General features: G+C 39.4%; 11 protein-coding genes, 4 long non-coding RNA genes and 1 other non-coding gene across 31 annotated transcripts in view; 8 read left to right on the top strand and 8 right to left on the bottom strand.

Annotated features, from left to right (window-relative positions):
* The window catches only part of LOC130917856 (uncharacterized), a 17,275-nt gene extending 1,756 nt beyond the window's left edge, over nt 1–15,519 (top strand). The window contains exons 4-6 of one of the 5 annotated variants that reach the window (XR_009063529.1): nt 132–318; nt 6,811–11,488; nt 13,714–15,519. This is a non-coding gene — a long non-coding RNA (uncharacterized LOC130917856). Of the gene's footprint in view, nt 1–131; nt 319–6,810 lie in introns of all 5 variants that reach the window. The other 4 variants (XR_009063528.1, XR_009063527.1, XR_009063530.1 and 1 more) reach the window with 4 other exon arrangements.
* Nucleotides 15,520–31,863: 16,344 nt separating this feature from the next.
* Nucleotides 31,864–60,340, top strand: LOC130917854 (uncharacterized). 2 transcript variants are annotated; one of them, XR_009063525.1, is made up of 6 exons: nt 31,864–32,225; nt 32,296–32,572; nt 33,116–33,289; nt 34,704–34,845; nt 35,045–35,221; nt 59,755–60,340. It is a non-coding gene; the product is annotated as an uncharacterized LOC130917854 (long non-coding RNA). The 2 variants fall into 2 exon arrangements; XR_009063524.1 differs by having other exon boundaries at nt 31,864–32,572.
* Nucleotides 52,972–60,467, top strand: LOC130917851 (uncharacterized). The gene is made up of 2 exons (XM_057839588.1): nt 52,972–59,860; nt 60,339–60,467. Exon 1 carries the CDS (start codon nt 53,314–53,316, stop codon nt 54,640–54,642), a length of 1,329 nt encoding a protein of 442 aa, XP_057695571.1. The 5' UTR covers nt 52,972–53,313; the 3' UTR covers nt 54,643–59,860; nt 60,339–60,467.
* A 23,762-nt stretch (nt 60,468–84,229) lies between these two features.
* On the top strand, nt 84,230–94,375 carry ndufc2 (NADH:ubiquinone oxidoreductase subunit C2). The gene is made up of 3 exons (XM_057839139.1): nt 84,230–84,450; nt 93,848–93,991; nt 94,096–94,375. The coding sequence occupies exons 1-3, from the start codon at nt 84,312–84,314 to the stop codon at nt 94,143–94,145; spliced, it is 333 nt and encodes a 110-aa protein (XP_057695122.1). The 5' UTR covers nt 84,230–84,311; the 3' UTR covers nt 94,146–94,375.
* Nucleotides 94,376–97,405: 3,030 nt separating this feature from the next.
* On the bottom strand, nt 97,406–98,172 carry thrsp (thyroid hormone responsive). The gene has a single exon (XM_057839312.1). The coding sequence runs from the start codon at nt 97,944–97,946 to the stop codon at nt 97,581–97,583; it is 366 nt and encodes a 121-aa protein (XP_057695295.1). The 5' UTR covers nt 97,947–98,172; the 3' UTR covers nt 97,406–97,580.
* Nucleotides 98,173–101,120: 2,948 nt separating this feature from the next.
* guca1c (guanylate cyclase activator 1C) lies at nt 101,121–117,302 on the bottom strand. Its single transcript, XM_057839984.1, has 5 exons — nt 116,581–117,302; nt 110,949–111,232; nt 110,742–110,891; nt 103,347–103,434; nt 101,121–103,275 (listed from the first exon to the last, which is right to left on the bottom strand). The coding sequence occupies exons 2-5, from the start codon at nt 111,141–111,143 to the stop codon at nt 103,142–103,144; spliced, it is 567 nt and encodes a 188-aa protein (XP_057695967.1). The 5' UTR covers nt 111,144–111,232; nt 116,581–117,302; the 3' UTR covers nt 101,121–103,141.
* A 2,745-nt stretch (nt 117,303–120,047) lies between these two features.
* On the bottom strand, nt 120,048–142,030 carry LOC130917520 (TPA-induced transmembrane protein homolog). 2 transcript variants are annotated; one of them, XM_057839003.1, is made up of 7 exons: nt 141,453–142,030; nt 135,910–135,987; nt 124,685–124,732; nt 123,876–124,008; nt 123,653–123,816; nt 120,827–120,897; nt 120,048–120,756 (listed from the first exon to the last, which is right to left on the bottom strand). In XM_057839003.1, exons 1-7 carry the CDS (start codon nt 141,507–141,509, stop codon nt 120,567–120,569), a joined length of 741 nt encoding a protein of 246 aa, XP_057694986.1. In that variant the 5' UTR covers nt 141,510–142,030; the 3' UTR covers nt 120,048–120,566. The 2 variants fall into 2 exon arrangements, with proteins under 2 accessions (XP_057694986.1, XP_057694984.1); XM_057839001.1 differs by having other exon boundaries at nt 120,083–120,756; nt 124,685–124,735; nt 141,453–142,013.
* LOC130917522 (uncharacterized) lies at nt 138,520–141,420 on the bottom strand. Its single transcript, XR_009063482.1, has 3 exons — nt 140,976–141,420; nt 140,860–140,910; nt 138,520–140,484 (listed from the first exon to the last, which is right to left on the bottom strand). It is a non-coding gene; the product is annotated as an uncharacterized LOC130917522 (long non-coding RNA).
* A 1,070-nt stretch (nt 142,031–143,100) lies between the features above and the next one.
* zgc:153184 (uncharacterized protein LOC751652 homolog) lies at nt 143,101–179,283 on the bottom strand. 6 transcript variants are annotated; one of them, XM_057839004.1, is made up of 6 exons: nt 179,138–179,188; nt 165,577–165,643; nt 157,406–157,492; nt 156,062–156,121; nt 150,731–150,934; nt 143,101–143,505 (listed from the first exon to the last, which is right to left on the bottom strand). In XM_057839004.1, exons 2-6 carry the CDS (start codon nt 165,616–165,618, stop codon nt 143,233–143,235), a joined length of 666 nt encoding a protein of 221 aa, XP_057694987.1. In that variant the 5' UTR covers nt 165,619–165,643; nt 179,138–179,188; the 3' UTR covers nt 143,101–143,232. The 6 variants fall into 6 exon arrangements, with proteins under 6 accessions (XP_057694987.1, XP_057694988.1, XP_057694989.1 ...); XM_057839005.1 differs by lacking the exon at nt 165,577–165,643 and having other exon boundaries at nt 179,138–179,283; XM_057839006.1 differs by lacking the exons at nt 165,577–165,643; nt 179,138–179,188 and adding an exon at nt 164,556–165,112.
* Nucleotides 179,284–182,820: 3,537 nt separating this feature from the next.
* LOC130917251 (uncharacterized) lies at nt 182,821–207,213 on the top strand. Its single transcript, XR_009063438.1, has 4 exons — nt 182,821–183,179; nt 183,254–183,318; nt 198,618–198,824; nt 203,773–207,213. It is a non-coding gene; the product is annotated as an uncharacterized LOC130917251 (long non-coding RNA).
* On the bottom strand, nt 194,555–198,822 carry mlnr (motilin receptor). The gene is made up of 2 exons (XM_057838467.1): nt 196,911–198,822; nt 194,555–195,124 (listed from the first exon to the last, which is right to left on the bottom strand). The coding sequence occupies exons 1-2, from the start codon at nt 197,662–197,664 to the stop codon at nt 194,817–194,819; spliced, it is 1,062 nt and encodes a 353-aa protein (XP_057694450.1). The 5' UTR covers nt 197,665–198,822; the 3' UTR covers nt 194,555–194,816.
* Nucleotides 207,214–216,200: 8,987 nt separating the features above from the next.
* On the bottom strand, nt 216,201–376,173 carry fndc3a (fibronectin type III domain containing 3A). Of its 5 annotated transcripts, none has more exons than XM_057838462.1 (26): nt 376,066–376,173; nt 375,477–375,613; nt 362,530–362,673; nt 301,114–301,189; nt 284,629–284,705; nt 280,453–280,699; nt 280,129–280,380; nt 275,242–275,300; nt 268,172–268,314; nt 265,672–265,731; nt 265,464–265,602; nt 260,385–260,438; nt 258,729–258,853; nt 258,487–258,661; nt 253,757–253,843; nt 252,067–252,205; nt 249,692–249,760; nt 249,509–249,624; nt 245,795–245,900; nt 239,530–239,705; nt 239,340–239,453; nt 237,764–237,913; nt 233,345–233,910; nt 229,910–230,076; nt 227,207–227,331; nt 216,201–223,333 (listed from the first exon to the last, which is right to left on the bottom strand). In XM_057838462.1, the coding sequence occupies exons 3-26, from the start codon at nt 362,638–362,640 to the stop codon at nt 222,998–223,000; spliced, it is 3,669 nt and encodes a 1,222-aa protein (XP_057694445.1). In that variant the 5' UTR covers nt 362,641–362,673; nt 375,477–375,613; nt 376,066–376,173; the 3' UTR covers nt 216,201–222,997. The 5 variants fall into 5 exon arrangements, with proteins under 5 accessions (XP_057694445.1, XP_057694444.1, XP_057694446.1 ...); XM_057838461.1 differs by having other exon boundaries at nt 375,841–376,099; XM_057838463.1 differs by having other exon boundaries at nt 376,005–376,093.
* Nucleotides 376,174–379,304: 3,131 nt separating this feature from the next.
* Nucleotides 379,305–409,314, top strand: rcbtb2 (regulator of chromosome condensation (RCC1) and BTB (POZ) domain containing protein 2). The gene is made up of 12 exons (XM_057838466.1): nt 379,305–379,672; nt 381,330–381,472; nt 386,852–387,002; nt 390,169–390,335; nt 392,677–392,835; nt 392,901–393,008; nt 393,086–393,228; nt 395,552–395,742; nt 395,823–395,949; nt 400,935–401,074; nt 401,147–401,277; nt 403,670–409,314. Exons 2-12 carry the CDS (start codon nt 381,347–381,349, stop codon nt 403,808–403,810), a joined length of 1,584 nt encoding a protein of 527 aa, XP_057694449.1. The 5' UTR covers nt 379,305–379,672; nt 381,330–381,346; the 3' UTR covers nt 403,811–409,314.
* A 3,897-nt stretch (nt 409,315–413,211) lies between these two features.
* On the top strand, nt 413,212–418,421 carry lpar6a (lysophosphatidic acid receptor 6a). The gene has a single exon (XM_057838003.1). The coding sequence runs from the start codon at nt 414,191–414,193 to the stop codon at nt 415,229–415,231; it is 1,041 nt and encodes a 346-aa protein (XP_057693986.1). The 5' UTR covers nt 413,212–414,190; the 3' UTR covers nt 415,232–418,421.
* Nucleotides 418,422–447,231: 28,810 nt separating this feature from the next.
* trnak-uuu (transfer RNA lysine (anticodon UUU)) lies at nt 447,232–447,304 on the top strand. Its single transcript has one exon. It is a non-coding gene; the product is annotated as a tRNA-Lys (tRNA).
* A 19,990-nt stretch (nt 447,305–467,294) lies between these two features.
* Nucleotides 467,295–567,562, bottom strand: LOC130917148 (LHFPL tetraspan subfamily member 6 protein). Its single transcript, XM_057838252.1, has 4 exons — nt 567,240–567,562; nt 563,605–564,088; nt 475,829–475,927; nt 467,295–472,794 (listed from the first exon to the last, which is right to left on the bottom strand). The coding sequence occupies exons 2-4, from the start codon at nt 563,987–563,989 to the stop codon at nt 472,676–472,678; spliced, it is 603 nt and encodes a 200-aa protein (XP_057694235.1). The 5' UTR covers nt 563,990–564,088; nt 567,240–567,562; the 3' UTR covers nt 467,295–472,675.
* Nucleotides 567,563–576,716: the final 9,154 nt, after the last annotated feature.

Below are 576,716 nucleotides of genomic sequence, written 5' to 3'. Positions count from 1 at the left end.
AGAGAATGTTTAATTTTGTTCTCTTTGGTGTATTTGTGTGAATGAGAAATATAAGCGCAAGAGTGAATGTGGGTGTGTGTGATGTGAATATGTGTGTCTTGTGCTCATCTTTCCCTTTAACTTTGTTTCAGGTAGGTTTTGCTGAAAAGAAGACTGAAGCGTGATTTCCCCCAGTTGGTTTTTCACACCCCTTTCCAGCGCACCATGTCTGAAATGTTTTTTTTTTTGTTGTTTTTTTGGGAGACATTATCAACAACAGACAAACTTTTAGACAGGATACCTCAGTCATCGGCTACATTAGCAACCAAATCTACTGAGGTAAGCCAAGAAAGTGACACTGAACAAATGGCTAGCACAACATCTGGTTGGAAAACCAGCTCTTGGCCCAAGTGTTTGTTCAGCCCTCATTGGCATCCATACATTCACAGGTTGTGACTCGACCAGTGCCTTTCATGGCAAGGGCAAAACAAAGACATTTTCTCTTGCTTGTCAGCAAGAAGAATACCTGACTGCGTTTACAGATCTGGGTAGTAGTTTTAACCTTGACCAATCTACATTTGAGGCATTGAGCAAATATGTGTGCCATCTGTATGGCCAGTCAACTGCCAAAAATGTCAACGATGCAAAATACAAGGCATTCTCTCCATAATATGGAGATAGAATAGTGCCAAAAGAAGTGAGGTTGTAAAATGAAAATTATACCTGTAAAATGACCAATTTTAACTAAAAAACACTTGTATTTCCAAATTTTGCGTTGTGTAATAAACATGAAAAAAACACGATGTAATAAATAAATTCTACAAGTGTTTTTTTTTTCAATTACAAGTGATTTTTTTGTTCTACGGGTGTTTTTTCTTAGCTACGGGTTAAAAATTACCAATTACAAGTGCACAAGTTTTGTCACATTCTTGTCGAGTTTTATGAGCCAAAAAAGATACTCGTAACCTAGTTTTGAAATAAAAACATACCTGTAAAATGACTAATTCTAACTTGTAAAACAAAAAAACAACAACTTGTATTTCCAAAATTTGCGTTGTGAAATAAACATGAAAAAAACACAATGTAAAAAATAAATTCTACAAGTGGTTTTTTTTCCAATTACAAGTGATTTTTTTTTGTTCTACAGGTGTTTTTTCATCACTACGGGTTAAAAATTGCCAATTACAAGTGCACAAGTTTTGTCACATTCTTGTCGAGTTTTATGGGCCAAAAAAGATACTCGTAACCTAGTTTTAAAATAAAAACTTACCTGTACATTTGACTAATTTTAACTTGTATAACAAAAAAAAAACCTTGTATTTCCAAATGTTGCGTTGTGAAATAAACATGAAAAAAACACAATATAAAAAAAATTCTACAAGTGTTTTTTTTCCATTTACAAGTGATTTTTTTGTTCTACAGGTGTTTTTTCTTTGCTTACAACCTCGCGAGTTTTGTCTCCCCCTTGTCGCGTTTTCAGAGACAAAAGTCATTTGTAACCAAAGATGAAAAAATCTACTTGTACATCGAAATAATCTGTTGTAAAAAACAAACACAAAAATATCATTCCAAGTCGTGGTCAAAAGAAGACGTTAAGAACACAATCTAGTGAATAGTTTTTCGGGTGTTTTTTCTTTAATGATCTACAAGTGTTTTCTGAGCATGTACAACTAAATTTCGGGGTAAGCATGTGAGCCAAAATTCTGACCAATCAGAACGGCGATTGTTCAGGCGGAGGGCGGGACACACCATTGCCGACCTGCTGGCTTCTGCTTCCGCTTCCATATGATGGCAGATGATAGAAATGGCAAAACCCTTTAGGTAAGGAGTTTACTTTGTTTTCTCTTGGGTGTCATGTACTAAAAGGATTTTTCGAGCAAATGTAATCCCAATTTCAATATCACTTGATTTTGCATTTAAAGAAGGGCACGAAAATCGATGTGGAGCCAGTTAGCCACGGTTAGCTATGTTGCCTTTGCATGGCCACGGACAGCAACTTGGTAAGGTCCTGGGTGACACGTACGCGAAGGATGGGAAGAAGTTGGAAAAACATTTGATAGAAAGTACCTAACGACGACGCGTACCGTAACTAGCTGAGCTTTTTCATACACAGGTGTTCTACTGTTCTTCTGCATTCATTAAACATTGCCTGGCAAGTGTATTAGTTTGCTACTCAATAACGCAACTAAAGCAAAATAAATCATTGACAAAGAATAATTTCCTTGGTAAATATTAAACTTTTGTGTATAAACTGTATGACTGTCATGATTATGCACTGAATTTTGTCATGGCTGTCTTTGGCACTTTGCTTGCAACTTAACCATGTCACAATGCTCATATACAGTATTACCTCGTGTTATTGCTCAAATTGGTGCATTATATTTTAACAGGATCTACAGATTCCGGATGGACTGGGAAAACAAGTGAGCCAAACTCTGGAATTTTCATACCACATATTGAATGCCAATTCACGACTGCAGAACATGCTGGATTGGCTGCTGCTTTGGACCCACTAATATAAGTAATCTTGGTGCAGACATTTTTTATGACACTGTAATGCATGTACATTGAATATGTATAATTTCATTAAACGCCCTTTAAATTGGGGGAAACATGACGTACCTTTTGAACATTTTATTTCACCAACATTTTTCATTAGCAATTCTTGGAACATTTGTACTATGGAGGACCAAAGCTGCAAAAATTAAAAATGAAGGAAAAATAAAAGTGCATATGAAAACGAGAATGATTGAAACATAAGATTCAAAGATGAAATATATGGAAATGCATCAAGGTAATAATTTTAATTTTGGTGGCTTTGGACCTCCATATTGAACAGGGAACATGTAACAAATTTACTGTTTTACCATTGTCAAACATTTGAAGAAGATCATCACCCTAGCAAAAGCAGTCTGGTAAAGGGGTGCCCAAGTCCAGTCCTCGAGAGCCCCTATCCAGCTTGTTTTCCATGTCTCCTTCCAACACACCTGACTCAAATAATCAGGACTGTTATCAGGCTCCTGTAGAGCTTGCTGATGAGCTGATCATTTGATTTTGGTGTGTTAAAGGAGGGAGACATGGGAAAACGAGCTGGATAGGGGCTCTCGAGGACTGGACTTGGGCACCCCTGGTCTAGTACGACAGGTCAAACAAATTTTTAAAAAAATAGGACCACGAGATTATCCTCTTAATATTGCAATACATGACTTTATTCTTCTAACGTTATGGCTTTTTTTCTTGTTCTAATACTACGACTTAAATCTCGTAGTCGCATTTTTTTCCTCTTTTGTTTAGCTTTAATACTCAGTTATACAAAAACAATACGCTATAATTCCAAAATAGATAATCTACTGATGCACTGCAATACTTCCAACTCTGTTTAAAGTCCTCAAGTTGAGTAGTGTAGTGACTTGGCAATCGTAGGCAAGGGAGGCGAGTTGAAGATGTGGGATGCTCTGCTTCAACTATCTCCACTTGCATGTCTTCCAATGGAATCTCCCAGCCAACTGAGAATTTCACCAATTGTTCCAATGTGTCTTGAGGATCTGCGAAGGTAATGAACAAATTATATAAATTGAAACTATTTTAAGGTAACTTTTCAATTGCAAGGTTACAATTAGAGATGTCTCAATCGCATATTTTTGCACCCAAGTGTGAGTTCACCTGATTTTGAATCAGGTGAGATGGTGAAGTCTACGGCAATATATGGGAAAAAAATATTCTTCTTTAAATGAAACTATCCCAACATGATATATACAATGGTTGTTTTGGTAATCATCTGTATAACAAGGTATTGTAATTCAGAATATTTTAATTCGCAATAGCTGATTGCCAAATGTAAAGTAAAACAAAATGGTTGCATATGTAACATAAAGCATTACATTTGTAAGATCAAAGTACTAACAGGATTTTCTTGGACGTTTATATTTTTGAATACTTATATACATATTACAATCTCTACCATGTAAAAATCTACCATGCGCTGCGTGTCTTGCTTGCTATACTTTCTCAGCACAACTCCATCTATATGAAATATGATTGCACAATGATCTATTATATTACCATTTTAAGCCAAAAAAAATAAAACCAAATTAGCCAATTCCGACTTGCCGTATATAAAGAAATGACGCCCCGTTCCAATAGCGTTAATGCCCTGTACTGTTCACTCATGCACAAAAAAAAAAAAATCAAATTAAAACGATAATATCTCTAGTTTTCCGGAATCTATAACACGGGCGACGGTACGCGCCGTCGTTAATTGCCGTTTTTCCTGTCATGTCTTTCGAGTTCTTCCTATGCTTGTAACACCGTATCAACTCAACACTCGAAGTCAACATAGCTAACTGTGGCTTGCTCGACATCGATTTTCGTGCCCTTCTTTAAAAATGCAAAATCAGCTGATATTGAAATTGGGATTCCATTTGCTTGAAAAATCATTTTAGTACATGACACACAAGCGAAAACAAAGTAAACTCCTTACCTAAGGGGTTTCGCCATTTCTATCATCTGCCATCATATGGAAGTGGAAGCAGAAGCCAGCAGGTCGGCAATGGTGTGTCCCGCCCTCCGCCTGAACAATCGCCGTTCTGATTGGTCAGAATTTTGGCTCACATGCTTACCCCGAAATTTAGTTGTACATGCTCAGAAAACACTTGTAGATCATTAAAGAAAAAACACCCGAAGAACTATTCACTAGCTTGTGTTCTTAACGTCTTCTTTTGACCACGACTTGGAATGATATTTTTGTGTTTGTTTTTTACAACAGATTATTTCGATGTACAAGTAGATTTTTTCATCTTTGGTTACAAGTGACTTTTGTCTCTGAAAACGCGACAAGGGGGAGACAAAACTCGCGAGGTTGTAAGCAAAGAAAAAACACCTGTAGAACAAAAAAATCACGAGTAAATGGAAAAAAAACACTTGTAGAATTTTTTTTTATATTGTGGTTTTTTTTTCATGTTTATTTCACAACGCAACATTTGGAAATACAAGGTTTTTTTTTTTTGTTATACAAGTTAAAATTAGTCAAATGTACAGGTATGTTTTTATTTTAAAACTAGGTTACGAGTATCTTTTTTGGCCCATAAAACTCGACAAGAATGTGACAAAACCTGTGCACTTGTAATTGGTCATTTTTAACCCGTAGTGATGAAAAAACACCTGTAGAACAAAAAAAATCACTTGTAATTGGGAAAAAAAAACACTTGTAGAATTTATTTTTTACATTGTGTTTTTTTCATGTTTATTTCACAACGCAAATTTTGGAAATACAAGTTGTTTTTTTGTTTTACAAGTTAGAATTAGTCATTTTACAGGTATGTTTTTATTTTAAAACTAGGTTACGAGTATCTTTTTTGGCTCATAAAACTCGACAAGAAGGAGACAAAACTTATGCGCTTGTAATTGGTAATTTTTAACCCGTAGCTAAGAAAAAACACCTGTAGAACAAAAAAATCACTTGTAATTGGAAAAAAAACACTTGTAGAATTTATTTTTTACATTGTGTTTTTTTCATGTTTATTTCACAACGCAAAATTTGGAAATACAAGTTGTTGTTTTTTTGTTTTACAAGTAAAAATTAGTCATTTTACAGGTATGTTTTTATTTTAAAACTAGGTTACGAGTATCTTTTTTGGCTCATAAAACTCGACAAGAATGTGACAAAACTTGTGCACTTGTAATTGCTCATTTTTAACCCGTAGTGAAGAAAAAAACCTGTAGAACAAAAAAAATCACTTGTAATTGGAAAAAAAACACTTGTAGAATTTATTTTTTACATCGTGTTTTTTTTCATGTTTATTACACAACGCAAAATTTGGAAATGCAAGTGTTTTTTAGTTAAAATTGGTCATTTTACAGGTATAATTTTCATTTCACAACCTCACTTCTTTTGGCACTATTCTATCTCCATACACATAGTGTGCTACAGGTAGTCCACTGTGGTTGCAAGATGAGCAAGTGTGAGACTGAAAGATGTTCACTCTTGTCTGCAAAAATGTCTTGTACAGATTTATGCCACTACCAGAACTGTGAAAATATTTCAAAGGAAACTGAAAGAGGCACATGGGATAATGACACTGATGATAGTGATATTGATGAGTAATCACCCACCATGTAAAATATGTTTTGATTCATTATCAAGATGGTACTCTCCATTTTAACACTTTTAAAACAAACAAAAAAATGTCTGTATTCCCTTTTCCCAAAAGATAGACTGCCAAAAAAGATGGATGTTCCAATGAAGTGCCATGGTTTTATATATATATATATATATATATATATATATATTTTGTGTGTGTGTGTGTGTGTGTGTGTGTGTGCGTGTGTGTGTGTGTGTATGCTGCCTATTGTGTACCTTTCATTGCATAGTAGGTTGTGAATTGTTTTCATATATAAAACATAAGCTTTTAGATAAATGTAACATATGTGCTCCATGTGCTGGTGTCACCTCTAGTTGAAGTGATTTTTTTGCACAGATTTGCTACATTTAATGATCTAAATTCACATTTGAGTATACTAAACCACCAATACTTGTTTCTGATATTAGGTACATGTATGTATGACATTTGAGAAAGATTTTGTGTTGCCAAATTTAATGTAAGACATTTTACAACCAGAAATGGCAGCACCAGATTTTCGTTTTTTGTTATTTCCCTATATATATATATATATATATATATATATATTCCTGGCTTTTGACAAAATTGGTGCAGGGAAACGTTGGGTAAACTTTTAACCCAAAGTTCAGAAGGGTATTATCTATCAAAAAATGCATTGAACAAGTAGTGCCCAGACAGTGGAACGAAACTCATTTTCTAGGCACTTTTTCAGGGTCCACCCCAAGGCCTACCAAGCAACAGCTGACATTCAGTGGTTCTGACTCCAACCAGAAAACAAGGACGAAGGCGGCGTCCACTCGGCCTTCCTGAGGTGGTAGCTCTGAATCAACTCTCTTGCCTCATGCGGCCCTCCGTTCGATCCCTTACATCTCACACTTTAAAGACAGGGACACTGATTTGGTCTTTCCATAAGCCTTTGAATAAATTTAGGGTGAAAGTTGGACGTTTAGTTGCATACACATCTATATAAGCAAGCTAGGGGTGGCGGTAGCAACCACCTTGACAAACATACAGAGTGAGTGTTGCATGATGAGTTAAAATTCTTGTTCACACACTTCACTACTATTTAGATCTAAGACATGAAGCTTTAGAACTGGGACCCATGGTGAGACAATGCCGTTTGGCAACAGATTGGACATGAGTTCAACTACCCTATGTCATCAATTCGTCAAGTACTGAATGTTTTTGTATACAGGTCACTGTGGTGGATGTGGAGGTGTTGGAACATACGAGGTTGATACATTTTCAGCGTGGTGAGCTTTCGGACCACGAGGACGCCGAACAGCTGTTGAACTTGCTGCCGGACTCACTGTGGTCCGAAGGACCTGGTGACATTGGACTGCATCACGGTGACTCATGTCATATTTGAGGTAGATCCGAATACTTTTGTCAATGTGCCCCAGCACCCCTGTAAACAGGAGGCAGCCAAAGACATTACAGAGACGTACGAGAGGCTGCCAAAGGGCAGGGTCTTGGAAGAATTGGTCTCTGCCTTCAACAGTCCTATTTTGATAGAAAATCGACTGAAAACTGTTTGAAAGCAACCCACACCTTGTTACTCTTTCTTGGTGATTTGGGGTTCAAGGTTTCCAGGAAGAAACTCCAGTGTAGATGATCGGTGCCATTTCTAAGACATGATTTCGATTAGGTGCTCACTCCGAGTACTTCACAATTTTCCTCCATTGTGCCATATCCTCGATGGACTAATGTTAAAATTTTACTCTCTTTTCTGGATCTCTGAGGTTGATCCCAGAGCTTTATCCCTAAATTTGCTGTATGGACTGGAATTATGCAAGGCCTAAGCAAGAAATATGCATAAATGATTCCTATGACTACTGACTGGACTGACAATACTGGAATGGGCCTTTGCACTAAGGAAGTGGTGGTAATGGACTTTATGTACATGGTGGTGCAGGTCCAAACGAAACCAATCTCCCTAAAATGAGTTAAATTCCCTTGTTTTGTCTACTAGAAATAAGTGAAACTATCTTCAAACCAATTTTACACAAATTTCCGTGAGTGTAAAAATAGCTAGCTGAAAATAATCTTGACAAATTTATTTTAAGAAATGAATTAGCGTGTTTAATCTTGAAAAAATATTTGTTTATAGTTTGGTAGAGATATGTTTTTAAATCAAGAATGGATATTGTTCAATGACTATAATTGTAAGCAATTTTTTCTTGATTTGGGTGAAAATATACAAACTTTTAGACATATGGGCTTAATAAGAAGAAATTGTCATATTTACTTAAAATAAATGGAATAATCTGACGCATTAATCTGCTAACTGGTTTTTAACACTCTAAACAAGTCAGAGAAAATCATTTGATCAGATTTTAGAAAAATTATCTGATTAGGACATTATAAATTTGTGGTGTACCTGTTGCTGATTGTTGACATTTTCAGGGTGGCATGGGGCCTAACTATTTGGATGCTCTGCCCGTCATCAGAGCATTAGTTAACTACTATATTCGAATTTATGGGTTCCTGGAATTAATCAGATTGTGTTATGGCAAGAATTTCACGACAAATTCTTATTTATTTGATAGGGAAAGTGCACATTACGAACATTATTTAGTCGCAGATAAAAAAAACATAGATTTGCCTTATAGCAAAAATGCTAAATTCTTTGGCTGCTGTTAAATCCATGCTGGGACTCAGGCACATATTTGGTTCCGCATATCATCCTCAATCTCAAACTCTTGTGGAGTTAATGAATCGCATCATCAAACAGCGCTTGGTGAAAATGTGTGCACAAACAGGGCTTATTTGGCTCCAAGCCCTGCCTCTTGTTATGTTTTCCATCAGGCAACTTGTTAACTGCCGGACAGGGTTCACAATTTTTGAACTCCTGACTGGTCGCCTGATGCCCTGTCCAGCCTCGGCTTTGCTCCAGCCCAGGGGTCGCGTTAACCGAATATTTTCCGTCGTTGACCGATTTTTAAAAACGGTGACGGAAAAAACTGAAGTCCATCCGTCATTTTGACAGGTTGCAATTCACACCCCAGACCACAGGGTGGAGAGTGGGCATATTAATTAGCTATTGTCTCTCTTGATGCATGACGTCGTTGGCTTTACTCTGAAAAATGTCAAGGCAACTGAGTGTCCAAAGTTTCTTCAAAAAGCCCCAAAACGACGATGGTGTTGATAAAAGAGGTGAAAAAACAGGGACTGCACAAGCGGGCACGCAATTCAAGTCCATGCGCACCAGGAGGAAGACTGCGTTCAGGCCACAGCAGGTGAACTATTAATTTCATTGTTCCATACCTACCTGGGCCACAGTCAGCTGTTTTTGTCACAGCGGAGAAAAAGTTACATATTCATCTGCTTGATGTGTGATGGCATGGTGTGGATTCTCTGTTAAGCTTGTTCGGACAGAATATTAATTGGAATGAAAACTAAACACTAGTGATAGGACGAAATGGGCCGAGGTTCCGAAGCTTGTGTCGAGTAAAGGGAGGGGTGTTTCCACGAAGCGCCACGAAGAGGCGCGCGTCATTTCGGCAGAACCCGGAAACGATGTCGTGAGAAGCCTCGCCGGCCGACTGAATCTAGTTAACGCTTCGGAAGTGATCCGACGTTCGGCGCGCATTGCAAACACAGTAGGCTACAGACTACGGTATAAATTGGTTGCAAAACGCAATGGCGATCGCCTGTTATCTCACATTTTGTGCATTTCGGGCTCCTGTACTTGTTACATGATCTGTGCGCAACAGTGCAACCAGTGCAATCTTTTTTCGAGCCTTGTCCTTTGCTTGCGATGGAAACTGCGCAAAAAAAGCGACCCTCCCCTGTATGGGAACATTTTCATTTGATTGCTTTCAATAAGGTAAGGGAGAAGAACTACATTAATATAAATGTGAGTGTGTGTACCTATCTGAACCAAACATCAACAGAATGAACAATCCAATAGTGTACTGGGAGGCACAAAAGAATACCTACCCAAATTTATATAAACTGGCACTCACATTTATCTGCACCCCAGCTTCATCTGTGCCTTGTGAAAGAATATTTTCTAAAGCTGGTGCAATATTGTCCAAAAAAAGAAACCGTTTAAAGCCAGCCACTGTGGGAAAGCTATTATTTCTCAACAAAATGAATAACAAATTATCCTTAGCACTTGTTGTATTTTGTTCACATACTAAATTACTAACATAAGCACATTCATATCTTTGTCATAATCAAATAACCATTGAATTCTTAACAATGTTGACCACTTGGGCTTGTAGACCAGGGGTCTCCAACCCAGTCCTCAAGGCCCACTGTGGGTCCTGATTTTTGTTCCAGCTGATCCAGCAGAGACAGTTGAACCAATGAGGCTTCTGCTAAAACAAGCCACACCTGACAGCAATCAACTGATTGCACTTGTAAAACACCAGATTGGGGAAAAAGTGTTGTCATCTTGTTTGGTAAGAATGAAATCCTGCACCCACAGTGGGCCTTAGTGGAATAGGTTGGGGACCCCTGTTGTAGACCACTTGATGGCGCCATAGAGTAAATGAAGCTTTGCTACATGTGCAAACCGATTGGCTGCAAAGCTTCATTGCTTCATGAGGCTTCATTTGGCCATCACTACTAAATACTGTTGAAGCGGTATGCAATGTTAAGAGTCTTGTTAGCTCGAATTGCTGTGTCCAACCGCTATAGCTCTGCTGCTCTCTGTGAACTCTCTATTCACGCCGGAACGTGCGCGGCTCTTAAATGTCTCTGTCACGTGACTGTGTCGTAGCCGGTAACGCGCTCGGCCAAATGGACACACAATTACGGAAGGTGAATTATGCCAAACAAAGGGTCACCACAATGTCATTATCATCATTTAAAAAATTTAAGTGACTGGTAAAAATAGATTATGACCGGATTTTTATGACCCTGTCAGTCAAAATGACAGACAACGAAAAAGTCTAGCGCAACCTCTGCTCCAGCCGGACGTGGAACCGCCCAAGGGCTACAAGCCCTACTAGGAGCAGTTGTCTTTTCGTGTCATCACTTTGTGTTTCAGATCCTGCCCTTGAGAACGTCTCATGCTGTCCGCCTCTCTGGACGGAGGACAGGTACCATGTGTCACAGACTCGCCCAGTGCCTGTTTCTGGCCTTTCATTTTCGGTTCAGTAACTTTTTGCCACTCTTATCTTACTCGTTTTGGGGTTATTGTTCGCTAGATTTTATAATCGTTGATTTGTTTCTGTGGCGTTTTTTTTTTCTTCTTTTTCTGTTGTATAGGGAGTAAACTAACAAAAAAGGGGTCAAATATGTTTGGCCGAAAACTGCTGTCATCATGACTCTGGTGATCGTTCTGATTTTAGTTTCAGGAACTTATTTCGGGCTAGAGAAACTTTGGCTGACAGACCAAAATGATCTAACAACGTCTGGGATGTCCGAAGTGTCGAGAGGTAAATTGTCTTGTACAGTATGTGGTTACATCCAGTGTGCCTCTGTCAGAGGTGAGTATAGACCCTGCCCACGTGACGTCACAACTCCTTCCTCCTGACTGGTGCCGCCCATTTGTCCGTCAACACATCATGTTTACCTGTTACGGCTACGTACATTCCTCCTATTTACGTGTTTTTCTGCTCGTTAACATTAATAATCAAAATGGTGAAGGCGTGTGTGGCGGTCGGTTGCAATAACAGAGAAGATAGACGGAGAAGACGGAGAGACTTGAAGTTCTACCGGATTCCGAGAGACCCGGAGAGAAGAGAGCGAGATGGGCTGCTGCAATTCGACGAGAAAACTGGGCTCCAAACGATTACCACAGATTATGTAGTCGTCATTTTATATCTGGTAAGATGCATTTAATATATATTTAGAGGGTTTTGGGCTGACAACCACAATTAAGATCATTGCTCGGCTAATCGCCGACAACATACACGTATGTATGTAGTGAGAGTGCTATCGCTAAACCATATAAACATTAAAAGCCCTAACTCCATTGACAAACGACATGAAATACATTAGACTTGACAGTGGATGTTAGCAAGAACAAAAGATTTTGAATTGAAAATTTCGTAACTCACCTTTCCAAGCACAAGATAGATTCCTGCCGAATTTTCGTGGACGAGGACCTGTTTCACCCAACCAGCAACAAAGTATTTATAAGCCTCCAAGCTCTTAAAGTTTTTCAAACTTTCGTGAGAATAGGCTTATTTTGTGTGGACAAGATAGTTGTACATATCAGGGTAGCTAGCAGATGTCAGGCAAATACGGCGGAGACAGCGGGTCGAAAAACATCGATTTAGGCATCAAATATGGATCTGGCGAATGGATAAACTGAAGCTTTTCCACATAACGCCTTTTATGCAACGCATCAAGTGAGTTTACGGCATCCAAAAGCACCGGGTCTTCCATGAAATGCATTATAAATTGCTCGATCAATTGAGACCATTGATAATACAGACACAAAATGACGGACAAGGGGGCGGAACCATACAGCGAGCACGTGGTTTTGTGACGTCGGTGGGTAGGGTCTATAAATGAAGCCAATTGTATTGTTTGTGTTAATTGTTGACGAGACGTTGCTGCTTAGCATGGAGCACTGAGATAGTTAGTGATTTTGGTTATTAGTGATTTAAGGGTCCGGTTGTATTGTGTTTTGGAGAAGCAAAATTACACTTGAGTTATTGTTAGATAGTAAAGTGGTCTCATTTCTGTTTTATGAAGAAACCATACAGATAAATGGCATTGATTTATTATTTCCGTAATAATCCATAACAGCCTTAGTCTCCTTTCTACACGAGCTCCCGTTCGAACTGTAAATAGTCATAAAAGAGAGTGCGCTTTGTAATTGGATTTGGTTTGTATTTATTCTATTTTTTTGATCAAGCTCGCCGATTCATTTTTATTCAATTCAGTTTTATTTGTATAGCCCTATGTCACAACAAGGTTGTCTCAAACGCTTTGCCCACAGGATATAATATGTCAAACAGCAGCACATTCCTATTTGAAAGAACAGGACTACTTCTTATTTGTGTACTGAGAAATTGTTTTAAGGTTTTATACATAGGTCCGTTACTGACTACTTGGAACAAGTTTTATGCACTTAAAACGGTACATTTGTAGACTACAGTTAAGTCAGGATGCTGTAATAAAGTATTTTGCAAGGAAATAGTTATTCCGTTTTTCATTGTCACTCATAATATGCCCAATTCAACTTCAAATTGAATTGTGATTAATTAAGAAATTGACATTTATCCGATTAATCGATTATTAAATAATCATTAGTTGCAGTCCTAGGTTAGAGTTTTTTTCCATTGGTTATCCGAAACTAAAATTTTGACTGTATTTATTATTATAATTGTCGAAGTCAGATTTATTTTGCCTCCATATTAGCGTTTAGGTTCATGAACGATTTCCGACTATTTCCTGCATGGCATGTCAGTATAGAGTACCCTCGACTGCCTGTTAGTTGCAACAGGGGGTGCACGTACTCGTATTAAATTGTTCTAATATTAACAGTTTTAACAACACGGCTAGGGATAGGATGGTCACCGGAACCATGAAAGGATTGCAAGTCATATCTATTAATTAAAATTCTGTGTTGGGGGTGTTAAGTAGGTATTTCGGTGCTTGTATGTGGCTGTGGTATCTTTGTCTTAGGAGTTTTATTACTTTTTTCCAGGAGACCATGGTGAGAGAAGATCCATTGGGCCAATGTTAACTTGAACCTCTGAATCCTGAGGTTATGGTGGAGCTGACCCTTGTCTCCATGGGGATGGGACAGTGTCCTTACTTTGCGTTGTTGTCTGCATTCTAGATTTCTTTTTGTGGTTTTTTATTTTTATATTATAGGCACTTTCATTTATCTTAATTGTTGTTAGCGATCTCTAATACTTAAAGAAGAAGAAGGGAGCAAAGGGCACATTTCCGAGGACCAGAAGACGTGTAGGAGCACCTATTCTGGCGAAGCCAACAGCTGACATCGAGAATAACCATCTCCCCATTTGGCATCAAGGGACAGGAATTCCATGGACATTCAACCAATCACAAGAACTCACATCCTCAGTTCCTCATCTATAAAATACCGGCCAAGCCAGAAAGGCTTGGTCAGTCTACTCCGATCTTTTTTGGGCTAGGACGAGGAGTAGTTCATTAACCCAGCATGCTGTTTAGAACTCCTCTGTCAAAAACTTAGGGCAAGAAATTGTTGACTTTGAAAATGTCGTTATTGGAGTCCTTTAACGAAAACGAACATGACTGGAACCTTGAGGATTAATCATTTAACAGGTAATTTAAAAAGGTTCCTTTAATGTTCTGGAGTGGCCAAGTCAAAGTCTAGACTTGAACCCCATTGAGATGCTGTGGCATGACCTAAAGACACCAACTCATTCAACACATCCCAGGAATCTGACTGAAATACAGCAGTTTTGTAGAGAAGAATAGGCCCGGATTAGTCCTGATCGATGTCCCGGACTGATCTGCAGCTACAGGAAGCGTCTGGTTAAAGTTATTGCTTCCAAAGTGTGGGCCACAAAATATTAAATGTGATAGTTCACTTACTTATTTTCCCCTTTCTGTCATTGTTTGCATACTATCCTCATTGAAATATGAAAAGCCATAGGCGGTGTTTGGCTTTTGGGGCGGGGGGGGCACAACATGTTGATGACCCCAAAACACAGTGTCAGCAATAAAATTAACTTACAAGAATGTTTATAACAATAAGTTGAAAATGAGCGTTTTTTTTTTGTTTCCCATCATTCTTGAGGGGAATTCTAGATCAGGCTGCTTAGGACAGCTGTACTTTTCGCCAAGAAGGTCATCCATTGAATATTGTGTGCCCGCCAGTGTAGTTACCCCAGTCATAATTGTATCATCTCAGCGGAGCCATATGGAGGTAGATTTCTGTCGTCATTATTCGATCCCAAAAAAAGTTGCTTTAATCAAGAAAAAAAAAGTTCTATCAAAATATATATTTTCAATTAAAAAAAAAAGTCACCTCCAAAAAAAATGTGTTTGAAGGCAAAAATAAAGCTATTAAAGCTGTTTGGTTTTTTTTTTTTTTTTGATTGAAGTTATTTATTTATTTATTTATTGGTTGAAGCAAGTATTTTGATTGAAGTAATGTTGTTTTGCGTCTGGTACACATTTTGGCTAGGACATTTGTGTCTTTATAATTCAATCAAAAAATATGTATTTTCAACAACAAAAAAATCAAAAAAAGAAACATTTCAATCATACAAAAAAAGTTTTTGAATGCGAAAAAATATTTGAGACTCAAATATTTGCATTTTTCACTAAATTTTGTTTTTCGATTTTAGCAATCCTTTTTGTGGGACATTTGTGTCTAAATCATTCAATCCCCCAAAAAGTTGCTTTAATAAAAAAGATGTATTTATTTTGTCAAACAAAGAAAAAAAAAATCATTTGAAAATTAAAATTGCCCTCCCCTCATTTAAAAAAAAAAAAAAAAAAAAAAATGCAAAGCAAATGACAGTCTAAAAAAATCATTTTGACCCATTATAAAAATCTTTTTTTGTTCATTTTTGTTGTTTGTTTTATTGCTTTAGAACTTTTGCATATATATAGGGAAGTCAATTACATGCAATGACACTTTTCGGCCACCATGGCGGGGGGGCCTGGACCCCCTGGACCCCCCTAAAAATCCGCTTATGTGAAAACCTAAAAATGTTTGGGTGGTTTTAGTTAAAGCAGACACTGTTTTTTCATCTGTGTGATTTTGACAAAGATCAGATCACATTTGATGGTGATTTATGCAGAAATGTGAGAAATTCCAAAAGGTTCCGATACTTCTTCATACCAATGTAAGTTGTTGTTAGACGCTATAAGCAGAGTGTATTTATTTTTAATTGAAATTGTTTTGTTCATGTGAATATTTTTAGAATTGTATTGAACTATAAAAAAAAAAAAATGAAAATAATGGTTGTGTAGTGACCTTGTTTTGTTGGCAAAAGGGGGTTGTACAAAGTATTAACACCAGGGGTGCTAATAATTGTGACACACATTATTTGATGTCAAATAATTTTTTTCATTATGTGGGATTCTTTCCACACTGAATGAGTGCACCTGTATTGAAGGTTGGATTTTTCTTTTTTTTTTTTTCCATTAAGGTCCCATATTATTTGAATTAAAAAAAAATATTAGAAGCTAAAAAACACATCTTTTTCAGGGGTGCCAATAATTATGGAGGGCACTGTATTTGCCTCACTTTTTAAATGTGATTAATGGACTGCTCATCTGTTCCAAAAGCAGGTATTATTCCTTCGTTATTCCATTTGCAAAGAGCCGACAAAAAATGTACAGTTCATTTCATGTGTTGTTTGCTTTGTCAACTCTTGAGATCCAAGGAGCTGCCATTATTAGTGATGCAAGGTATTTTTAGGTCGAGAAATCCAGAAACCCATGTAGCTCTTTACAATAAGGGTCCTTTCATTTTCAAGGCGCAGAAAAAAAGTGTCCATGTGAGTGAGTTCAGGTGTTCTGTACGTGTTGTCAACTCTCCAGATCCGAATACCTTTTCAAAAGAGATACAAATAGCTGCCAACTAGTGCCATTAGATGTGTTCTCAGTTGTTTTTTTTTACATTTCCATTCTGAGTGAGATGGATGGGCGGAGTCATCCTATGCGCCTTTGATGAAATAGGAGCGCACTGTATGTAAGGACGGCAGTGTCTGTAAGCTGTGTCAGACAAGTGGCTTGTTTACCGATGTGTGTGCCCTCATCTTCCCGACGCTTTCTACGGTTGTATCGTAGTTTGATCATTTTGATTTTTTTGCGCTGCCATAGTTGTACTTTGTTATACTCGCGAACTTTTTTGACGTGCTCCACTAGTTGTACTTTGCTCCATTGGTTGTGCTTTTTAGTAAAGACAAACCTGCTGCTATTCCTGGTCTCTGAGTCTGTGATTGAGACTTATCACAGAACCATCCGACTACATGGATCCCACTGATTCACAGGGCATTCTTCAGGACATTACTGCTCTTGTTCGAATGATCAGCAAACATGATCAGACAATTCGCGAACTAGTGGAAATTATTGGTTTGTTAACTACTACAGTTAAGCAATGGACATCACCTGCAAATTGTGTCGGTGTGGCTGCTGCTGGACCCGATGAGTCTGCCCCATCGGCGATGAGCATGCCGGCGTCTTTTCGAGAGCCAAATTTGCCGCATCCCCACCGTTATGAAGGCGAGCCCGGCGCTTGCCGACAATTTTTGCACCAGTGCTCCCTAATTTTTGATCTACAACCCCTTACGTACGCCAACGAGAGATCCCGAGTGGCGTACGTGATGAGTCTCCTTGCCGGGAAAGCCGCTACATGGGCCATGGTGGTAAGCAATTCTAGACCCGAAATACGTTCTTCGTTTGAGTCTTTTAGAGCAGAGTTCGTCCGGGTTTTTGATCATCCGGTCAGCGGTAAGGTGGCAGGCAGCCGCCTGTTGGATGATTCGTCCTTTCTGGAGGAACTGATCGCTTTGGCCGTTCATCTCGATATTCGTCTGCGGGAACGTGAGCGGGAACGAGACGGGGAGCAAGCCAAGGAGCGGCAGGGAGCACCGGGGACCGAGGCCGTCTGCGAGGAGCAGTCCGACCACTTCCTTGGTGGAGGGCATCATCGACTCCTCGCTTGTCTCGGCGTCCATGCAGGATCGAGCCTTGATGGAGGCGAAGCACATGCAACTCAGCGGCAGGCGCCCTTCTGCTGCGGAGCGACGGAGACAGCTGAAAACGGGAGTGAGCCTATACCTCGGCTTGCCAGTCCATCGTCGCCACCTGTAACGCAAGACGCCGGCGCGAACTGAAGCCCACGGCTCCCGGTGTTCCTCTCTTCAGAGGGAAACAAGCGTCTATCATCTCATGATAAGACAATGATAATAATGTTTCAGTCGGCTTTAACGATAATGAATTGAATCATCCAAGAGCTCATAGGTAAACTGTTTAAATATTTGACTTACTGATTCATGATTATTGTGAAGAAAAAAATTTGAGCTAGAAAAGAAGGAGGTCTATACTAAATAAAACTGGGGGGCGGGGTGGATATTTAGCAGGAGAAGGGAGTGGGAGAAGAATGTCACATTTGCCTGTTCACCAAATGTCGGCATTCAGTTCCTCTCCCGGAAACTAATAACTGTGGGCTTTAACTGGAGATTGAAATAGGTTTATATAATATAAATGATAGTCTTGACAAATTATTTTAAAGGGGACAGTGAAAAAGTAATGGCTATCTTTGAGTTCAGCTGTGACCCAAATAGTAAAAAGACATTTTCATCAATTTCAGAATTTGGAATGAAGATACAATTCTAATTTATGTCAATTTTGTTGTTACGAAATTATAGTGGGAATTAGTGGCCAATTTTGTAATGATGGGCCCCACGACATTTTTTTTTTTGATGAATTACAAAAGAGGGAACTGAAAAATTTTGGAGCAGAAGCAAATATTGGCATTTCCCCAAGTGGAAATAATTATGCTGGTAAAATTTGTATTGCAATTTGATGAAACGATAATATTATGGGGTTTAGATATGGTTTATTTGTTTTTGATACTGCTCATTGCAATTTTCAAATTTACAATGTATGATTAGAATTTTATAAGTCTTTTTTTTTTTTCTCTCACTCTCATTTTGAACTTTGAACGTAACACCTTTATAATGCGTTTCGGTAAGAGATTCGGCGCCGGACCGGTGCTTTGATCCTGAAAATATGATGGCGACTGGCAAGCCCCATGCAAAAAACAACCTGCCTGGCTGCCACACAGGCATCCCCAAAAGGAATGAAGACAATGCCGCCAGCCGCTTGGGGGCAGCGCCTGTCTTTATTAATGTTACTCCTACGAGCAGGGGGAGAATTAGAAGTTGTGTTATGTTTATTCTCAATTAAGTCTTTATAGCTTGGGGAAGCTCGCCATCTAGTAGCCATTTTATTTATCGTTTCATAAAAGAGAAGAAGAATTCAAACGGAACTTCTTTAAATGTTATTCATTGTGCTCAATTGTAGCTACGTATGGGGCACCGTTTGTAGTCACTTTTTTTTTGTTTGTTTTGTGTTGTTTTTTTTCTTCACATTTACAACATTATTTAGCAAATTAGATATTTATTTTTAAATAAAAAGTTTAGGACCTGATTTTTAAAATACAGAAATAAATATTTAATTTAAATCTTATTTTTATATCCTAAATGTTAAATCAGGAAATGTTCGGAACTAAATATTTAGCTTAATATGCAAATTCACATGACTGGAGACCGGTAGTGGTAGTAACAAAATAAAAGCTGGTGGAGCAGCCCAGGCTGTATGTTTACGTTGCTTGAAAATGAATAAAACCTACTCAACGGTGGCAGTCTGCTCTTGGACATGAGTCATTGTGATAATAACAATATATAAGTAAAATACATATTTAGGAGAAACTATTTAAAGAGTATTTTGTGTGCTCCAGCTTTTATTTTGTTACTTCCAGTATCCAGTCATGTGAATTTGCATATTAAGCTAAATATTTAGTTCCAACCGTTTCCAGATTTAGCATTTAGGATATAGGATACAAACTTAATATTTAAGCGAAATATTTAGTTCTGGATTTAAACATTCAGGTCCAAAACTTCTTATTTAAAAATGAATATATAGGCTGCTACATAATGTTGTAAATGTGCAACAAAAAAAAGTGACTCTAAAAATTTCACACCACGTTTTAAACACTGTGTGGCGCTAAATGTGAGAAAATGTTGTTGTAATTTCAGAATGTGCTGCTTTGGCGTTTGTGTTTGTTTAAGCAACGTCTAAGTATTTTGTCATCAAATTAAGAAATACACTATATACATATTGTCTTTACGTTGCATGTTAGAGGCAGAATGTGTTTTATTCTTCTAATTACCGTAATTTTCAGACTATAAGCTGCTGCTTTTTTCTTTAATTTTGAATCCTGAGGTTTATAGTCCAGTGTGGCTTATTTGTTGATTTATTTAGGTTAATAGGTAACACTTTATTTCACAGTGGCCTCATAAGATTAGTATAAGACCTTCATAATTATGACATGACACTATCATGGGCATTACTGGATGCTTATTTCATTAAGTGTCATCCGGCAAATTATGTTACTAACTCCATTTATGTCCAGCTTGGATCTTTCACATCCATTCAAAGTGAGATAATTTGCCAGATAATACTAAATGACATCTGTTATAGGCATTCATTATTCTCACGGAACTGTCATATCATAATTATGATAGTCTTATGGCGCCACTGTCAAATATAGTGTTACCAAATACCGTAACTAGCAATTAATGAAACAACTAGAACAGTAACTGAAGAAATAATTGGCACAGAACATGATTTTTGATTGTTATTTGCATCTGTAGCGCTGCAATGCATGCTAGGAGGCATGTTGGACAGCAACAGTGTTGACAGCAGGTGGCAGCAGAGATTGACTGTCTCCGCCAATGGAGCAGTGATGGCCAAATGAAGCTTCTTGAAGCAATGTAGCTTTGCAGCCAATGGGTTCAAAGCTTCATGGTGGTTCATTTGGTCTTATGACAGTCATATGATGCCACTGTCAAATAAAGTGTTACCAGTTACCGTATTGGCCCGATTATAAGACGACCCCCTCTTTTTCAAGACTCAAGTTTGAAAAAAGACTTTTTGAACACCAAATCAATTTTTATACAGAAAATAATTACAGTACATCTGAAAGAAATGATTATAACTATATTTGAGAGAAAAAGCATGCTATTTTGCCTCATTCAAATATTATTATCTGAACATTTAAATATGTAAACTAAAGTGCAATCGCATTCGTAAATGAATGGCTTCTGGTTTTTGAAATGTAAATAAACCAATCTATTGTGATAAAACAACAAAATTGCAATAACTGCATTAACGATCAAAGTGAAGTCTAACTGTAACTGTAGTCTTGAAACAAATCTGAATAAGGAAAAACATTGCAATAAAATCATGCAAACTGGTTAAACTTGAGAGTAGCTGAGATTTGTCATGACAGAACATCGCTTCAATGATATCTGGCGCCATCTAGCGTCGTGAATGGGTATAACGTCTAGACCGCAAATATAAGACGACCCCCACTTTTTCAGTCATATTTCAATGCAAAAAACACCGTCTTATATTCGGGCCAATACGGTAATATCTTATGGTGTAGACATCCCATTATTGTCCAGTGCGGCTTATCTATGAACAAATGCCATTTTCGTGCCAAATTTGATGGGTGGCGGCTTATAGTCAGGTGGGTCTTATAGTGCGAAAATTTTGGTAAGCATTATTTCATACAAGCCAATTGTGTTCACGTATATAAATGGCCTCTTTTGTTGTTTGCAACATTGTTGCTCATTGTACATCTTTTTATTATTGTAGTTTCACAAAAGAGAAAGAGAGGCACAGTCAAGCATCTCTGAAAACGCCCGTAGTGTGAATCTATTTATTTTTAGCTGTTGCATGAGACATTTATGCTGTTGTATTGCATTTATCGTGTACCGCACATATTTCTGTAAGTGTATCTTCTTTTAGTGTCTACTACGTTTCTGTTGTTGTATTTTGTCTTATACATGTGTAGGGAGATATATGTTATCAGTCTTGTAAACACTTGCTCGGCTTTCTTGTATTTAGTATTGTATTTAATGTTACTATGCTGTGGCTAAGTATCTGTGCTTCTTGTGCTTCAGGGTTCCCTCATCTGTGTCAATAAAAAAAATCAAATTGATATTGAGAAGTATTTTTTCATGGAAAACAATCTTTGTGTCAAGTTTATACAAGTGTTAACAACAAGTACCACTAGGCCAGCAAGCAGGACTGAACGGGCCCTCGCAGTTTGGCGCAACTCAGACGGCAAGCAAGTCAGGGTTGTGGCAGATCATCGCCCTTTAATCATCTCACGAGAACCTAAAATGCTCGAACCTCACCTCATTTTTTGGGATTAGAAATACATTCTGAAGGAGATGGTACCTTTTCTCGTAGGCACCGTCTAACTGTTTGCATGACTCTAACACACTTAAACGGCAACTGAAGAGCTTTTCGGATTTCGCTCTTGAGTGTTTTACTCAGCTGAATTGTGTTAAATGCATCATTCGCTGTCTCAAAAAGTCACATAAAAAAAAAACAAATTGACAACAGAGACATGTGGAGTTGGGCCTTAAACTGTAGTGTTACAAAAGTTTTAAAACTGCAATGACCAAACATAGACTTCATAATTCCTATTGACCTGACACTTCGTCATTCTTTGCGTCAGATTTTATCACAGGGTGCCGAGCTTCATTTAGTATTAGCCGAAGACGGCACACACTAGTGCCGGATTTAATCTTGAATTATTGAAGAACTACGAAAGCTGCACCGCCTACAAACAGGAAGGATTGTCTCAGGAGTGATTTGTTGGAGGATTCAAGGTAAATATTATATTTTTTGTACCATGCACGCATTTTGAAACGTTGTGAAAAAAATCAATGGGAGAATGGGAACCGCTATGGCATTGGTGTCATTCTTCGTCATATGTACTTAAAATAGATGCGTAACTGCCCTGTTTTTTCCTCTATTAACAAAGAATGGAGACAGTTTTACGTCCAAATCTATAAAAAATTCAGTGATTTAAGCATTTATTCACAAGAATTTTGAACGGAAAAAGCCATTGTGGCAGCCCCCTTATCATGACAAAAAGCTAACAGACTAGCATAATTCTTCGACAGATTTAAGTAAATTCAAACTGCCCGTGTTTTTTTTTTTTTTTTTTGCTTTTAACCAACAATCGAGACTGTTTTACGTCCATATCTGTAAGAATTCAGAGATTTAAGCATTTATTCAAAAGAATTTCAATGTAAAAAGCTCTTTGTTGTAGTAAGGCGGCGCCACAGTGAACTTAAAGAAGATTATAATGACAATAAAGGGCTATTCTATCCTAAAAAAAATTTGCGATTGTACTGTATATGGCGGAAAAAGCAGACAAGGCTGAAAAAGCAGTTCCTGCTCTTTAAAATAAACTGCTGTATTTGAAGCCAAAAGAACTGTTGTGTTTGATGAAACAATACGTCTATATGCTGCCATAGCAGATTCATGGTGCATTAAGTCCCCGAACTATTTGTCCGTTTTACCCTGGAGACCCCCGTTTACAGACGTCGCGCAACCGCTTTTTTTTTCAACCTAGCCATTACAAAAAAATGAGTAATATTTATTATTCAAAATGCCTGTCATTTTTATCTTAGAATCATTAATTGATGTCTAATATTTAGTTTAAAAAGAGACTTTAAAAAATTATTCACTCACACATTTTAAACTTTCAAACAAATTACATCACAATGAAAAAATTAGCGTCTGCAAAAAAAAGTCACGAATATCTAACTCATAACTATCGCTTAACCCTATATTGCCAAATGTATCACATTTGATACACCTAAAATTTCATGGTTTTGAGACTAAATCAGAATTTTGATATTTCTTTTTAGGGGGGGGGGGGGGGGGGAATGATGGATGCAAGTCAACACATGCATCTGTAGGTTCCATGAAAAAAACAAACAGGATTTAGCAAGTGTTATATACATCTGAGCGCTTATTACACATATTCATTTTGACTTTTCTTTTAACAAATTTGAAAAAAAGGTTTCATTACGACCTTATTTTTCAACTTTTGGGATTCTCTGATGATTGCTTCATATTGCTGGCATTAAAAGGTTTTAATAGTATTTTTTTCGTTTCTGTTGCATTTTCCTCAATATTTTAGATCAGGGGTCGGCAACCTATGACACGCGTGTCAGCACTGGCACGCGAAGGGTTAACCAGTGACACGCGAGGGCATGGCAAAAAAAAAAAAAAAAAAATGCGTGTTATGTTTATTGTCGGTTGTATCTTTATCACTTGCTCAAGCGCCCCATCTTGTGGCCGTTTTATTTATTGGTTCTAAAACAGTAGAAGTTCTTCAAATGGGATTCAGTGAGTTACATGGCAGCTCCACTCTCACAACTTGAGTGGCATTTGTGTTCTTTAGAGCAACGTCTGTGAGTATTTTGTTGTCAAATTGAGAATTACACCCTCTTTATATTGTCTTTAGGTTGCATGTTCGAGGGGAAATGTGTTTGATATTTCTAATTAAGAACTACTGAATACAGGCTGATTGTGTTTGCATATATGGATGGCATTTTTGTTATTTGCCGCATTGTTGCTGATTGCATGTATTTTTTCATTGTTTTAGTTTCATAAAAAAGAAAAGAGACACATAAAGGATTACTGAAAACATCCGGAGTGTGAACCTTTTCATGTTTAGCTGTTTGGATAGCGGAAGCGAGCCCATTTACAATGTGCCTTTTTACCGGAAATTACAGGCTGTATTGGCACCATGGAAAAAGTGCTTAGAAAATGGATTTCGTTCCACTGAAATGGATCTACATGACCTCTGCATTGTAATTTACATACGTTGCTAATTACCACCCAAAAAAAAGTTCTACTCACGGTTTCCAGTCATTTTTTAGTAATTAGCGTTTTCGTGTCGGTCTTTTTTTCCCCCGTGGCGGAGTGATATTGATACGGCGGAGTCGCATCGTCAGTGTGTGAAGCCATTTTAGGTCACGTGCACCAATAGGAGACGAGGACTGTTGTAGTGACGGGAAAAGTCGTTCACCTGAGGAAACGAATCAATTCCGGTTCGTTCAGTAAAAAGATTCGTTCAAACAAATCGTTCAACGAATCGTTCGCCCTCCTCATCCCCCACCCACCCACAACCGCCCAAATGAATCGTTCGGTCAGTGAACGGGGAAGTGACGTTGCCAAACGAATCACCAAAAAGACCGCTTAGCATATATAACTGAACAGGAAGGCTTGGTCCCTCCCCCTCTTGCACAGTACACAGGCTTTTCATTGGCCGCTCTCTTCGTAAATTCAGAAGTGAGTGACAGACTGTGTTTTTCTGTGTTTTTTTTTTTCACTGCCTCGTCTCTGCCGGCGCCCGGGTCTCCCCAGCCGCTGCAGCAATGAGAATTTCCGCGTCTATCATATTTCTATGGGATCAAAGCCATGGCTTGTGCTTGCTTCACTTTGATATAGGGAAACGGTTAAACGTATCCCCTTTTTTTTGCGCCCCGACCCGACAAGCTGTGACACGGAAAAGAAAAAAAAAAAAAAAAACTCGGAAAAATATGTCATGAAACTACCGTTTCATAGCAAATCAGTATTATAGTGATCATACTAAATAGTCATTTTCCATGGGCACAGATTAGATAAATTTCGCTGCCATGAAGTCCAGCTAGAGTCTCTTGACAGCTTTCTCGCCCGCCCCCGCGACGTCTCCATAGCTCAGCCTTATCGCCTTGTAGCTACTGGCGAAAGTTTTAACGTACTGTAAAGTGGATACAATGTCGTCATATGTAGTCTCGAGTCTGTTGATAAAAGCACAGTAAACTTTGCTCACTGTGTTTATGTGGTGATTTTTGTGCATTTGAGTAGCATATGATAGGCTCAACATGAAAGAATATGTGATAAAGCCCTTTCCTTTCAGTCCTTAGCTTGTTCACTGCCGCAGCGCTGCTGCGTGACTGCCGGTGTAGGCGCACTATAAATTAGCGTAGCCGTCTAGCAGAACGAATCATCTAAGCATTCTCGGTAGGACGGAGAGTCAGTGAACGGGAAGTGACATAACTCAGTCTTGCCCCCTGCCTGCACGCTGGCTGCTTATTGGCCACACGTGGAAGTGAGTGACAGACGCCCTGATTCTGTTTCCGCTCCCTCCCCTGCCCGCGATGAGGCTGGCGTCTGAATAACTATGGGAGTTGTGGGCTTCTGGTCAGATCACATATGAAGTTAGGACTTGCAATGTGAGTTCTGGGCTGTAGCGGTCATTATTACGATGTTAGATTGTTAACTTTGAGCAAAAAGTTTAGATTGACAAATAACATAGTATTTAGTCTGTTTAACCGTAGTTCCAAAAACCTATTTGATCATTTTATTCAGGAAAAAATGGCAGAATAGACAAGCCTATATAATTTGGATTGGAAGATTATGTAAATATGATATGGATGAAACAGTTCTCACATGGTTTATGTGTGTGTGCGTGTTTTTCAGAACTGAAACACCCTTCACTGACAGCTACAACTTCTTCTGTGAGACCATCGTCCATTAAAAGATTAGAGTTAACCAGGAAGTGCTGCGAATGGACAAGCTTGTGGTAATATGGCTTTATTGGGACCATAGAAAAAGTGCTTAGAAAATGGATTTTTTCAAAGCCAATACCCTCCTAACTTAGTCACCAGCCAGAAATGTATCTTGATGTGAATACACAAAAATACAGATCTAGTGTTGCTGTTTTTGCTTGTTTTAAGTGTTATATTAATTCTGGCAACACAAAATCTTTATCAAAGGTCATAAACACATCTACCAAACATTTGAAACAAGTATTGGTGCCTTAGTATACACATAGGTGAATTCAGAATGAGAAATGTAGTTAATTTCTTGAAGGAAACACTTCAACATTAATGATTTGCACCCAGCACAATGAAATATATATTGAATTAAGCTAAAGGCTTATGTGTCATATTAAAAATATCACAACCTACTATGCAATGAAATATATAAAATAAAAAATGCACGCCATGATCATAAATAGCTGAAAATCAACCCAATTGCTACCACACCCATAGGAGTGGGAACCTCAGGGCACCTCACGATACGATACGATTCGCGATACAAGGCTCACGATAACGATTATATCACGATGCAGCGATTATCGATGTATTGGTCAGAAATCGGATACATGAAATTCTACGATACAACTGTTGAAACGGAAAAAAAAAGAAAAAGATATTTGAAAATAGAAAAAAATACTGTTTAAGTCATTTATTAAACAGTGACACCTTTTCTGTGCAACATTGCTGTAAAATATAAATCTACTGCAAATTGTGCCCCTGCACATATAGAAGAAACCAACCACGACCACTGATATCGCTTGGAGAGATCAAACAATAAATAAAAAGTGCCGTAGGTGTCAGCAGTTGAGCTTGGAGTGGGGCAATGATAAAATTGGTGGCTCTTTTCTTCGTATATGAACTTTGTTGCTTGGTTTGAGCACTTCCGCTATCTGCTTCAGCAATTAAGATGTCAGACTTGCTCAGTCACAGTCTTCCTCACCTTAAAAACAACAAAATAAAACAAAAAATATTAGCTACTTCATAGCGTTTGAGTTGAAATCCTGATTTTTTTTTTTTTTTTTTTTTTGTGTTGGAAGTATTGAATTTAAAAAAATATGAATTGAATGTATAGAAATTAAAAATTCAATAATTACCTATTTTTAATATGTAGGCTACATCAATAATTACCTATTTTTAATATGTAGGCTACATTAATTATCATGCACATCACTTTATATATCTTGGAACCTATTCAAACCATTTTTATAGCTTATTGTATCAAAATGACAGTAATAACAGTTTGTGTAGTAAACTAGATGGAAATTGGTTCTCAAATAAATCGGTAAATTCATGTGGGCTTGTTCGATATTCATTTTCATCCAGTTTAGGGTCCTGGTTTATTTTATATCATTCAACACCAAATGTCATCAAAATAATACATGTAAATTAAAAAGTCAATTACATTGCAAAACTTTCTTACCTCAAGTGATGAAAGCAAAGCTCACAAACTCCAGTGTCCACTACGTCACCAGCTCCCAGTGAAACTTATTTTTCTTAGACAATTCTTGCATACAGCAAAGTCCTTGTTCACCTTGCTTCCTTTCTTGTTGGTGTAAAATCTAAAGTGTGTCCCCATGTGTGATTTGTAGCAATATTTTTCTCATTTTTTCCCTCCACCGTTCTCACGGAGCTTTTTTATTTTTTCAACCCACTTGGAGCTTCTCTTCTTCTCTAGACAACTTGTGCGCACTTTACCCTCACCGCCACTCCCGAGCGCCCCTAGTGGACCGCCAAGGAATTGCTCAACAAACATTGAGCAGTTTACAGCATCCATACTCCATTGTATGGCCAATATGTTAAATAAAAGTATCGATTCTTGGCGGGAGCATATCGATAACCCATCGGGTTGCAAAATATCGCGATATATCGCTGTATCGAGATATTGTCACACTCTTACTCCTAAATGCGAATCATGGCAAAAATGGAATAAGACAAAAAAATTACAGGGTGATCAAAAATATAATGTGCCAAAATCATAAGGTGGTACTTAAAAAATGAAAGACGTCAAAAAAGAAGTGATGGACACGTGTTGAAGATAACTTCCAAGTTTTATTTCATGTTTCACAAGTGCTCAAATGTGAGCACACCCAGCAGCACGGACAAAATCAAGCCACGATGAGAATTCCTCTCAAACGTGTGCATGTCGCAGTTATTGTCTTGATTGCAACTGTTGTTCGATATTTCACATCATCAGTACTTGCTGGACGTGTTGGTATGTTAAAGACAAAGTTCGTTATCCATCTTTATGGCACATAACATATGTTATACACTAAGTGTATGTTCCACCACTTCCGGCAAATATTGATGACATGAAAGATTGAATAACAGACGCAATCAATGCGGGAGGGAGGAATTCTCATGTCAACTTGATGTTGTCCATGCTGCCGGTGATGGCCATATTTGAGTACTATGAAAACATGAAATTAAACTTAGTTACTTCCTACATCTGTCCAAGGTAGTTTTTTTTTTTTTTTTTTTTTTATGTTTTTCGTTTTTGACATGGCATTTTGATTTTGGCACAGCCTTTTTTAATCACACTGTATATACACAAAAGGTTGGAATCATTCAAGTATGGTACTGTTGGTACACATTTATTTAAACATGGAACTGTCTCATACTATAAAAATACACATTATTACACATACAAATATTGAAAAACGAATTTAAAAAAAAATAGAAATAAAAGAATAGTAAAACTATACATGACAACATTACTCCTCAAAATCGCTTTACTCAAAGTCATCATCCCATCCAAGTGTCTTCTGTTTCTTTGGAAACATTCTCACATGCTTGGCACCGATATAAATCAGTACAAGAAAGTTTTGCAGACATACAGGAACATCTTCCCATGTCACAATTGGTTGCCTTTCAACTACAGTTGACTACTTGCAAAACAGTATCAGGGGCAGGATTTTTAGTCATCCATGTCACTGCCAACTGCCCATCCTCAATGTCCCACCCATTCCCAATGGGTGAAGGGGCACACATTTTAACTGTCAGACAACGTTTCATAATTGCTGCTTGATAGTTTGCTGTCCTGCAATGTTGGTACAGAGCATCAGTTTTGGGGGAATAGAATGTTCTGGCAAGACTGACGAGGCCATACAGAAAGATCTGCATTTGGCATCATTTTTGGCACATGACTGGCCAAACAGGTGGCACACGTATTTACACAACGTGTTAAATGTTTGTAGGTCAAGTTTAAAACTGCTGCCCAGCTTTGCAAACCCTGTCAGGTATTCTTTTTTATGACGTGCAAAAGAAAAGGTTTTTTTGCCTTTGCCATGAAAGGCACAAGCAGAGTCACAACCTGTGAATGTATGGATGCCAATGAGTGCTGAACACACACTAGTGCCAGGAGCTGCAGAGACCTTAGAGACGTCAGTCCTCGTTCTGTTGCCTCCTCCTGTGAAAAAATGCAATTTAAACTGTAAATCTATCTGCAGACTTACAGCAATCACTGCCACGTCAGTATCAGGGCTTTTATTGACTACAGCTTGATGTTCTTGAGCCAAAAGGTTTATTTAACCATTGTCACCCATTACTGGTATGCAATAAAAAGTTCTACTGGATTCACTTTCGACACACTGTACCCTATATACATTTTATAACAAAGTGGTATTGATATCTGGGCTAAAAAATGGTATCGTTACAACACTAGTTTAAATAAGAATTTTTTTAGCATAAGTTAATAACAATTAACCTTGTAGTAAAGGCGTGCGTGTGGCTTACCTGTAGTCAATGTCGTTAAAAATCCCAGTCGACGCATTTTCCGCAAGATCCTTCGACGGAGCCTGGAGAGAAAGCCATTGTCTGACGCAACCACGCGGGCTCTGCACGTTTTTTTCCAAATTCCTGCCCTTTTTCGCCCTTGGACAGTTGAGAGATGCATATAGCATCGTTTCGATGCATTTTGACTAAATTCCGAATGCGGTTTTCTTATCTTTGGTTCATCTTCGCTCGTGTTGTAGCTTGACACGGTCGCCACCATATTGTTTGTTTTAGAAGCACATAGCAACAGTCCTCGTCTCCTATTGGTGCACGTGACCTAAAATGGCTTCACACACTGACGATACGACTCCGCCGTATCAATATGACTGCGCCACGGGGGGAAAAAAAGACCGACACGAAAAAGCTAATTACTAAAAAATGACTGGAAACCGTGAGTAGAACTTTTTTTTTGGTAGTAATTAGCAACGTATGTAAATTACAATGCAGAGGTCATGTAGATCCAGTTCAGTGGAACGAACCAACACAATTTTGGCTCAGCCAATACAGCCTATACATCACTGTTTTTATCCCCTCTATAGTCTATACTCTGTGATTAGCTACAGTTCGCATCCAATCCGACAGGTGGCAGCAATGCGCCTGGCTGAAAGACTTGTGGCCCACGAAAGGGCAGGATAGAGCGATAAGAGCTTTGGTGGACTTTTTAGTTGCCACCGGGCTGAGATGGAATGAAGAGGGTTACTTGCTAGGTATATTGGCAATTCTTATCCATCAGGTAGCTACAATTTAAATTAAATAAATGGCAATTAAAGGGCTAGTGCCAGCAAAAAACATTTCAGCTGTAAAACAACGTAGGCACACGCAGCAGCAATATTAATTCAGAAGAACTATAACAAAATATTAATAAAATGAATGGTTTTATTTTAAAGTTTAGGTAGTGAAATTGATATGATATATATTTTTAATCGTTTATATATCGTTTTGTTTTCTGGTTAATACATTCCAATGAAGGTTATGTATACAGGATTTGTCTTGAAATGTTTATTGTATTTTCATTTAAATTTAGTATTTGTGTGGCAAGATTACCGGTAATTATGGCATAAACAATGAAGTCATTTTATAGACACAGGGGATAGGTGTTATTATAATCAAATGAGTACATAAAATTTGCTTTCAAAAATAAATTCTTTTATTTGTTTATTCAGGTTGATTATAGAGCTAGGGCAGAAAGATGAATCCAACTCCAGTTCAGCCTTGCAGTACTCTGAGCGCCCCAAGTCAGACAGTCAAAGTCTAGACACATTTTCTTCATTTTTCTCTCAAAGTGAACGAAATTGATGCATTTTACAATAAAATATCTTTTTTTAATTCTCCCGGGGGGGCAAGCCCCCGGACCCCCCTAGAGGATCTGTGTACAGCGATTCTTGTGGGCTGGGCTGAGTCAAAGTCCAGGGCTGCTTTTTAGTCCCAGTCCGCCCCTGCTACCAGGGCACTAACACTACCAGGGGCAATAAATAATTTTTTCTTCATAAAATAGATTTATTAGCTCTAAGTAAGAATCCGTGGAGTTCACCCTCTGAAAACGTGCCCATTTTTTGTTCACCGTGGTGAAACCCCGGGAGTATTTTGCGTTGAGGCGCATTGATCTCTGGTGTGCGCGTAGTGCCATTAGGTCGGGAGTGGTCTGATTTTGGTCACATGAGCCAATCAGGTAGCCGCTTTCACCTCACCAAAACAACCAGATATCGCAAATGGCGACTACCGCGTCGGAGAGCGAAGAAGAGCGAATGGAGAAAAAAGTTAAAAAGAGAGCGCAGAAAGTGGGAAATAAACGATGCTATATGCATCTTTTTTCCGTGAAGAATGAGAACGTCTTGGTGAAGTCCAAGACGTTCTCATTCTTCACGGAAAAAAAGATGCATATGCAATGAGAACGTCTTGGACTTCACTTTTCAACGGTGAAACACGTACAGAACCTGCTTAAAAAAGTGGCTTTGTCTTCACAGCGCTAACAAGGATCTTGCAGGAATATACAAACATTGCGTGGATATGGATTTTGAAAATATTCCTGGTGTTGCACGGGTTGCCTGGGAGACGTCAGGCGGGACTGGCGGGTGTATGCGCATGCGCGCGCGGGGAAAAGAGAGCGCGCGCCGGAAGGCGAGAGAGTCTAGCTACGTTGAGGCAGTCGGACGTTAAGTGTGTGCGCAGCAATAAACGCCACCCGTTATAAAGAAATCAAGAGCAGTCATCCTCTTTTTCCACCTGTCACCTCACGAGTCACGCGAGCGAGGTAACACTGGCGACGCTGGATTCCACACTAATGTTACCGGCGTTTCACTGATAAACAGAAATGGTTAAAGGCTGAGAAAAAATCCGCACGTGCTGGGGGAGAGCCATCTGCAGCCGCGAGCCATTCTGACCCCCCTGCGAGTACTAGCGAAGTTGCAGAAGCGTCCGAAAGTCCCAGAAAAAACACTTCGTTCCCGTTCTGGTTTGCCCATCGCTTCTGCTGGCCCTGTCCTTCCAGCCATCTGCATTATTTGTAAAAAAAAAAAGTGTCAAGGTATGCTCGTTTAATGGGATCGGAAGGCATACGGCAGCGGGATCATCTCGCCAAAGCAGAGACATTGTCGGCAGGTATGTGCCTCACAGACACGCGCCCATTTTTATTTACAATAGGACCGATATTTATTAATGGACTGAAAATGATTAGTTGTTAAGTTAATTTTTAAGGCTATAGTTTAGTAAAAATGCGAGCTGCTGAATGATTTATCGAGTGAATCCAGCAGTTGTTACCAAACTCGGGTTAGCTGTGCCCCTCACAGCCATAGATCACAGCTACACCCCCCCCCCCCCCCCCAAAATGTTGTGTTGTGAAATGAAGTGAACGCTAGGGGGTGCACTTGGATATTGCAATGAAGGGCATCCTAAAATGTTGTGTAAAAGAAAAAGAACAGAGATTAAAGAGGGATTGAAGCCACTACACGTCTCTTGCTTGCTTTGTTACTTGCCTTGCTACAATACCACATTTTTGGCCCCCCCCCACCCTACTCTCACCAACCTCACCAAACCCTTTACTTTTAAATCTGTGATGCGTATATACTGTGAAAAGCGGCGATGTGACAATAATACTTATTTATAATATAGTACTATAATACTTAATTCTTTTTTTGTGTAAAGGCTGGTTGCTGCAGGCAGCAGAGATGAAGAAAGACTCTTCAATCCTTCTACATATCAAAGACAAAGACTGTGTTGCAATGGAGGTGCGATACCATAAATCCTGTTACCGAGATTACACTAGGTTCCTAACCAAGTCAACAGCAACAGAAACTGCAACGAGGGATGAAAAAAAATGTGAGTTATTACATTGCACTATTCCATTGACACTTTGCTAAAATTACACATTTCAAAGGTAAAGCATTGGTCAACAACATGTCACTTGTATTCTGCTTGCCTTTAGCCAAAGTAGGGCTGCAGCTATCGAATATTTTAGTAATCGAGTAATCGACTGAAAATTCTATCGATTAATCGAGTAATCGGATAAAACAAATATATTTTTAGGTGAAGAGCAATTATACACATACATGAGAAAACAAGACATTTCATCTAATCTTGAACCATTTTCAGTCAATCAATGTCTTTATTTCCGATGTATATTGTTGAAAACAGCCAACAATTGCATCTCAGATGTAACTAGAATTTAAAAAAAAGACTAATTCACTGCTTTCACTCAAAAAAACTTTTAGATCTTATTAAAATATATCTTACCTAAAAATGCCGTTACGCTTGATAACACACATCACTTCAAAGTTAGTAGTAGTTAGTTTTATATATATCTTACCTAAAAATGCTGTTACACTTGATAACACAAATCACTTCAAAGTTAGGATTTTTTCCCCACGTGTTTCAATTGAATTTCTCTTTGTGTCAAGCCATTTTTAAGTTCTAGTTAAGTTTTAAGTTAGTCTAAACTGTAAGTCCTGATAGGATTTTGAGTTTTTGCAGTGTTCAAAATAAATGTATGATACAGGCTGTATTGGAGCACATTAGGGACCAGTGCTGCTTGGTGTTTTATCCAGCAATGACTACTAAGCTAAAATTGATAGTTAGCATGATTAAGTTTTTATTTTACACCCTCATCACTCCACAATGCTATGTTATGTTAAAGCCTGTATGTAAGACACGTTATCCACGCATCGACAGTGGTCATAATTAATTGAAACCTGGCCCTCCGCAGGGCTAACGTTACGTGAGCTAGTAGCGACAGTAACGTTAATCTTATTTATTAGCGCTTAGCGCTCTTTATTAGCGCTTAGCGCTGTACTGCTTTAAGATGGCGGCTGTTTACAAACGCTGCCCAGACGCGGCCGAGTCTGTCATTTCGCATCTAGTTCAACATACATGTGATCTCTATGAGACGCATCAGACGCTACCTGTTACCAACATAGCATTGTGCGGGCTAGTATTTAGCAACGTCGGCGTCGTTTGTGGCGGCTGTCGGCTGCAGTAAGGTTTTTTTTTTTTCCCCTTCTTCCTCTCCACACGTGACAGCGCGTTGTCCCGCATTAAAAGTAGTCCTAGCAAAACGTGATGCTTAGAGCTGTCAAAATAAACGATTACTCGAGGTGCATAAAATTACTCGGATCAGTTTTTAAACTCGAGTTACTCGAGTTGCTCGAGTACTCGTTTCAGCTCTAAGCCAAAGCATTGAAAGCGTTACTCTTTGCACATCCTAAGTGTGTGTGTGTGTGGGGGGGGGGTGTTTCAGACAACCCTATGCTGAGAGCTACAAACTCTTTTGTGAGCAAGTGATCCGTCGTTGACAAAGAAGTGCTCAGAATGGACAAGCTAAGAAGGTTGTTCGTGAACACCGTGAAGAACCATGAGGAGCTTGATGCTTCAGACTACAGGTAATTTATAAATCTTCATACTAAAAAATGTTTTTTTAAAAATATTTAGTCTCTAAAAAAAGGCTTTCAGAGAATGTTTAATTTTGTTCTCTTTGGTGTATTTGTGTGAATGAGAAATATAAGCGGAAGAGTGGATGTGGGTGTGTGTGATGTGAATATGTGTGTCTTGTGCTCATCTTTCCCTTAAACTTTGTTTCAGGTAGGTTTTGCTGAAAAGAAGATTGAAGCGTGATTTCCCCCAGTTGGTTTTTCACACCCCTTTCCAGCGCAACATGTCTGAAATGTTGTTTTTTTTTTTGAGACATTATCAACAACAGACAAACTTTTGGACAGGATACCTCAGTCATTGGGTACATCAGCTACCGAATCTACTGAGGTAAGCCAAGAAAGTGACACTGAACAAATGGCTAGCACATCTGCAGGCATGAAAATCTCTCACCTTTCGGCGAAATTCGCCGTTTTGAAGTCAAAAAGGGCGACCTACGTGAATTGCGTAGATCTGAGGAGAAATTCTTTTTTTTGGGGGGGGGGCGGGAGGTTTTATTTAATTATTACTATTATCATCATGTGATTAACTTAGTACGTAAACTGAGCACTTAAGAACACAGTCAGCAAATCCTTCTAGATGCTTCGCTGACGAGAACCAATCATCGGCCCAAGCTGCGTTCCATTATTCTAAACGCGCGCACTCCTTACGCGTGTACATGGAGTGCTCGGAGAGCCTTCGGTTGCATTGCAAAGCTGCGAAAACAAAAAGCAGGCCTTATCCACATCGGGGCAGACCAGAGCGCAGCATACACACTTGCCTGTATTTGCCAGCAGATTGAATTTGGTGAGTAATGGTTTCAATCGTTTTCACGTTTCGCGATATAAAAAAGTTACTGCCATTCGTTGCAGCTTGCGTTGAACACTGCCAGAGCTAGCTAAATCTCCCATGAAAAAAAATAGCTCCCGTTAAATTGGCGTCAAGCTTGTGTATTTAGCGGTAATATTAACGAAGAAACACACTGTTGAGTCAAATTAAGCGGCATTCTCTCGGATGGAGGGGGCGCCTCACATCGCTCCCGTCGTCCGCCGGAGACGCGTTATTTTCGGCTTGGATTTGAGCTGACGGCCGGTGTCGGCACAACAGCGGCCCGACGAGTGGTGGGAATGAGTCCTGCTTCTTAAAGCTTTTCAGAAATACAGGGATCCCTCGTTTTTCGCGGTTAATGGGGACCAGAACCCGCCGCAATAAGTGAAAACCGCGAAGTAGGCCCCCCCCCCCCCATTTTTTTGTGCGTGTTCAATGCATTTATTCAGATTTTACATTGGAAAAAAGATACATATATATATATAAGACATGTTTTTCACTTTTTTCACCAAAGTATCATTTATAAATGGTTTTCAAGCACTTCAAAATGTAAGAATTATGATAAGTTTTAAACATGTTACTGCCCCACCGAATTATTTTTAAACAAGAATAAAGTAGTTAGAAAATGCTTGGCTTTATTAAAAGCTTCATAGTGAGTCTACTCAAACCCTCTCAGGCTTTGGTAAACGGGGATTGGCACATGTGCAAAGTTTTTCTTTTTATATATATTTTTTTGTTTGAAGCAACTTATTTGATTGAATAATAAAGACACAAATGTCCTAGCCAAAATGTGGCCCAAACGCAAAACATTACTTGAATGGAAAAATTTGTTTCAATCAAGAAAAATAGTTTTCAAATGCTTTTTTTGTCTCAAATTTATTATTGCAATCAAAAACTTTTTTTTATTGAAGCTACTTTTTGGGATTAAAAGTATATACTGTGTTTTGATTGAAGCAACTTTGTTTTTGATAGCAGTAACTTTGTTTTTTGATAGATTTGTGTTTTTATTATTCAAACTCCATCGTTATTGAGTGAGAAAGAAATTAAGAAAGCTTTAAAACTAAAAGCCACCGGGGAGTCTGTTTGTTTTTTTTTTTAATATTTATATTTCATTACATAGACATGCGTCGTAGGGAAGGGAGATTGAGGGATAAAAAAAAGGAGTTAGATGAGGCTGCTAAAGGCAGTGGATACCTCATCACCTGGGTGAATAGCAGACCTAGTAAGAACAAGTTTGCAAGGATAGTCGGGTATTAAATCCAATTATAAACACAATTACAATGTTATTTTTCTATAAGATTTTTATGTCATTGCTTTATTAATCATTAGGTGCTAGAGTTGTTAAGTATGGATAATAATGAAATAATAGTTTTAAGAAAACTGTGCTGTTGGTGGCTCAGTGACCATCTGATGTGGTTTGTTCTCAGATGAACAAGTTGAGGAAGGAAGTTTTGATGCAGAGGTTGAAGGAAGAAAAGAGGCAGACTGACTGAGTCATAGCCAGAAAGCAGACCTGTTAAGTTTCACGATTTGGTCGGGAGACTCCCGATTTTGACCCCAATGCTCACGCCTCACGATTAGAAAGCCAAATCTCCCGATTTTCCAAAAATGTCAATTTTTTTTTTTTTTTTTTTAACGTTTTTGTTTGTCACCGTTTTGTAACGATAGCATTCGGCCCGATTCGGAAAGTGACCAACAACGAATAGCCTGGCCGTCTCCGACTTCCCTGCCCTCCCTCCCCTTCAGAGCTGGAAAAGCCCAACGGAAGAGGCGAAGCACCACCGACTTCCCAAGATGTTGGCACTAATAAACCGGCTTTTAGACTGGTTCAAGTCTTTATTTTGGAAGGAAGAGATGGAGCTGACCCTGGTCGGCCTCCAGTATTCGGGAAAAACGACGTTCGTCAACGTAATTGCCGTAAGTCTTACCTGCCAGCGATAGCTAACTAGCCTAATGCTAATAGCATTAGAGCTAATGATGGGAGAACGATGACGAGGAAGAAGTCGCTGCTTTACTCTGTGTTTTCGTGGATCAAACATCATGGAATATTAAACCACTGCGGTCCTACCCCCACAATATATGAATTTAAGTGAGAAAGCGTATCGTTACTTACTTGAAGTTTAATCATTTAGATTCGCTATTTGCTAAAGCTAAAGTGTATACTATACACTTTATTACATTATATCATTATTACTGTGCTGAAACAAAAAATATAAAGTTTCAATTCTAGGTTACAATTCAATTAAAAAACTGCCATGAAAAAGATACTTTTAAAAACAAATATGATTAATTTTCTAAATGATGTAATTAATGTTTGTAATCTTGCTGATTTAGTCTGACGAAACCCTAATTGGAGTGATGGTTGATGAGATGAAGAGGCTGCTGAGGAAGCTGATGTCCAAATTTGTGCAAATGGATGTGATCAGGAAAGCTGAGGATATTCTAGATGTTGATTACAGGAACAAGGAGAACTGGCATGACACAGGCAACATAGCAGTATCACATGATGCCAGACAATACATGGAGCAAGTTGAAGACTATCTCTGATGCCACCAAAAAGAGGTTCTTTGACAGTGTAGTTAATTTTTACACAAGTGTTGTGACCAAAATGAACTTTAAAAAAAAGGTTGCATTTTGTCTTAGCGATTGTCGCGCGCGTGCGTGTCATCGGGGTTGGCAAACAGAAATCTCCCTATTTGCAATTTCTGCAACTTAACAGGTATGAGAAAGTGTTGATGACTATTCACTGTTGCCCCCTCCCAATTAAAGTATGTCACAGTCGCAGCCAATTATTATCTAAAGCTGGTTAAAATTGAAGTTATGTTGTGTATTAAATACTTGTTCATGTGCCCCTTTTGATCTACGAGCACCCACCCCTCCACCGGTCTCTGCATGGCCCTGCTGAAACACAGTGTGGGTCGACAGAGCTCAATATTTTGTTGGGGTGTACAATACAGTGTACTGGAATATATTTCCTCCACACCCTTCTCACCTTTTTAACCCCTGACCCATTTTCATGCCCGCATCTGGTTGGAAAACCAGCTCTTGGCCCCAGTGTTTGTTCTGCCCTCATTGGCATCCATACATTCACAGGTTGTGACTCGACCAGTGCCTTTCATGGCAAGGGCAAAACAAAGACATTTTCTTTTGCATGTCTGCAAGAAGAATACCTGGCTGCGCCTACAGATCTGGGTAGTAGTTTTAACCTTGACCAGTCTACATATGTGTGCTATCTGTATGGCCAGTCAGTTGCCAAAAATGTCAACGATGCAAGATACAATGCATTCTGTATGGCATTGTCAGCTTTGCCAGAACTGTCCATTCCTCCAACAAGTGATGCTCTCTTCCTACACAGCAAAAGGGCAAACTACCAAGCAGCAGTAATGCGACATTCTCTGACTGGTATGATGTGTGCCCCTTCACCAATTGGCAATGGATGGGACATTGAGGATGGTGAATTAACAGTAAAATGGATGACTAGAAATCCTGCCCCAGATAGTGTGCTACAGGTAGTCCACTGTGATTGCAAGATAAGCAAGTGTGAGACTGAAAGATGTTCATGCTTTTCTGCAAAAATGTCGTGTACAAATTTATGCCACTGCCAGAACTGTGAAAATATTTCAAAGGAAACAAAGAGGCACATGGGATACTGACACTGATGATAGTGATATTGATGAGTAATCACCCACCATGTAAAATATGTTTTGATTCATTATCAAGATGGTACTCTCCATTTTAACACTTTTAAAACAAAAAAAATGTCTGTATTCCCTTTTCCCAAAACATGGACCTTTGTTCAATTTGACTGCCAAAAAGATGGATGTTCCAATGAAGTGCCATGGTTTTATTGTGAATGCACATTTGATATACAGTGGGGAGAACAAGTATTTGAATTTACTCAACGAGCTATCGAGACTCAACAACATTCATCCGCTACAACTGGTCATTTGCATGGGATGTGCATTGCTTGTGTATCACCAAACAATATATTTTAAAATGACTAAAGGAAAAGACTTTATTCGTAAAACTATTGTAGCGTCACTATAGGAAGTTAGAGCACGGCGGTAAACCGAAAATTTACCGTCACCGAAATTCTTCACGATGACCGACGTAATTTTAACCATGTCGGTAAATTCGGTAATTTAATAAAACAAGAAAATATAGTCTTTTTATCCCGCTTTGACGCTGTGTTGTTCGGCTATGTTCATTCCCCTTTAAGAAAGCCGACAGTGTGCCTACGTATGGAGTCACGTGGTTTTCAGGAAGCCAATCAAACAGAAGCCCGGTAGGCTAACGCTAGCAGCTAACGCTACAAGTAAAGGGAATGGAGTCGGGCTTAAGTTAGCTTCGCCAAACTTTCACCCGACATAAAGTAAACTTGGCGGGTTCCAGACGGGCTTCCACCCGCTGTCCTCCCTGGTTCTCACGATATCAGGAGAGGATGCTTTCCGTGCTTACTTCTGGTAGCCAAGCCACAGGCTAACGATAGCGGCTAACAACGGCTACAAATGAACGTGAAAGAGTCGGACAGCGGCTATAACCTTGTCGAAATGGCTGAAATTAATGAGTGGACTGGGCACGGACTTCCATGTAGCAATCATCATGTGGCGGTATTTGGCATCTCTGTGTGATTTCTCTGAAAGCTTACATGATGGTAAAGCACTCATCATAAAGTAAAATCTAACAGTGAAGCCTATATATAATATGACAGTTTAATGGCCACAGCTATTTTTTTGTATGTGTTTGCTTTATTCTGCCATCATAAAACCTTAATGTTTCATTGGCATCAGAGCAATACAGCTTTATTCTGGTTGTGTCTGTGTGGGGGTGCATGTATTAAAAAATGTTTAGGGGGGAAAAAAAAACTGAAACCTTGACGTAAACACTTGTGTCTAATAATTATGTCACAGCAGCCATTACCAATAAGTTGTCTGAAGTGTACTGTTGAAGCTGCATGTCATTTGTGTTAGAATGACATGTTTGCACAGTCGTCATATTGATTTTTATAATGTTGTACATTTTTCAAGTCATACAAGCTGTTATAAATGTTCACACTAGAATTCTTATTGTTTACAAGATTTTTTTGAATAGTTAATGTTTAGACTGCATGTGCAATTGTTAAATTGAAAGCTGGTTAAATAAATTTAACGAGAAACGGTTAATTTGTATTCCATGCATTGATTCAAATTTTCAAATTATATAACAGTCTGCTTGGGCGAATTTATCGTCATTTATCATTATCGAGGTAAATCTGCTCAATTTATCGTGATACGTACTTAAGGCCATATCGCCCAGCCCTAGAAGTGCTGCATTTATCGTCAGCGCGACTCTCCTATTGGTGCGCTTACTCACATCATGAGTGAGTGAGGGGAAAATAAACAGTAAAAAAGTAAGCTACCAATTCTTGTGTGGGGAAAGGGAGTATTTTGGAACATATTTTGGATAGCGTGTCCAACCATTTATAGTACCTTGGTAAAATGGTGTTATTCATTGTTCTAGGTGTCAATATGCTGCTGCCACTCTGCTGATCAGAAAGATTTTTTTCATCCCCTAAAAAGAAGCCACACTCACAATACACCGACAGTCTCAACATAGCGAGTTGTTAAGGCCCAAGTACACCGCATGCGTGATCGTTGCGGTTCCGGTCCGGTTCAGTGTTGACTGCGTGCCACGCAGTCCGTCAAAAACAGGCAAATCATACCGGGTGCTGCACGGCTGCGGTCCGCCAACTCCGTCCCCTCGTGAGCTCTCGCGTGATCGCGCGCGATAATGTGCCATTTAAAACAACGACAAACACACGGAGTCTATAGTATGTACTCATCAGAGAAGCAGAGAGAGAGAGCACATTTTTTTCCTTGCATATTGATATTGTAACGTTTGCTAAGCGGAAGTTTGGCCGCGAAAACAACACACGAGCTTCAACGCCTTTTTCCTCTTTTTCTTTATTAACTTACCGCCACCTCACCAATGCAAAAACAACAACTATAGACCCTACTCACGTGATGTCACAGCCACGCCCCCGCGCCATGTTGTCCGTATACTCGTCATGTTAATGCATTAGCGCGTCGTAAATTCCTCCTATCATGGCGTGTTTTTCTGCTCGTTAACATTAATAATCAAAATGGTGAAGTCGTGTGTGGCGGTCGGTCGCAAAAACAGAGAAGATAGACGGAGAGACTTGAAGTTTTACCGTATTCCGAGAGACCCGAAGAGGAGACCGAGATCGACTGCTGAAATTCGACGAGAAAACTGGGCTCCAAACGACTACCACAGATTATGTAGTAGTCATTTTATATCTGGTAAGATGCATTTAATATATATTTAGAGGGTTTTGGGCTGACAACCACAATTAAGATCATTGCTAGGCTAATCGCCGACAACATACACTCAGACGTTGTGAATGAACTACCTGAAAATATATAATTATAAGGGGATAATCAGACAGTTGTCATACAATTAATTTACAATTTCACTATTGAGGTCAAAAGCCAAAAAATAAATTCAACTAGGGACAATCTGGAGTAGTGCTATCGCACTTCATATTTATTACATATTATATATGTATGTAGTGAGAGTGCTATCGCTAAACCATATAAACATTAAAAGCCCTAGCTCCATTGACAAATGACATGAAATACATTAGACTTGACAGTGGATGTTAGCAAGCACAAAAGATTTTGAATTGAAAATTTCGTAACTCACCTTTCCAAGCACAAGATAGATTCCTGCCGAATTTTTGTGGACGAGGACCTGTTTCACCCAACCAACAACAAAGTATTTATAAGCCTCCAAGCTCTTAAAGTTTTTCAAACTTTCGTGAGAATAGGCTGATTTTGTGTGGACAAGATAGTTTTAAATATCAGGGTAGCTAGCAGATGTCAGGCAAATACGCCGAAGACAGCGGGTCGAAAAACATCGATTTAGGCATCAAATACGGATCTGGCGAATGGATAAACTGAAGCTTTTCCACGTAACGCCTTTTATGCAACGCCTCCAATGAGTTTACAGCGTCAGATAACACCGGGGCTTCCATAAATTGCTCTATAACTTGCTCGACTAATTGAAAACAATGAGAATAGGTCTAAAAAAATAGGTACAATATGGCGGCCGGAAACAGCGACACGCCCATTTTGTGACATAGGTGAGTAGGGTCTATAGACCCTACCCACTGACGTCACAAAACCACGTGCTCGCTGTATGGTTCCGCCCACTTGTCCGTCATTTTGTCTCTGTATTAGCATTGGTTTCAATTGATCGAGGAATTTAGAAATGCATTTCATGGAAGACCCGGTGCTTTCTGATGCCGTAAACTCACTGGATGTGTTGCATAAAAGGCGTTATGTGGAAAAGCTTCGTTCTATACAGTCGCCAGATCCGTATTTGATGCCCAAATCGATGTTTTTCGACCCACTGTCTTCGCCCTGTCTGCCTGACATCTGCTACGCTGATATTTACAATTATCTTGTCCACACAAAATCAGCCTATTCTCACGAAAATTTGAAAAACTTCAAGAGCTTGGAGGCTTATAAATACTTCGTTGCTGGTTGGGTGAAACAGGTCCTCGTCCACGAAAATTCGGCAGGAATATATCCTGTGCTTGGAAAGGTGAGTTACGAAATTTTCAATTCAAAATCTTTTGTTATTGCTAACATCCACTGTCGAGTCTAATGTATTTCATGTCGTTTGTCAATGGAGTTGAGGCTTTTAATGTTTATATGGTTTAGCGATAGCTAGGCCTGTCGCGATAACAAATTTTAGTGTGCGATAATTTATCTAATAAATTATTGCGATATGTGATATTATTGCGCCCCCCCCCCCCCATTTTTTTAAAACCAATTTACAATAACACAGTGAAAATACGATAGAAATTAATATACCAAGTACACCCATTTAAACGCACTAAGAAATCACAACTAAAAACAATAGACCATGCCTCTTAAGTAAAAGACTATTAATACCGCACAGAAACAGAATAAATAAAATGTGTTTTTCAAGAAAAAAAAAATACAATTGCAGTCAATAACTTAAGCATTTAGGCAAATGAAAACGTTTCCCCTCATAGCTTCTGCAATGATGTTCCATAGGGATGCAACGATACAGTTTAGTCTCTGTTCGGTACGATTTTCGATACGGGGGACACGATTTTCGGTCTGATTCAATATGTTTAATGCTCTGGGAAAAAAAATAACAACTGTTTTTTTTTTTTTTTTTTTTTTTTTTTTTTTTTTTTTTTTTTTTTTGCAACCGAGCAAAAATTGCCATCATATAAACATGCATTTTAGCGCATAATATCTATGTGCTTACTTCTTACTGATCTGAAGAAATTTGGTATAAAAGTGCCGAGAACAATCTTTACTGTTTGTAAAGTGAGGAGGGGCACACTGTTGATTGCTACAGCTCTCTTAGCAGCTAGGTTTACTACATGAGCAAGACATCCTATTTGTGGTCCGAATCCATCTGTGTCACATACTGAATTAACAATATTTGCAGCATTATCTATAGTCACTGGTATGAATTGATTTGGCCTTCTTAACTTCCATTCAGTCATAGCGGTTTATAATTCATCGATGTAGTATATGGACTACGTGTCCCATAATCACTCTGGGCTCACGTAGCCAATGGCATGGGACGTAGCACATCTAGTTAGCAATTTCATGATATCTAGTGTGTGCGCGCATTAAAAAAGTTAGCAAACGCCACAGAAGTCACATCTGCTCATTACTGCACAACACCAGCATATGACAATCGACTTTCATAAAAAGGACGAGTTTGAAGCACAGCGCTCTTCATTTGCCACTCAAATATCCGGTGTTGTGCCGAAAAATAGCCGCCCCACGTGAAATGTCACCCCTGACGTGAGCGCCCACACGTCAACAACACCGGCACGCCGGAGATGGTCCACAGTCAATCCGGAGCACTGGCGTGGCCGGTATACGTTGAACAATAGTATATAATGGGAACGATTGGCTCCGGCGCTATTTTTTTGCCGGACCTGGAACGAGGATGCATTTTGCGCAGTCGGTAACAAGGAATCCGAACTTCTAACAGCACGTCTGCCGCACACGCACATGCACGCAAGGCGATAAATCGCAGCGGAAAAATTACCACCTTCATTTTTATTTATTGTGCGATAAATGGAATTATTGCATATTGCGACAGGCTTAGCGATAGCACTCTCACTACATACATACGTGTATGTTGTCGGTGATTAGCCTAGCAATGATCTTAATTGTGGTTATTTGTCAGCCCAAAACCCTCTAAGTATATCTTAAATGCATCTTACCGGATATAAAATGACTACTACATAGTCTGTGGTGATTTTATGGTGCCCAGTTTCCACGTCGAATTGCAGCCGTCCATTTCGCTCTCCTCTTTGGATCCCTCGGAATACGGTAAAACTCTCTCCTTCCATCTTCTCTGTTAGTGCAACCAACAGCCACACACGCCTTCACCATTTTGATTATTAATGTTAAGGAGTAGAAAAACACGCCGTAAATAGGAGGAATGTACGTAGCCGTAACAGGTTAACACTATGTTTTGACGGACAATTGGGCGGTACCATTCAGGAGAGCGGAGTTGTGACGTCACGTGGGTAGGGTCTATAGTATTTACACTGACGCTATCTAGTCCACCAATCGGAGCGTCGCGCTGGTGTACCAGCACACCAATGATAGCCCCGCGTTGGTGCATAAATTAACCCACCGATGACAGTCGGCACAACACCGGCGACGCTCAGTGGCGCCGCCAGGGGTGGCCACGGCCACCCCTATAAATTGGTTGGCCACCCCACTGGCCACCCCGCTTGCCAGTATATCGTTAGATTGTTGCAGCATCAGTTATGCATTTCATCCCAAATGAATGCATTTATTTTGTTTTGTTAACTTAAATGTACACCTTATGCCTAATATATACATAACACAATAAAACAGAATTGTTGTGGAACTCGAAATGTTGACTGGACAGTTATGGACTATGCACATTAAATCATTAGTAACATCAAATATTACACAATACACCAAAGTATATCAGTAGCCGTGTCCTTAAGTCTTTCTGATAGTTTTCCCCTGACCTTTTTACTGCAATAATATAATGAAAACCTGAAATTATGGCTTTAATTTTGGTCACCCCAAGATTTTAAGTGGCCCCATCTGGCCACCCCAATGAAAAATTTCTGGAGGTGCCACTGGCGACGCTACAATATTTTAGTTGTGTCTGTCTCTTAATTCCAGATTGACTGCATCATGTTGAGATCAGGGCTCCGTGTGTGGAGGGAAGGGGGGGTATTATGCCCTTGGTTGTGTCGGTGCGTTTATATCTTTGTGCGCATTTAAAATTTGTGGCACATAACATCTCATAGAGCTGTTATGAACAACTGATAAATAATCTGTCATATTTATAAAATGGATAGCGAATTATATACGACACGAACTAAAAAAAACAGCGTACTTGGAATTGGTGTCTCAACACTGCAGATTCATGTGCCCAGCGCAAACTGTTGTTTTTTCTATGAAGAGTCAAGTGAAATGTAGGAAAGAAAGAGAAACGTCTTGAATAGACCACCAGGTCGAAACTTGTGGGTGTCTCTTTTTTTCTCTTTCGTACTTTTCCCAAGATTGTTTGTGCGCCGGGCACGAGAATTTCTGCAGTGGAACCACTTCCACATACGCTTTTTTAAAATTTATTTTTTTATTTTTTTTTGCTTAGCACGTCGTGTGTTTGATATCATTGCCAGAAAAACACACATAATAGGACACTTTGCAGTTTCGCTTTTAATGCTGTCCTTATAGTAACGACCTGCTGCATCGTATATCACTTTGTGACTTTCCACCTCCATGATGAAGCGCTCATCATCCATCTTCGCTCGTGTTTAAACCGTGATTAGGCACCTGGGCTTTTGACGTCAGGCCCACCCGCCCATTTTGTCGGATGCGTGTCCGGCAAAAATAGAAAATAGCCTATACCATCCCGCGGGCATGCGGCACGCCGGAGGTGGTTCGCAGTGAATCCGGAGCACTGACGCAGCCGGTATACGTTGAACAATAGGATATAATGGGAACGGATTGGCTCCGGCGCTATTTTTTACCGGAGTCGGACCGGAACCGCAACGATCACGCATGCGGTGTACTTGGGCCCGTCGTGTTCCTTTTGGTGTTCTTTCATGTAACCTGATCAATAAAGCTTTCACTTCCTCCCAGGTTTTTAGTTTTTTTTCAAGGCATTACAAAGAAAGCAGGAGAATTACAGCATTACCAGAAGTGTCTTTGCAGCCCGATAAGAACAGTTGAATGGTTTTAGTGAATCAATACCCTTGACGATCATTTGGTGAATCAAAACCCTTGACGATCTCCGTAAGCCTTTTTGCTTGATGAAAGCCGGGATAAGCATCTGCTAGCAAATAATGCCCCTTGCTTTTAGGAAAATGAATGGATGAAAGAGGAATATATGTAATGATCCACATTGTCCAGGTCAGCCCTCAGCCAGAATGGATACATAGAGCTTCTTTTTTTTTTTTTTTTTTTTTTTTTTGTTTTGTTGTTGTTGTTGTATATCCGACTGCTTTATATTCTCCTTTGTACAGTGGGGCAAATAAGTATTTAGTCAACCACTAATTGTGCAAGTTCTCCCACTTGCAAATATTAGAGAGTCCTGTAATTGTCAACATGGGTAAACCTCAACCATGAGAGACAGAATGTGGAAAAAAACAGAAATTCACATTGTTTGATTTTTAAAGAATTTATTTGCAAATCATGGTGGAAAATAAGTATTTGGTCAATACCAAAAGTTCATCTCAATACTTTGTTATGTACCCTTTGTTGGCATTAACGGTATTATGGCCATTCCTCCATGCAGATCTCCTCTAGAGCAGTGATGTTTTGGGGCTGTCGTTGGGCAACACGGACTTCCAACTCCCTCCACAGATTTTCAATGGGGTTGAGATCTGGAGACTGGCTAGGCCACTCCAGGACCTTGAAATGCTTCTTACGAAGCCACTTCTTTGTTGCCCTGGCTGTGTGTTAGGGATCATTGTCATGCTGAAAGACCCAACCCACGTCTCATCTGCAATGCCCTTGCTGGTGGCAGGAGATTTTCACTCAAAATCTCTCAACACACGGTCCCCATTCATTCTTTCCTTTACACAGATCAGTCGTCCTGGTCCCTTTGCAGAAAAACAGCCCCAAAGCATGATGTTTCCACCCCCTTGCTTCACAGTGGGTATGGTGTTCTTCCGATGCAATTCAGTATTCTTTCTCCCCCAAACACGAGAACCTGTGTTTCTACTAAAAAGTTCTATTTCGGTTTCATCTGACCATAACACATTCTCCCAAGTCCTCTTCTGGATCATCCAAATGCTCTCTAGTGAACCGCAGCCGGGCCTGGACGTGTACTTTCTTCAGCAGGGGGACACGTCTGGCAGTGCAGGATTTGAGTCCCTGGCGGCGCATTGTGTTATTGATAGTAGCCTTTGTTACTGTGGTCCCAGCTCTCTGTAGGTCATTCACTAGGTCCCCCCGTGTGGTTCTGGGATTTTGCTCACCGTTCTTGTTATCATTTTGACGCCACGGGGTGAGATCTTGCAGGGAGCCTCAGATTGAGGGAGATTATCAGTGGTCCTGTATGTCTTCCATTTTCTAATAATTGCTCCCAAAGTTGATTTCTTTACACCAAGCGTTTTACCTATTGCAGATTCAGTCTTCCCAGCCTGGTGCAGGTCTACAATTTTGTCTCTGGTGTCCTTCGACAGCTCTTTGGTCTTGGCCATAGTGGAGTTTGGAGTGTGACTGACTGAGCTTGTGGACAGGTGTCTTTTATACCGATAATGAGTTAAAACAGGTGCCATTAATACAGGTAACAAGTGGAGCCTCGTTAGACCTCGTTAAAAGAATTTAGACCTCTTTGACAGCCAAAAATCTTGCTTGTTTGTAGGTGACCAAATACTTATTTTCCACTCTAATTTGGAAATAATTATTTTAAAAATCAAACGATGTGATTTTCTGTTTTTTCTTTCCACATTCTGTCTCTCATGGTTGAGGTTTACCCATGTTGACAATTACAGGCCTCTCTAATCTTTTCAAGTAGGAGAACTTGTACAATTGGTGGTTGACTAAATACTTATTTGCCCCACTGTAAGTGTCAGTCGTCAGTGTTGTCAGTCGTAACGCGTTACTGTAATCTGATCTGATTACTTTTTTCAGTAACGAGTAATCTAGGCGTTGATTTTTCTAAACCGGTAATCTGATTAAAGTTAGTTTCCTTAGTGCCTGTGTGTTACTATTTGTTGGAGCAGTTTTTGTGTTGAGTGACATAATGTGGCAGTGCCGCCAATATGGGGTGATGACGTCACCACTATGCGCGTGTAAATCAATGACTTACTCAGCACAGGTGTGGAACGCTGGCGTATATAGTTTTTCAACCGCATGCAAACGCACGTGTATGTTATAGATGACCACAGAGTTGCGAGTATATTGTTTTGTTTGTTTGAAAGTTTGAAGACACAAAGTTTGCATTTTTTGTTTGTTATTTGACCATGCGACATGACTTTGGACTGAATGAGCACGATTAGCTTGACTATACTCATTGACAATTTGACACCTTGGTTTACCATCGGCCACGGCGTTTTTGTCTGATCCTGCCGCCTGACATCAACACATGGTGAGTGCACGTTGAAACATTCCTAAACCATCGTATATTGAAAAATGTCAGAACAAAAGTTGAAAACTACCGAAGGAATAAATTAATGCCGTTTGAGGATAAACAGTGACGCCTCCAGAGGTGATTTTCATAGGAGTGGCCAGATGGCGCCACTTAAAATCTTGGGGTGGCCAAAACGAAAAGCCATAATTTCAGGTTTTCATTAAATTATTGCAGTAAAAAGGTCAGGGGAAAAATATCAGAAAGACTTAAGGACACGGCTACTGTTATACTTTGGTGTATTGTGTAATATTTGATGTTACTAATGATTTAATGTGCATAGTCCAGAACTGTCCAGTCAACATTTTGAGTTCCACAGCAATTCTGTTTTATTGCGTTATGTGTATATTAGGCATAAGGTGTACATTTTACTAGGGCTGTCAAACGATTAAAATTTTTTAATCGAGTTAACACAGCTTAAAAATTAATTAATCATAATTAATCGCAATTCAAACCATCTTTAAAATATGCCATATTTTTCTGTAAATTATTGTTGGAATGGAAAGATAAGACCGATACTGTATATGCATTCAACATACTGTACATAAGTACTGTATTTGTTTATTATAACAATAAATCCACAAGATGGCATTATTATTAACATTCTTTCTGTGAAAGGGATCCACGGGTAGAAAGACTTGTAATTCTTAAAGGATAAAGGTGAGTTTGTATATTGTGACTAAATATTGCCATCTAGTGTATTTGTTGAGCGTTCAGTAAGTGATACTGCAGCGACTTAACTGTTCTGCCCAAATGCATGATGGGGAGTGGTGCAACCATGACTGTGTGTGGTGGCTGCAAATGCTATATCTTCTCTGCGTTGGGTACACTACAGGGTGTTAAGAAAAGGATCAACTCCTGTCATTCTTCCCCACATCGCTTCCCACAATATTTATAGTTGCTGTGTGAGAGATGACAAAGCTTTTGTTAATTAAAAGCACAGCCCCAATGAATGGTTGTATCTACTCCACTCACTTGACACTGCCTCTTATCTCTGTATATAAGTAATGCGGCAAAGCGTGAATGAGTCGTATCGCGAATGCATTAATTGCGATAAATATTTTCCCGTGATTAATTTTAAAAAATTACCGCCCGTTAACGCGATAAATTTGACAGCCCTACATTTAACAAAACAAAATCGATGCTTTCATTTGGCATGAAATGCATAACAGATGCTGCAATCTAACGATATACTGGCAAGTGGGGTGGCCAACCAGTTTATAGGGGTGGCCGTGGCCAACCCTGGCCATCCCCTGGTGGCGCCACTGAGGATAAAACGCCGTGGAGTGGCCGAATGGATTGGCTTGATTGATTGATTAATTGTTTACGAGTTGAACGGATTGCGTGACTGGTCGGGGCAAGTGCGTTACAATACGGAGTTTTGATATGATTGCCAGTCCGGATGTTTGTATTGGATGTCGCGATGAACGCTTAACAATGATTGTTGCATGAAGAAGCGGATTGAATTGACGTCACAGATTATTGAACGGACGGTGTTTTAATATGGTTAGAGGCAGATGTCTCGTATTTTTGATGTTGCGCTGAACGCTCCCGCACATTAAACCAGGTAGTAAACGTAAACAGGTACGAAAGTTTGCATTTATAGGCACACTGGGTTGTTTGTGAAACGGTCAGCACAATGTCCCGCACAAGTGATATGAAAGGGGGTGCAGACCAAACTATTGAAATGGATGATGCTGTCAAAAGCACGACTCAAATAGGCGTTGTGAATTGCCACGCTGCTGAACAAGAACTCGTTGAAATTAATCCCAATCATCACGACGGTGAAAAAATGGCTGGTAATAAACAAAACCCACCAGAACCGGATAAAGTAAATTCCAAACACGTTGGACATGAAAAGAGAAAGTCCAAATTAACTAAAAAGGCCTTGAAGAATAAATTAGAAGGATTCATGAAGCAGAGAGCTGCTAAATATAGACAATTGACATCAAAGATGAATTACAGTGCCTTGCAAAAGTATTCGGCCCCCTTGAACCTTGCAACCTTTCGCCACATTTCAGGCTTCAAACATAAAGATACAAAATTTTAATTTTTTGTCAAGAATCAACAACAAGTGGGACACAATCGTGAAGTGGAACAAAATTTATTGGATAATTTAAACTTTTTTAACAAATAAAAAACTGAAAAGTGGGGCGTGCAATATTATTCGGCCCCCTTGCGTTAATACTTTGTAGCGCCACCTTTTGCTCCAATTACAGCTGCAAGTCGCTTGGGGTATGTTTCTATCAGTTTTGCACATCGAGAGACTGACATTCTTGCCCATTCTTCCTTGCAAAACAGCTCGAGCTCAGTGAGGTTGGATGGAGAGTGTTTGTGAACAGCAGTCTTCAGCTCTTTCCACAGATTCTCCATTGGATTCAGGTCTGGACTTTGACTTGGCCATTCTAACACCTGGATACGTTTATTTTTGAACCATTCCATTGTAAATTTGGCTTTATGTTTTGGATCATTGTCCTGTTGGAAGATAAATCTCCATCCCAGTCTCAGGTCTTGTGCAGATACCAACAGGTTTTCTTCCAGAATGTTCCTGTATTTGGCTGCATCCATCTTCCCGTCAAGTTTAACCATCTTCCCTGTCCCTGCTGAAGAAAAGCAGGCCCAAACCATGATGCTGCCACCACCATGTTTGACAGTGGGGATGGTGTGTTCAGGGTGATGAGCTGTGTTGCTTTTACGCCAAACATATCATTTTGCATTGTGGCCAAAAAGTTCAATTTTGGTTTCATCTGACCAGAGCACCTTCTTCCACATGTTTGGTGTGTCTCCCAGGTGGCTTGTGGCAAACCTTAAACGAGACTTTTTATGGATATCTTTGAGAAATGGCTTTCTTCTTGCCACTCTTCCATAAAGGCCAGATTTGTGCAGTGTACGACTGATTGTTGTCCTATGGACAGACTCTCCCACCTCAGCTGTAGATCTCTGAAGTTCATCCAGAGTGATCATGGGCCTCTTGGCTGCATCTCTGATCAGTTTTCTCCTTGTTTGAGAAGAAAGTTTGGAAGGACGGCCGATTTGCAGTGGTCTGATGCTCCTTCCATTTCAATATGATGGCTTGCACAGTGCTCCTTGAGATGTTTAAAGCTTGGGAAATCTTTTTGTATCCAAATCCGGCTTTAAACTTCTCCATAACAGTATCTCGGACCTGCCTGGTGTGTTCCTTGGTTTTCATAATGCTCTCTGCACTTTAAACAGAACCCTGAGACTATCACAGAGCAGGTGCATTTATACGGAGACTTGATTACACACAGGTGGATTCTATTTATCATCATCGGTCATTTAGGACAACATTGGATCATTCAGAGATCCTCACTGAACTTCTGGAGTGAGTTTGCTGCACTGAAAGTAAAGGGGCCGAATAATATTGCACGCCCCACTTTTCAGTTTTTTATTTGTTAAAAAAGTTTAAATTATCCAATAAATGTTGTTCCACTTCACGATTGTGTCCCACTTGTTGTTGATTCTTGACAAAAAAATTACATTTCATATCTTTATGTTTGAAGCCTGAAATGTGGTGAAAGGTTGCAAGATTCAAGGGGGCCGAATACTTTTGCAAGGCACTGTATATAGCGTTATATATAACATTGAAATAATCACACAATCATACAGCGATTTTAACAAAATGATTGATGAATTTACTGCCTCTCAAAAAACATTATATGAAATGCTCCCTGGAGAGGAGAGGGATGTGGATCACACAAACTGGTACCTACTCAAGGCTGCTCAGTTCCATGAATTTCAAACAGCAGTAAACAAATGGCTACAAAAGGTAAAAAATATTGGACAGTGGGTACAACAGACTACAGAATATCCCTCTAAACAGCAACAATACACAAAAAATTTGAAGTAAACAACAGTAACAAACAGAGCCCAAAAGGGAAAGTCCTGATTCTTTTGTGTCAGTGGGGATGATGAGTAAATTGGAGCTGGATACCAAAATGAGCAAAAGCAGCAGCCGCTCATCAACTTCCTCCTCCGCCAGGCGCAACGCTGAAGCAGAGAAAGCTGCACTTTTAGTACAGGCTGAAGGTTTGAGGAAAGCACAAGCTCTCGAAAGAGAAGAAGCTAAATTAGTAAAATTAAATGCTAAATTAAAGGCTAAAAGAGAGATGTTGGCTATCGAAACACAACTTGCTGCTGCAGAAGCAAAACTCAAAACTTATGAACTCATGAGCGTGAGTGAAGGAAGCAACAAATCAAGGCATCGGAAAGACACAGAATCCCACGATGATGATTATGATAAATTCAATAATGGGCTTGATGATGTTGAAGACTATGACCGGCATATTAAGAATGAGCGTGATGATGATGATGACGATGGTGAATATGGTATGGATAATGAAGAAGATGATGAGGAGGAGGAGCAGAGTGAAAATATCGTTGGTCGTCCACCACCTGCTACTTACTTTGGAAGGACCAGTCCTCAAGCACTGTTGCACAAGCCTGACAGAATAAAATCGCCCACACAAGGCAAACTCATGGCAGCCACACCCATCAATTCCAGGATCACCTCGAAACCAACTGATTCAACTGCCAAAATGTTGAAAATAATGAGAAAACAAAATGAAATAACAGAAATGCTAATAAAGGAGCAAAGACTTTCCACTATACCTGCAAAAGAGCTTACAATCTTGAATGGAGACCCGCTGCAATATCACACTTTTATACGTACTTTCGAGCATTGTATTGAAAGCAAAACGGTCAGTGCTCGTGATTTATTATTGTTTTTAGACCAGTACACTGATGGACAACCCAGAGTGCTCGTACAAAGTTGCATCCATATGCCACCAGCACAAGGGTACACCAAAGCAAAGAAGCTATTACATAGACACTATGGTAGTGATATTCTCATTGCATCAGCCTACCAAAGAAAGGTTTTGAATTGGCAGATGCTTAAATCAGAGGACCGCGTGGCACTGTGGGAATATGGTTTATTCCTACGCAGTTGTGCTAACGCCATGGCGGATGTAAAAGCCCTCGACGACTTAAACACCACCACTCATCTAAGAACCATTGTTTCTAAACTCCCCTTTAGGTTGAGAGAAAAATGGAGAGTTGTAGCCTTCGAGTACCAAGAGCGCACCAAAGTAAGAGCCAAGTTCAAGCAACTTGTCAACTTTATTGAAAGACGGGCAAGAATGGCATGTGACCCAGCGTTTGGGAACATCCAAGACACTGCTGTATCAAAACCAAAGGACAAAAGGAAAAGTTTGGCTCCTAAAATAAAATCTGGGTAAACAGCATACAAGAGCAGCTTTTCCACCGTGGCAGCAGAAGAGTCATCTCAAGGTCAAGCACCAATCACAGCTACCAACAAATCCTGTCTGTACTGTAAAAGGAACCATGCAACTGAAGACTGCAAAGAACTGAGCAAAAAAAGACGAGAAGAGAAGGTTGAATTTTTCAAAACAAATGGAATCTGTTTTGGCTGCATAACCAAGGGTCACCGTAGCAAAGACTGCAGAAAAAGACTCACCTGCAAAATCTGCACATTGAAGCACCCTACTATGCTACACTTTAAAAGGCCAAAGCCGGATGATAAGCAAGAGCCACCAACTACAGACAACCCACCAACAATAGCTAGTGCTTTTGTGTCTTTAGAGAAGCACCTTCAAACCGGGGCCGGTGGTACTCAAACATTGGCCATCGTTCCCGTACAAGTGAAAATGTCAAATGGCAACAAGTGTATCAAAATGTATGCTTTTCTGGATCCAGGTGGCACAGCAACATTTTGCACAACAGCCCTGCAAAGACTGAATGCTAACGGAAGGAAATCAAGAATTCTACTGAAAACACTTGGGCAAGAATGACAAATGTGGAAAAAATATTAGGCCTCGAAGTTTCCAATCTGGAAGGAAATGATTTCATAAGGTTGCCAGCAGTATACACCCAAGAAAAGATACCTGTAACAAATTAGCAAATTCCAAAATTAGAATCACTGAATGGATGGGATTACCTAAAGGAGGTGAAATTCACCCATATCGACTCGCAAGGTGACCTTTTAATTGGAACAAATGCCCCCCAAACCATGGAACCGTGGAAGGTTATCAACAGCAGAGACGAGACAATGGACCATATGCTGTTAAGACCAGGTTAGGATGGGTGGTTAATGGACTTATGAATACCTGCAATGGCACAGATGAACAGGTACATAGTCATCATCAGTGTTGTTAATAACGGCGTTACAATATAACGGCGTTACTAACGGCGTTATTTTTTTCAGTAGTGGGTAATCTAATTAATTACTTTTCTCATCTTGGCAACGCCGTTACCGTTACTGAGGACGGAAAGGCATGCGTTACTATGCGTTACTATATTGGTCGAAAAGTCTGAGGGAGACGGACTCACCGAGACGACAGAGCAGAGCAGGAGTAGGGAGGAGGCAAGAAGGTTGTGACGCCGAGCAAACGCGATGCTAGGTAGCTCCAATAATACATGTTGTAGCTGATAGCTAGTACAAACTACGCCCGCATGTTATGGTAGATATGGAAGACATGGTAGATCTCACATGTACTGTACATAGATATAACTAGATGCAAAATGACAGACATGGTACTAAATGAGTTAGTAGACAGCCGCCATCTTAAAGCAGTAGACTTTTTAGGACGGCTCTGTTGTAGAGAACCTTCCTAGCGAACCTAAGTAACTTTTTATCTAAAATACTTCTAAATCGGCAAAATCTTGACTTGAATCTATCTTTAAATGATGAAACAGTTTTAAAATTTTCATATGTCGAAAGTAGAGCGAAGGGAACTAATGCAATAATGGGAGCAATTTTAACAACTTTTAACAGTTGATTCAGGGTAAAGGGTAAATTAGGGTAAAGAATTGGGCTCGGGCCAATTGTACCAAAAACCTTCACAAAAAACTTCACATCGTGTGGCCAATGTTTTTTTTTTTTTTTTTTTTTGAGGGGAAAAAAAAAAAAAAAGTAATTATCACCAATTACTTTGCCAAGTAACTAATTACTCTTACATTCAGGTAATTGAGTTACTAACGCAATTACTTTTTGGGAGAAGTAATTTGTAACTATAATTAATTACTTAATTAATTACTACTTACATCATATTTCAGTAGTAAATTTGGATGATCTTGTGGAACCCATATGAAGAAGGTGCAAATAGTAAAAACGGAATTGACAAAAAGGAAAACAAAAAGCCGATTGACAGAAAAGAGGCAACTAAGAACGGGGAAAGGTCACATCAAACTACCAGCCTTGGTGACAAGAGAGTGGGAAAAAGAGCCATGAAAGCAAAAAAAAGACACCCATTTTACAAATAGTTCTCACGTTACAGATGCCAGACAAAATCAATGAAAAGGAATCATAAAGATCAAAAAGAAAAGAGAACGTAAGAAGACAGAATTTAAAGATAAGGTGAGACAAATTGAAAATATTACAATGGAGGCAAAAATAAAGATAACCCCACAAATAAAGAACGAAAAGAAGAAAATACCTGTTGTGAGTGAAGAGAATGAGAACATGAAACACAAGACAATAATGAAAAGAGATGTAGCCAAAGAGGATGAATCGACGATAACAAAAAAGAAAACCGTGAAACGAGCTAAGAATAAAGTACCCGCGGCAGCACCAGATGGAAAGAGGCAGATGAAAGTGAAGCCGAAGAAGAATAAAAGGAAACCTTCACCTGACAATAGAGAAGCTGAAAAGATGGAAGAGACATCTCCAAAGGGAGAGGTTGTTGAAGAGAAATATGAGAAAAAAGGCCAAGAAGAGGATGTCCTCCAACTTCGGGGCAGAAGAAAAAACTGAAGCGATTAAGAAGAAAAAACAGGTTAAAACGCCATAAATGGAACAAAAATAGCAGAAACTTTGTTGAAGGAGATGTCGTTTTTATTGCTGATGCCAACTCTACAAGAGGATCTTGGGTCATTGTCAGAGTGGTGAATACAAACCCTGACCCAAGAGGAATTATGACAAGTATGAAACTTCAGATGCTGACCAATCTTATTGAGAGACCAATAAGTAAAATTTGTTAGCTGGTTCCAGCCAGCCAGTAAAGACCTGTTTGATGCACTCATGAAAGTGCAATGGATCATTTTGTGTATTTGTTGTTTTCTTTGAATGCTCCAACTTTGAGTATTATTATTTTCGCTTTGCCCATCATAATAGGGGCCGGTGTGTTGGAGCAGTTTTTGTGTTGAGTGACGTAATGTGGCAGTGCTGCCAATATGGGTGACGACGTCAACACTATGCGCGTAGAAATCAATGACTTACTCCGCGCAGGTGTGGAACGCTGGCGGATATACTAGTTTTTCAACCGCATGCAAACGCACGTGTATGTTATAGATGACCGCAGAGTTGCGAGTTTATTGTTTTGTTTGTTTGAAAGTTTGAAGACGCAAAGTTTGCATTTTTTGTTTATTTGACCACACGACATGACTTTGGACTGAATGACCACGATTAGCTTGACTATACTCATTGACAATTTGACACCTTGGATTACTATCTGTTAGGAACGGCGAGCCATTAAATATGGATCCAAACACAGATGTTGAAGTTTGTTGTATTTATTACAAAACGAGAACTAAGGGAGAACGCCAGAACACGTGAGACGCTAGATTGGAGCCCTGACCTCCCCCCACTCCCGCGGCCGGCAGCCCAGGCAGAGGGTAGGCCACGCCCCAGGAGCCACGCCATAGGGAAAAAGTGTGGGACCCGCCCACCACCCTATTACTGTGGCCGCCAGGTTCCCGGCTGGCAGCCATTATCCAGCACCGTGATGGGATTCTGAGGGGAGGGTAGTGCAATGTATGCATTAAAATAGGAGAGCTTGGCTTGGCTTTAATCCTTTAAATAGCACTCATATAACTAATCGGCTGCCATTGACAGTGCTAGACATCCAATCCATTTTGACCGAGAGGTCAACGGCCGTCAAAATGAACTGGACATGTAGCGCTGTCAATCGCACTGAAAGATGAACATTTACAGCTAGTCCTTCCAGTACAAATAAATTGAACATATGTCATTGTCAATGGCAGGCAGTGAGTTAAATATTAAGAAATAAATAAAAGTTTTTTTTTTTTTTTTTTTTTTTTTAATACTCCACAGTGGTATGAAAAAGTATCTGAACCTTTTGGAATTTCTCACATTTCTGCATAAAATCACGATCAAATGCGATCTGATCTTTGTCAAAATCAACCAGAGGAAAAAAGTGTCTGCTTTAACTAAAACAACCCAAACATTTATAGGTCTTCATATTTTAATGAAGATAGCATGCAAATGATGACAGAAGCTGGAAAAATAAGTCGGTGAACCCTCTGCCTAAGGAGACTTAAAGAGCAATTAAAACCAATTTTTACCAAATATTTTAAGTAAGTTGTGTGACCAATTACTGATGAGTGGTTTAAAGTTAACCTGCCCACTATGACACACACACCTGGTAAGAAATGTCTTGAAGCATTGTCTGATGTGCACCATGTGCTTGGTCAAAAGAGCTGTCTGAAGGATTGTTGATTTGTACAAAGGTGGGAAAGAAAACAAAACCACGTCTAAAAGTCTGGATGATCATCAATTGACAGTCAGAAAAGTTGTCTACGAATGGAGTTTGGCACTGTTGCTTCTCTCCCAAGGAGTGGCCGTCCACCAAAGATGATGCCAAGAGTTCAGCGCAGAATACTCAGAGATTAAAAAAAAAAATAAAAAAAGAACCCTAGAGTGTGTGCCAAAGACTTACAGAAATCACTGGCACAGTCTGATATCTCTGTGCACACATCAACTATATGTAAAACTATAGCCAAGAATTGTGTTCATGGGAGGACTCCACAGAGGAAGCCACTGCTGTCTAAAAAGACATTGTTGCTCGTTTAATGTTCGCAAAAAGGCACTTGGACACTCCACAGAAGTTTTGGCAAAAATATTTTGTGGACTGATGAAACCAAAGTTGAATTGTTTGGGAGTAACAAACAACAAAATGGAACAGCTCACCAACATCAACACCTCATCCCCACCGTGAAGTATGGTGGAGGGAGCATCATGATTTGCTGTTTTGCTTCCTCAGGGCCTGGACATCTTGCAATCATTAATGGAAGAATGAATTCAAAAGCTTATCAGGATGTTTTGCAGGAAAATCTGAGGCCGTCTGTCAGACAGTTGAAGCTAAAAAGAGAATGGATGCTGCAACAAGACAATGATCCCAAAACACAGAAGTAAATCCGGAATGGTTTCAGAAGAACAAAATACACTTTGAAGGAAAGTGATATTTAATAAAGGGTATTGACATTTCAAAAGAAGCTTCTTTTATTTCTTTTCACCAATCGGATAACATTCTGTCTCGTTTTGGTTTAAGTAATGTTGAACTTAAAATTTTTTGCCTTTTTTGCCACTCCAGTGATCGCTGTCGTCCGAGACATGTTCTCATCCTCCACACAGACTGCTGAAGCCCCCTGACTTCTAACCTCCGATGGATCCCAGTTCTCACCTCGACTAATGCATAAGTATTAAGATAGATGACGCATTAAGACAGCGTGTTCTTGCATTGCTTTATTAGATAAGCTAACAGCCGAAGTTGGAAACAAAATTTACTGAGGACTGTGGCCGATTAGAGGAAGGTAATAGTTTTTTTAATCGACGCGTAATTCACAATTTGAATTTTTTACAGACACCACAAATCCTCGGATAAAGTAAAATACATGTAGGATCAAGTAAAATACATGCGGAAACAGCTCCTGAAGTTGCAGTTTACACAGGTTAGATAAGTAGTCTTGGATAACAAACAAGAAGGGAAAGAAGAAAAGAAAGGCTGAGATGGTGAACCAAATGTGGATGGCATAGGCACCGACGAGGAGTTTAGGCGGGAGTCGTATTAGGGGCTTCCCCAAAGGAGGCAGGGGAAGAGTCATCAGACACCAGACCCAACTTGCTTCAAAGTGGTCATGCGGACACTGGTACCGACAATGTACTGCTCCCCAACAGATGCAGCAGCAACCACGAGCAAGACCCAGAGAGGCCACACCCCAAAGAGGAAGCTACAGACCTCCATGAGCAGAGGAGGACGTGGCCTGGCACCCTGGCACTAACTACAGCAGCAGTCTCCACAACAACAATAGCCATATGGCCTACTGTGACGAGAACTGGTCGAACCACCAATAAGGGCCTGGAGAGGAAGGCAAGACAAAGCCCCTAAGCCCATGAAGGTGGACAATGTGGACATTCTCATGCTAGTGCTGCCAATTTCCACGCCATTAAAGACTGAAATTGCTGGACAGAGACTCAAACATCAGCTTGTCTTGAAAAAGGGTGGAACTCAAGTGAACTTGTTGGGCAGAGATATACTCGCCTAAATGAGAACAGCCATCTTTTGCGGCCAGAATGGACTGTTCTAAAATGGGACTGGAACATGGTGCTACAAGAATGACCCCAAGCAACAGCTGACATTCAGTGGTTCTGACTCCAACCAGAAAACAAGGACGAAGGCGGCGTCCACTCGGCCTTCCTGAAGTGGTAGCTCTGAATCAACTCTCTTGCCTCATGCGACCCTCCGTTCGATCCCTTACATCTCACACTTTAAAGACAGGGACACTGATTTGGTCTTTCCATAAGCCTTTGAATAAATTTAGGGTGAAAGTTGGACGTTTAGTTGCATACACATCTATATAAGCAAGCTAGGGGTGGCGGTAGCAACCACCTTGACAAACATACAGAGTGAATGTTGCATGGTGAGTTAAAATTCTTGTTCACACACTTCACTACTATTTAGATCTAAGACATGAAGCTTTAGAACTGGGACCCATGGTGAGACAATGCCGTTTGGCAACAGATTGGACATGAGTTCAACTACCCTATGTCATCAATTCGTCAAGTACTGAATGTTTTTGTATACAGGTCACTGTGGTGGATGTGGAGGTGTTGGAACATACGAGGTTGATACATTTTCAGCGCAGTGAGCTTTCGGACCACGAGGACGCCGAACAGCTGTTGAACTTGCTGCCGGACTCACTGTGGTCCGAAGGACCTGGTGACATTGGAATGCATCACGGTGACTCATGTCATATTTGAGGTAGATCCGAATACTTTTGTCAATGTGCCCCAGCACCCCTGTAAACGGGAGGCAGCCAAAGACATTACAGAGACGTACGAGAGGCTGCCAAAGGGCAGGGTCTTGGAAGAATTGGTCTCTGCCTTCAACAGTCCTATTTTGATAGAAAATCGACTGAAAACTGTTTGAAAGCGACCCACACCTTGTTACTCTTTCTTGGTGACTTGGGGTTCAAGGTTTCCAGGAAGAAACTCCAGTGTAGATGATCGGTGCCATTTCTAAGACATGATTTCGATTAGGTGCTCACTCCGAGTATTTCACAATTTTCCTCCATTGTGCCATATCCTCGATGGACTAATGTTAAAATTTTACTCTCTTTTCTGGATCTCTGAGGTTGATCCCAGAGCTTTATCCCTAAATTTGCTGTATGGACTGGAATTATGCAAGGCCTAAGCAAGAAATATGCATAAATGATTCCTATGACTACTGACTGGACTGACGATACTGGAATGGGCCGTTGCACTAAGGAAGTGGTGGTAATGGACTTTATGTACATGGTGGTGCAGGTCCAAACGAAACCAATCTCCCTAAAATGAGTTAAATTCCCTTGTTTTGTCTACTAGAAATAAGTGAAACTATCTTCAAACCAATTTTACACAAATTTCCGTGAGTGTAAAAATAGCTAGCTGAAAATAATCTTGACAAATTTATTTTAAGAAATGAATTAGCGTGTTTAATCTTGAAAAAATATTTGTTTATAGTTTGGTAGAGATATGTTTTTAAATCAAGAATGGATATTGTTCAATGACTATAATTGTAAGCAATTTTTTCTTGATTTGGGTGAAAATATACAAACTTTTAGACATATGGGCTTAATAAGAAGAAATAGTCATATTTACTTAAAATAAATGGAATAATCTGACGCTTTAATCTGCTAACTGGTTTTTAACACTCTAAACAAGTCAGAGAAAATTATTTGATTAGATTTTAGAGAAATTATCTGATTAGGATATTATAAATTTGCGGTGTACCTGTTGGTGATAGTTGACATTTTCAGGGTGGCATGGGGCCTAACTATTTGGATGCTCTGCCCGTCATCAGAGCATTAGTTAACTACTATATTCGAATTTATGGGTTCCTGGAATTAATCAGATTGTGTTATGGCAAGAATTTCACGACAAATTCTTATTTATTTGATAGGGAAAGTGCACATTATGAACATCTATTTAGTCGCAGATAAAAAACATAGATTTGCCAGATTATAGCAAAAATGCTAAATTCTTTGGCTGCTGTTAAATCCATGCTGGGACTCAGGCACATATTTGGTTCCATATATCATCCTCAATCTCAAACTCGTGTGGAGTGAATGAATCGCATCATCAAACAGCGCTTGGTGAAAATGTGTGCACACACAGAGCTTATTTGGCTCCAAGCCCTGCCTCTTGTTATGTTTTCCATCAGGCAAGTTGTTAACTGCCGGACAGGGTTCACAATTTTTGAACTCCTGACTGGTCGCCTGATGCCTGGTCCAGCCTCGGCTTTGCTCCAGCCGGACGTGGAACCGCCCAGGGGCTACAAGCCCTACTAGGAGCAGTTGTCTTCTCGTGTCATCACTATGTGTTTCAGATCCCGCCCTTGAGGACGTCTCATGCTGTCCGCCTCTCTGGACGGAGGACAGGTACCATGTGTCACAGACTCGCCCAGTGCCTGTTTCTGGCCTTTCATTTTCGGTTCAGTAACTTTTTGCCACTCTTATCTTACTCGTTTTGGGGTTATTGTTCGCTAGATTTTATAATCGTTGATTTGTTTCTGTGGCGTTTTTTTTTTCTTCTTTTTCTGTTGTATAGGGAGTAAACTAACAAAAAAGGGGTCAAATATGTTTGGCCGAAAACTGCTGTCATCATGACTCTGGTGATCGTTCTGATTTTAGTTTCAGGAACTTATTTCGGGCTAGAGAAACTTTGGCTGACAGACCAAAATGATCAAACAACGTCTGGGATGTCCGAAGTGTCGAGAGGTAAATTGTCTTGTACAGTATGTGGTTACATCCAGTGTGCCTCTGTCAGAGGTGAGTATAAATGAAGCCTTTTGTATTGTTTGTGTTCATTGTTGACGAGACGTTGCTGCTTAGCATGGAGCAGTAAAATAGTTAGTGATTTTGGTTATTAGTGATTTAAGGGTCCGGTTGTATTGTGTTTTGGAGAAGCAAAATTACACTTGAGTTATTGTTAGATAGTAAAGTGGTCTCATTTCTGTTTTATGAAGAAACCATACAGATAAATGGCATTGATTTATTATTTCCGTAATAATCCATAACAGCCTTAGTCTCCTTTCTACACGAGCTCCCATTCGAACTGTAAATTGTCATAAAAGAGAGTGCGCTTTGTAATTGGATTTGCTTTGTATTTATTGTATTTTTTGATCAAGCTCGCCGATTCATTTTTATTCAATTCAATTTTATTTGTATAGCCTTATATCACAACAAGGTTGTCTCAAACGCTTTGCCCATAGGATATAATACAGTGCCTTGCAAAAGTATTCGGCCCCCTTGAACCTTGCAACCTTTCACCACATTTCAGGCTTCAAACATAAAGATATAAAAATTTTAATTTTTTGTCACGAATCAACAACAAGTGGGACACAATCGTGAAGTGGAACAAAATTTATTGGATAATTTAAACTTTTTTAACAAATAAAAATCCGTTTTCTCCTTGTTTGAGAAGAAAGTTTGGAAGGACGGCCGGGTCTTGGTAGATTTGCAGTGGTCTGATGCTCCTTCCATTTCAATATGATGGCTTGCACAGTGCTCCTTGAGATGTTTAAAGCTTGGGAAATCTTTTTGTATCCAAATCCGGCTTTAAACTTCTCCACAACAGTATCTCGGACCTGCCTGGTGTGTTCCTTGGTTTTCATAATGCTCTCTGCACTTTAAACAGAACCCTGAGACTATCACAGAACAGGTGCATTTATACTGAGACTTGATTACACACAGGTGGATTCTATTTATCATCATCGGTCATTTAGGACAACATTGGATCATTCAGAGATCCTCACTGAACTTCTGGAGTGAGTTTGCTGCACTGAAAGTAAAGGGGCCGAATAATATTGCACGCCCCCCTTTTCAGTTTTTTATTTGTTAAAAAAGTTTAAATTATCCAATAAATGTTGTTCCACTTCACGATTGTGTACCACTTGTTGTTGATTCTTGATAAAAAAATTAAATTTCATATCTTTATGTTTGAAGCCTGAAATGTGGCGAAAGGTTGCAAGATTCAAGGGGGCCGAATACTTTTGCAAGGCACTGTATGTCAAACAGCAGCACATTCCTATTTGAAAGAACAGGACTACTTCTTATTTGTGTACTGAGAAATTGTTTTAAGGTTTTCTACACAGGACCTTTACTGACTACTTGGAACAAGTTTTATGCACTTAAAACGGTACAATCGTAGACTACAGTTAAGTCAGGATGCTGTAATAAAGTATTTTGCAAGGAAATAGTTATTCCTTTTTTCATTGTCACTCATAATATGCCCAATTCAACTTCAAGTTAAATTGTGATTAATTAAGAAATTGACATTTATCCGATTCAGAGGTTGTGCTAGACTTTTTCGCTGTCATTTTGACTGACAGGGTCATAAAAATCCGGTCATAATCTATTTTTACCCGTCACTTAAATTTTTAAAATGATGATAATGACATTGTGGCTACCCTTTGTTTGGCATAATTCACCTTCCGTACTTGTGTGTCCATTTGGCCGAGCGCGTTACCGGCTACGACACAGTCACGTGACAGACACTTAAGAGCCGCGCGCGTTCCGGCTTGAATAGAGAGTTCACAGAGAGCAGCAGAGCTACAGCGGCTGGACACAGCAATTCGAGCTAACAAGACTCTTAACATTGCATACCCGTTCAACATATTCAATAGTATTTAGTTTTCATTCTTTTTAAATTAATATTCTGTCCGAACAAGCTTAACAGAGAATCCACACCGTGCCATCACACATCAAGCAGATGAATATGTAACTTTTTCTCCGCAGTGACAAAAACAGCTGACTGTGGCCCCATTAGGTAGGCTACATATGGAACAATGAAATTAACAGTTCACCTGCTGTGGCCTAAACGCAGTCTCACACTTTCCTCCTGGTGCGCATGGACTTGAATTGCGTGCCCGCTTGTGCAGTCCCTCTTTTTTCACCTCTTTTATCAACACCATCGTCGTTTTGGGGCTTTTTGAAGAAACTTCGGACACTCTGTTGCCTTGACATTTTTCCGAGTAAGGCCAACGACGTCATGCATAAATCAAGAGACACAATAGCTAATTAATATGCTCACTCGCCACCCTGTGGTCTGGGGTGTGAATTGCAACCTGTCAAAATTACAGATGGACTTCAGTTTTTTCCGTCACCGTTTTAAAAAATCGGTCAACGACGGAAAATATTCGGTTAACGCGACCCCTGATCCGATTAATTGATTATTAAATAATCATTAGTTGCAGTCCTAAGTTAGTTTTTTCCATTGGTTATCCGAAACTAACATTTTGACTGTATTTATTATTGTTATAATTGTCGAAGTCAGATTTATTTTGCCTCCATATTAGCATTTAGGTTCATGAACGATTTCCGACTATTTCCTGCATGGCATGTCAATATAGAGTACCCTCGACTGCCTGTTAGTTGCAACGGGGTGCACGTACTCGTATTAAATTGTTCTAATATTAACAGTTTTAACAACACGGCTAGGGATAGGATGGTCACCGGAACCATGAAAGGATTGCAAGTCATATCTGTTAATTAAAATTCTGTGTTGGGGGTGTTAAGTAGGTATTTCGGTGCTTGTATGTGGCTGTGGTATCTTTGGCTTAGGAGTTTTATTAGGTTTCTCCAGGAGACCATGGTGAGAGAGGATCCATTGGGCCAATGTTAACTTGAACGTCTGAATCCTGAGGTTATGGTGGAGCTGACCCTTGTCTCCATGGGGATGGGACAGTATCCTTACTTTGCGTTGTGGTCTGCATTCTAGATTTTTTTTGTGTTTTTATATTTTTATATTATAGGCACTTTCATTTATCTTAATTGTTGTTAGCGATCTCTAATACTTACAGATCGACAGGAGGATTGAAGGAAAGTGATATTTAATAAAGGGTGTTAACATTTAAAAAGAATGGAACAGTAAAAATGCATTTGCTATAAGAAAGTTGAGACTGTTTCTGTAAGCAGGTGGGCCCGATAACATACCGCTTCGGACCAGTGATTGACACCTGAGAAGTGAAGGCATCAAAAGACAACATGCCATCTGGAGTTGGCCCACCTCGGAGAGGTCTATAGAAGAAGAAGGGAGCAAAGGGCACATTTCCGAGGACCAGAGGACATGTAGGGGCACCTATTCTGGCGAAGCCAACAGCTGACATCGAGAATAACCATCTCCCCATTTGGCATCAAGGGACAGGAATTCCATGGACATTCAACCAATCACAAGAACTCACATCCTCAGTTCTTCATCCATAAAATACCGGCCAAGCCAGAAAGGCTTGGTCAGTCTACTCCGATCTTTTTTGGGCTAGGACCAGGAGTAGTTCATTGACCCAGCATGCTGTTTAGAACTCCTCTGTCAAAAACTTAGGGCAATAAATTGTTGACTTTGAACATGTCGTTATTGGAGTTAGTGACGGGATCTGTCGTTCACTTGAGTAAACGAATCCATTCCGGTTCGTTCAGTAAAAAGATTCGTTCAAACAAATCGTTCAACGAATCGTTCGCCCCACTCATCTCCCTCCCCGCCCAAACGAATCGTTCGGTTACTGAACGGGAAGTGACGTTGCCGAACGAATCACCAAAGACCACTTCGCAGTATAACTGAACGGGAAGTGACATTGCTTGGTCCCTCCCTCTCTTGCACACAGGCACCGCTCGTCGTAGTTTCAGAAATGAGTGACAGGCGGTATCATTCTGCTTTCACAGACAGCCTTGTCTCCCTCCTGCTGCTGCAAAAGCGAGGGAGAACTTCCGCGTCGTCTGTCCTAGTTCTATGGGCTCAAAGTCATGGCTCGTGCTTGCATTTCGATTTAGGACACGGTTAAACATTTTCCTTTTGTGAGGGGAGAAGGGGGCGGGGGCGCACGGACTTTCTTTAGCAGGTTCTTGATCACATATACAATCACATATACAGCATGCTTGCTGTCACGAAAATAAAAATACATCCAAAGTTTAATTTCTGAATATGGAACGACCAACACATCATATTTACATCTTGCTCTGTTGTATTTTTGTTTTTTAGTATCAAGATGATCGTGTTGAATTTTTGCACTGGTATTAATAAATAAAATCATCCTGTCAGCTCCCCTGTCGTCCCCGCATCTCAGATCGTCAAATGCTGACGAGAAATAATTGTTTGCTCTTTACGATGTCGCCTTTCTACTCTCATTAGTCTGTGAGGAAAAATGTAGAAATATTGCGACATCTCCCGTGTCCGCGTGCTTTGTTTTTGGGCGCTTGAGTAGCACATGATGGACGGATTGACATAATTTGTCAAACCAACCAACACCTGACACGAAAAAAAATAAAAAATAAAACACTCGGGAAAAAATTGACATGTATATACAGTTTCATTGCAAATCAGTATTATGGTGATCATATTGTTTTTTTGCACTGGTATTAATAAATAAAATAATCCGGTCAGCTCCCCTGTCGTCCCCGCATCTCAGATCGTCAAATGCTGATGAGAAATAATTGTTAGCTCTTTACGATGTCGCCTTTTTACTCTCATTATTCTGTTAAGACAAATGTAGACATATTGCGACATCTCCCGTGTCCGCGTGTGTTGTTTTTGGGCGCTTGAGTAGCACATGATGGACGGATTGACATAATCGAAAATTGTCGAACCAACCAACACCCGACACGCTGACACGAAAAAAAATAAAACACTCGGGAAAAAATTGACATGTATATACAGTTTAATTGCAAATCAGTATTATGGTGATCATACTAAATATTTTTTTCTGTGCACATATGAGGTAAATATCGCTGCCATGAAGCCTCCGTATAGTGACAGTTCTCTGCCCGCTTCACTGCCGTCACGCGACCGCAGCTCAGCTTTTGCTTGCCTCGTAGCTACCTGTGTTTTAAATTACTGTAAATTTGATAGTATGTCATCATCGGCAGTCACGAGTTTGTTGAGAAAAGTACTACTCTAAACCATGCTCGCTAGATTTGTGTGGTGTTTTTGTCTGTTTGAGCAGCATTTGATAGGCTCCATGTTAACAAATATGTGACAAAGTCATTTCCTTTCATTTTCTGATTCGTTCACCGCATAGTCATTACTGGAAAATCAAGTTAGCAGCAAGCTAGGTCAGGAACCGGAGGACCGAGTCACTGAACGGGAAGTGACAAAACTCAGTCTTGCCCCTCTGCCTGCACGCTGGCTGTCTATTGGCCACGTGGACGTGAGTGACAGACGCCCTGATTCTGTTTCCGCTCCCTCCCCTGCCCGCGATGAGGCTGGCGTCTGATTGGTCGTGTGCGATGTCAGAAGACGCTGCGGCTTGCTCAACGCCCTCCCACGCAGCGAACAAGCACCACTTTCATAATCAGTGCAGATGGTGATTAGTTCGGTCTCGTTCACCAAAACAATTCGTTCAAAAAGAACGAATCGTTCGCGACCGATACAACACTAATTGGAGTCCTTTAACGAAAACTAACACGACTGGAACCTTGAGGATTAATCATTTAATAGGTAATTTAAAAAGGTTCCTTTAACGTTCTGGAGTGGCCAAGTCAAAGTCCAGACTTGAACCCCATTGAGGTGCTGTGACATGACCTAAAGACACCAACTCATTCAACACATCCCAGGAATCTGACTGAAATACAGCAGTTTTGTAGAGAAGAATAGGCCAAGATTAGTCCTGATCGATGTCCCGGACTGATCTGCAGCTACAGGAAGCGTCTGGTTAAAGTTATTGCTTCCAAAGTGGGGGCCACAAAATATTAAATGTGATAGTTCACTTACTTATTTTCCCCTTTCTGTCATTGTTTGCTTACTACCCTCATTGAAATATGAAAAGCCATAGGCGGAGTTTGGCTTTTGGGGCAGGGGGGCACAACATGTTGATGACCCCAAAACACAGTGTCAGTAATAAAATTAACTTACAAGAATGCTTATAACAATAAGTTGAAAATGAGCGTTTTTTTGTTTCCCATCATTCATGAGGGGAATTCTAGATCAGGCTGCTTAGGACAGCTAAACTTTTCGCAAAGAAGGTCATCCATTGAATATTGTGTGCCCGCCAGTGTCGTGCCAATGTAGTTACCCCAGTCAAAATTGTATCATCTGGGCAGAGCCATATGGCGGTAGATTTGTGTCGTCGTTATTCGATCCCAAAAAAAGTTGCTTTAATCAAGAAAAAAAAAGTTCTAGCAAAATATATATTTTCAATTAAAAAAAGTCACTTAAAAGAAAATGTGTTTGAAGGCAAAAATAAAGCTATGAAAGCTATTTTTCTTTTTTTTCTTTTTTTTGATTGAAGTTTTTTTTTTTTTTTTTTTTTTTGGGTTGAAGCAACTATTTTGATTGAAGTAATGTTGTTTTGCGTCTGGTCCACATTTTGGCTAGGACATTTGTGTCTTTATTATTCAATCAAAAAATATGTATTTTCAACAACAACAAAAAATCAAAAAAAGAAACATTTCAATCATAGAAAAAAAGTTTTTGAATGCGAAAAAATATTTGAGACTCAAATATTTGCATTTTTCACTAAATTTTGTTTTTCGATTTTAGCAATCCTTTTTGTGGGACATTTGTGTCTAAATCATTCAATCCCCCAAAAAGTTGCTTTAATAAAAAAGATGTATTTATATTGTCAAACAAAGAAAAAAAAATCATTTGAAAATTAAAATAGCCCTCCCCTAATTAAAAACAATATGTATATATGCAAAGCAAATGACAGTCTAAAAAAATCATTTTGACCCATTATAAAAATCTTTTTTTGTTCATTTTTGTTGTTTATTTTATTGCTTTAGAACTTTTACATATATATAGGAAAGTCAATTACATGCAATGACACTTTTCGGCCACCGAGGCAGGGGGCCCCTTAAAATCCGCTTATGTGAAAACCTAAAAATGTTTGGGTGGTTTTAGTTAAAGCAGGCGCTGTTTTTTCATCTGTGTGATTTTGACAAAGATCAGATCACATTTGATGGTGATTTATGCAGAAATGTGAGAAATTCCAAAAGGTTCCGATACTTCATACCAATGTAAGTTGTTGTTAGACGCTATAAGCAGAGTGTATTTATTTTTAATTGAAATTGTTTTGTTCATGTGAATATTTTTAGAATTGTATTGATCTATAAAAAAATGAAAATAATGGTTGTGCAGCAAATGTCAATAAGTTTGCTAACATGACGAAAAAAATGATCACAATGTACACTGTTTGTGGGCGCTAGGTCTTTATATGGGGGTAATTTTTTTTTATGACCAAATATATTCATTTTTAAAGAGTTGAAATTGCTTGTTTTGCTTTCAACAACATATTTCCCCATTTAACATATAGAAAAAGGCTACAGCAGAGTCCAAAACAAGTTTAGATTTGTTTTATTTCTTCACGCCATGGAAGAAAATCTTTGTTTGTTTCTTGAGTAACAAAAGTTTAGATGTGAAAGTTTTTCATTCAAACATGATAATTCGAATAGGAGACGCATTAGAGCATATTGTTTACAGTACATACGGTGCCCTCCATAATTATTGGCACCCCTAAAAAAGATGTGGTTTTTTGTGTGTCTTTTTCTCACACAAAAATACACACTGTCCCAGGCTTCAACTGGGACCGTGTGCTTTGGTCAGATGAGACCAAGATTGAGCTTTTTGGCAACAAACACTCTTAGTGGGTCTGGTGTGCCACGAAAGATGCCCATGCTGAAAAGCACCTCATACCCAATGTGAAGTATGGGGGTGGGTCCGTGATGCTGCGGGGCTTTTTCGCTTCCAAAGGCCCTGGGAACCTTGTTAGGATGCATGGCATCATGAATGCTTTGAAATACCAGGACATTTGAAATCAAAATCTGTTGCCCTCTGCCCGAAAGCTGAAGATGGGTCGTCACTGGGTCTTTCAGCAAGACAATGACCCTAAACATATGGCCAAATCTACACAGAAATGGTTCACCAGACACAAATTCAAGCTCCTCCCATGGCCATCTCAGTCCCCTGACCTTGTTTTGTTGGCAAAAGGGGGTTGTACAAAGTATTAACACCAGGGGTGCTAATAATTGTGACACATTATTTGATGTCAAATAATTTTTTTCTTTATGTGGGATTTTTCCCCACACTGAACGAATGCACCTGTATTGAAGGTTGGATTTTTCTCTGTTTTTTCCATTAAGGTCCCATATTATTTGAATTTTTAAAAAAATTATTAGAAGCTAAAAAATACATCTTTTCCAGGGGTGCCAATAATTATGGAGGGCACTGTATTTGCCTCACTTTGTAAATGTGATTAATGGACTGCTCATCTGTTCCATAAGCAGGTGTTATTCCTTCGTTATTCCATTTGCAAAGAGCCGACAAAAAATGTACAGTTCATTTCAAGAGTTGTGTTTGCTTTGTCAACTCTTGAGATCCACATTATTAGTGAAGCAAGGCATTTTTAGGTCGAGAAATCCAGAAACCCATGTAGCTCTTTACAATAAGGCTCCTTTAATTTTCAAGGCGCAGACAAAAAGTGTCCATGTGAACGAGTTCAAGTGTTCTGTATGCGTTGTCAACGCTCCCGATCCGAAGAGCTTTTCAAAAGAGATACAAATAGCTGCTGACGAGTGCCATTAGCTGTGTTCTCAGCTGGTTTTTTTTCCATTTCCATTCTGAGTGAGATGGATGGGTGGAGTCCTCCTATGCGCCTTTGTTGAATGAGGAGCGCACTGTATTTAAGGATGGCTGTGTCTGTAAGCTGTGTCGGACAAGTGCCGTGTTTACTGCTGTGTGTGCCCTCATCTTCCCGACGTTTTCTACGGTTGTATCGTAGTTTGATCATTTTGATTTTTTTGTGCTCCCATAGGTATACTTTGTTATACTCGCGAACTTTTTTGACGTGCTCCACTAGTTGTACTTTGCTCCCTTGGTTGTCCTTTTTAGTAAAGACAAACCTGCTGCTATTCCTGGTCTCTTGAGTCTGTGATTGAGACTTATCACAGAACCATCCGACTACATGGATCCCACTGATTCACAGGGCATTCTTCAGGACATTACTGCTCTTGTTCGAATGATCAGCAAACATGATCAGACAATTCGCGAACTAGTGGAAATTATTGGTTTGTTAACTACTACAGTTAAGCAATGGACATCACCTGCAAATTGTGTCGGTGTGGCTGCTGCTGGACCCGATGAGTCTGCCCCATCGGCGATGAGCATGCCGGCATCTTTTCGAGAGCCAAATTTGCCGCATCCCCACCGTTATGAAGGCGAGCCCGGCGCTTGCCGACAATTTTTGCACCAGTGCTCCCTAATTTTTGATCTACAACCCCTTACGTACGCCAACGAGAGATCCCGAGTGGCGTACGTGATGAGTCTCCTTGCCGGGAAAGCCGCTACATGGGCCATGGTGGTAAGCAATTCTAGACCCGAAATACGTTCTTCGTTTGAGTCTTTTAGAGCAGAGTTCGTCCGGGTTTTTGATCATCCGGTCAGCGGTAAGGTGGCAGGCAGCCGCCTGTTGGATGATTCGTCCTTTCTGGAGGAACTGATCGCTTTGGCCGTTCATCTCGATATTCGTCTGCGGGAACGTGAGCGGGAACGAGATGGGGAGCAAGCCAAGGAGCGGCAGGGAGCACCGGGGACCGAGGCCGTCTGCGAGGAGCAGTCCGACCACTTCCTTGGTGGAGGGCATCATCGACTCCTCGCTTGTCTCGGCGTCCATGCAGGATCGAGCCTTGATGGAGGCGAAGCACATGCAACTCAGCGGCAGGCGCCCTTCTGCTGCGGGGCGACGGAGACAGCTGAAAACGGGAGTGAGCCTATACCTCGGCTTGCCAGTCCATCGTCGCCACCTGTAACGCAAGACGCCGGCGCGAACTGAAGCCCACGGCTCCCGGTGTTCCTCTCTTCAGAGGGAAACAAGCGTCTATAATCTCATGATAAGACAATGATAATAATGTTTCAGTCGGCTTTAACGATAATGAATTGAATCATCCAAGAGCTCATAGGTAAACTGTTTAAATATTTGACTTACTGATTCATGATTATTGTGAAGAAAAAAATTTGAGCTATAAAAGAAGGAGGTCTATACTAAATAAAACTGGGGGGCGGGGTGGATATTTAGCAGGAGAAGGGAGTGGGAGAAGAATGTCACATTTGCCTGTTCACCAAATGTCGGCAATCCGGTCCTCTCCCGGAAACTAATAACTGTGGGCTTTAACCGGAGATTGAAATAGGTTTATATAATATAAATGATAGTCTTGACAAATTATTTTAAAGGGGACAGTGAAAAAGTAATGGCTATCTTTGAGTTCAGCTGTGACCCAAATAGTAAAAAGACATTTTCATCAATTTCAGAATTTGGAATGAAGATATAATTCTAATTTATGTCAATTTTGTTGTTACGAAATTATAGTGGGAATTAGTGGCCAATTTTGTAATGATGGGCCCCACGACATTTTTTTTTTGATGAATTACAAAAGAGGGAACTGAAAAATTTTGGAGCAGAAGCAAATATTGGCATTTCCCCAAGTGGAAATAATTATGCTGGTAAAATTTGTATTGCAATTTGATGAAACGATAATATTATGGGGTTTAGATATGGTTTATTTGTTTTTGATACTGCTCATTGCAATTTTCAAATTTACAATGTATGATTAGAATTTTATAAGTCTTTTTTTTTTTTCTCTCACTCTCATTTTGAACTTTGAACGTAACACCTTTATAATGCGTTTCGGTAAGAGATTCGGCGCCGGACCGGTGCTTTGATCCTGAAAATATGATGGCGACTGGCAAGCCCCATGCAAAAAACAACCTGCCTGGCTGCCACACAGGCATCCCCAAAAGGAATGAAGACAATGCCGCCAGCCGCTTGGGGGCAGCGCCTGTCTTTATTAATGTTACTCCTACGAGCAGGGGGAGAATTAGAAGTTGTGTTATGTTTATTCTCAATTAAGTCTTTATAGCTTGGGGAAGCTCGCCATCTAGTAGCCATTTTATTTATCGTTTCATAAAAGAGAAGAAGAATTCAAACGGAACTTCTTTAAATGTTATTCATTGTGCTCAATTGTAGCTACGTATGGGGCACCGTTTGTAGTCACTTTTTTTTTTGTTTGTTTTGTGTTGTTTTTTTTCTTCACATTTACAACATTATTTAGCAAATTAGATATTTATTTTTAAATAAAAAGTTTCGGACCTGATTTTTAAAATACAGAAATAAATATTTAATTTAAATCTTATTTTTATATCCTAAATGTTAAATCAGGAAATGTTCGGAACTAAATATTTAGCTTAATATGCAAATTCACATGACTGGAGACCGGTAGTGGTAGTAACAAAATAAAAGCTGGTGGAGCAGCCCAGGCTGTATGTTTACGTTGCTTGAAAATGAATAAAACCTACTCAACGGTGGCAGTCTGCTCTTGGACATGAGTCATTGTGATAATAACAATATATAAGTAAAATACATATTTAGGAGAAACTATTTAAAGAGTATTTTGTGTGCTCCAGCTTTTATTTTGTTACTTCCAGTCTCCAGTCATGTGAATTTGCATATTAAGCTAAATATTTAGTTCCAACCGTTTCCAGATTTAGCATTTAGGATATAAGATATAACCTTAATATTTAAATGAAATATTTTGATCTGGATTTAAACATTCAGGTCCAAAACTTCTTATTTAAAAATGAATATATAGGCTGCTAAATAATGTCGTAAATGTGCAACAACAAAAAAGTGACTCTAAAAATTTCACACCACGTTTTAAACACTGTGTGGCGCTAAATGTGAGAAAATGTTGTTGTAATTTCAGAAGGTGCTGCTTTGGCGTTTGTGTTTGTTTAAGCAACGTCTAAGTATTTTGTCATCAAATTAAGAAATACACTATATACATATTGTCTTTACGTTGCATGTTAGAGGCAGAATGTGTTTTATACTTCTAATTACCGTAATTTTCAGACTATAAGCTGCTGCTTTTTTCTTTAATTTTGAATCCTGAGGTTTATAGTCCAGTGTGGCTTATTTGTTGATTTATTTAGGTTAATAGGTAACACTTTATTTCACAGTGGCCTCATAAGACTAGTATAAGACCTTCATAATTATGACATAACACTATCATGGGCATTATTGGATGCTTATTTCATTAAGTGTCATCCGGCAAATTATGTTACTAACTCCATTTATGTCCAGCTTGGATCTTTCACATCCATTCAAAGTGAGATAATTTCTTATGGTGTAGATATCCCATTATTGTCCAGTGCGGCTTATCTATGAACAAATGCCATTTTCGTGCCAAATTTGATGGGTGGTGGCTTATAGTCAGGTGGGTCTTATAGTGCGAAAATTTTGGTAAGCATTATTTCATACAAGCCAATTGTGTTTACGTATATAAATGGCCTCTTTTGTTGTTTGCAACATTGTTGCTCATTGTACATCTTTTTATTATTGTAGTTCCACAAAAGAGAAAGAGAGGCACAGTCAAGCATCTCTGAAAACACCCGGAGTGTGAATCTATTTATGTTTAGCTGTTGCATGAGACATTTATGCTGTTGTATTGCATTTATCGTGTGCCGCACATATTTCTGTAAGTCTATCTTCTTTTAGTGTTTACTACGTGTCTGTTGTTGTAGTTTGTCTTATATATAAATAGGGAGATATATGTTGTCAGTCTTGTAAACACTTGCTCGGCTTTCTTGTATTTAGTATTGTATTTAATGTTACTATGCTGTGGCTAAGTATCTGTGCTTCTTGTGCTTCAGGGTTCCCTCATCTGTGTCAATAAAAGAAAATTCAAATTGATATTGAGGAGTATTTCTTCATGGAAAACAATCTACTTGCGTCAAATTTACATACAGTTCCCTCCATAATTATTGGCACAAGGGCCGGAGTGGGACTCATTTTCGGCCCTGGAATTTCATGCCTCAGACCGGCCCACTCATTTAAAATTATGTCATTATGCATACACGTGTTAAGTTCAGTGTTCTCTAAAGCCGTGTACTGTAATTCTGTGTATTCCAATTCAGTGCAGGTAATGGTTGTTTAACAAGGTGGCTCTATTTTAACAAGTGCAACACAACATATTTTGAACAAATTTAAAAATGGATTAAAAAAAAAAAAACTATATTAAATGATACATTTGAAAAATAAATTAGGCCAGTCAAACGATTAAAATTTTTGATCAAGTTAATTACAGCTTAAAAATTAATCGTAATTAATCGCAATTCAAACCATCTATAAAATATGCCATATTTTTCTGTAAATTATTGTTGGAATGGAAAGATAAGACACAAGATGGATATAAACATTCAACATAAGGTACATAAGGACTGTATTTGTTTATTATAACAATAAATCAACAAGATGGCATTAACATTATGAACATTCTGTTAAAGCCATCCATGGATAGAAAGACTTGTAGTTCTTAAAAGATAAATGTTAGTACAAGTTATAGAAATTTTATATTAAAACCCCTCTTAATGTTTTCGTTTTAATAAAATTTGTAAAATTTTCAATCAAAAAATAAACTAGTAGCCCGCCATTGTTGATGTCAATAATTACTTACACAATGCTCATGGGTGCTGAATCCTATAAAATCAGTCACACCCAAGCGCCAGCAGAGGGCGGCAAAACTCCATAAAACACAATTAACAAGTGGGCATGTCATTGTACTGTCATTTAAATCTGTCTGAGCAGGGCATGTGCGTTAATTGCGTCAAATATTTTAACGTGATTCATTTAAAAAATTAATTACCGCCCGTTAACCCGATAATTTTGACAGCCCTAAAATAAATGAATCAATAAGACCTTTTCTGCAACATCAAATATTAACAAAATGAGTGCTTACAGATAAAACAAACATAGCAACATAACAATATGAAAAATAAAGAATACGTATTGCACATTGTAACAACTTCTAATGATACTATTATCCATTTTCCATTTCCACTTTAAAAACGCCACGTAAATGATTACATTAATTCTAATGTTAACTCGCTGAACGACATGGCAATCCTACCTTCCAGCTCTGCACCTGTGGTGTGTTCATTATGGCTAATGCTTGCTGCTACATATCCCTTGTGAGGTGCTACAAGAAGCCAAAGTTTCCACAATTACATATTGTCGTATCACACGGTGCAAGTTGCATTTTATTCGCCATCTGGCCTTACCACTTTCGTTGTAATCCTCTGTAGTTTGAGGCAGCAAGGTCGCTGCATGAAAAAAAATAGCTATTTTTGCGCATTTTGCCGATTCTTTCACGAGTGCTTTTCTCTTTTTAATTCTTATTTTTCAGCGCCACCCTTGCTCTTTTTATCCATCCGAGCACCGAATTAGCAGCTAATTTGGCTCAATACAGACTACAATTAGGGGGCGGAGCTGCATGCTGTATTTTTCGTCTGCACACGTGAGGATGAGTCTGGAAAAAAAAATACTTTTTTTTTTTTTTTTTTTTTTTTTTTTTAAGACGGCCCACAGGGACAGCGGTAACAGAATGTAAGTTATACTTAGTGACACTGTCACAAATAAATACCAAACAAAAAATGATAACAGTGTATTTTTTTTTTTTTTTTTTTTTTTTTAATAAAACCCGGACCGGCCCATCTGGCCGGCCGGCCCTTCTGGAATCGTCCAGAAGCTCCCGATTAGTCACTCCGGGCCTGATTGGCACCCCTGGTTAAGATGTGTTTTTTAGCTTCTAATATATATATTTTTTTAATTCAAATAATATGGGACCTTAATGGAAAAAAAGAGAAAAATTCAACCTTCAATACAAGTGCATTTATTCAGTGGGGGAAAAATCCCACAAAGAAATAATTATTTGACATCAAATAATGTGTGTCACAATTATTAGCACCCCTGGTGTTAATACTTTCTACAACCCCCCTTTTGCCAACAAAACAGCAAAGTCCCAGTTGAAGCCTGGGACCATGTGCTTTGGTCAGATGAGACCAAGATTGAGCTTTTTGGCAACAAACACTCTAAGTGGGTCTGGCGTGCCACGAAAGATGTGCATGCTGAAAAGCACCTCATACCCACTGTGAAGTATGGGGGTGGGTCAGTGATGCTATGGGGCTGTTTCGCTTCCAAAGGCCCTGGGAACCTTGTTAGGGTGCATGGCATCATGAATGCTTTGAAATACCAGGACATTTGAAATCAAAATCTGTTGCCCTCTGCCCGAAAGCTGAAGATGGGTCGTCGTTGGGTCTTTCAGCAAGACAATGACCCTAAACATATGGCCAAATCTACACAGAAATGCTTCACCAGACACAAAATCAAGCTCCTCCCATGGCCATCTCAGTCCCCAGACCTTGTTTTGTTGGCAAAAGGGGGTTGTACAAAGTATTAACACCAGGGGTGCTCATAATTGTGACACACATTATTTGATGTCAAATAATTCTTTCTTTATGTGGATTTTTTTCCCCACTGAATAAATGCACTTGTATTGAAGGTTGGATTTTTCTCTTTTTTTTCATTAAGGTCCCATATTATTTGAATTAAAAAAAATATTAGAAGCTAAAAAAACACATCTTAACCAGGGATGCCAATAATTATGGAGGGCACTGTAAGTGTTAACAACAAGCACCACTAGGCCTGCAAGCAGGACTGAACGGGCCCTCGCAGTTTAGCGCAACTCAGACGGCACGCAGGTCAGGGTTGTGGCAGATCATCGCCCATTAATCATCTCATGAGAACCTAACGTGCTCGAACCTCACCTCTTTTTTGGGATTAGAAATACATTCTGAAGGAGATGGCACCTTTTCTCGTAGGCACTGTCTAACTCAGGGGTTGGCAACCTATAGCTCGCGAGCCAGATATGGCTCTTTTGACTGCTGCATCTGGCTCTCAGACAAATCTTCAAGTATTAACAAAAAAAAAAAAAAAATACTTTTGTTATCTAATTGGAAGGGCGCTAGGACCTTGGGGAAAACCTGGTGGGCGTAAGGGCCACAGGGGAAGCGTTAAAAAGAGCAAGGGGTGCTCACATTTTTTCCATTGGCAAGCCAGCGATCAGGCGGCATTCAAGACAGGTGCGGCAGTGGAGAACGTCTGAAAAGTCCGATGATTCGTGTGACAATCGGTTGAAATAATAGCTATGCATCTGTAATGTGGTGCAGACAGAGATTAAATGCTTCAGTCTGTTGCTACACATTACATTTTATTTCCGTTTTTCTTGTACATCTAAAACAAGAAGAAAAACAATGTCCGTCTCGCATTGCTGCACACATACGGCTCATTTCTTATTCGCTCTAAAATGCAAATTCTTGTATAATCATATTAAAAAACAAAGTTTTTGTGACAAAAAATTTAACTTCTGCATTTTAGACACCACTAGCATTCACTCGACGTCCGCTCGCCATTACGAACACATCTGCAGTCATACATAAACATACTTAACGATTAACATATCTGAACTATATTAACACCAGTGTTGGGCACGTTACTTTAAAAAAGTAATTAGTTACATTACTCACTACTTCTTCCAAAAAGTAACTGAGTTAGTAACTGAATTACTCTATAGTAAAAGTAACTAGTTACCAGGGAAAGTAACTATTTCCGTTACTTTAAAAAGAACTTGTTGTATGTCAAAGAATTTGAAATTTTCTGAGCAGTATTCGAGTCAGTGGAATAGAGAAGAACAGACAGGTAGTTAACTTGTTAGGTGCTTCAGCAGATTTGAATTACTTACCACGGATGTCGACAAAAGCTTTGCCCCAGGACATAAATGCAGGTTCTTTCCTTTAATTTCGACGAACTTGAAATAGTGTCAATATCTCCACCTCTACCAGTTCAGGGTTTCCCCTGCCTACTGCCCGTACTTAGCTGGGATAGGCTCCAGCACCTCCGTGACCCTCGTGAGGAAAAAGCGGCATGGAAAATGAATGAATGAATGAATCTCCACCTCTTAAAGGACAATTTTTCTTCTGAATGCTCTGCCATCCCGACCCTGTGCATCTGTTTTGTGTATGTGTGTTTGCCGCACGCGCTGTTCCGGTTTGCTTGTGAAATCACCGGCTCTGATTGGCTTACCACGACACATGAATCTAACCCTCAGCCAATTACAATCACTTCCATCGCATCTCTCGAGGGGCCGCATTTAGGTAGGCTCGTTTCCCGACAATTCACGTCACCTTCAAATCGCCTGCCGTCCTCAAGATGGAAGCAGTATTGCTGGCTGACAGTGGGAGAGGGGAACGAGGCTAGCATCAGGTGTAGCAAACACAGAAACGTTACCAAACTTTGGAGAGCATTGTCTAATTGAATGAGCAGGGACAAACAGCTTGGAGTCAGAAGTACGTGCGCTATTCTCGAACCTGAACGCACCCCAAGTCTTGGATGACAAATCAACAGAGCAGAGAGTCGACTCGACACGGCTGGTAGTTTCTTCAATTCATTCAGAGTAAGTAACGCACCGCTTTTGACCGTCAGTAACGGTAACGGCGTTGTAACGGCGGAAAAAGTAATTAGTTAGATTACCCCGTTACTGAAAAAATAACGCCGTTACGTAACGGTGTTATTTATAACGGCGTTACTCCCAACACTGATTAACACTGATTAACACACAGTACACATCACAATCATCCTATTTTAAAGCAATCCGGTAATATACACAGTCAAATTGTACTCTTTTTCTCACCTGAAACAAGAAAAAAAATACTAGTTTACAACGTCCGTCTCGCATTGCTGCAAAGACGGCTGATTTCTTATTAGCTCTAAAATGCGAACATTTATTGCCCATGCACCCCAAGAAGAGAACGCTGCCCCCTGCTGGTTTAAAACCGTAAGTATAACAGTCTTTTCAGGCTGAAACGTGTCTGTATTTTCCACAAACACAACAAAATAAAATGAAACATTTTAAACATAGGGCGATTCTATCTGTGGACACAACAAAATATTAAAACTAAACTATTTTAATATTATTTAATTATTATTTATGATTAAATTGAATTATTATTATTTATATAAGTTATTAAAAAAGAACTCAGATTGAAATTACATAAAATGTACATATTACTTGTATCTTTAGTTTTAAACATTTTGTATGGCTCTCACAGAATTACATTTTAACAATATGTGGTGTTCGTGGCTCTCTCAGCCAAAAAGGTTCTTGACCCCTGGTCTAACTGTTTGCATGACTCTAACACACTTAATATAATCAATCAGGGAACAGTATCAATTCTCATATTTACTGTAGGACTGTTTGTATTACTCTAACACACCTTATATAAAATAAATAGCACTTATACAATAGTTTAATGAAAACAAGCAGAATATAAGGCATAAAAGATACAAAATGCCATCTTATCACAGAAGCCCAACGTGTGCGTCATGAGCAAGATTGACGTACCAACTCTCGCAATCAGTTCTCCCTGGCACTCCAGGACAAAGATTAGGGCGTTCTGTCCTAAAACAAGTAGCATCGGAGAACGCCCGATATCCAACTGATAACACAACTGACAAGACTCCAAGAGCCCCCTTTGACGCTGAGGTGGCAGAATCCACATCCTCGTTGCCCGGACAACAGTAACTCCCGATTCCTCCTGTCCAATCCACAAAAGACAAAAATCCCAAACACACCCTTTTTCTTCCTTCTTCACACCCTTCTTCCTGCCCACGGTCCACCCCGCGAGAGCTTTAAACATTTAGATAACAACTGTCGCTTCTCGGGGACATTTCGATGTATCTGTTGTTTTGCTGACCCTGGATCCAGTATTGCCTCTCCGTCATCTGTTTTGCTTTGTTTTTCGATCACTGTCGACGAATAAATTGTCAACCTGTTTTCGGTGAGCCATCTTTAAACCGTTCAAAATGGAGTCAGTACAAAGGGTTAACACCGGAGTGGACACGCAGAGTTTGCCCTTCCCGGCCGACTTGCTGGAGCGGCGCCAGCGGGACGCCTTCTGGTTCGGCTGTCGCGGTTCCGACGGCTTGGCTGGGAGGCCGAATTCCTTCAGTTGGGGTCTACACACCTAGAAGAAAATAAAAGTTATTGGAGAGAGTACTACAAAAAGGGAGGTGCTACTGAGCTATGCAGCCATGCCCTTACTCAAAACTAAAATTCGACCAAGTGTGCCTGAGTCCCTGAAAAAATCTATCTCGTTTTAATGAACAAATGGTTGTCACAGCAACAGAGACGTGGAGTTGGGCCTTAAACTGTAGTATTACAAAAGTTTTAAAACTGCAATGACCAAACATAGACGTCATAATTCCTATTGACCTGACACTTTGTCATTCTTTGTGTCACGCTTTATCATAGGGGGCCGAGGTTAATTTAGTAATAGCCGAAGACGGCACACACTCGTGCCGGATTTAATCTTGAGTTATTGAAGGACTACGAAAGCTGTACCGCATACAAACAGGAAGGATTGTCTCAGGAGTGATTTGTTGGAGGATTCAAGGTAAATATTATATTTTTCTAACCATGCACGCATTTTGAAACGTCGTGAAAAAAATCAGTGGGAGAATGGGAACCGCTACGGCATTTGCGTCATTCTTCGTCATATGTACTTAAAATAGATGCGTAACTGCCCTGTTTTTTGCTCTTTCAAAGAATGGAGACAGTTTTACGTCCATATCAATAAAGAATTCAGTGATTTAAGCATTTATTCACAAGAATTTTGAACGGAAAAAGCCATTGTGGCAGCCCCCTTATCATAACAAAGAGCTAACAGACTAGCATAATTCTTCGACAGATTTAAGTAAAGTAAATTCAAACTGCCCGTTTTTTCTTTTTTTTTGCTTTTAACCAAGAATCAAGACTGTTTTTACGTCCATATCTATTAACAATTCAGGGATTTAAGCATTTATTCACAAGAATTTCAACGTAAAAAGCTCTTTGCTGTAGTAAGGTGGCGCCACAGTGAACTTAAAGAAGATTATAATGACAATAAAGGGTCATTCTATCCTAAAAAAAATTGGGATTGAATATGGCGGAAAAAGCAGACAAAGCTGAAAAAGCAGTTTCTGCTCTTGCACCCCTCTTTAAAATAAACTGCTGTATTTGAAGCCAAAAGAACTGTTGTGTTTGATAGAACAATATGTCTATATGCTGCCATAGCAGATTCATGGCGCATTAAGCCCCTGAAGTATTTGTCCGTTTTACCCTGGAGACCCCCGTTTACAGACGTCGCGCAACCGCTTTTGTTTCAACCTAGCCATTAAAAAAAAGTAAGTAAACGTATTTATTATTCAAAATGCCTGTCATTTTTATCTTAGAATCATTAATTGATGTCTAATATTTAGTTTAAAAAAAGACTTTAAAAAAATATTCACTCACACATTTTAAACTTTCAAACAAATTACATCACAATAAAAAAATTAGTGTCTGTAAAAAAGAATAACAAAATAATAATAAAAGAATATCTACCTCATAACTATCACTTAATAGTATTTTTTTTTTCGTTACTATTACATTTTCCCCAAAATTTTAGATGATAAATAATCGACCCAAACAAAGAAAAATTGAAGAAAAAAAAACGTTTAAAAGGGTAAATATGTGAAAATGAAAATCCCGACCACTCATTGATGTCTGCTACTTTAAAAAAAAAAAAAAAAAAAAAAAGTGACAACGTCAATCCGCGTTTGCTCACAGAATGTGAATGACATCTAGCCTTATATATGATATCGCCGTCAAAAATGCCCGACCTCTGAGCATGCGCACAAGTGACAGCGGCTGCAACAGAACTGTTCTCGCTTCTCGGAGGTCAGGACAAGAGAGGAGGACTTTTGGGTGATTTTAAGGCGCCATGGGCTGGATTCCGGACGAGGGCAAGGGTCTTCCGCCGCCCGGCATCGTCAACCGTAACTCGGTGTGGCTGGCCGTCGTGGGCTGGTGCACGGCCATGCTCCAAAACGCCATTAATCACCGGCCGCCGCTAAAGTCAGGTTAGCGACATTAGCATGCTAGCGCGAAGCCATGTACATACACTACTAGCGAGACATGTTTACTTGAATATTCATATTATTATATAATTATACGTGTATGTAGGATTGTAACTAATGTTTATATCATTATTTCACGTGTATTTTGGATTGTAACTAAAATGTGGGAGTTGTATTGTTTAATTTGACAGAATTTAAGTTTTCTTGGTTTTAAAAATTAATTTTACATGTAAGACTAGATAAAATGTACACGGTAAATGGTCAATTTATTTTAGCATTTCAAGAAGTATATCATCTTCAGTTATATTTATTAAATTATTTACTTAAATAGTCTAAATATATGAATGAATAAACACACCTCAGAGACTTTCACTTTGAATTTCAATGTCCAGACATCTAATCCATTTGAAGTGGGAGCCTGGTAGCGAATGAACTAACGATCCACTTCAGATTTATTGGAAGTGTGTGTAAACTTGTGATATGCAATAAGTAAATTAATCGCACGGTAAATAAAATTGAGGTTGGTAAATTTCCCGGCCGTGTGCGTGTGTTGCGTGCACTTGGCACATGTGCGTGGGACTCCAGTTTCTTTCACAGATGTTTATTGGTCATCAACACATCACATAAATAAAGTTCAGCCATACAACATAATGAAACACATCTGCAGGGTTTCTCCTAGAATTTTTTGAAGCTGCAGTGGTGGGCTGTATCTGAGTCGGACCGCCTCACCGTGTCGTGCCACGGCAAAATTGCGTCATATCATGATAAATTAATTTTTTTTCACATTTTGTTTCCCAAGAAGAACCATCACAAAGATCTATTTGAAGTATTTCAGTAGCCAGGCTACTGTCGTAGCTAGTGCTGCACGATAATACATTTTTCAACCGATACCGATAACCGATCATTTCCTCCTCATTCCAACCGATAACCGATAATGTCAAGCCGATAATTCTATTAAAAGATTTATGTAAAATTTTAAAGTATACACAAAATAAAATATTACTGTGCAATAAGCCTGAACGATATATCGTTTAAACATTGCCATCGCGATGTGCGTGTGCGCGATAGTTTTTCTTTTTTTTGATCCACATACGCCTTGCTTTCTGGTCTGTGCACAGCCTCAGACCTTCCCTCTCCCAACCTTTTGATCCTCTCAGTCACTGTGGCACAACGATGGCTTTGATCTGGCCAAAAAAGCAGACTTCACACGGGCATCTGTCAATCATCGTTTAACTTGTTAAACAGTTGCAAGGAAGCCGCGCTAGAATGAATGTGTGTACTGTGGGGACGTTGGAGACATTTAAGTGCCAGAAGTGATCATGAGGAGTTTGACATTTCTACATGTCACTTCAATGGTCACAGCTAAAGTAGATAAACAGAAGCATTTAATAAAGCCAAGCATTTATCTGCTACAGTACTTTATTCTTGTTCAAAAATGATTTGGTTGGACAGTTATGTTTAAAACTTATCATAATTATGACATTTGAAGTGCTTAAAAAACATTTATTTATATACATTTTTTAAATCACTTTGGGGGGAAAAGTGAGAAAAAAACATGTCTTATATGTATCTCTTTCCAATGCTAAATCTGAATAAATACATTGGGCACAAAAACCACACACACCAAAAAAAAAATGGGGGGTGCGCTACTTCGCGGTTTTTCACTTATTGCGGCAGGGTTCTGGTCCCCATTAACCGCGAAAAACAAGGCATGACTGTACACTGTGGTGATGGTGAGTCATCTAAAGTCTTTCCAAACAGCTATTTAAGTCATCTTGTGAAAATTTCTTGAAAAAAATATATATACTTTTTTTTTATTAATATCGCAATATATCGCAAACCCAAAAAAAATCGCAGCAATAGTTTTTTCCAATATCGTTCAGGCCTACTGTGCAATAATATCTACTGTGACTGTAAGTGATCAGAGAAATAAGTTAAATAATTTGAAAAGTGATTGCTAATGTTATATGCTTTGTTGCACACTGTGAAAATGATTACCTCAAAAGAGCGAGATGTCATGTACCCATTCTGCAGCGCTTTGTTTACATTTGCGGCTTTCACGACATTTGCTTTACAGCAGCTAAACTGATACACTGCAGTACTATTTGGACGGAGTTGGAGCTCGGATCCACGTGCGTGTTGTTTTGTTAAGCCGAAAATAAAGGCAGCGTTACAAAGTCATCTGACCGCTCGTCATTTTACATACTGAATGCATTATTGACTGGCTGACTTCATTTTCTCCATGTTGAAATTATCATCTAACCACTGTGCCGTCATGATAAGCTTGCTTACTGGACATCACTTTTTCATGAAGAGTGGTGGTCGTATAAACTGCATTATTTTTTTTTTATCCTGGGCTTTGGTTCTCGGGTCATTTAGGTAAAAAAAAAAAAAAAATGTCTCGTCTTGGCGGCAGCTACGTTCGTACCGGATAATCCGCCTTCCCCAGCTGGTTCGCTGCGGCGTATTCAGGTCCTGGCTCTGCTCCCACGCCGTGGGGGAACGCTCGAGAAACCGGGGTGTTCGCCGGAGGTCCCGAGGCCGGGGAACCGGGCTGGCCAGAGCGGCGGGCTCCATCGGAAGACGGCTACTTGCCGACTATCGGTCTCCAGTCGTGCCGGTGTTTAGCCTTAGATGCGAATTTACCACCCGCCTTGGGCTGCATTCCCAAACAGCCCGACTCTGTATCGTCACAAGCCCTGTAGTTTAACTTAGTGTTTACAATAGCTTTAGCATTCCCGCTAGCAGCAGCCTCGTATTCGTTCCAAAAATCTTTGTGATGCAGTTTTAAATGGCTGCTGGGTTAGTGGTTTTGAATGAGGACGCTTTCTTTCTGCCTCGTGGAACTTCTACGGTACATGTTTCGCAGATGGCGAGAGAGTCGTTTTTTAGTAACAGCCGCCATAATATTCAACGACTTCTTGTCGTGTAACTCCGCCTCCTCAACCCCTCCTCCCTCAGGGGCTTCAGAGAGGGGAGGGGTTGAGGAGGTGGCGTGCTGAATTCTTCGGTTGCGCACATTTGGAGGCAAAATCAAGTATATACAGGTAATTATCGGATTGCATTATCGGTTGAATTTTTTTATTATCTGGATTATCTGTGTGACTGCCTATCTGAGCATGTGTTAAAGTTTAAAGTTATTTAGCCTCCTTACTTAGTTGTCAGACTCATGTTGAAAAGGGTTTTAGTACTCTTGATAACAACTAGCCAGCTGAATTAGCTGAGTTTGAATAACAGACAACGGTTGGTAACAAGAAACTGACCTGTTTATTCAGTGACAAACACTAAACATTATAAATAACAAACAGAAATGGCATAGTCAGTCAGTAAAACGTGCAAATAATATTGTAAACTGTCTTAAAAAAGCAAAACACACAAACAACCTCAGTGGAAAGTCCCACAAACCCCCCAAGCTATTAGATCCTTTTAATGTTTCGTGCATTAGTTACAATAATTGTATAAAAAGCCTCTCAGGTTTAAATAAACGACTATTTCAGTATCAAGTTAACATTTTAAAACAGTAAATAAAATCCTCAAGTCCCCATTCTGTATCAGCAGCTTTAAACTACATTCAATTCATTTAATTTTGCGAATCAACTGTTAAAATTGCTCCCGTTATTCCATAATTTCCCTTCTGTCTACTTTCGACATGTGAAAGTTTTAAAACTGTTTTGAAGATAGATTCAAGTCAAGATTTTGCCGATTTAGGAGTATTTTAGATAAAAAGTTAATTAGGTTCGCTTGGAAGGTTCACAACAGCCTAATAGGGAAGTCTCCTGCTTTAAGATGGCGGCTGTTTACTAACGCATCTAGTTTTCCATATTTCAATGTTGCTAACGCAGTCGAGTCTGTCGTATTGCATCTAGTTCTATATACATATGATATCTTCTATCTACAGTAAAACGATGTTGACGTAGTTTGTAGCGGCTGTCAGCAGCAGTCAGGTAGTCTTGTGTTTTTTATCCAGCGGCATGAGTTGAGCTAAAGCCGTGAGTCGAGCATTGGCATTACCTGAGTGACAAGCATGATGTTTACTCTCGGGACGCAATGCGGTCAGTTTCTCATTGCGTCTGTGTATTAGTTCCGCTTTACTTGACATATTTCAGTAATCATTCAGGAATCTTCCACGGCCGAATCGCTCAAGGATGTAATGACGGCTGGGCATGTTGTACCGTGGTTCTAAGTGTTGGATGGTGCGTCTGTACTCACGAGAGATAATGGCTCGTCATCCAGAATGAATTCTTCGGCAATGACTCTTGTTATTCCCTGGGCTTTGGGACTGTCGAGTGCCAGTTTGTCACGCATAGCAAAAGTTTCTGCCAGTGTTAGTTGCGTAGGACCTTTCTTTTTGTCTTCGGTTTTCTTAACATACTCCTCATATTGTTTGTGGTGGTATTTCGCTAAATGCTTGATTAGGTTGGTTGTATTCAAACTTCTTACAGCTTTAGCACCACCCTTGACTTTATTGTGGCATATGTTGCACTCTGCCTCTTCGTTTTTGTCGTCTTTTAAGGTGAAATGATTCCACACAGCTTACATTTTTACCGATAAAGTCTTTCGGTGAATTGGGAGACGGTAATGTAGTGTGTTGAAGGTGTGCCGTAAAATGCGGACCGGATTTTAGGGACACCAAAGTAAAAAGTGGAATTGATTATGTAAATCAGTGCGCTGAAAAACTCTGACCGGACTTTCAAAAAAACTGGATCGGAAGTCTGGATCGGAATTTTTTCGTGTCCGCTGATCCGATACCAATGCGCATTTTTTTGCCCATATCGGCGTCCGATCCGATATTTGGATCGGATCGGATCGGACATCTCTACCTCAAACGCACGTTTGATTGGCTGATGACTAGTTAAATTTCAGTGTAAATCTACTAGAAATAAATGAAATTATCTGCCAGTGCTTCAAGTAAATTTTACTCAGATTTCTTGAAATAAGAACAACAGCTATCTGAATATTAAGACTCTTATTTTAAGCAAAATGTGATTATATTTAATAAAAAAAAAAAAACCTTTTTTTTCGTTAGAACTGTTCTTAATTCAAGAAGAGATATTTTTCAAAACATTATTGGAAATCATTTTCCCTCTTGATTTTGGTGAAAAATGACCAAACTTTAGATGTATGGGCTTAATAAGAACAAATGGTAATATTTACCTAAAGTAAATTGACTAATCACACCCATTCATCTGTTAGTCTTGAACACTCAAAGCAAGATGTTAAAAAAATCATCAAAATTATTTGAATAGATTTAAGAAAAATCATCAGATTAAAACTAGGGCTGTAAAACAATTAAAATTTTTAATCGAGTTAATCACAGTTAAAATTAATTAATCGTAATTAATCGCAATTCAAACCATCGATAAAATATGCCATATTTTTCTGTAAATTATTATTGGAATGGACAGATAAGACACAAGACGGATATATACATTCAACATACTGTTCATAAGTACTGTATTTGTTTATTATAACAAATCAACAAGTTGGCATTAACATTCTGTTAAAGCGATCCATTGATAGAAAACCTGTAGTTGTTAAAAGATAAATGTTAGTACAAGTTATAGAAATTTTATATTAAAACCCCTCTTAATGTTTTCGTTTTATTAAAATTTGTAAAATTTTCAATCAAAAAATAAACTTGTAGCTCGCCATTGTTGATGTCAATAATTACACAATGCTCATTGTGCTTCAACTCGTAAAGTCAGTCCCACCAAAGCGCCAGCAGAGGGAGACAAAAAACACAAGTAACAAGTTGGCATGACACTGTGCTGTCATTTTAATCTGTTTGAGCGGGGCATGTGCGTTAATTGCGTCAAATATTTTAATGTGATTAATTTAAAAAATTAATTACCGCCCGTTAATGCGATAATTTTGACAGCCCTAATTAAAACGTTATAAATTTGCTGTGGGAAAGTTAGTACAAGTCAATGCGGATTTATTTTTGCATTAATCATTTAGCCGATCAATTAATTAGGCTCATATTGGTGAGAAATGTAGCCCTGACGTCCGTTCACCTAATCAGTTTGGTTTTTATTAATGTCCTGTCCCCAGCAAAAAGTGTCCATGCAGGTTATGCTGTTATATCGTCCCCACCAATATTGAGAACAAACCTACGCCCTTGTAATGGACCCATTTCAAGGTGTAGGAGAGAAATTGTAATTGACGTGTAAAGAGTTTTACTAGTTTCGGTGAGAAGGAATAGTTTTTTTGTTGTTGTTCGTGAACTACATTTCCACACAAACGCACATCGATGTACCATTTAGCTTAGTAAGGAGAGGTATGAGAGACATTTTTCGAGTGTCCCAGGGCTCTTGGGGGGGGGGGGGGGGGGGGGGGGGGAGAATCCGTCCCCTGTAACACCCTGCCCCTCTTCTATTGAATGCATTGTTGACACATTAGCGCGGCGGCCCTCTTACCCGCCGCTCGGCGCAAATTCATTCAAACTTGCCTTTCCGTCCAAGACGGCCATCCAACGCCATAAAAGCGGGCTTCCGCGACATGCGACCGCTATCTCCTTCTCGCTTCCCTCTATGTCACAGCTCCCCCTCCGATCATCTCCTAAGGGGGCTTCGTATAGTTACGGACATTACAATACACAATGAATAGGTTGCCGCTGAACCCTTCACACGAGGCTGCCGCTAGTTTGAAACGGCCTTGGAAAAAAAAAATTATTTTTTTTTTAAATAAATAAAACATCTCCTTTGCACGGCGTGGCGGCTTTTATGTTGGTATGGCAGTGCGCTACAATATTTAATATGTAGGGGAAAACCCTGGTGTTAAACATTGTAAAATGTTTAACACCAGGCTAATAGAAAAAAAGACAAATGTACTAGCCACTTTAGCCTGCTATAAAACATTGGCAATCTTCTCCAAAATGCAAACTTGCGGTTAAAAGGTGACACTTCAAACATGAAAACTCGCTGGTTTACAGCATTTACAAACGATGTGTGTGTGTGTGGGGGGGGGGGGGTGTTAATTATCACTACATTAGTGGTTGAATTGATTTAAAAAGATTGACATTATCGTGTATCAGCAACCATTTATGAGACAATATATCGCCTACTAAAATTTGTCATCGCGACAGGCCTACGTCTATGGCAGTGACGTGCGGTGAGGTTCATGGTTGGTGAGGCACTGACTCCTTTAGTGTCAGATTTCCAAATATATAAACTAAAAAGGGTAGCTTATTCAATTGGCTACTGGTTATTTCATATCTCATCAGCATTCTTCACAAAACAGGCACACACGGTACATATTATCGATACGTAAAAGTAAGAAAATAACATGCATTTGCTCTACACCCTCAATGTGTTGGCCGTCACCATTCTATAATTAATGCAACATAAATGAGAGTAAAGAGTGGTGTACAAAACCACAGAATTCAATTCTGACCTTTAGTGAAATATTCAGTTTTTAAAACTTTTAATTCTGAAACTTTAATCAATTTATTACAGATTGCTAAACAAAAAGTGTGAAAAGAAAAATAATATTTTATTTAAGGCCAAAATTTAGTTTTTAAATATTCTATTGTATTTTTCTTGGTCCAAGCTCTTTTTTTTTTTTTTTTTTTTTTTTTTAATAAGATTGAAATGAAAACTGTTTGTGGTCTTGCGCCTGTCCTTCACCACAAAAACCGGCGTTACTTTGGAAGGGCATAGGTTTTGTCTCAACATTCGTAGGGACGATATAACAGCATAACCTGCATGTAGGTACACTTTTTGCTGGGGGCGGGACATTAATTGGACCAAACAGATTGGATGAAGGGGGCAAAGGGCCACATTTCTAATGTATATGAACCTAATTAATTAATTGGCAAAATGATCAATGCAAAATAAATCCTTATCTACTGATAATAACTTTTACGTGCATTGGTTTAGATGATACACTGTTCAATTCAAACCTTTGTTTTCAAAAAATACTAAAGAAACATTTTGAAAACTTCCTGAATAAATGTCTGGTTTTTATTAGCAAACATAAACATAGTGAAAATAATTCACTTAATAATGGTAGGGTCAATTCTATCCTTACAACATATGGAACTATTGAAAGATCTAAATTCTCTATATAACTGAACATTATATCATGCAAAAAAGGTAAGGTTGCTTAAAAGTTGGTGGGGACAATTTTAGCATGCTGAAAAGTTGGTAGTGTTATGTCCCTACCGTCCCTATGCAAACCTACGCCCTTTTAGTAAAAGTCCTCCTTATTTTCCATTACTTTAAAAAATCTCTCCGCCTCAATGGAGAGGATTGCTTCAATTAGATCGTTCTGTGTTCTATTTGACAAGCCAGAAAACACAGTGGATGTGTCCAAATGTCTAGCTAACCTTTCATCTTTCTCAGCAAAACCATGTAATCGTTCTACATATATGCCACTTTTAGAAGAGCTACACGCTCATCGTTACCACCAAATGTTAACTCCTGTTTAGCTAGGATGCAGGTTGCATTAATGAGGTCTTTCAAACTCTTTTCTTTACCTTAGCTTTTGAGGATGCTACCGTTGAGCTTCCGCTGTTCGTCAAAGCCAAATCGATCCTTGAGCTTCCAAAAGTTTTTAAAGCAAACAGGCTTTGAATGTGAGTGGTCGAGCTCTCATGTTTGCTGAGGCTTCGTGGTAGTTTTTTAATGTCACAATATCTCGTGTTAGTCCAGACATTGGCACAAGTTGAGAAGAAAAGGCAGGGAAAGCAGCAAAGGCGATTTTTCGAAGGACAGCCACATAGACAGTCTTTTCGGGTGTACCAGTCCGTTTGAAAAGCGCGAGTTATCCTCTGTCCCGTAGTTTGAAGCAAACTTTTTAGCTCCGGACAACACCGGCGTTGTGTTAACCGCGTCCACTTTTAACGGAAAGTCCAGTTTCACGTACGCCTCCTTGCAGTGCGGCAGAGTACTATCTGCCGCAGCCTGTGTCTTTTCACTGCGGTTTTATTTCCCATCAGCAAGACTAAATATGTCGCTAACAAACATTAAACTTTAAGGGTTAAAGACATTAGCCAGACTGAGGAAAATCAGGTCAAATAAACGTATCTGGAAACATTATAATTGCGACATGCAGATGTACGGCAACCAGCGCGCTCCAATTCCATGTATCAACCCAGTTTGTTAAGGATTGCGCAATCAGAGGTGAGGCTTTACTCATTGCTGCCGCACCTCTCGTTTCATTTCTTTATTTGAACAGGAAATAGGCAAATTCAGCGATTTTGACTATAAAAAATGTTTGAAATGAGTCATAAATAAAGCGCAATGGACAAATATTAATATAAATTTGATGCTATTATTATTTTTTTGTCATGATGACAGGTGAGGCTCTGCCTCACCTGCCTCCCCTGACCGCACGTCACTGGTCTATGGCCATCAAAAACAGCCGATGAGTTAATGATTACCTTTGATTTCTTGGGCAGGAGCTCATCGGCAGGTCCTGTTGTCGACGATCGGCTGGTTCATCGGCTACCACGTGACCAAAAAGGAAAATTACGTGCATGCCAAACTGGACCGAGACATGTTGGAGTACATGAAACTGCACCCGGATGACTTTGCCCCCAAGGGTGAGTTGGTTTGCCATTTGCTGAAAACATAAATTCGCATCTTTCCTATGAAACCGTTTCATCAGACGATACTGACGATGTTTTTGTGCTTGTTTTCCCTCCAGAAAAGAAGACCTTTGCCGAGATTGTCGAGCCTTTTATTCCTGTGCGCTAAGCTGTCGTTTGACATCTTTAGATTCTGTATATAATTCATTAAAAGGAACTACAATATAATCGAAGTGTCTAGCGTTCCATTTTTTATTTCATTTGGTAAGTTCGATTTCCATTCGTTTTGCATGAAATTGTGTCTTAAGAATTTTTCGGACATAGGAGTTACTGATGTGATCTTTCCCGTCAAATAAAATTCAAATAAAAGGACAGATTTACTTTTTTTTTTTTTTTTTTTTAACGTTAAAAAAGTGTAATTACAATGTAATAATAGTTAATAAATTATAACAAATTATAATAAACATTTTTAAAAATAACTATAGATATTTAATGTTTTTTAACAAATGAAAAATACATTGTGCCTTTTTAAAAAATTAATACCATTTTGTCAGATTTTTCTTTTTGATTTCTAATTAAAAAGAAATCTAAGCATTTTTATTTATTGTCATTAAGTATCACACCCCCCACCACCACCACCCCATTTTTGGTAGCTTTTTTTCATTAAAACTTGTCCATAAATAATGATTATAAATAATAAACATTTTTCATTCAAAACAAAGTAACACCTGTAAAAATAAATTAATAAATAAAATGGTTACAACAATTGGCTAAATTGCATAGCAAAAGTCCGCTAGCATAAATGCTATATAATGCTAATGGTTACAACAATTGGCTAAATTTTACAGCAAAAGTCCTGCTAGCCTAAATGCTATATAATGCTAATGGTTACAACAATTGGCTAGCTTGCATTGCAAAAGTCCACTAGCTTAAATGCTATATAATGCGAATGTTTAAAACAATTGGCTAACTTGCATAGCAAAGTCCAGTAGGTTAAATGCTATATGATGCTAATGTTCACAACAATTGGCTAACTTGCATAGCAAAAGTTTGCTAGCTTAAATGCTATATAATGCGAATGTTTACAATAATTGGCTAACTTGCATAGCTAAATTCTGCTAGCTTAAATGCTATAGCCTATAATGTTTATGTTTACATTACATAATTGGCTAACTTGCATAAAAAAGTCTACTAGCTTAAATGATATATAATGCTAATGTTTACAACAATTGGCTAACTTCCACAGTAAGAATCCGCTCGCTTAAATGCTATATAATGTTAATGTTTAAAACAATTTGCTAACATGCACAGGAAAAGTCCGCTAGCTTAAGTGCTAAATGCTATATAATACTGATGTTTACAATAATTTGCTAACTTGCATAGTAAAAATCTGCTAGCTTATATGCTATATAATGCTAATGGTTACAAAAATTGACTAACTTACATAACAAAGTCCGCTAGCTTTAATGCTATATAATGCTAATGTTTTCAACAATTGGCTAACTTGCATAGCTAATTTCTGCTAGCCTAAATGCTATATAATGCTGATGTTTTCGACAATTGGCTAACTTGCAAAAGTCTGTTAGCTTAAATACTATATAATGTTAATGTTTAAAACAATTTGCTAACCTGCATAGCAAAAGTCTGCTTTCTTAAATGCTATATAATGCATATGTTTTCAACAATTGGCTAACTTGCATAGCAAAAGTCCGCTAGCTTAAATGCTATATAATGCGAATGTTTACAATAATTGGCTAACTTGCATAGCTAAATTCTGCTAGCCTAAATGCTATAGCCTATAATGCTTATGTTTACGTTACATAATTGGCTAACTTGCATAAAAAAGTCTGCTAGCTTAAATGATATATAATGCTAATGTTTACAACAATTGGCTAAGTTGCACAGTAAGAATCCGCTCGCTTAAATGCTATATAATGTTAATGTTTAAAACAATTTGCTAACATGCATAGGAAAAGTCCGCTAGCTTAAGTGCTAAATGCTATATAATACTGATGTTTACAATAATTTGCTAACTTGCATATTAAAAATCTGCTAGCTTAAATGCTATATAATGCTAATGGTTACAAAAATTGGCTAACTTACATAACAAAGTCCACTAGCTTTAATGCTATATAATGCTAATGTTTTCAACAATTGGCTAACTTGCATAGCTAAATTCTGCTAGCCTAAATGCTATATAATGCTGATGTTTTCGACAATTGGCTAACTTGCAAAAGTCTGTTAGCTTAAATACTATATAATGTTAATGTTTAAAACAATTTGCTAACCTGCATAGCAAAAGTCTGCTTTCTTAAATGCTATATGATGCTAATGTTCACAACAATTGGCTAACTTGCATAGTAAAAGTCCGTTAGCTTAAATGCTATATAATGCGAATGTTTACAACAATTGGCTAACTTGCATAGCTAAATTCTGCTAGCCTAAATGCTATAGCCTATAATGCTTATGTTTACGTTACATAATTGACTAACTTGCATAAAAAAGTCTGCTAGCTTAAATGATATATAATGCTAATGTTTACAACAATTGGCTAAGTTGCACAGTAAGAATCCGCTCGCTTAAATGCTATATAATGTTAATGTTTAAAACAATTTGCTAACATGCATAGGAAAAGTCCGCTAGCTTAAGTGCTAAATGCTATATAATACTGATGTTTACAATAATTTGCTAACTTGCATATTAAAAATCTGCTAGCTTAAATGCTATAGAATGCTAATGGTAACAACAATTGGCTAACTTACATAACAAAGTCCGCTAGCTTTAATGTTATATAATGCTAATGTTTTCAACAATTGGCTAACTTGCATAGCTAAATTCTGCTAGCCTAAATGCTATATAATGCTGATGTTTTTGACAATTGGCTAACTTGCAAAAGTCCGTTAGCTTAAATACTATATAATGTTAATGTTTAAAACAATTTGCTAACATACATAGGAAAAGTCCGCTAGCTTAAATGCTATATAATGCTCATGTTTACAACAATTTGCTAACCTGCATAGCAAAAGTCTGCTTTCTTAAATGCTATATAATGCTAATGTTTTCAACAATTGGCTAACTTGCATAGCAAAAGTCCGCTAGCTTAAATGCTATATAATGCGAATGTTTACAATAACTGGCTAACTTGCATAGCTAAATTCTGCTAGCCTAAATGCTATAGCTTATAATGCTTATGTTTACATTACATAATTGGCTAACTTGCATAAAAAAGTCTGCTAGCTTAAATGATATATAATGCTAATGTTTACAACAATTGGCTAAGTTGCACAGTAAGAATCCGCTCGCTTAAATGCTATATAATGTTAATGTTTAAAACAATTTGCTAACATGCATAGGAAAAGTCCGCTAGCTTAGGTGCTAAATGCACCAGATTGTTTAAATTTATTTTATTTCTGTCAATGTCCCTTTTGGGGCTCTGTATAATGGCAGAATTAATTGACCAAAGGCAATTTAGGGGAGTAAATGGTTGCTTTTACTAAGACGTAAAGTTGACGAAGTGTTAATTCCACAAACAAAAACCGTGAGGACAGTCGTAACAAATAACTGCAATTCTCTGACGTAAACAATGTGTCTTTTTTGTACACATTTAACGGGAGACGCCAATGATGTCCAAATACTTGTGAGTCAAGCTCTGGCTCCTGCGCGTGAGTTGCTCAACAGCGGCCAAGAGGCCGTTCAAGTGGAAGCGTAGGAGTCTCTCTGCCTCCGCTGGGACGCCCGCTTCGCCTTTGTCGTGCGCTCGTGGGCGCGGCGCTCCGCTCTCTACTATGCATCTCGCCGCCTTCAGCATCAGGTAGTCGCTGTACAGGTCCCGGCACGACTCGTCTCCGTCTTTGCCAGCGGGGACGTCTCTCAGCAGGCTGGGCAGGAGAACCGTACGCTCCATGCGGGCCACCGCCGAGCTGTAGCTCTTCAAGGCTATCGCTAGGCCGTTCCGCTCCGAAGACTGCATGGCTTCCCCGAAACGACGGAGTCGTCGTGCTTTTAACGAGCGACGCACTTACGTAAGAAGTCGTGCCACTTGCTTATCTTTTGTTTGATTTGTGCAGTGTGGACACTGTAAAAAATGTCATTTTAACCTTTTCAGGGACAGTGGACAGCTATTCACAAGTTGACACTTGGGACCTTTGACCTTTCATTGAGCAAGGGACTTTTTAACCCCGAACGCCTGATTTATTGTTTCATATATATTCCATATATCAATCTGGGAAAGATCAACCCTTTAACACCTGGGCCTATTTTGTCTGAATTTGCATGCCTTTGATGTTGACTTTACATTTCAAAGAAAAAAATGTTCACAATGGCCAGGTGGGCTCCCTTTTTTCTGGACACCATAACCTTTATGTCCAAACTGTTGTTTTCTTCACTGACCAATTATAATTAACATTTTGGACCAACACAAGACAAAAAAAGTCACAATTTGTAATGTTGATGTCCAATTGAGAACCAAACATGCTCGATGAAACGTTTTGAAGCGTGATAATATTCATTCAACGTGTTAGGATAAGCATTCAACAGAAAAAAGTTGGACTGAATAATTTTATATTTGATAATTCAACAAAAAGAGCAAGGAGGGTCATAGACGTTTTTGTCCTTTCTACATACAGTGGTATGAAAAAGTTGATCCTTTTGGAATTTCTCACATTTCTGCATAAAATCACCATCAAATGTTATCTGATTTTTGTCAAAATCACACAGATGAAAATACAGTGTCTAACTAAAACATCCCAGTTTTTCATATTTTAATGAGGATAGCATGCAAACAATGATAGAAGGGGGGAAAATAAGTAAGTGAACCCCCTGCCTAAGGAGACTTAAAGAGCCAGTTTTTAAAATTCAAACAATTGAAGTCAGGTGTGTGACCAATCACTGATGAGTGGTTTAAAGCTGCCCTGCCCACACACCTGGTAAGAATTGTCTTGATGAGAAGCATTGTCTGATGTGCATCATGGCTCAGTCAAAAGAGCTGTCTGAAGATCTGCTATCAAGGATTGTTGATTTACTGTATATAAAGCCGGGAAAGGATACTAAACCGTCTCTACAAGTCTGGATTTCATCAATCGATATTAAGAGAAGTTGTCTTCAAATTGAGAAAGTTTGGCACTGTTGCTTCTCTCCCAAGGAGTGGCCGGGCTTCCACCAAAGATGACGCCAAGAGTTCAGCGCAGAATACTCACAGAGGTAAAAAAAAAAAAAAAAAAAAAAAAAGAACCCTAGAGTGTCTGCTAAAGACTTTACAGAAATCACTGACACAGTCCAGTATATCTGTTCACACATCAACTATTGTAAAACTATGGCCAAGAAAGGTGTTCATGGGATCACTCCACGTAGGAAGCCACTGCTGTCTTAAAAAAAAAAAAAAAAAAAACATTGTTGCTTGTTTAATGTTTGCAAAAAGGCAGTTGGACACTCCGCAGAAGTTTTGGCAAAATATTTTGTGGACTGATGAAACCAAAGTTGTATTGTTTGGGAGTAACACACAAGTGTGGAGGAAAAATGGAACAACTCACCGACATCAATACCTCATTCCCACCATGAAGCATGGTGGCGGGAGCATCATGATTTGGGGCCGTTTCGCTACCTCAGGGCCTGGACAACTGGCAATCATTAATGAAAGAATGCATTCAAAGGTTTTGCAGGAAAACCTGTCAGACGGTTGAAGCTAAAAAGAGGTTGGATGCTGCAACAAGAAAATGATCCAAAACACAAAGAAGTAAATCAACTTCAGAATGCTTTAAGAAGAACAAAATACATGTTCTGGAGTGGCCAAGTCAAAAGTCCAGACTTGAAGCCAATTGAGATGCTGTGGCATGACCTAAAGACAGCGATTCATGCCAGACATCCCAGGAATCTGACTGAACTACGGCAGTTTTGTAGAGAAGAATGGGCCCAGATTAGTCCTGATCGATGTGTCGGACTGATCTGCAGGTACAGGAAGCGTCTGGTTGAAGTTATTGCTGCCAAAGGGGGGCACAAAAATAATAAATGTGATGGTTCATTTATTTTTCCACCTCCTGTCATTGTTTGCATACTATCGTCATTTAAATATGAAAAACTATCAATGCTTTGGTGGTTTTAGTTAAAGTAGACACTGTTTTTTTCATCTGTGTGATTTTGACAAAGGAATTAACAGCACCTGTTACTTACCTGTGGCACATAACAGGTGGTTGCAATAACTAAATCAAACTTGCAGCCAGTTAAAATGGATTAAAGTTGATTCAGCCTCTGTCCTGTGTCCTTGAGCATGGAGAATCGAAAGAAGAACTGTCTGAGGACTTAAGCAAAATTGTGAGGAAGCATGGGCAATCTCAAGGCTACAAGTCCATCTCCAAGACCTGAATGTTCCTGTGTCTACCGTGCGCAGTGTCATCAATAAGTGTAACTTATGTGGCTAACCTCCCTAGATGTGGAAAAGAAAAATTGACGAGAGATTTCAACTAAAGATTGTGCGGATGGCGGAAAAAGAACCTCGACTATCATCCAAACAAGTTCAAGCTGTCCTGCAGTCCGAGGGTACAGCAGTGTCAGCCCGTACTATCCGTCGGCATCTGAATGAAAAGGGACTTTATACCCAGGAAGACCCCACTTCTGACCCAGAGACTTTAAAAAGCCAGGCTGGAGTTTGCCAAAACTTACCTGAGCAAGCCAAAAACGTTTTGGAAGAATGTTATCTTGTCAGACAAAAATAGAGCTTTTTGGGAAAAAGGCATCAACATAGAGTTTACGGGGGGGGGGGGGGGGGGGGGGATGAGGCCTTCAAAAAAAAAAAAAAAAAAACACGGTCCCCACAGTCAAACATGGCGAGGTTCCCTGATGTTTTGGGGTTGCTTTGCTGCATCTGGCACTGGAGTGTCTGAGAGTGAGGAGCTGAGGGTGCCAATACATTTTTCCGGCCCATTTTTGGAGTTTTGTGGAAAATGATCTTTTTTTTTCTTTCCATTTTGTGTTTTTTCATTGCAAGCAAAATAAATGGAGATATTACGACCAAAGCATTTGTAATTGCAATCATTTTCTGGGAGAAATTGAGCATTATCTGACAGAACTGCAGGGGTGCCGATACTTTTGGCCAGCACTTTATAATTCATGCATGAAAGAGTTAAAAAGAAAAACACGGGTAGTCGTAAAATGAGGGTTGGATTATATAATGGAAGCAAAATGACCTCTCAGAGGAAAATTGGACATTTGGACTCGGGGAGATGCTTTGTTGTCAAACCCGCAGGTGTACATGAAAGAGAATCTTAAAACATATCTGGTGTGAGGATCCATCATATTAAGGCAACACTGTAGTACAAGTGGAAGACACTGAATACACGAGCTAATGCTGCAATACATCACCGTTTACAGTACTTTACACCATCAAACAAAAGCAAAAACTTTTTGGACTTGAGTCAGCGCACCAAAAAACATGACACACGTCATGTAAACCTTCCCACGAAAGACATTGTTCAGGAATAACGTTTGTATTTTCCTTGATAATTATGATTAAATCACGCACAATCAGACAACACGTGGCATCACATTTTAGTCGACATTGAGCGATGATGTTTCACAGCCCTTGACGGCTATAGACGTCCAATCCAATTTGACTACAGGCTGCCACACATCCCAGTCATAAATGATTGGACGTCTATCGCCGTCCATGGCAGCCAATTAGTTAATAATATTGTGGACTTTGGTGATTTAGGGCTATTTTAGACAATGCAATATTTAAAGTACAATGCAGGAGGAACCTTTGCGCCATCTGTTGGTTAATCATAGAAAAGAACCGCAACAAAATCAAAGGATTTTTTCCACTCTTGATTTTTTTTTTTTTTTTTTTTTTTTTTTTTTGGGCCATTGCCGGCGATAGACGTCCGATCAAATTTGACTGGCGGGCTGACGGCCCTCTCAGTCAAAAGGGATTGGACGTCTAATTGCCTAAAATAGGTCTAAATCACCAAAGTCCACATAGTTATTAGCTTATTGGCTGCCATTGACGGCGATAGATGTCCGATCAAAATTGACTGACAGCCCTCTCAGTCAAAAGGCATTGGACGTCTATCGTCGTCAATGGCAGCTAATTAGCCAATAACTATGTGGACTTTGGTGATTTAGGGCTATTTTAGACAATGCAATATTGAAAGTAGATCGCATGAGGAACTTTGGCGCCCTCTGTGGGTTCATCATAGAAAACCACTGCAACAACATCAATAAAAGGATTTTTTGGGGGGCCTTGTTTTTTTTTTTTTTTTTTTTTTTTTTTTTTTTTGTGGCCATTGACGGTGATAGACGACAATTAAAATTTGACTAGGGGCTACTAGAACTCCCAGTCATAAATTATTGGACGTCTATCGCCGTCCATGGCAGCCAATTAGTTAATAATACTGTGGACTTTGGTGGTTAGGGCACTGGGGCTAATATAAACAATGCAATAATGAAAGTACAATGCAGGAGGAACTTTGGCGCCCTCTGTCGGTATGTTATAGAAAACCACGGCAACAAAATCAACAAAATGATTTTTTGGCCATTAACGGCGAATTATATTTGACTAGGGGGTTGCCAACCCTTCCAGTCAAATTGGATTGGACGTCTATCGCGGTCAATGGTAGCCAATTAGCTAATAATAATGTGTTTTAGGGCTATATAAATAATGCAGTATTGAATGTAAACTGAATGAGGAACTAGGGTGCCCTCTGTTGGTTCATCATGGAAAACCATTGCAACAAAATCAATCAAAGGATTTTTGGGTGGGGGGGGGGGCTTGATTTTATTTTTATTTGCGGCCACTGACTGCGATAGACGTCCACTCCCAATTTGACTGCCGGGCTGCTAGCCTTTCCAGTCAAAAGGGATTGGACGTCTATCGTCGTTAAGGGCAGTCAATTAGCTAATAACAATGGGGACTTTGTTGATTTAGGGCTATTTTAGAGAATGCAATATTTATAGTAGATCGAATGACAAACTTTGGCGCCCTCTGTCGGTTCATCATAGAAAACCACAGCAACAAAATCAAAATGATTTTTGCCTTGATTTTTTTTTTTTGGGCCATTGACAGTCATGTACGTCCAATCCATTTGGACGTCATCGGTTGCCGTCGATCTCGTGGCAAGTTCCGCCTCCCTCCGACGGGGGTCGACGTGCGTTTTCCTGAGCGAACGGGCTCGGCCTTCACTTGGCCGCCTTGCGTTGTCCCATGATGATGATCTCCAGCACGTGGGTGAGGTCCATCATCTTGGTCAGCATTTCCATGATGTCGGCGTGCTCCCGAGCGCCAGTGATGAACTCCTCCAGGGTCAGCTCGCCTAAAAGAAGCCACAAAAAGTCTGGAATGATTTGCCATCTCGATGGGGTGATAGCTTTTACGGTCCGGCACCTTCGCCGTTGACGTCGATCCGCTCGTAGATGAGCGTGACGATTTCTTCGGGGGGTATTTCGTAGCTCCTTGTGATGTCTTGAATGGCCTGGTGGGAAAGCAGGGAAATCACTTTTTGAGGTTGGCTTGTTTTTAACTGCGTTGTGATATTGGTCATTTTATATCACGATTAGGCATGTGCCGGTTACCGGTTTCACGGTTTACCGTGGTGTGAAAACGTCGCGGTTTCAAAACCACTAAAATTTTCCGTCAGACCGTAGTTCGGTATTCGCTATTTTTCTTGTGTCAAAAATGCAGCCAGAAGCGGCTTGGCGCAGCAGCGCTCACCCCTACCCCTCCCGTTTGTTGCTGTGTGTGAAAGTGACGCTATCGGCTAGCCAGCCAGCTAACCCAAAAACAATTACTCCAAACATAAGGCGTACTGTTCTTCAATTTATTGAGCTCTCAAATCGTGGTAAGTGTAATATACAAAATGAATACATTTAAAATGTTGTGCAATTATATTTTTCCATGTGAGTAGCTTCAACAGATTAGTAACATGAAAAAGTTCGCCAAAAACAAAACGCACATTTTCCTTTCAAATTCAATATACAAACTAACTAAAAGCTTACAAAGACGAATTTTAGCCAAGGCTTACCTGGGAGAGCAACTTCGTTGAGTGTTAAAGCCGCAGAGTGAGAAAACAAGCTTGATTCGCTTGAATGAAGGGGAAAAAGTGATAGCGTCAAAGATCGCTAATTGCGAAAGATGATCTTGCCCTAAGCACAAATCCACGTTCGCTGATCAAGGAGAGGTCTCACTCTCAATGTTTAATTTTTTTATTATTATTATTTTTTTTTTATATGAAACCTTTCCACAACAATATTGACATTTTAACTAACTTATACATTTTTAACTAACTGATGAATTCTTTATGTTCTTTTTAACACAAAGGCATGACATCATGTAGACTAGAGTTGACACAGTGGCTGAAAATGGCAAAACTTCACTTAAGGTTTTCCACATTCAAAAAAAAAAGTCATGCAGTATAAATAAAAATAAAAAAAAATTAACAAGTGTTTTTACTTTTTTATAGAAATTATTTTGTTCTTGCTCTAATCTTGAGCAACTTCAGCTGTGGCTGTGAGTATAGTCTATAAGTCATATTTAGTTTAATTTTATTTAAAAATATATATATATATTGATAATTTATTTATTTTAACAATATATTCATGTTCCAATTTGCAACTATGGTCTGAAAAAAAAAAAAAAAATCCAGTTAAATGGAAAAAAACAAAATTTAACCCATGCATCTCAAAATTTTTTGGAGCTATAATTGCAATACCGTGATACCGTGAAACCGCGGTATTTTTGCTCACGGTTATCGTACCGTCAAAATATCATACCGGCACATGCCTAATCACGATATAAACCTGGAAGGCCAGATTTATTGTTCCATATAGCCTCTAGGAATATATTCAGCGTAACAATCTGAGAAAGATCCAATCCTGACCTTTTGCATGGGAGGAAGTAGGAACCTTCAAAAAATATACATCTACTGATTGGACGATGGCTCGTTCGTCACACTTGCAAAAAATGCTTTCAGTAACGTTCTTGATTCAAGTAGATAGTCACTTCCTGGTCACGTCTACATGTCTTTCCTGTGATTTGCTCGTAAAGTCAAATACCGTATTGGCCGGAATATAAGACGGTGTTTTTTGCATTAAAATAGCACTGAAAAAGAGGGGGTCGTCATATATTCGCGGTCTAAACGTTATACCCATTCACGACGCTAGATGGCGCAAGATATCATTGAAGCGATGCTATGTCATGACAGATCTCAGCTACTAGCCAGTTTGCATTATTTTATTGCAATGTTTTTCCTTATTCAGATTTGTTTCAAGAGTACAGTTACAGTTAGACTTCACTTTGAGGGTTAATGCGGTTCATGCAAATTTGTTGTTTTATCACAATAGATTGGTTTATTTACATTTCAAAAACCAGAAGCCATTCATTTGCGAATGTGATTGCACTTTAGTTTACATATTTAAATGTTCAGATAGTAGATTTGAATGAGGCAAAATAACATTCTTATACTCTCAAATACATTGTTATAATCATTTGTTTAGGATGTACTGTAATTATTTTCTGTATAAAAATTAATTTGGTGTTCAAAAAGTCTTTTTTTCAAACTTGAGTTGAAAAAGAGGCGGTCGTCTTATAATCAAGGCCATCTTATATTCGGGCCAATACGGTAATATTTTGGCTAACATGCTAATCACAAACAGTACGTGTTGATAGTCAACAGTCAAGTCAGAAACTCATTTGCTCCCAAAAACGTATAAATACGTACTATTTTTAATTGTTTCAGTGTCCAGAAGATGTATTTATTAGGGCTGTCAAAATTATCGCGTTAAGAGGCGGTAATTAATTCTATTAATTAATCACGTTAAAATATTTGACGCAATTAACGCAAATGCCCCGCTCAAACAGATTAAAATGACAGCAGTGGTGTCATGTCCACTTGTTTTTTTGTCGCCCTCTGCTGGCGCTTGGGTGCGACTGATTTGATGCAATATGAGAACTGTGTAATTATTGACATCAACATTGGCGAGCTACTAGTTTATATTTTGATTGAAATTTTTACAAATTTGATTCAAACCAAAACGTTAAGAGGGGTTTTAATTAGGGCTGTCAAAATTATTGCGTTAACGGGCAGTAATTAATTTATTTAATTAATCACGTTAAAATATTTGACGCAATTAACGCACATGTCCTGCTCAGACAGTATTCTGCCTTTTGGTAAGTTTTACAGCAAGGCTTTTTGTGCTGTCTAACAGCGAACTCTTGTGGTCGCTTTGCGACATGGTTTATTGTTTTCTTGCCAGTTCAATATGACTGCACGACGTCTCGGGCTGACGCCTACGTTGTAATGTTGTGCTTATATGATCATTGGACAAGATTTGTCCGTAAGTATGGTTGTTGTAAAGAATGTACATATTATGTTAGTAAGCAAAATGTTATATTTTTTGTATGAGACGCTTTTTGTTTATGTTTAGTGAACCTGTATAGCGTGCTAAGCTAACGTTGTTGCTAATGCAATGCTTGTGTACTTTTTTTTGTAGTTTTACAACGGTCTAAGGAGGACAATGGTTTGAGGCCATTTTATTAATAAATCAGATGGAAAAGGAAGAAGTCTGATTATTAAGGCGTCGTTCACTAGCTGTCTAGCTTTGGAAAAAGTAGACGCTTCGGAGTGAGGACAGCATGGACAGATTTAAATGACAGCAGAGTGAAATGCCCACTACAGTCCTTATGTACCGTATGTTGAATGTATATATCCATCTTGTGTCTTATCTTTCCATTCCAACAATTTATTTTACAGAATATATATATAATTTACAAAAAAATATGGCATATTTTATAGATGGTTTGAATTGCGAATAATTGCGATTAATTACGATTAATTAATTTTTAAGCTGTAATTAACTCGATTAAAAATTTTAATCGTTTGACAGCCCTAGTTTTAATATAAAATTTCTATAACTTGTACTAAAATTTATCTTTTAAGAACTACAAGTTTTTCTATCCATGGATCGCTTTAACAGAATGTTAATGCTATCTTGCTGATGTATTGTTATAATAAACAAATACAGTACTTATGTACAGTATGTTAACTGTATATATCCGTCTTGTGTCTTATCTTTCCATTCCAACAAAAATTTACAGAAAAATATGGCATTTTTTAGAGATGGTTTGAATTGCGATTAATTACGATTAATTAATTTTTAAGCTGTAATTAACTCGATTAAAATTCTTAATCGTTTGACAGCCCTAGTATTTATACGTCTTTTACATTTTTTTCACAAGAGAAATGTCTAGGTTCTGGTTCAACCTAGCTCCAAAGCACAATGCTGAAAATCAATTTTAAAGCAATAAAACTGGCCACTGGAGGGCAGTAGCGCATTTGGTAAGACCCCCAACCCGATTCAACGGAACGAACGGCCGGGGCGCCGGCGGAAGACGACCGAACGGACGTCCAGGATGCCAGGCGGCGGAAGACTGAGCAGAACAACCGGGAGGATGCCCGGGATGCCAGGCGCTGGACGACCGAGCAGAACGACCGGGACCACTAGTGCAGCAGACGATGCCGTTGAGTCCGTGCTGCTCGCAGAGCAGAGCCTGCACCACCTTGCTCGGCCGCTCGCATCCCCCGCACCCTCCAGTGTCCCCGTACGGAAACGTCCATCTTTATGAGACAGGCGACGATAAGGGAAAAGTTTACCCCGGCTGTCACGGCCACAATAGCGTCATCTCTCAGTTAGTTATGTGTAAATTAGTTGTTACTTTGCTATCAAAAGCTCTATTTGTCTTTTTGTTTATGTTATTTTGTAAAAGGAAAACATTATTCAGATGTTTGGGATGTAACTAAAGCATAAAATAGCTTTGTTACAGTCAAAGTTATGTTTGAAATGTATGATTTTACAAAAAGCTGAATTTCTCAGTTTTTTCATCAGAAATTGGAAAATTGCTCAAACTAAGATATTTTCTAATGCTGATTTCTAAAGAACGGAAAAAGATACGAACTAACTTTTTTTTCTTGCTGAAAGAAGAGAGTCTAATCTTTCTTTTGGTGGGTTCCATTTTTATATAGCAATACAACAGAATTTTCTGTGGGCCTTGAAAAATCACTCAAAATTCAGTAAAACGGCCGGGAGCGAAGGGGATTGCACTGGTGAAAATGGCTGGGAGTGAATGAGATAATTTGTCCACTGGAGTGCCACAGAGGTCAATCCTGGATCCTCTTCTGATTTTGTTCTTTTTCTGTTTTTAGTTTAGTTCAGGTTTTGAGGGCATTTTGAGGTCACTTCCTGTCGATATCAGGTTACGTCCTGTTGATCTGGGGCAATTAAGGATCACTTCCTGTTGATTTAAGGACATTCTGGGGTCACTTCATGTTGGCTTGTGAGCATTTTGGAGTCAGTTCCTGTTGATATCAGGTCACTTCCTATTGATTTTTGGGGCATTTTGAGGTCACTTCCTGTTTATATCAGGTCACTTCCTGTTGATCTGGGGCATTCTGGGTTCAGTTCCTGTTGGTTTGGGGGCATTTCAGGGTCACTTCCTATTGATATCAGGTCACTTCCTGTCAATCTGGGGCATTTCTGAGTTCACTTCCTGTCCATATCAGGTTACATCCTGTTGATCTGGGGCATTTAAGGGTCACTTCCGGTTGAGATTGGGTCACTTCCTGTTGATTTAAGGACATGCTGGGGTCACTTCATGTTGGTTTGGGAGCATTTCGGAGTCAGTTCCTATTGATATCAGGTCATTTCCTATTGATTTTTGGGGCATTTTGAGGTCACTTCCTGTTTATAGCCGGTCACTTCCTATTGCTTTGCGGGCATTTATGTTGATTTGAGGGCATTTCAGGGTCACGTCCTATCAATATCAGGTCATTTCCTGTTGATTTTGGGGCATTTTGAGGTCGCTTCCTGTGGATATCGACCATCTCCTGTTGATATCGGGTCACTTCCGCTCGATCTGGGGGGCATTCAAGGGTTACGTCCTGTTGATATCGGGTTATTTCCTGTTGATCTGCGTGCATTTTTGTTGATTTGAGGGCATTTCCGGGTCACTTCCTATCAATATCAGGTCACTTCCTGTTTATTTTGGGGCATTTTGAGTTCACTTCCTGTCAATATCAGGTTACGTTCTGTTGATCTGGGGCATTTAAGTGTCATTTCCGGTTGAGATCGGGTCACTTCCTGTTGATTTAAGGACATTCTGGGGTCACTTCATGTTGGTTTGTGAGCATTTTGGAGTCAGTTCCTGTTGATATCAGGTCACTTCCCATTGATTTTTGGGCATTTGGAGGTTAACTTCCTGTTTATATCGGGTCACTTCCTGTCGATCTGGGGCATTTCTGAGTTACTTCCTGTCGATATCAGCTTACATCCTGTTGATCTGGGGCATTTAAGGATCACTTCCTGTTGATATCGGGTCACTTCCTGTTGATTTAAGGACATTCTGAGGCCACTTCAAGTTGGTTTGTGAGCATTTTGGAGTCAGTTCCTGTTGATATCAGGTCATTTCCAATCGATTTTTGGGGCATTTTGAGGTCACTTCCTGTTTATATACGGCCACATCCTGTTGATTTGTGGGCATTTATGGTTCGCTTCCTGTTTAGATTGGGTCACTTCCTGTTGATTTGCGGCCATTTTTGTTGATTTGAGGGCATTTCATGGTCAGTTCCTATCTATATCAGGTCACTTCCTGTTGATTTTGGGGCAATTTGAGGTCGCTTCCTGTAGATGTCGACCATCTCCTGTTGATATCGGGTCACTTCCTGTTGATCTGGGGCATTTAAGGGTCACGTCCTGTTGATATCGGGTTATTTCCTGTTGATTTGCGTGCATTTTTGTTGATTTGAGGGTCACTTCCTATCAATATCAGGTCACTTCCTATTGATTTTTGTGGCATTTTCAGGTCACTTCCTGTTTATAATCGGTCACTTCCTATTGATTTGCGGGCATTTATGGGTCACCTCCTGTTTATATTGGGTCACTTCCTGTTGATTTGCGGCCATTTCATTTGATTCGAGGGCATTTCAGGGTCAGTTCCTATCAATATCAGGTCACTTCCTGTTGATTTTGGGGCAATTTGAGGTCGCTTCCTGTAGATATCAACCACCTCCTGTTGATATCGGGTCACTTCCTGTTGATCTGGTGCATTTAAGGGTCATGTCCTGTTGATATCGGGTTATTTCCTGTCGATTTGCGTGCATTTTTGTTGATTTGAGGGTCACTTCCTATCAATATCAGGTCACTTCCTCTTGATTTTGGGGCATTTTGAGGTGGCTTCCTGTAGATAACGACCACTTCCTGTTGACCTGGGGCATTTAAGGGTCACGTCCCGTTGACATCGGGTTATTTCCTGTTGATATCAGTTTTTGTGTATATTGTGTCACTTCCTGTTGATTTAGCGGCGTTGCAGGTTGACTCCCTGTTTTTTTGGGGCATTCTGGAGTAACTATACGTTTATATCAGGTCACTTCCTGATGATACCGTGTTACTTGGGTTGGAAATCAATAGGAGTGAACCAAAGTTTTTGTGCCATTGTGGCCATTGGATGTCAATGGAAAATTTTGCCCATTAGAAATCAATAGGTATGTTTTTTTGGGGGGGCTAAACGGTTTTGTAACGCCATTGTAAAAATAAAACCTAAATATTACAGATTACGTGCAAAACTACAATCAGTGAGTTTTTGGAATTTGTCTGGTACAAGTTGATCATATCGTCGAGGGCTAGTTCTAAATCTGGCAAAGTACAGACTAGTGCGCTTAAGAATAACAAGGATTACACCTGCTTGGTGTGGAGTTCGCACACTTTTAATCCCGGAGATTTCTGGGAATACCTTAAAGATGGTTTCCATCTCGTCCTTGTCGATTTTTCCGTTTCCGTCCTGGTCGAAGAGTTTGAAGTACCACTTGAGCTTCTGGTTGACTTCTCCCTTCAGGAGCAGACTGATGGCGGCGATGTACTCCACAAAGTCGATGTAACCGTCCTGCAAAATAAAAGCGGTTAACTCCCGTTTGAATCTTTCTTCCGCCGCTTGACTCACGCCGTCCATGTCGAAGGTGAAAAAGACTTGGTCCACGTAGCTGCTGGCCTCCTCCGTCATGCCGTTCATCTCCAGCATGGTCTTGAGCTCGAAGAGCGTGATGAGGCCGGACGGCGACTCCCGCATGAATTTGGTGTACCAGTGGTGCATGTCCTCCTCCAGGATGTCGTCCAGGTTGGAGCCGTGGGCGCCCATGACGGAACCCACGCGACTGGCCCGTCCGTCCGACGAGTCGCTCGCTTTAATCTTCTTCTTCTCGGGAGGAGCCAAAAGTGGAGCTAACACTTTAATGGGATAACGTGGGAGAAATTTTCTCAGAAGCTCTGGGACAAAAGGGCGGGGCTAGGGATAGTGACACTTAAGACCTTTAACCTTTTATAGTGTAAGTGACTATTTTTAGTCATTTAAAATAATGAAATATTAGCATTTAATCAAGATAGTATTTGTTTATATTTTACGGTAGCCTTTTATCCAATTTCATGAATTCATACTGAAAAACATTTCAGGAAGAGGAACGTAAGTTTTCGCCAAAAATGGACTGTTCGGCCAAAATTTGCCAAAAACTTACCCATTCATTATGAATTGCCAAAATTTCCCATATATTTTCCAATGGCTTTATTCGCCATTCTATCCACGGGAGGTGTCCCATGATCGACCGGAAGTGATCCTGAAATGCCGGCAAATCAGCCGGAAGTGATCCGATATCAACAGGAAGTAACCCTTAGATTGCCCCAGATGAACAGGAAGTGACCCTATATCAACAAAAACTGACCATGAAATGCCCGCAAATCAACAAGAAGTGACCACAAATGAAAAGGAAGTTCCCGATATCAACAGGAAGTGACCTCAAAATGCCCCAAAATCGACAGGAACTTACCCTTCAATGCCCCAGATCAAGAGGAAGTGTCCACAAAATCCCCCAAAATCAATAGGAATTGGCCTGAAATCAACAGGAAAAGACCCCAGAATGACTCTAAATCAATAGTAAGTGACCCCAGAACGACCCTAAACAGCAGGAAGTGACCCTGAAATGCCCACAAACCAGCAGGAAGTGACCTCAAAATGCCCCAAAATCAACAAGAATTTACCCTTCGATGCCCCAGATCAACAGGACGTGACCTCCAAATGCCACAAAATCAATAGGAATTGACCTAATATCAACAGGAAGTGACTAAAAAATGCCGCCAAACCAAAAGGAAGTGACATTATGTAAACAGAATGTAACCCCAAAATGCCCAGAAATCAACAAGAAGTGTCCCAATACCAACAGGAGGTTACCCAATATCAACAAAAACTGAACTTGAAATGCCCGCAAATCAGTGATTTCGTCAAAGACTATAACGAAAATATTTCGACGAAACTATATAACGAAAATATATAATAATTTTTTCATGACGATGACGAGACAATAACGAGCTAAAAACGTTTATTGGGAGACTAAAACATAACGACACGAATGCCAGTTTTCGTCTGACGGCAACGAGACGAAAATGCACCATAGTTTTTGTCACATGTCCACAATGTGTGTCTGGTTGTGTCACTCATGTGATGTGCTGCGCCCCCCCCCAATTCACCTGCGAATGTCCTCTCCAGTCGTTCCATTGCCTGTTTTGAGATACACACGCTAAGATTGGTCTTCTTTTCTTGGTAAGAAGAGAGAATATGCAATGTTGCTTTAGCCTTTAAAGCTATGTGCTGAGGGATCATCACACACTTAATGTAACTCGTAGCGTTAGCAAAGCACTCGCGTTAGCATCAGGCTATTGCGAACAGCGAGTGTCCCCTGAAACTCTCTGTGGTGAGTTATCATCACATATGAAATGTAACTCGTAGCGTTAGCATAGCATTCACATTCGTGTTAGCAAGTGACCATATACAGTGGGGCAAATAAGTATTTAGTCAACCACTAATTGTGCAAGTTCTCGCACTTGAAAATATTAGAGGCCTGTAATTGTCAACATGGGTAAACCTCAACCATGAGAGAGAGAATGTGGGGAAGAGAAAAAAAAACAGAACATCACATTGTTTGATTTTTAAAGAATTTATGTGCAAATCATGGTGGAAAAAAAGTATTTGGTCAATACCAAAAGTTCATCTCTATACTTTGTTATGTACCCTTTGTTGGCAATAACGGAGGCCAAACGTTTTCTGTCTTCACAAGCTTTTCACACACTGTTGCTGGTATTTTGGCCCATTCCTCCATGCAGATCTCCTCTAGAGATGTTTTGGACCTGTTGTTGGGCAATGCGGACTTTCAACTCCCTCCACAGATTTTCTATGGGGTTGAGATCTGTAGACTGGCTAGGCCACCCCAGAACCTTGCTTCTTACGAAGCCACTCATTTGTTACCCTGGCTGTGTGTTTGGGATCATTGTCATGCTGAAAGACCCAGCCACGTCTCATCTTCAATGCCCTTGCTGATGGAAGCAGATTTTCACTCAAAATGTCTCGATACATGGCCCCATTCAATCTTTCCTTTACACAGTTCAGTCGTCCTTGTCCCGTTGCAGAAAAACAGCCCCAAAACATGCTGTTTCCACCCCCATGCTTCACAGCGGGTATGGTGTTCTTCGGATGCAATTCAGTATTCTTTCTCCTCCAAACACGAGAACCTGTGTTTCTACCAAAAAGTTCTATTTTGGTTTTCATCTGACCATAACACACTCTCCCAGTCCTCTTCTGGATCATCCAAATATTCTCTAGCAAACCGTAGACAGGCCTGGACGTGTACTGGCTTCAGCAGGGGGACACGTCTGGCAGTGCAGGATTTGAGTCCCTGGTGGCGCATTGTGTTACTTATAGTAGCCTTTGTTACTGTGGTCCCAGCTCTCTGTAGGTCATTCACTAGGTCCCCCCGTATGGTTCTGGGATTTTTGCTCACCGTTCCTGTTATCATTTTGACGCCACGGGGTGAGATCTTGCATGGAGCCCCAGGTCGAGAGAGATTATCAGTGGTCTTGTATGTCTTCCATTTTCTAACAATTGCTCCCAAAGTTGATTTCTTTACACAAAGAGTTTTACCTATTGCAGATTCAGTCTTCCCAATTTTGTCTATGTTGTCCTTCGACAGCTCTTTGACCTTGGCCATAGTGGAGTTTGGAGTGTGACTGGACTGAGGTTGTGGACAGGTGTCTTTTATACCGATAATGAGTTAAAACAGATGCCATTAATACAGGTAATGAGTGGAGCCTTGTTAGACCTCGTTAGAAGAAGTTAGACCTCTTTGACAGCCAGAAATGTTGCTTGTTTGTTGGTGACCAAATACTTATTTGCCACTCTAATTTGGAAATAAATTATTTAAAAATCAAACAATATGATTTTGTTTTTTTCCCCACATTCTGTCTCTCATGGTTGAGGTTTACCCATGTTGACAATTACAGGCCTCTCTAATCTTTTCAAGTAGGAGAACTTGCACAATTGGTTGTTGACTAAATAATTATTTGCCCCACTGTATAAACAGAAGGTAACCCCAAAATGCACGGAAATCAACAGGAAGTGGCCCAATATCAACCGGAAGTAACCCTTAAATGCCTTAAATCAACAGGAAGTGACCCGATATCAACAGGAAGTGACCTCAAAATCAACAGGAAGTCTTCTGATATCAACCGGAAGTGACAACAAAATGCACCCAAACCAACAGGACGTAACCCCACAATGCTGCGAAATCAACAGGAAGTGACCCGATATCAATAGGAAGTGCCTGGTATCAACAGAAAGGGACCACAAAATGCCTCCAAATAGACAGGAAGTTACCCTTAAATGCTCCAGATCAACAGAAAGTGATCTCAAAATGCCCCAAAATCATCAGGAAGTCTCCTGATGTCAACAGGATGTGACCTCAAAATTTCCCAAAATAATCGGAATTGACAGGAAGTGACCCCAGAATGACCCTAAATCAACAGGAAGTGACCCCAGAATCCTCTAAATCAACAGGAAGCGACCCCGAATGCCCAAAAATCAACAGGAAGTGACCATATATAACTATAAGGTAACCCCAAAATTCTCAGAAATCAACAGGAAGTGACCCGATATCAACAAATACTGAACCTGAAATGCCTGCAAATCAACAGGGAGTGACCAATATCAATAGGAAGTAACCCTTAAATGCCTCAGATCAACAGGACGTGACCTGATATCAACAGGAAGTGACCTCAAAATGCCCTCAAATCAACAGGAAGTCTCCTGATATCAAGAGGAAGTGACTACAAAATGCACCCAAACCAATAGGAAGTGACCCCACAATGCCGCTAAATTGACAGAAAGAGACCCGATATCAATAGGAAGTCCCTGTTATCAACACAGAGGGACCTCAAAATGCCCCCAAATTAACAGGAAGTTACCCCAGAATGCCCCAAATCAACAGGAAGTTACCCAAGCATGCCCCAGATCAACAGGAAGTGCCCTCAAAATGCCCCTAAATCAATAGGAGGTCACCATATACAAACAGCAGGTGACCCCAAAATGGCCGGAAATCAAAAGGAAGTGACCCGATATCAACAAAAACTGAATCTGAAATGCCCCCAAATCAACAGGAAGTGACCTAAAATATACAGGAAGTGACTTCGAAATTCCCCATGTGATCAGGAAGTGATGTGATATCAACAGGAAGTGACCCCCAAAATGCCTCAAAATCAACAGGAAATGACGCCATATGAACAGGAAGTGACCCGATATGCCTCATAATCAACAGAAAGTCCGAGGCGCGATTATTGCTAGTTGAAACTTTACCCAAAGTTACTTGATACAGCAACCATCACAGCAAAGTTTTTTTTTTAATTTTTGGTGTGCCTTTGAAAATGATGTTTTTTGCTTTTTTTGTTATTTTAAATCCCCCATCCATCCATCTTTCCATCTTCTTGGTGTCACCTTTTATTTTTCAAAAATGCATATGTATTTTCAGGGAATATATGTTGCTGAGACTACTACCGCAGTCGGACGTCTATCACCGTCAATGGCAGCCGAGGAGTCGAGCGGTAATCGGAGCTGAGCCTCAGCTGACCTTCTAATCTAGGATACTTTTAAAAGGCTGCTTATCAAAGAGTGACGTGCTTATTTTTAGCCATCGGACCGGTGTAAAAAAAAAAAAAAACCAGTGCAGTGGACGACGCCGGACGTCCATTCATGTGGCGTCCAGTCATCCTTACACTATTAATTGAATTGAGTTTATCAATAGTAGACGTCCAATCCATTTGAAGCGGGAGGGTGGCGTTCATTCGCTGCCAACCCTCCCACTTCAAACCGTTTGGACGTCGAGCCACTGAGTAAATAGCAGGTGCTTTGACGTTGAAAAAAACAAAATCTTTTAAAAATATTTCAATGCACTGACTTTAATGGGAATGTCGCCCCAACCAACATGGCCGCCAAGAGGCCATTTTGTTAGGAGCAAAGGCAGCTCTTTTCATGCTTCTGCAGTCAACTGAAAAGAGTTCTCTTTAGTAGATGTCCAATCCATTTGAAGCGGGAGGTTGGCGTTCGCTGTCAACCTTCCCACTTCAAACTGATTGGACGTCTAACTACTGAGTCAATAGCAGATGCTTTGACATTGCTAAAATAATTTTCATTTGAGAAATAAGCTAGTGATGACTTCATTTGAATGCCAATGCATTGACCTTGATGAGAACGTCGCTCCTACCAACATGGCTGCGCTGAAACTATGTTGCTAGTAGTCATCCAATCCATTTGAAGTGGTAACAAACGTTAATTCGCTGCCAGCCCTTCCACGTCAAACAGTTTGTGCGTCGAGCCACTGAGTAAATAGCAGATGCTTTGACGTTGATAAAATAATCTTTGAATAAAATAAGGTAGTTATGACTTATTTTCATGTCGATGCACTGACTTTGATGGGAATGTTGTCGCCCCGACTGCCATGTTGGTCGGGTGATAAAAGGTCATTTCAATAATCTTTTACTAAAAATAGGCTAGTTATAACTTCATTTTAATGTTGCCAGATTGACTTTGATGGGAATGTTGTTGCCCCTACCAAAATGGCTGCCCTAAAGCCATGTTGCTAATAAACATCTAATCCATTTGAAGTGGTAACAAACGTTAATTCACTGCCAGCCCTTCCACGTCAAACAGTTCGGCCGTCGAGCCACTGAGTAAATAGCAAATGCTTTGACGTTGATAAAATAATCTTTGAATAAAATAAGCTAGTTATGACTTATTTTAATGTCGATGCACTGACTTTGATGGGAACGTTTTTGCCCGGGCTGCCATGTTGGTAGGGGTGATAAAAGGTCATTTCAATAATCTTTTACGAAAAACAGGCTAGTTATGACTTCATTTAAATGGTGATGCACTGACTGTGATGGGAATGTTGTTGCCCCTACCAACATGGCCGCCCTAAAGCCATGTTGCTAGTAGACATCCAATCCATTTGAAGGGGTAACAAACGTTAATTCGCTACCAGCCCTTTTTTGACGTCGAGCCACTGAGTAAGTAGCAGAAGCTTTGATGTTGATAAATATTCTTTGAATAAAATAAGCTAGTTATGACTTATTTCAATGTTGATGCACTGACTTTTATGGGAATGTTGTTGCCCCTACCAACATGGCCTCTGCTACCAACATGGCAGCAGAGGCCATGTTGGTAGGGGTGATAAAAGGTCTTTTCAATAATTTTTTACCAAATGTTGTTGCCCCTACCAACATGGCTGCCATGAGACCATTTTGTTGTTTGTCATGCTTGCTTCTGCAGTCAAGTGAAAAGAGTATCACTATAGTAGACGTCCACACATTTTTTAAGCGGGAGGGTGGCGTTCGTTCATTTGCTGTCAACTTTCCCACTTCAAACGGATTGGACGTCTAATTACTGAGTCAATAGCAGATGCTTTGATGTTGGTAAAATATATTTTGGTTAAAAATTAGGTAGTGATGGCTTCATTTGAATTTCAAAGGATGGACTTTGATGGGAACGTCGGCCATGTTGGTAGGGGTGATAAAAAGTCTTTTCAATAATGTTTAGGTAAAATAGTCTAGTTATGACTTCTTTAATATTGACGCATTGGCTTTGATGGAAATATTGCCCCTACCAACATGGCCGCCCTGTGACCATTTTGGCAGGGGCCATTTACCACTAGTAGACATCCGGTCCAATTGATGTGGGAGGATGAAAATTTGCTGCCATCCCTCCCATTTTAAATGGATTGGACATCGAGCACCGTCAATGGCTTCCACTGAGTGAATAGACGCTTATAGATGATGAAATAATCTTTGCCTAGTTATGACTTGCATTGACTTTGATGAAAACGCTGCCCCTACAAATATGGTCTTAGGGCGACCACGTTGGGAGGGGCAATGAAGGGCCTTTTCATGCTTCTGCCCTGAATTGAAATGAGTTTATCACCAGTAGACGAACAATCCACTTCACGTGGGGGGATTAGCGTTTGCTCATTCGCTGCCAACCCTCACACTGCAAAAGGATTGGACGTTTAGCACCGTCGATGGCAGCCAAAGAGCTTCAGTTAATTTTTGGGCACGGCCATTACGTAATCAGATTAATCAAGACAAAATAATGGCAGGTTTCTCAGCCACAACTTGGCACAAACAGCTTTAATCCAGTTAGCCGCCCAGACAAACAAGTCGGCTGGAAATACAGCTTTTCACTGGCTGCCATTGACAGCGATGGACGTCAATGAAATCCAACAGACTTTCCTACGTAAGATACTGGAGTAACTCCAGTGGAGTTTTAGGTGGGGGTTTTTGTTTTTTAAACAAACAAGCTCAGTGGATTGACACGTGATCAAACCCTTGATGCCTAAATTTTTACATTGTACGGTTTCACCGTCATTGACGACAATAGACATCAAATATATTTTGAGTATTTTGAGTTGGAATTGATACATAAGCAACTCAAAATAATAACAATTAGGAAAGATTAACAGGACATTAATTTGAAAAATACAAAATTGGAAAATGCTAAATTAAAAAAAATGAAAATAAAAATGATACAAAATAAAATGAGATTAAATTAATTCATTTAAAAATAAATAAAAATCTACAAAATTAAAATTTGAATTTGCAAAATAAAAAAAATAAAGGATTTTTTTATCTTAAGAAAGATAAAATTAAAATTAATTTGAAGAAAAAAGGAAATTTAAAAAATAACAGTAAAAATGGGAAAATGCTGAACATAAACATACAAAATGAGAAATTAATTTCAGAAAAAAAAAAGAATAGGAAATGAATTTGAAAAAAAAAACTTGAATTTTTTTTAAGAAATTTTTTTTTTAACCTTAAAAGATACAAAATTAGAAGAGTTTGAAGAAAAAAAATGATAAAGGAAATTATTTTTTTAATCTTAAAAATATTATAATCAGAAGAAATTAATTTGAAGAAAACAAAAATTGGAAATTTAAAACAATACTAGTAAAATGGGAAAATGCTAAACTAAAAAACGTAGATATAAAATAAAATGAGAAAAAAGTAATTAATATGAAAAAACGAAAATAAAAGGAAATTTGAAAAATACAAATAAAAATGGGAAAATCTTAAAAAAGAAAGATATTCAAAATAAAATTATGAATTATTTGAAGATTTTTTTTAAAGATACAAAATCAGAAGAAATTAATTTGAAGAAAACACAAAAAAGTAAATTTGGAAAATGCTAAACTTAAAAAATAAAGTGGAAAAAAATAATTTGGAAAAACTAAAAACAATATGAAATGAATTTTAAAAATACAATAAAAATTCTAATATATATATATATATATATAAAAGATTTAAAAAAATAAAATCAGAATTAATTTGAAGAATTAAAAAAAAATCTTTAAAAAAATGAGAAGAAATTCATTTGGAGAAAACGCACACAAAAGGACATTTTAAAAGCACAACTAAAAACTGCTAAAATAAAATAAAAAATATGAAAATAATTATTTTGAAAAAAAAAACATATTGAACATTTTTTGGAATATAAGAAAAATGAATAAAAATGATGGAATTATAGCCAAATTCCTCCTTTTAAAAAAAAACAAACAAAAAAACAGGTATTATTACTATGAATACTCATTGATTCACTCAGAGTATGTGTTGTGGTGGTTAAAAAGTATACAGTATGTTTAAAAAAAAAAAAAAAAAGTAAAAATTAGCAATGGATGCCAATCAACATGAGTTAACACATACACATTAAAACACATAGAGGCAACATTTACTCACATAAAAATTGAAAATAATTCAAAAAATACACCATAAAAAATTGTGAGATTTATTTGCAATCTGACAATATGTTGATTTACAAGTACATGTTTTTTTTTGGTTTTTTTTTAAATAAAAATCTCACAAAATGTGGACTGTTTTGATTGATGGCTCAATAAACCTGACCGAAATCTACATTAGTGACATTAAAAAAAAAAAAAACATTAAAAAAAAAAAAAATTGCAATACTTAAAGGAACTTGACCGCCCTCTGCTGGCTAATCATAAAAACCGCTGCAAGGCTTCCAAAGAATCAAGACTCCTCCATAATACAATAAAAAGATGACTACCAAACCTCATCCCGACTGCTGAAGAAGATCACACGGCACGCGCGACCACTTTTTCGGTCGTAGAAGACTCAGCCGCCACAGCGCGTATGACTGAGGTTTTGGAGAACCACGAGCATGCAAAACAACCCGTTTCTGGGGTCATGACAGCTTGAGGGAAACTGGGTCGATGTACAAAGACGACAGGGTGTCGTCGTGTCGCTGGTCGTAGAGGTACTGCCTGAGCACGTTATAGACCATCTCCCGGCTCAGCGTGAAGTTGCTAAGCAGCTCCTCCTGCTCCCGGGGAAGCACGAAGGTCAGCTGGTACTCAGCGATCACCGAGCCGTTCCTGCAAATAAAAGAAAAACGCTTGTGGTTTCTTTGCTTATTTAAAAAAAAAAAAAATCGGACATGCTTACCGAAGAGCGGAAATCTCAGCTGTGGAGAAGTAGCGTCCGAGCGCAGGAGACGATCTGTACAGGTTTGACAGCTTTGAAGGGAAGACGGATCGATCATTCGGTATTAATGTGTAGATAATAGTGTTAGGATGATACACTTAAACTCACGATACAATGCGCCTCGACATGACAGGGTGACGATACGTCACAAAAAGTGTTTTTAAAAAAGATACTGTAATTAGGGCTGTCAAAATTCTCGCGTTAACGAGCGGTAATTAATTTTTTTCATTAATCCCGTTAAAATATTTGATGCAATTAACACACAAATGCCCCGCTCAAACAGATTAAAATGACAGCACAGTGAAAGGTGTACTTGTTGTGTTTTTCGGAGTTTTGCCGCCCTCTGCTGGCGCTTGGGTGCGACTGATTTTATAGGCTTCAGCACCCATTAGCATTGTGTAAGTAATTATTGACATCAACAATGGCGGGCTACTAGTTTATTTTTTGATTGAAAATTTTACAAATTTTATTAAAACGAAAACATGAAGAGGGGTTTTAATATTAAAATTCTATAACTTGTACTAACATTTATCTTTTCAGAACTAAAAGTCTTTCTATCAATGGATCGCTTCAACAGAATGTTAGTAATGGTTATGCCATCTTCTTGATTTATTGTTATAATAAAGAAATACAATATTTATGTACCATATGTTGAATGTATATATCCATCTTGTGTCTTATCTTTCCATTCCAACAATAATTTACAGAAAAATATGGCATATTTTATAGATGGTTTGAATTGCGATTAATTACGATTAATTAATTTTTAAGCTGTAATTACTTCAATTAAAAATTTTAATCATTTGACACCCCTAACTGTAATTAAAGCTTATTTTTTATTAGGGCTGCAGCTATCGAATATTTTAGTAATCGACTGAAAATTCTATCGAGTAATCGGATAAAACTTTTTTTTTTTTTTTTAGGTAAAGAGCAATTATAAATATACTTGAGAAAAAAAGACATTTGATCCAATATTGAACCATTTTCAGTCAAACAATGTCTTTATTTTCGATTTGCATGGTTGAAAACAGCCAACAACTGCATCGAAGATGTGACTAGATAAAAAAAAAAATTCACTGCTTTCACTCAAAAAACTTCTAGATCTTATAAAAAAAAAAAAAACATATTTCTTACCTAAAAATGCAATTACGCTTGATAACACACATCACTTGAAAGCTACATGTTTTCCCCATGTTTTTCCAATTGAATTTCCATTTGTGTCAAGCTATTTTTAAGTTCTAGTTAAGTTTTAAGTTAGTCTAAACTGTAAGTACTGATAAGATTTTGAGTTTTTACAGTGTTCAAAATAAATGTATGATACCTGCTGTATTGTAGCACATTAGGGACCAGTGCTACTTGGTGTTTTATTCAGCAATGACTACTGAGCTAAAACTGACAGTTAGCTTCATTATGTTTTAATTTTACACCCTCATCCCTCTACAGCGCTGTGTTTTTACAGATTCAATAAAGCCTGTATGTAAGACACATTAGTCACGTATCGACAGTGGTCATAATCAATAGAAACCTAGCCCTCCGAAGGGCTAACGTTATATGAGCGAGTGACAGTAACGTTATATTTATTAGCACTGAGAAGTCTACTGCTTAAAGATGGCGGCTGTTTACTAACGCTGCCCAGACGCGGCCGAGTCTGTCATTTCGCATCTAGTGCTAAATGCATGCAATATCTATGAGACGCATCGGACACTACCTGCTACCACAGTAGCATCATGCGGGCATAGTTTTTAGCAACGTCGGCGTAATTTGTAGCGGCTGTCGGCTGCAATAAGTTTTTTTTTATTTTTTATTGCTTCTTCCCCTACGCACGTGACGTCTGCGCGTTGTCAGGGCAAAATGTGATGCTTAGAGCTGGCAAAATTAAACGATTCCTCGAGGTGAATGAAATTACTCGGATCAGTTTTTAAACTCGAGTTGCTCGAGTTGCTCGAGTATTCATTTCAGCTCTATTTTTGATTCGATGAACGAACGTTCATTCGCTGCCACTCTCCCACTTCAAACGGATTAGTCGTCTACAAGTGATAAACTGAATTTTGTTGCAATTTTTGACTGATTTGACACTTTTATTTCATTATATACATGTTACAATGACGATAAAGATTCTATTCTAAACTAGGGTTGTCAAAATTATCGCGTTAACGGGCTGTAATTAATTTTTTTAATTAATCACGTTAAAATATTTGACTCATTTAACGCACATGCCCAGCTCAAACAGATTAAAATGACAGCACAGTCTCATGTCCACTTCTTACTTGTGTCTTTTGGTGTTTTGTCGCCCTCTACTGGCGCTTGGGTGCAACTGATTTTATGGGTTTCAGCACCATGACCATTGTGTCATTATTGACATCAACAATGGCGAGCTACTGTTTTATTTTTTGATTGAAAATTTTACTAATTTTATTAAAACAAAAACATTAAGAGGGGTTTTAATATAAAATTTCAATAACTTGTACTAACATTTATATTTTAAGAACTACAAGTGTTTCTTTCCATGGATCGCTTTACACAGAATGTTAATAATGTTAATGCCATCTTGTTGATTTATTGTTATAATAAACAAATACAGTATTTATGTACAGTATGTTGAATGTATATATCCGTCTTGTGTCTTATCTTTCCATTCCGACAATAATTTACAGAAAAATATGGCATAATTTATAAATGGTTTGAATAGCAATTAATTTCGATTAATTAATTTTTAAGCTGCGATTAACTCTATTAAAAATTTTAATCATTTGACAGCCCTAAACACAAATGTTTTTGTGCTCTGACCTTTCCTTGCAAGTCGCTAGCGAGGTCTCGACTCCGATTGGAAGAAGTGTTGAGCAACTCGTCCGTGAAGGTGAGGTCGGGCAGACAGAAACTCCCGTTGAAGCGGCGAGCCGCCTTGAAAGACGACCTGTCCTCAAACTTCCCGTCCGGGTCCACGTAAAGTGCTGCCAAACAGCAACCGTGTCATCAAGTTTCAACGAGAATGAACATTAATTAGCTTTACCTGCGCACAACGCTAGCGAAGCGAAAACGATGATAACGGCGAGGACCACCACGATGACCAACACCATCCACACTCGTATTTTGCCGTACACCACCTCGCATAATTCCCTCTTTACCCGCCATGCGCAGCTCTCCTGATCAAAAATAAAACACACACAGCTAGATATTTAACTCATCGGCTGCCATTGACGGCGCTAGACGTCCAACACATTTGAAGTGGGAGGGACGGCAGCGAATTAACAAATTTTCATCCTCTGCTAACCCTAGCACTTAAAATGGATTGGCCATTCACTAGTGATAAATTCATTTTAACTCACAGCAGAAGCACGAAAAAGACCTTTCGTCGTCCCTACCAAGATGGCCCCTACCAAGATGGCCACCCCGAGGCCATCTTGGATTTCCGAGATCTCGGGCGCCAGTCGTTTTAGCTTGAAAATCGATGCAAATTTCTATCATTTTCTTGGTGTTGCGATGTGTGTAATTACACAAAGTGGCATGATATGAATCCAAAAGGCATGCGTTTATGGACAAATGATGGAATATTAGCATTTCCCCAGGTGTTTTAATACTCTTAAAATGAAGTCGTAACTCGCCAATTTCTCTTAAGAGATTATTTTATCAACATCGAGACTGCTAGACGCCCAATCTATTTGAAGGAAAATGTTCATTTGCTGCCATTCCTCCCACTTCAAATAGATTGGACTAGCGATAAACTCATTTAAATTCACAGCAGATTTGACTCCACAATTGGACATCTATTACTGTCAATGGCAGTGAAAGAATCAACCTCTCTGTAAAAAGTGCACGTACCTCATCAAAAACACGTCCTGAAGACATTGTCTCGCCGTTGCGACCGTTCTTCTAAAACAAAAAAATACACACATGCATACGTGCACAACTTCTTTTTAAAAGCTCCGCCCTTTTTGAAAGAGGAAGTTATGTTTGGTCAGCGTGGTGAGTCATGTGGAACAATAAAAACATGTCTACACCATACTTCATAGATGCCATATACGTAGATAAGGCTAGACAAAGCAAAAGCTAGCCTTATACACTGCTGTCCAAAAGTATTGACACCCCTGCAATTCTGTCGGATAATGCTCCAGTCCTCCAAAAAATGATTGCAATTACTAATGCTTAGGTAGTAATATCTTCATTTAAAGTGTAATTTCTTGTCATCTGCGCTTTGCTAAATTTTTGTATATAGTCGAATCGTCTCAAAATATGATTCTAATTCACATAATAATCATATTTAAGACTTCTTTTCTCGTGTCGTACGCACTTTAACGACGAGCCGCACATTCGCCATATTTATGCAAAAATAAATACCCGTAATTTTCCCGAATATAACGCACACTTTTTTTCCCCCCAAAATCAACTTGTAAAATCATGGTGCGCATTATAAACGGGTACATGGATGGAGACAGAAATTTATATATATAAACCGATTTTTTTTTTATTGACACGGCCACGTTGTGTTGAAGAAACGTATGCGGCGATCCGTTGCCGACCATTACGATACGTGACGTCACCATTTCGTTTCGGTAATACTTCACTCTGATCAGCCGAGTGATTTTGTCCATGTTAAATTCTGCTTTTTTTCCACTCTTCATAAAGCACAGAATTTAGTTTCTTGAACTCATTTGAGTCAATGTTTATTGCAGCTCCGCAACTCGGACCATAAAAAACGTAACAACACAGACTTCCTGTGTCCGTCAACTATATCTGTCCCTCGGGAAATTCAAACCCAAATAACAATAGTACCTACTGTTACTGTCTTGTCGACAGCGATGAGCTCTCTCGGATTTCCAACTTACGTTCTCACTTTCATTTTACCGTATCAATCCATGGAGGTAACATTTATTCATCATGATGAAACAAGCAAGTTATACAGCAGCCTTTAAAAGAAAAGTCACATCCGTTTTGTTTTCTCCAAGATTCTGGTAAGTTGGAGAAGTTGTCAAATCATATTATTATCGTAAATATTGTCAGTTTATGGTAATGTTTTGAACTACCAATGTGCTATGCTTGTGCTGTGTTTCACCAGTCAGTAAAATGACATTTCTGTATCAGTACACGAGCTCTGTGTTTTCTTGTATTCTTCTATTTATCGGTGCTAAAATTAGGGTGCATGTTATAAACAGGTACAATAAATTTCCCTAGATTTTACAAGTATATTTGGGGTGCGCATTATACACGGGTGCGCCTTATATTCGGGAAATTACGGTCCTACCTGCACGGTTTGTTTTGCTTTTAACCAAGAATCAAATACTTTTGTGGTGGCTAATTCAATCATTTATAAAGTTAAAAAAAACAATTATTTACTCTCGTCAGATACTTTTGCGGTTAAAAGAATATTACAAAATCAGAGCATATTAGCAATAGCATTTAGGGGAAAAACTCAATTTCATAGAAAAAAACTTTTTATATATTGTATATTCATTTCTTTTCAAATGAAAAACAGGGGAAACAGTATTCAGGCGTGAAAATGGGTCAGGGGTTAAAAAGGTGAGAAGGGTGTGGAGGAAATATGTTCCAGTACACTGTACACCCCAACAAAATATTGATCTCTGTCGACCCACACTGTGTTTCTGCAGGGCCATGCAGAGACCGGTGGAGGGGCGGGTGCTCGTAGATCAAAAGGGGCACATGAACAAGTATTTAATACACCTTAAAACAACATAACTTCAATTTTAACCAGCTTTAGATAATAATTGGCTGCGACTGTGACATACTTTAATTGGGAGGGGGCAACAGTGAATAGAAATCAAAACTGTCATCAACACTTTCTGGCTGTGACTAGTGTTGTATCGGTCGCGAACGATTCGTTCTTTTTGAACGAATTGTTTGGGTGAACGAGACCGAACTAATCACCATCTGCACTGATTCGTTCTATGAAGTTGGTGGCGCTTGTTCGCTGCGTGGGAGGGCGTTGAGCAAGCGGCAGCGTCTTCTGACATCGCACACGACCAATCAGACGCCAGCCTCATCGCGGGCAGGGGAGGGAGCGGAAACAGAATCATGGCGTATGTCACTCATTTCCACGTGTGGCCAATAAGCAGCCAGCGTGCAGGCAGGGGGGAAAGACTGAGTTTTGTCACTTCCCGTTCAGTGATTCGGTCCTCCGGTTCCTGACCTAGCTTGCTGCTAACTTGACTTTCCAGTAATGACTATGCGGTGAACGAGTCATAAAATGAAAGGAAACGACTTTGTCACATATTTGTTAACGTGGAGCCTATCAAATGCTGCTCAAAAAGACAAAAACACCACACAAATCTAGCGAGCATGGTTTAGTGTTCTACTTTTCTCAACAGACTCGGGACTGTGCCTATGACGATATACTATCAAATTTACAGTAATTTAAAACACGCGTAGCTGCGAGGCAAGCAAAACCTGAGCTGCGGTCGCGTGACGGCAGTGAAGCGGGCAGAGAACTGTCACTATATGGAGGCTTCATGGCAGCGATATGTACCTCATGTGCACAGAAAAAAAATAATATTTAGTATGATCACCATAATACTGATTTGCAATGAAACTGTATATACATGTCAATTTTTTCCGAGTGTTTTTTTTTTTTTTTTTCGTGTCAGAGGGTGTCGGTTGGTTTGACAAATTATGTCAATCCGTCCATCATGTGCTACTCAAGCGCCCCAAAAACAAAGCGCGCGGACACGGGAGATGTCGCAATATGTCTACATTTTTCTTAACAGACTAATGAGAGTAGAAAGGCGAAATCATAAAGCAAACAATTATTTCTCGTCAGCATTTGACGATCTGAGATGCGGGGACGACAGGGGAGCTGACCGGATTATTTTATTTATTAATACCAGTGCAAAAATTCAAAACGATCATCTTAATAATAAAAAACAAAAATACAACAGAGCGAGAGGTTAATATGATGTGTTGGCCGTTCCATAATTAGAAATTAAACTTTCGATTTATTTTTATTTTCGTGACAGCAGGCATGCCGCGTTGGCTGTTAGCAGCAGCATTGTATATGTGAGCAAGATCATACTAAAGAAAGTCCGTGCGCCCCCGACCCCAAACCCCGACTTCCCCCTCAAAAGGAAAATGTTTAACCGTGTCCTAATTCGAAATGCAAGCACGAGCCATGACTTTGAGCCCATAGAACTAGGACAGACGACGCGGAAGTTCTCCCTCGCTTTTGCAGCAGCGGGAGGGAGACGAGGCTGTCTCTGAGAGCAGAATGATATCGCCTGTCACTCATTTCTGAAACTACGACGAGTGGTCAATGTGCAAGAGAGGGAGGGACCAAGCAGTGTCACTTCCCGTTCAGTTATACTGCGAAGCGGTCTTTGGTGATTCGTTCGGCAACGTCACTTCCCGTTCACTAACCGAACGATTCATTTGGGTGGGGAGGGAGATAAGGGGGGCGAACGATTCGTTGAACGATTCGTTTGAACGAATCGTTTTATTGAACGAACCGGAATGGATTCGTTTACTCAAGTGAACGACAGATCCCGTCACTAGCTGTGACTCAGTCAGTCTGCCTCTTTTCTTCCTTCAACCTCTGCATCAAAATTTCCTTCCTCAACTTGTTCATCTGAGAACAAACCACATCAGATGGTCACTGAGCAACCAACAGCAGTTTTCTTAAAACTATTATTTCATTATTGTCCATACTTAACAACTCTAGCACCTAATGATTAATAAAGCAATGACATAAAAATCTTATAGAAAAATAACATTGTAATTGTATTTATAACTGTATTTAATACCCGACTATCCTTGCAAACTTGTTCTTTCCAGGTTTGCTATTCACCCAGCTGATGAGGTATCCACTGCCTTTAGCAGCCTCATCTAACTCCTTTTTTTATCCCTCAATCTCCCTTCCCTACGACGCATGTCTATGTAATGAAATATAAATATTTAAAAAAACAAAAAAACAGACTCCCCGGTGGCTTTTAGTTTTAAAGCTTTCTTAATTTCTTTCTCAATCACGATGGAGGTAGATTTGTGTTTTTATTATTCAATCAAAAAACAAAGTTATTTCTATCAAAAACAAAGTTGCTTCAATCAAAATACAGGATATACTTTTAATCCCCAAAAAGTCACTTCAATATAAAAAAATTTTTTTGATTGCAAAAATAAATTTGAGACCAAAAAAGCATTTGAAAACTATTTTTCTTGATTGAAACAAATTTTTCCATTGAAGTAATGTTGTTTTATGTTTGGGCCACATTTTGGCTAGGACATTTGTGTCTTTATTATTCAATCAAATATATATAAAAAGAAAAACTTTGCACATGTGTCAATCACCGTTTACCAAAGCCTGAGAGGGTTTGAGTAGACTCACTATGAAGCATTTAATAAAGCCAAGCATTTTCTTACTACTTTATTCTTGTTTAAAAATAATTCGGTGGGGCAGTAACATGTTTAAAACTTATCATAATTCTTACATTTTGAAGTGCTTGAAAACCATTTATAAATGATACTTTGGTGAAAAAAGTGAAAAATCATGTCTTATAATATATGTATCTTTTTTCCAATGTAAAATCTGAATAAATGCATTGAACACGCACAAAAAACTGGGGGGGATGCGCTACTTCGTGGTTTTCACTTATTGCGGCGGGTTCTGGTCCCCATTAACCGCGAAAAACGAGGGGTCCCTATATTTCTGAAAAGCTTTAAGAAGCAGGACTCATTCCCACCACTCGTCGGGCCGGTGTTGTGCCGACATCGGCCGTCAGCTCAAATCCAAGCTGAAAATAACGCGTCTCCGGCGGACGACGGGAGCGATGTGAGGCGCCCCCTCCATCCGAGAGCATGCCGCTTAATTTGACTCAACAGTGTGTTTCTTCGTTTATATTACCGCTAAATACACAAGCTTGACGCCAATTTAACGGGAGCTATTTTTTTTCATGGGAGATTTGGCTAGCTCTGGCAGTGTTCAACGCAAGCTGCAACGAATGGCAGTAACTTTTTTCTATCGCAAAATGTGAAAACGATTGAAACCATTACTCACCAAATTCAATCTGCTGGCAAATACAGGCAAGTGTGTATGCTGCGCTCTGGTCTGCCCCGGTGAGGAAAAGGCATGGTTTTTGTTTTCGCAGCTTTGCAATGCAACCAAAGGCTCTCCGAGCACTCCATGTACAGTAAGGAGTGCGCGCGTTTGGAGTAATGGAACGCAGCTTGGGCCGATGATTGGTTCTCGTCAGCGAAGGATCTAGAAGGATTTGCTGACTGTGTTCTTAAGTGCTCAGTTTACGTACTAAGTTAATCAAGATGATAATAATAATAATAATTAAATAAAACCTCCCGACCCCCCCCCCCTCCTCCCAAAAAGAATTTCTCCTCGGATCTATGCAATTCACGTAGGTCGCCCTTTTTGACTTCAAAACGGCGAATTTCGCAGAAAGGTGAGAGATTTTCATGCCTGAGTATTTCCTTTTTTTTTTCCTTTATTTATTTTGTACCTTCAGTGTACGAATCTGTTGTGTTGCACCTCGTGTCATTGGCTTTCAAAGACGGGTCACTTCCTGTTGATTTAGGGGCATTCTGAAGTCACTTCCTATTCGTGCTGTGTTTCACCAGTTAGTAAAATGACATTCCTGTATCTGTACACGAGCTCTGTTTTCTTGTATTCTTCTATTTATTGGTGCTAAAATTAGGGTGCGTGTTATAAACAGGTACAATAATTTTCCCTAGATTTTACAAGTAAATTTGGGGTGCACGTTATACAAGGGTGCGCTTTATATTCAGGAAATTATGGTACTACCTGCACGGTTTCTTTTGCTTATAACCAAGAATCGAGACTGTTTTACGTCTATATCTATAAAGAAGAGCTATCTCATACGCATTTTATATTTGCTTATTGAGAATTTATACTTGTGAGTCGCTTTTTGAGATTTTAACTGCAATCCACTGTAAAGGGAAATGCTCCAAGGCATAGTCCAATATTCATTTATATGCAATATTCTATGTCCAGTACTTACTCACCTGCAATATTCAAAGCCTTAACTGTCAAACTGCTGCTACTTCACTTTATTTGCACTGCGTGATCATAGGGCTATCTCATACGCATTTTATATTTGTTTATTTAGATTTTATACTTGCAAGTCACTTTTGATATTTTAACTTATAGACTGCAAAGGGAAATGCTCCAGTTTCATTGTACAACTGTATAATGACAATAAAGGGCTATTCTATTCTATAAAAAGTTGTGATTGTATATAGAATTTATTAATAATCTATTTATATATTATAATTGATTCTGTATGCTTTCCTCAAGTATTAAGTTTCTGAAGTGAAAATTGAGTGATTTATTAGCTGTTGAAAACATGCTGTAAATAAAAGAAAAATAAGTTGGTATTTTGGGCAAAAACTTATATGATATGTTAAATATTGCTATTGATCCGACAATATAGGTGATTATCTGTGCATTTGGTGATTTTTGTGCATCTAGTGTAAAATCTGAGAATTTTATAGCCATTGTAACCCTTTAACACCAAACGTGTCGGCAGCGACGCGTTTACGCATATCGTCTTTGAAGCTTCGTCACGCTGTAATTACGTCACCCACGTGCCGCTGGTTGGTCTCGTTTGAAAGTGCGGAAGTTGATGTCCACACCAGTTTTTATTTGAAGTCAATCGGCCAAGAAAAACGGGAGATAATGTCATTTGAGTTTTATATTTTTATTGCACTCATAAATATGCATTAAAACGCTGCATGGACCATGTATCAATCTCCATATTTCCATCATTTCTTGTCCTTTTTCAAAACCGAAAGCAGCACAAAAAACTACTTATCCCAAGAGCCGTTGTGATGTCAAGAAGGACGAACCGAATGTGATCATTTTTAATAAATTTCCGAGCGAGATGGCAACTATTGAAAGAGGGCATGCTAAGCAAGCAACGGCCGGTTGGTTTGCGCGAGCGACTTTGAAACGTGCAGAATGAATCCAAAACTACATTTAGCGCAAGCTAATGCATTATTTCATTAACTCAAGGAAGAAGATGAGCCGTATTTGTCGTTGTTTTCTTGGGATGAGTCGGCGTCTCGGCGAGTAGAAGTGACAGCAGCGTGCAAACGGCGAAAGAGTAGGGTGTGTGACGTAGCTCCGTGACCTGTTCAGGAAGAAGCTTTATTGAGTGCGCAAAAAAAAAAAAAAAACTTAATTGGGTCGCATGCCTGAGAAATTTGAATTGAACTGAACTACTTGTCAATATTTTTTAAAATACTTTTTTTCAATGTTATATATATTTTTTCTTCACTATAATATTTTCAATTTTTATGTAGATGTTCGAGAAGCTAGATTGCATGTACGTATATACTTTTGATAAGGTGATGGGTACAACACCTAACTTCACAAAGAGATATCCTCCAAACCCTTTTTGTGTTAGATAATATATATAATTTTTTTTCTCACAATTTTGCACAGTATATAACCAGGGGTGAAAGTGGCTAGAGTTTCTTGCCGGAACTCGCTAACATAAAGTTCGCCACAGAGCCCTTTTTTGTGTGTGTGTGTGTGTGTTGGGGGTGGGGGGGTAGGCTTAAACCTCCTAAAACCACCAAAATGCAAGAACTTTTGGCACAGTTATAAATATAACACACAATAAAACACAACAGGTTTCACAGTGGTTAGCACGTTCCCCTCACAGTTCTGATACCAAGGGTTCAATCCCGGGCTCCGGCCTTCCAGTGTGGAGTTTGCATGTTCTCACATGCCTGCGTTGGTTTTCTCCTGGTGTGTGTGAAAGCAGGGCTATAAACATAGCAGGCTGGAAATGGCTAAATTAAACTGAAAACATAACGAAATTTAAATGTTAATCATTACGTTCGGGTCGGGGTTCTCGCTAAATTTTTGAAATAAATATATATTTATATACGTATACCAAAACGATGTATGGATGTTAAACAAAGGAATACTTATCAAATAAATAATTTGGATAAAAAAGACAAGGCGCTGTATGGTCATTGCAGAGCCAGAGCGTGCCATGCGCCCTCTTTTTACTAATTCTCCTCTGCGATGCAAAACCGCATCTGTTTATTTACATTTTACAAACTTTTCCAGCGTTATTTCGTTGTGCAAATGCATTTTAAATGATCATAAAAATATGTACACTATTTAATCATTAAGAAAAGTTGCGTTTTTTTTCTGCCAACTGAGAATTCGTTACAAAAGACAGGCTTTAATGCGCAGGCATTGTCACCAAATGTGATCACGCAAAACGCAACCAGTCCGTTTTTCCAAGCAGCAAGCAGTGATCTGTCCAGGTCTGACTGGAGCATCCCTTCCCTCTCCTCCTCACAAATAATACATAGAATTTTGAGGGTGTTTTTCTCGGGCTTGGGCCTACAAATAAAATATAAAATTTCGTTTTTTTTTTCCGGGCTCGGGCCTACAAATAAAACATAACATTTGGGGGTTTTTTCGGGCCTGCAAATCAAGTTCATTGATCGGGCTCGGGCGGGTCGAGCAGTAAAACCAGCGGACCCGGGTCGGGCTGGATTTTTTTAGGCCCTATCTTAGCTCTTGATGACCTTAAATTGGTTGCAGTTACACGTCGGGGAACGCTCTCTCCGGAACAAAACACGACAGGATTTGACCAACATTGTGACAATGCTGACCAAAAATGACGTAATGTCCAGGTTATAAAATCGCCCAGCAGCCTTCCACGCACAGAGAGTGCCAGTGGGCAACACAGGTCAAGTCTGTGAAAGCATTCAACCGGCTTCATTCTTGGAATCTTTTCATGCACGAAAGCAATGACGAGAGTAAATCCTGCATTACCTTATACGGGAAATTCCCTGGTAATATGTGTGAAAAGGGCTACAGGCAATGCGACTTGTAAGATAGAGAGAGACGCTGGGGAGAACTACGTAGAATAAATGAATACTAAAAATCAGTGAAAACGGATGACGCTAAGCAAGCTCTTTATTAGGCTTGTATTGTTAACACTTGTGTATGTAAATCTGACATCAGTAGATTGTTCTTATTGGAGATGCGTGTGTGGCAGCGTGGCAGGTTTTTGTTGCCGTCATATTTTCGGGATCAAAGCACCGTATGCTGGAACAGCGTTCCGCTATCGTATTTCTTGGCGCCGATCCGGTGCGTTCCAGTCCACTTTCACCCCTGTATATAACCTGTTTTGACCATAGTATGTAGAGGTGTGCAAAATTTCCGATTCTTAGATTATTCGCGATTTGGCCGTGGAAGATTCGAGAGCGATTCACAAACATCCAAATTCCGATTATTGAAATATGCGAAGTAAAGCGGAAGTACACAACACTCAGCGCGCCGCGCGGTCTTCCGGACGGAACGGAGCGAGAGTAGCTAAACATCATGCTTCCCATTACCCGGCCCCTCGGGTAATGCCAATGCTCAACTCACGGCTCTAGCTCAACTCATGCAACGAGATAAAAAAACACAACCACATACCTGACTGCTGCCGAAAAGCTGCTACAAAGTACACCCATATAATGTTACGGTGGATATCATTTATATAGGACTAGATGCAATATAGATTTGGTAGTGTTAGCAGCACATCTACAAAAAGCTATATGCGGGCGTTATAAACGGCCGCCATCTTAAAGCAGTACACTTCCCTGCAAGGCTGTTGTAGCGAACCTTCCAAGCAAACCAAATTAACTTTTTACCTAAAATACTCCTAAATCGTTAAAATATTGACTTGAATCTATCTTTAAAATAGTTTTTCAGCAGCTTTAAACTACAGAAACTTTCACATGTCGAAAATAGACAAAAGGGAAATTATGGAATAACGGGAGCAATTTTAAAAAATTTAACGGTTGATACACAACATTAAATTAATTGAATGTAGTTTAAAGCTGCTGATACAGAATGGGGACTGGAGTTTTTTATTTAATGTTATTTTTGTATATTTGTTTACTGCTATATGTTAACTTGATACTGAAATAGTGTGGTTTAGCCTGAGAGTATTTTTGAACAATTTTGGAACTAATGTACAAAACATGAAAAAAAAAAAAAGAGAGAAAAAAAAAGGAGGGGGGTGCATCAATAATCCTTTTATAATCGAATCGGAGCCTCTGAATCGTAATCGAATCGTTAGGTGCCCAAAGATTCCCAGCTCTAATAGTATGTGTAAAGGCCAAAAACACCTATGACCATAGCTGCTGTTTGTGTTGAATTGTCAAACATAAAACTATTCAATCTTATTTTTTTCTATTGAATGTTTATCCTAACAAGTTGAATAAATATTATCTGGCTTCAAAACGGTTGGTAGAGCATGTTTGGTTGTCAATGGGACATCAACATTACAAATTTTGAAAAAAGATTTTGGGATTTTTTTTGTCTTTTTGGGTCCAAATGTGGATTATAATTGGTCAGTAAAGAAAACAACAGTTTAGACATGAAGTTCAAGGTGTCCTGAAAAAAGGGACCCAACTTGGCCATTGTAAACATTTTTTTCTTTGAAATATAAAGGCAACATCAAATGCATTCAAATTCGGCCAAAATAGGCTTAGGTGTTAAAGGGTTAAGTTTTATTATACTTATATAAAAATAAGTAATCGGGATATTATTACTGAACGACTTTGAATTTTTTGATGCTGCTGCTCATGGAGACTCATATATGACTGAGGTAGGTGCTTGTTTTGGTTTTAGGTCGGTAGCAGCTTTGGTTTTGAAAATATTTTAATTTGAAGTTTTTGACGAATCGACCCCTTCTCCGGGGTTATGAAGTCTAATGGGTTGTGCTACCAAGTATTAGGCTGAGGGTGCCAATACATTTGTCTGGCCCATTTTTGGAGTTTTGTTTAAAATGATAATGATTTTTTTTTTTTCATTCTCTTTGTGTTTTTTCATTGCAAGCAAAATAAATGAAGACATTACTACTAAAGCATTTCTAATTGCAATCATTTTCTGGGAGAAATTGAGAATTATCTGACAGAATTGCAGGGGTGCCAATAATTTCGGCAAGCAGTGTATATATGTGATATTTATGCCATGATTGTGTCATACATTATAATGTACTTCTTGTAAATATGACAAATTCCTGTGTATGTGTGACAACTTCCTGTACCCAACCCACCTGAGCGCCAGAAAGAAGCGTGATTTCTGGCTCGTCGTGATGTCCGTTGGCGTGGTGGTCGCCATTTAACGGGGTGTCCTGTTGACACAAGAAATTGCGTCAAGAAGCACAGATAAGGGAAATATTGGAGGACTTCTTAGGAAAATAAAATTTAACTTGCGTCCTAGAAGATATTTTTTCATTTAAATTGTTATTCTTTTTTTTTTTGAAAAGGGAAAAAAGTAAACATTCTTTTAATTTATTTTTCTTAAGAAACATTTTTTTAATTTTTATATTTATATTTATATATATATATATATATACATATATATAATCTTTTTTTTTAAAAATCATTTTCGTAATTTTAAATGTTGGGGGAAATGGGATGAACAGTAAACATTCTCAATTTTATTAATTAATTAATTATGTTTGTCTTATTTTAATTAATAAAACAAAAAGGAAAACAATACTTTATTTTTATTATTATTACTAAAATGTTGGGGGAAAATTGACAATCAACAGTTAACATTTTTAAGTTTTTCAATTCTTTATTATTATTATTTTTTTTAAATATTCATTTTAAAGGTTGAAAACAATTTGAAAATAAAAACAAATAGTAAACATCTTTTCAAATTAGATTTTTTAAATTTAAAACATAGAAAAATATTCTAAATTTAAAAAGTTTTCATTTTAAATGTTGAAAAATGAAAAAATGGGATTAATAGTAGACATCTTTTAAAATGTTTGTTTTTTTTCTCCAAATTAAAATACAAGAGGCAAAAATATTTTTTTTAAATGTTATTTAAATTTTTGAAAAATGGGGAAAACATGGGATAAATAGTTGACATCTTTTTAAATTTATTTCTTTTTTTACACAAAAACAACGTATTTTCAAAAAAAAAGTTTATTAATTTCAAATGCTGATGAAAATGAAAAAAGGTGGATAAATAGGACACATCTTTAATTTTTTTAAATCAAAAAACAAAGCAAAAAAATTATATATTTTTTCAAAGTTTTATTTATTTAAACGTTGAAAAAATGAAAAAGGGAGTAGACATCTTTTTTAATCTTTTTTTTTTTTTTTTTTCAACAGTAAATTTTCATTTTATTTCCAAAGAAATGTTAATTTTTATTATTTATTTATTCACGTTTCAAATGAAAAAAAATTACTCTTTGATACCTGGAAGTTTTATATAAATCCTGCTTTAGCAAGAAAAAAAAATGTTTGTACCCCATATTGTCCCGATTTTTTTGGAAATTTGTAAATGATGTGATTTGAACAAAAACTGTAAAGCAAGTAGCGTTTTGAAATTTCACTTAAAAAATGATTTTAGCTAGGAAGAAACACAATGGAAATAAAAGGGGGAAAAAACAAACAAAACAGAAAAAGAATATTATCGCAATGATATTATAGGGTAATTATCAATATACCCCCCCAATAACACCCCCCCCCCCAAGAAAAAAAAAAGCTGAGCTTTTCCATTTAACTTCACATTAACAGTATAAAGTAGCTGTTATACTATTAGGAATGCACGTTGGTCAAGCTCCCACACTTTTTAACAATGACTACAAGCAGACAAAGTGCACGTAAACAGCAAATTATGTCAACTCTGTCATGGACAAATTCAAAGCAGAATAAATACTTTCTAATTACATAGTGATTACAAAATTTATATTTTCAGGAAGTGTTTTTGTCCTTTTCATCTGCCTAAATTTTGTTTAATTGGGAAAGTATTTATAGTAATTAAATTAGGGCAAATTATTTGATTTTCCTTAAAATCAGCAAAAATTCTACATATTTTTTTCTTAATAAAATCTGTCGACAAAGATATTTGGTCAAATTTTCAGCCGATACTATAACGCCCTTACTTGTTCAGAAATCGCACGAGTTTGCTAACTTGTAAAAAAAAAAAAAAAAATTGCTCTATTTTCTTCGAATATAAAAAATAACAGAGTGGACAGTAACCTGACAGGGTTGACCTCTCCTAGCACTACATAGTGGACAAATTGTGAAAGAATTTAATCGGGAGTAAATTTGGCTTGCCCAATCAAACTAGGCTTTCTGCAGTTAATCTGAATCTGAACCAGTTTGTCGCTTAAACCTTTAAGAACCCTGTCCACCCTGTTATGGAAGCTTTGCTGACAGGGAAGACCATGACAGGGTGGAGAGTTTTGTCTAGTAGTGGCATTTAATAACCACATAGTGGACCTTCAGTAAGCAAAATGGTTCATTTAGCAAGCAGACTGTGGACTTTTTAACATATATCTTTCAAATTTATCAAATGTTTTTATATTAATTGATATTTTAAATTACAGAGTGGACACGTTAAGCTTAACAACATCTGACTACACACCTAATATGACAAAAATTGCAATACTTACTCTGCAACTAGCCTCTGTTTCAGTCACCGATAAAGGAAGCCAAAATTGTTCTTGTGACATCACTGAAAAAATCAGCTGGTTTCTTAAAGAGGCAGTTTTCCCTAAATGGCTGGGTGGACAATTTTTTCAGGGATTTTGTATTATGGGGGGGGGGGGGGGGGGGTCATTGTGATGAAAGTAAGGATATACATGATCAAAATGACCAATTCTATCAAATAACTTGTGTTGACAACAAGTTCCTATGTTATTTTTTTAAATCGTTCATTTATTACACTGAAGTTAGCAGTGCAGTATGTGCGACATGCCAAAACTGATTATATCAAAAGGAAAAAATACACATAGAATAAAGGAAACACATTTTAAGAAACATGTTTAGTCTAGATATGTGTGAAAATCTTTGTTCTCCTATAACAAGACATAAGAGTTTAATTATTTGTATACATTTTCATGACAACTAAGTGTTTCTGATGAGGACACCAAAAGGCACTTTATATTGATAATGACCCTATAACAATGCTTTGTTTACAATAACCAGACCTATAACAATGCTTTGTTTACAATAACCAGACTGTAACTTTGTCAAATTACGACTTACAACACTGAAACCAATAAAACACATCAAAGAGCTTTTATGGTTGAAACGGCTTTATTCATAGGTTTTTTTCCCCACAACTTAAAGGGCAACTGAAGACCTTTCCGGATTTTGGTGTAATTTTATGAATATAAACTTGGTACAAGTTCATCAAAACAACCATGACATTAGCAACACGTAATTGTAAGGATAATTTGCGTTTTTTTAGTTTTTTTGCACTCCGTTAATGGTCCCTTCGCAAACCCGGAAGTGTGACGTAGGCAACAGAAGACTACCCACAGCTAGTATAGCAGCAACAACGATGTCAGTGATATTTCCACCACAGGTAACCATTCAGGATCGCTCTTTCGTGACGCTACCGATGGCAAAGGCTCCCAGGAAAGATGAACTACAATTAATCCCTACATGTTTGAACCTGAGGCGTCAGATGACAGCGATTTACTTGACACAGCAGATGGCGTCATGACGCCAATTGAAAGCTCGACACTTCACGAACGGGAGAGTGAGTGGTAAGTCCAGCATCGTGATTTTTTTTTATCAGAATGCGATTACATGGTTGTATATTTTTTCCATGCTCTACACATAGCTAAAACTGGATATTAGGTAATGGGACAGCTCCTACCGATCTAATTATGATAAAGCTAGCCCAAATGTGGCTAAATGAATGCTCTACACATAGCTAAAACTGGATATTAGGTAATGGGACAGCTCCTACCGATCTAAATATGATAAAGCTAGCCCAAATGTGGCTAAATGAATGCTCTACACATAGCTAAAACTGGATATTAGGTAATGGGACAGCTCCTACCTATCTAAATATGATAAAGCTAGCCCAAATGTGGCTAAATGAATGCTCTACACATAGCTAAAACTGGATATTAGGTAATGGGACAACTCCTACCGATCTAAATATGATAAAGCTAGCCCAAATGTGGCTAAATGAATGATATGTTATTGATATTTCAAAATAAATGACAAAACCATTTTATTTTCCAGGTGTTGCTGTAAACCGTCAAGTAATTACCCTTCCAAGAGTATGCCTGTGTCATCAGGACATCCCAGACGTGAGAGCCAAACTTGAGGAGGCTGATGCACTGACAGGGGCATGAATTACATTAAAAAAATAAAACCATAAATTGTTAACAACACTGACACATTTTGTTGACTGTTTAATGTATTCTATTGGTATATAATATATTGTAATTATATTACATTCTGAAAAAATATTTAATAGGCCACAATAATAAATACCAGATTTATGTATATGTATTTACTCTTTTCTGTAGCATGAAGTGTTCTCTATACAAAGATAATGCATTATCATTAAAATATGAAGGTAACTTGATTTTAAAAAATGTGTACTGTATATATGACTAGTTTATGATTTCACGTCATCAAAATTTGCTACATTTATTTCTCCTAAATCATCGTCATCTGATGTCACAGACGGAAGAAATTCAGCATCTGGCAGGCCTCATAGGATCTCTTCAGTCGTCATCGCTGGACACCGCATCACTTGGGTCATCATATGACTCGACCCACTCTCTCTTGATTTTGGGAAACTGGGTGGCAACTGACTTGCAACGCTTTTTTCATCGTGTTATTTTTTTATGTTTGGCTTCCTGGAGAAAAAAAAAATCACAGCAGCATGAAAATATTGGATGAATCCTAATTTTAATTTAATAATAATTTCTTGGTGATCAAATAATAATGCCCCAGTCATAGCAGCATCTATTTGATGCTATTGTTGCCTCTTCAAATAGGCAGACCTTGATATTAAAGTATAAAAAACGAGCCAAGGACCTATTTGGTGCTGGGGACATTTGAATTTACATAACACCTATTGATATAGTAATAAAATCACACGAGTAGACGACGTCAGCCAACCTATCTATTTATGACAGGCCAACAGCAAAAAAAAAAAAAGTCGCACTTCAACAAACAGGCAGTAGGAGTCCCCCTCGTATTTCAAAAAAAGCCATTAATGTTCTACTTACGTCTTTGCAAAACCAAGGCTGCGTTGTTGTAGGTTTTCAAAGCTGTCGTGGCTGAAATGATGAAAACAATGAGCCGATTGGGGACCTGTAAGCATGCTAACAAAAACGGTCCAAACCTTTGCAGGAGAAGTTTTTTTGGGACCACTCCGAGAGTCTCGAATCTTCCTGTGAGTAATTCATCGCTACACATCGAGATGGCATGACGAATCCCGCCGAGTAAAACCCAGAAAATGTATGCAATATATGGCGAGGATAACGTGGTGCTATATTTCCGCGTTCAGAGTGGTGGCGAGGCTTCCTGGAAGTTACGTCATGAGGTAGGGGTCGGCAGGACGGCGCGTCCCTCGTTGCTATGGCCATAACTCAAAAACTAAGCGGCCAATTATTATTATTATTTTTTTTTTATGTGACTTTTTGAGAGAGCGAATGACGCATTTAATACAATTCAACTGAGTAAAACACTTAAGAGCGAAATCTGAAAAGCTCTTCAGTTGCCCTTTAACATTGACTTCAGCGCCTGTCGTTGAAAAAACGTGTGCGTATTCTAAAATGAAAGGTGTTCACTTTTGGAAAGTTAATTATAAATGACTTACCATATCCCCCACGAACTCGTTGCCATTCCTTTTAAAGGTCTTCAACTCCACACTCATGTTGAAAAAAAAACAACAACAAAACTTCTTAACCGGAAATGCCTCGAATAGTACGACTACGACCTTTACTTAAGTATAAACCCTGCCAAAAGGTGAATGAAAAGTAGCCAAACTGGGTTGGGCTCGGTTCTGACTACGGAACACGTACAGGGTTCGAACCCACACGAGAAAAATCAGGTTGTACTTCCACGGAACCGCAATGTTTCACAACTGTGAAATGACAGACAGGTGAGAAAAAGTCCGAGTTTCTGTCAGGTGGACGTCACGAGTATCTGATTGGTCAACTTCCCGGAAGTGAAACCCGCTGCTATGCTACTAGCATAGAATGTAAAATGACAAAGAAACAAATATGAAATGACGTTAATTTGGCTTTTCGCTCCCCTTCTTTTGAATTCTGCTTTGTTCGCAAAGTCAAATACTTTTGTACTGGCTAATTCAATCATTTATAAAGTTAAAAAAAAACAATTATTTAATTTCGTCAGATACTTTTGTGCTTAAAAGAATATACCATAATCAGAGCATATTAGCATTTATGTGAAAAACTCAATTTCATAGAACAAAATCTTTTTTTTTTTTTTTTTATTGTATGTTAATTTCTTTCAAAATTAAAAACAGGGTAAACAGTATTTCCTTAATTTTTTTCTTTATGTATTTATTTTGTACCTTCAGTTTACTAATCTGTAGTGTTGCACCTCATGTCATTGGCTTGCATTGACGGGCCACTTCCTGTTGATTTAGGGGCATTCTGGAGTCACTTCCTGTTGATTTGGGGGCATTTTGGGGACACTTCCTGTTGATTTTGGGTCATTTTTAGGCAACTTCTTATGGATTTTGGTCACTTCCAGTTGGTTTTGGGGCATTCTAGGATCACTTCCTGTTGGTTTGGGGGTATTTTGGGGTCTCTTGCTGTTTGTATGAGGTCACTTCCTGTTGATTTTGGGTCATTTCTCGATAACCTCCTATGGAGTTTGATCACTTCCTATTGGTTTGGGGGCATTTTGGGGTCACTTGCTAATCATATTGGGTCACTTCCTGTTGATATTGAGTAACTTCCTGTTGATTTTGAAGCATTTCAGGGTCACTTCCTGTTGATATCAGGTCACTTCCTGTTGATTTTGGGTAATTTCTAGATAAATTCCTATGGATTTTGGCCACTTCCAGTTGCCATAAACTCATTTTAATTCACAGCAGAAGCATGAAAAAAGACCCAACGTCGCTCCTACTAACATGGTCTTAGGGCGGCCATGTTGGTAGGGGCAGAATTCCTCTCAAGGTCAATGAAATGATGTTAAAATTAAGTAATAACTATCTTATTTGTCTTAAAAGATTTAAACACTATCAAAGAATATGCTATTTACTCAGTGGATGCCTTTAACTCACTTTGGGAAGGGCGACAAATGCTTCTTTATTTACAACGGCGTGCGTAGTTGGCGGCCATCTTGGGTCAGTCAAGCAAAGTAGATACTGCATAGCATCGGGACGTTATTTCCTTGTACAGTCAGTATCGGTGCAACGCTACTAATGTGTAGTAATTTCATTAGAAAAACATATTTTTTCTACCCAGCTGCTGGTACGTCTGATCTCAGAGAAATTTGCGTTTTATGTTTTCTTTGTGTACCTAAAAATTGACCACCAGATGGCGACAACGCAGGCAAATCGTCTTATTAGTTGAAGCACTTTGAAATCTGCGTCTCTATTTTTTTAAGGTGGTGTAGTCCACCGATCAGTGCGGCGTGTCGGCGTCTCCTCCATCCGTCTGCCGTGGGAGCGTTGGCGCTTCCCGAGTTTCCTCTCCGTCCCCCGGGGCGGTCTTGGCCGGCTCCCCCCGAGCCTCTTGGCAGTCCTCCTCGTCTTCTCGGACAGCGAGTTGCAAAACGGTGTCCCCGTTGGCTTCGGGCGATGACTCCTCGTCGCCGAAGAGAGACGGCGACTCCCACGCCGACCGCCTGTGTTGTCTCGTCGGTGGACGTCTCTTGAACGACAGCCGTACTCGGGTCTGCCGGACGTGGGGAAAAAATGACTTTACTCAACTGAAGATTAGTTTTTTAAATGAACTCCTCCAATCATTCAAATCATTGGAGGAATGCATGAGTACATCAATATGGAAGATGAATTGAAAAAAAAAAAAAAAAAATATATATATATATATATATATATATATATATATATATATATATATATATATATATATATATTGGGGGCAAAAATAGAAATTATAAAAAATGTATAATTTTATCAGTAAATGGTTGATTTTCATGACAACTTTTCTATAAAATTTTAATTTTTATTTTTCTATTTTATTTGAAAAATTATTTTTTAAATAATTGAACTCCTTGTTACCCAAATTCATACATATACATGAAAAATAATTGGAGAAATACATGAGTACATCAAAATCATAATGATAATAAAAATAAAAAAAAGAATATAAAAATAAGACAAAATATTTTTTAAAAATGCGAAAATCCTAAATGAAAAGAATAAAAATACATTTTGACAAAAAGAAAAAAACATGGAAAATTAATTTTAAAAAAAGACATTAAAAATTAAAGAAATATATTTTGCGGGAAAATAGGGAAAAAAATGAATAAGGAATTTATAATTTAGTAATACATGCTTGATTTTAGTTTATGTTTTTATATACAATGTTTCTATATTTTATTATAATTTAAAAAATATTAATATTGTAATTAAGGTTTTATTATTAATAATGTTCTTTTATTTTTGTACTAATTTTAAAATATATATATATATATATATATATATATATTTTTTTTTACATTTTGGGATTTTCAAATGTTTTACTGTATTTTAAAATTTATTTTAGTTTTTAATTTATTTTCTATATTTTATTTCTTTTTTTAATAAAAAAAATATGATCTTTAATTATCTATATTTACTTTTACTTTATATTACTTTTTAAATTTAATTTCCCCCCTAAATTTTAAATTTTTTTGCTGTATTTTTAAATGTAATTTTCAACATTTATTATTAGTTTTTCATTCATTTTCTCTATTTTATTTTTTTATTCATTTTCTATATTTACTTTTTTTATTTTATTTTTTCCCCCCGACATCTTAAGATTTTCAAATTTTATTTTATTTTTTCAATTTAATTTTCTAAATTTAGTTTTTATTTTGGTATGTAGCATTCATTTTTTAATAAATACTATTTTTGATGTATACTTGTATACTCCTCCAATGCTTAACAGGTATATTTTTTAATTCTTTGGCTGCCATGGATGGCGCAAGCTGTCCGATCCGTTCGTTCAGTTGCTGCCAACCCTCTCACTTCAATGGAATTGACGTCTTCTAGTGATAAAACTCATTTAAATAAGTTTAAATTCAGTTTTTCAGAGCCACACAATTAGACCTCGCATCATCAATAGAACTGAAAGAGGTGAATAATATTTTTTTCCAATGTCTTCTTTCATTTAGTCAGAAAACAAAAATATTCTAACCACTTCAACTGATTTCTTCACGACTAGTTTCCTAACTCCTGTGTCCTGTGCGTGCTGAGTGAGCACTTGCCCAACTCTCTCCCGCTGAGGTTACGCTAATGGGATTAAGCCTCGGATGTTGCGCCTCTGCGGCTAATCTGCGGGCTGGCGTGCAACACCTGCTGAGCTAACACGCCATGGACGCCGCGTGACGCCAGTGATCGCTCTGAAAATAGCTGGGGAAGCGTGCCCAGATGACGCAACAATATACACAACTCGACTCTCAATGGATTGTACGTCCAGCGCCGTCAATGGCACTGTAACATGAGCGCGCACAATTAAGGCAGTCTTCCTGGTATAAAATGAATTGGACGTCTATCGCTGTCAATGGCATGCAATGAGTTAAAACTCCTATAGCGAAAAATCAAAATTACAATGTTTCTTGGGGTCCTAACTAGTGTGTACAGTATTTCAGATTTTATTCTTTAGAAATTAGAATTAGAAAAAATATTCGAGTTGAATTTTGTTGCTTCGAGTATTCGTTTAATTAAAGTGGCGTTGTAATGTTTTATTTTTAAAGTCTTTACATTTAGTATTCTTGATTAGGGTGGATACACTGGCCTCTGGTCTGCCTCATTTCACATGGCTGAATCCAACTGCTCCCTGTTAAGACAAACGTAAACTAAGTTTTTGTTAGGGGTTAATGTTGTTTAATGCATTCGTAATTTACTTTATGTATATTTAGTCGTTTTTTGTGGGACTATGAGTCTGAACCATTCGTTAAGAGCATTGTAAAAAAAAAAAAAAAAGTTAGCATTTTATAGCATTTAAGCTAGCGGACTTTTGCTATACAAGTTAGCCAATTGTTCTTTTGTTGTACATAGATCCTCATTTATTTTTTATACCGTTTGAAGCTCATCCCAGGTATTTTAAATTGTCATGTTCCTTATACGAATACTTGATTATTCGAACCAATTAGTTCATCGATTAATTGACTACTAAAATAATCGATAGCTGCAGCCCTATTCAACATATCTCGTTTATTATGACAAAGCAGCGATCAGGAAGTGGTTATGGTTGAACAGAAGAAAAGAAAAACAAAAGAAGAAAGAAAAGAAACACAAACTACAACAAGAAATACATTGAACGTCTAGACCAGGGTTCACTAAATCTGGACGTCTCTCTCCCCTAACACACCTTAATCAAATGATTATGTCATCAGCAACCTCTCCAGAAGCCTGATAATGATCCTGATTATTTGATTCAGGTGTGTTGGAGGAGGGAGACATGGAAAACACAACAGGAAAAGTGGCTCAGAGGTCCGGATTTAGTGAACCCTGGTCTAGACTAACTACGAATATGTTGGTGCTATCGTCAGCTAAATGTATTTCCGGTTGACACCGGTGCCATATGAACAGGAAGCAACCCTGAAATGGATCAAATCAACAGGGAGTGACCTGGAAATGCCCCAAACTTAACAGGAAGTGACCTAATATAAACTGGAAGTGACCTCGAAATGCCACCAAATTAACAAGAAGTGACATATGAACAGGAAGTAAACCTGAAATTTCCCAAATCAACAGGAAGTGACCCAGAAATAGCCCCAAATTAACAGGAAGTCACCTGATATAAACAGCAAATGACCCCAAAATGCCCCCATATGAACAGGAAGGGAACAGATATGAACAGGAGGTGAACCTCAAATGCCCCCAAATCCACAGGAAAGGACATATCAATAGGAAATAACTAAAGATACACGATAATATCGGTCACCGATAATTATCGGCCAATAATGGCAATTATGACGTCACACAGATAATCCAGATAATTAAAAAAATTCAACCAATAATGCAATCCGATAATTATATACTTGATTTTGCCTCCAAATGTGCTCAATCGAAGAATTCAGCACGCCGCCTCCTCAACCCCTCCCCTCTCTGAAGCCCCTGAGGGAGGAGGGGTTGAGGAGGCGGAGTTACAAGACAAGAAGTAGTTGAATATTATGGCGGCTGTTACTAAAAAAACGACGCTCTCGCCATCTGCGAAACATGTACCGTACAAGTTCCACGAGGCAGAAAGAACGCGTCCTCATTCAAAACCACTAACCCAGCAGCCATTTAAAACTGCATCACAAAGAATTTTGGAACATATACGAGGCTGCTGCTAGCAGGAATGCTAAAGCTATTGGAAACACTAAGCTAAACTACAGGGCTTGTGACGATACAGAGTCGGGCTGTTTGGGAATGCAGCCCAAGGCGGGTGGTAAATTCCGACGGAGCCCGCCGCTTTGGCCAGTCCGGCAGGCCGCCGCCGCCGCCTCGCCATAGGCGGGGCGGGCCGAGCCCGGTTCCCCGGCCTTTGGACCTCCGGCGAACACCCTGGTTTCTCGAGCGTTCTCCCACGGCGTGCGAGCAGAGCCAGGACCCGAATACGCCGCGGCGAACCGGCCGGGGCGGGCGGGCCTGTTATCCGGTACGAATGTAGCTGCCGCCGAGACGAGACACAGTTTTTTTTTTTTACCTTAATGACACGAGAACCAAAGCCCTGGATAAAAGAAATAATGCAGTTTATACGACCACCATTCTTCATGAAAAAGTGATGTCCGGTAAGCAAGCTTATCATGACGGCACAGTGGTTATAAGATAATTTAAACATGGAGAAAACGAAGTCAGCCAGTCAATAATGCATTCAGAATGTGAAATGACGAGCGGTCAGATGACTTTGTAACGCTGCCTTTATTTTCGGCTTAATAAAACTCAGGCACAAAACAACACGCACACGGATGCGAGCGCAAACTCCGTCCAAATAGTACTGCCGTGTAGCAGTTTAGCTGCTGTAACGCAAATGTCGTGAAAGCCGCAAATGTAAACAAAGCGCTGCAGAATGGGTACATGACATCTCGCTCTTTTGAGGTAATCATTTTCACAGTGTGCAACAAAGCATATAACATTAGCAATCACTTTTCAAATTATTTAACTTATTTCTTTGCTCAATTACAGTCACAGTAGATAATCAAATTCTTAAATCAATATTCTGTAGCCACAAATATTATTCAAAATCTTTCCTTCTTCAAGTTTTTTTTTTTTTTTAGGATTAAGTATAATAATGTATTGCTTAAAACAAGGCTGTTAAGATTATTTTCAGCTAGCTATTTTTCTTCCAAGAAATCTGAGAGAAATACACTTGAAGCGATGGCAGATAATTTCACTTATTGCCAATAGATTTACACTTAAAACTGACTAGTTTTAAGGAGGTGTGTTTTGCAGCGGATTAATGTTATATATGTTAGGAATGGCTTACTTTTAAAGGCATTTTTGTGCAACTTAGGTATTTACTCTGTAAGTAATTGTTGCCAAAGGTTTACCATTACACAATGTCAGACCATCTGTCATTATTTAGATGTTTGAATTGACGACTTGTTCATACATTGTGTTGAAAAAAAGAGCAATAAATTATATTTTTGCACAGTAATATTTTCTTTTGTGTATACTTTAAAATTTTACATAAATCTTTTAATAGAATTATCGGCTTGACATTATCGGTTATCGGTTGGAATGAGGAGGAAATTTATCGGTTATCGGTATCGGTTGAAAAATGCATTATCGTGCATCACTAGAAATAACCCAAAAATGCTTCTAAATAAACTTGAAGTGACCCTGAAATGCTCCCAAATCAACAGGAACGGAACAGATATGAACAGGATGTGAACCTCAAATGCCCCCAAATCCACAGGAAGGGTCATATCAATAAGAAATAACCCTAAAATGCCCCAAATCAACAGGAAGTAACCTTGAAACGCCCCCTAATTTACAGGAAGTGACCTGATATCAACAGGAATTGACCCCAAAATGCTTCTAAATTAACAAGAAGTGACCCTATATCAACAGGAAGTGACCCCAAGTGCTCCAAAATGGACAGGAAGTAAACCCCAAACCAACAGGAAGTGACCCTGAAATGCCCACAAATTAATAGGAATTGACCTGATATCCACAGGAATTGACCCCCAAATGCTTCTATATCAACAGTAAGTGACCCGATATCAACAGGAAGTGGCCCAGAAATCCTCCCAAATGAACAGGAAGTGAACCGGAAATGCCACCAAATTAACAGGAACGGACCGGATATCAACAGGAAATGACCCCAAAATGCTTCTCAATCAACAGTAAGTGACCCTATATCAACAGAAGTGACCTTGAAATCCTACCAAATTAACAGGAAGTGAACAGATATAAACAGGAAATGAATTCTAAATGCCCCCAAATCAACAGGAAGGGACATATTAACACAAAGTAACCCTGAAATACCCCAAATCAACAGGAAGTGACCCAGAAATGCCATAAATTAACAGGAAGTGACCTGATATAAAACAGGAAATGACCCCAAAATGGGCGGCACGGTGGCTCAGTGGTTAGCACGTCTGCCTCACAGTTCTAAGATCAAGGGTTCAATCCCTTCCTGGCCTTCCTGTGTGGAGTTTGCATGTTCTCCCCGTGCCTGCGTGGGTTTTCTCCAGGAACTCGGGTTTCCTCCCACATCCCAAAAACATGCATGGTAGGCTGATTGAACACTCTAAATTGACCGTAGGTATGAGTGTGTCCCCCTGCTGAAGAAGGTACACATCCAGGCCCGTCTGCGGTTCGCTAGAGACCATTTGGATGATCCAGAAGAGGACTGACAGAATGTGTTATGGTCAGATGAAACCAAAATAGAACTTTTTGGTAGAATCACAGGTTCTTGTATATCGAGGAAAAAGAATACTGAATTGCACAATACCCATTGTGAAGCATGGGGGTGGAAACATCATGCTCTGGGGCTGTTTTTCTGCAAAGGGACCAGGACGACTGATCTGTGAAAAGGAAAGCATTAATGGGGCCATGTATCGAGAGATTTTGAGTGAAAATCTCCTTCCATCAGCGAGGGCATTGAAGATGAGACATGGCTGGATCTTTCAGCATGACAATAATCCCAAACACACAGCCAGGGCAACAAAGGAGTGGCTTCTTAAGAAGCATTTCAAGGTCCTGGAGTGGCCGAGCCAGTCTCCAGATCTCAGCCGCATAGAAAATCTGTGGAGAGAGTTGAAAGTGCGTGTTGCCCAACGACAGCCCCAAAACATCACTGCTCTAGAGGAAAGCTGCATGGAGGAATGGGTCAAAATACCAGCAACAGTGCGTAAAAAGCTTGTGAAGAGTTACAGAAAACGCTTGGCTTCCGTTATTGCCAACAAAGTGTACATAACAAAGTATTGAGATGAACTTTGGTATTGACCAAATACTTATTTTCCACCATGAATTGCAAATAAATCCTTTAAAATCAAACAATGTGATTTTCTGTTTTTTTTTCCACATTCTGTCTCTCATGGTTGAGGTTTACCCATGTTGACAATTACAGGCCTCTCTAATATTTTCAAGTAGGAGAATTCGCACAATTAGTGGTTGACTAAATACTTATTTGTCCCACTCTATAATATTAATCCCTGATATTTAGGTTTGTTTCGAATAACCAGAATTGTCACCTTTAAAAGGTTAAAGCGGTAAACGCGAAAAGGCTAATATAATTAATAATCGTATGAAAAATATTACATTTAGATATTAATTTATAACAGTTATACAATTAGAATAATTTAAATCAAACTTATGTATTTCTGCCCCCGCTGTTGAAAAAAATCCTAACACTGTACACACACAAACACACCCATCGTCTCCTTCGAAACAATTTTCATAAATTGAAAAGCCTGCAGAAAGTACAGGTATGCCGTTCAAATCCGTATTTGAGACATCACCTTGTGGAAGCTCGGCAGCGGGGCGCTTTCTGGAGGGCCGTCGAAGCTGACGGGCTCCTCTTGGTCCTCCTCCTCGACGGACGGCTGCGGGGCAGGCCCCGGCGGGCTCGTGACCACGGCGGCCGGGGGCGAGTCGGGACGGCGGTTCAACTCGGCACCCTTGGGCGACGGCAGCAGAGTAGTGGGCGACAGAGCGAGGTTGGCCTGCCAAGAGGATCAAGAATACAGTGCCTTGCAAAAGTATTCGGCCCCCTTGAATCTTGCAACCTTTCGCCACATTTCAGGCTTCAAACATAAAGACATGAAATTTAATTTTTTTGTCAAGAATCAACAACAAGTGGGACGCAATCCAGAAGTGGAACAACATTTATTGGATAATTTAAACTTTTTTAACAAATAAAAAACTGAAAAGTGGGGCGTGCAATATTATTTGGCCCCTTTACTTTCAGTGCAGCAAACTCACTCCAGAAGTTCAGTGAGGATCTCTGAATGATCCAATGTTGTCCTAAATGACCGATGATGATAAATAGAATCCACCTGTGTGTAATCAAGTCTCCGTATAAATGCACCTGCTCTGTGATAGTCTCAGGGTTCTGTTTAAAGTGCAGAGAGCATTATGAAAACCAAGTAACACACCAGGCAGGTCCGAGATACTGTTGTGGAGAAGTTTAAAGCTGGATTTGGATACAAAAAGATTTCCCAAGCTTTAAACATCTCAAGGAGCACTGTGCAAGCCATCATATTGAAATGGAAGGAGCATCAGACCACTGCAAATCTATCAAGACCCGGCCGTCCTTCCAAACTTTCTTCTCAAACAAGGAGAAAACTGATCAGAGATGCAGCCAAGAGGCCCATGATCACCTGGATGAACTGCAGAGATCTACAGCTGAGGTGGGAGAGTCTGTCCATAGGACAACAATCAGTCGTACACTGCACAAATCTGGCCTTTATGGAGGAGTGGCAAGAAGAAAGCCATTTCTCAAAGATATACATAAAAAGTCTCGTTTAAAGTTTGCCACAAGCCACCTGGGAGACACACCAAACATGTGGAAGAAGGTGCTCTGGTCAGATGAAACCAAAATTGAACTTTTTGGCCACAATGCGAAACGATATGTTTGGCATAAAAGCAACACAGCTCATCACCCTGAACACACCATCCCCACGGTCAAACATGGTGGTGGCAGCATCATGGTTTGGGCCTGCTTTTCTTCAGCAGGGACAGGGAAGATGGTTAAAATTGATGGGAAAATGGATGCAGCCAAATACAGGAACATTCTGGAAGAAAACCTGTTGGTATCTGCACAAGACCTGAGACTGGGACGGAGATTTATCTTCCAACAGGACAATGATCCAAAACATAAAGCTAAATCTACAATGGAATGGTTCAAAAATAAACGTATCCAGGTGTTAGAATGGCCAAGTCAAAGTCCAGACCTGAATCCAATGGAGAATCTGTGGAAAGAGCTGAAGACTGCTGTTCACAAACACTCTCCATCCAACCTCACTGAGCTCGAGCTGTTTTGCAAGGAAGAATGGGCAAGAATGTCAGTCTCTCGATGTGCAAAACTGATAGAAACATACCCCAAGCGACTTGCAGCTGTAATTGGAGCAAAAGGTGGCGCTACAAAGTATTAACGCAAGGGGGCCGAATAATATTGCACGCCCCACTTTTCAGTTTATTTGTTAAAAAAGTTGAAATTATCCAATAAATGTTGTTCCACTTCACGATTGTGTCCCACTTGTTGTTGATTCTTGACAAAAAAATTAAATTTCATATCTTTATGTTTGAAGCCTGAAATGTGGCGAAAGGTTGCAAGATTCAAGGGGGCCGAATACTTTTGCAAGGCACTGTATGTGCCTGTGAGGATTGTTGATGGTAGGTTTGCATGTAATGAAAAAAGTTTATTTCCCCTTTCATTTGACACCCCAAAAATGACCGTTGGCCCAAAATGTTCCAAATCAGATCATTTACACATCAACAAATTCAAGACGCTAAGAGGTACAAAAGTTGTACACAGTTTTTGCCAAAAACATACAGTGGGGCCAAAATTTCAATGGCACAAAAACATTCCATTCACTCCTATTGATTTCTAACTTACACCTTCAAAACTACATTGGAAAAGGAAGTGAACCGATATCAACAGGAAGTGACCTCGAAGTGCCCCAAAATCAACAGGAAGTTGCCCTGAAATGGCCCCAAAGCAACAGGAAATGACCAAGCATCAACATGAAATGACCCCGAAATACCTCCAAATCAACAGGAAGTGACATAACAACAAGAAGTAACTCAAAATGGCCCTAAAACAACAGGAGGTGACCTAGCATCAACAGAAAGTGGCCCAATATCAATACGAAGGGACCCCGAAATACCTCCAAACCAATAGGAGGTGACCCCGAGTTATCTCCAAATCAACAGGAAGTGACCTATCAGCAGGAAGTAACTCAAAATGCCCCCGAAGTGACAGGAACTGAGCCGATATCAACAAGAAGTGACTATTAAATGCCTCCAAACAACAGGAAGTTACTTGGTATCAATGGTACGTGACCTTGAATTACCCCGAAATAAACAGGAAGTGACCCGATATCAACAGGAAGTGACCCCAGAATGCTCACAAAAAAATAAAATAAAAACAGAATATTTACTTTTTTCCTTTTAAATAAAAAACATAAAAAACGACAACAAAATAAAATAACGTGTTTACTGTTTATCTCATTTCCCAACCAATAATTACAATGAATAAATATATTTTTCAAAAAGACAAAAAGTTGAATTTTTGTTCCCCTTTTTGTTTTAGTAACTGAAAAAGAAAAACATTCTCAAAAAAATACATTTTTATTGTTTATCCTCCTTTTTCTAACATTAAAAATGAATAAACGTTTCCTTTTTTAAATGAAGAGAATATTTACATTTTCCCCCTTTTTGTTTAAAAATAATAATAATCCATAAAAGAAAAGAATGTTCCCAGTCCCTATAGATTGGACATCTATCGCCGTCAGGGTATAATTCCGATGGGGCTTTGCTGTGTGGAGATACAGAGCCCCGCTCAGATTGGTTTGGGGTCATTTTGGGGACAATATCAGGTCAGGTCAACAGGTTCCTGTTGATTTGGGGACATTTGGGGGACATGTCCTGGTCATATCAGGTCATTTGGGGACGTTTGGGCGACATGTCCTGGTCATATCAGGTCATTTGGGGGACATGTCCTGGTCATATCTGGTCATTTTGGGGACAATTTCAGGTCAGGTCAACAGGTTCTTGGTGATTTGAGGAAGTTTGGGGGACATGTACTGGTCATATCAGGTCATTTGGGTACATTTGGGGGACATGTCCTGGTCATATCAGGTCACTTGGGGGACATGTCCTGCTTATATCAGGTCATTTGGGGACATTTGGGGGACATGTCCTGGTCATATCAGGTAATTTGGGGACATTTGGAGGACATGTCCTGGTCGTATCAGGTCATTTGGGGAACATGTCCTGGTCATATTAGGTCATTTGGGGACATTTGGAGGACATGTCCTGGTCATATCAGGTCACTTGGGGGACATGTACTGGTTATATCAGGTCATTTGGGGACATTTGGGGGACATGTCCTGGTCATGTCAGGTAATTTGGGGACATTTGGAGGACATGCTCTGGTCATATCAGGTCATTTGGGGATATTTGGGGAACAAGTCCTGGTCATATCAGGTCATTTGGGGACAGTTGGGCGATATGTCCTGGTCATATCAGGTCATTTGGGGGACATGTCCTGGTCATATCAGGTCATTTGGGAACAGTTGGGCGATATGTCCTGGTCATATCAAGTCATTTGGGGGACATGTCCTGGTCATTTCAGGTCATTTGGGGGACATGTCCTGGTTATATCAGGTCATTTGGGGACATTTGGGGGACATGTCCTGGTTATACCAGGTCATTTAGGGATATTTGAAGAACATGTACTGGTCATATCAGGACATTTGGGGACAGTTGGGCGACATGTCCTGGTCATATCAGGTCATTTGGGGGACATGTCCCGGTCATATCAGATCATTTGGGGCCATTTGGGGGACATGTCCTGGTCATTTCAGGTCATTTGGGGACAGTTGGGCGACATGTCCTGGTCATATCAGGTCATTTTGGGGACAATGTCAGGTCAGGTCAACAGGTTCTCGGTGATTTGGGGAAATTTGTGGGGACATATCCTGGTCATATCAGGTCAATTGGGGGACATGTCCCGGTCATATCAGATCATTTGGGGCCATTTGGGGGACATGTCCTGCTCATATCAGGTCATTTGGGGGACATGTACTGGTCATATCGGGTCATTTGGGGGACAGGTCCTTGTCATATCAGGTCATTTGGGGACATCTGGGGGACATGTCCTATTGATATTTGGTAATTTCCTGTTGATTTGGGGACATTGCGTTTTTTTGCTATTGAAAATGAATGGGAAATCTGGAGGTCTATGGCCGTCAATGGGCATCGACTTACATATGTGTCAAAGGAATCCGAGTACACTGGCATCAATAGAATCGACTTACATGGCCGTCACTGGTATTAACGTGCATAGCCCTCATTGGCATCTGTGTACATAGGAATCAGTGCAATGTAAATGCCATTGAAAATAAATGGGAAATTTGGACATCTGTGGCCGTCAATGGCACTGACTTAAATATGCATCAATGGAGTCTAAGAACATTGGCATTAATGGAATTGACGTACATGACCGTCAATGGCATCTGTGTACTTGGGCGTCAATGGAAAGCAAATGCCTATGGAAATGAATGGGAAATTTAGACTTACATTACATTAACGGGCGAATGAAAAAAAATTTGGGGGTCCTTCGAAAAAGTCCCTGCGTCACTCAAAAATTCTGGTCGTTTCGATATTCGAACGGTGCCGATCGGTCAAACGGTTCGGATTGCATGGCGCGCTGAAGATAAACCATTCAAAAAAATAAATACATAAAATAGAATTTGACTATCTGGCCCTTTGCAATGCAAAGCTCCATATAATAATTATAATAATCCATAAATAAAAAGAATGTTCCCAGTCCATATAGATTGGATTTTTATCGTCATCAATGCCACTGATTCGACTTAATAATATCTAAAGACAAAACTATATTACTACAACAACTACGTGCTTCCTACCTGCACAGGTGAAAAGAAAAATAGGGAGAATCGGCAGCCCTTTTGTCCCATGGCTGCCTAGGAGCAACGTGTGACAATGGTACCGATTTACAGGCTCTCTGGAAACCCCGTTGGCCCTCATCCCATTAGTAGCCCGTTAATCCGTCCAAAACCAATCCTCAAGTCATCTGAAAACTAAAGTAACTCCAGTAATACCTGAAGTCTCTCGATAATGGAGGAGCTCTTGGTCCGGATTTTGACGGGACTTGAGTCCATCTAGAAAACAAAACGCCATCGTTAAAACCCCAAACATTGTTAAGTACCAGCAATGTTTTCATTTGGGTTGTTACGTGGACCTTTAGCACCACCTAGTGGTAAATTTTTGCCATGCGTCTGTTTGCTTGGTGTAATCTATCAATGTGGAGTAACAAGACTTTAAATTAAATGACTATTTGTGCTATATGTGTTATGTTTGGTATATTATATAGAGTTAGAAAATAGGTTTGGGTGTTTTTGTGAATGCAAACGTACAAAACATACGACTTATTCACGACAAGGCATTTGTATGGCATGTTCCGTGGCTAAAAGTGCTAAATGTGTGATATTTAGTAGACTATATAATGTTCTCACACAAATTCACGCGTTTTTCCTGGATGTAAATGCTGTACAAAACATGTTAAAACGAGTTATTAACAACGTTAGCATGTTAGCACGCTATGCACATTAAGTGGCTATTTGTTAACTTTGTAATCTTTAGGAGACAGTAAAGTGTTTACAGACAAGTTCACGTGTTTTTCCTGGATGTAAATGCCGTAGAAAACATTAAAACTATTACAAAACATGTTGAAAACGAGTTATTAACGACGTTACCATTTGTTAGCACGCTATGCACACTGGCTATTTGAGCTAAATGTGTGATCTTTAGTAATCTACGAAGTGTTCGCACAGTAAATTACCAAATTTTTCGTAGATGTAAATGCTATACAACACGTGTTAAAACGAGTTACTCACGACATTAGCGTTTGTAAGCATACTATGTCACCGAATTTTTGCTAAAAAAGCTAACTATGTTAGCTAACCCTTCCTGTGCTGCTGTATAAGGAAATTAACGTCATAAACAATGTAAGCTTTTTTTGTTTACAATCGTGGCATGACTGTATTCCTCGTGCAGCAATAAAACAATGTTAGACGTTTTGTACGTTATCAAAACATGTAAATAAAAAGTTTTTCACAACGTTGGCTGTTATTAGCTTGCTCGGCTAGCTAGCGGAATTTTGCCATACATATTAAGGTAAGTATATTAGCGCACCATTTTTGTGCGAATTATGTTAATTTGGAATGCTTTATGTGGGAAATAAATGGTGTAAATAACGTTTTTTTTTTGTGTGTGTACATTTTTGTTCTTTGTTTCAAATAGTATTGATGTAGCACGAGAACAATGTTAGACATTCAGTGCTGCATTCATGTAATTTATCTTTCATAGTTAGACTAAATAAATAATATGATTTTTCACTGGCTGCCATTGACAACTGACATACAAGCAAAATATTGTCAACCTGCCTCATCATGTACAACAGGCATCATGGGGAGTATATGACCTTTGAACCTGCCCGCCAGCTCTGCCACAGATAGCTTGGACGGATAATCCTTGTTGGGCAAAAAGAAAGAAAGGTTCGTGTTAAATGAAGGGCTTTTAAGACCAATGACCGATTCTAAAAATTGTTCCCCCACTAATGTTCTCAGCATGAGCTCACCACCGCCACCCAAACACATGACATCAGAGCGTCGGCCGTCGACGCCCTCAACCGCTACACACCCCAGCTAACGTTTTAACACTTTCCTGTCCAACATTCTGACCGTTCGCTCCGGAAAGCGGAACATGTTGTCTTTCTCATGGTGGACCTTTTTAACGTCTGGCCATATTTAGCAAATGGTTGCATGTATGTGGCGCTCTAGTGGGAATTTGCTGGAAAACTATTTGTAGGGGGCCGGACAGGCCTGGGAAAAAGCCCCAGGATGGGCCAGAGCACATCTGGAAAATACTAAAAAGTCCAGCCTGTAATGGAGATTATCTACAAAAGGAAAGCATGGGAAATTGTACTAGCCAGTTTGAGTGGTGATATCATTGACAATGAGGGGCGTCCAATTATTTGATGATTCTAGCCACTTAGGCTAGGTTCATACTACAGTAGGGTGACCAAACGTTCTCTTTTGCCCGGACGAGTCCTACTTTCACGTAGTATCCTCGTCGTCCGGGCGGGTTTTATGAATTCATAAAAATGTCCGGTTTTTATGATTTTTCACGGGACCAATTCGAACAGAATCCCTCCGGCTGCTGGGTGGCAACGCCTGGCTGCGATTACATGGCTCCTAGTAGTAGGGAGGGAAGGAGTAGTTCTTCTTGTTTTTGTTGACAGTTTACCCCTGTCATGAGGCATTACCGCCATGTACTGGGTTGACGATTTGGCCACAACGCCTGCCTAGTTATTAAGTTTTATACGATAAATACGTATATGATGGCAACTGTTGACTTCTGTCAGAGCTTTGACTGTAAAATCCCGTTTGGTGTCACATCATTGCGCTGCCGATGATTGTAAACTTTTATAGCAAAGTTTGATTTTTGCCTCAGCTAGCTATTAGTAAGCTAAACCACGCTAGGCATTAAGGGAAACGAAGTTTTGAACTGCTATGTTTGGAAACATGCTGGTTGAATGGTTTGTCAGTTTATTTCGGTTATTGTTTGTGTGCAATCTAGAACATTGAATGAGAATATCAATTGAATGGGAATAACAATTCGTCAAGGACAATTGTCGTGATAGTAATTTATAAAAATGTTTAGTTGGCACATAGCCTACTGTGTGTATGTGTATTGACTGGACTACATTTCCATGGGTCTGCATTCTACATACATATATATATACATACATATATATATATATATATATATATATATACACATATATATATATACATATATACATATATATATATATATATATACATATATACATATATATATACATATATATATATATATATATATACATATATATATATATATATATATATTTTTTTTTTTTTTTCAAACTGCATTTTTCCATCCAGAGTGAGGGGGCACACTTTAAATATATTAAAGTGATATAGGCATCTTTGAGTGAACTTCGAGTAAAATTCAAGTATCTTGAGGCCGGGGTGAGTGTCCTCTTCTTTGGAAATCAAAATTTGGTCACCCTATACAACAGGTCTTAATGCACAAATCCGATTTTTTTGTCACATCCGTATTTTTGGCGTGCCCGTTCAGACTGCCTTTGTCCATTGAGACCATTCAAGTATTACGCATGCGCTCTGTACTCTGATTAGTCGTATGTCAAGACGCACAGGCTAGATTGCGGTCGTTAACAAATTGATAAATTTATTATTTCTCCGCGGGCCGGTAGCAAATGTACCACGGACCGGTACCGGTCCCTGGCCGGTGGTTGTGTATCCCTGTACTAGGGTCAGAGAAAAAAAAGAAAAAAACAGTACTAAGAGATTTAATTTGTAGTATTACTAGGAGAAAATTGTAGTATTTAAAGTTGTAATATTACTACATTAAAGTCATAGTATTAGTATGAGAACCAAGTCGTTTTGCAGTGCGGCTAATCAGGCTAAATTAGCTGCTATGTGCTTTACATTAATGATTTTACCTTAGATGGAAGCTAGTAGAAATCCTTCTTTTGATTATTATATGAAGTTGATGAGCCTCAAAATGAAAGATTTCCATATTTGTGAAATAATGAGATGCTCTCAATTTTTTTTTGGTCACTAACTCCATTTATGTCCAGTCTGCATCTTTTACACCCATCAAAAAGTGACATAATTTGCCAGATGGAACTTAATGACATCTGTCATAAGCTTTCATTAATGCTCATGACAGTGTCATGTCATAATTATGACGATGTCTTATGACACCACTGTCAAAGTGTTCCCGAAAGATCTTCAATTTTTTAAATATGTATTTTGTTTGTTTTGTTATGTATTTGTTTGTTTGTTTGACCTGTCCTGTTCAGCTACTTAGACACAGAGAAGAGGAATCTGGGTGTCCTTACGGTCTGAACAGTTTTAATGTAGCACATGGGAGTTTGATGTACTTCATTGTGTTTTATTTATTAGGAGAAAGCAGCGAACAGGAAGGGGCTTATGAGGGGACAGAAAGGAAGGAAGCAGACAGAAGAGGAAAAGAACAAACAACACATACAATAGACATACAATACTACAGGCCTGTGCTAACTTAATGTTGCTATCAGCAGTTAATTATATTTACCCAAGGACACCATGTGGGTGGCCTGATAACCGATGAAAAGTGGAGGGAAGGTGAGTCAAAAGAGACGTGATCACGTGGGGTGGAGTGTTCACAATTCAGCAATGTGAGATGGGGAACACAGTGTTATGTAAATCACCTGTAGGTGTGGATATGTTAACATCCTGTTCTACGTGAACTGATTGCTAATCCTGGCACTGACGATCTCTCTACCAGTCATGCGTGATCCCACTCAGACATGTGACAGTACTGCAGAAAAGTGGAAATGCTACGCAGGGGCCGCCCCAGGGCCCCGGCACTGTCCCAGCCAATTCAGGGGGTGGGGGGGTGGGGTGAGTGCGGCTACCTGCTCCCCCTGCAGCTCCGGCAAAAGGGCCACCCTCATCCCCCCGTGAATGCATTTGAAGTGGGAGGGTTGCAAATGAACATTTGTTCTATCGCTACCACACTTCCAGTTCAAATGGATTGGACGACTGCTAGTGACAACTCATTGAAATTCACAGCAGAAAGATTAAAAGAGCCACATTATTGGACGTCTATCATAGTCAACGGCAGCCAACGTGTTAACCAGCCCTCAGGGAAGGGCGGAGGGGACGCTTCCACCGCCCCGGAATCAATCAGGAAGTACGAATGGCACCCTATTTTAACAACAACAACAAAAAAAAGACTCTAGTATGTATATTAATTCATCTTCCTTCTCCTCATGAGGGTGCTGAAGCCTATCACAGCAAACATGAGTCCTGGACCTTTTATGTTAATGTTTTACAACCACAATGCAAATATTGACAGTGCAAGATTCATTTCGGCAAGTTGGAACTTTGATTCTTGTTTTCACTTAAAACAAGAATCAATCGCTGACAAACATACTGTCCAATCTGGTGACCAAAACGAAAACACCCTTGAGGCAGTGGCATATTTCGTTTCAGCGGTAAACTCCATTTGTCCTCACTTTAATCGTTTGTCACCCAAGCTTCTTGGACACGTGCTATACCAATGGTAAGTTTATTTTTTAAATTTAAACCACATTCGGCAGGTAGTTTCATATCAGATCTGGACCAGATTCTTCTCAGTCTGAACAGCCCAGATGGGTTTTGATTGTCCGTGATTTATCTCGACGCTGCCTGGCACCTTGGTTGCCACAGCAACCTGTCAGGTGTGTCAATATTGTGGCCCAGTCTGAACAGGCTCAGATCAGATTTGGACACTTGCTAAAAATAATGTGAACAGTCAGCCCTAAAAATCAGATTTAAGGAATCCGATTTAGAATCGGATACAGTATGCCTGCAGTCTGAACGTAGTCATAGGCTAAGTTTAGCAGGTCTTAATGCATGAATCCGATTTTTTCGTGTTTTTCCGAGTGATGTAGCTGTGTATTAGCATTAGCGGCTAGCTTGAACTAGGATTTTACGCAGGAGGCGGGCTTTACCAAAGTCATCAAAAAATAAAATGAAGATAAGGATATGCCTGATAATGCTCGGTTTTCTTTCTGTGCGCCAAATAAGCAATATTTCAGGATTGCTTACATGGCTGAGTCGGGGCAAACTGTGCATAAGGTTTATGTGTGTGTGTGTTGCACGCACAGTGTGTGCATGCGTTCTAGTAATCCATATAAACTTTGAATATACAGTAGTATGAAAAAGTATCTGAACCTTTTGGAATTTCACATTTCTGCATAAAATCACCATCAAATGTGATCTGATCTTTTTTTCAAAATCACACAGATGAAAATACAGTGTCTGCTTTAAGTAAAACCAACCAAACATTTATAGGTTTTCATATTTTAATGAGGATAGCATGCAAACAATGACAGAAGGGGGAAAAATAAGTAAGTGAACCCTCTGCCTAAGGAGACTTAAACAGCAATTGAAACCAATTTTTACCAAACAATTTAAGTCAGGTGTGTGCCCAGTCAATGATGAGTGGTTTAAAGCTGCCCTGCCCACTATAAAACACACACCTGGTAAGAAATGTCTTGATGAGAAGCATCGTGTGATGTGCATCATGGCTCGGTCAAAAGAGCTGTCTGAAGACTTGCGATCAAGGATTGTTGATTTGTATAATTCTGGGAAAGGATATAAAACCATCTCTAAAAGTCTGGATGTTCATCAATAGACAGTCAGAGAAGTCTACAAATGGAGAGAGTTTGGCACTGTTGCTTCTCTCCCAAGGACTGGCCGTCCACCAATGATGATGCCAAGAATTCAGCACAGAATACTCAGAGAGGTAAAAAAAGAACACTAGAGTGTCTGCTAAAGACTTACAGAAATCACTGGCACAGTCCAATATCTCTGTGCACACATCAACTATATGTCAAACTATGGCCAAGAATGGTGTTCATGAGAGGACTCCCCAGAGGAAGCCACTGCTGTCTAAAAAAACCCGTTGTTGCTCGTTCAATGTTTACAAAAGGGAACTTAGACACTCCACAGATGTTTTATCAAAATAAATAAATAAATAAAATTGTGGACTAATGAAACCAAAGTTGAATTGTTTTGGAGTAATACACAACGTTATGTGTGGAGGAAAAATGGAACAGCTCACCAACATCAACACCTCATCCCCACCGTGAAGCATGGTGGAGGGAGAATCATGATTTGGGACTGTTTTGCTTCCTCAGGGCCTGGACAACTTGCAATCATTAATGGAAGAATGAATTCAAAAGTTTTACGGGAAAACCTGAGGCCGTCTGTCAGTCAGTTGAAGCTAAAAAGAAGATGGATGCTGCAACAAGACAATGATCCAAAAATCTGAAGTAAATCAACTTCAGAAGGATTTCAGAAGAACAAAATACACCTCTGGTGTGGCCAAGTCAAAGTCCAGACTTGAACCCCATTGAGATGCTGTGGCGTGACCTAAAGACAGGAATTCATGCCAGACATCCTACAGGAGTTTTGTAGAGAAGAATGGGCCAAGATTAGTCCTGATCAATGTGCAAGACTGGTCCGCAGCTACAGGAAGCATCTAGTTGAAGTTATTGCTGCCATGGGGGGGGGGGGGGGGGGGGCACAAAATATTAAATGTGATGGTTCACTTACTTAATTCTTCCCCTGTCATTGTTTGCATACAATCCTCATTAAAATATGAAAACCTATAAATGTTTCGGTGGTCTTAGTTAAAGCACTGTTTTTTCATCTGTGTGATTTCACAAAGGTCAGATCAAATTTGATGGTTATTTTATTCAGAAATGTCAGAAATTACAGGAGGTTCAGATACTTTTTCATACCACTGTAAGACTAAACGGGGATTATTAATGTCTAAGGGTGTAACGGTACATGAATTTGTATTGAACCGTTTCGGTACGTGGTGCTCGGTTCGGAACGGTGGCGTACCAAACAAGTTTCTGACGTAATGTAATGTAACCCTTACTTTTCGAGGCTGTGAGTCGATCGGGTTACAGTTTCTTTGTGTAGATTATCCTCTCCACAATAATGAAGACCAACACAGTAGGACAGCATAACCCAGAAACGTCAACGGCGCGACAATGTGGCCGCCGCGAGAGCGCAGTGAAACGCGGGCGTTAAAGTCAATCAGCCAATGCACACCAGTCACGATGCGGCCGCGTGTTAGACGCGTCCCAGAAGCGGCTCAACGCGACACACGCGAAAAGAACGGCAGAGTTTATTATTTGACGCGAGACGCGACCCTCCTGCATCAATACTACTACCGGTAGCTAGAATCGGGCCCGAAGTTACTCATGTAAAAATACGGTGGATCTGGTCGATTTTCAAACTAATATGCAATCACAACCCACTTTTTGAGTCCATCAGATCTCTTGAGTGGTAGATCGGGGCACAGTTGACTTGTCTTTGTTGATTTACTGCTGTCTTCTCCGCTATAATAATAACCAACACGGCCCCGTGTTCAATACAAAACCCTCCTCCTCCAATACCCGCTACTTTTTGAGCAGAATTCTAGCATTGTATAGGCTAATGTTCCTATTGTTGAAAGCACAAAGGTGTGTAATAAACAACTAGCACATTTATATTTTGCATTTTGTTTTCTTACTGTACTGAAAATGAACCGAACCGTGACCTCAAAACCGAGGTACGTACCGAACCGTGACCTCAAAACCGAGGTACGTACCGAACCGAGATGTTTGTGTACCGTTACACCCCTATTAATGTCTGTTATTTGTGTCCTCTTTTTGGAAATTAAAATATGATCACCCTGGAATGACGTACAGCCAGCATGTGTAATCATTTTTATTTTTTTTATGCCTCTGCACATGCGGGTCAGTTTGCTCTGTGCGTGTCGGACTGCGAATTAGTGCGCGTGCATAATACTTGAACGGGCTCAATGGACAAAGGCAGTCTGAACAGGCACGGCAAAAAACAGATATGACAAAAAAAATCTGAATTGTGCGTTAAGACCTGCAGTATGAATCTAGCCTTAGTTGCATCCTGGTCCCACCTTTTTTTCCTGATTGGCTGGAATATCAGATGAGCGGGAGGTGCATCCAAAGCTAAAAAAAAATCATTGTGTGTTTACATGAAATAATCTCATGTAACGTTCCTTCAAATATATACTGATGTCAATTATGTTCTGTCTTCTTTAGGGAACATACATGTCATTGGCTTTACTGCTATGTGCTATACTGCCATTGTCAAATGGTGGTTGCTATCATAAACCGCTCAAAGAAGGTAAACACCATACATATTTGTCGTTTTTGTTCATGAAGTAACCAAAACGGTAGCAGCAGAACGTAAGTTTTCACAGCGAAACGAGCAAAAACGTAGCACAAACGAACGGCACCATTGCAGTTCTGTTCGGCTGTAGATGGGGGGTGCTGCGTGTCGTCATCACTACAAATTAATGATGGGATATCTACAAAACTGTCAAAAAATTTGACAGAACAAACATAAGACACTGATTTTTTTAGCCGGTCAACTTCACAGAAGTGTCCGCCCACGTGAGATCTATTTGGCAAAAATGTGGCCTGCAAAACTAAATGAGTTTGACAACCCTCATCTATAATTTTCACATACATATATCAGTGTTTTTATTGTTTTTTTTTCTACCTGTGAAGGTGCAACAAAATGCTTCGATGAGGGGGGCAATAAATGGCACGCTGTCGGATCAACTTGGATAACCAACAACTGCATGGAATGCACCTGCCACGAATGCTGTAACGTGTAAGTTAAAAAAAAATTCAAGTGTTTTTGTCTGCGTAAAATGAGTAGTTGTTGACAAAATCTTATATGCAGGGTTGTCACACCTGCACGGATCCCCGATGACTGCATATCTGTGTTTGACCAACTGGCATGCAGATATAATGTGCATAAGAGGGATGACCCATCCATTGAATGTCCCATTTTGGCAGGTGTTTTATAAAGTGATGTAGGAATGACATTGCTTGTCAATCACTTGTAATATGGAAGTGAATAAAACAAGACAGACGCATGTGACGTGACCAGCTAGTGATTCCTCCTACATTTTCAGTTCCATTTTCACTTCTGTCTTGGTCTGTCTTCATTATTTTCGTCTGGTATCGACTCCAACTGGAAAGACACCACAGTTGAGCTCACTAATACGCAGAGCACATTGCGACCTAAGCAACAATGGCGACTGCAAATTACTTTCAAAGATTGTATAACAATAAAACTAACAATAAAATGAAGAAAATAGAGCATGTCGTTTTAGTTGGGTCCTCCATTTCATAATTTAATATATAAGTCGCTCCAAAGTATACAAATGTTTTTTTGTAAATACAGTGGGGCAAATAAGTATTTAGTCAACCGCTAATTGTCCAAGTTCTCCCACTTGAAAATATTAGAGAGGCCTGTAATTGCCAACATGTGTAAACCTCAACCATGAGAGACAGAATGTGGACCCCCCCCCCCCCCGAAAATCACATTGTTTGATTTTTAAAGAATTTATTTGCAAATCATGGTGGAAAATAAGTATTTGGTCAATACCAAAAGTTCATCTCAATACTTTGTTATGTACCCTTTGTTGGCAGTAACAGAGGCCAAACGTTTTCTGTAACCCTTCACAAGCTTTTCACACACTGTCGCTGGTATTTTGGCCCATTCCTCCATGCAGATCTCCTCTAGAGCAGTGATGTTTTGGGGCTGTCGTTGGGCAACACGGACTTTCAACTCCCTCCACAGATTTTCTATGGGGTTGAGATCTGGAGACTGACTAGGCCACTCCAGGACCTTGAAATGCTTCTTACGAAGCCTCTCCTTTGTTGCCCTGGCTGTGTGTTTGGGATCATTGTCATGCTGAAAGACCCAGCCACATCTCATCTTCAATGATGGAAGGAGATTTTCACTCAAAATCTCTCGATATATGGCCCTATTCATTCTTTCGTTTAAAGTAGATCTGTCGTCCTAGTCCCTTTGCAGAAAAACAGCCCCAAAGCATGATCTTTCCAGCCCCATGCTTCACAGTGGGTATGGTGTTCTTTGACTGCAATTCAGTATTCTTTCTCGAGAACCTGTGTTTCTACCAAAATGTTCTATTTTGGTTTCATCTGACCATAACATATTCTCCCTGTCCTCTTCTGGATCATCCAAATGCTCTCTAGCGAACCGCAGACAGACCTGGACGTGTACTTTCTTCAGCAGGGGGACACGTCTGGCAGTGCAGGATTTGAGTCCCTGGCGGCGCATTGTGTTACTGACAGTAGCCTTTGTTACTGTGGTCCCAGCTCTCTGTAAGTCATTCACTAGGTCCCCCCGTGTGGTTCTGGGATTTTTGCTCACCGTTCTTGTTATCATTTTGACGCCACGGGGTGAGATCTTGCATGGAGCCCCAGATCGAGGGAGATTATCAGAGGTCTTGTATGTCTTCCGTTTTCTAATAATTGCTCCGACAGTTGATTTCTTTACACCAAGCGTTTTACCTATTGCAGATTCAGTCATCCCAGCCTCAATTTTGTCTCTGGTGTCCTTCGACAGCTCTTTGGTCTTGGCAATAGTGGCGTTTGGAGTGTGACTGACTGAGGTTGTGGACAGGTGTCTTTTATACTGATAATGAGTTAAAACAGGTGCCTTTAATGCAAGTAACAAGTGGAGCCTTGTTAGACCTCGTTAGAAGAAGTTAGACCTCTTTGACAGCCAGAAATCTTGCTTGTTTGTAGGTGACCAAATACTTATTTTCCACTATAATTTGGAAATAAATTCTTTAAAAATCAAACAATGTGATTTTCTGTTTTTTTTTCCTCCACATTCTGTCTCTCATGGTTGAAGTTTACCCATGTCGACAATTACAGGCCTCTCTAATCTTTTCAAGTAGAAGAACTTGCACAGTACATATTCTACAAACACGTGGACTAGTACTACAAGTATGTGCACTTGCATGTCCTTGTAGTAAAACTATATGTACTTTTGTGTGTTCTACTACAAGTACGTCTACTTATGTATGTGCTTGTACGAAAACAACCAGCACATCAAAGCTACGTATGCAAATTCTCCTGAAATGGCATTTTCTAGTTATCAGGTCTTTGAAAAAGACCCAAATAGTGTTATTCAGTTTTTTTTTTTTTGTTTGTTTGTTTTTTTGAATGGGATTACTTCAGCGCGCCGCACAGCCTGAACCGTTTAACCAATCGGCCCTGTTCGAATATCGAAACGACCGGAATTTTCAAGCGACGCAGGGAATTTTTCGATAGACCCCGAAAAATTTTCCGTCCGTCCATAAATGGCGATTTTTCACCGATTTTTCCAAAAAAAAAAAAAATTTCACAATGTGTCTCGTCTGACATTTTTTTAACAAAACACATAATTTGGACATCAAAAATTCCAGGATGGTGAGGGGCATAAAAGTTGTATCAGAATTTGGAAAAAATTTACGGTTCCCCGGAAATTTGCCAAAAAATTTTCCCATTCATTTTCTAATGGGATGCAACGTTCAAATTTCCCATTCACTTCCAATGGAATTTCCAATAAAAATTTACATTGCATTGATGCCATTGACCGCCATGTATGACAAATCTATTGATACCAATGTACTTGGATTCCATTAACGCATATGTATGTCGATGCCATTGACGGCCACAGACGTCCAAATTTCCCATTCATTTTGGCATTTAACAAAGTAAATGCCATTGACGGCCATGTTTGTCAATTTCTATTGATGCCAATATACTTGGATTCCATTGAAGCAATTGTAAGTCGATGCCACTGACGGCCATGGACGTCCAAATTACCCATTCATTTTCAATGGCAAAAAACAAGCCTCCCCAAATCAACAGGAAATGACCAGATATGACTAGGACACGCCCCCCAACTGTCCCCAAATGACCTGATATGACCAGGAAACACCCCCCCAAATGTCCACCAATGACCTGTTATGACTAGGACATGTCCCCCAAATGCCCCCAAATCAACAGGAAGTGACCTAATATTGTTTCCGAAATGTCCCCAAACCAACCTGGGCGGGGCTAAAATCTGTATCTCCACACAGCTAAGACCCAGAGTAATTTCTCCAGAAATTGTAGTTTCTAGTTTCAGAATGGAATGCAACATCAGTGTAACAACGTTGTGCGCATCAATATTTTGATCCTGGTTGCAATACCATTTTTGGCCACCAATCTTACATATTGCTCCTTTAAAGTGTATTTTAGATGAAATGCCATCATTTAATCTTGATTTCTGTAGCCATCAGCTGAGATAATGCTTGCGTCCGTTTAATCGGTGTATCGGAAAATTTTGCTGGAAAAACAAAACTGACAAAATTGGGAACATAAACTGCAATTAAAAGTTATATTAAGTTAAATTAAAAAGTAGTTTAATACTGTGTCCTGAATTCATCGTAACTAATGTGTTAAAGTCCCACTCCAAGTTTGTACTCCAACAGCATTGAAAAGTGAGCATTCACAGCCAGTCCTCCTGGTTTAAATAAATCAGATGTCTATCGTTGTCACTGACGGGCAATAAGTTGATATCAGCGTTTTTCTTTTACTAACTACCACAACACATCCGATCCATTCCAATTCTGATAAAATGGAAAGACAATCCTCGTCTTTGTACGCTATTGCAGGAAAGCTGACGCGATACACTAAATCGCCCCCCGCCTTATCTGGTGACAAGCAATCGTTTCCCACGAGGTGGGGCTTCTCCAAAGAGCAGAAATTTGTACTCAGTGGTGGTTTTGAAGATGTTTGAAAGCCCTTCACATGACAGGAAGCACAGTCAGTTGTGCTATTTTATCAGAAATGTGATGTCCATGGGATCAAAATTAGCCCCAAGACAGAAAATTTGCACTCTGTCGCTGTATCAAAGACTTCAAGACATCATGAAAAACTCCACCATTGCCTGAAATGCAACAGGACCTCAGCCATTTTGTTTTAAAAATGACAAGTACATATACAGTGACCTCCATAATTATTGGCACACCTGAAAAAGATGTGTTTTTTAGCTTCTAATATACATTTTTTAATTCAAATAATATGGGACCTTAATGGAAAAAATGAGAAAAATCCAACCTTCAATACAAGTGCATTCATTCAGTGGGGAAAAAAATCCCACATAAATAAAAATTATTTGACATCAAATAATGTGTGTCACAATTATTAGCACCCCTGGTGTTAATACTTTGTACAACCCCATTTTGCCAACAAAACAAGGTCTGGGGACTGAGATGGACATAGGAGGAGCTTGATTTTGTGTCTGGTGAACCATTTCTGTGTAGATTTGGCCATATGTTTAGGGTCATTGTCTTGCTGAAAGACCCAGTGACGACCCATCTTCAGCTTTCGGGCAGAGGGCAACAGATTTTGATTTAAAATGTCCTGGTATTTCAAAGCAGTCATGATGCCATGCACCCTAACAAGGTTCCCAGGGCCTTTGGAAGCGAAACAGCCCCACAGCATCACTGACCCACCCCCATACTTCACAGTGGGTATGAGGTGCTTTTCAGCATGCGCATTTTTCGTGGCACGCCAGACCCACTTAGAGTGTTTGTTGCCAAAAAGCTCAATCTTGGTCTCATCTGACCTGACCGTGCAGCAAAGCATCCCCAAACAATGACACTTCCACCTCCATGCCTCATAGTTGTTATGAGGTTTGTTTCCGGGATTGCTGTATTGGGTTTTCGCCAAACATGTCCTATGTTTCGGTGTCCAAATAATTCAATTTTAGATTAATCTGTCCAAACAACATTATTCCAGAAGTCCTGGTCTTTGTCTACATTCACTCTCGCAAACTTCAGTTTGGTTTTCATGTTCTTCTTGGAGAGCAAAGGTTTCCTCCTTGCACACCTCCCATGAAGGTTAAACTTGTGAAGTCTCTTTCTGATTGTAGAGGCATTTACTTTCACATCAATAGTAGAAAGGGCCTGCTGTAGGTTCAGTGATGACATTTTAGGGTTTTTGGAGACATCTTGCCGCCTGCTCTCGGGGTGAACTTGCTTGGACGGCCAGACCTGGGCATGTTGGCTTTTGTTTTGAATGTCTTCCACTTGCAGACTATTTTACGAACAGTGGATTGACTGATTTTATATTCTTTTGAGATCTTTAGAAATCCCTTAACAGAGTCATAGGCGTCTACAATCTTCTTCCTGAAGGCCTCAAATAGCTCCTTTGATCTCACCATGGTGTTTTCTCTCACTTCAACAGTCAGTCACTGTTGAAAGTATTCTGCATTGAGGAGTGGGGCAAACTTTCTTCAGACAGATGTCAAAGATGGTAAATGGCTACAAAAAGCGTCTCACTGAAGTTAATGCAGCCAAAGAGAGTAACACTAGCTATTAGGTGGAAGGGTGCCCTAACTTTTTCCTCAGTTAGAGTATGCATTTTGTTGATATACCGTATTGGCCCGAATATAAAACGGCCCTGATTATAAGACGACCCCCACTTTTTTAAGACTCAAGTTTGAAAAAAGACTTTTTGAATACCAAATTAATTTTTATACAGAAAATAATTACAGTACATCCGAAACAAATGATTATAACAATATATTTGAGAGAAAAAGCATGTTATTTTGCCTCATTCAAATCTATATATCTGAAGATCTACAAATATGTAAACTAAATTGCAATCACATTCGTAAATGAATGGCTTCTGGTTTTTGAAATGTAAATAAACCAATCTATTGTGATAAAACAAGAAAATTGCAATAACTTCATTAACCATCAACGTGAAGTCCAACTGTAACTGTAGTCTTGAAACAAATCTGAATAAGGAAAAACATTGCAATAAAATAATGAGAGTAGCTGAGATCTGTCATGACAGAACATCGCTTCAATGATATCTGGCGTCATCTAGCGTCGTGAATGGGTATACTGTCTAGACCGCGAATATAAGATGAGCCCCTCTTTTTCAGGCTTATTTCAGTGCGAAAAACATCGTCTTATATTCGGGCCAATACGGAGTTTGGTTTAATGAGAAAAAAACAATGTTCATTTTTGTTGTTTACCTGCAATTAAATCACTTTCTTTTCCAGGTATAAAGAAAAACAAGATCAGACATTGATATGTGAACATTTCTTAACAAAGAATTACATTTTCAATGGAGTGTCCTAATTATATCATATAAGTCAAACAATATTAAGTAAAAAAGGATGCCGTCTCCTGTTTTGCTTGCCGCCATTTTCAAACTCACCTCGGTGAGGATTCGTTTCGCAAGGGTGTGAGCAACTAGAAAAAACTTGGCTGGATATCTCGCAGAACGCAAAAATCGACGTCTACTTTTCCACTAAGTAAGACAGAAAAGCGCACACACACACACACACACACACAGCTGGGAGGCCTGTATTTACGTACATTGGCTAAGCAACTAACCGTGCATATATCTTGTAAGTTAATTTTATTGCTGACACTGCGTTTAGGGGTCATCAACATGTTTTGCTCCCCTGCCACAAAAGTCAAACCCTGCATAAGGCTACAACGTGCCTGTCAAGCAGAACAACCCAAATTTGGCACCCGTAGGCAAGAGCTGAAGATTGAACTCTTTCTATCGGGCCTCCTTATCCACCCCACCCAGGCTATCTCTCGACACCAGACCCAAAAGTCAGACACGGAAACTCTGAGACCTCTGAAAGAAAACTAATGACGTTTCCACTGTGAGTGAAGTTTTGGAGGTAAATGGACGGCAAATAAACCTTCACGTCTCCGGTTTTCTGCTTCGTAGTCATCATTATTAGCTCATACACAGTGGGGCAAATAAGTATTTAGTCAACCACTGCAAGTTCTCCCACTTGAAAATATTAGAGAGGCCTGTAATTGTCAACATGGGTAAACCTCAATCATGAAACAGAATGTGGGGAAAAAAAACAGAAAATCGCATTGTTTGATTTTTAAAGAATTTATTTGCAAATTATTGTGGAAAATAAAGTATTTGCTCAATACCAAAAGTTCACCGCAATACTTTGTTATGTAATCTTTGTTGGCAAAAACGGAGGCCAAGCGTTTTCTGTAACTCTTCACAAGCTTCTCACACACTGTTGCTGGTATTTTGGCCCATTCCTCCATGCAGATCTCCTCTAGAGCAGTGATGTTTTGGGGCTGTCGTTGGGCAACACGGACTTTCAACTCCCTCCACAGATTTTCTATGGGGTTGAGATCTGGAGATTGGCTAGGCCACTCCAGGACCTTGAAATGCGTTTTACGAAGCCGCTCCTTTGTTGCCCTGGCTTTGTGTTCGGGATCATTATCATGCTGAAAGACCCAGCCATGTCTCATCTTCAATGCCCTTGCTGATGGAAGGAGATTTTCACTCAAAATCTCTTGATACATGGCCCCATTCATTCTTTCCTTTACACAGATCAGTCGTCCTGGTCCCTTTGCAGAAAAACAGCCCCAAAGCATGATGTTTCCACCCACATGCTTCACAGTGGGTATGGTGTTCTTTGGATCCAATTCAGTATTCTTTCTCCTCCGAACACGAGAACCTGTGTTTCTACCAAAAAGTTCTATTTTGGTTTCATCTGACCATAACACATTCTCCCAGTCCTCTTCTGGATCATCCAAATGTTCTCTGGACGTGTACTTTCTTCAGCAGGGGGACACGTCTGGCAGTGCAGGATTTGAGTCCCTGGCGGCGCATTGTGTTACTGATAGTAGCCTTTGTTATTGTGGTCCGAGCTCTCTGTAGGTCCTTCACTATGTCCCCCCGTGTGGTTCAGGGATTTTTGTTCACTGTTCTCGTTATAATTTTGACGCCACGGGGTGAGATCTTGCATGGAGCCCCAGATCGAGCAAGATTATCAGTGATCTTGTATGTCTTCCATTTTCTAATAATTGCTACCACAGTTGATTTCTTTACACCAAGCGTTTACCTATTGCAGATTCAGTCTTCCCAGTCTGGTGCAGGTCTACAATTTTGTCTCTGGTGTCCTTCGACAGCTTGTTAGTCTTGGCCATAGTGGAGTTTGGAGTGTGACTGACTGAGGTTGTGGACAGGGGTGTTTTATACCGATAATGAGTTAAAACAGGTGCCATTAATACAGGTAACGAGTGGAGCCTCGTTAGACCTTGTTGGAAGAAGTTAGACCTCTTTGACAGCCAGAAATCTTGCTTGTTTGTAGGTGACCAAATACTTATTTTCCACTGTAATTTGGAAATAAATTCTTTAAAAATTAAACAATGTGATTTTCTGTTTTTTTTTCCACATTCTGTCTCTCATGGTGGAGGTTTACCCATGTTGACAATCACAGGCCTCCCTAATCTTTTCAAGTAGGAGAACTTGCACAATTGGTGGTTGACTAAATACTTATTTGCACCACTGTAGCATTAGCTATCATTAAAAGATTATTAAAAATAGCGTTGCATCGCTGCTGTTTTTTCGCCCCCTCGATAGCGATGCCTGACTCTGTGCTGTCATGCACATTTTTTAAAAAAATAATAAATTACTGCATATTTACTTGAATGTTAAATCATTGCTATCGTGGATTTCATTGCCCCTACCAAAGTTGCCTCAGGGTGGCCATGTTGGCAGGGGCAACATTCCCAACAAAGTCAATAAAATAGGGTCTTGACTAGATTATTTCTCAACTGATTTGTAATAAAGATGAATAAAGCGTCTACCAATAGTCATCATTACTATTGACAAGTCACTTCGTCATTCTTTGCGCGACGCCTTATCAGAGGGGCCGAGCTTCATTTCGTAATAGCCGAAGACGGCACACGCTCATGTCGGATTTAAGCTTGGATTTACTTACGATTGGATTTAACTACGAAAGCTGTACCGCATACAAACAGGAAGGATTGTCTCAGGAGTGATTTGTTCGAGGATTCAAGGTAAATATCATATTTTTCGTATCATGCATGCGTGATTGAAGCATTTATTCGCTGGAATTTTCTGCTTTGTTTACACATGGAGGCGTCTAATTTTCTCAACTGACTAGCCTCATAGTTGGCATTATTTATGCAAAATAAATGCTACCTGCACGGTTTCTTTGCTTTTAACCAAGAATCGAGACTGTTTTACGTCCATATCTATAAATTCGGGGATTTAAGCATTTATTCCCAAAAATTTTCGCCAGAAAAGCTCCTTTTACGACAGGCAGCCGCTAGCCTCATTCGCTAACATAGTAGCATTGTACTTTGTCAATATACGCAAAATAAACGCTAACTGCATGGTTGCTTTGCTTTTAACCAAGAATCGAGACTGCGCCGTTAAAGTCAGCACTCGTACACGTCACATTGGGCGTGCGCAGCGGTGCTACTAAACATTAAAAACACCAAATATGGCGGAATGTCGGCTTTAATTTACTGTTTTAATAATATTTTTAAATTAAATATGTTGAACGTTTCAATTTTTGTGCCTTTTTGAACAAAGGAAAAATGACATTGCTTCGAGTGGGCGGGCATATTTTTTTCCGGGCTGAGGGCACTTGGTGGTAGTGTTGTATCGGTCGCAAACAATTCGTTCTTTTTGAACGAATTGTTTGGGTGAACGAGACCGAACTAATCACCATCTGCACTGATTCGTTCTATGAAGTTGGGGTTTGTTCGCTGCGTGGGAGGGCGTTGAGCAAGCGGCAGCGTCTTCTGACATCGCACACGACCAGTCAGACGCCAGCCTCATCGCAGGCAGGGGAGGGAGCGGAAACAGAATCAGGGCGTCAGTCACTCACTTCCATGTGTAGCCAATAAGCAGCCAGTGTGCACGCAAGGGGGCAAGACTGAGTTATGTCACTTCCCGTTCAGTGACTCGGTCCTCCGGTTCCTGACCTAGCTTGCTGCTAACTTGACTTTCCAGTAATGCGGTGAACGAGTCAAAAAATGGAAGGAAATGACTTTGTCACATATTTGTTTATGTGGAGCCTATCAAATGCTGCTCAAACAGACAAAACACCACACAAATCTAGCGAGCATGTCAGTACTTCTCACTATCAAATTTACATTAGTTTAAAACACGGGTAGCTAAAAAAAAAAAAAAAAAAAAAAAAAAAAAACTACGGACGCGGACATGGGAGATGTCGCAATATGTCTACATTTTTCTTAACAGACTAATGAGAGTAGAAAGGCAACATCGTAAAGAGCAAACAATTATTTCTCGTCAGCATTTGACGATCTGAGATGAGGGGACAATGGGGGAGCTGACTGGATTATTTTATTTGTTAATACCAGTGCAAAAATTCAATACGATCATCTTAATACTGATTTGCAATGAAACTGTCAAATATCAAAATGTAGTATTGTTTTTATTTCAGAGCAGCACATTTGACAACTATTTACACTTTAGTTTTAACAATAGTGACCTAAAATAATAGTGATGAGCATAAAAACTAAAATACAACAGAGCGAGAGGTAAATATGATGTGTTGGTCGTTCCATATTTAGAAATTAAACTTTCGATTTATTTTTATTTTCGTGACAGCAAGCATGCCGCGTTGGCTGGTAGCAGCAGCATTGTATATGTGATCAAGATCATGCTAAAGAAAGTCCGTGCGCCCCCGACCCCAAACCCCCACTCCCACCACAAAAGAAAAATGTTTAACCGTGTCCTAAATTGAAATGCAAGCACGAGCCATGACTTTGATCCCATAGAAATACGACAGACGACGCGGAAGTTCTCCCTCGCTTTTACAGCAACGGGATGGAGACGAGGCTCGGAAAGCAGAATGATATCGTCTGTCACTCATTTCTGAAACAACGACGAGTGGTCAATGAGGAGCCTGTGTGCAAGAGAGGGAGGGACCAAGCAATGTCACTTCCCGTTCAGTTATACTGCGAAGCGGTCTTTGGTGATTCGTTCGGCAACGTCACTTCCCGTTCACTAACCGAACGATTCATTTGGGCGGGGAGGGAGATGAGGGGGGCGAACGATTCGTTGAACGATTTGTTTGAACGAATCTTTTTACTGAACGAACCGGAATGGATTTGTTTACTCAAGTGAACGACAGATCCCGTCACTACTTGGTGGGGTCAAAGTGCATCATTCTCTGTCACCCTGTAAATCTGCACTGCTCCTTAGGGCCTGGCATGAATACTACATCGTTTTCATGCGGAATTGCGACATTGTTCAAATGGAGACGCAAATGCAAATGCAAATTTGAAATTTTTCGTATTCTCGGATAGTCACCATGTAAACAGCCCCTTAGTTTTCGATTCATTCTGCATGTTTCAAAGTCGCTCGCTCAATCCAACCGGCCGTTGCTCGCTTCGCATGCCTCCCTTTCCTTAGTTGCCGCCTCGCTGGGCAATTCATTAAAAATGTTCACATTAAGTTCTTCCTTCTTGACATCACAACGGCTCTTGGCATATGTAGTCTTTTGTGCTGCTTACGGTTTTGAAAAAGGACAAGAAATGATGGAAAGTGCGCCCGCCGGTGTCGTGCCAATGTAGTTACCCCAGTCAAAAATTGTATCCCCTGGGCGGAGCCATATGAAGGTAGATTTGTGTCTTTAACATTCAATCAAAAAAAGTTGCTTCGATCAAAATATATATTTTCAACCTATAAAAATGCTGTTTCAATCAAAAATGTGATTCAATGCAAAAATAAATTTGAAACAGAAAAAAAAAAAAAAATGCATGTGAAATCTATTTTTCTTTGATTTTTTTTGTTTTTGTTTTTGATTGAAGTAATGTTGATTTGTGTTTGGGCCACATTTTGGCTAAGACCTTTTTGTCTTTTTTTATTCAATCAAAAAAGATGTTGCTTCATAAAAAATATATTTCGAAAAAGAAAAGTCACTTAAATCAAACAAAGAAAAAATTCAATCATAGAAAAAGTTTTTAATGCGAAAAAATATTTGGGATTGAAAAATTTGCATTTGAACACTTAATTTGTCATTGAAAAAGTTTTCTTTGATTGAAACAATCCTTTTTGTGTTTGGGCCACATTATGGGTAGGATATTTGTGTCTAAATCATTCATTCAATTCATTTTTATAGCAGTTTTATTGCCTTACAACTTTTATATATATAGCAAAGTCAATTACATGCAATGACACTTTTCGACCACCAGGGGTTCCCTTTTGGGCCCCCCTTAAAATCCGCTTACGGTCGCAGCCGACACGTTCGGTGTTAAAGGGTTAAAACGATATCTCAATTCTTGGCAGGAGCATATCGATAACCTTTTGGGATACAAAGTATCACAATATATCACCATTTCGATATTTTGTCAAACCCCTACTTGCAAGAAAAACAATTATGATGTCGTCGTACTTGACGTCACATGTCTGTTTCCCATTACACTCAAAGGTAAACACAATGTGACATGTGCCGCCATCCACTGTAAAAAAAATAAAAATAGAAAAAGTGCTGCCGATACATGTCAAGTGACGATGTTGAATATAACCGACCGACTCTATTTCCAATCGGACCTTGTGGCTGATGTGCTGCTCACGTGCTTTGGGACGGACCCTCATGACACACATCAAACACTTGAGGAGGGAAGGGGGAAAAAAAGAGCTTGTTTTGCTCGTTAAGTGAGGAAGAAGGCTGCTAAAAGAAAAAAAATTCGGCAGGGGAATACCGCAGGGGAGTAGGCCAACTAGAAAGGAAATGTGTACTGTAGTTTGACTGACTGACTGTTGTTGACGGCGGGAGACATCCAACCCATTTGGTTGTCGTCAATGGTGGTCAATGATGAGTTTGAAATGTTTTTTTTTTTCTCCCTTGCAAAAGTGTTAAAGGTGTTAAAAATCAGAATTTGACTTACATCAATTGTTTTGCTGACGTGAGCAAATAGAAACATGGTGGTGTTGCTCGTGTTATACGCAGCTTATTTACATACTATATATGTACAGTATATTGTTATATGAAATATACATATTATTGTATTGATTCTGATTTTGAAGCAGCATAAATATCACAGGACTAAGCTAAATAAGAATCTTCCATGGAAACAAGGAAAACAAAATAATTTAAAAACACTTTTAAAAAAATACAAATAAATATGTTATGAAAAATGATCATTCAAAGGCATTTAAAATATGGGTGAATGGATAAAAAAAATACAATAATAATTTAGAAATACATTTTAAAAAGTGAAATAAAAAATTATAATCATTAAAAAGAATACAAGTAAATGATATTAAAAAATAATTCTAAAATATTTTTTTAAAAAGGATGAAAAATGGATCATTAAAAAAAAAATTAAAAGAAAAAATGTTTGAAAACGTTTTAAAAATTATATAATAAAAAATGTTTTCTAAATGTTTTTAAACTAAGAATTATTACTGTATATACCGGTAACATTTTTAACACTATATATAAAAAATAATTTAAAAACTATATGTATTTGAAAACATTCAATAATATACATCTATCATTTTTAAACATTTACAAATATATAAATACAAAATAAGAATTTGAAAAACTTTCAAAAAATAAAAACAATAATAACAATTACGTTTCGTCTGCGATTGGCTCACAACCGATTCACGGTGTACCCTGCCTACTGCCCATAAATAGCTGATCGGCTCCAGCACCCCCACGACCCTCTTGAGTATAAGCGGCACAGAAGGTGATAGAATGAATGACTGATGTTTTGTTTTACATACATTATCAGAATATATATATACAATCACAGACTAGATGTGAAATTTGCAACAAGAATAAAAAGTAGCTTAAAGCACGAAAAAAAAAAATTGTTGTTACCTCCATCCTGGCTCAGGTTGACTTGTTTCTTCTTATTTGAGCCTCATTGGTTGACGTCTTGCAGTTGAAAATGTGACTGTGGGTTATGAAGCTCTTTGTTTATATTCGCTCACAAATGGGCCCCATGCTCAAGAAGGAGGAGGAGGAAGAAGATGACGCTAGTCTTCCAAAAGCTGACAAGTCAGCCATTGCCACAAAAGCCGCAGAAAGTTCTTACTTTCAAAATAAAAGAAACAAAAGCGCAGACATCCTTCAAGAGATAATTTTTGCCCTCTTGCCCGTGAGGTCGCAAGCGACACACCTATGGAGGACCGCAGGTTGTTTTTTCATATATTTACTCCAACATTTATTCTTTTCAGCATTGAACTCTTTTACTGTAATAGACGAATAATACACGTCCAAATCATGTTACTCTTAAAAACTTCATTCAAAACTAATAGGAGATACATTTTGTGCTAAAGTTAGCCCTCAGCCTAGCCTTGCTAGCATCATCGCGAACACGACTTTGGATACTCAATGAGAAATCTATCATTTTACAAATTAATAAACCTTACAAAATGATTCAATTTCTTGGCACATAGCATTAAAAGGTTGTGAATGTATTTCATAAAACTGCAAAATCAAATTTTAAAGCAGGTCAAAAATCAAAATGCTTACCACAGTTGAATTTCCCGCCACTGGTAAAGAGTGATGTCATTCATAAATGGTGAATTTTCTTAAAGGGACACTAACGCAACAGAGTGGACACGGGGGACAAACAGAAAACCTTTTGTTTATTATTATTTTTTAATTAAATAATATATTTTAATTTAAAAACAACACAATTATTATCTAGGACAATCAAATCCTAACATTTATTTTGTCCCCCCCCCCCCCCCCCCCCACTTATACGAGTTATTTTTTGGGACTAAATTTGAATGAAGCGCATTTAGCAAAATTCCATAACAAGCAGAATTTATGAGCCTTCACCCTTGAATTTATAATTGATAATGTGCAAAAAAAAAGTTGAATGAGTATTTGTGCAGGTTTAATGAAAATACAGTTTCATTTCAGGGTACACAAATGTAACCGTATAATAATAATAATAAAAAATAATAATAAAAAAAATTAGACTCATTAACGACCGTTGCCAGTCGGGATGGGATGAGACACTTAAACTCATGATACAATGCACCTTGATATGCGAGAGTCATGATACGATACGTCACATAATGACATTTAAAAAAAAAACAACCATGGAATTAACACTTAATTTTGTTTCAGTTTTACATGCAAATGCAGTACTACTAATACACCTACATACATTGAGGAGCAGAAGTATTTGCACCCCTTGTGAATTTTCAATTGTGAAATTTCAATCAGAGTTGCATTTCCACTCAGAGACATACTCAAAAAAAAAACAAAAAAAAAAAATCATTTTTCAATCATTTATTTGTAATTTACTGGGGTTCATAAGTATTTGTACCCCTGAGAAAATTAGTGCTAATATTTAGTGCAGACGCCTGTGTTTGCAATTATAGATGCCAGACGCTTTCTCTAGCTCTTTACCAGGTTTTCACGTATAGAAATACAGATTTTGGCCTAGACCTGTCAGGTTTCGGGGCTGTGGTTGAGTTTCAGCTCCATCCAAAGATTTTCTATTGGATTGAGGTCTGAAGACTATCTAGGCCACTCCAGGACCTTGATATGATTTTTACAGAGCCACTCCTTGATCAGCTTGGCTGTGTGCTTCAGATCAATTGGGGTGGTGTGGCTCAGTGGTAAAGTAGTTGTCCCCCAACCCAGAGGTTGTGGGTTCAATTCTCCGCCCTGATGAACCCGTCTAAGTGTCCTTAAGCAAGACACTGAAACCCACGTTACTCCTGGTGCTGCGTCACCAGTAGGTGGATGGCGAGATAGGGCCTTGAAAGGTGGAAAAGCGCTATATTAGCACGCCATTTACCATCAATGTCATGTTGGAAGATCTCATCATAGACTTCATGATATATTGACATGGCACGGGCGCAGGGCGATCCGTAGGGGGCCTATTTTCAAAAACTTCAAGTTCAAATATTTTCAAAACCAAAGCTGCTACCGACCTAAAACCAAAACAGGTACCTACCCTAGCCATACTGTATATGAGCAGAGGCATAAAAAAAACCAAAGTCATTCCCTTATAAAATCCCGATTATTTTTTATACAGGTATAACAAAACTTAAAATGGCTATAAAAATTTCAGATTTTACGCTAGATGCACAAAAATCACCAAATGCAGAGATAATCACCTATATTTTCAGGATCAATAGCAATATTTAACATATCATATAAGTTTTTGACCAAAAAAGCTACTTAATATTTTTTCAACAGCTTATAAATCACTCAATTTTCACATCAGAAACTTAATACTTAAGGAAAACACGCAGAATCAATTATAAATGATTTATAAATAGATTATTAATACATTCTATATGCAATCACAACTTATAATAGAATAGAATAGCCTTTTATTGTCATTATACAGTTGTATAGTTAGTAATATCGTTGTAGTGAATGAGGCTAGCGGCCGCCTGACGTTAACAGAGCTTTTCTGGTCAAAATTCTTGGGGATACATGTTTAAATCCCCAAATTCTTCACAGATATGGACGTAAAACAGTCTCGATTCTTGGTTAAAAGCAAAGAAAACGTGCAGTTAGCTTTTATTTTATGTAAATATGTCGAAGTACAATGCTACTCTGTTAGCGAATGAGGCTGGCGGCAGGTTGACGTAAACAGAGCTTTTCTGGTGAAAGTTCTTGTGAATAAAAGCTTAAATCCCTGAATTCTTCATAGTTAGGGACGTAAAACAGTCTCGATTCTTGGTTAAAAGCAAAGAAACCGTGCAGTTGGCGTTTATTTAACGTAAATATGTCGAAGTACAATGCTACTCTGTTAGCAAATGAGGCTAGTGGACGGTTGATGTAAACAGAGCTTTTCTGGTGAAAGTTCTTGTGAATAAATGCTTAAATCCCTGAATTCTTCATAGATATGGACGTAAAACAGTCTCGATTCTTGGTTAAAAGAAAAAAAAAAACATGCAGTTAGCGTTTGTTTTACGTAAATACGGCGAAGTACAATGCTACTCTGTTAGCGAATGAGGCTGGCGGCCGCCTGACTTAAACAGAGCTTTTCCGGTGAAAATTCTTTTGAATAAATGCTTAAATTGCAGAATTATTTATACATATCGGCGTAAAACAGTCTCGATTCTTGGTTAAAAGCAAAAAAAAAAAAAAAAAAACGTGCATTAATATGTCAAAAATTATTCACCCACAGTTTAAACTTTTAAACAAATTACGTCACAATGAAAAAATTGGCGTCTGTTAAAAAAGTCACGGATATCGACCTCATAACTATCGCTTAATTGTATTTTTTTTTCGTTACTGTCGCATTTTCCCCAATAATTTAGATGATAAATCATCGATCCAAACAAAGAAAAATGGGAAAAAAGTTTTTAAGGGTAAATGTATGAAAATGAAGATCCCAACCACTCCTTGATGTCTGCGATTTCTGCATCGCGACCCTTGTTATATGACCATATTTCACCCTTAAAATTCCCCCCAAATCCGGCTGTGGCCATTCACAGCTGGGTCTGGACACTCGGTGATACATGCTACATGGAGTTTTTTGGATCGAAACAAGGTAAGTACGCGATAATATCTCGTTAAAATCGTGGTGTCTTTAATTCTGCTCTCGCCCCCAGTTAGGGTTTTGCTGTTAAAAAAAAAAAAATTTAAATGCCCTCCTGTTCAAAATTTTTCTTCCCCCAGAAAATTGAGATTTTAAGCTCTCCAATGATGTATCACGCACGTGTAACCCTGATAAAAGTACAGCTCATGGTTTTTATTAAGAACTGTATTTTAGATGACCGTATTGAGGTAAAATGTCCACTAGATGGCACTAAATAATCAGGCATTCCACTAAAAGTGAGGGCATGAGCGTTGCATTTTGGGAAATGGAGATGCTATGAACGCTAATGGAGATACTGCTAATGCTAGCGCGACCTAGACTCAGACTAAAAAGAAACTGGTAATAGTTTAGAAAAATAAATAACTTGTTCAATTTTATGTACATGAAACAATAAAAGGTTGATTTTGTTGCAGACAAGTTCCAGACTGCTTTAATGGGCGAATTACTTTTGAGTTAATCTGAGTGATACAAGACTCCGGTGAGTTGCTATGCTGTATGCTACTATGCTTTTCCTGTAGAGCTGAGTTACAAAATATTGTGTCTTTTCTTTGTCTATAATTGAAAATATAATAAGATGTTATTTTTTCATATACAAATATGTTAATATTGTATGTTGATCAGGGGTGAAAATGGCTAGAATTTCTTGCTGGAACTCCCCGACGTGAAGGTTGCCACAGAGCCAGAACTGTTATTTATTTCTTTTCTTTTCTTTTCTTTTCTTTTCTTCTTTTCTTTTCTTTTCTTTTCTTTTTTTTTTTTTTTTTTTTGGGGGGGGGGGTCAAACCTCTTAAACTACTGAAATGCAAAGAACACTGTTTTAGCACAGTTATTTCTATAACACATACAAACACTGATTTTCATTCAAAATGGTATTTTTTCAATGATTTGCAAAATAAAAGTAAACAAAAACAGCAAAACCCCAACCTCCAACTCCTAATTTTTATTTTCCCTCATTTCCTCACATACTAAATGCCAAATCTCAATTTTAACTACTTAAGAACATAGGATGTATATTAAAATTGTAGTAATGTAAAGTGATGTAAACATTTACTTTTTGTTTTTTTCTTTTACGGAAGATATGAGTAACATACTTTCAGAAAAATAAGTACAAATGGCTTTTATCATGCAGAGTGAAATGGAATATATTTTGAAGATCGCGCAAACATTGACTTTTTTAAATCATAAGGAAATGAATAAGTAGCCGAACATAAACGAACAAATATAAATCCAAAGTGCACATTGACAGCTAAGATGTTCTGAACCTCCCCATCAGAGAAAATAAAACTAATTATGATAAATAAGCCTCCTCAACTCTTTCGTTGTTCTTAAAGATTTGATCCATTTTATGTTGCATTGCCCTTTTTATGTCGCATCAATTCAACAACCTTCTATTCAACGACCTTCTTTTTTTTTTTTTTTTTTTTTGCTGTTCCAGAAAACATCCAATCAGAGCTAACTATCTCTGCTGATCACATGTCAATATGTCAGCCTATTATACGGATAAATGAGTCCAGGCGCTTTGCTTTGCTGCGTGCATTCGCACTGACGTGACGCATCATTGTCAGACTCCGATAACTGCAGTAGCTGGGGAAACCTCCATGCCGTCCGTGGAATAAAATAAATAATAAATATCGGTGGAAACGGATTACGCTACACAAGCACTTTATTATGCTTGTTGGTAACATTTTTGTATGTTAATCTGATGTTGGTAGATTGTTTTCTTCTTGGAGATTAAATGCATGTGTGGCAGTTTAGCATTTTTTTTTTTTTAACATAGCGTTTTGGCAATTGCTGTCATACTTTCGGATTTAAAGCACCGTGTACCGGCCCTGAATCTTATACCGGAACTGCGTTCCTAACCGTTCTGGCCCACTTTCACCCCTGGTCACACTACCCGGGTAGTACACACATACACTGAATAGGAGAAAGGACATTGAAGCACGGCAGCAATAGGCTGTGAAGGGACGATTCAACCAAGTAATATTTTTGATGTACATGGTTCGTGTGTTGTTATATATTGTATAATAGTTTAATAAATGTTTGTTTTTGTATTTTGTTTCCTCGTCGCTCTAGCTCCTTGAGTTGAACCTATGTATAATAAGGTGTTCCATTCTTAGCAACACCAAACGAAAACTAGTGTGTTACACATGCATATAGGACAATTTTGAAAATTGGCCGATAACCTTTTGGGTTACAAAAGTATCACGATTAAGGGTGTAACGGTACATGTAATAGTATTGAACCGTTTCGGTATGTGGTAGTCGGTTCGGAACGGACGCGTACCGAACGAGTTTCTGACGTAATATTGAGCGCCTTGAAAGGTGGAAAAGCGCTTTACAAGTATAACACCAATTTAACACCAATATAACCCTTACTTTTTGAGGCTGTGAGTCGATCGGGTTACAGTTTCTTTGCGTTGATTATATTTACTCCATCTTCTCTACTATAATGAGGACCAACACGGCAGGACAGACCAGAAACGTCAACGGCCCGACAACGTGGCCGCCGCGAGAACGCAGTGAAACGCGGGCGTCAATCAGCCAATGCACACCAGTCGCAATGCGGCCCCTTGTTAGATGCGTCCCAGAAGCGGCTCAACGCGATCCACGCGAAAAGAACGGCAGAGTTTATTATTTGACGCGAGACGCGGCCCTCCTGCGTCAATACTACTAGCTAGGATCGGGCCGGAAGTCACTCATGTAATAATACGGTGGATCCGGTCGGTTTTCAAACCAATATGCAATCGTAACCTACTTTTTGAGTTCATCAGATCTCGAGTGGTAGATCGGGGCACAGTTGACTTGTCTTTGTTGATTTACGGCTGTCTTCTCTGCTATAATAATAACCAACACGGCCCCGTGTTCAATACAAAACCCTCCTACCACAACAAAACAAGTAGGAACTAATATTCACATAGGAACTAAAGTTATACAACATAAAATATACATTATAAATGAATACTACATCACATTTGTATAATATAAACACATAATAAAATAAATAATAGCCCATTTATATAAAATATATTGAAATGAGCTAAAACACCTGTAATTAAATAATAAGAATAATACACAAATCCTGCTTACACAATTAAATTGATTAATTTCTGTGTGGCGCTTTAACTTGAGAAAATCCACCAATAAAGCTTTTGAAAACCGTTCATAAGAAAAAAAAAGATTCATTGAGGCATTTCATTTGTAAAATTCATGTTAAAATCTTTGTCATTGGGATTGCTTTTCTCTTTAGCACAGGACTTCTTTTTTCTTCTTTCTTTGAGAAAGAAAGCTGACCAATACGCAGGGTCTGAAAGGCAAATTGTTGTTGGATTATCTTTAAATACCCGCAACTTTTTGAGCAGAATTCTAGCTTTGTATAGGCTAATGTTTAGAGCTGGGAATCTTTGGGCACCTAACGATTCGATTACAATTAAGATTCAGAGGCTCCGATTCGATTATAAAACGATTATTGATGCACCCCTTCCTTTTTTTAAATTTTTTTTTAATGTTTTGTACATTAGTTCCAAAATTGTTCAAAAATCCTCTCAGGCTAAACCAAACTACTATTTCAGTATCAAGTTAGCATATAACAGTAAACAAATATACAAAAATAACAATAAATAAAAAACTCCAGTCCCCATTCTGTATCGGCAGCTTTAAAGAGCATACGACAGGAGAAAAAAAGTCTTAAATTGAATTATTATGTGAATTAGAATAATATTTTGAGACGATTCGACTATATACAACAATTTAGCAAAGCGCAGATGACGAGAAATTAGTGTTTTAATCTGCCGGTTAGCCACGCCTACCATTATAGGGCTTTAACGTCCCCAACAGGTGGATGACGTCAGCGGGAGACTGGGCTCATCGGTTTTACTATTCAGCCCATTGAGGGGGAATTATTCAGAACGAGGAAAACGCGACGAAGAGAGCCGCAAAATATCATTGTTTCAGTCTCTCTACTCAAATATTTTTGCAGGATATTCTTTTTATCCAAGTATTTTCCCCAATAGCTAAATAAATGGCTTGAGAAGGACCAGTCAGCCCGTCGAGGGGGAACTATTCACAACGAGGAAAACGCGACGAAGAGAGCTGCAAAATGTTATTGTTTCTGTCTACTTCAATATTTTTACAGGATGTTCTTTTTATCCAAGTATTTTCCCCAATAAATGGCATGGTCATGACAAATAACAGTCTTGTGCTAAATGGAATATGAATAATAAAAATGCACTTATTCAGGACGACATGGCAAAATTACTCCATAATGGTCAAAACTGTCGACTTCAACTTTACTGTCGCACCTCCCGAACGATATTTTATGACACCTAAATCGGCCATATGTCATTTCCCTACCCTGGCTTCGGAGAATGTAAACAAACCAAGAGGCGTGACAGCTAGCCGACATGCTAACCCGCACCGAGTGATGTTTCAAAGTCTTCGAAGCGGAAAATCACACATAACTAGCCTGGATTATTTGACATGACGGCTGGGTTGTCGATTGTCTTCGCGGATCGGCAAACTGCCGGGCGGAGAGCAATTTACAGTTCGTTCCCCGGAGGAGGGCGGCTGCAGTTGTTGTGCAGCTAACGTGCTGCTAATATGCATGAGGAGAGCTTTTTACATGCCTATCAATGATCAAACGTAAGTAGTCCTTTATTTAAAGAAAGTGTGTAGTAGGGCTGCAGCTATCGAATATTTTAGTAATCGAGTGATCGACTGAAAATTCTATCGATTAATCGAGTAATCGAATAAAACAAATATATTTTCAGGTGAAGAGCAATTATAGATATACATGAGAAAACAAGACATTTTATCATTTTCAGTCAATCAATGTCTTTATTTTTTATGTATATTGTTGAAAACAGCCAACAATTGCATCTCAGATGTAACAAGAATTTTAAAAAATGACTAATTCACTGCTTTCACTCAAAAAACCTTTAGATCTTATTTTTAAAAAGTATATACATATATATATTATATATATATAAACACACCTAAAAATGCCTTTACGCTTGATAACACACATCACTTAAAAGTTAGGATTTTTTCCCCACGTTTTTCAATTGAATTTCTATTTGTGTCAAGCCATTTTTAAGTCCTAGTTAAGTTTTAAGTTAGTCTAAACTGTAAGTCCTGATAGGATTTTGAGTTTTTCACTGTTCAAAATAAATGTATGATACAGGCTGTATTGGAGCACATTAGGGACTAGTGTTACTTGGTGTTTTATCCAGCAATGACTACTGAGCTAAAATTGATAGTTAGCATTATTGAGTTTTTATTTGACACCCTCATCACTCCACAACGCTATGTTATGTTAAAGCTTGTATGTAAGACACGTTAGCCACGCATCGAAAGTGGTCTTAATTAATTGAAACCTAGCCCTTCGCAGGGCTAACGTAAGGTGAGCTAGTAGTGACAGTAACGTTAATCTTATATATTAGCGCTTAGCGCTCTACTGCTTTAAGATGGCGGCTGTTTGCTAACGCAGCCCAGACGCGGCCTAGTCTGTCATTGTGCATCTAGTTCAACATACATGTGATCTCTATGAGACTCATTGGACACTACCTGCAACTAACGTAGCATGTGCGGGCTAGTATTTAGCAACGTCGGCGTCGTTTGTAGCGGTTGTCGGCTGCAGTAAGTTTTTTTTTTTTTGCTTCTTCCTCTACGCACGTGACATCAGCGTGTTGTCCCGCATTAAAAGTAGTCCGAGCAAAACGTGATGCTTAGAGCTGTCAAAATAAACGATTACTCGAGGTGAATAAAATTACTCGGATCAGTTTTTAAACTCGAGTTACTCGAGTTGCTCGAGTATTCGTTTCAGCTCTAGTGTGTAGTGTTTACTTTGTAATAGCTGTATTAATATTTGACATAATACAAAACAAGATGTTTATTCACTTCCTCGTAAGTCCAATGGTCCCACAGTAAATATCCACGGTGAATGGGAACCTTTTGAAACTCCAAAAAGGCGCATACGCCTCTCCCTCATACAGAATGATTTTTCTGCAGCCGTTTGGCTGGCGTGGTGCGAAAAATAAACGTATTAATCCGCAAAATGAGCTGAATCCTTCGTCCTCATACACAACAGTACATTGTTTGGTGAAGAGGACGTCTTCTACCGTACATGTCACAGCGCCTTCCTCCTCAATGCAAGACCAAAGCCGGAAGTCACTCATTTTCATGGCGCGGGATTCAAAAAACTAAATAAATATAGCGATCGCTTCCACACACATCAAAGCGGTCCATATCATTCAGGAGCCTGAAATACCGCGTGTATTATGAAATAAACATGCTTTTTCGTGTCACATGCACTTTAAACTACATTCAGTTAATTTAATGTTGTGAATCAACTGTTACAGTTGTTAAAATTGCTCCCGTTATTCCATAATTTCCCTTCTGTCTACTTTTGTCAAAGTTTTAAAACTATTTCATCATTTAAAGATAGATTCAAGACAAGATTCTGCCGATTTAGGAGTATTTTAGATAAAAAGTTAATTAGGTTCGCTACAACAGAGCCTTCTAGAGAGGTCTACTGCTTTAAGATGGCGGCTGTTTACTTACGCCGGAAAGTCTGACATTTCGCATCTCTGTTCAATGATACATGTTCTAACACCGACGTCGTCTGTCATTTTGCATGTAGTTCGACAGATATATGATATCTACTGTAGCCGTATGTTTGTAGCAACTAGCAACTGGGGGTCGTTTGTAGCGGCTGTCAGCCGCAGACAGGTATGATTGTTTTTTTATCTAGCGGCATGAGTTGAACATGATATTTACTCTCGGTCCATTCCTCATTGCGTCCCAAAGACCGCGCTGACTGTGTTTTACTTCCGCTTTACCTGGTATAATTCAATAATCGGAATTTGGATATTTGTAAATCGTTCTCGAATCTTCCACGGCCGAATCGCGAATAATCTAAGAATCGGAAATTTCGCACGGCTCTACTAATGTTCCTATTGTTGAAAGCACAAAAGTGTGTAATAAACAACTAGCACATTTCTATTTTGCGTTTTGTTTTTTTACCGTACCGAAAATGAACCGGACCGTGACCTCAAAACCGGGGTACGTACCGAACCGAGATTTTTGTGTACAGTTACACCCCTAATCACGATATATCACCATTTCGATATTTTGTCACACCCCTAATTCAAATGGTCCCTGGCAAACTTCACATGTACAGGCTTCAACAGGGGAACCTTCTGAGCAATGCATGGATATTAAACCATTGCACCGTAGTGTTCTACTGACAATAGCTTCATAACTGTGCATCCAGCTTTCTTCAGGTCAGCTCCTGCAGTGTAGTTTTAGGCTGAGCCCTCACTTTTGTCATCATGAGTGACGCCCCACGGGGAGAGATTTTACATGGAGCCCCAGTCCGAGGCACATTATCAGTCATGTTTAGCCTCTTTCATTTTTTAACAATTGCTTCAGCTGTTGATTTAATCTCACCAAGCTGCTTTCCAATTGTCCCATAGTCTTTTCCAGCTTTGTGTGGAGCTCAACATTTTTTTCCTCTGGTGTCTTGTGAAAGCTCTCTGGTCTTGCCCATAGTAGCAGTTGGATTACTGTATGACCGACTGTGGGGGGCACAGGTGACAGTGAGCTCAAACGGGTGGTGGGTGGGTGGTTACTCATGGGGTTAAGGTGGACTTTTTTTTAGGGTAGACTGACAACTCTTTGAGTGTCATTTAGGGGTGCAAATACTGTACTTATGAACCCCGGTAAATTACAAATAAATTATAGAAAACTCATAAAGCTCCAGATTCTTTAAGATTATGTCTCTATGAGTGGAAATGCATCTATGATTGAAATTTCAGACCTATACCCATTTTCTAAGTGGGTGAACTTGCACAATTACAAGGGGTGCAAATACTTCTCCTCCTTACTGTACATAAATACATCTTTGAAAACTGTTTGCAATTCACGGCGAAGAACAACATGCGCAGTATTTCTTAGGGATTGAGACACTTTTCATTCGTCATCCTTCACATGAGCGTGGAAAATCACATCTCTGACATCATTTAAGCGCATTTAGAAGGCCATTACTTTGAATATGGTGATGTGGATGGGTAACAGGGCCCGTATAATGGAATCAGTGGGTGTCATTAAGTGCGATTCCAAGCATGTAGCAGCTGGCCTGGCCGGGCTCAGGTGGCCCTTCTTTGCCCGCATTTGTTTGTGTACAGAGTGCTACAACATCGTCTGTGAAGTTGGCCCTCCATCAGACGCCAAACTGATATAAAAATGATGTCAATCATTTGTGCTTCTTCAAACTAAACTTACAAAGGTATGAAAAAGTATCTGAACCTTTTGGAATTTCTCACATTTCTGCATAAAATCACCATCAAATGTGATCCGATCTGATCTTTGTCAAAATCACACAGATGTAAAAACAGTGTCTGCTTTAACTAAATCCATCCAAACATTTATAGGTTTTCAAATTTTAGTGAGGATAGTATGTAAACAATGACAAAAGGGGGAAAAATAAGTAAGTGAACCATCACATTTAATATTTTATGAGCCCCCCTCTGGCAGCAATAACTTCATCCAGACACTTCCCGTAGCTGCAGATCAATCTGGCACATCGATCAGGACTAATCTTGGCCCATTCTTCGCTACAAAACAGCTGTAGTTCAGTCAGGATGTCTAGCATGAATCACTGTCTTTAGCATCTCAATGGGATTCAGGTCTGGACTTTGACTTGGCCAATCCAGAACGTGTATTTTGTTCTTCTAAAACCATTCTGAACTTGATTTACTTCTGTATTTTGGATCATTGTCTTGTTGCAGCATCCATCCTGTTTTTAGCTTCAACTGTCTGACAGATGGTCTCAGGTTTTCCTGCAAAACCTTTGTTCCATTAATGATCGCAAGTTGTCCAGGCCCTGAGGTAGCAAAACAGCCCCAAATCATGATGCTCCCTCCACCATGCCTCAACGCGGTGATAACGTGTGGATGCTGGTGAGCTCTTCCATTTTTCCTCCACACATGACGTTGTACAGTGTATCACAAAAGTGAGTACACCCCTCGCATTTCTGCAGATATTTAAGTATATCTTTTCATGGGACAACACTGACAAAATGACACTTTGACACAATGAAAAGTAATCTGTGTGCAGCTTATATAATAGAGTTCATTTATTTTCCCCTCAAAATAAATAAAAATATAGCCATTAATATCTAAACTCATGGCAACAAAAGTGACTACACCGCATAGAAACTACGTACATCCCTAAATGTTCAAATTGAGTACTGCTTGTCATTTTCCCTCCAAAATGTCATGTGACTCGTTACGGGAGTGCTGTCAGCATTGCTGCAGAGATTGAAGAGGTGGTGGGTTAGCCTGTTAGTGCTCAGACAATACATCGCACTCAACATCAAATTGGTGTGCATGGCTGTCACCCCAGGAGGAAGCCTCTTCTGAAGAAGGTACACAAGAAAGCCCGCCCGTCTCATCAGACCATAGGACATGGTTCCAGTAATCCATGTGCTTTGTTGACATGTCGTCATCAAACTCTTTGCGGGCTTTCTTGTGTACCGTCTTCAGAATGGGCTTCCTCCTGGGGTGACAGCCATGCACACAAATTTGATGGAGGTTGCAACGTGTGGTCTGAGCACTAACAGGCTGACCCCCCCACCTCTTCAATCTCTGCAGCAATGCTGACAGCACTCCTGTAACGAGTCACATGACATTTTGGAGGGAAAATGAAAAGCAGTACTCAATTTGGACATTTATGGATGTACGTAGTTTCCAAGGGGTGTACTCACTTTTGTTGCCAGGGGTTTAGATACATTATCAATGGCTATATTTTGAGTTATTTTGAGGGGAAAATAAATGAACTCTATTATATAAGCTGCACACAGACTACTTTTCATTGTCTCAAAGTGTCATTTTGTCAGTGTTGTCCCATGAAAAGATATACCTAAATATCTGCAAAAATGCGAGGGGTGTACTCACTTTTGTGTTACACTGTATGCTACTCCCAAACAATTCAACTTTGGTTTCATCAGTCGACAAAATATTTTGCCAAAACTTCTGTGGAGTGTTCAAGTGCCTTTTTGCGAACATTAAACGAGCAACAATGTTTTTTGTAGACAGCAGTGGCTTCCCCCATGGAGTCCTCTTATTAACACCATTCTTGGCCATAGTTTTACATATAGTCGATGACTGTACAGACATGTTGGACTGTGTCAGTGATTTCTCTAAGTCTTTAGCAGACACTCCAGGGTTCTCTTTTACCTCTCTGAGTATTCTGCGCTGAACTCTTGGCGTCATCTTCGGTGGACGGCCACTCCTTGGGAGAGAAGCAACAGTGCCAAACTCTCTCCATTTGTAGGCAACTCCTCTGACCGTCGACTGATGAACATCCAGACTGTTAGAGATGGGTTTGTATCCTTTCCCAGGTTTATATACAGGGGTGCACATATTTTCTTTGCCCAGGTTCTCAGAGGAGGACCTGGAGATGTGACTTGGTCCTCATTGAGCTTGAGAGCAGACCCGCCTGATGCGATAAAATTATGACAAGCTTTACTTAGAGCCAATTGCCTTTAATCAATTATGTTAACAATTAATGCTTGATTATCAACTGGCACAACAAAACTGCCATTACTATGAAGTGAAATGTTAAGAAATAAACATAAAAGCACTAATTCGAAATAAAGGGCATTATGCGGCTCCCACATTAACTCCAAGCCTTTGTAAAAGTGGGATGTCCTTGTAATAAGAGCTCATTGAACGTGCATGTTTAGCTTTGTGAAATGCGAGCAGAAACACGTTTGTCAGTGCACGGCGGTGTTCTTCATTAACTTTATTCCGCCACTTGTCCATAGGGCGAGTGGGGTCCTGTCTGACATTGATTGTTTGCTTAATTGCCACATGCTCTGTTTTTTTCGTGCTTTTCGAAGTTTGGATGGCTGAAATTCTTTGACCCTACATAAAATGCGCTGCTCTTATCGGCGACATTGGGATTCTCACGGCAAATTTTGTACCACATTTCCGTGCGAGCATCATTTGCTTCTAGCCATGGTACCTCCTGCAGCCACTTTTCAGCAAAAGCCCTTTTTTTGGTAGCTCCGGTGACGTCTCTGTCGTCTGTCTGTCTTTTGACGGGGGTGGAGGAACACGGAGATTTTTACTCAGTGGGGCCTGCCTCTTTGACATTTTGAGAAGTGATTTTCTCGTGTCCGCCTTAAATACAGTGGTCAGCAATCGGTACGCAAAAGCGTATGTAAGCCGTTGAGGGCCAGCGCGTTTGTCTACGTCCAGTACGCATGCGGACCACTTATGTGCACCCCTGTTTATATAAATCAACAATCCTTGATCGCAGGTCTTCAGACAACTCTTTTGCCTGAGCCACGATGCACATCACACAATGCTTCTTAACAAGACGATTCTTACCAGGTGTGTGTTTTATAGTGGGCAGGGCAGCTTTAAACCACTCATCAGTGATTGGACATACACCTGACTTAAATTGTTTGGTAAAAATTGGTTTTAATTGCTCTTTAAGTCTCCTTAGGCAGAGGGTTCACTTACTTTTTTTTTTCCCTTTCTGTCATTGTTTGCATGCTATCCTCATTAAAATATGAAAACCTATAATGTTTTGGTTGTTTTAGTTAAAGCCTACTGTGTTATTTTGACAAAGATCAGCTCACATTTGATGGTGATTTTATGCAGAAATGTGTGAAATTCCAAAAGGTTCAGATACTTTTTCATACCACTGTAGCACAGACAATCGACACCAATGTGGTTCAGTTCCACCATAGATGGGGGCTGCGTGATGCTATCACTACAAATTTAAAGCTGAATATCTAGGAAACCGTTACAGCACAAACGAAAATGTTTACAACACAAAACATTTTAAAACGATATATCGATTCTTGGCGGGAGCATATCGATAACCTTTTGGGATACAAAGTACCACGGTATATAACCATTTCGATATGTTGTGACATCGTTAATACATATCCGAACTTCCTGTTAGCTTAGCGCTCGACGGCGACGAGGTCGAGGCGGACCCTCTCGGCAACGGTGGCGCTGACGGCACTTATCTGGCTGGGGCGCGGCTCAGGAGCCGCACCTTTGAAGAGGCGCTTGGCGGCGGCGCGATACTTGCGTGACATAAGGTTGTACACCACCGGGTTGATGGAGGCGCTCAGGTAGCACAGCACCATGGAGGCCATGTTGAAGTTCTGGCTCAGCATGGCCGTGTCGTAGCCGTCCGCTTGGGCGAAAAGGTTGCGCCCGATGTGGTACGGCAGCCAGCAGATGATGAAGGCCAGAACCACCACCACTGGAAAAGGCAGGCACACAATATATCGCGTCAAAACCATATCAAACTTGTCCATCATTACGATCGCCTTGAATAGACCCGTTCCTGCAATGGGCATTTTGGAAAATGATCCAAAAACTACAGGAAGTGACCCGGGAATTCCCCTGGTGACGCAAACTGAGCAGCAAGTGACCCAAAATGCGTAGAAAGTGAGAGGGAAGGGACCTGTAAGTAAGGAAGTGACCCAATACCATTAGGAGGGCCTGAAAAAAAATCTACAGGAAGTGACCCAGAAATGCTCTAAAATATGCAAGAATTGACTCGATATCAGAAGGAATGCTCCAGAATCAACAGGAAGTGACCAGGAATGACCTATAAACATCAGAAAAGGATCCAAAACTGACAGGAAGTGACCTGAAAATGCCCCAAAATGTTCAGTAAGTTACACAAAATGAGCAGGAAATGATGTGAAAGAAAGGGTGTGACCTAAAATCTGCAGAAAGTGACACAAAATGAGAAGGGAAGTGATCTGTAAGTAAGGGAAGGACCCAATATCAACAGGAAATGACCTGGAAGGACCTAAAAACATCAGAAAATGATCCAAAACTGACAGTGACCTTAATTACTTACTTAAGTGACCTGTAATTGCCCCTAAATGTGTAGGAAGTGACTCAAAACGAGCAGGAAAAGATCTAAAAGTAAGGAAGTGACCAAATATCAACAGGAAGTGACCTGAAAAAGCACCCAAATCCAAAAAAAGGTACTGGAAATTACCTAAAAACATCAGAAAATGATCCAAAATCCACAAGAAGTGACTGCAAAATGCCCCAAAATGTGCAGGAAGTGACCTGTAACTAAGGAAGTGACCCATATATCAACAGGAAGTGACCTGAAACCCCCCAAATCTACAGGAAGTGACCAGAAATGACCTAAAAACATAAAAAGAAATGATCCAAAACTGACAGGAAGTGACCTGGAATTGCCTCAAAATGTGCAGGAAGTGACCCGAAACGAGCAGGAATGATCTGAATGTAAGAAAGTGACCTAATTTCAACAGGAAATGACCAGAAATGCACTAAAAACATTTTTAAAAAGTGATCCAGAATCCACAGGAAGTGACTGAAAAATGCCCCAAAATCTAAAGAAAGTGACCAGAAATGCCCTGAGAACATAAAAAAGGATTTGAAATGACCTGAAGTACCCTAAAATTAACAAGGAAGTGACCGAATATCAACAGGAAGTAACCTGAAATGACCTAAAAACATTCAAAATGATCCAAAACTGAAAGAAAGTGATCCAGAATTGCCCCAAAATGAGCAGGAAGTGACCCAAAATAAGCAGGAAGTGACCTGTAAGTAAGGACGTAAGCCACCATCAACAGGAAGAAACCTGAAAAAGACCCCAAATCTACAGGAAGTGACCAGAAATGCCGTAAGAAGAAAAAATGATTTAAAATGACCTGAAGTACCCTAAAATTAACAAGGAAGTGACCGAATATCAACAGGAAGTGACCTGAAATGACCTAAAAAAAAAAAAACATCATAAAATGATCCAAAATCCACAGAAAGTGACCCAGAATTGCCTCAAAATGAGCAGAAAGTGACCCAAAATGAGCGGGAACCAATATGTCAGTAAAGAAGTCACCTAAAATCAACAGTAAGTGACCTGTCAATTTTACAGAGACTTCTGTAAAATTGACAGGTGACCCAAAACTTGACTCATTGGCCGCTTTGACAACAATAAGCGTCAGATTCATTTCATCGGAGGTAACACACAGCTCAGCCCCGATTTTCCGTCAGTCACTCACCGAGTATCTTGACGGTCTGCCTGTGCGCGCGCTCCCGCGCCAGCGCGCCGGGCCCTCGGGCGGCGTGCCCGCGTCCCCTCCACAGCTTGAGCCCGACGGATCCGTAGAGCGCGACCAGGCAGAGCGCGGGGCAGAGGAAGTAGCCGGTGGAGACCCAGAGCATGACGCGCAGGCGCCCCGAGCGCACCGAGCCGTCGGTGTGCTTGCACTGGCCGGCGCCGGCCTGGGCGTCGTACTCCACGCCCACCAGGAAAAGGGCGGGCGCCGAGGAGGCCAGCGCGAAGGCCCAGAGGGCGGCCACCGCGTAGTGCGCCCGCCGCCGGCTGACCAGCGCCTTGGCGCGCAGCGGGAAGCTGACGGCCAGGTAGCGCTCCACGCTGAGGGCGGCGATGTGCAAGATGGTGGCCGAGGTGCAGCCCTCGAAGACGTAGTGGTAGAGCAGGCAGACGGCCTCGCCGAAGGGCCAGCGCGAGTACCTCCACAGGCGGTAGAGGTCGAAGGGCAGGCACAGGAAGATCAGCAGGTCCGACACCGCCATGCTGGACAGGTACAGGTTGGTGGTGGTCTTCATGTCCTTGGAGCGGCCGATGATCAGGATGGTCATGGCGTTGCCCGCCACGCCCACCAGCAAAATGGCCCCGCACAGCGCCGTCACCGGGATCAGCGTGGACGCCGGGAACAGCGAGCCCTCATGCTGCGGGTGTTGGAGCTGGCCCGCCTCGGGGGCTTCCGTCTGGCCCGCGTTCCACGCCATCTGCCTCAAAGTCACTCCTTGGAGTGGTTGCCCAAAAAAATTGCGTTACTTCAAAATAATATCAAGTACTCAAGTATACAAGGTAACAAAGTATTCGGTGAAGGGTACTCAAGTACAGTGGGGCAAATAAGTATTTAGTCAACCACCAATTGTGCAAGTTCTCCTACTTGAAAAGATTAGAGAGGCCTGTAATTGTCAGCATGGGTAAACCTCAACCATGACTCGCAGGGTACCCGCGGGTTATTAAAAGTATTAAAAAGGCATTGAATTTAGTTTTCCATTATTAAAGGTATTAAAAGTATTAAATTAGCTGTCGTAAGTCTGGAATTTTTTTACCGTGGTTTTAATTTATAAAAACATTTCAGTGCAACCTAAATTATATCAGTGACAGTTTTTTTTAAAAAAATCCATAACGAAGATGACGCGTAGAATTTTTACGATGTACTGCACCTCGTGCGTGCGCGCCGTTAGCATGAACATCACAACAGCAGGCAATCGCACAGTACCAGGCCCGAAGTGGCTAATCGGGAGAACCGGGACAGTTCCCGGTGGGCCGGCCTGACGTTTGGGCTGGTCGTAATACACATTTTTAACGAAGCTTTCAGTGAAACTATTTACTAACGGCATCACGCAACCCCGCTTTGCGCGATAAATTGTGGCCCTTCTAGCATTCCGTAGTTTGAAATTCGATACCCCGCAACAGGCTCCCGCTCATTCTCCAATGCCGCCAGCCCTGCCTCTGAGAAAGAGTATCATGATATCATCCTGTTGACTTGATTCTGGAAAAACTTAATTTTGGGTTTTAATGGCCGAAATGGGGCATGTTGAGGCAGCATGACGAGCGTGAACCCGTCTGGCTGTTGGCGCGACCCATTATTGTTGTTTTTGAGCATGTTTGGATAAAAGTACAGCGATAAACCGTAAATGAACATGCAGAATGAAATATTTTTCAGGAGAGCACCACTAAAACTTCCACCACGGAGGCTCCAGGCACTATTTTTGGGCACAAAGACGGAGGATTGGGGTGAAATCCACGTTCTCAGGCAAAACATAAGTTTTAACCCAAAACATTGCACTCTGAACTGGAATGATGAGCGTGAACTACCCTGAAATACACAGGTGTCTGAACTGTATAAGTGCATTGGGAGACAGCCGTTTTGGTGAGTTCAATTATTCTTTCAATCAATCATTCAATCTTTCACATTTAATTGCGGTAATTTTATGTCATGAATAATATGAAAACAATCATAAGTAATGATACAGTGCCTTGCAAAAGTATTCGGCCCCCTTGAATCTTGCAACCTTTCGCCACATTTCAATTTTTTTGTCAAGAATCAACAACAAGTGGGACACAATCGTGAAGTGGAACAACATTTATTGGATAATTTCAACTTTTTTAACAAATAAAAAACTGAAAAGTGGGGCGTGCAATATTATTCGGCCCCTTTACTTTCAGTGCAGCAAACTCACTCCAGAAGTTCAGTGAGGATCTCTGAATGGATACAAAAAGATTTCCCAAGCTTTAAACATCTCAAGGAGCACTGTGCAAGTCATCATATTGAAATGGAAGGAGCATCAGACCACTGCAAATCTACCAAGACCCGGCCGTCCTTCCAAACTTTCTTCTCAAACAAGGAGAAAACTGATCAGAGATGCAGCCAAGAGGCCCATGATCACTCTGGATGAACTGCAGAGATCTACAGCTGAGGTGGGAGAGTCTGTCCATAGGACAACAATCAGTTGTACACTGCACAAATCTGGCCTTTATGGAAGAGTGGCAAGAAGAAAGCCATTTCTCAAAGATATCCATAAAAAGTCTCGTTTAAAGTTTGCCACAAGCCACCTGGGAGACACACCAAACATGTGGAAGAAGGTGCTCTGGTCAGATGAAACCAAAATTGAACTTTTTGGCCACAATGCAAAACGATATGTTTGGCGTAAAAGCAACACAGCTCATCACCCTGAACACACCATCCCCACTGTCAAACATGGCGGTGGCAGCAACATGGTTTGGGCCTGCTTTTCTTCAGCAGGGACAGGGAAGATGGTTAAAATTGACGGGAAGATGGATGCAGCCAAATACAGGAACATTCTGGAAGAAAACCTGTTGGTATCTGCACAAGACCTGAGACTGGGACGGAGATTTATCTTCCAACAGGACAATGATCCAAAACATAAAGCCAAATCAACAATGGAATGGTTCAAAAATAAACGTATCCAGGTGTTAGAATCCAGACCTGAATCCAATGGAGAATCTGTGGAAAGAGCTGAAGACTGCTGTTCACAAACACTCTCCATCCAACCTCACTGAGCTCGAGCTGTTTTGCAAGGAAGAATGGGCAAGAATGTCAGTCTCTCGATGTGCAAAACTGATAGAAACATACCCCAAGCGACTTGCTGCTGTAATTGGAGCAAAAGGTGGCGCTACAAAGTATTAACGCAAGGAGGCCGAATAATATTGCACGCCCCACTTTTCAGTTTTTTATTTGTTAAAAAAGTTGAAATTATCCAATAAATTTTGTTCCACTTCATGATTGTGTCCCACTTGTTGTTGATTCTTGACAAAAAAATTAAAATTTTATATCTTTATGTTTGAAGCCTGAAATGTGGCGAAAGGTTGCAAGGTTCAAGGGGGCCGAATACTTTTGCAAGGCACTGTATATTGTACATTAATTTTTTATTTATTTAAACTATATACAGTACGCCCCCCCAAATTTTGAATATCAAGTAAAAGTTTGTTTTATTTTGGTAGATTACACCAACAAAATTGAGTATGTCAATTTGCATGTACCACAAACAAAAAAAAATGAATATGATGAAAAGCTTCAGTTTTGTACACACTTGCCACATGTGTAATTTAAAACACGTGCAAAAGGTTCCTCATTCTTTAAAAGTCAGTCTAATATAAGATAAAATTATAGCCAGTACCCCAAAAATAAAATGGTAACTTCACACAGAACCTGCGCTTGAGCCCTTGATCTCAGAACTGTCAGTAAACATGCTCTTCCTCCGTGCCTCCCTTTTTAAAAGTTATTTGGGGAAAATTCATATTTGATTCATCTTTACAAGTGTAAAGGACAACTCTTTTCTTGTTTCTAATGAGGCTTAAATCTGATGACCTGTGCTAATAGGTGTATTTAGAAATTGAAATATATAATTTATGCATTTTAAAAAATTGCAAGTTTACTATTGACAGCATGCGATTAGTCGCGATTTTAAAAAATGAATCGCTTGACAGCACGATTATTATTACAATATTTTAATAAGGTAGGTCATGACATAAAGAGGGCCGGTCTGTGGCACAAAACTTTTTGTTTTAATTGTATCTTCAAAAAATGTGCATTCTTTTGTCAAACACACGTAGTAATTGAGGTTAAATTTGGTGTTCAGTGCTTTATTTTTTTAATATGATTAAATATTATCTAAATAATGGGTGCGAGAAAAGTATTAATTTTCAGTTGAAATGGCATTAAAAAAAGGTCTTTAAAGTCTTGAATTTAGATTTATCAATCCTGGGGGACCCTGATCAGGTCAATTCCTCTTGATTTGGGTGAATTTTGGGGTCAATTCCTGTTGATCTGGGGTTATTTTGGTATCACTTCCTGTTGATAGAGTAACTTCCTGTTGATTTTGAGGCTTTTGGGGTCACTCCCTGTTGATATCGCATCACACATTTCAGGGTCACTTCCTGTTGATATGAGGGAATTTTGGGTTCAGTTATTATTTATATTGGGTCAATTCAATTTTGGTGTCCCTTATCGAGTAACTTACTGTTGATTTTGAGGCATTTCGGGGGTCACTTCCTTTTGATAAAGTGTCACGCATTTCAGGGTCACTTCCTGTTGATATGGGAGCCTTTGGGGGGGGTCACTTTCTGCTGATGTCAAGGAACTTCCAGTTGATTTTGAGGAATTTCGGGGTCACTTCCTGTTGATATCGGTTTATACTGGATACTAGATTCGCTTGTAGCGCTACTTGATGCATTTAAACATTTGTTGAATGTGAGTTTAATGTCAATTCCAAAAAAAGTGTCGTAATTGTAGTATCATTTTTAATCCAAAAATTAAAAATGAAGCATAAGCGTAGTACAGCTAAGCGGTTGCCTAGGGCGCCTTCTAGTGGAGTGGGCTTTTGTGGGGAAATAACTCGTGATGCACCTCCCGAACGTTTTCTAACATATCAAGTACATTTCAACATGCTACAAATACAATATTGGAGGTGTAAAGATTAACCGATTTAAGGTTTTACAGTTTTACAGCTACGAGTCAATTAACTGACCCGGGAGCTTTACCACCATTAATCACCTGCTATTTTGTAGCGCTCACACATCAGGGAGGAACAGTTTTTAGTGCATGAACCAAAAAACAAATTTCCAACAAATAATAACAATTAGTAGCGGGCCATTAAATCAAATCCACGGTTTCAAAACAAAACCAAACTAAATAGCATTAATAGTAGAGCTGGGAATCTTTGGGCACCTAACGATTCGATTACGATTCAGAGGCTCCGATTCGATTATAAAACGATTATTGATGCACCCCCCTCCTTTTTTTGTTTTGGTACATTAGTTCCAAAATTGTTCAAAAATCCTCTCAGGCTAAACCAAACTACTATTTAAGTATCAAGTTAACATATAACAGTAAACAAATATAAAAAATAACAGTAAATAAAAAACTCCAGTCCCCATTCTGTATCAGCAGCTTTAAACTACATTCAAGGAAATTAATGTTGTGAATCAACTGTTACAGTTGTTAAAATTGCTCCCGTTTTTCCATAATTTCCCTTCTGTCTACTTTTGCCGATTTAGGAGTATTTTAGATAAAAAGTTAATTAGGTTTGCTTCAACAGAGCCTTCTAGAGAGGTCTACTGCTTTAAGATGGCGGCTGTTTACTAACGCTGGAAAGTCTGTCACAATTTCGCATTTCTGTTCAATCAGCAGTCAGGTATGATTGTTTTTTTTTGTTTTTTTTTTATCTAGCGGCATGAGTTGAACATGATATTTACTCTCGGTCCGTTCCTCATTGCGTCCCAAAGAGCGCGCTGACTGTGTTTTACTTCCGCTTTACCTGGTATAATTCAATAATCGGAATTTGGATATTTGTGAATCGTTCTCGAATCTTCCACGGCTGAATCGCGAATAATCTCAAAATCGGAATTTTTGCATGCCTCTAATTACTAGCAATTCATGAAACAACTAGAGCAGTAGCTGAAGAAATATTTAGCAAAGCAAAATATGAACTTTAAATGTTATTTAAATGTGTAGCGCCGCAATACATGCTGAGAGGCATGTTATATGACAACATTGTTGACGGCAGGGGGTAGTTTTGCAGCCAATTACAGCAGAGCTTCATGGTGGTTCATTTGCTTCAAGGACAATATTTGCAATATTCAAAAGTACCGTATTGGCCCGAATATAAGATGGCCCTGATTATAAGACGACCCCCTTTTTCAAGACTCAAGTTTGAAAAAAGACTTTTTGAACACCAAATTCATTTTTATACAGAAAATAATTACAGTACATCCGAAACAAAATATAACAATATATTTGAGAGAAAAAGCATGTTATTTTGCCTCATTCAAATCTTAATATCTGAACATTTAAATATGTAAACTAAAGTGCAATCACATTCGAAATTAATGGCTTCTGGTTTTTGAAATGTAAATAAACCAATCTATTGTGATAAAACAACAAAATTGCATTAACCATCAAAGTGAAGTCCAACTGTAACGAGTCTTGAAACAAATCTGAATAAGGAAAAACATTGCAATAAAATAATGCAAACTGGTTAAACTTAAGAGTAGCTGAGATCTGTCATGACAGAACATCGCTTCAATGATATCTGGCGCCATCTAGCGTCGTGACTGGGTATAACGTGTAGACCGCGAATATAAGACGACCCCTACTTTTTCAGTCTTATTTCAATGCAACAAACACCATCTTATACTCGGGCCAATACGGTATATATTTTTTGGGGTAAGCTACACATTCACTTAGGCCACCTAGTCACCCTAATATCATGGCTTATTGACATTGTGAAAGATGTAGAATCCCAGCAAAAGACAAGACATTATTAGGGACATCCAAATCATAAATCTTGCTCCTACAGATGAATCCACAATCACCCGAGCGACCTTACCTGTGCGACTGAAGGGAGGACAGCGATGCGGACCATCTGGCGACCGGAGGCGACAGTCTCTTGCTCCCCTCTCTTCGGAGGGGAGGGGCTTGAGGTTGGTCTTCTATTAATTGAATGACGACGGCGGGAGGAAGTTACCAAGCGAGCGTGGCGTGGGAGGGGGGCACCGCGCTCGTTATCGCTTTACCAACTAATGTTGATAAATGGCAACTGTCACGCACTATGATGGACGTCGAACCCATTCCAACAATCCATTGACATTTAACACATAAAAAAAAAAAAAAAAAAAAAAGAATTATGGAAGCGTATTCCTGCCACACCCCAAGAAAAAAATCCAGTATTACTTTTTGACATAATTTTGTGTAAAAATTTGAAAAATACGTAAAAATGTTAACGTATCAAAACGTGAAATTATGTGAACCTATGTAAAAATGTGTAAATTATGTAAAAACATGAAAATATAGTATATATATATATTTTTAAATGTGTTGTATAAAAAGGTGAAAAATCTAAAGATGAAAATTATGTTAATGATGTAAAAACATTATGTAAAAATGTGAAAAAATGTGCTATCGTGTAAAAACGTGAAAAATGTAAAGATGAAAATTATGGAAGTGATATAATGTAAAAATGTTATGTTAAAAAATATGGAAAAATGTACTACAGTGTAAAAATGTGAAAAATATGTAAAAATGTGTTATGTAAAAACGAGAAATCATGTAAAAATGTGCTATTGTGTAAACATGAAAATTGTGAAAACGTGGATAAATATGTAAAAACGTGTTATGTAAAAACGTAATAATTTTCATGTAAAAACTTAGAAAATGTGATGTAATGTGAAAATGTAAATATGTGTAAATTATGTAAAAACGTGAAAAATCTAAAGATGAAAATTATGTTGGTGACATGGTTTTTAAAAACGTTATGAAAACTGAAAAAATGTGCTATCGTGTAAAAATGTGAAAAATATGTAAAAACGTGAAAAGTATCATCTAAAAGTGTGAAGACATGTAAAAATGTGCTATCGTGTAAAAATGTGAAAAATGTAAAGATGAAAATTATGTAAGTGATATAATGTAAAAATGTTATGTTGAAAAAATAAAAAATGTGCTACAATGTAAAAATGTGAAAAATATGTAAAAATGTGTTATAGTGTAAAAACGAGAAATCATGTAAAAATGTGCTATTGTGTAAACATGAAAATTGTGAAAACGTGGAAAAATATGTAAAAACGTGTTATCATATAAAAACGTAATTATGTAAAAATGTGCTATCGTGTAAAAACGTGAAAAATGTAAAGATGAAAATTATGTAAGTGATATAATGTAAAAATGTTATGTTGAAAAAATGTAAAAATGTGCTAGTGTAAAAATGTGAAAAATATGTAAAAACGTGTTATAGTGTAAAAACGAGAAATCATGTAAAAATGTGCTATTGTGTAAACATGAAAATTGTGAAAACGTGGAAAAATTTGTAAAAACGTGTTATCATATTGTGGCAACACGTGGTAATTGGAAGATTAAAAATTTGCCAGACAACGCCACCCTGGATTTGTCCCAGGGAAAAGATTTTAAATTTAAGGTCAGCAAGGTTCGTGCTGCAAGGAGAGCAAGAGGCAGTTCTGCGTGGTACAAATTGTTTATTTTGTGAATTAAAATAAATAAATAAAAACTTCCAACATAAAGGGATAAACCCACGGGGCTGGGACTTACCAGTGGTAGGAGGGGCGAACCCCAAGAACACTACAAAACAAACCCAAAACCAAAACAAGATGTCACTGCACACCAGGGGTCGCCAAAACTCGCACGCCACCAACCACCGGAAGCCCCAAGCCCTAAAACAACGGAAAACGAAACAATGAGGATCATAAATAAATTGGCAACAATCTCATTTGGTGAATTACAGAAAGGCAAAATAAAATAGCGACTAAAATTGGACCCGTATCCGGAAGTCCAAGGGACGTGGTACGTGCGATACCAGTTCTTTAAACGCGGTAGAGCCGTGCGTGCACGCAGCCAGACAGCCCCGCAAGGTGACGTCCACTCAGCACGGCGATGACATCCGCTCCGCCCAACCCGAAAGAATTGGGCATGAGCTTTTAATGTAGGCAAAGCAGCAGTGTCTCGTATTAGCAGTCGCCACGCAACCTGGCCAGCCTGCAATCACTCCATGCTAAAAGAAAATTAAAAAAACGAATCGTGTTAACTATTTTAGACCAGCGTTGATTAAAAGACGCCAACTTACCGATCCGAGTCAGTGATCCTGCATGACAAAGTTAGGAGGTGGATTCAACTTTGTCTCACGCTAAATAGCGCCAGATGTCACGCATTTACACCAACGGCAGCAGGAGGAGATTCTCGCTGGTCGTCACAAAACTAAAGCGATCGGTGCATTTTATTCAACAAAAAGTTCGCAGCCATGCGCGTTCTTACCTGGCCGACAGCTGAAGGAGCATAAGTGAGGCAATAGGATGTGGGAAACCTCGACACCAAAGAGCAATTGATGGGGTCAAGATAGTTCCCTCCTTATATAAGAGGGTTCTACCAGCTGATTGGCATGCAGGGCTGATTAGCCCAAAGTGACAACAGATGGACAATCTGACCCTACTGCCACAATATAAAAACGTAATAATTATGTAAAAACATGAACTTAGAAAAACGTGAAATTATGTGAAAATATGCATATGTGTAAATTATGTAAAAACCTGGAAAATCTAAAGATGAAAATTATGTTAGGGATATGATGTAAAAACGTGTTATGTAAAAATGTGAATACACATAAAAATGTGCTATCGTGTAAAAATGTGAAAAATATGTAAAAACGTGAAAAGTATCATCTAAAAGGGAAAACATTTAAAAATGTGCTATCGTGTAAAAACGGGAAAAATGTAAAGAAATTAATTATGTAAGTGATATGTAAACACGTGTTATGTTAAAAAATATGTAAAAATGTGCTAGTGTAAAAATGTGAAAAATATGTAAAAATGTGTTATCGTGTAAAAACGTAATTATCATGTAAAAACATTAACTTAGAAAAACGTGAAATGTGAAAATATGTAAATATGTGTAAATTATGTAAAAACCTAAAAAATCTAAAGATGAAAATTATGTGTCATATGATGTAAAAACGTCTTATGTAAAATTGTGAAAACATGTAAAAATGTGCTATCGTGTAAAAATGTGAAAAGTATCTACAAGTGTGAAAACATGTAAAAATGTGCTATCGTGTAAAAACGTGAAAAATGTAAAGATGAAAATTGTGATATAATGTAACAAATGTGTTAAAAAATATGTACAAATGTGCTACAGTGTAAAAAATGTGAAAAATATGTAACTAGTGATGCACGATAATGCATTTTTCAGCCGATACCGATAACCGATAATTTCCTCCTCGTTTCAACCGATAATGTCAAGCCGATAATTCTATTAAAAGATTTATGTAAGATTTTAAAGTATACATTGCTCTTTTTTTCAACATCAAATGTGAACAAGTCGTAAATTCCAACATCTAAATAAAGACAGATTGTCTGACATTGTGTAATGGTAAACTTTTGGCAACAATTACTTACAGAGTAAATACCTAAGTTGCACAAAAATGCCTTTAAAAGTAAGCCATTCCTAACGTATAACATTACTACACAGCAAAAAAACTCCTTAAAACTAGTTATATTCCCTTGTTTTCAGTGTAAATCTATTGGAAATAAGTGAAATTAACTGCCAGCACTTCAAGTATATAGATTTCTTAAAGAAAAATAGCCAGCTGAAAATAAGCTTAACAGCCTTATTTTAAGCAAAAAATTATACATAATCCTAAAAAAAAAAAAAAAAAATGTCAGAAATGTTCTTTATTCAAGAATGTATGGTTCAAAACATTATTTGAAAGCATTTTTTTCTTGATTTTGGTGAAAAATGACCTTATTTTATTTTTACTTCAAGTCACCTGAGAGTTTTCCGCCATATACATATAGACATGACGCTAGCATATTTTTGATATGTAAACAATAAAAAGCAAGCCATTTAAGAATAATAAATCTTTTATTGTGCATGGAATTTTTTGTTGTCGGAGATACCATAGCTATACATGTACACTTTTAAATACATTTCTATGATTACATTAGCCCGCCCCCGCCCACATCATCCACATTTGGATAGTGATATGTACGCATCGTATAACAAATGTCTTTTTTTTTTTTGTTTTTTTGGAATGTATGGCGTATGAGGTATACAGAACTGCTAAGATTAAAATGACATAAAAACGCTTCTTTCTCCATTTTTGTGCATAATATTTTTTTTCCAAAGTTGAAATGGCACAATTTGCTACCGAGAAACAGCGAGGTGAACTTTCAGGACCCAATGAACACTTTCGAGTCTCGATTAGTGCCGTGCGATACTGAAAACGATCCATTTTTATGTGAATCATAGATTCTGAGTGCTGCAACCTAAAACCATCCAGTGTAAAGAGAAGCAACACAGGAAAGTAAATATTTACAAATACATGCGAGTACTTTTATGGTATTAATGAATAGGGGTGTGGCAAGATAACGAAATGGTGATGTATCGCGATACTTTGTCACTAGAATAGTGTCTGAGTTAGCTGCCATTGACAGTGCTAGACGTCCAATCTAAGATTTGACGACCACATACGTCCATGGAACTGAAACAGCCCACTCACAGCCAGTCTTCCTGGTTTCGAGGGCATTTACAGGTCACTTCCTGTTGATTTTGAGTCACTTTCTAGTCATTTGGGGATATACCCGGGTCACTTCCTGCTCATTAATCCTGAAATCAACAGAAGGTGATCTGTAAATGCCCTAAAATCAACAAGAAATGACCCAGAAATGCCTGAAAAATCAACAAAAATCTTACCAAAAATCAATATATTGTAGAATGATGTCCTGTTGTATCACCGTTCGTATCGCGAGTTCCCACTCCTATTAATTAGTGCAATATTGTTAAATTAGGGCTGTCAAAATTATCGCGTTAGCGGGCGTTAATTTTTTTTTACTTAATTACGTTAAAATATTTGACGCATTTAACGCACATGCCCCGCTCAGATTAAAATGACAGCAAAGTGTCATTTCCACTTGTTACTTGTGTTTTTTGGTGTTTTGCCGTCCTCTGCTGGTGCTTGGGTGCGACTGATTTTATGGGTTTCAGCACCATATTTGCTATTGACATCAACAATGACGAGCTACTAGTTTGTTTTTTGATTGAAAATTTTACAAACTTTATTCAAACAAAAACATTGGAAGGGTTTTAATATAAAAATTCTCTAACTTGTACTAACATTTATCTTTTAAGAACTACAAGTCTTTCTATCCACAGATCGCTTTAACAGAATGTTAATAATGTTAATGTCATCTTGGTGACTTATTGTTATAATAAATACAGTACTTATGTATAGTACGTTGAATGTATATATTCGTCTTGTTTCTTATCTTCCCATTCCAACAATAATTTACAGAAAAATATGGTATATTTCATAAATGGTTTGAATTGCGATTAATTACGATTTTTAAGCTGCGATTACCTCGATTAAAAATTGTAATCGTTTGACAGCCCTAAATTAAATGAATATGAAAATGAATTGTCGGTATTTTCAATTGTCTCGCTTGCATTAGTTATGTACGGTTGTAGGGGGAGCCAATAAAATAAGTATTAAGTGGCGGGAGGGACACCTTGAGGCCAGCTAGTGGTACTACTGCAGCATTCGGAACCAGCGCAAGTCAGCACCATCTTCTGGCAATGCAGTAACAGTTCAATTTCTGACGGTAAGAGACATAAAATAGCAAGTTTTATAACGTTTTGGTGCCACCTTGTAGCTTAAATGCACATTACAGGACCAGTCCTATTATGACAATAATCGATAAGATTTACAATGCTAAGTTGCATATTGTTTTGGTGCAAACACGGCACCTTCTACTGGCCTAAATGTGCATTGCAAGCACAGCTCTATCCGACGATAATCAATAAACCTGACAAATTCCAAGTTTCATATTTTCTTTTGTCGATACGTATCGCACAGCACTAATAGCGATGACATTTCCCCCCCAATTTATTCATTTTTTTATTTAACAAATGCACAATTTTCTGACTTCCGAAATATTTCGATTTGAAGGAGGAAGTACTCGGATGGAATGGTGACGGATCACTCATTTTTCAACTTATCACGCATGATATAAAAAATATAGATATATATAGATTTATATAGTTGACACGTAACCCTGGACAAGCCAAAAGTAAAAACGCAAAATAGTTCAACCGAACACGTACAAACGACTACATTTCTTTTTACTGACGTCAAATAAAATGTAGCGAAAAAAAATAATTAAGAAGACAATGAAACACTTTGTAGTGTTTTCTAACTAAAAAAAACAACAACCTTGACACGTGATGACCATTTCCCCCAATAAACTCATTGCTTGACATGGACAAGCATAAAAGTCCAATTCGTTTAAACTGGGAGGACTGGCACATGTTTCAGTGCCATTGAGTTCATATACAGTTGTGTATATACACACTGCTTGCCAAAAGTTTTGGCACCCCTGCAATTCTGTCACATAATGCTCAATTTCTCCCAGAAAATAATTGCAATTACAAATGCTTTGGTAGTAATATATTCATTAGTTTGCTTGCAATGAAAAAAAAAATGGAAATCATTATCATTTTACACAAAACTCTAAAAATGGGCTGGACAAAAGTATTGGCACCCTTTGGAAAATCACGTGATGCTTCTTTAATTTGTGGAATTAACAGCACCTGTTACTTACCTGTGGTGGCAATAACAATCACACTTGCAGCCAGTTAAAATGGATTAATGTTGACTCAACCTCTGTCCTGAGTCCTTGTGTGTACCACATTGAGCATGGAGAAAAGAAACACAGCCAAAGAACTGTCTGAGGACTTAAGAAGCAAAATTGTGAGGAAGCACGGGCGATCTCAAGGCTACAAGTCCATATCCGAAGAACTGAATGTTCCTGTGTCTACTGTAAGCAGTGTCATCAATCAGTGTAAAGCCCATGGCACTGCGGCTAACCTCCCAGACAGGGCCGGCCCAGGCCACTTGGGGGCCCTAAGCAAAATAATGCCTAGGGGCCCATATTTTTTGGCCCACCATTTCGTCAGTGTACTGTGAAACCCAATCATGCAATCCAAGCTATATGTCCATATTTTATATATTAATCAGATTTTGTTGCACTGCATTCTTCAAACTTCTCACCTCAAATGATTGTCAGTACTTACAGTAGATAAACCATTTTCTAAAAGAGGAAAGAAAGAAGGAAGAACGTTAATCTTTTAAGTTTGTAATCAAAAATCAAAACTCACAAAAGTCAAATAAAGCAAACTGTAGTAAACAAAACAATATAAATTAAACAATTGCCAGATTGCCCACTATCTGGGCCCCTTATAGGCTGGGCCGCCCCTGCTCCCAGATGTGGGCGGAAAAAAAGAGATTTCAACGAAAGATTGTAGAGGGTACAACAAAGTCAACCCGTACTATCCGTCGGTGTCTGAATGAAAACTGACTCTATTCTAGGATACAGAGGAAGACCCCACTTCTGACCCAGAGACATAAAAAAAGCCAGGCTGGAGTTTACCAAAAATTTACCTGAGAAAGCCAAAAACGTTTTGGAAGAATGTTCTCTGGTCAGATGAGACAAAAGTAGAGCTTTTTGGGAAAAGGCATCAACATAGAGTTTACAGGAAAAAAAATTAGGCCTTCAAAGAAAAGAACACGGTCCCACAGTCAAACATGGCAGCGGTTCCCTGATGTTTTGGGGTTGCTTGGCTGCCTCTGGCCCTGGACTTCTTGACCATGTGCATGACATTATGAAGCCTGAAGACTACCAACGAATTTTGCAGCATACAGTAGGGCCCAGTGTGAGAAAGCTGGGTCTCCCTCAGAGGTCATGGGTCTTCTAGCAGAACAATGACCCAAAACACACTGGAAAATGGTTCAAGAGAAAGCACTGGAGATTTCTAAAGTGGCCAGCAGTGAGTCCAGACCTGAATCCCATAGAACACCTGCAGAGAGATCTGAAAATGGCAACCTTCAAATCTCAGAGACCTGGAGCAGTTGGCCAAAGAAGAATGGTCCAAAATTCCAGCAGAGCATTGTAAGAAACTCATTGATGGACAACGGAAGCGGTTGTTCGCAGTTATTTCGTCTAAAGGTTGTGCTACCAAGTATTAGGCAGAGGGTGCCAATACTTTTGTCCGGCCCATTTTTTGAGTTTTTTTTTTGTGTGTGTGTGTAAAAAACGATTAAAGGGAAAAAAAATCCATTCTTCTTGTGTTTTTTCAATGAAGGAAAAATAAATGAAGATATTACTACCAAATCATTTGTAATTGCAATCATTTTCTGTTAGAAATTGAGCATTATCTGACAGAATTGCAGGGGTGCCAATACTTTTGGTCATTCACCTACAATTTGACGGCGCTAGACGTCTCAATCATTTCTGACAGGGCTACGTTGCGGCCATATTGTTTGTGGTCAACATTCCCATTAAAGCGATGTGAGTTCAAATGTGATTAACTCATTGCCCGCCATTGACAAGGACAGACATCCAATTCACTTAAAGTGGGTGCACTGGCTGTGAAAGCATCTTTCAGCTAGACGTCCAATCCATTTTGACTGGAAGGAAGGGACCCGGAAATCCTCTAAAATCCACAGGATGCAATTAAAAAAAAAAAAAAAAAAAAAAAAAAAAAAAGACTACAGAATCCACCAAAGATGCAAAAACTAAGCTCAAACTCCTCTAAAATGAAAAACGTGACCCAATATCAACGGGAAGTAATATGAAAAAGCCCCCCAAATCAACAGGAAGTAGCCAATGAACAGGAAACGACATAAAAATGCCTTAAAATCAACAGGGAATGATCCAAAATATATGGCGGAAAACACAGACAAGGCTGAAAAAAGCAGTTTCTGCTCTTGCACCCCCTTTAAAATAAACTGCTGTATTTTAAGCCAAAAGAACTGCTGTGTTCGATAGAACTATATGCTGCCATAGCATTTTCATGGCGCATAAAGCCCCCGGACTATTTTTAATTTGTCCGTTTTACCCTGGAGACCAGGGTTAAAGACACCGCGCAACCGCTTTTGTTTCAACCCAGCCATAAAAAGTTATATTTATTATTCTGAATGTCTATCAATTTTTTAGATTAGAATCATTAATTGATGTCTAATATTTAGTTTAAAAAAAAAAAAAAAACTATAAAATTATTCACTCGCATATTTTAAACTTTTAAACAAATTTTGTCACGATGAAAAAAATAACGTCTGTAAAAAAGTCACAGATATCTACCTCATAACTATCGCTTAATTGTATATTTTTGTTACTGTCGTATTTTCCATTCCATCCTCGCATTAATGTAGATGATAATCGATCCAACTAAAATAGATTAAAAAAAAAAAAAAAACATTTCAAAGAGTAAATATTTGAAAAAAAATCTCAACCACTCCTTGATGTCTGCGATTTCTGCATCGCGATCCTTGTTATATTACCGTGTTTCACCCCTAAAATTCCCAAAAAAGTCTGGCTGTGGCCATTCACAGCTGTGTCTCGACACTCGGTGAGTTCTTGGATCGAAACAAGGTGAGTACGCGATAGTAGAGGTGGGAATCTTTTGGCACCTAACGATTCGATTACGATTCAGAGGCTCCGATTCGATAGTAAATCGATTATTGATGTTACCCCCCCCCCAAACCTCGCGCTTTTAATGTTTTGTACATTAGTTTCAAAATTGTTCAAAAATCTTCTCAGGCTAAACCAAACTAATATTTCAGTATCATATTAACAGTTTAAAACAGTAAATAAAATACTCAAGTCCCATTCTGTATCAGCAGCTTTAAACTATATTCAATTAATGTTGTGAATCAACCGTTAAAGTTAAAATTCTCCCGTTATACCATAATTTCCCTTGTCTACTTTCGACATGTTTTAAGTTTTAAAACGGTTTCATCGTTTAAAGATGGATTCAAGTGAAGATTTTGCCGATTTAGGAGTATTTTAGATAAAAAGTGCATTAGGTTCGCTACAACAGAGCCTTCTAGAGGAGTCTACTGCTTTAAGATGGCGGCTTGTTAACAACGCGGCAACTACTAAACGGCAAGTCTGTCATTTTGCATCTAGTTCTTTTTACATGTTCTACCGGCGCCATCGTCTGTCATTTTGCATCTAGTTCTACATATATGTGATATCTACCATAGTTTGTAGCAACTAGCAACTGGGCATTGTTTGAAGCAGCTGTCGGCCGCAGTCTTTTTTTTTTTTTTTTTTTTTTTTTTTAATAAGCGGCATGAGTTGATATTTACTCTCGGGCCATTCCTCATTGCGTCCCGAAGACTGCGCTGGGAGAGCTAGGAATCTTTGGGCACCTAACGATTCCATTATAAAACGGTTATTGATGCACACCCCTCTTTTTTTTTTTAATGTTTTTTACATTAGTTCCAAAATTGTTCAAAAATCCTCTCAGGCTAAACCAAACTACTATTTCAGTATCAAGTTAGCATATAACAGTAAACAAATATACAAACAGTAAATAAAATACTCCAGTCCCCATTCTGTATCAGCAGCTTTAAACTACATTCAATTAATGTTGTGAATCAACCGTTAAAGTTGTTAAAATTGCTCCCGTTATTCCATAATTCCCATTCTGTCTACTTTTGTCAAAGTTTTAAAACTATTTCATCATTTAAAGATAGATTCAAGACAAGATTCTGCCGATTTAGGAGTATTTTAGATAAAAGTTGATTAGGTTCGCTACAACAGAGCCTTCTAGAGAGGTCTACTGCTTTAAGATGGCGGCTGTTTCCTAACGCCGGAAAGTCTGTCACAATTTCGCATCTCTGTTCAATAATACATGGTCCAACACTGACGTCGTCTGTCATTTTGCATCTAGTTCTACATATATATGATATCTACTGTAGCCGTATGTTTGTAGCAACTAGCAACTTGGCGTTGTTTGTAGCGGCTGTCGGCCGCAGTCAGGTATGATTGTTTTTTTTTTATCTAGCGGCATGAGTTGACATATTTACTCTCGGTCCGTTCCTCATTGCGTCCAAAAAGACCGCGCTGACTGTGTTTGATTTCCGCTTTACCTGGTATAATTCAATAATCGGAATTTGGATGTTTGTGAATCGTTCTCAAATCTTCCACGGCCGAATCGCGAATAATCTAAGAATCGGAAATTTCGCACGCCTCTAGCGCTGTGTTTTAGGTCTGCTTTACCTGGTATAATTCAATAATCAGAATTTGGATTTTGTGAATCGTTCTCGAATCTTCCACGGCCGAATTGTGAATAATCTCAGACTCGGGAATTTCGCACGCCTCTACGCGATAGTATCTCGTTAAAATCATGGTGTCTTTAATTATGCTCTCACCTCGAGTTAGAGTTTAAATTTAAAAAAAATTTTTTTCCAAAAATGCCCTCCTGCTCAAAATTTTTCTTCCCCCAGAACATTGAGATTTTAAGCTTTCCAATGATGTATCACACATGCATATAGGACAATTTTGAAATTTGGCCAAATTGGGGGTCTCGGAGCGGAACTTCAAGTCACCTGAGTGTTTTCCGCCATACACAAATTGACAACAGATCTCCTAAAAGATGCAGGAAGTGCCAAAATCAACAGAACATGACCTGAAAAAGCCTCTGAATATACAGGAAGTGTCCCATGACCAGCAAGTGACTTGGAAATACTACATGCATATTACACGCATCGCGATTCGACAAGTCTCGATTCGATTACGAGTCATAAAGGTTCAAAAACGATTATTTTCACACGGCACGAAATTCAGGACACGTCTGCCGCCCGGACACCGTTAACGGACGCACACGCAACGTTATGATGGATGCTCCCAGTTACTGGAAGAGAGATTTACTCCTTTTTAAAAGACTGGAAAATAAATTTGTGTATGAGACAGACAGAAACAGAAGCGCTTTTGTGCGCAAGTTATTTTTAAGAATGAGAGGGGAAGAGAGTTCGTTGCTCCTTGTCTTTCAGATGTCAAGCAGTAGTTTTAAGCCATTTCAATTGAAAAATGTCCCGAGTGTGTTGCTAAGACCCGTGTGCGTCTATAAGAGGTGAGTGCATGAACCCTCTTGTACTGTTTAGCCTTTATTGTTGTTGTTTTTGAGATGTTAATAGTTAGCGCCGAGCGCTAAGCTAATTAGCTAACTTGCATTTCATATGCAGAACGTGTAAAACCACAATTAAGTACAGTGGTAACACTACAATCATGCAAAATATTACAGAAATCTGTTGCTGCAAGGCCTGCCTGGGAGCCGACAGGCGTGTGTGCGCGTGGGCAGGCAGGGTGAGAAGAAAGTGCGCGCACTGTAATGACTGTGTGTGTGTGTGTGTGGCGGTGTTGTTTTTTTTTTTATGTGCTCGGCTATGTGATCAAGTTAAATGTGATCAAGAGCAGTTGTGATTTCCACCTGTAACTCCAAGAGTTACACAAGGGAGGTAAACTATGAAAACAAAGTATATTGATTAAAAGAAGTCACTTTGTTTGTGTCCAGAAAATGTGGAATTTATTCCACCAGAGTACATTTTATTGTATTGAGAGAAATAAGTACTCCCTTTAAAATGGTTAATGTTTTTGCACTTTCTTGTGAAAAATAAATAAAGCAGCTTAAGGGCAGCTTTTTGTAGTATGGGCATGTTTCCATCGTTCCCATTGAATGGACATAAATTTGTTTGGCTCCTTTATTAATCAGGAATGTATGATGCATCGATAATCGTGATAACTGTGATCATCGTCAATGCTGTGATCATCGTTCAAAAATTGAATCTTAGCACCCTGAATCGTAATCAAATCGAATCGTGTAGTGCCTAAGATGGCACACCCCTAGTTGACCCGAATAAATTGTCAACTTGTTCTCGGTGAGCCTTCTTTAAACCTTTCACGATGGAGTCAGTACAAAGGGTTAAGACTTAGGTGAACGCACGGGTTTTGCCCTTCTGGCCGGATTGCCGGGGTCCCGCCGGCCCGGGTCATTGGAGCTGCCCCAGCGCGGGTCCGGCCGTTCGGCTGGCGCGGTTCCGGCAGTCTGGCTAGAAGGTCAGATTCCTTCAGATCCAAAACAAAGGAAGTGACCCCAGAATCCACCAAAAATGCAGCTCGTGACTCCAAATCAACCGGAAGTGAAGTGAAAGAGCCACCAAATCTACAGAGTGAGACCAATAAACAGCAAGTGCTCTTGGAATGACTCAAAATATGGAGGAAGTGACCCATTATGTCAAAGGGTCAAAATGCACAAGGAAGTGAGTGTGACCCCAAAGAACGACTCGTTTTGCATCCAATTTCCAGCTAGCAATGAATTTTGTTCCATTTTCCAACACAGCAACAAGACACTTTACACTATTTCGCTACAACAAGCTACTTTTGCATCCATTTTCCAGCTACAAATGAATGTCCAGTCAAAATGGATTGGACGTCTCGCACCATCAACGCGACGACATTTTAATAAGTTTTTGTCGGGTAAAACACCGAATCGGCCGTTTTTTTGTTTGTTTTTTTTTTCAATTCCGTTAAGGTGCAAAAACAAAACTTCAGGAACCCAAAAGGAAGCGTTGTTTTTTTTGTTGTTGTGCTGAAGTCGAGCAGCTACAGTATCATCATCATCATCATCGAAGGAGAGAGGAAAAATAGTTTGCTTTCCATTTTTCCACTTTTTACCAAGCATTTCATTTTGTTTTACTGCAGCGATATGGATTCTCTGCTGGTGGTTTTTGTTTCTTAAACATTCCTCAGGTGATCCAAAAACAGAAAAAGTGCAAAATTCAACTTTCTGGAAGGTGGACGGTCATAATTCAGTCGGATTTTCTTTCTTATAATCGATTTTTTTGGGTTTTATTTTCCTCCGTGTGGTCGTCAGTGTACAAAGTAAAAATATCAGGTGGAAATACGTGACTCACCCAAAAAACATGTTGTCAATCCAGGATTTACATTGAATAAATAGGCATGGAAAGCATTGGAGGAAGACTTCAAAATAAGAGGAAAATATATTACATTGAAAAATACAACCTAAAAAATTAGAAAATCATATTAAAAAAAAAAAAAAAAAAGTATAGAAAATACATTAAAAAGATTTGACAAAGAAAAAAGTAAAATAATTTTAAAAATTAAAGAAAATTAAATTGATAACTACAAAAAAAACAGAAAATTAAAATGTGAATCAAAATTATTTTAAAAAGTAAAAATGGAAAATCAAAAATAAATTTAAAAATTAAAATAAAAACCAACAAAAAAAATTGAAATAAATTTTTTAAAGATTTTTGAATCAAAATGATTTTAAAATCTAAAATTAGAAAATCAAAGTACATGGAAATAACAAATATGAATAGAAAACAACAAAATACGAAAACCAGAAGAATTAAAAAAAAAAAAAAAATCTACATATAAGATTTTAAAATCAAAATTTTAAAAACAAAAAATTGAAAACGATTTAAAAAAAGAAAATTACAAATAAAATAGAAAATTATAGTACATAAAAATAATAATGGGAAAAAAATAGAAAATCATACAAAGAAAAAAATATTCTATTTGGAAAATTTTAAAATCTAAAAATAGAAAAAATGAAAAAACAATTATGTAAAATATATTTTTAATTTTCTCTCTATATATATGATTTAAAAAAAAAAAAAAAGTACAAAAACAAAAAAAAGAAAAAACCAAAAAATTGAAAGATCAATTTTCCAATTAATTTCAATATTTAATAATCAATATAATATTTAAAATAATAAATAATAAAATAATCAATGTTTCCAATCAATTTTCCAAAAAAGTTTTTAAAGATTAAAAGAGAAAATTAAAAATAAGCACATTAATAAAAGTACATAAGTGCATGAAAATAAATTTGAAAAATACAACCAAAAAATGGGAAGATCCTAAAAAACAAAACAAAAAAATTAGATGGAAATACAGAACAATAAACAATGTAAATAAAAATATAGAAAAATGAATTTGAAATAAAATATTTTGAAATAAAAGATTGAAAGAGATATTTCGTAAAAGGAATAATTTATCAACTAACTGCTCTTTTATACTAATTTTCGATATTATAAGGGTCCAAGCACTAAGTGTACGAGAGTTATTTCTTCTCCTCGGCAAATGAAAATGGTCAATTTGGCCAATTTCAATCATTTTGCAACGTTACGAAAAAATGTAACAAAATGGCTTAGTGGCGCCCTTTTGAATTTTTAAAAAAGGCCTCTCCATTTAGGTTTTCTCAACGTAGAGCGATGACATTTGGGAGTCGATACGTTGTGCAAAACTGCTCCAAAAAGTCTCTTGCACCCATATTCCAAACCCAACAGGAAATTGAGTATTTTGGATTGAATTTGAAATTTTTTATCGATTAACAGGGTTAACATTTGAGCCTCGGTGCCTCGGCAAAATTGGAAAGAATGTTCATGAGACATATGACATCTTAAGTTCTCAAAATGGTGAGTTTACATTCACGGGCCTGACCTGGGCGAGTTGCCCAAGTCTGCCATTTTTTGGGCAAAACACTAAACACCTGATACAACGTTCAATCTTTATCCTATCTGACATGTATGTCAGGTATCCCAGCCTGAACACGAATGCATTTAAATATTACCCATTAGGGCTGGCGCCCCCTAGTGGGAACAGGAAATGCCCTTTTTACGAGCCAGGCTCCTCCTCCAAGGGAAAAAAAATCTATTGACCTCAAACTTGCATCAGGGGAGCCTTGGAACATGTTCAGGTGCCTGATGAAAAATACTGAGGTTTCGTTGAAGCGTAGGGGCCCAGGAAAGTGAAAACGATTGTAGCCATTTTGTCTCACCACAAGTTTGGAACAGTCACAACTTGGCAGACATACAACATATCTGCGCCAAACTTCCTGTGCTTCATGAGAATCGTACCCTGAAGTCATTTGCATCAACTCTGTAGCACCAACTAGCGGCAAAAGAAAGTCATTCATTTTACTTATACGTGTCCAGTTCTTTTCAGGTTGGTCTTTGTAGTTTCAAGACCTTTATTAAGACTACAATTAGAGGCCCATGTCCACACGTCTGTCTGTTGCTGTGACGACCCTTTACTCGCCATTAACTCATTTGCTCCCAAAAACGTATAAATAGGGCTGTCAAAATGAACGCGTTAACGGGCGGTAATTAATTTTTTTTAATTAATCACGTTAAAATATTTAACGCAATGCGCGGAATGACCCACTCAAGCATTGCCGCGAACAGACTACTATGGCGCCGTTTGTAGTATATTGAGAACTAAGGGCAGAGACAAGCAAGTGGAGTGGACGCAGGTGTTACCGGCACCCGCCAAGGGTGCCGCTGTTATTTCCAATGTGACCGGCATTGTCAGATTGAGCAGTGAGGAAGAAAGTGGTCGAGCCAGAGAGTAGAGAAAGTGCGCAGTTAGCACAGGCTCAAGTGCTTCATCCCCCACATGCTTTTGTTTTGTTAGTAAAAGTACCCACAAAAAGCCATCCAACGCTTCTCGGTGTTATATGTACGCCGTCGTCTTCCTCAGGAGGAAATCGGACGAACCGAGCCAACCGATGACAATGAGCCAACATGAATCGCCGGTCCATAGCACCGCCACTTACCAAAAAGGGCGAATTGGTAACGCAGGCATTTATTGGAGCCGCGCTATTTAATGGAATAAGCGGTGGCATCTCTTCCACAATTGTTAAAACTATTGTGGCAAGCGACATGGGGAAGAATAACTTGAGATGATCTTTTTCTTAACTCCATGTATTGTACTCAACGCAGAGAAGATATACCATTTGCAGCAACCACTGTGACTCATGGTTGCTCAAATTCCCATCATGCATTTGGGCAGTTAAGAACATTTAAGTCGCTACAGTATCATTTAGTGAAAGCACAACAAAAATAATGTTCCTCTCTCTCAAAAATAAAATGTTCACAAAAAGAAAAGCACTCAATGCAAAGAGATCTGGCATTCTCAATCAAAATAGCTACGCAAAATAATACTCTATTCTAACATTAAGTTTAGCTCAACAAATACACTAGATGGCAATATTTAGTCACAATATACAAACTATCAAAATTACTTTAACTTGTACTCACATTTATCTTTTAAGAATTACAGGTCTTTCTATCCGTGGATCCCTTTCACAGAAAGAATGTTAATGTCGTCTTGTGGATTTATTGTTATAATAAAGAAATACAGTACTTCTGTACAGTATGTTGAATATATATATCAGTCTTATCTTTCCATTCCAACAATAATTTACAGAAAAATATGGCATATTTTAGAGATGGTTTGAATTGCGATTAATTACAATTTTTAAGCTGTGATTAACTTGATTAAAAATTTTAATCGTTTGACAGCCCTAATAAATACGTTCTATTTTTAATTGTTTCAGTGTCCCAAAGATGTATTTAGACGTCTTTTACGTTTTTTTTCTTTTTTTTTTTTTTTTTTTAACAAGAGACATCTCTGGGTTCTGATTCAATTTAGCTCCAAAGCACAAAGCTGAAAATCCGTTTTAAAGCAATAAAATTGGCCACTGGAGGGCTGTAGCGCATTTGGTAAGATCCGCACCCCGATTCAATGGAACGAACGAACGGCTGGCCACACGGCCGGGGCGCCGGCAGAAGAAGACCGGATGGCGTCCAGGATGCCAAGTGGCGGACGACCGAGATGAACAACCTAGAGGACAACTGGGATGCCAGGCGCTGGACGACCGAGCAGAACGACCTGGACCACCAGTGCAGTGGACGATGCCGTTAAGTCTGTGCTGTTCGCCGAGCAGACCCCGCAGAGACTCAAAATAATCCATCTTAAAGAGACAGGTGGCGATGAGGGAAAAGTTTACCCGGCTGTCGCGGCCCCAACAGCGTCATCTCTCAGTTAGTTATGTGTAAATAAATTGTTACTTTGCCATCAAAAGCTCTATTTGTCTTGTTGTTGATGTTATTTTGGAAAAGGAAAACATTCAAAAAATAGCTGTGTTTAAGTCAGTTATCTTTGAAATGTATGGTTTTTTCATCAGAAATTGGAAAATTGCTCAAACTAAGCTATTTTCTAATGCTGATTTCTAAAGAATGGGAAAAAATAGGAACTTGCTTTTTTCCCTGCTGAAAGAACAGAGTCTAATCTTTCTTTTGGCAGATTCCATGTTAATATAGCGATAGAACAGAATTTTCTGTGGGTTTTGCAAAATCAATCAAAATCTAGTAAAACGGCCGGGAGCAAAGGCGGTTGCACTGGTGAAAATGGCTGGGAGCGAATGAGTTAGAAGGAAGTAAATTTTTTCGAATTGGCCCAATTAAAAGATTCATTTTGGTTTTGAATATGGGCGCGGCTGCACAGCTCGGTAACACCTACTTTTTTTGTAGGACTCTCTTCAATAGGGGCTTTTTCACCTAGGTGTGTAAATGTATTAACCCAAAAAAAGAGGCGAGTTTCAAAAAAGTTAGATTCTCAGGAGATGACGAGAGACAGACGATCTGCCACCACGCTGACCTGCGTGCTGTCCGGGTTGCGCCAAAGTGCGAGGGCCCGTTCAGGGCTGCTTGCAGGCCGAGGTTATTATTATTCTTTTTAATTTTAGGACTTTCAAATTGTTATCCATATTTTCCAATTTACTATCCATATTTTTTTAAATTGTATGTACATATGTATTCCTCCAATGCTTTATGTATATCTATTACCTCGATTTAAATGGAAACGTCGCACCAGAGGCGATGAAAGATGTTTTCTTGCTTCGGCTGTCAATCGAAATGAGTTTATTGCGAGTAGATGTCCAAATCCGTTTGAAGCAGGAGGGTTGAACGTTCTAGGATCGTAAACTCACTTCAATTCAAATTGGACGTCTTAGTGTCGCTCATGGCACTCAAATGTTCATTTTGGATCATTTTAGGGGGGATTACTAGTCCAATATTTTATCGTTCTGATACAAATTTGTCCAATTTTTGGGGGGATGATGGTGATACTTTGAGAGCTAAGATTTTGGGGGGGAAATGGGGGAAAAATGAGAGTAGCTTAAAAAATTGTACAAGTCAATTTAATTGGACCTTTTGTTTTGAAGTTGGACAGGAAATCAAGGAAGTGAAATTTCCCGCTAACATCCCTGATTTTTTTTTTTTTGGGGGGGGGGGGGGCTGGGGGGTCGATCAGAAAGCGTGAAAGGAGGTGAAAAAACAATAAAGCTGTGGTAACCGTGGAGACAGACGGCGCTCATTTGATGACGAAGTACTGGATGACGAACGCGATGAGGATGGCGATGACGGCGAAGGCCATCAGCAGCAGGAAGGCGCACTGCTCGTCCGTCAGGCCGCGGCCGGGTCGGCCCGACGGAGAGGAGGAGGAGGAAGAAGGGGCGGCGTTGGCCGAGGTTCTGGACGGCGGGGCGTCGCCGCCGCTGCGCTGGACGGCTAGCGTGACGGTGGGGCTGAAGGGCCCGCTCAGCTCGGGCGCGTCCTGGCACTGACGGACGGCGCACACGCGGAAGCGGTAGTCGCTGTTGGGGTGCAGGTGCGCCAAGGTGAAGCACGTGCCGGGACCTTTGTACGCCTGACGAAAAGCCGCGTGGATTATTTGATTTGCTCGGCGCCGGTTTTGACGGATCGTACCGTCTCGGCGTACTGCAGGGGTGTCAAACTCATTTTGGTTAGCCATGAGATCTCAGGTGCGCCGTTGCTCAACGGCTCAATCCACTGATGGGTCTCGACGTCTATATCCATCTGGACGTCATTGTCAATGGCAGGCAATGAGTTCATTTTGGGTTACTTCCTTGTCATTTTAGGGTATTTACATGTTCCTGTTAACATTGGGTCAAATTTTGAGCATATACTGTTAAGCTTAGGGAAATTTTGGGTCACTTCCTGTTGATTTTGGAGGGTTCTAGGGTCACTTCCTGTATATTTTGGAGCATTTCCTGCTGATTATAGGGCATTTTCAGGCCACTTCCTGTTGACTTTGGGGCATTTTAGGGTCACTACCTACATCGTTTGAGGCCTTCTGGGGTCATTTCCTGTATATTTTGGATCATTTCCTGTTGATTTTTGAGAATTTCCGGGTCACTGCTCACTTTCTGCTGATTTTGGGGCATTTGTGGGTCACTTCCTGATGATTTTTGGGGGATTCCAGGGTCACTTCCTGTATATTTTAAATCATTTCCTGTTGATTTTGGGGAATTTCTGGGTCAACTTCTGTTCACTGCTCACTTTCTGTTGATTTTGGTGCATTTTTGGGTTGCGGGGTTCCAAGGTCACTTCCTGTATATTTAGGATCATCTCCTGTTGATTTTTTGTCGAGTCTCCAGGTCACCTCCTGTATATTTTGAATCATTTCCTGTTGATTTTTGGGAATTTCCAGGTCACTTCCAGTTCACTGCTCACTTTCTGCTGATTTTGGGGCATTTGTGGGTGACTTCCTGTTGATTTTGGGGGGTTCTAGGGTCACCTCCTGTATATTTTGAATCATTTCCTGTTGATTTTTGGGAATTTCTGGGTCACTTCCTGTTCACAGCTCACTTTCTCTTGATTTTGGGGCATTTCTGGGTTGCTTCCTGTTGATTTTGGGGGGTTCCAGGGTCGCTTCCTGTATATTTAGGATCATCTGTTGATTTTTTGGAATCTCCAGGTCACCTCCTGTATATTTTGGATCATTTCCTGTTGATTTTTGGAAACTCCCGGTTCACTGCTCACTTTCTGCTGATTTTGGGGCATTTGTGGGTCACTTCCTGTTGATTTTGTGGGGGTTCCAGGGTCACTTCCTGTATATTTGAAATCATTTCTTGTTGATTTTTTGGAATTTCTGGGTCACTTCCTGTTCAATGCTCACTTTCTGTTGATTTTGGGGCATTTTTGAGTTGCTTCCTGTTGATTTTTTTGGGGAGGGGGGTTCCAGGGTCACTTCCTGTATATTTAGGATCATCTCCTGTTGATTTTTTGGAATTTCCAGATCACCTCCTGCATATTTTGGAACATTTCCTGTTGATTTCAGGGCATTTTTAGGTCACTTCCTGTTCTTTGGTCACTTTCTGTTCCTGTTGATTTTGGGTCACTTCCTACATCTTTTGAGGCTTTCTGGGGTCACTTCCTGTATATTTTGGATCATTGATTGATTGATTGATTGATTGATTGATCACTGATTTTGAGCAATTTCCAGGACATTTCCTGTTATTAGTCACTTTCTTTTGATTTTGGGGCATTTTTGGGTCACTACCTATTGATATTGGGGGGTTCCAGGGTCTCTTCCTGTATATTTTGGATCATTTCCTGTTGATTTTCGTGAATTTCCTGGTCACTGGTCACTTCCCGTTGATTTTGGGTCACTACCTACATCTTTTGAGGTTTTCCAGGGTCACTTCCTATATACTTTGGATCATTTCCTGTTGACTTTTGGGCATTTCCAGGTCACTTCCTGTTTATTGGAGACTTCTTGTTGATTTTGGGGCATTTTTGGGTCACTTCCTGATGATTTTGGGGGGTTCCAGGATCACTTCCTGTATATTTTGGATCTTCTGTTGATTTTTGGGAATTTCCAGATCACTTCCTGTTCACTGGTTAGTTCCTGTTGATTTGGGGGCATTTTTGGGTCACTTTCTCCACATATTGCTCCTTCCTTTATTTTTTTAAATAATTTCCTGTTGATTTTAGGGCATTTGGAAGTCACTTCCTGTTGATTTTGGGCAACTATCTACATCTTTTGGGTGATTCCAGGGTCACATCCTATGATTTTGGATCCTCTACTGTTTTTTTTAGAGAATTTACAGGTCACTCCCTGTTCATTGGTCACTTCCTCTTAATTTTGGGGCATTTTCAAGTTACTTCCTGTTTTCGGGCATATTTTGGGGATCACTTCCTTGTAATTTCAGGTTATTTACGGGTCACTTTCTGTTGATATTGGGTCACTTATGTACATTTTCTGTTGATTTTACAGCATTTATGGATCACTTCCTGTAAATATTGGGCCTTTTTCAGGTCACTTCCTCTTTATTTTGGATCCTTTCCTGTCTATTTTAGGGCATTTGCAGATCGCTTCCTGTTCATTGGTCAGTTCCTGTTGACTTTGGGGCATTTATGGGTCTGTTTATCTCGGGTCACTACCTCCATCTTTTGGGGGAGTTCCGGGGTCACTTATATGTTTGGGATCTTTTCCTGTTGATTTTTGGGCATTTCCAGGTCACTTCCTGTTCATTGATGACTTCCTGTTGATTTCAGGGACACTTCCCGTTGCTTTCGGGTAAATTCCTCCACATTTTACTTCATTTCGGGGGCACTTCCTGTATATTTTGGATCATATCCTGTTGAGTTTAGGGAATTTCCAAGAGACACCTCCTGTTGATTTTGGGTCACCACCTGCATTTGGGGGGGATTCTGGAGTCATATCCCCATTTTGGATCCTCTACAGTTGTTTGTAGAGCATTTCACGGTCGATTCCTGTTCATCGGTCACTTGCCATTAATTTTGGGGCTTTTTCAGGCTACGTCCTGTTTTGGGGTTTTTATTGGGATCCCTTAATTTTCGAGTACTTATGGGTCACTTCTTTGTTTATTTTGGGGTACTTACAGGTCACTTCCTGTTGATATTTGACCGCTATATATTTGGGGGATTCCAAGGTCACTTCCTGTTAAAATTTTCAGTCACTTCCTATTTCTTCTTTGATCATTTCCAAGCTGCTCCATGGTCACTTCCTGAAGATTTGGGGGCTTTTTCAGGTCACTTCCTGTTGATTTCAGGCCACTACCTGCATCTTTGGATGGGATTCCAGCATTTTAAATGCTTTCTGGTTGATTTAAGGCATTTCCAGGTCACTTCCAGTTAATTTTGTGGCAAATTTAAGGTTACTTACCTACCTACTTACCTGTTTTTTCGGGAGTACTCCTTTGTAATTTTAGGGTACCTATCGAAATTGGATCACTTTGTTAATTCTGGGGTACTTGCAGGTCACTTCCTGCACATGTTGGGGCATTTAAAGTCACAGACTGTATATTTTAAATCATTTTCCGTTGATATTAGGGCATTTCCTGAGGATTTGGTGGCTTTTCAGGTCACTTTGTTTCTTTTGGGTCACTTCCTGTTGATTTTTCGGTCATTTCCGGCCGCTTCAGTCATTGGTCACTTCCTGTTGATATACGGGCATTCCCAGGTGACTTCCTGTTGTTTCTTTCTGTTTTAGGGCATTTTTGGTTCAATTCCTTGTCAACTCATTGGCTGCCATTGACGTCCAATCCGTTTTGACTGCGTACAAACGAACGTGACAGCTGACACGAAAGTGAGCCAAGCGCACTTGAAAACAAATCGACGCCAATGTCAAAATAAAAGCATGCAAGTCTCTCTGTACAGTATGAGTGACCTAAAACATTCTGCCTTTTGGGTAGAATGACCCTGGGCCATGCATTTGACACCCCCGACATAATGAGCGAGCGAGCGAACTAACCTGCTTGAAGTCGGAGTTTCCCGTCATGAATTGCAGCGTGTAGACGATGGGGTCGCCCTTCATGGGCGAAAGAGACTCCCAGCTCACCTCGCAGGAGTTGTCGTCCGTTCGCTCCACTTTGGGGGCTACGCACGAACACAATTGACACTTATCAGTAGGGCTGCAGCTATTGATTATTTAAGTAATATTGTCTAGTAACCTAGCAAACTGGTTTATTAAGCAGTGTTTGTTTTCACCACAGGACTTGTGCTACTAATAGCTGCCCTTTTCCTTCTCCAGCTGCTTCCCCGGCAACGAGCTTTCCTGCCCGCAGCAGGGGAACGACGAGCTGTAACTTGCTCGCCGCCGGAGGGGTTGCCGATCGGCGAAGACAATTGACAATGCCGCCGCTGTGTGACATGGTCCAGGGTAGTTTTGTGTGGTTTTTCGTTTTCGAAAGGTGAGAATAAGACTTGGAAACGCCGCTCGGTTAGGGTAAGTTGGCTAGCTGTCTCCTGGTTTGTTTACGCTATGACAAAAGCCACTCCGGTGGCATAAAATATCGTTCAAGAGGTGCAAGAAGTCGACAGTTTTGACCATTATGGAGTAATTTTGCCATGTCGTACTGAATAAATGCATTTTTAGTATTTCATATTCCATTTAGCACAAGACTGTCATTGTTATGACCATACCATTTATTTAGCAATTGGGCAAATATATATGTAGATTAAAAGAATATCCTGTAAAAAAAAATTGGCGTAGAGAGACTGAAACAATGACATTCTGCCGCTTCGTACATTTTGCTCAATGGGCTGAATTCTTAATCAGATGAAATCGTGACCCTGCCAACGTCTTCCTATGCTAGAGCGCTATAATGACAGGCAGGTGCAAAATGGCAGATTAAAAAAAGACTAATTTCTCATCATCTGCGCTTTGCCAAAGTGTTGTGTATAGTCAAATTGTTGGAAAATATGATTCTAACTCACATAATAAGGCTATTTAAGATTTTTTTTTTTTTAAATGCTGTAACAGGCGCTTTAACACTTATGCCTATTTTGGCTGAATTTGCAGACCTTTGATGTTGCCTTTAGATTTCAAAGAAAAAAATTGTTCACGATGACCAGGTTGGGTCCCTTTCTTCAGGACACCATAACCTTCATGTCCAAACTGTTGTTTTCTTCACTGACCAATTAGAATGGACCCAAAATGACAAAAAAAATGTTTGGGTCAAAATTTGTAATATTGGTGTGCCATTGACAACCAGACATGTTTAAAACATTTTGAAGCTTGATAATTTGTTAGGATAAACATTCACCAGAAAAAAATAACACTGCGGAGCTTTATGTCTGATAATTCAACAAAAACAGCAGGTATGGTCATAGGCATTTGTGTCCTTTCTACATACCATGGTCAAAACAGGTTTTATACAGGAGTTCAAGAGTGCAAAATAGTGAATATTTTTTTATACATGGAGGAAAACACAGACAAGGCTGAAAAAGCAGTTTCTGCTCTTGCACCCCTTTTTCAAATAAACTGCTGTATTTCAAGCCAAAACAACTGTTGTGTTTGACAAAACAGTATGTCTACATGTTGCCATAGCAGATTCATGGCGCAATAAGCCCCCAAACTATTTTTAATTTGTCCGTTTTAATCTGTACACCCGTTAGAGACATTGCGCAACCGCTTGCCTTTCAACCTAGCAATAAAAAGAAGGTAAGTAATCATATTATTCGAAATGTCTGTCATTTTTAGCTTAGAATCATTAATGTCTAATATATCCTTAAAAAAAAAAAAAAAAAAAAAATTATTCACTTGCATATTGTAAACAAATTACATCACAATGAAAAAATTGGCGTCTGTAAAATAGTCACGGATATCTACCTCATAACTATCATTTTATTGTATTTTTTTTCTGTTACTGTCGCATTTCCCCCAATATTTTAGATGATAAATAATCGATCCAAACAAAAATATTGAAAAAAAATCTTGACCTCCTTTATGTCTGCGAGTTCTACATCATGACCCTTGTTATATTACCATGTTTCACCCACAAAATCCCCCAGAAATCCAGCTGTGGCCATTCACAGCTGTGTCTTGACACTTGGTGATACGCGCTACATGGAAGTTTTTGGATCGAAACAAGGTAAGTACACGATAATATCTCGTTAAAGGCATGGGGTCTTTAATTCTGCTCCCGCATCCTCTCACCTCCAGACACGGTCTCACTGTTTGAAAAAAAAGTTTTTAAATGTTCTCCAGTTCAAAATTTTTTCCCCCCAGAAAATGGAGATTTTAAGCTTTCCAATGATGTATCACACATGCATAAGGACCATTTTTTAAATTTGGCCAAAATGGGGGTCTCAGAGCGGAACTTCAAGTCACCTGTTTTCCGCCATATGTGTATGTATACATATATGGCGGAAAACGGACAAGGCTGAAAAATCAGTTTCTGCTCTTGCACCCCTCTTTAAAATAAACTGTTGTGTTTGATAGAACAATACGTCTATATGCTGCCATAGCAGATTCATGGCGCATTAAGTCCCTGAACTATTTTTAATTTGTCCGTTTTACCCTGGAAACCCCCGTTTACAGACATCACGCAACAGCTTTTGTTTCAACCTAGCCATAAAAAGGTAAGTAATCATATTTATTATTTGAAATGCCTGTCATTTTTAGCTTTGAATCATAGATTCAGGTCTAATATTTAGTTGGATGCAGGCCTACCTTTGAGGGGTGCCGGCGGGGATCGCGGCGTGGTGAAGGTGTAAACGGCAGAGAAGGGGCCCGAGCCCGCCTCATTCAAGGCTTGAATGCGGAACGCGTACGAGGTAGACTCATTCAGCCTCTGCACTTTGTGGCTCTGGCAGGTTCCTTCATACAAGGATGAAAATCTGCAAAGACACAAGGAATTTTTCCCCCCAAAATCTTCCAATATTCATCTACGACAGCGTACTAGGGCCAAACAAAGAAAAAAAATAGGACTATGAGAAAAATATTACAATAGTACCAGAAAGTCGTAATGTTACTAGGTTCAAGTCCTCAGTGACCTCAGATCAACCTTTTAAGGAATTGTAAATACCTCAAAAACAATTACAGTGCAAACTAAACTCCAGCACACGCCTGTGCACAGTGGCTCTGGATGTTTCTACTCCAGATTCAGTCCACTGTTTCTGCATGTCCCCCAAGGTCTGGAATTGGCCCTTCTCCACAATCTTTCTCAGGGTGCGGTCACCTCTTCTGGTTGCACAGCGTTTCCTTCCACACTTTTTCCTTCCCGCTGAGGTGCCTTGATACGGCACTCTGGGAACAGCCTATTCGCTCTAAAATTTCTTACTTTGTCTTAGCTTGTTGATTGAGGGTGTCAATGATGGCCTTCTGGACAGCAGTCAGGTCGGCAGTCTTGCCCACGATTGCGGTTTTGAGTAATGAACCAGGCTGGGAGTTTTTAAAAGCCTCAGGAATCTTTCACAGGGGTTTTGAGTTAATTCGTTGATTCAGATGATTAGGTTAGTAGCTTCTTTAGATGACCTTTTCATGATATGCCAATTTTTTGAGATAGGGATTTTTGTTTTTTTTCCTTGACTTTTTTGCCAAAATCATCTATATTAAAAGGCTTGAACTACTTCAAGTTGTGTGTAATGAATCTAAATATATGAAAGTCTAACGTTTATCAGTACATTACAGAAAATAATGAACATTATCACAATATGCTAATTTTTTTTAGAAGGACTAGTATTTACCACCAAAGAAGAAAATTCATTGTTAAGTAGCCAACACGGTGTTTGAATTGTAAAATTCATCGTTGTTAAAAAATTAAGACTGTTTGTGGCAGTTATAGCAGAACGTATGGAATCTCAGGAGGGCCCCCCCCCCAAAAAAATCTAATGAATTATACATAAAAGCATATTTTGTTCTTGACTTACACTTTTTATCTATGATTTTTAGGGCTGCAACTATCGAATATTTTAGTAATCGACTGAAAATTCTATCGATTAATCGGATAAAACAAATATATTTTTAGGTGAAGAGCAATTATAAATATACATGAGAAAACAAGACATTTCATCTAATCTTGAACCATTTTCAGTCAATCAATGTCTTTATTTTCGATGTATATTGTTGAAAACCGCCAACAATCGCATCTCAGATGTAACTAGAATAAAAAAAGACTAATTCACTGCTTTCACTCCAAAAACCTTTAGATCTGAAATATATACATATATATATATATACACCTAAAAATGCCGTTACGCTTGATAACACACATCACTTAAAAGTTAGGATTTTTTCCCACGTGTTTCAATTGAATTTCTATTTGTGTCAAGCCATTTTTAAGTTCTAGTAATGTTTTAAGTTAGTCTAAACTGTAAGTCCTGATAGGATTTTGAGTTTTTGCAGTGTTCAAAATAAATGTATGATACAGGCTGTATTGGAGCACATTAGGGACCAGTGCTACTTGGTGTTTTATCCTGCAATTACTACTGAGCTAAAATTGATAGTTAGCATTATTGAGTTTTTATTTTACACCCTCATCACTCCACAACGCTATGTTATGTTAAAGCCTGTATGTAAGACACGTTAGCCACGCATCGAAAGTGGTCATAATTAATAGAAACCTAGCCCTCTACAGGGCTAACATTACTTGAGCTAGAGACAGTAACGTTAATCTTATTTATTAGCGCTTAGCGCGCTTTATTAGCGCTTAGTGCTCTACTGCTTTAAGATGGCGGCTGTTTACTAACGCTGCGCAGACGAGGCCGAGTCTGACATTAAGCATCTAGTTCAACATACATGTGATCTCTGAGACTCATCAGACGCTACCTGCTACCAACGTAGCATCATGCGGGCTAGTATTTAGCAACGTCGGCGTCGTTTGTAGCGGCTGTCGGCTGCAGTAAGTTTTTTTTTTTTTTTGCTTCTTCCTCTACGCACGTGACATAAGCGCGTTGTCCCGCATTAAAAGTAGTCCGAGCAAAACGTGATGCTTCGAGCTGTCAAAATAAACGATTACTCGATGTGAATAAAATTACTCGGATCAGTTTTTAAACTCGAGTTACTCGAGTTGCTCGAGTATTCGTTTCAGCTCTCATGATTTTTAATGACAAAACTGACAATTTTGCCCTAAATGAACAGGAAGTGACCTATTGACTGACAGTGAATGCTTTGGTTTCAGGTCTATTGATGACACTAGACGTCCAATCAAGTTAATATGGAATGGATGTCTAGCGCCGTCAATGGCAGCCAGTGAGCTAACGTACACACTATTCTAATGGAAGACACTTTAAAAACGATTTATCGATTCGTGGTGGGAGCATATCCATAACGTTTTGGGCAACAAAGTATCGCGATATATCGCCAAATTGTCAGAGGTCACTCCGGAACCCAATCAAGTCACATCGGCTAGGTTCATATTACAGGTCTTAATGCACGAATCTGATTTTTCGTGTTTTTCCGACTCGAGTCAGGCATGAACTTGATGGTCTGAACGGGACAAGTCGCATAGAAGTGGACCGTTTCAACTTTCACTTTTGTATGTGGTTCAAATCCGATCTGGGCCACATTTTTTCCCAAATGTGACCGGCGGTCCGAACTGTCAAGAACCCCAAATCGGAATTCGTGCAGCAATTACGTCAGCAAAGCGCAAGAGGCACGGAGGACGGCAGCCATGTAGGCATTAGCGCCTAGCTCGAACTCTGCTCTTAAGCACGAAGCGGGCTTGACCAGTTATAAAAAAAAAATAAAATGAAGAAAAGAATATGCCTTATAATTTTTGATTTTCATTCTGTGCGCCGAATGAGCAATATTTCATGATTGCACACATGGGCGAGTCGGGGCGAACTGACGCACCCACGTCATTTCACGCACACACGTCAAGGCTCGTGTGTGCGCGTGTATGCGTTCTATCGGTCCATATAAACTTTGAATATAAGACTAAATGGGGATTATTAATTCGTGCGCATGCGTGACACTTGAACGGTCTCAATGGACAAAGAAGGTCTGAATGGGCACGCCCAAAAATCGGATTTGTGCATTGAGACCTGTAGTATGAAGCTAGCCATCTTGAGGTACCACTGTACTACGACTTTAATCCCGTAGTTCTACCCCTTCCCCCGTTCTTTGTTTGGTCCTAATACTACGTCAGTGGAGATAATCGGCGACCTGCCACTCCTGTCCTCCATCTGCAGCCGATAGTGGAGGGCGTCTGCTTTGGCCGGCCCGTCGCCCCACTTGAGCCTGAGGGTGTGGTGGCTGAAGGCGGCGCACTCCAGGCGGGGCGGCGGCGGGGGCAGGGGCTTGGTCTTCAGCTTAAAGGTGTGACTGAAAGGCCCCGCCCCCAAGCTGTTGAGAGCCTGTATGCGGATCCTGTAGCCGGTGTCGGGCTGCAGGTGGCGGAGCACGTGGCGGGTGCCGGGGCCCGCCGGGACGGGCTGCCTCTCGCCCAAGTCGATCAGATAGGACGTGATCTCTGAGCCGTGGTCGCAAGGCGGGTCCCAGCAGACCCCCGCGCAAGTGGACGGCGAGTACAGGGGCGGCCGCCGCTGCCGCGCGCCTTCCTCCTCCTCCTCTTCATCCTCTTCTTCCTCATCATAATCGTCGGGAGCCCCGAAACGGACCAGCTCCGATTCCTTCATGGCCCAGATGTTGCTGACGGCGGCCGGGACCGAGCAGGGGGTCTGGCACAGGATCGCCTCGCTGAAAGGACCCACGCCCGCCACGTTCACAGCCTGGGGAGAGGTCAGAAAACACTCGTCCACAAGATGGCGCTAGAACTTTTCAGCAAATGTCGGCATTCAATCAACCTCCGTGAAGTTGGCCTTCCATCAGACTCAAATTTTTACAAAAATGATGTCAGTGCTGCTATCATTTTAAAGATATTTAGTACTTTCATAGGTCAATCTGAGGTCAATCAGCCCGCATTTTGAATAAAAGTGGCTAAAAATGGTGTCAATCGTTCATGCTTCGTTTATGCTGTAAAAATTTAATTTCTGCTGCTATCGTTTTTGAAATATTGAGATTTTAATTTTGAGCGATGATGTCACGCAGCCCCCTCTTTATTGCAAAATGGACCTGAAATGGTGCCATTCATTTGTGCTGGGAAAAAAAATCATTTTCGCTGCTATCATTTTATAAATACTAATTTCCAGTGATGACTCGCAGCTCGTCCGTATCCAACTCCCGTGGCAGATGGAGCATACCAACTCTCTCAATAACAGAGGGGTGTCCCAACAACTTGCGCAAACGTGACACAAACAAATGGCACCCTTCAGGGTCCATTTTGCAGTAAATGGGGGTCAATTTGTGCTACATTTGCGCAAGTTGTTGGGTCACGCCCCGTTATTGAGAGACTTGGTACGCTCCGTCAGCCGCGACGGAGGTGCTGTGATTGACATCACTCGATGTTAGTTTCTCAATACCTATTTATCAATAGCAGCACAAACTAGCACAAGCCTAACACAAATGAATGACTGTGTGACATCATTACTCGAAATTAATATCTCAATATCACAAAAACAATAGCAGCACAAACGATTGACATCATTTTTAGCCATTTTGAATCAAAATGGGGGGCTGATTGACCTCAGATTGACCTACAGTGCCGGCCAAAGGTATTGGCACCCCTGCAATTCTGTCAGATCATGTTCAATTTCTCCCAGAAAATGATTGCAATTACAAATGCTTTGGTAGTAATATCTTCATTGATTTTGCTTGCAATGAAAAAAACACAAAAGAGAATGAACCCAAAAAAATTAAATCGATCGTTTTACACAAAATTCCAAAAATGGGCCAGACAAAAGCATTGGCACCCTTTGAAAAATGATGTGATGCTTCTCTAATTTGCGTAATTAACAGCGCTTGTTACTTACCTGTGGCACATAACATGGGGTGGCGTTAACTAAATCACACTTGCAGCCAGTTAAAATGGATTGAGGTTGACTCAACTTCTGTCCTGTGTCCTTGTGTGTACCACATTAAGCATGGAGAAAAGAAAGAAGACCAAAGAACTGTCTGAGGACTCGAGAAGCAAAATTGTGAGGAAGCATGGGCAATCTCAAGGCTACAAGTCCATCTCCAAAGACCTGAATGTTCCTGCGTCTACCGTGCGCAGTGCCATCAAGTGTAAAGCCCACGGCACTGTGGCTAACCTCCCTAGATGTGGACGGAAAGGGAAAATTGACCAAAGATTTCAACGAAAGATTGTGCGGATGGTGGATAAAGAACCTCGACGAACAGCCAAACAAGTTCAAGCTGTCCTACAGTCCAATGGTACAACAGTGTCAACCCGTACTATCCGTCGGCATCTGAAAGGGACGTTATGGTAGGATACTCAGGAAGACCCCACTTCTGACCCAGACACATACAAAAGCCAGGTTGGAGTTGGCCAAAACTTGCCTGAAAAAGCCAAAGACGTTTTGGAAGAATGTTCTCTGCTCAGATGAGACAAAAGTACAGCATTTTTGGGAAAAGGCATCAACATAGAGTTTACAGGAAAAAAAACGAGGCCTTCAAAGAAAAGAACACAGTCCCCACAGTCAAACATGGCGGAGGTTCCCTGATGTTTTGGGGTCACTTTGCTACCTCTGGCACTGGACTGCTTGACCGTGTGCATGGCATTATGAAGTCTGAAGACTACCAACAAATTTTGCAGCATAATGTAGGGCCCGGTGTGACAAAGAAGGGTCACCCTCAGAGGTCATGGGTCTTCCAGCCAAAACACACTTCAAAAAGCACTAGAAAATGGTTTGAGAGAAAGCACTGGAGACTTCTAAAGCGGCCAGCAATGAGTCCAGACCTGAGGGTGCCAATACTTTTGTCCGGCCCATTTTTGGAGTTTTGTGTAAATTGATAATGATGACATTTTTTTTTCTCCATTCTCTTTTGTGTTTTTTCATCGCAAGCAAAATAAATGGAGACATTACGACAAAAGCATTTGCAATTGCAATCATTTTCTGGGAGAAATTGAGCATTATCCGACAGAATTGCAGAGGCGCCAATGCTTTTGGCCGGCACTTTATAAAAGAATTGAAAATATCTCAAAAACGATAGCAGCACAAATGAAACTTTACAGCACAAACGATTGACATCCTTTTTGATAAACGTAAATTTGTGTCTGATGGGGGGCCAACTTCACGGAGGTATTCAATCATTCTATCAATAAGTTTTATCACGAGTAGCCGTCCAATTAGTGGAACGTTCGTTTATTCGCTGCCATCCCTCCCGCTTCAAATCTTTGTTTCAAATTGATGTCATATCAAAGTACAGGTAGTCCCTGGGTTACAAATTAGTTCCGTTCTTACGGTGGGCGACGTAACTAAATTTCAGCGCATGTCAGAATAAACTGAGTAAAATACCTTCACAATACCTATCCAAAAAATCCAAAGTATTATATTTTGTTTAATGATGGAGTATACACTGTCCTTTGGTGGCAGCGTTGGGTCTGGCTGGGCTGTCGCCTTGTATGATTGAGAAGAAGACTCCAACATCTGACATGGATAGATAGATGCGCTCTGGTTTGGTCCACATAAGGCTGCAAGTTGTTTCGGCTAATATGTGTTTGTGTATGCATTCGTAATTAAATTTACAGCTACAGTTTGTGGAGTTACGTGGGAGTGATTTGCTATGAGAATTGTAAATACCGTATTGGCCCGAATATAAGACGGCCCTGATTATAAGACAACCCCTCTTTTTCAAGGCTCAAGTTTGAAAAAAGACTTTTTGAACACCTAATTTTTATACAGAAAATAATTACGGTACATCTGAAACAAATATTTATAACAATATATCTGAGAGAAAAAGCTTGTTATTTTGCCTCATTCAAATCTTCATATCTGAACATTGAAATATGTAAACTAAAGTGCAATCACACTCATAAATGAATGGCTTCTGGTTTTTGAAATGTAAATAAACCAATCTATTGGGATAAAACAACAAAATTGCAATAACTGCATTAACCATCAAAGTGAGGTCTAACTGTAACTGTAGTCTTGAAACAAATCTGAATAAGGAAAAATATTAATAATGCAATAAAATAATGCAAACTGGTTAAACTAGTAGCTGAGATCTGTCATGACAGAACATCTCTTCAATGATATCTGGCGCCATTTAGCGCCGTGAATGGGTATAATGTCTAGACCCCGAATATAAGACGACTCCCACTTTTTCAGTCTTATTTCAATGCAAAAAACACTGTCTTATAGTCGGGCCGATACGGTACGTTACCATTCGTAGCATTAGAGCTAGTGGACTTTTATTAGGCAAATTAGGTTAATTGAATTTACATTGTGAGTACAATACAATACAACGAGTGTCATTTTGAACATAAGTGTACATATGCGTGTTACATTTTTACAATTTGTCAAGAGTGAAAGAACTAAAAAGCTTCAAAAAGCACAATTGCCATGTTTGCAGTCTGTAAAGTTGAACAACTTTACATTTAGTGAGGTACTAGTATAAGGTACTGTTTAATGTGACTAGAGACAAAATGGCGGACGAGACTCCTGCGTTTTTAAGTGGAAATCGCGCAAGGAAAGTACGTCACAACGCGGGTGAAAATTTTGAGTACCGTGACAACGGCGTTACCTGAACCCTGCAGAAGTAGTTGGTGGCGGGCAGCAGGCCCTTTATCTCGTGGGCGAGCGCCGGTCCGCTGTAACACACCTGCATGCATCCTTCAGCGGCCCCCCACTCCAGCCGAAAGTCCGTCACCGGGGCCCCGTTGCAAAGCGGCGCCTGAAATCACGATTTTAACTTTAAATGGCCAGTACCTCAATATACAAAATTGATTCCGGAGTGGCTTTCATATAGTGCTGCAACGATGAATCGATTAACTCGAGTAATTCAATTAGAAAAAAGCTTCGAATAAAATTTTGCTGCTTCGCGGATTCGTTTAACTCATTCACTCCCAGCCATTTTCACCGGAGCAAGCCCCTTCGCTCCCGGCTGTTTTACTGGATTTTGACTGATTTTGCAAGGCCCAAAGAAAATTCTGTTCAATTGCTATATAAACATGGAACCCACCAAAAGAAAGATTAGACTCTCTTCTTTCAGCAGGAAAAAAAGTAAGTTCATATCTTTTTCCATTCTTTAGATATCACCATTAGAAAATAGCTTAGTTTGGGCAATATCTGATGAAAAAACAGGAATTGAGCTTTTTGTAAAAGCATACATTTCAAACATAACTGACTTTAACACAGCTATTTTTTTTTGCTTTTGTGACATCCCAAACATCTGAATAATGTTATGTTTTCCTTCTACAAAATAACATACACAAGACAAATAGAGCTTTTGATAGCAAAGTAACAATTTATTTACACATAACTAAACTATTGAACTGAGAGATGACGCTGTTGTGGCCGCAGCTGTATCGACAGACAGGGTAAATTTTTCCCCTCATCACCGTCTGTCTGTCTCATCAAGATAGATTTTTTTTTTTTTTTTTAATCTTTCTTTCGTTGTGACCACTACCTCATAACAGAATTCACCTAGGGAACTTGTGTGGGGCATATGCCTTGTGTTCTCCACGTTTTTCTCACGCTTCTTACTTCTTCCAACTTCCGTTTCCTGACTATTTCTCTTCATATATTTCCTTTCATGGTCTGGTATGAGTTCTTCCCAAATGCGCTACTGCCCTCCAGTAGCCAGTTTTATTGCTTTAAAATGGATTTTGAGCGTTGTGCTTTGGAGCGAACTAGCATCAGAACCTAGAGGTGTCTCTTGTGATAAAAAAACGTAAAAGACGTATAAATACGTTTAGGGGAGACTTAAACAATTAAAAATAGAATGTATTTATACGTTTTTGGGAGCAAATTAGTTACAGTGCTGTTCTAATGGTTTTGAAAGTGTTTGCAATTAGTTGTATTGATTTGCGTGGATACACTGCTCTCTAGTGGCAATAGTGAATATGACATAACCTGACATAAACCTTGGTTTTACATTTCCAAAAATGTATTCTGCAACAGATGAAATGTTCCTAATCCAATGACAAATTTATTCGAACCAACTAGTTGATAGAGTAATCGATTACTAAACTAATTGATAGCTGTTACAGTACGTAGTATCTTTCGTATGAGGAATCGTTATTCGTAATATGGAGCGGGGAAAAAAAAAAAAAAGCTTTGAAAAATCTCGAGGTACCGCTGTATTTCAGCGACCTTACCTCCCAGCCGACGACAACGCAGCTGGGCGATTTGCACGTGACGGAAGGAGCCTTGCACGCTTCGGGGGCTCCGGGTCCCGTGGTGACGTCGTAGCGCTCCGAGAGAGGTCCAAACTAAACGGAGGCGGGGTGGGACAATTCACAAATCTGACAGTGGAACGAAATTGTACATTTTTGTTCGCATTCTCACCCCGGCCTTGTTCCCCGCCTTGAGCCGGAAGCCGTAGGTCCTGCCGGGCAACAAGCCGGCCACGCAACAGTCCAAGTCGGGTCCCTGGTAGACCTCCCGGCTCTCCTCGGACTGCGGAGCGCTCAGCTCCACGCTGTAGCAAGACACCGGACTGCCGCCGTCCACCTGAGGTGCACCTGACAATTGTGGACATGGCGGGTTTCTGATTTATGGGCAGTGTCTCGTACTTCATCAAAACCCATTAAAGGAATACATACAGTGGTATAAAAAAGTATCTGAACCTTTTGGAATTTCTCATATTTCTGCATAAAAGCACCATAAAATGTGATCTGATCTTTGTCAAAATCACACAGATGTAAAAACAGTGTCTGTTTTAACTATAACCACCCAAACATTTATAGGATTTCATTAGGGCTGTCAAACGATTAAAATTTTTAATCGAGTTAATCACAGCTTAAAAATTAATTAATCGCAATTCAAACCACCTATAAAATATGCCATACTTTTCTGTAAATTATTGTTGGAATGGAATGATAAGACACAAGACGGATATATACATCCAACATACTGTACATAAGTACTGTATTTGTTTATTATAACAATAAATCAACAAGATGACATTAACATCATTAACATTCTGTTAAAGCGATCCATGGATAGAAAGACTTGTAGTTCTTAAAAGATAAATGTGAGTACAAGTTATAGATATTTTATATTAAAACCCCTCTTAATGTTTTCGTTTTAATAAAATTTGTAAAATTTTCAATCAAAAAATAAACTAGTAGCTTGCCATTGTTGATGTCAATAATTACACAAGTCTCATGGTGCTTAAACCCATAAAATCAGTCGCACCAAAGTGCCAGCAGAGGGAGACAAAAAACAAGTAACAAGTGGCCATGACACTGCTGTCATTTTAATGTTTGAACGGGGCATGTGCGTTAATTGCGTCAAATATTTTAACGTGGTCAAAAAAATTAATTACCGCCCGTTAACGCGATCATTTTGACAGCCCCAGTTTTCATATATTAATGAGGATAGCATGCAAACAATGACAGAAGGGGGACAAATAAGTAAGTGAACCATTACGATCAATATTTTTTTGGCAGGAATAATTTCATTCATCACACACACACCACAGCATCTCAATAGGGTTCAAGTCTGGACTTTGACTTGGCCACTCCAGAATGTGTAGTTTGTTCTTCTGAAACCATTCTGAGGTTGATTCACTTCTGTGTTTTGGATCATTGTCTTGTTGCAGCAACCGTCCTCTTTTTAGCTTCAACTGTCTGACAGACGGCCTCAGGTTTTCCTGCAAAACTTTTGAATTCATTCATGATTACGAGTTGTCCAGGCCCTGAGGTAGCAAAACAGCCCCAAATCATGATGCTCCCTCCACTATGCTTCGCGGTGGGGATGAGGTGTGGATGTTCATGAACTGTTCTATTTTTCCTCCACACATGATGTGTGTTACTCCCAAACAATTCAACTTTGGTTTCATCAGTCCACAAAATATTTTGCCAAAACTAATGTGGAGTGTCCAAGTGCCTTTTTTGCGAACGTTAAACGAGTAACAAGGTTTTTTTTTTTTTTAGAGAGCACTAGGGCTGTCCCAAACGACTAATTTCCTCCCGATTAGTCAGCCGACTATTTTTACGATTAGTCGACTAATCTAATATTTTTTTTTTTTTTTTTTTAACTACTACTTTAATAATGAAATGTTTGTTGAAGCTTATTAATTCACAAAAAACAACACCTACAGTCTTTATTAATGATAAATGACATAAATCAATATGATAAATAATAATAATAATAAATCAATAATAAATCACAAACAATGAGGTCAAATGATGCTGGAATTAACTAGTGCAAAAAAATGTAAATGGAAACACTGAGACTTCACCTCTTTAACAGGAGTCAAAACAATTCTCACTCTTTTTGTGGTATGTCATTGTCTATATTGTTCTAAATGTTAAAATGAATCGAAATGTCCCGGACAACCATTTTCAGAATACTTTGTGTAAGTTCAGATGCTTTTTCTGGTGTGCATTCTGCATTTTTGGGGGAGGGGAAAAAACTGTTCAACTTTTGTTTGTTTTAACCTGAAAATAGATAAAGTAGAGGGCACACTGAAATATTACCACAACTATTTTGAATGAGAGGCACACATACTCACAGTAACAAAAATTAAATATACAGTATTGATTTTATAGTATACTACTATATGTATATACTAGGGCTGTCAAAATTATCGTGTTAACGGGCGTTAATTAATTTTTTTAATTAATCACGTTAAAATATTTGACGCAATTAACACACTTGGCCCAGCTCAGACAGATTTAAATGACAGTAGAGTGAAAGGGCCACTTGTTAATTGTGTTTTGCGGAGTTTTGCTGCCCTCTGCTGGCGCTTGGTTGCGACTGATTTTATAGTGTAAGTAATTATTGCCATCAACAATGGCGGGCTTCTAGTTTATTTTTTGATTGAAAATTTTACAAATTTTATTAAAACGAAAACATTAAGAGGGGTTTTAATATAAAATTTCTATAACTTGTACTGACATTTTTCATAAAGAACTACAAGTCTTTCTATCCATGGATCACTTTAACAGAATGTTAATAATGTTAATGCCATCTTGTTGATTTATTGTTATAATAAACAAATACAGTCCTTATGTACCGCATGTTGAATATATATATCCATCTTGCGTCTTATCTTTCCATTCCAACAATAATTTACAGAAAAATATGGCATATTATATAGATGGTTAGAATTGCGATTAATTGCGATTAATTACGATTAATTAACTTTTAAGCTGAAATTAACTCGATTAAAAATTGTAATCGTTTGACAGCCCTAGTATATACACAATGATACTTTATAATATAAAGTGACTAACATTAGTGCAGTCATGGATTACAGTAAGCAGGCCAGTGCTGTTTCTATATATATTTTCATTATATCATGTATATACAGGATGTATGTATATATTTTCCCCAAGTGGGAGCTTCCATGATCCTAATAAATTTAATAATAATTTTTAAAAAATTATATAATTATATATATATATATATACATTAATTATTTTATCAAATAAAAATGCACTTTGATACGACGCACATAAAGGTAACCTCCATTTTAAAAAACATCGCTGGAAAGTTGTATGGACTTACAATCCGCTAGCTTGTTGTTTCTTCTTGTCTTCGAAAATTATACTTGGATGACGGCGCTTCAAGTGTTCATAGCCGACGTGCTACCGTGGTATGGGAGCTCAACTTAGCAAAGAGTACAAACAGTGGCACCCTCCATATTTTCCTTGATATAATTCCAGTTATTCTGGTCCGCTTTTTTGGCTTTATGCCACTTTCACGTGTCACCAATTCTGCCCTTTTTGGTAATTGGCGGTGTTTTCAACTCCTCGCCATAGTGAGGAGTGAACCTGCGATTCACTTGGCTCGTTGTCGTCGGTTCGGCCCATGTCCTCCTCAGGAAGGCAGCGGCGTGCATAAAAACACCGAGAGGCGTCGGATGGCTCTTTATACTTTTAATGTCCAAAATAAAAACGCAGGGGCTGCAGCCACTGAACTCCGCGCTACCCGCGCACTTTCCAAACTCACGGAGCTCACTCCCTCTCTTTCGCTCACTCTCTCTCGCTCGCCCACTTTCTTCCTCTTTGCTCAATCTGACAATGCCGGTCACATTGAAATAACAGCGGCCCCCTTGGGGGTGTTAGTAACAACCGCTTGCATCGCGAGCGCCCGCCATTCTAAACTTTATCCACATGTAAATTTTTTTTTTAAACACGTCAATACCCGTCGACGGTATGTTTTGCCCGTCGACGTATTTACATCATCGATGACGTCGACTAGTCGGGACAGCTCGAGAGAGCACAGGCTTTTCCCAATGGAGTCCTTTTATTAGCACCATTCTTGGAAATAGTTTTACATACTAGTTTAGTTGATGTGTTCACAGAGATATTGGACTGTGCCAGAGATTTCTGTAAGTCTTTAGCAGACACTCTAGGGTTCTTTTTTACATCTCCGAGTATTCTGCGCTGAACTATTTGCGTCATCTTTGGTGGACGGCCACTCCTTGGGAGAGAAGCAACAGTGCCAAACTCTCTCCATTTGTGGACAACTTCTCTGTCGATTGATGTATTTATGTCACACTGCTGTTGCCATAGTGTGCACTTCTTGTGGGTGTGGTATTACAGGACAAAAGGAATCTCTGTGATGTGTCAGGGGCACATATGAAGAGAAGCACACTGAATAAAGAAGTGTTGTTCTATTCAAGTTTCAGCCTTAAATGTACTTAGATTAAAGAAGTACATAACAGTTTTGTATCCTTTCCCAGCTTTATACAAATCAACAATCCTTCAGACAGCTCTTTTGACTGAGCCATGATGCACATCAGACAATGCTTCTCATCAGGACAATTCTTACCAGGTGTATGTTTTACAGTGGACAGGGCAACTTTAGGCCACTCATCAGTGATTGGGCACACACCTGATTTAAATTGTTTGGTAAAAATAGGTTTCAATTAGGGCTGTCAAAATTATCGCGTTAATGGATGGTAATTAATTTTTTAAATTAATTATGTTAAAATATTTGACGCATTTAACGCACATGTTCCGTTCAAACAGATTAAAATGAGAGCACAAGGTTATGTCCATTTGTTACTTGTGTTTTTTTGGTGTTTTGTCGCCCTCTGCTGGCGTTTGGGTGCGACGGATTTTATGGGTTTCAGCACCATGAGCATTGTGTAGTTATTGACATCAACAATTGCCACGTTTACATTGAGCCAAATATTCCAATTACAATCGGAATATTTGTTCAAACCGAATAAATGTGTTCCATATAAACACCTCATTCGGAATGAACAGGCCCAAACCGAATGGAATTTCATTCCGATTCACAGGGGTGGAATATTCCTTTTCCCAAACCGATTAGAAGTCAAATTATATCATGTAAACAGGGAAGCGGAATGGTGTCTGGTTGCGTTCTTTCTGCGCATGCTCCGTACTGACGTGGTGACGTCACTTGGTGACGTAAGTAACGTCACTTGCAACATGGCTTCCAAGCACTCTCTATCATTCTGAAGTTTTGTTTCCACTCGAAAAGTTAAAACAGCAGCTGATCTGACGATCGATCTCCATGTTTTGCAACGTGACGCTTTGTTTTGATTAATCTGCGCATGTCAGACGGCAGTTGTCAAACGTCCTTTCGGAATAAAGGCACATGTAAACGCTGGATCGGAATAGATGAAGTGACATGTAAACAGCTGATGTGAAATTTCCATTCGGAATGATTTGAATCGGTATGAATAAAAGTCAGCATGTAAACGTGGCTAAAGGCAAACTACAAGTTTATTTTTTGATGGAAAATTTTTAAAATTTTATTAAAACAAAAACATTAAGAGGGGTTTTAATATAAAATTAATATAACTTGTACTAACATTTATCTTTTAAGAACTACAAGTCTTTCTATCCATGGATCGCTTTAACAGAATGTCAATAATGTTAATGCCATCTTGTTGATTTATTGTTATAATAAACAAATACAGTACTTATGTACAGTATATGTACAGTACAGTATGTTAAATGTATATACAGTATCCGTCTTTTGTCTTATTTTTCCATTCCAATAATAATTTACAGAAAATATGGCATATTTTATAGATGGTTTGAATTGCGAATAATTACGATTAATTAATTTTTAAGCTGTGATTAACTCGATTAAAAATTTTAATCGTTTGACAGCCCTAGTTTCAATTGCTCTTTAAGTTTCCTTAGGCAGAGGGTTCACTTATTTCCCCCCCCATTCTGTCATTGTTTGCATGCTATCCTCATCAAAATATGAAAACCAATACATGTTTGGTTGGTTTTAGTTAAAGCAGACACTGTTTTTACATCTGTGTGATTTTGACAAAGATCAGATCACATTCGATGGTGATTTCATGCAGAAATGCGAGACATTCCAAAAGGTTCAGATACCTTTTCATACAACTGTACATCAATATCTTGTCAGCTATATACTGTACCTCCTATTCTGTGCATTGTCATATACGCAATATTAGCACTACCTTACCACTTACTGCTAATCACTTATTCCCTTTATTCCCAATCTGTGTAAACTGTAACCAGTGTTATTGATATTAGCCTGATTGTACTTTGGTTCTAAGTCATGTATGTTATGTCAAAGCTTTAAATCTCATTGTACTATGTACAATCACAATAAAGGTTTTCAATTATATTCAAAGAAAACTTACCCCAACGCAGTTGCACTTCCCGGGCTTTGGGTTTGCCCACGAGTCGCGGGGGTTGGCAGGGACCGGGGGGCACCGCGGGAGTCTGGATCTGCAGGGTCTCCGACAGCTAGAGTGTGGGGTGGGCACAAAGCATTTTTATTTGAACAACTTTCAGCAACCTTTTTTTTTGGTTCGGTACACAGACATTTATTCAGTTCAAAATGGCAAAGGTGAGCGTGATGTCTGCCATAATGATGGATGATGAATGATGGATACTTTAGCTAGGCCTGTCGCGATAACAAATTTTAGTGTGCGATAATTATTCTCATAAATTATTGCGATATGCGATATTATTGCGCCCCCCCAATTTTTTTTTTAACCAATTTACAATAACACAGTGTGAATACAGTATAGATTAATAGATCAAGTACACCCATTTAAACACGATAAATATTTACTCTTAAATTCAAATATACTTTTTAAGAAATCACAACTAAAAACAATAGACCCTGCCTCTTAAGTAAAAAACAACAATATTGATACCGCACAGAAACACAGAATAAATAAAATGTGTTTTTTAAAAAAAAAAAATTGCACTTAATAACTTAAGCATTTAGGAAAATGAAAACATTTCCCGTCATAGCTTCTGCAATGGTGTTCCATAGGGATGTAACGATACAGTTAAGTCATGGTTCGGTACGAATTTTGATACGGGGGACACGATTTTCGATCTGATTCAATACATTTAATGCTCTGTAAAAAAAAAAAAAAAACAACAATTGTATTTTTTGTTTCTTTTTTTTTTCCTTTTTGTTTTGCTAACGAGCAAAAAGTAAATTGCCATCATATAAACATGCATTTTAGTGCATAATATTTACGTGCTTACTGATATGACAAAAATTTGTATAAAAGTGCTGAGAACAATCTTTACTGTTTGTAAAGTGAGGCGGGGCACACCGTTGATTGCTACAGCTCTCTTAGCAGCTAGGTTTACTACATGAGCAAGACATCCTATTTATGGTCCGAATCCATCTGTGTCACGTACTGTATTAACAATATTTGCAACATTATCTATAGTCACTGGTATGGATTGATTTGGCCTTCTTAACTTCCATTCAGTCATGACAGTTGAGAATTCATCGATGTAGTATATGGACTACATGTCCCATAATCACTCTGGGCTCACGTAGCCAATGGCATGGGACGTAGCACATCTAGTGTGCCATTTCATGATATCTAGTGTGTGCGCGCAACCGCGCATTAAAAAAGTTAGCAAGCGCCGCTGAAGTCACGTCTGCTCATTACTACACAACACCAGCATATGACGGCTTTCATAAACAGGACGAGTTTGAAGCACAGCGCTCTTAATTTCATTCAGCTCTTCGTTGTCAAAGTGAGGTTATTCGTAGCAGCCAAGTCGGTAACAATGTTTTGGCGGACTTCGTTGTAAATATCCAGCGTTGTGCCGAAAAATAGCCGCCCCGCGTGAAATGTCACTCCTGACGGGAGCACCCACACGTCAACAACACCGGCGCGCCATAGATGGTCCACAGTCACTCCGGAGCACTGACGCGGCCGGTATACGTTGGACAATAGGATATAATGGGAACGATTGGCTCTGGCGCTAGTTTTTGCCGGACCTGGAACGAAGATGCATTTTGCGCAGTTGGTAACCAACTTTTAACAGCGCGTCTGCTGCACACGCGCACACACATGCACGCGAGGCGATAAACCGCAGCGGAAAAATTACCGCCTTTATTTTTATATATCGCGCGATATATGGAATTATTGCATATTGCGACAGGTTTAACTTTAGCTCATGATTTCAAAAATAAAAATAATCACATAACAAACTGAAAAGTAGGCATGTGCTGGTATGAGATTTTGACGGTACGACAACCGTGGGCAAAAATACCGCGGTTTTTCACGGTATCGCAATTATAGGTATATTATGGGTTTTAAAAAATGATTATTTTTTTCCCATTGAACAGGATTTTTTATTTATTTTTTTCCAGAACATAGTTGCAAATTGGAACATGAATATATTGTTAAAATAAACTATCAATAAAAAAATATATTTTTAAATACAATTAAAATAAATATAACTTATAGACCATACCCACAGCCACAGCTCAAGTTGCTCAAGATTAGAGCAAGAACAAAATAATTTCTATATAAAAGTAAAAACACGTCTGAATGACATTTTTAAAAAATTGTACTACATGATTTTTGGAGGTTGGAAAAGCTCAAGTGAAGTTTCGCCATTTTCAGCCACTGTGTCAGCTCTAGCCTACATGACGTCATGCCTATGTGTTAAAAAACAAAGAATTCTTAAGTTGATTAAATTAGTTAAAAATGTATAAGTTAGTTTAAAGTGTAAATATTGTGTGGAAAGGTTTCATCTAAACAAACAAACAAAAAAACAATGGGACTGAGACCTCTCCTTGATCCAGCGAACGTGGATTTGTGCTTAGGGCAAGAGCATCTTTTGCAATTAGCGATCTTTGCTGCTATCCCCTTTTCCGCTTCATTCAAGCGAATCAAGCTTGTTTTCTCACTCTGCGGCTGTAACACTCGACGAAGTTGCACTCCCAGCTAAGCCTAGGCTAACATTCGTCTTTGTAAGCTTTTAGTTAGTTTGTATATTGAATTTGAAAGGAAAATGTGTGTTTTGTTTTTGGCGAACTTTTTCATGCTGCTAATCTGTTGAAGCTACTCACACATTGAAAAATACAATTGGACAACGTTTTAAATGTATTCGTTTTGTATATTCTACTTACCATGATTTGAGAGCTCAATAAATTGAAGAAAAGTACACCTTATCTTTGGAGCATTTGTTTTTGGGTTCACTGGCTGTCTAGCCGATAGCGTCACTTTCACACACAGCAACAAATGGGAGGGGGTGAGCGCTGCCGCGCCAAGCCACTTCTGGCTGCATTTTTGACACATGAAAAATAGCGAATACCGTACTACGGTCTGATGGAAAATTTTAGTGGTTTTGAAACCGCGACGTTTTCACACCACGGTAAACCGTGAAACCGGTAAAGCATAACTAGAAAATTCATGAAACAAGTGGAACAGTAACCGAAGAAATAACTAGCGCAGAACAAGACCTAGGAATGTTATTTAAATCCTCAGCGCCGCATTGCATGCTGGAGGGTATGGAGAGCAAGTTGCAATGTTTTGGGATGTCCACAGTGTTGATAGCAGAGGTTATCAGTCTCTCCCAAGGGAGCAGTGATGGCCAAATAAAGCTTCTTGAAGCAATGAAGCTGCATGGCATTTCATTTGCTCTTTTCCTGTTCATTTGAGAGAATTTACAGTTTACGTCCTGCTGATTTTGAGTCGGTCTCTATTCGTTTGGGGACATTGAGTTCAGTAACCCAAAATCAATTGGAAGTGACCTGTAAATGCCCAGAATCAACAGGAAATGACGTGAAATGCTTCAACGTGAACTCATCGTCTGGCAATGGCTGCCACTGAAAGCCTTCGACGTCCAATCCGTTTGAAGTGCGAGTGTGCCACTCTCCCACCCTTAGATTGAAAATATATCTCCTACAAAAATTTGTCATCGCGGCAGGCCTACCAGAAAATTACAAACCACAGATTTAAAATAAAAGCAGCGACCGTGAACGCCCTTAAAAGTTCAAATGACAAAAATGAAAATCTAATGCCAGCTCCCCATCGAAGCCTTTATCTAGATTTCCCGGCAACGCGTGTTGACGAATGACTCACCGGGCTCTGCCCCCCCTCGCTCATGCAGTACACTCTGGTTTGGTAAGAGTATCCAGGCTTGAGACCGTCGCAGAGGTGCTCCGTGGCCGGACCGGCGTACGTCGACTCCCACAAACCTGCGCAAACGCCATCGTGATGCAAATCCAACAGACAGTAAATTCAACCTTGAGTTTGTTTACTTACCGCTTAAACCCTCTGACATTTCCACGATGTACTTAGTGATACTGGCACCACCGTTTTCTCTCGGAGGATCTGAAACCAAATGAACAATTATTAACTCGTTGATGGTTATAGACGTCCAATCGTCTGGCTCAAAAAAGCCAAGTTAAGACTCTTTAAATGAGTTTATCGCTCACGGACGTCAAATCCATTTTAAGTGGGAGGGTTGTTCATTATTTTGCTTCCATCCCTCTCGCTTCAAATGGATTGGATAAATATTGCCGTCAATGGGTGTTTTCAAGATTCATCTACTTCTTTTACCAACTACTTAAAGACATTATTTTTCACACACAGTTGAGGACACCAAACCACAGAAAGTTAATTACAAAATACAGGAAAAAAACTTTTTTCAAAGGCACAAAAAAAGGGGCAAAAAAAGTCACCTAAATAGAATTTTCAATGGCATCCCAAAACACCCAAAATAAAATAAAAATATGAAAAAATGTAATTAAAAAAAAAAAAAAAAAAAAAAGACAAAAACGCATCAAAGGGAAAAACTAACTACAAAGACCCTCAGGGGACACGGAAATTAAAAAAGTGGGTGGGGGGGGGGGGGGAATCACAAAAAAAAAAAAAAAAAAAAAAAAAAAAAAAAATTTGTTGAGGCAAAAAATACTGCCCCCTCATCCCAAAAAAAGAAAAACACTTAGGGTGCTTGATAAAAAAAAAATATATATAATAATAATGAATAAAATAAAATCAAAGCAAAAAAAAAAAAAAAAAAAAATCGAAGGCATCCCAAAAAAAACAAAAATAAAAAAAGATAAAATAAAACAAAAAAATTATAAAAATGCACCAAAATAGGGAAAAACTACAAAGCCCCTAAGAGGACATGGAAGGGGAAAAAAAAGACTGAGGGGAGAAAAAAAATGTACGTAAAAAAAATTTATATTTTTTGTCGAGGCAAAAACGGTATCCCAAAAAAGTCAGGGTGCTTAATGAAAAAGGAAGTCAAAACAAAAAAATAATTAAAGCAAAAACTAAAAATATAAATCGAAGCAAAAACGATGTTTTACCTTCGAAGCAAAGGTTTTTTTTTTTTTTTTTAACATCGAGGGGAAAAAAATTTTGGGGGGGCGGGGGAGGGTCTGTGTGTTAAAGTGATACGCTTCCGTACAAAACAAAAGAAAAATGCTCCAAAAATATATGGCGAAAAACGCAGACAAGACTGAAAAAGCAGTTTCTGCTCTTTTTCCCTTCTTTAAAATAAACTGCTATATTTTAAGCCAATATGAACTGTTGTGTTTGATAGAACAATATGTCTACATGCTGCCATAGCAGATTTACGGCGCATTAAGCCCTCGAACTATTTTTAATTTGTCCGTTTTACCCTGGAAACCCCCGTTTACAGTTGTCGCGCAACCGCTTTTGTTTCAACCCAAACCCAACCAGAAAAAGAAGTAATTATATTCTTCAAAATGTCATTTTTAGCTTAGAATCATTAATTGATGTCTAATATTTCGTTCAACAACAACAACAACAACAACAAAAAAATTTTTTTATTCACTCGCATATTTTAAACTTTTAAACAAATTACGTCACAATGAAAAAAAATGGTGTCTGTAAATAAGTCACGGGTATCTACCTCATAATTATGGCTTAATTTTATTCACTTTTTGTACTGTCACATTTTCCCCGATTTATTAGATGATAAATAATCGATCCAAACAAAGAAAAATTGAAGGAAAAAAAAAAAGTTTAAAAGTGTAAATATATAAAAAAGAACGTTCTGGACCACTCCTTGATGTCTGCTTTTTCTGCATTGCAACCCTTGTTATATTACCATGTTTCACCCCTAAAATCCCTCCAAAAATCCAGCTGTGACCACTCACAGCTGTGTCTTGACACTCAGTGATACATGGAGTCTTTGGATCGAATCAAGGTAAGTACGCGATAATATCTCTTTAAAGTCATGGCGTCTGTAATTCTGCTCTCGCGTGTTCTCACCTCCAGATAGGGTTTTGCTGTTTAAAAAACTTTTTATTTATTTATTTATTTATTTATTTATTTTTTTTAAATGCCCTCCCAGTTCAAAATTTTTCTTCCCCCAGGAAATTGAGATTTTAAGCTTTCCTATGATGTATCACACATGCATATCGGACAATTTTGAAAGATGGCCAAATTGGTGGTCTCAGAGAAGAACTTCAAGTCACCTGAGTGTTTTCCGCCATATATATTTTGATCATTCGATCACAACTACTCAAATGGACTGAACATCTATTGTTGTCATTAGCAGTAAAAGATGATCAATGGACCTGACTTCTACGGTTGGTCATCAATGGCACCGAATGCGTTAACGTGGTTGGACGGTGTCAGTGTTTTGTGTGAGTGATGCGTACCCCATGCCAACTTGAAGCTGTTGGGCAGGACTTTGCCCTTAACGACGGGCCTGGAGGGACCACTGGGTCGGTCCGGGTTGGTGATGAACTCCACCACCGGGCTGGGGTTACTCTTGCCCTCCGAGTTGTACGCTGCCACCTGAATGCCATCATGGGAAGTGTACATGTCAAAAAAACAAGACAGAAAGCTAGCACTTTGCCGACAAACCAAGTACAGTGGTACCTCTACTTACAAATGTCTCTACAAACGGAATTTTCAGGTTACGACACGCCTCAACGCGAAAACACTGCCTCGTTATGAAAGAACTTTGAGGATATGAGAGGCAAAATTACAGTATGGGCTGCTACTCGCAGCTCCCAGTTTACTGAACGTAACAGCTGCTTTGCCATTGGCTATTGCCTAGCATTAGCCCGTGAGTCAAGGAAAGACCACGATCCCAGCCAGTAACAGAGAGAGGTCCACTACTAATATTCACTAAACATGGCCAGAACGTATTCAGAAGTGTGGATTTACAGAAGGGGTGTGACAAAATATCGAAATGGTGATATATCGTGATACTTTGTATCCCAAAAGGTTATTGATATGCTCCTGTCAAGAATCAAGATATCGTTTTAAAAAGGTGTCAATGTTTAAAAAAAAAAAAAAAAGAACCATCAAGTTGCTACCCAAATCTTCCACCATAATAGCGTCTCAGTTAACTCTAAGGGTGCCATTGACGGTGCTTGACACCCAACCCATTTAGACTGGGAACGTACGTTCTAGAGCTGAAATGAATACTCGAGCAACACGAGTAACTCGAGTTTAAAGACTGATCCGAGTAATTTTATTCACCTCGAGGAATCGTTTCATTTTGCCAGCTCTAAGCATCACGTTTTGCCCGGACTACTACTAATGCGGGACAACGTGCTGATGTCACGTGCGTAGAGGAAGAAGCAATTTAAAAAAAAAAAAAAAAAAAAAAACACTGCAGCCGACAGCCGCCACAAACTACACCGACGTTACTAAAAATTACGTTCGCATGATGCTGATTTGGTAGCAGGTAATGTCCAAGGCGTCTCATAGACATAGCATGCAATTAGAACTAGATGCGAAATGACGCGTATGGGCAGTGTTAATAAACAGCCGCCATCTTTAAGCAGTAGACTTTTCAGCGCTAATAAATATAACGTTACTGTCACTCGCTCATGTAACGTTAGCCCTTTGAAGGGCTAGGTTTCTATTGATTATGACCACTGTCGATGCGTGGCTAATGTGTCTTACATACAGGCTTTATTTAATACAGTGGGGAGAACAAGTATTTGATACACTGCCGATTTTGCTGGTTTTCCCACTTGCAAAGCATGTAGAGGTCTGTCATTTTTATCATAAGTTCTCTTCAACTGTGAGGGACGGAATCGAATACAAAAATCCAGAAAATCACATTGTATGATTTTTAAATAATAAATTTATAGTATAAATTTACTAGTGTTGTGACCAAAAATAAAACCCCAATTCAACAGATTTTCAAACTCGGCATGCTTGTGGGGGAAATATATAAAAATATTCTATTGGAAAGTGCAGAGTTGAATCATAACCATTAAAATTTTACGACTAACCTATATTGAAATGACAAAAATATGACTAATAGGTATTTTTCGACCAAAAGACTGGGCTGCGGAAAAGAACAGCCCGAGTAGTGTACATCCTTACTCGAAACTTGTACTTCGTGCTCCTGTGGAGGTTCCTGACGGTGCAGGAGAGATCTTCGCCGTCGTAGCTCGGCTGGAAGCCGTAACCCTGTGGAGTGCGACCAGATGATAACGGCGGTTAGATAAACCGCAAATAAAAGGATGTGCAGTTTTTAAAGGAAGCGGAAAATGTTCATGTACATTTAGATTAAAAAAAAAAAAAAAAAAACAATTTGAGCTTTCTTTTAGTGGTGATGGAAAACATACAGTTTTTATGTTGGATGGAGTCAACAGGAGGATCTTTGTTGACATATTTTTAATTGTTTGGGTGGAAAGAAGAAGAAGAATAATGGCCGGCGATGAATTTAGCAGGTGAAATTTCCAATATTTAAACACTTAAACCCTTTAATGCATAAATTATGACTTTTACCCTTACATTAACCTAGTTGGCTGCCTATGACGGTGCTAGATGTCCAATCCATTTGAAGTGGGAGGGACGGCAGCGAATGAACATTTGCCACTACGTAAATTGCAGATGCTTTGACATTAGAGCTGAAACGAATACTCGAGCAACTCGAATAACTCGAGTTTAAAAACTGATCCGAGTAATTTTATTCACCTCGAGTAATCGTTTATTTTGACAGCTCTAAGCATCACGTTTTGCTCGGACTACTTTTAATGCGGGACAACGCGCTGATGTCACGTGCGTAGAGGAAGTAGGGAAAAAAAAAAAAAAAACCTTACTTACTGCAACCGACAGACGACGCCGACGTTGCTAAATACTAGCCCGCACGATGCTACGTTGGTAGGTAGCGTCTGATGAGTCTCATAGAGATCACATGTATGTTGAACTAGATACGAAATGACAGACTCGGCCGCGTCAGGGCAGCGTTAGTAAAAAGCCGCCATCTTAAAGCAGTAGAGCGCTAAGCGCTAATAAATAAAGATTTAATAAAGAGCGCTAAGCGCTAATAAATAAAGATTAACATTAATGTCACTAACTCAAGTAACGCTAGCCCTGCGGAGGGCTAGGTTTCTATTAATTATGACTACTGTCGACGCGTGGTTAACGTGTCTTACATACAGGCTTTAACATAACATAGTGTTGTGGAGTGATGAGGGTGTAAAATAAAAACTCAATAATGCTAACTATCAATTTTAGCTCAGTAGTCATTGCTGGATAAAACACCAAGTAGCAGTAGCACTGGTCCCTAATGTGCTCCAATACAGCCTGTATCATACATTTATTATGAACACTGCAAAAACTCAAAATCCTATCAGAACTTACAGTTTAGACTAACTTAACTAGAACTTAAAAATGGCTTGACACAAATAGAATTTCAATTGAAACACGTGGGGGGAAAAAAATCCTAACTTTTAAGTGATGTGTGTTATCAAGCGTAACAGCATTTTTAGGTATATATATATATATATATATATATATATATATATACAGTATTTTTTTTTTTTTTTTTAATAAGATATAAAGGTTTTTTGAGTGAAAGCAGTGAATTAGTCTTTTTTTTATTCTAGTTACATCTGAGATGCAGATGCAGTTATTTGTTAGTTTCAGGGCTCCGGAGTGGCTAAGCTAGCGCAGGTCATTGGTGGTTAAAATCAACTCCATCGAGCCCCGCTAGCTCGAAGATTAAGCATTATGTGAAAAATTCTGATCTTTTCCTTTAAATCCAATTATCGGAAAGTCAATTACATGCGATGACATTTTTCTGTTGTCATTCTTATGTTGAGGTAGCAAAGGGAGAAAAATTGTTAAAAAGTAACCGATAAATGACTTTTAAAGTAACTTACTTTGATAATAAAGTAATCGGTAATGTAACTAGATTGTTTTTGAGGCGTAATCAGTAATTGAATTACTTTTTCAAGTAATCTGACAATACTGGTGATAAGCTCTCGTGCTCTTATTTACGGCTTTGTGCACAGCAAGCTTGAAAAATAAATATTGCGCAGCATTGGCATTGTAGTAGGGTTGGGCATCGAGCATTGAGCATATATGGGACCCGGTTGTAACACTTCGGTACCCGGAACCGTTCAAATTTTCAAATTTCAATTCCATGTTTTGATGCCCTGACCGCCAAGCAGAAAAAAATGCTGCCAAAAACCACGAAGAAGCCACAAGAAGCGCGTGTTTGTGCAGTGCAATTTCATTACAACCATGGACACTGTGCTGCGGCGCTCAAAAGTTTGGCTTAACTTTACAAAATAAATGACCAGTCAGCTCAATACAACATTTTGCAACACAACTATATCATGCAAAGGTGGCTGCACGACCAATTATGCACAACCGGCTTCATGGAATATAGCCTAAGTGCCAAGTGCAAAGCCAGCCGAGTGCTACATAGTTGACACGCTGCGCCGTCAGAAGCAGGTAAGTAAAACAATACATTACGTGTTCCTGCGATCCGACCCCAGATTAAGCAGTAGATGATGGATAGATGGAAAATAGTACGAGAATAAATCGTATTATTACGTCGGGCTATAGTTGATATCACGTATATAGAACTAGATGCAAAATGACAGACTTGGCAGCGTTAGAACATATAAAGAGAAATAGATGCAAAATGACCGATTCGCTGGCGGTAGTAAACAGCCGCTATCTTAAAGCAGTGGACGCCTCCGTTAAAATCAACAGTATGAAAAGGATTTTTGTTTTGGAATCTGTCGTGTTGCTTATTTAGAAAGAAGCAGCTATATGAAGCATTCGGTTACCTTTTTAATGAACTTGTGGCAGTGAAAACATCGCATCACATCACAAAGCATCCTAGCCAGAAGCTCTTATCTCTTCTTCTCTGCATTATACGTACATACTCCTACAGCGCCACTCACTGGCCTAACTGGTATTGTCACAACAAACATTGCATGTGTCTGTAAACACAAGAGAATCGGTTTTACAATGGCTTACTGCAAGCAACACGTCACTTCCGTTCATTAATATTCATGACATTAGCTACTGTTGCTAAGTAGGGACAAGCCACCGGTTGTCCCTAATAGGAAATGAATGGAAATTGTGTACGAAGGAGATGTTTACAGAGCACAACCTACCAATTCTCTCCAAAAATGATGTGCCTAGTGCCAAATTCACTGGAAAAGATGTGGAAGAACATAAAAATGTTCAGTTAAAGAGAAGGCTTGGGTGTCGAAGGCTGAAAAAGACGAAAAGAACGAGCCGACCTAAGCATAGCCTTGGCTTTTTTATCGACGCGACTGACAATGACATTTTCCTGTTTCAACAAGCTATCCTTTACCATCAGCCCTGTCTTTCTTATATATCCTCTGGTTGTCCTATGTCTCTTACCGTTCTTGGGGGTAATTTAGTTAGCTTTGTGTAGCGATCGCAAATGCTACTCGGTGACAGCCAACGAACACTTTTAATTTTTTCCATTGTTAACAAATCTTAATTCTATAACTTATTTACACTTCCCCCTTACTAAAGTTTTTTTTTTTTTTTACAACAGAAAATGTAACAGTGGCAGTCAGATACCATTTTAATTCTTCTTAGGTCATTCATTGTCAGACAGAAGCAGCACCCGGCACGTCACGCCAAAAAATAAGTTAAAAATATCAAAATGGCTTACCTCTTTGTCCTCTGAAAGACAATGCCAACCCTACGAAATGTTTACTGCATAAATGTTTACTGCAGAGCTGACGTTAAAAGTCCGCGCAAGTTGATTCAGTCTTCACATTTTCTCCTCCGAGTTTTTAGTTTCGGGAAACGTATGAAGAAAACATCCTTCATATGTCGTAATGTCGAGTCGTTTCTACAAGTTCCAAAAAAGCAATGTGTGATCAGCATGCTCGTTTTTGAAAGATTACCGGAGAAAAGTAGCAGATTTTCCATTGCTTCTATGCGAGGGCGGGTCTAAAATGTCCCACTTCTACTCTACTTCCGCTTTACGATGCGACGTCACGGTCTAAAAATAGCATGCGTGCGGTACGCCATTTAAGGAAACATTATTTTGCTACATCAAATTATAATCAATAGAAGAATTTATACTAATGCTTCGTTGTAGCTCCCAGCTAAGGTTCATGTATGGCAAAGGAATATAAGTCAATGTTTTCTCCGTGGGCTTTTGAAAAATAATCATCTTTGTGAAAGTTCACTCCTGTGGAAAGAAACTTCATTACATTCGAGTTGAAAGACATTTATATACAGGTTAAAAATAACCCTGTGAGAACTTCATATCATTTATAAATTTCATTTTAACTGTATTAATATGAAATAATAATAATACTAAATTCAAAAAAATAAATTAATTAAATTTTTTTAAAAAATGGAGAGGTTAAGGTTAAGACATTAATATAAATTTTTAAACTATATATTTTTTTGAACCTGCCTTTTTTTTTTTTGGGACACTGCCTCTTAAAAGAATCTGAATTGAGAATCGTTCGGAACCGGAATCGAAACATGGAACCGGAATTGGAACCGGAATCGTTCAATTTCAAACGATGCCCAACCCTACATGGTAGTACTCACTGATACAGTCATTCTAGTGTTGCAGTGGTATTATATCAACACCATAAATAACACTGCTTCTTGCCACAAACGCAATGTGAAAAATGTAAACAATGACAAAAATTTTTTATCTTCTACGGCTCCATCCGATGCATTGTGTTATTACAAAAGAACAAGGTTCGCGATAAAAAATAACGAACGGCGTGCTACGACAGCGCTGACAGCCGTTAGCCCCGAGTTCTGTGAAAAATCTAACTCTACTGTGAGAAAAACATGTATACCGAGCCTTCCTCGTCCATCTCCAGGACGTAGCAGACGTCGTCCTCCTTCGGCGATCCGCTGGGCCGCTGCCACTTGAGAGACAGATAGTTGACGCCGGCCGTCTCCAGCTCCGGAGGGAAGGGCGGCGACGGCACGCTGCACGAGGTGAACAGCTCCACCGAGTCGCTGAAATCACTGGACCGAGACGCGTTTGTTAATCCATGTTTTCTGCGCTCCACTTGAAGATTTCCATTTTTAGCACCTGACGCCCATGTTGTTTTTGGCCGCCAGGCGGAAGGAATATCTGGAGGCCGGCGAAAGTTTGGTCACTCGGTACTGCTTCAGAGGTCCGTAGTAGCACTGCTCAAATGCGCCGGTGCCTTTTCCCTGTAAGCCAAAAGGTCATTGTCAAGCCTAAAGGTGAACTCTTTTGTTGCCAATAATAAATACTTCCATCATTTCAATGATACTCTGATTAATGGGAAATTTGGATTTTTATTGGATAAATTAAAATACATATTTTCAGATTTTCGATGACATTCTAATTTTGAGGAAAATTTGTCAAAATCAAATTAAAAATGTCTTATTGTTTGGAAAATATTTTCTTTAAAAAGGAATTACAATGGTAGCTTTGCTGTGATGGTTGGTATATCAGGGCACTTCCTGTTAATTCTGAGGCATTTCGGGGTCCCTTCCTATTAATATGGGGGCATTTTGGGTCACTTCTGGTTCATACCTGGTGACTTCCTCTTGATTTTGGGGGATTTCAGGGTCACTTCCTGTTCACATCAGGTCACTTCCTATTGATATAGAGGCATATTGGGGTCAATTCCTGTTGATATTTGGTCACTTTCTGTTGATTTGGGGGGATTTCGGGGTCACTGGTTTATATTGGTTCACTTGATATTGGCATGGGATCATTTCAGGGTCATTTCCTGTTGATATGGGGCCACTTCCTGTTGATATGGAGGCATTTTGGGTCACTTCCTGATGATTCCGGGTCGTTGCCTGTTGATATGGGGGCATTTTGGGTCACTTCCAGTTGCTAACGGGTCACTTCCTGTTGATTTTTGGCATATCAGGGTCCCTTCTTGTTGATATGGAGGCATTCTGGGTTACTTTTGGTCGATACCGGGTCACTTCCTTTTGATACGGGTGAATTTTGGGTCACTTCAGTTCGCTAATGGGTCACTTCCAATCGCTAATGGGTCACTTCCTGTTGATTTTGGGCATATCGGGGTCACTTCCTGTTGATATCGGGTCACTTCCTGTTGAAATGGAAGCATTTTGGGTCACTTCTGGATGATACCAGGTCATTTTCCTGTTGATACAGGGTCACTTCCTGTTGATATGGAGGCATTTTGGGTCACTTCCGGTCGCAAGCGAGTCGCTTCCTGCTTATATGGGGGCAGTTTGGGTCTCTTCCAGTCGCTAACAGGTCACTTCCTGTCAATGAAATGGCAAATAGGTCTACTGGAAGTGAATGAGAAATTTCGGCCTTTAAAAATGAATGAATACGTTTTTTGCAAATTTTGGCCGAACCATTTGTATAGCAAAAGCAAAGCTATACAACTTCTATGCCTCTTAAACTTCCTGAATTAATATTAAGTAGTATGAGGTATGTGATTTGGGTAAAATTTGTAGGACTAGATACATTTTGATATTTAACTTGATAAAAAAAAAAAAAAATTTTGGGCGAACGATAATTTTCTTGCATGTTATTTCCGGTCGTTTTGGTTTATGAATGGTGTCTGTGGTTCAAACTGCTCTGGCTGGGAAGAAACGCCATTTTTAAGAATTTTTTTAAAAAACAACGGAATATTATAGATGGTAGCTTTTGCTTATTGATTTCATAAAATAATATTGCTAGCAAAGGCACGGAAAGGCCTATATGAAATGAATAGGCTAACATGATTACCTCATCCCATTGAAGAATGTAGTTGTGAACCTTGGAGCCGTTGTCACACGGGGCCTAAAGAAGCAAGATAACATGACAAACTGACAACACACCGTCAACTTCTTGCTTTTTAATGAATACACCAAAGATTTTCTTGCTGAGCCCTGAAACATTTTTACACAGGCACAGTGGTGGCCATTTTTCCCAGCGCCGCCGGCTAAATGAAAACGTTAATTACACGAGAACAACAATTGGGAGGTGCAGTTTCCTCCCCTGGGGCATGTTGTCAATGCGCTAATTGTTTTTTGGGGAAACAAAGGACTTGGATTTAGCTTTAATGGGACTATTGTTGCCAAAATTTGAGTCTAATCTACTTCCCATGTGTGTTTCATGGCTCTGTGTGACATGGAAAAAAAAACTCCCATCACAATATTTGCCAGGGTTGTAACCAATACACCGAAATGGTGATATATCGCGATACTTTGAATCCCAAAAGTTTATCGATATGCTCCTGCCAAAATTCCATATATCGTATCTAAAAGGTCTTATTTAAAAAAAAAAAAAAAAGGGAACAAACAAGTTGCCACCAAAATCTCCAACTACAATACAGTCACTTATCTGTACCATTGACAGTGCTAGACGCCCAATTTAGACTGGCACGTCCATTCGTTTGCAGCTAGCCTTTAAGATTTTTGGCGAATTTACAGGTTGAGTTTGAGTCTGCTTATTTGTTCAGGAAGATTCCCAGGTCACTTCCTGTTCTGTAGCCCAAAATCAACAGGAAGTGACCTCTAAATGCCCCCAAATAAGCAGGAAGTGACTGATAATAAACTGCAAATGAACTGAAATGCCACAAAATTAAACCCATTGGTTGTCATTGACTGCCATGTCACTTCCTGTTCATTTTAGGGCAATGCTATTTTTAGGGCGCAAGGCTGCGTGACGTCACCATCGCAAACTAGAAGGGGGTCAACATAGAACCGCGCTCGCATACAACCAATGCTAGTACTGCCTGTTTTCTCCCGGTAATCTTTCAAAAAAAGAACATGCAGATTAAACACTGCTGCTATGGAACTTGTAGAAACGACTCAAGACATTACGACCGTCCACATATGGAGGATGTTTTCTTCATACATTTCCCAAGCCAAAAACTCCAGAGTGGGGAAAAAATGTGAAGAATAGATTAACTTGTGCGGACGTCCAAAAGACCAGTTTAACGCTTGCAACGTCCAATCCATTCGAAGTGGGATGGATGGCAGCGAATTAACAAACGTTAATTTGTTGCCTCCCTCCCACCTCAAATGAATTGGACATCTCCTAGCGATACACTCAATTAAGTTCACAGTTGGAGGATAAAAAGAGCTTGTGTTTCTGTTTTATTACTTTTATAGTAAAATATTGTAGAATGACTTCCTGACCAATGTACAGGGATCCCTCGCTACTTCCCGCTTCAAACTTCGCGCCCTTAGTCCATCGCGGATTTTCAATTAAAAAATAAATAAATGCAGTATCTTATAGAGCTGTCCCGATCTGAACGTGTTGTCTCTCACTCTCGGTCCTGCCACTTTTCTTGGTCAGGCAGTTCATTGGAGTTGCATATTAAAGTTAACGATGATTGACAGACTGTTAAGGTTTGATCTTGCCTGAGAAGCTTACTTCAAAGCGCAGCATGCTTCAATCATCGTTTAACTTGTTAAACAGTTGCTGTGGCAACTCACTGTGTGTAAGTGAGCAGCTTGAGCGGAGTGGACTCACTCAATGAAGCATTTAACAAAGACAAGCATTTTTCTACTTTATTCTAGTTTCAAAACAATTCGGTGGGACAGTAATATCTTTTTTCGAACATTTAAATTCTGTATTAAAGTAAAAAACACGTAAACAACAAAAATAAACAATGAGGTCAAATGCTGGTAGCACTAACTAGTGCAAAAGAATGGAATGTAAACAGATTCAGAACAATGACTTCGCCTTTCCAACATGATTCAAAACAATTCTTAAAAAAATTATCTACCATTAATATTATAGTATACTACTACACAAAATAGTATCATAATTAGGGCTGTCAAACGATTAACATTTTTAATCAATTATTCGTAATTAATTGCAATTCAGACCATCTCTAAAATATGCCATATTTTTCTGTAAATTATTGTTGGAATGGAAAGATAAGACAAGACCAACATAAACATTCAACATACTGTACATAAGTTCTCTATTTGTTAATTATAACAATAAATCCTTAAATGGCATTATTAACATTCTTTCTGTTAAATGGCTCCACGGATAGAAAGACTTATAGTCCTTAAAAGATAAATGTCAGTACAAGTTATAGTAATTTTCTATTAAAACCGCTCTTAATGTTTTCGTTTTAATAAAATTTGTAAAATTTTCAATCAAAAAAAATAAACTAATAGCTCGCCACTGTTGACGTCGCCGAGCGGAGACGTCACATGGGCTCCCTGCCGTTCTTCCACAGTGTCTTTAACTACGTAAGGTAGTGATTGAAATACAACACAAGGTGTCAATGGTGAGTTTTCAATTACTTAGAAATCAAGCCAACGAGTGTGTTTTATCCCTCGACTGGCGCCGTTATCCCGTTTCCACGGTACTTCACGGTCATTTGAGTGCTAACTTCACAATGTTCGAGACCTCTGATAGTTTGTGTATTGTGACTAAATATTGCCATCCAGTGTATTTGTTGAGCTAAACCAGTACTTCTCAAATAGTGGGGCGGGACCCCATAGGGGGGCATAGAGCAATGCCAGGGGTGGCGCATGTGACCTCGGGCAACATACTTTTTTGCTATACTAGAATAATGTATCACTCTCAAAGTAGGTGCAATATTTTTGAACAAAAACGAGCACACAGCAAAGAGCACTGGAGATGTGACGAGCTAAGATCAGGAAATATGACAAAGCCTATGTAGCATTTGGCTTTGACTTTTAATATAGTGGGAGACGAGAAAAGACCAGTCTGTGTCTAAAAATGTTTGCAACGGACAGCAGGAAGCCACATCAAATAAGATGTCACTTAAAAACATTATCTCCCACTCACATTGATAAGCCACTTGATTTTTTTTCAGCCAAGACGTGCCGAATATCGCCAACAATCGTCCTGCTTTGTTTCGCAGTGTTACATCAGTAAACCAGCGAGCACTGTTAGTATCATATAAGGTGGAATACCAAGTTGCTCAGTGCAAAATAGCAAAAATAAAAACTGTCCCACTGTCCAATGACACTGTTGTTTTGGTTTATTTTATGTTTTTACGGTTAAATTGTTATTTGAATTTATGAGTATTTATTGATTGATTTTATTAAATTTTATTTTTCACTATTAGATGGTCAAAAAATGTACCTTGAATGTATTTTTACAGATTGGATGGGACTTTTTTTTTTTTTAATTCAGGCAAAGAGATGCACTTTGTCTTTTCTATACTTTATTGTAAGTTGAGCTATATATTTTTTCTTTAATATTAAAAAGGACACATTATTATGCAGAGGTATACTTATATTAATAATTTACAGGCAAATGATACAAATTACAGTGGCGGCAGAGAGTTGTGGGGGGCCGAAACATTTACGTCTTCCTGGGGGAGGGATAGGAATATTATGTTTGTTGTGAAGGAGTTGCTGTATTTTTGTTTGGTCAAAAGAAAACCACCTCTACCACCTTCTACTTGACAGACATTAATATATGCACCCATGCTTGTATGAAAAAAAAAAATTGTGGACCTTCAATATTTGAGGACCCCTGATTTAAAGACATTTTGAACATCTATCGTCATCCATAGCAGGCAAAAAGTTACTGTGATCAACTGTACTTTAGTGCTGCAACAATTAACCGATTAACTCGAGTATTCGATTAGGAAAAAAAAAAGACTCGAATTTTACTGCTTCGAGTATTCGTTTAATTAAAGTGGCGTTGTAATGGTTTGTTTTGAAAGTGTTTGCATTTAGTTTTATTGATTTGGGTGGATACATTGCCCTCTAGTCTGCCTCATTTCCCATGGCTGAATCCAGCAGCTCCTTGTTAAGACCAGCGTAAGCTAAATTTTTGTTTGAGCTTGTTTTTTTAATGCATTCGTAAAGTATATTTGGCCGTTTTTTGTGGGAATATGTGTCTGAACCATTTATTAAGAGCATTGTAAAAAAAAAAAAAAAAAAAAAAAAAAAAAAAATTTTTTTTTGTGCATTTTATAGCATTTAAGCTAGCGGACTTTTGCTATGTAAGTTAGCCAATTGTTCTTTTGTTGTACATAGATCATTATTTTAATACCGATGGAGGCTCAGCTCAGGTATTTTAAATTTTTATGTTCCTTATTCGATTAATCGATTATTCGAACTAGTTCATCGATTAATCGGCTGCTAAAATAATCGATAGCTGCAGCCCTACTGTACTTCATTTTTTTCATAAAAAGTAACTGCAATTTCTTCAGAAATTACGATGACACTTTGCTGTGGTAGATAGAGATCATAGGTCACTTTCTGTTGATTTGGGGGCATTAGGGGGACAATTTGATTTGAAACGGGTCACTTCCTGTTGATTAGGGGACTTTCGGTGACATGTCCTGTTGCATGGCTGTCAATGGCATCGACTCACACTCAAATCACAAGCACACAGGTTTTTCTGATATTCAAAATGAATAGGAAATTTGGATGGCTGTACATGGCTGTAAATGGCATCCCATTACAAATGAATGGGACAGTTTTGGGCGAATTTTGGGGTAACCGCAAGTTTTGGTCAAATTCTGCATACAACCTTTATGCCCCTTACTGACCTGTAATTTTAGATGTGTAATTATGCGATTTGTTCAAAAATTATAGGACTACATACATTTTGGAAAAAAACTTCCCAAAAAATATGTTTACGGGCGAACGGAACATTTTGGAGGGTCATTCGAAGTATTCCCTGCATCGCGCGGAAATTCCGGTCAATTTGATGTTTGAATGGTGACGGTCGGTCAAACGGTTTGGACTGTGGAAATGTCATTTAGAGAAAAAAAAAAAAAGAATTTTGATATCTGGGCCCCATCTAATAAGATTTTTGCAGTATAGTTTTGTTCCATAACCTGGCTAATGTTGACACAAGAAAACACTGTACCTTCCACTGAAGTACGAGCGAGTTCTTGTTCCCGCTGGCCTTTTTGGGAGCGTTGGGCACCTCGGGCTCGCAGCTCAGCGTGGTGAAGCTCGCCGCCTCCGAAGGGCTTCCCTGTAAACAGTTACACGTAGCCTGGACCCTGTCGGAGCGTTCGGGTTAGAGACTCGAAAGAGGTTCCGTCGTTTCGAAGACTGGAGTTACCGCTTACCTGACGTGATAGTCTGTTGCAGGTCGAAGGTTCTCTAAAGTTGCACTGAGTTCCTCACCGCTGCAATGAAAGGAATTCCGGGTCATGCTTCAATTTACAAAGGAGGAATACATAAATATTTTCATTTCGGGATTAAAGGACACACCGGTTTACAACACAAATGGTATTAATAATTGAAATTAAAAAAAAAAAAAAAATAGGGCTGTCAAACGATTAAATTTTTTAATCGACGTAATTACAGCTTAAAAATTCATCGTAATTAATCGCAATTCAAAACATCTCTAAAATATGCCATATTTTTCTGTAAATCATTGTTGGAATGGAAAGATAAGACACAAGACGGATATATACATTCAACATACGGTACATAAGTACTGTATTTGTTTATTATAACAATAAATCAACAAGATGGCATTAACATTATTAACATTCTCTTTAAGCGATCCATGGATAGAAAAACCTGTAGTTCTTAAAAGATAAATGTTAGTACAAGTTATAGAAATTTTATATTAAAACCCCTCTTAATGTTTTAGTTTTATTAAAATTTGTAAATATTTCAATCAAAAAATAAACTACGGTAGTAGCTCGCCATTGTTGATGACAATAATTACACCATGCTCACTCATTATGCTTAAACCCATAAATTCATTTGGTACCAAGCGCCAGCAGATGGCGCCAAACAAAAAAAACAAGTAACAAGCGGACATTACACTGCTGTCATTTTAATCTAATTGAGCGGGGCATGTGCGTTAATTGCGTCAAATATTTTAACGTGATTAATTTTAAAAATTAACGCCCGTTAACGCGATAATTTTGACAGCCCTTATATTTATATACATATATATTATAGAAAAATACAATTGTGGAATTCAGGTAAAAAATGCGAATAAAACAATTTTTAAAAAAAAATTTTTTTTAATTGATCAAACAAGAGGAATTTTATTTCCACCTTTTAAGTAATTGTTCTCATTTTCAAAAAATCATTTTTAAACTTTATTATTTGAATGAATTTACCAATTTTCTTCCATTTCTTTAACATGATTCCCCCCCCCCAAATTTTTGTTGTATATTTGGAAAGGTCTTTTTATTTACGCTACGTGCAGATGACAATGACAAAATCATAATTATGGAATATTATTTTTAAAAATATTTAAAATTTAACACAAGACAATTTTTCATCATTTAATATTATTTCAGCATTTTTATTTTACGAATTTACCCATTTTCTAAGTTACAAAAAAATTATGATGAATTTTTTTTCAAATTTCCAATTGTTGTATTTTGCAATTTTAATTATGAATTATCTTTCATATTTCCCCTCCTATTTTTTTTAAATATTATAAACGTATTTTTAATCAATTTTCTTCGATTTAAAAAAAACTTTTTTTGATTTTATGTTTTTTTTTTTAAGTTAGGATTTTCCTATTTTTAGTTGCATTTTTCAAATTTTGCTTTTTTTTATATATTAAAATTGTGATGTACTGTATTTTCTGTACTATAAGGCGCATCGGACTATAAGGCACACCTTTACTCCCATGATAAAATCTTAAATGTTTCATTGGCAAAAGAGCAATATAGCTGTAATGTGTGTTTGTGTGGTGGGATGCATGTGGGCATTTTTTCAGGAAAAAAACCTGAAACCTTGAATTAAACACTTGTGTTGAGTAATTATGTCACAGCAGCCATTAACAATAAGTTGAATGTTTGAAGTGTTTTGTTCAAACTAAGTCATTTGTGTTACAACGACATGTTTGCACAGTCGTCGTATTGATTTTTATAATGTTGACATTGTTCAAGTCATACAAGCTGTTATAAATGTTCATACCTGAATTTCTATGGATTACAACAACTGTTTTAAATACGTAATGTTTAGACTGCATTTACAATTTTTTAACTATGTTAAATTGAAATCTGGTAAATAAATCAACAAGAAACAATTTGTTATTTCACGCACTGATTCAGATTTTCAAATTATATCACAGTCCGCTTGGGCGACTTGATCGTCATTTATCGTTATCGAGGTAAATCTGCTCAATTTACCGTGATACGTACTTTAGGCCATACCGCCCAGCCTTATGTCATTATTAAAAAATCCATATGTAAACCACATCAGATTATAAGACGCAGTACTAGTAGCAGTTGTGGTAGTAGTGGGGTTTGCATTATGCATCCACTAGATGGCTCTGGTCTAAAGAGAATGCCATGATTCACCAATATTAATCCCATATATAAGGCGCACTGTCGGCTTTTGAGAAAATTGGAGGCTTTTAGTTCGCCTTATAGTGTGGAAAATACTTATATCGTACACCAATGCTTTTCGACATCTATTTGTTAACTCATTGGCTGCCATAGACGGAGCTGGACGTCCAATCCAATTTGCGTTGGGGGGATGACGGCAATCAAACGATCGCCGTCAATGGCCATACTAGGGATCCCAGTTCAGATGGATTTGACGTCTATCCCCATCAATGGCTAGCTTGTTAGCGCTGACATCACTCACCAGTACACGCTCTTGTACTTGCCATCCTTGCCGCTAAACGAGACAGACACCTCGTAGCTGAGGGTCCCCACGAGGATGCCGTCGTCCTCCGGCGTGGGCGCGTTCCAGCTGGCTTTAACCGCCCGGGCCCGGATGTCCGACACCTGTCGCGTGTACACAAAACACAGGTGTGTAAATAGCATTTACAGCTCCACCAGCCGGATTGTCTACTGTGTCTACTGTCTACACCTTTTTAGACACCATTTGGAACCATTGTTGAGTTCGTCAAAGATGACAATAATGAAAATATTTAGTCGATGACGAGCTAAGAACTTGTCTTGGGAGACTAAAACGTAACAGGGCGAATGCCACTCTTCGTCTGACGAGACGAAAACGCGCTATAGGATCCGTCATCATGTGTGACATTTTCTTATTCAACGTGTAGTTAGTCAGCTAGCATCGTAGCAGGTGTTTGCTTGTTTTGAAACACATGGTAAGATTTGTAATCTTAGCAAGAGATAATATGCAATTTTGCTTTAGCCTTTTAAGGTTCTGTGCTGAGCGATTGTTACACACTAAATGTAATTTGCATCGTTAGCATAGCATTCGTGTCAGCATTAGCGTTAACTTGAGACAGCAAGTGTCCTTTTAAACTGTTATGTCGTTTTTTTTTTTTACTATAGGCTACGGCTTACAGTAATAGTGCTCTATACCAATGGAAAACCCTCATCAATTTGCCGTTGTCCTTTTAGACACTACAATAAGTGCTCTTTTGTCAATGTTCATTCCAAAATGTTGGAAAGCTTAATTTCCGATGGTAGCTTTGCAAGTACTGTATTGGCCCAAATATAAAACGGCCACGATTATAAGATGACCCCCTCTTTTTCAAGTTTGAAAAAAAGACTTTTTGAACACCAAATTAATTTTTATATAGAAAATAATTACAGTACATCTGAAACAAATATATTTGAGAGAAAAAGCATGTTATTTTGCCTCATTCTAATCTTAATAACTGAACATTTAAATACGTAAACTAAAGTGCAATCACATCCCTAAATGAATGGCTTTTGGTTTTTGAAATGTAAATAAACCAATCTATTGTGATGAAACAACAAAATGGCAATAACTGCATTAACCATAACTAACTGTAGTCATGAAACAAATCTGAACAAGGAAAAACATTGCAATAAAATAACGCAAACTGGTTAAACTTGAGAGTAGCTGAGATCTCTCATGACAGAACATCGCTTCAATGATATTTGGCGCCATCTAGCGTCATGAATGGGTATGACGTCTAGACCGCAAATAAAGACCCCACTTTTTCAGTCGGGCCAATACGGTAATTCAAAAGCTACCATCTATAACATTCCATTTTTTGGGGGGGGCGTTTCTTCAGCCCGCCACCCAGACAAAATCATCGGACCCTCCGACACCCGTTCATAAACCAAAACGCTTGACACCACACAAATGACCGTTTGCTCCAAAAGACTGGAAGAGTAACATTTCAAAACACTATGCATGTCCCACAGTTTTTGTCCTAATCAAAAAAAAAAAAAAATCAGGACTCTAACGGGCACAAAAGTTCTATCCAGTCATTCCTAAAAATTTACGGCGCAGCCAAAACGTGCCAAAAAACATACCCATTCATTTCTAATGGCTAAAATTTTCAGTTGATTTCCAATGGCCCAATTCACCATTCATTTCAATTTCACAAAAACCTCCATTTATTCCTAGTGATTTCCAACTCAAGTGACTCAATGTCAGGAATTTACCCCTAAATGTCCCAAAATACACAGGAAGTGACCCTGGAAAGCCTCAAAACCAACAGGAAGTGACCCAATATGATTTGGAAGTGACCCTAAAATGTCCCAAAATACACAGGAAGTCACCCAGTAATGCCTCAAAATCATCAGGAAGTGACCCAATCTGCATAAGAAGTGTACCTGTTGATTCGGGGCATTTCGGGTACACTTCCTGCACATATTGGGTCACTTCCTGTTGAATTCAGGGCATTTCGGGTTCACTTTCTGTACATATTGGGCCACTTCCTGTTGATTTTGAGGCATTACAGGTACACTTCCTGTAGATATCGAGTCAATTCCTGTTAATTTTTAGGCATTACAGGTTCACTTCCTGTTCATATTGGGTCACTTACTGCTGATATGGGGGGATTTGAGGGTCCCTTCCTGTTGATATCAGGGCATTTGAGGCATTCCAAGGTCACTTCCAGTAGATATCAGGTCACTTTCTATTGATATGGAGGTATTTGAGGGTATTTTCCTGTTGATTTCGGGTTCACATCCTGTACATACTGGGTCATTTTCTGTTAATTTTTGGGCATTACAGGTTCACTTCCTGTTCACATTGGGTCACTTCCTTTTGATATGGAGGGATTTGAGGGTAACTTCCTGTTGATTCCGGGTTCACTTCCTATTAATTTCAGGGCATTTTGGGTTCACTTCCTATTGATTTCGGGCTCACTTCCTTATATATTGGGTCACTTCCTGTTGATTTTTGTGCACTACAATTTCACTTCGTATTCATATTGGGTCATTTCCTATTGAAATGGAGGGATTCAAGGGTCACTTCCTGTCCATATTAGTGTCACTTCCTGTTGATTTTGGGCATTACAGGTTCACTTCTCCTGTTCATATTGGGTCACTTGCTGTTAATATGGGGGGATTGAGGGTCATTTCCTATTGACTTCAGGGCATTCCAGGATCTCTTTCTGTTCATATTGGGTCACTTCCTGTTGATTCTGAGGCATTCCAGGGTCACCTCCTATAGACCCTACTCACATGACGTCACAACCACACCTCCGCGCCATGTTGTCCGTCTACTCGTCATGTTAACGCATTACCGCTTCGTAAATTCCTCCTATTATGGCATGTTTTTTTGCTCGTTAACATTAATAATCATAATGGTGAAGTCGTGTCTGGCGGCTGGTTGCAGTAACAGAGAAGATAGACGGAGAGACTTTAAGTTCTACCGTATTCCGAGAGACCCGGAGAGGAGAGCGAGATGGACTGCTGCAATTCGACGAGAAAACTGGGCTCCAAACGATTACCACAGATTATGTAGTAGTCATTTTATATCTGGTAAGATGCATCTAATATATATTTAGAGGGTTTTGGGCTGACAACCACAATTAAGATCATTGCGAGGCTAATCGGCGACAACATAGTTTCAAATTCAAGATGCTTATTTCTTCCATCGTCATTACATTTTGAATAATATTTAGCTGGTACCAAGTGAAAGGAGCTGGCCTCGTCTACGGATCGTCAGTAAACAGGTGTGTCCAAACCTTTTGCAAAGGGGGCCAGATTTGGTGTGGTAAAAATGCGGGGGGCTACCTTGGCTAATTCACATAGAATATATTTAAACAAATTTTAGCAAGCCCTTCTGTGTGTCACATTTACTTTATTTTTTTTTTATTCATTCATAATTTCAACAATCTCGCCTTTGTGGCGTTCTCTTTCGACACTCGGGCTCTTGCGAAATATTGCTGCTGTGAAATTAAACTAGCTTCCAGTTGCTATAATTTCTCGCTGCGTATCTTCCCTGTAATGTACATCTCAGCGTGTCTTGTTCGGTAATATTATCACGTCGCATCGAACTCTTTAAAAACAGCGACTGTCTCTTTGCAAATGAGGCAGACACAGTTGTTGCGTGTTTTATTGAAGAAATCGTCCAATATCCACCTATCCTTGAAGCGTCAGCCATCGCAGTCATCTTTTTTTTTTTAATTGATTGTTGCCATTTTAGAAAGTTGGAAGTAAAGGGTCACACGGGGTAATGTTGCTTAGAGTGCTGCTCTTAAAAGTTTTTCAGACTTTCATGAGAATAGGCTGAGTTTGTGTGGACAAGATAGTTGTAGATATCAGGGTAGCAGATGTCAGGCAGAGAGGGCGAAGACAGCGGGTCGAAAAATATCGATTTAGGCATCAAATATGGATCTGGCGAATGAATAGACTCAAGCTTTTCCACATAATGCCTTTTATGCAACGCATCCAATGAGTTTACAGCGTCGGGGCTTCCATGAATTGCTCTATAAACTGAACGACTAATTGAAACCATTGAGAATAGGGCTAAACAGAGACGGACAATATGGCAGCCGGAAACAGCGACACGTCATTCTGTAACGTTGGTGAGCAGGGTCTATGGATCGTTACGCATTGTAGTTTCACTTCCTGTTCATATTGGGTCACTTGTTGATATGGTGGGATTTGAGGGTCACTTCCTGTTGATTTCAGAGCATTTCGGGTTCACTTCCTGTTGATTTCGAGGCATTCCAGTGTCACTCCCATGGGGTAGTGCATCTGATGGTATGAGTTTTTTGGAACCTATCAAAGTTGGGCATCTGATGGTATGAGTTTTTTGGAACCTATCAAAGTTGGAATAGTGAGGATTAAAGTGCAGGCAGAGTAATTTGACAGGAAGAAAAAAAAAATACCAATACTCTATGTGAGGAATTTTTATCCCATTATATTTGGTGCCTTTTCAGATGGCGCTACACCTGCAGGGTCCATTTTTTACGCAAGAAAAATATCAGATTGACCTTCTCGCCCCACTGTTTCGCATCACGCTCTAACAAAATAGAGGGGTGAATAAAATCCCCAACCACGGGGGTTTAGCCATCCGAGCGCTTTGAAATACACTCCTTTTGCAACATTTACAAGGACCTCAGAGGATTGTAGTGTACATTTTATGAGGTCAAAGAAATTCCTAGCTAATCCTCTATTCAAAGGAGCTATTTTTGTTGTGCCTGAAGCAGCTCCGAGCTCTCAATTTCCTGTCAATGAGTCGATAACTAACCAGTACAACAACACTTAGTAGCGGATGAGTTGGCATTTCTGGGTCACTTCCTGTTCTATTTAATAAACTTTTGGCCTAAAAATGCTACAAATCCTAATTTTGCAACTCTTAACATATCTACACATATTACTTTTTTACATTTATTTTGGTCTTACAATGTGGACACCAATTATCTGCCATTGCAGGTACTAGACGTTTAATCCATTTTAAGTGGGAAGGATGGCAGTGAATGTTCATTCACGAGTGATTTACTCATTCAAATTCACATCAGAAGGATGATTTGACACCACATGAGCGGATGTCAGACTCCCATTTCAAATGGATTTGACATCTACTAGTGATATTTTCATTCAAAAAAAATAAAAATAAAAAGACCTTCAATGGCCCCTAGAAGGAGGTTATATTGGTAGGGGCGACTTTCCCATCAAAGTCAATAGAAATTAAGTCATAACTACAAAATGCAATTTCTGGAGAAACTGCGATGGTAGCTTTGCTTTGGCAGGTAAACTCCTTGGGGTCACTTCCTGTTGATATAGATTTTTGGTTAAAAAAAATGGTGCCATTTTAGTCGGGGGGGGGGACTTCTTGGTAAAGTAAAAAAACAAAGGTGACATATGCCATCTTGTTAAAAAAAATGGTGCCATCTTAGAAAAAAAAAAAAACACCTGACGTATTGGTCCAAAAAAACCCCCAAAAAAACAAAAAAAAAACGGTGACATCTTTGTCAAAAAAGGGCCATCTTGGTCCATTAAAAAAAAAAAAAAAAAAAAAAAAAAAAAAACTGACTTCTTGGTAAAAAAAAAAAACGGTGTCATCTTGGTTGAAAAAAACTGCCAACTTGGTAAAAAAATGAAAGAAACTGTGCCATCGTTTAAATAAAAAATACAACAGTGACATCTTGGTAAAAAATAAAAATAAAAATGGTGACATCTTGCTTAAAAAAGGGCCATCTTGGTTAAAAAAAAAAATTAAAAAAAACCTGACTTCTTGGTCAAAAAACTGCCATCTTGGTTGAAGAAAAAAAAAACTGTGCCAACTTGGTAAAAATGAAAAACTGCCATCTTTAAAAAAAAAAAAAAAAAAATAATAATAATAATAATAATAATAATAAAAAATAAAAAATAAAAAAAACTAAAACAGTGACATCTTGGTTAAAAAAAAACGTGACATCTTGGTAAAAAAAAAAGTGCGATTTTGGTCACAAAAAAACAAACAAACGACATCTTGGTTTAAAAAATGGTGCCATCTTGGTTTAAAAAATGGTGCCATCTTGGTCAAAAACATTGGTAAAAAAAAAAACAACCTGACTTTTTGGTCAAAAAACAGTGCCATCTTGGTTGAAAAAACTGTGCCAATTTGGTAAAAAAATAAAAGAAACTGCGCCATCTTTTTAAAAAACAAAACTATTACATAAAAAAAAAAAAAAAAATGGTGACATCTTGGGAAATAAAAAAAACTGCCATTTTGGTTACCAAAAAAAAGTGTCATCTTGGGTTTAAAAAAAAACTGACATCTTGGTATTAAAATTTTTTTTTAAAGTTCCATCTTGGGTTAAAAAAAACGGTGACATCTTGGTTAAAAAAAACTGACATCTTGGTTAAAAAAATGGTGCCATCTTGGTAAAAAGAAAAAAAAAACCGTTGCCATCTTGGTCATCAAATTCATATTTTGAAAGAACCACGATTTTGGGGTGGGGGGGCAAACACTGAATAAAGTTCGCGTGGCATGAATTTTTGAAATATGTTGAAGTTGGAACGGAGTCGATAGGTTAAAGCACGTGGAAGGCCTAGGATACTCAAAAAGTGACAAGATTTAAGATGAAACAATACTATAGATGGTAACTTTTGCATTACATGTAAAGTTACCATCAACTAGCTTATTTCTCAACTGATGTTGTTTACTTATTGGCCACCATTGTCGCAATACGTCCAATCCATTTACAGTGGGAGGGTTGGCACAGTAATTTATTGCATGGGTACTGATACTAAGACCAATTTTCAATACGTTTTCATCTGGAAAGAAAATCCCGTTCACTGTCATGTGGGCACACACACAAGAGAAAATTTCCTCGCGCGTGGCCGTCGGTGGGTCCGACTTCATTAGCTGGGCGTCGGCGGAAATTCATCAGCGGCGTTACCGGGACTTTTAATGACGCCACGCATTGGCGTCATTAGCAGTCTCTCGTGGGCGTACTGCTGATAGTCGCATCAAAATATGTAAATACAAGCAAACTGGGCTTAAAGAAGAACAGGGGAGGAAAAGAAGGGCATACCAACCGAAGGTTTAGCCATGGTGCTCAGCAGTGCTTGTAGGGCTAGGCCTGCTGCGTCCAATTCTGAGGGCAAAAAAATAAAATAGTTTTATTTTGAAAAATTGTGACATTTTTCCATCATGTTCTCTTTTCACCCCCTTGATGCCTGAATTTAGTCCTTCACTACGATTGATGGGCAAAGACATTTAATTCAATTGGACTGGGAGGGATGGCAGCGATCATTTTCTTGTTTTGTTGAAAAATTATATAAATATATACATACATATATTAAAGTAAAAATATGTCCGGTCTTTCCATTTTTTCCCCATTAAAAATATTTTCCTAAATAAGGACACAAAAACAACGGCAATAAAAATAGAAAATTTGAAAAATACCACAAAAAATTGGAAATCCATAATTTTAATAAAATCAAAAGGATTTAAATAGAAATGAAAAAAAAAAACTGTAAGAAAATATGGAAAATAAATTCAAAACATTAAAAATATTGCAGAATACAAAACTACACATATTGATAAAAATAATAATTTAAAAAATCGTTATTAGGAAAAGTAATTTTTTTTCATAAGTAAAAACATAAAACAAAAAAAATAATAATGGGGAAATAAGGATATGAAAAAAATAACGGTAATAAAAATGTGAAAATTTGAAAAATACAACAAAAAATTGTACATCCTAAATTAAATAAAATCAAAGCTTAGGAAAACAAAACAAAAATTAAAAGAAAATCTGAAAACAAATTAATAAAAAAAAAAAAAGAAAAGAAAATAGCATTGTCGAATACAAAAGTACCTAAAATAATAAAATAAAAATTAAAAAAATATATAAAGGGAAATAAATATAATGCTATAGACCCTACTCACCAATATCACAGAATGACGTGTCGCTGTATCCGGCCGCCATATTGTCCGTCATTGTTTATCCGTATTCTCAATGGTTTCAATTTGTCGTGGAATTTATAGTGCAATTCATGGAAGCCCCGGTGCTTTCAGACGCAGTAAACTCATTGGACGCGTTGCATAAAAGGCGTTATGTGGAGAAGCTTCAGTCTATCCATTCGCCAGATCCATATTTGATGCCTAAATCGATATTTTTTCGACCCGCTGTCTTCGCCGTCTCTGCCTGACATCTGCTACCCTGATATCTACAACTATCTTGTCCTCACAAAATCAGCCTATTTTCACGAAAGTTTGAAAAACTTTAAGAGCAGCACTCTAAGCAACATTACCCCGTGTGACCCTTTACTACCAATTTTCTAAAATGGCGACAATCAATAAAAAAAAAAAAAGTTGACTGCGATGGACGACGCTTCAAGGATAGGTGGATATTGGACTATTTCTTCAATAAAGCATGCAACAACTGTGTCTGCCTCATTTGCAAAGAGACAGTCGCTGTTTTCAAAGAGTTCGATGTGACGCGATAATGATATCACCGAACAAGACACGCTGACATGTACGACAACATTACAGAGAAGATACGCAGCGAGAAATTATAGCAACTGGAAGCTAATTTAATTTCACAGCAGCAGTATTTCGCAAGAGCCCGAGTGTCTAAAGAGAACGCCACAAAGACGAGACTTGAAATTATGAATTTAAAAAAATAATAAAGCAAATGTGACACACAGAAGGGCTTGCTAAAAATTGTTTAAATAAATTGTTCTATGTGAATCAGCTAAGGTAGCCCCCGCATTTTTACCACACCAAATCTGGCCCCCTTTGCAAAAGGTTTGGACACACCTGTTTAACTGACGATCCGTAGACGAGGCCAGCTTCTTTCACTTGGTACCAGCTAAATATTATTCAAAATGTAATGATGGTGGAAGAAATAAGCATCTTGAATTTGAAACTGTATGTTGTCGGCGATTAGCCTCGCAATGATCTTAATTGTGGTTGTCAGCCCAAAACCCTCTAAATATAGAATAAATGCATCTTACCAGATATAAAATGACTACTACATAATCCGTGGTAATCGTTTGGAGTCCAGTTTTCTCGTCAAATTGCAGCAGTCCATCTCGCTCTCCTCTCCGGGTCACTCGGAATACGGTAGAACTTCAAGTCTCTCTGTCTATCTGCTCTGTTATTGCAACCGACCGCCACACACGCCTTCACCATTTTGATTATTAATGTTAACGAGCAGAAAAACACGCCATAATAGGAGGAATTTACGTAGCGGGATGCGTCAACACGACGAGTTGACGGACAATATGGCGCGGAGGCGTGGTTGTGACATCATGTGAGTAGGGTCTATAAAGATAATTTGGACAATTTTGAAGTCATTTTCATAAGTGATAAAAACAAAATTAAAAAGAATTGGGGAACACATGGGAAATAATGAAATAAATCCATCTTGAAATAAACATTTAAATGGGTCACCAATTTAATATCAGCTCATTTAATGTAAAAAGATCGATAAATATTTCATTATTTAATTAATTATGTCATGCACATGAGTTGCAACACTTTTATCACACGGTTTTTCACTAATTTGGGGGGGGTGCGAGTCATGTCATGACTCGAAATTCATATCTCAAGCCCCTTATTTACTGCAAAATGGACCCGAAGGGGTGCCATTCGTTTGTGCTACGTTTGCCTTAGTTGTTGGGACACCCCTCTGTTATTGAGAGAGTTGGTACGACATCATTTTTCTATAAATTTGCGTCTGAAAGGGGGGGGGGGGGGGGATGCTACTTTACGGAGGTCGGTAGAGATGGTCACAAAGCACATATAGCAAAATCCAAAGTGTCGTCCTTTTTTTTTTAAATTTTATTTTTTATTTTACTTCCGGGTCGTCTTGCTGTCGTGCTGTGTTTTTTTTTTTTGCATTCATCATGCGAGACATTTGCAGTCATGTTGCGAGCCATTTGCATTCGTGTTGTGGGATTTGGGGTTTGTACTTTTGCCAATTTGCAACTACACTTTAGGAATTGGGGATCGTGTTGTCGCAGTTTGCATTCGTGCTTTTTTCTTTTGCAAAGCGTTTGCAATTGGGGTATGTGCTTTTTTTCTATTTGCAAAGTGAATGGACTTTACATTTCGCCTGACATTTCTCTGTCACAGTAGTTTGGAGAGGGGAACGCATGTCCTTCAGCAGCATGCTTAGATTTGAAAACGATAGCAGTGCAAATGAAACTTTTTACAGCACAAGCAAGCGCAAACGTAGCACAAACGATAAAAATCATTGTTATATAAATTTGCGTCTGATGTGGGGCCAACTTCACAAAGGTGCTGAATTGAAGAAGACAACTTCAATAAACTCCTCTTCTTTGCACAAGACATGTTCTTGGTCAGCACGTCATCAGCAAGGCTGAAAATATCTCAAATATATAAAATTTAAAAACTAATAAATGTATAAAAGTGAACAGCTTGAAAAAGCATTCGAAAGTGATGTGTTATATAACATTTATGTCGCACTGCTGTTGCCATAGTTGTGCGCTCCCTGTTGTGGTATTACGGTAAAAAGAAACCTAAGTGATGAGTCGTGTGCACATGTGAGTAGAAGCACACTGAATAAGGAAGTGTTTGGTGGTCTCGGCCTTAAATGTACATACATTGAGGATAGGGCTGTCAAATGATCAAAGGTTTTAATAGAGTTAATTACAGCTTAAAAATGAATCGTAATTAATCGCAATTCAAACCATCTATAAAATATGCCATATTTTTCTGTAAATTATTGTTGGAATGGAAAGATAAGACAAGATGGATACATACATTCAACACACGGTACAGATTTACTGTATTTATTTATTATAACAAATTAACAAGATGGCATTAACATTATTAACATTCTGTTAAAGCGGTCCATGGATAGAAAGACTTGTAGTTCTTAAAAGATAAATGTTAGTACAAGTTATAGAAATTTTATATTAAAACCCCTCTTAATGTTTTCGTTTTAATAAAATTTATAAAATTTTCAATCAAAAAATAAACTAGTAGCCTGCCATTGTTGATGTCAATAATTACATAATGCTCATGGGTGCTTACTCCCATAAAATCAGTCGCACCCAAGCGCCAGCAGAGGGCAGCAAAACTCCCAAAAACTAAAGTAACAAGTTGGCATTGCAATGTGTTGTCATTTTAATCTGTTTGAGGGGGGCATGTGCGTTAATTGCGTCAAATATGTTAACGTGATTAATTTAAAAAATTAATTACTGCCCGTTATCGCGATAATTTTGACAGCCCTAATTAAAACCCCTCTTAATGTTTTCGTTTTAATAAAATTTATAAAATTTTCAATCAAAAAATAAACTAGTAGCCTGCCATTGTTGATGTCAATAATTACATAATGCTCATGGGTGCTTACTCCCATAAAATCAGTCGCACCCAAGCGCCAGCAGAGGGCAGCAAAACTCCCAAAAACTAAAGTAACAAGTTGGCATTGCAATGTGTTGTCATTTTAATCTGTTTGAGGGGGGCATGTGCATTAATTGCGTCAAATATGTTAACGTGATTAATTTAAAAAATTAATTACTGCCCGTTAACGTGATAATTTTGACAGCCCTAGTTAAAACCCCTCTTAATGTTTTCGTTTTAATAAAATTTGTAAAATTTCCAATCAAAAAATAAACTAGTAGCCTGCCATTGTTGATGTCAATAATTACACAATGCTCATGGGTGCTTAAGCCCATAAAATCAGTCGCACCCAAGCGCCAGCAAAGGGCAGCAAAACTCCAAAAAACACAAGTAACAAGTTGGCATTACACTGTGTTGACATTTTAATCTGTTTGAGGGGGGCATGTGCGTTAATTGCGTCAAATATGTTAACGTGATTAATTTAAAAAATTAATTACCGCCCGTTAACGCGATAATTTTGACAGCCCTAATTGAGGAAGTACATAACATATTCCATGATGGGTTTTGATGGAGAAAAAAAATGAAATTCGGTCCGAAATACCCACCTGCGGCTTCACCGTTTTTGCCCCGACCCGCTTGCTGCTCCGCCTCGGGCGCTTTGCCTCCGACGCCATTGAGGGCGTCGGGGCTTCCGCATGTCTTCTGAGGTGACAAGGGAGGGCTGTCCTTGGCAGGCGCGGCTCCTCCACCCTGCCGGTCCTTGAGTTTTTTCTGGAGGCGCTCGTAAGTTTTGCTCGTTCGGTCGTCCCTATGGACGAACGCCGGGCGTCCATGCTGGGGGTGGGAATCTGCAGAGACTGAACGCCGAAGAAACGGCATGTGACAGACGATCGGCGGGCGGGATTTGACGTTTTCGAGCGGCATCTCACCCTGCTCTGAGTAAATGTGAGCCGGGTGATATTGGGAGATGTACTGCGAGCTCATGTCGCCCACGCCTCCCGCCATGCCCGTGTAAAGGTGAGGGGGCGGCGGCATCATGGCCGGGTGTGGGATGAAGGCGGGCAGGTGCGCGTGGGGAGGCGGCGGCGGGTGGTGGAGAGGCGAGTGGCCTCCTGGGTGGAACTCCGGTTGCTGAGGCAACACCAAAACGCGACGCACACCGTTCTCTTCGATGATCTGAAAGGACAGCGCCGCGAGTCACAAAACAGACGAGTCAAACCTTAAAAGTTCAAGGAACGATGCGGCTCTTTGTGACTCATAAATAAAAGGCCACGCGGCAGAGACAGAAAGAACACAATGACTGTTAACTGAGTTTCGCACCTAATCTGAGGATTTTAAAATGATGTACTGCACGGTCAACAGACTGACAATGTTTTTTGGTGATACAACATTCTGCGCATCTTGAAAAATCAGCCAAAGTACCAACAAACCAGACAGGCTTTACGAAAAGGACCCGGCAGATTTTTACGTCTTTTTTTTTTTTTTTTTTTTTTTTTTTAAATAGGGCGTCATTTGGACGTAACAGAGTGGACACTAACAGTTAGTTAGCAAAGTTAGCCCTCAGTCTAGCTTTGCTAGCATAATAGCTAACATGACTATTGATACTTGATGAGAACTGTTTAATTTTACAAATAAACCCTTCTCAACGATTCAATTTCTTTGATATATAGCTTTAACAGATTAGACATTTTATGATAAACCACACTGAATGTTAGAGGTGGGAATCTTGGGGCACGTCACAATCTGATTACGATTCAGAGTCCCCCCCCTTAATAGCTGCTTTTAATGTTTCGTACATTAGACACTAAAATAGTACAAAAAAACTCTCAGGCTTAACTACTATTTCGGTATCAATTTAACAGTTCAAAACAGTAAATAAAATACTCAGTCAAGTCCCCATTTTGTATCAGCAGCTTTAAACTACATACAATTAATTTAATGTTGTGAATCAACTGTTAAAGTTGTTAAAATTGCTCCCGCTAGTCCAGGGGTCGGCAACCCAAAATGTTGAAAGAGCCATATTGGACCAAAAAAAAACATGTTCCTGGAGCCTTAAAAAAATAAAAGCCTTAGACAAGCCTAATAATGAAGGCAACAAATGGTGTGTGTATCTGTATTTGCTACAGTGCCCTCCATAATTATTGGCACCCCTGAAAAAGATGTGTTTTTTAGCTTCTAATATTTTTTTTTAATTCAAATAATATGAGACCTTAATGGAAAAAAAGAGAAAAATCCAACCTTCAATACAAGAGCATTCATTCAGTGGGGAAAAAATCCCACATTAGTAAAAAATTATTTGACATCAAATAATGTGCGTCACAATTATTAGCACCACTGGTGTTAATACTTTGTACAACCCCCTTTTGCCAACAAAACAAGGTCTGGGGACTGAGATGGCCATCGGAGGAGCTTGATTTTGTGTCTGGTGAACCATTTCTGTGAAGATTTGGCCATATGTTTAGGGTCATTGTCTTGCTGAAAGACCCAGTGACGATCCATCTTCAGCTTTCGGGCAGAGAGCAACAGATTTTGATTTCAAATGTCCTGGTATTTCAAAGCATTCATGATGCCATGCACCCTAACAAGGTTCCCAGGGCCTTTGGAAGCGAAACAGCCCCACAGCATCACTGACCCACCCCCATACTTCACAGTGGGTATGAGGTGCTTTTCAGCATGTGCATCTTTCGTGGCACGCCAGACCCACTTAGAGTGTTTGTTGCTCTTACAGTGGGGCGAATGAGTATTTAGTCAGCCACTAATTGTGAAAGTTCTTCCACTTGAATATATTAGAGAGGCCTGAAATTGTCAACATGGGTAAATCTCAACCAAGAGAGAGAGTGTGGGGAAAAAAACAAACAGAAAATCACATTGTTTGATTTTTAAAGAATTTATTTGCAAATCATGGTGGAAAATAAGTATTTGGTCAATACCAAAAGTTCATCTTAATACTTTGGTATGTACCTTTTGTTGGCAATAACAGAGGCCAAACGTTTTCTGTAACTCTTCACAAGCTTTTCACACACTGTTGCTGGTATTTTGGCCCATTCCTCCATGCAGATCTCCTCTAGAACTCGCTGTCGTTGGGCAACACGGACTTTGAACTCCTTTCACATATTTTCTATGGGGTTGAGATCTGGAGACTGGCTAGGCCACTCCAGGACCTATAAGTGCTTTTTACGAAGCCACTCCTTCGTTGCCCTGGCTGTGTGTTTGGGATCATTGTCTTGCTGAAAGACCCAGCCACGTCTCATCTTCAATGCCCTTGCTGATGGAAGGAGGTCTTCACTCAAAATATCTCGATACATGGCCCCATTCATTCTTTCCTTTACACAGATCAGGCGTCCTGGTCCCTTTGCAGAAAAACAGCTCCAAAGCATGATGTTTCCACCCCCATGCTTCACAGTGGGTATGATGTTCTTCGGATGCAATTCAGTATTCTTTCTCCTCCAAACACGAGAACCTGTGTTTCGACCAAAAAGTTCTATTTTGGTTTCATCTGATTACAACACATTCTCCCAGTCCTCTTCTGGATCATCCAAATGCTCTCTAGCAAACCGCAGACGGACCTGGATGTGTACTTTCTTCAGCAGGGGGACACGTCTTGCAGTGCAGGATTTGAGTCCCTGGCGGCGCATTGTGTTACTGATAGTAGCCTTTGTTACTGTGGTCCCAGCTCTCAGTAGGTCATTCACTAGGTCCCCCCGTGTGTTTCTGGGATTTTTGCTCACCGTTCTTGTTATCATTTTGACGCCACGGGGTGAGATCTTGCATGGAGCCCCAGATCGAGGGAGATTATCAGTGGTCTTGTATGTCTTCCATTTTCTAATAATTGCTCCCACAGTTGATTTCTTTACACCAAGCATTTTAACTATTGCAGATTCAGTCTTCCCAGCCTGGTGCAGGTCTACAATTTTGTCTCTGGTGTCCTTCGACAGCTCTTTGGCCATAGTGGAGTTTGGAGTGTGACTGACTGAAGTTGTGGACAGGTGTCTTTTATACCGATAATGAGGTAAAACAGGTGCCATTAATACAGGTAACGAGTGGAGCCTCGTTAGACCTCGTTAGAAGAAATTAGACCTCTGACAGCCAGAAATCTTGCTTGTTTGTAGGTGACCAAATACTTATTTTCCACTCTAATTTGGAAATGCATTCTTTAAAAATCAAAGTGATTTTCTGTTTTATTTTACACATTCTGTCTCTCATGGTTGAGGTTTACCCATGTTGACAATTAAAGGCCTCTCTAATCTTTTCAAGAAGGAGAACTTGCACAATTGGCGGTTGACTAAATACTTATGTGCCCCACTTTTTTTACGTAACATAAATGCTAACTGCTTTGTTTTTCAACCAAGGTTCGACACTGTTTTACGTCCATATCTATAAAGAATTCAAGGATTTAAGCATTTATTCACAAAAATTTTCAACAGAAAAAAACTCTGTTTCCACTCGGTCGGCTTGAACAGAGGTGGGCCTTCCTATTAATCAGCCCTGCACCCAATGTCCCGTCAATTTCATCATAAACTCCATGTATGGATGTCTGTGAATCATTCTTGAATCTTCAGCGGCCGAATCGTGAATAATCTAAGAATCGGAAATTTCACACACCTTTACTGAACGTGCTTCATAAAATTGCCTAATTGGATTTTTAAAGGAGTTAAAAAATAAAATTGTTTCCTACAATTGAATTTTACTGGTGAAGAATGATGTCATTAATAAATGGGAAATTTTCTTAAAAGGACACAAACACAACTTAACATTGGACAGTGACACTGACACTATTTAAAATAAAATATATTTTAATTTTAAAAACAACACAAGATTATTTATCCAGGACATTAAAGTCATAACAACTATTTTGGAATTTCTTTGACTTGTACGAGTTATTTTCCAGACTGTGAATGAAAAACACCAAGCAAATTCTATAAACAACCTTTTACCAGAATTCAGTTCAATTTCAAAAATACAATTTAGGATACCCAATAATTTACAATTGATAGTCCACAAAAAATAACTTCAATGAGTATTTGTCCAACTTGAAATTCAGCTTCATTTATACTGTGGACACAAATCGCAAGCTAATTGAAAAAAATGACCTACAGGAGGCTTACCTGTGAAATGTATCCAGGAGGCACATAGATTGGAGGCACTGAACCGTTTGGAGACATCATGGGAACCTGAGCAGGACCTTCAGAAAAGCCATGGGGGAAAAAAAAATCCAAACATATCAACAAAGACAAGCCTTGTCCACATCATAAAAGCAAAAAAATAAAATAAAATAAACCCATAAATAAAAAGATAATAATTTGTATTTCTTCTATATTATGTTTTTTAATCGTACTAATTTATTTTTAATTACAGCATTTTCTGGACTATAAATCTCACTCTTTTTTTTTTTTTTTTTATAGTTTGGACTTATACTCAGATGCGACTGTTTCCCCACTCCCACACACACTCAGACAGCCTGTTGTGTTTATACTGGACTGTCTCAGAAAATTAGAATACACAATATTCTAATTTTTTGAGACAGTCCTGTGTATATATACAGGACTGTCTCAGGAAATTAGAATACACAATATTCTAATTTCCTGAGACAGTCAGGAAATTAGAATACACAATATTCTAATTTCCTGAGACAGTCAGGAAATTAGAATATTGTGTATTCTAATTTCCTGAGACAGTCCTGTATATATACACAGGACTGTCTCAAAAAATTAGAATATTGTGTATTCTAATTTTCTGAGACAGTCCAGTATATTATATATAGAGTGACAAGCAGAAGTATTTGCACCCCTTGTGATTTTGCAAGTTCACCCACTTAGAAAATAGGTAGAGGTCTGAAATTTCAATCATAGATGCATTTCCACTCATAAACACAAAATCTGGAGAAAAAAAAATCCAGAAATAACATAGTATGATTTTTTTAAAATAATTGATTTGTAATTTACTGGGGATCATTTGCCATGTTTACATGGAGCCAAATATTCCAATTACAATCGGTTTAGATGTTCAAAGCGAATAAATGTGTTCCATATAAACACCTCATTCGGAATGAACAGGCCCAAACCGAATGGAATTTCATTCCGATTCACAGGGGTGGAATATTCCTTTTCCCAAACCGATTAGAAGTAAAATTATATCATGTAAACAGGGAAGCGGAATGGTGTCTGGTTGCGTTCTTTCTGCGCATGCTCCGTACTGAGGTGGTGTAAGTAACGTCACTTGGAACATGGCTTAAGATACGATGTTGGAAATTGTAGCACAGTTTTCAGTGCTAGTCCTAGCGATGTCAGGAAATTCCGAAATTACTTTAATCCAGAACCTCGGCAGAGTTGTTGTCTCAAATGTACGTTTAATGTCGCCGTGATTTGCAATCTCTACAAGCTGATATTCCTGTTGCACAGACATCCTCCAATCACTCGGTTTATTCACATACGGGTCACTAATCCACTCCTTCTCAGTTCGTGGGTCTTTAAGTGATTGGGAAGTAGCATAGATTTTGTTTTCTTCAAGGTTGTAGGCTCATCTTCTGGCTCGTCAGGTTCCCTTTTCCCCGTAAAAAATCTGTCCAAAGACGTCTGTTTTTCAGTCATTGTAGTGTGGGGGCTAATTATTTCCGGAAACAAATGTGATGGGCGACGACCTAGGTCATACGTTATTATCGAGGCCAAGCGCACATAGATATACAAAACAAGATGTACTGCAAACAGTCCTATCAATGCTTTTCTATGACGACCTCCTATCCTGTAGTTGTATATCTAAAGTAGACAGGGATATTGGTGTGTTAAGTGGCACAGGCCAAAGTCAATCGGCCAGAATGCAGTCGTAAATAAATTATCATTATTTCTGCGCGGCCCGGTACCAAATGCGCCACGCCCGATCGTTGGGGACCCCTGACTTAGAGGATATTTTTGTCATTTTTCATATTTCTCATGTCGCGTTTTGGTAGCATGACTAGAACGTGACAACACAAGAATGATGGTATCGGTGACTGAGTACTACCATGCCGATGCTGCGCAGTATTTATTCTTCAAGCTTGAGATACCAACCCAATATGGTTAATAAATTATTTATTATTTCTGCAAAGCCCGGTACCAAATCGTTGGGGACCACAGCTATAGAACACCTGTGGAGAGATCCGAAAATGGCACCCTTCAAATCTCAGACCTGGGGCAGTTGGCCAAAGAACAATGGTCTAAAATTCCAGCAAAGCATTGTAAGAAACCCATTGAAGGATCCCAGAAGCGGTTGTTCGCAGTTATTTTGTCTTAAGGTTGTGCAACCAAAGATTAGGCTGAGGGTACCAATACTTTTGTCCAGCCCATTTTTGGAGTTTTGTGTAAAATGATAATGCTTTAATTTTTTTCCTCCTCTCTTTTGTGTTTTTTCATTGCAAGCAAAATAAATAAAGATATTACTACCAAAGCATTTGTAATTGCAATCATTTTCTGGGAGAAAATTAGCATTATTTGACTGAATTGCAGGGGTGCCAATACTTTTGGCTAGAAGTGCAATCCAACTGCTACCAAGGGCAAAAGCAGAGAGCTTTCAAAAGACACCAGAGAAAAAAAAAATGTTGAGCTTCACAAAGCTGGAAAAGGCTATGGGACAATTGGAAAGCTGCTCGGTGAGAATAAATCAACAGTTGCAGCTTACGGTAAGTGTTTTCAAACAGGCAATTTCATAAGAACGCATTTCATTCATCCCAGTTTTTACTCGGCTCACTCGTTGAGTGAGCGGAATCTCTCAGACAGATTACGTGACGTTGACAACGGCCGACAGCGTGGGCTGAACCTGTCTCGACCAGGTCAAACGGCTACTCATCTCGGTTCGGTGTCAGTCTGCACTTTTGTAGAGGAGGACTGATGGTTATTTCTTTCTTGCACTCTACAGCCACGTCAGCAGAGCCAATGTTCCAGTTGATTTAGGGGGAAGGGAGGGATGTGGTCCTTTCTATCTGATCTCTGTCAAAGTTGTGCGTCACTGATGAAAAGCAAGCACCTCCCACACCTTATCTTAGCTCATTGGCTGCCATTGAGGTTGATAGACTAACCAGATCTGCTCTAAAAATGATTCGTTGTTACATTAACCACGCTGTTACTTTGGCATACTACCAGTTTTAAAAAAAAAAAAAAAAAAAAAAAAAAAAACGGATACTAAGGAGTAAGCCTGTCGCAATATGCAATAATTCCATTTATCGCGCGATAAATAAAAATGAAGGCGGTAATTTTTCCGCTGCGATTTATCGCCTCACGTCCACGTGTGTGCGCAGCAGACGTGCTGTAAAAGTTTGGATTCCTCGTTACCAACTGTGCAAAATGCATCTTCGTTCCAGGTCCTGCAAAAACTAGCGCCGGAGCCAATCGTTCCCATTATATCCTATTGTTCAACGTATACCGGCCGCGTCAGTGCTCCGGAGTGACTGTTGACCATCTATGGCGCGCCAGTGTTGTTGACGTGTGGGTGCTCCCGTCAGGAGTGACATTTCACGCGTGGCGGCTATTTTTCGGCTCAACACCGGATATTTACAACGAAGTCCGCCAAAACATTGTTACCGACTTGGCTGCTACGAACAACCTCGCTTTGACAACGAACAGCTGAATGAAATTAAAAGCGCTGTGCTTCAAACTCATCCTGTTTATGAAAGTCGATTGTCATATGCTGGTATGTGTATATGCAGTAATGGGCAGACGTGAATTTAGCGGTGCTTGCTAACTTTTTTTAATGCGTGCACACACTAGATATCATGAAATGGCAAACTAGATGTGCTATGTCCCATGCCATTGGCTACGTGAGCCCAGAGTGATTATGGGACACGTAGTCCATATACCGGTACTACATCGATGAATTCTAAACTGTCATGACTGAATGGAAGTTAAGAAGGCCAAATTAATCCATACCAGTGACTATAGATAATGTTGCAAATATTGTTAATTGAGAACGTGACACAGATGGATTCGGACCACAAATAGGATGTCTTGCTCATATAGTAAACCTAGCTGCTAAGAGAGTTGTAGCAATCAAGTGTGCCCTGCCTCACTTTACAAACAGTAAAGATTGTTCTCAGCACTTTTATGCAAAATTTTTTCAGATCAGTAAGAAGCACATAAATATCATGCACTAAAATGCATGTTTATATGATGGCAATTTAATTTTGCTCGTTAGCAAAAAATAAAATAAAAAAAAAATAATAATAAAAAATTTAAAAACGCCAAAAAGAACTAAACAAAAATAATTTTTTTTACAGAGCATTAAATGTATTGAATCAGATCGAAAATCGTGTCCCCCGTATCAAAAATCGTACCGAACCATGACTTTAACTGTATCGTTGCATCCCTATGGAACACCATTGCAGAAGCTATGACGGGAAAAGATGAAAAGTTTTCATTTGCCTAAATGCTTAAGTTATTAAGTGCAAATTTTTTATTTTATTTTTTTTTTAAACGCATTTATTCTGTGTTTCTGTGCGGTATCAATATTGTTGAGTTTTGCTTAAGAGGTATGGTCTATTGTTTTTAGCTGTTATTTCTTAAAAAGTATTTTTGAATTTAAGAGTAAATATTATATATACGTTTAAATGGGTGTACTTGATCTATTAATATATACTGTACGCACGGTGTTACTGTAAATTGGTTAAAAAAAATTGAGGGGGGGGGGGCGCAATAATATCGCATATCGCAATAATTTATGAGAATAATATCGCACACTAAAATTTGTTATCGCGACAGGCCCACTAAGGAGACACACAACAACAACCAGTGTTTTAAGTATTAATATGTGATCAATGTACTGTCGTCACTATACTAAAACTAGGAATGAGAACCTCTTTGTACCTCACGATAGGATTTGCGATACAAAGCTCACGATAACGATGACCTGACGATATGGCGATACAACCATTCTCGATAAATTGGTCAGGAAATCATTCTAGGATATTCTCAAACAACTAATAAACAGGAAAAAAAAAAAAGCTTCTGCTGTGAATTGGAATGAGTTTATCACTTGTAGACGTCAGTAGCAGCCAATGAGGTAATTTTACATATGCGGATTTTATGGGGGGCCAGGCCCTCTGGTGTCCGAAAAGTGTCATTGCATGTAATTGACTTTCGAATATATGTAAAAGTTGAAAAGCAATAAAGCTGCAACAAAAATTAAATGAACAAAAACATTTTTATAATGGGTCAAAATTATTTTTCGAGCACCTTAGACGGTCATTTGCTTTGCATGTAATTAAAAAAAACTTTTATTTTATTTTATTTATTTTTTTAAAAATATTTTTAAAAATGATTTTTTTCTTTGACCGAAAATATTTTTTTTGATTGAAGCAACTTTTTGGGGGGATTCAATGATTTAGACCAGGGGTGTCCAAACTTTTTGCAAATGGGGCCAGATTTGGTGTGGTAAAAATGTGGGGGGCCGACCTTGGCTGACGTTCTTTACATAGAACAATATATTTAAGCAAATTTTAGCAAGCCATTCCTTGTGTCACATTTGCTTTATTATTATTTTTAATTAATAATTTCAACAATCTCGCAACTAGCCTTTGTGGCGTTCTCTTTCGAGTCTTGGGCTCTTGTGAAATACTGCTGCTGTAAAATTAAACTAGCTTTGGCTTGCTTCAATTTCTCGCTACGTATCTTCCCTTGTTGTACATGTCAGCGTGTCTTGTTTGGTAATATCGCCTCAAATTGAACTCTTTAAAAACAATGACCGTCTCTTTGCAAATGAGGCAGAAACAGTTGTTGTGTATTTTAGTGAAGAAATAGTCCAATTTCCACCTATCCTTGAAGCGTCGGCCGTCGCAGTCAACTTTTTTTGTTGTTGATTGTCGCCATTTTAGAAAATTGGGAGTAAAGAGTCCCACGGGGGTAATGTTACTTAGAGTGCTGCTGCCTTTTAATGGGTAAATGAGGAGCAGCATTTAGTGTGTAAGCGACTTCATATGCTGGTAGCAGTACTGCTGACCAATTTATTAAGTGTGTGTGCGGGCCAGACGTTATTGATTTTATGACAGGGGCTGGGGGCCGGATTAAATTTGACCGCATTTGGCCCCCGGGCCGGACTTTGGACATGTCTGATTTAGACACAAATGTCCTAATCATAATATGGCCCAAACACAAAAAGGATTGCTTCAAAGAAAACTTTTTCAATGAAAAATTGTGTTCAAATGCAAAAATTTCAATCACACATATTTTTTCGCATTCAAAAACTTTTTCTATGATTGAAATTTTTCTTTTTTTGATTGAAGTGATTTTCTTTTTTAAAATCCATTTATTTTTGAAGCAAATTATTTTTTCATTGAATAATATAGACACAAAAGTCCTCGCCAAAATGTGGCCCAAAAACACATTAACATTACCTCAATGAAAAAAGTTGCTTCAATAAAAAAAAAAAAAAAGACTTCAATAATAAAAATAAATAAATAAATAAAGACACAAATCTACCTCCATATGGCTCTACCCAGGGGATACAATTTTTGACTGGGGTAACTACATTGGCACGACACCGGCAGGCGTAGCATATTCAATGGGTGACAATCTTGGCGAAAAGTATAGCTGTCCGTAGCAGCCTGATTTAGAATTCCCCTCAAGAATGATGGGGGGAAAAAACACTCTGTCAACTTATGATTGTAAATATTCTTGTAAGTTAATTTAACTGCTGACACTACGTTTCGGGGTCATCAACATGTTGTGCCCCCACCGCCCCAAAAGTCAAACTCCGCCTATGTAATTTTGGGCCATTTAAGGTCATTTAACTGTTGATTTTCAGTTACTTCCTGTTGATTTTGGGGTATTTTATGGGTCACTTCCTGTTCATTTTGTGTTACAGACTTAGGAATCACCCAAATGAATAGGCAGTGACTCAAACTCAACAGGAAATGACCTGTAAATGAACGGCAAGTGACCTGTAAATGCCCTGAAAATCTGACAGAATGACTGTGAATGCTCTGGTTTCGAATGAACGAACGTTCCCAGTAGAGATGTCCCGATCGATCGGGATCACGTCATTTTCAAAGTATCGGAATCTGCAAAAAAAAATATCGGCCATGCCTTTTTTAAAAATATAATATAATTTTTTTAATAAATAGTTTTCTAATTGTATTTAATGTTAAAGACATAATATGTTACACTCATCCAGAGTCTTTAGTTTAGGCTTAAGGTAGGGTTATCAAATGTATCCCGATAACGGCGGTAATTAATTTTTTAAAAAATGTATCACGTTAAAATATTTAACGCAATTCATGCATGCACTGCACAATCCACTCACGCATTGTCGCGCTCAATCTGTAATGTCGCCGTTTTACCTATACAGAGAGATAAAAGGCAGCGTAAAATGAGTAGAGTGAATTTTGGCAGCCTTTGAACCTTTTTTTAATTGGCTAAAGCCTGACAATCACTCTTCCCACGATTAGAAATATCATGGGAAGCAATGTGGGGAAGCAAGGTAGCAATTGATCTTTTTCTTAACACCTCATGTTATTTCCCAACGCAGAGAACATATATCAATTGGTGGCACTACGCACAGTCATGGTTCCACTTCCCATCATGCATTTGGGCATGGCTACAGTATCATTTATTGAAAGCTCAAAAAAATACACTAGATGGCAATATTTTGTCTCAATATACAAAGTCACAGGTCTTTCTATCCGTGGATCCCTCGCACAGAAAGAATGTTAATAATGTAAATGCCATCTTGAGGATTTATTGTCATAATAAACAAATACAGTACTGATGTACTGTATGTTGAATGTATATATTCGTCCGAGTTTTATTCATTTCTTTCTTAATGCATTGCCAAAATGTATATGATCGGGAAAAATTATCGGGAATGATTGGAATTGAATCGGGAGCAAAAAAAAGCAATCAGATCGGGAAATATCGGGATCGGCAGATACTCAAACTAAAACGATCGGATCGGGAGCAAAAAAAACATGATCGGAACAACCCTAGTTCCCAGTCTAAGGCTACGTTCATACTACAGGTCTTAATTAGGGCTGTCAAAATTATCCATTTCCTGTTGAGTTGGAGTAACTGCCTATTCATTTGGGTGATTCCCAGGCCACTTCCTGTTCTGTAACTCAAAATAAACAGGAAGTGACCTGTAAAATACCCTAAAATCAAAAGGAAGTAACTGAAAATCAACAGGTAAATGACCTTAAATATCCAAAAATGACCTCATTGCCCGGCATTGGCTGCCATAGACGTCCAATCCGTTTGAAGTGGGAGGGTGGCAGCGAATGAACATTCATTCGCTGCCACCCTCCCACTTCAAACGGATTGGACGTCTACTAGTGATAAACTCATTCCAATTCACAGCAGAAGCTTGTTTTTCTGTTTATTAATTACTTGTAGAATATTCTAGAATGTTTTCCTGACCAATGTATCATTAATCATTGTATCGCCATATCGTCAGATCATCGTTATCGTGAGCTTTGTATTGCAAATCGTTTCGTATCGTGAGGTACTAAGAGGTTCCCACTCCTACTCCTCGCCAACTAAACATAGCCAGGAAAACACTGCGGGTTTCTCGGGTCGTTTTTTTCCTCCCCCGCGTATCGACGGGTCTCCGGGAGAATGAGTCACGGAAGCCGCGAATCCTCAGAATCAAGGCCGGGGGAAAGTAGCCGGCGTGCAAATAACGGACTGATGCGGCAAATGTGATGTTTGCGGGGACAATTACGTGAAGAGTGTCTTACGAGTGTGCTTTCATCGAAAATGGCTGCGACCCTGACAACCCTCGCCATCTCATTAGTGCCTTGAAATACAACAAGTAACTGTAGAACAGGGGTGTCAAACGTACGGCCCCCTGGTTTTAAATCAGCCTATCTGTAGGTTTAATTTTTTTCTCCTCACTGGTTTGCGGGCAAGCGGCGCCCCAATCCCAGGCCTGAAGTGTTTGCCACCGCTGTTCCATGTGCCGTTTTGCATTTTTATGAGATGTAGCGGCATGTCAATTAACTCCCGTCTGCTAGAGTCAATGTAAGCAGCTGCTCTCGCTTCGAACTGTCATTCAGTTCATTATTACAGGCTGCCCTTCTGAGACTCTGAACCCTCAGCACCTTCCTTAGCAAAGATTAAAAATGCAGAGAGACAAAGAAAATGAGTAAAGCCCACGATGCCAGAATTTTCCACCCACTTAACTCGCAGTAGTCAACAAGTAACACGACCTCGGAATGATTATAAAAAGGCACGCTGCCATCTTTTGTTGAAGAGATTTTGTCTGAATTTAAGTGAGTTTATCACAAGAAGATGTTCAATCCATTTGAACTCATTCACTCCCAGCCATTTTCACCGGAGCAAGGCTCTTCGCTCCCGGCCGTTTTACTGGATTTTGACTGATTTTGCAAGGCCCACAGAAAATTCTGTTCTATTGCTATATAAACATGGAACCCACCAAAAGAAAGATTAGACTCTCTTCTTTCAGCAGAAAAAAATAGTTAGTCCATTTTGTTTCCATTCTTTAGAAATCTGATGAAAAAAACTGAGAAATTGAGCTTTTTGTGAAAGCATACATTTCAAACATAACTTTGACTTTAACACAGCTATTTTTTTGCTTTAGTGAAATCCCAAACATCTGAATAATGCTTTTCAGCATGCGCATCTTTCGTGGCACGCCAGACCCACTTAGAGTGTTTGTTGCCAAAAAGCTCAATCTTGGTCTCATCTGACCAAACCACACGGTCCCAGTTGAGGCCCCAATACCGCTTGGCGAACTCCAGATGTTTGCGTTTATGATTGTGAGTGAGGAAAGGTTTTCTCCATGCATGCCTCCCAAACAGCTTGTTGGCGTGTAGACAGCACCTCATACCCAATGTGAAGTATGGGGGTGGGTCAGTGATGCTGTGGAGCTGTTTTACTTCCAAAGGCCCTGGGAACCTTGTAAGGGTGCATGGCATCAGGAATGCTTTGAAATACCAAGACATTTGAAATCAAAATCTGTTGCCCTCTGCCCGAAAGTGAAGCGTCACTGGGTCTTTCAGCAAGACAATGACCCCAAACATATGGCCAGATCTACACAGAAATGGTTCACCAGACACAAAATCAAGCTCCTCCCATGGCCATCTCAGTCCCCAGACCTCAACCCCATTGAAAACCTGTGGGGTGAGCTGAAGAGGAGAGTACAGAGGAGAGGACCGAGGTCTCTGGATGATTTAGAGAGATTCTGCGATCCCTCTTTCTGCCTTTTCCCATCTTGTGAAACATTATAGGAGAAGATTGGGTGCTGTTTTGTTGGCAAAAGGGCGTTGTACAAAGTATTAACACCAGGGGTGCTAATAATTGTGACACACATTATTTGATGTCAAATAATTATTTCTTTATGTGGGATTTTTCCCCCACTGAATAAAGGCACTTGTATTGAAGGTTGGATTTTTCTCTTTTTTCCCCATTAAGGCCCCATATTATTTAGAAAATATATATATATATATTAGAAGCTAAAAAACACATAATTATTATAAATAAAACTGTAGAAGTGCTGGCTGTTTCGTTACCTGTCGGCTTTGTTTCGAGTTTTTTCGCGTTGTGCTGTAATTCCAAGTGCTTCCTTGTTGAATTGGATGTCGAGTTTTTAGCGGTCGACAGTCTTTCTGAGCCAGCGCAGAGTTTGCAACGCACGGAGATATTTTTGTCCTCTTTACTGGACGGATATGTGAAGTAATGGCTGTATCTCCAGTTAGCAAATGCAGCCGTTTGTTGTATCTCTCCGGCTCCTTTACGGTTAGCATCCTGATAGGTAGCCACTAGCCAGGCTATGTTGTTGACCGCCGTGGCAGACGGTGCGCGCACAGGCAGCACGGTAATACACGTGACCCGTTTTTTTCCCCCCGGATGAGAAAACGTGAGATGTGATGTCACTCCCAAACTCAAGCGCAGTATTTTCTTTTCAAATGCTCTTCGTACATGATTACAATATTCTTCATTCTACATACAGTATGAGGCAACAACAAAATAGTAATGCACAGGCACCGAGGAAACTAATTTTAATCAGATTGCTGGCTTGGAAAAATGAACGCGTTAGATTGCTCGTTACTGAAAGAAAGTAATCAGATTACAACACTGGTTGTTGGTAACAAGGAATCCGAACTTTTAACAGCATAAAAATGATGGCGGTACTTTTTCTGCCGCAATTTGCGTGCGGCAGAAAAAGTACCGCCAACATTTTTATTTATCGTGCGATAAATGAAATTATTGCATATTGCGACTTGCCTGGCACGGCCAGACTGTTCTCCCTGTGTTTTTCAAACACTGAGAGAATAATCTGGGACCCAGCCCATTAACGGCCTCTCGAGCAAGTACAAAATCAATCGACAAATCAGATTCGTTTATTTGCGTGACGTGTTCTTAACGAGCAACGTCACTCTTCCGCGTCGGAAGTCGTCTCCACAACAACACCGATGGCGAACAGGAGAGCCGAGAATATGTTCCAATCCACGGTAAAATCAGTTTTAAATTACCAAAAACACATTGACACAAGTCAACAGTCTGTCTCGTGCTAGCCATGTTGAATAAACTCCGCTCTCCTCGTTTGTTTACTTCCGCGCGCGCAAGTCCCTCGTCCCGCCCGTCGCTGATTGGTCCACCCCGCTGTCTGTTTGCTGTGGCTTGCTCCGCCCTGGAAATTTTATCTGCTTAAAGGTGGCCAGACTCAATAGCCGGAACAGCGGTGAGTCTGGAGTACCAGGCTATGTTGCGACAGGCTTAGGTTTAACGGTACACAAAAATCTCGGTTCGGTACGTACCTCTGTTTTGAGGTCACGGTTCGGTTCATTTTCGGTACAGTACAAAAACAAAATGCAAAATATAAATGTGCTAGTTGTTTATTACGCACCTTTCAACAATAGGAACATTAGCCTATAAAAAGCTAGAATTCTGCTCAAAAAGTCTTCGGGTATTCGGGTAAACACATTCCAATTCACAGCAGAAGCTTGTTTTTCTGTTTATTAGTTGTTTGTAGAATATCCTAGAATGATTTCCTGACCAATGTATCGTTAATCGTTGTATCGCCATATCGTCAGATCGTTATCGTGAGCTTTGTTTCGCAAATCGTATCTTATCGTGAGGTACCAAGAGGTTCCCACTCCTACTTTTGTGTCACATTTCTATTGTCTCAAACCACAATACGGGATTGTGACCTTGAGTGTTGTGATTTCGATACCTGTATTGTTAGAGCCTTAACGCGTAGTAGTGTTCCACTTGCGACAATATGGCTGTCCTTTGCCAATTGCAGACTACGGCGGATCCACACAAAGCGAAGCGATCCAACCCGAGCGCACGCTCTTCCTGCGACGCAAGCGGTGAGTCATCCTTCTACTGGCGTCACAGAGATGAGTGCACCCCGTGACAGAGAGCGCTTCGTAGCACCCCGCTGATCTACAGTAGGTTATGTGGCACCTCTTCAGCTCTTTTTGTTTTTTTTTCTTCCCTGCTCAACCCCTATTAGGCCACATTATGCCGCTCGTAATGGGCGGACAATGCGCCGGGCGAGGTGTACATTTTTTTGATTTAGCCACGTCATTTCACATCACTGCCTCGGCTCCTTTGTCATCCAAACCTGGCGTACCGGAGCCTGTTATACGGGATTTTGCTCTCATCTTTAGTCATTTGTGTGACAAAACACAAGATGAAATAGCATCGAGTGTTAACAACAAGACACTAGGCAGCACGCAGTAGATTATATCACCAATGTTATGTTTCACCCGCGTTTACAGCATGACTGAGCAAAGTAGAGGCCTTGGGGCACGATACCTTCTTTAACCTCTTTATGCCTGAATTTCTATTTAACAAATATGAATTAAAAAGCATTTTGGGGCTGTTGGGGGTATATAAAGTGGGGCAAATAAGTATTTAGTCAACCACCAATCGTGCAAGTTCTCCTACTCTCTGTAGTTCTCCTACAATCTCCCTCGATCTGGGGCTCCATGCAAGATCTCACCCCGTGGCGTCAAAATGATAAGACCGGTGAGCAAAAATCCCAGAACCACACCGGACCGAGTGAATGACCTACAGAGAGCTGGGACCGCAGTAACAAAGGATACTATAGTAACACAATCCGCCGCCAGGGACTCAAATCCTGCACTGCCAGAAGTGTCCCCCTGCTGAAGAAAGTACAAGTCCAGCCCAGTCTGCAGTTCGCTAGAGAGCATTTGAATGATCCAGAAGAGGACTGGGAGAATGTGTTATGGTCAGAGGAAACTAAAATACAACTTTTTGGTAGAAACACAGGTTCGTGTTTCGAGGAGAAAGAATACAGAATTGCATGCGAAGAACACCATACCCGCTGTGAAGCATGGGGGTGGAAACATGATGTGTTGGGGCTGAATTACTGCAAAGGGACCAGGACGACTGATCTGTGTAAAGGAAAGAATGAATGGGGCCATATATCGAGAGATTTTGAGTGAGAATCTTCCATCTTTAAAAATCAAACAATGTGATTTTCTGGGGGTTTTTCCCCCCACATTCTATCTCTAATGGTTGAGGTTTACCCATGTTGACAATTACAGGCCTATTTTCAAGTGGGAGAACTTGCACAATCAGTGGTTGACTAAATACTTATTTGCCCCACTGTATAAGCACAAGAAAATGATTAAGGCGGTAAGAGCTAATTGATTAAACCAATTACCGTAATTTTCGCACTATAAGGTGCACCTGACTATAAGCCGCCTCCCACCAAATTTGACATGAAAACAGCATTTGTTGATAGATAAGCCACACTGGACTATAGGCCGCAGATGTTCTCACTAGGGGTGTGACAAAATATTGAAATGGTGATATATCGTGATACTTTGTATTAGGCCTGAACGATATTGGAAAAAACAATTGCAGCGATTTTTGGGGGGTTTGCGATATATTGCAATACTATATTGCGATATTTTAAAAAAATATACATATATATTTTTTTTTTTTTAAAGAAATTTTTACTAGATGACTTGAATAGCTGTTTGGAAAGACTTTGGATGACTCATCATGACCACAATGTACAGTATTACATCGTTTTTCGTGGTTAATAACCGCAACAAGTAAAAAACCGCGAAGTAGCTCATTATGATATCTACTGTAACATTATGTGGATGTACTTTGTAGCAGCTTTTCGGCAGCAGTCAGGTATGTTGTTGTGTTTTTTTTTATCTCGTGGCATGAGTTGAGCTAGAGCCGTGAGTTGAGCATTGGCATTACCCGAGGGGCCGGGTAATGAGAAGCATGATGTTTAGCTACTCTCGCTCCGTTCCTCATTGTCTCGAAGACCGCGCGGCGCACTGAGTGTGTTGTACTTCCACTTTACTTGGCATATTTCAATAATCGGAATTTGGATGTTTGTGAATCGTTCTCGAATCTTCCACGGCCGAATCGCGAATAATCTAAGAATCGGAAATTTTGCACACCTCTAATATATATATATATATATATATATATATATATATGTATATAGATGTCCCGATCCGACATTTGGATCGGATCGGGCGCCGATATGGGCAAAAAAAAGCGCATCGGTATCGGATCAGCCGACACGGAAAAATTCTGATCCAGACTTCCGATCCAGTTTTTTTTTTTTTTTTTTTTTTGAAACTCCGGTCCGGGTTTTCCAGCGCACCGATTTACATAATCCATTCCAGTTTTTGCTTCGGTTTCCCTAAAATCCGGTCCATTACCGTCTCCCAATTTACCGAAAGACTTTATCGGTAAAAATGTCAGTGTGTGGGATCATTTCACCTTAAAGGACGACAAAGACGAAGAGGCAGAGTGCAACATATGCCACAATAAAGTCAAGCGTGGTGGTAAAGCTGTAAGAAGTTTTAATACAACCAACCTAATCAAGCATTTAGCTAAATACCACCACAATCAATATGAGGAGTATGTTAAGAAAACCAAAGACAAAAAGAAAGGTCCTACGCAACTAACACTGGCAGAAACGTTTGCTATGCGTGACAAACTGGCATTCGACAGTCCCAAAGCCCAGGGAATAACAAGAGTCATTGCCGAAGAATTCATTCTGGATGACGGGCCATTATCTCTCGTGAGTAAAGACGCACCATCCAACACTTGCACCACGGTACAACATGCCCAGCCTTCATTTCATCCTTGAGCGATTCGGCCGTGGAAGATTCGTGAACGTTTCACAAACATCCAAATTCCGATTATTGAAATATGTCAAGTAAAGCGGAACTAATACACAGCCCATGTTTTTTTCCTCTTCGTTGGGCATTTTATGGCTGGTCTGACTTAGTCCGAAAAATACCGTACATAATGTTGCTTTAACCCCTTGATGCTTAGGTTGACGCTTCATGTTTTTTACTATTTATGCCTCTAGTTGCTAATTGGCGTCATAAATAGAATACATTCATATAGTTGTATCATCTAATGCATTTTAATAGCAATTGTCATTTATTTTACAATGAATTCAAAAATGAAATACAATTCTAAAATTTAAATATTTAGGGGGGAAATATCAAAAATTTTAAAAAAAGGAACATTTGATTACTATATTCCCTCTTTGTATTTCTTTTAGGGCTGTCAAACGATTAAAATTTTTAATCGAGTTAATCACAGCTTAAAAATTAATTAATCGTAATTCATCACAATTCAAACCGTCTATAACATATGCCATATTTTTCTGTAAATTTTTGTTGGAATGGAAAGACTGATATATACATTCAGCATACTGTACATAAGTACTGTATTTGTTTATTATAACAATAAATCAGCAAGATGGCATTCACATCAACATTCTGTTAAAGCGATCCATGGATAGAAAGACTTGCAGTTCTTAAAAGATAAATGTTAGTACAAGTTATAGAAATTTTATATTAAAACCTCTCTGTTTTCTTTTAACAATATTTGTAAAATGTTCAAATCAAAATGTAACCTAGTAGCTCGCCATTGTTGATGTCAATAATTACACAATGCTCATTGTGCTGAAACCCATAAAATCAGTCGCACCCAAGCGCCAGCAGAGGGCAACAAAACAAAAACAAAAAAACAAGTAACAAGTAGAAATGACACTGCTGTCATTTTAATCTGTTTGAGCGGGGCATGTGCGTTAATTGCGTCAAATATTTTAACGGGATTAATTAAAAAAATTAATTACCGCCCGTTAACGCAATAATTTTGACAGCCCTAATTTTTGTTTCTTATCTATTAGTTAACCCCTTGATGCTTTTTTTTTTTTTTTAATATTGATGCCCCGTTACACAGAATCTTATTTTTTTTATCATTCCTTTTTATCATTTTATTAACTTGTACTTGTTATTTTTGATATATTTTTATAAACGTTCTCAACTTGAAAGCCAACACCCAATTTTTTAAAAAATCTATTTTTTTTTTTTTTTTTTTTTTTTTTTAAATTTTAGGATTTTTCAAATTTTTTGTTGTATTTTCAATTAAATTTTCTATATTTAGATTTTTTAATGCACTACACTTAAGCATTCCTCCAATACACTGTTTATTAATACATTGACTGCCACTGTTGGCGGTAGACGTCTGGATTGGACGTCTACTAGTGATAAACACGTTTCATTCATCACTTCATACAAACAGAGTACATAACATTCATTGAAGATCAATCATAGATCAACATAGATTATTCCAGATAAACTTGCTCACCTGTGATACACTGAAACTGACCATCCTCTCGTCGAATAGTGAAGGCTTCACCTGGGTTTACTTGCACCAGGATCACCTGTTGGGCAAAGCAAAAACACTTGTCTGACTTCAAAAGGCACAAAAATTGAGCGCTAAAATTGAAAGGCAGCAAAATAAAGTAGCAAATGAGAGGATGTGGGAATTCCATACAAAGCGATCACCTCTTTAACAAAAGACTCCTCATTAACATGGATGGATGGATGGATGGAAAATAGTACAAGAATAAGTTGTATTATTACGTCGGGCTATAGTCGATATCATGTATGTGGCGGAAAACACAGACAAGACTGAAAAAGCAGTTTCTGCTCTTGCACCCCTCTTTAAAATAAACTGCTGTATCTTAAGACAAAACAACTGTTGTGTTTGATAGAACAATATGTCTATATGCTGCCAGAGCAGATTCATGGCACATGAAGCCCCCAAACTATTTTTAATTTGTCTGTTTTATCCTGAAAACACCTGATTACAGACGTCACGCAACCGCTTTTGTTTCAATTCAGCCATAAAACGAAGGTAATTAAATATATATATTATTGAAAATGTCTCTCGTTTTTAGCTTAGAATAATTCATTGATGTCTCATATTTTTATTTTATTTTTATTTTTTTTTAATAAACCAAAACACTTAAAAAATATATTTACTAACATATTTTAAACTTTTAAACAAATTATGTCACAATGAAAAAAATGGCATCTGTAAAAAAAAAGTCATGGATATCGACCTCATAACTATCGCTTAATTGTATTTTTTTGTTACTGTCGCATTTTCTCCGATATGTTAGATGATAAATAATTGATCCAAACAAAAAAAAGTTGGGGGGGGGGGGAGACGTTTAAAAGGGTAAATATATGAAAAAGAAAATCTCGACCAAAGAGCTGTCGAAGGACACCAGAGACAAAATTGTAGACCTGCACCAGGCTTGGAAAACTGAATCTGCAATAGGTAAAACGCTTGGTGTAAAGAAATCAACTGTGGGAGCAATTATTAGAAAATGGAAGACATACAAGACCACTGATCATTTGGATGATCCAGAAGAGGACTGGAAGAATGTTTTATGGTAAGATGAAACCAAAATAGAACTTTTTGGTAGAAACACAGGTTCTCGTGTTTGGAGGAGAAAGAATAGTGAATTCGAAGAACACCATTCCCACTGTGAAGCATGGGGGTGGGAATATCATGCTTCGGGGCTATTTTTCTGCAAACGGACCAGGACGACTGATCTGTGTAAAGGAAAGAATGTATGGGGCCATGCATCAGTATTCTTTCTGCTCCAAACATAAGAACCTGTGTTTTTACCAAAAAAATCTATTTTGGTTTCATCTGATCATAACACATTCTCCCAGTCCTCTCTGGATCATCCAAATGCTTTCTCGCGAACCGCAGACGGGCCTGGATGTGCACTGGCTTCAGCAGGGGGACACGTCAGGCAGTTGCCCTTCGTCCTTTGTTGCCCTGGCTGTGTTTGGGATCATTGTCATGCTGAAAGACCCAGCCACGTCTCATCTTCAATGCCCTTGCTGATGGAAGGAGATATTCACTCAAAATCTCTCGATACATGGCCCCATTTATTCTTTCCTTTACACAGATCAGTCGTCCCGGTCCCTTTGCAGAAAAACAGCCCCAAAGCATGATGTTTCCACCCCCATGCTTCACACTGGGTATGGTGTTCATCGGATGCAATTCAGTATTCTCTCTCCTCCAACACCTGTGTTTCTACCAAAAGGTTCTATTTTGGTTTCACCTGACCATAACACATTCTCCCAGTCCTCTCTGGATCATCCAAATGCTTTCTAGCGAACCGCAGACGGGCCTGGACGTGTACTGGCTTCAGCAGGGGGACACGTCTGGCAGTGGAGGATTTGAGTCCCTGGCAGCACATTGTGTTACTGATAGTAGCCTTTGTTACTGTGGTTCCAGCTATCTGTAAGTCATTGACTAGGTCCCCCCGTGTGGTTCCGGAATTTTTGCTCACCGTCCTTGTTACCATTTTGACGCCACGGGGTGAGATCTTGCATGGGAGATTATCAGTGGCCTTGTATATCTTCCATATTCTAATAATTGCTCCCATGGTTGATTTCTTTACACCAAGCGTTTTACCTATTGCAGATTCAGTCTTCCAATTTTGTCTCTGGTGTCCTTCGGCAGGTCTTTGGTCTTGGCCATAGTGGAGTTTGGAGTGTGACTGACTGAGCTTGTGGACAGGTGTCTTTTATACCGATAATGAGTTAAAACAGGTGCCATTAATACAGGTAACGAGTGGAGCCTCGTTACACCTGGTTAGAAGACGTTAGACCTCTTTGACAGCCAGAAATCTTGCTTGTTTGTAGGTGACCAAATACTTATTTTCCACTGTAATTTGGACATAAATTCTTTGAAAATCAAATAATGTGGTTTTCTGTTTTTTTTCCCCCACATTCTGTCTCTCATGGTTGAGGTTTACTCATGTTGACAATTACAGGCCTCTCCAATCCTTTCAAGTAGGAGAACTTGCACAATTGGTGGTTGACTAAATACTTCTTTGCCCCACTGTATGTTTTTGAAAAATAAATATCCTGTTAATGGAATATAAATATATATATATGTACATTTGTATATGTATATATATTTATACTAGGGCTGTCAAACGATTAAAATTTTTAATCGAGTTAATTACAGCTTAAAAATTAATAAATCGGAATTAATCGCAATTCAAACCATCTATAAAATATGCCATATTTTTCGGTAAATTATATATATATTCTGTAAAACAAATTGTTGGAATGGAAAGATAAGACAAGATGGATATATACATTCAACATACGGTACATAAGGGCTGTAGTGGGCATTTCACTCTACTGTCATTTAAATCTGTCTATGCTGTCCTCACTCCGAAGCGTCTACTTTTTCCAAAGCTAGACAGCTAGTGAACGACGCCTTAATAATGAGACTTCTTCCTTTTTCATCTGATTTATTAATAAAATGGCCTCAAACCATAGTCCTCTTTAGACCGTAGTGAAACTACAAAAAAAAAGTACACAAGCATTGCATTAGCAACAACGTTAGCTTAGCACGCTATACAGGTTCACTAAACAAACAAAAAGCGTCTCATACAAAAAGTATAACATTTCGCTTACTAACATAATATGTACATTCTTTACAACAACCATACTTACGGACAAATCTTGTCCAAGGATCATATAAGCACAACATTAAAACGTAGGCGTCAGCCCGAGACGTCGTGCGGCCATATTGAACTGGCAAGAAAGCAATAAACCATGTCGCAAAGCGACCACAAGAGTTCGCTGTTAGACAGCACAAAAAAACCTTGCTGTAAAACTTACCAAAAGGCAGAATACTGTCTGAACGGGACATGTGCGTTAATTGCGTCAAATATTTTAACGTGATTAATTAAAAAAAATTAATAACCGCGCGTTAACGGGATAATTTTGACAGCCCTAATTTATACATATTAAATCCAGATACCTCAAAGTAACAAATTTAAGAGCTGTACAGAGCAATACAGTGATATTGTGAAACTGTGACCGGCACATGCCTAACTGCCACCTTCCCACTTCAAATGGAGTGGACGTCCACGAGTGATAATCGCCGTCAATGACAGTGAGTGACACAAAAAAAAAAATGAAGTCACAAACAGTCAAAAGACGAATATGTACCGCTAATCCTGTCTACTCTCACAATGTCCCAAAAGCCAAACTCCAGCCTGGATCGGTCGCCGGTAAATCACGGCGCACCAAAAGACAACCACTCTTTCCCCTCCACAAACAAACGTTGTGCTAAATCCCTTTTTAAAGTCTCCTGAAACGTCCCAAGGTAGTCTTTCTCTTCAGTTTTTTCTTTTTATTACCTCGCTCTTGCGGAAGACATTGTCATAAAAGCGACAGTCCCCCAGCACGTGGCCTTGGCTGTCGTGCCGCTCGGGAATCATCAGCACCTCCATCGCCGACACCGCTTCCCATTCATGTGTTCGACCGCCGCTCGCGGGCTAACACGCACGCCGTCTCTCGTAGCTTCAAACACACCCACGCGGCGAGGCGGGGGCTTAAAGGGGAGGTGGGTGAGCGACTAAGGGAGGTCTAATTGAGTCAAAGTGTGCGGGCGCGTCACAGTCAGGTGGTACGAGGAAATCTACTCTGACGTTTACAACTCAAAAAAAAAAAAAATTAAGATAAAGCTTCTACTTACTGTCGCTCGCATCGCTTACTCCTCATTCAGGCATTGCTCTTGGCGCAGTCAAGGGTGTGAAAAAAAAAAAGGGGGGGGGGGGGGGGGGGGGACGTTTCTGGGGCCACTTTTAGCGGATACACAACATCCAGGAGGCAAGCAGCGTTTCAGGAGTGGCAGCAAGCTCGCCTCGATAGGCTATAGTGATAGTCTGACTCTCGTCGTCCGTATCCACAGCAACCTTCCACAAATAAGAGCCGGACCCTCGAACAATGACTGTGAAATTAGGGGTGGGAACCTCTTGGTACCTCACGATACGATACAAAGCTCACGATAACGATGATCTGACGATATGGCAATACAACGATTATCGATACGTTGGTCAGGAAATCATTCAATGATATTCAACAGACAACTAATTAACAGAAAAACAAGCTTCTGCTGTGAATTGGAATGAGTTTATCACTAGTAGACGTCCAATCCATTTGAAGTGGGAGGGTGGCAGCGAATGAACGAATGTGGCAGCGAATGAACGAATGTTCATTCGCTGCCAACCCTCCCACTTCAAATGGATTGAACGTCTATAGCCGTCAGTGGCAGCCAATGCCAGGCAATGAGTAATTTTGGGCCATTTAAAGTGCGTATGACAGGAGAAAAAAAAAATCTTAAATAGGATTATTATGTGAATTAGAATCATATTTTAAGACGATTCGACTACATTAGAGCAGGGCGGTAAACCGAAAATTTACCGTTACCGAAATTCTTCATGATGAACGAATTTAGACCATGTCGGCAAATTCGGTAATTTAATAAAACAAGAAAATATAGTCTTTTCATCCCGCTTTGACTGTGTTGTTCGACTATGTTCATTCCCCTTTAAGAAAGCAGTCAGTGCACTTACGTATGGAGTCACGTGGTTTTCAGGAAGACAAACAAACAGAAGACCGGTAGGCTGACGCTAGCGGCTAACGCTACAAGCAAACGTGATGGAGCCAGGCTTAAGGGAGCTTCGCCAAACTTTCACCCGACATTAAGTAAACTCTTGGCGGGTTCCAGACGGGCTTTCACCCACTGTCCTGCCCTGGTTCTCACGATTTCAGGAGAGGATGCTTTCAGTGCTTTCTTCTGGTAGCCAAGCCACAGGCTAACGCTAGCGGCTAACTGTACAAATGAACGTGATGCGAGTCGGATAGTGGCTCTAACCTTGTTGAAACAGATGAAATTAATGAGTGGACTGGGCACGGACAGAAAACATTATGTCGCTTTATTTGGTATTTCTGTGTGATTTCTCTGAAAGCTTTCATGATGGTAAAGCACACAGCATAAAGTATAATCCAACAGTGAAGCCTATATGTAATATGAAAGTTTAATGGCCACAGCTATTTTTCTGTATGTGTTTGCTTTATTCTGCCATCATAAAATCTTAAATGTTTCATTGGCATCAGAGCAATACCGCTTTAACCTGGTTGTGTCTCTGTGGGGGTGCGTGCATTAAAAAAATGTTCTGGAAAAAAAACCTGAAACCTGACGTAAACACGTGTTGAATAATTATGTCACAGCAGCCATTACCAATAAGTTGTCTGAAGTGTACTGTTAAAGCTGCAAGTCATTTGTTTTACAATGACATATTTGCACAGTCGTCATATTGATTTTTATAATGTTGTACATTTTTCAAGTCATACAAGCTGTTATAAATGTTCACATAAGAAATATTGTTTACAAGATTTTTTTTATATACTTAATGTCTAGACTGCATGTGCAATTGTTAAATTGAAAGCTGGTAAATAAATTTAACGAGAAACTGTTAATTTGTATTTCATGCATTGATTCAAATTTTCAAATTATGTAACAGTCCGCTTGGGCGACTTTATCGTCATTTATCGTTATCGAGGTAAATCTGCTCAATTTACCGTGATACATACTTAAAGTGATCCTCTAGTTTTAAGACAAGTAATTCTTAAAAGATACATCTTAGTATGAGTTATAATAATTTGACATTAAATCCCTCTTAATGTTTTCGTTTTAATAAAATTTGTAAAATTATTTTAACTGATTGTTCGCCATGGTTGTTGACGTCGCAGTGCTGTGACGTCACAAATCCCGCTGCCAGACTTCAGCGTGTCATTCATTAGCAACATCTCGTCAGTTCGTCCCTTCCAATTTGAACCAGAGCGGAAAAGTGAAGAGCAGGACAGCACTGTCGGTCGTTCACAAGACGAGCAGCAAAGGCGAAATGCAGAGCAAGAAATACCTGATGAGGCAAGAGTTGGGCTAAACTTCTGGTGTACTTGCGGCAAGTGCATCTCGATGACAACGGAGCGAGAGAGCGTATGTTGTCGAGAACTCAGGTTTTTGTCAGCAGATCTTCAAGGTGAGTTATTGCGTCATCAAACTCATTCCAATATAATTGTGTAGATTGTTAGCATCCAGAGCTGTCGTATGCTTTACATACAGTACAGGCCAAAACACATTGGCATTCGTGCCTTTTTATTTTCTTGACCATTGACATTATAAACTCTCACTGAAGGCAATAAAACTATGAATGTGTGGCGAGCTAGGGAAGGATGCGGAGTATCAAACCACGGAGCTAATCCGCGTTGTTTTATTGACATTTAGGCTGCAAGAAATAGCAATGTCTGTCTGGCATGCGACCCGCGGAAGGTAAGTTATTTCCAGCTGTTCCCTTCACAAAGTACCCCCCCCCCCCACCACACAACGTGCCAACATAATTTCCGCCGGTGAATTCTGTTATAACTTGCTACAAATGCACACGTGTGTATTGTGTACTTAGAAAAAAGGTGAAATAACTAAAAACGTGTGATATTCTAGTATCTTCAAAGTAGCCACCCTTTTCTCTGATTACTGTTTGGCACTCTTGCCATTCTCGCGATGAGCTTTCAGAGGGAGTCCCCTAAAATGGATTTTGACTTCACATGTATGCCATTCCGGCGATGAGAATTTATTGCTTTATCAATGGGGTTGGGACATTTGTGTTGCATTGAATGAATTGCATTGGACGTGCTTTGATCAGTTTGAGTGGCAGCATCACTCATATTAGCTGAATACTGAACACACACTGCCTGATGAACTGACAGTAGAGGTGAATTATTAGCTTCCTCTGTGACTAGCGGTACGCCCAAAGGTTCGCCTCCCGCTGTAGCGACAGGAGCGGCTTGGGTGCTTAAGAGGGCGGCCAGAGTGTCTCGTCCGTCTCGCTTCATTGCGCGCATTTCACTCGATATCCGAGCAGGCTGAGGCTTCTTGTGCGGGAAAATAGTTGCAACAGCATTTGGTTTTAGTCTGCGCTTATATCTAGCCGCTCCGATGAGATCTTTCATTAGTTGTCATCTACTAAAATCCTCAAACGCGGTAGGAGAAAAATGGCGACAACAAAGCCTTGGTTGTTTGGGAAGATTTGCTTGTCTACAGGCATTTTCCCAAACCTTTCTCCTCTTCTTGTCAACAGGAAATTTGTGGAGACTCGCATCACTCTCCTTGTTTCCATTTGACTCAAAATTGCATCCATAAGCAGCACATCGTGGCATTTTACTTCGCGAGTTAAGCCAGTAATACACAGTTGTTGTACACACGCTACACGATTGGAAAAATATCATCTACGTCATCACTCCGCGCCCGCAGAACATGGCGCCAACTATCGGTCAAAATATGCACTAAATATTATAAAATATTTCCATTGATTTAACATTTTATGTGTTTCTAACGACATATTTTAATACAAGAGAACAATTGTGATTTATTAGAGCCTACATGTCTTTAAAATCGAGGATCACTTTAAGGCCATATCGCCCAGCCCTAGACTACATACAACACTTTAGCAAAGCGCAGATGGCGAGAAAATAGTCTTTTAATCTGTCGGTTAGCCACGCCTACCATTATAGGGCTCTAGCGTCCCCAACAGGTGGATGACGTCAGCGGAGTCACGATTTCATCTGATTTAGTATGCAGCCCATTGAGTAGGGGTGTGCCATCTTAGGCAAACCACGATTCGATTCGAGTACGATTCAGGGTGCTACGATCCGGTAATTAAACGATGATCGCGGTATTGACTAGAGGCGTGCGAAATTTCCGATTCTTAGATTATTCGCGACTCGGCCGTGGAAGATTCGAGAACGATTCACAAATATCCAAATTCCGATTAGTGAATTATACCAGGTAAAGCGGAAGTAAAACACAGTCAGCGCGGTCTTTGGGACGCAATGAGGAACGGACCGAGAGTAATTATCATGTTCAACTCATGCCGCTAGATAAAAAAACAATCATACCTGACTGCGGCCGACAGCCGCTACAAACAACGCCCAGTTGCTAGTTGCTACAAACATACAGCTACAGTAGATATCATATAGATGTAGAACTAGATGCAAAATGACAGACAACGTCGGTGTTAGAACTTGCATTATTGAACAGATGCGAAATGAAAGACTTTCCGGTGTAAGTAAACAGCTGCCATCTTAAAGCAGTAGACCTCTCTAGAAGGCTCTGTTGTCGCGAACCTAATTAACTTTTGATCTAAAATACTCCTAAATCGGCAGAATCTTGTCTTTAATCTATCTTTAAATGATGAAATAGTTTTAAAACTTTGGCAAAAGTAGACAGAAGGGAAATCATGGAATAACGGGAGCAATTTCAACAACTGTAGCAGTTGCTTCACAACATTAAATGAATTGAATGTAGTTTAAAGCTGCTGATACAGAATGGGGACTAGAGTTTTTTATTTACTGTTATTTTCGTATATTTGTTTACTGTTATATGTTAACTTGATACCGAAATAGTAGTTTGATTTAGCCTGAGAGGATTTTTGAACAATTTTGGAACTAATGTACAAAACATTAAACAAAACAAAACAAAACAAAACAAAAAAGGGGGGCGCATCAATAATCGTTTTATAATCGAATCGGAGCCTCTGAATCGTAATCGAATCGTTAGGTGCCCAAAGATTCCCAGCTCTAGTATTGACGATAATCACAGTTATCGCGATTATCACGACTGTCGATGCATCGTACATTACTACTTAATACAGTAGCCAAACAAATTTATGTCCATTATTTATTTAAATTATCCTAATGAGTCAACAAGAACGATGGAAACATGCCCATACAACAAAAAACTGCCATTAAGCTGCTTTTTTATGCAAATATTTTTTAACAAGAAAGTGCAAAAACATTAACCATTATAAAGGGAGTACTTATGTATCTCAACAATACAATAACATTTACACAGGTGGAATGAATTCCTCACTTTCTGGAAACAAAGTGTCTAGAAAAATAAACCAATTTTAACTAATATACTTTGTTTTCACAGAATTCTGTACGATTTCGCATGTTTGTAGTGTTACTGCTGTACTTAATCGTGGTTTTACACGTTCTGCATATGAAATACACGTTAGCGAATTAGCTAATTAGCTTAGCGCTCGGCGCGAACTATTAACATCTCAAAAACAACAACAATAAAGGCTAAACAGTACAAGAGGGTTCGTGTACTCACCTCTTTTAGATGCACACGGGTCTTAGCAACCCAGTCAAGACATTTTTCAATTGAAATGCCTTAAAACTACTGCTGGACATTTAAATGACAAGGAGCAACGAGCCCTCTCTCTTCCCCTCTTGCTCTAAAAAAAAAAATAAGTTGCGCACAAAAGCGCTACCACCAGATTGCGCTTCAGTCCTGCCTTTCTCATACACAAATTTATTTTCCAGTCTTTTAAAAAGGAGTAAGTCTCTCTCTCAGTAACCAGCAGCATCCATCATAACGTGCGCGCGCCTGTTTAACGGTGCCCGGTGGCAAACGTGTCTTGAATTTCGTTCTGCTACCAGCGGCTGCCATAAAGTTATGAGGGAAAAACATCGTTTTTGAACCTTTATGAATCGTAATCAAATCCTCACCTAACGACTCGCGATGCATGTAATAATCGATTTTTTGGAACTCCTCTACCATTGAGGGGGAATTATTCACAACGAGGAAAACGTGACGAAGAGAGCCGCAAAATGTCATTGTTTCAGTCTCTCTACTCCAATATTTTTACAGGATATTCTTTTTATCCAAGTATTTTTCCCCAATTGCTAAATAAATGGCATGGTCATGACAAATAACAGTCTTGTGCTAAATGGAATATGAAATAATAAAAATCCATTTATTCAGGACAACATGGCAAAATTAGTCCATAATGGTCAAAACTGTTGACTTCACCTTTCCTGTCGCACCTCCCAAACGATATTTTATGCCACCTGAATCGGGCTTACTGTATGTCATTTCCCTTCCCCAGCTTCGGAGAATGGAAACAAACCAAGAGGCGTGACAGCTAGCCGACACGCTAACCCGAACCGAGTGATGTTTCAGAGTCTTCGAAGTGGAAAATCAAACATAATTAGCCCGGATCATTTCACATGACGACTGGGCCGTCGAATTTACAGCTAATGTGCATGAGGAGAGCTTTTTACATACCTATCAATGAACAAACGTAAGTAGTCCTTTCTTTAAAGAAAGTTTATAGTGTTTACGTTGTAATCGCTATATTCGCAGGTATTTTTAACACAAAGTTGCAATTTCTCCTCGGGTAGAAAATTTGACAGAACGCCGGGCACAACAAGAGTACAAAAGCCAAGTATAGTGCTCGCCCTGTGGGGGGATGTGCGACAAGCCGCCGGTCGTCGGCCGAGACGACAAGGAGCATGTCAGCCACAAAATGCAAGCTACCTCCGTATCAAAATGATCCCAGTATTTGACATAATACAAAACACAATGTTTACTCACGTCCTCGTAAGTCCAATGGTCTCACAGTAGTAGGGCTTATTTTGGCCAATATCCACCGGTGAATGGGAACCTTTTGAAACCCCAAAAAGGTTCACACGCCTCTCCCTGGTGCGGCAAAACTTTTCTGCAGCCTTTTGGCTGTCGTGATGCGAAAAATAAACGAATTAATCCGCAAAATCATCTGAATCCTTAGTCCTTCTCATACAACTGTACGGCTGGACCGTGAAGAGGATTCCTTCTACCGTACACATCACAGCTCCCTCTATCTCAACTCAAGACTGGAGCCGGAAGTCATTCATTTTCATGGAGCGGGATTCAAAAAACTAAATATAGCGATCGCTTCAACACACATCCAAAAGGTCCATTTCATTCAGGAGCATAAAATACTGCGGAAAATATGAAGAAAAAAAAAACATGCTTTTTGCTGTCATAGGCACTTTAATGTCTTTAACCACATCAGGGCCAACCATCTCGTTGACAATGGCTTTGCAAGCAGGTAATATTAACGTCTCTGCCGCAGTGTGGGACTTTTTGAATTTAGTAACAACTTCAGCAACAAGGTAACTGGCTTTGAGGGCTTTCTCATATACCTTTGTAGTTTTTCTCAAAAAAAAAAAAAAAAAAAAAAAAAGTTGCCTGTTTCTCTGCGTTTTCACGAAGGTGAACAAAATAGTCCAACGACTTGTTTTGAAGAGACAGGTGTTTCGTTTGGAAATGACGTTTAAGCATGGGCTTGCTTTGGCCAATATCCACCGGTGAATGGGAACCTTTTGAAACCCCAAAAAGGCTCACAAGCCTGTCCGTCGTACAGCAAGATTTTTCTGCAGCCGTTTGGCTGGCGTGATGCAAAAAATAAACGTATTAATCCCCAAAATCAGCTGAATCCTTGGTCCTTCTCATACAACAGAGCGCCCTCTTTCTCAACTCGAGACTGTTGCCGGAAGTCACTCATTTTCATGGCGCGGGACTCAAAAAAACTAAATAAATACAGCGATCGCTTCCACACACATCCAAGCGGTCCATTTCATTCAGGAGCATAAAATACCGCGTGTATCAAGAAATAAACATGCTTTTTCGTGTCACAGGCACTTTAAGGTTATACCAGTTGATTTTCAGTTACTTCCTGTTGATTTTGGGGTATTTTATGGGTCACTTCCTGTTTATTTTGAGTTACATAACAACAAAAGAAATTAAAAACCATTTAAATCCAACGAGAGAAAAAAAAAAATACATATGTGAAGCATTATTTGTCCAAAGAGCCATGAGTGCCCCCTGGTGGACAAAATAGTTCCGAGTTTGAATCGTGAAGAGTTCCTTCATAATTTCTATTTTGAAATAAGAAGGATCATATCTCCAGTTTTCCGTGGTCAATCGGTGCCAAATAAAAACTAGGCGAATGGTTTAAGTCCGCGCTTTCGAGTCATGTTGAGGGCAGCGCTCTATATCAAATACTTGTTTTTTTACGGTGCTTTAAAGACTTCATTTGATGGCACAGGCTGGCGTGACGATAGAACGGCAAGTTTGCGTCTGATTGGTATAATGGAGTCACATTATACGTCTCATTGGTGCAATTGGTAGAGCTACCCCAGTAATACACCAGGCATGTCTTTACTCTTGGCGTCACCGGCAAAAAAAAAGAAATATAATATGTAGAACAAAGACGAAAAATTGAACAACTCTTGTGTAGTAAGAGTAGCAGTTTTTTTCCACAAATCTACTCAAGTAAAAAGTACAGTTTGGTAAAACTACTCTTAGTATTACATTTTTCGCAAAAAGTTACTCCAGTAAATGTAACAGTACAAGTAACGTGTTACGACCAACCTCTGCGTTGCTGGTTTTGGAGAAGCATATTAGCAGTTGAGTTATTGTTCGATAGTAAAGTTGTCTCATTTCTTTTCAGAAAGAAACCACACACATAAACACATTCATATAACAGCTTAACCTCCGACAAAGCTCACAATAGGGATAATCTCACGACATGGCGATACAACAATTATCGATACATTGGTCAGGAATCCATTCTAGGATATTCTACAAAACTAATAAACAGAAAAACAAGCTATCTTCATCTTTCTGCTTTGACTTCAGCACTGGTAGATAGATGCCCAATCCGTTTGAACTGGGAGGGATGACAGCAAATGAAGCCCTCCCTCTTCAAACAGGCCCCTTCTACTTCTATGACCGTCAGTGGCCGCCAATGCCAGGCAATGAGGTCATTTCGGGCCATTTCAGGGCATTACCAGTTGACAATCAGTCACTTCTGGTTGATTTCGGGAAATCTTATGGGTCACTTCCTGTTGATTTAGAGTTACAGAACAGGAAGTAGAAGTTTGTGGATTTAGGGTTACAGAACAGGAAGTGACCCGGGAATGAATAGGCAATGACTCAAACTCAACAGGAAATGCCCTAAAATGAACAGAAAGCAGTGAATGTGAATGTTCTGGTTTCGAATGAACAACTGTTCATTGGCCCTTCCAAGTTTTAACGGATTGGGTGTCGAATGCCGTCAATGGCTTGCCTGGTACACCAGACTCAACGCTGTTCCAGCTATTGAGTCTGGCCACCATTCCCACGGATACAATTTCCAGGGCGGAGCAAGCCATAGCAAACAGACAGCGGAGTGGACCAATCAGCGACGGGCAGACGTGACGTTATTAACTGACGACGGAAGCACGAGGGACTTGCGCGCGGAAGTAAACATACGAAGAGAGCGGAGTTTATTCAACATGGCTAGCGCGAGACAGACTATTGTCAATGACTCGTGTCGATGTGTTTTTGGTCATTTAAAACAGAATTTACCGCGGATTGGAACATGTTCTCGGTTATCCCGTTGACCATCTGTGTTGTGGAGACGACTTTCGACGCGCAAGAGTGACGTTGCTCGTGAAGAACACGTCACGCAAATAAACGAATCTGATTTGTCGATTGATTTTGTACCTGCTCGAAAAGGCCGTTAATGGGATGGTTCCCAGACTATTTCTCTCAGTGTTTGAAAAATACAGGGAGAATAGTTTGGCAGAGCCAGGCAAGTCAATGGCAGCCATTGAGTGAGACTATAATACTCTATTCTAATAAAAGACAGTCTCCACGTCATCTACTCACTTATCATTAGGGGTGCAACAGTTCAGTTAGCCCACGGTTCGGTTTGAACCACGGTTTTGGGATCACGGTTTCGGTTCGCTTTTTGCATTTTTTTGTTGTTTTTTTTTTAAACTGCCTTTATTTTAATTTTAAGAAAATGAAATAAACACTTAAAATGTAAACATGTTCGACTGTTAAAATGCCTCTTTGGCTAGTTTAGTGACTACTGAAATACACACACATTAGTAAAAAAGTTACTTGGCAAAGTAACTGGTGTCACCTTTCATGGTTTTTTTTTTTCTTTCTTTCCAAAAAAAAACAAAACAAACAAAAACCAAAACATAGTGATCTTTGCTATGTTTGGAGGTCATTTAATGTTCTGAATCAACCGTTAAAGTTGATAAAATTGCTCCCGTTTTTGCATTAGTTCCCTTCTGTCTACTTTTGACGTGAAAATTCTTAAACTGTTTCATCATTTAAAGATAGACTCAAGTCAAGATTTTGCCGATTTAGGAGTATTTTAGATAAAAAGTTACTTAGGTTCACTAGGAAGGTTCACTACAACAGCCTTTCTGAGAAGTTTACTGCTCTAAAATGTGTGTGTCATTTCGCATGAAGTTCTATATGCATGAGATATCTAGGCGTAGGTTGTAGGCTGTCGGCTACAGTCAGGAAATATTGGAGCCACCTAGCCTAGCATCACGTTTGCTACAGCGTCACAACAAACGCTTTTCCCTCTCCATGCATCTGACTTTTCTCGAGTCGTTCAACCAACGTATTAACGAACGGAGGAAAAAAAACGTAATGCATGAAAAACGTACAGAATGGATGCACGCAAGCTATTTTCAAATCAACAGATCTGACATAACCATCATCGATCCTGCAGCTCACGTCAAAGACGGTCCATTTTTTTCTTACCATCGACAACTGCACCTTCCCTCTCTCAAGACACTCCCGCAATATCATTTTCGACAATAAACCAAGATTCGACCAACCACATCACCAGAACTGCCTTCTTCCACCTCAAGAAGAGAGCCCGTTTGCCCCTCCCTCACCTTCTCTGCTGCAGAAACCCTCATCCATGCATTCATCACCTCCAGACTTGATGACAGTAACAGCATTCTTTTCGGTTCTCCATCCAAACTCGCCAATATATCCAGAACTCCGCTGCACGCCCTCTCACACGTACCCCCTATAGGAATCACAAACTCCAACTGCACTGGCTTCCCATCTCACACAGGATGCAGTTCAAAATCATCCGTCTCACATACAAAACACTCAATAACTTGGCCCCTCACCTCACGGAACTTCTCTGTCCCCACACCCCCTCCAGTCACCTCCGCTCATCTAATGGAAACATTCTCGCACTGCCGCCACAAATAACACACCGTACTAGGGGGGACAAACCCTTCTCCGTTGCTGCCCCTTCACTTCGGAACTCACTTCCTAAACCCATCCGCACCTGTTCTGATCTTCCTACAGTGGTATGAAAAAGTATCTTATTCTTTTTTTTTAATTTCTCAATTTCAGCATAAAATCACCATCAAATGTGAGCTGATCTTTGTCAAAATCACACAGATGAAAAAAACTCTGCTTTAACTAAAACCACCCAAACATTTATAGGTTTTCATATTTTAATGAGGATCGTATGCAAACAATGACAGAAGGGGGGAAAATAAATAAGTGAACCATCACATTTAATATTTTGTGACCCCCCTTGGAAGCAATGACTTCAACCAGACCAGACCTGTACCTGCAGATCAGTCTGGCACATCGATCAGGCCTAATCTTGGCCCATTCTTCTCGACAAAACTGCTGTAGTTCAGTCAGATTCCTGGGATGTCTGGCATGGATCGCTCTCTTCAGGACATGCTCAAGCATCTCAATGGGGTTCATGTCTGGACTTTGACTTTGCCACTCCTGAACGTGTATTTTGTTCTTCTGAAACCATTCTGAAGTTAATTTACTTCTGTGTTTTGGATCATTGTCTTGTTGCACAATCCGTCCTCTTTTTAGCTTCAACTGTCTGACAGACAGCCCCAGGCTTTCCTGCAAAACTTTTGAATTCATTCTTCCAGTAATGATTGCAAATTTTCCAGGCCCTGAGGCAGCAAAACAGCCCACATCATGATGCTCTATCCACCATAATTCAGCGTGTTGATGTTGGTGAGCTATTCCATTTTTCCGCAACACATGACGTTGTATGTTACTCCCAAACAACTTTAGTTTTATCAGTCCAAAAAATATTTTGTCAAAACATCTGTGGAGTGTCAAAAGTGCCTTCTTGAAAACATTAAACAAGCAATAATGTGTTTATTTAGATAGCATTGGCTTCCTCCAAGGAGTCCTCCCATGAACACCATTCTTGGCCACAGTTTTCCATATAGTTGATGTGTGCACAGAGATATTGGACTGTGCCAGTGATTTCTGTAAGTCTTTTTTACCTCTCTGAGTATTCTGCGCTTAACTCTTGGCGTCGTCTTTGGTGGATGGCCACTCCTTGGGAGAGAGGCAACAATGCCAAACTCTCTCCATTTGTAGACAACTTCTCTGATTGTTGACTGATGAACATCCAGACTTTCAGAGATGGTTTTGTATCCTTTCCCAGCTTTATAAAAATCAACAATCCTTGATCCCAGGTCTACAGACAGCTCTTTTCACCGAGCCATGATGCACATCAGACAATGCTTCTCATCAAGACAATTCTTACCAGGTGTGCGTTTTATAGTGGGCAGGGAAGCTTTGAACCACTCATCAGTGATTGGGCACACACCTGACTTAAAATGTCTGGTAACAATTGGTTTCAATTGTGCTTTAAGTCTCCTTAGGCAGAGGGTTCACTTACTGATTTTTCCCCTTTTGTCATTGTTTGCATGCTATCCTCATTATACAATATGAAAACCTATAAATATTTGGTTGGTTTTAGTTAGAGCAGAAACTGTTTTAACATCTGTGTGATTTTGACAAAGATCAGATCACATTTGATGGTGATTTTATGCAGAAAATGTGAGAAATCCCAAAGGGTTCTGATACTTTTTCATAACACTGTATATTCAAAAAATTGTTACAAATTCACCTTTTTAAACTGGCTTTTAATTGTTATTTCTTTTCCCTATTGTATTGTCCTGCTGACGTTGTGTGAGCCTTTTGTTTCAACTGTAAAGAGTCTTTGATCATGAGGGGGTGATGTGGCTCAGTGGTAGAGTAGTTGTCCCCCAACCCAGTGGTCGTAGGTTCGATTCTCTGCCCTGACGAACTAATCGCCCAACCCAGTGGTCGTAGGTTCGATTCTCTGCCCTGACGAACTAAGTATCCTTGAGCAAGATACTAAACCACACATTGCTCCTGGTGCTGCGTCCCCAGTAGGTGGATGGCGATCTAGTGTAAAGCGCCTTGAGCGCCTTGAAATGTGGAAAAGCGCTATACAAGTATAACAACATTTACCAACACCATTTACCATTGAGCATCAGTAAAAGCACTCTGTAAATAAAATGCATTATTATTATGGTGGAAGACTTCAATCACAACTTGTGTGTTCATTATTTTATTTTTTAAAATTGACACTTTTTTTTAAAAAAACGATATCTCGATTCTTGGCACGAGAGTATCGATAACCTTTTGGGATGCAAAGTATCACGATATATCACCATTTCAATATTTTGTCAGACCCCGAATTCAAACTGTAAATTTTCATACAAGAGTGTGCTTTAAAAGTGGATTTTGATTGTATTTATGAACAACTGTTTAATAAAGGAAACTGATTCATTACAGTGTGCCTCCTCCTTATTTGATTTTTTTTTTTTTTGTTTTGTTTAAAGAAAATACATGATTCATCGACCCAATTTATATCAGCGCTTTGCCCACAAGAAGAAAAAAAAAAAAAAAAAAAATCAATCAGCAGCACTTTTTATTTGAATGAACAGGACTTTTGTCTGATTGGTGTACTGAGCAATTATTTTTGTGTCTTATACTCGGAACCTTTATTAAAAATAACAAGTTTTATGCAATAAAACAGTACAGTTGTAGACTACACTACAGTTAAGTCAGGAAGCGCTAATAAAATAATATTTTTAAAGAAAATAGTGATCCATTTTGTCTTCATTGTTACATACAACATGTCTAAAAATTAGATTGTGAAGGTAATTGAAAAAAAAGTGACATTAATTCGATTAATCGTCATGAATCTTCCAATTAAAAGATTTTTAAAATAATTGTAAATAAATTGTAAATAATATTCATTAGAGATGTCCCGATCCGATATTTGGATAGGATCGGACGCCAATATGGGCAAAAAAATGCACATCGATATCGGATCGGCCGACACGGAAAAATTCCGATCCAGACTTCCGATCCAGTTTTTACAGCGCACCGACTTACATAATCCATTCCAGTTTTTGCTTCGGTTTCCCTAAAATCTGGTCCGTATTTTACGGCACTCCTTCAACACACTACATTACCGTCTCCCAATTTACCGAGAGACTATCGGTAAAAATGTCAGCTGTGTGGGATCATTTCACCTTAAAGGACGACAAAGACGAGGCAGAGTGCAACATATGCCACAATAAAGTCAAGCGTGGTGGTAAAGCTGTAAGAAGTTTTAATACAACCAACCTAATCAAGCATTTAGCGAAATACCACCACAAACAATATAAGGCGTATGTTGAGAAAACCGAAGACAAAAAGAAAGGTCCTACGCAACTAACACTGGTAGAAACTTTTGCTATGCGTGACAAACTGGCACCAGACAGTCCCAAAGCCCAGGGAACAACAAGAGTCAATGCCGAAGAATTCATTCTGGATGACGAGCCATTATCTCTCGTGAGTAAAGACGCACCATCCAACACTTAGAACCACGGTACAACATGCCCAGCCGTCATTACATCCTTGAGCGATTTGGCCGTGGAAGATTCGAGAACGATTCACAAACATCCAAATTCCGATGATTGAAATATGTCAAGTAAAGCGGAACTAATACACAGCGCGGTCTTCCGGACGCAATGAGAAACGGACTGCATTGCGTCCCGAGAGTAAACATCATTCTTGTCATAGACATGGATAATACCAATGCTCATCTCACGGCTTTAGCTCAACTCATGCCGCTGGATAAAAAAAAAAAACACAAGAATAACCTGACTGCTGCTGACAGACGCTACAAACTACGTCAACATGGTTTTACTGTAGATAATAGATATCATATGTATATAGAACTAGATGCAAGATGACAGACTCGACGGCGTTAGCAACATTGACGTATGGAAAACTAAACGGCCGCCATCTTAAAGCAGGAGACTTCCTTAGTAGGCTGTTGTGAACCTTCCAAGCGAACCTAATTAACTTTTTATCTAAAATACTCCTAAATCAGCAAAATGTTGACTTGAATCTATCTTCTAAACAGTTTTAAAACTTTCACATGTCGAAAGTAGACAGAAGGGAAATTATGGAATACAGGGAGCAATTTTAGAGCTGAAACGAGTACTCGAGCAACTCGAGTAACTCGTGTTTAAAAACTGATCCGAGTAATTTTATTCACCTCGAGTAATCGTTTATTTTGACAGCTCTAAGCATCACGTTTTGCTCGGACTACTTTTAATGCGGGACAATGCGCTGTCACGTGCGGAGAGGAAGAAGGGGGGAAAAAAAAACTTACTGCAGCTGACAGCCGCCACAAACGACGCCGACGTTGCCAAATACTAGCCCGCACGATGCTACGTTGGTAACAGCTAGCGTCTGATGCGTCTCATAAAGATCACATGTATGTTGAACTAGATGCCCAATGACAGACTGGGCCGCGTCTGGGCAGCGTTATTAAACAGCTGCCATCTTAAAGCAGTACAGCGCTAAGCGCTAATAAAGAGCGCTAAGCGCTAATAAATAAGATTAACGTTACTGTCGCTCCTAGCTCACGTAAAGTTAGCCCTGCGGAGGACTAGGTTTCAATTAATTATGACCACTGTCGTTGCGTGGCTAACGTGTCTTACATACAGGCTTTAACATAACATAGCATTGTGGAGTGATGAGGGTGTAAAATAAAAACTTAATCATGCTAACTATCAATTTTAGCTCAGTAGTCATTGCTGGATAAAACACCAAGTAGCACTGGTCCCTAATGTGCTCCAGTACAGCCTGTATCATACATTTATTTTGAACACTGCAAAAACTCAAAATCCTATCAGGACTTACAGTTTAGACTAACTTAAAACTTAACTAGAACTTAAAAATGGCTTGACACAGAGAAATTCAATTGAAACACGTGGGAAAAAATCCTAACTTTTAAGTGATGTGTGTTATCAAGCGTAACGGCATTTTTAGGTAATACAGTGGTACCTCTACATACGATCGCTTCGACACACGAACTTTTCGACATCCGACGTAAAATTTGACTCGCCATTTGTTTCTACATCCGACGACATGCTCGAAATACGACGACAATGGCAGCACCGCAGACGAATGCACGGCGGATTTTCTTGTGTGACAAATCAACACAGGTTTCAGAAAAGGTTGGTACAGGTGGTGAAACAAGGAAAAAGTTGATGCTTACCTTCGAAATGAAGATGCAAATGACAGAAAAATATGAGCGTGGGGTGGGCATCCGTGAAATGGCTCAACAATACATCTCCACGGTCCTCCTCCGACCATCGTTCGCCAGTCTTTATAAATTAAGCTGACAATTCTTATTGTCTCCAAAGAAATCGCCAGCTTCGCCACGTTTTCATCATTTCTTTTACAACTTATTCAACACAAAACGCCTGCTGTCTGCCGCAAATGATGGTGTTCTCAAGAGAACATTCAAAGTGAAAGTGAAACTCAAGCTCACCGGTCTGTTTCTGGCACGTGAGCCCCGCGGTGCGTTCAGGTACACAAAAAAACGTCCGCCTTATTAGAACCCGATTCGTTACACTATTACAGGAATTATTATTATTCTTTTTATTACATTATTCCAATTTTGATTTATAATTTATTTGTTTTGCTACGTGTAATTGCCATTTGTAATAGCACCAGCAGTATTTTTTAAGGATTTAGTGCAGGTTTTTGGGCTGTGGAACGAATTAATGGAATTATAATGTATTCCTATGGGAAAATCCTGCTCGACATACGACCATTTCGACTTACAAACAAGGTCCTGGAACGGATTAACTTCGTATGTAGAGGTACCACTGTGTATAATATATATATATATATATAATTTTTTTTTTTTTTTTTTAAATAAGATCTAAAAGTTTTTTGAGTGAAAGCAGTGAATTAGTCTTTTTTTTTTATTCTAGCTACAATATACATCGAAAATAAAGACATTGATTGACTGAAAATGGTTCAAGATTAGATGAAATGTCTTGTTTTCTCATGTATATTTATAATTGCTCTTCACCTAAAAATATATTTGTTTTATCCGATTACTCGATTAATCAATAGAATTTTCAGTCGATTACTCGATTACTAAAATATTCGATAGCTGCAGCCCTAAGCAATTTTAATAACTTTAACAGTTGATTCGCAAAATTAAATGAATTGAATGTAGTTTAAAGCTGCTGATACAGAATGGGGACTTGAGTATTTTATTTACTGTTTTAAAATCTTAACTTGATACTGAAATAGTCGTTTATTTAAACCTGTGAGGCTTTTTATACAATTATTGTAACTAATGCACGAAATATTAAAAGCATCCAATAGCTTGGGGGGGGTTGTGGGATTTTCCACTGAGGTTGTTTGTGTGTTTTGCTTTTTTAAGACAGTTTACAATAATATTTGCACATTTCACTGACTGACAATGTCCTTTCTGTTTGTTATTTATAATGTTTTGTGTTTGTCATTGAATAAACAGGTCAGTTTCTTGTTACCAACCGTTGTGTGTTATTCAAATTCAACTAATTCAGCTGGCTAGTTGTTATCAAGAGTACTAAAACTCTTTTCAACATGAGTCTGACAACAAAGTAAGTAGGCTAAATAACTTAATTTTAACACATGCTCAGATAGGCCGGTATCGGTATCGGCCAGTATCGGTATCGGATCGGAAGTGCAAAACTATATCGGTATCGGATCGGAAGTACAAAAACCTGGATCGGGACATCCCTAATATTCATTTTGGCTCACTTCGTTGTTAATTCATTGGCTGCCATTGACTAACGCTGACAATGGGTTAACAGAGTGTGGTTAAGGGGGGCGCTCACCGATTCCAATTTGGCAGTCCGGGCGCCAAATCCAATAGGTGGAACGCTTCCCTAATTTGATTTGTGTTGAAGTGTAACCGTGTGTTAATGCCCCGCTGGTAACAAAATTAATTACACTTCCTCGGAGTCAGCGGACGCCGTTAGCGGCTCATTGTGCCGGGTTGCTACTCATTGCAGCGGGGCGACTATTTTGGTTTAATTCCTTTAAATCCGGCTTTGATCACTTCACACCGAGTGAAATCAACAGCGGGAAACTATTCCGTTTATGTGAATGAGCCGCTCTCCACGTGTGTTAACTTGGCGTGATGCCAGCCGACCCGTAGAAATATTTAGGCCATTTCTGCCATTGCTAGACATCCAAATGAACGAATGTTCATGTAAACTGTGTGTTCATGTTCAGGTAAACTTTGGCTACCGTGATTAATTGACCAATTGATTAGCAAATAAATCGTCATCTGTGTACTATCAGGGAGGGAGACGAAAAGTGTTTACATGAACTCAAAATCCTGTATAGTCCCTTTAAAAAACAGGTAGGAAACTGTAAATATTCTTTTTTTTTTTTTTTTTAACTCCCATTTCAAGATATGCATTTCTTATCCTCCAAAAAGTAAAAATGTATATATCAAATTTTTATTCGTTTATTTTTATTTTTATCTTTTATGTACAGTTCTATTTTAAATTGAATATCTGTCGCTGTCAATGTGATGTTATGGGTTGAATACAATAATAATTTATTGAGGAGGGAAAAAAAAAAAAACCTAACGGCATTTCCAGGTCACTTGAAAATTTGGTCAGAAATTTTGAAATTGCGATCAGGAATGATGATGTTTTGGTCAAAAATGTAAAAAAATTGAATAGAAATGTTTGGTTAACATGTGAATGAAGTATTGTCAAAAATGGTGAAATTTGGGTACAAAACGGTGATGTTTTCATCAAAATTTATCAAATTTCAGTTTTAAAAATTGTAAAATTTCGACCAAGAATTATGAAATTTGGGTCAAAAATATGAACATTTTAAAATATGTGAAATGTTTGGTGAATATGCTCACGTTGGAATAACCCTTGAATTAATTTTGGTCAAAATTGATAAAATTTGGGTCAAAAAGTGATGTTTTCATCAAATTTTGTGAAATTTCAGTCAAGAATCGAAAATCTCTTAAGAATTGTGATGTTTTGGTCAGAATTGTGAAAAAAAACGAAAATATGTGAAATGCCTGGTGAATATGTTGAAGTCTGAATAACGTATGAATGTATTTTTGCCAAAAATTGGTGAAATCTAGGTCAAAAAAGGTGATGTTTTGGTCAAAATTTGAAATTTGTCAAGAATTGTGATTTTTTTTAAACACTAGAAATGTTTGGTGAATATGCTGAAGTTGGAATAACGTGTGAATGAACTTTTTTCAAAATGTGTGAAATGTGGGTCAAAAAAGTTGGTGTTTTTTGTTAAGAATTGTGAAATTTTTATTTAAAAAAATGACATTTCAATCAAGAATTGTGACTTATTTTGGTTAAAAAAGTTTTAAAAAATTAAAATACTTGAAATGTTTGAGGAATGTGTTGGAATAATGCGTGAATAAATTTGGGTCAAAAAAGTTGATGTTTTCATCAAAATTTTTCATTTCAGTCAAGAATTGTGATGTTTTGGTCCAGCAAGTAAAAAAAAAAAAAACTTGAAATTAGAGATGCCGATCGATGGGGTCCGATCACGTCATTTTCAACGTATCGGAATCGGCAAAAAAATATCAGCCATGCCTTTTTTTATTTTTTAGAAATATCATGGGAAGCAATGTGGGGAAGCAAGGTAGCAATTGATCTTTTTCTTAACACCTTATGTTATATCCCAACGCAGAGAAGATATATCAATTGGTAGCACTACGCACAGTCATGGTGCCACTTCCCATCATGCATTTGGGCATGGCTACAGTATCATTTACTAAAAGCTCAACAAATACACTAGATGGCAATATTTAGTCACAATATACAAAGTCACAAGTCTTTCTATCCGTTGATCCCTCTCACAGAAAGAATGTTAATAATGTAAATGCCATCTTGAGGATTTATTGTCATAATACGTACTTATGTACTGTATGTTGAATGTATATATTTGTCCGAGTTTTTTTTTTTTTTCTTAATGCATTGCCAAAATGTATATGATCGGGAAAAATTATCGGGAATGATTGGAATTGAATCGGGAGCAAAAAAAAGCAATCGGATCGGGAAATATCAGGATCAGCAGATACTCAAACTAAAACGATCGGGAGCAAAAAAACATGATCGGAACAACCCTACTTGAAATGTTTGGTGAATTTGTTGAAATTGGAATAACATGTGAATCTAGTATTGTCAAAAATGTTGAAATTTGGGTAAAAAACAGTGATGTTTTCATCAAAATTTGTGAAATATCGGTTTTAAAAATTGAAATTTCGATCAAGAATTTGTTTTTTTTTTTGTTCAAAAAAGTGAAAAAAAATTAAAATGTTTGGTGAATGTGTTGAATAACGTGTGAATGAATTTGGGTTCAGTTATGGTTAAAATGTCAGATTCCAGTCAAGAAAAATGTGAAAATATCTACCATAATTTCCCGAATATAAGGCGTACCCGTGTATAACGCGCACTCCAACTTTACCTGTAAAATCTAGGGAAAATTAATGTACCCATGTATAAAGCGCACCCTAATTTTAGCACCAATAAATATGATTCTCGTGTCTTGAACTTTCATAAAGTAAGCGGTTGCAGCATTTTTTAATCCTTTTGTCTTTTTTTTTTTTTTTTTTTTTTAAATAGAAAATTAATTTTCTGTGGTAAAATTGCTCACAGTATACGATAATTTTCACAAAGTAAGGAGTTGTAGCGAGTTTTAACAGAATTCACCAGCTGAACTTATGTTGGCAAGTTGTGTAGTTCCCAGGGGGAAGAGTTTAGTTAAGGAAACAGCCGGAAGTAAACAAATGTCCCGCGATTTGCGTGCAAGACGTACGTTGTTACTTTGTGAGTTTCAATGTAAATAAAACAACGCAGCTTGGCTCAGTGGTTCGACACTCTTCCTCAGATTCCTGTCCTAGCTCGCCACACGGTCAACATTTATACGAAACGGATCGCCGTTCTCTTCAAGACAACATCGCTGTGTGCCAGCATGTTGCAACGCAAAGGTTAGAAAAATGTACATGAAAATAATATACGAATAGTACAAAAAACATTTTAATTTTATTAGATGTGAAAAATATCATTACAATTATTTACGACATGAAACTTGATTACTATATCACTGTCGTTCGGATTAAGTTGTGCTGGTCCATGCTTACAATGGAACATGAATCATGATTAATTTTTTTTGTCTCCGTCCCTGTACCCGTGAATAACGCGCACCCATGATTTTACGAGTAAATTTGGGGGGGTGCGTTATATTCGGAAAATTACGGGAAGTGTTTGGTTAATATATTGAAGTTGAAATCATGTGAATGTGATGAAAAACGGACGGGAAGCTGAAATACTGAATGTACCATTGGAAATCATTGGGACTTTTTTTTTGCACCAAAAAATATTTAGGAAGAACTGAATTTTGGGCGATATACATGCAAAGTTATCATAAATAATGAAAATATTTACATTTGGTACTCAAGGTTGGGGAAAAATGTGATCTAAGTACTGTATGTTGTGTCAAGGTTTTATCTTCCACTTATCAAATAGTCATTTGCCTTAAATGGGGCTCGACGTTGTTTCGAAACGTGGCTGAGTCTTTGCCGAGTGTGTCTGAGCGGTAATTACGGAGCCATTTTGGAAGTGAAATTTGACAAACTATGAAAGAGAGAGAGAGACGCTGCAAAAGGTTACTCCTCACTCACACACAGATGGCTGAGCACTGATCGGCGCCGGTTTCCTGCTCTCATTTTCGGGCTGTTATAATTAACTCTGGGGGGAAGCGCGGCACGCATCGACTCACCGGCAACCACTGACGGGGATGGACGTCAAAAGGAAGCCAGTGACTGAATAAACGCCAATATTTCGCCTCCACGATATACGCAATTGTTTTTCTTCCCACGTAGCACACGTAAGGGATTGTTTTGTTTTTATTGCTTTATAGCAGTTTGTGGCCGCCTATTTAGCAGTGTACAGGCAATCACCTGTAAAATGGGAAAAACAAAGTGTAAAAAAGGTTGGGTTTTTTTGTTTTTTTTTAAGACATTGATACCTTTTTAAAATTATATCTCAATTCTTGGCAAGAGCATATCGATAAGCTTTAGGGATACAAAGTATGACGATATATCACCATTTCGATATTTTGTCACACCCCTAGTTCCTCAGTTGTTGGACTTGTTTTGCCCATCGTGGTAAATAGGAATTTTTGGGAAATCCAAATAGCCTTACACCACTCTCCCTGGTGTTGCAACAAAAGCCTGCAGCATATTGGGCTAGCGTAATCAAAAAAAATAAACTAATTACTCTGTAAAATCAGCTGATCTGAAGTAGAATCCGCAGTCCTTCTGCATGCTATAGACTGTATTGTGAGATGGTTACTCTGCTGACGTCACATTCGCCTTCTTCCTCAACCCGAGAGTCGAGCCGGAAGTCACTCATTTTCATGGCATGGGACTCAAAAAAACTGAAGAAAATAAACCTATCGCTTCCACGCACATCCAAGCAGTCCATTTCATTCAGAAGCATAAAATAGCGCATGTAATATGAAATAAACATGCTTTTTTTGTGTCACTGGCACTTTTAAGTCTTTGCATGCCACTGACAGCAATAGACGCCCAATGGCGTACCGCAAGCAACACGTCACTTCCGCTCATTAATATTCATGACATTAGCTACTGTTGCTAAGTAGGGACAAGCCACCGTTTGTCCCTAATAGGAAATGAATGGAAATCGTGTACGAAGGAGATGTTTACAGAGCTAAACCTACCAATTCTCTCCTAAAATGATGTGCCTGGTGCCAAATTGACTGGCAAAGATGTGGAAGAACATAAAAATGTTCAGTTAAAGCAGTACTTCTCAAATAGTGGGTCGCGGCGCAGAGCAATGCCAGAGGAGGCGCATGTGACCTCGGGGAACATGCTTTTTTTTTGTTTTTTTGCCATACTGGAATAAAGTGTACTTGCACATCCACTCAGTAGGTGGCAGTGGCGCTCTCATTTTCAGAGTGCGCGCAGTATTTTTGAACTAAGGAAGAGCACTTAGCACACACAGAAAACAGATGTGAAGAGCAGTGTGCCACCGCCATTTTCGAATGCCGTTTTCCGACCGGACTCACTCACTCACTCACGCAGCGACCCACTGTCTTGTCCGGTTCTCACGTCGCCGCCCGAGAAGTGTCATTTTCAGCTTGGGATCGTCACGACGACCGCCCTCACCTACGGTTCTACCTCGGCCGCCGAGAATGCGCTTTTTTCGTGCCGTTTGTCTTTTAGCTTTGACTTTTAATACAGTGGGTGATGAGGAAAGACCACTGTTTACTGTGTCTAAAAATAATTATATCGGACAGTCAGAAGCCAAATCAATTAAGACGCCACTTAAAGACATTAGACCCTAATCTCATTGATAAGCTGCTTGATTGTTTTTCAGTGAAAACGTGCCGAATATTGCCAACAATCGTCCTGCTTTGTCAGTGTTATATCAGTAAACCAGTGAGCATTGTTAGCATGCTCATTGCAAAATAACTCTACACCATTGCAAAGGACGTAAATACAGTGAGCAGCAAAAATAAAAACTGTCCTGTCCAAGGACACTTTTTTTTTCTTTTATTCAGTTTTGTTTTTTCGGTCAAATTTTTTTGGCATATTGTCCTCATGAGTGAATGTTTCTAATCAATTTTAATTTGTTATTATTTACTGATTTTATTACATTTTTCTGTATCAAATGGTCAAAAATGTACCTTGAGTGTATTTCTTACAGTTTGGATGTGACTTTTTTTGAAATTCAGGCAAATTGATGTACGTCAAGTCTTCTCTCTTAAAAACAAAACAATGTTAATAAAGTTATACTTTATTATAAGTTGATCTATGTTACTTTTTTTCTTTATTAGAAAAAAAAGGACACAATGTTAGGCAGATGTGTATTTATAATAGTAATTTTCTAGACAAATGATACTATTTACAGTGGCGGCAGAGTTTGGGGGGGCGCGAAACATTTACGTCTTCCTTGGGGGGGGCGTGACAGAAAATAATTGAGAAGCACTGAGTTAAAGAGATGGCATCAGTGTCGAAGGCTGAAAAAGACAAAAAAAACGAGCTGACCTAAGCATAGCTTTAGCTTTTTTAACGACGCGACTCACAATGACATTCTCCTGTTTCAACAAGCTATCCTTTACTATCAGCCCTGTCTTTCTTATATATCCTCTGGTTGTCCTACGTCTCAGACCGTTCTTGGGGGTAATTTAGTTAGCTTTGTGTAGCGATCGCAAATGCTACTCAGTGACAGCCAACGAACACTTTTAATTTTTTCATTGATAACACAACTTAATCCTACAATTTATTGACACTTCCCCCTTACTAAAGTTGTTTTTTTTTATATACAGTGGGGAGAACAAGTATTTGATACACTGCCAATGGGTTTTCCCATTGGCAGTGTATCAAATACTTGTTCTCCCCACTGTATATATAACAGAAATGGTCACAGTGGCAGTCAGATACCATTGTAATTCTTTTCAGGTCATTCATTGTCAGACAGAAGCAGTACGGCACAACGTTACGCTAAAAAAATAAGTTAAAAATATAAAAATGGCTTACCTCTTTGTCCTCTGAAAGACCATGCCAACCCAACATAATGTTTACTGCATATGAAACGTGAATGGATTCGCAGAGCTGGTGTTAAAAGTCCGGGCAAGTTGATTCAGTCTTGACATTTTTTCCTCCCGAGTTTTTGGTTTCCGGAAACGTATAAAGAAAACATCCTTCATGTGTCGTAATGTCTAGAGTCGTTTCTACAAGTTCCAAAAAAGCAATGCGTGATCGGCATGTTCGTTTTTGAAAGATTACCGGAGAAAAGTAGCACTAATTACGTTGTGTCTATGCGAGGGAGGGTCTAAAATGTCCCACTTCGGCTTTACTTCCGCTTTACAATGCGACGTCACGGTCTAAAAATAGCCTGCGTGCGGTACGCCATTGTTCGTTAGCCCCTCCCAGTCAAAATGAATTGGACATCTAGCACAGTTAATGAAAGCCAATGGCTGCCCTGTAAGGTGTTTAAAAACAATTTGTGCATGAAAGGATTAAGAAAACTAAAAATCTGAGAAAAGCTGCCAAAACAATGCATTCCCATAGCATTTCTAGCATTGTCAACTGAAAACAATATAAAAATGCTAACGCAGCTAATGATAAATGATGAAAACGACACCTTACCTGTCCGTGTTTTTTCAGATCAGGCGAATTTCCGAATTTTTCATCGCAAAACATTCGCCACCAATGGTTCAAGCTGCCAAAAACATCAAGCAATTCTCTTAAACCTATTGCGGCATTGTTGTCGTATCTCCATGCTTCATGTTTCCCCATGTCACTAGCTCTTTCCATTTACAACTTCTGCATGAACAGAAATAAGCAGATTTTGATCGAGTACTACAGAGGTATGAGTAAACCCAGTAATGAAGTATTTCTACTAAATTCATATCTTGGCTAGGCACACGCTAAGCCAGTGTGACAAGCATGCGATTCACAACCTCTGCTGCATAATTTCACGGCTGCGGGCGCTGACGTGTCGCCGCCGCCTCTGACTCACAGTTCAGGTTTCTCATCGTTTGTTCCTCTTTAATTGTTTACCGTGCGGCTGTGCCACAACGACAGCTGGAGGACAGGAAACCGGCCTCGTGTCGCGGTGTGGAAACTCGGTTGAAAAAAATAAATAAAATTACAACTCTGATCGAGCTCGTCTGGGGAGCAACAGGCGAAAGTCTTGCGTGTGCAGCGACAATGATTCATGGCCGTGATGATTGAGTCGCTTTCGAGAGCCACTATAGGCATTATTAGAAACTGCAATTTCCGGAGAAATTGCGATGGGAGATTTGCTTTGGTACATAAACCACATCCCATTGATTTGGGGACATTTCAGGGTCACTTCCTGTTGTTATTTTCACTTACATACAGCCACGTGAAAAAATTAGAGGACACCCCATGAAATATTCAGCTCTCTATTAAGAAATGTTCACATATCAATGTCTGATCTTTGAAGAAAGTGGTTAAATTGCAGGTAAACAACAAAAATTAACATTGTGGTACTCATAAAACCAACAAAAATGCATATTCTAACTGCGGGAAAAGTGAGGACACCCTACCACCTATTAGCTAGTTTTACCCCCTTTGGCTGAAATTACGCTTTTTGTTGCCATCTACCAGTCTTTGACATTGGTCTAAAGAAAGTTTGCCGCACTCCAGTGAGATATTTCCTGCATGTATAGCCCATTTCAAGTCACCCCAAAGCATCTCAATGGGATTAAGATCTGAGCGTCGACTCTGCCATTCCAGGACCTTTTCTTCCTTTTCAGCCAGTCCTTGGTGGATTTACTGGTATGTTTTGAGTCATTGTCATATTGCAGGGTCCAGTTTCGCTTCAACTTTCATTTTTTTCACATGTTCCTCAAGCACCCTCTGATACACAATAGAATTCTTGGTGGATTCTTTGATAGCGAGCTGGCCAGGTCCTGCTGAAGCAAAGCATCCCCAAACCAGGACACTTCCACCTCCATGCTTCACAGTTGGTATTAGGTTCTTTTCCTGGAATGCTGTATTTGGTTTACGCCAAACATGTTGTCGATTCTGGTGTCCAAATAATTCTTTTTTTTTTTTTTTTAGATTTATCTGTCCAAAGAAAATTATTCCTGAAGTTCTGGTCTTTGTCTACATACACTCTGGCAAACCGGTCTGGCCTTCATGTTCTTCTTGGAGAGCTAAGGTTTCCTCACCGCACACCTCCCTTTTAGGTTAAACTTGTGAAGTTTCTTTCCAATTGTAGAGGCACACAGTTTCACATCAAATGTAGCAAGAGCCTGCTGTAGGTCCCCTGATAATATTTTAGGGCTTTTGGGGACTGCTTTTAGCATCTTGCAGTCTGCACTCAGGGTGAATTTGATTGGACGGCCAGACCTGGGCATGTTGGCAGTTGTTTTGAATGTCCTGTTCTTTTATGGTGGGATTGTGGGGGCACTGGGGACACTTTACCTTTATCTTGCTCTGCACCAAGCACTTTAATGGGAACTAACTTGTAGTATTGTTGGAACGCCAATCTGAATTTCGTTGTTATCTTGACTAGGAGTGGGAACCTCTCGGTACCTCACGATACGATACGATTTGCGATACAAAGCTTACGATAACAATGATCTCACGATATGGGGATGCAAGGAAAATCAACCTAAGATATTTTACAAAAAGACCAATAAACAGCAAAACAAGCTTCTGTTGTGAATTGAAATGAGTTTACCACTAGTAGACGTCCGAACCATTTGAACTGGGAGGGTGGCAGCGAATGAACATCATTCGCTGCCACCCTCCCAGTTCAAATGATTGAACGTCTATGGCAGGCATGTCCAAAGTCCGGCCCAGGGGCCAAATGTGGCCCGTGGTCAAATTTCATCCGGCCCCCAGCCTCTGCATAAAATCAATATCATCTGGCCCGCACACAGACTTAATGAATTGGTCAGCAGTACTGCTAACAGCATATGAAGTAGCTTACACTAAATCCTGCTCCTCATTTACCCGCTAAAAGGCAGCAGTACTCTAAGCAACATTACCCCGTGTGACCATTTACTCCCAATTTTCTAAAATGGCGACAATTAACAAAAAAAAAAGAAGGTTGACTGCGACAGCCGACGATAGGTGGAAATTGGACTATTTCTTCACTAAAATACGCAACAACTGTGTCTGCCTTGTTTGCAAAGGAACTGTTTTTAAAGAGTTCAATGTGTGGCGATATTACCAAACAAGACACACTGACATGTACGACAAGATTATAAGGAAGATAGGTAGTGAGAAATTGAAGCAACTTGAAGATACCATATTTTTCGGACTATAAGTCGCAGTTTTTTTTTCATAGTTTGTCAGGGGTAGCGACTTATACTCTGGAGTGACTTATGTGTGAAATTATTAACACATTCTATCATTTCACATGTTATTTTGGTGTTTTGGAGTGACACTGATGGTTTGGTAAGCTTGTTAGCATGTTCTTTATGCTATAGTTATCTGAATAACTCTTAATAGCTATGTTACGCTAAAATACTGGCCACGTTCGCATTTCGTTGTTCTTGCATCATGTAACATTATCATACTGTACACTTATTCAGTATCTTGTTCTCTATTATATTCTTATTTTAAATTGCCTTTCAAGATGACATATCCGTTCTATATATTGGATTTTATGAAGTAAATTTTCCCCTAAAATGCGACTTATATTCCGGTGCGACTTATACAGTATATGTTTTTTTCCTCTTCGTTGGGCATTTTATGGCTGGTGCGACCTATACTCAGGTGCGACTTATAGTCCGAAAAAATACTGTAGTTTAACTTCACAGCAGTATTTCGCAAGAGCCCGAGAGTTGAAAGAGAACACCACAAAGGCTAGTTGCGAGATTGTTGAAATTATTGTAAAAAAAAAAAAAATAATAATAATAAGTAGGGCTGTCAAAATTATCGCGTTAACGGGCGTTAATTAATTTTTTTAATTAATCACGTTAAAATATTTGACGCAATTAACGCAGATGTCCCGCTCAGAAAGATTTAAAGGACAGTACACTGAAACGCTCACTTGTTGTTATGGAGTTTTGCCGCCCTCTGCTGGCGCTTGAGTGAATGACCATCTCGCATATTGCCTCAAAAAGGTTGTTTATGGACATTAAGAGTGAAGAGAATGCCACCGGCCGCTTGGGGGCAGCGCCGTTCCATACTCATGTTATTTCTTCTAAACGTGGGAGAATTAGTAGTTTTGAGACGTTTATGCTGCATTCACAATGCAATGCAAATTGCTATTTGTGCTCCACACATATTTCAGTAAGTTTTCTTTCTTTTAGTGGCAATTATATGTCTCTTGTTGTATTTTGGGTAAGATATGTACAGATATATGTTATACAGTAAAGGCGAGTGGACACAGGCGTTCTTTGGACCGCACCGTTTATTGGCAACTCCTTCACAAGAAACATACAGTGGGGAGAACAAGTATTTGATACACTGCCAATGGGAAAACCCATTGGCAGTGTATCAAATACTTGTTCTCCCCACTAAGTATCGTTTAGTGAAAGCACAACAAAAATAATATTCCTATCTCTCCCAAAAAAAATAATGTTCAGAAAAAGAAAAGCACTTCAGTCTATAGTAATGAGGCCCTATTCTGACACACAGTTAAACAACAATGCAAAATGAACTGGCATTCCATATCAAAATAGCTATGCAAAATACACGTAAAACTTTTCACTCTATTTTTATTATTGTTATTTTTATTCTTATTATTATATTAACTCTACTTTTGATTGAAAATTTTACAAATTTTATTAAAAGGAAGACAGGAAGAGGGGTTTTAATATAAAATTACTATAACTTGTAACTATAACATTTATCGTTCAAGAACTACAAGTCTTTCTATCCGTGGATCACTTTAACAGAAAGAATGTTAATGCCATTTGTGGATTTATTGTTACAATAAACAAATACAGTACTTATGTACAGTATGTTGTATGTATATATCCGTCGTGTGTCTTATCTTTCCATTCCAACAATAATTTACAGAAAAATATGGCATATTTTAGAGATGGTTTGAATTGCGATTAATTTTTAAGCTGAAATTAACTCGATTAAAAATTTTAATCGTTTGACAGCCCTAATAATATGGCAAATGTGACACACAGAATGGCATGCTAAAATTTGCTTAAATATATTGGTCTACGTAACGGACGCCAGCTATTGTCGCCCCCCCACATTTTTACCCCATAGAATCTGGCCCCCTTTGCAAAAAGTTTGGACACCCCTGGTCTATGGCCATCGGTGGCAGCAAATACTAGGCAACGAAGTAATTTTGGGGCATTTCAGATCATTACCTTATTAATTTTCAGTCACTTCCTGAAGTTCCTGTTGATTCTAGGGCATTTTATGAGTCACTTCCTGATGATTTTGGGTTACAGAACAGGAAGTGGCCCGGGAATCTCCCAAATGAATAGGCAGTGACTCAAACTCAACAGGAAGTGACCTGTAAATGCACTAAAATGAACTGAAATTGACCTGTAAATGGCCTGAAAATCAGAAAGAGTGACTGTGAATGCTCTGGTTTGGCTCTGAGCCGCCATCAATGGCAGCCATATAGTTAACTAAGACACTATTATAGTGGAAGATTTTGATAGCAACTTATTGGGTCCTTTTTTTTTTTTTTTTTTTTTAACATTGACACCTTTTTAAAACGATATCTCGATTCTTGGCGGGAGCATATCGATAACCTTTTGGGGTACAAAGTATCTCGATATATCAATATTTCGATATTTTGTCACACCCCTAATCTTGACAATGACAAATAAACTCTGAATCCTCCAATTGTAGACTATTTTACGGACAGCAGAATGGCTGATTTTATATTCTTTTGAAATCCCTTACCAGACTCATAAGCGTCTACAATATTCTTGGGGGCATCTCCAGGTCACTACATGTCAATTTTGGGGGCATCTCCAGGTGACTGTCGATTTGGGTTACTGAAAGGGAAAGTTACACAAGAATGTACCCAAATAAATAGGAAGGGACTCAAAATGAACAGGAAATGATCTGTAAATGCCCAAAAACAAATGGCTGTGAATACTCTGCATTCAGAACCACTGACGGCACCAAACTTCCAATCCAGTCAAAATGAATTGGACGTTTAGCGCCGTCATTGGCAGTCAGTTCGCTAACATTGAGGCTATTCCAGTGTTTTTAAACTGGTGTGCCGATATTTATATTTTTTAACGTCGTAGGGTGGAGTTGCAGTTGGAAGGAAGGAGTAGGTAGAAGGTTGCGGTCGTGTGCAAATGAGCGAGGTATTGCTCGTGTCGCATTCAAAAACAGCTCAGATTTCTAGCCCTCAACCACCTTGCTGTCCACGACCAAGGGGACCCCAGCAGGTCTGAACGTACAACATTTGATTAGAATCGTCAAGTGTCAATACACACGGAAATGTTCTTTCCATTTTTTCCATATGTGGCGGCCGTCAATGCTCCCAGTGTTTTATTCTTACACATTGTCGAGGACAGCAAGGTGGCTGATGGCTATAAAATCCGAGCAGTTCTTGAATGCGACACACAAACAGCTACCAACAGCACCATGGTGCCAAGCAAGCTTAAACGTCATTTCCAAACAAAACACCAGTCTCTTCAAAACAAGTCGATGGACTATTTTGTTCACCTTCGTGAAAACAGAGAAACAGGCAACTTTTTTTTTTTTTTTTTTTTTTTTTAAGAAAAACTACAAAGGTATATGAGAAAGCCCTCAAAGCCAGTTACCTTGTTGCTGAAGTTGTTGCTGAATTCAAAAAGTCCCACACTGCAGCAGAGACGTTCAAGAGCATACGACACGAGAAAAAAAAGTCTTAAATGGCATTATTATGTGAATTAGAATCATATTTTGAGACGATTTGACTATATACAACAATTTAGAAAAGCGCAGATGACGGGAAATTAGTCTTTTAATCTGCCGGTTAGCCACGCCTACCATTATAGGGCTTTAGCGTCCCCAACAGGTGGATGACGTCAGCGGTAGACTGGGCTCATCGGTTTTACTATTCAGCCCATTGAGGGGGAATTATTCAGAACGAGGAAAACGCGACGAAGAGAGCCGCAAAATGTCATTGTTTCAGTCACTCTACGCCAATATTTTTACAGGATATTCTTGTTATCCAAGTATTTTTCGCCAATAGCTATATAAATGGCTTGAGAAGGACCAGTCAGCCCGTCAAGGGGGAACTATTCACAACGAGGAAAACGCGACGAAGAGAGCGGCAAAATGTCATCGTTTCTGTCTCTTTACTTCAATATTTTTACAGGACATTCTTTTTATCCAAGTATTTTCCCCAATTGCTAAATAAATGGCATGGTCATGACAAATAACAGTCTTGTGCTGAATGGAATATTAAATAATAAAAATGCATTTATTCAGGACGACATGGCAAAATTTGGCAAAATTACTCCATAATGGTCAAAACTGTCGACTTCACCTTTACTGTCGCACCTCCCGAACGATATTTTATGACACCTAAATTGGACATATGTCATTTCCCTTCCCCGGCTTCGGAGAATGTAAACAAACCAGAAGGCGTGACAGCTAGCCGACATGCTAACCCGAACCGAGTGATGTTTCAAAGTCTTCGAAGCGGAAAATCACACATAACTAGCCTGGATTATTTGACATGACGACCCGGTTGTCGATTGTCGTCGCGGATCGGCAAACCGCCCGGCGGAGAGCAATTTACAGTTCGTTCCCCGGAGGAGGGTGGCTGGAGTTGTTGTACAGCTAACGTGCTGCTAATGAGCATGAGAAGAGCTTTTTACATGCCTATCAATGATCAAACAGAAGTAGTCCTTTATTTAAAGGAAGTTTGTAGTGTTTACTTTGTAATCGCTGTATTCGTATTTGACATAATACAAAAAAAGATGTTTACTCACTTCCTCGTAAGTCCAATGGTCCCACAGTAAATATCCACGGTGAATGGGAACCTTTTGAAACTCCAAAAAGGCGCATATGCCTCTCCCTCATACAGAATGATTTTTCTGCAGCCGTCTGGCTGGCGTGATGCGAAAAATAAATGTATTAATCCGCAAAATGAGCTGAATCCTTCGTCCTCATACACAACAGTACGCTGTATAGTGAAGAGGACGTCTTCTACCGTACACGTCACAGCGCCCTCCTCCTCAATGCAAGACCGAAGCCGGAAGTCACTCATTTTCATGGCGCGGGATTCAAAAAACTAAATAAATATAGCGATCGCTTCCACACACATCCAAGCGGTCCATATCATTCAGGGCCATAAAATACCGCGTGTATTATGAAATAAACATGCTTTTTCGTGTCACATGCACTTTAATATTACCTCCTTGCAAAGCCATTGTCTGCGAGATGGTTGGCTCTGATGCGGTTAAAGACATTAAGTCCCATTGTCTGATAATTCTGAGCTTTTCTCAGCGTAACTGCTATAAAAAATAAAAACAGAGCTGTTGAAGAAGATTCCTGCCAGCATGTCGGCTTTGTGTTCATATAAACAGGGTCAAGTTGCACACTGACGAAGTATAAATACTGAGAAATAATTTTATAGGTAAATATATTGTACAGAAAGTATTTTTGAACATTTTTGGTTTGTGGTGTGCTGCGAGATTTTTTCCAATGTAAAAACATGACGTAACTCAGAAAAGGTTGAAAAACACTGCGCTATTCTAGTGCAAGATTTTGCCAGCAACCTGGTTCCTTTTGTCGTTTTTTTTGTTTTTTTTAATTAGGCAGGAGCATATAGATAATCCTACAGAGTATAACGTTTTATCACCTTTTCGTTATTTGTCACACCCCTAATACCCAGTACAGCGAATGACATTTTGTGGCTTATCAAGTAGAAGGGCACCTTGTTTCCTCTTATTTGTCTGGAGCGCCAACGACGCCAGAATCCAGAGGGACATCTCTGTCACTCGCGCTAACTCGGGCCCACGCAGGGATGCCAGCCAAAAATCAGACCACACACACACTCTCTCTCTCTGCCTGTTGAATGTATCAACTGACTGGTATTAATTACCCAATGTTTTGTGACACCAGCCTAGCAAACACAAGTAGGACTATTTAATTAGCCATCAGTGCGTGGCCAAGCTGCTTAGTAACCCAGGGGACGAAGAGTCTCCGGAGAACAAAAGTGGGGCCTAAAATTGCCTTGAATTTGGTTTTACTTAGTCATAAATTGTGGCAATTTATTGTTATTTTTTGCAGCCATTTTGTAGTTGAAGCCGCTGTCAATTGCACTGAAATGTGATCAAAGCCAGGCATCCCAGTTCCAACTGATTTGACGTCAATCGCCATCAATAGTAGAGAATGAGTGGCATGCAAATGACGAGGGTTTCAAAAGTATCGATACTGAAATAGTGTCCAGATTCGATATTTCATTGCAAAAGTATTGATAGTTATTTGGTTTTGCGACATTCTTAAAAAGTAATGGAGGACATTTTTGCATTTTCCTTAGCTCTTTGGCTGCCATTGATGGTGCAAGACGTCCAATCCATGTGGACTGGGGGAAGGGACGGATGAAAACTCGTTCATTGACCCCCCCCCCACCCACCCACACCCAAAGAATTTGACTTCTACTGCCGTCAATGGCACTGAAAGATGAGCATTTAGAGCCAGTCATCCCATTTTAAATGAATTGGGTGTCTATTGAAAGGTGGAAAAGCGCTATATAAGTATAACACCATTTACCATTGTTGTCAATGGCAGGTAATCAGTTCATTTAGGGTTGATTTTGGGTCACTACCTGCCTTTTTGGGGGCCTTTTCCTGGTCACTTCCTGTTGATTTTGGGTCGGTACTGCTCATTTTGGACATTTTCATTTGATTTCGGGGCATTTCTGTGTCACTTTCTGATGGTTTTGGGTTACTCGTTGCAATTTTTTTTTTTTTTTTTTTGTGAATTTCAGGGTCACTGCCAATATATTTTTTATCCTTTTCTGTTAACTTAAATTAGAAGCTAAATTAGAAACTTAAGTTAAAAGTAGTGATGCACGATAATGCATTTTTCAGCCAATACCGATAACCGATAATTTCCTCCTCGTTCCAACCGATAACCGATAATGTCAAGCCGATAATTCTATTAAAAGATTTATGTAAAATTTCAAAGTATACACAAGAGAAAATATTACTGTGCAAAAATATTATTGCTCTTTTTTTCAACATCAAATGTGAACAAGTAGTAAATTCCAACATCTAAATAAAGACAGATCGTCTGACATTGTGTAATGGTAAACTTTTGGCAACGATTACTTACAGAGTAAATACCTAAGGCAGTGGCGGAGCTAGAGGGGGGGCCAGGGTAGCACTGGACCCCCCTAAAATCTGATTGGACCCCCCAGGTGCCACCCCAGATGATTGACAATGACATATCGCGGCACCGACTGCTAAGTCCTTCCTGTACAGTAGTTGGCGCTATGTACCATAAAGCGTTGCAAATTCGCTTTCATGAGGAGAAGAAGACTCGCCACTGAAACGGAGGAAGATTTGAGATTTGAGTACTTGGTCATCGTTGACGGAATGGAACACGGAAGATAAACAAAGTGACAAAAACAAACAAGGAGACGAACTTGGATACCCTGCCTTCAAGCCACTGAAATCCTCGTCGTAATGTAAGTTTTATGCTGGTGTCCTAATGAGTCAATGTTTAAATTTGTAGGAAGGAGATTTTTTGTTGTCGCTAAAACAGAGAGCCACGGCATCAAGCAAACGTTAACGTTATCTCATGTCGTCCAGCTTCCGACAGCCGCTCGATATTAACGTCTATATCTAATTCATTTGGGTCGCTATTTACATACATGTTTCTCCAATAATTGTAGAGCATTAGCCAGCTGTCTCATGCTCTCTTGCCTTAAATGAAACGTCACGTGAACACGGTAGTTGGCCGGGCCTGCTGTCAACTAGCTTAAAAGTCAGAATATTAAATTTATGTCTACGGTGGTTTATTTGCCCTGATTTTTTTAAGGCTTGAAGTAGGGATTTAATCATTTACCAGCATTGTTGTTGTGCTCAACCAAGTTGTGTTTTACATTTTTTACATCGTTAAGATGTTGATAAGAGGGGCGGGGGGGGGGGGGGGGGGGTCGTATGAGTAACTGTGAATGTGTTGGTGCATTTTCACCATTTTTGTAAAAAATAGTTATTATCAAGTTAATAAACAAATTATATACATAAATCTCATCACCTGTGTGCTTAGTATGTACATTTCAGCATTTGACACTCTGATTGCAATTGATAAGTCAAAAAACAAATGTATTGTTATAGTCTGTGGACCCCCTGAAATAGCCTCAGCCACCCCCTGGCCACCCCAAGAATAAAAGTCTAGCTCCGCCACTGACCTAAGTTGCACAAAAATGGCTTTAAAAGTAAGCAATTCCTAACGTATCACATTACTACCCAGCAAAAACACAACTCCTTAAAACTAGTTAAATTCCCTTGTTTTCAGTGTAAATCTATTGGAAATAAGTTAAATTAACTGCCAGCACTTCAATGCTCAATGCCCAACCCTATCGATGACGCATGCAATTAATAGTGTTGGCTGCTTTCAGGATAACGTCATTAAAACTTACCATTGCATGTCAATAATTGCAGTATGAACTGCAACATTTGTAATCCAGAAGCTCTGCAGAGGAGCCGGGCGGAGTGATATCGCATCGGGGTTTTTTTTCACCGCAGATTTTTTATGATGTAGCAAGCAGCAAGCCAGTTTAATTTTTTTTCTCGTTCTTCATAGGGAATTTGTGGAGACTTTCCTTTGCCCGTTTCTTATGTTTGTTTTCACAGCCTCTAACTGCACATTTAGCCATGTTGCCGGGCATCAGATAACTCAGCAGACTGATGCTGCATTCGAGGAAGGTGGCAAATCAGAGTTTCCAACCTCTGATCTGGAAAAATATCATTGGTACTCCTCCACTATTTGATGGCTTATGAGAAGTTAGGTTTGCTGGATGTCAAAATGTCTTTTGAAGGCCAAAATAAAAAAACAACTTGTGGCGATCAGCCATCTTTGCCGTTTACATTCGCTTGGAATGCTTTAAGGTCGCAACTGGTACCCTCCGAGCGGAATAAGTCAGACTTCCCACCTTCCCACGAGTGACCGAAGCATTCCTCTTTATTGGGGTCGCATTACGCATCTGAAAAAATAGTACTGCAGAATGAAATGAATTACGGCAGTTTGGTGTGACATTGTTTTGGCCGTATGGGTGTTTTGAAACAATAATCTGTGTTTTGAATTTATTTGACTATGTTGGATCCGTTCGTAGATCTTGATTGTTTTTTTATTGGCATGCTATAATGGTGCCACTGACTCGCGCTAGCTTAGCCACTCTGGAGCCCCGAAAACAAACAAATAACTTGCAAACGAAACGGAATTTGTTGAAATCAACTCCACCAACTAACTCAACCCCTGCTAACTTGAAGATTAAGCCTAATGTCAAAAATCCTGAACTTCCGCTTTAAGGGCATTTTTGGGTCACTTCCTGTTCATTGGTCACTTCCAGTAGATTTGGGACCTTTTACAGTTAGCTTCCTGTTTATTTTAAGTCACTACTGTACATTTTGGGGCATCTCCTGTTGATTTTAGGTAACTTTCTGTTGGTTTTAGTGCATTTCGGGATGACTCTCTGCTGATTTTGAGTACTTTCTGATGGTTTGGGGTAGAGCAGGGCGGTAAACCGCAAATTTACCGGTACCGAAATTCTTTACGATGACCGACGTCATTTTGACCATGACGGTAAATTCGGTAATTTAATAAAACAAGAAAATATAGTCTTTTCATCCCGCTTTGACTGTGTTGTTTGGCTATGTTCATTCCCCTTTAAGAAAGCAGACAGTGTGCTTACGTATGGAGTCACGTGGTTATCAGGAAGCCAAACAAACGAGCCCGGTAGGCTAACGCTAGCGGCTAACGCGACAAGCAAACGTGATGGAGAAGTTGCTTAAGGGAGGTTCGCCAAACTTTCACCCGACATTAAATACTCTTGGCGGCACCCAGACGGGCTTTCACCCGCTGTCCTCCCTTGTTCTCACGATTTCCAAAGAGGATGCTTTCAATGCTTTCTACTGGTAGCCAAGCCACAGGCTAACGCTAGTGGCTAGCGGTTAACGCTACAAATGAACATGATGGAGTCAGATAGCGGCTCTAAACTTGTCGAAACAGCTGAACTTAATGAGCGGATTGGTCTCGGACTGCATCTAGCAATTATGCTGCGTTCCAGAAAAGTGGGATGTCGGACTTTTCGGACCTCCGAGTAGGAAAATATCATTGGAACGCCACTCGAACTGGGAGGTCCAAGTCGCGAAGTCGGAGAAAAAATAACTACCCCGACTTCCAAGTTGTTTCAATCTGACGTCACTGGCATTAGTTTATCACGTTATTGTGTATCTCTTGTCTGTGTGTGATTTCTCTGATAGCTTTTGTGATGGTAAAGCATTCAGCATAAAGTACAATCTAACAGTGAAAATTATAATATAACTGTTTAATGGCCCCAGCTATTTTTCTGTATGTGCTTAATTCTGTGTCATTAGATCAATGCAGCATTAATGTGTGTGTGTATGGATGAAAAAAATGCACTGGGAAAAAAAACCCTGAAACCTTGCGGTAAACACTTGTGTTGAGTAATTATGTCACAGCAGCCATTAACAATAAATTGTCTTTTTGAAGAGTACTGTTCAAGCTGTAAGTAATTTGTGTTACAATGACATGTTTGCACAGGCATATTGATTTTGACAATGTACATTGTTCAAGCCATACAAGCTGTTTTAAATGTTCATACGTGAATTCTTATTGTTTACAATAAATATTTGTATACTTAATGTTTAGACTGCATGTACAATTGTTCAATATATTAAATTGTTAGCTGGTAAATAAATCAAGAAACGGTTAATCTATTTCATGCATTGATTCAGATTTTCAAATTATATAACAGTCTGCTTGGGTGAATTTATCGTCATTTATCGTTATCGAGGTAAATCTGCTCAATTTATCGTGATACGTGCTTAAAGCCATATCGCCCAGCCCTAGTTTGGGGTTATTCTCAGGTCACTTTCTGTTGATTATGGGACATTACTGTGCATTATGGGGCATCTGTTGATTTGATGGCATTTCCGGGTCACCTCCTGTTGATTTCAGGTCACTATCTGTTGGTTTTGGCGCACTTAGGGGTCGCTTTCTGTTGATTTTGGGCCACTTTCAGTTGGTTTTGAGGAATTCCCAGTTCACTTCCTGTTGATATTGGGTCACTACTAGTGCTGCAACGATTAACTCGAATCATTCGATTACAAAAAATTTTGAGGTAAATTTTGCTGCTTCAAGTATTCATTTAATTCAGTGCTTCTCAATTATTTTCTGCTACGCCCCCCCAAGCAAGACATAAATGTTTCGCGCCCCCCCAAACTCTCTGCCGCCACTGTAAATAGTATTATTTGTCTATAAAATTACTATTATAAATACGCATCTGCCTAATATTGTGTCCTTTTTTTCTAATAAAGAAAAAAAGTAACATAGATCAACTTATAATAAAGTATAACTTTATTAACATTGTTAATAAATGTGTTGTTTGTAACAGAGAAGACTTGACGTGCATCAATTTGCCTGAATTAAAAAAAAAAAAAAAAAAAAAGTCACATTCAAACTGTAAAAATACACTCAAGGTACATTTTTGACCATTTGATACAGAAAAATAAAATGTAATAAAATCAGTAAATAATAACAAATTAAAATTGATTAGAAACATTGACTCATGAGGACAATATGCCAAAAAATTTGACCGAAAAAACAAAAATGAATAAAGGAAAAAAAAGAGTGTCCTTGGACAGAAGGACAGTTTTTATTTTTGCTGCTCACACTCAGTATTACCTCCTTTGCAATGGTGTGGAGTCATTTTGCAATAAGCATGCTAACAATGCTCACTGGTTTACTGATATAACACTGACAAAGCAGGACGATTGTTGGCAATATTCGGCACGTTTTCGCTGAAAAACAATCAAGCGGCTTATCAATGAGATTGGGGTCGAATGTCTTTAAGTGGCGTCTTAATTGATTTGGCTTCTGGCGGTCCGCTATAATTATTTTTAGACACAGTAAACAGTCTTTCCTCATCACCCACAGTATTAAAAGTCAAAGCTAAAAGGCAAACGGCACGAACAAAGCGCATTCTCAGCGGCCGAGGTAGAACCGTAGGTGAGGGCGGTCGTCGTGACGATCCCAAGCCGAAAATGGCACTTATCGGGCGGCGGCGTGAGAACCGGACAAGACAGTGGGTCGCTGCGTGAGTGAGTCCGGTCGGAAAACGGCTTTCGAAAACGGCGGCGGCGCACTGCTCTTCATATTTGTTTTCTGTGTGCTGAGTGCTCTTCCTTAGTTCAAAAATACTGCACGCACTCTGAAAATGAGAGCGCCACTGCCACCCACTGAGTGGATGCGCAAGTACACTTTATTCCAGTACGGCAGAGAGAGAGAAAAAAAAAAAAAAAAAAGCATGTTCCCCAAGGTCACACGCGCCCCCCCTGGCATCGCTCTGCGCCCCCCCAGGGGGGCGCGCCCCACTATTTGAGAAGTACTGATTTAATTAAAGTGGCGCTGTAATGGTTCGTTTTGAAAGTGTTTGCATTTAGTTCTATTGATTTGGGTGGATACACTGATCTCTAGTGGCAACCGTAAAAATGACATAACTCATTTCACATGGCTCAATCGAGCTGCTCCCTTTTAAGACCAACATAAGGTAAGTTTTTGTTTGGGCTAATATGTAATCGTAATTTAGATGATAGGTTTATTTAGCAGGTTTTTTTTTTTGTTTTTTTTTTTAGGCTAATGTTTTTTTCATGCATTCGTAATTTAGTTTTCGGTATATTTTGCCATTTTTCGAGGGAATATGTTTTTGAACGATTTATTAGGAGCATTGTAAAACAAAATTTAAAAAACTTGGCATTTTATAGAATTTAAGCTAGCGGACTTTTGCTATGCAAGTTAGCCAATTGTTCTTTTGTTGTACTTAGATCCTCATTTTTGTTGAGGCTCAGTTCAGAAATTTTATTTTCTGTTCCTTATCTGATTAATCAACTATTTAAACTAATTAGTCCATCGATTAATAGACCACTAAAATAATCGATAGCTGCAGCCCTAGTCACTACAGTACATTATGGGCATTTCCTGTTAATTTTAGATTCGCTTCCTGTTCATGGGTCACTTTCTGTTGGTTATAGTGCACTTCGGGTCACCTTCTGTAAGTTTTGTGATAGTTTTGGGGTATTCCCAGGCCACTTCCTGTTAATTTGGGGTCACTACTGTACGTTATGGGACATTTGCTGTTGATTTCAGGGCATTTCCAGGTCACTTCCTGTTGATTTCAGGTCACTTTTTTTTTTGCTTTAGTGCACTTAGGGGTCACGTTCTGTTGATTTTTGTGTCACTACTGTACATTTGGGACATTTTATTTTGATTTTAGGGTATTTCTGGGTCACTTTCTGTTGGTTTTAGCATTTAGTGGTCACATCCCGTTGAATGTAGAGCATTTTTGGGTCATTTTCTGTTCATGGGTCACTTTCTGGTGGTTTGGGGGGTTTCCCCCGGGTCACTTTGAGGAAATTCAAAACAAAACCAATGGGGAAAAAAACACTGAAATGTTCTTTTTTTTTTTTAATTTATAGTATCGAAAATGATATTTTTTATATACTGATATCCAGTTGAAAATTTAAGTATTGTGACAACTTCACATCAAAACACTGCTGCCTTTAGTAGTTCTAATTAAGTGTCTTTCCAATTCACACACGCGCAAATAGATTCAAGACACATAATATATACGTCTTTTAATCCACCATCACAAAATAGATTAAACATACAGTGCAGTCAAGCGCATATCACAAACTAAACTGAAGCAAACCATTCCACGAGCCATTAGCTAGCTTTTAAAAATGTACAACAGCTTCATCGGTTGCCACTTTAGGACGAACGCAAAGGAGGCCGGGGTACAGTTAATGGACGGAAGCGCGCCGTAAACAAAGCAATCCCGGAAAAGTCATCATCTCAGGTAATGACCCTGCAACAGCGGCTTGGGCTCTTACTCACAATAACGCCTCCGGTCGAGCGTGAATACCCGGCCGAACTAGACACGGGAGACCGAGAGGAGGAAGCGTCCTCACAGCTTGTCAAAGGTCAGCCGGCACTGATTTTCATTGTCACGGCCGCGCTGCCCTGCTTTGTCGGAATCAACTCACTCCACGGGATATGGCTACGTGAGAAGTTTTGGAGTGTAGCGCATCTTTAGCTTTGTTGCTACATTTGTCAGAAGGCTAATTACTTACATGCAAACTTCTTGTCAAGAAAAGAGCCAAAACAAAAGGATCATTCATAACCAACAACGTGTAACAAAAAGGGATCGACAGTTTTCTCCAAGGCATGCTGCAAGCTAAATTCATGGAGATCTTATGGTCCTACAGATGCTTAGTGACATTACCGTATTTTTCGGACTGTACGTCGCACCTGAGTATAATTCGCTCCAGCCAAAAAAATGCGCAATGAAAAGGAAAAAATTCATACCATATTGGCCCGAGTATAAGACTGTGTTTTTTGCATTGAAATAAGACTGAAAAAGTGGGGGTCGGCTTATTTTCGTGGTCTAGACATTATACCCATTCGCGACGCTAGATGACGCCAGATATTATTGAAGCGATGTTCTATCATGACAGATCTCAGCTACTATTTTTAGTTTAACCAGTTTGTATTATTTCATTGCAATATTTTTCCTTATTCAGATTTGTTTCAAGGCTAGTTAAAGTTAGACTTTACTTTGATGGTTAATGCATGCAATTTTGTTGTTTTATCGCAATAGATTGGTTTTAGTGCTGCAACGATTAATCAATCAACTCGAGTATTCGATTAGGAAAAAAATATTCGAATTGAATTTTATTGCTTCGAGTAATCGTTTAATTAAAGTGCCGTTGTAATGGTTTATTTTGAAAGTGTTTGCATTTAGTTTTATTGCTTAGGGTGGATACACTGCCCTCTGGTCGGCCTCATTTCACATGGCTGAATCCAACTGCTCCCTGTTAAGACCAACATAAGCTAAGTTTCGTTTGAGCTAATGTTTTTTTAATGCATTCAGAATTTAGTTTATATATTTAGCCGTTTTTTTGTGGGAATATATGCCTGAACCATTAGTTAAGAGCATTGTAAAAATAAATAAATAATTTTTTTTTTTTTTTTTTAAATAAATACCGTTTGAGGCTCAGCTCAGGTATTTAAATTTTTCATTTTCCTTATCCGACTACTCGATTATTTGAACTAACTAGTTCATCGATTAATCGACTACTAAAATAATCGATAGCTGCAGCCCTAATTGGTTTATTTACATTTCAAAAACCAGAAGCCATTCATTTACGAATGTGATTGCACTTTAGTTTACATATTTAAATGTTCAGATATTAAGATTTGAATGAGGCAAAATAAAATGCTTTTTCTCTCAAATATATTGTTATAATCATTGCTTTCCGATGTACTGTAATTATTTTCTGTATAAAAATTAATTTGGTGTTCAAAAAGTCTTTTTTCAAACTTTAGTCTTGAAAAAGAGGGGGTCGTCTTATAATCAGGGCCGTCTCATATTCGGTCCAATACGGTATATAAGTCGCACCGGAGTATAAGTCGCATTTTTGGGGGGAAATTTATTTGATAAAATCCAGCACTAAGAACAGACATGTCATCTTGACAGGCAATTTAAAATAAAATAGAGAACAACAGGCTGAATAGGTGTACGTTATGCTAACATTACATGAAGCTAGAAGTTAGATCGGGCCTTAAAAATCCAGCCTGACCCCACCGGTCCGCGGGTATTAAAGCCCAACGCGGCCAGAGCCAGATCAATTAACTTGATCTGCTTGCCCGAGCCCAAAAAACCCCGAAATTTTAGTTTTTCTTTGTGGGCGCGAGCCCGGAAAAAAAAAAAAAAAAATTATTTGTGAGGACTCAGGAGGAGGAGGAAATGCGGGGATGCGATGCATGGTTGCGTTTAGTATCATCACGCTTGTGACGATGCCGGTGCATATATGCATAATGATAAATTAAAGCCCGTCTTCTGTAACGAATTCGCTCAGTTAAACAAGACTGTAACATGGATATTCAATAAACATTTATATCTTTTATATTTGCGTGTCTGTTCTAACAGGCGGATAGTGGATTTGACATTTTAATCTCAAGTTGGCACAAGAAGAAAAAAAAGTTTTCGCAATGTTTAAATAGTCTACATATTTTTATGATCATTATAAATGCATTTACACAACGAAATAACGCTGGAAAAGTTTGTTAAATACATTTCTCGTATGAGACCAAAGCGCCACATTCGTTTACATTCAGCGAAGCAGACACAAGTTTAATATAGCATCTTAAACAATTTGAATCCTTTCCATATCCCACTACTACCGCAGTTGTTTGCTTTTCATTTCCCCCGTCTTTAATTTGTTTTTCATTCCTATAGCTGCTCCATATCGAAAAGGAAATAGCAGGATGCTCGCGGAGGGCAGGGTGCGGGAGGGGAAGATTGAAAACCGAGCCACTGCGTTCACGTGCACAGGAATGACACATTATTAATAATTAATAATGAACATTATTTAATTTAACATTCATACATCGTTTTAGTATAAATAATAGGGCTGTCAAAATTATCGCGTGAACGGGCGGTAATTAATTTTTTTAATTAATTACGTTAAAATATTTGACGCAATTAACGCACATGTCCCGCTCAGACAGTATTCTGCCTTTTGGTAAGTTTTACAGCAAGGCTTTTTGTGCTGTCTAACAGCGAACTCTTGTGGTCGCTTTGCGACATGGTTTATTGTTTTCTTGCCAGTTCAATATGGCTGCACGACGTCTCGGGCTGATGCCTACGTTGTAATGTTGTGCTTATATGATCCTTGGACAAGATTTGTCCGTAAGTATGGTTGTTGTAAAGAATGTACATATTATGTTAGTAAGCGAAATGTTATATTTTTTGTATGAGACGCTTTTTGTTTATGTTTAGTGAACCTGTATAGCGTGCTAAGCTAACGTTGTTGCTAATGCAATGCTTGTGTACTTTTTTTTGTAGTTTTACGACGGTCTAACGAGGACAATGGTTTGAGGCCATTTTATTAATAAATCAGATGAAAAAGGAAGAAGTCTGATTATTAAGGTGTCGTTCACTAGCTGTCTAGCTTTGGAAAAAGTAGACGCTTCGGAGTGAGGACAGCATAGACAGATTTAAATGACAGTAGAGTGAAATGCCCACTACAGTCCTTATGTACCGTATGTTGAATGTATATATCCATCTTGTGTCTTATCTTTCCATTCCAACATTTTACAGAATATATATATAATTTACAGAAAAAATGGCATATTTTATAGATGGTTTGAATTGCGATTAATTGCGATTAATTTTTAAGCTGTAATTAACTTGATTAAAAATTTTAATCGTTTGACAGCCCTAATAAATATGTATTATTATTATTATATTATTAATATATTATTATATATTACATATTTTTAAAGTCGGCCCGACCCGACCGTAAATAATCACACATAAGTCGCTCCAGAGTATAAGACTCTGCCAAACTATGGGGAAAAAAACAAACAAACTGTGACTTACAGTCCGAAAAATACGGTACACAAGAACAAGGGGCAGTAAACATGGCGACTCTGCGACACAAAGATGCAATGACCAAGAAGTGGACTCGCCTCACGTGCATATGGTGTCGGCGAAGACGGAAGGCGAAAAATTCTGAATCCTGCCTCCAAAGTGGAAGAATCCCATTGCAAGGGATTGAGGGGGGCTTCCTCGGCATGCATATCAAAGGCTCCCGCGGCGCGAGACCGCGCCGATAACGTCAGCACTCGTACACGTCACATTAGGCGTGCGCAGCGGTGCTACTAAAAATTAAAACAGCAAATATGGCGGAATGTCGGCTTCAATTTACTGTTCTCGTAATATTTTTTAATATGTAGAATGTTTCAATTTTTGTGTCTTTTTGAACAAAAGAAAAATGCCATCGCTTCAACCGGGCAGGCATATTTTTTTCCGGGCTGAGGAACTTTGGTGGGGTCAAAGTGGATCATTTGTTGTCACCTTGTAAATATGCACTGCCCCCTAGGGCCTGGCATGAATACTATATCATTTTCCTGCGGGATTGAGACATTGTTCGAATGGAGACGCAAATGCAATTTTGAAATTTTTCGTCTTCTGTCTTCAATGAGAGTCACCATGTAAACGGCCCCCAAGGCTAGCCATGACAGACTTCAAAAGAATGGACTTCCATAGTGTTCTCAACCATGTTGATGTGCTAGATTACGGATGGGAACGAATGTTGCACCGATACGGGAATACAATGACGTCAGTCTTCTACTAAAATACTGTAGTATCTTTTAACTCAACGGCTGCCACTGACAGCGCTAGACGCACAATCCATTTAAAATGGGAGGATAGAATGAACATTCGAAACCAGAGGATTCTCAGCCAGTTTTTCCTAATTTTCGGGTAATTTACAGGTCACTTTCTGTTGAGTTTGAGTCACTGATTATTCATTTCCAGGTCAATTCCAGTTCGGTAACCCAAAACCAACAGCAAATGACCCGATATGCCCCAAAATTAAACTCATCCTCTGCCAGTGACCGCCATAGAATCCGTTTGAAGTGTTGAAATGAATTGGATGTCTACTAGTGATAATTCAATTCACAGCAGAAGGATGAAAAGAGCATGGTTTTCTGTTTATGACTTGTAAATTATTGTAGAATTATTTCCAACAGTGGTATGAATAAGTATCTGAACCTTTCTCACATTTCTGCATAAAATCGCCATCAAATGTGATCTGATCTTTGTCAAAATCACACAGATGAAAGAACAGTGTCTGATTGAACTAAAGCCACCCAAACATTTATAGGTTTTCATATTTGAATGAAGATAGTATGCAAAAAATGACAGAAGGGGAAAAAAATAAGTGAACCACCATATTTAATACTTTGTGCCCCCCTTTGGCAGCAATAACTTCAACCAGATGCTTCCTGTAGCTGCAGATCAGTCTGGCACATCGATCAGGACTAATCTTGGCCCATTCTTCGCTACAAAACTGCTGTAGTTAAGTCAGATTCCAGGGATGTCTGGCATGAATCGCTGTCTTCACGTCATGCCACAGCCTCTAATTAGGGTTTAGTCTGGCCTTTTACTTGGCCACTCCAGAACGTGTATTTTGTTCTTTTGAAACCATTCTAAAGTTGATTTACTTCTGTGTTTTGGATCATTGCCTCGGTCCAGCATCCATCCTCTTTTTAGCTTCAACTGTCTGACCGACGGCCTCAGGTTTTCCAATAAAACATCCAGATAAACTTTTGAATTCATTCTTCCATCAAGGATTGCAAGTTGTCCAGGCCCTGCGGTAGCAAAACAGCCCGAAATCATGCTTCATGGTGAGGATGAGGTGTTGATGTTGGTGTCCTCCAATGAACACCATTCATGGCCATAGTTTTACACAAAGGTGATGTGTGCACAGAGATATTGGACTGTGCAGGTGATTTCTGTAAGTCTTTAGCAGACACTCTGGGGTTCTTTTTTTACCTCTCCGAGTATTCTGTTCTGAATTCTTGGCATCATTTTTGGTGGACGGCCACCCCTTGGGAGAGAAGCAACGGTGCCAAACCCCATTTTTAGACAACTTAGCTGTCGATTGATGAACATCCAGACTTTTGGACATTGTTTTGTATCCTTTCCCAGCTTTATACAAACCAACAATCCTTGATGGAAGGTCTTCAGACAGCTCTTTTGACTGAACCGTGTTGCAATGCTTCCCATCAAGACAATTCTTACCAGGTGTGTTTTATAGTGGGCAGGGCTGCTTTAAAGTGGGCACACAACTGACTTCAATTGTTTGCTAAAAATTTGTTTCAATGGCGTACCGCACGCAGGCTATTTTTAGACCATGACGTCGCATCGTAAAGCGGAAGTAAAGCCGAAGTGGGACATTATAGACCCACCCTCGCATAGACACAATGTAATTTGTGCTACTTTTCTCCGGTAATCTTTCAAAAACGAACATGCCGATCACGCATTGCTTTTTCGGAACTTGTAGAAACGACTCTAGACATTACGACACATGAAGGATGTTTTCTTCATACGTTTCCGGAAACCAAAAACTCGGGAGGAAAAAATGTGAAGATCGAATCAACTTTCGCGGACTTTAACACTAGCTCGGTGAATCCGTTCACATTTCATATGCAGTAAAACATTATGTTGGGTGGGCATGGTCTTTCAGAGGACAAAGAGGTAAGCCATTTTTATATTTTTAACTTATTTTTTTAGCGTAACGTTGTGCCGTACTGTTTCTGTCTGACAATGAATGACTGAAAAGAATTACAATGGTATCTGACTGCCACTGTGGCCGTTTGTTTTAGTGAGGGGGAAGTGTAAATAAATTGTAGAATTAAGATGTGTTATCAATGAAAAAATTAAAAGTGTTCTGCGTGGCTGTCGCGCGCCCGGTGGGGCTTGCGTGCTGGTGGATGTGGTAAGGCATGCTCGGGTTGGGGGTTCCGGTGCCGGGATTGGCGATGCGGCGGCGTAGGGTTGGTCGCCAACGGGCTTACACTCATAAGAGATTCACACGATTACTGGGTTCTAGATCACAGAACTGATTTGTGTACACTCTACCCCTTTCAATCACTTAACTGATAGTCTTATAGACACCCCCACCCCCATTCTCCTCTTTCATTGGCCAATAGGCCCCCACATGGTGTAAACCGGAAATACATCTCGCTGACGATAGCACCAGCATATTAGTAACTAGTTTAGATGTTCAATGTATTTCTTGTTGTTGTTTGTGTATGTGTTTCTTTTCTTTCTTCTCTTGTATTTCTTTTCTTCTGTCCCCCCATAATCCCTTCCTGTTCGCTGCTTTGTCATAATAAAAAGGTATTTTGAATGATCACAATGGGAGTATGTCAGACTCTCAATGTGAAACATTAAAACTGTTTCGACTATCCGGACACTTAGACTTCCATTCTCTGTGTCAAACAGCTGAACAGGACAGGTTTAAAAAAAAAAAAATAAATAAATAAATTTTTTTTAAGTGTTCGTTGCCTGTCACCGAGTAGCATTTGTGATCGCTACACAAAGCTAACTAAATTACCCCCAAGAACGGTAAGAGACGTAGGACAACCAGAGGATATATAAGAAAGACAGGGCTGATGGTAAAGGATAGCATGTTGAAACAGGAGAATGTCATTGTCAGTCGTGTCGATAAAAAAGCTAAAGCTATGCTTAGGTCGGCTTTTTTTTTTTTTTTAAGCCTTCGACACTAAAGCCATCTCTTTAACTGAACATTTTTATGATCTTCCACATCTTTGCCAGTCAATTTGGCACCAGGTACATCATTTTTGGAGAGAATTGGTAGGTTTAGCTCTGTAAACATCTCCTTCGTACACGATTTCCATTCATTTCCTATTAAGGACAAATGGTGGCTGGTCCCTACTTAGCAACAGTAGCTAATGTCATGAATATTAATGAGCGGAAGTGACGTGTTGCTTGCGGTATGCCATTGCTCTTTAAGTCTCCTTCGGCAGAGGGTTCACGTAGTTTTCCCCCCTTGTGTCATTGTGTGCCTGCTATCCTTATTAAAATATGAAAACCTATCAATGCTAAGATGGTTTAAGTTAAAGCAGCCCATTTTTTTATATCTGTGTGATTTTGACAAAGATCAGATCACATTTGATGGTGATTTTATGCAGAAATGTGAGAAATTCCAAAGGTTCAGATAATTTTTCATACCACTGTATGTATCGATAATATTGTCATATTGTGAGATAATCGTTATCGTGAGCATTCTATCGCAAATTCTATCGTATTGTGAGGGACTCAGAGGTTCCCTCCCCTAAAATATTACAGTTATCCAACTATACCGGTCGATCTTAGAGGGGAAAAAAAAAGTCCATCTATCGGTCGACCTTTACAAATTGGATCTTTCTGTGCAAGATCTTATTTTTAGTCAAAATAAAAACCATTCCAAACTTAATACTCCTCTTTCAAACACTGACGCACATCCATTGACGATGCTTGACAACTTCAGCAATGCGTCATAAAATCTTTTTATTCCATTTTGAATATCTCTGTTGGTTCCATGGTCTCTCATTGTTAAGTCCGGATTGAAATATTGACAGAACCGAGGGAGGCTCCCGTCTGTATGTTAAGACAAGCACAAGCCCGTTATCAGATCTATGTTATAACGCCACATGAGAACGCATTTGAGTGCACTTCAGCTGTCATGCACAAATTGGGCCAAACGGGAGGCGCGGCGATGACGTCAAGCGGGTAGGTAGAGCGGTGTTTTTATTCCTCTCCTCTGTCGGCATAAAACGCTAAGCACACGGATGTGTGACGCGCGCAGGTAATCGGGCGACCTTATTTTTCGCCGTCAACAAGGCAACCGAATTCCGTGAGATCACACACCAGTTGTGACGTTTTTGTGTTTTTTTTCCACGGTGGAAAATGACAGGAGTGCTGGAAAGCCACGTGGACTGTGGCTAATATTAGCCGGTCTTATCTGGTCAAATTGCACAAGATGGAAGAAACCACAGGAAAAAAAGAGCGGGGGGTGCAACGGCTGCTGCGTCTCACTTATACAGACATGAAATTATTTGAGCAAAAGCATATCTGCTTCTCTAGAAATTCATCAGCAAATCTGTAGAGTAAGGTTTCTCTCAAAAACATTTAACCACACTTTTACACCGTATTTTTCGGACTAAGTCGCACCAGTCAAAAAAAATAAGCAATGAAGAGGGAAAAAAACTATTAGTCTTATTTTTGGGTGAAATTTGATCAAATACAACACCTAGAACAGACATCATCCTGAAAGACAATTTAAAATTTAAAATAAAAAATAGAACAAAGAACAGGGTGAATAAGGCTAGGATTATACCACAGGTCTTAATGCACAAATTAGGCCTGCACAATACAGTGGGGCAAATAAGTATTTAGTAGTGTTGCACCGATACCATTTTTTGGCCCCGATACCGATACCTGACTGTGCAGTATCGGCCGATACCGATACCATACCGATACCACCCCATTTATATATATATATTTTTTTCCCTCAATTTCCCCCCCCCCCAAAGAGCTACATAATTGGATGTGAAATCATTGCTATCAATGCTTTGTCAGGCTGTTGCTTACCTTTGCAAAATAGGAAAAAGTACACTAAACCCTAGTAGACAATAGTTGAATAATCCTTTGGCTCTCAAAGGCCAAAATAGTGCTAAATTTGTGAAATTAATAAAACATGCATAATACTAGCCCAACAGTAAGAAAGTAAAAATAAATTCATAATAATAAACTCTGAATGAACTGAATAAACTTTTTTAAACCTCTCAAAGTCCAAACAGTGCAACTTTCATGAAATTATTGTCACATTCTGCTGCTGGTTAGATTGTGTTTTGTTGCTGGGCTGGTAGTGGGGGCGTTCCTGACATCGCACTTGAATCCAATGCAGGCTCATCATCGCAGCATTTAAGCACGGGTGATCTCAGAGAAGGCTGCCGAGATATTTGCCTTGCTGATCGCTATATGACATCTGGCACAATAATCTCGCTACATTTGCTTGTTACGCCCCTGCATTGGGTTTTTCTGTTAGTGTGCTGCTCTCGTTTGTAACCGCTGCCTATCGTCTTCGTTAACCTTCTAGTTAACCTTCGAGTTTGTCCGTCGACCTGCTGTCACGGATAGAGCTGGGAATCTTTGGGCACCTAACGATTCGATTACGATTATGATTCAGAGGCTCCGATTCGATTATAAAACGATTATTGATGCACCCCCCTCCTTTTTTTTGTTTTGTTTTGTTTTGTACATTAGTTCCAAAATAGTTCAAAAATACCCTCAGGCTAAACCAAATTACTATTTCAGTATCAAGTTAACATATAGCAGTAAACAAATATACAAAAATAACAGTAAATAAAAAACTCCAGTCCCCATTCTGTATCAGCAGCTTTAAACTACATTCAATTAATTTAATGTTGTCAATCAACCGTTAAAGTTGTTAAAATTGCTCCTGTTATTCCATAATTTCCCTTTTGTCTACTTTCGGCATGTGAAAGTTTTAAAACTATTTTAAAGATAGATTCAAGTCAATATTTTACCGATTTAGGAGTATTTTAGATAAAAAGGTAATTAGGTTCGCTTGGAAGGTTCGCTACAACAGCCTTGCAGGGAAGTGTACTGCTTTAAGATGGCGGCCGTTTACTAACGCCAGCATCTAGCTTTTTGTAGATGTGCTGCAACGCTACCGAATCTATATTGCATCTAGTCCTATATAAATGATATCTACCATAACATTATGTGGATGTACTTGTAGCAGCTTTTCGGCAGCAGTCAGGTATGTTGTTGTTTTTTTTTTTGTCTCGTGGCATGAGTTGAGCTAGAGCCGTGAGTTGAGCATTGGCATTACCCGAGGGGCCGGATAATGAGAAGCATGATGTTTAGCTACTCTCGCTCCGTTCTTCCTCATTGCGTACCGAAGAGCACACGGCGGGCTGAGTGTGTTGTACTTCCTCTTTACTTGGCATATTTCAATAATCGGAATTTGGATATTTGTGAATCGTTCTCGAATCTTCCACGGCCGAATCGCGAATAATCTAAGAATCGGAAATTTTGCACACCTCTAGTCACGGACTCCTTTTGTTATTTCTACTATCCCGCGATCGCGGGTTATTTTTTGTTTGCAATCATTAAACCCTTTTATGTATCCCCCGCTTGTTGTTTGCTTCGAGGTTCAACCTTGTTTCCGCATTTGCGGACGCTAACAATTATAAGTAATGATAATTGACCACAGCATCCCATCTCTCCTTTTTTTCAGGAGGTGGGAGTCCCTTATTTCTATTTCTGAAAGGTGGCAACCCTACTTTGGAAACACTTCCCAAATTCCTGCGGCATTTCTTTCAGTAAAAGACAATAAAAGTAAAGTAGACGAAGTGAACTGACCAGAGATTGTTGCACCGGTCCAGCGGCCTTCTTCCTCTGGATAGCAGTCCTGCTCTTGCAGGGTCAAACTCGGGTTTGTTCACGTTTCGTCTTCAAATGTTTTATCAAGTTCGAGGTATTGAAACTGGCCGATTTAACTCCACATCTCCAAACTTTCAGGCCGCAAATCTTGCATGCAGCCATTGATTTTAATCGACGGGATTTCTATTTGGAAATATTTCCCGACCGCCGCCATATTTCCTGGTTTGTTTTTCGTCCATATGAAAAAGCCCCCTTTTGATTGGTCAGGAGTGGCTATTGGCCCGCTCTCATTGGTCTGGAGCGGGCCAATAGCGATAGCTGCTTGGTGTTCACGTGTCATCACACAACACAGAGACAGAGTGTAGTGAGCGCCAGGAGGAGAAAAAGGCTGTGGTCAAATGTTATAATAATGGACCGGTAAATGGTATCGGCGCCGTCTTTGTTGGTACTCGCCGATACCGATACCACCATTTCGGGCCGGATCGGCACCCCCTGCCGATACTAGTATCGGTATCGGTGCATCTTTAGTATTTAGTCAACCACTAATTGTGCAAGTTCTGCCACTTGAAAATATTAGAGAGGCCTATAATGGTCAACATGGGTAGTAACCATGAAAGACAAAATTTGAAAAAAAAAAAAAAAAAAAAACAGAAAATCACATTGTTTCATTTTTAAAGAATTTATTTGCAAATCATGGTGGAAAATAAGTACTTGGTCAATACCAAAAGTTCATCTCAATACTTTGTTATGTACCTTTTATTGGCAATAACGGAGGCCAAACATTTTCTGTAACTCTTCACAAGCTTTTCACACACTGTTGCTGGTATTTTGGCCCATTCCTCCATGCAGATCTCTTCTAGAGCAGTGATGTTTTGGGGCTGTCAACACGGACTTTCAACTCCCTCCACAGATTTTCTATGGGGCTGAGATCTGGAAACTGGCTAGGCCACTCCAGGACCTTGAAATGCTTCTCACGAAGCCACTCCTTTGTTGTCCTGGCTGTGTGTTTGGGATCAGCCCTAAAGCATGATGTTTCCACCCCCATGCTTCACAGTGGGTATGGTGTTCTTCGGATGCAATTCAGTATTCTTTCTCCTCCAAACACGAGAATCTGTGTTTCTACCAAAAAGTTCTATTTTGGTTTCATCTGACCATAACACATTCTCCCAGTCCTCTTCTGGATCATCCATATGCGCTCTATCGAACCGCTGACGGGCCTGGACGTGTACTCTCTTCAGCAGGGGGACACGTCTGGCTGTGCAGGATTTTAGCAGGGGTACACGTCTGGCCGTGCAGGATTTGAGTCCCTGGCGGTGCATTATGTTCCTGATAGTAGCCTTTGTTACTGTGGTCCCAGCTCGCTGTAGGTCATTCACTAGGTCCCCCCATGTGGTTCTGGGATTTTTGTTCACCGTTCTTGTTATCATTTTGACGCCAGGGGGTGAGATCTGGCATGGAGCCCCAGATCGGGGGAGATGATCAGTGGTCTCGTATGTTTTCCATTTTCTAATAATAGCTCCTACAGTTGATTTCTTTACACCAAGCGTTTTACCTATCGCAGATTCAGTCTTCCCAGCCTGGTGCAGGTGTACAACTTTGTCCCTGGTGTCCTTCGACAGCTCTTTGGTCTTGGCCATAGTGGAGTTTGGAGTGTGACTGACTGAGAATGTGGACAGGAGTCTTTTATAACGATAATGAGTTGAAACAGGTGCCATTAATACAGGTAACGAGTGAAGCCTCGTTAGACCTCATTAGAAGTAGTTAGACCTCTTTGACAGCCAGAAATCTTGCTTGTTTGTAGGTGACCAAATACTTATTTTCCACCATGATTTGCAAATAAATTCTTTAAAAATCAATGTGATTTTCTGTCCCCCCCTCCCACATTCTGTCTCTCATGGTTGAGGTTTACCCATGTTGACAATTACAGGCCTCTTCTTTTCAAGTAGGAGAACTTGGTTGGTGGTTGACTAAATACTTATTTGCCCTACTGTATTTTGTTTGAACATCGCCATCGTAATGTGCACATGCGCAATAGTCTCATTGCAGGAGCTGCGTTTTTTTTTCTTTCTTCTTCTTCATGTAAACTTTTGTTTTTCTTCATAAAAGCAGCAGTTGTGCAGAGACATGGCTTTCTGGATGCCTTTTATATAGTCCAATCTTCATCATGCACAGATAAACCTCCTTAGCCTTGATTAAACAGTATTATATGAATATAAGGGATGTCCTGATACTGGTATCGGCGGGTTGGGGGGGTATCTGCCACGAAATGGTGGTATCGGTATTGGCACGTACAAACAGGGCGCCGATACCATTTACCAGTACGGTAACATTGAACGCAGCCTTTTTACTCCTGACACTCACAACGCTCTGTGTTGTGTGATCACACGTGATTACTTTGCATGCCAAGCAGCTATCGCTATTGACCTGCTCCAGACCAATGAGAGGGGGCAATAGTTGCTCTTAACCAATGCCGGGGCAGCTTTTTCATATGGAGGAAAAACATACTAGGAGTAAGAGAAGAAAATGTCAGCAGTTTCAGAATATTTCAGCGTCGAGTACAATGGCTGGGTATGGACCGCACCAACAAACCCTGGGCAGTGGGACGAGAAAAGTGAAGCAGCAAGACAGATGTCCAAAAAAAAATCACCGAAATGACATGTCTGTAACCTGCCCCTTGCCTTCGTTGAAAGTGTGGGAATCCAGCTCTTTATGGCTCACGCAGTACCTAAGTATAATTTGCAAGTACATTAAAGAGACGACTGTCCTGCACTAAAAAAATAAAGTAACGACACATGTTTTAGAAAAGCTGGAGAAGGCAGGGGCCATAACCTTTTCAACCGACGTTTGGAGCAGCCAAGTCCCCCAGCCAACTGGGAAGCGTAGTACTTCATGCGAATGAATTCAAGGGATCGCACACACCGGCCAAGCTATTGCTCCTCAGCTGGAGCATCCCGAAGTCAAAGGTCCTTTACTTTTCGTGTCTTTTACAGAAAGAAATGCCGCAGTAATTTGAGACCTGTTTCAAAAGTGCTGTAGAAGTAAGCTAAGCTAAGAGGCTAAGCTGTGTGTGCGCTGTTAACATTTGTGCGTTGCTATAGATGGAGTTATGTTACATTAGGCTAATAGAGACAGGATGCTGTGGTGAATTATTATTAGAGGTGTGCAAAATTTCCGATTCTTAGGTTATTCGCGATTCAGCCGTGGAACATTCGAGAACGATTCACAAACATCCAAATTCCGATTATTGAAATATGCCAAGTAAAGCAGAAGTACGACACACTCAGCGCGCCGCACGGTCTTCGGTACGCAATTAGGGACCGAGCGAGAGTAGCTAAACATCATGCTTCTCATTACCCGGCCCCTCGGGTAACGCCAATGCTCAACTCACGACTCTAGCTCAACTCATGCCACGAGATTAAAAAAAAAAAAACAACATACCTGACTGCTGCCGAAAAGCTGCTACAAGCCACATTATGTTACGTTAGATATCATTTATATAGGACTAGATGCAATATACCTTCGGTATCGTTACCAGCACATCTACAAAAAACTAGATGCGGGCGTTAGTCCCTGCGAGGCTGTTGTTGCGAACCTTCCAAGCGAACCTAATTAACTTTTTATCTAAAATACTCCTAAATCGGTAAAATATTGACTTGAATCTATCTTTAAAATAGTTTTAAAACTTTTACATGTTGAAAGTAGACAAAAGAGAAATTATGGAATAACAGGAGCAATTTTAACAACTTTAACGGTTGATTCACAACATTAAATTAATTGAAAGTAGTTTAAAGCTGCTGATATAGAATGGGGAGTTTTTTTATTTACTGTTATTTTTGTATATTTGTTTACTGCTATATGTTAACTTGATACTGAAATAGTAATTTGGTTTAGCCTGAGAGGATTTTTGAACAATTTTGGAACTAATGTACAAAACAAATTAAAAAAAAAAAAAAAAGGAGTGGGGTGCATCAATAATCGTTTTATAATCGAATCGGCGCCTCTGAATCGTAATCGTAATCGAATCGTTAGGTGCCCAAAGATTCCCAGCTCTAATTATTATTACTTATAATTTCATGAAAGTTTCACTGTTTGGCCTTCGAAAAGTTTATCCGGAATTTGACAGTCCGAAAAAACACGAGTGAAATCGATGGAAGGCCAATGTGACTTGAAGTACCACGCGGATCCCTTTCAAAACAAACCATGACAACGGCACTAATTAAACGAATCCTCGAAGCAGAAAAATTTGATTTAGAGCTTTTTTCTAACCGACTCGAGTTAATAGATTAATCGTTGCAGCACTAAACCCAAGCATTTCCACAGATTTCAAGGATCCGTATGAACCCTCTATGTATCGTAATTTTCTGACCTACATACTGGACTCTAAGCCAATCCACCAAAGCTAATGAGTGCCTTATATATGCGTGAAATATGGACAATGTCAACTGCAAAGCAGCATAGATTTCCAACAACTACCCCATTTCACTGATTTGCTCATGCGTGAGAAAGGGCAAAGTGATCATACCTGTTGGGGGCCCTCCCCGTTGACCAGAGCTGGGGGCGTCGGCGACGCCAGGATGGGGAGTTCGGGGCCAAGAAGTTGGCCGGACTCCAGAGGCGGCGTGTGCTCTGCCATGTTTCCCTCATTCACACCACCAGAAAGGTTCTCCTGCAAAACACACTCGTTTTCATTTGTGCTACGGTAACTACAATCCTGACATGGGCCGTTATACATTACGATACGCCACAATGTTTAAACTATACAACATTAATGACCGCACTCCCCACTCACTCAATTTTTTAGATCGACATTAAACGGACTAAGTATCAATAGAAGCAGCACAGTAGTATACATATTTTGATGATATGTACAGTGCTGGCCAAAAGTATTGGCACCCCTGCAATTCTGTCAGATAATGCTCAATTTCTCCCAGAAAAAGATTGCAATTACAAATGCTTTGGTAGTATTATCTTTGTTGATTTTTCTTGCAATGAAAAACACAAAAGAGAATGAAATCATCATTTTACACAAAACTCCAAAAATGGGCCGGACGAAAGTATTGGCTCTCTCAGCCTAATACTTCGTAGCACAACCTTTAGACAAAATAACTGTGAACAACCGCTTCCGTTGTCCATCAGTGAGTTTCTTACAATACTCAGCTGGAATTTTAGACCATTCTTCTTTGGCCAACGGTTCCAGGTCTCAGATTTGAAGGGTGCCTTCTCCAAACTGCCATTTTCAGATCTCTCCACAGGTGTTCTATGGGATTCAGTTCTGGACTCATTGCTGGCCATTTTCGAAGTCTCCAGTGCTTTATCTCAAACCATTTTCTAGTGCTTTTTGAAGTGTGTTTTGGGTCATTGTCCAGCTGGAAGACCCCTGACCTCTGAGGGAGACCCAGCTTTCTCACACTGGGCCCTACATTATGCTGTAAAAAAAATGTGGTAGTCTTCAGACTACATAATGCCATGCACATGGTCAAGCAGTCCAGTGTCAGAGGCAGCAAAGCAACCCCAAAACATCAGGGAACCTCCGCCATGTTTGACTGTGGGGACAGTGTTCTTTTCTTTGAAGGCCTCATTTTTTTCCCCCTGTAAACTATGTTGATGCCTTTTCCCAAAAAGCTCTACTTTTGTCTTATCTGACCATTCTTCCAAAACATTTTTGGCTTTCTCAGGTTAGTTTTGGAAAACTCCAGCCTAGCTTTTTTTTTTTATGTTTCTGAATCAGAAGTGGGATCTTCCTGGGTATACTACCATAGAGTCCCTTTTCATTCAGACACCGCGCCGACAGATAGTACAAGTTGACACTGTTGTACCCTCTGACCGCGGGACAGCTTGAACTTGTTTGGGTGTTAGTCGAGGTTCTTTATCCACCATCCGCATAATCTTTCGTTGAAATCTCTCATAAATTTTTCCTTTCCGTCCACATCTAGGGAGATTAGCCACAGTGCCATGGGCTTTACACTTGTTGATGACACTGCGCCCAGTAGACACGGGAACATTCAGGTCTTTGGAGATGGACTTGTAGCCTTGAGATTGCCCATGCTTCTTCACAATTTTGCTTCTCAAGTCCTCAGACAGTTCCTTGGTCTTCGTTCTTTTCTCCATTTTCAATGTGGTACACACAAGAGGACACAGGTTGTCAACTTTAATCCATTTTTTACTGGCTGCAAGTGTGATTTAGTTAATGCCACCCCGTTATGTGCAACAGGTAAGTAACAGGTGATGTTAATTACACAAATTAGAGAAGCATCACATGATTTTTCAAAGGGTGCCAATACTTTTGTCCTGCCCATTTTTTCTCTTTTGTCTTTTTTCATTGCAATCAAAATAAATGAAGATATTACTACCAAAGCATTTGTAATTGCAATCATTTGCATTATCTGGGAGAAATTGAGCATTATCTGACAGAATTGCAGGGGTGCCAATACTTTTGGCCAGCACTGTAAAGATCTCAGTAACTACAAATACTTGTGACTAGACACGTCCCGATTACTGGTTTCAAGGTATACCGTGGTATGATAACGTCAAGGTTTTAAAATCTCGAAAAATTTCTGTCATACCGTCCCTACAGTATTAGTAAGCTCGAGAACGATAAACCGATACGACCGGATATCCGGTTTTACAGGTGAGACATACAGCTGTATCAATAGTAAAGTTACCATTCGACAGTAATTAGCCATTAAATATTCAATGAACCGATAGTAGAGACGGCTACCGCGAGCACAAGAATCTGCTTCTAATGCCTAGTACAATGCCTTGCTCAACGGGATAATAATTTAGCTTTTACTTCACATGCTGCGCTTGTGTCATTCACTACACAGCGCACTTAGATTGAGACCGCACGCATGATATAATATGGACAAGCACAACTCACGCTCGTGGTTGCCTCAGAAGAACCGCTACTAGTCGCAGTCATTACCCGATCGTCACAGGGGTGTCATAACAATGCCACTGTAACGCACGCTCCGTAGCGTTTTCTTCACAGCCCAAAACGAAACTAGTAGTGGCAACGAAGCAACATGCGAAAACAATGGACAGTTTGAGGACCGACGCCAGCGACGTGCAGCAATTGATTTTCAACGCACCCAGGAAAACAAAAGTCGGACTTTGACGTGAGGAAGGCAGCCAGATCTGTTCGCATGGGACAGAGCTAGTGTGAAGTGTGGAGCGGTACAGAGATAGCGAGTTTTTAACCCTGAAAAATAACCCACTACAATGGTGGAAAGGGCAGCACGACCCTCAGGAGATTTTTTTTTTTTTCCACGAAACGCAGTCGACTTAAACACGAACATGTGGATTAGTTGATCTTCCTCAAGAAAAAATCTGCCCTTCAAAAAAAGATATGGACAGTGATGAGGAGTAAAAAAATGTGGAAACACAGGCATAAGTGAAAGACTTTGCTGTGTATAAGGTTAAAGTAATGATTATTAGAGCTGGGAATCTTTGGGCACCTAACGATTCGATTACGATTCAGAGGCTCCGATTCAATTATAAAACGATTATTGATGCACCCCCCTCCTTTTTTTTCTCTTTTTTTTTTTTTTTATGTTTTGTACATTAGTTCCAAAATTGTTCAAAAATACTCTCAGGCTAAACCACACGACTATTTCAGTATCAAGTTAACATGTAGCAGTAAACAAATATACAAAAATAACATTAAATAAAAAACTCCAGTCCCCATTCTGTATCAGCAGCTTTAAACTACATTCAATTAATTTAATGTTGTGAATCAACCATTACATTTGTTAAAATTGCTCCCGTTATTCCATAATTTCCCTTTTGTCTACTTTTGACGTGTGAAAGTTTTAAAACTATTGTAAAGATAGATTCAATTAAATATTTTACCGATTTAGGAGTATTTTAGATAAAAAGTTAATTAGGTTTGCTTGGAAGGTTCGCTACAACAGCCTTGCAGGGAAGTGTACTGCTTTAAGATGGCGGCCGTTTATAACTCCCGCATCTCGCTTTTTGTAGATGTGCTGCTCACACTACCAAATCTATATATGCATCTAGTCCTATATAAATGATATCCACCGTAACATTATACGGATGTACTTTTCTAGCAGCTTTTCGGGAGCAGTCAGGTATGTTGTTGTGTTTTTTTATCTCGTTGCATGAGTTGAGCTGGAGCCGTGAGTTGAGCATTGGCATTACCCGAGGGGCCGGGTAATGGGAAGCATGATGTTTAGCTACTCTCGCTCCGTTCCGTCCCGAAGACCGCGCGGCGCGCTGAGTGTTGTGTACTTCCGCTTTACTTCGCATATTTTAATAATCGGAATTTGGATGTTTGTGAATCGTTCTCGAATCTTCCACGGCCGAATCGCAAATAATCTAAGAATCGGAAATTTTGCACACCTCTAATGATTATTGAACTGTCCGTCTAAAATGCCATATTTTTATTCCCCCAATTATATCAGTGGTAAAGCATAATTTATTATTTATTCACGATAACATTGCAGGTTTAATTCTTTTTTTCTAGAGCTGCTGCATATAATTAATATTTTTTGTTTGTAAGATGTTTACGTTGAGAGTTTGCACTCAAATTACTTACCTCTTGTGTTCAAAACACTAGGAAATAGAGTAATTGAATTACTGCACTTTATTGTTGTCTGTCAGTGGAGTTTTATCATCAATCCCATCCAACAATATGACGGTCATATAGACCCTACTCACGTGACGTCACAGCCACGCCCCCGCGCCATGTTGTCCGTCTACTCGTCATGTTAATGCATTAGCGCTTCGTTAATTCCTCCTATTATGGCGTGTTTTTCTGCTCGTTAACATTAGTAATCAAAATGGTGAAGTCGTGTGTGGCGGTCGGTTGCAAAAACAGAGAAGATAGACGGAGAGACTTGAAGTTTTACCGTATTCCAGGAGACCCGGAGAGGAGAGCGAGATGAACTGCTGCAATTCGACGAGAAAACTGGGCTCCAAACGACTACCACAGATTATGTAGTAGTCATTTTATATCTGGTAAGATGCATTTAATATATATTTAGAGGGTTTTGGGCTGACAACCACAATTAAGATCATTGCTAGGCTAATCGCCGACAACATACATTCAGACGTTGTGAATGAACTACCTGAAAATATATAATTATAAGGGGATAATAAGACAGTTGTCATACAATTAATTTACAATTTCACTATTGAGGTCAAAAGCCAAAAAATAAATTCAACTAGGGACAATCTGGAGTAGTGCTATCGCACTTCATATTTATTACATATTATATATGTATGTAGTGAGAGTGCTATCGCTGAACCATATAAACATTCAAAGCCCTAGCTCCATTGACAAATGACATGAAATACATTAGACTTGACAGTGGATGTTAGCAAGAACAAGAGATTTTGAATTGAAAATTTCGTAACTCACCTTCCCAAGCACAAGATAGATTCCTGCTGAATTTTCGTGGACGAGGACCTGTTTCACCCAACCAGCAACGAAGTATTTATAAACCTCCAAGCTCTTAAAGTTTTTCAAACTTTCGTGAGAATAGGCGTATTTTGTGTGGATAAGATAGTTGTAAATATCAGGATAGCAGATGTCAGGCAAAGACGGCGAAGACAGCGGGTCGAAAAACATCGATTTAGGCATCAAATATGGATCTGACGAATGGATAAACTGAAGCTTTTCCACATAACGCCTTTTATGCAACGCATCCAATGAGTTTACAACGTCAGATAACACGGGGGCTTCCATGAATTGCTCTATAACTTGCACGACTAATTGAAAACAATGAGAATAGGTCTAAAAAATACGGACAATATGGCGGCCGGATACAGCGACACGTCATTTTGTGACGTAGGTGAGTAGGGTCTATAGTAAGCTTTAATTTTTTTTTCCATAAAAAAAATAAAACATTGGTATGAAATTTTGTTGTTTAATTTTACTATTAGAGATGTGTTCTTATATGTTTAAAATACTGTACGAACACACACAACAAATGTTTACTACTGTATCGTTTTCACTCTGTATCGAACTGTATTGTTCTTAAACTGTATCGAATCGTATGGAATCGCTCGGCCATAAAAATTTATCATTTTTAATCGAATCGTAACCTGTGTATCTAGATACATATCGAATCGGCTTCATGCCAGAGATTCCCAACCCTAGGTGTGAGCCATTTTTTATGTCCCCAAAAATGCAGGGAGAACTCCCTCAGTTGCAGCTGCAAGGCTCAACCCTACCCCACCAATTTTTGCTCAGTGTCAGTGACTCAGCTACGCTACGCAATGGCTGGAGGTGGTGAAACTCCAGAACTTTTTCCCCCCATCCAAGAAAACCAAATCGCAGGTATGGGAATACTTCAGTTACAGAGAAGTTACAGACGGCCATGGCTTAGAGGAGTAGGGCCGACCAACATGTAAAATATGTTTGCAGAGAATAGCTGCCAAGGAGGCAATACCTCCAAGATGCCATAGCCATTAACTCTTTCACTCCCAGCCATTTTCACCAGAGCAAGGCCCTTCGCTCCCGGCCGTTTTTTCTGGATTTTGACTGATTTTGCAAGGCCCACAGAAAATTCTGTTCTATTGCTATATAAACTTTGAACCCACCAAAAGAAAGATTGGACTCTCTTCTTTCAGCAGCAAAAAAAAGTAAGTTCGTATCTTTTTCCATTCTTTAGAAATCAGCATTAGAAAATAGCTTAGTCTGAGCAATTTTCCAATTTCTGATGAAAAAACGGAGAAAATGAGCTTTTTGTAAACGCATACATTTCAAATATAACTGACTTTAACAAAGCTATTTTTTGCATTAGTTACATCCCAAACATCTGAATAATGTTTTCCTTTTACAAAATACTATGAACAACCAGACAAATAGAGCTTTAGATAGAATAGTAACAATTTATTCACACACAACGACTGAGAGATGACGGTTTGTCGCCGAGATGACGCCGTTGTCGCCACGTCAGCTGTGTAAACTTTTCCCTCATCGTTGTCTGTCTCACAAAGATGGATTATTTTTGCATTTCTGCGGGGTCTGCTAGGCGAGCCGCTCCACGGGGGGTTTCACTCGTTTTGCACGATCGTCCAGCGCCTGGTGTCCCAGGCGTCCTCTCGTTGTTTTGTCCGGTCGTAGCGCCGCCTGGGCTCAATCCGCCAGCGCTTTGACAATGCTGGCCGGCCGTTCACTGCTGTTGAATCGGCTTGTCTAGTCTTCCAAAATGCGCTACTGCCCTCCAGTGGCCAGTTTTATTGCTTTAAAATTGGTTTGGAGCGTTTTTCTTTGTTTCTCAGATACAGCGGAAGCTATATATGCTTCTTATAAAAAAAAAACGCAAAAGACGTATAAATACGGTTGCGGGACAGTTGAGCATTTAAAAATAAAACGTATTTATACGGTTCCGGGAGCAAATGAGTTCATATCTAAACCCCTGGCAACAAAAGTGAGTACACCCCTTAGAAACTACCTCTAACTCTTCTGAAGACGGTACACAAGAAAGCCCGCAAACAGTTTGCTGGAGACATGTCAACAAAGCACATGGATTATTGGAACCATGTCCTATGGTCTGATGAGACGGGCGGGCTTTCGTGTATACCGTGTCTTCAGAAGAGGCTTCCTCCTGGGGTGACAGCGATGCACACCAATTTGATGTAGAGTGCGCCGTATGGTCTGAGCACTAACAGGCTGACCCCCCCCATCTCTTCAATCTCTGCAGCAATACTGACAGCACTCCTGTAACGAGTCACATGACACTTTGGAGGGCAAATGACAAGCAGTACTCAATTTGGACATTTAAGGATCTACGTAGTTTCTAAGGGTTGTACTCACTTTTGTTGCCAGGGGTTTAGATATTAATGGCTATTTTTTTAGTTATTTTGAGGGGGAAATAAATTAACTATTATATAAGCTGCACACAGACTACTTTTCATTGTGTCAGAGTGTCATTTTGTCAGTGTTGTTCCATGAAAAGATATAATATCTGCAGATATGCGAGGGGTGTACTCACTTTTGTGATACACTGTACCATCAAAAAAGCAAATTCAGACCGCTTGTGATGGGTTTCATCGTATACAAATTGGGAGTGAAACCACTCAAGTTCCCAGAGGCTCATTTCCATTGCCACTATTGCAATTGTACACAAATGAATGTGAGCATTGAGCAATTTTCAACTCAACTGGATTACATAAACCCCGACTCCAGACCAGTGGAGCGAAATATGTTCAAAGAAGGGCCGGCAGGCGGCGAGAGAGATCCGGATGACGTGTCCTTGAAGCTAATTAGAGCGTAGTACGCCTGCGCTGATCAAGCTGGCCGTGATCTGGCTTATCTGCTGGCTTTAGCCCCTCCTCTCCCCTCCCTGTCTGCCCGTCCTAAGCTGAAACAACACGCTGGCGTTTACAGTGCGACGGTCAATGAACTCCAGCGCGAGGAACGGGTGGGCGCCTCTTTAGCCAAGAGCTGACGTTACACAACAAGGCAAAAATCAAAATAGAGCCACTGTTCACATTCGTGCTGCGCAAAACAGGAAAAAATGTACTACTAAATATGGGCTAATTGTTTGGTGAAAAATTAGTCAACAGGAATGACAGATTTTCCCACACTCCATTTTCGATATGCTACAAATGTTAAAAGCTTGAAGAAGTGCTACAATCTAAAACAGTGTAAACAGAAGCAGCACAGTAGAGAGATTATCATGAAAGCAATGTATTATGGTAATGAAGGATATTTACCAAAGCCATCTTAAAATAGCAGAATGCAATGATGACTCGAGATCGACCGATAGGAGTTTTTCAGGGCCAATACCGATTATTAGTAGTAAGATGGGCCGATAACCGGTTTTTGGAGACCATATTCATTTGCATTAAAATTGTAAAAATTGGCTTAAAAAATGAATCAAGAAAAAACTGAACTTCATTGAACTTCATTCATATCATGCCACTTTGTGTAATTACACGCATCGCAACACCAAGAAAATGATAGAAATTTGGATCGATTGTCAAGCTAAAACGACCGGCGCCCGAGATCCCGAAATCTAGCATATTGTGTGCGTGACATCACAACTAGGAAACACCTGGCTAGAGCAGGGCGGTAAACCGAAAATTTACCATCACCGAAATTCTTAACGATGACCGACGTAATTTTGACCATGTCGGTAAATTCGGTAAATTAATAAAACAAGAAAATATAGTCTTTTCATCCCGCTTTGATTCTGTGTTGTGCGTCTATGTTCATTCCCCTTTAAGAAAGCAGTGAATGTGCTTACGTAGGGAGCCACGTGATCATCAGGAAGCCAATCAAACAAAAGCCCGGTAAGCTAACGCTAGCAGCTAACGCTACAAGCAAAACGTGATGGATTGTGGCTTAAGGGAGGTTCACCAAACTTTCAACCGACATTTAGTAGACTCTTGGTGGCATCCAGACGGGCTTTCACCCGCTGTCCTCCTTTGTTCTCACGATTTCCGGAGATGGTGCTTTCAGTGCTTTCTACTGGTAGCCAGGCTAACGCTAGCTAGCGGCTAACGCTACAAATGAACGCTATGGAGTCGGATAGCGGCTCTAACCTTGTCGAAACGGCTGAACTTAATGAGTGGATTGGGCACGGACTGCATCTAGCAATTACTATGTGGCGTTATTTTGTATCTGTCTGTGTGCGATTCCTCTGGTAGCTTTTGTGATGGTAAAGCATTCAGCATAAAGTACAATCCAACGGCGAAACTTATAATGACCGAGAAATGGCCCCAGCTATTTTTATTGTGCGTGCATTTATTAAAAAATGCACTGGGGGGAAAAAAAAACCTTAAACCATAAAGTAAACACTTGTATTTAATAATTATGTCACAGCAGCCATTAACAATAAGTTGTCTTTTTGAAGTGTACTGTTCAAGCTGCAAGTCATTTGTGGTACAATGACATGTTTGCACAGGCATATTGATTTTGACAATGTACATTGTTCAAGTCATACACGCTGTTATAAATGTTCATACTTGAATTCTTATTGCTTACAATACATTTTTATAAACTTAATGTTTAGACTGTATGTACAATTGTTAAATACAGTATATCAAATTGAAGGCTGGTAAATAAATCAACAAGAAATAATTAATCTGTATTTCATGCATTGATTCAGATTTTCAAACTATATAACAGTCCGTTTGGGCAAATTTATCGTCATTTATCGTTATCGAGATAAATCTGCTCAATTTATCGTGATACATGTTTAAGGCCATATCGCCCAGCCCTACACCTGGCTCAGTGCTTAGTACTGAATGGCAGCGATGATGGCGGACAATTGTTTCTAGTTGCAGCGACGAATCAGACGTAACGAACGTTCTTCTAATGGTGGCGAGGAGAGTTATAAACCTTTCTTTGGTGTTATTTTGGGTAATCAATTTGAGGCCAAACGAAAGCCAATGCAGCCTAATGAAACGATCATTGAGGGGAGCAATCACACTGATGAACACTGGCAACAGATCGTGTGGGGAAACACTGAATGGTTTGTTTTGCTTTTTTTTTTTGTGTGTGTGTGAAGCTGATACACCGTAACCGCAAAATAAAGTAATGCATAGAATAATTATCATTTATTGTGCTATCATAGGTTTTTGCTCTGCCAACAGACACAAATATGAATGGGATGAGAGGATTTGTTGTATAGACCCTACCCACCGACGTCACAAAACCACGTGCTCGCTGTATGGTTCCGCCCACTTGTCCGTCATTTTGTCTCTGTATTAGCATTGGTTTCAATTGATCGAGGAATTTAAAATGCATTTCATGGAAGACCCGGTGCTTTCTGATGCCGTAAACTCACTGGATGTGTTGCATAAAAGGCGTTATGTGGAAAAGCTTCGTTCTATACAGTCGCCAGATCCATATTTGATGCCCAAATCGATGTTTTTCGACCCACTGTCTTCGCCCTGTCTGCCTGTCATCTGCTACGCTGATATGTACAATTATCTTGTCCACACAAAATCAGCCTATTCTCACGAAAATTTGAAAAACTTCAAGAGCTTGGAGGCTTATAAATACTTTGTTGCTGGTTGGGTGAAACAGGTCCTCGTCCACGAAAATTCGGCAGGAATCTATCTTGTGCTTGGAAAGGTGAGTTACGAAATTTTCAATTCAAAATCTTTTGTTATTGCTAACATCCACTGTCAAGTCTAATGTATTTCATGTCGTTTGTCAATGGAGTTAAGGCTTTTAATGTTTATATGGTTTAGCGATAGCACTCTCACTACATACATACATGTATGTTGTCGGCGATTAGCCTAGCAATGATCTTAATTGTGGTTATTTGTCAGCCCAAAACCCTCTAAGTATATCTTAAATGCATCTTACCGGATATAAAATGACTACTACATAGTCTGTGGTGATTTTTTGGTGCCCAGTTTTCACGTCGAATTGCAGCCGTCCATTTCGCTCTCCTCTTTGGATCCCTCGGAATACGGTAAAACTTCAAGTCTCTCCTTCCATCTTCTCTGTTAGTGCAACCAACAGCCACACACGCCTTCACCATTTTGATTATTAATGTTAAGGAGCAGAAAAACACGCCGTAAATAGGAGGAATGTATGTAGCCGTAACAGGTTAACACTATGTTTTGACGGACAATTGCGCGGTACCATTCAGGAGAGCGGAGTTGTGACGTCACGTGGGTAGGGTCTATACAGCAGCCTTTAAAAGAAAAGTCACATCTGTTTTTTTTTTCTCTCCTAGATTCTGGTAAGATGGAGAAGTTGTCAAATCATAATATTACCGTAAATATTGTCAGTTTATGGTAATGTTTTGAACTACCAATATGCTATGCTTGTGCTGTGTTTCACCAGTCAGTAAAATGACATTTCTGTATCTGTACACGAGCTCCGTTTTCTTGTATTCTTCTATTTATTAGTGCTAAAATTAGGGTGCTCGTTATAAACGGGTACAATAATTTTCCCTAGATTTTACAAGTAAATTTGGGGTGCGCATTATACACGGGTGCGCCTTATATTTGGGAAATTACGTATTTATTCTGTGTTTCTGTGCGGTATTGATATTGAGTAAACATTTATTGCGTTTAAATGTGTGTACTTAATATTACTTAGTATTATTAACTCATTTGCTCCCAAAAACGTATAAATACGTTCTATTTTTAGTTGTTTCAGTGTCCCAAAGACATATTTATACGTCTTTTATGGGGGTTTTTTCCCCATAAAAGACATCTCTGAGTCCTGATTCAACTGAGCTCCAAAGCATAAAAGCTGAAAATCCATTTTAAAGCAATAAAACTGGCCACTGGAGGGCAGTAGTGCATTTGGTAAGACCCGCAACCCGATTCAATGGCAACGAACGGCCGGGCCGGACGGTCGGAGCGCCGGCGGAATGATGCCAGGCGGGGGATGACAGAGCAGAACAACCGAGAGGACGCCCGGGATGCCAGGCGCTGGACGACCGAGCAGAACGACCGGGATCATGCCTTTGAGTATGTGCTGCTCGCCGAGCAGACCCCGGCAGAGACTCAAAAAAATCCATCTTTATGAGACAGGCAGGGATGAGGGAAAAGTTTATCCGGCTGTTGCGGCAACAACAGCGTCATCTCGGTGACAACAGCGTCATCTCTCAGTTAGTTAGGTGTAAATAAATTGTTACCTTGCTATCAAAAGCTCTATTTGTCTTCTTTATGATATTTTGTAAAAGGAAAACATTCAGATGTTTTAGATGCAACTAAAGCAAAAAATAGCTGTGTTAAATTCAAAGTTATGTTTGAAATGTATGCTTTCACAAAGAGCTCAATCTCTGATTTTTCATCAGAAATTGGAAAATTGCTCAAACTAAGCTATTCTCTAATGCTGATTTCTAAAGAATGTAAAAATATATGAGCTAATTATTAATTAAACGATTACTCGAAGCAATAAAATTGAATTCGAATATTTTTTTCCTAATCGAATACTCGAGTTAGACGATTAATCGTTGCAGCACTAGTTACGTCAATACATTATGAAGTCTATAACCATACATTTATTTGTTCTCCTAAAATCAGGCCATTTTTATTCTAGCTGCAGGTGTCATCATATTACCAGCGGGTGGCATCCGTACTAAAATGTTTTATTTGTGTATCATTTTGCTCATTTAAATTCCGTTGTGCTGCTTGTGCAATGAAAATGAATTCCGACTCAATTTTTTGATTGATTTTGTAACGGTAAATAAAGACTGAGTTTAACAGATTGGTTTTCTTTTGACATCCAGTCCAAGTGAAAGTTTCTGAGGTGAGAGTTTATTCACACACAGTTTGACTAATGCAGTCAATGGCAGCCAGTTAGCTTTTACTGTCAAAATGATGAATTTCCTAAAATAAAATAAAATAAAATAAGCCACTTCTGATTATGTCGTGTCATTTCTTTGTTATCCCTTAGTTTATTCTAGCTACAGGTGTCATCGTTATTACTAGCAGGTGGCATCCGTGTTAAAATGTTATTTGAAATCCGAACGATGACGAATATTTTTCGATATTTCGAGGGAAATGGGCAAATTCGTTACTCACTCAGTCAGACGGTTCTGGAAGACCAGAGATGCACCGAACTCCAAATTCGAGCCTCTTTTTTCCCTTTCCTTCAGTCGTCCACGTCAGCGGGCTGCGAAGAAGAGCAGCTTCCCCCTCGGCACGACCCCCCACACCACCTTGAAGATAAAAGAACAACTCTACGAGTGTTAGCTCGCCATGACAAAACAAAAACAAGCCGAAAAAAGAAGCGAGAAAAGGGGACTCGTAAACGTTAGCTTCCTAATGCTAGGTGGCTAATAGTTAACGCTAGCAAGCTTCTTTTTCCTCCGCTCTTCTCGCTTTTATTCGCCTTAAACTGCTTCCGAGTGGAGCCGAAAGATAGCGAAATAACATTGAGGCTCACCTTGTGGTGAATTTTAGCGAAATAACTTTGTTTCCCTGGCTGGTCCTCCTTGCCTAAAAAGCAGGAATTTCGCCATCGCTTACGGTCCGACTGTGTGCGCATGCGCGCTACAGCAAATCATGGCGAAGATCCAATTTATATAGAAAGTAAATTGAAGCGTTTACTCGGTTTTAATTGCCCGAAGATATCATCAAAGAAACATCGCTGTGCTCTTGACACTGCTACCTTTGCTCGGAGGATCTTTCTGTTGACGTGTCGATCGGTTGACTGGGACAAGAGTCAATATAGTGACTGAAAAAAACCGGGTTGGGAAAAAACCCTTTGACGTCAATGGGAATCCCAGCCAGGTGATAAGTAAACGAAACCGACATTTGAACAAACTACAAAACTGAAAGGCTCATTAATGATTTTGATTAGTTTCTATTCCCCTAGAAATTAATTGCGCTACATTAACTCACTGGCTGCCATTGACGTTCATAGACGTCCAATCCATTTGAAGAGGGAGCGTTGGCACCAAGGGCGTATGTTTGCATAGGGACGGTAGGGACATAACACTACCAATTTTTCAGGATGCTCAAATTGTCCTAACTAGGGCTGCAGCTATCGATTATTTTAGTAGTCGATTAATCGATGAACTAGTTAGTTCGAATAATCGAGTAATCGGATAAGGAACATGAAAAATTAAAATACCTGGGATGAGCCTCAAACGGTATGAAAAAATAAATGGGAATATATGTACAACAAAAGAACAATTGTATTATATAGCAAAAGACAGTTAGCTTAAATGCTATAAAATGCTAACATTTTTACAATGCTTTTAACAAATGGTTCAGACTCATATTCCCACAAAAAAACGACTAAATATACCTATAAAGTAAATTACGAATGCATTAAAAAACATTAGCCCAAACAAAAACTTAGCTTACGTTGGTCTTAACAGGGAGCAGTTGGATCCAGCCATGTGAAATGAGGCAGACCAGAGGGCAGTGTATCCACCCTAATTAAGAAAACTAAATGTAAACACTTTCAAAATAAACCATTACAACGCCACTTTAATTAAACGATTACTCGAAGCAATAAAATTGAATTCAAATATTTTTTTCTAATCGAATACTTGAGTTAATCGATTAATCGTTGCAGCACTAGTCCCGACCGACCTTTAAGCAACCTTCTTTGCATGATATAATGAGTTCAGTTATACAGGTAATGTAGATTGTCTTCCCATATGGTGTAAGGATAGAATTGACCCTACCATTATTTTCATTATGTTCATATTTACTTACTTTTACGCCTTTTCAGTTGCTGAATGCGCCGGTCCATTCCCCCCTCTCAAATGCACGTTTGATTGGCTGATGACTTGACACACACGCACCCCCACACTCACATAGCCCAGACAGAATTACCGTGTTGGCCCGAATATAAGACGACCCTGATTATAAGACGACCCCCTCTTTTTCAAGACTCAAGTTTGAAAAAAGACTTTTTGAACACCAAATTAATTTTTATACAGAAAATAATTACAGTACATCCGAAACCAATGATTATAACAATATATTTGAGAGAAAAAGCATGTTATTTTGCCTCATTCAAATCTTAATATCGAAACATTTAAATATGTCAACTAAAGTGCAATCACATTTGTAAATGAATAACTTCTGGTTTTTGAAATGTACATAAACCAATCTATTATGATAAAACAACAACATTGCAATAACTGCATTAACCATCAAAGTGAAGTCTAACTATAATTGTAATCTTGAAACAAATCTGAATCAGGAAAAACATTGCAATAAAATAATGCCAACTGGTTAAACTTGAGAGTAGCTGAAATCTGTCATGACAGAACATCGCTTCAATGATATCTGGCGCCATCTAGCGTCGTGAATGGGTATAATGTTTAGACCGCGAATATAAGACGACCCCCCCTTTTTCAGTCTTATTTCAATGCAAAAAAACACCGTCTTATATTCGGGCCAATACGGTACATGTCGACAACATGCCGCCTCCTTTGCCCCCTTCAAAGAGGAGGGAGATTAGAAGTTTTTTTCGGCCAGCAGCACCCACTAATTTAAAAGACGCCAATGTTGTGGAGGTGGGAAGCATACCACTAATTTTGCTATTGAAAGTCCGACCTTCATTAGAGTTAAGCATAACATTAAACTGTGTGAACTTGTTAACCAGAAAAACTCGTGTAGGAAGCTGCTTAGAGAGAAGTGTCCTTTTGTTTGTGTTTTCTACTGTTAACGTTAATTAAACTGGGAGGAACTGCTGGAAACTATAAAACCAGAGAAACGTGAGAAAGAAGCTGCTTAAAGAGAGACGGGTGCTGCATAACCTCATATGTTGCTCACACGACATACATACAACATAATTATAATTACGTCAAATCAATTTGAATAAACAAACGTAAATTCGCTGCTACACTCTCCGTTCAAATAGATTACACGTCTACTAGTGATAAACTTATTAAAACACACAGTGAACGTTTCTGAGATGAGAGTTTATTTTCACATAGATTCATACATTCATACATGACATACGTTAGATGACAATAATGACTAATAGCTAACCCTTTGGCTGTCATTGAAAGTAAAAGTCAAAATATATGAATGAAGAAATTGCAGATGCAAATAAACTCTCACCTCAGAAACTTTCATTGTGAATTTTAATGAGTGAGAGCCTGCCAGTCTTCCTGTTCAAATGGATTGGATGTCTGCTAGTGATATACTCATTTAAATTCACAGCTGAAGGATGAAACAAGCTACGTGACTGGACATCTTTGACCGTTAATGGCAGCCAGTTACCTGAGGTGCTGCCATGTTGGGGACGTTTATGTTCCCATCAAAAGCATTGCAAAGACATTACAATCTAGTTGTAATTTGCGGATTTCTTAAATTTCTCTTGCTCGGTCAGATAATTGTTTCTAATGTATACCCAGAGATTACTAAACTGTGCGTACAGATAACTAAACTGCACCCAGATTATTTAACTGTGGGTATAGTTTACTAAATTGTGGGTACAGTAATCTGGACACACACTGTAGTAATCCAGTTTAGTGCAGTTTAGTAATATATATCCATACTTTCGTAATCTGTGGGTATAGATTACTGAACTATACCCACTGATTACTAAACTGTGAGTAGAGTTTAGTCATCTGTGGGTGAAGATGTGGGTAGAGTTCAGTAATCAGATTACTAAACTGTACCCACTGATGACTCAACTCTGGATACAGTTTAGTAATCTGTGGTTGGGTACTGATTACTAAACTGTACCCACATATTAATAAACTGGGGTTACAGATTAGTCATGAAAAATATTTTTTCTACCCTGGCCGTTCATGTATGAATGCATTTTTTTAAATTCAAAACTACTACAAAGCGTATGCTCTGTTTGGTGTCTTTACGGTTAGATCGTGTAAAATCCTTGATGTCTGCAAACGCACTGTCGTGATGCCGGAAGTAGTGATTTAACAGCAGCCAAACTGAACGAAACGCATGATAGCTTAGCAAATTTATCAGGATAAAGGTTGAATCAAATCATTTTTTATAAAACTTAAGATAGAAAAGTGCTTCTATTAACATTTTTCATAGTTTACTTTTTTTGTTGTTGTAAATATTACTCTTTATTCACGGCTGATTTTCTAGAGTGTGTAAAATCCAAGATACATTTGAACGCACCCTGGTGATGCCGGAAGTATCTCACAAAGCTAAACCTGACGCCTTTTTGAACTGTTAGACGTGTAGTTAACCCGGATCATTTTACGAGCCCCGTGCAAACCTATAAACGGTGTCTCCAAGCAATTAATTCGTCATTCTGCTTGTCAACAAGCCAGGTAACCCCGAAGCGAAAGAAAACGCGACACCCGACGCTACTTTGCTTGGTTTCCGCTGTGTTTTTAGCTTAGCATCACGGGCCAACGGGCTAATGCTACTTGGAAAGTGCAGTGTGATTCGGGGGTTTTACTTTAAGAAGAAAAATAAGTCCTGTTTTGCTGACGCAATATAAGTTTCCTTTTGACCTGTGACTTCAAATACAATTTCTGTTCATTCTCATAACAAATAAACGAAAAGTTAGCTGCTTTGCAAAAGCCATCAAAGAGTTGACGTCACAGTGGCCAAAATTTAGTGTTCCATAAAGTAGCAACTTTTGTTGAGACGATACTAAACTTGTCAACTCGATATCGATGCTTGATACAGTTTTCGATACTACATTTTTAAAAAGTTGCTTATTCAATTTCAGTGCCATTGACGATGATAGACGTCCAATCATCAATCATGTGACTTAAAAGGTTAAGTAAAAATTAATCGAACACTAGTAGACGGTCATTGGACGTCAAGCGCAGTCAATTGGTTAACAACGAAAAAGCAGAAATAGCCAACAGTACCATCAAGAGTAATGTAAAATCGAAAATACCCCATTCTAACAAAATTCTGCTGCAAAAAAATAAATGAATATTGATGCATTGGCAATGAAATATATTATCCGGATCCATTTCAGTACCGATACTTTTCACTACTTTTGATCTGTAGCTGCTGCCACATTTTGTGTCTTTTATGTTTAAACAATTGTAACAAATTTTAAAAGGTGCTATGAAATTGAGACCATGTCGAAAAAATGAAAAAGACTGCTAATCTAATTTTATATCTGTCAGCGATACATCGGTCCGATAGATGGACTTTTGTCAAAATTGAAAATCGGCCAATGTATAGCTGATATGATATAATACAAGAACTTATATCAGCTGTTTTGGTGTTGATCTTATGAAGGTCGACCAATATGTTGTATAATATATCGGGCCGGTATATGGACTATTTACGAGCTCGCCCGATTATCAGCCGCTATGATAAGACAACTAATATTCACTGTTCGGTTGATAATCTTTCTTATAAGGGTCAACTGATACATCGAGTCGATAAATGTAGATCGGCCGATATCAGCTGATATGTCGCTAATATAGTAAAAACTTATGTTCACTGTTTGGGTGATCTTTGTTCATTGTGATTTTGCACCACCTAGTGACCAGTGTTACAAAAGGAAGTAGCAGAAGAAAATTTGAACATCTAATATAAACATTTATTGAATGAGTTCTTCAATTACTTTTCATATAAAAAAAAAAAAAATGCATCGGTCTTGAATCATAGCTTACAAAATCTGCTTCAGACACCTAGTAGTACTATTAGTTATACTACATGTACGACTCCTGTACAAAATGGCCATATGACAACAAGGGAATAGCGCGCCGACGGATAGCATGCTAGCAGAAATCTGCTGCTCATTCTGGCTGTGAAATGATCTGCAGGTTTTTAGTGTGCGGGGCCAAAGCAACTGAGAAAGGAAGTCTAGTTAGGATCTAATTTCATTATTTTGACCTTTTCTGTCACTTTTTTTGGCAGGTATTTGTGTCCAAAATATGCTCTGCTATCATTTCAAAGTCACTTGTAGCATTTCATAGCACCATTAATCTCAAACGACATGTGTTTTCCTCTTAGCGAGTGACTTGAGTGGCATGCTGGACGTGGGGAAATGGCCAATGTTTGCCCTCCTCCCGCCTGAGGAACTCTGCCTCATCCGGCAGGCGTGCGTTTTCGGAAGCGGCGCCAACGAAGCCCTCTATGTCACCGTTAACGACGAGGTAACGCCGCCGAGTCTCCGGGTATCAGAGTGGGGGAGGCGGAGTTAATCAGATGGAAAGGGGCTATCTTTAGCCGTCAGGTCCTAATTCTAGACAGAGCTGAAGTGCGAGTGGCCCGTTCTTGCTCCTTTGTTTTGGAAGCGGCAACATCAAGGCAAAGGGAAAACCTGATGGGGAAGATGGCAGACAATTGAAAATGTCATATTTACTTAACTGTGAAAGGTACATGTACTTCCTGTTGATTTTGGGGTAACTAGTAGGGATAAGGGGTGTGACAAAATATCGAAATGGTGATATATCGTGATACTTTGTATCCCAAAAGGTTATCGATATGCTCCTGACAAGAATCGAGATATTGTTTTAAACAGGTGTCAATGTTTTTTCAAAAAAAAAAACAACAAACAAAAAAGGAACAAAATCAAAATCTTCCACCATAATACAACCCCAAGCAAAAAGTATGGAATCACCAGTCTTGGACGAGTATGGAATCACCAGTCTTGGACGAGCACTCACTCATTTCCACCACAGGTTATCAATAGGGTTAGGATCTGGGCTATTTGCAGGCCATGACACTGACTGGATGCGTCTTGCTTTAACAGTTTTAGCTCTATGGCATAATGCATTGTCATCTTGGAAAATGACAAACATATTTTCAATCGAAGGGATAAGAAAGCTGTCTAAAATTTCAACGTAAACTTGTGCATTTATTGAAGATTTAACCACAGCCATCTCCCCAGTGCCTTTGCCTGACATGCAGCCCCATATCATCAAGGATTTAGGGAATTTTGTTGCCTTCTTCAGGCAATCATCTTTGTAAAGTCTCACTGGAACGGCACCAAACAAAAGTTCCAGCATCATCACCTTGTCCAGAGTCAAGAATCTGCATTGGGCAAGGTGACAAGAGTCAAGAATCTGCATTGGACAAGGCGATGATGCTGGACCTTTTGTTTGGTGCTGTTCCAATTAGACTTTAAATGGCCCAAAATTACCAAATTGCCTGGCATTGACTGCCACTGACAGCCATAGACGTTCAATCTGTTTGAAGTGGGAGGTTCATTCGCTGCCACCCTCCCACTTCAGATGGATTGGACGTCTACTAGTGATAAACTCATTCCAATTCACAGCAGAAGCTTGTTTTTCTGTTAATTAGTTGTTTGTAGAATATCCTAGAATGATTTCCTGACCAATGTATCGGTAATCAATTTATCGCCATATCGTCAAATCATCGTTATCGTGAGCTTTGTATCGCAAATCGTATCGTATCATGAGGGACCAAGAGGTTCCCACTCCTAGTAGGGATATGACAATCTATTGAAATACGGCTGCAGCTCTCGATTATTTTAAGTAGTCGATTAATCTATCAACTAGTCAGTTCGAATAATTGAGTAATTGGATTAGGAACATTTAATGCGTTGCAGGATAAATTTTAGGAGAATAAAAGCAAAGGTTTGCTAAGATTGCACTTTCAAAACAGCATTATATGCTAACATAAAATAAAATTTCTGAGTGATTCTTCAAACTATGCAAGGTTGCAATTTCATTTAAAAATAAATACCTGAGCTTAGCCTCAAATGTTATAAAAAGGTAAATAAATGAGGATCTAAATTCAACAAAAGAACTACTGGCTAACTTGCATAGCAGACGTTTGCGAGCTTAAATGCTCTAAAATGTTAACTTTTTTCTCACAATACGCTTAACAAATTGTCAAACACATATTTCCACAGAAAAACAGCTAGATATAACTATAAACTAAATTAAGAATGCACAAAAAACATTAGCTTATGTTGGTCTTAACAGGGAGCAGCTCGATTCAGCCATGTTAAATGAGTTGTGTAATATTCACTGTTGCCACTAGAGGGCAGTGTATTCACCCAAATCCATAGAATCGAAATGAACTGATAATTGTTGTATCACCATTAGGGATGGGAATCGAAATCCGATTCATCACTCTGCAGTAGAGGTGTGCCTCGGCACTGCCCTCACGATTCGTTTCGATTACGATTCGGAGGGCCTCGATTCGATTCGATTCGATTCAGAGGGCCACGATTCGATTCGGTTCGATTCGGCAATGCATCACGATGCATTAAAGCCTGGGATGCATTAAAATGCTAAAGCAAAGCATATTTTTCGTGAATCATGAGGCAACACAAGCGGTCAGACATTAAACAACTTTTTATAGGCTCTTGTGTCATTCCTGGTTGTAGTCAAATGAAAACAGTAATATATATAAAAATTTAAAAAATAACATCACAGCATTTAATTAGTGCTTTGAGACCAGGGCTTTCTTTTTTTTTTTTTTTACACACACAGTAGCAGCTTTTCATGTTTTACACACCGCATAAGTTTGGTCAAGTTTCCCACCAACTTCATAGAAGCCAAAATGTCTCCATATGCCTGCTTTCAATGTCTTTGGTGCGTCAATAATCTTTCGCGCTCCCTCTTTCTCCGCTTCAGCCATTGTTGTTATGTCTTATCTCTCTGCTTTCTCAATTGCCACTGCGCAATTGCTCATGTCTGTGACGTTACTCCCGTGAGGAAGCAGATTTGGGTTCCTCGTCCACCCTGCATTGCTTGTACAGTAGCTCCCTCTACAGGTAAACATGAGAATAATAATACAAATGGGGAAACCAAATCCATTGCATCACCAGAAGATTTTTGAACGGATTTAAATATTTTAATATGTGCTGAATCGATTCGGCTTGTTGCCCGCATCGAATCGCATCGTCCATGGTCTGCATCGGGATGCATCGCCGCATCGATTATTGTTGACACCAGTACTCTGCAGCGCTATGTTTTTACAGATTAAATAAAGCCTGTATGTAAGACATGTTAGCCACGCATCGACAGTGGTCAGAATCAATAGAAACCCAGCCCTCCGAAGGGCTAACGTTACATGAGCGAGTGACAGTAACGTTATATTTATAAGCTAGCGCTGAGAAGTCTCCTGCTTAAAGATGGCGGCTGTTTACTAACGCTGCCCAGACGCGACCGAGTCCGTCATTGCGCATCTAGTCCTAAATGCATGCGATATCTATGAGACGCAACGGACACTACCTACTACCACACTAGGATCGTGTGGGCGTAGTTTTGAGCAACGTCGGCGTAGTTTGTAGCGGCTGTCGGCTGCAGTAAGGTTTTTTTTTTTATTTTTTTTTTTAAGTTGCTTCTTCCCCTACGCACGTGACTCGAGTTGAATAAAATTACTCAGATCAGTTTTAGAACTCGAGTTTACGCGAGTTGTTCGAGTATTCGTTTCAGCCCTAATTGTAATTATTGTATAGGCCCATGTAAGCAAATAAATTGAAAATAATTCAAAACGGTGTCGCCTACTTTATTGCATTCACATTCAACTGAGCTGCTATCCAAACAGTTGTGCATCCCCTCCCTGACCTGTTGGTGGATGTCCCGCATTCTTCTCCCCTCAGTGAGCTCGCCTCTCATCTTTCTGATATCTTTCTGTAAGCGAGCTGATGTCGCGGTTCCCGCCTTTTGCTCCGGTGTAGCTTTTCTGACTCGTTTTGAACCGAATCTTCCTTCTTTTTGAAAAAGGACAGTAAATGCAGCTGTCTTTTTGGCATGTTGAAATACCGTTTGATCCTGGCTGCTTGCTCCCTAGATGCCGCAAATCTCCATAGTTTTTTTTTTTTTTGTTCTCATGTCAGGGGCATGATCTGTTGGTCCAACTTTTCAGTGCATCAACAAATCTCCGACTCTTTCAAATGACGTTAAATTTTTATTACTGGTGCACGATAATTATTGGTCCGATAATTATCGGTCCGATTATAGGAATTATGACGTCATCCAGATAATTCCAATAACATTTATAATAGGACCGATAATATGTACTGTTCTTTACAGTTTGCACACTTGTATGGGAAATCAGTTGATCATTTGCGGGGCATTTTTTTCATCATTTGCTGGTCAGAATAATTCATTGCATCTATTTTTTGTTACAGTAGTTTGGTTTAATCACTTACACATTGCGGTGTCTAGCGGTAGCATTGACAGTCGTGAATGCTTTCTGTTACGTTTCCGCCTCGGAAATATATGTAAGTATTTTATGTTTACTCTAACATATGGATGTGCAATATATGTTTACCTTTGTGGTGAAGGGTCATATGTACAGAACTTCATAAGTTGTGTTATACAAGCCAGCCAATGCTTCAGTAGCTCAAGCTAGTGTGCAATGCTATACATATAATAGTTGTGTATATAAGTGTATTTTGCAGTTTGTTGTATATTGAGTATTGAATATGTGTATTTTTCTGTTGTACTTTCACAATATTAAGACGAGTGTCTTCCCATAAAAGCAAGAAAAGGTCAAGCCTTGAGGTTTATGGAAGTGCATTCATTCTTAGCTGGCTGTCAGGCAGTGCATCAGCGAAACGCACTGTTTTGTTCATATCATTATAAAAAATCTGGTGAGATCAAAGGCAAATCCATGTTGAATCCACCACTAGTTTTTTTAAACCTCCAGGTGTTCAAAAACTCAGGTTATACATTTAAAACATTATATATTTATGATCAGTTATCGATATCGGTATCGGCTTTGAGGAGCAGGAAGTTATCGATATCGGTTTCAAAAAATGGATATCGTGCACCCCTAATTTTTATAAACAACATTGTTACTGGCATCCCCAAGGGGCCACTGTCCCGTTTCAGTGGGCGAGCGTAAGGGGGAGAGAGAGGGAGCGAAAAGGAGAGTTGGGCGAGGGTGCGTTGTTGACTTTCTGACTGTCCCTCACTGGTTTTTGTTAGTTAATAAAAGTCTCCATGCAACAGCCATCCAAGGCGTCTCTGTGTTTTCATACACTACACCACCTTCCCGAAGGAAGAACCGGACATAGGAGCGACGACGAACAAGCCACGGAAATCGCCGCGCCACATTTTATCATTTTGTATATACGAGAGGTGCTGGATCTGCCCAAAAAAGACCCGGAACACAGGGAGGCTAAAATCAAGAGGTGGTGGATCTTGTTCCGGCAGGATCCGGCACAAATTAACCCCTGATCGTAGAGCTACCAATTTTCACTGGCAAGATCAAAACTACAAACCTGTCAATCATCGTTAACTTTGAGTACCAAACGCAAGCTGCACTGGACAGTTTGGCCACACTGCTAAGCAGGAGGGAGGGTGTGGCGCTGTACGAGCATGAAGCAGAAAAACAAATACATTTTTTTAAATAAAAACCCGATCCTTAACCTGATCCTTTTCACTCAATTTTGATCCTCTGAAAAATGGCACGATCAAACCGATTTCCAATCACGTGATTGGATCGGGACATCCCTAGTTGCCACTCTTAGTAAATCCTAGGTCAAATGAACTCAACGCCGATTGCTGTCGATGGCACTGAAACGTTGCCATTTTGTCTGTTGGCAGGTGTTTGCGCTGGGCACCAACTGCAGCAGCTGCCTAGGCGTGGGAGACCTGCAGAGCACCATAGAGCCGCGTAGGATCGATATCCTCTGCGGCAAGAAGATCGTTTCCCTCAGCTACGGAACCGGACCGCACGTGGTCATTGCCACATCAGGTTACCCCAAACTCAAAGTTTATTAATGAACTTGAAGATTCTCTTTTGAAAGTGCAATCTTAGCAAGCCAAAATACATAATATTTCAAACGGACAAACATCCGATTACCGTAATTTTCGGACGATAAGGCACACCTGACGCCACCCACCAAATTTGACACGGAAACTGCATTTGTTCAGAGATAAAGCGCACTGGAGTATAAGCTGCAGCTGTCCTCTCTGTATTATGGGATAGTTACACTTAAAGATATTAACCAGTCACACTTTATTTGACAGCGGCATCATAAGACTGCCATAAGACCAAATGAACCGCCGTGAAGCTTTGAACCAACTGGCTGCAAAGCTTCATTGCCTCAAGAAGCTTCAATTGGCCATCACGGCTCCCTTGGGGGGGGACAGTCAACCTCTGCTGCCACCTGCTGTCAACACTGTTGCTATCCAACATGCCTCCTAGCATGTATTGCGGCACTACAGATGTTAAAAAAAAAAATCTAAATTCATGTTCTGTGCTAATTACTTCTTCAGTTACTGTACCAGTTGTTTCATTAATTGATTAGTTACGGTATTTGGTAACACTTTATTTAACAGTGGCGCCATAAGACTGTCATAAGACCATCATAATTATGACATGACACTATGATCAGCATTAATGAATACTTAAAATTTCGTGTCATCCGGCAAATTATCTCACTTTTTTTTTAACCTGTCCTGTTCAGCTGTTCGACACGGAGAATGGAAGTCTAAGTGCCCGGATAGTCTGAACAGTTTTAATGTTTCGCATTGAGAGTCTGGTATACTCCCATTGTGATCATTCAACATATTTGTTTATTATGACAAAGCAGCGAACAGGAAGGGGTTATGGGGGAACAGAAGAAAAGACACACAAGAGAAGAAAGAAAAACACAAACTACAGCAAGAAATACATTGAACATCTAGACCAATTACTAATATGATGGTGCTATCGTCACCTAGATTTATTTCCGGTTGACACCATGTGAGGCGCCTGTTGACCAGGGAAAGAGGGGGAGGGGGGAGTCTATAAGCTAAATGATTGAAAGGGGTAGAGTATACACAAATCAGCTCTGTGATCTAGAACCCAGTAATCGTGTGAATACCTTGTGAGTGTAAGCCCGTTGGCGACCAACGCTACGCCGCCCCATCGCCAATCCCGGCACCGGGACCCCACCACTCGAGTGCGCCCCATCACATCCAGCCGCACGCGAGCCCCACCAGGCGCGCGACAGCCACGCAGACAAGCGGAGACGCCAACCCAGGGCCACGGCCCTCGCCCAGCCAGCCTGGGGGGGTGGTTTGGTCAAGCGTAGCCCATCCCTCCTCCCGCAGCCCAGCAAAGGAGCCATCGTCCCCCAGTCATGGTTTCCCAACTTCCCATCATGCGTTTGGGCAGAGCCGGAGACAATCTTTTTCTTAACATGCTTAATTGGACACAACACAGAACATATTGTATACCATTTGCAGTCACTACTGACAGTCATGGTTTCCCAACTTCCCATCATGCATTTGGGCAGAGCAGGAGACGATCTTTTTCTTAACACGCTTAATTGACCACAATGCAGAACATACTGTATACCATTTGCAGCCACCACTGACAGTCATGGTTGCCCAACTTCCCATCATGCATTTAGGCGGAACAGTTAAGTCGTTACAGGATCATTTAGTGAAAGCACAATAAAAATAATATTCCTATCTCTCAAAAAAATAATGTTCACTAAAAGAAAACCGCTCAATGCAAAGAGAACTGGCATTCCCAATCAAAATAGCTATGCAAAATACACATAAAACCTACTCAGAATTTGCCTTGGCTAGATCTCTAATTTAAAACTCCCCATTGACACCTTGTGGTGTATTTCAATCAATTACCTTACGTAGTAAAAGACACTGTAAAAGAACGGCAGGGAGCCCATGTGACGTCCCGCTTGGCGACGTCGACAGTGGTGAGCTATTAAATTATTTTTTTGATGGAAAATTTTACAAATTTTATGAAAACGAAAACATTAAGAGGGGTTTTAATATAAAATTACTATAACTTGTACTCAAATGTATCTTTTAAGAACTACAAGTCTTTCTATCCGTGGATCCCTTTAACAGAAATAATGTTAATAATGTTAATGCCATCTTGTAGATTTATTGTTATAATAAACAAATACAGTACTTACGTACAGTATGTTGAATGTTTATGTCCGTCTTGTGTCTTATGTTTCCATTGCAACAATAATTTGCAGAAAAATATGGCATATTCTAAAGATGGTTTGAATTGCGATTAAATACGATTAATTAATTTTTAAGCTGTGATTAACTCAATTAAAAAAAATAATGGTTTGACAGGCTAGCCCTTATTAATACCCATGATAGTGTCATGTCATAATTATGATGATCTTATGGCAGTCTTATGACGCCGCTGTCAAATAAAGTGTTACCAGTTAATCCAAATAAGGGAAAAAAGTAGCAGCTTATACCATATTTTTCGGACTATAATTCGCACCTGAGTATAAGTCCCACGAGCCATAAAATGCCCAATGAAGCGGGAAAAAAACATATATAAGTCGCACTGGAGTATAAGTTGCATTTTTGGGGGAAATTTACTTGATAAAATCCAGCACATAGAACAGATATTTCATCTTGAAAGGCAATTTAAAATAATACAATATAGAACAACATGCTGAATAAGTGTACAGTATGATAATGTTACATGATGCATGAACAACATAATGCGAACATGGCCAATATGTTAACGTAACATAGCTATTAAGAGTTATTCAGATAACTATAGCATAAAGAACATGCTAACAAGTTTAGCAAACCATCAGTGTCACTCCAAAACATCAAAATAACATGTGAATTGATATAAAAATGTGTTAATAATTTCACACATAAGTCACTCCTGAGTATAAGTTTCACCCCCAGCCAAACTATGAAAAAAACTGCGACTTATAGTCCGAAAAATACGGTAGTCCAAAAAGTACGGTACTCGATTATTCGAACTAACTAATCAATAGAGTTATCGATTACTTAAATAATCGAAAGGCGCAACCCTACGAGAGATCGTTATCATGAGCCTTGTATCACAAATCGTATTGTATCATGGGCTAACCAGAGGTTTCCACTCCTAGACCACAATTGAGCACTAACTGTGGCCTTTTCCGTAGATGGCGAAGTGTACGCATGGGGCCACAACGGCTACAGTCAGCTGGGTAACGGGACCACCATCCACGGGTTGATCCCCGCTTTGGTCTCGACCAACCTGCAGAACAAGAGGGTTACCGAAGTGGCCTGCGGTTCCCACCACACCATTGCGCTCACCACAGAAGGAGAGGTAACGACTCAGTAGGGGTGTGACAAAATATCGAAATGGTGATATATCGTGATACTTTGTATCACAAAAGGTTATCGATATGCCCTTGCCAAGAAGCGAGATATCGTTTTAAAAAGGTGTCAGTGTCGAAAAATAAATAAATAGAAGGAACCAACAAGTTGCTACCAAAATCTTCCACCATAATAGTGTCTCATAATAGTTAACTCTAAGGCTGTATTGAGGGTGCACGACGCCCAATCCATTTAGACTGGGAACATTCGTTCATTCGAAACCAGAGCATTCACAGTCATTCTGTCCGATTTTCAGGGCATTTACAGGTCATTTCCTGTTGAGTTTGAGTCACTGCCTATTCATTTGGGTGATTCCCAGGTCACATCCTGTTCTGTAACTCAAAATAAACAGGAAGTGACCCATAAAATACCCCAAAATCAACAGGAAGTAACTGAAAATCAACAGGTACAGTGGGGCAAATAAGTATTTAGTCAACCACTAATTGTGCAAGTTCTCCCACTTGAAAATATTAGAGCCTTGTAATTGTCAACATGGATAAACCTCAACCTTGAGAGACAGAGTGTGGAAAACAGAAAATCAGATTGTTTGATTTTTAAAGAATTCATTTGCAAATCATGGTGGAAAATAAGTATTTGGTCAATACCAAAAGTTCATCTCAATACTTTGTTATGTACCCTTTGTTAGCAATAACGGAGGCCAAATATTTTCTGTAACTCTTCACAAGCTTTTCACACACTGTTGCTGGTATTTTGGCCCATTCCTCCATGCAGATCCCCTCTGGAGCAGTGATGTTTTGGAGCTGTCATTGGGCAACACGGACTTTCAACTCCCTCCACAGATTTTCTATGGGGTTGAGATCTGGAGACTGGCTAGGCCACTCCAGGACCTTGAAATGCTTCTCACGAAGCTACTCCTTTGTTGCCCTGGCTGTGTGTTTGGGATCATTGTCATGCTGAAAGACCCAGCCACGTCTCATCTTCAATGCCCTTGCTGATGGAAGGAGATTTTCACTCAAAATCTCTCGATGCATGGCCCCATTCATTCTTTCCTTTACACAGATCAGTCGTCCTGGTCCCTTTGCAGACAAACACTTCCAAAGCATGATGGTTCCACCCCCATGCTTCACAGTGGGTATGGTGTTCTTCGGATGCTATGCAGTATTCTTTCTCCTTCAAACACAAGAACCTGAGTTTCTACCAAAAAGTTCTATTTTGGTTTCATCTGAGCATAACACATTGTCCCAGTCTTCTTCTGGATCATCCAAATGCTCTCTAGCGAACCGCAGACAGGCCTGGGCGTGTACTTTCTTCAGCAGGGGGACACGTGTGGCAGTGCAGGATTTGAGTCCCTGTCGGCGCATTGGGTTACTGATAGTAGCCTTTGTTACTGTGGTCCCAGCTCTCTGTAGGTCATTCACTAGCTCGCCCCGTGTGGTTCTGGGATTTTTGCTCACCATTCTTGTTATCATTTTGACGCCGCAGGATGAGATCTTGCATGGAGCCCCAGATCGAGGGAGATTATCAGTGGTCTTGTTTGTAGTCCATTTTCGAATAATTGCTCCCACAGTTGATTTCTTTACACCAAGCGTTTTACCTATTGCAGTCTTTCCAGCCTGGTGCAGGTCTACAATTTTGTCTCTAATGTCCTTCGACAGCTCTTTGGTCTTGGCCGTAGTGGAGTTTTTAGTGTGACTGGCTGAGCTTGTGGACTGGTGTCTTTCATACTGATAATGAGTTAAAACAGGTGCCATTAATACAGGCAAGGAGTGGAGCCTCGTGAGACCTCGTTAGAAGTTAGACCTCTTTGACAGCCAGAAATCTTGCTTGTTTGTAGTGACCAAATACTTATTTTACACTCTAATTTGGAAATATATATTTTTTTAAATCAAACAATGTGATTTTCTGTTTTTTTTTTTTTTTTTTTCAACATTCTGTCTTTCATGGTTGAGGTTTACCCATGTTGACAATTACAGGCCTCTCTAATCTTTTCAAGTAGGAGAGCTTGCACAATTGGTGGTTGACTAAATACTTATTTGCCCCACTGTAAATGACCTTAAATAGCTCAAAAATGAATTGGACGTCTACTAGTGATAAACTCATTCCAATTCACAGCAGAAGCTTGTTTTTCTGTTTATTAGTTGTTTGTAGAATATCCTAGAATGATTTCCTGACCAATGTATCGATAATCGTTGTATCGCCATATCGTCATATCATCGTCATCGTGAGCTTTGTATCGCAAATCGTATCGTATCGTGAGGTATCAGCAGGTTCACACTCCTGCGACTCAGCCTCCAAACACATTTTTGCCAACGCGTCACATCTGCCTTTAGGTTTACGCCTGGGGCTACAACAACTCGGGCCAGGTGGGCTCGGGGTCCACCGCCAATCAGCCCACGCCGCGCCGGGTTAGCAGTTGCCTGCAGAGTAAAGTAGTGGTCAACATCGCCTGTGGACAGCTCTGCTCCATGGCCGTGCTGGACAACGGGGAGGTAACTTCATTTTCTTTTCTATCGCCTGAAAAGCACTATAAAAAGGTGAATTGTTTCCATTTCAGATATACGGTTGGGGCTATAACTGCAACGGCCAGCTAGGTTTGGGCAACACCGGCAACCAGCAGACGCCCTGCAGAGTCGCGGCTCTTCAGGGAGTCAAGGTTGTCCAGGTAAGTGCGAACGAGCGAATGACAACGTCAGCCAGCGAACCAGTGCACTTTTTTTCCTGTTTTTTGCGACCTTACAGGTAGCTTGCGGCTACGCTCACACACTAGCGCTGACGGACGACGGCTTTATTTACACGTGGGGAGCCAACTCGTACGGGCAGCTGGGCACGGGCAGTAAAAACAATTTCTCCCTCGCCACGCTCATCAGAACAGACAAAGAGAGGTACGGCAACACAGAACTAGATCTTTGGTGCTAGTAGCTGCTTTCTCGCCACCTTGCGGCATTTTATAGCAACGTGGGAAGAAATGTCGTGAACACAAAGTGGTACCTCTACATACGAAGTTAATTCGTTCCAAGACCTTGTTTGTAAGTCGAAATGGTTATATGTCGAGCAGGATTTCTCCATAAGAATACGTTATAATTCCATTAATTCGTTCCACAGCCCGAAAATTTATACTAAATCTGTTAAAAATGCCAGGTTATTTGCATGTTACGTGTTTTGGATCCCCCTGGTGGCGAGTTGCAATTTGTTGTTTTTCTGATCGGGCCTATTTTGGCCACCTGAAGAAAGCAAAGACTGACGTTCTCATAGGGGCCGTTGACATGGTGACTCTCCGAGAATACGAAAAATTTCATGTTTGCATTTATATGGGCCCGTCTCCATTCAAACAATGTTGCAATTCCGCATGAAAACGATGTAGTATTCATGCCAGGCCCTAGGGGGCAGTGCAGATTTACAGAATGATGTAATTTGACCCCACCCAGCTCCCTCAGCCCGGAAAAAAATATGCCCGCCCACTCGAAGCAATGGCATTTTTCTTTTGTTCAAAAAGGCACAAAAATGGAAACATTCAACATATTTAATTAAAAAATATTAAAACAGTAAATTAAAGCCGACATTCCGCTATTTTTGCTGTTTTTAATGTTTAGTAGCACCGCTGCGCACGCCCAATGTGACATGTACGAGTGCTGAAGTTAACGGCATGGTCTCGCGCTGCGGGAGCTTTTGATATTCTTACGGAGAAATCCCCCCTCAACCCCCCGCAATAGGAGTCTTCCACTTTGGAGGCAGGATTCAGAATTTTTCGTCTTCACCTTCCGTCTTCGCCGACACCATATGCACGCGAGACTACTCCGCGACACAGTCATTGAGTCTTCGTGTCTTAGAGTCGCCATGTAAACTGCCCCATAGAAAGAAAATAAAAAGGCAACGTGTTGATGAAGAGAAAGTTTTGGTCCGATTAATTCGGGACGGGCATCATTATTGTTCTAACCGGACTATCTGCAGTGGTGATCCATTCTTCTAGTCACACCAGCCCAGCGCTATTTTACAAAATCCTTAATAAATACTGTTGCAAAAAGCAAATACAAAGAGCAAAACAAAAACATGAATAAAAATCGGAATAATAATATACCTTATTGGCCCGAATATAAGACTGCCCTGATTATAGGATGACCCCCTCTTTTTCAAGACTCAAGTTTGAAAAAAGACTTTTTGAACACCAAATTCATTTTTATACAGAAAATAATTACAGTACATCTGAAACAAATGATTAGAACAATATATTTGAGAGAAAAAGCATGTTATTTAGCCTCATTCAAATCTTAATATCTGAACATTTAAATATGTAAACTAAAGTGCAATCATATTCATAAATAAATGGCTTCTGATTTTTTAAATGTAAATAAACCAATATTTTGTGATTAAAAAAACACAATTGCAATAACTGCATTAACCATCAAAGTGAAGTATAGCTGTAACTGTAGTCTTGAAACAAATCTGAATAAGGGAAACGGGGGGCGGGGAGGGGGGGGGTGGTTGGGGGCGGCACAAAATATTAAATGTGATGTTCACTTAATTTCCCCCTTCTGCCATCGTTTGAATACTATCTTCATTAAAATATGAAAATCTATAAATGTTTGGGTGGTTTTACTTAAAGCAGACACTGTTTTTTTCATCTGTGTGATTTTGACAAGGATCAGATTACATTTGATGGTGATGATATGCGGAAATGTGAGAAATTCCAAAAGGTTCAGACACTTTTTCATACCACTGTAAGTACCCTAAAAATAAACAAAGTCCGGAAGTGACCTCGAAATTTCCCAAACCCAGCAAGAAGTGACTCCGTAATGCCCTAAAAGGAACTGACCGTGAGTATCTTAAAATTACCAAGGAATAATGCCCCAAATTCAATAGGAAGTGACCCGTAAATGCCCGGAAGTTTCCTAAAATCAACAGGAAGTGACCCTTCAGTACCTTAAAATTAAGGATGAAGTGAAAACGTGTTACAATTGACCACCATTGATTACAATAGGCATCCAATTCATTTAAACTGGAAGCACTGGCTATGAGCGCTCCTCTTTGAGTACCCTTGATGGCCGATTCATTTGAACTGTGAGGGGCGAAAGAACCAATGTTTTCCGCCGTCGACGGCACTGAGCTAACAAAGTTGTGACCTGAAAATACCCCAAAATAAATAGGAAGTGACCTAAAACTGACCCAAAGCATCGCCACGCAAAATCCTAACTCTGTTGTGGGACGCAGAATTGTGGAGGTGGCGGCGTGCCACACCAGCCACACGTCGGCGGCCAAGACACAGAGCGGACAGGTGCTTATGTGGGGCCAATGTCGCGGCCAGGTGGTGACCCAACCCCACGCCACGCACTTCAGCTGCACCGATGACGTCTTCGCCTGCTTCGCCACGCCCGCCGTCACGTGGCGCCTCCTCACTGTCGGTGAGCTATCTGAGGAATCGACAGGAAAGTCCGTTTGCCGCTCTTTTCCACTCACATTGTTTTCCTGTCACCTGCCACAGACGGCGACGACTACCTGACCGTCGCCCAGTCGTTAAAAAAAGAGTTTGACAGCCCGGAGATCTCCGACCTGAAGTTTCTGGTCGACGGAAAGTGCATTCATGTGCATAAAGCCCTGCTGAAAATAAGGTACGTTTCTATTAAAGTGTTATGGTAGGTTATTTGATATTTGATCATTAGTGATACTTGTCGTACAATTTTTGTACAGATCACATAATTGATCCATAAAAATAATCAGGACGCACAAAACTTCGATACAGTTTTGCTAAAAACGTCCAGTTCGGCCAATATTTGCCCCAAAAAATTCATTTCTAATGGGCCAAATTTCCCATTGCTTTCCAATGTCCGTATTCGCCATTCAGTTCTATTGCACAAAAACTTCCATTTACGTCTGTTGATTTTCAACCCAAGTGACCCCATACCAATAGGAAGTGACCCCGAAATGCACCCAAATCAAAATGAAGTGACCCTGAAATGCCCCAAATAAACAGGAATTGACCATGGAATGCCTTAAAATCAATAGGAAGTGACCCCGAAACACCCCAATATGAACAGGAAGTGAACCTAAAATGCACCAACATCAACAGGAAGTGACTCGATATCTACAGGAAGTCCAAAATGTCTCAAAATCAACAGGAAGTGACTCGACATGCCAACCATCACAGCAAAGCTATTGCATTTTGTGGTTTAGTTTAAAATATTCAAAAATACATTAGGGCTGCAACTAACAAATACAGTGGGGCAAATAAGTATTTAGTCAACCACTAATTGTGCAAGTTCTCCCACTTGAAAATATTAGGGAGGCCTGTAATTGTCAACATGGGTAAACCTCAACCATGAGAGACAGAATGTGGAGGGGAAAAAAAAACAGAAAATCACATTGTTTGATTTTTAAAGAATTTATTTGCAAATCATGATGGGAAATAAGTATTTGGCCAATACCAAAAGTTCATCTCAATACTTTTTCCTGTACCCTTTGTTGGCAATAACAGAGACCGAACGTTTTCTGTAACTCTTCACAAGCTTTTCACACACCATTTCTGGTATTTTGGCTCATTCCTCCATGCAGATCTCCTCTAGAGCAGTGATGTTTTGGGGCTGTCATTGGACAACACGGACTTTCAACTCCCTCCTCACCCCGTGGCATCGAAATGATACCAAGAACAGTGAGCAAAAATCCCAGAACCACACAAGGTGACCTAGTGAATGACCAACAGAGAGCTGGGACCACAGTAACAAAGGCTACTATCAGTAACACAATGCGCCGCCATGGACTCAATCCTGCACTGCCAGACGTGTCACCGTGCTGAAGAAAGTATACGTCCAGGCCCGTTTGCGGTTTGCTAGAGAGCATTTGGATGATCCAGAAGAGGACTGGGAGAATGTGATATGGTCAGATGAAACCAAAATAGAACTTTTTGGTAGAAACGCAGGTTCTCGTGTTTGGAGGAAAAAGAATACTGAATTGCACCATACCTACTGTGAAGCATGGGGGTGGAAACATCATGCTTTGGGGCTGTTTTTCTGCATAGGGACCAGGATGACTGATCTATGTAAAGGAAAGAATGAATGGGGCCATGTATCAAGAGATTTTGAGTGAAAATCTTCTTCCATCAGCAAGGGCATTGAAGATGAGACGTGGCTGGGTCTTTCAGCATGACAATGATCCCCAAACACACAGCCAGGGCAACAAAGGAGTGGCTTCGTCCTGGAGTGGCCTAGCCAGTCTCCAGATATCAACCCCATAGAAAATCTGTGGAGGGAGTTGAAAGTCCGTGTTGCCCAACGACAGCCCCAAAACATCACTGCTCTAGAGCAGGGGTTTTCAACCCAGTCCTCAAGGCACACTGTGGGTCCTGGTTTTTGTTCCAGCCGATCCAGCAGAGACAGTTGAACCAATGAGGCTTCTGCTAAAACAAGCCACACCTGACTGCAATCAACTGATTGCACTTGTAAAACACCAGATTGGGGAAAAAGTGTTGTCATCTTGTTTGGTAAGAATGAAATCCTGCACCCACAGTGTGCCTTAGTGGAATAGGTTGGGAACCCCTGCTCTAGAGGAAAGCTGCATGGAGGAATGGGTCAAAATACCAGTAAAGGTGTGTAAAATGCTTGTGAAGAGTTACAGAAAACGCTTTGCCTCCGTTATTGCCAACAAAGGGTACATAACAAAGTATTGAGATGAAGTTTTGGTATTGACCAAATACTTATTTTCCACCATGATTTGAAAATAAATCCTTTAAAAATCAAACAATGTTAATTTCTGTTTTCTTTTCCACATTCACTCATGGTTGAGGTGTACCCATGTTGACAATTACAGGCCTCGCTAATATTTTCAAGTGGGAGAACTTGTACAATTTGTGGTTGACTCAATACTTATTTGCCCCACTGTATTTTTATAATCTAATAATCGGCCGACTAATTACGGTAAACGATTAATCGGACTAATGTCACTTTTTTCAATTTCCTTCACAATTTAAAAGTTGTTTTAGGCATGTTGTAACTGGTCTAACTGTTTTAAGTACATAAAAGTTGCAAACGTTATTAAGGATCTACGTATAGAGCAGGGGTTCCCAACCTATTCCACTAAGGCACACTGTGGGTGCAGGATTTCATTCTTACCAAACAAGATGACAACACTTTTTCCCCAATCTGGTGTTTTACAAGTGCAATCAGTTGATTGCAGTCAGGTGTGGCTTGTTTTAGCAGAAGCCTCATTGGTTCAACTGTCTCTGCTGGATCGGCTGGAACAAAAACCAGGACCCACAGTGTGCCTTGAGGACTGGGTTGAAAACCCCTGGTATAGAACATTAAAAAAAACATTGTCAGTTGCAAACGTTATTAATTAAGGATCTATGTATAGAACATTCAATAAAACATTGTCAGTACACAAATCAAGACAAAAATTCTGTTCATTCAAATAAAAAAAAAAAGTGCTGCTGATTGACATTTTTTTCTCGTGGGCAAATCGCTGATAGAAATTGTTTCAATGACTCATTATTTTCTTTAAAGGGATCCACGGATATAAAGACTTGTAGTTCTTAAAAGATAAACGTTATTATAGGTTAAAATAATTTGATAATAAAACCCCTCTTGATGTTTTTGTTTTTATACAATTTGTCAAATTGGTTCAACTAGTCGGTCACCATTGTTGTCGACGTTGCAGGGCAGTGACGTCACATGGTTACGCTGCCAGGCTTCCAGAGTATGACTATAGCGACATAAACATGTCATCTGTTCAACCCTTTCAATTTGAACCGGAGAGGAACATTAATGAGCATGACAGCACGGTCGCTATTTCACAAAACGGGCAGCAAAAGAAAAATAAACGGGAAAGACAAGTTGGGATGAGACGAGACAAGAGTATGACAAAACTAGTGTTCTGCCAAAATGTGCTTCACCGGCAAAACGTGCTACAAGAGGCAAATTTGACACCCAAAGTACTACTGTGCGCTTTCAGCTTGTTTTGTTTAGACGCATACAGACAAAACATACTAAAGATGCCTAAAGAAAATACTTAAATGTAGTAATATCAAATAAGGGTGGTTTAAATACACTACGTGACTAATGTGGTCAACAGATCAACAATCTGCTTTAAAGCTATAACAGGAAAACACAATGCTTAAGAAAGTATGAGAGGGAAACACATGCAAAAAGTATTTTGAGGAAATGAAAAGGTAATAAGAGACTCAATAAAAACACAAATTGTAAGTACTCACCGCTTTTAACCAATGTGCACATGTGTTGGACGTCTCGCCGCGTAGAAAGGAATTGCAGAACACCGGTAGTGTTCGTCTAGTAAAGGAACCGCGACATCACACCGAGCGTCCATTGCACGCATAAAACATGACGCCCTCTGTAGGTCAAAACATGTGCTAAATATGATATTTTTAAATCAATTGCAATATACTATGTGTTTCTCATAACATACGGTATTTTAGTAAAAGAGAACAATTGCAAAACCAATTTTAAAATACTGTCTTGTATGACAAGTTACAGCTTGTGTTGAAAAGAGACCATATGCTGTTCTATGAGTGGGTTTATGTGTTGGAGTTTTCTATAAAAAGGAATGAGACAACTTTACTATCTAACGATAACTCAAGTGCTAATATGCTTCTCCAAAACCCCAATACAAACTAACGAGCTTAGCGCTCCGTGCTAAGTAGTAACGTCAACAAAGAATACAAAAAAAATACAATTGGCTTCGTTTACTCACCTCTGATGGAGGTACACTGGATCTCACAACAAAAACTCTTGAACTTTCAACTCTTGACACTTCGTAAAGTTATTGATTCAGCAATGCAACAACAGCAGCAGTTACAGCAGTGAACTCTCTCTCTCTCTTGCTCTAATCACTAGTGCCCACGCAGAGCCTCACGCTACACACAAACAAGGTCCCAAACGGGACTGCTTATAGTTGCTGGCAAAAATCAATTATCAAATTAGTTGGCAAATAGTTTATTAATCAATCAATTAGTTGTTGCAGCCTTAAAATATACTGTATATACAAATGAAAAATATTTGCTGTTTTTCCTTTAATAAGAATGACAATTTTGTAAATTTACTCTTTCGATGGTATAAAAGAAGATTTGGACTATTGTTACATAAAAAAAAAAAAAGTTAATGTTATTGTTATTGGTATTTAAAAAAAAAATCACAAATAGTAAAAACTACAAACAAAAAATATAGAATATTTACTCTTTAGATGGTGTAAAAGCGATTTTGGACGATTTTCATGTACAAAAAAAGCAAATTTATTGTTAGACTATTTGTATTTGTTAATTAAAAAAAATAAGAATAAAAACTACAAACAAAAAATAACTAAATAAGAGCATATTTACACAATTTAGAGGGTCAACAAGGATTTGGACCATTTTTATGGACAAGATATTGTTGCTGTTTTTTTTTTTTTTTTTTTTGTCCAATTAAGAAAAAACTACTAACAAAAACAATTACTCAAAAGAATATTTACTTTTTAAAAGGTCAAAAAGAGGATTTGGATCATTTTTAAGTAAACTCAATTCATCCGAAATGGACGTCTAGCAATGTCAATGGCAGCCAATGAGTTAATATACAGCACCCTAAAATTCTAGTTGACACCAATTTCTCTGTAGGTGTGAACATTTCCGCGTGCTGCTCAACGAAACGGATGAGGACACCATTGAAATCCACCAGTTCCCCTTTCTGGTGTACCGGGCCTTTCTGGAGTACCTGTACACGGATTCCATCAACCTGCCACCCGAGGACGCTGTAGGTAAGGGCTCAACCGACGCTCGTCAGGGAAGCATTGGCGTCAATTGATTCAGTCCACCGCCGTCTCTCTCAGGCCTGCTGGACCTGGCCACCTTCTACCGGGAGAGAAGACTGAAGAGGCTGTGCCAGGAGACCATCAAGAGGGGAATCTGCGAGGAGAACGCAATCACACTGCTCTCGGCTGCCGTCAAGTATGACGCACGGGTAAGCCATAGTCATAGTCATGATTTTAGGTGGCCATTAAAACCGTGCATCCAATCATAATTTTAATCCAAATACTGATCAGATTAAGGAAATTTTGTCTATGGAAACGTAGCCAGTGGAGCAAGCCTATGCAAATTTGGCGCCATCAGCTGGACAATATGTGCACTGTAGGAGCAGGTCATTTTTTTCTCCCATTTTTTTTTTTTTTTTTTTTACTTGTCCTGTTCAGCTGCTTAGAGATGGCAAATGGGAATATGTGTCCAATGGTCTGAGCAGTTTTAGTGTGCCACCTGGGAGTTTGATACACACCCATTGTGGTTGTTCCTGATGTTCTATTTATTAGGAAAAAGCAGCGAACGGGAAGGGGTTATGGGGGAACAGAAAGAAAGGAAGCAGACAGAGGAGGAAAGCACAAACAACAACAGAAAACACATTATTACATGCTTATGCTACCTATGAACATAGTGGTGCTATCATTTGCTAATTATATTTACTCGTGGACACCATGTGGGGGGCCCAGTAACCGAGGAGGGAAGGTATATCGAAAGGAAACGTGACTAGGCCGGGTGGGGCGTACACAATTCCAGCAATGTGAGGCGGGGATCCTAGTATTATGAAAATCACCTGAAAGGGTGGATAAGTTGACATCCTACTCTATTATACCTGATTGCTAATCCTGGCACCGACAATTACATTTATACCTGAATGTGATGTAATCATGCGTAAACCCACTCAGATGTGTGATAGTCCTGCAAAAAAGTGGGAATGCTGCGCGGGGGCCGTCGCAGGGCCCCGGCACCGCCCCCGCGGCACACCCATCGCATCACAGCTCTGGCAAATGGCCTCCTGGACCATCCGTGCCTCCATCAACGAGCCCTCAGGGAAAGGCTCGTCCCGGGGCAGAAGAGGACCCCCATCCAGAGGGGGTGACACCGGCGCCCAGCTGGCGAGGCGCGCTGGGGCCCAAGGGCGACACCCAGGTAGATAGAGAAGAGGAAGGCGGAAGCGGGAGAAACCCCCCTGCAACCAAGAGCCAAGACGAAGAGGAGGCCCTGCCCCGGCAGCCCCGCCATACAGAAACGTGAGGGACCCACCTACCGCCGTATTACTGTGGCTGCCAGGTCCCCGACTGGCAGCCACCACCCAGCACTGTGACGGGGTTGTATGGGGAGTGTAGTGCAGTGTATGCATCAAGATAGAAGAGACTGGCTGAGAGGGCAGTGGGACAGTCTTCCCGGCCGTATATCCCACCCCCACTTGTCGTAGCTCCTGTTTAGATTATAATGTATGTGGTGCCTACAGAGAAAGAACGAGAAGATGCACCACCGCCCCTCACCGGATATCTGCCTGACACGGTACACTGCGGGACCCCACAGCCCTTTAGGCCCGGAGCAGAAAAGGACCCCCGCCCAGAGGGAGTGACACCATGTCGACCCGCCGGCAGTGGAGCAACAAGTCTACTTTTGATGATAACGATTCATTCATTAGTGCTCCAGCTAGGGTCAGGGCATCGTGTCTCTGTGCGTCGAGCTGACCAAATCAACCAGGTTTTCCCAATGATGGCGATCTCTGCATCCTCCATGGTAACTTCATGTTGTTGGAGGTTGCCCTCGACGACGTCGAGCCATCAGGAGGCAGACGAAGGACACGGCCGAACCAACAAGTTCTGCGTTTTGCGACCAAGGCGGATGCTCGGGGATGGCACGTTCGGGCTCTAAGCACGTTAATGGAAACTCGCTGGGGCCACCTGATGTTCTCGGGGATTCTGAGAGCCCTGCTATCAAAGCCATCTTTCTTGCGGCGAGAGTGTGGTTCAGGGGCCGTGTTTCTGAGCCATAAAGCAGGATGGCGAGTACGGCGGAGTTGTCGTCGTATCTGGAGCTTCGTCTTGCATGAGATGGTCTGGTGCCGCCAGAATGGTTTCCAGAGAGACTGCAGGGCGGATGCTGCCAAGGCTCATCTGGGAATAATCTCTGGTTTTAGGTGCCCGTTATCTGTGACGATAGACCCCAGATACGCAAAGTCCTTGACCGGCTCTACAATGTCACTACCGATACAAATAGGAGGTGCGACTTACATGAACTTGGTTTTAGTCCAGCTCACTTGGAGGTCGAGCTGTGCTGCCTCCTTACTGTAAATGCCCAGAGCGTCTCTCAACTGACTGTAGGTTGTACTGAGCAGGATGGTGTCATCGGCGTACTCCAGGTCAGTCAGGGGCAGTAGTTGCCAAAGGGCACTCCGGGGACGCGCTCTCAGACCCTGGACGGTCAATGATGCAGTTAAAAAGTGTAAAATGTCGATGAAATGTTTATATTGTTTTGGCGATCATTCGACTCTAATAGTGTGCGGCAGCCATAGCAGGAAATAACTGGCTCGGTCTTGATCTTTTTAGGACCTGGAAGAATTCTGCTTCAAGTTCTGCGTCAATCACCTAACCTCGGTGACGCAGACCCAAGCCTTCAGCGAGATGGACCACGACCTGCTCAAGAACTTTATCAGCAAAGCCAGCCGTCACGGGGCCTTCAGAAACTGACACCGTCCTAATCAACACGGTAGACCAGAGTAAGACGATCCCCAGCGGTTCTTCGGAGATGAACAACTTAGTTCTATGTCCACGTTTTCACCAGTTTAGTTTGCTATGCTACATTAATCGATATTCCACCGTCCATAAGCTTCCAACTACTGCTAAAGAGGGGCTACCGAAACTGTCTTCCGTAGCCATTTTATCTCATTATAGGTCACTAAGTAGCGTTCCCAGTTTACAAACCATCGTAAATTGTCGTTATCTCACTGATTTTTATTTAATTTTTTGTCATCCATTACCAGACTTTCCCCGTTATAATAGTTCGAGCGTCTTTTGCCGCCGATGGCTTGATAACATTATTTATTATGACAATGAAAAATCACTTTTGAACCGACACGGAATTGTTTGTAAATAGCCTCGGCAACCTTTATATACGTGACTAATATTACATTTCATTGCAACTGAGTCAAGTTTACAAAAAATATCTACGACAACATTTGGGATTTAACCTGCTTACCGACTCTGAAAAAAGCAAGAAATTGAAATTTTACACTGAACCTAGTTGAGTGGAATTTTGGTAATATGTTTATAATGTCACAAAACTTGATAGTCCCCTGTCTTTGCCTCGAAATGGAAATGAGCTTTAGTGTCTTGCTTTTATTTCAGCGCTAACAGCCATTTTGTTGCCTCCAGCAATTTCCATTAATTCAGATCAAAGTTGTAGGTTTTCTATGGGTGTTTATTAAATTAGCGCCCCAGCTGGTATTTTCCTTCGACTACAAGGAACTTTTAATTTCAAAATTTTGAGGGGCTTTGTATTTTCTTATGTTGAGATTTTCTGTTCATTTTATTTATGTATTTTTCACTCTACAAGCCAACTGAGGTTATCATGCACCATCTAGCTATGGTGTTATGGTGGGGTGGCTTGGCTCAGTGGTAGAGTAGTTGTCCCCCAACCCAGAGGTTGTGGGTTCGATTCTTCGCCCTGATGAACTCACCTAAGTATCCTTGAGCAAGATACTGAACCCCACGTTGCTCCTGGTGCTGTGTCACCAGTAGGTGAATGGCGAGATAGTGTAAAGCGCTTTGAGCGCCTTGAAAGGTGGAAAAGCGCTATATAAGTATAACACCATTTATGAAACCCACCCCTCTGTCCAATTTTGGCTCTCTACAGCTCCTTTATCAAAAACTCCAAAGTTAAGGCACTTGTTTCTCATGGCACCACTGTTTTAGGAGCTACGAATTCCACGATCCAACTGTTGTCCCCCTTCCCTTCATGGTTTCGTTTACAGCTTAAATGCTGCATGGTTTAAAAAAAGTGATAAAACTGCAAATGTTACAAAATACTGGCACTTTTTTTTAACACGTTGCACTGTGTTATCATGGACTCTATTAAAGAATATGACATATTCAGCATGTCTGCTGTTTACTGGAAGGGGCATTCCATGTCAACTGTACTCAACGGTTTGACACACCATCGCTGTTTTTGATGAAAGTAGGTGTGATGGTTGTCCCTTCTAGAAAAAACTCACCCGGCAAAGGCATAATATATACAAATATGTAACTGCTCTGAACTGTGCTAGCGAAGCTATCCATCCCCCTTGACCAGGTCGGGACTCGAACTGCGCCCATTGCGGCAGAAGAGCACAATAGTCACTTAGCTAAAGGCCCAGGCTAGCAGCTTTTGCTGCTAGCGTGCTTGATTGAAGGCATCGGGAGGGAGGTTTCAACGGCATACATCACACCTACTTTCACCAATTACATATACCTATTGCGGAAAACACAGACAAGACTGAAGAAGCAGTTTCTGCTTTTGCACTCCTCTTTAAAAGAAACTGCTGTATTGTTAGCCAAAACAACTGTGGTGTTTGATAGAACAATCTGTCTATGTGCTGCCATAGCAGATGTATGGCGCATTAAGCCCCTGAACTATTTTGAATTTGTCCGTTTTACCCCAGAAACCCCCGTTTACAGACGTCACGCAACCGCTTTAGTTTCAACCCAGCCATAAAACGAAGGTCATTAATAAGATTTATTATTCAAAATGTCTGTCGTTTTTAGCTTAGAATCATTAATTGATGTCTTATATTTCATTAAAAAAAAAAAAAAAAAAAAAGACTTTAAAAGATGATTTACTCGCATATTTTAAACTTTTAAACAAATAACGTCACAATGGAAAAAATGGTGTCTGTAAAAAAGTCTCGGATATCTATCTCATAACTATGGCTTCATTGTATTTTTTTGTTTTTTTGTTTCAGTCGCATTTTCTCCGAAATGTTAGATGATAATAATCCATCCAAACAAAGAAAAATTGAAAAAAAAAATTTAAAAGGGTAAATATATGAAAAAGAAAATCTTGACCACTCCTTGATGTCTGCAATTTCTGCATCGCGGCCCTTGTTATATGAGCATGTTTCACCAATAAAATCCCCAAAAAATCCAGCTGTGGCCACACACAGCTGTGTCTTGACACTCATTGATACAGGCTACATGGAGTTTTTTGATCGAAACAAGGTAAGTACATGATAATATTTCGTTAAAGTCATGGCGTCTGTAATTCTGCTCTCGCGTGCTCTTACCTGCAGATAGGGTTTTGCTGTTTAAAACCCCTTTTTTTTTTTTTTTTTTAAATGCCCTACTGCCCAAAATGTTTCTTCCCCCATAAAATTGAGATTTTAAGCTTTCCAATGATGTATCACACATACATATCGGACAATTTAGAAATTTGGCCAAATTGGGGGTCTCAAAGCGGAACTTCAGGTCACCTGAGTGTTTTCCGCCATATATATATTTATATATATCAAATTGATTCTGAGATATATTGCAATATTACGTCACGCAATTCTCGTATCAATTCAAAATCAGTTTGTATCGATCCTTACTTGTGTTTTTGGTGGAAATAAACAATCCAGTGGTTGCACTTCGACTCTTGTCCAGTAGTTGGCAGCGCAAGGGGGCATTGCCTTGCCTCAAGTGTTTTATTGTTAAAATGCGAGTCGTTTTGAACATAAGTATACATGTGTGTGTGTAACAGCTTTACAAACTGTCAAAAGTGAAGGAAAATGCTTCAAAAAGCACAATTGCATTGTTTGCTGTCTGTAAAGCTTCAAACTTCACGTTTTTGGACTTCAAAAAAATGAAAACAACTGGAGATAAAATTGCGGACAAGACCAAACAAACAAACATACAAACAAAAGTTCCATTTGTTTCATTTGTCTTGTACATTTTCTGTTTTCAAGATATGGCCTTTAGTTATTTGTCATGAAGTTTGGATGTCTTCCTCGGTTTACCAGTATGCTTAAATTTAACAACCTTGCCATGCTGTTTGTACTTGGTCCAGATTTATGATACAGCTGACTGTGAACAGCCCACATCTTTGGCAACCATACATGTAGCGTTGCCTTCTTCAAGAAGTTTGCTAATCCTCTTGTTGGAGCCATGATTGTTGTGAATCCACTTGGTCCAGCAGCCCTCCAATGTGTGATAACTAGAGCTGGGAATCTTTGGGCACCTAACGATTCGATTACGATTAAATTATAAAACGATTATTGATCCACACCCCTCCCTTTTTTTTTTTTTTTTTTTAATGTTTTATTCATTAGTTCCAAAATTGTTAAAAAAAATCCTCTCAGGCTAAACCAAACTACTATTTCAGTATCAAGTTAGCATATAACAGTAAACAAATATACAAAAATAAGAGTAAATAAAATACTCCAGTCCCCATTCTGTATCAGCAGCTTTAAACTACATTCAATTAATTTAATGTTGTGAATCAACTCTTACAGTTGATAAAATTGCTCCCGTTATTCCATAATTTCCCTTCTGTCTACTTTTGTCAAAGTTTTAAAACTATTTCATCATTTAAAGATAGATTCAAGACTGGATTCTGCCGATTTAGGATTATTTTAGATAAAAAGTTAATTAGGTTCACTACAACAGAGCCTTCGAGAAAAGTCACTGCTTTAGTACTGCTTTAACATGGTGGCTGTTTACTAACACCGGAAAGTCTGTCATTTCGCATCTCGGTTCAATAATACAGTGGTACCTCTACATACGAAGTTAATCCGTTCCAGGACCTTGTTTGTAAGTCGAAATGGTCGTATGTCGAGCAGGATTTTCCCATAGGAATACATTATAATTCCATTAATTCGTTCCACAGCCCAAAAACCTTCACTAAATCCTTAAAAAATACTGCTGGTACTGTTACAAATGGCAATTACACATAGCAAAACAAATAAATTATAAATCAAAATCGGAATAATAATAATAATAATAATAATAATTCCTGTATTAATGTAACGAATCGAGTTCTAATGTGGCGGACGTTTTTTGCTGACCCTGAACGCACCGCGGTGCTGACGTGCCAGAGGCAGACCGGTGAGCTTGAGTTTCACTTTCACTTTGAATGTTTTCTTAACACCGTCAATTGCGGCAGACAGAAGGTGTTTTTGTTTTGAATAAGTTGTGAAATAAATGATAAAAACGTGGCGAAGTTGGCAATTTCTCTGGAGATGTTACCACAATAAGAATTGTCAGCTTAACTTATAAAGACTGGCGAACGATGGTCGGAGGAGGACCGTGGAGATGTATTGTTGAGCCATTTCACGGATGCCCACCCTACATTCATATTTTTCTGTCATTTGCATCTTCATGTAGAAGGTAAGCGTCAACTTTTTCCTTGTTTCACCACCTGTACCAACCTTTTCTGAAACCAGTGTTGATTTGTCACACAAGAAAATCCGCCGTGCATTCGTCTGCGGTGCTGCCATTGTCGTCGTATTTCGAGCATGTCGTCGGATGTAGAAACAAATGGCGAGTCAAATTTTACGTCGGATGTCGAAAAGTTCGTGTGTCGAAGCGATCGTATGTAGAGGTACCACTGTACATGTTCTAACACCGCCGTCGTCTGTCATTTTGCATCTAGTTCTACATATATATGATATCTGCTGTAGCCGTATGTTCATAGCAACTAGCAACTGGGCGTTATTTGTAGCGGCTGCCGGCCGCAGTCAGGTATGATTGTTTTTTTATCTAGCGGCATGAGTTGAACATGATATTTACTCTCGGTCCGTTCCTCATTGCGTCCTAAAGACCGTGCTGACTGTGTTTTGCTTCCGTTTTACCTGGTATAATTCAATAATGGGAATTTGGATGTTTGTGAATCGTTCTCGAATCTTCCACGGCCGAATCGCGAATAATCTAAGAATTGGAAATTTTGCACGCCTCTAGTGATAACTGCAGTGTTTTTAAACTGCTGACTAACGGGCAGATTTAATCTGAGGCAGGGGCCCAATTAAGGAAAGGAAATTGACTGGATGTGTGTGTATTTTCTACTCAAAATGGAGTGATTCCATATTTTTTTCCTCAGAAATGAGTGATTCTATATTTCCCTCCACTTGCTCTACAATGTTTTTTTTATTCACTTCTTTAAGTGTTTCTGAATGCCAAGGAGTTGCACTTTTGAACTAAGTCATTATTTTTTCAAGCTTTTTATCTGAATTTTTCTATATAATAAAATGTCTGCGTGAGTTCTCGTCCGAGACTGGTGATTCCATACTTTTTGTTAGGGGTTGTATATTTGTTTAAGTAAATTGAGGCATCAAGGGGTTAAAGCTCTTCCCACGTACCCTTCGGATGCCCTCGACTGGGCGTATTTGTTTTACAAAGCACGCCAAACACGGAGTTGCACGCTCACGTGCGAAACGCCGGCGCTGTCCGATCCTCACAGGCTACATGGAATTCCAACGTGATGCCTTTCGGGCCTGATGTCACCTGACAACTCTTCACCCATTGAAGGCCTCACGCGCGACCTTGAGGAGGTGGGAGGAAAGAATGGCCGCCGGCGGGGGGCCGACATGCTTCCTGGCATTGTGACGACTTTAACAATCTTGGGATTTGGTGCGCGAGTCTCCTTTTTTGTTTTTCTGGAGCAGAGACAATCGCAGACGGTGCCTGTTTTTTTTTTTGGGGGGGGGGGCGTAAAAAAACAGTTTCCTTTTCAATTCAACAAGTTACACAAGAGTTAACCCTTAAAGACCTGCAACGTGGAAGCAATTATAGAGAATCCTAAAATTTGAAAAATAAGGCCCGAATGAAACCTTTTTTTCAAATTTGTAAAAAGAAATGTCAAAATGAATATGTGTTTTAAGCGCTCTAACAAGGGCGTAGGTTTGCATAGGGACAGTAGGGACATAACACTACCAACTTTTCAGGATGCTCATATTATCCCCACCAACTTTTAAGCAACCTTATTTGCATTATATAATGACTTCGGTTATATAGGTCATTTGTTCCTATCTATCCTTCCTATCTTCCTATATGTTATAAGGACAGGATTGATCCTATCATTATTAAGTGAATTACAGTACTTTTATTATGTTCAAACTTACACTGACCCCTTTTCACTTGCTGAATGTGCCAGTCCATTTTATCCTAGTTTGATTGGCTGATGAATTGACACCCCACCCCACCCACACACACACACACACTTATTCACAGCCCAACCCCGCCCCTTTCAAAGACGAGGGATATTAGAAGTTTTTTCTGCCAGCAGCAGCCACTGTAAGTAGGGTAAAAAGACGTCAATGTTGTGGAGGTGATGGAACACTCCACTAATTTCGCTACTGCTACAGTGCTTCAAGTCGATTTTACTCACTGAGATTTCTTGAAATAAGAAAAACGGCTAGCTGAAAATAAGCTTAACAGACTTATTTTAAGCAAAATGTTTATATTTAATCTTAAAAGAAAAACTTGTTTGTCAGAAATGTTCTTAATTCAAGAATGTTGTTCAAAGCATTATTTGAAAGAATTTTTTCTTGATTTAGGGGAAAGATGAACAACTTTTAGATGTATGGGCTCATTACGAGCAAATAGTAATATATACTTAAAGTAAGTGGAAGAATCTGACGCATTAATCTGTTAATTACCGTAATTTCCCGAAAATAAGGCGCACTTTTTCCCCCCAAATCCACTTGTAAAATCGAGGGTGCGCATTATACACGGGTATATGGATGGAGATAGAAATAAATACATATAAATATGTATATTTTAAGACTTTTTCTTTATTGACACGGCCATGTTGTGTTGAAGAAAACGCATACGGTGATCTGTTGCCGCCATTACGGTATATTACGTCACCGTTTGTTTTGGTAATACTTCACTCTGATTGGTCGAATGACTTCCGTGAGTTCGTTTCGTCTGCACTGTTATGAGCTCCTTTCGTTTTCCCACTTCAGTCGTCACTTTAATTTTACAGTATAATTCCAAGGAAGATACATTTGCAGTATTTCATGATGATGAAATGAGCAAGCTACACGGCAGCCTTCAAAACGAAAGTAATTTCCGTATCTGAGGAAGCTGGAATTCGTGAAGCGGCAAGACGGTATGACATCGGAGAATCGAGTGTGCGAAATTGGAAACGAATGAAGAAGCAGCTGGAACAAGCAAAGTCATCAGCAAAAGCAATTGGTAGGGGCAGAAAAGCACTTATAAGAATGCTTTAGATGTTCATGTATAATACAGATATGGCTGTTTGTTTTCTCACGGGTTCTCTTAAGTTGGAGAAGTTGCTAAAGGTTGTTACAGTAATGATTTGCACTACCGGAACGGTAATTATCACTGTGCTATGCTTGTGCTGTGTTATGTCTGTTTATAATTTGTTAAATTAAAACGACATTTCTGTATTTCTACACGACCTGTTTTCTTGTATTCTAACATATTTATTGGTGCTAAAATTAGGGTGCGCGTTATACACGGGTATAAGAATTTTCCCTGGATTTTGCAGGTAAATTGGGGGTGCGCGTTATACACGGGTGCGCCTTATATTCGGGAAATTACGGTAGCCTTTAAGACTCAAAAAAAGATGGAGAAAATTATTTAAATAGATTTAACAAAAAATATCAGATTAAGACGTTATAAATTTGCAGTGTGAAAGTATAGGTCAATACAGATTTATTTTGCATTAATCATTTAGCCTATCAATTAATTAGGTTTTTATTGGTGAGAAATGTAACCCTGACCCCCATTCACCAAATATGTTTAGTCTTATTAATATCCCGTCCCCAGCAAAAAGTGTGCATGCAGGTTATGCTGTTATATCGTCCCTACCAATATTAAGACCAAACCTACGCCCTTGCGCTCTAATATCTATAACCCTAGCTAAATCCTGTTTTTTTTTTTTTCTCTCATGGAACCTGCAGATGCATGTGTTGACTTGCATCCATCATTTTTTATTTTTATTTTTTCAAAAAGAAATGTCAAAATTCTGAATTACTCTCAAAATCAGGAAATTTTAGGTGTATCAAATGTGATACATTTGGCAATAAAAGGTAAAAAAAAAAAAAGATGACAAATTCGAGGTCAGCAATGTCTCAAAACGGTTTATTAAATATCAAAACATGACCATTAATCCGCTAATCAATTACTCAAATAATCATGGCAGTATTCGTTTACCTGCAATTAATGTTCAGTTCATTCACAGCCAGCCCTCTCACTTAAAATGGATTGGACATCTATCGCCGCGAATGGCTACCAATGAGTATTGCGTTGACAATGGCAGCCAATGAGTAAATGGCATCAGTTGAAAAATAAGCTAGTGATGACTTTGTTTGACTGGCAATGCTTTGATTTTGATGGGAACGTTGCAACAGGCTGCCCTCAGGCCATTTTGGTAGGGGCGATTAAAAGTTTTTTTCATGCTTCCGCCATGGATTGAAATCAGTTTATCACGAGTCGACGCCCAATTCATTTGAAGTGGGACGCTAAAAATGAGTGAACGTTTGCTCGTTAGCTGCCAACTGTCTCTCTTCAAATGGATTGGACTTCTCGTGCCGTCAATGGCAGTCAATGAGTAAATAGCATCAGTTGAGAAATAAGCTAGTTACGACTTTATTTTTAAGTCAGATGTTTCTGTCACGTGTTCACAATGTGTGACATTTTATGTGTAGTTAGCCTGCCTGGTTGTGTCACTCATGTGACATGCTGCGCCATCCCAGGTTGGATTTTTCTCTTTTTTTCCATTAAGGTCCCATATTATTTGAATTTAAAAATATTAGAAGCTAAAAAACACATCTTAACCAGGGGTGCCAATAATTATGGAGGGCACTGTATGTGGTAATTTAGTATTAATGAGGAAAGAAAAAAATCAATATTTTATCAAAAGCTGTACTAGTTGTACAGAATCGGCATCGGCTGATAGGACACAGGAATTGCGAGCCAAAAAAATGATATAAGTGCAACACTAAAATGAAGGTTAGCTGCTAAACTCTGTCAACATGCTGCATTTTGTTCTTGCTGTGGGCGCAGACAAAGGGAGAGAGGGAGGGTCCGATGGGCGGGGGAAGCGGCTTTAGTCCCGGCCCCAAGTACAAAAGCGTTTGAGAGCGAGAGAGCGGGACAAAGAAGTGGCCAGCGGAAGCCTCGCTCAGATTGCTTGCAACAACCAAGTGCAGACCAACCAGCAGACTTTTTCATGAAGAGTGGTCACGATCCATCTGCTTCCCCTCACTCACTTACGGATATGCCGGCTTTCCCTTTGTGCGACTTCCCAGCCTAAAGGCACATGGCAAGGAACCATCCCCCACACCCCTACGGATCTTTGCACCATGAGCTAACTTCTGGACCGGCGGGGACGTTGAGGATGGGGATCACCTCGGAGGCAAGTTCCACTTTAATCTTGACGCATCAGAGATGTTCTGGAAAAACATCAAGTTGGTAACACAGTCTCAGAAGTTGGAAAATTTGGAATATGTCAGGCCTCTACATTCCACGGTGAGGTCCACAATAGTGTTTGATATTCAGTTCTTCCTAGAAGGTCACAGTTTAAGGATTTTGCTAATTGCTCTTTGACAAAACCAGGCTTAGATGTGATGTTTTCTAGATTATTTTTGGTTAAAGGTCACCATCCTTTCACGCTACATGGTGATACATGGGAATTTAGGACCAGAGCTGCTTCTTCACTTTGCATTTGCACTAAATTGACGTCGAGGAGACTTAACTCTGAAGCAATTTTTGGAATAAGATACGACCTGGACAGTTTTGAGTTCTTCTCAGAGGGATCTTGGTATTACGTTGCTATTGGGAAACCTCTAAACGTGCAGCGCCGGATGTCTTCGGACGCATTCAGAAATGTATTGGTACGGAAATCCATGCCAGATCTGGAATAAAAAAGGACTAAGAAAGTTGCTTTTGGAGAACTGAATCAATCCGGGACTCGATGACAGCAAATTTGGCAGCTTTTTCACAGGAAATCCTTCGCGCCTCGTAAAAGACTTCAGCGCCGGTTTGGGGAACAAAAGACAGAAGCTGCTAAATTTGGCGCTGTTCTTAAGAGACGCCCGACCGCGTCTTAATTCAAAGACTTTTCGGCCGGCGGGTTCTTCCAGACCGGCGATGTGGAACGCGTCCAACAGTTCGGCGGGCAACTGGAGCTGCGGCAAGAACGACGGCTTCAAGTACCCGTTGTACAGCACGGTCTTCAGCGTGGTCTTCGTAGTGGGGCTGATCACCAACGCGGTGGCCATCTACATCTTCGCCTGCTCGCTCAAGCTGCGCAACGAGACCACCACGTACATGATGAACTTGGCGGCCTCCGACCTACTCTTCGTCTTCACGCTGCCGCTGCGCGTCTTCTACTTCATCAACGGCAGCTGGCCCTTCGGCAGCGTGCTGTGCAAGGTGTCGGTGTCGCTTTTCTACACCAACATGTACGGCAGCATCCTCTTCCTGACCTGCATCAGCGTGGACCGCTTCCTGGCCATCGTGCACCCCTTGCGCTCGCGGACGCTACGTACCCAGCGCAACGCTAAGCTACTGTGCGCGGGCGTCTGGGCGCTGGTGCTGTCGGTCAGCCTGCCGACGGGGTTCCTGTTGGACACCACCTCGCGGCAGCGCGCCAACGCCACCTTCTGCTTCGAGAACTTCTCCTCCAGCCAGTGGAAGTCACACCTGTCCAAGGTGGTCATCTTCATGGAGACGGTGGGTTTCGTCATCCCGCTCCTGCTCAACGTGGGCTGCTCCGTCAGGGTGCTTCAGACTCTGCGGCGCCCCTACAAGGTCAGTCGAGGCGGCGAGTTGAACAAGACCAAAATCCTGCGAATGATCGCCGTGCACCTCGGAACCTTCTGCTTCTGCTTCGTGCCCTACAACGTCAACCTGGTCTTTTACTCGCTGGTGCGCACCAAGGCGCTAAGGGGCTGCCTGGCCGAGTCGGTGGTGCGCGCCATCTACCCCGTGGCGCTGTGCGTCGCCGTCTGCAACTGCTGCTTGGACCCCATCGTCTACTACTTCACCTCCGAGACCATCCAGAACTCCATCAAGAGGAAGTCGCTGTCCAAGTTCTCCGAAGCGCTCCGTTCGGAATCGGCTTACGAACTGCAATGCGGACTGAAGAACCTGAAAGCTCCGATGCTACAGGAGGAGTCATCGGTGTGACGTTTTTTTGAGGACTATACAGCAAGGGCGTAGGTTTGGTCTCAACATTGGTAGGGACGCTATTACAGCATAACCTGCATTTACACTTTTTGCTGGGGACGGGACATTAATAAGACCAAACAGATTGGATACATTTCTCAAAAATAGCTGGTTACGACAGAAAAATGAATAAAGTTAAAGTTATTTTCATAGGGAGAAAGTCATTTTTCAAAATGCTTCCTTCATTTCAAGAAAATTTACAGTGGTTGTGTTTTTGTTGGTTTTTTTGGCGGGGGGGGGGGGTTAAAAATGTGCATAGGCTGCAAATATACTTTTTTTTTTTTTTTTTAATGTAGAAAATAAATACATTTTAATTCATGAATAAATGCACAAAATGCACAGTTGAATTAAAGTTGACAGTAAAAAACATACAGGAAGACACCTCTAAGCAGCTTTCTACTCGAGTTTCACAAGTTAGCAAGTTCACACAGTTTAATGTTGTGCACAAAAATACAGCCTGGGACCGTGTGCTTTGGTCAGATGAGACCAAGATTGAGATCGGGTCTGGCGTGCCACGAAAGATGTGCATGATGAAAAGCACCTCATACCCACTGTGAAGTATGGGGGTTGGTCAGTGGTGCTGTGGGGCTGTTTCGCTTCCAAAGGCCCTGGGAACCTTGTTAGGGTGCATGGCATCATGAATGCTTTGAAATACCAGGACATTTGAAATCAAAATCTGTTGCCCGAAAGCTGAAGATGTGTCGTCAATGGGTCTTTCAGCAAGACAATGACCCTAAACATATGGCCAAATCTACACAAAAATGGTTCACCAGACACAAAATCAAGCTCCTCCCATGGCCATCTCAGTCCCCAGACCTTGTTTTGTTGGCAAAAGGGGGTTGTACAAAATATTAACACCAGCGGTGCTAATAATTGTGACACACATTATTTGATGTCAAATATTTTTTTCTTTATGTGGGATTTTTTCCCCACTGAATGAATGCACTTGTATTGAAGGTTGGATTTTTCTCTTTTTTTCCATTAAGGTCCCATATTATTTGAATTAAAAATATATATATATTAGGGCTGTTAAACGATTAAAAATTTTAATCGAGTTAATTACAGCTTAAATATTAATTAATCGTAATTAATCACAATTTATCGCAATTCAAACCATCTATAAAATATGCCATATTTTTCTGTAAATGTTGGAATGGAAAGACACAAGATGGATATATACATTCAACATACGGTACATAAGTACTGTATTTGTTTATTATAACAATAAATCATCAAGATGGCATTACCATTATTAACATTCTGTTAAAGCGATCCATGGATAGAAAGACTTGTAGTTCTTAAAAGATAAATGTTAGTACATGTTATAGAAATTTTACATTAAAACCCCTCTTCATGTTTTCGTTATAATAAAATTTGTAAAATTTTCAATCCAAAAATAAACTAGTAGCCCGCCATTGTTGATGTCAATAATTACTTACACAATACTCATGGGTGTTGAAGCCTATAAAATCAGTCGCACCCAAGCGCCAGCAGAGGGCGGCAAAACTAAAAAAAAAACACAGCAAGTACTCCTTTCCTTTCACTGTGCTGTCATTTTAATCTGTTGGAGCGGGGCATTTATGCGTTAATTGCGTCAAATATTTTAACAGGATTAATTTTAAAAATTAATTACCGCTCGTTAACGCGATAATTTTGACAGCCCTAATATATATAATAGACGCTAAAAAACACATCTTTTTCAGGGGTGCCAATAATTATGGAGGGCACTGTAACTCTGATGCAGGTCGGACTTTCAGTTGCAAAATTAGTGGCATGTTCCCCACCTCCACAACATTGACATATTTTTACATTACTTACAGTGGCTGCTGCTGCTGCTGGCCGGGAAAAAAAAACCTTCTAATATCTCTCCTCTTCAAAGGGGACGGAGGAGACGGCATATTGACATTATTTCTGTCGGGATTGTGTGAAAGTGTGAGTTCTAGTCATCAGCCAATCAAACGTGTGTTTGAGGGGGAAAAAATGGACAGGCACATTCAGCAAGTGAAAAGGAGTGAAAATAAGTCTGAACATAATAAAAGTAATACACTTAATAATGGTAGCTGAACTCATTGTAACATTCAAATAAGGTCGCTTAAAAGTTGGTGGGGACAATTTGAGCATCCTGAAAAGTTGGTAGTGTTATGTCCCTACCGTCCCTATGCAAACCTACGCCCTTGCTATACAGTCACTGTGCAACCCACTGGAAAGGAGTGAAAACACTTGAGGAAGTGCCTGTGCGCGTATCTGTCGCTAACTTTAGCACACTTAACTCACAGACTGACATTGACGGCGTTAGAGGTCGAACCAGTTTGAATTGGGAGGGCTGGCAGTGAGTGAACCAACATTGATTCGCGACAACCCTCTCGCTTAAAATGGATTGGACGTCTATTTCTGAGAAACTCGTTGAAATTCACAGCAGTGAATGGCACTGAAAGAATTAAAGTGGAGTGTAATTGTAAACAACTGCCAAAATTATATTAAAACTTCCTATCAACACTTTAAAATCTGTCGTCATTGTCACCATGAATCTGGGGTGTCAACTGTACAGCCCGCGGGTCACAAACAGCCCGCTAGGGGGTTACGGGTTTGTTCTTACATACTGTAAATACAGAATCGCATGCTTTTATTTTGACTTGATGCCATAAAACCGGAGATTTGTACACTGGCTCGCTTTTTTTGTCCGCAGTTACATTCACTTGCACCCAATCAGGTCAAAATGGATTGGACGTCAAAAGCCGTCAATGGCAGCCAATTAATCAACAAAGAAGTGATCCAATAATGCCCCAAAACCAACAGGAAATGACTTGAAATCAGCAGTAGGTAAATTGGAAATGCCCCAAAACCAACAGGAAGTGGACAAAATCAACAAGAGGTAACTTGAAAATGCCCCCAAATTAACAGGACGTGACCAATGAACAGGAAGTGGCTTGGAAATCAACGGCACATAATCCAAAATGTACAAGAAGTGACCCTGAAGTACACTAAGATTACAAGGAAGGCACATGAAATGAACTCTTTGGCTGCCATTAACAATGATAAACCTCAAATTCACTTAAACTGGGAGTGCTAGCTGTGAGTGCCCTCCATAATTATTGGCACCCCTGGTTAAGATCTGTTTTTTAGCTTCTAATATATTTTTTTTAAATTCAAATAATATGGGACCTTAATGGAAAAAAAGAGAAAAATCCAACCTTCAGTACAAGTGCATTTATTCAGTGGGGAAAAATCCCACATGAAGAAAGAATTATTTGACATCAAATAATGTGTGTCACAATTATTAGCACCCCTGGTGTTAATACTTTGTATAACCCCCTTGTGCCAGCAAAACAAGGTCTGGGGACTGAGATGGCCATGGGAGGAGCTTGATTTTGTGTCTGGTGAACCATTTCTGTGGAGGTTTGGCCATATATTTAGGGTCATTGTCTTGCTGAAAGACCCAGTGACGACCCATCTTCAGCTTTCGGGCAGAAGGCAACAGATTTTGATTTCAAATGTCCTGGTATTTCAAAGCATTCATGATGCCATGCACCCTAACAAGGTTCCCAGGGCCTTTGGAAGCAAAACAGCCCCACATCATCACTGACCCACCCCCATACTTCACAGTGGGTATGAGGTGCTGTCTACACGCCAACAAGCTGTTTGGGAGGCATGCATGGAGAAAACCTTTCCTCACTCGCAATCATAAACGCAAACATCTGGAGTTTGCCAAGCCGTATTGGGGCTTCAACTGGGACTGTGTGCTTTGGTCAGATGAGACCAAGATTGAGCTTTTTGGCAACAAACACTCTAAGTGGGTCTGGCGTGCCACGAAAGATGCGCATGCTGAAAAGCACCTCACCTCATCAACAGGAAGTGACCTGATAGCAACGGGAAGTGCCTCAAAATCAACAGGAAGTGACCACAAAAACGCTCCTAAATCAACAAGATCGATATCACCCCGATATCAACAAAAAGTGACTACAACGCACCCCAAATCAACAGGAAGTGACCTGATAGCAACAGGAAGTGACCTGATATCAACAGGAAGTGACCACAAAAATGCCCCTAAATCAACAAGATTGATATCAACCTGATATCAACTGAAAGTGACGACTACGCACCCCCAAATCAACAGGAAGTGACCTGATAGCAACGGGAAGTGTCTCCAAATCAACAGGAAGTGACCACAAAAACGCCCCCAAATCAACAAGATTGATATCCCCCTGATATCAACAAAAAGTGACTACAACACACCCCAAATCAACAGGAAGTGACCTGATAGCAATGGGAAGTGCCTCCAAATCAACAGGAAGTGACCTCAAAAACGCCCCTAAATCAACAAGATTGATATCAACCTGATATCAACTGAAAGTGACTACTACGCACCCCCAAATCAACAGGAAGTGACCAGATAGCAACGGGAAGTGTCTCCAAATCAACAGGAAGTGACCGCAAAAACGCCCCCAAATCAACAAGATTGATATCTCCCTGATATCAACAAAAAGTGACAACAACACACCCCAAATCAACAGGAAGTGACCTGATAGCAACGGGAAGTGCCTCCAAATTAACAGGAAGTGACAGCAAAAACGCCCCCAAATCAACAAGATTGATATCAACCTGATATCAACTGAAAGTGACTGCTACGCACCCCTAAATCAACAGGAAGTGACCTGACATCAACAGGAAGTGACCTGATAGCAACGGGAAGTGTCTCCAAATCAACAGGAAGTGATCGGATATCAACAGGAAGTGACCGCAAAAACGGCCCCAAATCAACAAAATTGATATCAACCTGATATCAACTGAAAGTGACTACTACGCACCCCCAAATCAACAGGAAGTGACCTGATAGCAATGGGAAGTGGTTCCAAATCAACAGGAAGTGACAGCAAAAACGCTCCCAAATCAACAAGATTGATATCAACCTGATAGCAACTAAAAGTGAGTACAACGCACCCCAAATCAACAGGAAGTGACCTGATAGCAACGGGAAGTGCCTCCAAATCAACAGGAAGTGACCGCAAAAACGCCCCCAAATCAACAAGATTGATATCACCCTGATATCAACAAAAAGTGACTACAACACGCCCCAAATCAACAGGAAGTGACCTGATAGCAACGGGAAGTGCCTCCAAATCAACAGGAAGTGACCTCAAAAACGCCCCTAAATCAACAAGATTGATATCAACCTGATATCAACTGAAAGTGACTACTACGCACCCCCAAATCAACAGGAAGTGACCTGACATCAACAGGAAGTGACCTGATAGCAACGGGAAGTGTCTCCAAATCAACAGGAAGTGACCGCAAAAACGCCCCCAAATCAACAAGATTGATATTCCCCTGATATCAACAAAACGTGACAACAACACACCCCAAATCAACAGGAAGTGACCTGATAGCAATGGGAAGTGCCTCCAAATCAACAGGAAGTGACCTGATATCAACAGGTAGTGACCTCAAAAACGCCCCCAAATCAACAAGATTGATATCAACCTGATATCAACTGAAAGTGACTACTACGCACCCCCAAATCAACAGGAAGTGACCTGACATCAACAGGAAGTGACCTGATAGCAATGGGAAAGGCCTCCAAATCAACAGGAAGTGACAGCAAAAACACTCCCAAATCAACAAGATTGATATCAACCTGATATCAACTAAAAGTGACTACAACGCACCCCAAATCAACAGGAAGTGACCTGATAGCAATGGGAAGTGCCTCCAGATTTACAGGAAGTGACCTGATATCAACAGGAAGTGACCGCAAAAATGCCCCCAAATCAACAAGATTGATATCAACCTGATATCAACTGAAAGTGACGACTACGTACCCCAAAATCAACAGGAAGTGACCTGATAGCAACGGGAAGTGCCTCCAAATCAACAGGAAGTGACTACAAAAACGCCCCCAAATCATCAAGATTGATATCAACCTGATATCGACTGGAAGTGACTCAAAAGGGCCCCCAAATCAACAGGAAGTGACCTGATAGCAACAGGAAGTGACTCCCCGCCAAAGCAAAGCTCCCATCGCAATCTCGTCTCGTTTCAGGTGTCATTCAACATTTGTGGCGTGTCAGTATCATGTCAAGTCATAGATAAAGTGTGCTGTCATAATTATTGTATCATTTTTCACTAAATAATTTAAAATGTATTATATTATGACCAGTGTTACAATATAACGGCGTTACTAACGGCGTTATTTTTTTCAGTAGTGGGTAATCTAATTAATTGATTTTCTCATCTTGGCAACGCCATTACCGTTACTGAGGACGGAAAGGCATGCGTTACTATATTGGTCGAAAAGTCTGAGGGAGACGGACTCACCGAGACGACAGAGCAGAGCAGGAGTGGGGAGGAGGCAAGAAAGTTGTGACGCCGAGCAAACGCGATGCTAGGTAGCTCCAATAATACATGTTGTAGCCGATAGCCTACAAACTACGCCCGCATGTTATGGTAGATATGGTAGACATGGTAGATATCACATGTACTGTATATAGATATTAGGGCTGCAGCTATCGAATATTTTAGTAATCGAGTAATCGACTGAAAATTCTATCGAGTAATCGGATAAAACAAATATATTTTTAGGTGAAGAGCAATTATAAATATACATGAGAAAACAAGACATTTCATCTAATCTTGAACCATTTTCAGTCAATCAATGTCTTTATTTTCGATGTATATTGTTGAAAACAGCCAACAATTGCATCTCAGATGTAACTAGAATAATAATAAAAAAAAGACTAATTCATTGCTTTCACTCAAAAACCTTTAGCTCTTATTAAAAAAAAAATATATATATATATACCTAAAAATGCCGTTACGCGTGATAACACACATCACTAAAAAGTTTTCCCACGTGTTTCAATTGAATTTCTCTTTGTGTCAAGCCATTTTTAAGTTCTAGTTAAGTTAAGTTCTAAGTTAGTCTAAACTGTAAGTCCTGATAGGATTTTGAGTTTTTGCAGTGTTCAAAATAAATGTATGATACAGGCTGTATTGGAGCACATTAGGGACCAGTGCTACTTGGTGTTTTATCCAGCAATGACTACTGAGCTAAAATTGATTGTTAGCATGATTAAGTTTTTATTTTACACCCTCATCACTCCACAATTCTATGTTATGTTAAAGCCTGTATGTAAGACACGTTAGCCACGCATCGACAGTGGTCATAATTAATTGAAACCTAGCCCTCCGCAGGGCTATCGTTACGTAAGCTAGTAGCGACAGTAACGTTAATCTTATTTATTAGCGCTTAGCGCTCTTTATTAGCGCTTAGCGCTGTACTGCTTTAAGATGGCGGCTGTTTACTAACGCTGCCCAGATGCGATTGAGTCTGTCATTTCGCGTCTACTTCAACATACATGTGATCTCTATGAGACTCATCAGACGGTACCTCTTACCAACGTAGCATCGTGCGGCCTAATATTTAGCAACGTCGGCGTCGTTTGTGGCGGCTGTCGGCTGCAGTAAGTTTTTTTTTTCTTTCTTCCTCTCCGCACGTGACAGCGCATTGTCCCGCATTAAAAGTAGTCCGAGGAAAACGTGATGCTTAGAGCTGTCAAAATAAACGATTACTCGAGGTGAATAAAATTACTCGGATCAGTTTTTAAACTCAAGTTACTCGAGTTGCTCGAGTACTCGTTTCAGCTCTAATAGATATAACTAGATGCAAAATGACAGACATGGCACTAAATGCGTTAGTAGACAGCCGCCATCTTGAAGCAGTAGACTTTTTAGGACGGCTCTGTTGTAGAGAACCTTCCCAGCGAACCTAAGTAACTTTTTATATAAAATACTTCTAAATCGGCAAAATCTTGACTTGAATCTATCTTTAAATGATGAAACAGTTTTAAAACTTTCATATGTCGAAAGTAGAGAGAAGGGAACTAATGCAATAATGGGAGCAATTCTAACAACTTTTAACAGTTGATTCAGGGTAAAGAGTAAATTAGGGTAAAGAATTGGACTCGGGCCAATTGTACAAAAAAAACTTCACATAGTGGGGCCAATGTTTTTTTTTGTTTTTTGTTTTTTTTTTTTTGAGGGAAAAAAACAAAGTAATTATCACCAATTACTTTGCCAAGTAACTAATTACTCTTACATTCAGGTAATTGAGTTACTAACGCAATTACTTTTTGGGAGAAGTAATTTGTAACTATAATTAATAACTTTTTTTCAGTAAGATTAACAACACTGATTATGACATAAAATGGCACATATTGCATAAAAGATTGGCTGACATTGACACCGATAGAAGTCTGACCCTTTTGGGACAGGGGGGTTTATTTACTGGCAGTTGAAACGACACATTCGTGACTGCTGCCAGACATTGAGGAAGTGAGTGTCTAGTACTGGACGGGTGGGCTGGGAGTGCCAACTTCCTTTGCGGAAGTTTTGTGCAATGTTTGGCCGAACGGCGCACATGGCTGACACTTTATTGAGTACGCCCGCTTGCATTATGTCAGAGGAAAGGCGCTGTTAGTTTATGTCAACTCTTTGTATTAGCTTGACGCGGATGACAATGGGTATGAAAAGAATAGGCCATGCTTAAGGTGTACACAAAGTGTCATTTACTTTATTACTGGATTTTTTTTTTTTGACATCCTCAACATTGTATTTTGGAGGGCGGGGCGATGGCAGCGCCACCTTAAGGGCTAGTTGAGGGCAAAACGCTGTTGTCAAAACAAACAATGCCGTCAACGGCAAGTTTGCTTACATCAGGGCATAGGCGAGCTAGGCTGTTGCTTGGGGATACTCAGGGAAAAACTAATTTTTCATGTTCTGCTTCCAGAACATTTTCTATAATATCAAGAGGCACGGGTTGCACATCATCTCACTGTGTTAGCGGCTAGCTATTGATAAATAAATGTCTCTCTTCTGTTGCAGCCAATATGACGTTTAAGACTATTATTAGGGCTTTCAAAGGATTAAAAATTTTAATCGAGTTAAACACAGCTTAAAAATTAATTAATCGTAATTAATCGCAATTCAAACCCTCTATAAAATATGCCATATTTTTCTGTAAATTATTGTTGGAATGGAAAGATAAGAAACAAGACGGATATATACATTCAACATACTGTACATAAGTACTGTATTTGTTTATTATAACAATACATCAACAAGATAACATTAACATTCTGTTAAAGCGATCCATGGATAGAAAGACTTGTAGTTCTTAAAAGATAAATGTTAGTACAAGTTATAGAACTTTTATATTAAAACTAGGGCTGTCAAACGATTAAAAATTTTTAATCGAGTTAATTACGGCTTAAAAATTAATTAATCTTAATTAATCGCAATTCAAACCATCTATAAAATATGCCATATTTTTCTGTAAATTATTGTTGGAATGAAAAGATAAGACACAAGACGGATATATACATTCAACATACGGTACATAAGTACTGTATTTGTTTATTATAACAATAAATCAACAAGATGGCATTAACATTATTATCATTCTCTTAAAGCGATCCATGGATAGAAAAACTTGTAGTTCTTAAAAGATAAATGTTAGTACAAGTTATAGACATTTTTAGGGCTGTCAAACGATTAAAATTTTTAATCGAGTTAATTACAGCTTAAAAATTAATAAATTGTAATTAATCGCAATTAATCGCAATTGAAACCATCTATAAAATATGCCATATTTTTCTGTAAATTATATATATATTCTGTAAAATAAATTGTTGGAATGGAAAGATAAGACACAAGATGGATATATACGTTCAACATACGGTACATAAGGACTGTAGCGGGCATTTCACTCTACTGTCATTTAAATCTGTCTATGCTGTCCTCACTCCCAAGCGTCTACTTTTTCCAAAGCTAGTGAACGACGCCTTAATAATCAGACTTCTTCCTTTTTCATCTTTATTAATAAAATGGCCTCAAACCATTGTGCTCTTTAGACCGTAGTAAAACTACAAAAAAAAAGTACACAAGCATTGCATTAGCAACAACGTTAGCTTAGCACGCTATACAGGTTCACTAAACATAAACAAAAAGCGTCTCATACAAAAAATAGAACATTTCGCTTACTAACATAATATGTACATTCTTTACAACAACCATACTTACGGACAAATCTTGTCCAAGGATCATATAAGCACAACATTACCACGTAGGCGCCAGCCCGAGACGTCGTGCAGCCATATTGAACTGGCAAGAAAGCAATAAACCATGTCGCAAAGCGACCACAAGAGTTCGCTGTTAGACAGCACAAAAAACCTTGCTGTAAAAGGGCAGAATACTGTCTGAGCGGGACATGTGCGTTAATTGCGTCAAATATTTTAACGTGATTAATTTAAAAAAATAATTACCGCACGTTAACACGATAATTTTGACAGCCCTAGAATTTTTATATTAAAACCCCTCTTAATGTTTTCGTTTTATTAAAATTTGTAAAATTTTCAATCAAAAAATAAACTACTAGCTCGCCATTCTTGATGTCATTACACCATGCTCACTCCCCAAACCCATAAAATCATTTGGACCCAAGCGCCAGCAGAGGGCGCCAAACAACAAAAAACAAGTAACAAGCGGACATTACACTGCTGTCATTTTAATCTGAGTGGAGCATGTGCGTTAATTGCGTCAAATATTTTACCGTGGTTAATTTAAAAAATTAATTATCGCCCGTTAACGCGATAATTTTGACAGCCCTAATTAAAACCCCTCTTAATGTTTTTGTTTTAATAAAATTTGTAAAATTTTCAATCAAAAAATAAACTAGTAGCTCGCCATTGTTGATGTCAATAATTACACCATGCTCCTGGTGCTCAAACCCATAAAATCAGTCACACCCAAGCGCCAGCAGAGGGCGACAAAACACCAAAAAACACAAGAAACAAGTGGACATGACACTGTGCTGTCATTTTAATCTGTTTGAGCGGGTCATGTGCGTTAATTGCGTCAAATATTTTCACGTGATTAATCCAAAAAAGTAATTACCGCCCATTAATGCGATAATTTTTTTTTTTTTTTTTTAAACTCTTTATTTTGTTATTTTTATATATATATATATGAACAACAGGAACAAAAACAGTACAAACTAACATATATATATGAACAACAGGAACAAAGACAGTACAAACTAACATAAAATTACAAAATAAAATAGTACAAGGGGGGCATATAAATTCTCATTTAGTTGAGTGAGCATTGTCTTTGTCTTTGAATAATGTCCATTTTCTCCAGTTTTGCGTAAAGTCACCTGCTTTGATTCGCAGATGAAAGGTCATTTTCTCCATCACGTAGATCTCCTCCATAATGTCCATCCAGTGTCCTGTTTGTGGAGCATCACTTTTTAACCAGTTTCTTGTAATGGCCTTCTTATAGGCGACAATCATTATTTTGAAGAGGTACCTATCTTCTTTCATAACAACTCCTTCTGGGATCAATCCCAGATACAGAACCCGTGGGTCCCTGGGAACCTTATAATTTAAGATGTCCTCCAAAAGTCCAATACTATCATCCCAGAAAGATTGTAGTTTGGCACATGACCAGAAAATATGACTGTGATTGGCGTTATAGCTTCCACATTGTCTCCAACATTTTTGTTGTAGTCCAGTCTGTTTGCTTTTAATTTGAGGCGTGATAAAGAAACGTGTCAGATTTTTCCAGCCAAACTCCTGCCAGCGTTTGGAGCTTGTAGAGCTGTGTTGTGTTTTGCATAATAGACTCCAATCACACTCTGAAATTTTGGTCTGCAATTCACCTTCCCATTTAGATTTTATATACAGTGAAGTCTTGCCATTACACTTCTGTAGGCATGTGTATAGTTTAGAGACAGCTTTGGAAGGCATTTCCTTATAGGCATCCGTCATCATTTTAACCAGCACATTGCTCTCTGATGATATAACAGTTTTCACTTGTGTATCAAAAAAGTGTCTGAGTTGTAAGAAACGAAACAAGTCTTTGTTTTCTAGTTCAAATTCGTTTTTAACCTTTTCAAATGATTTAAAAATGTTACCTTCTGTCAGTGTGCATATGGCTGTGATACCTCTATCTGTCCATGTTGTAAAGGTTTTGTCAGTTTGTCCTGGTCTGAAAAGAGTTGTCTGTGAGGGCCATAGCAATAACCTGCAGTCCCCTTCAAGTTTATATTTTCTAACTATGTCCGTCCAAGTTTTTAGTGTTTCGGAAAGAGTGAAGTTGTCGTCCTCCTGGTGTCTGTAGTGTTTTCCTCCTAACCTGGTCTGAGGTAAACTTTTGTTCTGGGTGAGTTCTATATTTTTCCATTTAGCATAATATTCTGGAGAACACCAACATACCATGTATTTCAACTGAGCAGCATAAAAGTATTCTCTTAAATTGGGTAACGCAAGGCCTCCATTTAGTTTCTCTAGTTGGAGTGTTTTGAATTTGACTCTAGGTCTTTTGCCTTCCCAAATGAATCGCGAGATCTGCTTATCCCATGCTGTAAATTGAGAGTCTGGGATCCGAACCGGTAGAGAGAGGAATAGGTACAACAGTCTAGGTAGTATATTCAGCTTTATTGCCTCTATTCTTGAGCTGAAATCTGAAGTTATTGATAGCCATTTTGACAGGTCTTTCTGTATGTTGTTGTTGATTTTATGGTAATTTATCTCATATAGCTTATTCAGGTCTTGTGTAATAAAGACTCCAAGATATTTTATATTTCCCAAGTCCCATTTTAATTTATATTTCTGTCTGATGGAGCTGCTCGGTGTGTAGTTCACACACAGGACCTGTGTTTTAGTTATATTTAGTTTGTACCCAGATTTCTGGCCAAAATTATCCAGGACTGACAGAAGTTTGGGAAATGCTGAGTCTGGGTTTTTTAAGTACGTGACAATATCGTCAGCAAATAATCCTATTTTATGTTCTTCTTGTGCTATTGTAATTCCTTTAAGTTCGTCATTCTGTCTAATTTCCTGGGCCAGTGGCTCTATGAAAAGAGCAAATAGAGTGGGGCTCAGACAACATCCCTGCCGGGTGCCTCTATAAAGTGTAAAATTATCTGTTAAGGTGCCGTTGATCTTAATTCTGGCAGTTGGCTCATTATAGAGGGATTGGATACGTTTAATGAATTGACTGTTGAAACCCATCCTCCCCAAAACAGAGAAAAGAAAGGGCCAGCTGACGCGATCAAAGGCCTTCTCTGCGTCAAGGCTGATTAAGACTGCACTTAGTTTTTGTTTATTAATTGTATCTATTAGTTGTATTGTCCTTCTAATATTATCTTGGGTTTGTCGGCCTTTTATGAAACCTGTCTGGTCTCCCTCTATCAGCTCTGGCAGTAAATGTTCCAGTCTTTTGGAAATTATTGAAGTAAATAATTTGTAATCGACATTGAGGACAGAGATTGGTCGGTACGACTCGCAGTACTCTTTATTTCTACCTTCCTTGGGGATTACAGATATGACCGCTTCATTCCAGGAAGGGGGGATTTCAGCGTGTTTGAGTGTCCAGTTAAAAGACTCCAACAGTAAAGAGGAGACCTCTTGCCTGAAGGTTTTATACCACTCATTTGGGTACCCATCACTTCCAGGGCTTTTATTACTCTTCAGTTTACTGATGGCCTTGTCTAGCTCTTCTTTTGTTATTGGTGAGGTTAAAGCTTTGTTTTGGGTAGTACCTATGGAGGGAAGATCCAGTTTTAACAAATAGTTTTCAATCTCCATCTCGTTTATATTCTCGGGTGACGAGTACAGCGTTTTATAGTAATCTTTGAAGGTTTTTTGAATTATGTCTGGTTCATATATTATTTCATTGCTGGATGGTTCCCTGATTTTGTGTATTGAGTGTTTAATTTTTTGTGTTCTGAGACGCTTTGCCAGAATCTTTGTGGCTTTGGGTCCGGATTCATAGAATATTTGTTTTGTAAATCGTAATTTCTTCTCCATTTCTTCAGATACCATATCGTCTATGTCCTTTTTTACTATTTTTATTTGTTCGGCCAGTTCGTCACTATGGTCAGTTTGTTGCTGTGTTTCTAGTTTTCTTAGCTGTTGTTGTGATTTTTCATATTTAAGCCTTTTTATTTTATTTATATAGGATGTCCTTGAGATCAGGCGACCTCTTATTACTGCTTTGACAGTGTCCCAGACTATTGTTGGGGCAACCTCGTTATCTCTATTTATGTTAATACATTCTTTGATTTCTCTCTTTATATCTCCCACATTTGTCTTATTGTTTAGAATTCCTAAGTTCAATCTCCATAGAGTTTTTTTATTTATGTTATCCAGATTTATGGTTAAATAGATTGCGTTGTGGTCCGATACGTCTGCAGTCTCTATGGTACATTCTTTAACCCGATGTCTCTCTGTGGTATTCATCAAAAAATAGTCCATTCTGGAGTGAACTTTGTGAGTTGCTGAGTAGTGTGTATAGTCCCTCTCTAGTGGATGCAGGTCCCTCCACACGTCAAACAGGCTGGATTCCTTAATTAACATATTCAATCTTTTGGATAGGTTGTGTTATTAATGCGATAATTTTGACAGCCGTACTTATAATATGAAAAGGTTCAATCCCTCGTGTGTGAGTTTTTTTTCCCTCCTCCTAATCAAAGTCAGTGTAATTGCACGTCGACGGGCGAGACACGTCAGGCACCACGTGATGTCACTAGTTGTGCCGGGTACGGGAACTGGAAGTTTATCAACACTAGTTTTGGCTATTTGGAGATTAAAGAGCATACGACAGGAGAAAAAAAAAAAGTCTTAAATGGCATTATTATGTGAATTAGAATCATATTTTGAGACGATTCGACTATATACAACAATTTAGCTAAGCGCAGATGACGGAAATTAGTCTTTTAATCTGCCGATTTGCCACGGCTACCATTATTGACGAGAAATTAGTCTTTCAATCTGCCGGTTAGCCACGCCTACCATTATAGGGCTCTAGCGTCCCCAACAGGTGGATGACGTCAGCGGGAGAATGGGCTCATCGGTTTTACTATCCAGCCCATTGAGGGGGAATTATTCAGAACGAGTAAAACGCCACGAAGCGAGCCGCAAAATGCCATTGTTTCAGTCTCTCTACTCCAATATTTTTACAGGATATTCTTTTAATCCAAGTATTTTTTCCCCCAATGGCTAAATAAATAGCTTGAAAAGGACCAGTCAGCCCGTCGAGGGGGAACTATTTACAACAAGGAAAACGCGACGAAAAGAGCTGCAAAATGTCATTGTTTTTGTCTCTCTACTTCAATATTTTTACAGGATATTCTTTTTATCCAAGTATTTTCCCCAATTGCTAAATAAATGGCATGGTCATGACAAATAACAGTCTTGTGCTAAATGGAATATGAAATAATAAAAATGCACTTATTCAGGACGACATGGCAAAATGACTCCATAATGGTCAAAACTGTCGAATTCACCTTTACTGTCGCACCTCCCGAATGATATTTTATGACACCTAAATCGGACATATGTCATTTCCCTTCCCCGGCTTCGGAGAATGTAAACAAACCAAGAGGTGTGACAACTAGCCGACACGCTAACCCGAACCGAGTGATGTTTCAAAGTCTTCGAAGCGGAAAATCACACATAACTAGCCCGGATTATTTGACATGACGACTGGGTTGTCGATTGTCTTCGCGGATCGGCAATTTACAGTTCGTTCCCTGGAGGAGGGCGGCTGCAGTTGTTGTGCAGCTAACGTGCAGCGAATGTGCACGAGGAGAGCTTTTTACATGCCTATCAATGATCAAACGTAAGTAGTCCTTTATTTAAAGAAAGTTTGTAGTGTTTACTTTGTAATCGCTGTATTAATGTTTGACATAATACAAAACAAGATGTCCAATGGTCCCACAGTAGTAGGGCTTGGCCAATATCCACGGTGAATGGGAACCTTTTGAAACTCCAAAAAGGCGCACACGCCTCTCCCTCATAAAGCAAGATTTTTCTGCAGCCGTTTGGCTGGCGTGATGCGAAAAATAAATGTATTAATCTGCAAAATCAGCTGAATCCTTCGTCCTCATACACAACAGTGCGCTGTATAGTGAAGAGGACGTCCTCTACCGTACATGTCACAGCGCCCTCCTCCTCAATGCTAGACCGAAGGCGGAAGTCACTCATTTTCATGGCGCGGGATTAAAAAAACTAAATAAATATAGCGATCGCTTCCACACACATCCAAGCGGTCCATATCATTCAGGAGCATAAAATACCGCGTGTATTATGAAATAAACATGTTTTTTCGTGTCACATGCACTTTAAGACGCTCATTCACTCCCAGCCATTTTCACCAGAGCAAGGCCCTTCGCTCCCGGCCGTTTTACTGGATTTTGACTGATTTTGCAAGGCCCACAGAAAATTCTGTTCTATTGCTATGTAAACATGGAACCCACCCAGAGAAAGATCAGACTCTTCTTTCAGCAGAAAAAAAGTTAGTTCATATCTTTTTCCATTCTTTAGAAATCAGAATTAGAAAATAGGAAATTTGCTCAAACTAAGCTATTTCTGATGAAAAAAAACCCCGCAGAAATTGAGCTTTTTGTGAAAGCATACATTTCAAACATAACTTTGACTTATACCAGGGCCGGCCCAGGCCATTTTGGGGCCCTAAGCAAAATAATGCAAAGGGGCCCATATTTTTGGCCCACCATTTCGTCACAGTGTACTGTGAAACCCATACATTCAATCCAACCCATACGTCCATATTTTGTATATTAATCAGATTTTGTTGCACGGAACTTCAAACTTCTCACCCCAAATGATTGTCAGTACTTACAGTAGATAGCGCCAAACCTTTTTCTAAAAGAGGAAAGAAAGAAGTTAAGGAAGAACTTTTATTTTTTAAAGCTTGTAATCAAGTATCAAAACTCACAAAAGTCGAATAAAGCAAACTGTAGTAAACAAAATAGAATATAAATTAAACAATTGCCAGATTGGGGGCCCCCAAGTGGTCAGGGGCCCTAAGCAGCTGCATAGTCTGCGTATAGGCTGGGCCGGCCCTGACTTATACACAGCTAGTTTTTGCTTTAGTTACATCCCAAACATCTGAATAATGTTTTCCTTTTACAAAATAAAACAAACAACAAAACAAATAGAGCTTTTGATCGCAAAGTAACCTTTTTTTTTTTTTTTTTTTACACAAAACTAAACTATTGAACTGTTGAACTATTTGCGCACATAACAACGGGGAAGGCTCTCGGCTGCTCCCGTGGCTAATCTGATGAGTCCGGATCAAGATTGGTCTCACTTTTTTCATCATCTTCAGCGTTGGTTTCAACCTCGGGCTAAGGCAGTACTTGTCAAATAGTGGGGCGCGCCCCCCTGGGGGGGCGCAGAGCGATGCCGGGGGGGCGCATGTGTCCTCGGGGAACATGCTTTTTTCTTTTCTTTTTTTTTTTTTTTTTTTGCCGGACTGGAATAAAGTGTACTTGCACATCCACTCAGTGGGTGGCAGTGGCGCTCTCATTTTCAGAGTGCGTGCAGTATTTTTGAACTAAGGAAGAGCATTCAGCACACAGAAAACAGATAAGAAGAGCAGTGCGCCGCCGCCGTTTTCGAAAGCCGTTTTCCAACCGGACTCACTCACGCAGCGACCCACTGTCTTGTCCGGTTCTCACGTCGCCGCCCGAGAAGTGCCATTTTCGGCTTGGGATCGTCACGACGACCGCCCTCACCTACGGTTCTACCCCGGCCGCCGAGAATGCGCTTTTTTCGTGCCGTTTGCCTTTTAGCTTTGACTTTTAATACAGTGGGGTGATGAGGAAAGACTACTGTTTACTGTGTCTGAAAATAATTATAGCGGACTGCCAGAAGCCAAATCAATTAAGACGCCACTTAAAGACATTCGACCCCAATCTCATTCATAAGCCGCTTGATTGTTTTTTAGCGAAAACGTGCCGAATATAGCCAACAATAGTCCTGCTTTGTCAGTGTTATATCAGTAAACCAGTGAGCATTGTTAGCATGCTCATTGCAAAATGACTCCACACCTTTGCAAAGGAGGTAATACTGAGTGTGAGCAGCAAAAATAAAAACTGTCCTTCTGTCCAAGGACACTCTTTTTTTCCTTTATTCATTTTTGTTTTTTCGGTCAAATTTTTTGGCATATTGTCCTCATGAGCAAAATGTTTCTAATCAATTTGAATTTGTTATTATTTACGGATTTTATTACATTTTATTTTTCTGTATCAAATGGTCAAAAATACCTTGAGTGTATTTTTACAGTTTGAATGTGACTTTTTTTTTTTAAATTCAGGCAAATTGATGCACGTCAAGTCTTCTCTGTTACAAACAAAACAATGTTAATAAAGTTATACTTTGTTATAAGTTGATCTGTTACTTTTTTTCTTTATTAGAAAAAAAGGACACAATGTTAGGCAGATGCGTATTTATATTAGTAATTTTATAGACGAATAATACTATTTACAGTGGCGGCGGAGAGTTTGGGGGGCCGCGAAACATTTACGTCTTGCTTTGGGGGGGGGGGGCGTAACAGAAAATAATTGAGAAGCACTGGGCTAAGGAGTAACGCAACGTGAGCTCTGTAGAACGTGTGTGGAACCTGACGCTGTTGTGGCCGTCACTGTCTGTCTCATCAAGATAGATTTTTTTGAATCCTTCTTTGACGATAGTTTCGTTTTCTTTTCAAAACACTCCTCCAGTGTCGCTTGCCTTATTTTCCGATCGTTCTCCACATTTTTCTCAAATTCTCACGCGTCTTCACAAGATCCCTCCAACTTCTGTTTCCTGACTATTTTTCTTCACTTCCTTTCTTGGCCCTAAATGAGTTCTTACCAAATGAGCGACTGACCTCTATTGGCCAGTTTTATTGCTTTAAAATGGGTTTTGAGCTTTGTGCATTATATTGTAGATAGATCGGAACCTATAGATGCCTCTTGTCAAAAAAAACACACAAAAAAACGCAAAAGACGTATAAATACGTTTTTGGGACACTGAAGCAATTAAAAATAGAACGTATTTATACGTTTTTGGGAGTAAATGAGTTAATATGAATAGGTTCAATCCCTTGGGTGCGCATTTTTTCCTCCTCCCATTCAAAGTCAATGTAATTGCACGTCGACGCGTGAAAGACGGGCGAGACACGTCAGGCGCGACGCGATGTCACTAGTTGGGCCAGGTAGGGGAACTGGAAGTTCATCAACACTACTTTTGGCGTAATAAACACAAACTAAACTGTGGGTAATCTTTACCCACAGTTTAGCAATTACCCGGTATTGGTAATTCTCAATTTGGTTTGCTGGGTACGGAGCCCCCGGGTGCCAGAGTAGAAAAAAAATATTTTTCAGAGCTAATCTGTGGGTACATATTACTAAACTGTGTGTACAGATTACTAAACCATGGGTACAGTTTAGTCATCTGTGAGTACAGATTAGCTATGAAAAATATTTTTTTCTACTCTGGCACCCGGAAGGCTCAAAAGTACCCACAGTTTACCAAACTATACCAAGTTTAGTACCCAGAGATTATTAAACTATACCCACAGTTTAGTTATCTGTACCCACATTTTTCTAAACTGTACCAACAGTTTAGTACCCAGCAAACCAAATTGAGGACTACCGTTTCCAGGTAATTGCTAAACAGTGCGTACACATTACTAAATTGCCCACATTTCAGTAACGTGTGGGTACAGATGACTAAACTGTACCCATGGTTTATTCATCTGTACACACAGTTTAGTAATATGTACCCACAGATTACTAAACTGTGGGTACATTTTTGTACAGTTTAGATTACTAAACTTCCCACAGTTTAGTAATCTATACCCACAGTTTAGCAATTACCCAGAATTGGTCATTCTCAATTTGGTTTGTTGGGTACGGAAACCCCGGGTGCCAGAGTAGAAAAAAATATTTTTCATAGCTAATCTGTACAGATGACTAAACTGTACCCACAGTTTAGTAATCTGTGGGTACATATTACTCAATTGTGGGTATAGTTTAGTAATCTCTGGGTACTAAACTTGGTATAGTTTAGTAAACTGTGGGTACTATGGAGCCCCCCGGGTGCCAGGGTAGAAAAAATATTTTTCATAGCTAATCTTCACCCCCAGTTTCTAATATATACCTATACTTTACTAAACTGTGCCAACAGTTTCATAATCTGTACCCACAGATTACTAAACTGTTCCTACAGTTTAGTAATCTGTACCCACAGTTTAGCAATTACCCGGAATCGGTAGTTCTCAATTTGGTTTGCTGGGTATGGAGCCCCCGGGTGCCAGAGAAGAAAAAATATTTTTCATGGCTAATCTTTGGGTACATATTACTAAACTGTGTGTACAGATTACTAAACCATGGGTACAGTTTAGTCATCTGTGTGTACAGATTAGCTATGAAAAATATTTTTTCTACTCTGGCACCTGGGAAGCTCCAAAGTACCCACAGATTACCAAACTATACAAAGTTTAGTACCCAGAGATTACTAAACTATACCCACAGTTTAGTTATCTGTACCCACATTTTTCTAAACTGTACCAACAGTTTAGTACCCAGCAAACCAAATTGAGGACTACCGTTTCCAGGTCCCTACACATTACTAAACTGCCCACCTTTCAGTAAAGTGTGGGCACAGATTAGCTATATTTTTTTCTACTCTGGCACCCGGGGGCTCCGTACCCAGCAAACCAAATTGAGAACTACCAATTCTGGGTAATTGCTAAACTGTGGGTACAGATTACTAAACTGTGGGAACAGTTTAGTAATCTGTGGGAGCTGTTTAGTAATCTAAACCGTACAAAACTGTACCCACAGTTTAGTAATCTGTGGGTACATACTAATAAACTGTGTGTACAGATGACTAAACCATGTACCCGTGGTTTAGTCATCTGTACACACAGTTTATCTGTGAGTACAGATTAGCTATGAAAAATATTTGTTCTACTCTGGCACCCGGGGGGGCTCCGTAGTACCCACAGTTTACCAAACTATACCAAGTGTAGTACACAGAGATTACTACACTATACCCACAGTTTAGTCATTTGTACCCACATTTTACTAAACTGTACCAACAGTTTAGTACCCAGCAGACCAAATTGAGGACTACCTTTTCCAGGTAATTGCTAAACAGTGCGTACACATTACTAAACTGCCCACACTTTAGTAAAGCGTGGGTAGAGATTACTAAACTGTACCCACAGTATTGTAATCTGTGAGTACAGTTTAGAAAGCTGTGGGTACAGATTAGCTATGAGAATGATTTTTTTCTGTGAAATAACCCTCAGGGGCTCCGTAGCTTCCTGCTAATTTGGTGGCATTTCCAACTAACTTCCTGTTGATTTTGGGTCACTTCCTGTTGATGTGGGGTGAAGTCAATGGCGGGTCTAGACGTCCAATCCATTTTGACTGGGACAGGGTGAATGAACCAATGAAACTGTGGACACGAAATTGAGTTTAGTGCATCACATAAATCTGCAGTTTAAGGATTTAATGTCAAAATAAAAGCACGTCATTTTGTATGTCCAGTATGAATGAGCTACAACGTTCCTGTCAGGCAGAACAACTCTATGTTTGACGCCCCTAGGCTAGAAAGCAGCAAAGGTTTGATGGGTGGAGCAGCAGCAGCTTCCTCCTGTCCGTGTGAAAAGCAAAAAAGAAGAAGAGAAAGCTCCGGAGTCAATGTCGTTTTTCCAAAAGGTTACTTCTTCAAACACTTTGTCTCTTTGGAAACGGCCACACTTACAAATAGCCTTCATTGACATGACTTCCACAGGAAATTGCATTTTCTAGTCTAAATATAGAATTACACATCTCATGGAAAGCAACACAAACATTTTAATAATACATCGTCTTGTTTTCATATCACTTCCGCGAACTGGTATGCAGTAGCTAAGTAGTTAGCACGCTCAGTGCCAAGATGTTAGCAGAGCATTAAAAATGGAGCACGTGATGTCAAGACTGTATAAAACATAACAATGCTAAATTACTGTAATTTGTGGACTTATTGTTGATTTCGGGGCATGTTGGGGTCACTTTTCTGTTGATTTTGGATCATTACGGGGTCAATTCCTGTTGCTATCGGGTCACTTCCGGTTGATTTGGGAACAGTTTGGGGTCACTTCCTGCCGATTTTGGAACATTACGGGGTCACTTCCTGTTGGTATGGGTTCACTTCCGGTTGATGTCAGGTCCCTTCCTGTTGATTTGGGAACATTTTTGGGTCACATCCTGTTGATTTTGGGTCACTTCCTGTTGATTTGGGAACATTTCAGGGTCACTTCCTGTTGCTATCGTGTCACTTCCTATTGATATCAGGTCACTTATTGTTGATTTGAGGGCATTTTGGGGTCTTTTTGCTGATATCAGGCCACTTCCTGTTGATTTGATAACATTTTGGTGTCACTTCCTGCTGATTTGGAGGCATTTTGGGTCATTTCCTGTTGATATTGGGCAACTTCCTTTTGATATCAGGTCACTTCCTGTTTATTTTGTGTCACTGTGCTAATATCAGGTCACTTCCTGTTGGTTTCGGGACATTTTGGTATCAGTTCCTGTTAATTTGGAGGTATTTTGGGTCATTTCTGTTGATATTTGGTAACTTCCTGTTGATATCAGGTCCCTTCCTGTTGATTTGGATAAATTTTGGGGTTACTTCCTGTTGATATCAGGTCACCTCGTCTAGGTTTGGGGAAATGTGCTGATTTGAACTGAACTGAAATGTGTTGTTGATTTGAAATGAACTGAAATTTGAACTGTTGATTTGGGGGGGGGGGTTTAGGGGTCACTTCCTGTTGATGTCAGGTTACTTGCTGTTAATTTGGGAACATTTTGGGGTCACATCCTATTGATATCAGGTCACTTATTGTTGATTTGGGGGCATTTTGGGGTCTTTTTGCTGATATCAGGCCACTTCCTGTTGATTTGATAACATTTTGGTGTCACTTCCTGTTGATTTGGAGGCATTTTGGGTCATTTCCTGTTGATATTGGGTAACTTCCTTTTGATATCAGGTCACTTCCTGTTTATTTTGTGTCACTGTGCTAATATCAGGTCACTTCCCGTTGGTTTCGGGACATTTAGGTATCAGTTCCTGTTGATATGGTAACATTTTAGGATCACTTCCTGTTTATTTTGGGTCACCTTGTTAATATCAGGTCACTTCCTGTTGGTTTTGTGACATTTTGGTATAATTTCCTGTTGATTTGGAGGCATTTTGGGTCATTTCCTGTTGATATTTGGTAACTTCCTGTTGATATCAGGTCCGTTCCTGTTGGTTTGGGTAAAAGTTTGGGGTTACTTCCTGTTGATATCAGGTCACTTCGTCTAGGTTTGGGGAAATGTGTTGATTTGAACTGAACTGAAATTTGCTGTTGATTTGAAATGAACTGAAATTTGAACTGTTGATTTGGGGGGGATTTAGGGGTCACTTCCTGTTGATACCAGGTCACTTCCTGTTGATTTGGCAACATTTTGGGTTCACATCCTGTTGATTTTGGGTCACATGCTGTTGATTTGGGAACATTTTGGGGTGACTTCCTCTTGATATGAGGTCACGTATTGTTGATTTGGGGTTACCTTGGGGTCACTTCCTATTGATTTTGGGTCACTTCCTGCTGATTCGGGAACATTTTGGGGTCCTTCCTCTTGATATCAGGTCACTTATTGTTGATTTGGGGGCATTTCGGGGTCGTTTTTTGCTGATATCAGGTCACTTCCTGTTGATTTGGTAACATTTTAGGATCGCTTCCTGTTTATTTTGGGTCACTTTGCTAATATCAGGTCACTTCCTGTTGGTTTTGGGACATTTTGTTGTAATTTCCTGTTGATTTGGCGGCATTTTGGGTAATTTCCTGTTGATATTTGGTAACTTCCTGTTGATATCAGGTCCCTTCCTGTTGATTTGGATAAATTTTGGGGTTAATATTTCATGGTCACTTCCTGTTGATGTCAGGTCACTTATTGTTGATTTGGGGGCATTTTGGGGTCTTTTTGCAGATATCACGTCACTTCGTATTGATTTAGTAACATTTTGGTGTCACTTCCTGTTGATTTGGAGGCATTTTGGGTCATTTCCTGGTGATATTGGGTAACTTACTGTTGATATCAGGTCACTTCCTGTTGATTTGGGAACATTTCAGGGTCGCTTCCAGTTGATATCAGATCACGCTTTGTTGATTTGCGGGCATTTCGGGGTCACTTCTGTTGCTGTCCTACGAGTGAAAAACTCTTCAAACTATCGGGAGCGTGCTTCCATGCCAGAAGAACAATTTTTTTTTGGAACTCATTGGCTGCCATTGAGGGCAAATGAACGCAATTTATTATCACGCGGCAACATTTGGACAATGGAAGCCTTACGATGCAGCAAGAAGACAAGACGAAGGGATTGTTATGACAGGAAGGCTGACGCTGCTAAATGAGAAGCAGCGCCGGGCTAATAAACGTAAGGGGAGCGGAGGTATGAAGAGTGTAAAAGGCCACGAGTCACATCTTTCCTCCTGTCTCACTCAGTCCCAACTAAACAAATCTTATCAAGCTGGGAGAGCATTAGCATCAAGGGTGGGAACATCCGGGTAGCTACCGATACAATTGCGATACGAGGCTCACGGTACCGATTACCTCACAATATGGGGATACAAGGGTCAGGAAATTAAGCTACAGTGTACATATACATACAAAAGGAAGTCGAATAAGAAGAAGGACAGGAAGTGCTTTCAGACACAAATGTTTGTGTCAACTCCACATGAGCTAAACTATTGTAGTTGCTATGTCGACGCTAGCCGTTAGCGCTACACTAACGTGGATGCGATTTGCTAGCCCTCCCACTTCAAAGGGATTGGACATGTAACCACTGAACAAATAGCAGATGCTTAGACAAAGAAAAAAAATAGTTCAATGTCATTTTAATGTCTTTAATGTTTTAATGAACGTTGCCCCTTCCAACATGGCTACGCTGAGGCTATTTGGGTAGGCGCGATGAAAGGTCTTTTCATGCTTTTGCTGTCAATTAAAATGACTTTATCACTAGTAGACATTCGTTCAATCACTGCCATACTTCCAGCCTCAAATAGATTGGACGTCTAGCCCCACCGATAGCAGCCAATAAGTTAAACAGTGTCTGACCAAGCCATGATAGCATTTACTTTACATTCAACTGAGTATGCAGATAGGGTTGCCAACGGATTGCGCGGGACAACCCGGAATATGGTGTTATGGTGTAGGAGGTTCTGATTGGTACCGCCACCGGTTTAATTAGCAAAACAATGAAAAAAGTGTGACTTATAGTACGGAAAATATGGTATAAGTTTTATTTATTTGTTTATTTTAAACCGGTCCTGTTCAGCTGTTTGACATGGAGAATGGAAGTCTAGGTGTCAGGTTGATCTGAACAGTTTTAATGTTTCACATTGAGAGTATATGACATACTCCCACTGTGATCATTCAACATACCTCGTTTATTATGACAAAGCAGCGAACAAGAAAGGGTTATGGGAGAACAGAAGAAAAGAAAAGAAACACAAGAAAAGAAAGAAAATAAAATGCAAACAACAAGAAATACATTGACCGCCTACACTAACTATGAATATGTTGGTGCTATCGTCAGCTAGTTATATTTCCGGTTGACACCATGTGGGGGGACTGTTGACCAGGGTAAGAAGGGGAAGGGGGGGTCTATAAGATAATTGATTTGGAGGGGAGGAGTGTACACAAATCTGCTCTGTGATCTAGAAACCAGTAATCGTGTGAATCCCTTGTGAGTGTATGTGAGTGTAAGCCCGTCGGCAACCGACCCTGCGCTGCCCCATCGCTTATCGTGGCACCGGGGCACCCGATTCGAGCGCCCCCAATCACATCCAGCTGTGCGCGAGCGCCACCAAACATGGGACAGCCATGCAGACAAGCGGAGACATAACGTGGGCGTCACCCCAGGGCCACAGCAAACACCCACCCAGCCAGTCCCGGGAGGGAGGACGGGCAGAGGTGCTGAGCCAGCGCAGCACATCCTTCCTCCCGCAGCCATCAAAGGGGCCATCGTCACCCCCCTGGAATCCAGGGTGGTCCCCTGGGCCACCCACGCCCCCATTAACAGGCCTTCAGGGATGGGAAGAGGGGACGCACCACCAGCCCCAAGCCCACCCCCGTCTGCCCACCCGGCCCACGAGCCACAGCCGCAGCCCCCCAACCAGCACGGCACGCCACGGGACCCCCAAGAGCCCACCAAGCCCAGGGCAGGGCAGGGTCTCCTGCCGGAGTAGGCGACATCCTGCCGACACACCGGCATCCAGCCAGCGATTGCAACGGAGCGCAGGGCGGATAACCAGGCAGAGAAGAGAGGGGGGTATATATGTTTTATAAAATAACATATCGGTACTGTATCGGGAGGCAAAAAATGGTATCGGTGTTCAACATTAACTAATAAACAAGGTGGGAGAGCTAACCAACAGCGCGAATGTTGTTGTTGTCGTCGTCACACTATCTCAAACGCTAGCTGCTCCTATCAGCTTAATAGCAGACATTTCCTCTGAATGTAACCATCGGAGCGAGGGGGGCTTCACAATACTTCACCAAAACCGATGGAGCTTGTCATCCAAAACACGACCACCGCGTGGAAGCGCGATAGCCTCGCGTTGCCTTTCGACAATTCCAGTAAGACGCGCAGAATGAAAGCTCGTCTGTGTCTTGTCAGTAGGAGGAGGGAAAGGTCAGACTGATTAGATAAGGCTTGTATATGCAAAAGTAGCTTTGTTTATGACCTCCCCAACGGAAGATTCAGCACCAGATGTTCCATGTCGGCCATTTTGACAAAGGGAAAACAGAAAATAGGAGGACTTTCCCTCCTTTTTCGTACACTTTAACCGCAACCGAAACATACTGGATGTCCAAAACAGTCAATACTGTGAGCTGATTCAACTCGGCATGATTTTACTATATTTTTTCTTATCATATTAGTTTTTCACTAGTTTATCAGTAGTAGACGTCCAATCCATTTAACGTGGGAGGGTGGCGGCGGCGAATGAACAGCCCTCCCACTTCAAATTAATTGGATGTCTAGAACTGTCAATGGCAGCCACCGAGTAAATAGATGCTTTGACAGCGATAAACATAATCAAAGAAAAATAAGTTTAGAAATAAACTAGTTATGACTTCATTTGAATGTTAATGCATAGACTCTGATAGGAACCTTGCCCCTACCAACATGGCCGCCCTGAGGCCATGTTGATGAACTGTCTTTTCATGGTTCTGCCATCAACTGAAATGAATTCAGCACTACTAGATGTCCAGTCTATGTGAAGTGGGAGGCTGGCAAAAAAATGAATTTTCTGCCAACCCTCCCACTGCAAATAGATTGAAGGTCTATAGCTGTCAATGGCAGCCACTGAGTAAATATCAGATGCTTTGTCATTGACAAAAATAAGATAAATAAGCTAGTTATGACTTCATATGAATGTCAATGCATTGTCTTCGATGGAAACGTTGCCCCTACCAACATGGCTGCTCTGAGGCTATTTTGGTAAGGGCCATGAACGGTCTTTTCATGCTTCTGCCGTTAATTGAAATGAGTTTATCACTCGTAGATGTCCAATCTATTTGAAGTAGAAGGCTGCCTTCTGCCAACCCTCCTACTTCAAATGGATTGGACGTCTATGGCTGCCGATGGCAGCCACTGACTAAATAACAGATACTTTGTCATTGATTGAATAAGCTAGTTATGACTTCATTTGATTGTCAATTAATTGACTTCCATGGGAACGTCGCCCCTACCAACATGGCTGCCCTGAGTCCATTTTGGTAGGGGCCGTGAACAGTCTTTTCATGCTTCTGCCGTTAATTGAAATGAGTTTATCACTCGTAGATGTCCAATCTATTTGAAGTAGAAGGCTGCCTTCTGCCAACCCTCCTACTTCAAATGGATTGGACGTCTATGGCTGCCGATGGCAGCCACTGACTAAATAACAGATACTTTGTCATTGATTGAATAAGCTAGTTATGACTTCATTTGATTGTCAATTAATTGACTTCCATGGGAACGTCGCCCCTACCAACATGGCTGCCCTGAGTCCATTTTGGTAGGGGCCGTGAACAGTCTTTTCATGCTTCTGCCGTTAATTGAAATGGGTTTACAACTAGTAGACGTCCAATCTACTTGAAGTGGGAGGTTGGCAGCGAATGAACTTTCTGCCAAACCTCCCACTTCAAATGGATTGGACGTCTATGGCTGTCAATGGCAGCCACTGACTAAATAGCAGGTACTTTGTCATTGATTGAATAAGCTAGTTATGACTTTATTTGAATGTCAATGCATTGACTTCGATGAGAACGTCGCCCCTACCAACATGGCCACCCTGAGTCCATTTTGGTAGGGGGCGTGAACAGTCTTTTCATGCTTCTGCCGTTAATTGAAATGAGTTTATAACTAGTAGACGTCCAATCTATTTGAAATGGGAGGCTGGCAGCGAATGAACTTTCTGCCAACCCTCCCACTTCAAATGGATTGGACGTCTATTGATGTCAATGGCAGCTACTGAGTAAATAGCAGATGCTTTGTCATTGACAAATTTAAGGTAAATAAGCTAGTTATGACTTAATTTGAATGTCAATGCATTGACTTCGATGGGAACGTTGCCCCTATCAACATGGCCGCCCTGAGTCCATTTTGGTAGGGGGCGTGAGCAGTCTTTTTATGCTTATGCCGTTAATTGAAATGAGTTTGTAACTAGTAGACGTCCAATCCATTTGAAGTGGGAGGCTGACAGTGAACTGCCAACCCTCCCACTTCAAATGGATTGGACGTATATAGATGTCAATGGCAGCCACTGAGTAAATAGCAGATGCTTTGTCATTGACAAATTTAAGGTAAATAAGCTAGTCATGACTTAATTTGAATGTCAATGCATTGACTTCGATGGGAACGTCGCCCCTACCAACATGGCCGCCCTGAGTCCATTTTGGTAGGGGGCGTGAGCAGTCTTTTCATGCTTCTGCCGTTAATTGAAATGAGTTTGTAACTAGTAGACGTCCAATCCATTTGAAGTGGGAGGCTGACAGTGCACTGCCAACCCTCCCACTTCAAATAGATTGGACGTATATAGATGTCAATGGCAGCTACTGAGTAAATAACAGATGCTTTTGTCATTGACAAATTTAAGGTAAATAAGCTAGTTATGACTTAATTTGAATGTCAATGCATTGACTTCGATGGGAACGTCGCCCCTACCAACATGGCTGCCCTGAGTCTATTTTGGTAGGGGCCATGAACAGTCTTTTCATGCTTCTGCCTTTAATTGAAATGAGTTTATAACTAGTAGACGTCCAATTTATTTTAAGTGGGAGGCTGGCGGCGAACTGCCAAACCTCCCACTTCAAATGGATTGGACGTCTATGGATGTCAATGGCAGCCACTGAGTAAATAGATGCTTTGTCATTGACAAATATAAGCTAAATAAGCTAGTTATGACTTCATTTGATTGTCAATGCATTGAGTTCGATGGGAACGTCGCCCTTACCAACATGGCCAACTTGAAGCCATTTTGGTAGGGGCAATAAAAGCTCTTTTCATGCTTATGCTGTTAATTGAAATGAGTTTAACACTAGTAGAGGGTTGCAGGGAGGACTGGCAGCAAATGAATGAACTCTCATCCGCCAACCCTTCGTCGACAGCCGTCAATGGCAGCTAATGAGTTTAACAGTGTCTGACCAAACCCTGATAGCAATGACTATATATTCAAGTGAGTATGCAGTAATATAGTATTTTAAAACAATATATATCGTATTTTTTAGGAGTTAAAGCACTTTTTTGGTTGATACTGACGTGGGACTGGGAAAAAAAATCTACTAAAATGTTATGCTAACAAATACTTATTTAGCCTATTCTCCATTTTCTATCATTACTTACACGTATAATGTTTGTTCTTGGTTTATGATTAAGTAAAACAAACAAAAAATGCCCCCCCCAAAGTGATTTTTGTGGATTCTTTGGATTGTGCAATTTATATTCTGAAAAATACGGTATATTTATATGTATACAGTGGTACCTCAAGATACGGGGGAGGGTGGCACCTAACAAGTTAATAGTACAGAAAGTATCTACTTTTTCCAACGGCATTTAAACGCCTCATGGAAAGCAACGATATGAACGCTTCCTTCTTGACCATGCATGTCCAGACTGATTCTTATCATTGAACAGAAAGGTAAAAAAGTTTAGAAATACGTATTAGTATTCTTAACAAAAATAAGCATGTTTTCGTATTGGCTACAGTTTTCCCTTGAGCATCGTTTTCTTCAATCTTGTGTACAGTGTACACTACACTAACAAAACGTGACAGAGTTCTAATTGATGACTTTGTGCTTGGAATACCACTCTCAGGTGTAAAACAAGATTAAACAAAGCATTAAATGAGTTTCTTGGTCTAAGCCAGTACTTCTCAAATAGTGGGGCGCGCCGCGCAGAGCGATGCCAGGGGGGGCGCATGTGTCCTCGGGGAACATGCTTTTTTCTTTTTTTTTTTTTTTGCCGGACTGGAATAAAGTGTACTTGCACATCCACTCAGTGGGTGGCAGTGGCGCTCTCATTTTCAGAGTGCGTGCAGTATTTCTGAACTAAGGAAGAGCACTCAGCACACAGAAAACAGATATGAAGAGCAGTGCGCCGCCGCCGTTTTCGAAAGCCGTTTTCCGACCGGACTCACTCACGCAGCGACCCACTGTCTTGTCCGGTTCTCACGTCGCCGCCCGAGAAGTGCCATTTTCGGCTTGGGATCGTCACGACGACCGCCCTCACCTACGGTTCTACCTCGGCCGCCGAGAATGCGCTTTTTTCGTGCCGTTTGCCTTTTAGCTTTGACTTTTAATACAGTTGGGTGATGAGGAAAGACTACTGTTTACTGTGTCTGAAAATAATTATAGCGGACTGCCAGAAGCCAAATCAATTAAGACGCCACTTAAAGACATTCGACCCCAATCTCATTGATAAACCGCTTGATTGTTTTTCAGCGAAAACGTGCCGAATATTGCCAACAATAGTCCTGCTTTGTCAGTGTTATATCAGTAAACCAGAGAGCATTGTTAGCATGCTCATTGCAAAATGACTCCACACCATTGCAAAGGAGGTAATACTGAGTGTGAGCAGCAAAAATAAAAACTGTCCTTCTGTCCAAGGACACTCTTTTTTTTCCTTTATTCATTTTTGTTTTTTCGGTCAAATTTTTGGGCATATTGTCCTAATGAGTAAATGTTTCTAATCAATTTGAATTTGTTATTATTTACGGATTTTATTACATTTTATTTTTCTGTATCAAATGGTCAAAAATACCTTGAGTGTATTTTTACAGTTTGAATGTGACTTTTTTTTTTTTTTTTTTTTTTAATTCAGGCAAATTGATGCACGTCAAGTTTTCTCTGTTACAGACAAAACAATGTTAATAAAGTTATACTTTATTATAAGTTGATCTGTTACTTTTTTTCTTTATTAGAAAAAAAGGACACAATGTTAGGCAGATGCGTATTTATAAAAGTAATTTTATAGACTAATACTATTTACAGTGGCGGCGGAGAGTTTGGGGGGGCGCGAAACATTTACGTCTTGCTTGGGGGGGGCGTAACAGAAAATAATTGAGAAGCACTGGTCTAAGCAAACGTGTTTTTATGTTATTTAACCAAGCGGCATATGCTCGTGGCTACCTTCGTGTTGTGATGACGTATTTGGTGACCTAGTGCACGTTTCCCGCTGTGCCTCAAGATGGCGGAAGAGCATTACATTTGCTCGTTTAGATTCCCATTTGTTTTTCACAAAAACGCTTGGTTCTCACAAAAAGGCACATTCGCCATAAATTTGTCAAGGTAATGACTAAATAAATAATTAGTCATAGATACATGATTAATTAGTCATGAATAAGAAATGAGAGAGAGCTTTAGTGGATGTCATAATGTAAGATAGCAAATATAAAGCATTAGATTTAAAGTGTTTTTAAACGTCAGTGTTTACGGAGTTAAGCGTTTGACGTTGACGTGGAAAAAGCATATATGTTGAAAACGGGAGTTCGTAGTATATGTGTGATATATTAAAGCAGTTTGTATACATCGCACCAGAGCCCGGATAGCTCAGTCGGTAGAGCATCAGACTTTTAATCTGAGGGTCCAGGGTTCAAGTCCCTGTTCGGGCGTTGCATTTTTCTTGTGTTGTAAAACAACAAAGACGATGTATTTAATCCCGAGCAGCAATTACGTCATGTTCCCGCGCTTTAATTGTGTGGATACTTTGCCAATGATTGTGGTTTTTGATCCTCTCCCACTTTTCCCGCGCACAGCACATGCAATATCACTGATACTCACTGTTCTGTCTTTATATATAATATTCCAAAAATACACGCGATGCAGGCTCTATCGATTTCAACCCTAACGTTTACAGTTGCGGTGATGAAAAACATTTAAAATAGTGGAAAACATCAAAATTTATCTAGTACAACATTTTTCATATATTTCACATAATTTACACATAAAAAAAATATGAAAATCAAAGCACAAAACTTGTATGCAGTTTTTTCCCAAAAAGCACCCAACAAAAACATTCCCATCTATTTCCAATGGCCCCATTCATTTCCAATGGGAGAAAAATTTGACCTGATATCAACATGAAATTACCCTTAAATGCCCTGAAATCAACAGGAAGTGACCCAGAAATATCCTGAATTCAACAGGAAATGATCCAAAATGTACGAGAAGTGACCTCGTAAGGTTCCATTATGTAGGTAGTGACAAAAATCAACAGAAAATGACCTGTCAATACTTAAAAATTAGCAATGATTTGAAGTCGGACCTTCCAAAAAAAAAATCTCCATTTGCGGTGATTATTATTGACAAAAACAAAACAAAACAAAAAAAACATCCAAAAATTGTCCCAAAATTAAAAGGAAGCGACTAAAAAATTTACAGGAAGTGACCCCTGAATGTTGCAAAATGTACAGGAGGTGACCAAAAATCCACAGGAGTGACACGTAAATCCCCTTGGGTTAACAGGAAATGATCCAAAATGTACAGGAAGTGACCCCGGAATGTGACCTAAGTGACCTAAAATCAGGAGAAAGTGACCTGTCAGTAGCTTCAAATTAAATTGATTCCAGCTCGGACCGACAAAAAAAAAATCTCCATTGGCGGTCATTACTTTTTACAAAAAAAATTTTTTTTTAATTCCTCAAATTGTCCCAAAATTTGCAGGAAGTGACTCAAAATGTACCAGAAGCAACCCGAGAATGCCCCAAAATCATCTAGAAAGGATCCGAAATGTACAGGAAGTCACATAGGAATGTTCCAAAATGTACAGGAAGTAGGCCTGAACGATATTGGAAAAAACTATTGTTGCGATTTTTTGGGTGTTTGCAATATATTGCGATATTAAAAAAAAATTCTATATATTTTTTGAAAGAAATTTTCACTAGATGACTTGAATAGCTGTTTGGAAAGACTGGTTGAGTCACCATCACCACAGTGTACAGTGATCCCTCGTTTTTCGCGGATAATGGGGACCAGAACCCGCCGCGATAAGTGAAAAACCGCGAAGTTGCGCCCCCCCCCCCCAATTTTTTTTTTTTTGTGTGTGTGTTTTTTGTGCTCAATGTATTTATTCATATTTTGCATTGGAAAGATATACATATAAGTCATGTTTTTTTTCTTACTTTCCCCCCCAAAGTGATTTAAAAAATGTATATAAATAAATGGTTTTCAAGCACTTCAAATGTCATAATTATGATCAGTTTTAAACATCATTTTTGAACAAGAATAGAGTACTGTAGTAGATAAATGCTTGGCTTTATTAAATGCTTCTGTTTATCTACCTTAGCTGTGACCGTTGGAGTGATATGTAGAAATTTCAAACTCCTCAAGATCACTTCTGGCATTTATATGTCTCCAATGTCTCCACACACACACACATTCATTCCAGCGCGGCTTCCTTGCAGAAACTGTTTAACAAGTTAAAGGATGATTGACAGATGCCGGTGTGAAGTCTGCTTCTTTGGCCAGATCAAAGCCATCATTAACTTTAATAAGCAAGTGCCGCAGTGACTGAGAGGAACAAAAGCCTGGGAGAGGGAGGGTGTGAGGCTGTGTGCAGATCAGAAAGCAAGACGTATGTGGATAAAAAAAAACAAAAAACTATCGCACTTGCGATGGGACTATCGCGCACATCGCGATGGCGATGTTTAAACGACATATCGTTCAGGCTTAACAGGACGTGACCCATAAATACCCTAAAATTAACAAGGAAGTGACCCAGAATTAACTTGTTGCCCCTCATTGATGTCCAATTTAATTCAACTAGTAGGACAAGCTGTGACTGCTCACTTCTCAGTACCATTGACGGCTCTCTACGTCCAATCAATTTAGACTAGGAAGGGCGAATAAACAAATCATTCGCCCCTCCTAGTCTAAATCGATTGGACGTCTACTGCCGAGAGTTGGCAGTCAACGAGTTAACAAGGAAGTGAAGCAATTACACTTGAAAATACTTTGTATTTTAAAGTGCTCCTTGACAATAGCAAAGCTGAAATGTTACAAGTCGCTCACTTTTTCAAGACCTAAATTTCAACAAATGTCTGTTTTTTTAGAGGGATGACCCCCAAAAGAACATTTCATTAAAAGCCAAACAAGAGGTTTGTGTTTAAAACTCCCAAATAATTAGAAGACTTTTTAATTGTTGGCCGTATTCCCTGTCGAGTCAGTCATTCGGAAAGAATAGACGGCCAAGTGTAACAAGGCGAAGCTCATTATCCCGACACATCAGAGAAGCCGCTTAATGTGACGTGAATGACACTGAGGCCGCATCCAAGCTTCCAATTGGGTATTGGAAGTTCCGTCTGAGCATTCATCGACAGCACTTTTGAAGCCTTCTTGTCTTTGTCCTCCAATATTTGTTGTTGTTTAGTGGTTTAGCCTTCAAAGACAAAGACTGGCGAGCCAACGATTTAAGGATCAAAGTCCAATTTATAATACTGTAAACAAAGAATTCAATTGTTGTCTGTTTTGGACAACAACAAGAACCAGGAAATTGGATAAGATGGAATTCCAGAGTTAATCGTAACTATGGGGTTGAATCAGCGCCCACAAGAAGTGCCAGACTGTCATAAATCGTCCTAACGAATTTGGCTAGCTGTGTGCTAGCATACAGTGGTATGAAAAAGTATTTTAACCTTTTGGAATTTCTCACATTCCTGCATAAAATCCCCATTAAATGTGATTTGTTCTTTGTCAAAATCACACAGATGAAAAAAACTGTCTGCTTTAACTAAAACCACCCAAACATTTACATAGGTTTTCATATTATAATAAGGATAGCATGCAAACAATGACAGAAGCCGGGAAAATAAGTAAATGAACCATCTACCTAAGGAGACTTAAAGAGCAATTGAAACCAATTTTTACCAAACAATTGAAGTCAGGTGTGTGCCCTATCACTGATGAGTGGTTTAAAGCTTCCCTGCCCAATATAAAACATACACCTGGTAAGAATTATCTTGACGAGAAGCATTATCTGATGTGTATCATGGCTCAGTCAATAGAGCTACGATCAAGGATTGTTGATTTGTATAAAGCTGGGAAAGGATACAAAACCATCTCTAAAAGTCTGCATGTTCATCAATCTACAGTCAGGGAAGTTGTCTACAAATGGAGAGAATTTGGCACTGATGCTTCTCACCCAAGGTGTGGCTGTCCACCAAAGATGACGCCAAGAATTCAGCGCAGAATACTCAGAAAGATAAATAAGAACCTTAGAGTGTCTGCTAAAGACTTACAGAAATCACTGGCACAGTCCAATATCCATGCACATGTCACCTATATGTAAAACTATGGCCAAGAATGGTGTTCATGGGAGGACTCCACTGAGGAAGCCACAGCTTTCTAAAAAAAAAAAACATTGCTGATCTTTTAATGTTGGCAAAAATGCACTTGGACACCCCACTGAAGTTTTGGCAAAATATTTTGTGGACTGATGAAACCAAAGTTCAACTGTTTTGGGAGTAACACATGAAGGAAAATAGTCGATTTATCCTTGTTACAGGTTGTTTTATTCTTATAAAGAACAGGAGATGATGACATAGAATTCGGAAATGAAAAAGAACAAAGAATTTACACAGAAAGACACACAGACAGAATAAACGAGACATGGTCCGGACGACACGCAAGACAAAAGTGTCTTTCTCACTCTGGTTGAAGTCCTTTTCTCTCTAACTTGGGGGAGGGTGAAATTCCTTGGAATGTGCATTGTGAACCCCTAGCTAATATTTTCCAGATGTGTTGCTCCTCGAAGGCATACACTGTCTTATGAGGGAGAATGCAATGTCCATATATAATTATTGTGAATAAATGGAAATATAATTCTTCACACACAATGTCATGTGTGGAGGAATAACGGAACAGCTCGCCAACATCAACACCTCATCCCCACCGTGAAGCATGGTGAAGGGAGCATCACGATTTGGGGCTGTTTTGCTGCCGCAGAGCCTGGACAACTTGCAATCATTAATGGAAGAATAAATTCAAAAGTTTTGCAGGAAAACCTGAGGCTGTCTGTCAGACAGTTGAAGCTAAAAAGAGGATAGATGGTGCAATAAGACAATCATCCACACACACAGAAGTAAATCAACTTTAGAATGGTTTCAGAAGAACAAAATACACGTTCTGGAGTGGCCAGGTCAAAGTCCAGACTTGAACCCCATTGAGATGCTAAAGACAGACATACTGGGAATTAGGGTTGTTCCGATCATGTTTTTTTGCTCCCGATCCGATCCCGATCGTTTTAGTTTGAGTATCTGCCGATCCCGATATTTCCCGATCCGATTGCTTTTATTTTTTGCTCCCGATTCAATTCCAATCATTCCCGATAATTTTTCCATTCCATGCATTAAGAAAAAAATGAACAAAACTCGGACAAATATATACATTCAACATACAGTACATAAGTACTGTATTTGTTTATTATGACAATAAATCCTCAACATGGCATTTACATTATTAACATTCTTTCTGTGAGAGGGATCCACGGATGGATAGACTTGTGACTTTGTATATTGTGACTAAATACTGCCATCTAGTGTATTTGTTGAGCTTTCAGTAAATGATACTGTGGCCATCCCAAATGCATGATGGGAAGTGGACCCATGACTGTGCGTTGTGCTACCAATGGATATATCTTCTCTGCTTTGGGAAATAACTTAGGGTGTTAAGACAATGATCATTAGCCATCTCACTTCCCGACATTGCTTCCCATGATATTTCTAATTATAGGGAGAGGGATTGTAAGGCTTTAGCCAATTAAAGGAAGGCTCCAAAAGCTGCTGAAGTTCACTCTACTCATTTTGCGCTGCCTTTTAACTCTCTATAGTGGTAAAACACCGTCATTACAGATTGAGTGCTACAATGAGTGAGAGGGTCGTGCAGCGCATGCATTAATTGCGTTGAATATTTTAACGTGATACATTTTTTTATTAATTAATTGCCGCCGTTGTCGGGATATATTTGTTAACCCTACCTTAAGCCTAAACTAAAGACTCTGGATGAGTTTAACATATTATTATGTCTGTAACGTTAAATACAGTTAGAAAACGATTTAAATAAAATATGTATATTAATAACAGGCATGGCCGATATTTTTTGCCGATTCCGATACTTTGAAAATGACGTGATCGGACCCAGACATCTCTACTGGGAATCTGACTGGACTATTGCAGTTTTTTTAGAAAAGAATGGGCCAAGATTAGTCCTGATCGATGTGCCAGACTGATCTGCAGCTACAGGAAGCATCTGGTTGAAGTTATTGGTAAATGGTGTTATACTTGTATAGCGCTTTTCCACCTTTCAAGGTTCTCAAAGCGCTTTACATGATCTCGCCATCCACCTACTGGTGACACAGCACCAGGAGCAATTTGGGGTTCAGTATCTTGCTCAAGGATACTTAGAAGAGTTCATCAGGGCAGAGAATCCAACCCACGACCTCTGGGTTAGGGGACAACTACACTAACACTGAGCCACGGCACCCCTATCGCTGCCAAAGGTGGGGGGGGGGCACAAAATATTAAATGTGATGGTTCAATGACTTATTTTTCCCCCTTCTGTCATTGTTTGTATAATATCCTCATTAAAATATGAAAACCTATGAATGTTTGGGCGGTTTTGGTTAAAGCATTGTTTTTTCATCTGTGTGATTTTGACAAAGATCAGCTCACATTTGATGGTGATTTTATGCAGAAATGTGAGAAATTCCAAAAGGTTCAGATACTTTTTCATACCACTGTAGCAGTTTTGAGATATTGTTGTTATCATATTTTTTTGCAAAACTGCATAAACTGCCCCAAAAACTGCAAAAAACTGAAAACCCTAACCTCCCGGAAAAAAACCAACGTGAAAATCATGAAAAATTGAGAGAAAAAAAAAAATTGGTTTGTGTGGATTGTTATTGCTGTATCAGCAGCTAGTTATAAACGCAAAATTGAATTGATGTTATTGCAGATTTAACTGATTTCATTTCATTTTTGTTTTAGTTTCATTTTGCAAGTGTTGATGTCATGAGCACCCCAAAGTCAGTCATAATCCAACTGCTACCATGGGCAAGACCAGAGAGCTTTCGAAAGACACCAGAGAAAAAATTCTTGAGCTCCACAAAGCTGGAAAAGGCTATGGGGCAATTGGAAAGCAGTGTGGTGAGAATAAATAAACAGTTGCAGCAATTGTTCGAAAATGAATAAACATGAAAATCTACCTTGGACTGGGGCTCCATGTAAAATCTCTCCTCGTAGGGCATCACTCATTATGAGAAAAGTGAGGGCTCAGCCGAGAACTACACGGCAGAAGCTGGTCAATGACCTGAAGAGAGCTGGATGCAGTTTCAAAAGCTAATGTCAGTAGAACACTATGGTGCAATGGTTTAATATTAGGGCTGCAGCTATCGAATATTTTAGTAATCGACTGAAAATTCTGTCGATTAATCGAGTAATCGGATAAAACATTTTTTTTAGGTAAAGAACAATTATAAATATACATGAGAAAAAAAGACATTTTATCCAATATTGAACCATTTTCAGTCAATCAATGTTTTTATTTTCAATGTACATTGTTGAAAACAGCCAACAATTGCATCTAAGATGTGACTAGAAAAAAATTCACTGCTTTCACTCCAAAAACTTCTAGATCTTATTAAAAAAAACATATTTCTTACCTAAAAATGTAAATACGCTTGATAACACACATCACTTGAAAGCTACGTGTTTTTCCCACGTGTTTCAATTTAATTTCCATTTATGTCAAGCTATTTTTAAGTTTTAAGTTAGTCTAAACTGTAAGTATTGGTAGGATTTTGAGTTTTTGCAGTGTTCAAAATAAATGTATGATACCTGCTGTATTGGAGCACATTTATTCAGCAATGACTACTGAGCTAAAACTGACAGTTAGCTTTATTATGTTTTAATTTTACACCCTCGTCACTCTACAGCGTTATGTTTTTACAGATTAAATAACGCCTGTATGTAAGACACGTTAGCCACGCATCGACAGTGGTCATAATAAATAGAAACCTAGCCCTCCGAAGGGCTAACGTTACGTGAGCGAGTGACAGTAACGTTATATTTATTAGCGATGAGAAGTCTACTGCTTAAAGATGGCGGCTGTTTACTAACGCTGCCCAAACGCGGCCGAGTCTGTCATTTCACATCTAGTCCTAAATGCATGCGATATTTATGGCACGCATCGGACACTACCTGCTACCAAAATAGCATCATGCGGACGTAGTTTTTAGCAACGTCAGCGTAGTTTGTAACGGCTGTCGGCTGCGGTAAGTATTTTTTATTTTTATTTATTTATTTAAATTTATTGCTTCTTCCTTTACACGCGTGACGTCAGCGCGCTGTCCCACATTAAAAGTAGCCCGGGCAAAACGTGATGCTTAGAGCTGGCAAAATTAAACGACTCCTCAAGGTGAATAAAATTACCCCAATTTTCGGACTATAAGCCGCTACTTTTTTCCCTCATTTTGAATCCTGCGGTTTATAGTCCAGTGCGGCTTATTTGTTGATTCATTTGGTTTAATACGTAACACTTTATTTGACAGCGGCATCATAAGACTGTCATAAGAACATCATAATTATGACATGACCCTTACTGAATGCTTATGACAGATGTCAATATGTGTCATGTGGCATATTATTTCACTAACTCCATTTATGTCCAGCTCAGATCTTTTACGGCCATTCAAAAGTGAGATAATTTGCTGGATGACACTAACCGACCTCTATCATAAGCATTCATTAATGCTTATGACTTTGTCATGTAATAATTATGAGTGTCATATGACAGTATTATGGCACCACTATCCAAGAAAATGTTACCAAATACCATAACTAGCAATTAATGAAACAACTGGAACAGTAACTGAAGAAATAATTAGCACAGAACATGAATTTTGATTGCTATTTACATCTGTAGCACCGCAATGCATGCTAGGAGGAATGTTGGATGACAACAGTGTTGAAAGCAGGTGGCAGCAGAGGTTGACTGTCTCCCCCAAGGGAGCAGTGATGGCCAAATGAAGCTTTTAGAAACAATAAGGCTTTGCACCCAATTGGTTTAAAGCTTAATGGTGGTTCATTTGGTCTCATGACAGTCTTATGATGCCATTGTCAAATGAAGTGTTACGAGTTAATATCTTTTGGTGTAAATATCCCATAATACAATGAAGACAACTGCGGCTTATAGTCCAGTGCGACTTATCTATGAACAAATGCCGTTTTCATGTCAAATTTGGTAGGTGGCGGCTTATCGTCAGGTGCACCTCATAGTCCAGAAATTACGGTACTCGGATCAGTTTTTAAACTCGAGTTACTCGAGTATTCGTTTCAGCTCTATTTAATATACATGCATAGCTCAGAAGGTTCCCCTGATGAAGTCAGTACATGTTAAATTTGCCAGGGACCATCTGAATAATGCTGAGGGGTCATGGGAGAAAGTCATGTAGTCAGATGAGACCAAAATAGAACTTTGTGCAGACCTTACTCGTCGTCTGTGGAGGATAAAGAAGGATGAGAACAACCCCTATCAAAAAGTATGGAATCACCAGTCTCGGGTGAGCACTCACTCAGACATTTTATCATGTAGAACAAACTCTGATAAAAAGTTTGAAAAAAATAATTAATTAATTCAAAAGTGCAACTCCTTGGCATTCAGAAACACTAAAGAAATGAATAAAAAACATTGTGGTGGTCAGAAAATGTTAATTTTATTGAGCAAGTACAGGGAAATATATATATGGAATCATTAGAAACAAACATAGAAATAACAATCAAAACATCTCTAGTATTTAGTGGCACCACCTCTGGCTTTTATGACAGCTTGCAGTCTCTGAGGCACGGACTTGATGAGTGTTCTTCGTCAATTTGGTGCCAACTCTCTTCGACTGCAGTTGCCAGATCATCCTTGCAGGTCGGAGCTGTGGACCATTTTTTTTTTTTTTTAAATTTCCAACACAGGTTATCAATAGGGTTGAGATCTGGGCTATTTGCAGGCCATGGCATTGACTGGATGAGTCTTTTTCCAACGAATGCTTTAACAGTTTTAGCTCTGTGGTATGATGCATTGTCATCTTGGAAAATGACAAAGATCTTCCTGTTGTGGAATACAAGCCAACTTCAATCTAAATCAGGGAAGGAACTCCCCTTCAAGTCAACAACTTTGAGGCCTCCTTGATGACACGCCGCCAAACAAACGCAAAAGTCTCGGGGGGTCCTCAAGCCAGCAGGTGTTTCCGCTTGCGGCTTCTCGTCAGGGCGGAAATAGCAGATGTATAAATAATGCAATATGTTGGCGCAGTCTGGTGTCAAAGGAGCACGAAGACTTGCTGGGGGTGATCATTATCTCGCTCTAGTCCTGTTGGGAAAACATTACAAAGAATAAACTCATTGACACCATAGAAGTCCAATCCATTTCAATTGGGATGGTGGTATGGCGTTAGCATGTTTCAAGGGCATTGACAGCGATAGACGTCCAATCTGTTTTGACCATAGGCGGAGTTTGACTTTTGTGGCAGAGGGGGCAAAAATGTTAATGACCCCGAAATGCAGTGTCAGCAATAAAATTAACTTACAAGCTGGAATACAAGGGTGTAGGTTTGGTCTCAACATTGGTAGGGACGCTATAACAGCATAACCTGCATATACACTTTTTGCTGGGGATGGGACATTAATAAGACCAAACAGATTGTGTGGACGGGGCGACATTTCTCACAAATATGCTGATGTGTTGCCTACGTAAAAATGAAAAAAGTTAAAATTGTTATTTTCAAAGGACAAAAATGGGGGAGATCAATGGTTGCGTTTTTATGTGTTCTTTTTTTTTGGGGGGGGGGTTTAAAGTAATGTCTGCATAGGGTGCAAATAAAATTATTCTTGAATGATGGAGAAAATAACTAAATATATTTTAACTAATGAATAAATGCACAGTTGAATTAACGTTAACAGGTAGAAAACACATACAGTACAGGAGGACACTTATCTCCAAGCTGCTTCCTACTTGACCTTTGCAGGTCAGCAAGTTCACACAGATTAATGTTATGCTAACTGTGATGCAGGTCGGACTTTCGGTAGCAAAATTATTGGCGTGTTCCTCACCTCCACAACATTGACGTTTATTTACAGTGGCTGCTGCTGCCACTGGCTGAAAAAAAATTCTAATGTACGTCTTTGAAGGGAGTGGAGGAGGCGGCATGTTGACGTGTATTTCTTTTGGGGTTGTCTGAGTGTTTGTCTGTTCTCGTCATCACCCAATCAAATGTGTGTTTGAGGGGGAAAAATGGACCGCCACATTCAGCAAGTGAAAATGGGTATATCTAAGTCTGAACATAATGTAAATACAGTAATTAATGGAAGGGTCAATTCTATTCTTACGACACATTGATGATATTTGAGAGATATTGAGAATGACGACACCCAGCCCCCCGTTTTTTACAAAATGGACCCGAAATGGTGCCATCCGTTAGTGCTACATTTGTGCTTGTTTGTTTCTGTAAAACTATTTGTTTGTTGTCCTATGGAGATATTGGAGGTAGAAATTTGCTGGCAAGGAGGGCAGCGAACCCCACCCCCACAATTGTTAGGGTCAATTCTATCGTTACATGAAATGGTAAGACAATCTAAATGACCTATATACAGTGTATCACAAAAGTGAGTACACCCCTTGCATTTCTGCAGATATTTAAGTATATCTTTTCATGGGACAACACTGAGAAAATGACACTTTGACACAATAAAAAGTAGTCTGTGTGCAGCTTATGTAATAGAGTTAATTTATTTCCCCCTCAGAATAACTCAAAATATAGCCATCTAAACCCCTGGCAACAAAAGTGAGTACACCCCTAAGTGAAAGTTGTCAATATTAACACGTAACATGTCAAGAGTCAATATACAGTGCCTTGCAAAAGTATTCGGCCCCCTTGAATCTTGCAACCTTTCGCCACATTTCAGGCTTCAAACATAAAGATATGAAATTTAATGTTTTTGTCAAGAATCAACAACAAGTGGGACACAATCATGAAGTGGAACAACATTTATTGGATAATTTAAACTTTTTTAACAAATAAAAAACTGAAAAGTGGGGCGTGCAATATTATTCGGCCCCTTAACTTTCAGTGCAGCATACTCACTCCAGAAGTTCAGTGAGGATCTCTGAATGATCCAATGTTGTCCTAAATGACCGATACAAAAAGATTTCCCAAGCTTTAAACATCTCAAGGATCACTGTGCAAGCCATCATATTGAAATGGAAGGAGCATCAGACCACTGCAAATCTACCAAGACCCGGCCGTCCTTCCAAACTTTCTTCTCAAACAAGGAGAAAACTGATCAGAGATGCAGCCAAGAGGCCCATGATCACTCTGGATGAACTGCAGAGATCTACAGCTGAGGTGGGAGAGTCTGTCCATAGGACAACAATCAGTCGTACACTGCACAAATCTGGCCTTCATGGAAGAGTGGCAAGAAGAAAGCCATTTCTCAAAGATATCCATAAAAAGTCTCGTTTAAAGTTTGCCACAAGCCACCTGGGAGACACACCAAACATGTGGAAGAAGGTGCTCTGGTCAGATGAAACCAAATTGAACTTTTTGGCCACAATGCAAAACGATATGTTTGGCGTAAAAGCAACACAGCTCATCACCCTGAACACACCATCCCCACTGTCAAACATGGTGGTGGCAGCATCATGGTTTGGGCCTGCTTTTCTTCAGCAGGGACAGGGAAGATGGTTAAAATTGACGGGAAGATGGATGCAGCCAAATACAGGAATATTCTGGAAGAAAACCTGTTGGTATCTGCACAAGACCTGAGACTGGGACGGAGATTTATCTTCCAACAGGACAATGATCCAAAACATAAAGCCAAATCTACAATGGAATGGTTCAAAAATAAACGTATCCAGGTGTTAGAATGGCCAAGTCAAAGTCCAGACCTGAATTCAATGGAGAATCTGTGGAAAGAGCTGAAGACTGCTGTTCACAAACACTCTCCATCCAACCTCACTGAGCTCGAGCTGTTTTGCAAGGAAGAATGGGCAAGAATGTCAGTCTCTCGATGTGCAAAACTGATAGAAACATACCCCAAGCGACTTGCAGCTGTAATTGGAGCAAAAGGTGGCGCTACAAAGTATTAATGCAAGGGGGCCGAATAATATTGCACGCCCCACTTTTCAGTTTTTTATTTGTTAAAAAAGTTTAAATTATCCAATAAATTTTGTTCCACTTCACGATTGTGTCCCACTTGTTGTTGATTCTTGACAAAAAATTAAAATTTTATATCTTTATGTTTGAAGCCTGAAATGTGGCGAAAGGTTGCAAGGTTCAAGGGGGCCAAATACTTTTGCAAGGCACTGTAATGTGTGGCCACCACTATTATCCAGAACTGCCTTTACTCTCCTGGGCTTGGAGTTGACCAGAGCTTCACAGGTTGCCATTGGAATGCTGTTCCACTCCTGCTGGATATTTGAGACTTTGCGCACCTCCACCTTCCGCTTGAGGATCCCCCAAAGAAGTTCTATTGGGTTAAAGTCTGGAGACATGCTTGGCCAGTCCATCACCTTTACCCTCAGCCTCTTCGGTAAAGCGGTGGTCATCTTGGAGGTATGCTTGGGGTCATTGTCATGCTGGAACACTGCCCTGCAACCCAGTTTCTGGAGGAAGGGGGTCATGCTCTGCTCCAGTATTTCACAGTAAATGTTGGAGTTCATGTTTCCCTCGATGGAATGTAACTCTCCAACACCTGCAGCACTCATGCAGCCCCAGACCATGACATTCCCACCACCACGCTTGACTGTAGGCATGACACACTTATCTTTGTACTCCTCACTTGGTCGCTACCACACATCCTTGAGATCTTCGGAACCAAACAAATTAATCTTCGTCTCATCAGACCATAGGACACTGTTTCAGTAATCCATGTGCTTTGTTGACATGTCTTCAGCAAACTGTTTGTGGGCTTTCTTTTGTACCGTCTTCAGAAGAGGCGAATTTCAACACGAGTCAAAATGACATTTTGGAGGGAAAATGACAAGCAGTACTAAATTTAGACATCTAGGGATGTAGTTTCTAAGGGGTGTAGTCACTTTTGTCGCCAGGGGTTTAGATGTTAATGGCTATATTTTGAGGGGAAAATAGATTAACTCTATTATATAAGATGCACACAGACTACTTTTCATTGTGTCAAAGTGTTATTTTGTCAGTGTTATCCCATGAAAAAATATACTTAAAGTACATGTGACACAAAAAAGCATGTTTATTTTATAATACACGCGGTATTTTATGCTCCTGAATGGTATGGACTGCTTGGATGTGTGTGGAAGCGATCGCTATATTTATTTAGTTTTTTTAATACCGCGCCATGAAAATGAGTGACGTCCGGCTTCGGTCTTGCATTGAGGAGGAGGGCGCTGTGACGTGTACGGATGAAGGCGTCCTCTTCACTATACAGCCGTACTGTTGTGTATGAGGACTAAGGATTCAGCTAATTTTGCGGATTGATACGTTTATTTTTCGCATCACGCCAGCCAAACGGCTGCAGAAAAATCTTACTGTATTAGGGACAGGCGTGTGCGCCTTTTTGGATTTTCAAAAGGTTCCCATTCACCGTGGATATTGGCCAAAACAAGCCCTACTACAGTGGGACCATTGGATTTACGAGGAAGTGAGTAAACATCTTGTTTGGTATTATGTCAAATACGAATACAGCGATTACAAAGTAAACACTACAAACTTTCTTTAAATAAAGGACTACTTACGTTTGATCATTGATAGGCATGTAAAAAGCTCTCCTCATGCACATTAGCTGCACATTAGCTGCACAACAACTGCAGCCGCCCTCCTCCGGGGAACCAGCTGTACATTGCTCTCCGCCGGGTGGTTTGCCGATCCGCGAAGACAATGACAACCCAGTCGTCATGTCAAATAATCCGGGCTAGTTATGTGTGATTTTCCGCTTCGAAGACTTTGAAACATCACTCGGTTCGGGTCAGCATGTCGGCCAGCTGTCACGCCTCTTGGTTTGTTTACATTCTCCGAAGCCGGGGAAGGGAAATGACATATGTCCGATTTAGGTATCATAAAATATCGTTCGGGAGGTGCGACAGTAAAGGTGAAGTCGACAGTTTTGACCATTATGGAGTAATTTTGCCATGTCGTCCTGAATAAGCGCATTTTTATTATTTCATATTCCATTTAGCACAAGACTGTTATTTGTCATGACCATGCCATTTATTTAGCAATTGGGGAAAATACTTGGATTAAAAGAATATCCTGTATAAATATTGAAGTAAAGAGACAGAAACAATGACATTTTGCTGCTCTCTTCGGGTCGTTTTCCTCGTTCTGAATAGTTCCCCCTTGACTGGCTGACTGGTCCTTCTCAAGCCATTTATTTAACTATTGGGGAAAAATACTTGGATAAAAAGAATATCCTGTAAAAATATCGGAGTAGAGAGACTAAAACAATGACATTTTGCGGCTCTCTTCGTCGCGTTTTCCTCGTTCTGAATAATTCCCCCTCAATGGGCTGAAGGTAACACCGATGAGCCCAGTCCCCCGCTGACGTCATCCACCTGTTAGGGACGCTAGAGCCCTATAATGGTAGGCGTGGCTAACTGGCAGATTAAAAAACTAATTTCTCGTCATATGCGCTTTGCTAAATTGTTGCATATAGTCGAATCGTCTCAAAATAAGATTCTAATTCACATAATAATGCTATTCAAGACTTTTTTCTGCTGTCGTATGCTCTTTAAATGTCTGCAGAAATGCGAGGGGTGTACTCACTTTTGTGATACACTGTACTTGCCATTATGAGATAATTTCTGTCAACACAGCAGGGGAATTCATTATGAGGTGTTAAACATGACAGGCCTGTTTGAATATCACAGAATTGAGACGTCCCCCTCCACATTTTCTTCCTGTTTTCACAGAAGAACAAGACAGGAAAAAAGGCAGTGAAATGGCCCATTTTTACAGGTGCTGTAAAACGGGCAATTGGCGAGCGGGTGGTCAGTGGTGGGTGGTGTCTGGTCTCCTCTCGTCTCGTCTGTCTGTTGCTTTCCTGTTATGACTGCTCCATTTTCAAGTCTCACTTACTGGATGTGCTTTTGATTTTCCAGCAAAATGTTCTTTTCTCGAGCACTCCGCCCCTCCCTTTTCTTCACAGAGCAGCTGTTCTCAATTTTTGTGGGGATCTTTTAACGTTCACGGTTGCGCCCCAACAGTTTTTGTTTTTGACCCTCCCAAAAAAGCCCCATTTATACCCGACGGCAAAAACAGTTCGAATTTAAAATGTTCAAAATGCTACTTGTCCGACAATTTGTGTCTGATTGACATATGTAATTTGCACATTAAAAAAGTCACAAAATCAAGGCACACTTGTCAAAAATGAATTTTTTATACATTTTTAATTCATTTTCCCTTTTCACAAAATGTTTCCATTTAATCCTATTGATTTCCAACTTGGACCTGCAAAAAAAAAAAAAAACATTTGCAAAAAAAAAAAAGAAAAAACAGAAAACAAAAAAACCCCCCAACAATACTAAACCGCCCTTATACAGAAAAATGAAAATCATATAACTCTAAATATAAATCTAAAAAAAAAAAAATCACCAAAATCTACAAAGCAGCAAAAATAAACCCCAAAAAACTTCAAAAATATCCCTAAAAACGGAAAAATCACACAACCCTCCCCCAATAAACCCCCTGAAAAATCACTCCGTGAAAACTGAAAGGAAAAAAAAAAAGACATTTCCCAAATAAAAAGGAAAACTCTCAGTTTTAGTCTTTTTAGGGGACCCATTGGCTGCCATTGACAGCACTCGACGTCCAATTCCTTTTGACTGTGAGTCGTGAATAAACTAATTTCCAAATCGGACCTGCAAAAAAAAAAAAAAAAAAAAATCTCCATTGGTGCTCATTAAAAAAACTTCCTCGAATTGCCCCAAAATGAACAGGAAGTTACTCAGAATGTACAAAAAGTGACCCGAGAGTTCTACAAAATCATCAGAAAGTGACCAAAATCAACAAAAAGTGACCCATAAGTGCCCCAAAAATCAACAAGAGATGCCCCAAAATTTTCCATTCACCACTCCTGATTTCCAGCTCAGACCTGCAAAAAAAACCACAAAATCCATATATATCACACAGATCTTAAAAACAAAAAAATAAAACATGAAAAATCATGAAAAACTACAAAACAAAACCCACTGAAATAAAATCCCCACAAAAATGACACTTAAAAAAAAACATGGAAAACTTGTTTTTGTTAGGTTTTGTGTTTGTTTTCTCCTAGTGTGACTTGTCCCTGTGATTGCCCATTGCTTTCACCTGTGTGTGTTCTCCCAGTGTATCCTGCAATCTGCTTCCACCTGTGTTACCCGGCTGTTCCTCGTCTCGTTACCCCTCGTCTGCGTGTGTGTATATAAAGACCCAGTTTCTTGTCACTCCTTGTTGCGTCATTGTCAATGTCAGTGTCTGCGTCAAAGTTGTAGTCCTGTCCAAGCCCTCGTGCCCGGTAAAGTAAGTTTTGTTTGAATCTTGCCTTTTTGATCCCCAGTCCTTTTGTTTGTACTTTGTGCCTTTGGTTAGTTATAATTAAAACGTTTTTTGAGTTCCCTGCCTTGCTGCCTTTTTTTGTTTCCCTGCATTTGGGTCCACACCACCTGCCTGCCCGCTCATTCCTGACAGTTTTTATTTCATTGGCTGCATTCGACGGCTATAGATTCATTTTGACCGACAAAATCTTTTTGACAAAAAACAAATTCCTGACCAAAAACAAGAGTGACTTGTAGGTTCCCTAAAACCAACGGGAAGTTAACAATTGCTCCAAAATTAATAGGAAATGACTCAAAATGCAAAGGAAGTGACCTGAGAACACAAAATCATCAGAAAGTGACCAAAATCAAAAAGTGACTTGTGGGCTCCTGAAAACAAACAGGAGGTGACACAGAAATGCCCCAAAATCAACAAAAAGTGACCAGTAAGTGCCACAAAACAAACAGTACAACCTGTAAATGTCCCAAAATCAAAAAAATATGAACAGGAAGAGATTGACTGGGTGGGGCAAATGAAGAAATGATTTCAGACTCGCACCTACAACAAAAAAATCTCCATTAATTATACCCCCAAATTAACAGAAGGTGACTCAAAAATGTCCAGGAAGTAACCTGGAAATGCCCTAAAATTAACAGTAATGGAGCCAAAATGTTCAGGAAGTGACCCCGGAATGTCCCAAAATGTTGACTTCAGTGCTTCTCAATTATTTTCTGTTACGCCCCCCCTAGGAAGACGTAAATGTTTCGCGCCCCCCCATACTCTGCCGTCACTGTAAATAGTATCATTTGTCTATAATATTACTATTATAAGTACGCCTCTGCCTCACATTGTATCCTTTTTTTTTCTATTAGGGAAAATAACATCAACTTATAAAGTATAACTTTATTAACATTGTTTTGTTTGTAACAGAAAAGACAACGCGCATCAATTTGCCTGAATTTAAAAAAAAAAAAAGTTACATCCAAACTGTAAAAATACACTCAAGGTACATTTTTGACCATTTGATACTGAAAAATAAAATCTGTAAATAATAACAAATTCAAATTGATTAGAAACATTAACTCATGAGGACAATATGCCAAAAAATTTGACCGAAAATCAAAACTGAATAGAAGAAGAAGAAAAAAAAATGTGTCATTGGACAGAAGAACAGTTTTTATTTTCGCTGCTCCCAGTGTCACCTCCAGTTTGCAATGACGTGGGGTTATATTGCACCGAGCATGCTAACAGTGCTCACTGGTTTACTGATATAAAACTGACAAAGCGGGACGATTGTTGGCAATATTCGGCACGTTTTCGCTAAAAAACAACCAAGCGGCTTATCAATGAGATTGGGGTCTAATGTCTTTAAGTGGCGTCTTACTTGATTTGGCTTCCGGCTGTCCGCTATAATCATTTTCAGACACAGTAAACAGTGGTCTTTCCTCGTCTACCACTGTATTAAATGTCAAAGCCAAAAGGCAAACGGCCCGAAAAAAGCGCGTTCTCGGCGGCCGAGGGAGAACCGTTGGGGAGGGCGGTCGTCGTGACGATCCCAAGCCGAAAATGGCACTTCTCGGGCAGTCACGTGAGAACCGGAGAAGACAGTGGGTCGCTGCGTGAGTCCGGCCGGAAAACGGCTTTCGAAAACTGCGCACAGCTCTCCAGCTCTTCATGAGTCTCTTCCGTGTGCTCTTGCTTACTTCAAAAATACTGTGCGCACTTTGAAAATGAGAGCGCCACTGCCACCAACTGAGTGGATGTGCAAGTACACTTTATTCTAGTATGGCAAAAAAAAACCATGTTCCCCGAGGTCACACGCGCCACCCCTGGCATCGCTCTGGCCCCCCTGGGGGGCGCGCCCCACTATTTGAGAAGTACTGACTTACTTGTACTGTACCTCTTTTCACTTTCTGAATGTGCTCGTCCATTTTTTCCTCCTAAACGTACATTTGATTGGCTGATGACTGACCCCCCCCCCAGATATTAGGATAGTAAAAGTTTTTTTTCCAACCAGCAGCAGCCACTGTAAGAAATGAAAAAAAAAACACCTATGTTGTGGAAGAGGGGAACACTCAACTAATTTTGCTACTGAAAGTCCGACCTGCATCAGAGATAGCATCACATTAAACTGTGTGAACTTGCTAACCTGCAAAACTTGAGTATGTAGCTGCTTGGAAAGAATTGTCCTCCTTTATGTGTTTTCCGTTTACGTTAATTAAACTGTGGGAAATTTAGCTAACAGAGTTTTACCCCACTTCTCCCCAATTTTACTTTTTATTTTATTTATGTGTTCTTAAAGCAGCCCACAGGAGAATTATTTTTTTTGCTGAGTTTGGCTGTGCTTGTGGACAAAAGCTGTAGTGTTTAACATGAAGGACAGGTCCATTTTTATTTTTATTTTTTTGTTATTCCCTGACGATTAAAGTTTTTCATTAATATTTAATTTATTTAGACAATGTTGAATGGTCTTCAAATGTTTTTTGTTTGTATTCCTGGATTGTTAAGAGATGATTAACAAGCTTGTATATATTGTGCATGTTAATATAATTTATGTTCAAATAATGCAAGTTGAATTTGCTCATAAAATGCGGACATTTTTTCTGGAATTTTTCAAAATGTTTCTTAAAGGGATCCTCTATTTTTAAGACAAGTAATTCTTAAAAGATAAATGTTAGTATGAGTTATAATAATTTGATATTAAAACCCCTCTTAATGTTTTTGTTTTAATAAAGTTTGTAAAATTATTTTAAGTGATAGGTCGCCATTCTTGTTACGTCGCAGTGCGTGAGGTCACTGGCCCCGAATGCCGAAATTCAAGCTTGTCACTCGTTAGCTTTCCCAACATGTCGTCAGTTCTACCCTTCCTGTTTGAACCAGATCTGAAAAGTGAGGAGCAGGACAGCACTGTCGGTCGTTCACAAGACGAGCTTCAGGGAAAAATGCGTGCAGCAAATACCTGATAAGACAAAAGTTGGGCAAAAGTCTCAATGACAACAGAGAGAGAGAGAGAGAGAGCGTATGCTGTTGGGAACTCCGGTTTTATTAGCAGATATTCAAGGTAAGCATATTGCGTTTTCAAACTTATCCCAATATAATTATGTAGATTGTTAGCATCCAGAGCTGTCGTGTGCTTTACATACAGTACAGGCCAATGAGCACACCTTGTGTAATCCATGTCTTGTACATTGTAACGTGTGGTAGGTAGGATACATGTATAAAAGTACCAAAAAGGGGAGAAGCTTCCACCTATGCAAATTTTATTCACAAAAAATAATATTTCCACCTTGACCACTCTTCACACGGGAGCTCAGCAGTACGCAAACACGCGTTCCCTGACGAACTCCAACATTGTTGTGAGGTCCACGTCAGAGTCACTGTCGTCACTGTAGCGTGCCATAGTGCTTTAATGATTTAGTATGATTTGGGGAAAACTTCCACGAAGAATAGTCAACATAAAAGATAGCAATAGTAATCCAAATCCGCGTTTTTTACTCACTCGAAGATCCAGGAATTAGACCGATCCCATGGCAATGTCGCAGCCGCGATCAGGCCGCCGATTCCACAAAATAGACTGCTCCGAAAAGCCGCCGTGGGACCGATGAATCAAAAAAATAAACCAATATTGCCGATCCAGGAAATAGACGGATCCGTTACTTGACTGAGGATCCGGGAAAAATGTTCGGGTGCCAGTTGTAACGCGTGGTGGGTTGGATGCGTGCGTACAGGGACCAAAAAGGGGAAGAAGCTTCCACTTATGCATTTATTCACTAAGAATAATAATTCCACCTTGACCACTCACTTCACTCCCCTTGTTTCCATTTGACTGGAAATTGCATCCAAAAGCAGCGCATCGTGGCATTTTACTTCGCGAGTTTAGGCAGCAATAAGCAATTGTTGAACACGCTACAAATTTGGAAAGATACCAGTGACGTCATCACTGCGAGCCCGCAAACCATGGCGCCAACTAACGGTCAAAATATGTAGTAAATATTATAAAATATTGCCATAGATTTAACATTGTATGTGTTTCTAACAACATACAAGAGATGTACAATGTACAAGAGAACAATTGTGGTTTATTAGAGCCTACAAGTATTTAAGGTAGAGGATCACTTTCAGTAATTTTTTAAAACAAAGGTTTGAATTGTAGCCTGAACCAATACACATTAAAGTGAGTATAAATCAATACAGATTTATTTTGCATTGATCATTAAGAATGTCCCGTCCCCAGCAAAAAGTGTACATGCATGTTATGCCACATCGTTCCTACCAATGTTGAGACCAAACCTATGCCCTTGACATCAGACAATGCTTCTCATCAAGACAATTCTTACCAGGTGTGTGTTTTATAGTGGGCAGGGCAGTCTTAAACCACTCCTCAGTGATTGGGCACACACCTGACTTCAATTGTTTGGTAAAAATCGGTTTCAATTGCTCTTTAAGTCTTCTTAGGCAGAGGGTTCACTTACGTATTTTTCCCCTTTCTGTCATTTTGTGCATGTTATCCTCATTGACATATGAAAACCTATAAATGTTTGGATGGTATTAGTTAAAGCAGACAATGTTTTTACCTCTGTGTGATATTGACAAAGATCAGCTCACATTTGATAGTGATTTTATGCAGAAAAGTGAGAAATTCCAAAAGGTTCAGATACTTTTTCAAACCAACGTACTCATATTTAAGTGCCATTGATGGCACTAGTTGTCCAATCCATTTTAATGTGAAAGGGTGAATGAACTTTAGTTCATTTGTCCCATTGACTGAGCAAACAGAGTGACTCGAAAGCGCCCCCTAAATTACAATTTTATTCTGAAAATACGCATCTAAAAATAGTCCTATCGCCATAATAATCCGGCAGTTGGACGCCGGCTCAAAAGGCAAATAAATTGAAGGTCACAGGACAAAGCGCATCGATTCTCAAGCCTGTCCTTATCCTCCATTATTGATCGGGAAGGGGGGGAGGAGTCTCCCGCGGGTCCTCAAGAGGATCAGGAGGTCATGGGAAAAAGCTTTCCAGGAATGTCAGCTCTCACCAAACACAACTTTTCCATCAACGTTTATTTATAAAAACAGTCAAAAGGGGAGTGAATACAAAAACAAAACGTGCCATTATTATGGAAAATATATATCGTACACAACGTATGGGAGGGGGATTATTGCATTTTGGAGTGGTTATTATTATTTTTTTATTACTTAAGAATTCACAACAGGACACAGAAACAACAATTGAAGAGAAAGAAGTTGTTAAATAAAGCATAACAAGTTGGTCCACTCATTCACTCATAATGACTGCCATTGAGACATCACGTTTCACCGCCATTGACAGTGATAGCTGTCCAATCTATTGTGACTGGGACTATCGATCGCTAAAGGTGTAATATTTCAAGATTAAAAGTTCGTTATATTACATATGTTTACGTAATATGTGAGGATGCAGTGCGGCTAAATTAGCTAAATATTACGCGAACTAATAATGTAAATCATGATATTACAAGAAAAAAGAAATGTGTAATATTACACCTAATGTTACTGAATTATACGTAATACGTTGAGATTAAAGTCGTGATATTACATATCTTTTTGTTCCGTGATATTTATGGATACAGTGTGGCTAATTTCACTAAAAGTTATCTTAAGTTAGCCTACTTTGGCTGGGCGCTACGATGAAGTATTAGCATAAATACTTGAAATTTCATGTAGATGTAAGAAAGATGACAAATTCCTGATTTGGGAAAGCTATAACGTACTGTATCCATATATACTAGTATATATCCACTTTAATCTTGTCAAATGACCTTATGATGTACTAATATGTATGGATGCAATATGGCTAATTTAGCTAAAGTTATCTTAAGTTAGCGTACTTTCGATGGGAGCTACGATGGCCAATAGCATAAATACTTAAAATTCCATAGAGATGTGGTAAAGATGACGGATTTTCTTATTAGGAAAGTGATTCTAATATATGGGATGCTCTCAATATTGTTTGTTTTAACAAAGGCGACAATGTCGTTACAGCTAATAGTAGCTATGTAATAGCATAGTAGCTAATTCAGCTAAGTTAGCTGCACTTTATTCATTGGTATTCTGAAAAGATACATAATATCATGGCTTTAATCTTGTAAAATGATGTGCAGAAAATGTATGGATGCAGTGTGGCTAATTTAGGTTAAGTTATTTTAAGTTAGCTTAGTTTGGCTGGGCGCTACGATGAAGTATTAGCATAAATTCTTAACATTTCATGTGGATGTAAGAAAGAGGAAGGAATTCCATATTTGGGAAAGCGATTCTAAAAAAACAGATAGCCTCAATATTGTTAGTTTTAATGAAGGCAGCGACGTAGAAGCAGTAATAGCTAATAGTAGCTATATAACAGCGTAGCAGCTAATTTAGCTAAAATTTGCCACACTGCATCCACATATATTCCAAAAAGATACGTAATATATTGACTTTAATCATGTAAACAGATGTACGTAACACGTATGGATGCAGAGTGGCTAATTTCGCTAACGTTATTTTAAGTTAGCTTACTTTGGCTGAACGCTACGTAAAGCATGAGCACAAGTATTTAAAATTACATTTAAATATGCTCAAGATGAAGGATTTCCTTATTTGGGAAAACGATATTGTTTGTTTTAACGAAGGCAGCGAGGCGCTACGTTAAGTACGTAGCAGCTAATTTAGCTAAACGAGCTGTGCTGCATCCACGCACATTCGAAAAAGATAAATGTAAAATAACAACTTTTATCTCGTAATATTGCATAAGATGACTTTTATGTAGTAATACTACATAAAATTATGTAACTTTTTCAAAATATTACGTAAAGGTATGTAGTATTATGATTTTAATCTCGTAATATTACGACTATAATTTTATAATATTGCAATTTATGACTTTATTCTTGTAATATTACGAGATAAAGTCGTAATATTATCTCGTAGGACAACATATCTTTCTTTGTGTGGCCCTATTACTCCGTCGTACATTGGCTGCTTTTGACAGCGATAGATAAAGTGGGAGGACAACTTTACTCTCGTAATTTTACGTCAAATTTCATAACATTTTTTGACTTTTTCTCATGTAGTATTACGTAAAATGATGTAACATCCCAACTTCTCGTAATATTACGTAAAGTTACGTAGCATTACTACTTTAATCTCGTAATATTACGTCAAATTTCATGATATTTTTTGACATTCTCTCATGTAATATTACATAAAATGATGTAACATCCCAACTTCTCGTAATACTACGTAAAGTTACATAGCATTACGACATTAATCTCGTAATATTACGTCAAATTTCTTAACATTTTTTGACTTTCTTTCATGTAATATTACGTAAACTGATGTAACGTCACAACTTCTCGTAATGTAATGTTACGTAGCATTACGTCTCGTAATATTACATCAAATTTCATAACATTTTTTGACTTTCTTTCATGCAATATTACGTAAACTGATGTAACGTCACAACTTTTCGTAATATTATGTAAAGTTACATAGCATTACGACTTTAATCTCATAATATTACGTCAAATTTCGTACCTTTTTTTTTTACTTTCTTTCATGTAATACTACGTAAAATGATGTAACATCCCAGCTTCTCATAATGTTACGTAAAGTAGTATTACGACTTTAATCTTGTAATACTATGCCAAATTTTTAGTGACATTTTTTGACTTTCTTTCATCTATTATTACATAAACTGATGTAACAGCACGACGTCTCGTAATATTACCTAAAGTTACGTAGTATTAGGAGTTTAATCTCTTGTATTCCGACTTTCTTCTTGTAGGCCATAATTTTTTTGTGACTGTGGCCCTAATGCTCCATCGTACATTGGCTGCCATTGATAGACGTCCAATCTATTTGATGACTAATCTCATAATATTCCGCCAAATTTTGTAACATATTGACTTTTTTTCCCCCATTTAATATCACGCAAAATGACATGACAGCGCAACAAATTTCTCCTAATATTACGTAAAGTTATGTAGTATTATGACTTTAAATCTCGTGTCATTACGCCACATTTCGTAACATCTTGAATTTTTCTTCATGTAATATTAGGTTACAATGACGTGACATTACAACTTTTTTCTCTTAATTTTACGTAGTGCTTCTACTTTAATCTCGTAATATCGCAAGAATTTCTTGTAATATTACAACTTTTTTCTTGTAGGCCTATTTTTCTTTGCGTGGCCTGAATACACCGTCTACTATAGAGATGAGTACATTTATGATAGATTATTAAAAATTGCCAATCATGACGATAAATCATTTACTATCGTCAAATCGTGTTATAAAAACATACACGTGTCTATGGCTGAACAGCAAAAATATTTTGAAACGTTGCACACGTGTACTCAAAAGTGTTGCATTATGAAAGCGTCCCTGCGGTTTGTCCCTCGTGGAAGCTAGCGTGGTTGCTAGCCAGCGCCGGGCGCTTCAGTACGGGTACTGCTTCTGCTTCTTGCCGGCGAAACATGACAACCAGGTGCAAAGCAACATGGCGCCCGCCGCCCCGGCGCCTGTGCAGTAGTAGGCCCAGCCAATCTCGCAGGAACCTGATGAGAAAAACGTTAGAGTTGTTAGATGCTAACGCGCTAACGAGCAGTAGGTGATGACAGTGTTAAAAAAGGTGTTAAAGTTATACTGTATATGACTTGAGAAGTTTGAAACAGCTGGATGCTTTCACACAGATAAATTACACTTGTGATGAAAACGTGTTAACTCAGACGTCCAATTTATTTGATTAGGAAAGGTTCATTGGCCCCTCCCAGTCAAAATGAGGTGGACGTCTAGCGCCGTCATTGGCATCCAATCAATTTGACGTGAGTGTCGTGTCTGCTCTTGTGTAAAATGTCGAAGTTAAAAGATTTATTTATTTTTTTTACTCATTTATTTGAAGTTTTAGCGATTTATTTCCATTTTAATTTGTTATTATTATTCATTTAGGAGTCCCTAAATGAAACACTTAAAGTGAAAACAACCATAAGAAATATAAAATAAAATATAAATGGACATATTCATGAAATTAATAAATAGTGAAATAACGATGATTACAAATTCAATAACCAATTTTGGCATATCTACATGTGCCTGATCATTAGCATGCACTGTCGCTTTTAAATTCACGTAAAATAAAAAAATAATAGTTCAACATTCATTTGTAATATTAATCCTTTAACAACTGAAATAAATAACATTTTAAAATAATTCAATCAAAATTAAGACAGACAAATTTAGTTTACGTTATGCTATATTATCACTATTATAATACAAATTATGTAAAAAATGGTAATTATGGAAAAAAAACATGTTAATTATCACGTAAAAACGTGATAACACATGTAAACATTTGATAGTAATCATGTAAAAATGTGACAATTATGTAAAATTGTTAAAACTATCATGGAAAAAGGTTATAATTATGTAAAAGAAAAAGTGATATGTAAAAAACGTGATAACTATCATGTAAAAACATGATGATTATGTGAAAAAATGTGATAATTATCATGTAAAAAACTAAAAATGTGATGAATCGTGTAAACGCGGGATAGTTATCATGTAAAAACATAACTCATGTAAACGTGATAATTATCATGTAAAAATGTGATAGTTATTGTATGTAAAACCGTGAAAACTATCATTTAAAAAGGTGATTATGTAAAAAAAGTGATACTTATCATATAAAAACATGATTACTATGTGAAAAAACATGATAATTCTGATATTAAAAATTTTGATAATTCTCATGTAAAAATATGATGATTATGTAAATAAACGTGATAATGATCATACAAAAACGTGATCACTATTACGTCAAAATGTGATAATTAGGTAAAAAACGTGATTATAGTCATCATGCAAAAATGTTAATTAGTAATTACCATGTAAAAGCGCCATAATTATCATGTAAAAACGTGATAAGTCATGGTAACGTGATTATTATCATGCATAAACGTGATAGTTACGTAAAACCCTAAAAAACTACCATATAAAAAGGTGATGATTATATAATAAAAACAACGTGATAATTATAATGTAAAAACATGGTATCATCTTCATGCAAAAACGTGATCATTATGTAAAAATGTGATAATTATCATGTAAAAACATGATGATTATGTAAAAGATAAGAATTGTGATGTAAAAAAAAGCTAGATAATTCTCATATAAAAATGTGATGATTATGTAAATATAACATGATAATGATCATGTGAAAATGTGATCATTAGGTAAAGAACATGATATAGTCATCATGCAAAAAACGTTAATTATCATGTCAAAACGTGATAATTATGATGTAAAAACATGATATCATCATGCATAAACGTGATCATTATGTAAAAAAGTGATAATTATCATGTTAAAACGTGATAGTTATGTAAAACCGTGAAACCCATAATGTAAAAAGGTGATGATTATGTGAAAAAAACGATACTTATTAAGAATAAAGGTGATGATTATGTAAAAAAAAGTGATACTTATATAAAAACGTGATGATAATGTAAAAAAATGTAAGAATTGTGATGTAAAAAAGCTTGATGATTCTCATGTAAAAATGTGATGATTATCTAAATAAAACGTGAAAATGATCATGCGAAAATGTGATAATTAGGTAAAAAAGTGATATAGTCATCATGCAAAACCTTAATTATCATGTAAAAGCAGGATAATTATCATGTAAAAACGTGATAAGCTATGGAAACGTGATAATTATCATGCAAAACGTGATAGTTACGTAAAACAGCGAAAACTACCATGTAAAAAGGTGAGGATTACCGGTATGTAAAAAAACCCTAATAATTATAATGCAAATACGTGATGATAGCGTAAAAGAACTTAAGAATTGTGATGTAAAAAAAAGCTTGATAATTCTCATGTAAAAATGTGATGATTATATCAATAAAACGTGATAATGATCATGTGAAAATGTGATAATTATGATGTAAAAACGTGATATCATCATCATGCAAAACGTGATCATTATGTAAAAATGTGATAATTATCATGTAAAAACTTGATAACTCCTGTGAACATGTGATAATTATCATGTAAAAACTTGATAACTCCTGTGAACATGTGATAATTATCATGTAAAAACGTGATAGTTATGTAAAACCGTGAAAACTAATGTAAAAAGGTGACGATTATGTGAAAAAACATGATAATTATTAAGAAAAAAAGGTGATGATTATGTAAAAAAGTGATAATTTTGTAAAAACGTGATAATTATATAAATAAAACGTGATAATGGTCATGCAAAAGCGTGATAATTATGTAAAAAAAAATGTGATAATAATGTTAAAACGTGAAAATGATCATGTAAAGCGTAACAATCATGTATTACTATCTTGTAACTATCATTTCTTTTCAGAGTGGCAGCAATACGTCCGTATAAAAGAAATCTTAAAATTTTATTTAGTAATATTATAGTACTTATAATTATTAATACATTATAGTTATATAATATTGTTTAACTTATTTATTGTGTGTATTTCATATTGGCGCCACTGGTACGCAGTAGCATCAGAGTAAAAAAAACACAATTTTTTTGGGCCATTTTTGTTGTAGATGATGCGGGCATGTTCTCACCGAGTTGAAACTGGTCGGAGGCGTTGCTGCACGTCTGCTGCACTTCCTCACTGTCCCAACCCAGCGGGTAAAGAGCGCAGCCCGATCCGATGAGCAAACCTGCAAAACCCAGAAGAACACAGGTTAGCCGTACTCTCTCACCGCTGTCCAATTCCCATCCGTTTCCCGGTTCGAATGGATCGGACTGAAACGCCATCGTTGGCCGTTGCCGGGGCGACCGGCCCGGTTCTGCGAGTCGCTCAAGAAAGCGTCCGAGATTGAGTTTCAATTGATCTCGGTTATCAAAGCCACTATCTGCGGCTTTAATGGCTTCTGTGAAAGGAAGGCCTCTCGCTGAACTTCCACTAATGGACAGCGCTATTTCATCAGCAGCAATTCACTCTTCATGTCACATTTCAAGCCGTGGGGGAAGTTCCGTGTCATGTTTTTTTTTTTTTTTTTTTGTCCGTCCAAAGCTCAAGACGCTTCTGTAGAAGTCATTCTCTGTTTCAGTTTGAACTTCTAACATGGATTTTCTTTTCTGCATCAAAATTCAGTGGCAACATTTTCAGCATCAACATCCAGGAAAAGCAACTGATCCCCGTCTCATTTCCGTTATGCTGTCTCCACTGGTCGTGTTACCCGCTCAAGGTTATCGAAGAAGTATAAGAAGCCATGTTAATGACTGAGAGTACGTCAAAATTTAATCACTGTGTCTTGTAACTGATGGGATTATGGAAATGTAACGGACATCAACTGGCTGGTGACCTGGATTTTGAAAGTGAGTTTTTTTTTTGGGACTGATTTTAGTGAGTGACGTAAATTTTGGCAAATCAATTTTCCTTACTGAATTTTTTGCAACTAATTTTTGCAACTGAATTTATTGCAACTGAGTTTTTTTGCGGCTTAATTTTGGGGAGAAATTATTTTTAGCAACAATTGTCACTACTGAATTTTTGATGACAGACTTTTTTTTGGTTACTATTGTCATTTTTGCAAAGGAAATTTTTGGCGACCGATATTTTTGCTCAGAGAAATAATTTTTGTCACTGAATTTTTTTGCCACTCATTTTTATGCGGCTGAATTTTTCAGGGACTGGATTTTTAGCTTCTGAATTGTTGGTGACAGATTTTTTTGTCACTATTTTAATTTTAGTAAGAGAATTTTTTGGTGACCGATTTTTTCTAGGATGGAAATTTAGGCAATTAAAATTTTTGTCACAGAATTTTTTTTTTTGTCGCTCATTTTTTACAACAGAGGTTTTAGCAAATTAAAGCGACTGAATTTTTTACAACTGAATTTTTCGCCGACTGGATTTTTAGCAACAATTGTCACAATTGAATTTTTGGTGACAGATTTATCTGTCATTATTGTAATTTTAGCAAAGGATTTCTTTTGCGACTAATATTTTTGCTGACAGAAATTTTGGCAATTCAATTTTCCTTACTGAATTTTTGCCACTCATTTTTTGCAACTGAATTTATTGCAACTGAGTTTTTTGCGGCTTAATTTGACAGAGAAATTAATTTTTAGCAACAATTGTCACGACTGAATTTCTGGTGACAGATTTTTTTGTCACTATTGTAATTTGAGCAAGAGAATTTTTTGGTGACTGATTTTTTCGAGGATGGAAATTTTGGCAATTAAAATTTTCGTAACTGAATTTTTTTTGTCACTCATTTTTTACAAAAGAAGTTTTAGCAAATTAAAGCGACTGAATTTTTTACAACTGAATTTTTCGTCAACTGGATTTTTAGCAACAATTGTCACAATTTAATTTTTGGTGACAGATTTTTGTCACTATTGTAATTTTAGCAAAGGATTTTTTTTGCGACTAATATTTTTTGCTGACAGAAATTTTGGCAATTAAATTTTCCTTACTGAATTTTTTGCCACTCATTTTTTGCAACTGAATTTATTGCAACTGAGTTTTTTGCGGCTTAATTTTACGGAGAAATTATTTTTAGCAACAATTGTCACTACTGAATTTTTGAAAACAGACTTTTTTTTGGTCACTATTGTAATTTTTGCAAAGGAAATTTTTGGCGACTGATATTTTTGCTCAGAGAAATAATTTTTGTCACTGAATTTTTTTGGCACTCATTTTTTGCGGCTGAATTTTTCAGGGACAGGATTTTTAGCTTCTGAATTGTCACGACTGAATTTTTGGTGACAGATTTTTTTGTCACTATTGTAATTTTAGCAAGAGAATTTTTTGGTGACTGATTTTTTCGAGGATGGAAATTTTGGCAATTAAAATTTGTAACTGAATTTTTTTTGTTACTCATTTTTTACAACAGAAGTTTTAGCAAATTAAAGCGACTGAATTTTTTACAACTGAATTTTTCGTCGACTGGATTTTTAGCAACAATTGTCACAATTGAATTTTTGGTGACAGATTTTTTGTCACTATTGTGATTTTAGCAAAGGATTTTTTTTGCGACTAATATTTTTTGCTGACAGAAATTTTGGCGATTTAATTTTCATTTTGTCACTCATACACACTCATACATAATTGGGACTGAATTTTTAGCAAATGAATGTTCGTGACTAGCAAGTGAATTGTCACTACGGATTTTTTTTTTGTGATTTTTTTTTATCGATTTTTTGTTTTTTAACGGAATTTTTACACTGGTTTGACTATTGAAATTTTTGCGACTGATTTTTTTTTTGTAAGTAAATTTTTTGTCACCGATTTATTTTGCAACTGAATATTTAGCAAAATTTTAGGTACTGAATTTGTAGCCGCTGAATTGTCACTACTAAATTTTTTATGATATTTTGTCACTGTTGTCCTTTTTTTGCAACGGAACCTTTAGTAATTTTTTTTTATGAAACTGAATTTTAGCTACTGAATTTTTTGGCGACTGGATTTTTAGCAACTGAATTGTCACTATTGAATTTTTGGTGACAGATTTTTTTTGTCACTACTGTAATTTTTGCCAGAGAATTTTTTTTGTGACTGATTTTTTTTTTGAGGACAGAAATTTTGGCCATTAAATTTTCGTTCCTGATATTTTTTTGTCACTCATTTTTTGCAACTGAATTTTGAGCAAATGAAAGTGGCGAATTTTTTGCAACTGAATTTTTCGGCGACTATATTTTAATCAAATGAATGTTCATGACTGATTTTTTTACAACTGAATTTTTAGCAAGTGAATTGTCACTACTGATTGTTTTGTGACTTTTTTTGTCACCGATTTTTTTGTTTTTTGTAACGGAATTTTTACACACTGAAGTTTGACTCCTAAAATTTTTGCGGCAGAATTTTGTTTTTTTGGAAGTAAATTTTTTGTCACATTTTTTATTTTTGCAACTGAATATTTAGCAAATGAAAAAAAAAAAATCTAAACTGTCCCTAGTAATTTTTTGTGACAGATCTTTTGTCACTGTTGTCATTTTTTTTGCAACAGAACCTTTAGCAACTTTAATTTTTGCGAGTAAGTTTTAGCTTCTGATTTTTTGTTTTTGTTTTTTGTCACCGATATCTTTAGTGACAGAATTTTTAGCAAATGAATTTTAGCTACTGAATTTTTTTTTGTCACTGATATAAGCCCACGTTGACTCTTGAATGGAAAAAGAAAGACACACACACACACTTGACTTCCTCTACTGAGCAGGAACGAAATTCAGTCTCGTTTCAAACGCCTGACTTGAAAGGGAATCCGCGATATTGTTAAATATTCATTTTAGATTGGCGCTGCTGGCAGATTAGCCTGCCAGCAGCGCCGCTCACTCGTTACGGTGGCGAATTTGAATCAAAACTGCGTTTGATAACGTTACGTAACAGGAGAACATGGCGGCGTGTGTGCGGGTTGCGAGGATTTACATCCAATCCTCTGGCGGCTCTCCTTTTTTTTGTGATGCTGGGCTCAAAGTAGAAATTTGGAAAGGGGAAGTGGTTAAATTGTCACGGATGGAGGGGTGGGTGGGTGGGGGGGAATCCTCTCTGATCCTGAGCCGAAATTACATAAGCATGTTTTTTTTTTTTTTTTAAACTAGTATATATTTATATATATGTATATGGCAGAAAACACGGACAAGACTAAAAAAGCAGTTTCTGCTCTTGCACCCTTCTTTAAAATAAACTGATGTATTTTAAGCCAAAACAACTGTTGTGTTTGATAGAACAATATGTTTATATGCTGCCATAGCAGATTCATGGCGCATTAAGCCCCCGAACTATTTTTAATTTGTCCGTTTTACCCTGAAAACCCGTTTACAGACGTCGCGCAACCGCTTTGGTTTCAACCTAGCCATAAAACGAAGGTAATGAATTATATTTATTATTCAAAATGTCTTGTTTTTAGCGTAGAATCATTAATTGATGTCTAATATTTTGTTTAAAAATAAAAACGACTTAAAAAAATTATTCACTCGCATATTTTAAACTTTTAAACTAATGACGTCACAATGAAAAAAATGGCGTCTGTAAAATAGTCACAGATATCTACCTCATAACTATCGCTTAACTGTATTTTTTTTGTTACTGTCGCATTTTCTCCGATATGTTACATAATAAATAATCGATCCAAACAAAGAAAATCGAAGAAAAAACAAGTTTAAAAGGGTAAATACATTGGGGCAAATAAGTATTTAGTCAACCACTAATTGTGCAAGTTCTCCCACTTGAAAGTATGAAAGAGGCCTGTAATTGTCAACATGGGTAAACCTCAACCATGAGAGACAGAATGTGGGAAAAAAAACATTGTTTGGTTTGGAATTTATTTGCAAATCATGGTGGAAAATAAGTATTTGGTCGATACCAAAAGTTCATCTCAATGCTTTGTTATGTACCCTTTGTTGGCAATAACGGAGGACAAACGTTTTCTGTAACTCTTCACAAGCTTTTCACACACTGTTGCTGGTATTTGGGCCCATTCCTCCATGCAGATCTCCTCTAGAGCAGTGATGTTTTGGGGCTGTCATTGGGGAAGATGGACTTTCAACTCCCTCCACAGATTTTCTATGGGGTTGAGATCTGGAGACTGGCTAGGCCACTCTTACGAAGCCACTCCTTTGTTGCCCTGGCTGTGTGTTTGGGATCATTCTCATGCTGAAAGACCCAGCCACGTCTCATCTTCAATGCCCTTGTTGATGATTTTCACTCAAAATCTCTCGATACATGGCCCCATTCATTCTTTCCTTTACACAGATCAGTCGTCCTGGTCCCTTTGCAGAAAAACAGCCCCAAAGCATGATGTTTCCACCCCCATGCTTCACAGAGGGTACGGTGTTCTTCGGATGCAATTCAGTATTCTTTCTCCTCCAAACACGAGAACCTGCGTTTCCACCAAAAAGTTCTATTTTGGCTTCATCTGACCATAACACATTCTCCCAGTCCTCTTCTGGATCATCCAAATGCTCTTTAGCGAACCGCAGACGGGCCTGGACGTCTACTTTCTTCAGCAGGGGGACACGTCTGGCAGTGCAGGATTTGAGTCCCTGGCAGCGCATTGTGTTACTGATAGTAGCCTTTGTTACTGTGGTCCCAGCTCTCTGTAGGTCATTCACTAGGTCGCCCCGTGTGGTTCTGGGATTTTTGCTCACCGTTCTTGTTACCATTTTGACGCCACGGGGTGAGATCTTGCATGGAGCCCCAGATCGAGGGAGATTATACGTGGTCTTGTATGTCTTCCAATTTCTAATAATTGCTCCTTCAGTTGATTTCTTTACACCTAGCGTTTTACCTATTGCAGATTCAGTCTTCCTGGCCTGGTGAAGGTCTACAATTTTGTCTCTGGTGTCCTTCGACAGCTCTTTGGTCTTGGCCATAGTGGAGTTTGGAGTGTGACTGACTGACTGACATTGTGGACAGATGTCTTTTATACTGATAATGAGTTAAAACAGGTGCCATTAATACAGGTAACGAGTGGATTCTCATTAGACCTCGTTAGAAGAAGTTAGACCTCTTTGACAGCCAGAAATCTTGCTTGTTTGTAGGTGACCAAATACTTATTTTCCACTCTAATTTGGAAATAAATTCTTTAAAAAACAATGTGATTTTCAGTTTTTTTTTTCTTCCACATTCTGTCTCTCATGGTTGAGGCTTACCCATTTTGACAATTACAGTCCTCTCTAATCTTTTCAAGTACTGTAGCTGGGTCAGTATCGCAAAATGACTTAACTATTCACAGGCTGTTTAGCTCAAATCATGAAGCCAAACATCTCGTCTACATGTCGCAAACCAAATTTTTTTTTTTTTTCAAACTCGATGCTCGAGCGTGACATCTTGTATCACATTTTGTCCAAAAATATTGTCGCATGTAGATTAAAAAAATAAGATGATCTGCAATCAGTGTCAGTCATCCAGCTTTAAATTGCCTTATTCTTTCCTGTAGGACTTTCCATAAGTATTCCTCACTTTCATTCCCACTCTTTCTTTCTGCCTAATTGCCACCTGATGAAGCAGACGCTTGTTCTACAACACAAGTTAATTAGCAGCTACAGCGCTGACAAACCAGCATGACATACGAGCGCTTCTCCAAGCGACGACGCTGAAAGCGATCGATATAACACAGCCGCGTGTCGACTGATATGTTGACACGTAATAAAGTCGACGGCGGGAGAATGGCAGCGTGTCAGCAGACAACAAATAAGCAGTGTTGGCTTTAACACTCTGGAGGTTTTTTATCCAAAGGAGGTTATTTCACACCTGTATTTGGATCTTAATTTATTGGCTGCCATCGACAGTGCTAGACGTCCAATCCGTTTTGACCGGTAAGGGCCAATGAACGTTAGATCAGAGATGGGTAGAGTAGTCAAAAATTGTACTCGAATAAGAGTAGCGTTATTTCAAAATAATATTAGTCAAGTAAAAGATGTCATCCAAAAAATGTTTCCAAGTACAAGTAAAATTTAAAAAATGTGTTAGGTGAAAAGAATACTCAAGTCATCAGTAACATTGTGAGGAACTGCTTACGATGTTTGATTTCTTTTATTTTTTAAACAGTGGTATTTTTTGTAGGGTTGTTCCGATCATGTTTTTTTGCTCCCGATCCGATCCCGGTCGTTTTAGTTTGAGTATCTGCCGATCCCGATATTTCCCGATCCGATTGCTTTTTTTTTGCTCCCGATTCAATTCCAATCATTCCCGATAATTTTCCCCGATCATACACATTTTGGCAATGCATGAAGAAAAAAATGAATAAAACTCGGACGAATATATACATTCAACATACAGTACATAAGTACTGTGTTTGTTTATTAGGACAATAAATCCTCAAGATGGCATTTACATTATTAACATTCTTTCTGTGAGAGGGATCCACAAATAGAAAGACTTGTAATTCTTAAAGGATAAATGTGACTTTGTATATTGTGACTAAATATTGCCATCTAGTGTATTTGTTGAGCTTTCAGTAAATGATACTGTAGCCATTTAACTTCTGCCCAAATGCATGATGGGAAGTTCAACCGTGACTGTGCGTCGTGGTACCAATTGATATATCTTCTCTGCGTTGGGAAATAACTTAGGGTGTTAAGAAAAAGATCAACAACTACCTTTCTTCCCCACATTGCTTCCCACGATTATTCTAATCGTTGGGAGAGGGATTATAAGGCTTTAGCCATTTAAAAAAGGCTCCAAAGGTTGCCAAAATTCACTCTACCCATATTACGCTGCCTTTTAGCTCTATATACTGTATGGATAAAACGGCGCCATTATAGATTGAACGCGACAATGCGTGAGTGGGTCGTGCAGCGCATGCGTTAATTGCGTTAAATAATGTAACGTGATAAGTGTAAAAAATATAAATTCTAACGCGATAAATTTGATAACCCTACCTTAAGCTTAAGCTAAAGACTCTGGAAGAGTCTAACACATTATGTCTGTAACGTTAAATACAATTAGAAAACAATTTAATTAAAAAAAAAATTAAAAAAGGTATGTCCGATATTTTTTTGCCGATTCCGATACTTTGAAAATGACGTGATCGGACCCGATCGATCGGGACATCTCTAATTTTAACTCATAATAACGTTTATCTTTTAAGAACTACGTTTTTCTATCAGTGGATCCATTTAAAGGTAGGTATTACTTGGACAAAAAAAAAACAAAAAAACACGCAACTTTTGCTGCATTCGAGCAAGGTGGGAAGTCGGAGATTTCCAACCTCTGACCAGGAAAAATATCATTGGAACACCACTCGAACTGGGAGGTCCCAGGGAAATATGACATAAACATGCTTTTTGGTGTCATACCTACTTTAAGCTACCATCAACAACGGGGAGATTACTTCGACAAATCGACAGAACACCTGGAGTGATTCTTCGTGGCGGCGCCCCCTGTTGACTCGCGCCCATATGTGGCGCATTCGCTGCTCTACACGTAGTTGCGCCACTGTAAGCACCCCAAATAAGTGTTGAATATTTCAATGTTCTCTTCAGAGACATCAAAAGACGCGCATCAAGGATGCAAACTTCTTCAAAAGACAAGGCGGCAGCGCCCAGGGGTAACTAGCCGTTCTACAAAGTAGCCTAGGTTTGTTTTACAGGCGCTTGTGTTTCAACTGCGTTCGCTGCGGACAGAAGAAGTTTTTGAAGAACTCTCGCTTATCAAATATTCCTCCCAGTTTAAATGAATTGAACGTCTATCCTCGTCAACGGCAGGGCATGAGTTAAATGTAAATTCAGACATCGAGGAGTTCACGGACGCCATATGCGCGTGGGCGACGTCGAGCCGTCTGTACTCTCTGAAGTGTTATTACTCCAAAATGCCTCTTTTATGAAAAATTCTTCTGGTATTCCCGTTGCCTTGGGAATTGGCGGAGGGGAATAATGGAAAGAACACCCATTCATCTCAACACAATCCGGGGCGTTGCCTCGTGAGCTACTTTTACATTCATGCTTCGCTTCCAGCTGTTTTCCTTTTTTTCCCCACTTCTGCCGCCTCCAGGCTTTTCGCCAGTTAATGAAGGCGTCTTTCAAAACAAGTCATCATATCAGGTGGATTCTAGCACCCGGGGGAGGGAAAATGCACAATTTTCCGTTTGTATGTTGCTAGTTTTGAATGTTAAATGAATGTACTGTATTTTTTCTGATTTGAAGTTGTAGGTTTTTTTTTTTTTTTTTATACTGTAGTTTGGACAAGGGTGCGACTTATACTAAGAGCGATTATTAAACATATATAAATTAGGGCTGTCAAAATATTTGACGCAATTAACGCACATGTCCCGCTCAAACAGATTAAAATGACAGCACAGTGCAATGTCCACTTTTTACTTGTATTTTTTGAAGTTTTGTCACCCTCTGCGACTCCGCGCTTGGATGCGACTGATTTTATGGGCTTCAGCACCCATGAGCATTGTGTAATTATTGACATCAACAATGGCGGACTACTGGTTTATTTTTTGATGGAAAATTTTACAAATTTTTAGGGCTGTCCCAAACGACTAATTTTCTCCCGATTAGTCAGCCGACTATTTTTACGATTAGTCGACTAATCTAATAATTAAAAAAATTTTTTTTTTTTTTTTTTTTTTACTAATTTAGCAATGAAATTTTTGTTGACGCTTATCAATTCAATTCACAAAAAAACATATTGGAACACTCAAATCATTTATTAAAGTACAAATAAACACGTAAATAACAATAATAAATCACAAATAAACAATGAGTTCAAATGCTGATAGAATTAACTAGTGTAGCATCCCGATTGAAAAGATGGTCTCTTAAACTGATGGTTTACAACTTTTATTCCATCCTTGATGTAAACACACCGTAAGAGCAACGGTGCACACAAATAAAGCAACACAATTAGAAATTAACAAAAACTTTTCACTTTTTTCCTTTTAAACCTTATTTATATATCAATGAATTGCCTATATGAATTGCCTTTACCTTATTACCTTATCATTGACAATCTCTCCCTTGAGTGCAATCACTGTATATACTGTATATATTTATGACCTTTTAACCTTATATAATTTTCTATACCATAAAATAAACCATAACATGAAATAAATCTTTCAATTAGCATTAAGAACAATACTAATAGCACTTATAGGCCCATTGTCAATGAAACATTATTATTTAGTAAGGCGACAGCACCCTCTGGTGTACAAAAAAATGGAGAATAAAAAAAAAAAAAATTACAAACTGCGCGAAGGCGCTTGAGGTGTTTATTATTCACGGCCGACGTGCAGCCAAGCTTGGCACTGAAGAGACAGGACAGAAGAGTGTACTCTCCTTAGTTTCTTTGAAATAAGTCAATGTTTTGGACACTCTGGTGCGCTTTTTTTGGCTTTGTGCCGCTTTCCCCGCTTGCAAACAGAGCATCCGACATTCTAACTTTCCACGCATATATTTTTTTAACCCATCCGACATTCTAACTTTCCACGCATATATGTTTTTAACCCTTCATTAACCGTCGACGGGATGTTGTGCTCGTCGACGGATTCACGTCATCGATGACGTCGACTATGTCGACTAGTCGGGACAGCTCTACAAATTTGATTAAAACGAAAACATTAAGAGGGGTTTTAGTTTGGACAAGGGTGCGACTAAGAGCGACTATTAAACATATATAAATTAGGGCTGTCAAAATTATCGCATTAACGGGCGGTAATTAATTTAATTAATCACGTTAAAATATTTGACGCAATTAATGCACATGTCCCGCTCAAACAGATTAAAATGACAGCACATTGCAATGTCTACTTGTTACTTGTGTTTTTTGGAGTTTTGTCGCCCTCTGCTGGCGCTTGAGTTCGACTGATTTTATGGGCTTCAGCACCCATGAGCATTATGTAATTATTGACATCAACAATGGCGGACTACTGGTTTATTTTTTGATGGAAAATTTTACAAATTTTATTAAAACGAAAACATTAAGAGGGGTTTTAGTTTGGACAAGGGTGCGACTTATACTAAGAGCGACGATTAAACATATATAAATTAGGGCTGTCAAAATTTTCGCGTTAACGGGCAGTAATTAATTTTTTAAATTAATCATGTTAAAATATTTGACGTAATTAACGCACATGTCCTGATCAAACAGATTAAATGACAGCACAGTGCAATGTCCACTTGGTACTTGTATTTTTTGGAGTTTTGTCGCCCTCTGCGACTCCGCGCTTGGGTGCGACTGATTTTATGGGCTTCAGCACCCATGAGCATTGTGTAATTATTGACATCAACAATGGCGGGCTACTAGTTTATTTTTTGATTGAAAATTTTACAAATTTTATTAAAATGAAAATATTAAGAGGGGTTTTAATATCAAATTTCTATAACTTGAACTAACATTTATCTTTTAAGAACTACAAGTCTTTCTATCCATGGATCGCTTTAACAGAATGTTAATAATGTTGATGCCATCTTGTTGATTTATTGTTATAATAAACAAATACAGTACTTACTGTATGTACCGTATGTTGAATGTATATATCCGTCTTGTGTCTTATCTTTCCATTCCAACAATAATTTACAGAAAAATGTCATATTTTATAGATTGTTTGAATTGCGATTAATTAATTTTTAAGCTGTAATGAACTCAATTAAAATTTTTAATCATTTGATAGCCCTAATATAAATATGAAATATTTTGACATTTTTTTAATTCACCCCTGTCAGTAAAAAGGGATTGGACATGTGGCGTAATCAATGGCACCAATGAATGCCCTATAGAGACTAAACTTAAAATGTTTCCAATGGGTTTCGATTTTTGGCTTTTTTTTTTTTTTTTTTTTTGCAGGTTTAGTGTTTTTTTTTTTTTTTGCAGTTTTTTTTGCAGTTTTTCGTGGTCTGAGTTTTATGTAGTTTTGTGGGAAGGGTTAAGTTTATTTATTTATTTTTTAGCTATTCTTTTGCTTTATTCTTTTTTTTTTTTGCATGCGAGTCATGCCAGTCAGTTTTTTTTTTTCAAATATTTTTTTTCTTTTGCAGTTTTTCTGTCTTTTTCTGTCGGTTTTTAAATTTCACGCAATTTTGCAGATTATGGATTGATTTAGTGTGTGAATTGAGCTTTTGTGTACTAGACACATTTAAAAAAAAATATATATATATATATATATTTTTTTTTTTGCAGGTTTTTAGTTTTACGTGGTTTTCAGATTTTTTTTGCATGCCAATGCTGTTTTTTTTTTTCAGTTTAAAAAAAAAAAAAAATTTTGGTTTGCCTGGTTTTGACATATTTTGGAGGAGTGTTTTTTGTGTGTGTGTGTGTCTTTCAAGGTTTTTAAGTTTTAGGCAAATTTGTGATTTGTTTTCCTAAATTTTGTGGCTCATGGATTGAGTGTGTGAATTGAGTGTTTTATGCTATATATGTATAGTTTTGTTTTATTTTCATGTGCTGTCATGCTTTTTGGGGAGGGGGGTGTTGTTTGTTTATATATACAGTATATACACTCACCGGCCACTTTATTAGGTACAACATGCTAGTAACGGGTTGGACCCCCTTTTGCCTTCAAAACTGCCTCAATTCTTCGTGGCATAGATTCAACAAGGTGCTAGAAGCATTCCTCAGAGAGTTTGGCCCATATTGACATGATGGCATCACACAGTTGGTGCAGATTTGTCGGCTGCACATCCATGATGCGAATCTCCCGTTCCACCACATCCCAAGATGCTCTATTGGATTGAAATCTGGTGACTTTGGAGGCCATTTGACTACAGTGAACTCATTGTCATGTTCAAGAAACCAGTCTGAGATGATTCCAGCTTTATGACATGGCGCATTATCCTGATGAAAGTAGCCATTAGTAGTTGGGTACATTGTGGTCATTAAGGGATGGACATGGTCAGCAACAATACTCTGGTAGGCTGTGGCGTTCCAGCGATGCTCAATTGGTACCAAGGGGCCCAAAGAGTGCCAAGAAAATATTTCCCACACCATTACACCACCACCACCAGCCTGAACCGTTGATACAAGGCAGGATGGATCCATGCTTTCATGTTGTTGACGCCAAATTCTGAGCCTAGCATCCGAATGTCACAGCAGAAATCGAGACTCATCAGACCAGGCAATGTTTTTCCAATCTTCTATTGTCCAATTTCGATGAGCTTGCGTAAATTGTAGCCTCAGTTTCCTGTTCTTAGCTGAAAGGAGTGGCACCCGGCGTGGTCTTCTGCTGCTGTAGCCCATCTGCCTCAAAGTTCGACGTACTGTGCGTTCAGAGATGCTCTTCTGCCTACCTTGGTTGTAACGGGTGGTTACTTGAGTCACTGTTGCCTTTCTATCAACTCGACCCAGTCTGTCCATTCTCCTCTGACCTCTGGCATCAACAAGGCATTTCCGCCCACAGAACTGCCGCTCACTGGATATTTTTTCTTTTTCGGACCACTCTCTGTAAACCTTAGAGATGGTTGTGCGTGAAAATCCCAGTAGATCAGCAGTTTCTGAAATACTCAGACCAGCCCTTCTGGCACCAACAACCATGCCACGTTCAAAGTCACTCAAATCACCTTTCTTCCCCATACTGATGCTCGGTTTGAACTCAGGAGATTGTCTTAAACCATGTCTACATGCCTAAATGCACTGAGTTGCCGCCATGTGATTGGCTGATTAGAAATTAAGTGTTAACGAGCAGTTAGACAGGTGTACCTAATAAAGTGGCCGGTGAGTGTATACATATATGTATATATATATATAGTATATATATATATATGTTTTACTTTGATGTTTTACGTGGTTTTCTTTTTTTTTGTGTGTGCATTTTTTTCAGTCCCCCCCGCTTGCCTTACATTGTGTGTTTTTATGCTGTTCAACTGAATTCTTTCTGGTCCAAAGTAATTAAATAAAGCCTCGAAAAATAATAGCACAGAGGTGGCCTTCCCAATCCAATCCAACTTGAATAAGGAATAGAGAACAAAAGAAGATATTGCAGGGTGAATTTCAATGGGCCCTTTCTCGGCTCCTGTTTGCTTTCAATCTTCCGACGTATCGAAGCATAAACGGCTTTTCATCCCTGAGTACACAGGATCAAGAGATAAGATATGATTACGAAGATCCCTTTGCAACAATGTAAAATGTCAAGCGCGCGCCAACATGTTGGCTCCTCTTTTGTGTCGTTCACACATTACCTGACATGTTATATAATACGTTTCTTTCCCTTTTTTTCCCTGTCTGCACTCCAAGGGCACTCGAATGTTACAGTAGCAGCTAACGACTTGAAAAGAACATCATGATCATGTAACTAGAGTTGCCACCATGAATCTACCTTACCCCAAGGGAACCACGGATAGAAAGACATGCAGTATTCAAAGATAAATGTTAGTACGAGTTATAATATTTTGATATTACAACTAGGGCTGTCAAATGATTACAATTTTTAATCGAGTTAATTACAGCTTTAAAATGAATTACCGTATTTTTCGGACTATAAGTCGCGTTTTTTTTCATATTTTGGCTGGGGGTGCGACTTAAACTCAGGAGCGACTTATGTGTGGAATTATTAACACATTATGATATAGTTTCACATGTTATTTTGGTGTTTTGCAGTGACACTGATGGTTTTGTAAAGTTGTTAGCATGTTCTTATGCTATAGTTATCTAAATAACTCTTTATAGCTATGGCCACGTTCGTGTTCTGCCTTTGGCTGTGTATGTTCAATTGTATTATTGACTTTTTTATCTTGAAATGGATGCATTTAGTTTGTGGCACTTTCACGCCCACATGAGGGCGCACTCGCGCTTGTTTACGTGACACGCCAGAAGAAGACGGACAGCTACGTAGCTCTGAGTGAGTTGAGTGGGCGAGTTAGCTAGAGAGAATAGACGGCTGCGAACCTACTTTCATTGTTTATGCTTTTAAATCATCTCTACAGAGGCAACGCCTACGTGTATCATCTTTTCTGTTGTTGTTGTTGTGTGTTTTCCACCCGCGATCGGACACTTGGAGCCAGTTGTGTGGTTGTTTGAACGATGTGCTAATGATAGCGAACGCATGCTAACCTGTTACTTATTACTAATAGTACCTAATTATCATTTATTTACGTTGATGCGAACCTGTTTTCTATCGAGGACCAAATTGATTCAGCAAATTATACGGACGTCCAGCATTGTCTTTTGGGAGTTCGCTGTATAGCCACGACCGAGCCTTAACGTAGAACGTAGTATATTCACATTTTTACGTTCTATTCACATTTCGTTGTTCATACACTGTACACTGTACATTTATTTAGCATGTTGTTCTCTATTGTATTTTTATATTAAATTGCCTTTCAAGATGACATGTCTGTTCTATGTGTTGGATTTTATCAAGTGAATTTCCCCCCAAAAATCGACTTATACTCCGGTGCGACATGTATATGTTTTTTTTCTCTTCGTTGGGCATTTTATGGCTGGATCGACTTATACTCAGGAGCGACTTGTAGTCCGAAAAATACGGTAATCGTAATTAATCGCAATTCAAACCATCTATAAAATATGCCATATTTTTCTGTAAATTATTGTTGGAATGGAAAGATAAGACACAAAATGGATATATACATTCAACATTTCAGAAACCTATTTCAGAAACTTATTTATTTATTTATTTTCCCTTCAGGCATGACAAATCCAAACAAACATACAGAAAAGAAAAGGGTTGACGGGAGAAGCCGAAGCTTATTGAAACCCGTCCCCAGTATACCATAAAGGACGCAGAAAATATCAAATATACAATTTTTGACATTCAGATTTCATAATGATCACAAGTTTTTTTTTTTTTAAATAATAACCATCCCCTCTGATTGTTCATTTTCCCAATAGTCCATAGTCGATCGATGTGCTCGTTATGTTGATTACATCCAGTAGACTAGTTCATAATTTAGTACTTCATTAGTTTATTCATAACATACGGTACATAAGTACTGTATTTGTTTATTATAACTATAAATCAACAAGATGGCATAAACATTATTACACATTCTCTTAAAGCGATCCATGGATAGAAAGACTTGTAGTTCTTAAAAGATAAATGTTAGTACAAGTTATGGAAATTTTATATTAAAACCCCTCTAAGTGTTTTAGTTTTATTAAAATTTGTAGAAAATTTCAATCAAAATATAAACTAGTGGCAAAATAAACTAGTGGCTCGCCATTGTTGATGTCAATAATTACACCATGCTCACTCATCGTGCTGAAACTCATAAAATCATTTGGGCCCAAGCACCAGCAGAGGGCGCCAAACACCAAAAAACAAGTAACAAGCGGACATTACACTGCTGTCATTTTGATTTGTTTGAGAGGGGCATGTGCGTTAATTGCGTCAAATATTTTAACGTGATTAATTTAAAAAATTAATTTCCGTCCGTTAACGCGATAATTTTGACAGCCCTAATTAAAACCCCACTTAGCGTTTTTGTTTTAGTAAAATTGGAAAATTTTAAACCAAAAAATTAACCAGTAGCTTGTCATTTTTGTTGACGTCACATGGGTACACTGCCGTATTTCCACAGTGTCACTCTTTAACTATGTCAGGTAGTGATTTAAATATGCCACAAGGTGTCAATGGCAAGTTTCAAATTGATTAGTGGTCAAGCCAATGAGTGTGTTTTGTCTTTGACTGACACAGGTCCATGATGTCTAATGTTCAATTGTATGTTGAGAAACTAAGACCTGATAATGGCTCCCAGAATCATAGTTTATATATTGTGACTAAATATTGCCGTCCAGTGTATTTGTTAAATGAGTTTCTAAAATGTTTAAATAGAGTTTGACCAAAGTCTGAGTGAGTTTTATGGGTATTTTGCATATGTACCGTATTGGCCCGAATATAAGATGGTGTTTTTTGCATTGAAATAATACTGAAAAAGAGGTGGTCGTCTTATATTCGCGGTCTAGACATTACACCCATTCACGACGCTAGATAGCACCAGATATCATTGATGCAATGTTCTGTCATGACAGATCTCAGCTACTCTCCCCATTCACGACGCTAGATGGTGCCAGATATAATGAAAGCGATGTTCTGTCATAGACTTCACTTTGATGGTTAATGCAGTTATTGCAATTATTTTCTCGCAATAAATTGGTTTATTTACATTTCAAAAACCAGAAGCCATTCATTTACGAATGTGATTACACTTTAGTTTACATATTTAAATGTTAAGATATTAGGATTTAAATGAGGCAAAATAACATGCTTTTTCTCTCAAATATATTGTTATAATCATTTGTTTCGGGTGTAATGTAATTATTTTCTGTATAAAAATTAATTTGGTGTTCAAAAAGTCTTTTTTCAAACTTGAGTCTTGAAAAAGAGGGGGTCGTCTTAAAATCAGGGCCGTCTTATATTCGGGCCAATACAGTATTTTTTTGATTGTGAATTTGCGCCATCAGGGATGAACGGAACGACAACAACAACAGGAAGGCACGTCTCTCGCTCTCCCGCATGTCACGCGGTGCATTCAGGAACGCGTGCAAACACCCCCCGCCATATTATAACCTGATATGTTACAATACATTTATTTTGAACACTGCACAACCTCAAAATCCTATCAGGACTTACAGTTTAGACTAACTTAAAACTTAACTAGAACTTAAAAATGGCTTGACACAAATGCAAATTCAATTGAAACACGTGGGAAAAACACCTAACTTTTAAGTGATGTGTGTTACCAAGCGTAATGGCATTTTTAGGTAAGAAATATATATAGTTTTTATAAGATCTAAAAGTTTTTGGAGTGAAAGCAGTAATTGGTCTTTTTTTTTAATTCTAGTCACATCTGAGAGGCAATTGTTGGCTGTTTTCAACAATGTACATCGAAAATAAAGACATTGATTGACTGAAAATAGTTCAATATTAGATGAAATGCCTTTTTTTCTCATGTATATTTATAATTGCTCTTTACCTAAAAAATATGTTTTTTCCGATTACTCGATAGGATTTTCAGTCGATTACTCGATTACTAAAATATTCGATAGCTGCAGCCCTAGATCGGACATTTACTTGCGGGGTGGGAATTTCTCCACAGCTGTGCTTCACGTCACACACAGGCACACAGAGCTCGACCAATTCATTCCACAAGCGTTCGGAATAAATTAATTGCAAAACCGAAAAGGCGCGGTTCATAAAGGCGTATTGAACCGTACAGGGCGAACCGTATGGTTCGGCTTTGAACCGCAAACCGTTGCACTGCTACAGACCGGCTACATTTATATCACCTTGTAGTCCACGTATTAGGACTAGGGCTGTCAAACGATTAACATTTTTAATCGAGTTAATCATACAGCTTAAAAATGAATTAATCGTAATTAATCGCAATTCAAACCATCTATAAAATAGGCCATATTTTTCTGTAAATTATTGTTGGAATGGAAAGATAAGACACAAGATGGATATGTACATTCAACATACGGTACATAAGTACTGTATTTGTTTATTATAACAATAAATCAACAAGATGGCATTAACATTATTAACATTCTCCTAAAGCGATCCATGGATAGAAAGACCTGTAGTTCTTAAAAGATAAATGTTAGCACAAGTTATAGAAATTTTATATTAAAACCCCTCTTAATGTTTTCTTTTTATTAAAATTTGTAAAATTTTCAATCAAAAAATAAACTAGTAGCTCGCCATTGTTAATGTTAATAATTACACCATGCTCACTCATGGTACTAACCCGTAAAATCAGTTGGACCCAAACGCCAGCAGAGGGCGCCAAACACAAAAAAAACAAGTAACAAGCGGGGATTACACTGTACTGTCATTTCAGTCTGTTTGAGTGGGGCATGTGCGTTAATTGCGTCAAATATTTTAAAAATGAATTACCGCCCGTTAACGCGATAAATTTGACAGCCCTAATTAGGACACATGTATTGTGATTAGGGCTGTCAAAATTATCGCGTTAACGCGCGGTAATTAATTTTTTAAATTAATCACGTTAAAATATTTGACGCAATTAACGCACATGTCCCGCTCAGAAAGTATTCTGCCTTTTGGTAAGTTTTACAACAAGACTTTTTGTGCTGTCCAACAGCGAACTCTTGTGGTCGCTTTGTGACATGGTTTATTGTTTTCTTTCCAGTTCATTATGGCTGCACGACGTCTCGGGCTGATAATGTTGTGCTTATATAATCCTTGGACAAGATTTGTCCGTAAGTATGGTTGTTGTAAAGAATGTACATATTATGTTAGTAAGCGATGTGTTATATTTTTTGTATGAGACGCTTTTTGTTTATGTTTAGTGAACCTGTATAGCGTGCTAAGCTAACGTTGTTGCTAATGCAATGCTTGTGTACTTTTTTTTTGTAGTTTTACGACGGTCTAAAGAGGAGGTTTGAGGCCATTTTATTAATAAATCAGATGAAAAAGGAAGAAGTCTGATTATTAAGGCGTCGTTCACTAGCTGTCTAGCTTTGGAAAAATTAGACGCTTCGGAGTGAGGACAGCATAGACAAATTTAAATGACAGTAGAGTGAAATACCCACTACAGTCCTTTTGTACCGTATGTTGAATGTATATATCCATCTTGTGTCTTATCTTTCCATTCCAACAATTTATTTTACAGAATATATATATAATTTACAGAAAAATATAGCATATTTTATAGATGGTTTGAATTCCGATTAATTGCGATTAATTAATTTTTAAGCTGTAATTAACTCGATTAAAAATTTTAATCGTTTGACAGCTCTAATTGTGATACGTATCGTATTGTGGCACCTGAATCTTAATATGTATTCTATGGCGATGTTGTTGGCAGCCCTAGTTTTTCGGGCCTCGCCGTAAAGCCGCTACGTCATGTTTCATGTAAACAACAGTGCGATCCGGTCAACCTGCCAGGAAATGAGGCGAACGCCGATGGCTTTTTTTTCTTTTGCTTTCCACAAAATGGCTCCCGGGTTGCTGCGAGATTGCTTTTGCAGCTGTCGGCCTCGCTCGATCCCCGCGGACGGTCCCCCCCCAATTTCCTGAACAACCTGAAATTCATTTTCCGCATAGTTTACAGTCAGCTGAAATAACGAATAATCAAGATGGATAAGGATATTTTCAGAAGAAATTTAAAAAAAAAATGTTTTGTTATAAATCAATAAAAATAAAGGAATACATTGCAGAGGTATCAGATCGGTACTCGGGATCGACAGATCCTCAAAATCATGTGGCTCGAACAAAAATAAAAAAATAAAGCCATGTAAAGAAATTAGGATACGCCATGAAATATTCAGTTGTTTATTAAGAAATGTTCACATATCAATGTCTGATCTTGTTTGTGATTTAATTGCAGGTAAACAACAAAAATGAACATTGTTTTACTCATTAAATCAACAAAATGCATATTCTAACTGAGGAAAAAGTTCGGACACCCTACAACCTAATAGCTACTGTTACCCCCTTGGCTGAAATCTCGCTTTCTGTAGCCATCTACCAGTCTTTGACATCAGTCTGAAGAAAGTTTGCCCCACTCCTCAGCGCAGAATACTTTCAGCTGTGACATGTTTGAGGGTTTTTTAGCATGTAGAGCCCGTTTCAAGTCACCCCACACCATCTCAATGGGATTAAGATCTGGGCTTTGACCTGGCCATTCCAGGACTCTTCATTTCAGGCAAAATTGGAGTATGACTTTTAGAGCAGGGGGGGGGCACAACATATTGATGACCCCAAAACGCTGTGTCAGCAATAAAATTAACTTACAAGAATATTTAAAACAATAAGTTGACAATGAGCGTTTTTGTCTTTCCCATCATTCTTGAGGGGAATTTTAAATCAGGCTACTTAGGCAATACTTTCGCCAAGACATTGCCAAGAATTCATCGCCAAGAATTTGGTACGCCCGCCGGTGTCGTGCCAATGCAGTTACCCCAGTCAAAAATTGTGTCCCCTGGGCGGAGTCATATGGAGGTAGATTTGTGTCTTTATTATGCGATCCAAAAAAAGTTGCTTCGATAATTAAAAAAAAAAAAAAAAAAGTTGCTTCAATCAAAATATATATTTTCAACACCCCCAAAAAGTTGCTTCAATAAAAAAAAAATGTGAATATAAAAATAAATTTGAAACCCCCAAAACAAAACAAGAAAATGCATGTAAAAGCTATTTTCTTTGATTATTATTATTTTTTTTTTTTTTAATTTTTGTTGTTGAAGCAACTCTTTGATTGAAGTAATGTTGATTTGTGTTTGGGCTACATTTTTGCTAGGACATTTTTCTCTATTATTTCAATCCAAAAAAAAGTTGCTTCAAAAAAATATAGATTTTCAAAAGGAAAAATCACTTCAATCAAAATAAGAAAAATTTCAATCATAGAAAAAAGTTTTTGAACGCAAAAAAAATTTCAGATTGAAAAATTTGCATTTCAACACATTTGATTGAAGCAATCCTTTTTGTGTTTGGGCCATACTATGATTAGGACATTTGTGTCAAAATCATTCAGTCCCCCCCAAAATTGCTTCAATCAAAAAAAAAAAAAAAAAAAAAAAATCTAAATCAAATTTTGGGGCATTTCAGGTTAACTTCCGATCACTTCCTACTGAATTTGAGGCATTCCAGGATCACTTCCTTTCGATTTTGAGGCATCTCGGACTTCCTGTAGATATCGGGTCACTTCCTGTTGATAATGGGACATTTTTTGATTAATTTCATGTTCATATTGGCTGACTTCCTGTTGATATGGAGGGACTTCAGGATGACTTTCTGTTGATATGGAGGAATTTCGGGGTCACTTCCTGTTGATTTGGGGCATTTCAGATTCACTTCCTGTTGATTTGGATGCATTCCATGTTCACTTCCTTGCGATTTGGAGGCATCTCGTACTTCCTGTAGATATCGGGTCACTTCTTGTTGATTATGGGACATTTTGGATTAATTGCATGTTTATATTGGGTGACTTCCTGATGCTATGGAGGGATTTCAGGATGATTTTCTGTTGATATGGAGGAATTTCGGGGTCACTTCCTGTTGATTTTGGGGCATTTCAGGTTCACTTCCTGCACATATTGTGTCAGTTCTTGAATGGAAGTTTTAGTGCTATTGAAATGAATAGCGACAAGGGCCATTGGAAACGAATGGGAAATTTTGCCCATTAGAAATAAATGGGTATGGTTTTGGCAAATTTTGGCCAAAGAACTTTTGTGCACCTTAATTTTCTGAAATTTTTATGAAGAAATGAGGTGATTTGGATCAAAATTGTAGGACAAGGATTGTTTTGAAAATTTTTTTTTGATCAAAATTCCCGTGCTTGCTCGAACGGTCATTTTTGGGGTGTCAAACGAAAGCATGAGAATTCCGGTCATTTTTGTGTATGAATGGTGCCGGTGGGTCCAACGATCTTGTGCATTACATGCAAAGCTACCATCAATAATGGCCTTCCAAGGAATTTGGTAGTATTATTTCCTTCTGGGAGTCTTCTAGCGACATCAAACACCTTCTCTTGTTTGACATTTGGCGACATTTCTACTGTGTTCTCTGACACGCCACCGAAAAGAACGTTTTTGCTCTGAGGATTGATGACGGCTTATGAGCGGTGTCTCTTTGCTATATTTTGGGACCTTTCCGCCACCGCGCTGAGGATTTGTGTGCCATCTGCGGCCCCGCGGGAATCATCTAATCCCTCCGCCGTCACCGTAAACCTTTCGCGCCTTATCTGGCCTGGCGCGTGACGCGTCTACCTGCGCGTTCCGCCGTCAACAAATGTGTTCCGCTTCGATAAATAATCTCAGCCGGGCCCGCCGCGGGCGTCGGGCGAGACGTGAAACAGATACTCATCGGCGAGAAACGACCTCCTTTTGACCCCGGCCCGAATACAGCTATTGTTGCTGCCGGAGCGCTTTGGTACAGCTGGAAAAAACTGCGGATTTAGCTGAAGAATAAAGTCCGTTGAGGATACAGGACGTACTTTGACCTTCATGCCCCCGATGCAACAAAGAGCACCACATAGTGAAATGACGCTTGCTCGATTTTCGGCGTGCCGTGCAGCCAACGCGTTTCAACTGATTTATACCGTTCCAAGTGCCAAATGTTTCAAAAACACGGTTGCCCCAAAAGCACAAACAAAACAAAAAAAATCAAAGAAAAAATACTAGGGCTGTCGAACGATTAAATTTTTTAATCAAGTTAATCACAGCTTAAAAATGAATGAATCGTAATTAATTGCAATTCAAACCATCTCTAAAATATGCCATATTTTTCTCTAAATTAATGTTGGAATGGAAAGATAAGACACAAGATGGATATATACAGTATAGTCCCTGACAAAAGCCTTGTCGCTTATCCATTTTGTAGAAACAGTTGCTAATAACCTGACTTTTAATTATTCAATTGGTTTCCGAAATGGCTCATATGAAAGCTAAGACCCTCCCAAATGATGTTGAATGTACAAAAATTAGGGGTGTAACGTTACACAAAAATCTCGGTTCGGTACGTACCTCGGTTTTGAGGTCACGGTTCGGTTCATTTTTGGTACAGTAAGAAAACAAAATGCAAAATATAAATGTGCCTGTTGTAGGGCTGCAGCTATCGAATATTTGAGTAATGGAGAAATCGACTGAAAATTCTATCGATTAATCGAGTAATCGGATAAAACAACTATATTTTTAGGTGAAGAGCAATTATAAATATACATGAGAAAACAAGACATTTCATCTAATCTTGAACCATTTTCAGTCAATCAATGTCTTTATTTTCGATGTATATACCAAACGTCCTCTTTTGCCCGGACAAGTCCTACTTTCACGTAGTATCCTCGTCATCCGGGCGGGTTTTATAAATTCATAAAAATGTCCGGTTTTTATGATTTTTCACGGGACCAATTTGAAGAGAATCCCTCCGGCCGCTGGGTGGCAGAAGTTGACATGGCGCCTACTAGAGGGGAGGGAAGGAGTAGTTCTTCTTGTTTTTGTTGGCAGTTTACCCCTATCATGAGGCATTACCGCCATCTACTGGGTTGACGATTTGGCCACAACGCCTGCCCACTTGTTAAGTTTTTAACGATAAATACGTAAATAATGGCTACTGTTGACTTCTGTCGGGGCTTTGACTGTAAAATCCCATTTGTTGTCGCATCGTTGCGCTGCCGATGATTGTAAACTTTTCTAGCAAAGTTTCATTTTTGCCTCGGCTAGCTATCAGTAAGCTAAACCATGCTAGGGATTATGGGAAAGGTAGTTATGAACTGCTACGTTTGGAAACATGCTGGTTGGATAGTTTGTCAGTTTACTTCGGTTATTGTTTGTGTGCAATCCAGAACATTAAATGAGAATATCAATTGCATGGGAATAACAATTTGTCAAAGACAATTGTCGTGATTGTAATTTATAAAAATGTTTAGTTGGCACATAGCCTACTGTGTGTATGTGTATTGACTGGACTACATTTCTATGGGTCTGCATTATATACGTATATATATATATACATATATGTTTATTTTATTTTATTTTTTAAGTCATTATTTTATTTTATTTTTTTTTCAAACTGCATTTTTCCATCCAGAGTTAGGGGGGACACTTTAAATATATTAAAGTGATATAGGCATCTGTGAGTGAACTTCGAGTAAAATTCAAGTATCTTGAAGCAGTGCTGAGTGTCCTCTTTTTTGGAAATCAAAATATGGTCACCGTAATATATAATATACCTAAAAATGCTGTTACGCTTGATAACACACATCACTTAAAAGTTAGGATTTTTTCCCACGTGTTTCAATTGAATTTCTATTTGTGTCAAGCCATTTTAGTTAGTAAAGTTAGTCTAAACTGTAAGTCCTGATAGGATTTTGAGTTTGCAGTGTTAAAAATAAATGTATAATACAGGCTGTATTGGAGCACATTAGGGACCAGTGCTACTTGGTGTTTTATCCAGCAATGACTACTGAGCTAAAATTGATAGTTAGCATTATTGAGTTTTTATTTTACACCCTCATCACTCCACAACGCTATGTTATGTTAAAGCCTGTATGTAAGACACGTTAGCCATGCATCGAAAGTGGTCATATTTAATAGAAACGTTACTTGAGCTAGTGAAAGTAACGTTAATCTTATTTATTAGCGCTTAGCGCTCTTTATTAGCGCTTAGCGCTGTACTTCTTTAAGATGGCGGCTGTTTACTAACGCTGCCCAGACGCGGCCGAGTCTGTCATTGTGCATCTAGTTCAACATACATTTGATCTCTATGAGACTCATCAGACGCTACCTGCTACCAACGTAGCATAGTGCGGGCTAGTATTTAGCAACGTCAGCGTCGTTTGGAGCGGCTGTCGGCTGCAGTAAGTTTTTTTTTTTTTTGCTTCTTCCTCTACGCACGTGACATCAGCGCGTTGTCCCGCATTATTAGTAGTCCGAGCAAAATGTGATGCTTAGAGCTGTCAAAATAAACAATTACTCGAGGTGAATAAAATTACTCTGATCAGTTTTTAAACTCGAGTTACTCGAGTTGCTCGAGTATTCGTTTCAGCTCTAGCCTGTTGTTTCTTACACACCTTTGTGCTTTCAACAATAGGAACATTAGCCTATACAAAGCTAGAATTCTGCTCAAAAAGTAGCGGGTATTTAAAGATAATAATCCAACAACAATTTGCCTTTCAGACCCCGCGTATTGGTCCGCTTTCTTTCTGAAAGAAAGAGGGAAAAAAGAAGTCCTGTGCTAAAGACAAAAGCAATCCCAATGACAAAGATTTTAACATGTATTTTACAAATAAATACCTCAATGATTCTTTTTTTTTTTCTTATGAACGGTTTTCAAAAGCTTTAGTGGTGGATTTTCTCAAGTTAAAGCGCCACACAGAAATTAATCAATTTAAATGTGTAAGCAGGATCTGTGTATTATTCTTATTATTTAATTACAGGTGTTTTAGCTCATTTCAATTATTTTTATTTAAATGGGCTATTATTTATTTTATTATATGTTTATATTTTACAAATGTGATGTATAATTCATTTATATTGTATATTTTATGTGGTATAACTTTAGTTCCTACTTGTTTTGTTGTGGTTGGAGGGTTTTGTACTGAACACGGGGCCGTGTTGGTTATTATTTTAGCAGAGAAGACAGCAGTAAATCAACAAAAACAAGTCAACTGTGCCCCGATCTACCACTCAAGAGATCTGATGGACTCAAAAAGTGGGTTACGATTGCATATTAGTTTGAAAATCGACCGGATCCACCGTATTTTTACACAAGTGACTTCCGGTCTGCCCGATCCTGGCTACCGGTAGTAGTATTGACGCAGGAGGGTCGTGTCTCGCGTCAAATAATAAACTCGGCCGTTTTTTTTCACGTGCGTCGTGTTGAGCCGCTTCTGGGACGCGTCTAACACGTGGCCGCACTGCGACTAGTGTGCATTGGCTAATTGACTTTAACGCCCGCGTTTCACTGCGTTCTCGCGGCGGCCACGTTGTCCACCGTTGACGTTTCTGGGTTATACTGTCCTACCGTGGTGGTCCTCATTATAGTAGAGAAGACAGAGTAAATGTAATCTACACAAAGAAACTGTAGCCCGATCGACTCACAGCCTCGAAAAGTAAGGGTTACATTACTTCAAAAACTCATTCGGTACGCCTCCATTCCGAACCGAGCACCACGTACCGAAACGGTTCAATACAAATACACGTACCGTTACACCCTTAACAAAAATATATATGTTTCACTGGAAAAAAGATTTCTCATTTAATGAAGACATAAAGATCCAATTTTGTCAAGACAAAAGTTTTGTCGCCTACAGAAAGTAGTGTGAAAAATGAACAAAAAATGTACCTCAAAATACAAAAATATGTTTCATAACATAAGCGAATTAAGTAGTGCTTCTCTTCTATTGTCTGTAATTTTTTTCAATACATAAGCAGAGCCGCCCACAATTTCCACCGGCCAACGTGGATGTCACCGTTTTACGCCTCCCGATTTCCTGCTCGCGTCCACTTGACGGCTGAGGGGAGATTTCAGCCCGCGCCGCTTGTGCAATAAAACTAATTACCAATAAAGAAATATGACAATAAGGGAAGAGGCAAGCCCGGAGAGAGAAACGTGCGTCGGATGTTCAATGACGATTCCGTCATCTTGCGTGACAGACCAGAAAATACGGGAGATGAGCGGACATTATGAGGACTCGCTTTTGATTGTTCCAGTCTTGTCGAATTAGCCGTTCGTTTCACCTTCCCTTAGTCACTCGTATCCTGTCCAGGTGTTGCTCTTCATTTAGTCTTAAAGAATCTCATGCTCGAATTTGGACCCCCCCCCCCCCCCCCCTTAAATAATTTTATCACATTCATATAGGACAGGGGTCTCAAACATGTGGCGCAGGGGCTAATCTTAGCCCCCCGGGTAATTTTTTTGGGCCCCGGTTTGATATCCAATTGTAGTATTAGTGTTGCCCACACGTATTTTCTGAAAGACAATTTAAAAAAATATATGTAGCAGAAAACACTTAGGTGACTTGAAGTTCCGCTCTGACACCCCTAATTTGGCCAAATTTCAAAATTGTGTGATACATCATTGGAAAGCTTAAAATCTGAATTTTCTGGGGGAAGAAAAATTTTGGACTGGAGGGCATTTTTTTTTTTTTTTTTTTAAAGTTTTTTAAACAGCAAAACCCCAACTGGAGGCGAGAGCACCCGAGAGCAGAATTAAAGACGCCACGATTTTAACGAGATATTATCGCGTACTTACCTTGTTTCGACCCAAACACTCTATGTAGCATGTATCACCGAGTGTCAAGACACAGCTGTGAATGGCCACAGTCTGATCTTTTTTTTATTTTATGGGTGAAACATGGGGATATTACAAAGGTCGCGATGCAGAAATCGCAGACAACAGGGAGTGGTTGAGATTGTCATATAGTTACCCTTTTAAACGTTATTTTTCCATTTTTCTTTGTTTGGATTGATATTTTATCATCTAACATACTAGGGAAAATGTGACAGTAAGAAAGAAAATACAATTAAGCGATAGTTATGAGATAGATATCCGTGACTTTTTTACAGACGCCAAATTTTTCACTGTGACGTAATTTTTTTAAAAAAAGTTTAAAATATGCGAGTGAATAATTTTTTAAAGTCTTTTTTTTCCCAAACTAAATATTAGACATCAGTTGACAGATAAATGGCAGACATTTTGAATAATAAATATCATGACTTACAGCGGGGAGAACAAGTATTTGATACACTGCCGATTTTGCTGGTTTTCCCCACTTGCAAGCCATGTAGAGGTCTGTAATTTGTATCATAAGTTCTCTTCAACTGTGAGGGACGGAATCTAATACAAAAATCCAGAAAATCACATTGTATAAATGTTGAATAATAAATGTGTATTTAACTGCATGAAATAAGTATTTGATACATTACCAACTAGTAAATATTTCGTCTCTTAGTTCTTTTATAAGAACCCCTCCTGTTCTCCACTCATTACTGGAAGTAACTGCACCTGTTTGAACTTGTTACCTGTATAAAAGACACCTGTTCACATGCTCAAACAAACAAACTCCAACCTCTCCACAAAGGCCAAGACCAAAGAGCTGTGTAAGGACATCAGGGATAAAATAATAGACCTGCACAAGGCTGGGATGGGCTACAGGAAAATAAGCAAGCAGCTTGGTGAGAAGGTAACAACTGTTGGAGCGATTATTAGAAAATGGAAGAAGTTCAAGATGACGGTCAATCTGCCTCGTTCTGGGGCTCCATGCAACATCTCACCACGTGGGGCATCACTGATCACGAGGAAGGTGAGGGATCAGTCCAGAACTACACGGCAGGACCTGGTCAATGACCTGAAGAGAGCTGGAACCACAGTCTCGAAGAAAACCAGCGGAAACACATTACGCCGTCATGGATTAAAATCCTACAGCGCACGCAAGGTCCCGCTGCTGAAGCCAGTGCATGTCCAGACACGTCTGAAGTTTGCCACTGACCATCTGGATGATCCAGAGGAGCAATGGGAGAAAGTCATGTGGTTGGCTGAGACCAAAATTGAACTTTTTGGTCTAAACTCGGCTCGTCGTGTTTGGAAGAAAAAGAAGGACGAGTACAACCCCAAGAACACCATCCCAACCGTAAAACATGGAGGAGGAAACATCATTTTTTTGGGGCTGCTTCTCTGCCAAGGGTGCAGGACGACTGCACCGTATTGAGGGGAGGATGGATGGGGCTATGTATCGCCAGATCTTTGCTGACAACCTCCTTCCTTCAGTGAGAGCCCTGAAGATGGGTCGTGGCTGGGTCTTCCAGCATGACAAGGACCCAAAGCACACAGCCAAGGCAACTAAAGAGTGGCTCGGTAAAAAGCATCTTAAGGTCCTGGAGTGGCCTAGCCAGTCACCAGATCTGAACCCGATAGAAAATCTATGGAGGGAGCTGAAAGTCCGTGTTGCCCGGCAGCAGCCCCGAAACCTGAAGGCTCTGGAGAAGATCTGCAAGGAGGAGTGGGCCAAAATCCCTGCTGCAGTGTGTGCAAACCTTGTCAAGGACTACAGGAAACGTTTGGTATCTGTAATAGCAAACAAAGGTTTCTGTACCAAATGTTAACTTCGATTTTTGTGATGTATCAAATACTTATTTCATGCAGTTAAATGCAAATTTATTATTTAAAAATCATACAACGTGATTTTCTGTTTTTTTGTATTAGATTCCGTCCCTCACAGTTGAAGAGAACTTATGATATAAATTACAGACCTCTACATGCTTTGCAAGTGGGAAAACCAGCAAACTCGGCAGTGTATCAAATACTTGTTTTCCCCACTGTACCTTCTTTTTATGGCTTGGTTGAAACAAAAGCGGTTGCGCGACGTCTGTAAACAGGGGTTTTCAGGCTAAAACGGACAAATTCAAAATAGTTCAGAGGCTTAGTGCACCATGAATCCGCTATGGCAGCATATAGACATCTTGTTCTATCAAACACAACAGTTCTTTTGGCTTAAAATACAGCAGTTTATTTTAAAGAGGGGTGCAAGAGCAGAAACTGCTTTTTCAGTCGTCTGTGTTTTCCGCCATATATATACACATATATACATGTAATGTATACATAGGACTGTCTCAGGAAATTAGAATATTGTGATAAAGTTCTTTACTCTCTGTAATGCAATTAAAAAAACAAAAATGTCATACATTCTGGATTCATTACACATCAACTGAACTATTTCAAGCCTTTTATTATTTGAATATTGCTGATTTTGGCTTACAGCTTAAGAAACCTCAAAAATCCTATATCAAAAAATTAGAATACTTCCTCAGACCAAGTAAAAAAATAATTTAATAACAGCAAAACTAAATCAAACATTTGAAAATGTCCATTGATGCACTCAGTACTTGGTTGGGAATCCTTTTGCACGGATTACTGCATCAATCCGGCGTGGCATGGAGGCAATCAGCCTGTGGCATTGCTGAGGTGTTATTGATGCCCAGGATGCTTCGATAGCGGCCTTCAGCTCATTTGCATTTGTAGGTCTGGTGTCTTTCATCTTCTTCTTAACTATACCCCACAAATTCTCGATGGGGTTCAGGTCAGGGGAATTAGCAGGCCAATCAAGGACAGTGATGCCATGGTCAGTGCACCAGTTACTGGTGGTTTTGGCACTGTGGGCAGGTGCCAGATCATGCTGGAAAATGAAATCCTCATCTCCATAGAGCTTTTCAGCAGATGGAAGCATGTAGTGCTCTAAAATCTCTTGGTACACAGTTGCATTTACTCTGGACTTGATGAAACACAGTGGACCAACACCAGCAGCTGACATGGCTCCCCAAACCATTGCTGACTGTGGGAACTTCACACTGGATTTCAAGCAACTTGGATTTTGCTCCTCTCCAGCCTTTCTCCAGACTCTGGCGCCTTGACTTCCAAATGAAATGCAAAACTTGCTTTCGTCTGAAAAGAGGACTTTGGACCACTCTGCAACTGTCCAGTGCTTCTTCTCCATAGCCCAAGTCAGACGCTTCTTCCGTTGTCTTGAGTTCAGAAGTGGCTTGACCATGGGAATACGGCTATTGTAGCCCATTTCCCGGACACGTCTGTGAACTGTGGCTTTTGATACCTGGACTCCAGCTTCAGCCCACTGTCTTTGAAGCTCCCCCAAATTCTGGAAGCGGCTCTTCTTCACAATTTTGTTAAGGCTGCGGTCATCTCTCTTGGTTGTGCAGCGTTTCCGGCCACATTTTTCCCTTCCAACAGACTTTTTGTGGATATGCTTTGAAACTGCACTCTGTGAACAGCCTGCTCTTTGAGAAATTTCTTTTTGTGTCTTACCCTCCTGATGGAGGGTATCAATGATGGTCCTCTGGACAGCAGTCAGATCAGCAGTCTTCCCCATACTTGTGATTTAGTTTACTGAACCAAGCTGAGTGTTTTTAAGGCTCAGGAAACCCTCGCAGGTGTTTCGAGTTAATTAGATGATTCAGGTGATTAGTTGAATAGCCTACTTGTATACTTTTTCATGATATTCTAATATTTTGAGATAGGATTTTTGAGTTTTCTTAAGCTGTAAGCCAAATTCAGCAATATTAAAATAATAAAAGGCTTGAAATAGTTCAGTTGATGTGTAATGAATCCAGAATGTATGACATTTTTGTTTTTTTAATTGCATTACAGAAAGTAAAGAACTTTATCACAATATTCTAATTATCTGAGACAGTCCTGTATACATACATACATACATTCATATACAAATATACATACTGTATATGGATATATACAGTGTATTGGCCCGAATATAAGACGGCCCTGATTATAAGACGACCCCTTCTTTTTCAAGAATCAAGTTTGAAAAAAGACTTATTGAACACCAAATTGGGGCTACAAAGTATCGTGATATATCACCTTTTTGATATATTGTCCCACCTCAACTAGAATGTAGCCCTGAAAAAAGCAGAGTTTGACACAAGCGCTCTGGCTGAAATGCCGAATCTCACCTCCCTGCCGTTTCCCTCCCCCGTCCATTCATTTCATTTTTACGCCGGGCAAAGTCTGATCCCGTTTCGATCTTTTTATAGCGCACCGGGAGGAGGGAAAACCTCATGTCGATTGCACAAGCCCAGGACGGCGTGACCTTCCGCTTAGCAGAAAAGGGAGGAGCCGCTTTGACCTCTCGTCCGTCAAGCGTTCCCAGACGCCCGCCATTGTTCCGGAATGAATTCGCGGAATATTCATGAGGCAGTCACGGGGGACGCGACACAGCTGAGGAATGCTCAACATAATGTCTTTTTTTTTTTTTTTACATGAAAAATGGCTGACGATGTTGACAAAAGTGCAGGGAAAATGTGCATACTCTTATGAATGTAAAGCCATTGCCATCATGGCTTGCTCAGACACTGCTTAACTCATCGGGTGCAATTGACGCCGCTTCAAATGATTTGGACATCTTCTAGTGATCAACTGTTTCATTCACAGCAGAAAGATGAAAAGAGCTTTCATGGCCCCTACCAAAATGGCCTTAGGGCAGCCATGTTGGTAGGGGCAATGTTCCCATCAAAGTCAATGCATTGACTTTAAAATGAAGTCCTAACTAGCTAATTTCTCAACTAATCTTATTTTATTTTTTAACTCTGTGGCTGCCATTGACTGCACTAGGCGTCAAATCTATTCGAAGTGGGAGGGACGGCAGCGAATGAAGGAAAGTCAACTGGATTGGACATCTACTCGTGATAAACTCATTTCAATTAATGGCAGAAGCATGAAAAGACTGGCTTTAGGGTGGCCATTTTGGTAGGGGCAACGTTCCCATCAAAGTCAATGCATTGACTTTAAAATGAAGTCCTAACTATCTTATTTCTTAACTAATTTTATCTTATTTTTTAACTCTGTGGCTGCCATTGACAGCACTAGGCGTCCAATCTATTTCAAGTGGGAGGGTAGGCAGCGAATGAAGGAAAGTCAACTGGATTGGACATCTACTAGTGATAAACTCATTTCAATTAATGGCAGAAGCATGAAAAGACTGGCTTTAGGGCGGCCATGTTGGTAGGGGTGACATTCTGCTCAAAGTTCTTATTTTTGTAAGCATCTGCCATTTAATCATTGGCTGCCATTGATGGCGCTAGACGATTTGAAGTGGGAGGGTTGTCAGCGAATGAATGAACGTCAACTGGATTGGACATCTACTAGTGATAAACTCATGTTGCACATCCACATGTTGCCAGGGGTGAAAGTGGTTAGAATTTCTTGCCGGAACTCCCCGACGTGAAGGTCGCCACGGAGCCAGAAATTTTATTTATCTATTCTTTTTTTTTCTGGGGATGTCCCAAAACTACTGAAATGCAAGGAAAACTGTTTTGGTACGTTATTTCTATAACACATACAAAAACTCGTTTTCATTCAAAATGATATTTTTTTCAATGATTTCCAAAATAAAAGTTAACAAAACCAGCAATAACCCCAACCTCCATCTCCTAATTTTTATTTTCCCTCATTTCCCTACATACTAAATGCCAAATCTTGACTACCCGTATTGGCCCGAATATAAGACGGTCTTTTTTGCATTGAAATAAGACTGAAAAAGGGGTCGTCTTATATTAGCGGTCTAGGCATTATACCCATTCACGACGCTAGATGGCGCCAGATATTGAAGCGATGTTCTGTCATGACCAAGGGTTGCGTTAACCGAATATTTTCCGTCGTTGACCGATTTTTTAAAAACGGTGACGGAAAAAACTGAAGTCCATCTGTCATTTTGACGGGTTGCAATTCACACCCCAGACCACAGGGTGGCGAGTGAGCATATTAATTAGCTATTGTCTCTCTTGATGCATGACGTTGTTGGCCTTACTCTGAAAAATGTCAAGGCAACTGAGTGTCCGAAGTTTCTTCAAAAAGCCCCAAAACGACGATGGTGTTGGTAAAAGAGGTAAAAAAACAGGGACTGCACAAGCGGGCACGCAATTCAAGTCCATGCGCGCCAGGAGGAAGGTGTAAGACTGCGTTCAGGCCACAGCAGGTGAACTATTCATTTCATTGTTCGATATGTAGCCTACCTACTGGGGCCACAGTCAGCTGTTTTTGTCACTGCGGAGAAAAAGTTACATATTCATCTGCTTGATGTGTGATGGCACGGTGTGGATTCTCTGTAAAGCTTGTTCGGACAGAATATTAATTTAAAATGAATGAAAACTAAATACTATTGAATATGTTGAAGCGGTATGCAATGTTAAGAGTCTTGTTAGCTTGAATTGCTGTGTCCAGCCGCTGTAGCTCTGCTGCTCTCTGTGAACTCTCTATTCAAGCCGGAACACGCGCGGCTCTTAAGTGTCCCTGTCACGTGACTGTGTCGTAGCTGGTAACGCGCTCGGCCAAATGGACACACAAGTACGGAAGGTGAATTATGCCAAACAAAGGGTCACCACAATGTCATTATCATCATTTTAAAAATGTAAGTGACGGGTAAAAATAGATTATGACCGGATTTTTATGACCCTGTCAGTCAAAATGACAGACAACGAAAAAGTCTAGCGCAACCTCTGGTCATGACAGATCTCAGCTACTCTCCCCATTCACGACGCTAGATGGCGCCAAATATCATTGAAGCGATGTTCTATCATGACAGATCACAGCTACTCTCGTTTAAACAGTTTGCATTATTTTATTGCAGTGTTTTTCCTTATTCAGATTTGTTTCAAGGCTACAGTTTGTTAGGTTTTGTGTTTGTTTTCTCCTAGTGTGACTTGTCCCTGTGATTGCCCATTGATTTCACCTGATGTGCCTTCTCCCAGTGTATCCTCCTGTCCTCACCTGTTCCTTGTTGTCTGGTTACCCCTTGTCTGCATGTGTGTGTATATAAGCTCCCATTTTCTTTTCACTCCTTGTTGCGTCATTGTCAAAGTCTGCCTACGTCCATGTCCACGCTCTGGTCAACATTCTTGCGTCTCTCCAAGCCCTCGTGTTCCCCTCAGTAAGTTTTGATACCCAGCCTTTTGTTAGTAACCTGAGTTTTGTTTTCCGCTGTGTTTTTTGGAATCTCGTCATTATTTGTTGGTACTTTGTTTTTCTCTTGCCATAATTAAATCATTTTGCACCGTCAATCTGCCTCGTCTCCCTTCCCTGCATTTGGGTCCACACACAACCTGCCTGCCCACGTTCCTGACACAGTTACAGTTAGATTTCACTTTGACGTGACTCGTCATCGTCAGACGAGATAACTGCAGCAGCTGGGGAAGCCTCCATGCCGTCCGCGGAATAAAATAAATAATAAATATCGGTGGAAACGGATTACGCTACACAAGCCCTCTGTTATGCTTGCTGTTAACACTTGTGTATGTAAATCTGATGTTGGTAGATTGTTTTGTTCTCGGAGATGAAATGCATGTGTGGCAGCTTTGTATTTTTAATTTTTAACATAGCATTTTGACAGTTGCCGTCATATTGTCGGAATCAAAGCGCGGTATACGGAATTTTATTTATTTATTTTTTAACTCTGTGGCCGCTATTGACGGCACTAGGCGTCCAATCTATTTCAAGTGGGAGGGATGGCAGTGAATGAACGAACGTCAACTGGATTGGACATCTACTAGTGATAAACTCCTTTCAATTAATGGCAGAAGCATGAAAAGACTGGCTTTAGGCCGACCATGTTGGTAGGGGTGACATTCTGCTCAAAGTTTTTTATAAGCGTCTGCCATTTATTCACTGGCTGCCATTGACGACACTAAACAATTTGAAGTGTGAGGGTCGTCAACTGGATATGACATCTACTAATGATAAACTCATGTTGCACCTTCCAAAATGGCTTTAGGGCAGCCATGTTGGTAGAGGCGAAGCGTTAATCAAAGTCTATGCCAGGGTTCACTAAATCCGGACCTCGGTGCCACTTTTCCTGTCGTGTTTTCCATGTCTCCCTCCTCCAACACACCTGAATCAAAGCGTTCCCAACAAAGTCAGTGCATTGACATTGAAAAGAAGACCTAACTAGCTTATTTCTTAGCTTAATTTTAAGCATCTGCTATTTAATCACAACTGACGCTACTAGACGTCCAATCCATTTTGGAGTGGGAGGGTTGGCAGCGAATGAATGAACACTGCTAGCCTCCCAGTGAAAATGGATTGAAGGTCTGCTAGTGATAAATTCATTTCAATTCCCAGCAGAAGGATTGCCGCTACCAACATGACCTCAGGGCGGCCATGTTGGTAGGGTCGACGCTCCCATCAAAAATGTCTTAACTATCTTATTTCTCAACCGAAGATTATTTAATCAACGTCACAGCATTTTTTATTGACTCAGTAGACTCAGTGGTTACCATTGGTTGCCAACCTTCCCACTTCAAATGAATTGGATGTCTACTAGCGAAGTATATATGTGAAATGTCAATTCAGGCATCATTCGTTCAAATAGTAAAGACCGCACAGTGTAAGTCCCGCCATTGTTAGCCGTAACACATCAACCAGTCCTTACTAAATTTTGCCATTTTTCAGCACGACATGGCGGCGGGTCCTAATTCACCGGCGCTGCGGCGTAACTGAGTTTTATCTCTTTCAATTGAAGCCACAGTGCCCTTCCCGTTCATGAATACTGATGAATATGAAGCTATTTTGTGCGCGGGACTCATAAAAGCTGAGGCGGAGGCGTAATTGAGTTAGATTGTCCATTCTCCTAATCCTGACGTCGGCAAATTTTCCAGCGCAAATGAGCTAGCCGCCGGTCGGACGGGTAATACGTTCTAATCCCACGCAAATTGACTTTATTTGTAACGTCCGCTTCTTTTTTGGATGCGGCGTGATTATGAATTATGGAGAAAGCTGGTGAATCTTCAAAATTGCATCCGGCCCCTCAATCAGACGAAAATTTATATTAAAATGATTTTAATTGTTTGTGCTACATTTGTGCTGTAAAAAGTTTCGTTTGTGCTGCCATGGTTTTAGAGTATATTACAAATGTTTTTTTAGGTTATTTACTTTACTTTATACATGAATATCAAATTTATATATTAGAACAGGAGGGATTTTTGTTATATAAAATCTTTATATAAATATATTTATATAAATATTTTGTTACTTTTATTACATTTTTAATTATATTTTTATGTAATTTTTAAAAAAAACTTTTAAATCATCCATATTTTCCTTTTAGTTTTTTTTTAAATCTTTTTTTAATTTCTAAAATATTATTAAATTATTTTTCAATATTTATTTTTTACTTTCAAATAGCCTATATTTTTTTCTTTCTGTTTGAGTTTTTTTTTCATTTAATCTGTAAAATATTTGATTTCTTAATTCATTTTCTATATTTTTTGCTATTTCCTTTCATTGTATTAAAATATTTAAAATTCATTATATATACAGTATATTAAATAAAGATAAAATTAGGAAGAATTTTATTATTATTATTATTATTATTATTTATTATTCAATTTATATACATATATATATATATATAGTATTCGAGAATTTTACAAAATTTTTTAATGTTTATTTTAAATAATGTATATTTTCTTCCTTTCCATTTTAGTTTTTGAATTCATTTTTAAAATATTTTATTTTCAATTCATTTTCTTAATTTTTTTCTTTTTCCCCCAGTTGTGTTCAAGCATAAATATATTCATCATTTTTTTTTTTGTTTAAAATTTTTGGTTGTATTTTTTAACAGAATTTTGCATCCAGTTTTTTTTTCTTTCTTAAAAAAAAAAATTTTTTTTTTTACTATTATAATTATTATCATGTATTTATGTATTCACCCACTGCTTTTTTTCATATTTTCTTTTTTCAATATTCATTTTTTACTTTCAAATAGCCTATATTTTTTCTTTCTGTTTAAGTTTTTTTATTTAATTTTTAAAATATTTGATTTCTCAATTCATTTCCTATATTTTTTGCCATTTCTTTTCATTGTATTAATTCATTATATATACAATATATTAAATTAAGATAAAATTAGGAAGAATTTTATAATTAAATTTATATATGTATATATTTAGTATTCGAGAATTTTACAATTTTTTTAACATGTTTATTTTAAATAATCTGTATTTTCTTCCTTTCCATTTTAGTTTTTTAATTCATTTAAAAAATATTTTATTTTCAATTCTTTTTTTTATTTTTTGCTTTTTCCCCAATTGTGTTTAAATATAAATATATATATATATATATATATATATATATATATATATATATATTTCTATTATTATTATCATGTATTTATGTATTTGCCCACTGCTTTTTTTCATATTTTCTTTTTTCAATATTCATTTTTTTACTTTCAAATAGCCTATATTTTTTTCTTTGTTTTAGTTTTTTTTTTTTTTTTTTTTTTAAATATTTGATTTCCGAATTCATTTTCTATATTGTTTGCTATTTTTTTTTATTGTATTAAAATATTTTAAATTAATTATATATATGGCATATTAAATTAAGATAAAATTAGGAAGAATTTTATCATTAAATTCATATACGTATATATTTAGTATTCGAGAATTATACACATTTTTAAAAATGTTTATTTTAAATAATCTACATTTTCTTCCTTTCCATTTTAGTTTTTGAATTCATTTTCTTATTTTTTGCTTTTTTCTAATTGTATTTAAACATAAATATATTTACCAATTTTTTTTTGTTTTAAAATTTTTGGTTGTATTTTTCAACGGAATTTTGCATCCTTTTTTTTATTTTTTATTTTTTTAACTATTATTATCATCATGTTTTTATGTATTCACCCACTGCTTTTTTTCATATTTTCTGCACTATAAGGCTCACCTTCAATGAATGGCCTATTTTTAAATTGTTTCCAGGACGTATGATAAGGCGCAGTAGGAGTAGTAGTAGCAGTACTAGTAGTGGTTGTGTTATGCATCCACTAGATGGCGCTGTGCTTAAGGGAATGTCATGCCATGATTAACCAATATTGATTAACATATAAGGTAAATCAGATAATAAAAACTGAAGGCTTTTAGTTGCGCCTTACATTGCAGAAAATATGGTATATTTTTTTTACGTCATTGGTTGCCACTAGTGGTGCTGAAGGTCCAATCAATTTGAAGTGGGAGGGTTGGCAGCGTTCATTACTTATTCATCGCTAGTTATAAATTGAAATGAATTGACAGCAGAAAGAAGACTGGACAGACGTCAGGGTCAATTTCAGAGTGAAAATGCAAAGCATGTAGCAGCAACACACCAAGGTTGACCACAACCGCACGTGCGCGGCGGCCTCCTCTCGTCCACGCCCGTTTTTATATTTATAGCTAGCGCGGAGTGGATTTCCACACCGCGACTTCCGCCACTTTTTTTGCACGTGTCAAATCCACCCAGCTGGCCTTTATTTCTTATAGAGGGCGAGTCCGATAGCCGTTCGTTTATCGCTATTTCTGCTGGTATGCACGGAGGAGCCCCGTCACCCCCGCTCCTGCCCCCTTTTGCCTGTCGCTACCCTCCCCCCCACAATCTCAAGCCTCCCGTCGCCCTTTCAACACAGAGCTGGTGACACCGCAGTCTGGAAAATACATTTTGGGAGGGGCTAGCATGGAAAATGTGAAAGAATGTAATAAAACAACTAAAACAAAACAAAGAAACAATAGCAAAAACAGCAAAGCCACAAAAAACGGCAAAAAGACCCCCGCAAAACTGCTAGAAAGAAAAAAAAAATTATAAGAACTGCTGAAAACTGAAAAACCATAAACCCAGCAAAAAAACTAGAGAAAAGGCAAAAAAAAAAAAAAAGCACCCTGCGGCAACAGTGGAAAACCTGACAAACCTAAAATGCCAGCCCCCCAAAAAACCTTAAATCACAAAAAAAAAAAACTGCCAAAAAACGTTAAAAAAGCAGAAACCTCCGCGAAAAAATTGCGATAAAATCATGCGAAAAACAGCAAATAAATAAATGAATAAAAATACAAATTGTGAAATAAAGTGCAAAATCAAAAAACAAGATAAAACGCAAGAAAACCAAGCGACAATAGCGATTCCCCTGAAAATAAAAAATAAGCTGTGAAAAACTACCTGAAAACCACCACGAAACTGCAAAAAAAAAAAAAAAAATGGCAAGTACACGAACTTCTGAAAACCGCGAAAAAACATAAATCAGCAAAAAACTAGATAAACGGCAATAACAACAACAAAAAACACCCAACGACAACCGTGGAAAACCCTACAAACCAGAAAAAACACAAAACTCCCACCCTTTAAATCTGAAAAAACTGCCAGAAACTGAAAAAAGACAAACCCCGGCGAAAAAAATCGATAAAATCCTGCGAAAAACTGCAAAAAAAAGAAGAAATTGTAAAATAAAAAGCAAAACCAAAAACCAAAACCATGAATACCCAGCAACAATAGCGAACCCCACTCCAACAAAACAAAAACATAAAAAAGAAAGAAAAATGGCGAAAAAATTTTTAAAAACCATGAAAAACTAGAATCACCACCAGATAAAAATCCAATAAAAGGCAACGCAATTCAGCGAAAAACTGACACCTGAAAAATCTCCAAAACAATCCGCAACAAAAAATGAAAATCCACAAAACAAAAACAGCAAAAAGACCACCACAAAACTGCAAAAAACCCCACTAAATTTCAAAAACAAGAACTGCTGAAAACCACGAAAAACCCCAAACCCTGGAATAAACTACATAAACGGCAAAAGAAACCCACAAAGCGACAACATTGGAAAAACCCGACAAACCAGGAAAAACTCCAAGCAAAAATAACCTTAAATCTGGGAGAAAAAAAACCCTACCCAAAACTGAAAAAAACAGAGAGCCCTGTGAAAAAGCGCCAAAATCCTGTGGGGGGGAAAAAAAAAAAAAAAAAAAAGCTAAATCAAACAAACTGCCAAACACTGACAAAAAAGAAACGCCCTGCGAAAAAAAAGTGCAATAAAATCCTGCGAAAACTGCAAAAAACAGAAAATAAAACACAAAACCAAAAAAAAAAAAAAAAAACAGGATGAAAGGCAAGAAAAACCCAGCGACAATAGCAGACCCCCCAACCTAAAAAAAAAAAAACACACAAAAAAAACCTGCCAAAACCGTGAAAAACCAGAATCCTCCACCCCCTCACCCCCCAAAAATATTCGAAAAACCGCAAACCCCACGAAATCGTAAAAAAACACGATAAAATAGAAAAAAAAAACAAATAAATACAGCGAAAAAGACCCCCACAAAACTGTAAAAAAAAAAAAAAAACACTAAATTGTGAAAAATTGCAAGATCAAAAACCACCAAACAGCGCAAAAAAACTAAGATAAAAGGCAAAAACAACAACAAAAAAATGAAACCCCATAAACCATAGAAAACCACAACTTGCGCCACAAATTTACGAAAAACGGCCCAAAACCATGAAACCCCCCGAAAAATCCTGCAAAAACCAGGGGGAAAATAATCGTACAACCACAAAATCCCCCCCTCCAAAATATGAACACGAAAACTATATATAATCGCCAAAAACATGGAACATTTTCAGCTTTAATACTTATGCGGCATTCATTGGCTGCCATTTGCCACGTTTACATGCAGCCAAATATTCCAATTACAATCGGAATATTTGTTCAAACCGAATAAATGTGTTCCATATAAACACCTCATTCGGAGTGAACAGGCCCAAACCGAATGGAATTTCATTCCGATTCACAGGGGTGGAATATTCCTTTTCCCAAACCGATTAGAAGTAAAATTATATCATGTAAACAGGGAAGCGGAATGGTGTCTGGTTGCGTTCTTTCTGCACATGCTCAGTACTGACATGGTGACGTCACTTGGTGACGTAAGTAACGTCACTTGCAACATGGCTTCCAAGCACACGCACAGCGCACCCACACAACTTTTTAAATGAACGGCGTATCATTCTGAAGTTTTGTTTCCACTCGAAAAGTTAAAACAGCAGCTAATCTGACGATCGATCTCCATGTTTTGCAACATGACGCTTTGTTTTGATTAATCTGCGCATGTCAGACGGCAGTTGTCAAACGTCCTTTCGGAATAAAGGCAGACACATGTAAACGCTGGATCGGAATAGATGAAGTGACATGTAAACAGCTGATGTGAAATTTCCATTCGGAATGATTTGAATCGGTATGAATTAAAAGTCAGCATGTAAACGTGGCTATTGACAGCACTAGACATCCTTCGATATTACAGCCAAAATGCATTGGACGTCTATTTCCGTCATTGGGACTAAAACACAAACAGAACTTTTTCTTTGTTGAAGTTACGTTTAACTTGTACCGTGAGAGAGGAACAAACAAAAGCGTTGAGCGACACGTTGTCACTTTGCCACGAGCATCAGACTTTTGGCACGGACTCGTCACAATAAACAAGCCGCTTTCTTGTTTGTCTTGTACGGTGGCCGAGAAGTGTCAGGCAAAATTCAAAGTCCAAACACTTTGCAAATAGAAAAAAAGCATAAACCCCAATTGCCACAACACGAATACAAATGACGTGAGACAAATGCAAAAAGCCACAGCACAACTGCAAGAGGGCGACCCCGAAGAAAAAAAAAAAAGGTCGACATCTTGTATATTGCTGTATGTGCTTTATGACGATCCCTATTGACCTCCATGAAGTTGGCACCACCATCAGATACACTGCTGGCCAAAAGTATTGCCACCCCTGCAATTCTGTAAGATAATGCTCAATTTCTTCCAGAAACTGATTGCAATTACAAATGCTTTGGTAATAATATCTTCATTTATTTTGCTTGCAATGAAAAAAAAAAAAATAAATTAAAATAAAAACCATTTTACACAAAACTCCAAAAATGGGCCGGCCAAAAGTATTGGCACCCTATGAAAAGTCATGTTATGCTTCTCTAATTTATGCAACTAACAGCACCTGCTACTTACCTGTGGCACATAACAGGTAATAACTAAATCACAATTGCAGCGAGTTAAAATGGATTAAAGTTGACTCGTCCTTGTGTGTACCACATTGAGTGTGGTGAAAAGAAAGAAGACCAAAGAACTGTCTGAGGACTTGAGAAGCAAAATTGTGAGGAAGCGACCTGAAATGCCCTAAAATCAGCAGGAGAGTGGCTTGGGAATTCTCCAAAACCCAGTTGGAATGGATTCAAAATGAACATTATGGCGCAAAATGAACAACGACTGAGGCAGAATCAACAGGAAGTGACTCAAAAATGCCCTAAAATCCAGAGGAAGTGACTCGGGAATGCTCCAAAAGCTAATAGAAATGATTCAAAATGAACAGGATGGCCCAAAATGAACAGGGACTGAGCCTAAATCAACATGAAATGACTCGGAAATGCCTTAACATCAGTAGGAAGTGACTCGGGAATGTTCCAAAAGCTAATAGCAAGGGATTCTGAATTAACAGGATAACCCAAAATGAACAGAGAGCGGTTTAAAATCCACAAAAAGTGACCCGTGATGCCCTAAAATTGGAAGGAAGTGACTCAGGAATGCTCCAAAAGCTAATAGAAATGATTCAAAATGAACAGGATGGCCCAAAATGAACACGGACTGAGCCAAAATCAACAGGAAGTGACTCAAAAATGCCCTAAAATCCAGAGGAAGTGACTCGGGAATGCTCCAAAAGCTAATAGAAATGATTCAAAATGAACAGGATGGCCCAAAATGAACAGGGACTGAGCCTAAATCAACATGAAGTGACTTGGAAATGCCTTAACATCAGCAGGAAGTGACTCGGGAATGTTCCAAAAGCTAATAGCAAGGGATTTTAAATTAACAGGATAACCCAAAATGAACAGAGAGTGGTTAAAATTCCACAAAAAGTGACCCATGATGCCCTAAAATTGGAAGGAAGTGACTCGGGAATGCTCCAGAAGCTAAAAGAAATGATTCAAAATGTCAGGAATTCGCAGGCAGGCAGGTGGACCCAAATGCAGGGAAAGGGAGGCGAGCCAGATGAACGGTGCAAAAATAATTTAATTAAAGCCAACAAAAAACAAGTACAAAACAAAGGCTGTGGTGATCCCAAGAAAGCACAGAGGCAAATCAAACTGTCACTAACAAAACTGGTTTAAAAAAAAAAAACACTTGCTTGGAACACGAGGGCTTGGATATACTAGAATAATGCTGACATGAACGCGGACATGAACATTGACATAGACAATGACGCAACAAGGAGTGAAAAGAAACTGGGAGCTTATAATATACACACAGAGACGAGGGGTAACGACACAACGAGGAACAGGTGAGCACAGGATGATGCAGATTGGAGGATACACTAGGAGGCACCACAGGTGAAATCAATGGGCAATCACAGGGACAAGTCACACTAGGGGAAAACCAACACAAAATGAACAGGATGGCTCAAAATGAACAGGGACTGAGCCTATATCAACATGAAGTGACCTTCAAATGCCTTTAAATCAGCAGTGACTCGGGAATTCCCTAAAATTACGAATGGATTAAAAATGAACAGAATGGCCCAAACTGAACAGGGAGTGATCCAAAATCAAAAGGAAGTGACCCAAAAATGCCGTCAAATCAATTTAAAGTGGAAGGTTTCCCTCAATTAAAGACTTTGAATTGGAGTTTTTATGAGCCACATTTGGATGCTTATCATCGTATGTAGTAGCAAAAATGGTGTTAAGTATTGTTTTTTAGTATCGACATGGAGTTGAAAATTGAAACAATACTATAGAAGATTTGCAAATGTTCTTGTGTGGCAGCCATCTGTCAAGTCGCCCACCCCTGTTGTAAACTTTTTTCCCCCTTCCCTTTTTGTTTACATTTGGCTGTCGCAGCTGACTTGGCTGGAATTCCTTTTTGGGGTTCAGCGGAGGGCCAGTCAATGAGGTGCTAAACAACCGGCGGTAAAAACACTCACCCTCTAATACCTAAGTACAGATGTGATACAAATCCAGGACAAGCTGAAAAAAGTCAAGCAAGAGCGACAGAGCGAGCATGTTTTGCTACAAGAGATGAATTAATGAATAAGTAGTTGACGGAAAACTAATAGCATGAAAAATTTATTGAGCAGCAGTACGAGTGAGTACACGTGCCCCCCTCATGATGAGGCAAGCCAAACTAGGGGAGTGTCATTACACTGCTGCATAGACTTCATAATACATTGACTTGACACGGGGCCGATCCGTATTTTCAAAAACTTCAAATATTTTCAAAACCAAAGCTGCTACCGTCCTAAAACCAAAACAGGCACCTACCCTAGCCATATATGAGTCTCCATGAGCAGCAACATAAAAAATTTCAAACTCGTTCCCTTATAAAGTCCCAATTACCGTAATTTCTGGACTATAAGGCACACCTGACTATAAGCTGCCACCCACCAAATTTGACATGAAAACGGCGTTTGTTCATAGATAAGCCGCACTGGACTATAAGCCGCAGTTGTCCTCATTGTATTATGGGATATTTACACCAAAAGATATTAACTGGTAACACTTCATTTGACAATGGCATCATAAGACTGTCATGAGACCAAATGAACCACCATTAAGCTTTGAACCAATTGGGTGCAAAGCCTTATTGTTTCTAAAAGCTTCATTTGGCCATCACTGCTCCCTTGGGGGAGACAGTCAACCTCTGCTGCCACCTGCTTTCAACACTGTTGTCGTCCAACATTCCTCCTAGCATGCATTGCGGCGCCACAGATGTAAATAACAATCATGTTCTGTGCTAATTATTTCTTCAGTTACTGTTCCAGTTGTTTCATTAATTGCTAGTTATGGTATTTGGTAACACTTTCTTGGATAGTGGTGCCATAATACTGTCGTATGACAGTCATAATTATTACATGACAATGTCATAAGCATTAATGAATGCTTAAAATAGAGGTCGGTTAGTGTCATCCAGCAAATTATCTCACTTTTGAAAGGCCGTAAAAGATTTGAACTGGACATAAATGGAGTTCGTGAAATAATATGCCACATGAGACATATTGACATCTGTCATAAGCATTCAGTAATGCCCATGACAGTGTCATGTCATAATTTTAATGTTCTTATGACAGTCTTATGATCCCGCTGTCAAATAAAGTGTTACCTATTAACCCAAATAAATCAACAAATAAGCCGCACTGGACTATAAGCCGCAGGATTCAAAATGACGGGAAAAAAGTAGCGGCTTATTGTCCGAAAATTAGGGGTAATTATTTTTTATATAGATATTAACAAAACTTAAATGGCTATAAAATTCCCAGGTTTTACACTAGATACACAAAAATCACCAAATGCAGAGATAATCACATATATCTTTAGGATCAATAGCAAATTTTAACATATCATATATCAAGTTTTTGCCCAAAATAGCAACTTAAAGATTTTTCAACAGCTAATAAATCACTCAATTTTCACATCAGAAACTTAATACTTGAGGAAAACATACAGAATTAATTTAAAAAAATTTATAAATAGATTATTAATAAATTCTATATGCAATCACAATTTATTATAGAATAGAATAGCTCTTTATTGTCATTATACAGTTTTATAGTCGTAGTGAATGAGGCTAGCACCCGCCTGACGTAAACAGAGCTTTTCTGGTGAAAATTCTTGTGAATAAATACTTAAATCCCCGAATTCTTCATCGATATGGACGTAAAATAATCTCGATTCTTGGTTAAAAGCAAAGAAACCGTGCAGTTAGCGTTTATTTTACATAAATATATCGAAGTACAAATCTACTCTGTTGCCGACTGAGGCTATTGCCCGCCTGACGTAAACTGAGATTTTCTGGTGAAAATTCTTCTGAATAAATGCTTAAATCCCAGAATTCTTTATAGATACGGACGTAAAACAGTCTTGATTCTTTGTTCAAAGCATAAAAAAAAAAAAAAAAAAACAAATGAGCATTTAGCGTTTATTTTACATACATATGTCGAAGTACAACGCTACTCTGTTAGCAACTGAGGCTAGCAGCTGCCTGAAGTAAACAGAGATTTATGGCGAAAATTCTTGTGAATAAATGCTTAAATCCCCGAATTCTTTGTAGATAAGGACATAAAACAGTCTTGATTCTTGGTTAAAAGCAAAAAAAAAACAACAACAAACAAACATGCATTTAGCGTTTATTTTACATAAATATGTCGAAGTACAATGCTCCTCTGTTAGCGACTGAGGCTAGCGGCCGCCTGACGTGAACAGAGCTTTTCTGGTGAAAATTCTTGTGAATAAATACTGAAATCCCCAAATTCTTCATAGGTATGGACGTAAAACAGTCTTGATTCTTGGTTAAAAGCAAAGAAACCGTGCAGTTAGCGTTTATTTTATGAAAATATGTGGAAGTACAATGCTACTCTGTTAACAAGTCGCTAAAAGAGTAGCATTGTACTTCAACATATTGACGCAAAATAAACGCTAACTACAAGGTTTCTTTGTGTTTACCCAAGAATCGAGACTGTTTTACATCCATATCTATGAAGAATTTGGGGATTTAAGCATTTATTCACAAGAATTTTCACCAGAAAAGCTCCGTTTACATCATGTGGCTGCTAGACTCAGTCGCTAACAGAGTAGCATTGTACTTCCACATATTTTCATAAAATAAACGCTAACTGCACGTTCTCTTTGCTTTTAACCAAGAATCAAGACTGTTTTACGTCCATACCTATGAAGAATTTGGGGATTTTAGCATTTATTCACAAGAATTTTTCACCAGAAAAGCTCTGTTTACATCAGGCGGCCGCTAGCCTCAGTCGCTAACAGAGTAGCATTGTACTGTGACATATTTACCTAAAATAAACGCTAAATGCAGGTTTGTTTTTGTTGCTTTTAACCATGAATCGAGACTGTTTTACATCCATATCTATGAAGATTTCCCGGATTTAAGCATTTATTCACAATAATTTTCACCACAAAAGCTCTGTTTACATCAGGCTGCCGCAAGCCTCACTTGCTAACAGAGTAGCATTGTAGTGTGACATATTTACTTAAAATAAACGCTAAATGCAGTGTTTTTTTGTTGTTGCTTTTAACCATGAATCGAGACTGTTTTACGTCCATATCAATGAAGAATTTGGGGATTTAAGCATTTATTCACAAAAAGTTTTGCCAGAAAAGCTCTGTTTACATCAGGCTGCCGCTAGCCTCAGTCGCTAACAGAGTAGCATTGTACTTTGACGCTAAATGCACTTTTTTTTGCTTTTAACCAAGAATCGAGACTGTTTTACGTCCATATCGATGAAGAATTCGGGGATTTAAGCATTTATTCACAAGAATTTTTGCCAGAAAAGTTCTGCTTACATCAGGCGGCCGCTAGCCTCAGTCGCTAAAAGAGTAGCTTTGTACTTCGACATATTTACGTAAAATAAACGGTAAATGCAGGTTTTATTTTTGTTTATTGTTTGCTTTTAACCATGAATAGAGACTGTTTTACGTCCATATCTATGAAGAATTCGGGGATTTAAGCATTTATTCACATGAATTTTTGGCAGAAAAGCTTTGTTTACGTCAGGCGGCCCCTAGCCTCATTCACTACAACTATATAACTAACTATACAACTGTAAAATGACATTATAGAATAGAATAGCCCTTTATTAAGTTTTGATTGCATATAGAATTTATTAATAATCTATTTATAAATTATTTATAATTAATTCTGTATGTTTTCCTCAAGTATCAAGTTTCTGATGTGAAAATTGAGTGATTTATTAGCTGTTGAAAAACTTGAAGTTGCTATTTTGGGCAAAAACTTGATATATGATATGTTAAAATTCGCTATTGATCCTAAAAATATATGTGATTATCTCTGCATTTGGTGATTTTTGTGTATCTAGTGTAAAACCTGAGAATTTTAAAGCCATTTTAAGTTTTGTTAATACCTATACAAAAAATATTCATTAATCGGGATTTTATAAGGGAACGACGTTGAATTTTTTGATGCCGCTGCTCACGAAGACTTATATATGGCCAAGGTAGGTTCCTGTTTTGGTTTTAGGTCTGTAGAAGCTTTGGTTTTGAAAATATTTGAACTTGTTTTTGAAAATACTAGTAGGCCCCCTATGGATCAGCCCTGCGCCCCATGTCATGTCAATATATTATGAAGTCAACAACAACAATCTGAGTGGCAACTTGACAGGCCTTCAGCCTGTAATAACAAGCTTGTGCAAGAAGTGTGATGTTTCTTCAACACACCACTGACCAACGCGGGACCCTGAGGATGGGTTTAAATTGTTTAACCGCCTTTCTCTGGATCCGTGCGATCAAAGAAAGCAGATGCTATAATAGGAAAAGCCCACCCAGCTGGAAAAAGGATTCCAAAAAGCAGCAAAGACTCCACTTCTTCAGTCGATAAGACGTAATGCCGTGTGGCACACTGACAAGGGTTGTCACTCGGCGCTAATGAGAGGATTCGCGTCTCGCTTATTACAGCTACGAGGGCTCTTTGATGCAGTTTCAAAACAAAAAATGGGTCCCGTCACTTCGTGGAATGAACTCTGACTTGCGAGGATCTGGAGAAAACATATCTAAATATAGACAGCGAGATGTTGTTCCAGATAATAAAAAAGCAATCCGGCGTCGGCATTAGGCAGATTTCATGAAATATAAATGTATGCACTAGGGCTGTCAAATTGATCGCGTTAACGGGCAGTAATTAATTTTTTAAATTAATCACGTTTAGTGCTGCAACGATTAATCGATGAACTCGAGTATTCGATTGGAAAAAAAATATTCGAATTAAATTTTATTGCTTCGAGTATTCGTTTAAGTACAGTGGTGTTGTAATGGTTTATTTTGAAAGTGTTTGCATTTAGTTTTAGGGTGGATACGCATGCCCTCTGGTCTGCGTCATTTCACATTGCTGAATCCAATTGCTCCCTGTTAAGACCAGCGTAAGCTAAGATTTGGTTTGAGTTAATGTTTTTTAATGAATTCATAATTTAGTTTACATGTATATTTAACAATTTTTTTTGTGGGAATATGTGTCTGAATCATTTGTGAAGACGATTGTAAAAAAAAATGTGAGCATTTTATAACATTTAAGCTAGCGGAATTTTGCTATGTAAGTTAACCAATTGTTCTTTTGTTGTACATAGATGCTCTTTTTTTTTTTTTTTTTTTTTAATACCGTTTGAGGCTCACCTTAGGAGTATTCGTTTAATTACAGTGGTGTTGTAATGGTTTATTTTGAAAGTGTTTGCATTTAGTTTTAGGGTGGATACACATGCCCTCTGGTCTGCGTCATTTCACATTGCTGAATCCAATTGCTCCCTGTCAAGACCAACGTAAGCTAAGATTTGGTTTGAGTTCATGTTTTTTAATGAATTCATAATTTAGTTTATATGTATATTTAGCAGTTTTTTTGTGGGAATATGTGTCTGAATCATTTGTGAAGAGGATTGTAAAAAAAAAAATGTGAGCATTTTATAACATTTAAGCTAGCGGAATTTTGCTATGTAAGTTAGCCAATTGTTCTTTTGTTGTACATAGATGCTCTTTTTTTTTTTTTAATACCGTTTGAGGCTCACCTCAGGTATTTTAATTTTTCATGTTACTTATCCGATTACTCGATTATTCAAACTAACTAGTTCATTCGATTAATCAACTACTAAAATAATCGATAGCTGCAGCCCTAATCACTTTAAAATATTTAACGCATGCGCGGGACAACCCACTCATGCATTGCCGCAAAAAGACTACAGTGGGGCAAATAAGTATTTAGTCAACCACTAATTGTGCAAGTTCTCCCACTTGAAAATATTAGAGAGGCCTGTAATTGTCAACATGGGTAAACCTCAACCATGATAGACAGAATGTGGGGAAAAAAACAGAAAATCACATTGTTTGATTTTTAAAGAATTTATTTGCAAATCATCATGGAAAATAAGTATTTGGTCAATAACAAAAGTTCATCTCAATACTTTGTTATGTACCCTTTGTTGGCAATAACGGAGGCCAGACGTTTTCTGTAACTCTTCACAAGCTTTTCACACACTGTTGCTGGTATTTTGGCCCATTCCTCCATGCAGATCTCCCCTAGAGCAGTGATGTTTTGAGGCTGTCGTTGAGCAACACAGACTTTCAACTCCCTCCACAGCTTTTCTATGGGGTTGAGATCTGGAGACTACCTAGGCCACTCCAGGACCTTGAAATGCTTCTTACGAAGCCACTCCTTTGTTGCCCTGGCTGTGTGTTTGGGGTCAGTCATGCTGAAAGACCCAGCCACGTCTCATTTTCAATGCCCTTGCTGATGGAAGGAGATTTTCACTCAAAATCTCTCGATACATGGCCCCATTCATTCTTTCCTTTACACAGATGAGCCGTCTTGGTCCCTTTGCAGGAAAACAGCCCCAAAGCATGATGTTTCCACCCCCATGCTTCACAGTGCGCATGGTGTTGTTAGGGCCTCCGCCCCTCCCTCCTGACACCTAACCCACCTGGGGCAGGTGCACATGTTTTTATCTGATTACAGGTTGAGACGGGTGGAGCGGCCACAGGTGAGGGCAACTAACAATCAGCCTTCCTTAAAAGCCAGTGGACGCCACCACCTCGTCGCCCGATCAACTCGTCTGGTTACTTCCGTCAGTTGTATCTCGCATTTCCTTGATTCATCGTTTTGATTACTAGTTGCTGACATTTTTGCTCTTGCCCCAGGACTTGTCTTATGCGCGCCGATTGTCGGATTCCACGCCTGCCTCTCCCCGAGCCTCCGCTTCGCCTCCCTGCTAAGCCCTCCAAGCCTGACGTCACCCGCCTTCTGCCTCGACGCTCGTGTCATCATTTTGTTCACCAATAAAATATCCATCCTCACAACCGGCTGTCTGCTTTGGGATCCCCTCCTTGCTCACGCCTCCCTAACAGATTGATCGGGCCACCATGGATCCCGCGGACAACACAGCCGGCTCACCCACGTCACTCGCCGACCACCACCAAGCCATAGACTATCTCTTCAGTAAGGTAACGGACATAACTCATGCACTCCAATCCATCCAGGCGCAACTCACACCACTACCTCAGGCGCGCACGGCCCCGTCACCCCTACGTCACCCCACCGCCTCGCCAAGCCACACGCCTGTTGCTAACCCAGCGTCATCGGCTACAGGTCGAGAACCCCACGTTCCCGCACCGGCTCCATACGACGGTAACCTTGGCACGTGTCGGGCTTTCTTAGTCCAGTGCAGCCTTGTTTTTGAGCAACAGCCGTCCATGTATCAGGGGGACAGAGCAAAGATAGCTTACCTTATTGGTAGCATGAGAGGGACCGCGTTGGATTGGGCTTCCTCCATATGGGAGCAGGGTTCCCCGTTGTGCACGTCATACTCCCGCTTCACAGAGGAGATGCGCAAAATCTTCGACCATCCCGTTCGCGGCAGAGAGGCCGCTAAGCGAATTATGTCCGTGCGTCAAGGGTCTCGGAGCGTCGCAGAATTCTCAATCGAGTTCCGGACACTAGCCGCTGAAAGCCGTTTCAACGACGCGGCGCTCCAGGAGATTTTCACCGGCGCATTGAACGAATCTCTTAAAGACGAATTGGCTACGAGGGACGAGCCGGATTCATTGGACAGTCTGATTCGATTATCGATTCAAATCGATAATCGCCAGAGGGAGAGACGACGACAACGCAAGGAACAACCGGGCGCTCCGCGCACTCGCTTCGCGGCCCTTCCGTCCCCGCCTCCACTTCCTGTACAGGTCACAGACGCTGCGCCGGCGACCCCGCCCCCTGCTGACCAGCCCGAGCCCATGCAATTGGGTCGCACCAGGCTCTCCCAAGAGGAGCGCACACGCAGGTATGCTGCTCAATTGTGCATTTACTGCGGTCAGGGAGGGCACTTTATACGCAGCTGCCCGGTGCGTCCGGGAAACTGCTAGGCTCGCCAATAGAAGAGGGACTACTGGTGAGCCACGTTTCCCAAAATTCCTCACGTCGGCTCCAGCTCACCGCTACACTCTCTTGGAGGGGTCACTCCCGCACAGTCACAGCCCTAGTAGACTGTGGGTCAGATGAAAATTTCATAGATCAGAGCCTGGTGAACCAGTTGGGGCTGGAGACACACCCACTTCCTGCCCCGTTAAAGACAACTGCGCTTGATGGACAGCCTCTTTTCAGCGTGAGCCGACAGACTGAAGCCTTCGACGTCCTTTTATCTGGCAACCACAGAGAGGTGAGCTCCTTTTTCGTTTTCCGTAGTCCTCGTACACCCTTGGTCCTTGGTTTGCCTTGGTTGAGAACTCATAACCCCACCATAGACTGGACACACCCCAAGTTAACGGCATGGAGTGAATATTGTCACACTCACTGTCTGAAATCTGCCCTAGTGCCTACCCGATCGGTCCGCGAACTGGAGCAGCCTGACCTCTCGGCGGTACCAGAATGCTACCACGACCTGGGGCAAGTTTTTAGTAAGGACCAGGCAATGTCACTCCCTCCTCACCGTCCATACGACTGTGCCATCACTCTGCTTCCTGGTGCGACTCTCCCGAAGGGACGGCTTTACAACATCTCGCTACCAGAGAGGGAGGCAATGAAAGCTTACATCACGGAGTCCCTGGCCTCAGGTATTATTCGTCCTTCTTCCTCCCCAGTCGGTGCGGGGTTCTTTTTTGTGAGTAAAAAAGATGGCGGCCGTAGACCCTGCATCGACTTCCGAGGCCTGAACAACATCACAATTAAAAACAAATACCCTCTTCCTCTTATGGATTCTGCCTTCACCCCCCTCCGCGGGGCTACCCTCTTTACGAAGTTAGACCTGCGTAGCGCCTACCACCTCGTCCGTATTAAGGAGGGTGACGAGTGGAAGACTGCTTTTAACACGCCCCTGGGCCATTTCGAGTATCTAGTGATGCCCTTTGGGCTCACTAACGCCCCTGCAGTCTTCCAAAACTTGGTTAACGACGTCCTAGGTGATATGATCAACAGGTTCGTGGTAGTCTATTTGGATGACATCCTAGTGTTCTCAAGCACGCGATCAGAACATGAGATCCATGTCCGTCAAGTCCTTCAGAGGCTCCTCGAGAACCGGCTGTATGTAAAAGCTGAGAAGTGTGAATTCCATGTTCCGGAGACTACTTTTCTTGGGTACATCGTAGGAAAGGGGGAGCTACGCATGGACCCGGCAAAGGTAACGGCGGTCCTGGACTGGCCTCGCCCCTCCAACAGGAAGCAACTGCAGCGCTTCCTCGGGTTTGCCAACTTTTACCGAAGGTTCATCCGCAATTACAGCCGGGTAGCTGCCCCCCTCACGGCTCTCACCTCCACTGCCAAATCCTTCCTCTGGTCAGACGCTGCGGACGCCGCTTTCAGTGACCTTAAGAGCCGGTTCACCTCCGCCCCGGTGCTGGTCCACCCCAGCTCATCTTTGCAGTTCATCGTGGAGGTTGATGCCTCAGAAACGGGTGTGGGCGCTGTGCTCTCCCAACGCCAGCCCGCCGATGGCAAGGTCCACCCGTGTGCTTTTTTTTCCCGCAGGCTCTCACCCGCAGAACGGAATTACAGCATCGGGGACAGAGAACTCCTGGCAGTCAAACTAGCTCTGGAGGAATGGCGCCACCTCCTGGAAGGCACCCCACAGCCCTTTGTCGTGCTCACTGACCACAAGAATCTAGAGTACCTCAAGTCAGCGCGGACATTAAATCCACGACAAGCCAGGTGGGCAATGTTTTTCTGTCGCTTTGACTTCACCCTGTCCTACATTCCAGGATCCAAAAACATCAAGCCCGACGCCCTTTCACGTCAATTCCAGACTATCGAACCTAAGGAAGAACCTGCCCCGATACTCCCACAAACCCGCTTCCTTGCCTCCGTGGAGTGGGATATCGAGCGTAAAATAAAAGACGCCCAGGGTGAGCACCCAGATCCTCGAGACGGTCCCCAATCTGACCTATTTGTACCCCAGGAGCTTCGTGCACAAGTATTAGAGTGGGCTCACTCATCCCGCCTCTTCTGCCACCCCGGCATCCGGAGGACTCTGAATGTCCTGCGCCAACGATTCTGGTGGCCAACCATGCAAGAGGACACACGATCCTATGTCCAGGCCTGCACCGTATGTGCTCGCAGCAAGACATCCACCAGGCCCAGCAGTGGACTCCTTCGCCCGCTACCCATCCCGAGCCGGCCCTGGTCCCACATAGCCCTGGACTTCGTCACTGGTCTACCCCCTTCCAAAGGAAACTCCGTGATCCTCACTGTAGTGGACAGATTCTCCAAGGCCGCCCATTTCATCCCTCTACGCAAGCTCCCATCAGCCACGGAAACCGCAACCCTGCTCACTGACCACGTTTTTCGTCTACACGGCATTCCGGCGGACATAGTCTCCGACAGAGGCCCTCAATTCACCTCGCAGGTCTGGAGGGCGTTCTGCACAGCACTTGGGGTGGGTGTGAGTCTCTCCTCCGGTTACCACCCGCAGTCCAACGGCCAGTGTGAGCGTGCGAATCAACAGCTGGAGGCAGCCCTCCGTTGCATCACGCAAGCTCACCCCAACACCTGGAGCGATCACCTACCTTGGGTAGAATATGCCAACAACACTCTGCCGAATGCCTCGTCAGGCATGTCCCCGTTCCTTTGTTCGTTGGGGTACCAGCCCCCATTGTTCCCCACGCAGGAACGGGACATAGCAGTCCCCTCGGTCCAGGCTCACATCGAGCGTTGCTCCAGGGTCTGGGAGCAGGCGCGCTCGGCGCTCCTCCGTGCCTCTGAGAAGTCCCGTGCGCAGTCCGATCGTCACCGTGCGCCTGCGCCGGTTTACAACGTCGGCCAAAAGGTATGGCTCTCCTCCCGATCCCTGCCTTTGAAGACTGAATCGGCGAAGCTCGCCCCCCGGTTCGTCGGCCCATTTGAGGTCATCAAGGTGGTGAATCCCAACGCTGTGCGTCTTCGGCTCCCTGCTCATTACCGGGTGCACCCCACGTTCCATGTCTCCCAAGTCAAGCCGGTTTCCACAAGTCCCTTAGCCCCCCCTGTTCCGCCCCCTCCGCCGCCTCTGTCGGTCGACGGGCATCCGGCCTACAGGGTGGAGCGGCTTCTGGACGTTCGCCGCCGTGGCCGGGGGCTCCAGTACCTGGTCGACTGGGAGGGCTATGGCCCGGAGGAGCGGTCCTGGATCCCGGCCCGGTGGGTGTTGTCTCGTGCACTCATCCGGGATTTCCACCGTGCCCATCCCGGGGCTCTTCGTCGTGCGCCAGGTGGCGTCCGTAGGCGGGGGGGTCCTGTTAGGGCCTCCGCCCCTCCCTCCTGACACCTAACCCACCTGGGGCAGGTGCACATGTTTTTATCTGATTACAGGTTGAGACGGGTGGAGCGGCCACAGGTGAGGGCAACTAACAATCAGCCTTCCTTAAAAGCCAGTGGACGCCACCACCTCGTCGCCCGATCAACTCGTCTGGTTACTTCCGTCAGTTGTATCTCGCATTTCCTTGATTCATCGTTTTGATTACTAGTTGCTGACATTTTTGCTCTTGCCCCAGGACTTGTCTTATGCGCGCCGATTGTCGGATTCCACGCCTGCCTCTCCCCGAGCCTCCGCTTCGCCTCCCTGCTAAGCCCTCCAAGCCTGACGTCACCCGCCTTCTGCCTCGACGCTCGTGTCATCATTTTGTTCACCAATAAAATATCCATCCTCACAACCGGCTGTCTGCTTTGGGATCCCCTCCTTGCTCACGCCTCCCTAACAGGTGTTCTTCGGATGCAATTCAGTATTCTTTCTCCTCCAAACACGAGAACCTGTGTTTCAACCAAAAAGTTCTATTTTGGTTTCATCTGACCATAACACATTGTCCCAGTCCTCTTCTGGATCATCCAAAGGCTCTCTAGCGAACCGCAGACGGGCCAGGATGTGTACTGGCTTCAGCAGGGGGACACATCTGGCAGTGCAGGATTTGAGTCCCTGGTGGCGCATTGTGTTACTGATAGTAGCCTTTGTTACTGTGGTCCCAGCTCTCTGTAGGTCATTCACTAGGTCCCTCCGTGTGTTTCTGGGATTTTTGCTCACCGTTCTTGTTATCATTTTGACGCCACGGGGTGAGATCTTGCATGGAGCCCCAGATCGAGGGAGAATATCAGTGGTCTTGTATGTCTTCCATTTTCTAATAATTGCTCCCTCAGTTGATGTCTTTACACTAAGCGTTTTCCCTCTTGCAGATTCAGTCTTCCCAGCCTGGTGCAGGTCTACAATTTTGTCCTTCAACAGCTCTTTTGTCTTGGCCATAGTGGAGTTTGGAGTGTGACTGACTGAGTTTGTGGGCAGGTGTCTTTTATACCGATAATGAGTTAGAAAAGGTGCCACTAATACAGGTAACGAGTGGATCCTCGTTACACCTCGTTAGAAGAAGTTAGACCTCTTTGACAGCCAGAAATCTTGCTTGTTTGTAGGTGACCAAATACTTATTTTCCACTCTAATTTGAAAATAAATTCTTCAAAAATCAAACAATGTGATTTTCAGTCCCCCCTCCCCACACACACACATTCTGTCTCTCATGGTTGAGGTTTACCCATGTTGACAATTACAGGCCTCTCTAATCTTTTCAAGAAGGAGAACTTGCACAATTGGTGGTTGACTAAATACTTATGTGCCCCACTGTACATTGGCGCCGTTTTATGTATATTGTGAGCTAAGAGGCAGAGACAAGCAATAGGAGTGGGCTCAGGCATTCATTGGGGCCGCGCTATTTATTGGCATAAGCTTTGGCATCTCTTCCACAACAATTATAACTATTGTGGCGAGCGACGTGGGGTAGAATGACAGGAGATAATCTTTTTTCTTAACACCCTGTATTGAACACAACGCAGAGAAGATATACCATTTGCAGCCACCACTGACAGTCATGGTTGCCCAACTTAACATCATGCATTTGGGCGGAACAGTTTAGTCGCTATAGTACCATTTACTGAAAGTATAACAAAAATAATATTCCTGTCTCTCAAAAAAAAAACAATATTCACAAAAAGAAAAGCGCTCAATGCAAAGAGAACTGGCATTCCCATTCAAAATAGCTATGCAAAATAATACTCAGACTTTGGTCAAACTTTATTCAAACATTTCATTTAGCTCAACAAATACACTAGATGGCATTTTTTAGTCACAATATACTAACTATCAGAGGTCTCGTACGTTGTGAAGTCTACACTCAAATCAACGTAAGGTACAATGGACGCAGAAACTACGGTGTCAGTCGAGTGCCAAAATGCACTAGAAAAACTTGGCTAGATCTCTAATTAATATAAAACTCGCCCTTGACACCTTGTGGCGTATTTCAATCACTGCCTTCCACAATTTATTTTTGGATTGAAAATTTTATTTAAGAATGTTATTAAAACGAAAACATTAACAGGGGTTTTATTATAAAATTACTATAACTTGTACTCACATTTATCTTTTAAGAATTACAAGCCTTTCTATCCATGGATCGCTTTACCAGAATGTTAATAATGTTAATGCCATCTTGTTGATTTATTGTTATAATAAACAAATACAATACTTATGTACAGTATGTTGAATGTATATATCCGTCTTGTGTCTTATCTTTCCATTCCAACAGTAATTTACAGAAAAATATGGCATATTTTAGAGATGGTTTGAATTGCGATTAATTACGATTAATTAATTTTTAAGCTGTGATTAGCTCGATTAAAAATTTGAATCGAAATTTGCACGCGAGCTCAGTAAGTATTTATTGGGCCATCCCAGTCAAAAAGGAATTGGACGGCTGGTGCTGTCAATGGCACGAAAGCAGAAAGCAGTTTTTCTAGTTGAATACCTTTTGATTTGCTTTTCACAAATATACACAAAAAAAGCACTGAAAGTAGACTACATGAAAATAATAATATGAGAGAAAATGTAAGTAAAAATACAATTAAAGATTTCAAATTCCTATAAAAAATCAAATTTAAAAAAAAAAAAAAAAAAAAAAGAAAAGTAGAAGAAAGTATAGATAATTAAACTGTATATACATTTTTTGGGGGCGGGAATATCAAAATAAGGTGGAATTATTCATACATATATTTATAAATTCCTTTATTTCTTTTTAAAGTGTTCATGTATATTTGTATTTTTAATTCATTTTCTATCATTCTTTAAAATTTTTTTAATTTATATTTTTATTTTTTGTTCTTTTTTAATATTTAAAACCTTTAAAAAAATTTTTTTAAATTTTAGATGTTTTTTATTTTGGGGGGAAATACAGTATAAAAAAAGAGGAATTTATTAATGAATTCCTCCATTTTTATTTTTTGAAATACATACACTTTCACATATATACATTTGTGTTTTTAAATATTATTATTATTTTTTAAATTTCAGTTAAATTATTTTTTTATGTTTAAATAATCACTCTTATTTATTTTTGCTTAAATATGTACTTGTATTTTTAATTAATTTTCCATCGTTTTATTTATAATCATTTTAGGATTTTTTTTGAATAAGAATTAAAAAATTTTACAGTTTGTATATTTCAATATAATATATATATATATCTTTTTAATTTAATAATTTCTCATTTTTAGATGGTTTCTCTTTTTTTCAATAAATATTTTAAAAAATAGGGTGGAATTTATTAATATTTTTTAAAAATGCATTTAAAAAAAAATTCATATATAGATTTTTTTTAATGTATTTTTTTTTCCAAAATCTTATTAGTATTGTTTTATTTTAAGGATTTCTCATTTTTAGATGTTTTTTTTTTGGGGGGGGGGGGGGGGGGGTGATAAAAAATAAATAAAGAGAAATTTATTAATAAAGTCCGTTATTTCAAAATAAATGTATTTATTTAAACTTTCATATAATTATTATATTATTACTTAACTTTACTATTACTTACTATATTACTTTACTATAACTTTAATAACATTTAATTTTTCATCATTACTATTATTTTTTTTTAAATCTTTTTGGGATTTTTAGATTTTTCACTTTCAGACGTATTTATAAATTTTATATATTTACTATTTTGGCAAAATTTAGTTAGAATGGTTGATGTGTCAGGACTAACAAAGATGCTCTTTACACTGTGAGTATTTCAATGAATTGGACGTCTGTATTTGTCGATGGCAGGCAACGAGTTAAAATCCCGGCAAGGAGAAAGTGTGGGGGCGGGGCACATATTTCCAGCACAAATTCCCAGCATTCCTCAGGACACACACACACACTGTGAGGCTGTGCGGCGCGGGAGCCAAATTAAGACATCACACTTGAGATGTGAACTCACTAACTGCCATTGACAGCAAGTAGGCGTCAGTTTTCCCAATCATCTTGATTCGTCGTCACAATTTATTGATAAACTTGTGTGATTAACCAGTTTTTTATTTTTATTTTTTTACTGTGAATAGATTTGATTAACTCATTGTATGCCATTGACAGCCTTAGATGTCCAATCCATTTGAAGCAGCTTGAATAAATGTGCGTTCATTTGTTGCAATGGGGTGGACATCTATTAGTGACAGACTTGTTGAAATTCAGCAGCTTCCTTATAGCCATTTTTACTTATGTTTTCATTTTTCATTTATTTTGCTGTCTTTATATGTTTTTAATTTTTTAAAAATGTAAGTATTCATGTTTTTTAAATTAAAAAAGGGGTTTCTTTCATTTTAATCTCATATATATATATTAGGGCTGTCACAATTATCGCGTTAACGGGCGGTAATTAATTTTTTTAATTAATCACGTTAAAATATTTGACGCAATTAACGCACAAAGTCCCCGCTCAAACAGATGAAAATGACAGCAAAGTGAAATGTGTACTTGTTGTGTTTTTCGGAGTTTTATCGCCCTCTGCTGGCGCTTGGGTGCAACTGATTTTATAGGCTTCAGCACCCATGAGCATTGTGTAAGTAATTATTATTATTCAACAATGACGGGTTACTAGTTTATTTTTTGATTGAAAATTTTACAAATTTTATTAAAACGAAACCATTAAGAGGGGTTTTAATATTAAATTTCTATAACTTGTACTAACATTTATCTTTTAAGAACTACAAGTCTTTCTATCCATGGATCGCTTTAACAGAATGTTAATAATGGTAATGCCATCGTGTTGATTCATTCTTATAATAAACAAATACAGTACTTATGTACCGTATGTTGAATGTATATATCCATCTTGTGTCTTATCTTTCCATTCCAACAATAATTTATAGAAAAATATGGCATATTTCATAGATGGTTTGAATTGCGATTAATTACGATTAATTCATTTTTAAGCTGTAATTAACTCTATTAAAAAATTTTAATCGTTTGACAGCCCTAATATATATATATATATATATATATATATATATATGTACAATATATACTGTATGTATATGGTGGAAAACATAGTCAAAGCTGAAAAAGCAGTTTCTGCTCTCGCACCAGTCTTTAAAATAAACTGCTGTATTTTAAGCCAAAAGAACTGTTGTGCTTGATAGAACAATATATCTATATGCTGCCATAGCAGTTTCATGGCGCATTAAGCCCCCAAACTATTTTTAATTTGTCTGTTTTACCCTGGAGCCCCCCGTTTACAGACACCGTGCAAACGCTTTTGTTTCAACTCAGCAGTAAAAAGAAGAAATTGTATTAATTATTTGAAATGTCTATCATTTATAGCTTAGAATCATTAATTCATGAGTGATATTTTGTAAAAAAAAATTACAAAATTATTCACTCGCAAATTTGAAACTTTTAAACAAATTACATCACAATGAAATAAATAGTGTCGGTGAATAGGTCACGGATATCAACTTCATAACTATGGCTTAATTGTATTTTTTTTGTGACTGTTGCATTTCTCCCGATGTTTTAGATGATAAATAATCGATCCAAACAAAGACAAATAGAAAAAAAAATGTTTAAAAGGGTAAATATTTGTAAAGAAAATCTCGACCACTCCTTGATGTCTGCAATTTCTGCATTTCAACCCTTGCTATATTACCATTTTTCACCCATAAAATCCCCCAAAACTCAGTCTGTGGCCATTCACAGCTGTGTCTTGACACTCGGTGAGACATGCTAAACAGAGTTTTTGGATCACAACAAGGTAAGTACGCGATAATATCTCATTAAAATGATGGTATCTTTCAAATTGAGATTTTAAGCTTTGCAATGATGTATCAAACATGCAAAAATTAGGAAATTTTGCCATATTGGGGGTCTCAGAGCGACCTACGTCACCGGAGTGTTTTGGCGGAAAACACAGACAAAACTGAAAAAGCAGTTTCTGCTCTTGAACCCCTCTGTAAAAAACTGCTGTATTTTAAGCCCAAACAACTATTGCGTTTGATAGAACAATATTACTTCCAGTAGATTTTGTGGTATTTTACGGATCACTTCCTGTTTATCTTGAGTTACAGAAAAGGAAGTGACCTGGGAATCACCCAAATGAATAGACCCTACTCACCTACGTCACAAAATGGGCGTGTCGCTGTTTCCGGCCGCCATATTGTACCTCTTTTTCAGACCTATTCTCATTGTTTTCAATTAGTTGAGCAAGTTATAGAGCAATTCATGGAAGCCCCGGTGTTATCTGACGCTGTAAACTCATTGGATCCGTTGCATAAAAGGCGTTACGTGGAAAAGCTTCAGTGTATCCATTCGCCAGATCCGTATTTGATGCCTAAATCGATGTTTTTCGACCCGCTGGCTTCGCCTGACATCTGATATCCTGATATTTACAACTATCTTGTCCACACAAAATCAGCCTATTCTCACGAAAGTTTGAAAAACTTTAAGAGCTTGGAGGCTTATAAATGCTACGTTGCTGGTTGGGTGAAACAGGTCCTCGTACACGAAAATTCGGCAGGAATCTTGTGCTCGGAAGGTGAGTTACGAAATTTTCAATTCAAAATCTTTTGTTCTTGCTAACATCCACTGTCAAGTCTAATGTATTTCATATCATTTGTCAATGGAGCTAGGGCTTTTAATGTTTATATGGTTTAGCGATAGCACTCTCACTATATACATATATAATACGTAATAAATATGAAGTGCGATAGCACTACTCCAGATTGTCCCTAGTTGAATTTATTTTTTGGCTTTTGACCTCAATAGTGAAATTGTAAATTAATTGTATGACAACTGTCTGATTATCCCCTTATAATTATATATTTTCAGGTAGTTCGTTCACAACGTCTGAGTGTATGTTGTCGGCGATTAGCCTAGCAATGATCTTAATTGTGGTTGTCAGCCCAAAACCCTCTAAATATATATTAAATGCATCTTACCAGATATAAAATGACTACTACGTAATCTGTGGTAGTCGTTTGGAGCCCAGTTTTCTCGTCGAATTGCAGCAGGCAATCTCGGTCTCCTCTTCGGGTCTCTCGGAATACGGTAAAAATTCAAGTCTCTCCGTCTATCTTCTCTGTTTTTGCAACCGACCGCCACACACGACTTCACCATTTTGATTATTAATGTTAACGAGCAGAAAAACACGCCATAATAGGAGGAATTTACGAAGCGCTAATGCATTAACATGACTAGTATCCGGACAACATGGCGCGGGGGCGTGGCTGTGACGTCACGTGAGTAGGGTCTATAGGCAGTGATTCAAACTCAACAGGAAATGACCTGTAAATGCCCTGAAAATCGGACAGAATGACTGTAAATGCTCTGGTTTCGAATGAATGCGTCGTGCACCGTCAATTTAGCCTCACAGTTAAATGAAGCACTAATATGGTGGAAGATTTTGGTAGCAACTTGTTGGTTCCTTTTTATTTTTTAAGACATTGGCACCTTTTTAAAACGATATCTTGATTCTTGGCAGGAGCATATCGATAACCTTTTGTGACACAAAGTATCCCGATACAGTGGGGCAAATAAGTATTTAGTCAACCACCAATTGTGCAAGTTCTCCTACTTGAAAAGATTAAAGACGCCTGTAATTGTCAACATGGGTAAACCTCAACCATGAGAGACAGAATGTGGGAAAAAAAAACAGAAAATCGCATTGTCTGATTTTTAAAGAATTTATTTCCAAATTAGAGTGGAAAATAAGTATTTGGTCACCTACAAACAAGCAAGATTTCTGGCTGTCAAAGAGGTCTAACTTCTTCTAACAAGGTCTAACGAGGCTCCACTCGTTACCTGTATTAATGGCACCTGTTTTAACTCATTATCGGTATAAAACACACCTGTCCACAAACTCAGTCAGTTACGCTCCAAACTCCACTATGGCCAAGACCAAAGAGCTGTCAAAGGACACCAGAGACAAAATTGTCGACCTGCACCAGGGTGGGAAGACTGAATCTGCAATACGTAAAACGCTTATTATTAGAAAATGGATGACATTCAAGACCACGGATAATCTCCCTCAAATCTGGGTCTCCATGCAAGATCTCACCATGTGGCGTCAAAATGACAACAAGAACGGTGAGCAAAAATCCCAGAACCACACCGGGGGACCTAGTGAATGACCTACAGAGAGCTGGGACCACAGTAACAAAGGCTACTATCAGTAACGCAATGCGCCGCCAGGGACTCAAATCCTGCACTGCCAGACGTGTCCCCCTGCTGAAGAAAGTACATGTCCAGGCCCATCTGCGGTTCGCTAGAGAGCATTTGGATGATCCAGAAGAGGACTGGGAGAATGTGTTATGGTAAGAAAAACCCAAAATCAAACTTTTTGGCAGAAACACAAGTTCTCGTGTTTGGAAGAGACAAACAAACAAACGGTTCGCTGCTCGGAAACATTTCTATGTAGCCGTTGGTTTGACGACCATGGATCCAGAATTGTCCCCCCTCGTCTGTTTTTACCTTGTTTTTTGACCAGTGTCGACGAATAAATTGTCAACCTGTTTTCGGTGAGCCTTTTTCAAATTTTTGGAACATGGAGTCAGTAAAAACGGTTAACACAGGAAGGGAACGCGCGGAATATTGGCCTCCACCGGTTGGCTCACGGAGGCAGCACAGCAGAGCGGCACTTCGTTCGGCTGTTGCCGTTTCCGCGGGGGGTGGTCAGAATCCCTTCAAAGACCACTGATAATCTCCCTCGATCTGGGGCTCCATGCATCTCACCCCGTGGCGTCAAAATGATAACAAGAACGGTGACCAAAAATTCCAGAACCATATGGGGGGCCCAGTGAATGACTTACAGAGAGCTGGGACTACAGTAACAAAGGCTGCTATCACTGACACAATGCACTGCCAGGGACTCAAATCTTGCACTGCCAGACGTGTACCCCTGCTGAAGAAAGTACACGTCCAGACCCGTCTGCGGTTCGCTAGAGAGCATTTGGATGATCCGGATGAGGACTGGGAGAATGTGTTATGGTCAGATGAAACCAAAATAGAACATTAGTAGAAACACAGGTTCTCGTGTTTGGAGGAGAAAGAATACTGAATTGCATCCCAAGAACACCACACCCACTGTGAATCAAGGGGGTGGAAACATCATGCTTTGGGGCTGTTTTTCTGCAAAAGGACCAGGACGACTGATCTGTGCAAAGGAAAAAATGAATGGGGCCATGTATCGAGAGGTTTTGAGTGAAAATCTCCTTCCATCAGCAAGGGCATTGAAGATGAGACGTGGCTGGGTCTTTCGGCATGACAATGATCCCAAACACACAGCCAGGACAACAAAGGACTGGCTTCGTAAGAAGCAATTCAAGGTCCTGGAGTGGCCTAGCCAGTCTCCAGATCTCAACCCCATAGAAAAGCTGTGGAGGGAGTTGAAAGTCCGTGTTGCCCAACGACAGCCCCAAAAAATCACTGCTCTAGAGGAGATCTGCATGGAGGAATGGGCCAAAATACCAGCAACAGTGTGTGAAAAGCTCGTTACAGAAAACGTTTGGCCTCCGTTTTTGCCAACAAAGGTACATAACAGATGAACTTTTGGTATTGTCCAAATACTTATTTTCTACCATGATTTGCAAATAAATCCTTTAAAAATCAAACAATGTGATTTTCTGTTTTTTTTCCCCACATTCTGTCACTCATGGTTTAGGTTTACCCATGTTGACAATTACAGGCCTCTCTAATATTTTCAAGTGGGAGAACTTGCACAATTACTGTTTGACTAAATACTTATTTGCCCCACTGTATATCACCATTTCGATATTTTGTCACACCCCTATTCCAGAATGTCAAGAAATGTCCCCGAATGCCCTAAAATGCGCAGGAAGTGGCCCTAAAACAACAAGGAAGTGACTAAAAATGAACTCATTGCCTACCATTGACAACAATAGCAGTCCAATTTATTTAAACTGGGAGGATTGATTGTGAATACTCATCTCTAATGGATTGGACGTCTTGCCCCATCAATGACAGTCAAAGAAGTTCAATAATTTTACAGCATTGACTATCAGTTCATGAAGAATCAGCGTCCTCCATTTGAAATTAGCCATCATACTTCGGCAACAAGTCGAAGGAACCGCTTCGTTTATCATCGTTAGACTAGCGGAAAGCTACAAATTGCTTGATGAATGGCTCTCGCCCACCCAGATCCTAAGCTACGTGTGAATTACGTTCCATCTGCAAGCAGAAAAGAACACGGATCAATTCGTTTTTATTAGAGCGCCAGCTAAAACTGCTCAAATTTACATTTTAAAGTCACGCTCCAAGCCATCCGTGAGCGTGCCGCTCTTGTTTTGACTCGCTCTCGACTTATCGGCTCCAAACGAGGCTCCTGTCAGCTCTTTAGTGGCCTCGCGCTTCCTGCCCGATGCCAATAAATCCCCGTTGATGGGCAGATTTCCGGCCGCTTGCATCTCCGGATGAGTGGACAGCAGCAAAGTGAAAGCTAGCTAGCTTATGAATGGCGGACAACGTCAAGATACAAAACGTATCACGATATCAAGGCTCGCGATATGTGTCACGCATAGGCGGAGTTTGACTTTTGGGGCGGGGGGGAACAACATGTTGATGACCCCGAAATGCAGTGTCAGCAATAGCTTACAAGAATATTTATAATAATAAGTTGACAATTAGCATCCCCCCCCCCCCCCATCATTCTTGAGTGGAATTCTAAATCAGGCTACTTAGGCAATACTTTTCGCCAAGATCGTCATCCATTGAATATGGGACGCCCGCCAGTGTCGTGCCAATGTAGTTATCCCAGTTAAAAAATGTATCCCCTGGGCGGAGCCATATGGAAGTAGATTTGTGTCTTTATTATTCAATCAAAAAAAAAAGTGGCTTCAATCACAATATATATTTTCAACCCCAAAAAGGTTGCTTCGATCAAAAAAAAAAAAAAAAAAAGCACGTTAAAGCTGTTTTTCTTTGATTTTTTTTTATGTCAAGTTTTCTTTTATTGAAGTAACTTTTTTGATTATAGTAGTGTTGATTTGTATTCGGGCCACATTTTGGCTAGGACATTTTGGTCTTTATTATTAAATGAAAAATAAGTTGTTTCAAAAAATATATATTTTCAAAAAGAAAAATCACTTCAATCTAAAAATGAAAAATTTCAATCAGGGAAAAAGTTTCTGAATGTGAAAAAATATTGAAAAATTTGCATTTGATCACTTAATTTTTCATTGAAAAAGTTTTCTTTGATTGAAGCAACTCTTTTTGTGTTTGGGCCATATTATGGGTAGGGCATTTGTGTCTTAATCATTTAATCCCCAAAAAGTTGCTTCAATCAAAAAAATATTTTCAATCAAAAAAAAAAAAAAAAAAATCATTTGAAAAATAAATTTGCCCTTCTTTAATTTTTGTTGTTGTTGTTGGTTGTTGAAAATTATATGCAAAGCAATTGACCATCTAAGTTGCTACTCACATGATCTGTTCGAAAAATAATTTGGACCCATTATAAAAATATATTTTTTTGTTCATTTAATTCATTTTTGTTGCAGTTTTATTGCTTTACAACTTTTATATGCTAGTATACAGTGGGGCAAATAAGTATTTAGTCAACCACCAATTGTGCAAGTTCTCCTTGAAAAGATTAGACGGGTCTGTAATTGTCAACATGGGTAAACCTCAACCATGAGAGACAGAATGTGGGGAAAAAAACAGAAAATCATATTGTTTGATTTTTAAATAATTTATTTCCAAATTAGAGTGGAAAATAAGTATTTGGTCACCTACAAACAAGCAACATTTCTGGCTGTCAAAGAGGTCTAACTTCTTCTAACGAGGCTCCACTCGTTACCTGTATTAATGGCACCTGTTTTAACTCATTATCGGTATAAAACACACCTGTCCACAAACTCAGTCAGTCACACTCCAAACTCCACTATGGCCAAGACCAAAGAGCTGTCGAAGGACAAAATTGTATACCTGCACCAGGCTGGGAAGACTGAATCTGCAATAGGTAAAACGCTTGGAGTAAAGAAATCAACTGTGGGAGCAATTATTAGAAAATGGAAGACATACAAGTCCACTGATAATCTCCCTCGATCTGGGGCTCCATGCAAGATCTCACCCCGTGGCGTCAAAATGATAACAAGAACGGTGAGCAAAAATCCCAGAACCACACGGGGGGACCTAGTGAATGACCTACAGAGAGCTGGGATCACAGTAACAAAGGCTACTATCAGTAACACAATGCGCCGCCAGGGACTCAAATCCTGCACTGCCAGACATGTCCCCCTGCTGAAGCCAGTACACGTCTAGGCCCGTCTGCGGTTTGCTACAGAGCATTTGGATGATCCAGAAGAGGACTGGGAGAATGTGTTATGGTCAGATGAAACCAAAATACAACTTTTTGGTAGAAACGCAGGTTCTCGTGTTTGGAGGAGAAAGAATACAGAATTGCATCCGAAGAACACCATACCCAGTGTGAAGCATGGGGGTGGAAACATCATGCTTTGGGGCTGTTTTTCTGCAAAGGGACGGGGACGACTGATCTGTGTAAAGGAAAGAATGAATGGGGCCATGTATCGGTGCCCACCCACGGACATACTCTGCCCACCCAAAGAAAACTGGATGTAGTACTAACGGCAGTCTGGGCACCGCGTATGGTATCCCATTGATATAGTACTGATGTGTTCTAAGTTTATAATTTGCGTTGTTACCTCCTCTTTCACCTTAAATTTTTTTTTTTTTTTTTTTTTTTAAACGAAATGTTGGTTTTGTTCCCAGGGGGCGTTACACACATTTACGCATATTTTATTATTATTATTATCATTATTTTTATATTTTATCAACATTTTCACCAGTGTTCACCTGGCTGTTGAGTTTGGTGAGTTTTGAAGCATTCTGAGGGGGTCAAAGTAGTGCTCAAAGCGTCGGCGGCGCTAGGGGGCGCTACATAGTGTATTTGGAATTTGTCTTTACACGGTATTAAAGCTTGCACCTGTCTTGACTTGCCTGCCGATTTTGATGCATTGTAAAGCATTATAAGGGGGTCAAATTTTGCTACGGAACAAAGAATAACTATAATAATAATGACAAAAACCGAGAAACCACGATAGGTTACCTAAAAAAAACATTGTCACCTGCATGTCCATACTGTTCAATTATGGATGTGTTCTAAGTCAAATAAAATCAACTTTTATTTGTAATCACAACAACAGTTATCTCAAGGAGAAAACAAAACATGTTTGGTGCAGTAGCCCTACGCTGGATTTCGACGTACTTGAGCATTGTATTTTTTTTTTTTCCAAATCATATTTGTCATAAAGAGTGTCATTTGAAAGCTATTCTTAGTGTAGAATCTGTATTCTCTAGTATTTACTCAATATTGTATAATATTAATTGTGAAGTATGTGGGATTAACTCCAGAAATCGTTATTTATATGACGAACATGACGCGCTTTTGTTTTGAAATGTTCACCGGAGGTACGTTCGCTAAACTGCTAACCGAAAGCTTTACACTCCGTAAAAAAACATTCTTCGTCATTGCTTGTGGTGTCACTAATAGATTTAGGCTTTTTTTCGTTAGCAAATGCTTTTAACCAGCTGTTGAGTGTTGTTGTATGACTGATTGGAACTGTACTGCATTGTTTCACCACAGGGTGTGCTGTCGTGTATTTTATGTTCGATGAGAAGAAGAAGAAAGTTAAAAGAGGCATTAGCGGCCTTTTCTCAACTTCTCCCTCACTGCACTTTGGCTCTCATGGAGAGCACGTTCCCTCGTGTGTTCGAAATAAACGATAGCCGACATGCAAAGTAGTTAGTGAGCTGTAAAAATAGCGAGCTTAGTGGCATGAAAAACGCGGGAGAGCTAAGTGAAGCTAACGAACAGCTAAGCGGCGCTAAGCGATGCTAAACGGAGCTAAGCTAAACGGCGCTAAATGAAGCTCAGCGACTGATACTCAGTCCGTTGTCGTAGAAACAGTCCATTGTAGTGCGTGTGTGTGGGGGAGAGAGAATATAAATGCAGCATTCAAATGGCTTTCTTTTTTGTTTTGTTATTTGTTTGTTTGGTATGCTGACATAATTATACATGACGAATAGTTGGTGCTGCTGGCTCCGGTGGCCCAAGCCCTTGCTCGTTGGGGCAAGGGCAGCTGGTTGGGGGCCCCCTACTGGTTGGGGGCCTAAGGCGATCGCCTACTTTACCTGAATAGTAGATCCGCCTGTGCCATTATGCCAATACTACTACTTTTTTTAATGTTAATTTAGGCGTTAAGGGGTTAACAGAAACATTCCTGCTGAAAGTGTGACGCGCGTGGCTGTGATCCATACGTTGAAAAAGCACGCGTTCCAGATGGAGCGCCTACATGGCGGCTGGCACCCATCCTTTGCCGCCTTTGGCACGTGATGCCGCTGTCCTGTTTTTCAAGGCGTAGCGGCGCAGCCGGCCTCTTTTGTCCATGCCAGCTGGAACTCGGCCGCCGGCGCTCGACGCGTTCCGATGAAGAACTCATCGTTCTCGCTCGGGTGACCTTTCGCCAAGACCCGCTGCCGTCTCATTTTTTCTGTTGCCGGTTTTCAGCAAAATTAATAACTAGTGTTACATTATTGATACTATATACCGATTACTGTAGTGTTCTCAATTGACTGTAAAGTCATTGCTATGAATGGCTTGGATAGACACTTCTTAACTCACTGCTATTGGCTGCATTAGACGTCCAATCCATTTGAAGTAGGAGGGATGGCAACGAATGCACATTCATTCATTCGCTGCCACCCCTCCCACTTCAAACGGATGGACGTCTATGGCCGTAAATGGCAGCTAATGGGTTAATTTTTGGTAATTTCCTGTTGTGTTTTGGTCACTTGCTGTTGATTCTGGGACGCTGGGTTACTTCCTGTTTTTTTTTTTTTTTTTTTTTAAAACCTGTCCTGTTTAGCTGTTCGACACGGAGAATGGAAGTCTAAAGTGTCCGTGGGTCCGAACAGTTTTAATGTTTCACACTGTGATCATTAAACATAGCACGTTTATTATGACAAAGCAGCGAACAGGAAGGGGTTATGGGGGAACAGAAGAAAAGAAAAAAAACACACAAGAAAAGAAACAGAAATAACAACAAGAAATACATTGAACGCCTACACTAACTATGAATATGTTGGTGCTATCGTCAGCTAGATGTATTTCTGGTTGACACCATGTGGGGGGCCTGTTGACCAGGGAAAAAAGTGGAGGGGCGTGGGGGAGTCTGTAAGCCAAGTGATTGGGAGGGGTGGAGTGTACATAAATCAGCTCTGTGACATAGAAACCAGTAATCGTGTGAATCCCTTGTGAGTGCAAGCCCGTTGCAAACCGACCCTACTCCGCCCCATCGCTAATCTCGGCACCTGGGCCTCCAATCGAGCACGCCCAATCACATCCAGCCGCGTGCGAGCACCACCAAACACGCGACAGCCATGCAGACAAGCGGAGACAGGGAAGCAGGGCGGCCAGGGAGGGGGGGCAGCGCAGCCCATCCCCTCTCCTGCAGCCCAGCAAAGGGGCCATCGTCACCCCCCCGAGACCCAGGGTGGTCCCCCGGGCAACCCGCGCCCCCATCAGCCGGCCTTCAGGGATGGGAAAAGGGGAAGCAATACCAACCCCAATTAATGTTTTGTTTTTTTGTATTTTTTGGCTTAACGGACAAATTAAAAATAGTTCGGGGACTTAACACATATATACACATACATATATATACATATATATATACCAGGGGTCGCGTTAACCGAATATTTTCCGTCGTTGACCGGTTTTTTAAAACAGTGACGGAAAAAACTGAAGTCCGTCCGTCATTTTGACAGGTTGCAATTCACACCCCAGACCACAGAGTGGCGAGTGAGCATATTAATCAGCTACTGTCATATATATATATATATATATACACATATACATATATACATATATATATATACACACATATATATACATATATAGACATATATATATATACACACATATATATACATACAGTATATATATACATATATATATACACACATACAGTGCCTTGCAAAAGTATTCGGCCCCCTTGAATCTTGCAACCTTTCGCCACATTTCAGGCTTCAAACATAAAGATATGAAATTTAATTTTTTTGTCAAGAATCAACAACAAGTGGGACACAATCGTGAAGTGGAACAACATTTATTGGATAATTTAAACTTTTTTAAGAAATAAAAAAACTGAAAAGTGGGGCGTGCAATGTTATTCGGCCCCTTTACTTTCAGTGCAGCAAACTCACTCCAGAAGTTCAGTGAGGATCTCTGAATGATCCAATGTTGTCCTAAATGACCGATGATGATAAATAGAATCCACCTGTGTGTAATCAAGTCTCCGTATAAATGCACCTGCTCTGTGATAGTCTCAGGGTTCTGTTTAAAGTGCAGAGAGCATTATGAAAACCAAGGAACACACCAGGCAGGTCCGAGATACTGTTGTGGAGAAGTTTAAAGCCGGATTTGGATACAAAAAGATTTCCCAAGCTTTAAACATCTCAAGGAGCACTGTGCAAGCCATCATATTGAAATGGAAGGAGCATCAGACCACTGCAAATCTACCAAGACCTGGCCGTCCTTCCAAACTTTCTTCTCAAACAAGGAGAAAACTGATCAGAGATGCAGCCAAGAGGCCCATGATCACTCTGGATGAACTGCAGAGATCTACAGCTGAGGTGGGAGAGTCTGTCCATAGGACAACAATCAGTCGTACACTGCACAAATCTGGCCTTTATGGAAGAGTGGCAAGAAGAAAGCCATTTCTCAAAGATATCCATAAAAAGTCTCGTTTAAAGTTTGCCACAAGCCACCTGGGAGACACACCAAACATGTGGAAGAAGGTGCTCTGGTCAGATGAAACCAAAATTGAACTTTTTGGCCACAATGCAAAACGATATGTTTGACGTAAAAGCAACACAGCTCATCACCCTGAACACACCGTCCCCACTGTCAAACATGGTGGTGGCAGCATCATGGTTTGGGCCTGCTTTTCTTCAGCAGGGACAGGGAAGATGGTTAAAATTGACGGGAAGATGGATGCAGCCAAATACAGGAACATTCTGGAAGAAAACCTGTTGGTATCTGCACAAGACCTGAGACTGGGACGGAGATTTATCTTCCAACAGGACAATGATCCAAAACATAAAGCCAAATCTACAATGGAATGGTTCAAAAATAAACGTATCCAGGTGTTAGAATGGCCAAGTCAAAGTCCAGACCTGAATCCAATGGAGAATCTGTGGAAAGAGCTGAAGACTGCTGTTCACAAACACTCTCCATCCAACCTCACTGAGCTCGAGCTGTTTTGCAAGGAAGAATGGGCAAGAATGTCAGTCTCTCGATGTGCAAAACTGATAGAAACATACCCCAAGCGACTTGCAGCTGTAATTGGAGCAAAAGGTGGCGCTACAAAGTATTAACGCAAGGGGGCCGAATAATATTGCACGCCCCACTTTTCAGTTTTTTATTTGTTAAAAAAGTTTAAATCATCCAATAAATGTTGTTCCACTTCACGATTGTGTCCCACTTGTTGTTGATTCTTGACAAAAAAATTTCATATCTTTATGTTTGAAGCCTGAAATGTGGCGAAAGGTTGCAAGATTCAAGGGGGCCGAATACTTTTGCAAGGCACTGTATATATACATATATATACTACCAATGGGAAAACCCATTGGCAGTGTATCAAATACTTGTTCTCCCCACTGTATATATATATATATATATATATATATACACACATAGATAGATGGATAGATATACACTGTATATATGGTGGAAAACACAAACAAGACTGAAAAAGCTAGCCTGTTACACCAGACTCACCGCTGTTCCAGCTATTGAGTCTGGCCACCATTCAGTGGATAAAATTTCCAGGGCGGAGCAAGCCACAGCAAAATGACAGCGGAGTGGACCAATCAGCGATGGGCGGACGTGATGTTAGTAAAGCGACGAGGGACTTGCGCGCGGAAGTAGACATACGAGGAGAGCGGAGTTTATTCAACATGGCTAGCGCGAGACAGACTGTTGTCAATGAAAGGAGGGGGGGTGCATCAATAATCGTTTTATAATCGAATCGGCGCCACTGAATCGTAATCGAATTGTTAGGTGCCCAAAGATTCCCAGCTCTACCTTAGGGATGGGAATCGAAATCCGATTCCAATTCGGAACCGGTTCCGAGTGTTTCAAGGCCTCGACATCACAATGAAAAAGCCTTAACAATCCCTTTAACGATTCCTAAAGACGAGTATTGCGTCGTGACATGTGTTGTTGTCCAGACGCATCAAACTAGCATGGCGCCAAGAACCACTCGCTCCAAAGTTTGACTACACTTCACCAGGAAAGAGTGTGAAAATGAAAGGTGACGACGGGTAAGCACGAGCATTGCAGCCATAAACATAACAATGACAGCACGTAGGTTCAAACGCTCGAAAGTGTGTCTTCACTTCACGAGGAAAAATTACAACAAAGCGACTTGCAGTCATTGCAAGTCCCGGCAATACAGCTAGCTAAACTCCCAAATGACGATGCAGAAGACGTTGGTATAATTTGCTGACTTTATTCAACCATCACTTGAAGAGTGACACAAACAGGTTTGCATCAATGTAAATCAGCGATGATTAGCTGCTAATAACAGTATGGTTAGCATTCGTTCGCTAGCATTAGCACATCGTTCAAACCACTACACAACTGGATTTAAGTGTCCGATCGCGAGTGGAAACACAACAACACAAAAGATGATGCATACAGGCGTTGCCTCTGTAGATATTAACATTAACAAAGAAGTAGGCTTGTAGAAGTGTTTCCCTCTCTCACTCACTTGGATGCGGCATTTCTTCTTTGAGTGTATGCGCGCTCCAGTAGTCCTCAAACTGCGGCCCGCGGCCCAAATACGGCCTGCCTCCACATTTGGTCCGGCCATTTTGAATTTTTTTTTTTTTTCCTCAATCGTGTTATTTATTTTCTGGCCTTTTCCTTGAAGAATTCAGAGAGGGTTATTTGGTTATTATCTATTTAATTAATAGTGTTTTTATTATTAATTATTATTATAAAGAATCCAGAAAGGGTTATTTGATTGTGGCTTCTGAAAAACAAAAATTTTTTACATTTATGCACTTCTGCAATCGTCACACTTTTTCTGTAACAAACTGACCCCGGCCCCTCATCAGAGAAGGGAAAAGTTATGTGGCCCTCACAGGAAAAAGTTTGGGGACCCCTGCTTTAACACATATTGCCAAAGGCAGAACAAAAACCTATCTGCCAATATATACCAATATTTTTTATTTCTATTAGATAAATGTTTCATTAAAATGTTACACATTCTTGTGTATTTGCCACTTATTGCCACAGTTAACATTGAGGCTTTGGGCCTCTTTTAATCTCGTTGTGAGTTTGTAAGGTTGTGACTTCTGATTAAACAAACTCGATGCCAATCAAAACGTTTGTTCTTTCCCCCCAAATTAGAATCGATAAGAGAATCGATAAAGAATCGAATCGTTAAGCAATATCGATAATGGAATCGGAATCATAAAAATCCTATCAATTCCCATCCCTACTCTACCTACTACTGTACAATGAACTAATCAATCAATCAGGAAATACTGTCTTGCTTGCGAAACTAAGCAAAAAGCAAAGAGTTTAAAAAATGATTTTACTCATTTTTCAGTGTACCCAAACACAGGTGCTTTTATATATAACCACGGAGAAAGTTTACAGGATGATTTGGACATCTATAACCGTCAAGGGCACTGAAACAGGGCGATTCAGCGGCAGCGTGTGTTGACTTGTTGATTATCTTTAGTTGCAGAGCCACACAGTAGGCGTCAGTCAGCAGGAGCAAACACAGCAGTTGGGCGGCAGATTTTGCCAACAATTGCAAACGCCGCCAGCCATTCGGGATTTGGAGGCTGCAGGCGAGCAAACACGCGCACGCAACACGACATTTCCTCTGGTGTTTTTTTCTCCCCGACTGAATTAAATATGATCATTTCAGCGCTTTCTGTGCTACTGATGATGTGGCGTCCAGTCATCCTTCTGCTTTGAATTGTAATGATTTTATCACTAGTTTATCACTAGTAGACGTCCAACCCATTTGAAGCTGCCTTTCCACTTTAAATGAATTGGATGTCTAGTGCTGTCCATGGCAGACAGTGAGTTGGCAAATACAGTGCTGGCCAAAAGTATTGGCACCCTGCAATTCTGTCACATAATGCTCAATTTCTCCCAGAAAATGATTGCAATTACAAATGCTTTGGTAGTAATATCTTCATTTTTTTTTTTTTTTTTTTGTGCTTGCAATGAAAAAACTCAAAAGAGAATGGAATTTTTAAAAAAAATCATTCTCATTTTACACAAAACTCCAAAAATGGGCCGGACAAAAGTATTGGCACCCTCAGCCTAATACTTGGTAGCACAACCTGTAGACAAAATAACTGCAAACAACCGCTTCCGGTATCCATCAATGAGTTTCTTACAATGCTCTGCTGGAATTTTAGACCATTCTTCTTTGGCCAACTGCTCCAGGTCTCTGAGATTTGAAGGGTGCCATTTTCAGATCTCTCCGCAGGTGCTCTATAGGATTCAGGTCTGGACTCATTGCTGGCCACTTTAGAAGTTTCCAGTGCTTTCTCTCCAACCATCTTTTAGTGCTTTTTGAAGTGTGTTTTGGGTCATTGTTCTGCTGGAAGACCCATGACCTCTGAGGAAGACCCAGCTTTCTCACACTGGGCCCTACATTATGCTGCACAATTTGTTGGTAGTCTTCAGACTTCATAATGCCATGCACACGGTCAAGCAGTCCAGTACCAGAGGCAGCAAAGCAATTCCAAAACATCAGGGAAGCTCTGCCATGTTTGACTGTGGGGACAGTGTTCTTTTCTTTGAGGGCCTCGTTTTTTTCCCTGTAAACTCTATGTTGATGCACTTTCCCGAAAATCTAACATTCTTCCAATCGTTTTTGGCTTTCTCATGTAAGTTTTGGCAAACTCCAGCCTGGCTTTTTTATGTCTCTGGCATATGCGGATTTTAAGGGGGGCCAAAAAGTGTCATTGCATGTAATCGACTTTCCTATATACATATATATATGATATATTAGGGCTGTCAAACGATTAAAATTTGTAATCGAGTTAATTACAGCTTAAAAATTAATTAATCGTAATGAATCGCAATTAATCGCAATTCAAATCATCTATAAAATATGCCATATTTTTCTGTAAATTATTGTTGGAATGGAATAAGACACAAGATGGATATATACATTCAACATACGGTACATAAGGACTATTTGTTTATTATAACAATAAATCAACAAGATGGCATTAACATTATTAACATTCTGTTAAAGCGACCCATGGATAGAAAGACTTTTAGTTCTTAAAAGAAAAATGTTAGTACAAGTTATAGAAATTTTATATTAAAACCCCCTCTTAATGTTTTCGTTTTAATAAAATTTGTAAAATTTTCAATCAAAAAATAAACTAGTAGCCCGCCATTGTTGATGTCAATAATTACTTACACAATGCTCATGGTTGCTGAAGCATATAAAGTCAGTCGCACCCAAGCGCCAGCAGAGGGCAGCAAAACTCCATAAAACACAACAAGTGAGCGTTTCACTGTGTACTGTCATTTAAATCTCTCTGAGCGGGGCATCTGCGTTAATTGCGAGAAATATTTTAACGTGATTAATTTAAAAAATTAATTAACGCCCGTTAACGCGATAATTTTGACAGCCCTAATTATATATGTTACATATATATTTATGTATATATGCGTTAACGTCAGCACTCGTACACGTCACATTGGGCGTGCGCAGCGGTGCTACTAAACATTAAAAACAGCAAATATGGCGGAATGTCGGCTTTAATTTACTGTTTTAATAGTATTTTTAAATTAAATATGTTGAATGTTCAATTTTTTTGCCTTTTTGAACAAAAGAAAAATGCCATTGCTTCGAGTGGGCGGGCATATTTTTTTCCGGGCTGAGGGAGCTTGGTGGGGTCAAAGTGCATCATTCTCTGTCACCCTGTAAATCTGCACTGCCCCCAAGGTCCTGGCATGAATACTACATCGTTTTAATGCGGAATTGCGTCATTGTTCAAATGGAGATGCAAATGCAAATGCAAATTTGAAATTTTTAGTATTCTCGGAGAGTCACCATGTAAACGGCCCCTAGAATAACACCAGTTTACCCTTCCCCCATCAGCCAAGGCACCCCTGTCCTGCAAACACTCAAGATGCTTATTGGAGCAATCCAACCCTGTGGTTTTGCGAGTGTGAATGGAAATGACTAAAGAGGACCATAGTACTCATAAAAGATATGCTAATTAGGGTCAAATGATTTTTCTCTGGTTACAAAAGTGATTTGGATCAAGTGATCCTTCCTTGGTAGTTCTAGTGTTAAAATTGTCAGAAAGTAACCCACAGTGACCCATACGTGCTCCAAAACCAACAGGAAGTGATCTGTAAGAGTTAAATTAAAAGCATATTTCTATGTTTATTATTTTTTTAAGCACTTGGTGTACCAAAAAAACCCTCCAAACGTTAAAACTACTAACCTGCATAACGTTGTTTATCATCTCAATTTGATCCCAATGAGAAGGAATCATTTTAGCCACACACACAAAGAAGCAATTACATCCGCAATCTAATAATCACCCGAATTTTCGACGGTGACAAAATGCCGCCGTCACGTTCGCTGCTCACATTTCACGCGGGAACAGTTACAACCCAGAGGTCACGTGTAATTTAAGACACAATAAATGTCCGCCATCTATAATAAATCCTCTCGGCCGTCCGGCGGGGCCTCTCAATTTTCCCCGGCGAGACCGAATTAGAGTTACAACCCAAAATATATGGCGTGTACTCAAATAAACGGATTTTTGGGAACTTGACACAACTTCCTGCCTGGATCCTATCACAACCTGTCATTTGGGGTTGAAGGATGTGTCAAATACAAATTGCCTTGAAGTCACAAAAACTAATTTTTGAGGAGTCACCAAGTACAAATACTTGTATTTATTTTTCTGATGAGATCTTACTTTGACTCTATATTTTGAAAATAGATGACCGGTTAACTCAGGGGTGCCAAACTGGTAGCCCGGGGGCTTTATTCAGCCCTTCAAATCATTTTGTTTGGCCCTGCGGATTTTCTTGTGAGAGAAATCAACATGGGTTCCAAGAATGTTAGTGCAGGTGGTGAAAATTTTTTGAAGAACTACGAAGGCTGTACCGCATACAAACAGGAAGGACTGTCTCAGCAGTGATTTGTTCGAGGATTTAAGGTAAATATTATATTTTTCATACCATGCGTGCATTTTGAAACGTTGTGAAAAAAATCAGTGGGAGAATGGGAACCGCTACGGCATTGGCGTCATTCTTCGACATATATACGCAAAATAGAAACATAACTGCCCGGTTTTTTGCTCTTTTAACAAAGAATCGAGACAGTTTTACGTCCATATCTAGAAAAAATGCAGTGATTGAAGCATTTATTCGCAGGAATTTTCTTCTTTGTTTACACATGGAGGCGGCTAATTTTGGTAACTGACTAGCCTCATAGTAGGCAATATTTACGCGAGATAAATACTACCTGCACGTTTTTTTACTTTTAACCAAGAATCGAGACTGTTTTACGTCCATATCTATGAAGAATTCGGGGATTTAAGCATTTATTCACAATTATTTTCGCCAGAAAAGCTCTGTTTACGTCAGGCGGCTGCTAGCCTCATTCACTAACAGAGTAGCATTGCACTTCGACATATATACGTAAAATTAACACGAACTGCATGGTTTCTTTGCTTTTAACCAAAAATCGAGACTGTTTTATGTCCATATCTATGAAGAATTCGGGGATTTAAGCATTTATTCACAAGATTTTCGCCAGAAAAGCTCTGTTTGCGTCAGGTGGCCGCAAGCCTCAATCGCTAACAGTATATAATGTATAATGATAACAAAGGGCTATTCTATTCTATAATAAGTTGTGATTGTACATAGAATTTATTAATAATCTATTAAAATATTATTTATAATTGATTCTGCTTGTTTTCCTCAAGGATTAAGTTTCTGATGTCAGATTGAGTGATTTATTAGCTTGCTCCCTGTTCAGACTAGGGCTGTCAAACGATTCAAATTTTTAATAGAGTTAATCACAGCTTAAAAATTAATTAATCGTAATTCATCGCAATTCAAACCATCTATAAAATATGCCATATTTTTCTTTAAATTATTGTTGGAATGGAAAGATAAGACACAAGACGGATATATACATTCAACATCCCGTACATAAGTACTGTATTTGTTTATTATAACAATAAATGAACAGAATGGCATTAACATTAACATTCTGTTAAAGCGATCCATGGATAGAAAGACTTGTAGTTCTCAAAAGATAAATGTTAGTACAAGTTATAGAAATTTTATATTAAAACCCCTCTTAATGTTTTACAAGTAAATTTGGGGTGCGCGTTATACACGGGTGCGCCTTATATTCGGGAAATTACGGTAATTTGAGGGGAAAATAATTTAACTTTATTATATAAGCTGCACACAGACTACTTGTCATTGTGTCAAAGTGTCATTTTGTCAGTGTTGTCCCATGAAAAGATATACTTAAATATCTGCAGAAATGCGAGGGGTATACTCACTTTTGTGATACACTGTATTACCATTTCGATAGTTTGTCACAGCCCAACCCTTTTTTAATCTCAAACCACCGATTGGCCATAACACAAAGCAAATCATCCGCTCTTCCTTTTCGTGCATCGATTATCATTGCCAGATACATGACTTGAGTGGATGTTTTCCCACAGAACGACTTAAGCACCATCTGTTTACTACATCTTTATTAAAGCAATCCCCTCCGATTGAAGGCTTAGCTTTTTCCCGATTTGTTTAATGAGTCCTTCCACTATTACTCTTTTGGCGTGACAGCATATTAAATGCCGATCTGATACTTCCAGACAGTCTAACGCAATTTTTAAAAAAAAACGGTGGAAAAGACAGATCTTAAGAAGACACAGGAGGTTTAAATACGATGTGTTTCACGAGAAAGATGAGACGAGACTCCGCGGGGAGAACCTTAAATCCCTAACAACCTAATCCAAGTCAGGAATCTTTTTCAAATCCGTCACAGGAGTTTGGAATGGTGAGACGCGAGACATTTTGCAGCAAAATTGTTAACAGTCGGACTGGCACGAACCATTATTTGGATTGTCGGTTCATATTTTCACCCCTTGATATGTGAATTTACATTTAACATATATGTCAACATATATTGTAATGGAAACGCATTGGGGATATAAATATATATTAAAAATTTGATAAATGAATACAGAAAATTACATTGAAAAATACTACTAAAATAGGGAAAATCCTAAAATGAAAATAAACATAAACAAGTAGGAAACTAGGCCTGCAAGCGGGACTGAACGGGCCGTCGCAGCTTGGCGCAACTTGGACTTGACGCAAAGTCGGACGGCATGCAGGTCAGGGTGGTGGCAGATCGCCCCCCTCTAACCATATGAGAACCTAACATGCTTGAAACTCGCCTCTTTTTTGGGAGATGAGAAATAAATTCACACACCAAGGAAAAAAAAAAAAAACTATTTTAGGGTACTTCAAAAAGGAGGTGCTACTGAGCCAGAATCAAAATGAATCTTCTAATTGGGCCAATTCAACCAAGTGTGCCAAATTCCGTGGCTCTGTAAGCTGCCTAACTCCCTGAAAAAATATACTTCCTTTTAATGGCGAACAAAGGGTCGTCACGGCAACAGACAGAGACTTGTGGACATGGGCCTTAAAATGTGCTATTATAAAAGGTCAACGAAACCTCAACATTTTTCATCAGGCACCTGAACACATGCCTTAAGGCTCCCCTGAAACAGGTTTGAGGTCAACTGATTTTTTTCTCTTCCAGCAGGAGCGGGTTTCGTAATAAAGGCTGTTTCCTGTTCACAGCAGGGGGCGCCAGGCCTAATAGATAATATTTCAATGCAGTTCTGTTAAGGCTGAGATACCTCACATAAATGCCAGATATGAAATACATTGAACGTTGTATGAGGGAGTTATTAGTCATTTTCTGAATTTGGTGTTTTGACGAAAAAATAGCCGACTTTGGCACCCCGCCCAGGTCAGGCCTGTGAATGAAAATACACCATTTTGATAACTTAAGATTTCATATGTCTTAAGAACAGTCTCGCAAATTTTGAGGAGGATCTAACTAATTCCCTAGGCGTCAAGGTCTCAAATATTCACCCTGTAAATCGATAAAAATTTCACATTCAGTCCGAAATACCCGGTTTCCTGTTGGGTTTGGAATATGGGTGCAAAAGAATTTTTGGAGCCGTTTTGCACAACACATCAACTGCCCGAATTTCATTGCTCTATGATGAAAAAAACCTAATAGGAGAGGTCTTTTTTTAGAATTCAAGAGGGCGCCACTGAGCCATTGTGTTATGTTTTTTTTTTTTTTCACAAAATTATCGAAATAGGGCCTTCGTACGCTTAGTGCTCGGGCCCTAATAATCCTTTGCATTACAGTAGAGCTCTCGCACGCTTAGTGCTCGGGGACTAATAAATATTAAAAAAATAATTAAAGAAAACAAATGCAATAATAAATAAAAATAAATAATATAATAATAATTATAGTAATTTATATAAAAAAATAAAGATTTGTTTTTTAAAAAATAAATATTAAATACATTTATGGATTAAAAAAAATTCTTTTGAAGTTTTTCACCAAAATTTTTTGTTTTTAATTTTTTTAATTTTCAAAAAATATTTTACCCCTTAATACCTGAATTTTCATTTAACATATATATAACATTAACTGCAATGCAAACACACTGGGTGAAAAATAAGTTTATAAAAATATTAATAATTAAATAAATGAAAACAGAAAATTAAATTGAAAAATATAACAAAATCGGAATGTCCTAAAATGAAAAAAAGTTCAAACGAGTAGGAAATAAATATTAGAAAATAATTAAAGAAAATAAATGTAATAATAAAAATAAATAAAATGTATAATAATAGTATTTAATAATTCAATAATGAATAAAAAATAATTATAAAATACTATAAAATTTAAAAAAAAATTGAAAATATTTAAATTAAATAAATAGGAGGAATGTATGGAAAAAAATTTTTTTTTTCTTTTTTTCTAATTTTCCCCAAAAAGTATTTAATAATATTTTTCATTTTTAAAATTTTGTAGTTGATCATTGTTCACACCCATTGACAGAAGTAGATGTCCAGACCAACTAGGCTGGAGGGCTGTGAGCTATTTAAAGATGAGTTTAAAAAAATAGATAAAAAGCTCAACATTTGTTGTTAATTAAAAAAAAAAAAAAAAAAAAAAATATATATATATATATATATATATATATATATTTTACTTCAAAAATGGGAAAAAGGGAAATATTCTCATTTATTTTGGATAAATGAGAATATTTCCCTTTTTTCCATTTTTTATGTTTTTCAAATTAAGATAAATGAATACCAATTAAATAAATATTACACAACTTGATAAGCAGATGGAATGATTGCTGCCAACCCCTCCCTATTCAAATTGATTAGACGTCAATTGCCGTTAATGGCAGCCACTTAGTCAAGGTATGAAAGTAAGAAAGTTAATGTGTTTTATCATACTAACAAGTAACGGGACCCGGCGGTCCTTCTTATCTTCACCGACACGCACCGTCAAATCCGTCCGCGACCTGTCACGCTGTCACTTTTCCGAGCCGAGTGGCGGCGTGATGCGGATTGTAAATAGCCGGCCGCGGAATGCGAGCGAGCGTCGCCCAGTTAATGAGAGGGAAGGGCTGCGGCGCCTTAAAGTAGGCCACAAAAGCCCGCGCTCCAGACCGGCCCTCAGGAGCCGCCGGCCCACATGCGCGCAAAGCCGCACAACAGACGTAAACAAAAGTGCACTAGTGTGCGCGGGCGACCATCAAACTGCCAGAAAAGAGGCTTTCATTGCTGGAGAGCTCAAGTCTGGCCTCTGAAAAGCACAGCGTGGGCTTCCTCTCCACAGACGCATGTCACGTGACGTTCGTGGACACTGCTCGGGTTAAAAACAACATTTTTGAACACACGCCAGCACGGCTGCAGCGCATACCGACCAGAAAAATATAGCAAGTGACAAGCAGATGCTTTGGGTGGATGCGACGGATGGAAAACAGCAGGTTGACAGATGTAGCACAACGGCAAGTGCCAGGTGGTGACGTGTCACGACATGTCGGTTGTTTGATAGTCAGCTTGTTGGTAATTGGTCAGTCGACGTGTCAGTGTCATTGTTCAGTCGACATGTTGGCCATTGAAGTGTTGACATGTTAGTTACTGGATCAGTCGGCATGCCGGCGTCATCGGACAGTCGCCATGTCCGCCATCGGTCAGTCGGCATGTCGGCATGCTGGTGTCATCGGTTAGTCGTCATGTAGGTGTCATCGGACAGTTGGCATGACAGTGTCATCTGTCAGTCAGTATGCCGGTGTCATCGGACAATCGGCATGTAGGTGTCATTGGTTAGTCGTCATGTCCGTCATCGGACAATTGGCATGTAGGTGTCATCGGAGAGTCGGCATGCCGGTTTCACCTGTCAGTCAGTATGCCGGTGTCATTGGACAATCGGCATTTAGGTGTCATTGGTTAGTCGTCATGTCCGTCATTGGACAATCGGCATGTAGGTGTCATCGGACAGTCGGCATGCTGGTGTCATCTGTCAGTCGGTATGCCGGTGTCATCGGACAATTGGCATGTGGGTGTCATCGGACAGTCGGCATGCTGGTGTCATCTGTCAGTCGGCATGCTGGTGTCATCTGTCAGTCGGTATGCCGGTGTCATCGGACAATCGGCATTTAGGTGTCATTGGTTAGTCGTCACGTCCGTCATCGGACAATTGGCATGTAGGTGTCATCGGACAGTCGGCATGCCGGTGTCATCTGTCAGTCGGTATGCCGGTGTCATCTGTCAGTCGGTATGCCGGTGTCATCGGACAATCGGCATTTAGGTGTCATTGGTTAGTCGTCATGTCCGTCATTGGACAATCAGCATGTAGCTGTCATCGGCCAGTCGGCATGCCGGTGTCATCTGTCAGTCGGTATGCCGGTGTCATCGGACAATCGGCATGTAGGTGTCATTGGTTAGTCGTCACGTCCGTCATCGGACAATTGGCATGTAGGTGTCATCGGACAGTTGGCATGCCGGTGTCATCTGTCAGTTGGTATGCCGGTGTCGTCGGACAATCGGCATTTAGGTGTCATTGGTTAGTCGTCATGGCCGTCATTGGACAATCGGCATGTAGGTGTCATCGGACAGTCGGTATGCCGGTGTCATCGGACAGTCGGCATGTAGGTGTCATTGGTTAGTCGTCATGTCCGTTGTCGGACAGTCGGCATGCCGGTGTCATCGGACAGTCGGCATGCCGGTGTCATCGGACAATCGGCATTTAGGTGTCATTGGTTAGTCGTCATGTCCGTCATTGGACAATCGGCATGTAGGTGTCATCAGACAGTCGGTATGCCGGTGTCATCGGACAGTCGGCATGCCGGTGTCATCGGACAGTCGGCATGCCGGTGTCATCGGACAGTCGGCATGCCGGTGTCATCGGTCAGTCGGCATGCCGGTGTCATCTGTCAGTCGGTATGCCGGTTTCATCGGACAATCAGCATGTAGGTGTCATTGGTTAGTCATCACGTCCGTCATCGGACAGTCAGCATGCCGGTGTCATCGGTCAGTTGGCATGTAGGTGTCATCGGTCAGTCGTCATGCCGGTGTCATCGGACAGTCGGCATGCCGGTGTCATCGGTCAGTCGGCATGCCGGTGTCACCGGACAATCGGCATGTAGGTGTCATTAGCCACGTTTACATGCTGACTTTTATTCATACCGATTCAAATCATTCCGAATGGAAATTTCAGATCAGCTGTTTACATGTCACTTCATCTATTCCGATCCAGCGTTTACATGTGTCTGCCTTTATTCCGAAAGGACATATGACAACTGCCGTCTTACATGCGCAGATTTATCAAAACAAAGCGTCACGTTGCAAAACATGGAGATCGATCGTCAGAATGCTGCTGTTTTAACTTCAGAGAAGAACTGTCCCCATCACACAGTTCCTCCTCAAAACCCACGTCCACGCCGTGGACATCGACGTTGGCCAGTGGTCGTCCTCCCATCACTTCGTCCATCGGCTCGGAGAACGGAAAGTTTGTGGGGTTGTATCTGCTTCTGCTGTTTTGCTCTTTTGCCTTGTAGTAGCCGGTTTTCAGCGTTTTCCACCGGTTTCTAATCTGGTCAATGCTCAGGTCTATTCCGGCTTCGTGTAACCTCTCATGAACTTTTTTTAAATAGTTCACTGTTCCTCGTTTTACGCCCGTCTAAGCGAGCAATTATATTCAATTCTTTTAAAGTTTGAATTAAATACAAACTTTCCACCGGACTCCAATTAGGTGCGCTGTGCTTGGAAGCCATGTTGCAAGTGATATTACTTACGTCACCAAGTGACGTCACCAAGTCAGTACGGAGCATGTGCAGAAAGAACACAACCAGACACCATTCCACTTCCCTGTTTACATGATATAATTTGACTTCTAATCGGTTTGGGAAAAGGAATATTCCACCCCGTGAAACGGAATGAAATTCCATTCGGTTTGGGCCTGTTCATTCCGAATGAGGTGTTTATATGGAACGCATTTATTCGGTTTGAACATCTAAACCGATTGTAATTGGAATATTTGGCTCCATGTAAACGTGGCTATTGGTTAGTCGTCATGTCCGTCATCGGACAATCGGCATGTAGGTGTCATCGGACAGTCGGCATGCCGTTGTCATCGGAAAGTCGGTATGCCGGTGTCATCTCTCAGTCGGTATGCCGGTGTCTTCGGACAATCGGCATGTCGGTGTCATTAGTCAGTCATCATGTCCGTCATCAGTCAGTCAGCATGTGGGTGTCATCGGACAATCGGCATGTAGGTGTCATTGGTCAGTCGTCATGTCCGGCATCGGTCAGTCGGCATGTGGGTCAGTCAGGATCTCATCTGTCAGTCGGTATGACGGTATCATCGGACAGTGGGCATGTCATTGGTTAGATGCTCAACATATTGGTCATTGCCGTCAAATTGACACATCATTCGTTAGATATTGGACATGTCGGTTGGTGGGAACTCAACATGTTGGTCGTTAGGAAGTTGGCATGTCAGGCGTTGACGTATCAGTCATTGGTCAGTCGACGTGTCAGTGTCATGAGGAAGTAGGCATGCTGGTCATTGAAGCGTTGACGTCAGTTACCGGGTCAGTTGGCATGTCGGTGTCATCGGGCAGTCGGTATGTCACTGATTAGGTGGTCAGCGTAATGGTCATTGCCGCCAAACTGACACATCAGTCATTAGGTATTGGACTTGTCGGTCATTGGTCAGTTAACACATCAGGCATTAGGTGCTTGACAAGTCAGTGATTAAAAATTCAGCATGTCAGTCTTTAGGTATTACCATGTGGATCATTTGGTGGTTGACATGCTGGTCATTGGGAACCCGGCATGTTGGTTGTTAGGAATGTGGCATCTCAGGCATTAGGTTGTTGACGTTTCAGTCATTGGATAGTCGACATGTTGGTCATTGGTTAGTTGACATGTCAGTCGTTTGGAAGTTGGCATGTCAGTTATTAGGTAGTTGACGTTTCAGTCATTGGGTAGTCAACATAGCAGTCATGAAGCGGTTGGCATTTCAGTCATTGGTTGTCGGTCATTTCAGTCATATCAGTTGACGTATCAGACACTGAGATGGATGCCATGTTGTTTGGACCAATGAAATGTGGCAAAATGGGTCAATCAGTACCACCAAATAGCACTGGCGATTAGTTGGGTATATCTCAGCCCAGAAGTCAATCATCATACATAGTACTAGTATCAGTAGTTTGCCATTCCCTACACAACCATTTGCTCTTACCTCCGACGAACTGGATGCCCCCGGCCACGCGACCGATGGTACGCGAGATGAGCTCGGAGATGCAGCAGCCCATGAGAGCGGTGAGCGCCACCAAGAGGAGGAGGCCGCAGCCTACGCCCGTCACCACCGTGCAGATGCGCCACTCCAGGCTAGGGATGGCATGGAAAGAAGCGTAGCGACCGCACTGCTCCAGCATGACGGTGGCCTGGCGCTCCTCGTCGCGCACCGGGTATGAGCATCGACGGAAGGTCCCGAAAGACACCGGCTTGTCCATCTGAGATCCCAGCAGCCAGTATGGCATGAAGAAGCCCACGCAGGACGCGGCGGCGCACATCAGGGACAGCAGCGCCCACACCGCCCCTGTGCACGTCAGACTGGACGCCATGCGGGACAGCACGCGAGAAAATCGGCAACCGGTTGCTGGAAGGAGGCGACGAAAGAAGGAAGGTCCGGATGTCTTCACCTCCTCGCTGACGGCCAGGCCCTGGCGGCAACAAATACGAGGATCCTTTAGTTTATTCAGATATTGTAGTTAATACATAGAACAAAAATGTAATGAGGCTAAATTATTCATAAGAATTTATCATACTCAATGTGACTTCATTGGCAATTGGTTATATCACTTGTCTACAGTTCGCATTAGTCATGACATGCAGAATGAGTAGTTGATTACACCACTTGTCATCAAGGGCGTAGGTTTGGTCTCAACATTGGTAGGGACGATATTACAATGCAATTACAATGCAAACAATGATCCAAACAAGGGATGAGTAGCTTGCTTCGTTGGTCCTAGTGGAGGCTGGCCTGACCGCAGTAGTTTTGACGGTTAGCAAGTTTAATGTCATGCTAACTGTTGCAGTTCGGACTTTCAGTAGCAAAATGAATAATAATAATACATTTGATTTATAGAGCGCTTTTACCAATGCTCAAAGACGCTTTAAAGTTGAAACAATGAAAAGGCTCACACAACGTGAGCAGTACAAAACAATAAAGAAAAGAATTACAGTGGGGCAAATAAGTATTTAGTCAACCACTAATTGTGCAAGTTCTCCCACTTGAAAATATTAGAGAGGCCTGTAATTGTCAACATGGGTAAACCTCAACCATGAGAGACAGAATGTGGAAAACAAAAAACAGAAAATCACATTGTTTGATTTTTAAAGAATTTATTTGCAAATCATGGTGGAAAATAGGTATTTGGACAATACCAAAAGTTCATCTCAATACTTTGTTATGTACCCTTTGTTGGCAATAACGGAGGCCAAATGTAACTCTTCACAAGCTTTTCACACACTGTTGCTGGTATTTTGGCCCATTCCTCCATGCAGATCTCTTCTAGAGCAGTGATGTTTTGGGGCTGTCGTTGGGCAACACGGACTTTCAACTCCCTCTGCAGATTTTCTATGGGGTTGAGACCTGGAGACTGGCTTGGCCACTCCGGGACCTTGAAATGCTTCTTACGAAGCCACTCCTTTGTTGCCCTGGCTGTGTATTTGGGATCATTGTCATGCTGAAAGACCCAGCCACGTCTCATCTTCAATGCCCTTGCTGATGGAAGGAGATTTTCACTCAAAATCTCTCGATACATGGCCCCATTCATTCTTTCCTTTACACAGTTCAGTCGTCCTGGTCCCTTTGCAGAAAAACAGCCCTGAAGCATGATGTTTCCACCCCCATGCTTCACAGTGGGTATGGTGCAATTCAGTATTCTTTTTCCTCCAAATAAGAGAACCCTTGTTTCTACCAAAAAGTTCTATTTTGGTTTCATCTGACCATAACTCACGATCCCAGTCCTCTTCTGGATCATCCAAAAGCTCTCTAGCCAACCGCAGAGGGGCCTGGATGTGTACTTTCTTCAGCAGGGGGACACGTCTGGCAGTGCAGGATTTGAGTCCCTGGCGACGCATTGTGTTACTGATAGTAGCCCTTGTTACTGTGGTCCCAGCTCTCTGTAGGTCATTCACTAGGTCCCACCGTGTGGTTCTGGGATTTTTGCTCTCCGTTCTTGTTATCATTTTGACGCCACGGGGTGAGAAGGGAGTTGAAAGTCCGTGTTGCCCAACGACAGCCCCAAAACATCACTTCTCTTGAGGAGATCTGAATGGAGGACTGGGCCAAAATACCAGCAACAGTGTGCGAAAAGCTTGTGAAGAGCTACAGAAAACATTTGGCCTCCGTTATTGCCAACAAAGGGTACATAACAAAGTACTGATAGGAACTTTTGGTATTGACCAAATACTTATTTTCCACCATGATTTGCAAATAAATTCTTTAAAAATCAAACAATGTTACTTTCTGTTTTTTTTCTTCCACATTCTGTCTCTCATGGTTGAGGTTTACCCATGTTGACAATTACAGGCCTGTCTAATATTTTCAAGTGGGAGAACTTGCACAATTAGTGGTTGACTAAATACTTATTTGCCCCACTGTAGATTGTCTTCCCATATGTGTTAGAAAAGACCCTGCCATTATTAAGTGAATTATTTTTATTATTATTATTTATTATTTTTATTTATCCTTTTTCACTCACTGGATGTGGCTGATGAGTTGAAGACCCCCCCCCCCCCGCCCCCGTCCCGCCACAAAGACACACAAAGCCCTACCAGATTCATGTCAACAACATGTCGCCTCCACCGCCCCCTTCGGAGAGAAGGGATACAAGAAGTTTTTTTTTGGCCAGCAGCAGCCACAGTAAGTCATGTAAAAAGACATCAATGTTGTGGAAGTGGGGGAAACACCACTAATTTAGCTACTGAAAGTCCGACCTGCATCAGAGTTAGCATAACATCACACTTGCTAACCTGCAAAACTACCTGCGGTCAAACCGGCCTCCACAAGGAACAACGAAGTCAAGCTACATTACATTATTTGGATCATTTTTTGCATTATATGCATTGCGCTAATATCGTTCCTACCAATCTTCAGACCAAACCTACGCCCTAGGATACAATGTATCACGATATATCACCATTTTGCTATTTTGTCACACCCCGAGTCCTAACAAGGGTCAATTCGATCATTCGTCATTGGTCAATCCACCGATCACACAGAACTGCATTGTAAGTGAGTGGTCAGTCACGTCACGTCTACTTGTTTAGATTACTAGTCAGTGTTTAGAGTACCTAACAATCATTAACTCATCCCCTGCCATTGACGACAATAGACGTCCAATACAACGGGACTGTGATCATTCACAGTACAAAATGATTTGGTCAGTCTCCACATCGTCACAACATGCAGCGAAAGTTGGGTTGCCCTCGTCACGTGCTTAATTAAAAAACAATAACAATAATCTCTTATATGACCACTCGATTTGCTTTTAGAAATATTGACGATAATAAGGCAAATTCCGCTATTCGCCTCCTCAGCTGATGGTTCACAATAATAAACCATCGCCTTCTTGCACGCACAACTGTAAGAAAGCGTTAGAAACTTAATTAGTCCGTCGTAAAAATAGATTGTAAATCATTACAATAGTACATAAAGTGGCTGTATGTCATCCACGCCAGAGTGCGCCCCAACCTCTGCATGCAGGAAGTGATTCAGCGCGGACTTATCGCAGTGCTCACACCGTCGGAATGTTAATAATAAAGAATATCAAGTGACTACCAGGAAAGAAGAAAAGGGAGGCTTACATATTGGAAGACCACCGGAATCAAGTGCGCCTCTCGCCGGCGGCTCCTTCGCGTCCGCCGACTCCGTGAGGGAGCGCTGGAAACTTTTCCTCAATCGCTCCAAAAAAATAGGAAAAGACTAAATCCTTCGGTGGGACGCCGAGATTTTCACTCGGTCCTCATCGATACGACCGACGACGAGGTGATCGATGAAGTAGATGAGCGATCTCGCGCTGGGAAAAGACGCCGCACGAGTGAATGAAAAAACGCACCCGGAGAGCATACGAGCCTCGTCTCGTCGCTTCTTTGGAGGTGAGATGACCATCAATCACGGTAATCCCCACCCAGGGGCCGGACCGCCGCAAGAGCAGGACCTGAACGCCCCATGAGGCGTTCAATGATACCTCGGATTATTCAGTTCTTATATAAAATACAGTGATCCCTCGGTTTTAGTGGTTAATGGGGACTAGAACCCACCGCGATAAGTAAAAAAAACCGCGAAGTAGCGCACCCGACCCCCCCCCCCCCTCATTTTTTTACACCCCGCCCCCCCCCCCCCATTTTTTTTTTTTTTTTTTGGTGTTCAATGTATTTAGTTAGATTTAGCATTACATATGTGTGTATTTATACTGTATACACAGTATATACAGTGGGGCAAATAAGTATTTAGTGAACCACTAATTGTGCAAGTTATCCCACTTGAAAATATTAGAGAGGCCTGTAATTGTCAACATGGGTAAACCTCAACCATGAGAGACAGAATGTGGGGAAAAAAACAGAAAATCACAAAATTTTTTATTTTTATTTGCAAATCATGGTGGAAAAAAAGTATTTGGTAAATAACAAAAGTTCATCTCAATACTTTGTTATGTACTTAGGGACTTTCAACTCCTTCCACAGATTTTCCATGGGGTTGAGATCTGGAGACTGGCAAGGCCACTCCAGGACTTGGAAATACTTCTTACGAAGCCACTCCTTTGTTGCTCTGGCTGTGTGTTTGGGATCATTGTCATGCTGAAAGACCCAACCACGTCTCCTCTTCAATGCCCTTGCTGATGGAAGTAGATTTTCACTCAAAATCTCCCGATACATGGCCCCTTTCATTCTTTCCTTGACACAGATCAGTCGTCCTGGTCCCTTTGCAGAAAAACAGCCCCAACGCATGATGTTTCCACCCCCATGCTTCACAGTGGGTATGGTGTTCTCCGGATGCAATTCTGTATTCTTTCTCCTCCAAACACGAGAACCTGTGTTTCTACCAAAAAGTTGTATTTTGGTTTCATTTGACCATAACACATTCTCCCAGTCCTCTTTTGGATCATCCAAATGCTCTCTAGTAAACCGCAGACGGGCCTGGACGTGTACTGGCTTCAGTAGGGGGACACGTCTGGCAGTGCAGGATTTGAGTCCCTGGCGGCGCATCGAGTTACTGATAGTAGCCTTTGTTACTGTGGTCCCAGCTCTCTGTAGGTCATACACTAAGTCCCCCCGTGTGGTTCTGGGATTTTTGCTCACCGTTCTTGATATCATTTTGACGCCACGGGGTGAGATCTTGCATGGAGCCCCAGATCGAGGGAGATTATCTGTGGTCTTGTATGTCTTCCATTTTCTAATAATTGCTCCCACAGTTGATTTCTTTACACCAATCGTTTTACCTGCAGATTCAGTCTTCCCAGCCTGTTGCAGGTCTACAATTTTGTCTCTGGTGTCCTTCGACAGCTCTTGGGTCTTGGCCATAATGGAGTTTGGCGCGTAACTGAGGTTGTGGACAGGTGTCTTTTATACCAATAATGAGTTAAAACGGGTGCCATCAATACAGGTAACGGGTGGAGCCTCGTTAGAAGAAGTTAGACCTCTTTGACAGCCACAAATCTTGCTTGTTTGTAGGTGACCAAATACTTATTTTCCACTGTAATTTGGAAATAAATTCTTTAAAGATCAAACAGTGTAATTTTCTGTGTTTTTCTCCACATTCTGTCTCTCATGGTTGAGCTTTGCCCATGTTGACAATTACAGGCCTCTCTAATCTTTTTAAGTAGGAGAACTTGCACAATTGTTGGTTGACTGAATACTTATTTGCCCTACTGTATTAGTTACTGTATATAGTGTGCATAAGCTTGTATGCACTAATTTTTTCAATTATTTTCTGTCATTAGTATTCATTTATTATTACAAAAACGTGTTGTGTAATGTGATTATTCACTTGTTTTGTTTTACTTGGGATATTTTTTAGTGCTTTGAATCGATTTTTTTTGAAAAACAAAAACAAAAAAACAAAAACGAACCCCACATTTCACAGTTGTCAGTGATAGACGTCCGATATTTCAGTCTTTCCCCTTATTTTTCTGTTTTGTGAAATGCAGAGATGTCCTCTCTGTTACATCATAGCATTATATAATATAAGCATGCAGCAATGTTCATTTAAATCAAAACTGATCGTTGTAGCTATGGCAACGTATTCTTAATACTTCAATCTTCTTTATATAAAGTACTGTGGATTACCTCTCTGTTATATTACGATGTTATACAATATGATTACAGCAAATTTTGTGGTGTGCTTTACTCGGCATATGGCAAATGACTGATTAAAAACTGGTAATCAATTGGATAACTCTAGAATGTTAATCTGTTTTGAATTAATCGGATTAATTGAATGTATGATTGCAATACTGGAATTACAATTTTATGGGTGTTTTTTTTTTAGTCACTCGTACACATCCAATCCAATTGAAGTGACTTCAATTGGATTGGACGTCCATCTCTCCCTGTCAATGACAGACAATGAGTTTAAAGGGAACCTCAGACTTAAAGACTTGTTGGCTCTAATAAGCCACAATTGTTTTATTTTACAAAAATATGTTATTAGAAACACATATATTATTGCCATTGATCATAGACTTCATAATGTAATGACGGGACCCGGGGCGTGGGGCCGATTCATAGGGGACCTAGCTCCGTCAAAGCTAACCGAGTGGAAACACAGAGAAAGAGCTTTTTACGTTGAAAGTTCTTGAGAATAAATGCTTAAATCGCTGAGTTCTCTATAGATGTAGACGTAAAACATTCTCGATTCTTGGTTAAAAGCAAAAAATGGGCAGTTAGCATTTATTTTACGTAAATATTGCGAAGCATAACGCCAATGCTGTAGCGGCTAATTACTCCCATTGATTATTTCACGTTTCAAAATGCATGCATAATACGAAAAATATAATAATTACCTTGAATCCTCGAACAAATCACTCCTATGACAATCCTTCCTGTTTGTATGCGGTACAGTTTTGGTACTTTTTCAACCTCAATCCGGCGTTGAGTAGCTGCATGTGTTTGGGAAGACCTACGACCGACTGCGAATAACTGAAGTGGAATGTGGGACGGCCCCCTACGAAAAAGCATGCCGCAGTGTCTGGGGAATCTGTCCCGTCAATACAATTATGAACTCTATGCATTGATTTAAAAAGTGCAATATAAAATTAATATGTGATATACAGTTGTGACCGCACACGAGGTAGGCCTGGCCAGGAAGGAGCTCGAGACGCCAATGTGTCCAACCAAACAGTTCTTTAATCATAAAAACAGCGTGTGAAAAAGGCCGAAAGGTGGCACAAACAGTAACAAAGCAAACAATCAACTAAAATGTCTCGAAAATGGCAACTTAGGTCTGTTCTCATCAAAGTACTCAAAATGTCTTAAAAATGGCAACTTAGGTCTGTTCTCAAAATACTTTCTTTCAAGTCTCTCTGTCAAACTCCTTCCGCCTTCTCGTTCGCTTCATCTGGTCGTCTTTTATCTTGTCCTCCTGGCCAGCTGCAATTAAGTGGCTTAAGCAGCCACACCTGGATGCGTTGTGCGGCATGCTGGGAAGTGTAGTCTTTGGGCTGGCGGCCATTTTGACTTGATTCTTCAGCTCTGCAAAAGGAATGTAACGGCCCTCCACTACCTGTCCCTGCATGATGTCACACAGTGTAATACTGTATGTATAAATAATAATAATTACCGTATTGGCCCGAATATAAGACGGCCCTGATTATAAGACGACCCCCTCTTTTTCAAGACTCAAGTTTGAAAAAAGACTTTTTGAACACCAAATTAATTTTTATACAGAAAATAATTACATTACACCCGAAACAAATGATTATAACAATATATTTGAGAGAAAAAGCATGTTATTTTGCCTCATTTAAATCCTAATATCTTAACATTTAAATATGTAAACTAAAGTGCAATCACATTCGTAAATGAATGGCTTCTGGTTTTTGAAATGTAAATAAACCTTGTGGGTATATAAAATAATAAAAATAAAATATAAAATAAAATTGAAAATGTAAATAAATATTATGATAAAACAACAAAATTGCAATAACTGCATTAACCATCAAAGTGAAGTCTAACTGTAATTGTAGTCTTGAAACAAATCTGAATAAGGAAAAACATTGCAATAAAATAATGCAAACTGGTTAAACTAAAAAGAGAACTAAAAAAAGATCTGTCATGGCAGAAAATCGCTTCAATGATATCTGGCGCCATCTAGCGTCGTGAATGGGGAGAGTATCTGAGATCTGTCATGACAGAACATCGCTTCAATGATATCTGGCGACATCTAGCGTCGTGAATGGGTATAATGTCTAGACCGCGAATATAAGACGACCCCCTCTTTTTCAGTGTTATTTCAATGCAAAAAACACCGTCTTATATTCGGGCCAATACGGTAGTACATGTTTTGACCAACGGAGGGCGCCATGTTTTATGCGCGCAATGCACACTGGGGGTGATGACGCGGTTGGGCTTGACTGTAAGAGTAGCTATGCTAGCTCGCAAGTGAAGCTAGTATGACGAATGGCATGATTTTGTCACATTCTGCTGCTGGTCAGATTGTTTTGGTACAGAGCTGTGGGATGAGTTCCCAACATCGTGCCTGCATCCAATTCCACCTCATCAGCAGTGTCTTTAAACCAATCCTAGGCGGCTTGCCGAGATATTGACTTGCTACCATATAACAGTTTTTATTATTGAGCCCTTCATTGCGAGTTGAATCTTTGCCTTGGTTTTTCCTTTGGTTGTCTGCCTTTCACTGCGTTTTTTCCTGTCACGGACCCTTTTTTGTGTCTCCCTTTTCGCTATCTCGTGTTTTTTGTGTGTGTTTAATAAACTCTTATACGCAATGCCTGTTATTGTTGTCTGTTTGCTTCCACATTTGCAGACCGCAACACTTTCAGGTTTTACCGCACAGATACAGACAAAGCATGTGGGTTGCGATTGCTTTATAAGAAAAATCATGACTCTGATGTAATGTTGAAGTACAGTCCTGTAGTCTACGCGCTCGTCTGTTTCACGGGAAAAGTGGATTCGAATCCCGCTGGAGACCTTCATTTAATTGGTTTTGCTGTTCGTTTTGTGAAATATCGACAGTGTTGTCCTGCTTACGGTATTTTCTCCCTGCTCGAATTCAAATTGGTAGGGCAGAACCGATGACGTTTATGTAGCTAGAGTGACTGTGGAAGCCCGGCAGCGCCGCCCAGTGACGTCACCGCCTTGAGTGCGTCGTCAACAGCAATGGCGACCTACTAGTTAAACTAATTTTACAAGTTTTATTAAGCAAAAACATTAAAAAGGGTTTTGATATCAAAATATTATAACTCGTTCTATCATTTATCTTTTCAGAATTACATGTCCATCTATCTATAAAGGTAACAAACACCGAGAAAACTATCCCACCTGACTAAAGCTCATTGGGAAGTAAGCCAATTTAAGACTTGAAAACAATACATGCCGGCCCCTCCCTCTTCAAATGAATTGGACGTCTTTAGCCATCATTCTCAGCCAATGTTAATTTATGGAAAAACAGTAGAGCTGTTTTATAAGTAGGAAGGTTTGCTGATGTGTTACCTAAGTTGAAGTGTTGTAAGTGGTCATTTGACAAAAGTTACGGTGTGGTTAATGCCGTGCTTTTCGATTATTTTCTATTACACCCCCACCACCACCATCAGGAGGGCGTTAAACTTTTCGCGCTCCCACAACTAATACTGTAAATATGTCTATAAAATTATATAAGTACACCTCTACATAAAATTGTGTCGTTGTTAAAATCATAGAAAAAGTAATATTGATCAACTTACAATAAAGTATAACCTTATCAACATTGTTTATTTTTATTTTTTAACAGAAAAGACGAAACATATCAATTTGCCTGGGAAAAAAAAATCAAAAACTGTAAACACACTCAAGGTACATTTTTGACCATTTGATACTGAAAAACAAAATTTAATAAAATCAATGAATAATAACAAATTCAAATTGATTAGCAACATTAACATTGAGAGTATAATATGCTAAACGATTTGACTGAGAAAAAAACAAACAAACAATAAAACAAAATAAACAAAAGCAACATTGTCATCGACAGAGGGACAGTTTTTATTTTTGCTGCAGGCAGTATATGCTCCTTTACTATGTGTGGGGATATTTTGCACTGAGCAACTTGCTATGCCACCCTACACAGCTGGCCAAAAGTATTGGTACACCTGCAATTCTGTCATTCAGTTTCTCCCAGAAAATGATTGCAATTACAAATGCTTTGGTAGTAATATCTTCGTTTATTTTCTTTCAATTAAAAAACACAAAAGAGAGTGGGGGAAAAAATAAAATTTTATCAGTTTACACAAAATTCCAAAAATGGGCCGGACAAAAGTATTTGCGCCCTTTGAAAAATCATGTGATGCTTCTCTAATTTATGTAATTAACAGCACTTTTTACTTACCTGTGGCACATAACAGGTGGTGGCAATAACTAAATCACACTTGCGGCTAGTTATAATGGATTAAAGTTGACTCAACTTCTGTCCTTTGTCCTTGTGTGCACCACATTGAACATGGAGACAAGAAAGACGACCAAAGAACTGTCTGAGGACTTGAGAAGCAAAATTATGAGGAAGCATGGGCAATCTCAGGGCTACAAGTCCATCTCCAAAGACCTGAATGTTCCTGTGTCTACCGTGTGCAGTGTCATGAATAAGTCTAAAGCCCGTGGCACTGTGGCTAACCTCCATAGATGTGGAAGGAAAAGAAAAATTGACGAGAGATTTCAACAAAAGATTGTGCGGATGGTGGATAAAGAACCTCGACTAACATCCAAACAAGTTCAAGCTGTCCCGCAGTCCAAGGGTACACCAGTGTCAACCCGTACTATCTGTCGGTGTCTGAATGAAAAGGGACTCTATGGTAGGATACCCAGGAAGACCCCACTTCTGACCCAGAGACATAAAAAGCCAGTATTGTGTGTCTAATTACCCATCTAGAGGGGAGAGCGGGGCTCTGTCAGACCCGCTGCATCTACTAAGACTCGGGCGAGGCTTGGACGGTCATCCGATGGCTTTCATTTGTCTAATTTCGTAATATGATCGCGTGTATAATAAACTTTGCTCACATTACTACTTTTAATTTAGTCACTTTCCCGTCCGCTAAAGCTGAACTGGTGACACGTTTGTCTACTATATACGCTGTATTGCAATAGTGTGCACCTTCACCGTGATCGTGTAGAACTTAAAGTGAACCAAACATAAACTATCAAATATGAGCGTATAGGGCGAATCTAATACGATCGGATGGAATACTTGATGAAATGCTGGCGTATGGAAAGCTGGCAGTCAACAGAAAATTGGTACCCTGCCTCCTCTCTTCCTACCTCAATCAAACTTTCCCAGTTAATCACAGGTGGTATTAATTAGGTGACAGAGTGACAGTGACACACTCACTCCAAGCACACACACTCATTAACCCTTTGCACACCAAACCAAGTAGTGCTCAAATTCCTGCCTCTAACAGCCAGGCTGGAGTTTGTCAAAACTTACCTGAGAAAGCAAAAAACGTTTTCGAAAAATGTTCTCTGGTCAGATGAGACAAAAGTAGAGCTTTTTGGGAAAAGGCATCAACATATAATTTACAGGAAAAAAATGAGGCCTTCAAAAAAAAGTACACGGTCCCCACAGCCAAACGTGTCAGTGGTTCCCTGATGTTTTAGGGTTGCTTTGCTGCCTCTGGCACTGGAATGCTTGACCGCGTGCATGGCATTATGAAGTCTGAAGACTACCAACAAATTTTGCAGCATAATGTAGGGCCCAGTGTGAGAAAGCTGGGTCTCCCTCAGAAGTAATGGGTCTTCCAGCAGGACAATGACCCAAACTACACATAAAGCACTAGAAAATGGTTTGAGACAGAGCACTGAAGACTTATAAAGTGGCCAGCAATGAGTCCAGACCTGAATTCCATAGAACACCAGTGGAGAGATCTGGAAAAAGCCGTTTGGAAAAGGCACCTTTCAAATCTCCTGGAGACCTGGAGCAGTTGGCCAAAGAAAAATGGTCTGCAATTCCAGCAGAGCATTGAAAGAAACTCATTGATGGATACCGGAAGCATTTGCTTGTTTGCAGTTATTTTGTCTCAAGGTTGTGTTACCAAGTCTGAGGGTGGCAATATTTTTGTCCGGGCCATTTCTGGAGTTTTGTGTAAAATAATAATTATTATTTTATTAATTCTCTTTTGTGTGATTTTTAATTGCAAGCAAAATAAATTAAGATATTACTACCAAAGCATTTGCAATTGCAATCATTTCTGGTTGAAATTGAGCATTATCTGAAAGCAATACTTTTGGCCAGCAGTCATAGGCGGAGTTTGACTTTTGGAGCAGGGAGGGCACCACATGTTGATGACCTCGAAACGCAGTGTCAGCCATAAAATTAACTTACAAGAATATTTCTAATAATAAGTTGACAATGCGCGTTTTTTTTGTTTCCCATCATTCCTGAGGGGAATTCTAAATCAGGCTGCTTAGGCAATACTTTTCGCTAAGATCGTCATCCACTGACTATGGTACGCCCGCTGGTGTCGTTCCAATTTAATTACCCCAGTCAAAAATTGTATCCCCTGGGCGGAGCCATATGGAGGTATGGAGGAAAAGTTGCTTCAATCAAAATATACATTTTCAATTAAAAAAAAAAAAAGTTGCTTCAATCAAAATATACATTTTCAATTAAAAAAAAAAAAGTTGCTTCAATCAAAAAAAAAAAAAGTTTTAAAATACAAAAATAAATTTGAAACTAAAAAAATGTGAAAGCTATTTTTCTTTGCTTGATTTTTTTTTTTTTTGATTGGGGTCCAGTTTTTTTTTTGATTGAAGCAACTTTTTTTGATTGAAGTAATGTTGATTTATGTTTGGGCCACATTTTGGCTAGGGCGTTTTTGTCTTTATTATTCAATCAAAAAATAAGTAACTGAAAAAAAATATTTTCAAAAAGAAAAATCATGTCAATCAAAAAGAGAAAAAAATCAATTATAGAAAACGCTTTTGAATGCGAAAAAATATTTGAGATTGAAAAATTTGCATTTGAACACCTAATTTTTCATTGAAAAAGTTTTCTTTGATTGAAGCAATTTTTTTTTTTGTGTTTGGGCCATATTTTGACCCATTATACATATATATATATTTTTTGTTCATTTCATTCATTTT

This window comes from Corythoichthys intestinalis, chromosome 6 (assembly GCF_030265065.1).
Source record: "Corythoichthys intestinalis isolate RoL2023-P3 chromosome 6, ASM3026506v1, whole genome shotgun sequence".
NCBI classification, from domain to species: domain Eukaryota; kingdom Metazoa; phylum Chordata; class Actinopteri; order Syngnathiformes; family Syngnathidae; genus Corythoichthys; species Corythoichthys intestinalis.
This window is presented reverse-complemented; position numbering and strand designations above follow the sequence as displayed.

Bases quoted from the DNA above. Each gene is read 5' to 3' on its own strand.
- mlnr (XM_057838467.1), bottom strand. From the start codon at position 197,664: ATGGCGTGGAACGCGGGCCAGACGGAAGCCCCCGAGGCGGGCCAGCTC. The intron at 195,125-196,910 runs GTGAGTGACTGA...TGCCTTTTCCAG, and splicing joins GCAGACCGTCAAGATACTCG to TGGTGGTGGTTCTGGCCTTC.
- LOC130917520 (XM_057839001.1), bottom strand. From the start codon at position 141,509: ATGAGTGTGGAGTTGAAGACCTTTAAAAGGAATGGCAACGAGTTCGTG. The intron at 135,988-141,452 runs GTAAGTCATTTA...TTGTGTCAACAG, and splicing joins ACGAGTTCGTGGGGGATATG to GACACCCCGTTAAATGGCGA. The intron at 120,898-123,652 runs GTCAGAGCACAA...TTCCCTTCAAAG, and splicing joins CTAGCGACTTGCAAGGAAAG to CTGTCAAACCTGTACAGATC.
- thrsp (XM_057839312.1), bottom strand. From the start codon at position 97,946: ATGCAGTCTTCGGAGCGGAACGGCCTAGCGATAGCCTTGAAGAGCTAC.
- LOC130917851 (XM_057839588.1), top strand. From the start codon at position 53,314: ATGATGAGTAAATTGGAGCTGGATACCAAAATGAGCAAAAGCAGCAGC.
- fndc3a (XM_057838462.1), bottom strand. From the start codon at position 362,640: ATGGCAGAGCACACGCCGCCTCTGGAGTCCGGCCAACTTCTTGGCCCC. The intron at 258,854-260,384 runs GTAATCATGTTA...TTTGGCTTACAG, and splicing joins ACATTCTTCAATGGGATGAG to GGAAAAGGCACCGGCGCATT. The intron at 230,077-233,344 runs GTCGCCGATTAT...GTGTCTTTGCAG, and splicing joins ATGGAGGACAGGAGTGGCAG to ATTTTCATCCTTGTATGAAG.
- rcbtb2 (XM_057838466.1), top strand. From the start codon at position 381,347: ATGCTGGACGTGGGGAAATGGCCAATGTTTGCCCTCCTCCCGCCTGAG. The intron at 387,003-390,168 runs GTTACCCCAAAC...CCTTTTCCGTAG, and splicing joins CGTGGTCATTGCCACATCAG to ATGGCGAAGTGTACGCATGG. The intron at 401,278-403,669 runs GTAAGCCATAGT...TGATCTTTTTAG, and splicing joins CCGTCAAGTATGACGCACGG to GACCTGGAAGAATTCTGCTT.
- lpar6a (XM_057838003.1), top strand. From the start codon at position 414,191: ATGTGGAACGCGTCCAACAGTTCGGCGGGCAACTGGAGCTGCGGCAAG.
- zgc:153184 (XM_057839004.1), bottom strand. From the start codon at position 165,618: ATGAAGACAGACCAAGACAGAAGTGAAAATGGAACTGAAAAT. The intron at 157,493-165,576 runs GTAGGAGGAATC...TTGCCCAACAAG, and splicing joins GTGAAAATGGAACTGAAAAT to GATTATCCGTCCAAGCTATC. The intron at 150,935-156,061 runs GTATTACTGGAG...TCCTCTTGGCAG, and splicing joins CCATTATCGAGAGACTTCAG to GCCAACCTCGCTCTGTCGCC.
- guca1c (XM_057839984.1), bottom strand. From the start codon at position 111,143: ATGGGCGCCCACGGCTCCAACCTGGACGACATCCTGGAGGAGGACATG. The intron at 103,435-110,741 runs GTATTCCCAGAA...CTTTCCCACCAG, and splicing joins AGATGGAAACCATCTTTAAG to GCCATTCAAGACATCACAAG. The intron at 103,276-103,346 runs GTGCCGGACCGT...GGCTTCTTTTAG, and splicing joins GATCGACGTCAACGGCGAAG to GCGAGCTGACCCTGGAGGAG.
- ndufc2 (XM_057839139.1), top strand. From the start codon at position 84,312: ATGGGCTGGATTCCGGACGAGGGCAAGGGTCTTCCGCCGCCCGGCATC. The intron at 84,451-93,847 runs GTTAGCGACATT...TTTCTTGGGCAG, and splicing joins CCGGCCGCCGCTAAAGTCAG to GAGCTCATCGGCAGGTCCTG. The intron at 93,992-94,095 runs GTGAGTTGGTTT...TTTTCCCTCCAG, and splicing joins GGATGACTTTGCCCCCAAGG to AAAAGAAGACCTTTGCCGAG.
- LOC130917148 (XM_057838252.1), bottom strand. From the start codon at position 563,989: ATGGCGTCCAGTCTGACGTGCACAGGGGCGGTGTGGGCGCTGCTGTCC. The intron at 475,928-563,604 runs GTAAGAGCAAAT...TGGGTTTTGCAG, and splicing joins GGGCATCCAGTTCGTCGGAG to GTTTGCTCATCGGATCGGGC. The intron at 472,795-475,828 runs GTGAGAACATGC...TTTTCTCATCAG, and splicing joins CTCCGACCAGTTTCAACTCG to GTTCCTGCGAGATTGGCTGG.